We start from the raw sequence: 576,716 nt of genomic DNA on the forward strand, positions 1-576,716 counted from the left end.
CTGTAACTCACCACATTAACGCTATAATGGATAATCATTTCAGTAGAGAAAAAAGAAACAGAAAAAAAATTTCACATAATTCAACAACCACTGATAATGAAAACTTTCAGCAAACTAGGAATAAAGGGAATTTTCTTAATCTGATAAAGGGTGTCTATAAAAAAACAGCAGCAAACATCATACTTAATGGTTTGAAAATGTGAGCAGGCAAGCCACAGACTAGAAGAAAATATTCTCAAAACATACATTGAACAATATACAGGTACCTAGGATTTATAAAATACTCTAACAACTCAATCATACAAAGACAAAAACTTCCCCCAAAAGGGCAAAAGATTTGAAATAACACTTCAAAAAAGAAAAAAATGCATGGCATATTTGCATCTGAAAAAGTACTCATCATTAAGGAAAATTAAATTAAATTGAAACTGCAAGGAAATACTACTAAATACCTGCCAGAATTGCTAAAATTAAAAAGCCTGACAGCACTAGCGGTGAGAATATAAAGCATCCAGAACTCTCAAGCATTGTCGGTAGAAGTGTAAAATGGTAGTCACTTTAGAAAAGGTCTGGCAGTTTCTTCTAAAACTCAACATGCCCCCACTCTATGAGCCAGCATTTCTAATCCTAGCTATTTTCCCAAGATATAAAAATATACGTCCATAAAAAGACTTACACAAGAATATTTATAGCAACATTGTTCATAATAGCCAGAAACTGGAAACAGCACAGGTGTCCATCGGTAGAAATATATTAAAAAAAAAAAAAGAAAAAAGAAAAAAAAGAAATATATAAACAAACTCAGGTCTATTAATACAACGGTATTTAAAACATTTTTTAAAAATAAAAATAAAAATAACCTAGTGATTCTCAAAACAGCATGGATGAATTTCAAAAATATTATGTTGTGTCAAAGAAGCTTTACACAAAAGAGTACATACTGAGTGATCCCACATAGAAGAAAGGCACAACGAATTCAAAGGGCGAAATAACAGAAAAGTGGTTGCCTCTGGGAGAATGGGTAAGTCCATGATGGCAAAGCCTTCTGGGTGGTGGTAATGTTCTCTATCATGATAGGATTTGGGATGACATGGGTGAAAGAATTTGCACTCCTCATCATATGGCACATGTGAGAGTTATACATTTTATTTCATGTAAATTTTTCCTCAAAAGAAAAGAAACCAGTAAACAAATATTGAACATTATAGAATGCGTGCGGAAGTATTTAGCGGGAAGTATACTGATGTCTACAACTTAATTTAGTTTTTTTGTTTTTTGTTTTGTAAAATATTTATACATTCATTTCAGCATAAAAATAATGAATGCATGTTAATATAGGTACCCTATTTTTATAAAAGTAATTATATTTTCCTAAACAGCAAAAAAGTTAAGTGTAACATTGTTTAGATTTTTGAAAGCTCCTTTTATATCTGGCTCAATAAAAGACAGCTGGATTCCCATAAATGCTTCTGTGTTAAATCTGTCGCTACATCATATACCATGTATCCCCTGGAAAACTCCACAGTACTCTTGTGAGAGAATCAGAGTGACGTGACTGTGAAGATGAGAGTCCAAAATCCGCTGGGTGGCTCAGAAGCCTGGAGACCCAAGGAAGCGCTGCAGTCTGAGTCCAAATGCAATCCACGGGCGGAAGGGGAGATCAGTCTTTGTCTTGGTGAAGCCTTCAACTGATTGGGTGAGGCCTATCCACATTACGGATGGTAATCTGCTTTTTTCAAAATCCACCCATTGAAGTGTTTTATTATTATTATTTTAAATAGACAAATAAAAATTGTATATATGAGGGGCTTTCAAAAAGTTTATGGAAGGATTCATGTTATCTTTTAATTCATTTTTCCATGAACTTTTTGAAATACCTCATCTTTATGGTGTGCAACACGATGTCTTGAAATATGTATACACTGTGGAATGGCTAAATCATGCTAATTAACATATGCTTTACTTACATGCTTATCAATTTTTCGTGGTGAGAATATTTAAAATCTACTCTCAGCAATTTTCCAGTATACAATACATTGTTATTAACTATAGTCATCATGTTGTACAATAGAGCTCTTGAAATTCCTCCTTCTGTCTAACCGAAGTTTTGTATCCTTTGACCAACATTTCCCAAATCCTCATCATGCAGCCAGCCCCTGGTAATCACCACTCTACTCTCTGCTTCTATAAGTTTGACCTTTTAGATTCTACATATAAGTGAAATCATGCGGTATTTATTCCTCTGTGCCTGACCTATTTCACTTAACATAATGTACTCCAGGCTTATCCATGTTGCTATGAATCGTAGGATTTCCTTCTTTTTTTATGGCTGAATAGTATTCCATTGTGTACATACAGAGGTACTTCAAAAAGATCATGGAAAAATATAATTAAAAGATATGAATCTTTCCATGAACTTTTTGAAGTACACTTATATACCACATTTCCTTTATCCATTTATCTGTTGGACACTTAGATTGATTCCATATCTTGGCTATTGTAAATGATGCTGCAATGAACATGGGAGTGCAGATATCTCTTTAACATATTTACTTCACTTCTTTTGATTATATATCTCCTTTAGTGAGATTGCTGGATCATATGGTAGTTCTATTTTTATATTTTTGAAAAACCTTCCTACTATATTCCAAATGACTATGCTCTACAACTTACTTTGAAAGGCATCAAAAGACAAAAGGGTGGGTTTATGAATGGATAGAGAAATGATTTATAAATGACATGAGATAAAGCCAGTACAGGGAAATGTTAATGCCAGTATCTAGGTATTGGGTATGTGGAAGTTTACTCACAATATAAAATTTTCATATTAAAATATTTGGAGAAATGGGGAGGATGGATTGTACTTATGGAAATTTAGGTGAAAATATTTTCAAGTGGTCTTACCTTTAAAAATTGAAGATTTGTGACCACCTTAACAATTTTTATATAGTCAAAGCATATTAATCTGGAATATAACCTAAAATGCATATTGTGAAATAGCTATGTTTATGTTATCTGATATTTTTATTACAACTGCATTAGAATATTCAATCTGTATCTACTGATAGAATGTAATTTTAAAAGGGTATTTTGAATTGATTTTGAAAAATTATCTTCAAAACAGATAATTATCTACCTCTATTCAAACTTTTTATATTAGTATGTGTCAAGTTCTAATTATCTGGGAAACGTAATGATTTTCTATTTTGAATTGTTTTGAACAAAGCAATTCTCTTTATTAAATTGTTTTTAACCTAGAGAAGCAAAGAAAATAAATTTAAATAGTAACATTTGTATTAAAGTAGAATTTCTACGTGGCAATTCTAATTACTAATCATTCTACCAAGAAGGATGGCAAACTATCTCCAGGTTTTTATATATGACACAGATTATGAACATCTTAGGATTGTTTTACATAGGAATATGAGAACTGTGTGTGGCTCCTTCAGATATATTCCATAGCTCTTTAGAACAGACAGCATAAAAAAAAAAAAAAAAAAAAAAAAAAACAGACAGCATACACTAGGGATGACATATACCTGGCAACTCATTTACTGATAATATCAGGGTGCTCCTTCCTGCCTAGCCCAGTGCAGTCTCAGAATCCTTCTCACTACAGTGCCACGCAGGCATTACTAATTGTTCTTAGTTGACACAGAAGAAGACACTTAGTGACCTTGGCCCTCGCTTATATGTCTGTAGGTCATAGTTACTACTGATTACAAAAATGACTTGATAACCACATAATTGAATTCTGTTACAAACATGACTTGATAACCACATAATTGAACTCTGTTGACTGTGGAACCCTCTCTTTGCAAACACAGGCTGGGTTGTTAAGGAATTGTCCAACTCTGAGGCTGAAAATTTCTCTGACGATAGAGGCAAAATAATGCTTATACTTCTAGCAAAACAAATTTGTACACACTGAAAGTCATATTCACAAAGAGAGTCAAAATTTGAAACCACTGGTAAATACCACATTTTTTTTTAGTAACATATACTTAATCATTCCCAAAAGGTTTTGAATATCCTGAACAGTCTGTAGTACAAGAGATTTTATTTGTTTGTTCATTTTCTTTTGTGTGGTTTTTAATAAGGAATCTCTAGTTAAAGATGGTGGAGTCAAGGTACTTTAATTCAATTTGCCTCCATGTAAACCCATAGGATGGAGTGACTGTGATAAAAGGACAGGAGATGAGTTTTGACTCCATTTAAAAGAGACCAGGTCTAACCATATATGAGAAACAATGACATTGTTTGAACTCCTGGGTCCTGCTATGCCTGAAGCAAGTACATTCTTAGAATTTTGTTTTTAGTCTTTTTCACTTATTACAATTTAAGATGTGTTTCTGATACCTTCAACTAAAAGAGTCTCCGGAAGTACATTGTCATAAAAATACATATATAATTTGATAAAATAAAAGAAAATTGAGAACAATGGTAGGAAAGCAAAAATAATGCCTAACCTGCATGGAGAATTACGTGTACCATAAACTATTGTAATTGTTTTATATGTGGTGCTCATTTAATTCTGACAACAAACCAATGGAAAAGATGACGCTGTTATCTGCCTTGTACAGATAAGGAAGTTGAGACACAAAAAGCTGAGGAATTAAGTTATCCAAGGTAGCAGTGGCAAGGTTACCCACTGTCAACTGAAGCCAAGGTTTTCAGCTTCAGAGACCACCTTCCTGGTCAATATCCTATTCTACCTCTCTGCTTAAAGATGGAACAAGTACACAAACATACATTCCATGGTCGTATTCATTTCCTGGAAATGGGCTATCAATTTATTTCAGACCTTCCTATCCAGCTGATAGGCTGGTTACAAAGAAAAAAAAAAAGATAAATACGATCAGATACTGGCCCAAGTACCTACAAGATAAACATGTATTACTCACTCATGCAAAGCAGGGATACACAAAGAAATTTCTCCCGTGAATGTCCTGAGGAGAACACAGAGTGATGTGGGGTACAGCATTATTTACATACCTATAAGAAACATCAAGGTAAGTGTCATACAGCTGCTACTCTATACCTTTCAACTGAAGTTAAGGATTTCAGGACAAATGGTTATTAAATGAGAAACTATCCTCCTAGAGCTCAAAATAATGCTCCCTAGTCATAAACAGCCTAGTTTCATCCAAGAGAAAGTTTAGTCTCTCTAGAGGAAGGGATGAACTTAATTGTTTTAGACACCTACCTATATGAGTATTATTTAACATTGGTTTGTTTGTAAGCTCTGGGCAGCACATTGTGTTACAGTCTGTCTTAAGAGATTAAAATGCCCATGTTCTGTGTTTCAAAAAATAAAAATAAAAAAAGACCTACATGTTTTGTTATTGAAAACTGAGGAGCCTAAATAAGATTCTCGTCCTAAGAAAAAGCCACGGTACCTTCACAGGAAGTGGATCAAAGAAGTTGATGGAGGACCAACGGATAGAGACAGCATGGATTGAAAAAACAACTCTAGATTCATTCTCACTCAAAGGGGGGGGGGAATGGTGGCCCCATTCTTCTTTCAAAGAGAACATGGTTGTGATTTTTTTTCCTGAATTTTTTTTTGTAAAAGACATTAGCAATTGTGAGAAATGTAACTTTCTGGTGAGCTCTGTAAGGTAAATTACTTATAGAATTAACCCATAGGCAAGTCTCTGAGTTGATCTCTTATACAGTTATTAGATATAAACCAATTAAACTTCATAGAACATCTGTTACAAATAATTACTTTGGATGAGGAGTAGTTGATTGTGGGCTATAGTAGGTTATGACAGTAATTAGATACCTAGCAGGACCAGCTGTCAGTTGAGTTCAATCCTAATTTGTGGTAATAAAACCATATCTCCTATATTTTTCTTTTCTACTTAAAGGAGTGTGATACCAACATTGTTTGACATCTTTAAGATCAAGTAAAGAATGAGAGAAGAATTGGCCAAACTTTTCCAGCTTTACAACATAAGAAATTATTATTTTTGTGTCAGTAGATTTTTCTCTGCTCATTCTGAATTTTTTAGGCATATCAAATTTGAAGTTCCATGTAAACATCTGTGGACAAAGTTTTTATTGAGGTTAAACAGGTTAGGTACTTGTACACAGGGTCAAAAAACAGAGGAAAGTGCAATTAAAAGATCTGGCTACCAGAGGTGGGAAAGGGAGAGTTAGGGAGAAACAGGTAAAGGCCACAAAAAATGTTTACATTGTGAAATGATAAAATAAAAAATAAAACAAAATAAAATGTAAGACAATTGCACCTTAAAAAATTAAAAACATGAAAAAGCATAAATAAGGAAATGAAAATTATAATCTGTAGCTCAGGGGTTATCATAAAAATAAATCTGAAAGACAGTATATATTTCCTGACAGATTTCTCTATAAGGTTATGAAGAGTACCTTCATGATCTATTTACGTGCTTGCTCTACCTAAAGCCCACCTGCTTTCCTTTTCTATTTTATTTTGTTTAATTTTTAAGTTTATTTCATTAGGTTAAGAGCACTCAACATGAGATCTACCCTCTTAAATTTTTGTGTACAATACGTTATTGTTGACTATAGACACAATGTTGTTCAACTGATCTCTAGAACTTACTCATCTTGCTTGACTGAAGTGGAATCAAGCAATATTTATCTGTGTCTGATTTATTCCACTTAGCACAATGTCCTCAAGGCTCATCCATGTTATGCATGTGTTAGAATTTCCTTCTTATTTAAGGTTGAGTAACATTCCGTAATATGTACATACCACATTTTCTTTATCCATTCATCTGTCCATGGGCATTTAGGTTGTTTCCACATCTGGGCTATTGTGAATAGTACTCACATAAACATAGGAGTGCTAATACCTCCTCAAGATATTGATTTCAGTCCTTTCTGATAAATACCTAGAAGTGGGATTGCTAGATCACATTGTAGTTCTACTTTTAATTTTTTGAGGAACCTCCCTACTGTTTCCCACAGTGCTGCACCATTTTGCATTCCCACCAACAGTGTGCAAGGGTTCCCTTTTCTCCACAATCTCACCAACACTTGTTGTCTATTGGTTTTTTAATGAGTTATCCAGACAGACATGAGGTGACATCTCATTGTCGTTTTGATTTGCATTCTCTGATTATTAGTGACATTGAGCATTTTTTCCTATTCTCGTTGGCCATTTCCATGTCTTCCTTGGAGATATGTCCATTCAAGTCCTTAGCCCATTTTTTAATCAGGTTATTAGTTTTTTTACTATAGAGTTGTAGGATTTTTTTATATTTTGGTTATTAATTCCTTATCAGATACATGGTTTGCAAATATTTTCTTCTATTCTATAGCTTGCATTTTCCCCCCGTCGGTTGTTTCCTTTGCTGTGTAAAAGCGTTTTTTTTTTTTTTTTAACTTTTACTTTATTTATTTAATTTTTAATTGAAACATAGGTTGTGCATATTTATGGGATACAGAGCTGAATATCAATACTTGTGTGCAATATGTGATGCTCAAATCAGGATAATTAGTGTACTCAGCATTATAAGATGTAATTGTTTTTCATGGCCCTTTACCAATTCCTCCCTTACCCAGCTCCCCCTCCCCATTTCAGAAGCTTTTTAGTTTGATGTAGTCCAAATTATTTTTCTTTTTGTTGCTTGTGCTTTTAGTGTCATATCCATGAAACCATTGCCAAAGCCCATGTCATGAAGCTTTTTCTCCTACGTTTTTTTTTGTAGGAGTTTTGCAGTTTCAGGTCTTATGTACAAGTTTTTAATTCATCAAATTGATTTTTGTGTATGGTGTAATATAGGGGTCTAATTTCATTCTTTTGCATGTGGACGTCCAATTTTCCCAGCACCATTTGTTGAGAGACTATCTTGTTTTCTATTATGTATTTCTGGAACCTCTGCCAAAAATCGGTTGACGGTATATGAGTAGATTTATTTCTGCCCTCTCTATTCTGTTCCATTGGTCTGTATGTCTGTCTTTATGCCAATACCATCCCGTTTTGATTACTGTATCTTTGTTATACATCTTGAAATGAGGAAATGTGATGCTTCCAGCTTCTCAAGATTGATATTCTGGGTCTTTTGTGGGTCACATGGATTTTAGAATTGTTTTATCTATTTCTGTAAAAAGTGTCATTGAAATTTTGATAGGGATTGCACTAATCTGTAGATTGCTTTGGGCAGTATGTAGTTTTAACAATACTGTCTTCCAATTTGTGAACATGGAATATCTTTCCATTTGTTTGTGTCTTGTTTAACGTCTTTCATCAGTGTTTTGTAGTTTTTAGTATACAAGTCTTTCACCTCTTTGGTTAGGTTTTATATCTAAATATTCTATTCTTTTTATTGCTATTGCAAATGGGATAGTTTTTCTAATTTCCTTTTTATATGGCTCATTGTTAGTGTATAGAACCACAACTGATTTTTGTATGTTTATTTTGTATCATGATTTTGCAATTCTACTGAATTCATTTATTAGTTGAAACAGTTCTTCAATGGAGTTTCCAAAGTTTTCTTTCACATGAGATCATGTCATCTACAAACAGGGACAATTTTACTTTTTCCTTTTCAATTTGGGTGTCTTTTATTTCATTCTCTTGTCTAATTATTCTGGCTAGGACTTCCTGAATTATGTTGAGTAGAAATAGGCAGAGTGTGCATCCTTGCCTTGGGCTTTATCTTAGAATAAAAACTTTTAGTTTTTTACCAGTGAGCATGATGCTAGCTGTGGACTTTTCATATATGGAGTTTAATATGTTGAGGTCATTTCCTTCTATTCCTAGTTTGTTGAGAGTTTTCATCATGAAACAGTGCTGGATTTTGTCAAATGCTTTTTCTGCATCTGTCAAGATGATTATGTGATTTTTGTCCTTTATTCTGTTCATTGTGATGTCTCACATTAGCTGATTTGCATGCATTGTACCATCCTTGCTTCCCAGAGATAAACCTTACTTGGTCACAGTATATGATCCATTCAATGTGTTGTTGAATTCAGTTTGCTAGTATTTTGCTGAGGATTTTTACATCTATGTTGATCAGAGATATTGGCCTGAAATTTTCTTTTCTTGTAGTGTCCTTATCTGGCTTTTGTATGAGGTTAATGCTGCTCTCCAAAAATTAGTTTGGCATTGTTCTCTCTTCTTCAAGGTTTTGGAAGAGTTCGAGAAGGAGTGGCACTAATTATTCCTTAGATGTTTAGGAGAATTCACCAGTGAGGTCATCTCATCCTGGGCTTTTCTTTGTTGAGAGGTTTTTGATACTTACTTAATCTCCATACTAACTATAAGTCTGTTTAGACTTTCTATTTCTTCATGATTTAGCCTTGGCAGGTTGTATGTTTCTAGGAATTTATCCATCTCTTTTATGTTATCCAATTTGTTGGCATATAATTGTTCATAGTGCTTCTAAATTTCCTTTATATTTTTGTGGCACCATTTGTAATATCTCTTCTTTAGTTTCTGATTTTAAGTCTTATTTATTTATTTGTTTGTTTGTTTGTTTGATTATTTTAGTTAGTCCAACTAACTGTTTTTCATCTTTATCTTTTCAAAAAACCAACTCTTAGTTTCATTGATTTTCCCAATTGTTTTTCTATTTTCTATTTCCTTTCTGTCTGCTCTAATCTTTTATTATTTTGTTCCACTTGGTAACTTTGTGCTTAGTTTGTTCTTCTTTGTCTAGTTCCTTGATTTGTTGTTAGGTTGTTTATTTGAGATCGTTTTTCTTTTTAATGTGAGTGTTTTTTTCTATGAACTGCCATATTAGTACTGCTTTTGCTGCATCCCATAAGTTTTGGTATGTTGTGTTTTCATTTTCATTTGTCTCAAAGTATTTTCTAATTTCCTTTTTGACTTCTTTTTTAGACCAAGTGGTTATTCAGAGTGTGTTGTTTAGTTTCCATGGACTTGTGAATTTTCCAATTTTCTTTCTGCTATTGATTCCTAGTTTCATTCCACTGTGGTCAGCAAACAAAGAAAATTCACATAAATAGTTATGTTAGTTAACATCTCAGGATGGGAGGAAAAATCAGTTCTGAATGTAAATTAAAACATTTAGTAAAGGGCCGGTCCCATGGCTCACTCAGGAGAGTGCGATGCTGGTAGCCCTGAGGCCGCGGGTTTGGATCCTATATAGGGATGGCTGGTGCGCTCACTGGCTGAGCGTGGTGCAGAACACACCATGCCGAGGGTTGCGATCCCCTTACGGGTCAAAAAAAAAAAAAAAAAACATTTAGTAAAGACATAAAAAGAGAGGGACAAGGAGATGTTCTTAAAAGGGACCTACAAAGGAGGCAAGCATAATCACTGGATTTGCTTTCTGTATCCTAGAGTCTCCAACCCACTGAGGCCAGCTCAGATGTCGTATTGCTGTGTCCCTGCTCTTTGGCTGACTTTGATTTGTTTCTCCTGGAAAATCTGTGATTTTCAAAAATTTCTGAGGTTATATTTGGAGAGTTTTTATTATTGGTGGCTCTATATAAGGGATGAATCATCAGCCACGACTGGCATGGGGATGGTAATATTTGACACTTGTACCATATGCTATTTCTACAAGATTGAACATAGGCCAAAAGAGCTCAGGACACCAAAATGGTTAGGTTTGAATTTTTAGCCATGTCATCCACATTAGACTGACTGTGTAGCTGAGCTAACTGATTAGAATAGAAATTAGTGATAGAAAGAAATAAAGCATGACTTGTATCCTTTAATCATATGAACAGATTCTACTCTTAGCTGTACCACTGGGCTGAGTAATTCTGAACAAAGCAATTCTCTGTAAAACTAGTTTTCTGTCTGCGAAACAAGGATATAGCTTGTGCTTTGTCCCCTATGGGAACTGCACAAACCTGCAAAGTAATGTACAGGAAGAAACCACACAGATATTCAAGCAATATTGTTACATGAAAATCAATGACTTCAGAAAACTTTGCCTGGTGGCAACCTCTCAAATATAAACTTATGGATCATCTCAGATGTGGAGTAGCCATGACAAGCTTATTGACATTCGTGGGTCATGTTGAAAATTCCTTCTCATTTCAAGAGAATATTTATTAAAATTATTGTAGTCCCACCTAACCCAATTTGGAATTGGAAACGTGAAGCAGAGAAATTCACACATTCTTACAGATTAACAAACCAGTACCCACTTTAATTAATTTTTCTTTACTAAACATCATATCACGAAAAGTTCCTTGACTTCGCCATCTCAGAATATCTGAATGGGTTGCTATAGATTTAACAAGCTAAATAAAATTTTAATACTGTGGAACTCTGAATTCAGATCTTTGTATCCAATGAATTAAAATTACGATCTTAAAAAACTGTGGTTTGTGCATATTAGTGACTCAATGCTATGACTGCATTTTATTTCCTTTAAAAAATCTTCAATAAGCAGCTAACCAGAAAAACCTAAGGGATATGGTTTAACTTGGATAAATGAAGAAACTTACTGTACTCCACATTGGAAAAATTCATTGTTATTAATGCTGATATTAAAATTTACTCCAATCTATAATTAACAGATTGATCAGTGGGACAGAACTGATATCTCAGAAACAGGACCTAAGCATCCAATTTCACATTCCCATGTATGTTGTTAGGGGATATTGTGGGGTATTGCTATGGTATAATGCTGATTATCTAGCCATTCTTATAACATGAAGAAAATTTAGATAAGCAGAAAATTAGCACATCAATAAAGTTTATTACAATAGTATTTGAAGAAGAAAAAAATACTCATCTCTCCAAAACACTTTCTCACACGGTTTAAAAATAAATGAAGGTGTTACTAACAACTGAACCCTTTTGGCAATTACAGGAAAAGGAAAAGTAAGAAAAGTAAACAGTGATTTTATTACAAGATTTATTTTCTTTTTTTTAAGAAAAGGGTATAAACATCATTTTTACACAACAGAGAAAGCTTAATATTTCAGTGTATTGGACTTCATTATCAGTGGTTATTATCTGATCCCTGATTTATTATTTTTTTAACAATAATTGCATCAACCTCATCTATCATTCTCCTAGAAGCCATCTTACTATAAATAGGCCATTTTTATTCATAGTAAGTCACAATTAATTTTACCTCAAGAATTGTTTCTAGAATTTTCTAACACTGCTGAAATTACTGAATAGCATATCATAAACCAGAAAGGGGAATTGTTAAACAAATGTCAAGGTTCATAATAGATCTACTCGATCGTGGGCAAGTTACATGCTGCAATTAAATAAAATGAATAGTGCATTCCAATGGAGCAATAATTTAACCACAGAATTCTTGGGTAATCTTGGGATAACACTGCTATCTTCGACAACTCAAATGCTAAGAGTGTCAGCAAATTTGCCTGCATTTCCAGTTGTTATTTGACAAAACAGTTACATGAGTTACATAAATCAAAATCCCAATTTGGGGAGCCAAGGAAATGCAAATTAGTAGAATCCTCTAAATATTAAATGGAATAATGAAATAAGAGAAACTCAGTGAGCATCTACAGTACACAAAGCAAAGAGAAAAGAAAACAAAATAAATAAAATAGAAGTTAGAATGGGCACTGGAGTATGTGCCATAAAAAGATCCTAGAAGCCTTCTTCAAAGCAAGGAAACTTTGCTACAACAAAATAATTATTACATTCTCTGCAAGGATAATGAAAGAGAGAAAAAGTGTCCTGGGCCTATGAAATTACTCTATAGCACAAGAAAAGCAGGTTAAGTGACAGTACGCTTCAAAATAAAAGTCACTTTTTACTGCAAGTAAAAGATTTACTGCAAGAAAAAAAAAATTAATTGTATACTTGAAGTTCTCAACAAGATAAAAGATATTGCCCTTTTAAAATAAAGCAGACTAGATAAGATCAGTCACATTTAGGGTGGGAATTGGTAAAGGAACATGAAAATCAACTACATTGTATATATAAATAAAATAAATAAATAAATAAAATAAAGCAGACTATTACAAGAAGGGTACAGGTTAAGAGAAAGAAGGCCTGTATGAAAACTACAAATGAGGCAACTGACTTAAAAATTGTAATGGGTTTAACCTTAGATTAATTTGAAATTTATTTTGTTATGTGGTAGGAATTAGGATCTAATTTTTTTAATCCCAGAAAATTTTGCTATATAGTATTTTTTCCTACTGACAATAATAGCAATTTTTATCATATATCCAATTCTTCTAAACGCTAAATTCTGTTTCAGGGCCGTCTATGGTATCACAAATCTACTGTCTGATTTTGTACCATTACAACACAATTTTAATTTTGCTAGTTTCACAACACAATAAAACTGGTAAGGTAAAGTCTGGTAGGGGAAAAATCTCTCATAAATCACAGTAAGTATAATAAATCATAAACTCAATGTTGCACATAATTGAAAATTGAATCATAGAAATACCCAGCTTAAGATACCCTTCTAAGATGCTTCCAGAACCCAGGTGAAAATGATAAAGTTCATGATAATTAATGATGGAATGAATTGTGGGGACAGGAAAATATTACACTAATTTTCTTATATTCCATAGGAGTTGAATGTTATTATATTTTCTTTATCTTTAATAATTATATAAATGCAGATTTAAGAAAACTTTTAAAATGTTAAGTATTATATACTCACGTTAGGAAAAAATCAGGATGCCTCATTTTAAAAGTATTTAAAGATGAAATAATATTAATTAACTCTATCATTTGACTACATATCATGTGCCATTTAATCCTCAGACCCACTCCATGAGGTGGGACTTACTATCCCCACATTACAACTGTGGTGAAACAACAGCGAGCTTAGCAGATGTGGGATTTGAGTCCATGCCTGTGTTATTCCAAAGTGTATTATCTCAACCTCCATACATACTCCCTTCCACAATAATACTCCACAATATCCCACAATAACATCCATGGTATGTGAAATTGGATACTTAGGTCTGTTTCTTGGATATTAATTCTCTCCCATTAATCAATCTGTTAATTGATTGGAGTATTTAACATCATCATTGATAACAATGAATTTTGCCAGTGTGCATCACAGTATGTTTCTTTATTTATCCAAGTTTTTTATGGCTCTCAGTAACATTTAAAGTTTCTTTAGGTAGATCCCTAGACATTTATTAAGGCTATTCCTAGGGATTTTATTTTTATAGAAGCTGCTTAAGCAGAATTTATTCCATTACAGGCTCTAATATGTTTTTGCTTATCTGTGGTAATGTTATTTATTTTTGTATATTTGTTTTGAATCTGGTCACTTAGCTAAACTCTCAATAATTCTAATTTTTCGATTGATTCCCTTTAGTTTTTCTAGCTAGATGATATCATCTATTTTATTTCTTCTCTTCTTTCTTATTTTTGATGTTTGTCATTAAATCGGTTTGAATTTTCCAAAATAATAACTGTTATATAGCAGGTGTCCTTGTTCTGGTCCTCACTCTGCTGCTGCTGAGAATGTAAACTAGTACAGCCACTATGAAAAACAGTATGGCGGTTCCTCAAAAAAAATAAAAATAAAAATAGAACTCCCATATGATCCAGCAATCTCGCTGCTGGATATATATAGAGAGGAAATGAACTCAGTATGTTGAGGAGATAGATGCACACCCATGTTTATTGTGGCACTATTCACAATAGCCAAGATATGAAATCAACCTAAGTGTCCATCACCAGATAGTGAATAAAGAAAATGAGGTATATAAACACAATAAAATACTACTCTGCCATAAAAAAGAGTGAAATCCTGTCCTTTGCAGCACATGGATGGAAATGGAGGTCATTATGTTAAGTGAAACAAGCCAGGCACAGAAAGACAAGTACTGCATGACCTCACTCATTTGTGGAATCTAAAAATGTTGATTTCATAGAAATAGTAAAATACTGTTACCAGAGGCTGGGAAGTGCAGGAGGGAGGGGAGCACGGGGAGAGGTTGGGTAGAAAACTACAGTCAGATAGGAGGAATAAGTTCTAGTGTTCCACACAGTAGGGTGCCTATAGTTAACTACATAGTGTACATTCCAAAATAGCAAGAAGAGAGAATTTTGAATGTTCTCACCACAAAGAAATGATAAATATCATAGGTGAAGGATATGCCAATTACCCTAATTTGATTATTACACATTGTGTACATGTATTGATACATCACACTGTACCCCATAAATATGTTCAATTATTGAGTCAGTTAAAAAATAAACAAATTTAATTCTTAAAATGTATGAAAAAACTGTAAAGAAATACTAAAAATCCCCAGAAAAGTCAGGACTAATTTTCAGCCAGTCTACTAGTACGCCTTACAAGCTGATAGACTGCTGTCCTGACAACCCCTAGGAAAACCCCAGAATTCTCTACTCCAAAACATTAATGCCTCACACAGCAGGGTATTTCAAGGGACTCTGCTCCAACTCAAAAGCTCCTGGCCATCCTGATCAGTGGCACCTGCACTGTGTTTACCAGTGGTTAAAGTTAAATAAGCTGTTAGATGAAGATAGGTAGCCTTAAATGCACGAGAGTACTTCGTAAAATTAGTGGAAGAATAGAATTAAAAGACAGTATGAATCTATCAATGAACTTTTTAAAAGATCCCTCATATTAAGAGAGAATCCTTCTCTTAGTTTAATAGCAGAAAAAAAAGTACGTTGGATACTTCTTAATATAATGCTATACAGTTACTTAGAATGACATTTAGAGAGGTTTTGGGATTTTTAGCATAAAAACTACTATCTACAATAAATGAAAAACCAGGACATCAATTTTGCGTACATTCTAAAAACTAAAGTATAAAAAAAAGTCCTTAAAACAAAGAGACTTAGAAACACCAAGTGTCAGTGACCACTGTCTTAAGGGATAGTTTGGGTTTTGTCTGCCTCCCACCTTCTTATAGTTTCCTTTGTTATTTACATAATAAGTTTGCAGAACTTCTGTATCAAGAAAAAGCAAATGCCTTTATCCTGAAAGATAAATATAATTCATTGCTCTCGAAAACTTTAGGAGATAATTTACACATTCATAAATTAAACGAAAAAAATTACCGAGCAGCAGGTAAAAAGAAAATGCAAGAAGTCAGCACACACTGAAGTAGAGACGTGCAGCAGGAGAAAGATAATGGGCAGAGTATACAGTTAATGGTACTTATTCATTTATTATTTCTATCCCTACCCACTTCTGACTAGGACTTAAGGCTGCTTATAAGATTCGATGAGGTCAAAAGAGGAAAAACTTCTAAGAAAACTCTTGAGGAGTACAGGTGAATTTGGCATATATCGGGCACAATGCTTTAATGATCTACTGTTTTAGTGTATGCCTCTGAACACCAGCCACTCTTATAACTGCATGGAGTTCTGAGTCAAGGCAGTGTTAAATAATGACAGTATTCTGAAAGCAGTAATTGTGCTGGACCATAAAAACAAACCAGCACTGATGTGTGACATCACTTGAACCCATCTATTCACTTTACTTCCTTGTTAGAAAGGCTGAAAGACAATATCTAATGAATCCTTTTCTCTCGCTGTTGGTCTGCAAGAGCTCACTGAAAGAAATAAAGACTTCAAGCTTCCGAGCCACTTTCAGGTGTAACAAAAGAAAGAACTGGAGCATTCTCTACCGCAGAATCACAAAACATAATTGAGAGACAGCAGAGGCCATGCATTAGGTAGTTAAGGGCTATGGCTTCACTTTACTTCCTCCCTCCATGAGGTTGGATGCGTTAACAATAAACCACGAAGATGCCAACTCCAAACCAAAAGCACTTACAAAACAATTGTCAAACTCCGCCTGGTGTCCGTGACATCTAATAAAATCTGGGTGTAAATTAATCTAATAAAAGTCATGCACTCTCCTTATAATTTAAATTAGCACAATTGCAACAGTGTACTTGGGACTGAAGAATATATTGCCATATATCTTTATAATTTCTCGAAACAAGCACCAAGTGGAAGTTAGCTAAGAAAGTTTACTAAGCAATAGAGATTAGCTTGTGAGACTTATTTTCACCTCTCTGAGCCTTGATTTCCCCAACTATTATCATGGGATGATGATGATGATGATGATTGATGATTCCTTCCTTCTGAGGTTGTTGTGAGGCTTAAATAAAATAAAATGACCTAAGGCACATAGTAGAATACCAATGTGTGGTTTGGTAATCACTGCATAAAGATGTGGACATAAAGATGTGCTAGGCTGTGCCCTTCTGCTAGGGCATTTCATTTCTCTTTTTAATGCAGAGAACATTCTAAACAAACCACTACAGTGCCAGCCAGTATATTTCCAAACTAGCAAAGAGTTAGCTTAAATCCAGCAATCCTGCGAAACCATTTTAAATTACTAGCAAATGGCCAAGGGACCTACCCAAGCAAAGAGAGGAGATGATAGCAGAACCCAGAGATGCTGCTCCCTAACAAGCAGCTTGAACACTCAGCCAGGATAATATGCTTAAAATGAATGGAGGTCAAATGAGTAACACAGTTTTTAAAATGTTAATAGGAAAATGGGAAGCGAATGTATGAAAGCGTCATACTAGACAGGCTGCATAATGTTTCCAAATCCTTGCACTGGAAGCACAGCCGTATCAAGGGTATTGCTTCATCCAATGATTCTTAGAAAAGTAAAATCATGCAGCTGTGTCCAACTAACTAAAAACATTTATAAATGAGTTGAAAGGACTCTTTTCCGATCATCCCATTATGAAGATTTTGTTTACTTCCTAGAAACCAACACATCTCCCCAGTGGAAGGCTGGGCCATTAATTGTTCCGGTCAAAGACCTGAACTAGAACATTAGGTAAATTGATGAATTAGCTAGGGCTCCTGTTCTTTGCCAGATGTTCTGCCTTGATGAAGCCACTAGAATCTGTGAGTGCTGGAAACTGTGAATTTCCACAAATAACCTCATTTTACTTATTTTTTTTTAAATAAGAAAACAGTATGATAACTTTATTCCAATCAATTTGACAGTTTAAATGACATGGAAATTTTCCTCAAAAGACAGAAATTATTAAACTCATTTCAAGAAAAAATAGATAACCTAAATAGTTCTAATATCATTAAAGAAACTGTACTTTTATTTTAAATTTTTCCACAAAGAAAACTCCAGGTCCAAGGGCTTTCCAAATAAATTAGATAAAACATTTGTGCAAGAAATGATATCAGTCTTACAAATAACCTCAATTTAATTTCACACCTCTCATACCTCTCAGATGAAAACCTAGACTCCCTTAGGTCTTCATCTGTTAGTTCCCATGAATCAATCCATATTCAGGCTACCAGATCATTCTCCTTCACAATTAAGCAGTAAATTGATTAATACTTGTGAAAATTCACAGAGTGTTAGAGCTGAAAATGTTCTTAAGAGATTCTAGTCTGAACCTCTCATTACCCAGATGATTAAAATAGTGGCACAGAGAGGTTAGGGCACTTGATCAAAGTCTGGTTTTCAAATAGCTTTTCAAGCAGAACTTTTTTCCACGATTTTTAAATGACACAGAACTCCAACAAATATAATAGTCAGAGATGCCTGCTAAAGGCCAGAGTAGGGACTGGCTGACCAACCTCTCCTTGTCCCTCTTCCCACCTGCTCTACCTCTGCCACTCCATCCCCAACTCTAGCCTGGGCTGCCCCTCTGCAAAAGCCTGTCCTTGGATGCAGCAGTGTCTGAAATCATTTGCATATATCATCATGGCACTTCTGTTCCTGCAGAAATGCTGGGACTCCTGTCTGTGTCTTCACACAGACTATATCCTCTGCGATCGCTGGGTGCAACCCTGGGACCAGAGGCTTCTAGACTTATATCCCCTGTTCCTCTTCCTCCCCTCCTGCTCCCACGTATATACAACTTAATTATTTCTGCGGGTGTCTTCTCTGCTTTTTGGCCACAGCCATGGACAACTCTATTAACTGCTCTGGATGTCTGAGCAAATCTGTTTTATTTTAAAATGTATCAAAGCAAAGAAAAACAGATTTTCTGGTTCAAAATGTCAATATTGTTTTATAGTTGGCCCTTCTTAACTTGGCAGTCTCTCAGAAAGAAAAAAAAATGGAAATGCTCTTTCCTGGGATTTCATCATTCTGATAGTGATCTACACAGACTCCATTTTTCAGAGGCTTGAGAATCCTGGGTCTCACCAGCAGGCATATTCAAAGCCAGGGTGCATCATGACATTAGGCCTTGGGAAAGTCATGAAATTGAAACACAAGTTCAAGGCATTCCAACAGAAAGCAATAGATAGGAAAGAAATATTCTTGATTTCTAACTACTTTTATTTTAACAAATACTACAAGCTCTAAGTAAATCTCTTTTTTCCCATCCTATAGTATAAACAGGACATAAATACTACTCCCTGCTTCCTAGAATACCTTACTTCCCCTCTTAATATTTCTCATTGGCATTTGGGAAAGGACAGATTTTTTAAACATTTATTTGCATGTATTTGTGGTTTACAGTGTGTTTTTTCAATACATGCATATACTATACATTGATTCACTTAGGGTACATAGCATAGCTTTGTACCTGTTAATATACCACTTCCCCTTCCCTCCTCCCTTCTAGCCTCTGGTAAGCATTAGTCTACTCTCTACTTTTAGGAGATGCATTTTTTTTTTTTTTTTTAAGATTCCACATATGAGTGAGATCGTGCCATGTTTGTCTTTCTGTGCCTAACTTACTCCACTTAACATGATGGTCTCCAGTTCCATTAATGTTGCTGCAAATGACAGAATTTTATTCTTATACCAGCTGAATAGTATGCCACTGTGTATATATATCACAGTTTTTTTTTATCCATTCATCCATTGTAGGGCGTTTAGGTTGATCCCATCTCTCAGCTATCATGAATAGTGCTACAATGATCATGGGAGTGCAGGTGTCTTTTTGATATATTGATTTCATTACCTTTGGGTATATACTCAGTAGTGGGATTGCAGGATCATAAGGTAGATCTATTTTTAGTTCTCTGAGGATACTGTTTTCCACGATCACTGTACCAGTTTAGAGCAATGTAGAACAGTTGTTCCTTTTTCTTCACATCTTCACGAGCACTTGTTATTTTCTGTCTTTTTGATAATAGCCATTCTTTTTTATTATTATTAATATATCAATACACAATGTAGTTGATTTTTGTGCCCTTTTATCAATTCCTCTTTTCCCCCCACCTCTCCCCCCTCCCCCACCATCAACATCATATCTGTTCACTTGTCTTAACAAGTTCAAGGAATTTTTGTGATTATTGTGTCTTCTCCACCCCCCGCTTCGACCCCAGGTTAAAAAATAGCCATTCTAACTGAGTGAGATGTTATCTCATTGTGCTTTTAATTTACATTTCCCTGATGATCAGTGATGTTGAGCATTTCTTTATGTGCTATTTGGAGAAATGTCTGTTCAGGTCCTTTGCCCGTTTTTTAATTGGGTTATTCCTTTCTCTGTGCTTAAGTTGTTTGTGTTCCTCATATATTCTGGATATTAGCCCCTTCTCTGATGTGTAGTTTACAAACACCTTGTCCCATTTTGTAGGTTGTCTGTTCACTTTGCTGATTGTGAAAAGGACAGTTTTTGCTGCATGAGATTATACTGTACATTGAAAGACCTTTACCATTACTGGCTTTCATTCACTAGAGGCCAATAGTGCCACTGTCCAACCATCATGACAACAAAAATGCTCCTATACACTCTAAACACCTGCCAGGAGTATAGAACCATATTGGATTGAGAACCAATCCCTGTTCATTACCTCCTCCATTTTTCCCTTCCTGCTTCTCCCCAGGCTAGGCCAGGTGCCCCTTCTCATGGTCCCATAAAACCTCTGCGTTTCTCCACCATTGCCCTTAATATGGTGTATAAGCATTATCCATGTGTGCACCTGTCCCCACTGTTCTCTGCCCCATTTATGATTATCTCAATGGCAGGGATTATACCTAAACCTTTGTATCCTACTAAATACTTAATTAACATCAGGAAGAAAAAAAAAGAATGAAGCAAACAAAGGACATATGCAGAGGACTTGATCTACACTAAGGAAAAAAATGTGGTATGTTTGGAGACGTGCAAAACGTTGGAGCTTCTGTCTTCTCATCTCCCTAAAATTACCCCAAAATTTGTAATTTTGTAAAAATTTTGTGGAGACACATTTTTTCTTTGGAAGAACTCATGTTATTAGCTCTGCCTGCTTTCAAACCTCTGATTCCACCACTAATCACAAATCCATTCACACTAGAGTTACACTATCCCCATGATAGTTCATTGTCAAGTTGGTTGCTATATGGGGAATAAAAACCCATATTTTACCATAAGGAAATTTCAGATAATAACACCAGAAATGAGGAGTAGAACAGTGAAGCAAAATGCCTCATCGGTATATGTGAATTATAAGAGACACACCTAAAATATAAAGACACAGAAAAGCTCACAAGGCTCCCTTCTTGTATGAGGTTTCCAAATGCTTCAATTTATTTACCTTTCACAATTTAACCCCTTAGGAAGCGACACTATTACTATCTCCATTTTATAGATCAGGAAAGTAAGACTCCCAGAGATTAAGCAGTCTCCCCAGTGTCACAAAACTCATAAGTCTCAGAGCTGGGATTCAAGCTCTGGTCTGTCTGACACACATCCCAGCTCTGAATCACCGTGCTCAACCATTACCCATGCATGTAGGATTAGCTACTCTTCCCACAAAATTAAAGGCGCTTAAATGTAAACTAAATATTGTATCACTGCTTCAAAGTCACACAGTACACAGTCTTCAATGTGTCCTGCTCCCACATCAGGGCTGCTTTCTCAAGAGGAAAAGGTTTAGGAAGGAAAACATTTTTTGATACCTGTGATGTGCATTACAGTGAAAAATTATTTAATCTTCATAAAACATACCCATGTTTTCAGATAGGAAACTGAAATTTCAACGTTAAGTCATTTGCCATATTTCATCTTTCTCTGAGGTTACACAAATCGGGAAAACTCAAACTGAAATTCCATACACATAAGACCCACTATTTCATACGACTGCCCATATAATTTTTTAAATAAATGAAATATTGGAAGAAACTGGGTTTTGTAAAATGTGTAGAAATATTGGCTCAGGTGGTATTTACAAGGTACCAAAGCATCAAATAAAATCAACAATTCTGTTAGGGTGATCACTTAGGCTGCTATTAAAAACCAAATGATAGAAACTTCTCCAAAGAAAAAGATACGGGAGGCTTCTACTAAATTTATTTCTGTGAGTTTTTACAGAGCTAAGAAAAAAATCCAGATGGGGGGTTTATTAATTAATATTCTTCATTTTCCAACAAATTCTAGCCTATTAGCCAATACTCAAGAAAAATTCCGTGATTGATAATTATATTGAATTATGCAACTAGAGCTATAGTTCTCATCTGATTGTATTTTGTCTTTTCTATAAAAGTCTTTTCTAATCAGTACAGATTAATTACAATATGTTTGTATCAGTAATTATAAAACTTCCATGGTATTTAGTACATTTCATTATATTTTCCAGCATCAGATGCTCAGGTTATTAAATTAGACATGCTACCACTGGGGAATTTAACAATTTTTTTCTAATTAACAATGACAAAAGGAGATAAAGAAAAATATTGTTTCATGGTTCATATGTATTCAGAAGGTAATGTCTTCTAAGAGCCACAATGCTTGGTGATACTTGTGGAAAACACACACACACATACACACACACACACACACACACACACACACACACAGAGCAAGCTCCACTTTCTCTGAATAGCATAAAGCAGGCACTCAATAAAAAAGTAATTCTAGATGAAATCTCTTTTACCCCTATTTGTGCTTTGGATGCTATTTTAACACAATGGCAATCGAAATGATCATTGAAGGAAATGTTACAAGTTATATGTGGTCGCTGACGAAATCAATACGACCTCTTAAATAACAGTTCCAACGAAACAAATTATGCACAATTTTTACCTTTACAACTCAATGGTGCTTGAAATGAAATCCCTTTATACCCTTTATGTGCGTCTGTCGTAGTAGTAGTTAGTGACTTGAAAACGGGAGTTTTATTAGCGAGATGGCTGCTACAGCACGTCCACCTCAATTTAAGGGGCCAAGAGGTGCTGAATAAATGTATTTAGGTGCTTGAAGCACACTGTTTCTTAGCCTGCAGAAAAATGCTACCTACCGTGTCCTCCTGCTCTGAAATAGGGGTAAGAAATGGGAAGAAGATAAAAATCCTTTACACACAGAGATATTTAAACTGTATCTTTATAAGATATGGTTTAAAAGACTTACATCTTTATAAGACTTATAAAAGTCTTTATAAGTCTCAAAATTACAATTTCAAAGAGAAAATTAGAAAAGCAATCTCTTAATTTCCCTTCTCTCTCTCCTTTCCAATATAAAATGTCTTTCCTAGGAATATTATCAAAATAAATACCTGCAAGATTAGGTATGAGGAAGTATTTACACTAAGTCATGGGAAACATACATACACCTGTTTTTTTCTAGAATAATAATGATGGCTAACAGTTACCATAGTGCTATGTGCTAGAAACTGTTCTAAATGCTTTTCATACTAACTCACGTAATCCTCATCAGGTAGGTGCTAATATGATCCTCATTTTACAGATGAGAAAACTGTGAAACAGAGACTTTCCCAAGTCACACAGGAAGTAAGTGCTAGAGTCAAGATACAAACCCAGCAGTGTGGTCCCAGGGTCTGCACAGTAAAGGCAAGAGCTGCTCAGCATAGCCCAGAGGACTCTGACGTGCTGAAGCCTGCTACTGTCCATCTTCAATACACTCACCTTTGCTCCTCGCTTCTAACCACACTGACTTCTCCTAGTCCATTTTATTCCCTGTGCCAGCCACAAGGTCTTTGCACATATGTTTACTCTTGCTGGATCACTCTTTCCTCTTCTCCTATTCAATTCTGGCTTATTTGTCACTTTCCCAGAAGCAGCCTTCCCTGGCCTCCCGCACTACCTACTGCCCTGATTAGGTTGTTCCAGCACTATGTAGTCGTCCTTCGGAGAACAGGATTACACTTGTCTGTGTAACCAAGTGATTAATGTCAGTTTCCCCCACTAAGCAATCAGATCTATGAGGGCAGGAACTAGCTCTGCTTCTGATCATCTCCAGTGTTTCTGCCAGTGCCCAGCACATGGCACGTATTGAATGAATGTATGATGCAGCAAATAGACTGCTATCACAGCCTCTGAGCAGATAAGTCTTTCAGATGGGTTATTCTGAACTAGAAGAACACTGTTGATTCATAAAAGAGGGTTAAAAGGAGAGGGAATGTGTCAGAGAACGGAGGTTAGAGAAGGGTGGAGCATGGACCTCATTCATCTATTAAGCTGATAATCACAAGCACCTCCCTTTTAAGTATCAAGTAGATGTGATGACAAGGACAGTTCTGGAAGGAAATAGTTTTGTTAAAAGTAATTAAACAAATGCAAAATAATTTCAGGGCAACGTACAAAGGGAGGAAGATGGAGTAACAAATCGACTCAACACGGGCTCTGTTAGGCGTGCTTCCAGTGCAAGGAGGCCTCTGGCTAAGTCTACAAGGAGGCAAATGCATTTTTCAGGCTGGTGAGAAAGAATTGGATAAAATCTTATGCTCAAAGTTATAGACATATGACAGAACTCAGTGTCCAAGGGACCGAAGAGGGTTTGGAAATGCAGAAGTGGTGGAAAACTGGTGGGAGAGGAGGTGGTTACTGCACACCATGCACAGTAGTTCTGACTTTTTCCTGCTATCACTGAGGGTACTTTGAGTAGTTATAAATGCAGGACACACAATATAAAATGGCACTGATTACTGAGATATCACCTCACCCCAGTTAGACTGACTACAATAAAAAACAATGAGAATAACAAATGCTGGCGAGGATGTGGAGAGAAGGGAATGCTCCTACACTGTTGGTGGGACTGTAAATTAGCACAACAGCTATGGAAACACTATGAAGTTTTCTCAAACAACTAAAGATAGATCTTCCATATGATCTCGCAATCCCACTTCTGGGCATATACCCAAAGGAATGGAAACAATCATGTTGAAGGGATACCTGCACTCCCATATTAATCGCAGCTCTGTTCACAATAGCCAAGATATGGAACCAACCTAAATATCCATCAATGGATGATTGGATAGGGAAACTGGTATATGTACACCATGGAATACTACTCTGCCATAAAAAAGAATGAAATTCTCCCATTTGTAACAGCAAGGATGAGTTTGGAGAAATTTATGTTGAGTGAAATAAGCAAAGCACAGAGGGAAAAATACCACATATACTCACTCATATGTGGTGTGGGAGCTAAGAGAGAAAGAAGGAAGGAAAGACAGACCACAGTGGTGCTTTGGACTTGTAGAGGGAGAGGGCACACCTAGGGATACAAAGTGGGGTGGGGGAAAGAGGGATGGGGAGGGAGATCAGGGATATTGTGGTAATGGGCATGCTGCCAGTATGGATCTGGCCATCACATCTTGGGCACAAGTGGGGAGAGTCAGCTTTGTACTCCACGAATATTCATAACCAATAAAAAAAGTATCTCTTTCAGAATAATGTTTTTAATGTTAATAAAGTCAAACTTTAAAAAATAAAAATAAATAAATAAATGCAATGTTTCTTCTCTTAACTTTACAAATACTTCATATATTTGCCACCGTTCGGTATTCAGCAAATCTCTCTGTTCTCTCTGCAACGGACCCTCAAGCTTTCATTCACTTTCATGGCTTCTGATGTCACCTCCATCGTGCTGATTCTGCAGACACTGTCTCTAGCCTTATACCCCCTCCCAAGTTTTACCTCCACCGGTCTTGCTTTCATCTGAGCATTTTAACTTTGTTTAAGTCTTCCCTTGTCCCAACCCTCCAGTAGCTCCACCCCCACACTACCTCCAGGTCCTCCCTGTATCTATTAATATAATTTCACTCAGGATTGAAGCCTCAAACTCACATCTCACTCTCTTGCTGGACAAGTGAAAAAGTTATGTTTATGGATATTGGAAGAATCTTGATGGTAACAAGGTTGAATATATTTAGGAGGGAATTGGGGTAGGCACAGAAAGGCTCCTGCAGTCTCCACACAGTCCTTCAAAAGTGAACTGCATTTTGAGAGAGGATCTCAGGTCTTGGATGTGGGTAAGCCCACCACGTACAAGTGTGTAGTTCACACACTACACATATACTCCCCGCAAGGGGTTTAATGGGCTGAAATCCAAGCCTCACTCATTACCCAAATCCTTTGCATCTGTACAGAGGAAGGTACCCACCTTCTTCTAACTCAACAGCCCTACATTTAGAAGTCTAAGAGACAAGCAAAGTTTAAGATAACACGGAAACCACACAACAGATATGTAAGGAAAAAGAGAAAAGATCACTCTATTCAGTAACTGTTTTAGTCCATTGTTGAGTTGCTATAACAGAATACCTGGAACTGGGTAATTTATAGAGAAAATAAATGTATTTCCTACAATTCTAGAGGCTAGGAAGCCCAAGGTCCAGGGCACATCTGATGAGGTATTCTTCCTGGTGGGCAAAAGACCCTAACAAGACACATCACCAAAAATATACAGATGGCAAATAAGCATATGGAAAGACGTTAAACATCATGTCATCAAAGAAAAGCAAATTAAAACAACAATGAGCTATAACACTACACACTTGTTAAAACGGCTAAAACACTGACAACACCAAATGCTGGTAAGAATGAAAGCAACGGAAACTCTCATTGATTGCTGGTGAGAATGCAAAATGGTGCGACCACTTTGTAAGGCAGTTTGGCAGTTTCTTCCAAAACTAAACATTCTCTTACTGTACAGTCCAGCACTCATGCTTGGTGCTTACCCAGAGGAGTTGAATACTTACATCCACACGAAAACCTGCACATGGAGGCGTACAGCAGCTTTATTCATAATTGCTAATTCATGGTGGATACATGTCATTATAAATTTGTCCAAACCCATAGAATGTGCAACACCAACTGTGAACCCTGATATAAACCCTGGACTTTGAGTGATGACCTGTCAGTGTAGGTTCATTCATTGTAACAAATGAACCACTGTAGTGGGGGACGTTGATCATGGGCGAGGCTATGCCTGGGGGGGTGGCAGAGGGTGCATGGGAAGTCTCTATGCCTTCCACTCGATTTTGCTGTGAATCTGAAACTTCTCTAAAAAAAAAAAAAAGTAGATTTTTTTAAAAAGGCCAACAGGCAAAAGGATGTTGCATCTACGAAACAAGGACAAGAACAAGCTACTAGAATTGAGGAATGGAAAACAAGAAAGAATTCTGAAATGGAATAAGGTGGTTATTACAGTGAATTGGTCTAAAAACCAAAAGGGTAAAAGGCCACCAAAGGCTGAGAAAGATAAATTTTAAAACAATAATAACAGAAGACTTAGATTTATTATTGCAAAGTTGCAGAATACCGAGTATAGAGAGAAACATAAAACTACTACAGAAAAAAGAAATATTATCTATAAGGAAAGCTATATCAAACTGGAAACAGACTTCTCAACACAGCATTGCATACTAGAAGACTGGAGAAATGCATTCGACTGTCTTAGGGAAAATCATCTTGAAGCTAGAATTCTATAGCCAGAGCAGATAGAAATTATTTGAGGGCAAAATAAAAAATAAAGGCAGTTTGAGTCATGCAAGACTCAAAGAATTTACTTCCCATGTACAATACAGGACACAATGGCAGCAAGAATGAATTAAAAATAGAAAGCAAGCTCAAAAGAAATTAAAGAGAAGCACAGGCCTTTGGCATTAGGACATCCCTCCCTTGATTAACAAGGGTTTAGAGATGCTGAATGGCATTTCTTTCTCTATGAATCCTAATCAGTGCTTGATTCTAAGTACAATTTAGATTATCATGACACTATGCTATTTTACTGAACTTAGAGACAAAGGAAAGGAGACTCAGAGACATGGAGCAAGGTATATATGATCAAAACATCAATAATGTGAACAAAATAAGTGCTTAAGAAAGAAGTAAGGGTAGAGTGAGCACGCTGTAATTTCTCCTCTTCCATAGCAAGAGCCTTTGAATACAAACTGGATAACAAAAACAGTACGTTATTTGAAATCATAAACTATTAAAGGTGGCTACATATCAGGAATTGGATGGGGTGAAAGTGAAGTTTTTAAGATGGTAGAGCCTTTAATATAGTTCTATTTAATTCCTATTTAAAATGGACATATTGTAACATGAGCTTACATAAGGTGGCAATAAGTGTTCCTTTTAAAATATTTTCCCTTTTCATATTTTTCATCCCCAGAAGCCTCAATACAGTAGCAGGTGTATTTTATATAAATGACCAAAATGTAACAATATAAGTATGCCTCACATCTTGATCTCCATCTGTTTCCCTGTTAGAAAATTAAACAGTCTTACAGCAGATAATGCTTTCACAAATTATTCTTTCAGATGGCCTCTGTGTGTGGCATATTCATTTGAGCCTTACATCTCTTAAAGTTAGAGTGACCTCTTTAGGCTTACTCTTGGGACATCCGTGTTTTTCCAACACAGACTCTGTCTTTATATTCTGCCATCTGACTATGAAATTCACTTGACTTCGATAAAATCTGGTCTTTGTGAGGAGTTCAGGAGTTAACTGTTATTGAAAAAAAATCTGTGGGAGGAAAAGTCTGTCATGGTTAATGATATGATTTATTGCAATTACAGAAAACTACCCTGATTGTTCAAATTGCGGTCTGTGGGCCTCAGCCAGATTAAATGCCAGGCTGCGACTAGCACCGGGGAGGTAATCAGATAATTGCCTTTGCTAAATAACACTGTTCTTAACTCACACAGCAAACTTTTAAAAGTATAAATTGATAATAAATGATTGAGAGAAACAAAACACCAGGATTTTAAAAATTAGATTATGCAGAAAAAATGGAACTACTGTTAGCTGACCAAAACTGATTTTTTAGGCATTTTTTTCAAAGATGTTTGAAGTTTAGTTGTTATATAGAGCCAAAGATTTCACATAACTCAAGATCTAACTGATATGAACTATAACATCTGTCATTTGCAAAGCCGAAAAAGCTCATCATTCAAGAAATTTGAGGGAAAAAGAAAATTTGTGAAAATCAAGCTTGGAAAGAAAAAGAGAAAGAAGCTAAAAGAGGTGGTATATATGCTCCAATTAGATGTTACACACTTGGAAGAGAGTCTGCCTAAACTAACAGATTTAAGAGAGAAAGAAAAGACAATATATTGGAATGTCTGTCAGTTGTCAACAATGAATTTGTTCTAGTTAAAATAAAAAAAGAACCTGGTCATCTTTATCGTCAGTGATAGACGTGATGATCAAAGAGTCCTCAGTGGTTAAATAATTATGTGCATGCTTTTTTTTAAATTCCCAAAACAAAATGGTGCAAAGGATAATAAGATGTTGTGCTTGCTGTGTGCATTGTCTTCCAAACCCCCAAAAGATCAGTTTTTATATAACCTATTATCATCCCTAGTACACCCAGACTCAGGCATTTCCTAGCTACTACTAAAGGGCACACATTAATTACAGCTCACAGTGAGGTCATCAGAATCATAAAAGACTTTATTGCATCCTCCCAAGAAGCATGAAATTGAGCCTTGTTCTAAAGTTTAGAGATAGGCTATGCTTCCACCTTACCCATGTGGAATTTACAATCTACTGAGGAAACAGAATGGACAGAGATAGATAAACACAAATAACCCACTAATGACTCACCAGAGACATACACAGATTCTACCAACAGGAAAATATGAAAATATATGCACATAATTCAGACACATTAACACACAAACGGTTTGAGTGAATGAGGCAGTATGAGATACAGATTGATCCAGATTAACATTAACTCTCAAAACGACTATTTTGCGTAGACATTAGACAAACTAGAAAGAATAAATCAATTAAATAAATAAATAAGAAAAATTAGAAAGAGATGTGAAATGCCAGAGCAAAGGGTAGACATGCAGATGCTCTAATCTATTTTGGAACACTGGTCATGGAACGGGGCTTGACCACGTCAGAGGTGTTTGCCTGTAGAAGCAAGCGGTGTTCAGATCTGCTCAGAGAAACAAGAACCCGGTAAGTAAGGAAGCTGCAGACAAATACCAAGCATGAGAACATCTCCTGACAGAAACCAAAATCAGAACTGAAGTTGCAAATACAGCCACATAGATAAATGCATGACAAAAATCAGAAACCAGGGGAAACTAAGAATAGAACAGAAGCCAGGAAAGCCAAGGAGCAAAGAAAAGGCTCGACTAATTTTAACAATCTTGCTGGCTGTGAGCAGTTTTAAAGAACTGGACTTGTCATTTTCACAGCTGGTCATTTGAATTAGCAACCTCTTGGTTTGTTTTTGTGTTCTCCTTTTCCCTAAATTCAACATTCAGTAGAGCCAGGAACTCTGACCATACAAAAGGAAACCCTGATGGTCTTTAGGAAGTCTCTGGAGTGAAAATCTGAGCTCAGTAACTTTTCTCGAAAATATATCCTGTTCAAAAAAAGCTCGGTGATATTTCTTCATCTTTCTATAACACAGCAACATTTGTCTCTAAAATGATTTGTTTCTGTTCTTCTGTGTACTGTCTTGTCAGTTGCAGCTTCTCTATTATTGCTAGTCTTTCATTCCTGAAATACTGTCAGATAATTTACTAATAAATACTGACAGTTTTAAAAATGCTACCACTAGGGAGTAACCAAGAGTAAATATTGAGATTCTTTGTACCTAGAAAGAAAAAAGATAGAAAATCTTCCAATACTAAAGTAACTTAACATGTCAATTTATGCTAATAATGACATTGTTAATAAGAGAGGTATATGTCTTTAATTATAAGAACATATTGATAAATAAGCCACAGTTCCCGAGTTTAGGTTGTAGAAAGCCACAAGAAAACGCCGCTCTAACTCTAATATTATATACAGGGTTGAAGAGCTGAGGTTACAAGGCAACCAGGTGAACTGAATTCAAAAGGGTGACAAATCCCTCTGAGGAAAGATGGTAGACACAATTGTATTACTCTCAGCAGACTATGGGGGAAAAAAGTCGCAACCTTAAAAGTGGTAAGCAAACAAACAAACAAATAACTGAAAGATTAATTAATGACTTTTTCAAGACTGAAAGTGGCCTAGCATGACAGTTTAGAATCTGTGGGAGCCTCAGACACAAGTGGAGTTCTTCCCCACTCACCACTCTTTTCTATGGGTTCCACTGGGTGCTTATGAGAAAGATTAAAGGAAGGGCAGGAAACCCCTGATGGCACAGGGCTTAGGGCCCAGCAAGGTACAGGAGGAGCAGGATGACCTAGGGAAGCCCATCTGTATTTTGGTCCTTGCATGAGTACAAACTTGTAACTGACTGCACCTGAGAGATGAAAGAAAGTGAGCTGAAATGCCGGGTACCGATCAAGCTTTATTAAAGGAAAAGAATCTTCCGGGCTGCCCTCAAAGTGGAGGGCAGCACCAGGTGTGAGGGTGGGAGAGCTTATATAGGGCACCAAGGGCTGGCTGATAGAACCAAGGAGGGGCATTATGCTAATGTGGAAGCTATGTGACCAGGGTGGAGAACTGCACCCTTCCAGAAGCAGAAGGGTTTCTGTTTCTCAGAAATCATGAGGTTTCTTACAAAGGGAGGAGCTGGTGACTATTTTGTGCTTATTGTGTGCAAAATGGCACTGGTTACATCCAAGATCCATCATTCCCACCTTTGAAGTATAGAGAGAAGGGAAAAGGAGCAAAGGTCCCATTCTTCTGAAGATACTTCCTGCTGGAGATGGGCGAAGAAGTGGAAAAAATAAAAGATTTATGTTGGCAGATAAAACAATTAGGTGGCAGCGTATTGGTTTCATGTGGGGAGGCAGTGTTCTTCCAGGGAAGGGTAACTGATTCTGAGGGGCTGATATCCTCCTCGCAGGAACAATTCAGTGACCTTTTGGTTGGTGAAAGCCTGCATACATTCCTGCAAGAAATTAGAGAAACACTGAAAGAGACAGGGACCAAAAAGCAGGATGAGTCCCAGCACAGTTGGGGTCCTAGTAGGGGCATAAGCCAGGGTGTCCAAGGGTTCAGGGACTGGGGCCACCCGCAAGGTATGTTTGTGTTTTGTAACCCTTTGCATCAGTGATCAATGCTTGCTTTTAAGTGGTTTAAGTTGTTTTGGATCACCCCAGACTCATTTACATAATAACAGCATTCCTCCCCCAAGAAGAGGCAGGTACCTCCTTTCTCGGCGGCTGTAAGGAGGTCAAGGGCCTGACAGTTCTGTAAAGTGAGTGTCATGAGTGAGGTGACCTGTCACTGGAGGGAGGACATGCTATCTATGCTTAGTTATTCTGAGAGTTTTTGATAGGATTGAGAGGCAATAGCAGGGCCCGCTATGCCAGTCCCGGTTGCAAGAAGGATCCCTGCCCCAATTAAAAAGGTACAATTAGGGGCCGAGCCCATGGCGCACTCGGGAGAGTGCAGCGCTGGGAGCGCGGTGACGCTCCCGCCGCAGGTTCGGATCCTATATAGGAGTGGCCGGTGCACTCACTGGCTGAGAGCCGGTCACGAAAAAAGACAAAAAAAAAAAAAAAAAAAAGGTACAATTAGTTTCCTACAGGAGCAGGGGCACTTCCTGAGAGGGGAGGCCAAAGTTAGTCCCAGTCCCATCTCCATCCCTCCATCTCTCTGGATGGTGATGTTGGAGAAAGCCAAACAAATATGCAAGAAATCACATTAGGGGGCAAGCAACAGGAAACATAGTTTTACAAAGGAAATATATTCCAGTTTTAGGGCATGGATGAGGAGGGGGTAAGTGAGTGGTAGCATTTGGTGTTAGTGAGGCAGAGTGTGGGCAGGCCCTGCACAATGCTGACAGTCCCCACTGAGGTGAGATTAGAGGAAAGTGAAGAGACGTTTGTGGAAACATTGCACGCTGCATTGACAGCGAGGGCGGTGACCACAAAAAGTTCCTTGCAAAGTGGGAGACAGATGAGTCACTGGGATCCAGTCTGATTCATTGAGGACTGCATCATCCCTGCAGACCTGGAAAATCCATGTTCCAGGTAAGGGGGAGCATTGAGATAGGAGGAAAAACACGGGAAGGATGCAAAGGGTTAAGGAGCCAAAAGAATTTAAAGGGCACATTGCCACAATGAAATTGCTAAGAAGCATCCTACTCATAGGAGGTAAAGGAATGCCAGGAGAAATCTTCCTATAATGTTACACTCCTTTGGGGCAGCACTGGCTAATCCTGTAGCAAGTACTAGAACAGGTAGTATAATAAAGGTTAGGGACACGGGGTGGCATATACTTATAATATCGCACGATGGCAAACCCGCAATAGCAGGTCAGGACTAGTCTTGGAGCAGCTCATGTGTGAAGGACGTGAGGCGGGCCTGCAAGAGTGAGAGGGTAATCGCCAGGGGAAAGATCAACCTTCTTCTGGGATTGGGGGAAGAGTGGAGGTCCTGGAGATTTTCAGTTTTGTGTGTCCTAAAATGGACAAAGTGTGAGGAGATGTTGGGTTGGGAGTTGAGCAGAGGGACCCCTCTGGCTTGGTGTTAACAGATTTTTAGGTAAAGTCTCAGGTGTTAGTTTTACCAAGGATAAGTGATACCAAGGGGCCTTTCCTAGTACCTTTACTGCCGTGGGGGTGGTGAGAAGTACTGCATAAGGCCCTTCCCAACATGGTGAGAGGGGCTTTGGGATTTGGGTCTTAATATACACTTGCTGTCCTGGGCTCAGTTAAAGTCTGAGGGGGTGGTGGGGAAAGGATGAGGTAATAGAAGGCTGGCCTGTTCCCAAAGAAGATCCCTAATGAGTGAAAGAGTAGGGAGATACTGGCCTAAAGGCAATGAGCTGGAAGGGAGAGGTGTGAGAGTGAAGGGTCTACCATACATAAGCTCAAAGGGGCTGAGGCCTGTGGGCTTGCAGGGGGCAGCTCACAGGCAAGTGAGTGCTAAAGGGAGAAGTTGGGTCCAAGGGAGGTGAAGTTCCGTGGACAGCCCATTTGATATGTAGTGACTGTGCTGTGAGTTGTGTAATCTGGGAAACGAATGCAGGGCCGTTATCAGACTGGAGACTATTGGTCAAGCCAAAATGAAGGATGATTTCTGAGGTAAGAGCTTACGTTACTGCCGTAGCATCCTCTGAAGTGCAGGGAAAAGCCTCAACCCAACTTGAAAATGTACTTGTTTGTTACTTGCCAGAGTGAGAGCACGGGTGAGGGCAATGGGTCCTGCCTGTTGGGAAGTGATGTTGGGGGGGCAGCCTCAATAGCTTGTGTTAGATTTACTATGGCATAACCCACCCAGGGGGCGGGCATGGAGGTGGCGCTCCCATCTATGAACCACCTATGTTGGGGCCGCATAATGGGATGTGGGGAGATGTATGGAAAAGGATTGAGAAAGAGGTCTAAATCCTCCATGTAATTGTGCTCTAAGGGTCATGAGTGTTTTGGGATGAAAGTGGCTGGATTTAGGGGAGGACAAGGTTTGAAGGAAAACTGGAAATTCTCAGTGAAAGTAAGGTGAATAAGTTGTAGGTGGGAAGGGGAGAGAATTGACTTGGCCTTATGACTGAGAAGGTCTTGACTGTTGCCCAAAAGTTAGGTTAGAGCTTTCTTGTGCTAAAAGGGCAGCTGCTGCCAAGGCCCATAAACAGGGGCCCATCCCTGGGCTGTGGTGTCTCGTTTAGAGAGGTATGCAACAGGGGAGAAAATATCTCCTGCCTCTTGTACCAAAACCCCGTCTGCCAATCCTTGGGTTTCAGTGATGTATAGGATAAAATGATGAGATAGGCTTGGGAGGGATAGAGCTGGGGCTGTGAGGAGAGTGGCTTTTAATCACTGGAAGGGAGAATGAATGGGCTTTGTGGGATCTAAGGATCCCCTTTGGCTGCCTCATAAAGTGGTTTGGTAGCACGCCAAAGTTAGGAATCCATAGGTGAAGATACCCTGCAAGCCCCAAGAAAGAAAGGATTTCACCCTTTGTGGTAGGAGTAGGGAGTTCAGAAACTAGCGATCCCCTGTTATTTCTCTGGTGTTGGGAGGCAGGGGTGAGGTGGACTCCCAAATAGGTGACTGAAGGAGAAGAAATTTGGGTCTTGCTGGGGGACACTTGATATCCCCTGGAGGCCAGGAAATTAAGGAGAGCAACAGTGTGGGCCTGTGAATCCTCATAGGAGGGGCTGCAAAGGAGGAGGTCATCCACACATCATATTAAAGTGCTAGAGGTTGGAGGAAGTTCAGATAAGCCTTGAGCTAAGGCCTGGCCAAAGAAGTGGAGGCTATCCCAAAATCCCTGGGACAAAACTGTCCGAGTTAGTTGTTGGGAATGGCACATGTCAGGATCAGTCCTGTACTAAATGGTACGAGCCATTAGGCTTTATAACCAGAAGGATGGGTGTATTAAATGACGAGTGGGTAGGCTGTAAGAGATGAGAAGAAAGGTGTTTGTGTATGATGGGTTTTAAGCCTATTGGGTGTTTGTTAGTGATGGAGTATCATGGGACACTAGGGAACAAAGAGGGATTCTGCAACTTAACAAGGATAGGGGAATGGTGCATAGCAATGGAGGGAGAAGTGTCCCATACTACAGGATTAACCTTGTCCGAGGGGGAGAGGAAGGTGGAAGCCTCAGGGGCCAGGTCTGGGGGCAGTCTGTAACAGGAGTATTGTAGCTGGTGTTAAAGTGTTTAGGGTAAGAGTAGCTTTGAATTTGGAAAGGATGTCCTGTCCCAGTAAGGGGGCTGGGCATTGAGGCATTATTAAAAATTTGTGTGTGAATTGGGTGTGATGTAGGATGTAGGAAAGGGGTTGAGTGACCCGTGGGTGGTATTCTGATCCTGTGACCCCTACTATTGTGATAGAGGGCAGGGCTGTTGATCCAGCATATTCAGGAAGGGTGGATAAGTGGCCCCTGTATCAATGAAAAAAGAGATCGGCTTATTTGCTGCAAGAAGAGTTACCCTGGGCTCATGTGTGGTGATCTTCATGGGGGCCTCAGACCCTGGGCATCATCAGTCCTCCTCCTGGGCAAAGCTGAGAAGCTCCAGTAGGGATGGCCATGAAGCCAAAGGCTGTGGGTTGGGGACTGGGCCACTCCCTCTCTGGCGAGTGGCACAGTCAACTCCCCAGTGACCTGGCTGTTTTTAGTGAGGACAGGGCACAGGAGGGGACCTGGGGTTATGACAGGCCCATGCCCAGTGGCCCTGTTGACTGCATTTGAAGCAGTTCCTGGGTGGCTTGCCCCTCGAGACAGCCAGCTTTGGAGTATGTGAGTCTTGGATGGCATTAGCCAGGAGCTGGTATTTGGCCTGATCTTTTAAAGGATCTTTTTAAATGATCCTTCTTTTCTCCTCCTCCTCTCTATTGTTAAAAACCTTAAATGCTGCATTAAGGAGATCTTGTTGGGTTGTATTTGGACCATCCTCAAGTTTTTTTAGTTCTTTTCAAATGTCAGGGGCTGATTGGATAATGAAGTGAGAGTGTAAGAGGGCCACACCTGCAGGGGAGCTTGGGTCTATATGTGTGTATTTATGTAAAGCCTCAGAGAGGTGGGTTAGGAACTTGCTGGGATTTTTGGTGGATCTCTGTGTGATGTCTCTAAGCTTGTCATAATTGACTGACTTGTGAGTAGCCTTTTGGAGGCCGTAAATCAAGTGTGTGATCATGTTATCCCGGAGATCCCGGTCCCCGTGGCTGGCCTGGTAGTCCCAATTTGGGTCTGTGCAAAGGACTGCAATGGCTCCCACTGGCCATCTGTTATTTTGAGCATGTACCTTGTCTGCCTGTTGTTGGGCCATTATCCAGAACTGTCTTCAGGGGAAGACAGTCTGTCTGAGTCAGATTGGAAGGATCCCAGTCATTTTTCGATTTGGGAAAGGTCTGAAAGAGAAAAAGGAACATGGACTCAGACAATTCCCTCCATCCCAGCAACTTCACATGGGGGTATAGGATGAGCATCTCAAAGCCAAGTGTGAGGAAGAGAGGGAAAATGTGGAGGAGCTGGTGAAAGATCTGGAGCGTAAGGAAGAATTCTGATGGATCATTGATCCAAGTCTGGAAGGGGAGGTCAAGCATAAGGTAGGAGAATTTGAGAAATAGGACAGTTTGACAGAGCAGGCTTGAACATAAGGAATCTCTCCATCTTTGCCATTTCAGTGACAATAGCTCTCTTTGTCTCTGAGAGTATCTAAATTGAGAGTGCCATCTTGTGGCTACTGGGATCCATTGTCTAGTTTGTTAAACGAGGCTTTCGGGTTTTAATGTCTCCCTGGAGTCTGAAAGAGTCTTATCCCTGGAACTCAGGCCCACAATGTCTGCCTAAGACTGAGACTAAGCAGGAGTAATGAGGAATTACCCCTCCTCACACTGTACTACAGGCACTGCAAAGAGAAACAAGCAGCAACCATGCAGAGACACCCTCTGTGACACAGACATGCAAAACAGAATGAAAGCTGAAGCACAGTGCTGTGGATTGATTGAGCTGCATCTCCAAAGTCTATATATTAGAAGCTTAACTCCCACTGGAACTGTTGAAGATGGGAAATCATATTATGGTAATTGAAAGGTGGGGCCTTGAAGAGATGAGTAGATGGTAGGATCATACCATAGTGAATGGATTAATAATGGTCGTCAGGGGCGTGGTTCTGAAGGCTTTAAAAGGAGAGCACATGAGGAGTTTTCTCTCTCTCTGCTCCACCATTTTCTACCATGTGTGACCCCTGCATTACTGTGAAGCCATCACCAAAGAAGGCCCTCACCATAAGCATTCCCTGGACTTTGGACTTCCCAGCCTCTGAAGCTGTAAGCAATACATTTTTTTTTTTCTTATAAATTACCCAGTTCCAGGTATTTTGTTATAAGCAACAGAAATGGACTAATATACACAGCAAACAGCAAGACAAAAAAAAATGACCCGTTTCAAGACATAAAGGCATCAGTAAAATCAGACCCAAAGATGGCCCAGATGTTGAAACTGTCGTCCAAGCAACTTTAAATAACTATGATTAAAACATTAAAGGTTTTCTTTATTTAAGCATCTAAAGTTGAATAACAGGCACAAACAGTTGGAAAATTTCAGAAGAGAGATGAAAACTGTCAAAAAAAAAAGGAATCAAATGAAAATGCTAGAAATGAAAAACATGACATAAAGAATAACTTTGATGGGTTAATAGAAGAGGAGACACAACATAGAATCACTGAATGTAAAGATAAACCAACAGTAAGTATCGAAGTTGGCATAAAAGAAAAAAAAAGTGAAGGTAATAAATAGAGCATAGCATCCAAGAGCAAAAAGACAGTATCAGACAACCTACTATATGCATAACTGAAGTTCAAAAAAAAGAAAAGTTCAGAAGACATATTTTAAAAGATAATGGACAGAGAATTTCCATAGATCCAAGAAGCTCAAAAAATACCAAGAAGGATGACTGTAAATAAAACACACTGAGGCACATCATAGTTGAACTGTTAAAAATCAAAGATAAAATTGGGAAAGCAGGCAGAGGGATAAAGAAGCATTACATCCTTGAAGAGTGAAACAAAGGAAATAAGACAGTAGATATCTCATCAGAACTATGCAGTCCAGAAGACATTGGAGTGACATCCTTAAAGTACTAAGTGAAATGTAATAAAAACTTGTCACCATATAAATACATTACCAGCAAAACATATTTTAAGAATAAAAATATATTTTAAAAATAAAAATACATTAATGCTTTTTCAGATAAACAAAAGCTAAGCCAGTTTATCGCCAGCATATCTATAATATTAAAGAAAAATTAAAGAAATTTATTTAAGGAGAAATAAAATATCAGATCACAGGAATAAAGAGCACTGAAAACATTTTTTAAAAAGATAGGGAATGGGCCGACCCCGTGGCTCACTCGGGAGAGTGCAGCTCTGGGAGCGCAGCATTGCTCCCACCACGGGTTCGGATCCTATATAGGGATGGCCGGTGTGCTCACTGGCTGAGCGCAGGAGGGTTGATCCCCTTACCGGTCACAAAAAAGAACGAAAAAAAAAAAAAAGATAGGGAACAAATACAAAAATATTTTAAATATCTCTTTAAAAGATAATTAACTGTCTTCATGGCTAAAAAGGGCAATAACCAGCATAGTCATTTTTAACAGTCAGATGAACACAAACCAAACAACAAAGGGGTAATCTGTGGCCAGCTGCCAGTTGCCAAATAAGGGCAGCTCAACCATAAACCCATGTGTTCCCATTAATATCATGATTTCTCTTTTTAAAAAGGTGGGGAGGGGGCTGGCCCCGTGGGGCACTTGGGAGAGTGCAGCGCTTGGGAGCGCAGCATTGCTCCCGCCACGGGTTTGGATCCTATATAGGGATGGCCGGTGCACTCACTGGCTGAGCGCGGTGCAGGCGACACCAAGCCAAGGGTTGCGATCCCCTTACCAGTCACAAAAAGACAAAAAAAGAAAAAAAAAAAAAGGTGGGGAGGGAGGTGGTAATTAACTGTTCATCTCTGCTTCCGGCCAAGATGGATTTACAGAGATTAGAATATGCTTTCAACCTAAAATAACTGAAAAAAATTAATAAAACAACAATTCTCAAGAAATTGAACATTGGTCAACAAAGAACCATGATAGCTGAGACATGGAAAACAAGTGAGATGAGAGTCCTGTGATTACCCCACAGAGAGTTCTGCCTTGAAAGTTTCCATGCTGCAGCTCAGGGTGGGGAAACATAGGCAGAGCTTTGACAACTCCCTGATTAAAGAGGCAGAGCACAGAGTCCAGGGAGATGAGGGCAGCCAGAGTTCATAGTACATTTCCCAGAAAGTAAAGAGCTACAGAAAGAGAGAAAGAACTACACAGCTCTGCAGAGGGTCCCCCTTGAGTATTCACAGAGTAGTGACTCATGCACATATTTGAGGAAACAGCCTTAGATCAAGGAAAGAACCACCCAAAAGGACTAGAGAAAACAGTGATCAGATATCATACATGGCACGTAATAGTGCCTGTTCTCACCAGCCAGATGGGAAAACCTCAGAATTCATGGGGCATTGAATAGAGTACACCAAAAAAGTCTTGCCTCAATAGTAGGGTATAATTAGCCCTACACTAAACCATGCTCTGGTTGTACCTAACGAATCTTAAAAGCAAGATCCAAAAAGATAAAACTGTTTCCAAATAACCACATCCATCCAAGAACAAACTCAAGAATATTTACAGCAACGCAAAAATATTCAGCACCCACAAAAGTAAAATTCAGAACCAATGGAATTCACAATTTGGAATTCAATCAAAAATTACCAGGCACCAAAAGAAGTAGGAAATATTACCTATAATGAGCTAAAAATCAATCAAGACCAACTCAAACGATGCAAATGTTAGAATTAGCTGACATGGACGTTAAAACAGTTGTTACAACTGTATTCCATGTGTTCAAAAGCCCTCGGGTTCATTCAGAAGTTCATGGCTGTCATCAAGAGGTTAAGTCTCTTTTCATCCTTCTGGTCTACCATACTCATATATTGGTTGTCACCTTCAGGCTTACTCTTTATGATCCCAAATTGGCTGCTACAGGTTCTAATCCTCATGAATCACACAAATAACATTCAAAGCAGGAAGAATAAAGGCAGGAAAAACGTTCTTCTTTCACCTTTTTCAGAAAAGAAATTCTTTCCCAAAAGCCCTAAGCAAATCTCCTCTTACATCTCATTGGCCAAAACTGGGTCAGATGACTAACCCTAAATCTGTCACTGTTAAAGGAAACTGAGATGACCATGAATGGCTCACATCAATCACCATTCATCCCATAGGGCTGTGTTCCTGTTGCATGATTAAAATTGGGATTATGCTGACAAGGGAAAAGAGTGTTAAGTATGTGAGAATTGTAGGGAATGGCTCCTTCATGACATGCCAGCAATTATGCATGTATCCACACAGGTCATGCAGGCAAAGACTTGTATTGCAACTAATCTAAGTGTTGGCAGAATTCCCTGTCCTCATCCCAAAACCCAAGAAGATAGGAGGCTTGTGAGGAGCTGTCGTGAGGCCATCTCCTACTCATCTTCCTATACTCCCTTGGGAGGCTGTCAGGAGTTTCATATGCCCCCAGGTTCTGATGAGGTATGAGGCTTCATGCCCCACCCCTCTTAGGATGTAGCTGTACACTATAAATCTGCTTAGCTTACACCGAGAATTGGCTCTTCTGCAACAGGGCATCCCACAACTCACAACACACTCATCAGGTCCCTTTTGTGGTGTCCTTTCTGGTGTATGGAACGAGGACCTGGAGAGCTGGCACCTTTGGGTACTCTTTCTTTAACTATCGATCTAAGTAATGAAACTAGAAGTGCCTTATTTCATTTTACCAGGTGAATCAGTCAGGCCTTGGCCTTGGCCTTGGCCTTGCCTGCTGTATGCTTGACAGGAAATACCAATATTATCAGCCATACCCAGTAAACAGTCAGTGTAATTCAAGGGCATACACAGAAAATCAACAGCAAGATCCAACCTTCAGAGCCCCCATAACAAACACTTATGTGCTACAAACCAAGGGTTGGCAAACTGCAGCCCATGGGCCAAATCCAGTCACAGTCTGGAAAGGCTAAATATTTACTATCTGACAGTGTATAGAAAATGTTTGCTGAACCTTGTGTAAGCCATGAGTGAGCACACGTTAATGGGTATACTCTTTCCTTTTATAGTTTAAGCTTCCTGCCTGAATTATCCCAGTGTTAACGAGTGAGAAACTGAGCACAAAGAGCTCAAAGGGCACGCTCAGCTAGGGAGCAGCAGAGACACATTCAAACTCCTGCCTGACTTGCTTCAACATCCAACCCTCCTTTAAGTCCTCTGCAATCAGTCAATATTTGTTCCATGATTATCTAGTTAAAACTATTTTTCACAAAATAATTATTTGGACATTATATAAATTTTCCAGTGGAGAAAAATTCTTTAGAATTAAGCTTAGTGGTTCTACTAAGGGCAGCATAAAAGGAGGAACTTCAAAAAAGCTTCAAAATCTGCCAAATCAAATTTTAGGTATTTATAAGAATGGTGCCATGTTCTCAATCATAGTTGTACATAGCTTATGTGCTCCTGTCTCCTCATTTTTGACCAGTTCTAACTGTTTCCCTCTCTCAGAGAAAGTGGTTAGAAAATTAGGGTGAAATTCACTTCTACTATCTATAAAAAGTTTTGAAAAATAGTAGAAAAAAGAAGAAAGTGTAACTGTCAGCTTAAATATGTGTGATTCATTCATCAAACAAAATACTAATTAAACCCCTATCATGTGCCAAGCCTTATGATAGGTGAGTATTTTAGATGATCTCAGAATTCTTCGTGTTCATTGTGCCTAGTCTGCTTCTGTCATAGTGAGATTCTGCTGTATTTAGTTGGAAATATTTAGCTTCAAATCCAGCCCCATGTGATTCTATGAAATGCCTACTGCACTGGTGCATTAGTCCGTTTCTGTTACTTAAAACAAAATACCTGGAACTGGGTACTTTGTAAGAAAATGAAACTTATTGCTTACACTTTCAGAGGATGGAAAGTCCAAAGTCCAGGGAACAAACACATCTGGTGAGAGTTGTCTTTGGTGGTGGCTTTACAGTAGTGCAGGGGTCTCACATGACAGAAAATGACAGAGCAGATAGAGAGACTCTCATGTGCTCTCCTTTTAAAGCACTCAGAACCATGCCCCTGACCACCAGTATTAATCCATTCACTACTGCACGGTCCTATAATCTAATCACCTCTCCAAGGCCCCACCTTTCAATTACCATAATAGGACTTTCCACCCACAACAGTTACAGTGGGAATTAAGCTTCTAATATACGAACTTTGGGAGACACAATTCAGTCAATCCACAGCAAGTGGTCACAAAATGAAATGCCTTCAGGACCACACAGAGAACTTAAGAACTGGAGCTGAGATCCAGGGAACAGGAGACGGTAAGGAGAGGTATGGACTGTGGTGAAAAGGAGAGAGTTCCACAAGTCCATGTGGAAGAATTGCTGTTTATTTCAAAAGAAAACAGAAATCTGGATTTTCATGTAAAATCTCTCCATTGTTTCACATGAGCTTAACTTTTTAAAATGTTCTGTGGTTCAAACAAAACTTATCTCTGAGAAGCAACCAGCCCATTGTAGGTGTGTAACCTCTGCAGGATAGGTAAGTTAATATTACATGTCCAGCCTCAAAATGATCGAGCTCTATGCAGGATTCTTTCTTTTTATAATAAATTAATTGTTTTTCTACTTTGAAATAATTATAGATTCACATGCAGTTGTAAGACACAGAACAGAGAGAATTCCTATAGCCTTTACCCTATTCCTCCCAGTGATAATATCTGGAAAAACTATAGGTACAATATCACAACCAGGATAATTTTTTCTTTTAGGGTTTATTATTCCATTTTTTCCCCATCTTTTATTATTCCATCTTTTAAGGTTCATTATTCCACTTTTTAAATAGAAGCAAACACAGATAAATAGGTAGGTAGATAGGTAGATATAATTCTCCTGACTTTCCTTAATGAATGACAACTTTCTGTACATACTTTGACCACCTCACTTTCTTTACTGAACAGTATATTCCGGAGATTGCCCCATAGCAATGTGTGTGTGTGTGAATGTATATATGTATATACACATGCTTCATATGTCCATGGCTATTTGTAGCTGCATAGTATTTCCCTTTATTGTATTGCAGTTTATTCAACCACTTTAGTATTGGTGACACTGACTCTTTCCAGTCTTTTGCTATCACGAGAACACTGCACAGAGAATAGCTTTAGCATATGTCTTTTTAAATGTTTGCCACTGTACTTTGGGATAGATTCCTAGAAGTAGGTAAATGCCTATATAATACCATTATACACTCCCCCAGAAATGTGTAGGAGGCTGTTTCCCTACAGCCTTGCCAACAAAGTACACTGTTAAATTTTGAATTTTTTCCAAATGTAAATGGTGAGAAATAGTATCTTGGTTTAGTTTTAATTTGTATTTCTCTTATTTTGATCAAAGTTGAGCCTCTTTTCAGATGGATACAAGCATGTATTCTAAGGTGCAAGGATTTTGTGCACAGATTGTCACTTGTCTTTTTAACTATCGTATGGTGTTTGTTTTGCCATGCCAAAAAAAATTAATATAATTAAATGTACTGATTTTATTCCTTGTTCCATTGGAATTTTGAGTCTTTTGCAAGGTTATTTTTTTTATTCGCATGGTATAGAGCTGTTAGCCCATTTTTTCTAGTATTTGTATGCTTTCCATGTTTACAATTAATCTCTAAATTTAGCCTGGTGTGCATGTAAGGAATGGATCCAATTTTCATCATTTTCCATATGTCTATCCACGTATTCCAACACCACTTATCTATTCCCAATTATCTGAGTTGCCATCTATACTGTTACTAAACTTATATATGTAATTGGGCCTATCATGTATTTTCTATTTTTTTTCCCATTGACATGTTTGCTAATACACACTTTCTCTGATTATTAAAGCTCTGTAGTATGCAGAGCTGATCTGGTAAGGCTGGTCCCCCACCTACCCATCTCTCTTCAAGATTTTCCTGGCTAATCTTGATTATTCATCCTTCTGAGCGATCTTTATAAACAATTTGTCTATCTCCAGGGAAAAAAATCCCACAAAAATGTAATTGTATTTTGGGGAATTTGTATTAAATCAATACATTAAATTAGGGAGAACTGACAGCTTTATGATGTCAAGTCTTCCTGACAAGAACATAATGCATCTGTCCTTTTGTTCAAGGCTATTTATGTCATCTTTCAAAAAAGTACTACACTATTCCACATATAAGTTGCAGACATCACTTGATTTTTTTTCTGTAAGTGGAGACTTCTCTTCCATTTATCTTCTAACTTCCTTTTGTTTGCATATAAATTGGCTTTTGATCTTCGAATGTTAATTTCATTACATGTTACTCAATGAAAGTCTGTTACTGTTTGTAGTCCTTCTTCCATTGACTTGGCTGTGTGTTTCAGATATGAAAATAGAGACGGTTTTACCAACTCATTTCTAATTATTATTTTTCTAATGGCTTTCTCAATTAATTTCATTGGCAAATGCCTTCAACACAGTGCTACAGAGTAGTTGAAATAGTGGGCATTTTTGTCTTGTTCCTGATTTTAACACGGAAACCTCTCATTTGTCCCCATTTATTGGCTTTTGGGATGAAGCACATCAACAAAGCAATTTCTATTTCATTGCTTTTAATGTGAGTGATTTTGAACTTTGTCAAACGCCTTTACTACATCTATCGAGATCATACAATTTTTTTTCCTCCTTAGCTCTATGAAAATAACAAATTAAATTACTGGATTTCCTAATATTCTTAAAATGAAACTTTATTGATCATTTTTTTAAAAGTTCTGCTGGAGTCTTTACTAATTTTATTTAAGATTTTTTTATGTCAACAGTCATAACTCAGATTGGTCTATACATTGTTTATGCAATCTTTATCAGTTTGGGCGATCAATATTAAGTATATTTTATGAAACAAATTTGGAAGATGCTCTTTTCTCTGCTTTGGAATAGTTTAAGTATTCTTAATATTACCTGATCTTTAAAAGGTTTGATAGACTTCCTCTGTGACACCATCCGGACCTGGTCCTTTTTAGGGGAGGGGGCCCTTTAAATATTTCCTCTATTTTTTTTATGATATTTGTTCTGTTTAGAGTTTCTGCCTCTAATGGGGTCAATTTTGTAAGCTCCAATATTTAAAATTATTTGTGTTATTTATGCTTTCAGTTTTATTTTCATAAAGTAGTACAAAGTAGTCTCATGGTTTTTATAATTTTATTTCTTTTAATATCTATCTCTGTCAAATCTAGTTTTGTGTATTTGTACTTTCTCTATTTTTTTCTAGATTAGGTAATGGTTTCTCTTTTTGGGGGGATATTTATTTCTTTATTCATTTATTTTAGCTTTGGGTAGTCTGTCCTTTTTTTTTTTGTATTCAGTTTTTCTGCTTTCTAACTTATTAATTGCTACTTTTAACTTCAATTCTTTCCTTCTTTTTTTTCTTTTTTTTTTCGGTTTGAGTGTTACTTTTATAACTTTTGAGTTGGGTATTTAATTTGTTTGCTTTCATTGTTTTCTTTTTATTGATATGGTAATTTAATGCCATAAATTCTCTTTGACTACCATTTTAGCTATAGCCCATAGGCAGTGATATGCCATGTTTTCATTTTCATTATTTTCAATATATTTTTAAATTTTGTTTCATATTTGTCATATACTCAAAAGATGTTTAGTAGCTTCTTTGTTTGTTTTTAAATTTCTAGGGAGAAGAGCCTGCTTTTAAATTTTTGTTCCTGATTTCCACTTTTATGCTATGACACAAGTGGATTTGGGAGTAGTGATAAAAAGACGCTATGAAAGTAATGGACGTTAGAATATCCAGAATATACAAAGAAAAAAAAAAGACTAAAATGGATTTATAAAATGAAAGGAAAAAGGAGTCAAGGGCCTAGGTTCTTGAATAGATCAAAGAACTATAATGGAAATTAGAAAGTGAAAATTATAAATTGCACATTTTGCACACTCAAATGCCTAGTGACCGAAAAGGTGGAGCAAGTGATCAAAATGAACTGGAGGGAAAAAAGAAGGATAAATGCGATGATAAATGATAGCAGACATTTGGCCTCAAGATCAAAGAAGCAATCGGGACAGAGGAAGACAAAGGAGACAAGGGGACCGGGGCAGCTTAGAGAGCACATTTCCCATCTAAAAGTGACAGTCTTTATTCTACCTCAGCCACACAGGATTTCAGGGTCAAAGTTGTAAATCTTCCAATTTTTAAAAAGAAGCCGAAAAATCCAGATTGTCATGCTAAATCTCTCAATTTTCATATGGTGGCTATTAATTCAATTATAGTTTTTAAACACTTGTTTAAAGGAAAGGTCAAGTTGTTGGGATTAGTCAGGACAATTTTGAAGTTTGAGATTTCAGAGATGGAGACTTCATGGTGGATAACAAATTCCAGGGTGGCCAATGTAGAGCATGGTTAAACTGAAATTAAAGGCTGAGGTCATGGAGGTGATAAATTACCAAGGATGGCAAGAGGATGAGAACTGGACAGAAAACTGTGAACAGTATGACAGTCCTTAAGGAGGAGGTGGAGAGGTCACAGAGGCTTCACTAGGGGGAGTTACTGAAGGTGGGGAAGGCAAGTCCTGATGGATTCGTAACTGACCTCAAAGTGAAATATAGGGTCATAGTGTAGAGTTGTGTTATTTGCCACACAGCTTTGATCTAAGTTCCAAACAGATCATGGGAGTATTATGCACAGCCCTATGAGAACCACCACTCTAAGCCCCCCAGTCTATCCTTTTAATTGCCTAGTGTAAAAGTCTGCTAGATATTAAGGCCAAGTTGACCAATCTAGACTAAGTTAGAAGGTGACTCATTTCTAATCATTTGGTACCTCTGTGACTCTCCTCTTTCCCTGAGATAACAAAACTTGGTTCAGAATTCTTCCTATTCCCCAAACAAATGAGATATCCAAGCCAAGAGACAGACTCAGTTAGATGAGCTAATTCAGGGATTCTTAAACATTTTTATGCTATAGACCTCTTTGGCAGTCTGATGAAGCCTAATGGGTCCCTTCTTAGAATAATACTTTTGAATGCATAAAATAAAATGTGTAAGATTATTAAGAAAACAAATATTGAAATATAGCTTTCAAAATGTAATAATATATGTGCTTTCTTTATTAAGAAATCAAATAACAAGATCTAGCTGTGGTTCTAATAGCTGTAATTTTGAAGCAGTGATGTGCATAAATATTTTGAGGCTGCTGCAATTATTGTAATATGGTGTGAAAATAGCTGTAATTTTATTAATGATAAAGTTTAATGCTGCTACTACTCTGGTTTGTTGTCTACATTCAAAATTAAAGGAGTATTAAATTTCAGTTAGAAGTCAGTGAAAATCAAGATGCATTTTTTTACCCCGTGCAAGTTCATGAACACTGTGAATTCTATCCATGGTTTGCTTGGGATTCTGTAGATTCCCAACTTAAGAAACTCTGACAGTTAAACTTTTCCCCATCCTTCCCCTACAGTGGCATTCTGGTCTCCCTTACCAGAACACAGAGAAGCAAAAATAGAGTGTGCTTGCTCTGCTTACAATTAACATCCATCATCCAATCTAAGGTGGTCCACCCAAGCAAAACACTTAATTCTTTTAGTTTTACTTTTGTTTCCTCAGTCTCAAACTAAGCTACATTGAATATTTTCTGATAAATTTCTTACAGTTCTGTATCATGCACTTATTTGCCCCTGCGTATATGCCTTCCCTTTTCACATTTTATTCACGGTCAGGTAAACTCTGTGCTGGAGTTCCTCATGCAGTCATGCGGTCTTTTTATGTTATCACTTGTTTGCTCTCCATTGAAATTATACACAATTATTCTATCTGTATTTCACTTTTTTATAACATCCCAATCATTAGAGAAAAATCTTTCCACTTTGAATCCTGAACAATAGTTATATAACTTCCTTAAAATCTAGCATATGTATCTCCCAATGCCCAGAGTTCTCCCTGGCTGTCATAGGGTCACTTTTGTGGTCCAACATTCCACTTTCACATCTCTAAATAATTCTTTCCTAACGTGTTGAATTGGATCAATTATTTTGCTTTCTAGAGGAAGAAATTGTCAGCCAAAGAAATCAACATTTGTTCAATATAATATTTGGACCACATACCAGGTCATTCAAGTCCCTCACCAGTGGATACATAGACAACTGTAACCTCTCACCACTCCTGTGTCTCACTCATGACTAACTGGTGATTTCTGCCAGGCATGCAGCATCCACCCAAGTCTTCCTTCCACCAGGTCAGAAATTCCACCTCGCACTCCTTGCAGGACATCATCTCAGCTCATCTATTTTCATGTTCCGTCAAAAACTTTTATGCCACCAAACTTGAGCTTATACGATCTCTTATACACATGCCTTCCTGATATTCAGAGCAGCTCCACTTCCTCTAGAAGAGCTTATTTTCCTTGAATCAAGAGATGCCTTTCCAGTGATTTATAATTTTCAAACTTCTAAGGAAAAAAAAAAAAACAGAAAAATCTAATGTGTCCAAATAGCTGACTCAATCTAGCGATCTTCCCAATATGCCATGTTGTCTTATCTAAAAGTTAAGGGTAGATTTAGTTGATATGGTCTCAAACTTTTCAGTTGACCTTTTTGTACTGTAAAATATTCAGAGGTTTTCCCACATTCAGAAATTTTTAAAAAGTGTTTATCTCAAGGGAAAGTATCTTTATTGTTTTGATATGTCCTTGTCTGGGCAAATATTTCTTGGACTTCCAGTTCTCTGTGGTTATTGATGGTCATTAACTCCAAAATCCAGAGGAATATTGAACTATATTCAGTCTCAGAGAAACATATAATTTGATTGTCCACTTTACACTGAGATAATGCAGCATGAACTCTCTGCTGGGAGGCAATGGCTTTGTCTCCTCAGAGACAAGTGGTTGTACATTGAAAGGTTGAATTATTATCCAGATATTTGTTTTCTGCTTTTAAATAACCACATTCACATGATTTCAAAACATGAATGTAACTGACTGCTGTAAGCATTCATTTCCTCTGGCTGCCGGAATGAATTTCCACAAATTGGATAGCTTAAAAGAACAAAAATTCATTCTTTCACAGTTCTGGAGGCCAGAAGCTTAAAATCAAGGTGTCAGCAAGCTGTGTTCCCTCTGAGGGCTCTAGGGAAGAATTCCATTCTCTTCCCCTTCCAGCTGCTGGTGGCTCCAGGTGTTCCTAGACTTGTGGCCACAGCACTCCAATCTCTGCCTGCAAGATCACATTGCCTTCTCTTCTCTCTGTCATCTCCCTCTGCCTAGTTTTTATGAGGACACTTGGGATTGGCTTTAGGGCTCAACCAGATAATCCAACTCCTCCTCCCAAAATCCTTATCTTCAGGGGTAGAGGGAGTTAGTGAGAAATTGATAAAGGGCCACAAAAAATGATTACAATGTGTAAGTCTTAATATACTAATTATCCTGATTTAAGCATCATATATTGCACACAGGTATTGATATTCAACACTACCCCACAGATATGTGCAATCAATTATGTTTCAATAAAAAAGAAAAAAGGAAAAGAACGATCAAAAGGATAGTATTGTAAATACAGAAAAAAAAATCCTTGAAAAGGGCGGAGGGAGAGGCCGTGGTCCTGCGGCCGTTTGTGGCTGCGCTACCGGATACTGCGCGGCTGCGGCCCAAACATCAGCTGAAGTTCGGCAAGTTAGGGGCTGGACAATTTTGATTTCCTCCCGTGACGACGTCGGGCCACCTGTGCGCCCTACAGACCCTGAAGCTCCCAGGTAGGAGGTGTTCCAGCTCTGCCCACTTTGTGAATTCTATCTGAGGTCAATGGCGTCATCGCTTTTTTATTTTTTTTCTTTCTTCCTTTTTTTAATGCGAAGGGAAATATTTCTGTTGCACACACAGGCATTACTGAAAGTGTTTGCCAGTAGAAGGTACCCTGGGGTGGGGAACTGAATTTAGGGCCCTCATCCAAACTCTTTCTTTCTCAACACTGATGTTTTTAACTTTTCTAGGCGGTTTCACAGTTCTCAGAGTGACCAGAGTAGTGAGGGAGATCACCTCAAGTTATGATACGTTCCTGAAAGGAGTGGAAGCCCAGTGGCTCAAGGTAGCAGGATAGAGAAGACATAGATAGTCCTACAATTCATGTTCAGCTAATTTCCCTTGTTTATTCCTTTCATCCTCAGTCAAAATGATAATCTGTCAACACCTCCTCTAATCCCAGTTTTGCTTGTTTTTATATACACACTACAGCAACATAAAAATACTAACGTGAGAGAAGCCCCTTCATCCCAAACGTAATTTGCCTTCTGTCCCCCATAGACCTGTAGGTTACATAGGACAAATATATAGATGAGTAAATAGGTTCAGAAAGGTACAACGGCTTGCCCAAGAATAGTGTCAGATTTTGAATTAGAAACCAGAAATCCTAATTCCTTCTGTATATGAGAACTACATTATATATTCCTTTGCTAAATTCAGACTTAGCTGATCATCACATTTACCTGGAACCTAGAATGTGTTTTTAAAAGTGCAGACTCCCAGGATCCACTAGGGAGCCACTGAATCAGAATCTCCAGAGGATGTGCCTAGGATCAGCTTATATGATCAATTTCTATCAACAGATGAGGAAGTAGATTCCATAAAAGTTAAATAATTTGCCGGCTAAGGGTTTTCAAGATGGCGGTGGCTGCGGCAGTCGGCGCAGAGTAGCTGAGGTGGAAAAGGCGGCCACTGGGCCTCAGGCAGCCGGGAAACTTGTGGACCTTCCTCTTGCCATCTCTTAAGGGAGGACTGCCGCTGGTGGCCGGTCGTGGGGGCTGAACGCCACTTTGCCCCCGGCAGGAGAGGCTGCCTCATTTACAGGCAACTGCTTTGAAGTGCGGAGCAGGAAAAGAACTGTTTCTTAGCTGCAAAAGCGAGTCTCGAAACAGGGAACACGGCGCCGGGGCTGCTGTGGATGCAGACAGGATCCCGGAGGCCGGGGCCGCGCTGAAGGCGGCCAGCTGCCCTATTCAGGATTTGAGGTTTCAGGCCGGCATTTAAAAAGATTCCTGGGAGCGCCCGAGCCGCACCACGACTGAACAGCCCGAGGCGGCAGCGGCCGAGAACGGGGAAGGCGGCAAACCAGAGGCAGAGAGTGAGCACCCGACCTGGCACAACCCTGTGAGTGACCCCTGGACCAGCCCTGTTTGGGGGGCTGAAGCCCACCCAGCTACCGCCTGCATCACCAGGCCACTCACCGCCCCGGGGCTGCCTCCATTTTCCCAGGTGCTAGCAGCTCTGCCCGGCTCGGCCGTCACTAAGCCTTCCCACTTGCTTGGCCCGGCGCAGGGCTTTCCGGAGCCTGCGGGCCGGCCTCCCCTCCCACTCCCTCCACGGTTCTCTGGCGGGTTGGTGGTGTGAGGCGTCCCCGGCCAGTGTCGGGAGGGCAAGGAAGTACGGGCAGGCCGACTGTCACTCCACCACACCCTGGACTCCGGCCCCCGGTAAACTTCCTGTTACTGGGAGGCATTTACCATCTCTGTGGCCACCAGTTCGGAAAAACACCTAACCAATTTCTAGTTGGGAATAGTGTGGTAGGAGAGTTCCCAGGTCCACTTGAACCTGGCGGAGAGCTGGCTGCAGGCGGGCGCTAGACTCGGTTTATACCGGGGGGATACAAAGGTGAACAAGTCCCGAGAAAGATCTACACAGTGCTACAAAGGCACCCAGAGAGACCGGTCGTCTGTGCCTAGCAGAAACCTGGTAGACTTCCTGGGCAAGGCGGGGCCGAGCAGGGTCTTGAAGGCCCAGCTGATAGACGAGGGTTGCAGAAGACACACCCCAGCCCAGCACAGTGCGCACAGAGTGGGGAGACGTGCGGCCAGGGAGGCGGAGACTCGACAGAAACCACACACCCGGTGGGGTCACCGCTGCACGATCTAACAGCCTGGGCCAGAGCACACGGAACAGGGAGAAGTCCTGCACAGGAAGTGAAAGCTCAATAGCGATCACACACCCTGTGGTATGTGATCCACCAGCCCAGCAGAGTCCAAGCTGACCAGAAAGGTGGCTCCCTAGAGAAGCCCAAGACCCGAGGCAACCACACACACAAGGCAATAGAGGCCAACTGAGCAGCCACGGAGGTAGCCATACGAAATTGGCATCCACAGCAACATCCTAGTTAGTCATTAGTCTCAAACTGGTGGACTGTGAAACCCCTGCCACAATGAATAAACATCAAAAAAAAGATACCAGAAATACAAAAAATCAAGAAAGTACACCACCAAAAGTTAATAAATCTCAAACTCTAGATCCTATAGAACAAGAAGCCCTTGAAATGACTGACAAGGAATTTCGAGTGATAATTCTAAGGAAACTGAATGAGATACAAGAAAACACAGCTAGACATCATGATGAAATGAGGAAAAGTATACAGGATCTGAAAGAGGAAATGTACAAGGAAATCAATGTCCTGAAAAAAAATGTAGCAGAACTTGCTGAACTGAAGAAGTTATTCAGCGAAATAAAAAACACAACGGAGAGTTTAACCAGCAGGCTTGTCGAAGTTGAAGAGAGAACCTCTGAACTTGAAGATGGGCTGTTTGAAATAACACAAGCAGACAAAAAGAAAGAAAAAAGAATGAAGGACATTGAAGAAAATCTGAGAGAGATATCAGACAACCTTAAGCACTCAAATATCCGAGTCATGGGTATTCCAGAAGGGGAGGAAAATGGAGATTCCATTGAAAACATATTCAAAAAAAATAGTGGCAGAAAACTTCCCAGGTATAGGAAAAGTAACAGATCTTCATATCCAGGAAGCTCAATGATCTCCAAACGTATTCAACCCAAAAAGACCTTCTCTAAGACATGTCATAGTCAAATTGGCAAAACTCAGAGACAAAGAGAGAATCTTAAAAGCTGCAAGAGAGAAGCATCAAATCACCTATAAGGGAGCCCCAATCAGGCTAACATCAGACTTTTCATCACAAACCCTAAAAGCTAGAAAGGAATGGGATGACATTTTCAAAATACTAAAAGACAAAGATTGCCAGCCAAGAATACTCTACCCTGCAAGGCTATCCTTCCGAAATGAAGGGCAAATAGTATATTTCTCAGACAAACAAAAACTGCAGGAGTTCACTACCACATGACCACCCTTACAAGAAATCCTCAAGGGAGTACTGGGTTTGGGTCCAGAAAAATAACTACCACTGCCATAAAAACCCAAGAAAAATCAATACCCACTAGTATAATAAAAATGGCATTCATGAAGAGAAAACAAGCAAACAAAAACTCTATCTACAACCTAAGGAACCAACAAACACAGAAACCAAACCGTAAATCCAAAAGCAAGGAACAAAAGACACCTAAGACAACCAAACAACCAATAAAATGCTAGGAATAAATCAACACCTTTTCAATAACAACGCTGAATGTAAAAGGCTTAAATTCCCCAATCAAAAGACACAGACTGACTGACTGGATTAAAAAAGAGGACCCAACTATATGCTGCCTACAAGAGACCCACCTCACCCATAAAGATTCACACAGACTAAGAGTGAAAGGATGGAAAAAGATTTATCATGCAAACAGAAAAGAGAAACGAGCTGGAGTAGCTATTCTTATATCTGACAAAATAGACTTTAAACTAAAAACCATAAAAAGAGACAATGAGGGACGCTACTTAATGATAAAAGGACTGATCCATCAAGAAGACATAACAATCATAAATATGTACACACCCAATGTTGGAGCAGCCAGATTTATAAAACAAACTCTATTAGACCTAAAGAAGGAAATAGACACTAATACCATAATAGCAGGGGACCTGAACACCCCACTGTTAATATTAGACAGATCATCTAGGCAAACAATCAGTAGAGAAACACAAGATCTAAACAAGACTATAGACCAGTTGGAATTGGCTGATATCTACAGAACATTCCACCCAACAACCTCAGAATATTCATTCTTCTCATCAGCACATGGATCATTCTCCAGGATAGATCACATATTAGGTCACAAATCAAGTCTCAATAAATTCAAAAAAATTGGAATTATCCCATGTATTTTCTCAAACCACTACAGATTAAAACTAGAAACTAATAACAAACGAAACTCTGGAAACTATACAAACACATGGAAATTAAACAGCATTCTACTTAGTGACATATGGGTCCAAGAAGAAATCAAGCAGGAAATCAAAAAATTTATTGAAACTAATGAAAACAATGATACATCATACCAAAACCTGTGTGATACTGCAAAAGCAGTATTGAGGGGGAAATTTATTGCATTAAACGCTCACTTCAGAAGAATGGAAAGATGGCAAGTGAACAACCTAACACTTCACCTTAAAGAACTAGAAAAACAAGAACAATCCAAACCTAAAGTTAGCAGACAGAAAAATCATTAAGATCAGAGCAGAACTGAATGAAATTGAAAAACAAAAAACAATTCAAAAGATCAACGAATCAAAAAGTTGGTTTTTTGAAAAGATAAATAAAATTGACAAATTATTAGCATGGCTAACAAAAAAAAGAAGAGAGAAGATTCAAATAACAAAAATTAGAAATGAAAAAGGCGATATTACAACTGATTCATCTGAAATACAAGGAATCATTCGAGACTACTATAAACAACTATACGCCAACAAATTTGAAAATCTGGAGGAAATGGATAAATTTCTGGACACACACAAGCTCCCAAAACTGAACCATGAAGACATAGAAAATTTGAACAGACCAATCACAGTAAAGGAGATTGAAGCTGTTATCAGAAGGCTCCCAACAAAGAAAAGCCCAGGACCAGATGGATTCACAGCAGAATTTTACCAAACATTCAAAGAGGAATTGACACCGATTCTTTACAAACTATTCCAAAAGATTGAAACGGACACAAATCTCCCAAACTCATTCTATGAAGGAAACATCATCCTGATACCAAAACCAGGTAAAGATATAACCAGAAAAGAAAACTACAGGCCGATATCCTTGATGAATATAGATGCAAAAATCCTCACTAAAATACTAGCAAACAGAATACAGCAACACATATGTAAAATTATTCACCACGATCAAGTGGGATTCATTCCCGGGATGCAAGGTTGGTTCAACATACGCAAATCAATAAATGTGATACACCATATTAATAAAGTCAAACACAAGGACCATATGATCATCTCTATAGATGCTGAAAAAGCATTTGATAAAATTCAGCACTCATTCATGACAAAGACCCTCTATAAGTTAGGTATAGAGGGAAAGTATCTCAACATAATTAAAGCCATATATGCCAAACCCACTGCCAATATCATCCTGAATGGGGAAAAGCTGAAAGCTTTTCCTTTAAGAACAGGAACTAGACAAGGATGCCCACTCTCACCACTCCTATTCAACATAGTGTTGGAAGTACTAGCCAGAGCAATCAGAGAAGAGAAGGAAATAAAGGGCATCCAGATTGGAAAAGATGAAGTCAAACTGTCCCTGTTTGCAGATGACATGATCCTATATATCGAACAGCCTAAAACCTCTACAAAAAAACTCTTGGAATTGATAAATGATTTCAGCACAATAGCAGGATACAAAATCAACACACAAAAATCAGTAGCATTTCTTTTCTCCAATAGTGAACATGCAGAACGAGAAATCAAGAAAGCCTGCCCATTTACAATAGCCACCAAAAAAATAAAATACTTAGGAATTGAGTTAACCAAGGAGGTGAAAAATCTCTATAATGAGAACTACAAAACACTGCTGAGAGAAATTAGAGAGGATACAAGAAGATGGAAAGATATCCCATGCTCTTGGATTGGAAGAATCAACATAGTGAAAATGTCCATACTACCCAAAGTGATATACAAATTCAATGCAATCCCCATCAAAATTCCAAAGACATTTTTCTCAGAAATGGAAATAACTATCCAGTCATTTATATGGAACAATAAAAGACCACGCATAGCCAAAGCAATGCTGAGCAAAAAAAATAAAGCTGGAGGCATAACACTACCTGACTTTAAGCTATACTACAAAGCTATAATAACCAAAACAGTATGGTACTGGCATAAAAACAGACACACTGACCAATGGAATAGAATAGAGAATCCAGAAATCAACCCACACACTTACTGCCATCTGATCTTTGACAAAGGCACCAAGCCTATTCACTGGGGAAGGGACTGCCTCTTCAGCAAATGGTGCTGGGATAACTGGATATCCATATGCAGGAGAATGAAACTAGATCCATACCTCTCACTGTATACTAAAATCAACTCAAAATGGATTAAGGATTGAAATATACACCCTGAAACAATAAAACTTCTTAAAGAAAACATAGGAGAAACACTTCAGGAAATAGGACTGGGCACAGACTTCATGAATACAACCCCAAAAGCACGGGCAACCAAAGGAAAAATAAACAAATGGGATTATATCAAACTAAAAAGCTTCTGCACAGCAAAAGAAACAATTCACAGAGTTAAAAGACAACCAACAGAGTGGGAGAAAATATTTGCAAAATATACATCTGACAAAGGATTAATATCCAGAATATATAAGGAACTCAAACAACTTTACAAGAAGAAAAGAAGCAACCCAATTTAAAAAATGGGCAAAAGAGCTAAGTAGGCATTTCTCTAAGGAAGATATACAAATGGCCAACAGACTTATGAAAAAATGCTCAACATCACTCAGCATCCGGGAAATGCAAATCAAAACCACACTGAGATACCATCTAACCCCAGTTAGGATGGCTAAAATCCAAAAGACTCTGAACGATAAATGCTGGCGAGGTTGCGGAGAAAAAGGAACTCTCATACATTGTTGGTGGGACTGCAAAATGGTGCAGCCTCTATGGAAAATGGTATGGAGTTTCCTCAAACAATTGCAGATAGATCTACCATACGAACCAGCTATCCCACTGTTGGGAATATACCCAGAGGAATGGAAATCATCAAGTCGAAGGTATACCTGTTCCCCAATGTTCATCGCAGCACTCTTTACAATAGCCAAGAGGTGGAACCAGCCCAAATGTCCATCATCAGATGAGTGGATACGGAAAATGTGGTACATCTACACAATGGAATACTACTCAGCTATAAAAACGAATGAAATACTGCCATTTGCAACAACATGGATGGACCTCTAGAGAATTATATTAAGTGAAACAAGTCAGGCACAGAAAGAGAAATACCACATGTTCTCACTTATTGGTGGGAGCTAAAAATTAATATATAAATTCACACACACACACACACACACACACACACACACACACACACACACACACACACACACACACAACCGGAGGGGGGGGGAAGAAGATATAACAACCACAATTACTTGAAGTTGATACAACAAGCAAACAGAAAGGACATTCTTGGGGGGGAGGGGGGGAGGGAGAAGGGAGGGAGGTTTTGGTGATGGGGAGCAATAATCAGCCAAAATGTATATCGACAAAATAAAATTTTTAAAAAATAAAATTAAAGAAATAAATAAATAAATAAATAAATAAATAAATAAATAAAAAGAAAAAAATCCTTAACTTAAGTACGTTTTTTCCCATATAAGGTACTATTTACTATTTCACCTGTACAGTAATATTCATAAGTTGTGGGGATTAGGACAGGGACACATCTTTTTGGATACTACACCCCAGCCCTTTAAATTTTGATTTACACATTCCATGAAAAATAAATAGTGTAGTTTTTTTTTTATGAGAGAGCAACTAACATAATCTAAGACACTGAGTTATCATTTTAGTGGAAAATTATTGTAGTCTATAGTATCTTAATGTACTGATGCAGAGTGGTTTTTATAAGTTGATGATTAATGAAAATATACATTCATATTTCATTACTAAATAATAAATGTCTTTTGCTGCACATGCCTGCTTGATCATTGTTTCTATAGACTATTATTTACTACTTAAATCATCAGTAGGTTTAATAAGAAAAAATATTAATATTTTTCTAGATTCCACTGATGACTTTTTTTAACTTACAAAAATCATACTATTTGAAGATAAAACAAAGCACATTATATTTAGGCTACTTTCGCAAACTCTGAATTAAGTTTTCCTTGTAAATATTCTGACCTAGTTTAAAATAATGATATATGAAGATAGTTATTTCCTTGAGGCAGAAATCAAAGTCTAACTTAAAAACTTCTAAATGTTATATTTTTGTCCAGTGTTGTTCTGCTTGTTATTTAGCTATTTGCTGCTATCTTTAAACCAGAATTAAAAGTGAAAGACTCCCGCAGTGGGTAGTCAGTCAGTTCAGGGAGACCCTCCCAAGGAACAGCGAGACCACGGCTTCGGATGCAAAAACAAGAGGTTTATTGAACACACAGGTACCCGGGCGACTCAGTCTTTCGAAAGACTGGCGCGCCGAGTAGAGCTCCTGGGTCCTTTTTATAGCAAAAAGCGCGGGTACAGAAGCGAGAAGCAAGGTAATTGGTTAGTTTAAATCAAGCCAGGGGTGAACTTCGGTCAAGTGGGAGTCCTTGAAACAGCTGAGGGGCACTCTTGAAACTTTAACTGACTTGTCTATTTCTGGGAACTATCCGCCCTTTGCCTCGGGCCGGGGCCCAGGTGCATAACCACAGATATCCTGTTTGACTCTGTTCCCCTTGTTTCTTAACTTGACTTTTTGGCTGTATTTTCCCTATACCCTTGTAAAAAGCACTTCCTTCATTCCCCCATTTCTCTTGTGGATCGCTCTAATCTTAGAGCGGAATTAAAAGTTATCTTCGCCATTTAAGGTTTGGTATTTTTGCCTAAGGACCAGAATCTTAACTGCACTTACCCTATCATTGATGAATTGGACTAGTCTATTGATGACGTAGGGCCCAAGGGTGAACAACAGAAGGAGGAGTAATAGGGGCCCGGCGATGGTTGACAGTAGGGTGGTCAACCAAGGGGAGTTATTTGATCTGGTTATAAGCATTTTCATAGTTTGAGTCAGGAGGCCTGACTCTTTTAGAGGCCGGTGCATCAATTTCTGGAATATCCCAAGCCTCGAGACCCGCCGCCAGGGCACATATATCAGGGGTAAGGGAGGGCCACCAAGTCCAAAGGGGGTGGACTTCTGTCTTGAACCAGACAACCTTTCCAGTTTGGGACAGTACCTGCCAGGTGAGGGTGTTGGGCTGGTTAGGGTTATTACTTGGTAGGCTTGCTCCGCCGCCGCCGAATGCGCAACTTAAGAGGATTATCAGTCCTCTCCAGCTCCCAGGATTCATCTGGTACGGAGGGTGGCGCAGGCTTGAGGTGAGAAGCATGTACCCAGGCTGCAATGCCATCAACTTTTACTGCGGTCGGGGTGGTCAGCAATACCAGATACGGGCCTTTCCACCGAGGCTCAAGGTTGCTGGGTCGATGGCGTCTGACCAGCACTTGGTCTCCGACCTGGAACGGATGAGGGATGGCCACGGCACCTGGCTCGTATACCTCCTTGATCTGGTCCCAGATCTGGGTTTTTACAACTTCTAAAGCCTTTAAGTGAGTAAATAAGACAGGAAGAAAGTTATCATCGGGACCCAGTGTTCCTCCCAACTCAAGTATGGGGGGGTGTCCCCCGTGGAGGATTTCATAAGGGGTCAGACCAAGCTGGCCAGGGGTATTCCTGGCTCTGAACAGCGCTAAGGGAAGGAGGGCCACCCAGTCTTTTCCACCGGTCTCTAAGGCCAATTTAGTTAAGGTCTCTTTGATGGTTCTATTCATTCTCTCTACTTGACCTGAGCTCTGGGGCCTATACGCACAATGTAATTTCCAATTTATTCCCAGTTGTGTGGCCAGTCCCTGGCTTACCTGAGCAACAAAGGCTGGGCCATTATCTGACCCGATCACCTTAGGGATCCCGAAACGGGGCAGGATTTCTTCTAGTATCTTTTTACATACAGTCAGGGCCGTTTCAGTTTTGGTAGGGAAAGCTTCTACCCATCCAGAGAAAGTATCTACAAATACTAGCAGATACCTGTTCCCATACCGGCCAGGCTTTACCTCTGTAAAGTCTACTTCCCAGTATACGCCGGGTCGATCTCCCCGTTGTCTTTTTCCGGTCTCTCGGTAGGTGGTAGTCGCATTAGTCATGGCACAAGCCGGACACCGATTGGCGACTTCTTGAACGGTGGACCGGAGATTCGGGATGGAGAGGCTGGTGCGGCTCGTTAGTTGAAGGAGCTTTTCTGGTCCTAAGTGTGTTAGCTGATGTAACCGCTAAATGAATTCTTTTCCCTGGTCAGGAGTGAGCTCTCTTGGCTTGGTCCTAGCTTGAGCAGGCTCGATTGGCTCTTGAAGCTTTATAGTTTCTGCTAGCACCCTGACCGACAGGGCGGCTTGTTTTGCAGCCTCGTCGGCCCTCCGGTTCCCGGCCGCCACAGGGTTATTTCCTCTCTGGTGGCCCGGGCAGTGGATAATGGCGACCTGCTGTCCGTGTAGATGTTGATGTTTTTTCCTTCGGCTAGGCGTAATGCCTGCGTCAAGGCGATTAGCTCGGCCTTCTGGGCTGATGTCCCTTCTGGCAGGCTGCTTGCCCATACCGTCCGTTTGCCATCTACGATGGCGGCCCCTGCTCTCCGCTTACCTTCCACAATGAAGCTGCTACCGTCTGTATACCAGGCAGGCACTCCGGGCAATGGCTGGTCCTTCAGGTCCCGTCGAGTCCCAGCTTCTTCAGCAAGGATTTCTGAGCATTGGTGTACTGGGGTGGATTCTGACTCGACTGGTAGTAGGGTAGCTGGGTTCAGGACAGCAGGGGGCGCGAAAGATATCCTTTCGTTTAGCAGCAAACTCTGGTAATGAGTCATTCTGGCATTGGTCATCCACCGATTGGGGGGCTGCCGCACAATACTTTCGAGGCTGTGGGAAGCAATCACAGTCACATTTTGCCCCAAGGTTAACTTATCAGCGTCTTTGAGGAGGAGTGCCACTGCAGCAACCGCTTTTAGGCAGGTTGGCCACCCACTGGCCACTGGATCCAGTTTTTTTGATAGATAAGCTACTGGCCGTCGCCATGGTCCTAGGGTCTGAGTAAGCACTCCTCGGGCTACACCGGCTCTTTCATCTACGTATAGAGTAAATGGTTTGGTGAGGTCTGGGAGAGCCAAGGCGGGGGCAGACAGCAAGGCTTTTTTTATGTGGTCAAAAGCCTTTTGATGCTCCTCAGTCCAGGTAAAAGGAATGTTTTCCCTTGTCAGGGGGTACAAGGGTGCAGCCAGGGAAGCAAACCCAGGAATCCAGAGCCTGCAGAATCCGGCAGTACCCAGAAATTCGCGGACCTGCCTGGGGGTTGTGGGAGTAGGGATCTTCATAACTGTAGCTTTCCGGGCCGGGGTCAGCCATCTTTTTCCCTCCTTGAGCAGGTACCCCAAATAGGTGACCTCTTTCTGGCATAACTGGGCCTTTTTAGCTGATACCCGGTACCCCAACTTACTCAGTTCCTGCAAGAGCTTTTGTGTCCCTCTTTTGCAGCCTTCATATGTGGGAGCTGCCACTAGGAGGTCGTCCACATATTGGAGTAATATGACCTGGGGGTTGAGAGCCCTAAAAGGAGTTAAATCCCGGTGGAGGGCCTCGTCGAAGAGAGTGGGTGAGTTCTTGAACCCCTGTGGCAGCCGTGTCCAGGTCAGCTGACCAGCGTTACCTTTTTCTGGGTCTCTCCACTCGAACGCGAACAGTGGCTGGCTGTTGGGGTGTAGTTTGAGGCAAAAAAAGGCATCCTTGAGATCCAAGACTGAGTACCAAGTGTGACTAGGCGGAAGGGAACTCAGGAGGCTGTATGGGTTTGGGACTGAGGGATGAATGTCTTGCACCCTTTTGTTAATTTCTCTCAAGTCTTGGACTGGCCGATAGTCATTGGTCCCTGGCTTTTTTACTGGTAGCAGAGGGGTGTTCCAGGGCGACTGGCAGGGCACTAAGACCCCTAGGTCTAAGAACCTTTGGATGTGGGGTCTGATGCCTTCCCGGGCTTCTTTAGTCATTGGATACTGTCGGACGGCCACCGGTGAGGCACCCGATTTCAGCTCTACTACTACTGGTGGGACGTTATTGGCCAGTCCCATACCTGTCTTTTCTGCCCATACGGTGGGAAAAAGTTGGAGCCAGGATGGGTCGATGGAGGGAGAGGCCGGCTTTTCATACAGCCGGTATTCTTCTTCTAGGTTTAGGACCAAGCACATGGTAGAGTGATCTCCCCATGTTACTTGTGGGCCCTCTGTAGAAAACTGGATTTGGGCCTTTAGTTTGGTCAGAATGTCCCGGCCCAACAGAGGAGCAGGGCACTCAGGTATGACCAAAAAGGAATGGGTCACTTGTTTATGTCCAACCTTTAAAAGTCTTTGTGTGGTCCAGGGGTAGACTTTGCTGCCGGTTGCTCCTACTACGACTGTCCGCCTGGACCCTACCTTCCCCATGGGTTGGGTCAACACCGAATGTTCAGCCCCGGTATCGACCAGAAACTCGATGGGGGTCCCCTCCACTGTCAATGTTACCCTAGGTTCGGGGAGGGGGTCCGAACCTTGACTCCCCTAGTCGTCTAGGGATAGAACCTTGGCTTCTCTGATGTTCTTTTTCCGGGGACATTCTCTTGCCCAGTGACCCTTCTCTTTACAGTACGCGCATTGGTCTTTGTCTAGAGGGGGTCTTCCATCCCTAGGTGTTTTCTTTGCCCGGTTGCTCAGGTTCCCTGTCTGCCTATCTCTAGACCCTCTTTCACCTACCACTGCGGCCAAAATCCTAGTCAAGTTTTTTTCTTGGCGCCTATCGCGCCGTCTCTCTCTCTCTTCTGTCTCTCTTTTTTCTCTTTCTTGTTTTTCCTCTTCTGTCTCTCTCTTGTGGTACACCTTTTCTGCCTCTCTCACTAAATCTTGTAAGGAATAATCTTGGAGCCCCTCTAGCCTCTGCAACTTTTTCTTGATATCTGGGGCTGCCTGTCCGATGAAGGCCATTGCAACTGCCGCCTGCTGTCCCTCAGAAGAGGGGTCAAACGGAGTGTATCTCCTATATGCCTCCATCAGGCGTTCCAAGAAAACCGAGGGGGGTTCTACCGGTCCCTGCAAGACCTCTCTTACCTTAGCCAAATTGGTGGGGCGCCGGGCTGCCCCTTTGAGACCTGCCACTAGAGTCCGGCGGTAGACCAGAAGACGCTCCCTACCTTCGGCCGTGTTGTAATCCCATTGAGGTCGATTGAGGGGGAAGGCCTCATTAATGAGGTTCTCGAGTTGTGTAGGGGCCCCGTTGTCCCCGAGAACGTTCTTGCGGGCCTCCAGAAGAATCCTTTCTCGCTCTTCAGTGGTGAAGAGGATCTGGAGTAGCTGTTGGCAATCGTCCCAAGTGGGCTGGTGAGAGAACATAAGGGACTCGAGAAGTCCCGTGAGTCCTGCTGGTTTTTCAGAAAAAGACGGGTGGTTAGACTTCCAATTGTAAAGATCTGCTGAGGAAAAAGGCCAATACTGTAGAGGGACCAAGCCATTAGGCTCAGCTGGGGGCCCTATGGCTCGGAGGGGCAAAGCTACGGTGGAGTCAGGACCGGAGCCGTCTCTCGGACTGCGAGGTTGGCGGCTCCTAGTCCCCGCAGCCGGTCCCTCAGGGCTAGGATCACCGGGCGCTCGGCCTGGTGCCGATCTGTTTCCCTGAGGGGCCAGAGGGGGCAGCGGAGCCGCCGGGTAAGGTGGGGTTTCAGAGAGAGAAAATAGGTCATCTGGTGTCGGGAGGACGGGGGGTTGGGGAGGGGCGGAAGGCTTCCTTGTAGGTGGCCTTTGAGTATTTTCTGATCCCGAAACAACAGCGACTTTGCTGGAGGGTGGCACCCAGGGAGGGGGATTCTGGGCGAGGTCTTGCCATACCACGACACAGGCAACCTGGTCCGGGTGTCCTCCGGTCTCCTGAAAAACAATCTTTTTAACTGCAAAAATGACAGTAAGATCAAAGGTTCCCTCTGGCGGCCAACCTACGCCGAATGTGGGCCACTCAGACGAACAGAAAGTCTGCCATTTTCCTTTTTTGATCTCCATGGACAGATTGTGAGCCCTGGCTTTGACATCTTTCCAATGATCTAGAGTAAGGGAGAGGGGCGTAAGGGCACTTTGCCCCATCTCGAAAATTTCCAATAGGGGAACGACGACGCAAAGACCTATCACAACTAAGACAAAAAGAAACCAGAAACGGCGACGAGACCGAGTGCCGTAGAAATAGAAGAAAGAGTCCGATGGCAGAGCGCGCCTCCCGAGACGCGGTGAGACCAAAACACAATAATCCTCTGCCAAGGGGTCCACCAGGCGTCCCTGGTCCTCCCCTGATCCTGGGACGTCTCCCAGGATTGCCGGGTGGCGAGCCCCCGAACACGTCTGTTCGCTACCCGCACTTCGCTCCCAGAGCGACTAACCCGGAACAAACTGAAACCAAAATGCGCGCGCTCAGAAAAGACAGTCGAAATCACTGAGTCAGACACAGAGACGAGACACAGAAACGAGACACAGAACGACTGCTGGCCAGCTTACCTCCCGTTGGTGGGTCGGTGGTCCCTGGGTGGGGGTCTCCGATCCCGGACGAGCCCCCAAATGAAAGACTCCCGCAGTGGGTAGTCAGTCAGTTCAGGGAGACCCTCCCAAGGAACAGCGAGACCACGGCTTCGGATGCAAAAACAAGAGGTTTATTGAACACACAGGTACCCGGGCGACTCAGTCTTTCGAAAGACTGGCGCGCCGAGTAGAGCTCCTGGGTCCTTTTTATAGCAAAAAGCGCGGGTACAGAAGCGAGAAGCAAGGTAATTGGTTAGTTTAAATCAAGCCAGGGGTGAACTTCGGTCAAGTGGGAGTCCTTGAAACAGCTGAGGGGCACTCTTGAAACTTTAACTGACTTGTCTATTTCTGGGAACTATCCGCCCTTTGCCTCGGGCCGGGGCCCAGGTGCATAACCACAGATATCCTGTTTGACTCTGTTCCCCTTGTTTCTTAACTTGACTTTTTGGCTGTATTTTCCCTATACCCTTGTAAAAAGCACTTCCTTCAAAAGAATTAATAACAAAGAGTGAAAACCTGAGATACTGAATCTATCAGCTGCATCGCAAGATCAGAATGTTTGAATCAGCCAAATTCTCATGGCCCTAGACCAACCCTAGAATGACATCTCATCTCTCACCTGTCATTTGATCACTAACCCTCACACTTTCGGTTTAGAATACATAAGCACTTTTTCTCCTGAAATCACTGGCTTTCTCCTTTAACACAAACTCCTTTCTGACAAGAAGGTAGCCAAAATAAGAGTCAAAAGAGTAGATTCTGCATTTTTCAAGCTTACAATGCTCAAAATTTATAGAACTTCTATTTCCTCAGTGTGTACCTCTCAGAGAACTTTGATGTGATTATGTTATTCATCTGAAACACAGTTCATTTCTCTGTTTGTATTCCAAATTAAAGTTTTTCTCCTCTATGTGTTGATTCTATTTCTTTTATTTATACTAACTATATAAAACATTAGCATAGTTCCAAAAGTCAGAACTATACAAAAACGTATATGTTAAGAAGTGTCAACCTTCCATCCCCCTAATTATTTCTACCCTTTCCATCCCATTCCCACCCGCCCCCTACAAGTTACCAGTATCACTGATCTCTCACTTATCCTTCCTTCCTTTCTTTTTTGTATAAATCTTCAGATGCTCATTTTTCTAATTTCCCCTCTTTCTTATACAAATGATAGTGGATTACACTATTTTCCACTTTGCCTTTTTCACTCATCCTGGAAATCACTCCACAATAGTTCAGAGAGCCCTTCTTCATTCCTTTATTTTACAACTGTGTAATTCTCTATTCTGTGTATGTACCAGTTTATTTCACCAATCTCCAATGTTTTAGCATTCAGGTTGCTTCCACTATTGTGCCATTATGAATACTATTGCAATGAAAAAAATCGACATATGTGTTTTCATATTGTTAAAAGGGTACATTCGGGATAAATTCCTAAAAGTGAAATTGTTGGATCAAAGGTAAACACATATATAGTTGTTTTTTTTTTTTTTTTTAGATATTGCCAAACTCCCCTCCATAAGGATTATACCAATTTGCATTTCACCCCAATGTGTAAGAGGGACTGTTACCTCACAGCCTCAAAAAGATAATGTTATTATATGTCTTAATTTTCGCCAAGCTGATAGACAAGAAATATCTTGGTGTACTTTTTTCATTTTTCTTATTAAAGTGAGATTTTCATGTGTTGAAGGGTTATTTTACATCTCCTGTGAATTGTCTGTTCATATCTTTTGCACATTTTTCTATTGGATTTTAGACTTTTTCTCTCATTTTTTAAAGATTTCCTTATACATGAAGGATATTAACACTTACAAATATTGTCTCTCAGTTCTTCAACTATTCTTTGAATTGTAAACTTTTTTTATGAAGTAAATTTATTAATAATTTCTTTTATTGCATCAGCATTTCGAATTCCAGTTAGAAAGCTTTTTCCTTCACACAGATAAAAGAATTATGCATGTGTTCTTATGGTACTTCTATGATTTGGTTTTTTATATTTATATTTCTGACCCACCTGGAGTTTATTCTTGTGTATGTTGTGAGTTATGGATCTAATTTAATCTTTTTCCAAATGACCAAACAGTTGTCCCAGAACCGTTTATTTCAAAGTCCATTTCTGCTCTGCTGATTTGAGATGCCACCTTTATAATATATAATAGTACCAGATGTTCTTGAGCCTATTTCTGGACTTTTTATTCTATTTTATTGATCTGTCTGTCTCTTCGTGTTTTAATTAAAGAGGCTTTTTGTATGTTTCAGTAGGGCTGCTTTTCTTGCATGGCTATTGTTTTTAGTGTTTTAGTTTTTTTTTTTTTTAATTCTCGTGTTCCAATGATTATGTCTTCCTTGTCAATTCTTATTTTGAATATCTATTTCTCCTTTTTATTCCTCATTAATTTAGTTAGTGGTTTGACTTATTAAATATGTCTACTTTTGTTTATTATTTCCCTCCTTTTCCTTTCTCCTGGTTTTTTTTTGGGGGGGGAGGGTTGACATTTCCTAGCTTTTTGAATTGGCAATTTAATTTGATAATTATCATTCTTACATTCTTATTGACACAAGTGTTTAAGGCCATGAATTTTCCTATAATCACTACTTTAACATATATCATATATTCTTCTTCTATCCTCATACCCACTTGATTCAATGTTAGATGTAAAATTAAGTACATTAAATCCTCACCATCAGTCCTTTTACTGAAGATCATTCACTCATGTTTTAGTGGACTGTGATAGATGCTCAAGGACTCCTACACACAAATTCCTGAGCTCCTGCATATTTAAAAAACACAACAAAGCTGCTCTAGTGTTGATGCTCTTTGCATCTTGTTTTTGAATAACAAGCATTATGTTGCTTTTGAAAGTTTGAAGCCAGTCTAGGACTCTTGCCTTTGGAAGGTATTTTATTTTTGCCTGTAGCTGTGAGGATTTTTTTAATCATTTTAAAGTTTAGTAGTTTTACTTAGATAGGTTTCAGTTAGTTGTTATGGGTTAATGTTCCCTAAGCTCTTTCAATATGTAGATTCTGATCTTTTATTTACAGAAAAGAAGATTTTTTCAATTATAATGTTAAATATTAATTCTGTTTCATTGTCTTATATCTTTTCTCAGAGACTCCCATTATACCTAACTGGATCATCTTTACCCACATTTTATTTCAAACACTTTCTCTCTTGATATTTTTATTTCTTTTATAATCGTTTTTTTGTTATCGTGGTTGCTTTTCTGATTTTCTTCCACGCCCTTATTTAATTTCCATTTGGATCTCTTATTTCTTAGAAACTCTTTAAACTGTCTTCATTTCTTATATGATTTAGACTTCTATGTTTTCCTGAATTTAATCAATTCTTATTTTAGTTCTTCTTGTTATGTTTTGTTTTCCATATCCCTAAATGCTTGCTTGAGAGTATTTCATTTAATTTCATTTAGTGGGTGCAATTTTTGTCAGCCGAATTAATTTGATTTTCATTTTCTGCTACCTTTTTATGGAGGTTATTTGTAATTGGGGACTGCTTGTGCCTCTGCATGTCTGTGTGCAGGGCTGGTGGTTCAAAGAGTGCTCTCTTTACCAGGGTAGTGAAACATGGTTGATGTACTAGATGGCTTTTTTATTTTATTTTATTTTATTTTATTTTTGGAGACAGGGCTGTGGGGTGGAGTTATTTGTCCTTTGCTTCTTTTCTTTGGGCTTGCAGGGTTGCAAATGTGCTCTTTTGCTTTCGTATCTCTTCAGCATATTGCTGTCAAAGAGCCCCAAACTGTTTTAAACCTCTCTCCTCAAATGTTATCTTTCCAAGACTGCCACTTGGCACACTGTGTGCCATTTTAAGTTCCTCCCTATGAAGATCACTTTTATTTCTCTTCAGTATCTTCACCCTTATGGTGAACCTTCTCTTTATGGTGATGGTTTTAGATCAATATCAGGCCTGCTGCCAGTTTGTCCTTCTCTGCCTCATGCAATTTATCAAGGACAGCCCTTGCACTTTACAAGGGCTGTATAAGCAGCATGAGATATAACTCACTGGGATTTGGTGTTTGGTTTTGTAGATGCAGGTCTTTCAACTGTGCTTTTGTTTGGACATATTTGTCTTCCTGTTATGATGAGATCAGGGGTTTTAGTTATTATTATTTATGTTTTGGGGGAGGATATGTTGGGAGATTAAGGTTTACGCCATCACCATTACTTTGGCTACCCATCAAATTGAAATGCTTAATAATATTGTGACACCACATAAAACATTTCTAATGATTGTCAGCTGAGACAGCTCTACTTTCCCCCCCCCCTTGTCATTATTCATATCCCAAAGCATGCTTACTAAGTAAACACCTGGCATATTCTGTCACACCTGAGATGACATAGGAACACTGGGTGTCTCAGAACCACAGAACACTTACTTTTATTTGAGGATCTTTCCAAAAAGATGTTCCCCACCCCCCTCCCCCAGTCTTTAACAGCTGAAGGTGAAAAGTGTGAGACAAAGGAAAAGCAGACTGTTGGAGAGCAGTTACATGGTACATAGGTGCCCAATATGAGACTTTTCTCAGTAGAAAGTGTGATATTTGATAATTACTCTCTGAAGGTTACAATAAAAAGATAGACATGGGTCATGGCTCTCTCTAGACTTCACTGCTCTACCTCGCAAGCCTCAGTTCCCTTCTGTTAATATTGTATTATTGGCATCTTTAATAGAAATTTCATTGTATGAACTTAAGTGATGGTGGTCTCCATGGAGACAAGCAGGAGGACCAAATCAAGAAGTGTAAGGGCAAGAATGTACATTTTCATAAGTTCAGGGACTCTCGGGTGCATCATCCGCTGACATCTGTCTTCATGTCTCTTAGGTCAAACAATCAGAGTAAGAATCGTACAAAATAACAGGTTTTTTTGACTACTGGAAAGATGGTATAATGGTGCAGGCACAGAAAGGTGCTTAACAAGTAATTGCAAATGAGTGGATAACTATCAGAAATAATAATAACTTATGTTTTATAATCTTCCTACTGCCAATGACAAATGCTGCCTCGAAAGAGGTTTATTTAAAGGTACTGTTCTGCATCTAAAAACATGAAGTCCCTATTGCTTGGGATCTAATTTCCATGGAGAAAAGTGTCTTCTCTGGCTTTCTAAGGAACTCAGTTTGTAAGAAATCGCACGACCTTTTTGAAAGATGGGTGTTACCTACAAATTGCAAATATATTTTGTCCCATATGAATTGAGCTAACTATATAAGCATAACACATTTAAGAAAGAATCAGGAGGGAAAAGTGGAAAAACCTGGAGATTATTTTCAAAATACTAAATGATGCTTTGTTGAAATAGACATTGAAAATTAGCCCAACTGCTTCCCTTCATTTGTCACATTATTAATTTAAAGTTCAGGCACACATTCTGATTAGAAAGAATTCACTCCAAGAGGTGCAACATTAACTAATAAAAGCAAAGAAGAACTTGACTAATTTATAAGAAAGTTTACAGATACATTAGCTCATTATAATAAAGTCCATATTTTCCAAGGAAAAAGTATACTTTCTGCCCTGGAGGCTGTGTAACTATACTCACTAGAACCAGGCCCTACTGCATATCTCCTAGAAATACAGAAGTGATTAAGACATAAGCCTAGATCTCAAGAAGCTGAAAAGGGAGGGTCACATCAGAATTTTGGGAAATGCAAAAAAAAACCCCAAGCAGTACTACTGACATGCTTCAACACTAGATGATGGATTACCATTCTAACCAGCACACCAAAGAATCAAATGCTTTATGTGGGGAGAGAGAAGGAAGCATTCTTGTAAATGAAAGAGAAAAATCACAATTATTCCTGAGAGTCAAAGGATAAAATTCATATAAGTTGGCTGAAAGAATGAACCTAAGTATTCTTTAAGGAGACACGCGGAGAGAGAGCTGAACTAGGCATTGGGAGGGCTGAGCTCCTGCTGTGGCTCTTTATGTCCCAGCTAGATGAGTCTGTAAGTTTATTCCATCTCTCTGAACTGAATATTCTTCTTTTTTTTTATGTTTTTTTTTTCTGGACTTTTTTTTTATTGAAACATAGTGGATTTGAATTTTCTTCTAATGCTATTCTACCTTGAATGTTATAACCACAAGGAAATGATAAATGTTTAGGTGATAGACATGCTCACAATTCTGATTGGATCATTGTATGATATATGCACTCATTGAAACAGCAAACTGCACCCCATAAAAGTGCACAATGAAAAAATAAATACATTTCTAAAAAAATAATATTCATTGCTTGTAGTTGACATGTTCTCTGCTCTTCTGATCTGATATTCCTAAAATCTAAGGAAACAGATTCATATCCTGAAGGACTTGCCATCTGTGAAACAGGATAATAAAACTTCCTTCTCTGAGGAAGAAACAACATAAAATCAGAAATAAATGTCCTTGTAAGAAAAAAATTCAGCTTTATCCAAGGAGATTCATAAAGCAATTACACGGATCTTTTGTTTTCCAAGCACAGAAAAGCATCACGAGAGCTCAGACTCTAGACCCCAACAGCTGGGTTTGTAGCTCAGCTCTGCTCTTTCCTCCTAATGTCTTAGGCCTGTTTCTTCACTGTGCCTCAGTCTTCTTCCAAGTGCAGCAGAAGATCTCATACTCTTTTGCAATATTTACACATTCCCTGGGATCTGCAATGTCATTAGCTGGACTTGGTTAGGCTAAGAGCAATGCACACAACTCCAACTTACTTTGCTCTTCCTCATTCCCATTTACAGATTTTCATTAATCTTTAATTTTCTGACACCCAAAATCCTAGACATAGGTGTTCTTTCAAGCCTGTACAGATTCTATCTCCATGTCTTTTAAAATACAAATTCTAAACCCATGACTGTGTAAATGTCAAGGTTGGTGAAATGTTTCAGATAATTACTTGAAGCTATAAAACATAGCTAGTACAGAAAACAGTAATATCCATGAAGTGTAAGATCCCTCCAGCAATGCAAAGTAGAGTAAAGGACCCAGAAGCCAAAAGCCCACCAGAGCTGATTTTCTGTTCCATTGACGGCTGCAGCTCTGCTGAGGGACCTTCATATACTTTAATATATATTCTCTAGTTCTGCAATTCAACTGCAAACACCCTGGGAGTTTCAGAGCAGGACTATATCTGATAACTCATTTACAAAAGAAAGCTTTTCCACACGGTGTTTAGCAATGAATCTGTTAGAAGCACAAAATATATTTTTCTCAAACAGCCCTGTAGGAAGTACAGCACAGACGAAAGATCCTGATGCTTCTGAATGGCTCTAAAATGCAAGCTCTGCAGAGGTGTCAGCTTTTGTTTTGTCCACCACTCATGGCAGACAGACTCTAAGGGGGACCCCAGTGACCCTCACCTCCTGGATTAATGTCCTCCCCTCATGTGTGGACTGGCTTAGTGACTAACCTATAGAATAAATTAAGGTCATGGGATGTCACTTGCACGATCAGGCTACATAAGATTGAGACTTCCGTCTTGCTGTCAGACTCTCTCTCTCCTGCTTTGTCCAGTTAACAGCTAGCAAGGAATTGAGGCCCTTAGTGAACCACGCCTGATGAATGAACTAAATTAAGCCAACAACCACACAAGTGGGCTTAGAAGGTCTTTCCCTAGTCACGTCTTTATCTGAGACCCCAGCACGGCCCAGAGCTTTGACCGCAGCTTCTGAGAGATCCTGAAGCAGAGAACCCAGATGAGCCACACCCAGATTCCTGACTACAGAAACTGTGAGATGATAAATGTGTATTGTCTTAAGCCACTAAGTTGGTGGTTGCCTGTTACGCAGCAAGAGATAATTAAGACGCTGCTTTTTCCTCAGTGCTTTGAACAGTGCATGGCTCATAGGAGGGATGCAATAAATACGAATTGCATGAACCAATAAATGAAATTAATTCCTGCCACTGATATAAGAAGAGTTACTGAAAAACGTTAGTAAACTACCCATCACAGTGCTGCACTGTACAACACAACCAGGTGAATATACCCAATTTTCTACAATAAATATTCTAACAAATGCAATTTTCTGAAACATACATATAGCAGTAAATGCAATTTCCCATAACAAACACACTAAACAAGATTTTCAGTTGTCATAATTGCCTCAAGGTTGACATCTCTTCCCTGGGAGATAGCAATAAACTTTCTACAGATAAAAACAAAATCTCTCTGGAGACCTTTTTACCCTTGTTAGCCAAGAGACTGACCAGGAACTCAGTTTCATGATGACAACATTCAGAATATGCATCATTCTGATCTAAATAGTCCTTCCCCCTCACCTCATTCGTGCTCTTTATTCTTTCTTCCTTTATGGTTCCTAATTGAAAAATATGCTTCAAACTTTTCATTCGCATTCTCCAAAGCATTTGGGCCAACCTCTTCCCTTCCTCTCAAGGTTTCTCGTTAAATACTCTTGTGACGTGTAGCCTGTGATTTCAACTTCAATTTTAAACATGGGTAAATTTTTAAAAATATTTTTATTTCTCTTACAAGTTGTGATCATTGCTATGAAAGAACAGGAGCTGAGATAAACGGTGCTGGGGACAGAAAGAGCAGTGGGCACTTAGCATGGGGAGAAGTCCCTTCTGAAAATGTGACATTCAACTTTGAACTGAAAGATGAGAAGGATGTAACTATACAAAGGGCCGGGATGGGGGGTTGGGCGTGGAATAGCATTTTAAGCAGAAGGAGTAACACATCAAACGACCCCAAGAAAAGTTCTTCAGCAGAGTTTGTTGATATTACAGTCAGCCACATTGTAAGTGTGAAAAGCAACAATGCAAAATAAGTCACTTAGGATCAAAAACCATACTTTTCTTTTTTGGGGGGGGGTGTATAAGTAAAATACTTTTATATGATGCCAAAATAAGGACACTTTGATTCTGTAGAGAGAGTTAAAATGGGGCTGGGAGTAGGGGATAATATTTGGCCTGAAGAAAGGAAACCAAAGGCACCTGTCTGCAGTTTACTGAGTTAACACATACATGGTCAAGTCACAGCCCAAATTGCTTTTTACTGCTCAAAGCAAAATGAATTTTAAAGATGTGGGTTCCTTAATGATCTTTTTTTTAAAGTTTATTTATTTTTTAATATTATTTTTTACATTCTATGATGTTGCAGAGCAGTTGTGAGGAGAGGGAGAGGTGAAGGGAGACAGAAATAGGGTGGGAGAAGGAGAAAGGAGGAGGCGCAGGGTTGAGGCCTGTGGCACCCCTTCATTCCTGCAGGGGAGACCATGGGGCTTGTAGCGGTGTCTTGATCATTGCTGGGCTGGGTGCAGATGTCAGGGAGGTGTGGCTGAAGCCCTTGGCCCCCACCACCCCAGCAGCTCAGGAGCCCGAGGCACTTCCTGTGGTGGCTTGGTGGTCATCACTGGGCTGGTTGTGGGTGTTGGGAGGCATGGCTGAGGCCCTCGGCCCCCCACTGCCTTGGGTCAGGAGAGCCCGGGGCACTTCTTGCAGCAGCTCAGTGGTTGTCACTGGGCTACAAACCATATTTTTCTAACAGGCTTGTAAGAAATCCAGCATACACAAAGTATCCTGATGCTTTTTGGATGGTACTAGAATGTAAGCTCCATGGAGTGGCAACTTTGCTCTACAAGGGCTTGTAAAAATGTCTTTGCATTGTTTTTGTTTGATAATTTTGAGTACATTTACTTTCAAATTAATAAAAGTCATTTTGCATTTTTTTCACTTTTCATTATCCTGTTTATTTTTTGCATAACCTCATGAGGTAGAAATTATCCCAGCTTCCAGGAGAGAAAATGGAATTTCAGGCAGGTTCCACAGAACTTTCCAGGTCACAAAGCTAGTGAAAGAGGGAATCTGATTTGGTTGGTCCAACTGCCTCACCAGCCTAGTCCTCATAAAACAGAGGATAAAATGGTGAGAAGAAATTAACAAAAGAAGGTCATGCATAATTTTAGTTAGATGGCTGGCCCGGGGGTTAGAAAACCTCAATTCTGTCTAAAGTATGCCAAGAGTGATATTGTCAGTCTCTCCACCCTTTCACTAAGGTTTCTAAGCTCTTTGAAAGATCCAGCTCCCTTCAAACAATGAACAAGTATTTCTTCATTCTATGGGCAAATCCAACTTTGGGTTGGTAGCTAAAAATCCAACTTCATCACAGACTAAAGACTGAGTAACTAAACACAAGAAGGTATCATGGAAAGAGGGAAGTAATTGGGTTTTGAAGACAATATACCTGAGATAAAATGGACCAATAAAATGATGTCAATATTGTCTATCACGAAGTTAGAGATACAGCATCCAGCATCTAACAGGAAGGAGTAGCTTAGCTAAATGGAGATAAATATTATGATTTGAGAATGACTTGGGATACCCAGAGATCTCTCATATCTGAGAAAAACACCTTATTCAAGGATGAAAGGTCATTCCTCTGAGCAAAATGTTTGTCTCCTATTAAAATGCTATTGCCCTGGGAAAACCTAACCTCTTCAGCTTTTATCAGTAAATCTTGAGAGTGAAATCCTGGCTGCATTGGAGAGGGAAGTTGGGGATGTGGGAAAGTCTGCTCGGCACTGAGAATTTATAAAGCAGGAAAGTCATGGGAGGAGGAGAGAAAAAGAGGGAGGACACTAATGACAGAATGGTCTGACTTCATATTTCTGCCCCAAACCACCAGGGGTACGAGTGCACACCATCTGTGACAGAAGGACAGGGAAGAAGAGATAAGGAGACATTTTCTACAAGCCTTATATTTTAAAATACTTGTTTATTTCAAATATTCTGTGTAAGTCTAGAGATCTAATGCACACTATGAGGACTATGGCCAATAATATAGTATTATATACTGAAAATTTGCTAGGAGAATAGATTGTAAGTGCCCTTACCATAAAATTAAAAAGAGGTAACTATGGAAAGTGATGGATATGTTAATTCCTTAAATGTAGTAATCATTTTACTATGTACCAGTGTACATATATCAAAACACCCTGTTGTACACCTTAAATATATGCAATAAAATTGAATTTAAAAGATACCCTGTGGCCAATCACAACACAAAGAACAAATATGACATCAATATTTTATTTTCTTGTTTCAATAACCTCTTTGTTTCTAGTATTAACTTAAAATCAGTGCATGACTAACCATGCTATCTACAATTTACTCACAAGAAGCCCATGCTTCTTTTCTCTTCCAGGAGGCATTTACTGTAAGTATTGATCAGTGGATTGCCTATCTTTGAGCTGGTTTATTCATCAGTACTGAAAACAGAACCATACCTTAGTACTACTATTGAACATGGGAAAGAAAGAAATCTTACAGGGCCTTTATTTGGCCGGGAAAACGAATCTTTTCATCTGTTTTCACTATGGTGTCTTTAGACTCAGCCACACAAGGGCTTTGAATGGTTTTTCATTTGTCGTGCATTCAGGGTACCATCCCTGCCCGACAGAGGAAGGAAATGCTTTTTAGTCACTCATACACATTCCATGATGCTGGAACACAAAACCAGGTCTACCTGAAAGTTTCAGTTTAGTCACATTAAACATCTTTCTTGGAAAGCTATATTAGAATCATGAAAGCGTTGCTCTTGGTAAAATAACAATAAAATGAAGAAGTTACTTGGCAGGATTCTGGCTGTATTTCACATTTTTAAATAATTTTTCAGCACAACAATAATATCTCAACTGTCTAGGATTAAATGGTAGCAAGGTTGGATTTGACTAGGAATATAAGGAGTAGTCTGCTGTTTGGGAGAGGCACTACTGTGCCAGACGAGTGCAGTGCTTTTCAGATACTTTGGATGGAAAAGCATTAGAGAGTATTCTGCATGCATGATTGTCAGTGGGGAAGGGGTGTGGTTTCAGCATTTGTTCTCCCTGGTGTTCACGTGAAGAGAGTTCTGCTAGCACTGCATGAGGTTCTTCAACATCACGGTAACTGGGGGATGGAAGTGTTGACATTTACTGCCAAGGCGCCGGGGATCAGGGATACTAGCCATTCTGCAATGTCTCACAATGAAGAATTTTCCAAACACAGATTCTATACAGGCCCCACTGAGAAATAATGTGCTCCAGTAACAATTCTGGCCTTTCTCTCCACCTCCAGTCTCTCCCTCCAGGGTTCTCTGATTGATGCATCAGGAGAAGATGGGAGCCTGCCCAGCCCTCCCCTCCCCTCTTGCTTCCTGGTCTGTCTGCCTACAAAAAAAGTGTTTTTGGGGGTAGACCTGAAGGTTCGTTTTTGTTTGTTTGTTTGTTTGGTTTTCTCGGGAAGAGGTCAAATTAATTCAAGAGTGAAGAATTAGGAAGTCCATGTGATACACATCAAAATTCATGCTCTCCAATCAGATTTTTCAGTAATTGTGATGGGGAAGACTGTTACTATAGTCCCCTGAAAACCCAGTTAATGGGGTTAACTCTTTGGCACTGTTCCCATAAAGAGGAGGGGTCTACATCTTCTCCCTGTTGAACCTGAGAAGGCTTGTGACTGCTTTGACCAATGGAATATGACAGAGGGTAATGGTGGTTGGTTTTTGAGATTGGGTTACAAAAAGCAATGCAGCCTCTGCCTTGTCTGCTGGAAAACTCTGCCTGGGGACCCTGAGAGTCCACTGAAGTCCATGGTTGGAGGAAGCCATGGCGGGCAGAAGCCACAGCAGCAGAAATGAAGCCACGTGGAGAGGCCACATGTGGGCTTCTCATTGACAGTCCTTCCCATTGTCAGCCATCCCAGCTGTATTAGTAGTATTCTCCAGAGAATCAGGACCAATAGAATGTAAATATACTAGAAAGAAATCTATTTTAAGGAATAGACTCATGCAATTATGGAGGCTGGCAAATCCAAAATCTGCAAGGTAGGCCAGCAGGCTGGAGACCCAGGGAAGAGCCAGTGTTGCAGTTCAAGTCCAAGGCTATCTGCTGCCAGAATTCCTTCTTGCTCAGGAAAGGTCAGCCTTTGTTCTAGTAATGCCTTCAACTGACTGGAGGAGGTCCACCCACATGATGGAGGGCAATCCCCTTTACTCAAAGCCCACCAATTTAAACGTTAATCTCATCCAAAACACAACCTCACAGAAACATCCAGAATAGTATTTGACCAAATATCTCAGACCATGGCCCAGCCAAGTTGACACAAAAAATTAACCCTCTCACCATCCCTAGTGCCAGCCCAGGTGAATGAAGCATTCTTGTATCCCCCAGACCAGACCAGCAACCTCAGCCAATGCCACAAAGAAATTGCCCAGCCAAGCCCTGCCTGGTTCTTAACTCACAGAACCTAGGAACATTATAACATGATTAGTTAAAAGTTACCAAGTTTTAAGGTAGCTCTTTATGCTGCAATAGTAACAGGAACACTGACTTTAACCCACATGACTCCCCCTCTCTTACGAAGCTCCAGCAGCACCGGCCATTGCAAACACACCACTCCTTCCTGGCCTCGGGGCCTTTCTACCTGCCATCCTTTCCATCTGTAATAAGTTTCCTCCAGCTCTTTGGTTAGCTGTCTCTTTTCATCCTTCCTCTCTGCCTCAGATCAAATACTATTTTCTCAGAGAAACCTTCCCTGACCACACTCTCTAAATTGGCTTCCCTCCCTCACTATGTCTCTATTTTTTTTTTTTTTTCAATCTGTTCATTTTCTTCAAAACATTTATCTCAATCTGAAATTATCTTGCTGTGTCTTTGGCTGTTGTCCTGCCCTGATTAAAACATTAGCTCCATAAAGATGGATTCTTGTCTAGCTCATCTGCTGCTTGCACAGTGATTGGTGCCGAATATGTGTTCAATCGGTATTTGCTGAATGAAAAGTAATGAAAGCTGATCTCACATGTAGGCGACTAACTTCAGGCTCCTGTCCATAGGCCTCAACTTACTAACTCTGTTACTATAGAATTTAATGAAGGGAGATTAAAGCTCCCATGCAGTACAAAGGATGTTTTTCTCTGACTTTTCTTCACTCTTTCTTTTTCTCCCCTAATGAGACGAGCATTCACTAGGCAACAAAAAACCCTAGCATCCTTTTACAATACCTCAGAGACAAAAGCCACTGCATTTTTATACTTGATTATCGGTGGGGTTTATTTATATATTTTCATAACTCTTCCAGATTAATTAAAAGACACCTCTAAACTGAGAAAGGAAAAAGAATTTCTCTCATCTCTTGAAGATCCAGTCTTAGCCTGCATGTAAAACAGTCTCAGCACTTCCTTTCTTCTGCAGTCACCCAGAAAAGTGGGTCCATCCCCCACTTTTTTTTTGTTTCCCCTCCTTTTCCCATTCTCGGTTTGGGTACACTTGAAGAATGAAAACATTGTTTCCTCCATAGCCTGCACTGAAGTCCTTATTCACAGCCCCTCCCTACCTCCAGCAGACCCCCACACCCCCTTATACTTTCTACTTCCCTTGTGCTCTGATTCTCTCTTGCATTAGCCCTGTCTCTCATTTCTGTATTCTAATTCTTTGACATTTGGGGCCTTGCCCACCTTGAAGAGTCTGCCCCTCCCAGAATCTGACAATTCCTACAGGTACTAAACAACTCACCTGTGAGCATGCTTTTCAACCAGTCCAGAGGCCATACCTCAACCACCTCCTTTCTTGGGCTGTCACACTGTGGGCCACTACCCTTCTGCCCTAATCACCCCGGGGACAGGTACCAAACAACTAGAGACAGCCCCTCACCCTAGAACCTGCTGAAATCATTCAATTTAGCCGATCCTAAGCCTGCTTACCCTGCTCTGCCCATAGCTTCCCTTGGAAGCCACCAAAAACCCTTGCCCGCATTTCCCCTCTCACTCCACCCCAGACCCACCTAGGTGCTTCTCCTTGTGGACTCCTTCTACTGTGGTGGCTCCCCTCCTCTTGGAAACAGTGAGTAACAAATTATCTTTTTAATTGCAATCATCTCCTGATCTGCTGACTTTACTATGCCTCAGATTTTTATTAATACACTATATTTTAAAACATCCCTCTAGACTGTAAATAAAGCCAGTGTCTTATTTGGAAGCAACTCAGATTCTGCACTCTCAGTACTCAATATTTTAAGTTTTATTTTAGCAAGATTTTAAAATTCTTGATTTAAAGCACTGACTCATTCAAGAAACATTTATTGATACCTTGTGTATACTTGGTATTGTGGAAGTCTCCATGATAGAAGGATGAATTAAATACACTCTCAGGCAGGTTTCCAGCAGATAGGAATTCAAAAATATTTAAGAAGGAATCAATGAATGTTTTCACAGAGTTCACAAGCTAGTTTACAAGAATGCATTACTTGCTGGATCCCCTGGTGTGTTACCATCATAAGATTGTTGACAATTCTGAAGAGATTAAAACTAGAGTAAACTGATTTGTCTTGTTCTCTCTTATACTTTAAACGTCAAGCTATTAAAATCAGGCACCTAAAAAAATTGTACAAATTTTCGAATTCATTATTCACCAGATTTGATTGTCTACGTTGAATCATCTTCAAATACAACCTAGCTCACCCTTAGAACAGCCTAAGGAAACTGTTGTTTTAGGGACAGAAAGTAAATATAATATTAACAATAATAGCCAACACTTATTGTGCTCTTAACATATGCCAGGTATTGTTCCAAATATGGTATATGCATCATTTTATTTAATCCTCATAACATGTATTATTATCCTTATTTTACAGATGAGGAAACTGAAGCTTAAACAGAGTGAATCATTCAGTAAATGTAGCATAGCTAGTAAGAGGTAGAGCCAGGATTTGAATCTAGGCAGACTCACTCCAGTCTATTTGATAACAAATAATTCTAGATATGAGCTAAGATACTGTATTCTTTTCTCAAGGTGCATTGCTTAAACCCATTCCTAAAGTCCACTAAAGAATTTGGGCCACTTTTCATCCCAGGGGAAATCCTAGCCATCCAAAATTCTGCTGCTAAACATACGATATTTGAATTCACCAGAATCTTTGTTCAATAGTTCATTAGAGTATTTTTGAAGCTTGCTCTGCCTGGCCCCCACCAACAGGAGTATAGTTGGTGATATAGTAAAATGAGCTACTTTAAAGAAAAACTCCAGAATATAGTACATTCTCTCCAAACCTTTCCATAAAAAGGTGCCCAGCTCTAATAACTGCATTCATACATAGAGTGCACCTTAGGACTGCAACGTGAGTTCTCTGTTTCCTTATTAGTGAATTTTTCTCAAGGAATTTAATCTTGTCAAAATCTTTTGACAATCACTGCCTGCTTTAGCTTTAATTATTCTTTCCATTTCCGTTAGTCTGGGTCAATACACTCCACAGTGATCATCTCCGGATTCGATTTACTGCTTCGAGGACAAGCTTATTCCTCAATGTAGTATAATTATGTCCTCATAGACCAGTCATTGGGTAACATGTTGAGGAGCCCACAACTGCAATCACCTTGACCCTCAGATATTTCTTCTTTTTTTATTTTTTTATTTTTTTCCATTTTTTAAATTTATCTTTTCTTAATTGACACAGAACTATTGTATATTATTAGGATATTTCTTCTCTTAACACAATTGTAAGAAAGAAAATCGTAGGACACCAAAGTAGTGTGTAAATTTCAAACAGCTCTTCTGTTTCTCTGTGTTTAAACAAACTGATTACAGCAGGCAAACCAAACTCTTTTCTGGCACTTGGAGTTTCAGAATTCCCAGGAGAAACATGAAAAGCTCCTCCTTTTTCCATCTTGCATCCCAAAGACACATCAACGAGTTATAGTGTAAGGTGCCTGATCCCTTGCCAAGCTTCAAGCTTCCTAAGACACTAGTCAAATTGTATTTAATGCTTTTTTTAAAAAAGTGACATATGTCCCCATCCCAGCCTACAGTGAAAGGAGAAGACACATCCCAGGGCTTTCTTTCATTTACAACAAGTATTTATTGAGTGACTAGTATGTGCCTGTCACTGTTCTAAGATCTTGGTGATAGAGCAGTAAACTTACATCCTGCTTATCACTGAGGGGCAGGAAGACAGTACCTATGAGTTATTTGAAATTCCCACTGGAGCCGATCCACAGCGCCCAATGCTTTAAACTCTACTACCACTCCTCTTAGAAGTTAGGGTGTGGAGAAGCCCTAGAAGTCTTTGGAGCCTTTCAGCTGCCATGGGGGCTCTGCTTTCTGCACTTATTAGAATGAGGTATTTAATATGAACAGGGAGCAGGGGGTGTAAATGCCTCATATCTATATGCAAATATATGCATTTTCTGGAGCCAGGGTCTATAGATTTCCTCTAATTCTCAAGAAGGTCCAAATCGCACAAAGGTTAGAAGCGTTTCCCTAACACACCCACAGCTCCCGGAGCCCAGGGGACTGCGTTTGCACTTCCTTGGCCAAGGTCACTTTTTGGATTGAAAAGTAATGCCAAATGGACGCCGCACTGGCCGCAACAGCCACTTAGTCTAGTGTACACCCTCTCAGTCCTTCCTGAACTCCACAGCTTCGCCTACCAAAAAGCTTCGGGCGCGACTGTCTTGGAAAGGACGGGAGAAACACGGGCCTAGAAGTACAGAGACAGCGCTTCCTGTCCTATTCTGCTCCTGAATGGATCACGACGAGGAAATCACATGCCTTTTTTCTCCGGACCTCATTTTTGACATCTTTAAGTTAAGGCCAAAACTAGTTCCCAGGGCCAGCCTACTGCAGCTACGAAGTTTTCTGCGAGCGATAAAGACACAACCGGACTGATCTAGGCATTTTCAGGACAGAAGAGGTGGCCCAGCCTTTCCCGTCAGCGAGTTGTAGGGGGCACACACCTGCTCAGGGACAGGGGGAGTGCGCAATACACGCTTTTCTACGCGCTGGGCGAACTCTGTCGCACCCCTGCACAGGCGCGCTCAGGGGGCACAGACGCACTCCCATACGCATGCCCCGGGCGCACACACCCGCAGCCCCGTTCCCGGGCACCGAGCGCACACATTTGCACGCCTGTGCGCGCTACGCTAAGTGGACACACACGCGCTGCGCGCACACACGCGCTTCTACACCCGCACTCGAGCGCACAAGCGCCGCAACTTCCAAGCAGGACTCGGCGTGCGTGGGTCGCGCCCGGTACCTCACCGTCAGTCACCGTCGTGTCCGCCTCCTCCCCCGCCGGGTGCACCTCCACCCGCAGAAATTTCGAGTTGGGAGGCGAGAGCCGCCCAGCCTGGAAGAGCTGCTCTCGGTCACGAAGCGCAGTTGCACGCTGTACTCCAAGCGCCCTGGGACCCGGTCCGGAGCAGCGGCCGCAGCCATGGTCCGAGCGCCTCTGCCCGCAGCTGGTGCCTCCTCTGCGCTGCTCCGCGCCCCGAGAAACTGCAGAGAGAGAGGAGGGACTTGGAAGCGCGTGCCACCTTCCCCACTTCGCGGTGCAAGTTCACTCTTCGACCTCTGGGTCTCTCTCCCGCTGGCTTCTGCAAGCACCTTACGCCCCCCGCCTCACCCCCCACATTCCCCCAGCAAGCGCGCCGGGGAGCTGCAACTCCGCACCGCACAGGAGCGCGCAGCAGACGAGCAGATGGGCCCACGGGCGGCAGCTCTGAACACACAAGTTTGGAGAGAGCGCGAGGCACCTGAAGGCAGCTGGGGTTTGGAAGCAGAAGGGTGACACCTGCTGTTCGCTGGGACCGCTCTGCGGGCGTGGCTGTCGGGCTTGGAATGGCCTTGGCCGAGGCTCTCTCCTTGGTGGGCACTTGTGCTCGGTGAGGTTCTGGGGCTGCTGGCATCCACGTGTGAGCAACGGTCCCAAGCACTAGTTCTGTCCTCGCTGTCAGGATCCGAAGAGCAGCGCGATGCGGTGGGACAGCCCGGAGGCGCTCATGCACCTGACCGCACCAGAATGACCAGATGCGCCTCCCATGACTTAACGCGGAATTGAAAGCTCACTGGCTGCTGGACTGTGAACCGTTTCCCTACAAGTGGCGGGGGCGAGCCAGGGACTCTTGACTCAAAGTTGATGCCTGACTCCAGCAGCTACCTAACCTAGTCACTCGGCTTCAGATTCAAAGGATGGAGTCTCCAAACCCCGGGTTACCAATTCACAATTCGTCCTTTGGTTTCTACTCAGAAAAATGGGTCTTCTGCTGCAGAGGATTAAGAAAAGGATGCAGTTCTTCTTTTGTCAAGATAAAAGAACTTTTTCCCACACTCATAGACTCGTGTGCCATCAAAGGACCTTTCCTTCCAATTCTGAACCAATTTCTGCGTGCCTTCAGGCTGTGATCTCCTGATAAAATGAATTGCAGAGAGGAAGCACGGCTTATAGATCCACTCTGATTCCGTGAAGACAGCGTTCTTGATAACTAAACAGATTGACTTTGGAAGAGACTTTAGAACCCCTAGAAGCCCTGGGGTCTGTGACTTCAGGGTTCCCAAACGGGACTGTTGGACCCCACCTGCCCCAAGCTTTAGACATCCCAGCTTCCATGTATCTCCCCCTCCCGTCCCTCCTGCCACCCCCTGACCCGCCTTTGGCTTCTGGCTCCTGCAATTCTTCACCAAGACTCCCCCTCACCCTGCTCTCTGTCTCTTGTCCTTCTCTATCATCCAAGTCTCCTGCTTTCCTTCCTTTTATCTCATTCTCACTTTTTATTGCTCATGGTTTTGATTTGTGACTTGGAAGCCCCCAGGAATCAGATATCTTTAAAGAGCCGGGGCTGTGGACAGGGTTTCTGGTGGGAAGGTCACAGAACAGCGTCCTGCCCAGCCCACCCTCACCTGTCATTCTGCCACTCCTGCCTCCAGCCTCCTCAAAGCATCTTCCTGCCTTTCTACCTTGCCAAGCCCTGCCCTGATGGCTCTAAGTGCTTTCATGCTACCCATAGTAGCTCTTAAACTTCTTTATTCTCCCATCAAAAAAAAAAAAAACCTGTTCAGTCTTCATTCAGTGTCAGCTGTTAATTTGGAAGTAAAAGTAAATCAGGGATGGGGAGCACTGATTTATGCCAAAATGTGAATGATGGATGAGGATGACTCTTGGCCTTAGTGGTAGTCCTACCATACTCTCAAGAAACGTGGAGTTTTGTTACTTAAAAAAAAAAAAAAAAAGTAATGGCAATCTTTTCCCACTTCAATGAAGGAAAACAGAAACCAAACATAGGCTAACTTGAGCAAAGTATCTAAATGTTAAGATTCACCACGTAGCTGTGAAGTCAAAGCTTCGGTCATGACTAGATTTAGGGACTCAACTAAGGGTGACCAGATGTCTTGCCACATTCTTACAGATGGGGCTTAATCATACACTGGAATCAGCTGCTGATTTACAACCTTTCAGCAAAGGCAACACCCCTTCTCTTCTAATTCCAAATCAGCTTAACTCATATGAAAACGATAGATTTGCTGTGACAGGTCTACCCAACTTGTGACGTGGACCAGGGAGACTGCAAGCCTTACCAAATTCACATCTTCTGAAGGAGGGATGAGCAGACGAGCAAAGGAAGGAGGTGGCTGGGATGACAGAGCAATTTACAATCAAGACATGTAACACTCACAAGGTGCCGACGACATGCCTGTTGCGTTCTAAGCATGTTATGCCTTGTGAGAGAGATACTATTATTAACCCCACTCGTACTGATGAGGAAACAGGCACAGAGATCAACTAACTTGCCCAAACTCATAGCTTAGAAGCAGCATAAATTCTCAACAGTTCACACACAAAAGTAAGTCCATGAACGGCCCCTACTAACCACTTCTCGAGTCAGAAGCCAGGAGAGTCGTTTCTTGGTATTCCACCTTTAGGAGTCCCCAGAATGATGAGCACAGAAATATTTAAAAGATTCTTTGCTCTCTTTCTTTTCACCTCTCCTCACCCCATGCAGAAGGTTAACACTCCCCCACCCCCAAGTGTTCCACTTCCACTAGTTTTATTCACACTTGAGCAGATTGGCCCTGGTGCAAGCACTAGGAGGAAGACAAATGCGTCATTTTTTCTGACTTTTGTATTGAGTATAAGGTGGATTCACTCACATCACCTAGATGAAGCACCACTGAGTTAGACTTTCTATCTTATGGTTATCCCAAACTTCTGTCCCCTGTCTCAGTCATCACTCTCTTCATTACTGTCATCAGCACTTTCTTTTCAGGACCACCATAACTTTTCAAGAAATCAGTGCAGGAGAGTTACTGAGAAAACCGAGGGGCTCGGCTCGCAGTGCAGCACTGGCTGGAGCAGCTGCAGCCTTGTCCTCGGGGCCCCGTCTCTGGTCTGCAGCCTCAGCATGTACCAGCGGGAGGCTGCATTTTGTCAGCCATTTGCAGAGACTGAATGGACATCAGAGGTTCAAACTGGGGAAACCAAAGCCATGCTCCAGGTCTGTCCTCTTAGAAGCGAGGGGAGGACCCCTGCACATGATTTCCCTGACAGATCCCCACCACTTCCACCTCTTGATGTGACTCTCATGATAGCATCAAAAGTGTTGACTTTTTCGTGTTGCATTATCTGTGTCTATAGCTTTGAGAGATTCTTTCCACCCTCTTCTTTCTCCAAATGACACATGGAAAAGGAGCTCTGGCCAACCTTAATTGCAGGGGCCTCTGGCAGCATCCTCAGCTCAGCTCAGCTCCAGCATCCAGCATCCAAAGGGATGTCATCCAACCAGTGCTGAGTTGGGAAAGAGAAGGGAGGACCAGAACTGGGTGTGGACCTCGGTGAGAACCTGCCTCTTTGCCTATCTCCTGCCTTCCACCAGGAGCAGCCCAGTCTCTTGGTGGACTGCAATTCAGTGGCTGGACGTCTAGACCAGGCTCTTCAAACTCTGATGAGCTCCTTCCCTTACTTGATGGCAGACCTCACCTCCCAGTCCAGGTATTGCTTCAGAGAGACTCAGACAAGAATGCCATCCTGTTCCCTTCCCCTAATTTCAAAGTACATTATCCTCAGCTATAAGGTGGCCATAGTACTTATTATGGTGTTTTACCAAAAAAATCCATGTCAAGTAACATTTGTACATATCATAAAGCTTTTGAGGTCACTCACAAGTAATTAAAAGAAAATTTAATAATCTGCATCTGATGTAGCCCATTAAGCAGATAGAATTAATCCTCATTATTCACAGATTATCCATTTGTGAATTTGCTTAATCACCAAAATTTATTTATAACCCCCAAATCAATACTCATGGTGCTGTCACGGTGCTTCACAGACATGCAGAGGGTGATAAAGAATTTGAGTTGCCTGATGCACACGTTCTCAGCTAAGGTTGAATAAGAGCACACTCTGCCTTCGTGTTTCAGCTCTTATACCGTAAGCAAGTGTTCTTTCCACAGCCTATTTGGTGCCATAGTTTTCACATTTTTGGTTTTTTGTTGTTGGTGGTGGTGATTTTGCTATTTAAAATGTGCCCCAGGCATAGTGCTGAAGTGCTGTCATATTCCTAAGCACAAGAAGACTGTGCAGTATCTTACAGAGTAAACACCATGTTAGGTAAGCTTTGTTCAGGCATGAGTTACAGTGCTGTTAGACGTGAGTTCAACGTCAATGACTCAACAGTATGTTAAATAAGAGAGACACACATAAAACAAGGTTATGTGTAGATCGCTTGATAAAAATGTGGTGACCAGAGGCCTGCAGGAACCTAACCATGTATTTCCTCTCGGAGGAATGTTAGTGGCGACTTTATTGAAAATATCTACAGTGAATAACAACAATCACTGATATTTTACAGTAACAATGCATTTTTGATAGTGCTTAGCAAAGATAGTTCTGTAACTACCTGATAATCTCTCAAAATAAGTTCAGAGCTCCTGCCTTAACCCCAAGGAATGATTGACTTTTAAGATAATGTATTGATAGATGAGGCATTTTAATTCACAGGCTTCCCCATCTCCCAAGTCAAATCCCATGCAGGGTTTTACCTATTCTGCCTGGACATAAGTCAGGATCTGGTCAGCAAAATAAGAGGCTGCCTCAATAGCATGGTCCCAGGCACTCACTGGCGACTCCAATGCATGGCTAACTGTGACCTTCCTGGACTCAGATCTGGGCCCTCTCAGAAGTGAGAGTGACTCAAAGTATAAGGGGCCAGTTCACGCTCTTCCCAAATCCTAGCAGCAAGTAGTTTATAGCCAAGAACAAAACTGGCTCATCCTGAAAGCACCTCATTTTTTTTCTGAGGTTTCTGAAAGTAAATCCTTGACAAAATCCTCATGGTAATGTTAACATTATTCACTGATGATGAAATTGGATTGCTCTATTTCATTTATTATTTCATTAGATGGATGTATTGGTTTCCAAGGGCTACTGTAACAAATTATCACAAACTTGGTGGCTTAAAACAAGAGAAAATTTATTCTGTCACAGTTCTGGGGGTCAGCAGCCTGAAATCAAGATGCAGCGTGGCCGCACTCCCTCTAGACATTGTGGGGAGAACCCTCCCTGTCTCTTCCAGCTCTGGTGACTTTCCATGTTCTTTGGCTTCCTTGGCTGCATCACTCCAGTCTCTGCCTCTGAGGTCACACTGCCTCTTCCTCTGAGTGTCTGTGTCTTGTCTTCTGTTTCTTGTGAGGACACTTGCCATTGGTGACACTTGTCACCTGGATAATCCAGGATGATCTCATCTCAAGGTCCTTAACTACATCTGCAAAGACCCTTTTTCCAAATAAGGTTACATTCTTAGGTTTGGGGGGCAGGTTAAGATATATACATATCTTTTGGGGGCCAACATTGAACCCATTGCAATAGGTCATTGAAAGATAGAACAAAATCCTCCCCTGCTGTTCACCTCTGGGGAGGAGGATGTATTTTAAAATAGGTCAAAGTTCAGCCCAGCCTTTGTGTGTTTGACTTGGTGATGGACACACTTCCCATTCCTGGCAAGCATGAGCGAAGACAGGTTGAGAGAACTTATTAGGGGGAGGAGATAGGGGGAGGACGTGTAGTATCCAGACTCCAGTTGCCAGAGGAACTGATTTCTAGAGGAACTAAAGTGCCCTGCATAGTACAGGAAAAGATTGACGTTGTTGTGAAAGATGAGGAACGTTATGGGGAAAGTTAGGAAGAATGTTGCTATGGATTGAATGTTGTCCCCCAGAATTCCATGGATTAGAAATTTAATCCACACTGTGACACTGTTAAGAGGGTGGGAAATCTAGTCATGGTACCTGAAATGTGGGTCCTTTAGGAGGTGATCAGATTGTGAGGACCACAGCCTAGAGAACAGATTAATCCATTGATGGTTTAATGGTGGTCATGGGTGTGGTTCTGTTGTCTTTTTGGCATTTTTTTTTTTCAGTTTCTGTTCTTTCTTATGTTTTATTTGTTTTAATTGAAAAATAACTGATTAAGCATTTGTGGTGTACAGAGTTGAATATCAATACCTGTGTACAATGTGTGATGATCAAATCAGGATAATTAGCATGTTTATCATTAAGAAACATAATCATTCCTGGTGTCCATGAACCCATTTCTCACGATCCTCCTTGCCCTTCTCTCTTTCACACATCTGGTAACCACAGCTCTGTTCTCTCCTTCTGAAGGTTAATGCATTATCATGATAGTTTCTTTCATCCTTTCTTCCTTCCTTGCTTTATTTTACATGCAGCATTTCTCTTTCCATGCCTGGCTTATTTCACTTAACATAATTTATTCCAAGCTCATCCATGTAGCAGCAAATGGCAGAATTTCATTATTTTTTATGGTTGAGTAATATTCCACTGTGTGTATGTACCACATTTTCCTTATCCAGTCATCCATCAATAGACATTTAGGATGATTCCATATCTTGGCTATTGTAAACAGCTGCGATAAACATGTGAGTGTAGGTATCCCTTAACGTGATGTTTTTCCATTCCTTTGGATATATACCAAGTAGTGGGATTGATGGATTGTATGGAAGATCTGTCTGTAGTTGTTTGAGAACCTCCATACTGTTTTCCATAATGGCTGCAGTAACTTATAGTTCCAGCAACAGTGTAGAAGTTTCCTCTTTCTCCTCATCCTTGCCAGCATTTATTATTCTCTGTCTTCTTTTTTTATTTTAATTGATCAATTTACAATGTAGTTTATTTTCATGTCCCTTTACCAATTTATGCTCTGTCTTTTTTATAATAACCGGTCTTACTGGGGTGAGATGATATCTCAGTGTGGTTTTGATTTGCATTTCCATGATGATTAGTGATGTTGAGCATTTTTTCATGTGTCTGTTGGCCATTTGTATATCTTCAAATGAGAAGTATCTATTCAGCTCCTTTGCCCATTTTTTAATTGATTTATTTGGTTTTTTACTAAGTTGTTTATGTTCTTTGTATATTATGGATATTAATCCCTGTTGGATGTAGAGTTTGCAAATACTTTCTCCCATTCTGCAGGCTGTCTTTTCACTCTGTTGATTGTTTCCTTTGCTGTGCAGAATCTTTTTAGTTTGATATAATCCCATTTGTTTATTTTTTCTTCTGTTGCCTGTGCTTTTGAGGTCTTATTCATAAAGTCTTTGCCCAGTTCTACATCCTAAAGTGTTTTCCATATGTTTTCTTCTAGGAATTATGTACTTCCAGACCTTATATTTAAGATTTTAATCCATTTTTACTTGATTTGGGTATATGGTGAGATGTATGGGTCTGGTTTCATTCTTCCACATATGGAGGTCCAGTTTTCCAAGCACCATCCACTGAAGAGGTTGTCATATACGCAATGTATGTTATTGGTAACTTTGTCAAAGATCAGTTGGCCATAAGTATGTGGGTTGATTTCTGGGTTCTCTATTCTGTTCTGTTGGTCCATGTGTCCATTGTTATGCCAGTACCAGTCTGTTTTGGTTACTATAGCTTTGCAGTTTAGTTTGAAGTCAGGTAGTGTAATGCCTCCAGTTTTATTTTTTTTGCTCAAGATTGCTTTGGCTATTTGGGGTCTTCTGTTATTCCATATGAATGTTAGGATTGCTTTTTTCTATTTCTGTGAGGAATGTCATTGGTATTTTGATGGACATTGCTTTGAATCTGTAGATCACTTTGGGTAGTATGGACATTTTAGGTCCTCTAATTTCTTTCAGTGGTGTTTTGTTGTTCTCATTGTATAGATCTTTCACCTCCCTGATTAGATTTATTCCTAGGAGATTTTATTCTCTTGGTAGCTATTGTAAATGTGCTGGATTTCCTGATTTCTTTTTCTGCTTGTTCATTGTTGGTGTATAAAATTCCTACTGATTTTTGTGTATTGATTTTGTATCCTGCAACTTTACTGTATTTATCAGTTCTATAGAGTTTATAGGGTTTTTTTGGTAGAGTTTATAGGTTTTTCTGTCTATAGAATGATGTCATCTGTGAACGGTAGCAATTTGACTTCATTTTTTCAAACTTGGATGCTATTTATTTCTTTCTCTTGCCTGTTTGCTCTGGCTAATACTTCCAATACTATTTTGAATAGGAGTAGTGAGAGTGGCCATCTTTGTCTTGTTCCTGTTCTTAAAGGAAAAGCTTTCAGCTTTTCACCATACAGCCTGATGTTGCCAGAGTGTTTGTCATATATGGTTTTTATTGTGTTGAGGTACTTTCTGTCTGCACCTAATTTGAGAGTCTTTATTTATCATGAAGAGATACTGAATTTTGTCAAATTCTTTTTCTGCCTCTATTGAGATAATCATATGGTTTTTGTCCTTGATTTTGTTGATATGGTGTATCACACTTATTGGTTTGTATATGTTGAACCATCCTTGCATCCCTGGGATGAATCACACTTGATCATGGTGTATAATCTTTTTGATGTTCTGTTGTATTCTGTTTGCTAATATTTTAGTGAAGATGTTTGTGTCTATGTTCATCAAGGATATTGGCCTATAGCTTTCTTTTTTTGTTGTGCCTTTGTCTGATTTTGCTATTAGGGTGATGCTGGCCTCATAGAATGAGTTTGGGAGGATGGCCTCTGTTTCAACTTTTTTGAATAGTTTGGAAAGGATTGGTGTGAACTCTTCTTTAAAGGGTTGATAGAATTCAGCAGTGAAGCCATCTGGTCCAGGGCTTTTCTTTGTTTGGAGACTGCTGATTACTGTTTTGATCTTGCTGGTCATTGTTGGTCTCTTCAGGTTTTCTATTTCATCTTGGTTTGGTTTTGGTAGTTTGTGTGTGTCTGGAAATTTACCCATTTTCTCAAATCTGTTAGTGTATAGTTGTTCATAATAATCTCTAATGAATATTTGTATTTCTGTGGTATCAGTTGTAATGTCTCTCTTTTCATTTTTGATTTTTGTTATTTGGGTCTTCCCTTTATTTATTTATTTTTTTAGTTAGTTTGGCCAATGGCTTGTCCATTTTGTTTGTCTTCTCAAAAAACCAACTTTTTGTTTCATGTACCATTTTTTTTTTAATCATTCTTTTGGTCTCTATTTCATTTATGTCTGCTCTGATCTTAATTATTTATTTCTATCTACTAGCTTTGGGATTGGATTGTTCTTGTTTTTCTAGTTCTTTGAGGTGCAACATTAGGTTGTTAATTTGAAATCTTTCTATTCTTTTTATGTAAGCACTTATTACAATAAACTTTCTTCTTAGTATTGCTTTTTCAGTATTCCATAGGTTTTGGTAAGTTGTGCTTGTATTTTCATTGATTTCAAGGAATTTTTTGATTACTTGCTTTAATTATTCTTTTATCTATTGGTCATTAAAGAGCAGGTTGTTTAATTTCCATGCATTTTATAGTTTCCAAAGTTTTATTTGATGTTAATTTCTAATTTTATTCAATTGTGATCTGAAAATATACTTGCTATGATTTAAATCTTTTTAAATTTTATGAGATTAATTTGCCTAACATGTGGTCTATACTGGAGAATAGTCTATGTGCTGATGAGATTAATATTATTCTGCAGTTGTTGAATGAAATATTCTGTATATATTGGTCAAGTCCGTTTGGTCTAACGTGCTGTTTAAATCCAATATTTCTCCACTAATTCTTTGTCTAGATGATCTGTCCAGTGCTGAGAGTGGTGTGTTAAAATCCCCAGCTGTGTTGGGGTCTATCTCTCTCCTTAGATCCAATAACAGTTGCGTTATATATCTGGGTGCTCCAGTGTTGGGTGCATGTACACTGATGATTCTTATATCTTCTTACTGCTTTGTTTCCTTTATTGTTATGTAGCATCCTTCTGTCCTATTATAGTTCTTGGTTTGAAGTCTATTTTATCTGATATAAGTATGGCTACTCCTGGTCATTTTTGGTTTCCATTTACGTAGAATGACTTTTTGCATCCCTTCACTATTAGTCTATGTGTGTCATTATTGGTGAAGTGAGTTTCTTGCAGGCAGCCTATATTTGGGTCTAGTTTTTTAATCTATTCAGCCAGCTTATGTCTTTTAAGTGGGAAATTTAATACATTTATAATCACTGCTGTTATTGAAAGGTATTGCCTTACTCCTGCCATTTTATTAATTTTTTTATGGTTGTTTTATATTTCTTTTATTCCTTTCTTTCTCTTTTATTGTTTAACTTTAATGGTTGGTGTTTTCTTGTAGTGATAAGATACATTTTTCTTTCTCTTTCTCATTTGTATATCTGTTCTACTAGTGGTTTTTATTCTTTCTCATGTGTTTATGGTAACAAATATAGCTCTTTTGATTCCAGATGTAAGACTCCCTTGAGGATTTGTTGAAAGGTTGGTCTTGTGGTGGGGAATTCCCATAATTTTTGTTTGTCTGGGAAAGATATTATTTCTTCTTCATTTCTGAAGGAAAGCTTTGCTGGATATAGTATGGTGTTTGTATGCTTAAGATTAACAGAAGGATCTCATAGGTTTTCTTCTTTTTTTTAAATTCTTTTTTTTTTTTTTTTTGGTCCAACCGTGTTAATTCAAAAAGCTTCTTCTAGTTTAGAAATTCTTTCTTCCACTTGTTCTAGCCTGCTCCTTATGCTCTAAGTTGTACTTTTGATTTTGTTGAATGAATTCTTTAGTTCCAGAGTTTCTGCTTAGTTCTTTTTTATAGTGTCTGTCTATCTCTTTGTGGATTTTTTCATATTTGTTCTGGATTTTCTTTTTGACTTCACAGTGATTTCTATTTTTTCATCCACCATGTTGAGTTTCATTAATATTGCCCTTTGGGATTCCTCTTCAGGCAATTCATTGATTTTCTGCTGTTTGGGGTCTGGTATTGAAGAATTGTAGTCTTCTTTTGGAGAAATCACGTTTCCCTGTTTTTTCATGCTTCTCAAATCTCTGCATTGGTATCTGGGCATCTGGTGGTATACTCACTTCTTTTAATTCTAGGAGTGGTTTTTGAAGGGAGATACTCTTTCCTGTAGAAATGTTCTATATTGAGAGTTGGGTTGGGCATTTTAAGTTTGGTTCTTGGTGAGTGTGGTAGGGCAAACTTCATGTGACTTCTTCAGCTGTATTCAATCTTGGAGATGTCTGTGGGTGCCTTTGTGACCTAAGCAGCATAGCCCTTGACAGTTTCTTGTTTGGGTGGATTTCTTGTTGGGGTGAGTGATTCACTGTCAGTCAGTGAGCAGGTGCGCACTGTTGCAGCAGGACCTGGCAGCTCTGTAGATGGCCACTGGTTCAGTTGTGGAGTCTGGAGCAAGCCTGCATGGATGCCTCAGGGCCCAGCAGCTCTCTAGAGCTGTGGAGGTCTCTGAGGGGAGGAGGAAAAAACCCCAGGCTGGTTGTTAGCACAGGCACCCATAGACTCAGTGGGTCCACAGGTTTGGGAGGGCTGGTGCACATGGATATGGGGAATAACCACTTACTGGTGGTTTCCCTGCCCAGTTGATCTGCCTGCCCACCCTGAGGAAGAGAGGAGAAAGTGTTACATGGGCTCAGACACCAGAGTCTCAGTTCCTGTCTGGCCTATGCTCCAGGCAGCCAGAGTTGTGGTCCTGCCAGCTCCCATGTAAACATGTGAAGTGTTGTGGCGGGAGGCGGGGCTACCACCAGGCTGGTGGTGAGCCAGTGCAGGCCTGTGGACCATGCAGAGTGTGCTGCAAATGTGGGAAACCATCATGCCTTGGTGGCTTTTCCACGCAGCTGGTCTGCTTGCTTACCTGGGGGTGGGGGGTGGCGGTAAGGAGTGCTGCATCAGTTTAGACAATGGGGTCTCAGTCTTTCTGTCTCTCCTAGGCTCAGAAAATCCTGTGCTATGGTAGAATGCAGGCAGGACCTCCAGACAAAGGGAGTCAATATCACTGGGTCCAAGGCAAGATGCACTTCTGCTGCAGGTTCGGCTCTATGATGGCACTGTGTCTTAGCTACTCAAAACAGAAGGGGTTTTAGTCTCCTTGGGTTTCCGCTATGAGGCTGTGCAGTTACACTAACTCTCAGCTACTCTCCAACCGGGCCTGGGTCCTGAAAAGAATGGAGGACTCTCTTGTGGCAGAGAGCACTGACATTTGTGGTGGCAGTGGAGACAGCCAGGATCTTTTCTAGCTTACCTTCTCTCTGTGTGACTCTGAGCCAGTCCCTGAGGTGGGGCAGAGGCTGGATACTCTGCTCTGCTCTCCACATTGCCATTCCCATCTTCTGCGTTTCACAAGGATCTCATCTTTTTTCAGGTGCTCTACAGCATATTTCCTCAGTTGGTCCAGTCAAGATCTACTTGTTTGTCTATTGTTTTGGTCTCTTCTTATTGGGGGTGAGGGAGATATGCCAGACCTCTCTATCTTGTGGGGGAAAGAAAAGGCCATCTTGGAAGAAAAAACAACCAAAAAAGACTTTTCTTATTTATTTTTTTGGCAGCTGGCCAGTATAGGGATCTGAACCCTTGACCTTGGCCTTACAAGGCTGCACTCTAATCAACTGAGCCAACTGGCCAGCCCTGTGAGCTTTATAAAAAGAGCAAGTAAGGAGGCTAGTCTCTCTCTCTCTTCTGTTTCTGTCTTATTCACCGTGAGACACCCTGTGTCACTGTATGGCCACCACCACCAACAAGGCCCTTGCCAGATGTGCTCCCTGGACTTTGGTCTTCTCAGTCTCTACAACTGTAAGCAGTAAATACTGTGTCTTTAAAAATTACCCAGTTTCAGGAATTCCTGTTATAAGCAACAGAAACAGACTAAGACAAATGTTTATCTTTTTTTCTTAAAAAAGAAACTAAATTGTTTCTGCAAATTAATATTTTCCTGGGAAGAGGTGTGGGAGTGATAGTGGGGAGAAGGGGAAAAAGAGAGAGAGACAACGATCCAGCGTCACTCTGTACACCCGTGTTCTTCAAACTGACGCATGTGACACCCCAGCATGGGCCAGTTTAAGGGAATAAATTTTCAGATCTTGTACTTCCACGAGTACTTTTTCCTAAAATTGATCTTCTGAGAAACACCTGTAATGGAGATGCAGATTCCCCTTTCTCATTACTCCCTTAGTGCAGGAAAGGTTCACCTCTCACTCATCTTAAATTTTCCTGAATCTAGTTGCCATAGTTTATAAAAATATCCAGAGCATCAAATAAAGACACAATTCAAAATATTGCTCTTGGTGTGCAGCAAGTAAATAACTGTAATTATTTCAAAAGTAGGTAATAGCCAATTCTTTGCTTATAATAAAATTGAAGGAGACCTATTTGTGTTGTCAACTAAGAAATCATTAGAAATAGCTTTGATAATAGATTACTGTGTGACTTTGGGCAATTCCCAATAATCACAAGGGCCATGGAATGAAGAGCCTCCATGCTTAACCTTCCTTATCCTCATGAATAAGCCTCACCTGTAATTAATAAACAGTATAATTATAATTAAATCAAGAGTTTTGTAACAGAGACTTATGGTCATGACAGTTTTTAAAGTTGCATTTAAATTTATATACATTTTAGCTGCAGAAGTTATGACAAAGTTGGCATAAAGGATTTTTAATCATAAAATCTACTTCAACAAGCATAAAATTCTAAGGATGAAGTACAATGGAAATAAAATTTGAAGAGGAGAAAGAAAATATATATAATATATCAATAAAAAGGAAGAGCTTTGTCATGTGGTTTTTAACAAATGATATTGAATATCAAATAACCATATATTTAGAATCACAACCTTCATGTAAAATGTGACAAATTTCTATTTTTCTTTCTTTTTCTTATTAGCATATTCATAATTACAAGTTGTAATTATTCTTTATGCCCCTTACCCGACCAATCACTCCCCAACCCCTTCCCTCTGTCCTCCCATCTCTATCTAGTATCCTTAGGTTTGTTCTCTCCTTCTGAAAGTTCAACATATTATTGTGGTCTTTTCCTTTCTTTCTTTTTTTCTTAACTTTTACTTTTAAATGTCAATATTAATGAAATGAAAATAATATTCTTGTGAATATTTTAATTAAAAGCATTTTAGAAGTCAACTTTAAAATGTGTGTAAGTAATCTCTGAATATACAAAATCTCTTTAGGGGTACATGGAGGGGAAAGACTTGGACAACATTGCTGTAGACAGGCAGAATAAAGAGGCATGCCACCACTCTTTGGTGTTGGGGGGATCTTGAATGGAGCTGTTTTGTCCCCCCGGCTCTTCCCCATGGACCCTGGAGTACCAGAGACTCCAACAGGTCTACTGAAGCCATGGATTCTAGTCTGAGGAAATGGAAGGGGATGAAACCAGGTAAACCAGCTCCCAAGGCTGAGGTCAGGTTTTCTGAGAAGGGTGCACAGGAAGGCCAAAGTTAGCCATCAGAGGTGGTCTGTCCCTGCAGAGGAGGGTGGGCCTGCAACAGGGAAGCAAAGGCAGGACCAGGGAACATTCTGAGAGGAGCTGCCTTAGCTTACGTGGAAAATCTCATCTGGCAATAGTCTCTCCAACCCCAGGCGAGAGTTTCCTCTCACTCCCCCATGTCCCTGTACTGTCTGCAGCGTGGCATGGTGGGGACAGGGGGAGGGGGAGAAGGGAGGCTTGCCTCACACTCCTGCCTCTTCCCTTCACAGGGAGGGAGCAGTTCATCAGGAAGAATGTTCAGCATTGCCGGTCAGTACTAGTGGGAAGTGAAAGGGAGCCCCCTAGGGTGGGGAGTGCAAGGAAGGCGTGTGCTAAGGGCTCTGGAGAAGGCAGATTTGGGGTCCAGCCCCAGCCCATTCCCTATTGTCTAGGTAACCCAGCAATCACTTAGATCCTTTGAATTTGTGGAAACTTCTATAGCAAACTCACAATAACCCTATAAGCTTATTATGCAAATTAAATGGCACTGTGTAGCAGGCACTCGATATATAGTGGTATCATTAGTACTACTCACTGAAGGAAATGGGGAAAAGTAAAAAGAGAACCGTATTCCCTCACCTGAAGGCAATCACTGGAATTATTTTAGAATAGTTATTTCTCATTTTTTTTCTATTAGCCAGCTAATCTCAGCATTAGGTTAGCTTTTTCAATTGAAAGAGAAAAAAAAATAGTGTAAATACACACGTGTGTGAGAATGTTTATAGGACTTGACTCAGTTCTCCCTGTAAGAGAAAAAAAAATTTAATTAGTTACAATGTCACGTGAGTTTCAGCTTTTCCTTTTTTTGTTTTTGTGGTTCTGTCATTTATTTATGGTTTGTGATTTATATTGTACTCATACCCAGAGGCACATTGGCATGTTTTGTAAATCTACCAAATAAATAAACAGCAGCTATATTTTCATATCTGTTTGTATGGAGGTGAAAGCAAACATTTAAAAACATAGATTGGGGAAAGCAAGTTGGAAAATTGAGAAGAGATGAGAAGGTTAGGAGAGATATTTTGGAAAACGAATGTGTTATTATTAACCTGCCAATCCACGTTCACTTCCAGAGTGAGACCTCCTGCGATAGACAGTTACAAAGACATTACTTCCAGCATCATCAGCCTGGAGCTCTTCCCAGAGAGGTGATTTGTTTGCACGAGATCTCTGCATGCTTTCTCAGGAGGTTCTTTTCTTGACCTCCAAGCAGGAATTACATGACAGAAACAGTAAGCTTGCTGACCTACATTTTACACTCTCAGCAACTGACCATAAGGCAGAATACATTTGAATGTCTGATTTATTAAAGCACATAGTAGAAAGAATAAAACAGATGATACAAAAAATTTTTTAAATGCATCAGCATATACTTCAATTAAGGTATCCATATCCTTTTCAGTTTCTTCATACATGAAAGAAAGTTGCTCCACCAGTTAAATCTTAATGTTTCCTTCCAGTTCTCATATTCTATGTAGACTAATAGCTAATATTTATTCATTGCTCTACATGCATCTGCTCATTTGTAAATATCATATGGTTGCAGATTTCCCTTTAGGCCAGTATTAACACTAGTCCACATTCCAAAGGGCAAGGCTTGTTAAAATTAATCACGCATAAGAATCACCTGGAGAGATGGTTAAAATGCAGATTGCTGGGCTGCGCCTCCAGCAATTCTGACTTAGCAGGCTTAGTGCAGTGCCCAAGAACTTTTATTTCTAATTGTATTTCTAACAAGGTCTCAGGCCCTTCTGGTGCTGCTGTTCCGACACCTGTGGATCACACTTAAAGCAGCTCTGTACTAAGCTCCAGAGGAGTTGCATCCAAAGTCAGGCTGTGTTGAACATGCAGCAGCTAATCCAGAAAGCTAATGAAATGCATATATGAATGTCTGAATGTTTTTGCCCTCCCAAAATACATATGTTAGAATCCTAACCCCCAAGGTGACAGTATTAGGAGGTGGGGACTTGTGGGAGTTTATTAGGTCCTGAGGGCAGAGCTTTCATAATTGGGATTAGTGTCCTTTTAAAAGGGAACTCAGAGAGCTGCCTTGTTCCTTCCACCATTTGAGGACAAAGCTAAGAAGGACCATCTGTGAACCGAATGGGCCTTCACCCGACACTGAGTCTGCTAGTGCCTTGATCTTGGACTTACCAGTCTTCAGAACTATGAGAAATAAATTTCTGTTGTTTAAAGCCACTCAATCTATGCTATCTTGCTATAGCAGCTCAGATGAAATAAGACAATAATTGTATCATTCAATTACAAGTGTGTAGTATTTGTGAGAAGTTAGTTTTGCCACAGACATTTTGAAACTATTTCCATATCATTTCAAAGCTATAACAATAGTTTGGTTACCTTTTTTAGGAAGAGGTTGATACAAATACAATTTCCAGAAGAGGCAAATGAAGAATAGAAAAATTTCAGGAGGGGCAAATGATCTTAAAGAACCCTAACTCCGTGCTTCCATGCTTATAAACCCACCAATCAACATTTTCCTTTTATTCGTATTTAATTGTTACATGAGCATCCAAGGTACAGCACAAAGAGCATTTATTTAACCTCTTCCACGTTCCCACTTCTTCACCTGCAAAGTGAGGATGGTAACACTTATATCAAAAACTTGACATACAGATGAAGTGAATAATGCATATGAGGTCAAAAACATTCCTTCAGAGCACTCATCACAGATTGTAACTATATATTTGGGGAGGAGGTGATTTAATTAATATTTCTCTCCTCTATACTGTTGCAAACCCCATGAGCATCTGTTTTGCTCACCGCTGAATCCACAACACTAAACCCAGTTCCTAATTCACAGCAATTAGAAAATATTTGTTGCATAAATAATGGCATTTGGCTCATGGTAAACAGTCAGTAACTGTCCATTTAAAAATGAATATATATATATATATACAAAATATTAGGTGCATTAAAAATGAGATATTAAGAAAAGCAAGGTGTTTTTAATAATGAAGAACTTGAATAAGACACAAGAACTGGTTGCAAAGCCAACTCAGCATTAGCAGAGAACTGTTGAAGTTTCTAGCTCCCTGCAACCATAAAGCTAGGACTGACAACTTGTGTTTAAAAGTTGTATCATGGGCCGAGCCCGTGGCGCACTCGGTAGCGTGCTGCGCTGGGAGCGCGGAGACGCTCCCGCTGCGGGTTCGGATCCTATATAGGAATGACCGGTGCACTCACTGGCTGAGTGCCGGTCACGAAAAAGCGACAAAAAATAAATAAATAAATGAAATAAAATAAAAGTTGTATCATTACCTACTAGAAAAAAAAAAAAAAAAGCTTAGCCAGTGATCTCTTGGGTCTTCATTTTTTGTTTAAGAATCTACTTGGTCTCTGATTTTTTCAAATGCACTGCCTGTTCTTTCTGAGTTCTCCTTCTTAATGGAAAGTTAAAATCTGTGATAAACACAGAATCTTAGAATTCACAGGCACAATGCAGATTTACAGCTCAATAGCATCTATAGGTCTGCCAGATTTGCCAAATTTATAATGATGGTCCGGGGGAAAATTTGCCCAATCAGATTGCCAAGAACACTGACACACACAGAGCACCTAAATTTTTACCTTTCAAGGATCAAAATTAATTTTTGGTATGAGGACATTATTAGGATGACAGTTTTACTGCACAAGTTAAAAATAGGAACTGCATAATAGGACAAAGACACTGTAACATTGAGCTCTTAGTTGAGGTGCATTGAAATGTGTGTTTCCTTGGAAGGAGAAATAAACAGCTCAGTTCCTGAGGCAGTAGGTGCACAAGGAGACAACATATACCACCTAATTGCAGACAATAAAAATAAATCTTAAAGCAATTTTTATATACACCTAAATGCAAAGTAGGCCATTTTAGACAGCTTTCCTAAGCTTTGCAATCAGAACTGAGCCTGCTGTGCTTGTGCTGTTTGTCAGATACAGCATTACTTTGGGAAGCTTTCAAAATAAATGCAGATCTCCTGTAGTTTTGCATAAAGGGTCTCTGCTCCTTCTTCCACCACTAATTTATTTTTGGCAGCTGGCTGGTACAGGGATCAGACCCCGGACTTGTGTTAACAGCACCACACTCTAACCAACGGAGCAAACTGGCCAACCCGCATCACTAATTTTTATACTTGGGAAATTATGTCAATATTAAGAAAAGGATTCCTAATTCATGCCAAAGAAATGATATTTGGGGATATTTATGTGTACGGTTTTCAGTTTATTACAGTGCAAAGAGGCAGGGCTCTGAGTCGAGCAGATCTGTGTTTCCACATCACTTTCACAAGCTGGTACACCTTTGTAACCTCTCTGTGCCTCAAGTGTCCCCACCTTTTAAAAGTAGGATAGCATCATCTTCTTCACTTTTATTTATTTAGGCTAATTTAAAATTAGCTTCCATTCCCCAAACAGGCATAGTTCTATAGCCTAAGGTACAGCAATAGGAATAATATCTACGGAAGTGCTTAGTAATGCAAGAACTATACAAAGACTTTTATTAATGTTATCTTACATAGCTTCCCAAATAAAAAAGGAACATAGCTGCTGGCCATTGGTAGACACAGCCCCAAAATGCGCACTTGTGAGCGGAGCCTTCTGCAGCCTTCCTGAGCCGGGGCCTCGCTAGGTTTCTCGGAGTGGGCAATACTCAGAGATTCACTTTGGCCTTCGGTGGTACCTGCCAATTACCTTCCCCCGGTACCTGCTAAGAGGGGCTGCACTCCAGAACAGCTGCAATCTCTGCTCTTTAAAAATAGAAAACCACTTTAACTTGTGCAGGCTTAACACAAGTGGAGGCAGAGAGCTACCTCAACCTTAGTACTAATAAAGATTTTTCTCCTTCTTTGTATCTTAAAACAATCTAGGTTTTTTTTCTTCAAATGAGAACAGATTGATTTTTTTAAATTTTGAAGTAAATTGGCCAAATAGCACGTTTATTGGTAAACCGATTATAATCAAAACTGGATGACTGCAACTTTTCTAATTTCTTCATGTGTATTACTATGATTGAGAGAAATAATCATCCTTGAGAATGATTTTCAAAAATCATTTAGTCCACAGGCTATAAACCACCAATTCACACACACAAAAATGTATAAAATGTTTTTATATACAATATCAGATGTTCAGGCTTATTCAATTTGGAAAATATGAAGTAAAAATCTAAAGAAAATCTTTTTTTCACTTTACAGAATAGCAAAAAAAAATTTTTTAATTGTATTAGTTAAGGGACAGAAAAATTAGTATCAAGCTCACTGATTATGGACAGTTAAACTGGTCAATCTCTTTGGAGGATAATATCTACCGGATTTCAAAATACTCATGTCTTATTACCCAGAAATTCCATATCTAAAAATAGACTACTAATGGACTGGAGTCAAATTTACCCTGAAATCTCTTCAATCCACCTCAAAGTACAACATACCCCATAGAGTTTATAATGTAATCTACAGGTAAAAATATATAAATGTGTAGAAACACATATACAAAATATAATTTTACAGTATTTCTAGTATCAAAGGATGATGAGACTGTTGGCTAATACCTGAAAGAAAAAGACAAGGCTGAATTTATTGATTAATATGGTAAAGGGGAGTGATGCTGCTGCACAGGCACATTTTCTCTGACCTTACATGATCAGAGAATACAACTGATCTTATATGAGGTTTGAAAGTATGGAGTTCAGCCACCTGGAAGCAGGCAGAAACAGAGCACACCCAGGGTCCTAGGCAGGAGCTGAAGGCAGCCCTCTCCACCTGGAGGCAGGCAGAAACAGAGCACACCTGGAGGCCTAGGCAGGAGCTGAGGGCAACATTCCCCCCCCTCCCGCCCCGGAAGCAGGCAAGGAGCACACTGAAAATACCACTTCTGCACAGGTGGCCCACCACAGCCACTGCCATAGCCACAGCTACCACAAAAGAGACTTGACACCACAGCAGTAGCCACAGTCACTGTGCATGTGGCCCACCAGACTCTCAACTGCATTGAAACAAGGAGATTCACCAGTGGAGACCAGAAAAAGAAGAGGATATCTCTCTCCTCAAAGCCCACTCAGGAATAGTAGACAAAGCAACTGCTCTACCAGATGACCAGATATCAACATAGAGATACTAGAAATACAAAAACCCAGGAAAATATGACACCACTAAAAGAATACAGTAATTCTCACATACCAGACCCTATAGATCAGGAAACCCTTGAAATGACTGAAAAAGAATTCTGAGCAACAATTTTAAGGAAACTCACTGACATACAAGAAAACTGAGCTAGACAACACAATGAAATGAGAAAAAAAATATCCAGGATATGGAGGAAATTTACAAAGAGATTAATGCATTAAAAAAGAATGTAGCAGAACTCATGGAACTGAAAGATTTATTCAATGAAACAAAAACACAACTGAGAGCTTAAGCAGAAGGCTAGAACAAGCAGAAGAAAGAATTTCTGATCTTGAAGACAGTCTTTTTGAAATACCTAGGCAGACAAAGAAAAAGGAAAAAACAATTTTAAAAAATGAAGAAAATCTAAGTGTACTAGCAGACAACCTTAAGCACACAAACATTCAAATCTAAAACCTAAATTGTTTTAAGATACAAAGAAGGAGAAAAATCTTTATTAATACTAAGGTTGAGAGCTAATACTAGCTCTCTGCCTCCACTTGTGTTAAGACTGAACAAGTTAAAGTGGTTTTCTATTTTTAAAGAGCAGAGATTGCAGCTGTTCTGCAAGTGTTCCAGAAGGCGAGGAGAAAGGAAAAGGCATGGATAACCTCTTCAGTGAAATAATAATGGAAAACTTCCCAGGTATAGGGAGAGACATGGACCTTTGGATCCAGGAGGCTCAAAGATCCCCAAACAGATTCAACCTAAAAAGATCCTCTCCAAGATACATTAAAGTCAAACTGGCAAAGCTCAAAGACAAAGAGAGAATAGAATCTTAAATGAAGCAAGGGATAGGCACCAAGTCACCTATAAGGGAGCCCTTATCAGACTCACAGCAGACTTCTCTGCAGAAACTCTACAGGCCAGAAGAAACTGGGATGATATATTCAAAACACTAAAAGAAAAATATCTGCCAGCCAAGAAAACCATATACAGTGAGATTATCCTTCAGTAATGACAGGAAAATAGTGTATTTTCCAGACAAACAAAAACTGCGAGAGTTCACCACCACATGACCAACCTTATAAGAAATCCTCAAGGAAGTCCTGCAACTGGAATCCAAAAAATGATAATCACTACCACAAATACACAAGAAAGAATAAAACCCACTGGTAGAATAAAAATGCAAATGAGAAAGAGAAAGAAACTAAATAATACCACCACAAAAAACAGTAACGATAATATTGCCCCTGCTTTATTTCTGATTTTGGTAATTTCTATTTTCTCTCTTTTTTTCTTAGTTAATCTAGATAAAGTTTTGCAAATTTTGTTGTCTTTTTAAAGAATCAACTTTAGGTTTTGTTGATTTTCTCTATTTTTTTTTTAACAATATTCATTTCATATATTTCATATGAAATATATTCCCTATTTCATATATTTGTGTTGTAATATTTTTTATTTCCTCCTTATACTTGCTTTTGGTTTAATTTGGTCTTTTTCTATTTTCTTAGGTAAGAATTTACATTACTGATTTGAGATTTTTCTTATTTTTAATATAGGTGTATACAAATATAAAATTTCCTCTAAGCACTGCATGAGCCCAGCATCCTATGAATTTTGATACATTGTGCTTTGATTTTTACCTCAAAGTCCTCTCTAATTTCCCTGTGATATTTCTTTTTACCCATTGCTTATTTAGGAGAGTGTTTAATTTCCACACATTTGTGAGTTTTCTAAATTTCTTTCTGTTATGGTGGTCAGAGAACATATTGTCTATGATGCTAGTCTTTTAAACATGTTAAGACTTGTTTTATGGCCAAAAAAAAAAAAAAAAAGTTTCTTATGCAAATAAAAAGTCAGTGAAAAAAGGGACAGAGCTTTCAAGAAGCCAATAGGCAAATACCTAGTATTGTAATCCTACTCATAAACAAGATAGTATATTCATACAAGCACGTCAATCGTTGAAATTAAAGGAAATTGAAAAATAAAATTAATTAATTAATTAAAAGATGTTATATTTGGAACACAAACTGATCAAGCTTGGAATAATCCATATTCATTCTTCAAAATCCAACTGCCTTCTTCATACGCCAAAAGAGTAAGTTAAGTGGGGATGTAATAGGAATCACCACTTCTGCATTAATCAATTTTTTTTTAATTAATTTTTTTTTTTGTGGCTGGCCAATACAGGGATTGAACCCTGGACCTATCAGCGCTACTCTCCAACCAAATGAGCTAACCAGTCAGCCCTGATGTTACTGATCTCTGTGACTCCCAGGGGGATGCAGCATTTGTTTGGAATTAACTGTTTGAAGATAGGAACTTCCAGGGGTTGCACTTGCTTCCTTCTACCATCATAGTCACCACTCTATAGTCTGGGGAGTCAGTCTGGGGATTCTGCCAGTTGCTGAGTATGTCTGAATACGTCTGTGCTGATGATACACTCAGGAAATGGGGAAATAACCACAGGGTGAGGTTTGTAGATCCACTGGAACTACTGTATTAACAGGCCAAAACTATGTTTCACCTGATTTCCATAAGCCTCAATATTAAATGCTGCACCACAATGGTTAAGATATTAGCCTTAACTTGGAGCCTGTATCTAGTAATCCTGAAAGTTCCGCATATTTCCCTCTGAGTTCAAAGAAACCATAATAAATGACCACAAGTCTTTTCGGGTAAGGCTTGTAGAAAAATTGACATAATATACTTAGGGATGTGTTGCAGCTACCCTCCTCAAGAGGGCCCAACCTAACCTTCAAGAAGCTTTGGGCTTAGGAACTAAGAGGGTCTAATTTTCTACAATCAACTCATTAGGCTTCTTCCTGCCCTATTTTCGGTATTTCCAGTTATATATAGTAATTCTTTAGTAGGCTGTGAACCCATTTTATTCCTAGGAATGCTGGGATCAATTAGACATTGTCAAAAGTCCCACAGAATCAAAACATTCTGCTAGCCACTTCTCAGTTTCCGGGTGTGTTAATTATGCCAGACTTGTCTCTGTTGGTAGGTTCTACCACCAGGTCTCTGCTACTTCTGGATCCCATACTTCCATTAAAATAACAGAGCCATAAAAATGGCAGCAGGGTTTGCACATCCTATGTAGAATTTACTTCTCAAGTATGTTTGTTGACTGTGTTGTAATTGAAATATTTGTTTTATTTTCCAATTGTTTGTTGCTATCTTGATTTTTGTATATTGAATTTGTGTGCTGTGACTTGCTATGTTCACTTATTAATTCTAATGATTTCATTGCAGATTTCTTAGGATTTTCTACACAATCATGTCATCTGTGCATAAACATTTTACTTCTTCCATATATTCATTCCTTATTGCTCTGGCCAGGATTTTCATTACAATGTTGAACAGTGGTAGAGAGTGGACATCCTTGCCTTTTTTCCCCACATATTACTTTCACAAGTTCCTTCTAGTCCTAGTTTTAAAATTATGAATGGATGTTAAATTTTGTCAAATAATTTTCTGCTTCCATTGAAATAATCCAATGATATTTCTTCTTTATTTTCTTAATTCACCAATGAGACCATCTGTCCTTTGAGTCTTCTTTCTAGAAGATTTTTTTTATTACAAATCCAATGTCTCTAGTAGTTATAGTGCTATTCGTGTTCATATCAAATCTTCTCAGTTGTGGTAGGTTGTGTTTTTAAAGAAACATCTACCTTTTTTAACTTGTTGAATATATTGACATAGTTTTTCATAATACTATCTTATTTTTTAATATTTATAAAATCTATAATGGTATTCCTACTTCAATTTCTAGTATTAGAAATTTGTATTTTTCTCTTGTTCAGTTTTACTAGGTATTTCTCACTTTATTAATGTTTTCAAAAGCAGTTTTTGATTTGTTGATTTTCTCTATTATATGTTTTCTATTTTATTGATTTCTTTCTATTCTTATATCTTTCTATCTACTTACTTCAGCTTAATTTGTTCATCTTTTTTTAACTTATTAATGCAGAAGCTTACATTATTTATTTTAAAACTTTTTCCGTTTCTAATAAGCATTTGAAGCCATAAATTTCCTAATAATCACTTCTTTAGCTCTCTCATTAATGTCAATATGTTATATTTTCATTATTATTCTATTTTTAATATTTCTAATTTTTCCTGTGATTTCTTTTTTGATGCAAGAGTTATTAGAAATGTATTGTTTAATATATATTTAAGGCTTTTCTAGATATGTATAGTTATTGATTTCTAATTTAATTCTCATGCAGTCAAAAACATACTTTGTAAGATTTCAGTCTTTTTAAATATCTGAAGCCTTGTTTTCTGGGCTAACATATAATCTAGACTGGAGAACATCTCATGTGTATTTTTAAAGAATGTGTATTCTTCAGTTGTTCTATATACGTGCATTAGTCCAAGGTTCTTGATCAGATTCTTATTATCTAGATCCTTAGTGACTTTTTGACTAGTTCTTCTATTAATTACTTAGAGAGTTGTGTTCATAATCTCCAGCTACGATTATGGTTTTATGTATTTATTTCCTCAGTTCTGTCAGATTTTGCTTTCTGTATTTGAAAGCTCAATTATTAGGCATATACACAGATATGGTGGTTATAAGTTCCTAATGAATTTGCTCTTTTATCATTAAAAAAAAAAAGAAAGAAAGTATGGAGTTCAGGGACTGGCCAATTTTCAGAGATGCTGATGTCACCTGTAGAAGCCTGGTTGCTCAGGTGAGACTATGTTGGCTGGTTGGGACCTAGAAGCATGTTTATTGGAGAGAGTCTCATCCCTGATTAGCTGACTTTCAGAAGGGCATAGCTGGCATTGCTTGGCTGGCTTGTGAAAGTGTGTTTTCATTGATCCATGGGGTTTATAACAAGGTCTGGTGGCTCCTTGTTTTTATGACTACAAGACAACTCCTCTCTTCCCAAATTTGTGGTGATGTTTATATTCTCACTAGGTGAGCCCACTCAAATGTCTTTGGATGCAACTCCATTTCATAATCACACATGTGCTGGAAATGTGCAGACAACTGCCTAAAGAGATTGCAAACAGTTTAAATAAGGTGATTGAATAAATTTGGCACATCCGTACTATAGAATATAATGTAACTGTGTTAAAAAAATAAAAGAAAAAAAGAAAGAGAAAGAGAGGAAGGAAGGAAGGAAGGAAGGAAGGAAGGAAGGAAGGAAGGAAGGAAGGAAGGAAGGAAGGAAGGGATTAGATTGACTGACGTGGAAAAAAAGCAAGGTGAAAAGCACGTTTTTATCTAAACGTAGGACTCTGTGAAAGGATCAAAAAGAAACTGAGTAAAGTGTTTACCCCTAGGCAACTGGGAGCCTTTGGGTGGGGAGAGAGGAGGAGACTTACGTTTCACTGTAGACTCTTTTGTTCTCTCATTTCCAAGCTGTGTGCCCCATTCTCATTACACTACATCAGTGGGTTTCAATCCAGGCTGCATATTGGAATCTCTTGGGAAGCTTTAAAAACAAAAACTAAACCTGTGCTTGGGCTTCACCGTAGTGAAGCCCAAGTGATGGCGTTCACCGCAGCTGTCAGTCAGTTTCAGCAGCGAATTAGATCGGTGAGCACTCAGCCTTAATGGGAGCAGAAGCAGCAAGCCAGTCTAAGGCAGGTTAGGATAGCTGGATGCTTTGTCCTCTCAGCACCTGCATTAACACCAACTCCTAGGAACTGAATCTCCTGAAACAGTGTTCCCTAGAGGCTACAAGTCCTGGACATGAATATGCATTACCTAATTTGATTTTCACAACTCTTCAGTGGGGCTCTTTCCCATTTTTCTAGAGAGGGAAACGAAGGCTCAGACAGGGGTACCAACAAGCCAGAGGTCAACAGAAAGTCAGCATTCAGAAACCTAAACTCTTAGACTCCAAATTCTATTCTTCCACACTGCCCCACCGAAATCCTCTTTCATGTGATTTTTCAGGTCAGTTTTCCAGACTACTTTGTATAACAGCACCCCCAGCATACGCCAACAAAGATCTTTTATTTTTTTTATTTATTTATTTATTTTTTTAAAGATGACCGGTAAGGGGATCTTAACCCTTGACTTGGTGTTGTCAGCACCACGCTCAGCCAGTGAGCGAACCGGCCATCCGTATATGGGATCCGAACCCGGGGCCTTGGTGTTATCAGCACCGCACTCTACCGAGTGAGCCACGGGCCGGCCCCCAACAAAGATCTTTTAAAACTTATCCCATGACACCATCAACCAAAATCTCTCTCTTCCCATTTATCCCCACTTACTTTATCGAATGTTTTCTCAAGGTTTGGCAAACCTGGGGTGAACACCATTCTTGCTTCTCAGACCAAAGTAATCAGATTCCACTTTCTTCTCAGGCAGAGTTGTTCTGCCCAGAAATCTCTGTATCACATACTTCCCACCCCACCCCCCACTGCATGCCTTCCCAGGGTGTCTCCTGGAATGTTCCTGGGGTCTCCATTCTTCATAAACCGGAAGTCTGTTCTCCCCACATCCCCTACTTAGTCAATGTGGAGTTGAAATATTTGCATGTGTCTTTCAATCGCCTCCTAAATCAGTGCCTCCAGGGCCCCTGAAGTACTTTCAGCAATCTTCTCTCAAATCTTTCCAGCCTCTTGCATGCAATTGAGAGGTTCAGAACTAAACAGCCAGCCAGGTGTGGTCTCCAGAGAACTCCATAGCAATTATTACTACAGTGAGAAGAGAACTCATTAATTCAAAATAAAGTCTAGCAGGAACAAAGTCTTGTCAGAGTGACTGAAATGTTTAGGGCTGCTGGAGTCAGTAGCTGTTGAGGGGCAGTTAGGGGAGCAAAGAGGATGTAAACTGTCCACAAAACACAGGGTTGATGGTGCACGACCTGTGGTCCAGATGCTGAAAGTGCTACGAGAACAAAATATTCACATAGGCTGCATGCTTTTTCTTTCGGGTTGGGGTGGGTGGATTAAGTAAGTGGATTTATTCGTTTTTTACTTAACTTCTGACAATGGCACAAGTACTATGCAGGCACTGTGAAAAAGTAGAAGCCACATAAGGAAAAATGAAATACATAAAAGTCATAATTCATGCATCCAGGGGCAATCAGTTAACATTTTGAAGCATATCCTCCGGATGTTTTTTCTACACATCTACAGATGTCTAAAATTATGTTTTAATCTGCATTTGGATTTGATAATACCCGGTGACCATCAGTTATTTCTCATAAGTTTGTACTTCATCATTGCAAAGCATGTTCCGTTGCACGGTTTGCAGCGAACGTTGGACATTTGGCTTCCGTCTTTCACTGTGCACCACTGCACACGACTGCAAGCAGCAACCACCCAGCTACCTCATTATATCCATTTTGTGTGGTGGGGTGTCCAGGGACAGAGGAGTCTTGTTGTTTTTAATGTAGGGAGGAGTCTGCCATTTGAGAGGTTGCTGGCAAGTCTCTGCTTCTGCAAGTAGAGTGGGATTCCTTTCGGAAGAGACTCCTTTTGTTCTGTAAACATTATCATGATTGGCCCTGCCATGACCACAATTAAAACAATAGCCATCAGTGTTTCTGTTTTAAACTCAGAAGTTACCATCAATTCTGAATGTAGATGCTGTAGACTTGAGAGGCAAGCATCTAGTTAAGCATTAAATGTTTTGTGGTAGTTACAGCTGAACTGTTTTAGTAAGAGTTAGGCAAAGATTTTCCTACCAAACATTGCTTTAACCTGAATGGTGTGTGTGTTATAACCAAATACCATTGACTGGGTGGCTGCAACAACAGAAATTTATTTTCTCACATCTCCTCCAGATGCTGGAAGTCCAAGATCAAAGTTGCAGCTGAGTCCATTTCTGGTGAGGTCTCCCTCCTGGCTTGCAGGGAGCCTTCTTGCTGTGTCCCCACATGGCCTTTCCTGGGCTCATGTGCACAGGGAGAAGGAATGGGCTCTCTGGTGTCTATTCATACAAGGACATGAATCCTTTTGAATCAGGTCCTCACCCTTGTGGCCTCATTTCGTCTTAATTACATCCTCAGGCCGCATCTCCAAATTCAGTCACACTGGAGGTTATGGCTTCAACATATGACTTTGGGGGGGACACAGACATTCAGATCTATAGCACTAGGTATCCACCTCACGGTGTGATTTACGATGGAACAGGCTTTGAGGAGTGTAATGTGAACTTCTCTGCCGGCCCTCTCTGGGTTAGGGAGACTTTACTCTCCCTCTGAGAGTGGCACAGAGCTCCCCGTGGGTAGGTGGACGTTCACCTGCCATGCTCAGGCTGAAAGAGCAGGCTACGCTCGTGAAGTAGAGGACTTGAATCTGTTCTCTCCAAGCCCCCAGGGAGCGGCTGGATGCCGAGCGTGGGTCTGGGGCACTAGAGGCAAACTTAAGAGCTCTGGCTCGGAACTAACCGAGTGCAAATCACAGCTGTGGCTGTTTGCTGTTTAGGGAACATTACTTCAGCTCTTGAGCCAGTTTCCTAACAGGCTTACGGCAGCATGCTGGGGCACCACATATGCTGTGCCAGGGCTGGGGGGCAGATACCCCTGTTTATTTGCCTCTGGCATGAGCAGCCTTCTCTGACATGGGACAGTAATTATGGATGCTTGTCATAGCATGAAAAAGATTGAGAAACACTAAATAAGCTTCACTTTCCTTATGTGTAAAATGGGGTTTAGCTTGGCCCCAATTTGTTCACGGATTTCCTGTATCGTCTTGGGTGGATGTTGACTCATTCTTTCAGTTTCTACACTGGGGAAAACAAGGGAATTAAACCAAATTATATTCAAGGTCCTTCCCAACTCCACAATTCTGCCACAATCAGTAATGTTGAAGAGAAAGGGACAAACTCGGCATTGTGTTTAGCCCAGAACATGTCAGAAACACTTTTATTATGCCCACCATAGAGGATTAAAACAGAGCCAGTATCCCTTTCCCTGCACAAACTAGAGGGTTTGCTGTGAGTTCATAACATTGGAAGTGATTGACAAGAGGCCCAAATATGTATTGCTACTAACTGTGCCACTAGCTTTATATGCTTCATATGCTTTTTTTATATATACTTTATGCCTGTGCAGGTCGTGTACCCACTTACCAGATACCTACTGGCAGCCCATGGTGTGCCATACACTGTTCTGAATTGATATATAGCCATTTTTAAAAATCCAAATTTGCTGCCCCGTTGAAGCTTACAGCCTAGTGGAGGAAACAGGAAATAGACAAAAAAGTCAATGTACAACATATCAGGATGTAGAAAGGGCTATGGAATAAATAAAGCATCACAAGGGAAATGAGGGTGCCAGGAGCCGGGAGCAGGTGGCCAGGGATAACTTCTCTCATGACATTTGAGCAGAGAAAAAACATGTAAGAGATTGAGCCACACAGTTATCAGGGGACTAGCATTCCAGGGCAAGTCTTGGTGTTCATAAGGTTAGCCCTTTTCATTTAAAAGACGTTAAGAATACATATCTGAGGGACCCCAGGAATGGAAACAGAAACATGGAAAGTTCGAATAAAAGTGCTCCCTTCAAGCCATTACAATTTAAAACAAAGAAAATTTTGTGACCACATTTGAAGGATCTGTCTCCATGAAACACAAAGTCAGGATTTATATTTTAAGAGGAAAATACAGACAATACACCTTTGCGAATGGATTTATCTCTTAGGAACTTAGGTGAGGAAAACAAAGAATGGTAATAATTCATAAGTAAGCAAGCTTTTAGTAATTAGGCCATTTTATCTTAACAAATCTAGCTAACCAGTCTCTAAGAGCTCACAAATATTCATAAATTCTCCAAACAAACTCAATTTACTGAATGGAACACAAGCAAATTAAAGTTCTGTGAAATCATTGCAGCTTCCCTATGATTTAGTGGGATTACTAATTCACATTTTTTTTTTCTGTTTCCGCAGTAGAGATGAGTCTATACATCTTGGTTCCATTCTCCATCACTTACTGGCAGCTAAATGATAATGAATTAAGCTAATGAAACTTTTCAATCCTGTTTAATCCAGGAGGAGAAGCAGCATGTACTTGGATTCGACAAACCTGTGGGCTCCGTGCACTTAACGAGCATCGCTGGACGTCCTTTTATAGTTCATGACTATTGAGTGGATGAGCGAGTGAATGGATATGCAAACTGTTATGCACACGATTAAGCAAACTACTTGATCAAATTCCTTCTTTTGGTTTTGCTTCCTCTTCTCCATCAGCTGTCCTGAGCACCTGCAGAGGTGTTTTATGCAAGACTGTTTTCCAAGATGGCCTTAGAAGTTGGGGAGCACTAGCCTGGGTTCTGCCCAGCGCTCAACCCATGCACTGTTCCCTGATGAGAGTGAGCGTGCTGGATGCTGCACCTAGAATCTCAGCGACAGAGCGCCCCTAGTCACAGACCTTGGTTCCCATTCAATCGAGCACCTGTACAGTTGACCTGTGGCCTTGCATCCTGAGCTCAGCATTGACAACTCCTGATAGGGTTTCCACCTGGCTTCCTAAATCCACCTGAGTGAAGGGCTCACTCGGCCAGGGCTGGCCACCCCTTCATTTGGTAGGAGTGAAGCTTCTCAAAAGGTGAAGTGCCAGACACTTAGAGGAGGGAGTGGGGACAGCCATATTTTAATAAAGAGATAGAAAAAGATTCTGATAACATGGGGACACCTTTGAAAGTTCTTCTAACCGAGGATATGGATCCCACTCCAAAGGCTTGCCTGTGCGGAGGAATTGCATGCACAGTCAGAAGTCCGAGAATCATAGACCCTTCAGAAACAGTGGGCACCTTAAAGGTCAGATCGCTCTAAGCCCTAACTACAGAGGAGGAAGAGAGCAAGACCAGGTCTTGCCCAGGGTCACACAAATATTATAAGGGTGCAAAGGCGTGATCCCTTTCCTCCCCCATCATAAGGGTCATATCTGACACTCCCATAATGAAAGACAGATTAGCAAGAGAAAAGCATAACAAATTTATTTAATCAAAGTTTTACATGACGTGGGAGACTTCAGAAATGAAGCTCCAAAGAGCCAGGGAACACTGTCTATTGTTACATTTAAGTTGGATGAAAAATGGGCAACCATGTAGAAATGCAATTGGACCAAAGGGTATGATCTAAAGCTCATAGACAGGGGGAACCGAGCAAGGCCTCTTTGTTCAAATTCTTCTCGGCCTCTCTGTGTAGCATTCTCTCTTCCCGGGTATGGGGAAGGACCCCTTTGGAATGAGGGTCTTTATGGGAAAAGGGAGTGACCTTTGTAGGTTTTATAGCTTGCCTCTGGGAGAAAAGGGTTTTAGTTTCTATGACCCTCCTTGAGGAAGAGGAATTATGGTTCCTATGACTCATTTTGGAGGAGAAAGAGGAGCGAGAGGTAGGAGGGCAGGAGAAGGTCAGACAGACCTCGCTTCTGTGGTCCTTCCAATGTCCTTTAGTTCAATGTACTCAGCATGCCAAGGTGCCATACTTTGGGGTGTCATGTTCTGAGCCCTAACATCAGCAACCTCCAGTCGTGACAAACAAAAATGTCTCAGAACATTGCCAAAAGTCCCCCAGGAGGCAAACCCATCCTCGGTTGAGAACCACTGCATGTAAAGCATGGTGCCATGGTGAGGAGCACACCTTCTGGAATCACACTGCCCAGGGTCAGACTCCGGCTTCACCACTCAGGAGCTCTGGACCTTAGGCAAGCTATTTCTTGACTTTGTAACACAGGGATTAATAACAGAAACTTTCTCATGTGATTGTTAGGATAATTAAGTGAATATGCAAGTTCTTGTTACTACACCTGGTAAGCACTCCAAAAAAGTTAGTTATTAGCTTTATTAGTCAAACGAAGAGACTGGAATCCCAGAAAAATATTATTCCCCCGTAGATAACCATGGCAATGACTGGCTAAGCCTTTGCCGCTGAGCTGACTGGGGGCACATGGGTGGGGGCTGCAGACCCCCTCACGAGCATGTCCTTGGGCCTCCCACAGAGCGTATTGGTCCCTGGCTAAGCACATGGCTTATCTCATTTAATCTTCACACTACGCTATGTTGCTGGTCCTTTTATTCTCTCCATTTTACAGATGATGAAACTGAACTTCAGAAAAGTGATTTCATGGCTGCATAGTTAGCAGGTGACATAGCAGGAATGGAAGACAGGCAGTTGCCCTAGAAAATTCAGATGCCGTCTCCTCCCCCATAACTGTCAACCCCTTTCACCAGTGGTACCAGCAACCCTCCCAGTGAGATCTGTCAGGAATGTTTGTTTTCCCACGACAACACTTCCTTTCTGTGGCACAGATAAACCAGCAGTGACTATTTCAAAGGAGCATGTGGTACCAGGAATTGACCTTTGGATAGCTCTTTCCAGAATGCTGACATCCTTTTTGGCCGGGGAGCAGGGGGGACATTATTGATTGTATATATATGTGGGGTACAACACTGAATATAGATACCTATGTGCAATATGCAGTGCTCAAGAAAGGATAGTTATTATAACCAACATTACATGATGTCATCATTTTTTGTGGCCCTTTACCAATTTCTTGCTAATCCCCCCTCTCCCTTCCCCTTTCCTACCTCCAGTAGCCTCAGTTCTGTTCCCTTTTTTGAAAGTTCAACAAATTATTGTGATTGTTGTATCTTTCTTTATTATATCATATTTTATTTTATTTTAGTTCCACTTGAGTGAGGACATACAGTATTTCTCTTTCTGTGCCTGGCTTATTTCACTTAACGTAATTTTTTCTAAGTTCATTCACGTTGCTGCAAATGGCAGTATTTCATTCATTTTTATGACTGAGTAGTATTCCATGGTGTATATATATCACATTTTGCTTATCAAGTCATCCGTTGATGGACATTTTGATTGGTTCCATATTTTGACTATTGTAAATAGAGCTGTGATAAACATGGGAGTGCCGGTGTCCCTTCAACGTGATGATTTACCTTCCTTTGGGGATATACCCAGCAGTGGGGTTGCTGGATAATACAGAAAATCTTTTTTGTGTGTGTGTGTGTGTGTGTGTACAGTTCTTTATGTCTTTAGCCTTAGAGTATACAGTCAAAATACTCTTTCCAAAGTTAGTTGGTTCTCCAACTCCTTATGTATGGTTATAATATTCATTCATAAAGCAGGTAGATCCATTTGTTACTCTTTGTACTCTTTCCACATCCTGTAGATTTTAATTATTTGGAGGAGAGTATGTGAAAGATTACCACGGTTCTAAGAGTCAGAGTTCTACAAAAAATGTATCAGGCCAGTGTCACCCCCTTCAATTCCTACTACCCCATTCCCACTTTCTCATTCTTTCTACCTCATTCCCAACAATCCCTGAGTAACCAATCTCATTAGGTTTATCCTTTTAATATTTCTTTTGTACAAATGAGCAGATATGTGTATATTTTGTCTGCCCTTTCTTTCTTTCATCAGAGGTAGCACACTATAGGTACTCTTTTTTTTTTTTAAATTTTATTTTGTCGATATACATTGTGGCTGATTATTGCTCCCCATCACCAAAACCTCCCTCCCTCCCCCCTCCCCCCTCCCCCCCAACAATGTCCTTTCTGTTTGCTTGTCGTATCAACTTCAGGTAATTGTGGTTGTTATATCTTCTTCCCCCCCCCCCCCCGGTTTTTGTGTGTGTGTGTGTGTGTGTGTGTGTGAATTTATATATTAATTTTTAGCTCCCACCAATAAGTGAGAACATGTGGTATTTCTCTTTCTGTGCCTGACTTGTTTCACTTAATATAATTCTCTCAAGGTCCATCCATGTTGTTGCAAATGGCAGTATTTCATTCGTTTTTATAGCTGAGTAGTATTCCATCGTGTAGATGTACCACATTTTCCGTATCCACTCATCTGATGATGGACATTTGGGCTGGTTCCAACTCTTGGCTATTGTAAAGAGTGCTGCGACAAACATTGGGGAACAGGTATACCTTTGACTTGATGATTTCCATTCCTCTGGGTATATTCCCAACAGTGGGATAGCTGGGTCGTATGGTAGATCTATCTGCAATTGTTTGAGGAACCTCCATACCATTTTCCATAGAGGCTGCACCATTTTGCAGTCCCACCAACAATGGATCATACAGAAATTCTATCTGTAGTTGTTTGAGGAACCTCCACACCATTTTCCATAATGGCTGCACTAATTTACAGGCCCACCAGCAGTGTAGGAGCGTTCTCCCTTTTCCACATTCTTGTCAGCATTTGTTATTCTCTGTCTTTTTGAAAGCAGCCAGTCTAACTGGAGTGAGATGGTACCTTAGTGTGGTTTGCATCTGCATTAGGGATAATGCTGAGTGATGCTGAGCATTTTTTCATGTGTCTGTTGGCCATTTGTATGTCTCCGTTTGAGGAATTCCTATTCAGCTCCTTTGCCCATTTTTTAATCTGGTTACTTGTTTTTTTACTGTTAAGTTATTTGAATTCCTTATTCTGGCTATGAATCCCTTGTTAGATGCATAGTTTACAAATATTTTCTCCCATTACGTAGGTAGCCTTTTTGCTCAGTTAATTGTTTCTTTTGTCGTGCAGAAGCTTTTTAGTTTGATATCATCCCATTTGTTTATGTTTTCTTTTGTTGCCTGTGCTTTTGAGGTCCCATTCATAAAGTCTTTGCCCAGCCCTACTTTCTGAAGTGTTTTCCCTATGTTTTCTTGTAGGAGCTTTATAGTTTCAGGTCTTGTATTTAAGTCTTTAATCCATTCTGAGTTGATTTTGATAGATGGTGAGAGATATGGGTCTCATTTCACTCTTCTACATGTGGATGTCCAGTTTTCCCAGCACCATTTATTGAAGAGGCAGTCTTTTCCCCAGTGTATGCTCTTCATGCCTTTGTTAAAGATCAGTTGGCTGTAAGTATGTGGGTTGATTTCTGGGCTCTCTGTTCTGTTGGTCTGAGTGTCTCTTTTTATGCCAGTATCATGTTGTTTTGGTTGCTATAGCTTTGTAGTCTAATTTGAAATCAGGTAGTGTAATGCCTCCAGCTTTATTTATTTGTTTATTTTTGCTCAGAATTGCTTTGGCTATTCAGGTTTTTTGTTATTCCGTATGAATGATAGGATTGTTTCTTTCTATTTCTGTGAAGAATGTCATTGGTACTTGATGGGGATTGCATTGAATCTATAGATAGCTTTGGGTAGTATGGATATTTTCACAATCTAATTAACCAATTAATTCTTCCAATCCAAGAACATGAAATGTCTTTTCATCTATTTGTGTCCACTTTAATTTCTTTCAGCAAGATTTGTGGTTCTCATTGTAGAGATCGTTCACCTCCTTGGTTAAGTTGATTCTTAGGTATTTTATTTTTTTGGTGACTATCGTAAATGGGCTAGCTTTCTTGATTTCTTTTTCTGCTGGTTTGTCGTTGGAGTATAAACATGCGACTGATTTTGGAGTGTTGGTCTTTATCCTGCAATTTTACTGAAATTGTTTATCAGCTCTGAGTTTTTTGGTAGAGTTTATAGATTTTTCTATCTATAGGATCATGTCATCTACAAACAGGGACAGTTTAACTTCAGCTTTCCCACAACAGATGCTCTTTATTTCTTTCTCTTGCCTGATTGCTCTGGCTAGTACGTCCAATGCTGTGTTAAATAGGAGTGGTGAGAGTGGACAACTTTGACTTGTTCCTGTTTTCTGAAGGTTTTTCCCCATTCAGGCTGATAGTCTGAAGTTTGTGTCATCATGAAACCTCAGGCAGTCAAAAGTTACCCATAATAGGTGTTTAAAATAGCACTTAACACATATTTATTGTCACTCCAAAACTGGGATTAATAATAGGAACTTCCCACAGGGTTGCTGGGACAATGAAATAAGTTAATATGTACGTTTTTTATATCACCCAGCAGGAAGCAAGCAGTCAGAAGGCACCCCCTAAAATACCTTTCACCCTCAGTCATGGCATCAGCACAGCGCTGGTTGCCTCCCCTTCTGATAAAAGTCCACAAGCAGTTATAAAGAGTACGCACATTTCATGATTTTGTTCCTCTCAGAGAAGAAATATCCTGATTCTGAAGCAGGGGTGGACAATCAAGTCCATCAGTGTCTCCAGCAATCGTCAAGCATACACCTCACCCCAGTCCTCTTGGCTTCATCTTGAGTTGAAGACTTGCCTCCTATCTTCTAGAATAAGCTTTCCATGTAGACACATTCCTCTCACTCCTTCTATAGCTGTAACAGGTTCAATGCTTTAATTTCTCAGAGATTTTGTTATGTGAATTAGTCCAAAGTGTGTTATACTGAGTCTAGGGAATCACGAGTCGTGTGTTACACACATTTCCTATTTTTGTCTTTGCTTGGCAGTGTGTGTTGTGGAGGTTTAGAATAGATCTTGGTCTACTTGAACTTTTGTATTTCAATTCATTCTTAGGATGAAAGATATATATAGTTAAACTTAAAGAACGGTCTTCTTGTAAAAGACAAGCTTGGCTATAACTAAGCAGTTACCCCTGATGAGTGCACAGAAGGCCCTTCTCCGGTAGCTGGGACAGCAGGGCCCTGGTGGCCATGTCCCCGCCAGCTCCCCCTACTGGTCTTTCAGTCCTGAGCAGCAAGACTGGAGGGGCAGCGTCCCCGGCACCTACTTGTCTTGATGCCACAGACATAATAATTTAGTTCATTCAGGGGTCCTCATAAATCTGATATCCAAAGATCAAGGAAATGGAAACTTTGAAATTTGCTGAATTTCAGAGAAAAGGTGTACCTTTTATGGGACCCTCAGGTCATTGCTCCCACCCAGGAATTTTAGTGCAGTGGGCACAAATTTCACAGCTCATAAACTGAGCTCTGTTGCAAAAGAATTTTTTAAGCCTCTATTTCCAATTCCCATTCTGTTGGTTGACAGAAAAGGTAATCTGGTTGATTCCTAGTACATTTGGGAATTTCAAAAATTTCTCTCTCTCTTTGGGGGGTACAAGTTCTTCCTCTCCACTCTTCCCCAAGTGGGCAGGCTTCAGTGACATCTGGCCTGTGCTCGACACCTCTCCACATTGGCATATCACATAGCGATAGGATAATAAGCTTCAGTAAAGCTAATATTTATACTTTGTTCTCTCTTCTAAGAGCTTTACATTTATGAGTATACTTACTCCTTACAACAACTCTGTGCTACTATTATTAACAATCCTGTTTTACAGGTGAGGAAACTGAGGCAGAAAGGAGTCAAGGGACGTGCCTGAGGTCATAGGTTCGGAATTGGGGGAACTGAGCTGTTCATCCCGTCTGCTGACTCAAGAGTCAGCTCTCACCATGCCACGCTCCCCAGTCCATCGTCTGCTTTCTCTTTCTTGGCACATTTCTGTTTGGTAAAAGAGGCGGAGGTGGGGGGAAGGGAAAGGAGAGAGAAAAGATGCACTGAAAGGTTGCCTTTGTCACCAAAGAGACAGACTTTGATCTCATGTCTATTTTTGTCACTCTGCCAATACACCTCCCCAGCTATGACACTGCTTGGAACCCTGGCTCATTTCTTCCTGGAGGCTTCATCTGTAAACAATTTTTTTTAGAAAAACCCACTACCTATTGTTTTTTGGGTTTTTAAAATCTTCCTTCCATTCTTCGGTGTCTTAGAATCTTGGGGACTTACGATGATAGTAGACTTATTACCAGCCCTTAGTTTACAGAGGAAAAAACTGTCTTGCAGACAATTGGATGTCTGAGGTCAGAGGGCTAAATTTTGGATAGAACCCAAACTCCCTGCCCCCAAACCGGCATTCTTTCCCTGCAAGCCAATAGAAAAATGGACAGAGTCTGAACATGGTATTCTCTGAAGAAATATAAATGGTCATTAAATATATAAAGATTATGTGCAATCTTGCTAATAAAGAGAAGTGCCAATTTAAATAGTGATGTATGTTAATAGTTTCCTGGGGCTGCTGTAATAAATCACCACAAACTGGTAGCTAAAAACAACATGAATGCACTGTCACAGTTCTGGAGTCTGCAGGTCTGACATCAGAGTGTCCTCTGGGCCACGCTCCTTCTGAACTTCGGGGTGGAACCCTTCGTAGCCTCTTCCTGGCTTCCAGTGGTGCCATCTGTCCTTAGTGCTCCTTGGCTTTCAGCTACTGCATTCTGGGCTCTGCCTCTGTCATGGCATAGTATTTTCTGCACATGTGTGTGCACGTGCTCATCAAACTTCCTTCTTCTTATAAGGACACTGGTCATATCGGATAAGAGCTCACTCTAATTATTTCATCTTAACTTGATTACATCTGCAAAAATCCTGTTTCCAAATAAGGTCACATTCACAGGTAGGACACAATTCAGCCCATAATATATACCATTTTTACCTATCGAATTGACAAAATTTTAAAAAGTTTGGCAAAGTGGAAAATATGCCTCTAGATACACTGAAAACTAGAGAATAAAATCATAGGGCAATGTGAAAAAAATAAAATTTATATACCATATTACTTAGTAATCACATGAGAATCTATTTCTCCTCCTACAGAAATATTAGCACCTGCGTATGAAAACTGCATAGCTGTAGGTACAGATGTTTATTGCAGCATTTGTGATAGTAAATCTAAATGTTGATAAATAGGACATGGATAAAAATATTAAGGCACATTCTTAAAATATGAATGTATGATTAGTATAAATAATTATAAAGAATATGGGATGTAGATATACATGGATGACTTGGAAATAAATTTTGATATATCATTATGAGAGAACAGCAAATTATAGAAAAACTCATGTGAACCTACATAAACTGTATATAAATTTTATTTTGTAAAACTGTAAACTTTCATTGAAAATCTATAAAGATATACACCAATCTTTTAGCAGTGGTTACATTTGTAAAGTAGAACTGGATTGGGAAGAGGAACTTTGACTTTTTACTTTATAGACTTCTGTAAGATTTTACTTCGTTGTTTTATGAAAAAGGGCCCCGTGTCCCTAACTCCTGGTGCTAACCCACTTTGGACCATGCCCAGATGAACCCATCAACACTGTTACTCATGGAAAAGCAGCTGAGTGCTGACGACCCTCCAGAGTATTCTAGGCTTCCCTAACATCACGGCGTGCAGACGCTGGGACTCAGGACATGACACCCCAAAGCATGGCACCTTAGCATGGTCAGTACTTTGAACAAAAGTAGGTTGAAAGGGCCCCAAAGGCAAGAAATTTTCTCTTACTTTTCCCGCCTTCCTTTCTCCTTTTTCCATTTTTCCCCAAAGCCGGTCATAGAAACTAGAATTCCTCTTCCCCAAGGGGAATCATAAAAATGGATTTCTCTCCCCAAAAGCAAGCCATTAAACCTAAAAATGTCACTCTCTGACCTCCCTTCTCTCCTGCTGTGGGGTGAATGTGTCCCCCAAAGTTCCTGTGTTGGAAACTGGATGCCCACTGTGGTGGTGTTGGGAGATGAGGTCTAATGGGATGTGTTTTGGTCACGGGGGCACCACCCTCCTGAATGGATCCCTGCTGTTATTGCAGCAGAGACTTCCTTATGAAAGCTCCAGTTCAGCCCCTTTTCTTTCTTTCTCGCCCTCTCTTTGCCTTTCTCCCGTGGAATAACACAGCAGGAAGTCCCTCCCAAGATGCCAACCCCTCGATCTTGGACTTTGCAGACTCCAGAATGGTGAGAAATAACTTTGTAACAAATCACCCGGTCTCAGATGTTCTGTTACAGCAGCACAAAACGGACTAAGACATCCTCTGAAGACCCTCGCGTGGCAGGTGTCTTGCCCTATACCCAGAGGAAAACACACTACACAGAGAGGCTGCGATCTGAACAAACAGGTCTTCTTAGTTCCTCCTTCAGTTTATTACCTTTAAATTATGCCCTTTGTCCAATCACATTTCTATATGGCTCTTCATTCCTCATCAGACGTAAGCTTAAAAATACACAGTATTTCCTGGGTCGTTGGGTATACGTTTCTATTTATTTATTTATTTTGGGGTGGCTGGCAGGTACAGGCATCCAAACCCCTGATCTTGGTGTTACTAGCACCACGCTCTATCAAGTGAGCTAACCGGCCAGTCTTGGGTCTACATTTCTGAAGGCTCCTGTGTTACATAAAACTTTGCTTGGGCCTCTCATAAAATATAAAAATGTTCTATCTTCAGAAAAGAAGGTTTAATAAAAGCTGGAGGTAGAGAGGTGGAAGTGGAGACGAGGGCAGAGACATTGAGGGTGGACATTTCCACTGGTTCAACTGACCAGCAACGAGGGGGGCAGCCAGAGGAGCTGGGTGGACAAGTCCTGGCAGTGGCCCCTCTTTGGCTCTCTGTGTGACTCTGCTTAACAAAAGTGTTCCTGTGCATGATTGTCACTGTTTCGCTGGCCCTAAGCTGTGTGACATTTTGGATTCCGCAAATCGTTCAGCATGGCCATATGGCATCCTAAATCGAATTGCCTGGGAATGGGCATGTTACAGTGACAGCACACCTATCAAGAGAACAAGCCACCCTACGTCTGCAATACAAACAGGGTGATTTCCTGCCCATAATAACTGCTGATTCTTAGGGACTCCCCTACATACATTCTGTGTTCCTGGTTTGCTGCCAAGTGTCACACTGAGGTCTCTATATTCTAAAAAGATCACAGGGCTAGTACTCTAATGCAGAGTCTGCTGACATCCATCATCTGAATAGCCATTTGGGCAAAGGGGAAAAGCACTGGGCCCTCTAGACCATCGAGAAATATTTCTGCAGAATAGGGACAGCTGGTAAACTTTGGAGACTTTCCAATATTTCCCTTTATGATTTTTCTGAGATAATCTGTTTATAGATTTTTACCTTCTACTCATAACTTATCAGATGCCCAGAAATTTTTTCAAAAGAACATTGTTAGTACTTATTTGTTAAATAAAATTCAACAAGTATATCCTTTTGTGATAAAAGAAATAGGGTAGGTAGTATTCATTTGTGGTTATTAAAGCATGAACATTTCATGACTACCATAAAAGACTATACATATAGATGTTTAATTGTTTCAGCACGACTTTCTGGAAGACTATCATTTCCACTGAGTTGACTTTCCACATTTGTAAACCATCAGTCGTCCATGAGTGTCTGGGTCCATTTCTACGCTCTTTATTCTGCTATTTGATAGACTCCACTGATCTATCTTGACGCCAATACCACGCAATCTTGAATACCTTATAGTTTTATAAAAGCCTTGATATTAAGCACTGGTATTCCTCCACCTTTTTGTTTCCGAAGATGTTTTAGCTGTCCTAGGTCCTCTGCATTTCCATATATATTGTAAAATCAGCTTGTCATTTTCTATTAAAAGTTTGCTGGGATTGTGATTGAAACTGTGTTGAGTCTGTGGCCATACCATCCCGAACGCACCTCATCTCATCTGACATTGTGTTGAACCTACAGATCAAGCTGGGGAGAAGGAGGACTTTCACAATATGAAGTCTTCTGACCCAGGAGCACAGTGTTATCTGCCCACTTATTCCAGTCTTTAATTTTCCCTAGCAGTGTTGTGTAGCTCAGTGTGCAGGTCTTGAACATCTTTTATCAGATGTAGCATTAAGTTTTTCGTAGTGTTTTTACTTTATTTCTTTCCCTATCTTTTTTGTTTTCAACCTTTCTGACCCTTTTCCTTGTACACGGTATCATCTTTTAAAAATCCTGTTTGACGCTTTTCTTTTTCAGTGGAGTATATAGTACATTGATGTTCGTGCTCAGACAGCTCAGACACAGCTTCCCTTGTCCCCGTCGTGCATGGGATACTTTACGATCTCAGGGCTAGCAATAAGCTGATGCAAAACAGATATCAGCACAGAGAAACTACTATGTCTGTGGTTCCTCAGCCTAAATACTCTGCTTGCCACGCAGCTCCTCTGAGGGTAAGCAACTACCTTCCCTCCTGTAGTGTAGGTATATCTCATAAATTACAAGTCACACAATGAAAAGTCTTGACAGCCAAATACAGCCATTTATGGACTATGCTTGCATCAGTACCTGGCACACCGCAGGCACCACAGGACTTTCTTTTCTCTACAGGGATGAGGCTCCAAAAAGTTCAGTTGAGGAAAGACTCAGGGACCAGCTGTTAACCCTTTCCTTCCTGGAACAACGGCATCAGAATTGGGAGGTGATGGGATAAATAAGAGTCATTTTTCTGCCCTGAGTTTTCCAGATCTCATTCTAATAAGGAACTTTCCTTTGTGAAACTTCTCCTTGAACATCTTCAGCTCATTATCCCACAGAGTCGAATCTTTTTTTCTCAATTTTCTCTGCCAACTTATTTTTTCTCTTCTTCATCATGTAGCATCCTGTTCTATGAAGCTAGACATAGAAGATCTTTGAAAACGGCGATCCCCCCTGCGAGAAATGAAGCGTATTAGCTGGGCATCTCCTTTACATTGTTTTCCACAAAACAAAATGATACTGTCACTGCGGGTTTGGTCTGAAATATTTCCTACCAGATGTCTTGAGGCCTTGTGAAAAAGGACTCAATTTTTTAAGAAATTATTTAATCATACTGAGATAGTAGCCTTCACATTGAGATCTTTATTTCAGTGTGAAAACCCTTGCTATTCTCTTCTCTTAAAAAAATCTTCTGACCCACCTCTGTCTTGAGTACTGATCTGACCCCTTTTCTTAACGATATGTTCTGCTTTCTTGCTTTTAGGAAACAGCAATAGGGCGTTAACAATGTGCCTACAGGTAGATTAATGAGGCACAGTCTTTCCCCTGCTCTCCTAGCACATGAGTAATTGATGAACCCAAACGTTATTGGTGATTGCCAGACTTGTGGAAGTCTACAGAAAAGTCATACACCCAGCAAATATCCGTCACTCACTATACTGCAGATAGCAAGGGCAACATGGATATGAAGAGATAATAAGAAATAAGGTCTAACTTGTCCCAGGTAAATTCCCTGCAGGCAGCCCTCTCTAAGAGGATCCTGGCCTTCTGTAGAGCAGGGACTATTAGGTACCTGAAACCTGCTACATGGAAGCTTTGTACATTTCCAGCAGTTAGTCCTAGTTAGTGCTGAAGTGAAAAATAAAGGCCAAAAGGTGCTGATTTTTCATATCACACAACCCAAGGCTTAGAACCCATGTCCAGGTAAAGGAAGGTGCTCTCCTGACCATTGAATGCTGAGGTTGCAGAACAAGGTCGCTTTTCCAACAGGACATTGCGCCTAAGCACTCCAGGGGAGGGACCGGTGCTTCCCCTAACTCTGCAGCCGAAAACCCACAACTCAAGGGCTGGGACTCTCTCCCAGAGTCTGATGTCCAGCCAAGCTACACACCCTACATCACCCCAGAATGTCACAGGCAGCAGGGAGACCACACACTTGCTACCGTTCCCGTCCCTGTGCCCTGGGTGAGGACTGCTCATTTGTCCTTGTTTGCTGGAGAGAGAACAAGTCATATCTGGCAGAGAAGTTCAAATGCCGAAACAGCGTGAAGCATGAGGCAAAAACTCAGATGCCTACAGGGCGAGGCAGGTATCGAGTGGGTTTGTAGCAGCAATATGGATTCAACAAGAAGCACAGGGGCCCACTCAAGCATACCAACCCTGCGTCTCTGGTGCCAGCAGACTGCCATGTGGGCACGCAGGTTCACTGTTGCCAGATCTTCCGATCTTCAAGAGAAACTAGAAATCCAGATTTTCCTTGACAGATTTACTGTGAGATCTTCTGGTATTTAAAAAATTCTGACAGCAAATTAACAACAAAAAAAGCACACACAAAATCAAAAGCCTTTTGTGGTCTGACACTACCTAAGATAAACAAGTCTCCCCTGTGGTCCATAGTTTCTAATACACAACCTCTAAGGTAGATAAGTACTGTAAGAGTCAGAGGAGGGAGAAATCCCGTCCAGCCACTGTACCCACTAAAGACAAGACAGGTTTAAAGCACAGATGAGATAACTATAAAAAAATAGTTTACAGGGAGAAGTGGGGACAGTCTGTTCCTAAATTGTTGTCAGTGTGTCTGGAATACTTCAAGGAAACTCTGGGAGATTCAATGGTTATCTTTGAATGTGCCCAGAGAAAATATTTTTACTTCCCAGGAAGCCTGAATTGGTTGAATGAGAGGGTAGATTCTTCTTTGTCTGGGGTCTACAGTTCTTCTGAAGATACCTACTCTTTTTTGAGATCAAGGATACACTGTGTTGGCACAGCTTTTCCAGAGCAATTTCTACCTGGAAATGGTAGGATAAGCCCATTTTACAGGATTACTAATTGGCAGTTAATGAAGCTCCCACATTCTTATTTTAGAGGGTAATTAAAGCAGGTCACCCACAATAGTTGGCATGTATTCAGGATTTATCAAATGTGAAGCACATAGCAAGTATTTAGTAAATGCTGTACAGCCTTCTAAATGTATATTGCTCACCTTAACCAGTGAGGTCACACAGCTAGCTAGTGGTAGAGTTGGGACTCAAATCCAGATTTACCTGACTTCTGAGACTATCTCTTAACCAACCTAGATGTACGGTCTCTTGCAGCCATTGCTTAGGAAAGAGATCTCATTTCCCTTCTGATGTTACTAAGATGTGTAGACGTTAAGTGATTATCTTAATGCAATTAACACTAGTGAGTTGCAGACGTGACAAAACAGCCGAGGCTTCCTGACTCCCAGTCTCAAACACCTGCCACTATGTCATCATCTTATTTATCTCCAAGTCAGGAGAATGTTAATTACTATACGATTAAGACAGTGATTTCCCCATGAACCTGGAAACTCAGACAGATGCCTTATTCCTCACTCATAATTCTTGGGTCAGCAATTCAGGCTGGGCTCAGCTGGAGTCACTTGTGTGGCAAATGCGGCCATTCAGCCCCTCTCAGGAGGGCCTTAGAAGACAGAAGTGCAGGAAATCCCTCTGAATGGCCAGAACTTCATCTTTACTTCTGTTTGTCCTTCTGACATGAAGGAATGATGGACTGATATGCAGATTAAAACTGCTTTACGGGTAGTGGCTAATGGCTGCGTGGTCGGGAATTTGAAGAGGGTGACAAGGGGGTCCAAGTGAGGAATATGTGGTTGGCCCTCTTAGAAGAGACACCAAGTGTGAAGATGCTTGTATCCCACGTAAATGACCACCAGAAGGTACCCACTGCAGAGGAGACTCAATCAGACAAGGGGTCTGCGGATGATGGTCAGCTTTTTTCATCAGCCACTTTAGTACTTGCTCATGTGGTCACAGCACGATGAATGAGGTCGTACAGGGGCTCAACAACACAGACTTCCCTTCACAAGGTTGGTATGGCAATCGCTTCTACTAGGCTGCTGCCAGCCTGCCAACAACAGAGGCTAATGCTAAGCCTCCCGCTATTGCAGTATTCCCCACAGGGACCAACTGGCAGGTTCCTTACATAGGATCTTTTTCATCATAGAGGGGAAAGCAACTTCCTTAAAGTGACAGATAAATATTCCAGATATAGATTTGCCTTCCGCATCATTCTTGTACTTTTCTGTATTTTATTCACAACATCATTTCTAATTAGAGAACTAATCATATGGCAAAGGGAAGTGGGCTTTCACCACAGCATCAAGAGGTCCTATGTCTCATCACCCAGAAGCAGCTCACTCTACAGAACAATAGAACAGTCTGCTGAAGGCTCAGCCATGGTGCCAGCTGGGAGACAATAGACATCAGTCAATATTTGGAGCTGTTTCTCTCACAGCCAGAGTGCCTGGTTCCTGGAATCAAACAGTAGAGATGGGAGTAGCCCCTCTATTACACTAAATAAGCCATTTAAAAGATTTTTGCTTTTCAGGCCTCAAATATTGAGCTTAGTGGCTTTGGAGGTCTGAGTACTCAGGGCAGGATGCTTCCACTTGGGAACCAAGTCATAATTTCATTAAATTGGAAGCTGAGACAGTCCTAAGACTGTCCCCTGGCCAGTCTGTGTTCCTCATAATCCTGAACCACCAGATTGAGAAGGAAGTCACTCTAGTGATTGTGGTTTTTGACCTCAGGTATGAAAAGGAAGGTTATTGCTTCATAACTGGAGCAAGAAGGGCTATATCTGCAATCCGTCCTCCCAGGAGTCTCAGCTCCATAGCCAATCAAGAACTGCAATAACCACACAAAGAAAAGAGTCTAAGGAACTGAGTCACCCAATCAGGTAAAGAACGCAGCAAGCAGGCCCTGGCAGAGTAAGATCGTGCAATGGGCAAAGGAGCTAGTAAGACGTGGTTATCAATTTAAGCCTAATGACCAACTAGGGAAATGGGGACTGTAGCATCTCTGTTTTGATACATATTTACCCAACTTGCTTCATATTTTATGTGAACAGAGGCAGTGCTGTCTGAATTTTACCATGAAAGAAAAAAAAAAGTTCTTTTAACCCTTAACTCATTCTTGCAAACAGCCCATTAAGTTCTCCTCAGTTCCTGCAGGAGTGTGCGTTCTACTTCTCATCATGAGTGGATACAGTCCTAAATGAAGAATTACCATCGTGAATTTAAAATCAATTAATTCTTCAGAAGCTCTGACTGCATTTTGCCATCTTGACTTTTTTTAAATTTTATTTTATCAGTGGCCTCTGTTCTGTTCTCACCTTCTGAAAGTTCAATGCATTACTGTGATTGTTCTTTCTTTCTCTTCCTTCCTTCCATCACATATCAACCTGAGTATCAAAATTGGGAGTAAATGGTATTAGAGTTTGGAGTCCTCATCACAGCTTTTTGAATCCAACGGAGTGTAATCCTTTAAGATTGTGAAAATGGGGTTTATTATTCACTACTGATAATAAAGAACCATTGTGCTATTAGTGATTATTAATATGCTATTTCTAGACTTGCCACATTATAACCCTAAATTAAGTTTAGAATTTGGTGTTAACACTCTAGAATAGTGAGTTTTATAGCTTTGGGTTGCCTATACCTTTCAAAATGTAATGAAAGCTATGAAACTTCTTTGCAGAAAAATGGACATACCTGCAAACTGCACAATGTTCATGGTTTCTATGATCCCAGTTAAAACTTGTTTCAGAGACTCCTCCACATTCGCTTGGATGCTTGTCTCCTTTAAGGTTATTGTGATTACTGAGGATGGGATGTTATTTATATGAACTCCATAGTCTTAAGAATAAACACCATTATCTATTATTTGTATTTTCAGAGAGAAAGAATGAAAGAAAAAACAACCCAGCATTACTTTTAGGCCAAAATGAAGGAAAAATAGTTGGTGGATTAAATTGAATCAGTTAATAAAAACCAGTTACATTTCTCTGATAGCAGGTTGAGTTCAAGTCTTGAAAGGCCCAAGTTTCAAAGCAGAAGAAACTAGTCTTTTTTGTTGTTGCTGGCCAGTACAGAGACCAAATCTGGGACCTTGGTGTTATCAGCACTATGCTCTAACCAACTAGGCTAACTGGGCAGCTTAGAAGCAGCTTCCTGACAGGAAGAACATATTAACCAAGACATAAATTCACTAATTACAAGATATTTCAAAGACCTTAGATTTCCGAGAGAAACCAAGAACAAAAATAAGGTTAGAAACTATCATTTTTGTACAAATTTCCAACTATCTCACAAATGGCAATTACTACAACATAAAAATGCCCAAATTGGTCAGAATCATTTTCTTTCTTGTCTAATATTGTTGCCAATATTAACTGTAATGGTGTGGCAGTATTGGGAGCTGTTTGGGTCACGGGGGGTAGATCCCTCATGAGTAGATTAATGCTCGCCCTTGCAGGGGAGGGTGGGTAGTGAATGAGTTCTCATTCTATTAGTTCCCGTGAGAGCTGCTTGTTTAAAGGGCCCTGGCACCTCCCCTTCCTCTCTCTGCTCCCCCATTCTTGCCACGTGACACCCTGCACTGCTGGAGAGTCACCTCACCAGATGTGTTTCCTGGACTATAGACTTCCCAGCCTCTGAAGCAATAATTATTTGCTTCCCTATGAATTACCCAGTTCCAAGTATTTTCTTATAAGCAACAGAAATGGACTAACACAAATTGCCTATCCTTCATTTATTTGTAACATTTATTAAGTAATATTATTTGGATACATTTCTAAGTTACTGGGTTAAATGTCCACATAAGTTGGAATGAATTTGGTGTTTCTGTGAGCTAAGATGTCAATATTTCAGTTTGAAATATTTGCACCATGATATGCAAGTATCATGCTGGAATTTCCCCAAGAATATTTTCTGCCTTCTTTCTTTTAGAGAAACCTCAAATGAATTGGCTCTTCCATATTCTGGGAGGACGCCCTAGATACTAAGATTTGAAAAAAAATTAAATGTCTGGAAGGTAAAAAATTATTTAAAACAATACTTTACAGGACTGTACACCAAAAATTGAATTTTCCTGTACATATTCAAAGAAGGAAAAAAAAAAAAAGAAAAAAGAAAACTGGGCAGGGTATGTTCTTAAATGTATTAGAACAAATTTTAATAAGCTATTTCAATTTAAGCAAGGAACTTGGGTGCCAAATATCAATGTGAAGTGACACAAAACAAACACATTATGAACATCCAAAAATCTGGATTTACAATGGAAATGCTGACAGCTTCTGAAATTAAATAGCACTCAATCACTAATTTTCTTTGAGGATAAGGTTTGTACCCTGCTGGGCTTATAATTCTGTTTTCTCTTTTTGTGCTGTTCGTGTGTAAATATTGCCATTTTCTCTTGACACAAAAAAGGAAAACAATTTAATTTTATTTCTAAGCTAATGAGTGACACACATACTACCCTCTAGATGAGGTAGTGTAATATAAACTTCCTGGCAATGATATGAGGGGAAAAAACCAAGCCATTTCTAGTGTATTTGTAACAAGGAAACAAATTTATTGATTTTAAAAGACAAGACACCATTTTGTTTTGAAAAACACAAGAAAGCTAGCCTGAGTTCAAGTCTGAAATATTCAGAAAAATCCTACTAATATCTTTAGTATGTTCCAGTCATTTGTTTAAACAACACACTAAAAGTTAATATATATTTTTATAATTATAAAAGTTCCCCAGTTATTGTACAGTACACAATACAAATCGCCCACAAACTATTATTTAGCTCCTGCCAATTTTGAGAGGACATGATATACTAAAAGATTTAGCATTTCTCACAAAAATCACATCAGGAAATACGTATTTACAAAATCAAATACATTATACAAAAAACCATCACATGTTATTCGGTAAAGATGTTTTTAAATAATTAAAAAGTTTATTCAACTGTAGTCCAAAAACTGGAAAAGAACATTACATTATCTCACACATACAATCTCTACAAAAGTTGCTTACCTCATTTACATAATATATTCAGTCGATTGTAAAATAAATGTTCGGATATCTCCTAGTGTTACTATGTTTTTCTGTGCTTGTGGGACTGAATAATGTAATCTGCCACTTACTAAGTGAAATTTAAATGATGGCACTTAAAAAAAAATACAGTATCTTAAAAAAACACAATGAAAGAAGTTTGACCTGGAAGGTACGAAAGCCCTGAGTGATAGTAGAATTACTGATTGGTAAGCACTACAATTAACCTAATTAGAAGTTTACCACCTCAGGCACAAATTTCCAAGTTTTCTCAAGGCACTCACTTAAAGTTTCTGTGACCAATGCGCGGGTCACCACCATGGGTCCAAATTGATGATGAGGATGAGTAGAGAAAAAAATTTGCTTTGGTACAAAGGATGCTTTTTAAACGAATAAAATTCAATACCTCCTTTTATTGGGTCATTTAAAATTGTGTTTAGCAGGTTAAAACAAGGCAATCATTTTTTCAACAATACTAATTTATTGAAGGGAAAATTTACTTGGTTATCAACAGTCAATGGGAATTTTATTTTTTTCTTTCCTCCCCAGAATCAAAGTTCTTCTAACAAAGATTTGTTGCCCTCAATATTGAGCTACATAAACAATTCTTACCAAAGATTTCATTACTCAGGGCTTCCAATCCCAACATCATAATTGATTTAAAAAACAAAGGAAAGAGGGGGGGAAAAGAATCAAATATAAGAAACAAATGAGAGAAGAGGCAAAACACGTTTTTTAAAAAATACGTATTACCAATTACTTCAAACAAAAGGAAAAAGAAAATTCTAGGCAGTCACTTTGTAAGTGGCTTTTACTATTTAAGTAAAATTGGTAAACTAAACTCAGGTCTACTGGCACATAAAATCACTAGCAGCAATGATCAAGGCATGCAAACTGAGAAGCATTTACAGTAAATCATCATGAAGAATTCAAAAGAAGAGAGTTAAATTAAAACCCTTTGAGTATTGCATGTTAACACATGAGTAATTTGCATGGTTTGACTTCCTAAACTGCCTAAAAAGCAACATTTATGGCATACTTGCACTATGCTACAGATGTCCTTTCAGCAGACATCCGAATAGGTTACACTCTTATTTGTGCCCAGCTAGGGCAGCGCAAGCACATCTGCAGACAACACTGCTCTCATGTTCGATCACGCAGGGGACAAACGAGATCAAGTGCACGAAGAGATTCCCTTGAACAAAATCAGCAATGGTGTAAGCAGACTGACGTTTAGAGATATAAGAAGCAGTAGTCATAGCATCTCCTGACAGATGAGCTTAAAATCAAGTGCTTTGCTCTCCATTCTATCTATATATAATTTTTTTGACAAAGTATTAAAGTTTTGGAGCATAGATAAAATTATGCCCTGTATGAAATTCCCAAACAATATTTTATGAGCGATCTAACTCCAAATAGCCTAACTGCCCCGAAGAGTTCAGCTTCTCTTTATCTGCTCAAACTTGTTTCCTCCTAAGGCTTCACTTACACTTGTACTTTCTAAAGCTAAATAAGTGAAATCTTTTGTTTTGTTTTTAGGGGAAAAAAAGAAACGTAACCCTTTCTTTATCATACCTTTTAAAGGCAATCTAGGTACCTTCAATGTGCAGAAATCAGATATGACATAGGTCTACACAGGCCCATGTATTTGTCCTCCTTTTCTAGAGAGTCATGATGTGATGCTAGAAAAGTTGATTTTTTTTTTCTTGTAAACAGTACACTTACTTAGATGGCAGTGAATATTTGGGAATAAATATATCAAGCCCTCTTGAAGAAAAACTAAGAGTTGTATATAAAATGCAAGTGTTCGGCGTGGAAACACTTTCTCTTCCTACCCCCCCTTTAAAAAAAAAACAGCATATTTAGACATTTGGATATAGAGTATATTTTACTGGTCTAAGTCTAAATAAATGATCTGAAAGGCTTTTGTCCCCCATTGTATATCTTACAATGCTCAAAGGGTTAATACAAGGCATTACATCAAAGGGGTTTTCTAATACTAGAACTAAGCACTGAATGAATGCTTCTATTCCAGTTTTTTAAAATCACCAAACTTGCAAAAATACTAGGATTCCATTAATTGACTTGTTCTAACCATATACATGGAGGTTGTTCTGATCTAGTGACAAGCCCAATTTTCAATAGCACTGCATGCCAACCCTCCACCCCCATGTTCTGGTGTGATTCATACAGATCATGAGAGTTCCAATTTCAATTCTTATATGATTGTTATTTTCTCACCAAGAATGCGGGGGGGCGGGTATAACGAAGGTCAATTTATTGTATATAACCACTGCCTCAAATTGTGCACAAAAGTGCCTTGCCAAGTTTTTACTTTCTACTTGTGTCCATACAGGGAGGACCAACATCACAGTGACACACATTTTTTCTTTTACACTAATGTTTCAAGCACAGCATTAATTTAGACATTTCAAATATATCATCTAAAGAATTTTTAAAAATTTGAAAATGCATTTAGCACTTTTAGACAGTGCATTCATGTAAAAACGTTCATGATCATGGTACTAAAACCGTATTCATTCCTGAATGACTTTTACCTCATTCTACAAGAACATGTTCATTCTTACTGGTCTACTACAAATCAAAGGCAGTCAATGTTGCAAAGTACTAACTTTAGGTATGCAGCGTTAAACCATTTCTAAATTATACGTTTGTTTTTAAAGTACACCATCTAAAGAGAGGTGCATAAACCGTGCTATACAGTACAAGAAAAAGCACAAACAGGAAAGCAGATTTCTGAAAAGGCCGTAAGACTTATACAGTCAATCCAAACATACTTTGGGTGAAAATCCTGAAAAAGTGACCAGCAACTTGATATTAAAAAAAAAAAAAAAAAAAAAAAATTGAAATTCTGGCCCTGTGTTTCAAGGAGATGGTTCACCCATTCCACCCTATTGTTCACTGGTTTCGTGAATGCAAATCTTTTTTGGTACAATTCTCAGAGTATATGTCAAGACCAAACTATACCCACGATACTCAATCCTATCATATGGAAATATCATTTCTGAAACCTGGAAATAGCCAATATGCTTTCCTTACATTGTTCCTCACTGAAAGGGTAGTTGGTTTATGTAGACATATTTCATGATCAACAGTTTGATGACAATGCCACGCAATATCAAGAAGTCCTTAAATTATGTACTTGTGTTACTTGTCAATAAATCTACTATGAGAGAATTAATGTCTAATATTATTTAGAAAAGTCAGTTTTAATGAATAAGAAAATGGAAATGTTCAATAAATGCAATAAATGTGATTGTTCCAATTTGCTGAAATGTATAATTATGTTTTTAGTTTCTAATATATTTCATAATCAAATTCAAAATTGATGAAAATGTGAGTGTATGTGTGTATGTGTCTTACTGTGGACTACAAATATCTGGAAGTAGCATAAACCGTAGGTTTTTTGTGTGTATTGATCAGAACTCTACACGAATCACAAAAAATTAATGTTCCTAAGTAATTCATAAAGGAAATCAGAAATTTTTTATTGAATCAATAAATGTAATATTAATTCCTAATCCGCCCTAATTTAGAACAAACCATGAACAATTGGAAGAAATGTTGAATCCTGGAGGGTTCTCAATCCCTAATTCTCATTGATCTAAATTTTGCCCATTATTATCAGATTACTCTAATGACACAAATATATCCAACATTAAATTAAAGGAAACAATGATAATAAATACATTTAAAGTCACTCAGTAAACAAGATAAAACCAGTAAATACGTTTGTTCCAATACAGATATAGTATCGTTCTGGGGATAACAGGTAGGGACAGGAAACTGAAAAAATTCAGAAAGGAGAGCCAAAATGAAAAGTGTTTTTTCATTTTCTGATTTTAATTTTACCGGTAAACATTTCCTAATGCACAATGAAGTAGATAAATAATCTTTTTTGGCATAAGACATTCTGTTTGCCTTTTATGTGTGTGTGTGTGTGTGTGTGTGTGTGTGTGTGTGTGTGTGCAAATTCATTGCCTTTTTGAGAGGAAAAAGGGGGATGATCATTTAAACTATATTTAGATAAAGGTGATGCTAGGACGCTAGTGAAGACTTCCATGAGTGAGTTGTAGAATACAAAATTTGAATCAATTTTAAAAATTACATCTAAAACATTTAAATTTTACTTAAGAAATGTTGGTGATCTTATTTGAATAGTCTAAGGCAATCAAGCAACAACAGTTTAAATACATTGTGTATTACCCGATAAGCATTTGGTATTTTTCACTTTACAGATTGGCTCACCCTCTTCTTTTCCTACCCGGCCCCCCCAATACAACTGGAAAGATAAACATCTTGAATTTAATATAGACCTCATTAATAATGTGTAAATCATTTTGTGCTTTCCTTTATTTTTTTTGGCTTTACTTATTTATTTTTGCTGATTGGTTTTTTACGACTATTTAAATGAATGGATGTGCCTTTTTTGTTTTGTGTGTGTGTGTATTTTTTGTTGCTGTTAATTTGAGTGCTTAAAAGAACCTTGGTTTTTCATGCAAATTAAAATGGGGGTTGCGTATACTCTCCAGGATCTCACCTTCTGACTTTGTAGCAGACTCCTGTCCCAGGGACACTCATGTGTGCATGTGGACACACAGACACATAGACACACAGACAAACATTTAGACTGAAAAGATGCACTTCGATAAGTACCTGCTTATTTTGTTAACTTTCTAGAATTGTAACTAGATAAGAATGCTCTAAAACATACATGATTTTATGTAACAAGTTGGTATTAAAACTAGTCTGCTATTCCGCACCCTTAAGCAATCTGATTTGTAATCAAGTAATATTCAGTTCTAAGAATAAAAAAGGTTCATGGTCACTCAAAGAGGGAAGCTGATTTTCGTCTTTTTGTTTTGCTTTGTTTTCCCTAAATTTCCTTTGAAGAACATGTAACCTGTCCTTACTTCAGGAATCTGAAAATGACAGGCACACTTTGTCAAATGGATTGAAGAGTTATTCACATGAACAAAATAAACCTTACTAAACCTTAGCTTCAGTTCTGTTTTAAGGCACCATGTAATAGCCGAGGTACGATGATCCCTGATGTACATTCTTCAATGGCAATGGTCCATCCAGCCACCTATCCAAATCCTACAGAATTGGGGATAAGTAACAGTGAGGTGTGCCAGTTACACTGCCTTCAGGTTCTGTTTAAAATTTAAATCCACATACTTTAGAAACCAGGAAATATTTTGAAGGAAATAACGATATGCAGGTTGCTACATTCCTTGCATTCTATAAATTTTCTTTTATAGTAGCAGCATATGGAACTACTATTAGGAAAAAAAGACCTGGAATAAAAGAAAGTCATCCAAATGGAATGGTTTCCTGTATGTCCAGTTCAGCATAAGTAGCATGTACACTTAAAAAAAAAAAAGTCAAGTTATTTTTTTCATCTTCAGTATCTAACTATAACAGCCCCACTTAACAGCAGAATGCATCTGTGCAGTGGTCCCAAATACAGAATCAGTAGTCTTTAAACAGAGGAATTGGTTTGCAAATAATAGTTAAAATTCAATGTTTAACGGAAGCTTGCATTGTTAACATGGTTTAATAATTATGTACACAAATTATGTACATATTAGCATAATCTCTTGCAATTCTGTCATTTACTCTGAACTGATAAATACACAGGTCAAGTTTTCATCAGAGAAAAACAGATGACCTTCCCAACCCTCTAGCACTATAATAAGAATGCTCTGTATTCTCTCTCCATACTCCCAAGTGTTATCAAAATAGTGTCTTACGGTTCTGTCCAATGAAAAGCACCTTTCAAAAGCAAATTTGATGCATCTGCTGCCAAATGGGCATGCCTCCAGTGTAAATCAAAGAAATTCATTTCTTTTGATATTTCACAGAAGTGCATCTAATTAAAAAACTTACACATGAAATCATACACCAAGACTAACAATCAACAATAAAATATTTTAAGCTACAAAAAATGTAAATTACTTTTTAATTATAAGAAAACAAAAACATTGACATTAAGTGTTGTAAAAATCCTTCTTGACACCTGAAACTAAGGGAAAAAAAGGCTCTTATTATTAAGAGGCAAATAATTTGTTTACGTTAAAAAAAAAAAAAAAAGACCTGGTAAATACAAACACCCATTCCATTTCACAACTCCAAAAATGTAATGTTCAACATAGATAGAATTTGACAACAGTCGACCTTCAGGCTTATTAAAATTTCACCTTAAGCCCAATATCAACAGGGTTAATGTAAGCTGGAAAAATACGCTTTAATATTCTTTAGACGGCAGTGTAGGTATTTCCTGTAGCGCTGCACTGTCTGATAGTCTGAGTACTGGTGACGATGTGCTCACTGTGAATCGGATTCAGGAGGCTTGGCTGCACACTGCTCTCCAGGACCGGCTGCATGCAGCCCACGGGAAATGCCTGGCTCAGCTCTGTTTTCTCTCTTTTGGCTTGAGGCTCTGAAGAGTCATCCAGTTCTTCATCCATCTCACTCTCCACTTCACTGCCTTCATCTGCACAAACAAATAATATCAAGGCTATTACCAGAAGACAGATAAGAAAACAGCCATCAACACATACTTTAGAAACACTTTAATACAGTACGTTAAGAAAGCAACTTCTTAGCTCTTCTCAGAGGACAAAGCTTGTAGGTTTTCCTTTCAGTGGATTTTATTCATATCAATACTGTATTGATGCATCTATAATTCCTTAAAACATAACAAAAATAATTTATTTTTGACCAGTTTGTAATTGATGCTTTAATAGTTGGGGTTTTTTTTGGTTTTTTTTTTTTTTTTTAAAGAACAACTTTGTAATTTCCTAAAGCTTCTATATTAAATAGTGGCACAATTTATATGCCATCGAAAAGTATTCACTTTGGTATACCATGCTGGCTCTGGGAGAATGTACCGAGCTGAAAATGCTAACTAAAGAAAAAAAAAAAGAAAAAAGTTTTCAGTTTCCTCTAAAAATCTACACTAAATATAAATTTCATCTGTGTTGGTGTTAATGTTCATGAGACCTATGTTGATTCACAATATAACTGTTGCATGTATAAGCAGGGACTGCTGTATAGACTTTATGGCATACATCAATGCTTAGATCACAGTATTAAATAAACCCTTAATTTTTATTACAAAACATTATGAAGACTGAAGCAGTAGTATCAGATTTAAAAATGCACAATGAATTCCCATTCCTGGCAACACCGATACTGTTACTAGCTGGTATTCATTTGTGGAAATTAAATGTATTAAATAGTCATGTTACCACCAATTCTAATATATTTATATTAACTAAAACATCATTATACTGGAATATCACTTAATTTTTTCTAGCATGCTCTGTTGAAATCCAAAAGTACAGTAGAGAGAGAAATGCTCACACACAGCTTTGCTACTGTGTAAGATTCTCTTCAGCAGACAATACCTCTTCATGAGTGATAATTTTTAAACAGTGGGGACTATACTCCTGCCTTAAAATATTTTTACTTCACCTCCAATATGTCTTATTGTTTACCAAAAAAAACCACATATATATTCACCTCATCTATAACTAAAATATGTCTATATGAGGGTACTTCAAAAAGTTTGTGAAAAAAATGAATTAAAAGGCAATACAAATCTTCCGTAAACTTTCTGAAGTGCCCTATTACTGTTAGATTCGTGACTTATTATAATACAGTGGCTTGTGTAAACAGAATCAGATCTCCATTCTATTCTATTCTATGGCATATCACACACAGTGAGTGTGTAACAAGTATCTCTCTAGTCCAATTAAGTTGCACTCTTTCTAAGCAGTGTAGAGCCTAGTTTTACCATTTGGGGCATTCCCAAAGCAGAAAACTCTGCTAATGCAGCTTTCCATATAGATGGCCTCCTTGACTTTTCTTTTATCAACTGGGGCAAGGTCTGAGAATTGGTATGTGTGATTAAAGAGTTTGAGATTAATATGCATTGGCTAGAAATGATGTCTGTAATGTATTATTAAGTGATAAACAAAGAAGTGCTCTTAAATGAAGCAAAAGATGTCACCACATCTACTTAATCTGGTTACCTTTTGCCGCTGGAAAACGAACGTGGTGATAACATTAGAGTTTGTCAGAAGAAGCATATTCAAGGTTGGGAAGCTGCAGGGGAGGAATACCTTTGATAGACATTTGCTTTAAGAGCATATAAGTGAAACATGTTTGTATGATACTTTCTGTTTTTTGCATCTGTTTATATATTAGCCAAAAATGTCCAAAAGGATCCTCACACAAACTCTTAATGGTGGTAGTCTCTTAGGGTTGTGACCATGAAGTCTCACTTTCTATAGTTTCTTTTTATACAGAGCCAATATTACTTTTATTATCAGGGGGTGGGAGATTCTTATTTTGTGGAAAAAGCCCACAAAAACTCCTAAGATTTCACACCCAATCTTTAGGCCCGAGTTCGCCAGTTGGGCTATATCTCAGGAAACTTCAGGTCTGGGGTGAATGGAACCTGTGCAGCCACATCAAGAAGGTTAAGGGCAGATCACTGTGTTTCTCAGCTCCCCCTACACAAACTTTTCTTTGCCTAAGGAGTAAGTGTCAAAATAGTGAAAGAGACAGCACTTATAGGAAAAGTATCATTTTCAAGCAGGTAGGGAAGTGGAGAGAGAGTGGGAAAGCCCTTTCGTGTACCTTGTTGTGGACAGAAATGGCAGTAAGATAATGGGCTGAACAAACTTTAGTGTTCCAGGTCATTTTATGTAGGTCCATTTCTGGATGACAGCGTTCCTTTGGATAGGCTACAAAGCAATTCATAAAATCACACCCTTTCTCCAGTTCCTGAGGACAAATAATGAGGTTCTGTAGATATTTTTATGCTCCTATAAAGACTCAGACACTTTCTAGGAACCTACTTAAAGTTATGGAAATTTGGTACACAAACCAAAGGCTCTGGTTCGATACTTTACTAAGAAAACTGGCTGCAATTCAGTGTTTGTCCGAGTAGCAACACCACTACTGAACCTCTGCGCTGGCACTCAGGAATGAAACCCCTAAATTTGGGTTATAAGGCTTTCGTATCAATGCATCATCACAGCATTATGTTGTACATGGATTTCAACTGCTACCTTTCTTACTCCAAACTTACAAATTAGTATCACCACTGACTTATTTTCCCGAGGGACATTTGGTTAATCCTATAGAGTATATATTTGCAGCAACAATATTTTTGGCTATAATTTTCTCATTTTTTTTGCTTTGCTTCCATGCATACTACTAAAAGAGGAATTAAGGCATTCGCAATTAGTAAATAGAGACTGACAGGAGTTTAACATGGGAATATTGATTTATACATGATTTTCTCCAGCATATTAATGTTTTCCATCACCAAGACACAGAAGCTGAACACAAAGTACCTTAGTACCACAGCGTACTCTGAGGAAATGTACTGCATCTCTTTGCAGGCTCCCCAAGTCCTTCCTCTTGCCTTGGTTTCCCCACTGGCTCTGGCCTGGAAGGGCTAATTGTGTTCTCCCCAGTCTTTGTGCATTTTGTCCCTGTCTCCACAAGTCAATAACCATAAAAATTCTCTAAAATCTAAAGATACCACCTCCTTTTTAAAGAAAGAGCTATATTTACTTCGGTGTTTATTTACTAGAAAATTGATGTTTTTAAGAACTGTACTGGTATTTTGATCAGAATTGGTTTTGTTTGTGCTCTGCTGATGAAGCTGTGTAGGATTTGTGTGCTCGATCCCAATCCTATCTCCCCACAAGCCCTCCCTGTTCTTTTTATGGGTGATCATGAGGTTCTCCAAGAATATATATATATATATATATTCCATATATATATATATATGGAATAGTATAACCCTGTGTAACAATACCTATAACAGTTATAGGTATATATATATATTGATATATATATATATAATATGATATATATATATATCATATTATCCTATATATTAGAGTGGCAATGCTGGTATTAAAATTTCAGAAGTAAATATATTACCCTCTTCATCTCTACTACTACTGACCTTGATTTTATAGTAAACTTCATTGCTACCTCTGAGTTCTTTTTTCACTGAAAAGTGTGCATTGGTGAGGTGGGTGGGCTGAGGAATTTTTTTTCTTGCTTGAGGGGCCTTGATTAAAAATCTTTGGCCCAGTTTTATCATTTTAGGATTCTGGCCATGGTCAGAAATAATTTCTTGTTACTTGTGATAAACTTCAGGCAAAAAGTTAAAAAAAAAAGTTTGTAACTGCATTTAAATTCAATAAATTTAATTCAATTCTCTGCATTTAATATGCCTCACAGAGAGAAGGCACAGAGATGAAGAGAATGAAGGTTTCTAAAAGAAATGACTGTCATATTCATGTAGGACTTGTATGCCACTTCCGCAAAATAAGAGTGCTGTACACATACGCTGTATTTTCCTCGATAAGAATTTCTCAGTCAAAAAAAAAAAAAGTCCTTAAAAATCCATATTATTTTCCATTCTTACCTTTATCCAGATTTCCAGGAGACACAGCATTTAAATCACCAAACTGCAAAACAACAGTCATTGCGCAATAGTTACTATCAGGCAGAATAAAATAATATTCTATCAATCTGGGGTAAAAACACCACTCTATGACTTTTTAAAACTGTAAACTAGTGACCATTTTGATTTCTAACTACATATGTCACACAATTTTCCAATCAAACTTGTCAAATTTGAACAGTTCAAATTATGTCACAATTTAGCTGTCTTAGCCTCTTCGCAGAAAGATAACAATTTTCTCTCTCTTCCACGCTCTATTTTACTTTTTATTATTTCACGTCAGCAATGAAGAAACAGGGGACTGAATGACCTGGATGAAAATGGATGTGGCAGAATAAACTGGGAAAAGCCTCAATCAAGCAGGCCACATCAGCACCACCCCTCCCAAGGTCCACCTGGAGTCTCTACATGAGAGAAACATGGCCCAGCAGCTTGGCTAAACTCTATTTTTAAAGCTTTTACTAGTAAAAACGAAAAACATAATAGGAGCCCCAAAGTTGAGAGTATTTGTTTAAAAGAAATCTTTAAGACTTCTCTGTTGCAATTTGATATTCTTAATTACTTAGATAATAGGGTTCCACTTTTAAAAAGAAAGGAATCTGATCATGACTAATACAAAACATAGCTTAAAACAATATGGAACAATTAATAACCTTCAGCTTAGGTGTTATTTTCTACTTTGGTTCAATAGCTTGATGATTTTACAGTGAGAAACAACATTTTGAGAGTCTCAGGGTAAGCAAAGATAGATATACTAAATAAAAAAATGAATAGCAGAGGTAACAAAGCCAATCGAAAAAAGAAGTCAAACCTCAAAGCATCCACTTTTAAAATGGTAAACATCACTTTTTAAAAAAGTAATAAGTCATTATTAGAAATTCAGATTTCTCAACAGGCTTAGAAAGGATGAGACGGAAATTCTACTTACATTCGGAAGTTTGCTTATAAAGAGTTCCATGATAGGAGTATTTTTTTCATCTACAAGGTATGTCTATAAAGTAATAAAACTGATCTTATTTTGCAAACATACACACATTTTTTTTCCCACCTAAACAAGTATCGTTCTTCATAGTAGCTACCTTGGGAGCTTATACATTTATTCCAAGGTCCAGGGTTCTGGAATTCCTCTTTAGCAATCAATTCCAAGAGTTAGTTAGGGATCATTCAAGAAAACCATCTTGTTATTTTATATCCAATAGTAACTCCAAACAATACTCCAAATTTTACTCACTGCACTTGGTCCTGGGATGACTTCTGACTACTCACCAAAATCAAATTCATCTTTGCCAAAATTCAGGATGTTTAAAATAACATGTCATTTTACTGTTTATTATTTTTTTACCATTTCAGAGGCAATTTAAAAAGAGGCATTCCACAACATTTTTAAGCCATGGCATTGTTGCTGGAACAAATGTTTAGCCTTCCTAGGTGACTGCTTTGAAGAGGACAGGGACCTCCAGGATACGTAACTTTTAGAATGTTTGTTTGAAGTCTGTCCCATTACTTTATAATTACATCCCACTGGGCAACAAACATAAAATCATTAATATTGAACTGTTGTTTTGAAGTTGTCCCTGACCACATGGGTCAGAACCTTGTATAAGGCTAAACAAAAATTACAGTGTAAATTATGTAGGATTTCTTGAATTAAAGAATATGACCTAAGCAACAAAAACCCAAAGGGATTCTTTATCAATTTCTAGTAATATTTAAATATTTTAGAACAATAACCAGAGAATGTCTAAAGCTGAAGGACCATTTATAAGTTCTCTCTAACTGACAAAACACAATAAGATTTTTATTTTAAATGAATACTTAACAACATGTAAGATCCAATTCTTGCTACACGTTGGCAGTGATGATTCTAAACACACCCCTATGCTTATAAAAAATGAATATTTCATTTATTGTTAAAACTCTCTAAAAGATGTTTGTAACTAAATTATTATTGCCATTGGGAATGAATAATATTATACAAAGTAGCTAAAACTAAAGTCTGTACATATTTGAAAAAAATTGTTTTGAAAGAAAATTGCCGTTAGTTGCTACTTAACTCTGAAAACATAACAACTTCCTTAATACGAAGATTTTCTTTAGAAAGTTTCTACTTAATCTGATTATTCAGGATACTGAAAATAAAAACGAAAACAACTGAAATCTCAGTGACTGTTACTATCCTTAGAAAAACAAACATTTACATATTAAATTATCTGCCTGTTGCTATGCACTGTGGTGGTCAATATACAAAGAATCTTGGAGACTTTCAATGCTTCTGGGTCTGTCTAGGATCAGTGACAAAGTTTCACATGCACAGTAAATATAGAGAGTAGAGTTCAATAAAAAAAATCCTATGACAAAGAGGTAAGATTTTAATATCCTACATAGCTGAAGGTAAAGGTTTTTACATGCATTTCACATGTGAAGAACAAATACACATAAAATTGTAGGGGGAAAACCATTTTAATCCTACAGATAGACTGGGTAAGATAGGAGAATCCGTTCATTCACTCATTTATTAAATATACATTTATTGAGAGCTTACTGTATGTCAGGCACTGGGCCAGCCAGTTGCAATCCGATCAATTTGGAAACAGTCCCTCCTTAAGGAAGTGAGTATCATAAATGGCTTGTATTATGAAGGATAGGTAGGTTAGCAGAAAAATGAGGCCGCCTAGAAAACCTTTGGGAAGGTTTTAGAAGCACACGGTTAAAGTCTTGGAAATGGAAATCAATTGCATGTGTTTATGGTACGAGCAACAAGTCAAAGCAGGACAGAAAGCTATGAATAGTGGCAGGGAAGACTGAGTGGGTATAAGGAAGACAGTACCACATAGAGGGGACAGGTGACAGGAACCTAGATTAGGCCAGTATACATCAGAGACAGAAAAGGAGAAGCAATAAAAGGTTTGGATGAAAAAATGGAAGCTTGTAGGAAAGTACAGGGATTATTGTAAAGTTACAGTTCCAGAAACTGGAAAAACCTATTGTTTTGTAATTTCCCTTGTTGCACAAAGGACTGGAGGGGGCTACTACTCACTGACATGACATCTTTCCACTTACAAAGAACATTTGTGGTTCAGTATATGGTAGGCTTTTTCAAATATTATGGCCTTAAGTGTGACTTCCTCAATATTGTTTCCTTGAAGACACTTCCTGACATCACTGTCTGAAGTGTCTCCTTCCCTACTGCTCTCGATCATGGCAGCCTGCTCACTTCCTTCAAAGCACCCACCACAGCCTGCAACACTTCATTCCCTCATCTAAGTTCTGTCTTCCCAATCATAATGTCTGTGCCATGGTTGGGATCTTGTTTGTCTTCTTCATAAATGTATTCCAGATCCTAGCATAGTGCCTGATACATATTAAAAGCTCCATAAATACTTACCAAATGAATGAATTTACTTCCTCATTTCAGCCCCACAATAAGCTTATGAATTTGGCAAAGTAGAGAGTTTAGGTTTCTTCTTACAGCTATTGAAAACAATGAGTTGATTTATCTAACATCATATAAATGTAATATAGTGAAAATATGTACTATGTAAATGTAAATACATTAGGTTAGATTTCAGACCAGATACTCTGACTCTCAGTCCAGAAATTTAAGAGAGAGAGAGAGAGAGAGAGAAAAGGAAAGGAGGTAACAGCTTCAATCTCCTTTATTGTTATTGGTCTGTTCAAATTTTCTACGTCTTCACGGTTCAGTTTTGGGAGCTTGTGTGTGTCCAGAAATTTATCCATTTCCTCCAGATTTTCAAATTTGTTGGCGTATAGTTGTTTATAGTAGTCTCGAATGATTCCTTGTATTTCAGATGAATCAGTTGTAATATCGCCTTTTTCATTTCTAATTTTTGTTATTTGAGTCTTCTCTCTTCTTTTTTTTGTTAGCCATGCTAATGGTTTGTCAATTTTATTTATCTTTTCAAAAAACCAACTTTTTGATTCGTTGATCTTTTGAATTGTTTTTTGGTTTTCAATTTCATTCAGTTCTGCTCTGATCTTAATGATTTCTTTCCGTCTGCTAACTTTAGGTTTGGATTGTTCTTGTTTTTCTAGTTCTTTAAGGTGAAGTGTTAGGTTGTAAGGAAGATATACAAATGGCCAACAGACATATGAAAAAATGCTCAACATCACTCAGCATCCGGGAAATGCAAATCAAAACCACATTGAGATACCATCTAACCCCAGTTAGGATGGCTAAAATCCAAAAGACTATGAACGATAAATGCTGGCGAGGCTGCGGAGAAAAAGGAACTCTCATACATTGTTGGTGGGACTGCAAAATGGTGCAGCCTCTATGGAAAATGGTATGGAGGTTCCTCAAACAATTGCAGATAGATCTACCATACGACCCAGCTATCCCACTGTTGGGAATATACCCAGAGGAATGGAAATCATCAAGTCGAAGGTATACCTGTTCCCCAATGTTTATCACAGCACTCTTTACAATAGCCAAGAGTTGGAACCAGCCCAAATGCCCATCATCGGATGAGTGGATACGGAAAATGTGGTACATCTACACAATGGAATACTACTCAGCTATAAAAACGAATGAAATACTGCCATTTGCAACAACATGGATGGACCTCGAGAGAATTATATTAAGTGAAACAAGTCAGGCACAGAAAGAGAAATACCACATGTTCTCACTTATTGGTGGGAGCTACAAATTAATATATAAATTCACACACACACACACACACACACACACACACACACACACACACACAAAAAAACCGGGGGGGGGGGGAAGAAGATATAACAACCACAATTATTTGAAGTTGATACAAACAAACAGAAAGGACATTGTTGGGGGGGAGGGGGGGAGGGAGAAGGGAGGGAGGTTTTGGTGATGGGGAGCAATAATCAGCTACAATGTATATCGACAAAATAAAATTTAAAAAAAAAAAAAAAAAGAAAAGAAAAGGAAAGGAGGTGAGGCAGGATAGAGTAGGGACACACCCCGGGGAGGCTGCTCATATCAGCCAGTGCTGCACACCAGGCGGGAGAGAAGGGACAGAGGGTGGGTCATCAGCAGTTCTACGTGGGACAGAGAGGATGGAGAAGGTTGGAGGTGCACGCATCACTCTCAGGCAGAGATGCCTATGAACGTTCGCACAAACCATTGCTTGGTAATAAAGCCCTGTTATGTTCCATTTCTCTCTCTCTTCCTTTCCTTTTGCTGGTCTGGTCCATGAAAGATTCCTTTTTCATGGATCAAGAACCTGGATATGCTGGTAACAGGGAGAGAGAGAGATCCAGACACGTGAAAGGAATATAAATTAAAGGATTTAAAAAGCTCTGGAGTTAGAAAGCATATGCCCTCAATGTACATAGGAATTAAAATTCTGTCAGCCTGACAAATAGAGAACATTCTGAAGTAGAAACTAGAACTGACCACAGGGAAAGTGTGTCTGTTATTTTCAAGAAGAAAGACTTCCTATCCTAGAAACCATTACGTACAGGTCCTGACTAGGGGTCATGTTAATGAACACTCTCTTGGACAGTAGCAGACTAGGAAAATATCTGGTCAAGGCAGTCCAGTGGGAGAACAGGGGCTGGCAAACCTTCTTGGTAAAGAACCAGAACCACAAATTCATGATGAGACTAACAACAGCCATGAAGTGAAAGCAGCATGGCCAGGGCCACAGCAGGCAGCATCCCTGAGATACCCCAAGTGTGACCCTGACCTGTGGCCAGGCAGCTGAGGAGAAGTTCATTACAGGACTTTGAGACCTACTGCCTCAAAGCACAGGCACAACGAGAGGAGCCTGGCTTGGCACAGGGGAATGCAGGCACAGGTGCACTGAGGAGACCACAGCACATCAGATTCAGCAGTGGCTCACTTTTCACAGCGTGGGAGGCTCATTTGTGAGGCATCAGATACTCTAGGAGAAGTCCACAAAGATTTAGAACAAAGTGATGCTCTGGTCTCTTGTCTTGCAACCTTCCATGCAATCTTTTCTTCCATCCTAACCTTCTTCCCTCTTCACCCACTAATTTGCACAAACACCAACCCTGGCTTATCTCTCTTTGTCTATACATGCAAACGTCCAGGGAAAGTGGAAGAAGATGATTCTTCAAACTGACTTCTGTCTTTAAAAGTTAACCTTTGTTTCTTTCCTTGTGACTTTCATCAGTTGATGCTCATGTGCATGAGCTGTGCTAACTCTTAAAGCCTCTGATTCCATATCCTTCCTGTAGCCAAAATCCCTACACCTTCCTTAAAGAAAAAATCTGTTCTATTCACTATTTGTGAGCTAAAGCAGGTCTTCTAGGGCCTTACAAGCTCTTCTAGCCATAGGTCAGTAAACTATAGCCCAATGGCCAAATCCAGCCCCTCATCTGTTTTTATACATAAAGTTTTATCAGAACTAAATCACACCCATTCATTTACCTGTTGTCTATGGCTATTTTTGCACTACAGTGACAGAGTTGAATAATTGTGACAGTTTTTATAGACCATAAGGCCTATGTTTACTATCTGGTTCTTTACCAAGAAAGTTTGCCAGGCCCTGTTCTAGACCATACACTTTCAGATGGGGCAAGCATCCCTAATGGGAAGTTTGCTCCAATTTGGGTGGTAGGTAAAGATGTAAAAGGAGAGTCCAACAGCATACATTCCCCATGGCAAAAGCAAATAGGAAATAATTCCAGATAAGAATGGGATTTAGGGTGGTGTCATCAATAGAGAAATGACAGTGAGATGTGTGGGAGGAGAGGAGGAAACAAGAAAAAATAATATACTAAAGAAAGAGTCTACAGTCCACAAGTAATAACTGAGCAACATTCATTCAGAGAAATAGAGCTTTCATACTGTAACTGCTTCTTATTGTTGCTGTAACAAATTACCACAAACTTAGTGGCTAAAAGCGGCACAAAGTTATTATCTTATAATTTGGAGGTTAGATCTCCAAATGAGTCTCACTGGGCTAAAATCAAGGTGTTGGCAGGGTTGTGTTCTGAAGAATCTAGGGGACAATTTTTTTTTCCTTTTCCAGCTTCTATAAGTTGCCCACACTCTTAGGTTTGCGCCCCTTCCATCTTCAAAGCCAGCCATGTCAAGTCAATCTTTCACACATAGTATCACTCTGACACTGACTCTTCTGCCTCTCTCTGCTACTTTTACAGATGCTTCTGATTACATTGGGCCCATCTGGATAATCCAGGATAATCTGTCTATTTTATGGTCAACTAATTAGCAAACTTAATTCCTCAGTACCCTTAAAATATTCACAGGTTCCAGGAATTAGGATGCAGACATCTTTGTACTGCCTACCTAGCACACATACCTAAGTAATTTTTAAAAAATTGGTACATTTGCCTTAGTGAAACCATATGACATTATTTTTTTCTAATATTGGAGGAAACAAAACCAACCAGACTAGAATTTAGTAATTTTCCCTCAATTTTGTTTGTTTTGTGTTCTTCACTAGGGATGGGGTAGGGCATGTTGGTTTATAGGCATTAATTCATCTTTTTATGATATATTTGTCACTTAGGACATTTGTACTTTAATTTTCATTTACAGACTTTGCTGAAAGTTTTTATAGCATGCATTTCAGGGTCTAGGCTTGCTGAAACCATACATGTTTCCAAAAACTTTATCAGGATCTCAGAGCTGAAAGTTAATGATACACAAAGAGGTCATTCACAGAAAGGAGTAAAAATCAAAAGGGAGGAAACAAAAAGATACTGGGTAGTGGGTACCAGAACAGCCCTATACTCCACATCCAAATAAAGGCCTACAGAACAATTCCAGTGTTATGTAATACACTAAAGAATAGGATATATCCTGGTCCTCTGGACAGTTTCACAAGGACCAACTTATACTACCAAGTGTACCATAAACAGCCCCAAAGACCTGAGAAAGCCCTCTTGTGTTAGCACTACCAGTGGTTCCATGAGGATCCACACTGTACAGAGGCTGGCAGTTAGATACAAGTTGCTGGCATGTGATTAGCTGAAGGAAGTGACCATAGGCAATGTGTGCAGCAGAACACACAAAGTAAACTTTACCATGTTACCCCCAAGCATTCCTGCTGACCTGGGGACCACGATCACCAGAAGCTGACAGGCCAAATAGTTGAAAGCTTTAATTAGAAAGAGTACTCATTTGGGGGGCATCAGCTACTCTAGGAGCAGTCCACACAGATTTAGAAGAAAGTGATGCTCTGGGCTCATATTGGAGACTAGTTCTGCCAGCAGTGGTAATTTAGATATCTGCATGTAGAGAAGAAAATATGTATGTATGTGTATATGTATACATTTTGCCAGTTTCTGCCAATGAATCATTTGCTCTAGGAAAGAAGATATTTAAGCTGTCATAAGCACTCAGAACAGATGACTATAAAATTCTCTGAAATGCTTTCTATATTATGGTTGAAATAAGATGTCTCTTTGGGATTTACTTTACCTTTTACCTTGCATAAATTCTGTATACAATCTTTCTAATGGGAAGAAAGTATAGCACAAGTATCTATAAAATTTTCCATTCATTCCTACTAGTTAAGATTTAATTCAAGTCTAGCTATGACTGTCTATTTAGATCTAATTATGTTTATGCTTCTTCCCTAATGTTGCCATTTTCTTTTCTAATTTATTTTTAATTGATTTCTTTCCTAATTGGTTGTGTTTTCAAAGCACTGAATTAGTTTGCCTCTGATTACCACTTTGGCTACATACCAAAGAATGCTGTTGGATTCTTTGTAATTCATGAATCATTTGACTCATTCAAAAACTGTCTGCAGGCTGTTTTTTCCTGTTGTAACACAGTATTACTGATGCCTTCGTGTGCCTTTATGTTATCTATTTTATTAGTTTCAACTGCTAAGTTTATTTATGTATGGTGCAAAACTGATGGCTTAATTGTACACATTATTACTTGGATTGTCAATGCAGAATCAATTAAAAAAATCATCTAATCCAGAGTAGAAGGCAATCAAATACAGTCCTCCTGAGTAATACACATAGCTTCAGTTATTTATATGAAGGTACTTCAAAATGTTCATGGAAAGATTCGTATTATTTTTTAATTACATTTTTTCCATGAAATTTTTGAAAGTACCCTTGTATTTATGGAAAAGGGTTAGGACATGAAACTAACAAAGACAAGGCACCTAGTATGTGCTTGTCTGCCTGCCTGACTATCCACCTAACCTACCTACCCAATGTAATGCTCAGAACAGCCCTATGAAGAAACTGTTCTTACGCTTATTTTGTTGATGAGAAAACTAAGACTCAAGCAAGGATATATATAACATTCTCAGGTTGCAAAGGTATTAAATAAAAAACAGGAAATTTAAAGTCAGGTGTGGAGCACAACATAGGAGGAATAACACAGCATGTGCAGTCAGACTGACATGGGTTTGAGTCACAGCTCTACCGCTATCAGTTATGAGATTCCAGACAAGCTGAACTCTTTGAGTCTATGAAACAGACAGGGTAAACACAAGGATTAAATGTGCTCATGTTTGCAGAAGGACCTAGAACAGTTCTTCTACGGAGTTGTATTGTCTTCAAAACTCAGTTTTCAAATATTGTTGATAAAACCCTAGAATTCCATTCAATAATCAGGTCATAAGATAGTGATTTCAAAATGAAATGCCTCTAACTGAGTGGGGCTCCAGGAAGCACAGCCTGAGAATGGAAGTGTACCTTAGGCTTTGACTGAAGGTTGTTAATACTATAAACTCAATCTAGGGCTAGAGATGAAAGTCAGTTTGTGTACTGACCAAACCATTTCTGACTTAAGCAAATATCATGAGAGGGGCTGGTCTGAGCATGGATAAAGTGTGTGTGTGTGCATGCATATGAATGTGTTGTGTGTTTGGCAGGATAGGGGTGATCACACGACTGGAAATAGCTCAAGTGAACACCAACATGCAAATCTTGGCTTAACCATCTGATTCTTTCTCTGCTCTTCTGAGAAGTTAATGAAGGAATAGAATAAGGGCCTTTAAAGCTTTCCTCAGAGAATCAGAATGACTGGTCACTTGTAGATTTGGAACTTTCTGACCCAATGCTAATTTTTTCAACACTTTATATTTAGCTTGAACTTTGTAACATTCTGAATTTTACAAATTATATATAGCTCAGAAATATCCTATGATTTCAGTTATATTAACCTTAGTTAACAGAACTGATCAAAAAAAGGGTTAGGTAATGACAAATATTTTGGATGTTTTTGATGTTGGAGAGAAATGTCTTGAAATTTCAATTGTAAGGAGGTCCAGAACATTAATATTTTCTTGAAATGTCTCTCAAATGAGAACTAAATTAATCAAAGCATTTTACATTTAGAATTGGTACAGAATTTCACAACTGAAGAAAAACAGTTGCTGACTTGAAAGTAATTTCTAATTTTATAGTAATTGCAAGGAATAGTAATATCCCATTTAGTAAAATCCTGTGTTCCTTGGTTACTCTTTTTCTGTAGGTATACCTTTCTATGCATTTTGAAATAGTTTTTATTGAAGCCTGCTAAGAAGGCCAACATTTCTCGCAGTTTGCTCTGCACTAAGGCAAATTCTGCTCTACAATCGCTGTTGGTCTTGTTCTTTTGGGCTAGCCAGCTATGCTGGCAATGTGTGTTGTTGGCCAGTCTGTACACAGAGCAACATACTTATATCATGACTCTAACTGTTCAGGCCTTTTTGTGCCCTGGGAACATGGCAATGTATGTACCTTTATATTGTTTCAGAATCTCTAAGAAGCACCCATGAGTGAGTATGGAGGTAGTGAAGTGTTCAAGCAAGAATACAGGCCTTAATTGCTTTGGAACGAGAAAAATAGTCTCAAAAGCAGGAGCACTGAACACCACCATTAGGACAAAGCAAGAGGGGTGTCTGTCCTGAGCCCTATTCTACAGAGAATCCTGCTTTGCCTTTCCTATGGCTGTTCACCTTCCTACAGCATAAGGAGTCCACACGGCTAAGTGGACATGCATTCCTGTGTTTCCTTCCCACCCCCCAGACCATACGGTTGTTATCTGATACAGCAGAATTCCTTGCCCAAAGGCCCTGAGTGCCCTTCCAGGCCTGTGCAAGTCTCTTCTCCAAGTCCACTCTTCAGAAGAAAGAAGGGACAACCAATGAGGGGCAGCTGTTTACAAAGGGTAGACAAAACTTGAACATTGGCCTGGGGTGTCCGTAAGTATCAGCATAAAGCTATTCATAGTATATGATGTGGGGGGGTGTGCATAAGAGAAGAGAGGTGGTCTATGGGCCAGGGACTGGGGCTGGCTATGTCTATGTCACCATTTTCTGGCATGGAACTCAGAGGAGTCTGACAATTTCAAATTCCAACACAGCCATTCAAGTTATCATCAAGATACATTTGTCAAGGTAGGTGGATAGAACAGATTTTATTTATAATCTGATTCATTACTTTAAAAATATTTAGACATATGGTACCTTGGGCCCTGTAAATGTTAGGGTTGGGCCTGGCAGCATATCCTTTATGCAAATAAAACTATGGGTGAAAGAGAAAGAAACTTGCTCCCAATTTATAACTGGCTCCTCTTGAGGCCACCTGCATTCTCCACTAGAAAAGCATGGCATTAATTTATGATATCAGAGGAGTATGTCTTAATTTTGATTATACCACCTCTCTTTTTTGGGAATCATTAACTGGAGAGATAGTGGGGGTGGGAGTGTGGAAACATGTTGTCTTTGGTACTAAGAAAACCTTTACAACAAATGTTTATCAGGTTTGAAGTGTTTGTACTATCATCACACAGGCCCATATCCTTACAGAGAATCTTCCATTTTTATGACATTTTATAGCAATGTATTTAAGTACAACGATGGTATACAGAAAAGCAGAAAGCATTTCCTCTGAATTTAGGAACTTGCCCATCTCAAACAAGGGCGGTGTCTTTTATAGGCTAGGCCAGCAACCATTATCTTAACCGGTGGCTGAGAGCAAAACTACCACACGGACAATCTCTAAGCCAGAGCCACTCCGGCTAGGCACAAGATAAACAAGTGTGGGGAAAAAGGCCAGTAGGTGGCGCTGTCATGCTTAATCTATGGCAGGGAATCTTTTACACCTAGCTTGCTCTCTGGTTGCAGCTGCCCAAATAGCAGTGCTATCAGAGAAGCTCATCTAAACAACCTAGTGGTGAGATTTGCTGAAGAGGACTGTGTGCTGAGGTTACTTTGGTCCTTGAAATGTTTTAAGAAATCTTGAATTTCTATTTTTGTTTCTTTTCCCACTTCATAACGCTTTAGGAAAAGCACTTATAAAAACCCAATTTTGTGCAGAGGTACTCTGAAATATTGACAGGCACATTCTAAGGAGAAGGTGCACGTCTTGGTCTAGGAGCTTTATTTTCCTGGGTAAAGAAAGCCAGTATATCAATCGGGAAATCCAGGGAGAAGTCCTGTGAATTGGTAGTCCATCCTTCCATTGTTCCTTCATTGAATGGGTATTTTTTTGAGCATCTATTGTGGGATTGTATTTAGACAACAGTAATAAGCAAAATTATCTCCATTCCATGAAAAGGATGAAAGGAGAGGGTATAGCCCAGAGCCTGCACAAAAGGAAACCAAGCACAGGAAGCTAATGCGCAGGGATCCCAGAGGGAAAGGGTTATAGCCCTGGGCTGCCAAGTCAATAGGTTCGTTTATCAAATATAAGAAGAGAAATGAACAGAATGACAAGCCAAAAAAAAAAGAAGAAAAATTGGGACAGCTTCTGCAGAACCAATTCCAAGGAACTTGGAGGATGAAGGTATAGAGAAGCGCCTCCGATATCTCTCCTCCAGGGCATCACTTTTATCATTTATTTTCAAGTTGTTGGAAATTGTGCTAGTGCAGACGAGCAGATTTACAGCTAAAACCAAACCAAACTACAAATTCTAAAAAATAATTTTGATTCAGGTCTGGTCTGTGGGTGGGTACAAAGGAGCTGAAGGGTGTAATTTGTTGTTGTTTTCTGGCAGATTTGCTTAGACTAATATTCCATTTAGTTTGCATATTCTGAACATCAGCTAACAAAAAGTAGAAGGCGGAAGGGTGTAGGGCAATCAAGAGGCACCCTATAAGGCAGAGAAAAGAAGCCCTGGAACAAAATAATAAAAGCGTACATGCTAGGCCCCTGGTTTGTTAATGATTGTGAGAGACAGAATGAGTCTGTGTGTGTATGTGTTTGGGAGCATTGTACAGTGCAGAAAACATAGTCCATATTCTCAAACTGTCTATAAATATTTATGTGGTAAAAAAGTTAAAATGTGGGTTAAAGCCCATTTGGTTATTCTATGCTTGCTAGTTTTGATTTGGGGCAATTTTCAACCTCTGTTTTACTTACTGGTGAAATGGGGACACTAACACATCTTTTGCAAAGTTTTTGTGAACATTAGATAAGAACGTAAAACACCTAGCACAACGATCTTCACAAGGCCTATCCTCAATTAGAAAAATATTAATAAATAATAGTAGGCTTTATTATAAATGATCAACACTATAACTTTTGACAAGTATTCCTTACATTTTTAAAGCTACTACTGTTCCAAGATAATTTATTTCCTTAAAGTACTTCAACTTGTAATACTATTAATTTCTTTTAAAATATCCTATTATAACAAGTCTGTTGTTCCACAGGCACATTTTCAGTGTATTCCCTAGCTGCACTAGAATAATGCTCACTGAAATTTGTTTTTCTTTGGTTTGATTTTACTTTAAGTATCCATGCTTATTTATCACAAACGTACCAAATGGAACACTTTCACTGAAATTTTATCCCAAAAGCATGCCTGTTGAATTAGTATTGCTCTTCTCTAGTTTTTAGATTTTGAAGATTTTTTTGCTTCTACTTTAACTACATCAATTTTGATGAATCCAAGACCTTTTTCTTTTGATGGTAAATCCTTATGGGTTCTTTTTTTTTTTCCTTTTCCCTAAAAATATTACTGAAATGTTATCTTTTCTATATTGACAATCATAATCAAACTATTAAAGTATCTTTTGGTTTCCATTTTTTATTGCAAGAAGTTGGCTGTAAGAGAGTAGAACAGTGGTTACCAGAGACTTGGCCGGGGTGTGTGGGGGATGGGGTTGTGATCAGCGACATAGGAGGGTTCTGACAGAGAGAGGCTGGCCAATGGGTACAAAATTACAATTAGATAGGAGGAATAAGTTCTGGTATTTTATTGCACAGTAGGGTGACTATGGTGAACAGTTAAGTTTTGTATATTACATAATAGCTACAGTAGAGGCTTTTGAATGTTTTCGCCACAAAGAAATGATAAATACATGAGATTACTGATACATCAACTACCCTGACCTGATTATTACACAACATATATGTATCAAAACATCAGATTGTAACCCATAAGTATGTACAATTACATCAATTCAAATTAAAAAGTTGGCTACAGAGGTGACTTAGATATAACACTTAAAAGGTGTAATTAAATTATGATACAAATAATTGAAATATATTTAATGGATTATAAAAATGTCACAGAAAATCATTTTATGAAGCAATCAAAATTTTATAGATTCAGTGGATATATTAATGGGCTATGTATTTTTTAAAGAGATAAAGCATATATATCATAAACTTCCAAACAGAAAGATTTTAAATAGCCATAAAATTCAAACAAAAGCCTATTTCTCTTCTCAATTTTTCTTGTCTGAGTTGCATAGAAAGCTTCCTGATTTTTAAAATTTTTGATGTAACAGGTGTGCAAACACATGCAACTTGTTTGTTTTATTCCTACTCTTAAAATTTCACCACTGCCAGAATCCCTATGGACACATTAATAATATTTAAATAAAAATATTAAAAATTACATAAATTCTTGCAGTAAATTGTTCCTTTTTTAACATCTAGGAAAAAAAGAAAGAAAGAAACGCTGGAATTGCACATGCTTTAAATAACTTATTAGTCTGTGATAATGTAGTAGCAGACTAACGTTTAGAAGAAAACTTACTGGGACCGTGATGCTATTTCCAGTAGTAGGGAGGGTGGGGGCATTATATGATAGTCTTCATTTCCAAAAATAAAATGACAGTGTTACACTGAAGGGAAAAACAATATTTTATGTACTCTCTTTATATGTAAAAGTTGTGTAGATCTGTCTTGCCTGCTCAAATAATGTAAGTACTGTTAATTTTAAAACTCATTTCTTGTATTCACATTAATGAAAAGATACACTAATTGTTCACAAGTTACTTTAAAAGGAAAGCCTTTTTTCTTGCTTTTGAAACAACTTAGCTCTCTGACACCTCTCCCAAAGGAAGCACCCATTAAGCCAAAACAGTCTGTGACTATTTCACATGTTTGCCTTCACTGATATCTGAACTGTTCTTGCTCCAATCCTGCCCCATTCCGTAGCATGTAATAAGCATGGTAGATTAAAAACAAGGACTTTGGTGCCAGACTGAAACTCAGGTTTCAGAACCTGATTTCACAATTTAGTAGCTATGTGACCTTGGGCAAGTTACTTGATTGCTCTGTGTCTTATTTCATCATCTGTAAAAAAGGTTTGTGAGTATCCACTCACAGGGTGGTTGCAAGTTATTAAGTTAATATATATGAAGCATTTAGGCACACTATTTCTGTGTGGGTGTTGGCTTCACCTGAAATCTTTGGCTTTCTATCCTAATCCAATTCTTCCTCTTGTCTGTTGAATTTGATGGTGTTTATTTATAAATGGTATTTAATATATGAATGATCTCCCTGGTGCTTGAACTTTAGATTTCCCATGAACACTCCCCTTGGCAACACCCCCTCCCGTCTCATACAGGAGCACGTTTCCCTGTAGCTGCAGTGGTCTTCTCCCTTACCTCTTGATTCTGTCTTCACTCAGACTTCACTACTTTTGGCCTTTAGTTCTCACTTCAGACTTCATTTCCTTGGGGAAGGCTTCCTTGGCCCTCCCAGGCTAGATTAAATGCCCCATGCTTTAAGCATTCCTATATCCCTTTACTTTTCCTTTATAACATTTAATAGAATTTGTAGCCAAGTAGTTATGTGACTAATAAATAAATATTCATCCTCCCTAAAAGGTAAGCTCTTTGAAGGGAGGATCAAAATTCTTTTTATTCACTGTTATATCCCAATCATTACAGAGTTTGGCCTAGAGTATATACGAAAGAAATGCTTGTTAAATAAATGAATAAATTAATTTCGGAGATGAGAGGTCTTGGGCTCAATACAAGGCAATGCAATTTGCCCAAGATTATACCACTGTAAATGACAGAACTAGAAGTAAATTTCAGTTCTTCTGACTCAAAGTCCTATATTATGTCCAGGCATTAAATCTTCAATTATACACATCATACAAAGAACTGAGCAAGTATTGTGTAGGTTATAGAACAAAAAATAAAAGTACAAATCAGAGAGACAAGGACTCTCTATGGTAGCCTGGGGGAATTGGACCTCCCTAAGGACCTAACATTTAAGACATAAAGTAGGAGTAGAATGGGCAAGGGAAGGTGAGCAGAGCAGAGGGTTCCAGGTAGAAAGAACCATTTACATGGTAGTCCAATGATGAAAAAGCTTGGTGAGTGAGAACACGGAAAAGATCATTTACAACACTATTATAAAAGAAGGAATAAGCAGTGGGAGGTTGAGGTTGATCAGAGGGACAAGAACAGATCATGCAAGACCTTGTGTACCAAGGGAAGAATTTTTGTCCCTTAACTAGCAAAGGAGAAAGCCACTGGGGAGTTTTACGTGGGGGATAACACAATCAACTTTGCATTTTCATAAGATGATACTGACTGCACTATGAGGTATTTGGGAAAGAGAAGACTTAGTAATTGGTTGGAAAACAGGGGCCAAGACAGAAGGACATGTAAAAGATGATGCTCAGGTGTCTAGAATGACCAACAGGAAGGATCATGGTACTGTTTACTGAGAAAGAGCCTTTACTCAACAGATCAAGAATTTAATTTCATTAAGCACATAATAAGCTCTCAATAAATAGGAACAATTGTTATCATTTTTGTGGTGGTTGTTGTTACTGATGATTGAAAACCACCTGCTGCAATGGAGGGCAATGGTGAATTTTATGAATTTCAATGGATTTTGGCCTGAGGTATTGCTCTCACTGTCTACACAGGCACTTCTGAATTTGATGTTTGGAAAGGGAAGTCACCCAAGAGGATAAGAGGGTAGGCTTAGGATAACATGAGGGGGACATGAGGAAACAGCCTTCTTTCTTGAGTTTCCTTCTCCTTCTCCAAAGAATCGAGAAATTTTAGATATGACTATAGCCAACAGGTCTCTGATAGAGGAATCGATGCTGTATAGAGAGATCAAACCTATAAAACTAACCTGACTGCCTTCTGTGCTGAATAATGGATGAGCACAGACAGCTCAAAGGATTTTCCTATAAACTGGGTATGGGGCTGGTACGCAAGGAAATCAAGAAGTATGCTTAGGTTTTTGATCATATAGAAAATATTTTATATCTTTTTTTATTTAGATTTTATCTAAATATATATATCTTTGCCTCATTTGTATATATCTTTGCCTCATGTGTCAATCTACCATATTCACTTACATCAGTTACATATAGAAAAAAAAAATGCCTATTAGGATGATTAGTTGGCACTATTGCTTATGTAGCCCATTTTAATTCAGGTGAGTCAGTACCGCCTGTACAAGCATATGAGGATGTTGCTAACTCTTCACAGCATGTGACTGGCTCATGCCCATTGCCTCTGTTCCCTAGAGACGCAAGGGAAGCAGAGACTGCACATCAAGGTTAGCTACATGGTGTTAATGAGAATCCCTGTTATCATTATCCTGTTCATCCTACTAAAGAAGCCCTGGAGCATATAAGGTAGATGGCAAATGTATTGAATATACTAAAAAGCATGCCCATTTCAGAAATTTTGAACCTTGAGTTGAGAAATTTTACAGTTCTTAATCTACATGCCAGCTGGGCATTTTGCAACAAGGCATCTATAAAACACCTAAAGAAAGAGGCAATGAGGGGAAATCAAACCTAAGAAAAGTCCAGATTGTTTTGGTCACATGAGATCCTGCCTATAATTTAAAAACTATACAGATTCTTGCTTAATCTTACACGTATACATTTGGCATCATTTAAGCACAATCACCATTGGAGGACATCATACAAAGACATATAGATTGGTATACAGCAAGGGATTTTAAAGGAGAGGGAAAGGAATATTTCAACTGACATTCTGAACAAGTTCAACATGTGTTTTATTTGTTTCAGAATACTCATGGAGGGTTTTGAGGTATTTTAATATAATTTTTATCTATACCATTATTATTATATATATTAAGCTATGACGAGCATCTAATAATATTTATTTTTACTCGTTTTTAATTTAAATAAGCATCTAATAATATTCATTTCCACTCATTTTTAATTTAAATATAGCTTGAGAACAAAAATGTCTTCTTTACTGCTTTGGGTAATTAACCTGGTAGAATCCAGCAAAATGAACCAGTACTGAATCATTTGAGCATATGCATCTATTTCTCATTGTATTAACCAACTCTTGTTTATATTAACTTCAGAGTTTTGGCTTTTTCAACTTGTTGAAAATAAGACATTTTGACTATATCTAGAAATTCTGGAGAAGAGAATTCTTTTTTTCCATATCGTTAGCGGTTAGACGCATGGGTTTGAAAAATCAGACTACATGTTTGAAAAATGTTTCCACCATTTACTAGCTATGTAAACATTTAATTTCTCTGTGCTTCAGCTTCCTGTATAAACATTAGATGCTCATCTGTATAACAGGATAAAACAGAACCTCTCTCAAAGAATAGCAGCAAATGATAAATGCTTTATTATGTGTAAAGGACTTAGAACTGTGCCTGATACATAGGTAAGTGACCAAAAATGTTATTTATCATCATCAATATTATGCTTCTGAACAGAATCATTCACTTTGTTCTTAGAGACTGAGAAAAAGAGTCTACAAAATACATATTTAACTTTTTCCTTTGCATTCCTAGCCCTTAGCTTTATCAGAAGCATCATTCTTTCTTATTTCCACTCAATAGGGTTTTTTGTTTTGTTTTGTTTTTAGTCCAGTGGTTCTCAAACTTTTCTTTTATATAGAAATCTATGTAATATATTAAAATACTCTATGAACTTTCACATGATACAATCTAAACTTTTAGAATCCTTTGATTAAGAATGTATATATGAACAGAGGGATTTAAGCTCCCCTTGCAGTAACTCCACAGCTCCTCCTATGTCTGAAGCTGATTTGGTTAGGAACCTCCGCTTTAATCAATAATTAATATATTTAGATTGAAGTGTAATTCAGGATCTTTTTTAAAACCAAGTGGGTCATAACTGTTTCAGCCTCTCTTACCTCGCCCATGACTGCTATCGGTGTCTCTCCTGTTGCCTGAGCAACACGATGTTCTACTAAGTAGAACATATACTCATCATAGAGCAGACGGATCAGGTGGAAGGAGCCAAAGCTAGCAGCACTGCGTAAGGTTAAGTCCCGAATAACCATTGAGCTGTTGCAAGAGAAAAGACATATGATTGTAGTCAATATTAATGACAAGGATTAGAACTCAACCTATTTTTCCTCTTAAAATAAGTTAAGTTGGGAGCCTATATGGTTGGTATAGCATGAAACCTACCATGGAGTAATTTCATTATTGAAAGAGGTTAATTCAACTCATTTAAACAAGGTGGTGAAGAGGTAATCCCACTGAGACTTGATCCTCATTACAGCTAGACAGGTCTTCAATGGAAAAAACCGTTTTACCATCATAGGCAAGTCTGTCAATTCTATTAAACTCACAAATGGATTAGAATTGAACAAAAAAGATTTTTGAATGGTTGATACCTCATCACCACCATAAGATAAAAACACCTCAAAGTGAAAATCTTATTGATGATGATTAGCACTCTGTCATTTCTCAAAGATAATGAACTTTGGGGTATCCTTTGGGGAAAATATTTATTTATGTATTTGTGCCAGGTAAAGGATACAAAATATACTAAGCAATGTTCCCAGATGTGGCAATGTAGAATGTAGGTGAATATGTACAGGGATTCCAGCAAGTTTTGTTGAAAGGCAAAATTATTAAGTGATTCCAGTTTCTTACTAATTTTCATTTAAATTAAGATGATTTTCCATGAGAAATAAGTACAATAAAATTGATTTAAAATGTATATCTTTGAAAAATGTGAACATTTATATAATGCCAAAATGTGAACAATATTATTAATAAAATACCAAACTCTATGAGTCAAAATGAAAATGGGTCAAAAATAAAATCTTGGCCTCACCAAAGACATAACAAATCATTAAGCTTGTTCATGCACTTCAAACCTCTTTAATATTTCTAACTTAGAGTCAGAGTGATGTGTGTAAGTATGTCTTATCACTTTCGTTTAATAGCTTTTTTCTAAAGATTTTTGGCCTATGAACACTAAAACAACCATTATGTTCTCAGGAGGAAGAGACAGAATATCAGGAATGCACAGGTTGGCATTCCTAACTTTTGTTTTGCAAAGAATTGTAAAACATCAGGTAAAAATGGAAAAACAGAACAATGCTTTGTTCTGTTTCAGTTTTCAACCTTGTTTAAACACAGGTCACTAATATATCAAATTTTATACATTCAACTTGGCAAGTAACAGACTGTTATTGCACATCTGAAACTCAGAAGTCCTGGATTCTGATTCTGGCTTTTCATAAATCTCAAACAAATCATTTCCCTGAGATTATTCTTACTCTTGGGGGAAAATGAAAGCAATGCTTTTAGTTTTATCTAACTTAAATGGTTATTTCAAGTAAAAAATGGATTAATGGATGTGAAATCAACTTATGAATGAATAGAACACTACTCAAATATAAGTGATAGTAATTACAATATACAGAATAGGAGAAGTTGACCTTCTCATTCTTATTTATTTACGGCAGCAAGAATGGGGATTACTATACGATGACAGCAGAGGACTTCTCATTTTTGTGGATCTATTTACTTAAAAAAAAAAAAAAAAAAAAAGCATCGGTTTGGAGTTAAGACCAGGTTACCATGATGTGATCTTAATTGTAGTCACATAATCTTTTTTAAGGTTTAAAGGTTAGCCTACGGCTCAAATGAGATCATGTTTGTGGGATCTTAAGAAAACTACCCATTACTACACTGCTACATATGTTAGAATTAATAATATATTCATCATCATAAACAATAGTCCTAGTGAATGATTCCTTAGAGTCAAATACCTTACTAATTCCTTAAGTTTAGAACTCTACAAGTGAATTATTAAAAATAGATGAATACTTTCATTTGTGTCAAAGATATATGACAAAATGCTGTTTTTAATTCTACCCATGCCTTTCCTAAAAATCGGTGATGTATCACCCATTTGTACAAATAATTTATGTGAACATAGCTACTTGAAATCAAACATTGCTTTTACTATGGGAAAATTTTTAAAAATTCTTAAAAATTAAAAAGCAAAAACAACACAAAAAACATATATTACCTACTGCACTGTAAGAGAGTAAAAGACCCAGTGTTACAGAGGATTTGGAAAAGAACTCTCCTTTACTGCCTCTATGAGTATAAATTCACAAAACTTCTGTAGAGGAGAATTTGGCAATATTTGTCAAAACTTCAAATGTCAAAACCTGTGACCTAGCAATTCTAATTCTAGAAATTCACAAAATGAGCAAAGATATTTTCAATTACAGCAATACTTGTAATAGCAAGAAACTAGGGGGAAAAAACTAAATATCCACTAGTAAGAGGCTGATTAAACAAATTATGGTTCATTTATCTATGGAATTTTATGCAATAGTTAAAAAAATGAGGTATACATACAAGGTAGTAACATGGAAAGATGTCTATGAAACAATGTTATGTTAAAGAATCAAAATATAGGAGCCCGTTTACATAAAAACTCTCTATACAAAACTGTATAGGTTTTTAAAAATCGTACCCCCAAATAAATGGGAATAACTCATACTTTATTAGCATTGAGACAGCACACTTCATTAAAATAGTATTAGTTGCTTTAAAACATTCAGTTTTACCCAAATTTATCTGAAGAAATATCTACAATTGTATACAAAGATAATCATTACCATTTTTTAAAAAAAATTGTATCAAAACACCAGAAACTATCTGAATATTTAAGAATGTGGGAATACGGGAATGTTTAAGTAATATGAGACATATACACAGCAAAATATGGTGAGGATAATAAAAATTATGTTTCTAAAGGTATTTAATGACAAGAAGTGCTCAAGATGTAATGTTAAATGAAAAATGTTAAGAAAAAAATATAAGTAATAATCCATGGTAAACAACTGAACCCCAGTTTTATTTAACACTAAAAGAAAACATTTTACCAGTGGTTATTTCTTTGTAGTAAAATGACAGATGATTTAGGTTTATTCTTTGTATGGTTTTCGTATTTCCTAGATTTTCTAACATGAGTACATATTAATTTCATAATAAAAAACACTTGTTGATTATAATATGGAAAAACAATCCAGGGTTAGCAGAATATCAATAAGTCTTTGTGGGGATAAATATCACAAACATAGAATAAATTCTTTTTTTTATATGTTTTCTATATTCAAACTGTGGTCCAAAATATAATAACACTGAAATTATGTAAATAACGAATGAGAATGTTCACAATGAGTAGTTTTCTGATATCATTATAGAAATGTAAAGCTAATTACTTTTTTCTAAGAGAATTCACCTTTATTCATTCAATAGATATTTATTATATTCCTACTCTGTGTCAAGGTCTTGTTTTAGAACAAATCAGACAAAATTTTGGTTGCAACAGAGTTTACATGGTGGCAGGAGAGACAGTTGATTACACAATTACATATGAAACATTAAGTTAGGTAGGAATAAATCCTATAAATCAGAGTAAGAGATTGCACAGTGATGGGGGCAGGCATTTTAAGTTAGGGTATCAGAAAAATTCCTTCTGGGGAGGTGCTATCTAAGCAGAAACCTGACTGATGTGAGGGAATGAACCATATGAAGATACAGGTGAAGAGTGTCCCTGGCACAGAGGAGAGAAAACGCAAAGACCTTGAGGCAGAACTGTTTGCTGTGTTCAAAGAACAGCCAGGAGGCCAGTGTGCTCAGCGAACAGTGAGCAAAGGGAAGGATATGTAATAGGGCTGGAAGTCACTAGCAGCTGGACTGTGTGGAGTCTTGCAGGCCATGATAAGGCCTTTGGATTTTATTTTAAGAGTTTTGGAAAATTTTAGATGGTTAGGCAATCATCTTATTTCAGCATACAATGTACATGTCACACTAAATTCTGTTGGAAGATTTTTAAAAATCTGCTGACTTTCTATCATAATACCTAGTTATTTTTTAAAAACACTGATAAGCATGTCATAAAATTATTGTCATTTTATTGAATTGTATCATTAATGCTATGTCTACTTTACTTTCTCTGTGTTGGGCCTCTGCCCTACATGCCGCGTATTAAATGACACAATTAATAGTTTAATTGGAAACCTATTGTGTGATTCAGACTTCTGGAAGATATGCAGCAAAATTAACTCCATTGAATTTCACGTTGCTAAGTGACTGTGAATTCAATTCCTATTAAAATCAGAGTTGTAAACGTTAATTATTTTATAATGGATGAGAAATGCCTTTGTGTATTTATCTTTATAACTCTTGGTGTGGAAATTGAAACATACACCCTAACATGATACTCAACACTCCTATTTGGGTATTTGAAGGCATCATACCCTTCCCAAGAAGAAAGGTGAGAACACCGTACCTGTGACCCCCATGTGAACTCTCTCTTTGAACAGGGCTTACAGTTGATTAAAAAAGAGTATTACTTTTGGCAAGATTCTTATATTGTGAAGTTGTAGGCAAACTAGCTGCCCTGTGTCCCCTTTCAAGTCACGGTATCAAAGCCATACATTTCATTCTTTAAAAATGGGATATTGGATGACCTTCAGGGTGGCCCTTGAGGAATGCTGTCCTGTTATCCACAAAACACACATGCTGAGAAATGGCCCATATAACTTCTCCACTTCTGCCCAAGAAAGGCCATGATTTTTTTTCCACCTTCCTGGGAGCCAACATTAGCCATTCAAAGCCAGGTTAGGCAAGGAGACACCCCCATGCAGAGCAGAATGTGTTTGCAGCGAAACATCAACTGCTGCTATCATGATTCTGTGCCAGATCTTTTCTATATTTCTATGCATGTAAATATATACACAGAATTTTAGAAATCATGAGATTAAGTATCTGATTTCAGAACATGAAGGGTTTGTGTATGTGACTGCCAAGCTTACAATGGCATTTACAAATTTACAAATTTTTGGCATTTACAAAGCCAAAAACATTTAAAAAATACTCTAATCCTACTTCTCTGATAGTTTGTGAATGCAGTTTTCATTACTCAATATGTTCTTATGCCTCAGTAAAAAACAGTTCAGATATTAAAGGCGCTTAAGTTTCTAAGCTATTGACTTTGTCTACCAGCAGGAGGTATGCATCTGTCTGAATGTGCCTTTCCTTCTGCGGCCCTGAACTGTACGCCTTCAAGTCTTTTTGAAATGAAAATAATAACCATAATAGTGTCTAATAATAACAAGCCAATTATCCCCAACTCTGCGAGGACAGAGGGCAGGCAAATGATGATCTACTGGGTTTGTATATCTGCAGAGAACAAGAAATACAAGTAAGTAATTTTCCTTCCTTTCAAGATACCTGCAACAGATCTCTGTGGAGACAAAGGCTCCAGGGGTGTACTTCTAAAATGATATCAACTAAATATAGGAAAAAAAAATCCCACAGGAAGGAGTAAGGGCAAGTCTGACACTAACAACATAAGAAAGCAGTAGGAGGAAAAAAACACCTTGCTTTTTCTGATGTAGAGGATGGACTTTGCCTTTGGTCATATAAGTTTTAGAACAGCCAGCCAGTGTTACTGCTGTTTCATCAATCATTCATGGAGCACATATACCACTTATACTATTTTCTGGAGAAAAATATTGATGAATAAAAAATCAACTCAAGCAAATTGGAAAATATTTGGAATCTTAAGAAATGTTCTCAAATTAAAATTTTGAATTCTACCATAACTACTACTGTTGCTGCATCTACTTTGATAACACCGTGACAATACTTTCCAAATCTTCCCTCCGTATTTGGAGGGAAAACTTACGTTTGTCATCAGCATATTTCTTATTAACACCTAGATCCAAATCCATCACTGGCTTCACTGAAGCATACCAGTGGGTCATAGAGTCAGAGAACACCTTAATAATGTGCTTCTCAAATCACATGGGCTAAAAGTATTAAATATATGAGAGGCAGAACTATGTAATCATATTACCACAAAAACAAAAACAAAACAACAGCAAAAATTGGCAGACTTTCCTTCACTGCATTTGACCCTGGATTAGACACTAAAATGCTATTTTCAATACATAATAACTTAACTATTAATTAAACATATATTGTGGCTTTATACCACTACTTCAGTTTAAGAAATAAGAACTGGACCAAATCAGCTGAGAAAGAAAAAAGTCACTTATGATAAAAACCCAAGCAACTCACATCATTATTAAAAGACCTCTGCTTCCATCTTTATAAAAATGGTCAAAGCAAGATGGAAATCCTATAGTCTAGGTTTACTGGGTTCACAAATACTACTAGTTCCTAAACTATTACTTACTCATATACCTTCTCTCCTCACAAGTAGCTTCAGACTCACCACTGATGTCTGGATGATGACCATAGTGCACCCACTGCCACAGTCAAGGGTATATCCTGTGGTCACTACTTTCTGATATCTGGATGGCTGCATAGGATCTAAATTAGATCTGCCTATACCAAAAGGAGATATAGCTTTTAGGCCCAAGTCAGTGGGTCCGCCTTTATCTAAAGAAGCAAAAACATGAACTCTTATCACAAGAACAAACCAGGGTTAAAAATATAACTCACCTAATTTATCTTATGAAATAGAACTCTATCTGCCAATTCTATCCTATATACATGTGGTATAAATGCTGACCTACACAGCTCATAAATGCCATTTTTAACCCTTGTGGCAGCGCTATGGTCAACAGTTCATCCCAACATTTGATAATCAGAAAGCCTTTCTCTTCTGGGGTACTTCTACGTTCACAAAACATACATTTCTGTCTATATTATATCAGTCAAAAAGTGAGTCCTATTATTAATAAGCCATGTGACTATTTATTAGGTTATTGGCTGTACATCAGAATAACCAACAAAGCTTTCTGAAAAAAAGAAATCCATATTATTCCCATTTCTAATCACTACCTCCTGACCACTAAGATTTTGATTTAGTAAGTCTTAGGACGCACGTAAGATTTTTCTGTTTTTTCCTTTTTTTTTTTTTAACATTAATTCTAATGTACAGCCAGGTTTGAAAACAATTGTAATTGATAAAATCAAGCAATTGACTAGATAGTTCTAAGTATGCATCAGAATCACCTGAAGGACTTTTTAAAACAGATTGCTGATCCACAGGTTCTGAGTCAGGTAGATTTGGGGGAAGGGCCTAAGAATTTGCACCTCTAACATGTTTCTAAGTGGTAAGTGAAGCTATTGGTCTAGGGACCACAGCCGGAAGATCACTGAACTATAGAAGAAAAAGAAGAATGGTGTTAAGGCCTCAAGAAAGAAGCTTAAATCATGTATGTTGCCAGAGGGAGGACTGTAGCCCTTTTCTGATTATTGCTGGACACATTATCTAGACTGGAATCTCAGATGTTCCCATCTGAGAACTTCTAGGGCTTTGAGCAAGAGGAGATTCCTGGCAGAAAGTTTACTACCATAAATCTCCTGGTACATTTTCATGATGTTATAATCAATGAATTGGGTTGAAGATAGTTAGAACAAGGACTATAAAAAACTATAGACTATAGACTTCAAAAACTATAGACTTCATTCATTTCTTTTCTTTTGTCAGAGAAGCATACACACACACACACACACACACACACACACACACACACACACACACACACACACACCCACGTATAGAATATGAAGAAAGCTTAGGAAAAATTAAGATGATACCTGTAGAAAGACCATTTTAGCAGAAATTGCCTGGCAGCTTTTGGAAAACTGGGCCTTCCTTCATAGGGTTTCAGTGCTTGCATCATGACATTGTCCAGCCATGCAGCCCACTGCTCCAGGGTGCTCTGCTGCTGAAGAGTCATCTTGAAATCTGTCTCTAGTCTCTGAACCATGTTGTCATCACACTGGCACACCCAGGAAGCCTGTTCCTGGGACGGTACACAGAAAGCAAAGGAAAAGTTCAATTCAGCATCTTTTCATTGAATGTCAGCACACAGACCATGAACAAGAAATTATGATTAAAAGCTTCAAACAATTAAATGGATCAAGAAAATGAGCAACTACTTGTCAGTTGTTAAGGAAACAAACACCACCTTTATCAGTTTTAACGGTTTAATACTGTACCTTGCTCATTCTGGTACATGAAAAAGTGAAGTGACATATAAGAATGACTTGGTTTTTCCACATTAGTTGGTCTGTGTAAAAGACTAAAATACATGATTTCTTAAGAAAAATAGAAGTCTGAACCTAGAGTATGCTGGGTCTTTCATTCTACTCAGTTTTCATACTGCCTTCAAAAGTTCTCCTTTCTCCCCCATCAGGTAAAACTTTAAAACCAATTCATTTGAGAAGATTTAGGGTAAGTCAGATGAGTAAATAGATTCAATTGGCCAAAAGTGGTCTCTCAAGATTAAAACCGAAAAAAGCACTGAATGATACTAGGTAGGAACATATGCTGTATGAGTTTTATGGACTGAGAACAGAAATCTCAAGGGCTATGAAGGCAAGGCTATGAATGCAAATTAACTCACAGAATTGAAAACAACAATAACAACAACAACAAAAACTCTTTTGAGAAAATGTTGACATGTTTCCTAACAAAAAATTTGATTACTGCAATTTGCCTTCTGGTTCTGCTTGGGAAATTTCATGTTTGGTAATAACAATGAAAACAGGAACATATAAGGCTACTTTTCAGTGGTTGCTATAAGTTTTATGATGTTTCCAGTGCTATTTTGTATTTTAAGATTAATAAAACTATTCTCTCAAGGTCAAAATACAATTAGGTGGCAATATAACATTTGACTGAGAGTCAGAAAACATGGATTTTAATCTAGGTCCTGAATCAACCAAACTGACCTCAAGCAATTAATATGATCTATGTGGGCCTTGGTTTCCCTAAGTGTAAAATAAGAGAAATGAAATTTAACAAGAATTTTAAAGCTGGGTTCATTGTGCCCAGATAAGTGTTTTCAAGATGGGCTTCTTTGGAGGGGTATCTGCGAAGATATTAATTCTCTATATAAAACATTGTGAATATGTAAGTATTTTTCTGAAGAGTATCTACAGCTTTTATTCTATATTCTATCAGAAAATAAGTTCATTAAAATTGACAATTTTAACTGAATAAATCCCTAATATCCATCCCCTGTTCCAGCATCTCTCCTGATTCCACAGACTTTACCTATTCAAGGGACATTTTCAACCTAGAGTCACTTTAAATGCAAAATGCCCCAAACTCAATTCATTTTATTTCTTCAGGAAAACCTACTGTTTCTGCTATATCTTAGATGCTGATACCATCTACTGTCCTTTTTTCTCTTACCTAATTAATCACAAATTCTTTCAGACATTGCCCCCTAAATATCACTTTTAAATATTTTAAATACACTAAAATATGACTATGGAAACAATTTAAAATACAAATAAGCAAAAAGTAACAAAATATTAAGAATACCCAAAATGGCAACACTAAGCAGTAACTATAACATGTTGATATATATACCCTTCAAGCTTTTCACCAGCATATATAAATATATATTTATGCATATATTTGCATACTCGGTATTATTTATGTATATATTTATAATATTTTTTCTTACATTTATATTTCTATTATTTATAGTATTTTATTAGTTATGTTATGCATATATAAATATTTAAAATAAAAGAGGATCATACTATATGTTCTACTAGATACTCTATTTAGTTTCACTTATGATATATGATAACCATCCTTACATGTAGGCAAATATAGAACTATATTTATTGCTCAGTGAATAAATTTGTTTCATTGCATGAATATATCGTTATTTATATAATCAATCCCATATAGCTAGACATTTGTTGTTCCAACTTTTTGCTATTACAAATAAAGCTGGAATTAGCAATCTTGTAACTACATCTTTGCTTATTTTTGCACTTACTTCTATATGATAGATTTATATAAGAATAGTTAAGATCTTTTCATAAATGCTGTGTCAAATAACTCCCAGAAATTTTATATTAATTAAATTTTATATTAATTTAGGAGTCCAGAGTACACATGGAAGGAGTACTCAGGAAAAAAACTTTGATCATTAAGAAAGCAATGAGGGAAGTTTTTTTTTTTTTCATTAATGTCTAAGCATTTTTTTTATTATGGTAAAAAACACATAACACTTACCATCTTCACTATTTATAAGTGTACAGCACAGTAGTGTTAACTATATGCACCTTCTGGTGCAACAGATCTCTAGAGCTTTTTCATCTTGCAACACTGAAACTCTATACTCACTGTAGGAAAGGCTGTTTGTGTTTGTTTGTTTGTACACTGATAACAGGGAAGAGGAACTTACAGGTATCCATGGAAGAATTTAATTTCATCTCTTACCATAAATTCAAATTCACTATTTACTTGATAGTTTTTGACAAGAGAAGATGATAATCTAAAACCTAACTTAGAGAAAAAAAACCACAGCACATTACTTTGGCTTTTCAAACTGCTTTGTATTATACTTCATTTTACTATTCTTTAGATTGTTAGTATAACAATGAAGTATATAGTAAAAATTCCCTTGTGAAAAGAATTTAGATATTTCAATTTTGTAAATTAAAAAATCTAAGGATGAAGATTTTACAATGTTCTTAACTTATAAAAAAAAATACCCAAAATGGTAAGTAGTCAGTAACTTCAAAATCAGATGCCTTCTAAACACAGAAACACAAGTATAGGCAATCCTTAGGTTATCAGGTCAGCTCACCAAAACTACTTAGCTCATAATAAGCAGATGAAAAATTATCTGTTTACACAAAAAATTAGAGAACAATACTATTGTAATACTATCAATTAAAAGACACAGAAAACCAATTATAGTGCAATAGGAAAATTATCTTGAATGCATGAGTAAATGAAGATTTAATTAGAGGAAAACGAAGTAGTGAAAAAAGATTTATGAATATCCTGAGTGGAACTTTTCAATACTTTCAAGATCTTAGAGTACTATAATATTGACACTTACATGTAATTTCATTGTTTTAAACTAAAGTTTTCTATTACAGGAGCATCACTCTTATATTTGTCAGTCTTACTGAGGTTAATCTTGAAGGGACAGGGACAATTTCCAAATGACCAGGAAAGGTTGATGGAAGTGGAATGAGGGGTAGGGGGCTATAAGAGAACCTGGCAAAGCTTAAGAGCAGAAAAGGAAAGAAACAAGGGAGTTAAACATGAAATATGCTACCCTGAGAAACAGATTACTCATTAAGATGAACAGAGCTGTGAGAAGTACTCATTAAGATGAACAGAGCTGTGAGAAGTACAACGTAGGAGAAATGAAGGGCTTGCCACTGTTCATGGTTCTCTGAAGAAAAGAAAGAGGTTTTGGAGGGCAGATGCTTCATTATACTGGTTTCAGCACTAATGACTGTCATGGTCGACCCAGAAAAACTTGACCGTTGAGAAGAGAGGAAGAGAAAGGGTAGTCTTAAAGTTGATGAGCAGAGGATAAGTGCTTGAGTAGACATATAATTGACCATTTACATGCAAAGGTGTTCTCAAGGTTGGTGTTTGTAACCAGGGAAGAACTCACTCATACAAATACTTAATAGGACTGCAGACACACAAATACTCATATAAAAATAATGCTAACAGAACATATAAAACCTTTCCCAGATATTATTAAAAATCATTCTTAAAAATATTCTGTTATTGAAAGGACATTGTTGGGTGGGAGGGAGGAGAGGGAGGAGGGAGGGAGGTTTCGGTAATGGGCCACAATAATCAACCACATTGTATATCGACAAAATAAAATTTTTAAAGAAAATCTGTTATTGAGCTTAAATTACTTTTTGCAATTAGAATTTGCCTTACTATTTCAACTTTTCTTAAGATACTTTTAAAAATATCTTTTCTGAATGAAGATTTGAAATAAAAATTACAATATAGATTTTAAAGCAATATGAACTTATATTCTTATTAAACTAGTTAATGTAAATTCCATTGACATACATAAAGTAGTACTCTAAACCTGAGACAGTTGTAGAAGTTCTGTTTGTAAGTATATGTATGTATGTGTATTTGTATATAGATAAATAGATGATACCTTTTTTTTTTTTTGTCCTTTTTGTGACCGGTAAGGGGATCACAACCCTTGGCTTGGTGTTGCCCACACCGCGCTCAGCCAGTGAGCGCACTGGCCATCCCTATATAGGATCCGAACCTGAGGTGGGAGTGCCGCTGTGCTCCCAAGCGCTGCACTCTCCTGAGTACGCCACGGGGCTGGCCCTAGATGATACTTTTTTTAAAAAAAAACTTTACATCGGATTTGAGTCTAATCCATGAATATCACAATGAACTTATCTAAATCTATTGTACACTAAAATAAATCAAGCCTAAATATCACTTTTTTGATATACTTTAAATGATAAAACTAGACAAGAAGCAGGGGTTAAAATTTCTAGGAAATGTAATTACTAATTAGTTCTTTTTAAAACAATAGAATTTTTAACAGTTTTATTGATATAAAATTCACATATTACACAATTTATCCATTTATACAGTTCAAGGCATATTTTAGTGTATTCACAGAGTTTAGTGTATTCACCACAACCAATTTTAGAGCTTTTTCAATTTTTTTTAAAAGAAACCCCACAACCCTTATCTGTCACCTCTCAATTGCCTCAATCCTCTAGCCCTAGGCAACTACTAATTTATTTTCTGTCTCTATAGCTTTATCGAGTCTAGATATTTCATATAAATGGAATCATACAATATGTGCATGTTTCTTTCACTTAGCATGTTTCCACATTTCATCTATGTTGTAGCCTGAATCAACACTTCATTTCTTTTTATTGCCTAGTAATGTTCCATTATATAGACATGCCACATTTTGTTTATCTATTTATCAGTTGACAGACATTTGAGTTGTTTCCACTTTTATGTGGTTAATACAAATAATGCTGCTATAAACACCTACATACAAGTTTTTGTGTGGACATATTTTAATTTCTCTTGGGTACATACTGAGGAGAGGAACTGCTGAGTTATATGGTAACTCTGTGTTTATCTTTTTTGAAAAACTGACAGACTGTTTTCCAAGGCAGATGTAGCATTTTATGTTCCAATCAGAACTATATGAAGTTCCAAATTCTCCACATTGCACCAATACTTGATATTATCTGTCTTTTTGTTTATAACCATTTTAATGTGTATAAAGTGGTACACCATTGTGGTTTTGTCTTACATTTGCCTGGTGATTATGATGTTGAACATCTTTTCATGTGCTTATTGGCTTATATATATTTTCTCTGGAGAAATGTCTATTCAGATTTTTGCCCATTTTTTAATCAGGTTGTCTTTTTATTATTGGGTTGTAAGAGTTCTTTACATATTCTATATGTAAGTCCTTTATCAAATATATGATTTACAAAAATTTTCTCACATTTTGTGAGCTGTCATTTCACTTTCTTGATGGTATCTTATGAAACCCAAAAGTTTAAAATTTTGATTATGTTTAGTTTACATAATTTTATTGTTGGTGTTGCTTATGCTTTTGGTGAGCAATGATATTGTTTTTATATGGCAGCAATTAGCTTTATTACTTTAGTGTCAGAAATAAAATTTTTATTGGAATTCTATCATATTATTCCTAAATTAGCTATTTTAAAAGTATACTTTAAAATACAAGTGAGTAGTTTGATCACAAGGTTAAAAAGTATTTTTTTATTTGAATTATCAAAATAGCCAAACTGATTGCACCTAATTCTTACTGAAGTAAACAAATATTTACCAGGCACCTATAGTAAAATCTGAAACAGAATTTCTCTTAGTTCTTTCAAGGTGGGCCACTAAAAAACAGAAATATCTTTGTGGGTATCACAGTGAAAATTACTAAATATGTAAACAATAATCTATGACAGGTGTTATAAAGTGGGGAAAATGAAGCCCAGAGTAGTTAAGTAACTTGCCCAAGATCCCACAGCTAGTATATGAAAGAGTTTAATTTTTTGCCTTTCTAACTTCAGTGACTGTGATCTTCGTTACTTCATTAGTTATTCAGCAAATCCTGATAATTTACAGTTGACCCTGGTTAGGGGGACTGACCTCCGTGCAGTCAAAAATCCTCCTGTAACTTTTGACTCTCCAAAAACTTAAGGACATTGAGCACTTTCCCCCAGGTCATGGCTGAGCTGCGTTGCTTTGCCCTGAGCCCTGCTAGGGGTTGGGGCTTGGGGGTTGCACCTGAGTCCTTACATAAGTAGTAGTTAAATACTTAACTACTTAACTAGTAATAGCCTACTGTTAGGTATGCTACTTAACTGTTTGGTTAGGTATGTTACGCATTTATGACATACCTAACCAAAAATTTTCCAATATATTTATTGAAACAAATCCATGTAGAAGTGGACCTGCACAGTTCAAATCCATGTTGTTCAAGGGTTTGTTATATTATGTTGCCTTCTAGGAGCATAAATCTTAGCAGACGTTAAGTTAACCACATACCACAAGAGCAATGAAGTCATATCTGAGTAAAACTCCCCTCTTACACGACACTGTGAGTACAGATGCTGCCTATGTATGGATGAGACTTCAAAAAGAAATTTGATGATCCTAATTAAGAAGGTATCTTTCCTTAAAAGACATGTGTTGCCAGAAAACAGAGTACCTGGACATTGGCAAAGTCAACACGGTTGAGGTCGTTGAGCATCTGGTTGATTTGGGAAGTATTCTGAAGCACTGCACGAGCTGCCTGGGCCAGGTGATTGAGCGATGTGTATCTTCGCAGAGTCTGGGCAAAGGCACTTACAGCGGCAACCTATAAAAAAACCCAATTAAATTGGGACTTTTTTTTCCTCCGGTAAAAGAAACCACTGCAACCTTCACCTCTCTTTTCCCTTGCCAAATTTTAAATGCTTCCCTCTGACACTTATCTGCTGAGAGAGTTTACTTGTAAATTATAGCATTTAAATCTCTAAACCAAGTATTATTTTCCTTCTGAGCAGGTTGAGGTAAAGACTAAAACAAACTCCCACATTCTTCGACATCAGAGTGCAGTATTAATTAAACGAGTCTTACAAGTAACTACTTATCCACAGCAATAAATGACTTTGTATAGGGAAGAAGGAAAAATGTTGGGTTTCATTTCTTTTTCACCCTTTTTAGGGCAGTCAACTGGAAAATAAGCAAATAAAAAAAAAATCTTTTTATTTGGAAAACCAAGCTATATGGCCTTACTTTTTTAACTGGATAAAAAAAAAAAAAAAAAAAAAAAAAAAAAAAAACCTTTTCAGAGCACTACAATTCAGATGAATTCTTATTACCTTTATTTTATAGAAACCTGGATAATTCTGAAGTGAAATGAGAGTTCATAGCCTTTACAGCTAATAAATTTACCTGAGACAAGCAACTAGAAGAATTCTTTTTCAGAATGAACTTTAAATAAGGGCTATCCAGGAAATCTCTCCATTTGCCTCTTAAAATCTACTCTCCATTTTTCTCCATCCTGCTCTGTGTCCAGGAAGGTTGACTAAATGGACTACATTAACTCTCCCTTGCCCTCTGGCTTCTGGTTGAATCTGGCAAATGATAGGCACTGGTAGGAGAGTGGAAGACAGGAAGAAAGAGTGGTCAGAGTATTTATTTCCCACAACCTCTGTTCCCTCCCTGCTTGAGCAGAGCCTGCTTTCCTTTTCTAAAGCTATCACCATCCTATGGGAAGGAGGGGACTTCCTAATGCCATAGCTTTCACCCCTTACCATTCAGATCTAGGGATTGTTAGGACTCCTGTTATCACTAGGCCTGGGGTGCTTTACCATTCCTCCTTGGTGTTCTCAACTCTGTCCACACCTTTCAAAGTAAACTCTTCTTAAACTCTCTTCTATTACCCCCCCTCCCCTTTGAACGCAACATTTGTCTCTTGCTGAGACCCTGAATGAGCCAGTTTTTGTTGAGAGATATCAAAAATAATACCAAAAAATGTCTAGATAAATATCCACACCTCATGATCTCATGGAATTTGTTACATGCATAGTAGATCTAATGCTTCTAGCCATTCAAAAAATATCTTTAAAATTTTAACATATTTATAGGAACGTATGGTACTGTATTAAATCACTATAGGTATATAAGAAGCAAATAGTTGAATAGTCATTTGGCTGAGTAGTAGAGGGTGTTCACAGGGAAAAGCCTGATCTGTCTTGATGGTGAGATGTTTTAGGTCTATACAGACTTTGGGGGGAAGCTCACACACCTTCAAAGAAGGAGACTTATACTTTTTTCCACTTTTGTCATTTATATTAATTGTGGTTTGCTTTAATTAACATTAAATATTAATTATTTATATACTATGCACCAGGCACTGGGTTAAGTACCTCACATATATTATATTAATTCTCATAACCACCCTATTAGACACATAATTATGATTTAAAGAAGTTAAAGTTCGCTCAAGGTTGCACAGAAACTCCATTACAATGGTAGGATTTGAACCCAGGCATTTTGATTCCAAAGGCCACAATTGTTGGAATGCTGTTTCCTCTGTCAAGGTAAACGGTCTTCATTGACTGAGTGCTCATCTGAAAAATGGCTACATCTCAGTGAGGGTGGAAGAGCAGAAGGCACCCTCATCATGGTAAATCATCCAAATCAACTCTGGACACCAGTGTTGCAGCTGGATTGCTACCACATTCATTTTGATGACACTGGGAAGGGGAGCACTTTCAGCTGTTTGAGGGACTGTTACAAATATAACTGACTTTGCAAGTTGGAAAGGATTCCTCCATAACAATCAAATAGAACCTCCAATTTCATTTGCCCACCTCCATGTGGTACTCTACATCAGTGCTGCCAATGGGAACTTTCTGCAATGACAGAAATCCTCTACCTATGTTCTGCCTAATATGGTAGCCACTAGTTACCACTGAACACTTGAAGTGTAGCACTAGCTACACTTGAAATGCAGCACTAGCTACATTTCAAGTGCTCAATAGCCCCACATTTTTCTTTTCTCTTTGTTTTAATTTAAAATTCAAATTTAAATAGCCACCTGTGGCTGGCCCTACTATATTGACAACGTAGCTATAGAGCAACCATCTAAGGTGGGCATATCAATGAAACGTTGCCTTCTATATGTTTTAGAGATAGAAAGTTACATTGCAAACCTTAGACCAAAGCAGAAAGAACTGCCTGCTACTTGTGTTCCCATAGAGACTTAATAGCTACAAGAACTTCTATCAACTTTGTCTGATAGTGGATACAGTCACTGACGTAAAGCCACGAATGTGATTTATGGTACCCAAATTTAGACAAAATTTAGAATCAGTCCACTCTTGCCATGGTGGTACGTTCACAGATTAAACTAAAGAAACACGGCTAGTAGAAGATGTAGGAGACTGGTAGGAGACTAGAATTCATATCACTAGCTAAATACTCCATATTCCTGATATATTCCAATCACTTATAATTGTTCATTTAAAGAAATGATTACTTGATTCACAAAAGCATTGCCCAGTGTTAAAAAATAAAACGAAAGAAAGATACAACAATCACACTAGTATGATGAACTTTCAAAATGAGAGAAGGTTACCAGAGGTTACCAGAGGCAGAAAGGGGGAGGGGGAGGGAGGAGGAGGTAAAGGAAGAATTGGTAAAGGGTCACGAAAAAACAATTCCATTGTATAATGCTGAATATCTTAATTATCCTGATTTGAGCATCATATAATTCACACAGGTATTGATATTCAACTCTGTACCTCACAGACATGTATAATCAACTGTTTCAATGAAATAAATAAATAAATAAAAATAAAACAACTTGAAAAAGCAAAAGAATGTTGATTTACAAAAACTATTTAAAATACAGTGAATATAGTAAGGGATTTAAAAAATCTAAAATTCCTTCAAATGGGAACCATTTGAACATTCTAGGCTATTCTTTTTAATATCTGAAATTAAGCATATATAAGGGTATTTGGAAAAGTTTATGGAAAAATAGAATTAAAAGATAATACACATCTTTCCATGAACTTTTTGAAGTACCCACGTATGGTTTACATGCTTCTGATACACAGTTTAGAATATATAAACTGTTGCCCCTCGGTATTCTTGGAGGATTGGTTCCAGGACCTTCCACAGATAACAAAATCTGAGGATGCTTAAGTCCCTGGTATAAAATGGCAGAGTATTTGCATATAACCTATACACATCCTTCTGTATACTTTAAATTCTCTAGATTGCTTATAATATCTAATGCAATGTAAATGGTATGTATATAGTTGTTATACTGTGTTTTTAAAATATTTATTATTTTTTGGTATTTTTTTCTTGTTTTTTTTCCCCCCCAAATATTTTTGATCAGTGGTTGGTTGACTCCATGAATGTGGAACCATGGATACAGAGAATCAACTGTACCTGATACATAGTTTAGAATATACTTCTGATATATAGAAGTATAAAAAATACTTATGATATTTTAGAAAAGGGCTTGTACACGCACCACACTTAAAATGCTTTTCTAGTCTCGTTGTGCAAGTTCTTTACTACATGGTTATAAAATCTAAATATAAATATCAGTTTGAGAAGGTTCTATATATTATAACATCCACATCTTACATAATACCATTTGATAGGACACATAAAAAGTTCACAGTTCAGAGCAATTTTGTAAACACAAAAGAAAAAGCAAAGACATAATGTGTACCTTGGTTTGTATCATTCTCTGTGGGATATTGTTCATGGCATTGGAAAGCCAACCTTCAAGGCTTTTTGCAAAATTTCGAATGGCTTGGGTCAAGGCACCTAAATGTTAAGGAATAAAAGCAGAATGAAAAAGATACCAAAGAACATTATTCTTTATGCGAGAATAAGGGAAAACAACACGTGTACACAACATCTGATATAGCACAGAACTTATATTGTCCTCATTCATGAAACTTTGTTTAACATTGTATTCTAGCTTTTTAAAGCATCCAGGAATTATATTTTGGGCTTTTCTTCTTTTAAAGCTATTTCATTCCCAGATACTTATGACACTTTGTTTGGGATATGAAAATATTCAAACATTTTTGCTTATAGTAACATATACCAGTTGTGAATATACTTATGGAATTTTCTATCTTGGACGAGACACTCTTTTCACTAACAGTTTTGTGCTCAAAGGCTAAGTATTTTCTTTATGAATTCTTCATCTTGAATTTTGTTAAGCTCTTAACCTATTTTCATTTCTCTAGTTAGAAAGAAAAACAATGCAAAGCATTCTCTCTTTCTCTATGCATCTGCACTAGAACCTACAAATTGGAGTAGTTATCTCTCACTCTTTTTGAAAAGTAAGGTAGAACTTAAAATTGTCTGACTTGAACATTTCGGATAACTATTTTCCATTTCATTTGACAGGTAGAGATAAAAAATCAGTGTGATAAAATTACTGTCACAGAGACCAATATTCTTAAGATAATCTTAAAATAGTACATTCAATATTCTTCATATATCTGTTAAAACCTGAAATAGGGATAGGTACAATAACAGGAGTTTTTATGGTGGTCATAAAATGATGATCATCAGTTATCAGTGATGACTATGACCATTTTACAAGTAGGAATCTGCTATACTAAAAGACAGAATTCTTCTCTTGTTCAACAAGTAATTCAGTCAATAGTATTTTATTTCCTCTGTGCCCAGGCCTCCACAGTGTAGGGAGCATTTTAGCTATTTAATAAGTAAGTGTTTGAAGTACCCACACCATAAAATTAACCTCTGTAATTTCCCCGTAATGTGGTAAGTATCAAAATACATATTCTACCATATGAAACAGAGAAGTGACATTTTTGGCCAAGGATCCCAAGAATATTAAAAAATTCCTTGGTTTTTCTTCTGTGCTCAAATGAGTATAAGATGCTTCTCTATTATTTTTGTTAAAAGCAGGTTTTAGAAATAATTTAGTTTACTCAAGTTCTTTGCAGAAGATACAAATTTTACTATTTCAATAATAAAACAGCTAAATTTTTTTAAAAAATATTTATTTAATTTGTCATATGACAGAAAAGATTGAAATGGCCTAAATTGTGATTAGGAAAAACACTCAAGAAGATGGACTCTTAACCATGAGAATCACCTGTTGGAAACACTGAATGGGAAATTTCTTGAAAACTAATCTTTTGAAATCTCCAAAGCTTCCCACTTTAACCAAAAAAGAAAAAAGAAAAAAAAATTTTTTTCTGTTGTATTATGTACTAGAACCATGGAGGGCAGGCATGAATGGAAATGAAAAAGAGTGAAAAAAAATTAACAACCCTTTTTGAAACAGTAAAATTTTACTTAAGTTTCAATTTGGCAATCTGCATTTTCCATTTTTTCCACAATGACTATGTAATAATTATTAAATCTGAAAAGCCCCAAGAACCTGTAAATGTTACTTTAAAAAATTTTTTTTAAATGGGCCTTGTTTTATCTAGATAAATTTGATGCAAGAGAGATCATAAAATAAATCATTTTATTTCATTTACTTTTTTTTGTATTAAATGTCACCTTTAAATGTAGTCGTAATTGTACATTTAAATGTTACCAGTGAATTCTTATACTTTACAATTATGTTTTTTTTCATTTTCAGATAAATGTATTTTAGAATACAGTAACTTCAAGCTGACTTTAAATTAGTGTGATGTGCAGATTTTTTTTTTTTTTTTTTTTTTTGGCTGAAAAAAGAAATCCAGTCTGGACAGAAAATGATAGAGTAAAGTACTAGCCAGGAAAATACAATTTTTAAGAATAAAATTAAGCTTGTTCTCTCTATAGGGATTCATATAAGTACAAAATTGTGCAGACTGATTCTAACAACTTTTAAAGGTTCATGAATGGATGGTTTGGAATAGAAAATCTATTCCAAAACTGACCTGTCTCAACCTGCTCAAGAATTAATATTAAAAAAGCATACAATCAGAAGGTAGCTACTAAACTGTATTTTAAGCTTTATTTTGTTAAGCCTCACTGTTGAATGGGAATTACATTTCCAAATTTCCTTGGTCTGGTGGTACATTAATGCATCTTACAATTTGAGAGAAACTAAAACTATTCGGTTGTCTGCTGAACGTAGTAGAGACAAATTACCTGACAGAATAAACTGGTTTTCAAATCCAAATTTGCAAAAGACAAAGGTCAAGTGTATTGTGTATTTAAACTTATGAGGCTTAAAGTCAACTAAAACTGATACGCAATCTAAATTAGGAAACTGTTAAATTGATAAATTAATGTCTTGTGATGCTAACATACAGAAGCAAAAGATTTTAGTACTGTTTAATGAATACTGATGTTGTTGATTTGCCTCAAAAAAGAAAGCACTTGCTGACATCCCTTCTTATATCTCATGAGAGAAGCTGTACCTAGGTGGCAAGATGTCACAGGCTAATGAGCTACCCTATGCAACTTCTTTTAAACATCTCTAGAGATTATCACTCAGAGCACAGGGAGCAAGAGAAAAACAAGGAAAGTCAGATTCTGGAACATAAATCAGTAGAGAATTTATACAGTGAAATTTTCCATGACAACATCACTTTTAACCAATCTTTAGTCAGGAAACTTGGTACAGATATAGTGGAACACATTAACAATTTATGAAATTGGGAGACGATGTCAACTGGATTTCTTTTTTTACTTATTCCTTTACATTAACTTATGTGTATTCATTGATATTATACATAAATATGTCTAAGCATATATTTTAAGGTGGTAGGGAACATATGAGAGAACTCATACCTTCCACAATTGTCCATCATATTTACAAAAAAGTATAAACATACAAATGTTACTATCTTCCACTTTTCTTCTACTAAATCCCTATTTTTATATTTCCTATAATAATTTAACACAAATCACGTGTGAACAGTGTACTTGAAGTACATGGTTGCCAATTCCACAAGATAGAAGACTGCTTTTACTTTATTAATGTTACTGTGGTGTACAAACAGTCCCATTTCTTTAAAAGTTAAGGTCACTAGTATGTGCTTATACAGATGTAGGTGTAAAATAATTTCAACTGCCTCTAACAGAATCTGTAGAAGCATTTATATTGATACTTGCAAAAAGTAGCTTTGTTTGCTACAAGATAGTTTAGAAAGCACCATCACTTAAAAAGGTAATCTAACCTATCTATGTAATTCCATTTGCTTCACAGTGGGAATACAATGCTTGTGTAGTTACATAGATTTTTCTCTCAAAATGCCAGTTAACCATTACTGCTAATGGAAACTGCATTTGTAGCTCTTAACATGATACAGGTGACAAAGTAAATGCTTTTATAAAAGAATTCAACTTCACCAGAAACCAAGATAAATTCAAGTCAAAAGCAATCATGAAAGAGTCTGGCCTCACAATTACAGATTTCAATACTTTTTGGCTTTACAAAGGAGACTGTGTCTTTGGGTAGAATAACTTTTACATAGTTGACTGGCCTGGGAGTGTTCTTGCAATTAGTTTATTAGGGCTGTCACATCTGCAGGTTAACTATTTTATTGCAAAGAAAATGAAAGATTGGCAAACAGATCAATTTTTCCCCTTTTACTACAGTTTTGCTCTAGCTGCTTTCATGGAATATTCTGTGTTGTGTGTTTTCTATTTAGCAAATCTAAATAAAATTAGAGTCATTCTAGATTGCAACGTCACTTCTCGAAACTTCCTGGGTGGAACGTATGAGAACAAAAGCATCCGTAGTTGTCTGCATTTAACTTACTAGGAATAGGTCTAAGGACGTCGGGGATGAGAATCTCCACCAAAGCCTGGTACATCCCATGGTCACAGTTACACATCCATTTCAGGATAGACTCATGTTTGCACAGAGTTATCAGCTTTGCTTTCGGAAGTCGACTTTCTATTTCACTCAGATTGCTGGTGTGAATAAATGTAGGAAATGAATAGATGGCAAATGAGGATAAAAAAGAAAATGGACTTTAAAAAATAGTTTAAGTTTACCAAATATTACTGAGGTTAGAACTATACCACCATTGCACTGATGCCATACAACTGGATATATATATATATATATATCTATAAAAAAATACTCCCCCAGAGCTGTCTATGCACATTAATATTTTCTGATGATATGAAGGGCAGATATGATAGTAATTCCATGAGGATGAAATAGCTCTACCACAGTCCCCCAAATCAATAAAAAATGGGAACTATATGCACACTCTGAAACCTCAAGAGAGCAGTTTGTGGTTTATTTCTAGGATGGCCAAAGCATTAGTCTATCCACTTAATGCTATAAGGTAAAGTTCACAACTGGTATACATATTTCTAATTTATTAGCTGCAGCATCTACTCAGCCATGAAAATGAATTGGAAAAGAATAACGATTCTGACCTTGATTCAGTAATAGTAGTGCCATCGGTTGGAGTAGAGGGAGAATAGCGCCAGAATGTTTGCCACAATTTTTCTATCAGGCTAAACTGAAGATTCACAACAACGTCCAATATTGCCTAAAAACAAAATGGTATCAGTATTATCTTATAATATGACTTATGGGGATGTATAAAGAGAGCCTAACAGGTCAAGATTTTATGTAGTAAAAATCTCTCTTGAGCTCATAAGTTAGCAACATTGGTAAACTCACCTAAATTTTATCAATGGAAGTGGAGAAAACAAAGATATTAGCAAGGAGAAAAGAAAAAAAAAAGAAAGAAAGAAAGAAAAACAAAAAAAAGAAAATGACCCTTGAAAGATAAAGCAGGATAACTTATTTTCTCTCATAATGGCCTCATATCCCATCCTCACTTTGCCTCTCATTTTCTCCATTTTCACACTTGGCTTTCCTTCCTCTCCATTTTCTTTCTTAGTTTTCTGTCATTCCTTTATCTACTGCTTCCTTCTGCCTTCACAGTTGCTGCCACTCTGTCTGTTTAGGATCCAGGAAGGTACAGACATAGATTCAATTTACATCAGTCCCTTGGAGCTAGGTGACCTCTGGCTATCACAAGGGGCAGAAGCAGAGGGTGTGGAGGTGCTTATGTGTGGCAGACAGAGTTAGGGCTGAAGTAGCTCTGTCTAAGGCTGCTGACAGTGGGTTCTAGAATGTTCCCAGCCACCAGAGGCTGGGAGAAAAACCATGGACTCAGCAGGCCTTCAGAGGATGGTGCCTCTCTAGGCAGAAAAAAGACATACATAACAAGCACCAATCTGGACACACAATGCCTTCCATCCAACTTCAGAGAATCCAATCCTATCTCTGCATACTTCCTTTAGAGTCCAGCTTTAAGATCAACCCTTTTTCTAACCTTGGGGGTTTACCTTCTCTTTCTCCTTAATTTTATCTTCTAGAACCATTTCTCAGCTGCACCGATGACATTTTTTAAATGATGCTAAAATCTGCCACTTTCCCTATTAACTTTCAATGATCATATTTAATTTCACCCTACCATTGCAATTAGTTTATAAATTAATCTTCAGATAAAAGCAGGCATAAAACCAAAGAATAACTTTTTTGTGCAAAGAACACATGATTCTGTTATTATTTTGAGCATTAAAAGACAGGAGTAGTAAGTATAACGTGTTTGATGTCTTCAGCATTTAGGATCAGAACAGGTAAGATAGCCCCCCATCAAGATCTACAAAATTCATGGAAGGTTAAGAGGTAATAAGGGGCAGTTTAGAGAGTCTGAGTATTTTAGGCAAAAAGAGCAAACCATAACTTCATAATTCTAGAGTTTGTGTCACCTGTGTATATTTGGCCTTATACATGATACAGAGAATAACTGATGTTAAAAACACTCTAAGACCAGTTCAAATACTAAACAAAATCTGTTTGGGGTACTTTCTGTGAGCTAGTAGGAAATGTTGCAAGTAGATGAATAATGAAAATGGAAGGAAAAAGACAAATTAATTAACACACTCCTCAGCAACAGTAAAAATGCAAAATGCAAGCTCTGAAAATAAAGAGCATATAGACATAGATGTCCCTCATCCCAGGCAAAAATCAAAACCTTCTCAAGAGGTGAATTATTATAAGTGCTCCTCAACTGTAGCTTAGGCACATTCCAAGAGACATCTCTAAAAGTGTGAAGCAACTATGAATACCTTACATAGTATCGTACATATCTCTATCTTTGAGACTGCTGTTAAGAATACGACAAATGTTAAAAGGAAGAAAAAAAAAAAAAAACAGTTGCAGCAACTTTTATAGAAAATTGTATTTGTTCTTTACATAACAAAACTAGTGATTCTTATAAAATATCTTTGATTAATAAATTGTGAGAATTCCAAACAATAGGCAAAGTGGGTATATTAATCTTCCTTTAAAAATATAAATTATAAGAAATGTGAAATAAAATAAGGCAAGTAAAGAATTTCAGTTCATCCTAAATTCAGTATCTATGCAAATTAAATGATGTCAAATAACTCTTTAAAAAGAACATTCACATCAGCCTCATTTGAGGAAGTTTTACAAATGAATAAAACATTTTATCATTTATCCACCCACTTTCAAATATGTTCAGACTAAAATATATAGGCAAATACAAATTAAAGTGATCCATATTCTACTGGTTTGGGACAAATGACTATTTATAGGACTGGATATGAGATTCGGGCAGCTATATTTCAAATGTCTGGAAGTTTGACTAGAAAAAATAATTAGAATGCTTCTTTTTTACATATGCTACTCTGCCCCATGAGAGAGATGACATGCATACTGGTAACTCTTAAATAAATGGAGTTCATTATGGACTGCCACTTCCCACAGAGATTAATTACTATACATGTTCCCATCTCTTCATACAGAATATATTTATTCCTGAAAATCGACATATTAATAAAAATTTTGTAATCCAAAAAATACTTTAATATTATTGGGGGAGTTTGGCACTTAGAGCAATATTACTGTACATTCTTTAGCAATGGAAGTAATCATACTCAAATATGGGAAACAAAAAACAAATCTAAATTATATTTTTATAGGCTGGTTTGCTTAGGGCAAGATTTACTTGAACAAAGAGAAATGAGAAACTGTTTAGAGAACCTTCACACAAATATTTATTGAATATGATGATAGATGTAGAAAGAAAGAAATTTTTTCTATACACATAAGGATAATCAGAAATTCCCTAACATTGGGAAAAGCCCGGTAGTCAATGGAAAATGAATATTAAGTGTCTTTCCTCATTCCAAAAAATGTTGGGAACTGGCAGGGCATGTTGAAGAACACTTCTGGCACATGCTATGTTTGTTAATAAGGACAGGACTTGCCCTTGGTTGTTAATATTCTAGCACCCTTGACAAACACTCAGATTCACTCAAGCAATTCTTATGTCTAGAGTGGGAAAAAAATCTGTGAATGCTATGAGCTGAGACTTCTTGCTGTATACTGTATTATTAGCAATCAGGAGGACTGTCCAGGAAATCCAAAGGATTATCTGTTACTCCTAAATACATCACAAATACCCCTGAAATAAAGCTACTTAAATTCTAAATAGAATCCTCTTTCAAAGGAGAGGCACTTAAGAAAACTCTTACTGTAATCTGTTTTCCCCTTTCTACTAGGTGAGCTGCAGGTACATTAATATGCTGGCATGGAGAGAGCTTTCATCCTAGACAATGTAGTCAACTCTGATGTGGGATACTCAGAGGGAAAATAGAAGTAGGGATAGAAAACACCAGAGGAAGCTTGATTAACCACAAAAATAAAACAAAACAAACAAAACTAGAGCCCCAATGATCCCTGGAGGAAACATCTAAAGTGCTTTATTAAATATTTCTAGAAATTATTTTTAATAGAAGTACACACTTATAGTGCAAAATTCAAAAGGTAATAAAATGGTCTACTGAAAAATTAAGTCTCTCTTCCCCAACTCCTCGTTATCCAGTTTTCTTCACAAAGGTAACTACTATTAACTACTTTACAGATGTGTATACATGTTATTTTTTACTCAAATGATAATATATTATATACATTGTTTTGCATCTTCCTTTTTCCTTTAACACTAAATCCCAGAGCTTGTTCCATTTCAGTATTTTTAGAATTGCCTATTCTTTTAAATGGCTATGTAGTATTCCACTCTATAGATTATATCGTATTTTATTTATCCAGTTACCTATTAGAAATCAAATTAAAACCAATCTTTTGCATTAAAAAGAATAATGCAAGAAATTCCCTTGTACTCTTGTAAGTCACCCTTATGAATGTATTTCTGTAGGATAAACATCTAGAAGTGGAATTGCTGCAATAAAAAAATTCATATTAGGCTAAGCTTAAGAAATGGAGAACACAATTTATTCTCACTTTCCTACATTCCTCACCTCTCCACTCTGAAGCAAGAAAGTAGAAAAATAAATTCATCAGTGCTGAAAGAAATGCTCAACAGAATTAGTGCTAACTTCATCTGTCCTCTAGGAATAAGCTTTATTACTTTGTTTTAGCAAGTTGTCTGGCAAAACTTAGCATGTGTTCATACTATGTTTAAAAAGACTTACCTCACAGTGCTCTCGATAAAGACTCTGCAGTGACTTGATATCCTCAAAGGTAGTACCATCTGGCAGAGAAGAGATTTCAACTTCTCCAAACTCTGGAAGTGCTCGAGATGCATCTGTTACCATGACAACACAACAGAAAAAAGCTATTGGGCATGGTGCCAATTACAGATTAATGAGGGAAAATTTAAGAAGACTAAAAAGGAAAAAAAATTTAAAGATCAGAGGTCCAAAGAGCAAGGACTTTTCATATTAATATCTTGCAAGCGAAACTTAGCAACATCATCAGCACAAAATATAATAGAGGAAATACTCAAAAATTTTGTAGAAACTAAATTTTCACTATAATTATATTAGAGATAGTATATCACATATCACAATGTCTCTCAATACAGGATCCCTATTAAAAGAAAAATATCTTGAGCTTGCCGATATTAATCTTAGTTATTTCTATTATGTAACTTAACTATATAAAAAATGAATCTAAACTCATCATGTTCATACATCTCATATAATCATAAACCAAAAGAACTACAAAATAAATACAAAAGAAAATACAAAAATAACATTAAACTTAACAACATTAATTTGATGTGATGGACAATGCTGTTTATCTGTAATTAAATTATCTCTCGCAACATGCACACAGTATCGACTGCTGCTGCAGCCCAGGATCTTTTGAGTTTGACAGGTCTACACCAACATGCACTTCGTGGTGACTGCTTCTCCCATTACTGTTCTATATTCAAATGATTGTGAAACTTTCCTCCACACAGAGCTTAGGGACATCATTTAGCCTTTCCCTGGGATGAAGGCATAATTTACATAGTAAGTTTCTCTCTGTTCTTTTCCCATTAGCTTTGGACCATTAATGTAATTCACTTCAGTGCCTGTCTTATCATAAATTCAAATACAAATGTGGAAACTAAAATTGCAGAGCAGTATTTCTAGTCATATAGGTAATCCAGAATATGCTTTTATTTTTCTTAAAAGATTATAATTGAAATAAAAACACAAAATAAAAAATAAAACTCTTGCTGAAAGCTCTCGGTCCACAAAAATACACCTGAGGACTTTGGTTTGGGAAATGCTGCCATGTTTTCAACTTCAGTAGCTATTACAACCTGAGCATGTATATTAGTTGTCTTTGTCAGGAAGTACACATAGACACATATACACACATACAGACACATACACACACACTCACTCTGATAGCTTCTACTCATCTTGATCTGTTGTATGGAAACTATGCATGTTCATCTCTAGAAGAGTTGTCAATGTGTCATTTTTGCCTCTTTGGCTATGGCAGGAATATACAAAATGTTCAAGCTCCTCTTGCTATCTCTTTCAATAACAAGAAACACATATACCTTCTACAAAATTATAAAAATAGAAGTACTGTGTTTTATTTAAAAGAATAAATGACTATTAAAAATCTTATAATATTTTTTTTCTAATCTGAGGCTATATGCATATGTAACTTTATACACAGAAGATTAGAATTCTTTTCAGCACTTTAAGTTACTAAAGTAAACACAACACAATTTTGATCACATAAGCCAATTAATACAAATTCAGGAAAACAATTTCATAACAATAAGCTTTTAATTCATACGCATTTAAAAGTCCTACACAGCTCAAGATTTTTAAAAATGAGCTCTAGTAAAAATGAGAAAGTAGACATGAACTAGAACTATCACATAAGAGATGTGCATAGTTTCAGCACCAAAAAGTATTTCTATGTAATGAACATCTGTAATAGACATTGTGCTTGGAGAAAAGACTGTTATTGTTCTCTTTTCAAAATCCTAATAGCAACTAATATGCATTACACCTTAACATACCTAAAAACTGTTGATGATGTTGGCTTTGGGCAATTACAGTTTGCTCAACAGATGTGCCTGTCTGTTGACCACTTCCTGTGAAACCATCTGCAACCCCATCCACTTTCTGCATAGGCTTGTACCTAAAAATATTAGATGGGAAAAAACAAATAAACCAAATTATTCCTTGCTCTTTTGTACTACCCAAAACTCCAAAGGCATTCAATTTTATTCTATCTTCTTTCATGTCTCATGATAGTTGCAGGATTTTTTTCCTTCAAATTGAAATTTTTCAATTGTGAAAAGAAAAAAGGGGGAAGGGGCATAGGAGAGAACTCACTTTTCCAAAATATAGAAATTTAAGAATGAAAGAATTAGGAGGTATTTCTTTGGACAGCAGCAGCAAAGATATCCATGATTATAGTTTTAAAACACAGTTTGGAAAGTAACTTTTAGTAGTCATGGATCAAGGTAGAAACATTTTAAATACACTGGAACTTTAATCTGAACTACAGTCTAGGAGCTTGGGCCTGAGAAATGTTGATGAATGACTTTTAATTAATATCTGTAAAATATGGTCAGCCTACAAGATCTACCATACAGTTTTTCATATCTCCTCAAACCTCTCCTGCATCTTAATATATTCATCTCAAATGACTCTTATCCACATCTGCAAATACATAAAGCTGTAAGTATCAGTTTGCACCAAAACACATGCAAGAATCCATCTACAAACGTAGTTTACCAAATTAAAAAAAAAAAAAAAAAAAAGAATCAAAGCCAGCTACACTAATGTATTTATCTTTAGGGCCTAGTAATACAAACTCATGTATTACTAGGAAAGACTTCTTGGGAGAGTAATACCATATAGGAAGAAAAGCCCAGACAAGCCTAGGAGGACAAGCAAACAAAAAACAAGTAAGCAGTAACTACAATTTCTTCTTTTTCTCTGGTTTCACTTATTTTTCTTCATTGTAGAAACATGGAAATAACAAAAAAGCATAAGAAAAAATTAGAATCTACAAAAATCTTACTGCCTAGAGATAACAGCATTCACATTAACTGTCCTTCCGCTCTTTTTTTTTTTTATTTTTGGTCCTAATTGTAATTATATTTGTAAACAAAAGAACCTAAGTCTCACCATCCAGACATTTGATTCTTACACTAATACTATCATAGTTCAACTGCAGCATCAATACAATGTTATTATGAATAACAATGTCCCTAATATGTGAACAGGACATACTCAAAGATGCCTGTGTCAATAGATATGAAATGAATGGACCTGGTGAAACAAAGGTACAAACTAATGCTCAGCTTACCTTAGGAAATGATTCATACTTGAACGTTACCATCTTTAACTTAGATACATGAAATTGCCAAAAAAATTGCCAAGTCTTTCATAATGACATTTACATTTATTTCTTATGTGACAGTATCTTACAAACAAATATGAAAAGCAAAAATAAAGGCAGAGGATAAAGAAGGTAAAAAAGGGCACAACACACTTCATCCTTATGGTTGTAATTGTAGTGATGACACCCTCGTCCCCAAAATATTGGTTGCTGTTTTCTAACGATGTAAATGAACTCAAGCCCCCTCTTTTTGTAAATGAAAAAACCTGTGTGGAAAGCAATTTTCATTTGAGGCCCAACCAAGAGACAACAGAACAGTTAGTATTGTGATGTGTTAGAAGTGTTATTTATGAAAAATTGAATGATTTTCTAATTTTTTTCCTTCTTAAAGAATCATCTTAGGGAAGCAAGGAAACTTTTTGAGACAAGTACTTTGTGTACTTCTGCAGGGGAGCAGGGGCTGACCATTTTGTTCTAGCAGACTTGAATGACTGTACCCTTATTTCATTTAGGGAAGTTTCTTGTCCTCATTGATTCATTACAGGTTTCATTTGATTTTAGCAGGGAATTTTTCAGCCATGAAATTTCATAACACTAATAAAATAGCCAAAAATTGTTTAACCAACATTTAAGTTAATGGAGTTTGGGATTCATGGAGTTTAAAAGACAAAAGTGGTTAAAGAAATTTGAATTATTTACCCTGGAAAAAAAATATGGAAATATTTCCTATAGATCTCAATTATATATATATATATATATATATATATATATATATATATATATTTTTTTTTTTTTTTTTGGACTGGTAAGGGGATCACAACCCTCGGCACAGTGTGGTCTGCACCACGCTCAGCCAGTGAGTGCACCGGCCATCCCTATATAGGATCCGAATCCATGGCCTCAGTGCTACCAGTGCCGTACTCTCCCAAGTGAGCCACGGGGCCGGCCCTATATTAAGTTTTAATATGGGATTATAAAGTAATTATGAAACTTTGCTCAGCTATGCTCTATCACATTTCCTTTGTCCAACACAGCATCTAGTATACTATAGATGTTTAATAAGCATGAATATCAAAGGCATGTGAAATTTTACCAAAAAAGAAAATGACATATATTCCTCTAAGACTGTAAGTTTTCAGAGGACTGACGCTATGCCACAATCTACCTGCACACAATGATTAGTAAGCCTGTAGCCTACAAGCAAAATTATCTGCTTCCTTAGGAACATGAGGACAGTTGTTAGTATTAAATAGTGGAAGTTCCTAAAGGAAGGAGATAAATTTTTAATAAGCAATCAAAATTATAGTGCATTACAATTAATGTGCAATTATGCTTAGTAATAATAATATTGAGTGAGAAGTACTAATTAGAGGTATACTTTATTATGTGGCAGATGGAAAATGCATCAAATTCAGCTCATAAGAAAAAAAGATAAGTTGGTAAACTCTGGAGAAACTGCATAGGTAAGTACTTAAGAAAAGGTCTGACATACTAGAAATGAAGGAAAAAACAGAAAACATATAGTCAGAATTGGGAAATTAGTGTTTTCATTCTTAACATAAGAGAAAGAGTAGCAAGGTAAGATCGGGCAAAGATACACTGTGTGTATTCTGTGTATTCATTCTTGGTTGCTTTGGCAGAGCTCTCTAAGCCAGAATATTATGATGTGCCTTCTGGGAAAAGGTCTAGGTACAAAGTCTGGGAGAGGTTTGTGCCCAAAAGAATGACATCAGAAAGGGCAGAAATATGGCTCCTGTACAAAAGGGTTAGTGAGAGCCTGTGTGAGAGAGCTTCCAGGTAGTGCTAACTTTTGCTTGAATGAATCATGTAGTGGCATATCCACAGTGTATTGCCTGGCATTGCATTGGTACGTAGAGGGAATCCCCAGAAATCAGAAATATTGGACTGAGAAAGGCTAGATGTTCATTCTCTTGATACCCTAAGGAAAACATCCTATCCCTACCATCATCTCAAAGGTTTTGGTCTTCTGAAGGAAGGAGAGAGTTTAACAGGAAGTCAAGAATTAGATTAAAAATAGGCTAAACAAATACCTGTGGAAACTGATTCTTTGAAATATTAGCGGTTTTAAAATGTAATTGAATATCAACATCTAGGTAGTTTTCCAAAAAATTCAAATACGTAGGCTTACCCTAGAGATCTACCCAACAAAATATTTTGAGAATGGAGCTTAGGAACTAATTATTTTAACAAGCTCTGCGATGTTTCCTAAGTAACCTGCACAGCCTTAGTTCACAGGAGGCTGTTGGCCCAGTGTAGACTCTTTCAGCTCAATATTGTTGAAATACATCCACTAACATTAGAGAAACATCATTTTTTACAAAATAAGTAATCAATTTCCAATTTTTTCCAGTAAACTATATTTGGAATATACAATTAATATCTTTAAATGAATGGATAAATAAATGAATGTTCAAGGTATGTTTCATTTTAACATACCTTCAACTTATCTTAATATATATCAAATCAATTTAACAAATATCTATTGAGCATTTACTATGGGTAAGGCACTGTAGTTGCATGGTTTTTAAAAGGGTTGAGTATAAATATAATGTTTCCAAGATTTTTTTATATTCTATTCACTTACATGATAATTATACATTATCTTAATTCTTGTTGAATTTCACCTAACCCTTAGATTTGTTGCCTGTCTACACTCTTCACAAAACAATCCCTGTAAACACGAAATTGTAAAAAACCAGGGGGAACTATCTACCGAACAAAAACAAACAAAAATCCTCTATGTTAAATTCTTTAAAAAACCAAACTCTTTAGTATTTAAGAGTATTCCTTTTACTCCCATTTATTTTACAAATTCATTATTTTTAGATTAGATTTTCCCATACTAGATTGTTAGGTGTTGTTCCTGAGTTGTGTGTGCTCTGAGAAAGACCTGTGCTACATCAAATGAAGAAACAGCTCTTGGTTTCAAAATTAGTAGGAGGCAAATGATAATTTTAACAGCTTGCGACTCCATGGGCAATCAGAGCTAAAGTTGTTAATGATTAAGAAATGAAAGAAACTCTAATGCTTTAATAGCTGAGTGTATGCATGAAACCTGTCAGTAACACAGAAAACATGAAAAATTATTAGGAATCTTCCCCCATGGGGTTAGTTATAGCTGTTATTTAGGACTTGGAAAGTTGTAACTCTACAGAAAAAGTAATATTCTGTCAATAATCTGATATGCATGGATACTGATGCAGTCCAATAAAAGGCAAAGAATGATATATATTTATCATCACATTCAACTAACAGTAGCAGGTGAAAGGATATTCAACAGACTGAATAAAATATTTGGAAAAGTCCCTTCAAAACAGCTGAAAAGTGCATATGCAAAATGCAAAACATAAACTATATAAGAAAATAGAGTCATTATTATGTTTATAATTCAAGTATACAATCATTTGATTTGCATGAACAAATTAAAATGTTGAGCTCACAAGCAGGGCAAAAGGCTAGAATTTTCTACTGGAATCTTGGGATCCTCTTTGGAAAAACTGTCCCAAAAGTCTTACATGACTTGATGTCTGAGATGAACCAAGTCATATGAACACAAATGGATCAAAAGATAATAGAGGATGTGAAGAGTACCATTCTTTCAGAATAGTAACTGACTTTGCTGTCACGCTGAATATAACGATAATACATCTAAATGACTCCTAACATCAACACCGCTGGTCAGTGATAGGCATTCCATCTCTTTAATTCTTGATGGCTCTCTGACTATTTCTGTCTTTATTAGCTCTACCTCTATAAATGGACAAGAAGAGGAAAAAATTGAATTCAAATAGGGTAGCTGTGTTAACTGCAGCAGGGAAAGGAGGAGGTTGACGTCGGCTAAAATAAGAGCTGTGGATCATTTACTCATTTAGCAAATATTTATAGAGCACTGACAATGTGTTCAGTGCTCTCCTAAGTGCAGAGAATGTTGAAAGAGGCAGACATGATTCCCTGATCTCATAAATTTCTTCAGAGTCCTCTTAGCATAAGTGATTTATGGTTAACTAAATAGAACTGATATATTCTTGCAACAAATATGCATGACATTTCTTTTATCTACAGCTAGAACTTTCTGTCAAACAGACTCTAGAGAGATACCCCTCATCACCTGCTTTATTTGGATAATGAAAATTTGGCTCCACATGATGCCAGAACAGCAACAGAAACAAAAACAAAAGCATCTCAGGCTATATCTGAGAAAAAAAAACAGTGACCTTCTTCCATACAGCAAAATTAAGTGGGCCTCGATTTCCTACAGTAATTGCCAAATGAGATCTTTTATATAAAGTACATACTGAAGAACATTTTAAATGTTCAATAAATAGTAATCAGGGGGGATAAGTAAGTGGTGACTGTTACCACCACTTACTATTATCAAGCTTTACATGAATTGCTATAGTTTAACAATTACTGAGAGTTGTGATTATTTATGACTCTCCTGTCTTCAATGGTAAATATGATCATTATATCACAGACTAGGGCAGTGGCATAGTGAACACGAAATACCTCAGTGCCAAGATTCCTTATTTGTCTCCAAAAGCTAAATGCACAGGCACCTGATCATCTTTGCAATAAAGACTCCTGCCACCCTCAGCTGTCTCAAGGTATGGAGAAACAGAAGCTTGCCTAATTGCCAGGTGCCATTCTCCTCTAAAACATCTGAATATTCCTAAATAAAGATATTTTTCTAGTGCTCATAGTACAATAATAATAAAGATAATTACTATCTAACATTTCAATGTTTCTAGTTACAAAACTTTTACATACACTTTTTTCCATTTGAACTTCTAAACAATTGGTGAGGTAGTGTATTATCATTAATTTCCATTTTGCAGATGAAGAAACTGAGGCTCAGTGAGCTTAAGTCATACACGGTATAAGTGCCAAAGCAGTTTGTACTCAGATCCCTATTTTCCAATTCCTAATATATGGTTCTTTTAACCTGCTTATGAACCGTATATTTAGAAACGTCTTCTAATGACAAAAGTACTTAGATTTCATCCTCATCCCTTAGGAACATGTATGCTCTCACATCAGTCTGCAGCCAAAGCAAAAGTAAACTTGCTATAACATCTTTCCAACTCACCTCCTTCCCTCCCCTCAGTGCCACAAAGGTTCGTTCTTCCACAGAATCCAATTCCTGTAAAGACCATGCAAAGAGGCAGGGAACAGCACATTTCCTCACTTAACTGAAACATAATCATTAAAATGTGATTTTTTCCCCTTTATTTCACACGCAAAAATGTTATTACGTGTGTACGTTTCTGTTTGAGTTATTTTACCGCTTTCAGGGTGGAATTCGTACCAAAAAAGGACAAGTGGTTTGGGTTCTTGTCCTGCTTTCTATATGAATGTGGAGATATACACCCTTTTTGAACTTCAGTTTTCTCATCAAAAGGATAGGATGGACTAGGTAATCTCTTCCTTCTGGCTCTAACAGTCTCTGATCCTGTGATATCGCTTTCAGATGCAATGCACATACTCTGTATGCAACTGACAGTTGATATGTATTTGTTGAAGAAATTATAAATGCAGCTTAATATTTTGAGAACAACTACTGGGATCAAACACAGCCAAGCACATTGTCAGAAGTACTTGGCTCTATTCCACCACTTTTGCTACTAAGATTTGGAAGAATCACTAAAATATATGTGCCAACACTATGCACTTCTTTTAAGTATTAAAAATAAACTGCAACAAACATTCTTCCTTAGTTTGTAGAGCTGAAAATTACTAATTCATTCTTGTTCTATAATGACCTAATTTATTTATTGTCTAAATTAGAGTAAACAAATTAGTCCATAAATAAATTTCTTTGAAAACTGAAGATTACCTCACTTAAGTGCAAAAATTATTTTCATATGAAATATTCTCAACAGAAAATATTTTTTAAAAAAAACTATTACACATTCTCCTGCCTCCTTAACCACAGTATTTTATTTCTTCTTGATTACCCATAATGTCATCAATATGCAAAGCAGTTATTACATTATGGTAGACTAGATTTCAGTCACTAGGGTGATAGTCGGAGGGCCTACTGGAGTGCCTATGTCCATTTGTCCTTCCACAGACTGCTGTACTGAATAACCCAAAAGTAAACAAAAGATCATGTCTACTTATATTTCCTCTTGCCAGCTGACACATCCCATGATTGCCTGTGAATCAAGTGGGCTCTAATCTGCTCCTTTATTTTAGGAAAATGGCTTGAGGATGGCTTCATCTTTTCAATTAAGTGAAACTACAGGCTTTATGACATCCGCTTTTCAATCAGAATCTGTTTCAATTTATTTCCAGATTCATGGTTACGATCCATATGGTGGTGGTGCTGGGAATCTGATTTGTAGATAAATGGAAATTTCCTCTACCACCCTATCAAATCTTCAAATGAGATACCTTATATAAAGGAGTTCAAGAAATTGTGAACCTAAATAAAACTACTATAATATATACAACTACTATAATTCCAAATTCATCAGAATAGTTTACAAAGTGAGCCCCATAACTTAAAAATACTTGACAAAATAATCACTGAATAGACCTGAATTTTTTCAATATAAGAACAAATGAAACATGTAAATTTACACTATGGAAGATGTGCACACTTAGATGCATGTAATTTAAACAATTTAAATATTCTGAAATATTAAATACTAGTACCTGCTATAAAATATTTTAAACCTTTCACATGTAACTTGTATTTTAACAAGAGAGTGACAGTCTTTTCTTACATACATTTTAATATATTCAGTAGAATCATGTAAGTTTTGAAATCATCATTTTTAATTTTTTAAACCATAAAACAAATGACGCAATAAGCTCTTTGGACATCATTTTCAACAAATACTCATAACTGCTATATTCAGATTCATGGAGAGAAACTTTCTCTCCTATCCAAGTATTTCCACACAATGGGGAAACTGGCTTCAGTTAACACCTATCAGCTTTGTCAGTGGATATAGATTCCTTTGGAAAGACAACGGAATCCTCCTGCTGCCCAGTTAATCCTAATGAGAGTCCCAAGCAGTTGGTAACACTAACACTGCAATCAGCTAGCAAGACATCATTTCAAGAACAACTGCCCATTATCCAAAACTTGTATCATTAAAAAAAACCTAATGAATTAAAGGACGGTTCAGTATCTTTTGGTTCTCTAACATTCTTATTTCATGAGAAAGAAAACTTTATAAGAATCTAGAGTTGGCAAAATTTATTAATATTACTGAGAATTTTATATCACTTCTTAAATACATCCATATTGTATATGTTTCTAAAAGCAATTACCACTATACTGAGATTGCAGGGGCTTTTATGGCTCAATAATCTTTACAGCTCTAGAATCTATTTCAAGAGGAGACCATAGAAAGTCCTAGGTCTTGCTTACCTAACTCAGACTTTTTATAAAGAATATCCCTTGGAGCCTTCCATTTTCCATGAAAGCTTTCTAGAATTCCTTGCAGTTAAATCACAGAAAGAAGTATGCTTCAGCTGTCTTAGGTACAATTTATCAAGTTTTTGTTCATAATTAAGTTTGAATATATGTTATCTTTGAGGCAAAGTTTTCCTTTTTCTTGGTTTCACCATCATCTCCACTGTGTAGTGTTGCTATGTGTGAATGCAGAGATCACACCAGAAAGTAAAAGCTGTATATGTTGCCACTAACAGATGGAAAAAATAGTCACAACTCCGAACAATTACAATATATGGTAACTCACACAAACTCTATCTCCAACTGTATAAAGTACTATTCTGTGATTTATTTTACTTATTTTTTTTTTTTGGAGCCCTTATTAATATGTTTCACTGGCTATACATCAAAAAATAAGGATCAGAAATTAAAAACATAAGACTAAGAACCTGTGAAACAAAAATCTAAAATCCTTGAGGTACCTTTAAATGAAAGCCAATCTTGGACTAAGTCTTCAGTCTGAACCACTTACACTGGAAATTAAGACTGTGTTGAAACCACTTAACAAATGTCTTAACCTCCAGTCTCTACCCATTAAATATGTCTTGCCCGAAATCAAAAAGTCATCTCTCTAGAAAAATCAAAATTTTATTGTTTTGCTCCAAATCTATGTTCTGCACAAAGAACAAATTTATCAGCTTCATATACAACTAAGTCCTTTAACATACAATCCAAACTACTTTTTAAATCTCATCTCCTCAGTTCTCCTTCCGCAATACCAGCCTCACCAAATCATGGACCATTTACCAAAGACATCATGAACTTTCCCCTAGGTGCTTTTGCTTACATTATCCCTATGCCTGAATATTCCTCTCTTTTTATGGCTCCTTTAAGTCCCTATTCAGACAGCACTTTCTTTATGGAGCTTCCCAGTCCTCTCCCAGTTTGCTAAAAATTCCTCCCTCGTATTCCAGTAGTTCCTTGATCAAAGCTTTACTTTAGCACTTCTCAGATTGCATTCCTTTTTTCTTTCAACTCCCTATGTGCTTCCCCTTCTAATTTCTTAACTCAAAGACAGGAACAGTGTCTTTTCTCTGTATACAGGGCCTGGCACATACATTATAAAGACTCATTGTTTGCTGACTAAATAGATAAAAGACTTGATATACACTTTCTCCAACAGTGACTTAGAGCTTATGCTTCTGACTAAACTATTTTGGATGTGAAGATCGTACCAAGGCAACTAATCATTCTAGATCGATGGATTAGGACATATGCAGAAGCCTCCTTTCTCCTACCTAATTACGCATGCTCAATTGAAAAGAAAAATCATAACTACTCTCATGGCTGAGCTATGCTGGCTAAAGAGGGAGGAATTTTTCATTTTATTTACTCTAACTTGTGACAGAAATTACATGGACTAGAAGGCCCTTGGCTATGAAACAGTACTGTGTGCTTGTGTAAATCACTCAACATCTCTGGGACTCATGTGAAAAACAGGGCTATTAATGCTTTGATGCCATAGGTTGTAAGGCCAGACTAGGCTGAGGTATTTTTCAATTCTGAGATCTATGATTCTATTCATCCATACATCCATCCATCCATCCATCCAACATCCATCTGTGAATGCTTGAGTTCTCTTACAGCTCTAATATCTGCAATTCTATGTCTATGAAAGTTGGATTCAAAGAAAATGTAAGAAGTCCCAAACATTCTGCAAGAATTCATACTGTGTCAAAAAGAATGACTTGAGGGATGTGCAGAATAGCAAGTCAGAAGCTCATGCATACTGAAGCAAGTTTCTCCAGCTGGTATTTGCTTGGATATGCTCCTTATGTTTTGTGTTTCATTTTCCTATCTGAACGGTTTGGGATGTCACATTTAAAAGAGGCCAAACAGGCTGACTGATAAGTAATTTTTAAAAAATTGGAAAACAGATAGTATCATGGAAATTCCAAATCATATTTAGGAACTCCCCATCAGGAAAGCATGCCAACAGGTACAACATTCTTGTACACTTAGGTATCTGTTCTATTTGTTCAGAAAAAAGGAGACCTGAACAACTAAGAAACACACAGCTTTGACACATCAATGATAACTCCAGAGACTACCTTTGTTTCTGTTGCATGGGTTGTTGTCTCATAGCCATATACTGCATGTCTTCTTGTAGACGATTAAGAGGAGAATCTGGCTTGACACGAATCCCATAGTAATGGTACTTGGAGTTTCCTCTTCATAAAAGAACAAACATTGGAAACACAAAAAGTCAGTCAAATCAATATTAATCACATGAGATGGCCACTGAACTTCACATTTGGAAAATTAGGTAAAAGCAGCATATTGTTATCTATTTATGGTTTACCTGTTCTGTAGAAGTGTGTTTTTATGATGACAATATTTGAAGAATCAAAATAAGATTCTGAATCAATCAGCAAGGTCCTAAGAATAATATTTCCTTATAAACTTTCACATAAATTCTAGTAAAACAGTCCATTTGTTCCACTCAAGTTACATTTTAATTTTCAAACTTATATTTTAAATTTGATTTAAAAGGGGTAATGGTGGGAACAAGTTTTTGGCCAATAAAAATTCGTTAATAGGATAAAGGGTTGCACACTAAATATAAATTATTGTAAAGTGGCTATACTAAACAAAGAAAAAAATTTTAATTCTACTGTTTTGGATAAGTTCTACGTTTTTCTCTTTACTTCAGGGATAATTTCATTGTTACAAGATGTGGTGGTGAAGTCTATTATTTAATATTTTGAAAACTAAAAAGGAAGTAGGCATTTATTGATTTTGAAAAACACTTTATTAGTCTCTGTTTTTATGAATTCACATCAATTTTGCAGGCTGAATAAGATGTGTCATGACAGACATGGGGAAATTTCTCGGTGAAAATGGCACTTTCCACCTGAAATGAAAATGTCACAATTTCTCCATGTTCATGAGAAGGACCACATTTGCTATTAGAAATGACAAAGTTTTGCTGTGAACGGAATTTGCAAATTCTTGCAAAATAACATTTTAAATATATAAATTCTTCCAAAGAGAAAATAGTAGTTTTTCACAAGTCTATATATAGCAAGACATCAGGGCTCTTTCCAATTTTTTTCTTTTATTTACAAAAAGAAATGCAAGAGAAGTGTAGATTAAATATTTTTTTATAAAAATAGAGCAGAATTTTTCTTCTAAGATTAAAAAACGTATTAGGTGAACCCTATACATTTGAAAAGACATTAAAATTACTATATAATATTGCTAATTTAAGAAAATATGGGGCATCTATATAACTACCTCCTTTCAGCAAAGTAAAGTAGATATGAAAACTTAATGCTACAAATAAAGGCCTTCCAGTTGCAGAGATTAGATCCTGTCTCCAAAATGTACTGCAGAATACAGTGGAGAAAAAAAATTAAACTAAAAAATATCACAAACCCCGTTTGTAGTGCTCCTTGTACAAATTGGAGGATGGTAGGGAGTAGAGGTATGGGTAGGAAGCAGGAGGCACTGATCAGGGGACAAAACTACAGAGTAAAATAATGTCTGTCTTGTGACACCCCAAATACATGGAGTGTCTAGTTTCTTTTCACTTTCCTACAAATTAGCATTTGGGTTGGGTTGGGAGTGGTTCTTTTTATTACATTGGAAATGACTGGGCAGAGAAACATATCCATTTTCTTCTTTGCTCAAATTTAATTTGGAGATGGGATCTAACAAAAGATACCTTTTGATTTGCCTTTGTTTAAAAACATAGTGATTTTATTTATTTTTTGTTTACTTAGGTCCAGAAACTTTAGAAAAGGTCTGACTCTGCTTTGAATGTTTTCACCATACAATTTTATTGATGGATAATAATAGTTCTGCATACAGTTCACCTAAAAAAAAAAGCCTGTGATTGAGTTTGCCTCATGATTTATACTGATTTTCCTTTCGTTCCTTGGATTAAGAGTAGAAAGTAAATGATAAAACTGTTTCCACAACAGAAACAATTTCTTGGACCTCACTAAAGGAGGGAGAAAGCGAGGCCACAAAGGCCTGGCAAGGCAGTACGCAAGCCCTGAGGAGACCGATGAACAGCTCCAGGCTGTAAAGAAGGCCAGGGAAGAAGAGAAACAAGGAGAAGGAGGTGAAGATGGGGGTGCATGTGACCCCAAAAAGGAGAAGAAATCTCTGGACTCAGATGAGAGTGATGATGAAGATGATGACCACCAGCAAAAGTGCAAAAGCATGCAAGTGCTCATTGACATTGAGATCCCCAACAGGTGTCACAGAAAACCAAAAAGCTCACAGGACTGGATCTGGATGGGCCAAAGGAGCTTTCAAGAACAGAACAAGGAGAAATTGAGAAGCAGAAAGCAAAAGAGAGTTACATGGAAATGCATTTATCTGGTAAGACACAGCAAGCCAAGGCCAACCTTGCCCAGCTGGGCTGGCGATCACCCAGGAGGAGGCAGCCCAGAAGAAGAGGAGAGGAAAGCAAAAGATGATGTGACTGTCAGGAAAACGAATGCAGTCGCTGTCCTTAATAAGTTAAGTGTGGCCTGTGGGAGGAGAGGCCAGGGAATGGGCCGCACTGGCACTGCCAGGACCTCTGCTGTGTCTCGCTCACCCTGGGCCCTGGCACTGCTGCAGCAGCCCCTCATGGCCAGGAGCCGCCTGTGGTCTGGGGCCTCCTCTTCATCTTGGCACAGAAATTGCTTGGGGGGATGAGGAGGGACTGGAAAGGGAAGCTGCAGCAGTGCCAGGGTCCAGGGTGGGCAAGACACAGCAGAGGTCCTGGCGGTACCAGTGTGACCCAGTTCCCTGGCCTCTCTTCTCACAGGCCACGTTTACTTATTCGGGTCAGCGACTGCATTTGTTTTCCTGACAGTCGTGTCATCTGTCACTTTCCTCTCCTCTTCTTTCTTTGTTTAAACTCCCACCATAGTATTTATTTTCTCCTTATTCTTGTTTTTGAACCTTAATTGCAAACACTACATACAATTTTTAAAGGAGCAGGAGACATAATTGTCATATAGTAAGGGGTGGGGGGAAGGAATATCAGAAAGAAAAAGCTTCAATATTGCAGTATGTACTTGCAGAGTATGGATTCTACTCATTCACAAACCCAAACAACCCCAATTTTGTCCTTTTCTATTTTAAAGATGTGTTTCAAGGTTTAAATGGAGCCTCAAAATAGGACCCATTGAAATCCTTTCAGTAACAAAAGAAGCACAACAATACAGCTATTAGAATGTTGAATAAAGCCCAGGGTTTCAAAATATTGGCACGGGTATGCATAACTACTGAGCCATCAGCTAGGAGATAGTAGGTTAGGTTCCCAAATAATGATTTTTATGGTTTTGAAGAAAAAAAAAAAAAATGCAGGAGAAACAAAAAGCTTTTTTCAGGGAATGAAAGCTAATTCCTTTAGTCTGAATACACAATCATATTCTCCGGTTTAGAATATACTACCTTTTGAAGAATAGATAGAAGAAAATGGACTTATGAGAGAACTGAACCTCTAACAATCTGAAAGCTGCACAATCACTTACAATGCAACAGAAACGAATAATTCACACTCTGAATACATACAGACCTTGTAAATCTCACAAAACCGACACAGTGAAAGGGTTCAGGACATGTTATCCCACAATATGGTATCTTGGCATTTGAGAAAACAGCAGAAGCAAGCCATAAAAACTAAAAAAAATTACCCTCACCCCTTCTCCCCTGAAGTGGGCCATAAAACCTAGCCGACCTTCCCCTGAAAATAGGTCATGAGACCCTCATGCCAGAGGGGTCCTCCCTATACCTGGAGGAAAAGAATGTCCTTATGTCTGAAGACACAGACACAGAGAAGAATCTGACAGACAGGCCTTGGCTGAATTTCCCCCAGGTTATCACCATTAGATCACACCCATTTTATCCAATCATGTTTCTCCAAACTATCCACTTCTTCATCAGACACAGTATGAAATATATACAATTTATCCTGTTTCGTTGGGTCTTCATTTCTGAAGGCTCTGTGTCATGTAAAATTTATATTAAATAAATCTGTATGCTTCTCTTGTTTATCTGTCTTTTGTTATTAAAAGTCTTAGCTATGAACCTTGAGGTAAGTGAGGAAAAGCTGAATCTTTTCTCTCCTACAACAATCACTTCTCTAGTCAGTATAAATTTATAATGAAGTCAATTACGAAGGCTCTGTTTATTTTATTAAGATTAAAAACTCTTTATTAAAATACTGTTTTAATTTATTACTAATTAAAGGTATATCACGTAATGTTATACAGTGTAGCATCTTTTTTTCAATGCTTTATATATGATTTCTGTAAGATTTAGGAAATCAAAAGCATCTATATCCTTCTGCCCAACTACTTAAAATGTTTTTAATAATTTGTAGAAACTATGGGAAGATGTTCAGTACTTTCAAAAAGAGAATACAGTGATATACATTAATTTTAAAGCATCATATGCAAATCTTGCATTAACAGATTGGTCTGCTAATTTCTACGTAGCTTGAGAAATAGCTCTTCTCAAAGCTTTGCTCAGTTGATGTTTACAACACAACATTTTGGCTTGGTAGTAGTCACTGAATAATGACCTTTCCTTTTCCCAGGAATTTTATAAACTGAACTCTATCCATATTTTTCCTCATATATTACCTGTCATCGGGTACTTTTGTTCAAATAATACACTGAAATGCTCTAGTTTGAAAAAAAGAGATTAGTTTATGATACTCTTTTTCATTACTAACCTAGTGCCCAATCTCCTGGTTCGTAGCCCCATAAAAATTGACCTTATTAGTTTTCCAAAAGAGGCAGCATTGACTGGGTCCAGTTTGTGTTCCTGACAGTGTCGAAGATAGTGGTTGTACAGAGTGCTTCTGGGAAGGCTCACTCCTTCTGCTGTCTCGTAATTGTCCAACAGCCACTGGAGCTAGTAGAAATAAGAGTAAAAACAGAGAAATCATAAAATTGACCAAATCTTCTATAAGACTCTGTAAATACAATGTACAGAAATACATAGTTCTTTATCAAGTCTTATGATAGAGTCAACTGCTGTAATTCAGAGGCCAGTGTGATCTGGCTTTGAACAATCTCAGAAACACTGTGAATGGCTGAACATCACTTATGACCTCAGACAATAGCCATTTCTTCAAATATCCAAGTACGTGTAGAGACACTAACATTCCCTGTATCGATTGCTATTTTGGAGACAAACACCTCTTCAGAGGATTCAAGTAATTCCATTAAATGGTCATAAATATTGTTTATAATTGGTACAGAACAAAGCATGTTACCAAGCCTGGCAGCATAGCATATAATATGTCTTTAGTGTTGGTTTGTTACAATACATGAACAGCAAGCTACCTTGTATGAGTGTTTATATTTAGGTTCTACTCATTTTTATAGAATCCTAATTTACTTATCTCAAATTACCACCAGATGATACCATAACAATGTTGTCTACTGGGACAAATTCTGTAAGCAGAAAGGACAAAATTCAGTCATTTCTTCCCCAAAAGGAAAGTAATTCACTACACATTGGCAAAGAGTTTATATGTAATGAAAAGGAATCATTTTCTGTAACCATTTGAATATTTCTGCCTCAAAGCTGTTTTTTTCACAATTTTGGAAGGAATACTACAATAGTGGTTGGTAAAGCAATATTTTCTCAGTCTGTAGTTCACATTTTAAAATTTTATGTTGTACAGGGTGTATTTTTTTAAAAACATCTTTAAAGTACAGAATGTGCAAGAAATTTTTCAAAAATCTAATCTAGGCATATATTATTGAATTTTAACATTAGCAAGATTATTCATTTACTTATTTACAAAAGAACTGAAACAGACTTAAATGGCTTTCTTAAGATCACATACTGTCTCAATGCCAGAGTCTGGTTTCCAACTCACCTTTACTGATTACTCTAGACCAATTATTAGTTCCACAAAAGCAGCAAATATTTCATGTCTTGTCTCAACAATTTTTTTTTTTGCCATAAATAAGAGGTGCAATAAGGAGCTGATATTTAAAACATGTAATTCAAATTAAATATAAATTACGGAAGCCAAAACATTTATTTATTGAGCACCAACTGTAAGCCAGGCCACCTGCTAGGTACCTAGTGATGCAAAGATTAATTTAACACCCATCTTCTAGGAATTTACAGTTAAATGCTAAAAATGATATGAACATTCATATAAATTAGCATTTTTCTATTTTGCTTACATATTTTAAATTTTGTGATCAAACTTAGAATGTGAACTTTCACACTTTTAATAAGAAAATTCATTAAAAAATATTTTCAGAATTATTGCCTTTAAACATGACAACCATTTCTGAAAAACATTTTAATTTCAAATATTCTTACATGAGGCTTATTTAATTAAGCCTATGTCATTAAACCCATAGTGATTGTTGGTTTAGAAAATACAGCCACCAGGTGAATGAGACAGAACAAAGCTCTTTTAAAAATAAAATTAAAGGGCTGGCTGGTTAGCTCAGTTGGTTAGAGCACAGCCTTATAACACTAAGGTCACAGGTTCAGATCCCCATACCAGCCGGCTGCCCCCCCCCCCAAAAAAAAGGACCATTAGGGCCAGCCCCGTGGCTCACTCGGGAGAGTGCGGCGCTACCAGCGCCAAGGCCACGGGTTCAGATCCCACATAGGGATGGCCGGTGTGCTCACTGGCTGAGCATGGTGCAGACCACAGCGTGCCAAGGGTTGCGATCCCCTTACCGGTCAGAAAAATAAAAATAAAAAATTAAAGTTCTGATCATAAAGACTTGAAGTCTTCTATGGAACACATATGCACATGAATATGTACATTTAAACATACATATTTCTTCTGTAATATACACAATCCTCCACTATGAAACTTAAAAGATTACACAAAATAAACATTCACATTTATGACAAAAAAATATTATAGGTCAAAAAGAATTCTTTTGATATGAATCATCTGTAACCTTATCATTAAACAAGTTTTCCAGAGATACCCAAACATGATATGAGTATTCTAAATGGCACATAGAATAGGTTCACAACACATAATCATTTAGTGCAAAAGCGAGGAGGTAATCTGATTGGGAAATTAAGTTATTGAGGCTCAAACTAGAATTCTGCCTACAACAATGAGTCAACATGTCTCTTTAGTGTTTTTCTTTAATTTTATTTTCAGACTTTGTTGATTATGAATGCAACTGAGGAAGACTACACATAGAATACGGTGACACAAACCTGACAGATAATTCATCCACCTGCCTCAGTAAGATGGTTGAAAGCACTTGAGTGGTATTATGGCAGCCCTAGTGAACCATATTGCACAAAAGTGTTAGCTCTTGTTTTGCGTACATATACTAGACAGAGCAAGGGTTGACTGCCTTCTATTGGTACTCCTAATATATTAAAGAAAGGAATACAGGCCCTTGATATCAAGGACTATAAAGAAAACACTAAGAAAAAAATTCCTGGGAAGGCAAACTTGTAAAAAATATTTTTTTAAAAACGGTAACATTTTACAACTGAACTAATGAAATTCTCACATCCTCAAGCATCGAACATACAATACATGTAATTTTAAAGTGCCAGAAATACATTTATATTATATCTATGTATTCTCATAAAATAATGCATACTGTCAAAGGCATAATAGTATGATTTCTTAACAAAGATAAGTGAAAAAAATCAGTCTTCCTTCCTTTGCTACATGAACATAAGAAATGCTTTCATAGAAAATCTTAAAAGGAAAATTTTCAGAAATAGAATATAGTTAATTTATAACATAAGATTTATAACCAAAAGTATACAAATAATAAAAATAAATCTAATGTAAAATACATTCAATGATATAAAGCAAATAAAAATAATTTAATTAACCAGAGATGCAAATAAAAAATTTCTTTAAACTGCCTTAATTGTGTACGAGGTTTTTTTGCAACATTTAATTATTTAAAAGACAAATACCTGAAAATAAGAACCTACTCATTTTTTATAATAATGAAAATTACCTTGTAGATAAAAAATTTTATTAGAGTTTGAAAAAGCAAATCCAATAATAGAATATTTGAAGACTACAACCATAAATGGTCTTTTATAAAAGGAAAACTAGTACAAATAAAGTTTAATATAAAATATTTTGAGTCCAATGGCATAGTTACATATAAAATAAAAGTTAATCAGACCATTCTTAAAGAAAACTTTTTACAGAAATAGTGAGATAATTATAGTAAAAGTTGGCATAAACTACTTTGAAGCCTACATGACAATACTCATATCCAAACTGAATGATTTAGAGAAAATGAAACTTGTATTGAATTGGCTATGCAGTCCTCTGAAATGGCTAAGGAAGTCAAAATACCTGAACTGTTTTGTAAACTAATTGTTCTTCTTATACAGCTTATATTCTTAAACATTCTTCTTCATTTCTAAACCACTTTCAAAAAATCTGAGTTTGCTTATAATATATATATTTATATAAATAATCACTAGTTGGTTTGAAAAACTCCACAAGAATGGGTATTTCGGTGACTATTACTTTGACAGCAGCAAAGCTGCATTTGGTTCCCTACACCTTGTCTGCAGGAGGAAGAACTTCAGTCGTTGCCAGAAGCTTGGAGAGCATCTTGAAGAAGCAGAAGTAGGTCAAGTGGAGGTAAAAGCCCTAAATGGATGGAGGTGGCTCTGCTGTAGCTATGTGGGTCCCGAACAGGAAGACTGCCAACCACTGCACCCACACTTGATGTATGTCTCCTAGAAACTTGCTGTGTAAGTAGAAATTGATTTAGGGACCTACCAGATAAGACTTTGAAATTTAGCTGAAGATTATAACCTGCATTCTACATGCCAGTATTTAACTTTTAGATTTTGACACAGTGACGAAATTATAAATCAGATGTTTTGAGTCTAAAACATAGTATTAGAAAGCATTACTTTTACTGTAAGAGAAACTTGGCAGTTAAGTATCTCTGTGACTTAAGCATAACCTAAAGGCATACATTCCACATGCTGCCCAAGGGAAATTAATGCCTGTTGTAAGATACACTGTTTCCTTGGGTTTTGTCTTCAGTAAAATGTATTTGGACATTAGAATTCAATATCCGTAACATTCAGTAATTTAGAACTAAACTATTAGTATTTCTTTTACTCTTAAATGTCTTGTAAAATGTTTGCTTACATTTATGACTTGAAAAGTCCATGAAATACCATAGGAACTTTTAACCTTTATCTTAGAAACCTGATTATTCTACTAATGAACTAACTTAAACTCATCTAAGAGTGAAAAATGAAGATAATTGCATCTTTCAACTTTGGCATTTAATCTATATTAATCAGCTTAGATTAAAGAAGATGAATATTATCCTATTTTTCCCAAAGGGAAATACTGACTGACAAATAAAAATAAATATTGCATTGCCCAATTAATATCTAAATGTAACATTTGGTATTTTTTCCCAGATGGACTATTATCCATTAGGATTCATTTTAAGTTCAGTTCACTGATGATATGTATTTTGACAGGCCTTATTTCTGTTATAACTTATATTTACAATACAGCAAATTCAAGGGAGAATGAGTAAAAAACAAGGTTTTAATTTCAGCTGAATATATTTCAGTAGCTAAAACCAGCAAAAATCATGAAAAAATTACTTGCTAGATTGAGAAAAGCATGGAAAATACATGCTAAAGCTTTTTAAATACTTTAAATAGAACTTTTAAAAGATGTGCAACCTTAAGAACCTTATGTAAAAATTGGGAACAATTAATTTAACAACATGTCTAAATTCAAATTCACAATCTAAAATATCCCAAATTGGATATAATATAATCATTAAACACCAATTTTTATTAATTATAACTGAGAAAGAATATGAAATAAACTTAAGTCTGCAATGAGGAAAAATAGATATTCTAATTTGATTTAGGCAGATTATACATCATTTACTAACAGCATCTTCACATACAAAAAAATTAGAAAAATATTCAAATAAAAAATTATTACACTAACAGACAGAATTCTGTAAAGCCAAATCAAAAGTACCATTCTAAAATAAAGAAAATGTATGATGTCACTCTTGGCTAAGACTGTTTAAAGAATTAGATTATTTGGAGAAAAAAAGATTGTCTACATTTAAATTGAAGGCTGAAAATGAGGAAATGACAGAGTGATTCAAGTGGTATGCCAGGAGGACACCACACTCTACCAACAATATACAACTGTTGAAGCATACTTGAAAACAAAGGAAACAATACAGTGCATGTATAAGTCTCCAAATGAACACACACTTGACTGGCAAAGGCATCCTACAATACTGAAGGTTAAGATAAGTTCTGTTCCTATTGTTTCTTACATTCATTGAGCTAGCAAATATTTACTGAGCATCTACTATGTACCAGGCACTGTTCTAGGCAGTAGGGATTCATATGGGAACTTTCACTTGTCAGTAAATATTTACTGACTGCCTATGAAACACTAGTACTGAAATAATTACCATCATGTTAATACTTTTAATAAAATAAAACATTTCATTTAGTGTAACTTTACTCAGTCATAGGTGGGACACTGTATAGTGTATGAAATAGATAAGTAATAAACACATTTTAATCTGAATAATAGCATGATAATGATAAAACATAGATCAGCAGTATAAAACACTCGTAAGAATATGATGAAAATGAGATACAGTATTACACACTCCACCCCATCTTCTAATGTGTGAAAAGAAAGGTGAAAAGCAAAGCAATCAAGTTGGATTCTACTGAGAGGGGGTTGTTTGATTTCATCCTAATAAATTTTCTGAATTACTGTGAATAATCAAATGTATAAAGAGAAAATAGGAAATCCTTTCTATTTCACATTCTAAAATAAAATAAGCATACACTTTAAAATAGAATAAGCTCAAAAGTCATGATTAATATCCCTTTTAGAAACTAGCAAACATGAGATGCAAATTATTGATAATTTTTCTTAATTTTTTGCCAAATGAAATTGATCCTTTGTAGAAACTGATAAATCAGGAACTAATTGTCATAAAGTTGAATGCATGAACACCTCAAAGAATCCCACAAACCTCAAATAATTCTATATTATGCCCCATATAGTGAGAGATAAATGTAACTTACAGTTTATTGACATTTAAAATATTAACAAATTTTTTAAACTTCTCCACGAAAAAAATTCTATACAATGGAAAATCACTAACTAGGTTCACAGAATTTTAAATACTTTTGGAAGGTAGTTATCAACTGTAATGCATGCAATAATATATTCCAGTTCAGATAAATCTAATAAAAATTAAGAGCATTGGTAACTTTCCAAACTTTCCAAGCATCAGAAAAAAAGACAACAGGATCTTTTTCTGCATTAAGGGAGAAACTAACCTCCCTGACTAGTCAGCAGAAGCACTGATCCTTTTTCCACTGTTTACAAACCATCTGTAGAATCATTTGTATTTCTAAAGATCTGACTATAACTGTGTTTTTGAATGAACTTCATTATACATCAGATGTTTAATAAAAATGAAGCAGTATAGCCAGAGAGAGATTATCACCGCATTAGCAACATTTGCACCCATTCTTTCTATACATTGAAATGCCTCTGGCTGTTGTTAACAGTATGGAAGATTTGCTGTACTATGTAAGAAAAAAATATGAAGCCATATAGTAATAAACATTTGTCTGTTGTTTATGCAGCTTAATTCACAAGTTTATTAACATTAAATCTTACTTCATGAATTTTACAAGAGAAAAATAATTTTTAAAAAACCCAGGCATATTTTAAAAGTTTCAAACAAATAAATAAAAAGTATACACAAAACATGTTCTAATACCTACATCATTGTTCATGAAATATGAATGGGTAACAGAAGTCAAAGTTAAAATTAAACATATCACATATTCTACTAAATTAAATATCTCAAATAACATGAACTGTGAACTGAATACCTATGCACAACTCAGAAATCAGAAAGTTGAAAAGGGTAACTTCAGGCTTTTTTTTTTTCCTCCCCTTCTTATGTCCCTGATTATTTCTTACTGAATGTGAAGAACATTTTCACTTGCCATTTGCAAAACACAAACACCAGTTGGTCATTACCCCCAACACACACACACACACACACACACACACACACACACACACACACACACACACAGCCTACCAGTGCACAGTAAATCAGCCTTTAACATAAGCACTGACTCATGCCAACAGAGCAGTGATATATTTATGAAACATAAAAAAGAGTGACATACTTAACACAAATTTTCAGAATGGGAAAAAAACATATTTCTTAAACTGTTTCAAAAAGAAGAGCCAAAATATTTACTATTATTTTAATATCAATAATTTTCATCAGAATTACAGGCATTCTCTAAGTTGAGTAACCCATTTTTGTTCACCATGATACTTTCCCTTGAAAAGGAAACAAGACAAAAATCCTATCTAGAAACAAATGTGTAAGAACATAAGGAGGTATTTAGTGTTATTTTGGAAATTTAAATACTTCAAAATTCAAATATTTAAAAAGTATAGTAAAAACTTTTTCTATGAGCTAAAGGTTTTCAGTTTATTCAAAAAATATTTCATTTGGGTGATATGATTTTGGATTTTCAGTTACAAAATATTGTGAAGAATTAAGAAATCAGAATAATTTTATCCCTAATTTTAAGAACACACTGTCAGTTGGGAGGGGAAACTAATTCCTACTAAAATGTCACTGATATTAGTTTAGCAGACCTAAAATAAATTCATTTCGCAGGTCTATTTATCTTTTTCCATATATTCAAAAATCATCTTAACAGAGAAATTTTTAATCAGTATTTTCATTGGTTCCCCAAATTTGAACAGTTAATGAAAATGTTTATAATTTCACAAGACTGTCATCACCTTTCTTACACTTACCAGTATCATAGTGATGCTGCATCTGAAAATAGTGAAAAGCTTCAAGAAATGGTAATGGTAATCCTGTCTTATTTCAGTTATTAGCAATTTATGGCTAATCTACAGCCTCACTTTTTCTTTTGGCCCACTGTCATTTCTCTTTAGGTCTTAGAACCTAAGTTTATTTGTGTGGCTGTTTCCTACCCACTTTACATAGTCTTACTGGTAAATAAATCATTTCCAATTGGGTTTGGTATTAATAATCTTTTTTCCACTTAAAGAATATTACTGGTCACACACACAGAAAAGACAGTTTCTCTGTCTCAGACATAGAGACGCAGATTACAAGTATTTGCTTCATAGTAAATAAATATCAAACTAGAAATTTTTAAGTACTTAAAATCCTCATTAATTGCTTTTTGCAAATAAATGGCAGCTTGTTATTAACTTGAAAATGTTTTATCTGTACCAAAACAGGACAAAAACCTAATAAAGCAGTGCACTGGGGGCTCTATTTTTTAGATATTTTACTTTACAAAATAGCCATTAAATAATAGAGATCATAAGGGGCTGAGAAAGAAAGGTTAAGAAGCAAAATAAATAAGTAAATAAATAAAACAAGCATTTAGAGGCAAGCAACACATGCAGAACAAGCAAGAGATTAGTTTACATGAAGAAGAGGCAACTTACATGGCTGTTGAGAAGAGAGCTTCTGTGAGTGGACAGACCGTCAGACTTTTGCAGCGTCTCAATCGCCATTTCAATCTGATAATAGATGTCATTAAAAAAAGGGCTCAAGACAAGATAGTAATAAAAGGCTGACCAGAGAATTTTGATAGATTCTTTAAAGTTCAATTTCTTCTTCCATGGTGGCTAATGAATAGCTATCACTAAATGTGTTTTTCCCCCGTCACCCCCCAACCCCAGAGAATAAAATAAAAATATGCATACTAATAATAAGCCCAATCACAAAAGTAAACTTTTTTGAACATACTGTAATTATAATCAGAATAGAGACCTGAGGAGCAGGAACCCTGGTGGATTTTCCTAGTTATGAGAAAACATTCTTGACTTTCTAGTTTAAGAAGTGGGATAGTAAACACTCTTTCTAAATAATCTCCCACCTAAAGAGTATTTAATATTTGTTCTACTCTGTCATAAAAAAAAAAAACCATACTGTAGATTCTGAGTTTAATATGCATAAGTATTTTAATGCAAATATAGAAAGATTCCTTTGTTCTGTTCAAAAGCTACTGAATCTATGCATCCCTCTCTTAATGCTGTATTAAAATCTGGAAGTGGGGTGGCCATTAGTACAAACATTAAGATGTAACCACAGTTCCTATGTTATATTTTAGGATGTGGTGGCGAGGCAGCGATATTAGAAATAACAGCAGAAACGGAATGTAGAAAAGAAAATAATTCAGAGCCGACAAAGAAAAGGGACAACCACAGAAACGGTTTTATTCAGTGTAATCTTACCATGCCATGAGCAATCATAAAACCTTAACTGAGTAGCAAGTGCCAATGATAAATGTGATGCGCTCTTTATATCTTCATATTTGAAGATATCTATTTTTCAGCTGCTGGTACTACTGTTTTTTTAAAAAAGGTACTAAACACCTTCTATTTGGGTACTGGGTTATATTTACAATATTATCTAAAGTTTCTTTTAAAAACATTACATTATGCAATTTGAGAAAATAGATTTCATTATTTTAATTTTAACAATCCTGTCACATCGATAATCAGTATAAGCAGTTATAGAAATATTTAATGCTTTAAAACACAGTTAATTTTCTCATACTTTGGCTATGGAAATTGATGGTGCCTCGAAATTTTAACATACCAAACCTCCCAAAGAAAAATGATAGATGGTAATATCCATAGCAAAGTCCTTTTATTTTCTATCAAGTTTTCTCTTTATAGTAGAACACTTCATAGACAGAATGTTCAGTAACAATTATATCTACATTAAATCTAATTTTCTTCTAAACAACTTGGGAATTAACAGCTTTAATTTTATGTTATATTATTTTCCCAAGTTGCTGGTTCTTCCCTAGAGTTAATCAAATATAATACTGAGAAGAAAATGTTAGGTTAAGAAATTATAGAAAGAACTCTTAAAATAGATGTTGAATTAATTCATAAGAAAATGTCATACAATTTATTCTATTGTCAACTTTTTTTTAGATCATAAAATTAAGTAAAATCTTCTAAAACTCTTTCCGCCAGATGGGATATTAATGCAGTTTATCATTATATATTTGAAAATAAACTGAAGAAAGTGATTTTGCACAAGTGAAAAAAGATACATTATAGAAAGAGTAATGTAAATGTAATGAATAGACAAACATTTTACTAAAACGTTAAGCTCTAAAATTATAAAGGACCCCTGTATTACATCTCTTAAAAATGGATCAATAAGTGCTCTCATTTTCAAAGAGAAAACAAAGATCAGGAAACAGCTGAAAAAATTCATGTGACTATTACTGAAGTTGCTACTCTATGGTGGTTTCAGATTTCCAGATGATTCTCTAGAAGAGCAGGTTGTTAGGAGATGGCCCTCTCATTTCTGGACAGTTTTTACAGAGCTTGGGGTAGGCAGGAAAAGGAACAAGGAGATACATAAGTCACACTGTATTTTCCACTGATAGACACACTAACTTTCTAGCATGCTTCTGACCTTCAGAATTTTTATTCTTTTCTACGTCGCTTCATAATATAGATAACAAATGGGCTATTTCTTTCAGCTTTAGGAAGCTTCTGTCCTAACTGACTTAGGCCTTTGCTGAATTTGTGGAGCTTAGGGAACAGAAAGGAGGAAACATGGAATGACAGAACAACCAAGAAATAAACATTGAGTTTTTCTATAAGGAAGACAACCAGTCTCAGAATATGCATGTTGGAGACTACTTGTAAATCCACAGGTTTTCAAATACCCATGAATTGCCTGAGACTCATTAATTAGTCCAAATGGTTAATTAGAACATTTATTACCACCTTAGCTGATAAGACCTTCTGAGAATCATACAGAAAAACTTAACGTGTATTTATTGTATTTTTTAAAAATAAAACATTGAAGGGAATTCTAAACTCATGAAAGGATCATAGCCTTAATTATATTTTTTGATAGGTGGGTTTTATTTATTACACAGTGACTTATCATATATAAGGTAATATGAGGGGGCCATGATAAAACAAACTTCATAATCCAAAGGATATCACAAGCTAGTAAGAGAGATAAGATATATAGTCATATATATGAATAAATGCATAATTATACAAACAAGGCTATATGTAACAAAAAAAGAACATATAGTACAGAAAGGCAGAAGAAAATGTAAACAGCATTCTTTAACTATGGGGGGAGTCTTGGCCCCCTTCTCAGGATGTAATAAAAACTGTGAACCCTCTATTTGGAAAAAATGTATCTGATAACACCTACAAAATTTCCATTCATTTTCTCAAAGTTTACAGACTTCCCAAATTCAGAACCATGCTTTAAAAGATGGATGGGTTTCAGTGTGTTAAAGGGGGTGGGGGGGGGAAGTATTCTAGAGAAGAACAGACTCAATACAATCAGGAGGCAAAAAGTCAGAAGGCAAGAAATCACAGTGTGACAGTGTGTGTCCATATTTGGGAAATGGCAAGGAATCTAGCTTGTAGGGTGTAAGATGCATGGGTGTGTGTGTGTGTGTGTGTAATGTGAATGTGTGTATGTGTATATATACGTAGAGTGGTATGAGTGAGGTTGAAAAAACAGGTTGGAATAGATATTGGTATGTGGAAGTCAGGCAAGAAGCAATGTCATTAAGGTCTTGAGGGAAGTTGTACAGATGTTTGAAAAATGTTGGTTTTCAGATAAAGCCATGAGATGGGTTTTGCTAGGTATAATGGGTAGTGCTAGTAGTAAAATTAAAACTGGTTAAGGGCTGAGTGTGCCCTATGTTTGTGCATTGAATAGAAGATTTCAGGCACTAGAGTATGAGAAAATATTATCACCCATAAGAATATATTATGACAAAGGAGGGAAACCAAGGGTGAAAAGAAATTAGAGAAATAATGTAAAAATGTGGAAAAAGAGTAATTATGAGGCAAAATTTTGATATTATAAAGTTATAGAGGATTAATCAGCTCTATTATTCCAAATGGATTATTGTCACTCCTACCAATTAGCCCATGCTTTGGCCTTGGCACAGTTTCATGGGGGTAAGGTCTATGTATATGAGGAGGGGTTAAACAGAGGGACAGAGGGATGGAGTGCAAACTAGCTAGACAAATATGTTAGTGAATTAGAATAAATTTCTACCACGCTCAACAAGGATGAAATTAATTTGTTAACTTTCCCATTATTGTGGATTAGATATTTGAGCAAATATTTGTTCAACTTTCTGGGAGTTGACCAATCTCAAGAAAAAAATGGCACACCTCAGCACGTAACACTAAAATACTCATACCAAAGTGAATTGGAGAGATCATATGCTTCTAGTTTACTGCAGATCATTTTAAAAATTAAATAAACTCCTTAGGAAGAATTCATAAATTCTTCTAGGTAGAAATATACTTAATACTAAAGATATTCCACCACAATACTGTCACATTTAAGGTAGGATATGACAATCAGGTAAAACAGATAATTTGCTTAAAAGTAGGCTCATTGATCCAAAAGATTATTGGTCCACATGTTCAACATGAAAGCCTTACATATCATCTGAGGAAATATTCCTAATCTCAGCAAAGATATTGTATCACTGTAGCTTCATGCAATGAAAATGATTAAATAGCTAGATCACCAGGTAACTAGAATTTAAAAGTGATTCAAATTCAAGTAATTTGCAGGGGTTTTTGAAAAGTAAAAGAATAAAATTAATACCATCCCTCCCGCCACCCTCCCAGTGTAAAACAACTATGGTGCTTACTACTGATAGTAGGAACTTCATTAAACTAATAGTCCTTTGTGATTTCATTCTACCTCAACAAACATAAAACTCTATTGTGTGCAAGGTGCAGTGTTAGCTGTGTGTGGGTGGGTGTATATATGGCAGGAGAGAGAAAAAGATGGCAGCAAAGATTTTCAAAACACAGCCCTGTCAACCAGAAGCTCACAATACATCATGAATTGACTAATTGGTAGAAATGACATAATGGGTCTATTCATATACAAGGAACTACTAATGTATATGGTGTGTACATAATTAAAGGCAACCAGAATGAATTAAATAATCAAGTATTACTAGAATATGGAGGAAGGGGGGAGAGCAGAATTACTTCTTGCTGGTACAGTTAGACAAAGCATGGATGAGGTGACTCCTTAGTAAAGAACAAATAATGTTCCCAGCATTCTGACAGGGGTAGATTAGTGAACATTTTAGGCAGAGCAAACAAGACAACATGATGTACATCTGAGGAAGGGTAAGACTGGCTGAAAGATATGGTTCCTTTGGGGATAGATAAATTATGTTAAATAGACTCCAATTTCTTCAGTGGGAGAACTGAATTGAACTGGGAATCCTCAATTAAATAGGATGTGGGCCATTGTTGAAAAGTCTTGACAAAGGGTATTAATCTGATATGATGGCACTTTATATATTAATTTGGGATATAAGGTAGAATGGAAGAGAATCCAGACTGGAAAACCAACTTGGAAGCTATGGTAATAGTCCAGGATTGAGGGGGGAGCCTGGTAATAGGGCAGCAGTAAAAATGAAAAGGGTGAATATAAACATATTTTTGAATTACAGATCTAAAGGTGGGGAATTTGAGGCAGAAAGCTTGGTAGTGCCTTATTTTTACTTGAAATGAACACAAGTCTATTTCATCGCTGTGTGATTAGAACATTTTAAATACACATATCAAACGCTTTGAAATGAATAGATTCTGAAATGTTTTCCTGTTCATTTCCCTGCTACATGATCTTTATTCTAAGAATACTGATCATTTTCTTATTGAAATTTCAACCCCAGTGCAAAGTATTGTAATCAGATTAACAAGAGGCCTCGTGACAGCCTGAAAGTCAAACTAATTTGAGGTCTCAGCTGCCTCTCTTATTGAGTGTTGCTCATTTCTCTACATACATCTTTTTCTTAGATTTCTTTTCAGTTTTTAAAAAAATGTCCTGTTGCCTTTCTTTTTACTTAATAGTACAGAGCCAAATAATTTTTATGACTAAAGGATTCATGGGTTTTTTTTTTTCTCAGTTAAAAAGTAGGCACTGTGAACATTTTTCAATTTTTCCCTTCAACTAATGTAGCTTCAGACTATGAGGATACCTTTGCTTTTATTTTTCTTAAATCAATTAATCTGAACTAAGATACAGTGCCCAGTTGTATCTACTAAATAATCACCCTGTGGATGAGTCACTAATAATGTACACAGTCTCCCCACAATTATCTAATACTAGGATACAGGGTGCTTGGGAGTTAAGACTGGTTCATGATGGTCCTGAACTACTGCCTCATAATCAGATAAGAAGCTATGACAACTCCTCTTAGATCAAACGGTGGGATTTTCTATTTAAGATGGGATATTCAGCCTGGAAAGACAGGCTTACAGAGAATTACATACGTTATTAAAGTGGGTGGGATGTAGAAACTCTCCATGTGAAACATCAGGTAAGAAACTGAATTCCATTCCAGCCACTATGGGGACCTGTGTCCTTCGAAAAACTAGAGTATTTTCGGGAAGATTAAAGAAGACCCTTGCAATATACTTGGGATGACTTAAAAACCTCCCGATTCACTGGCAACAACAGGATTCCTAGAAGAATGGAAATCTGTTTTAAGGCTGGTTATCAGCCAAAGATGAGAACCCTTCTTCCAGTACTACTAGAAGCCAGAAACATTTTCAGAAACTGGAGAGTAGGATTCTGCACTGTGTTTAGACAGACTGTAGAAGTATTAGAGGAGAGGCAGACTTCTGGGCAGAAAAGTGATAAAGACTGATGAAAAGTTTTCCAGACTAGGAATTATATGTGGTTACAAAACCTCAAATGCTACTCGGACAGAATGGCTGGCAAAATTTGAAGAGTCAAAGCTCAGGTAACGTGGAGAACTTCCTGCATTCACATGCCAGATTTCTGACCAAACATTAGCAGAATGAAAAAGACCCCTCTGCAGTGTGTCATATGACAAGGTGCTATGGAGCATAATTTAAAACACCAAACATGGCTGGAGCATTTACTGAGACAGTGGTTTACAATGAAGAGTATTCAGAGAAAATTAGACTTCTTCGGGGAGTACAGGACCTCCCTGCTCCATGAATTTTGCTGTGAGTGACTTAATTTGGGTGAAGAAAGAGGGGAAGCTAACACAAGCTGCTATAAGAAAGTAATGATGGGATTGGGCCACCAAGTAAGAATTGGAGAATTAAAGTAAACACAGATGTGACTCAGCTGCCCCAATCAAATATTAAACTCTCAAAAGACACAATCCCAGGGAATGGTTTAAGTGGGTTTCCCTCATCTGGGCAAAAGGATCTCTTCCATATTAGGCATGGAGTGCTAGTTAGAGACTACACCAGTTAACTTGCTTCTGGTGTAGAAAGTGACATGGTCACAAATGTGATAAAAATATGACCAGATGGCAATAAGCAGGCCTTAGTTCTTATAGGGCAGATTTTAAAAAATATATACAGACTATGTAGGCAGAGAATAACATTTCTTTTGGTATGTCAGGTACGCACATTTTGTGGCAGACTAAAGCAGTGAAGGAAATTTTCCATGATTTCTCAGGGATTAGGATTAGAAATTCAAAAGAGTCAAGGGAGATGCTATATGATGCCTGTATTTCACATCCAGGAGAAAAAAAAAGCTCACTGGAGCTTCTACAAAGATATAGCAACCCCTCTAGGAAGGACCTGAAGGGAACAAGGCATTTATTACCTAATGGAGGTTAGAGAGACAGTGTGATAAATGTGTGGCCTAAAACTCAGGCTGAAAACACTTTTCCAGTTACTAAAATGCTAATGCTGCCTTGTTGGAATCTAGGACACATAGACAGTTCCTATGCACCCAGGGCCACCTTGAGGCTTGTGCAATATCCAACCAAGAATCAGTATCCCAAAAGAGACTTCAGAGAAAACTCTGACCCCAAAAAAGGGGATGGGTGTGGGGAGAAAAGGGGTCAAAAGAGCTTTGGATATCCAGTAAATGTTGTGTTCATATTCTCTTTTCTCATGCTCAAAGAAGGGATCAATATTGTATTTTTTCTAAGGCAGTGCATATTTAAGAGAAAAATATAATAGAAAAAGAGTTTTCTCTATTATTTATCATTTCCTATTGTTATTTATAATTCTCCACAGTCTTCTAATGAAGAAGACTCCTTCTAATAGGATGGTCCATTGTTCTGCTGAGCTGTTACCAGGCTTAAGTGCCCTGCCGACAGATTTAGAGGAAACTGGAATGATCCCAGATCTGGTAAGACTGGAGATGAATGCTCATTGGCAAAATGAATAGACAGACTGGGGAGAACAAGATGGTGCAAAGAGGCTTTGTGTGACTGTGCTTTGGAGGGTGTGACGCTAAACCTCCAGTTCTTTTCCCTACAAAATCTTCAGTAAAATCTATGCCACTTACTGATATTTCTGGTACAAGTAATCAAGACTGGCTGGAGCACAGGGTTCAGATAGGGCAGCTGATAATGCCAAAAAGGTAAACTCCAAGTTGAAATGCAGGGAAATGTGAAGAGGTGCTGAGTCTTTTGCATGAGTTATACGGGGCAAAAAGAGGCTCTGCTGGACAAGTGGTTTATATATACATTAAGTGCATCTATGCAATGTTCCAAATAGAATATCACATATATGGACAATTGGGACTCTCTTAATGTAAATATCAACGTGTCATTCCATTATATACTAATAAGACAGAAGGAAAAAAAACAATTATATCATTTTATTTACTGTCCTTATAGATCAAAACATATTCTCTTGACTCTAAAATGGCTTTTTAGGGCCGACCCTGTGGCTCACTCGGGAGAGTGCGGTGCTGGGACCACAGTGGCGCTCCAGCGCCGAGGCCCCGGGTTTGGATCCTCTATAGGGATGGCCTGTGAGCTCACTGGCTGAGCGCAGTGCAGATGACATCAAGCCAAGGGTTACGATCCCCTTACTGGTCACCAAAAAAATAAAATAAAAAATAAATGGCTTTTTAATCTTTTCTTAAAAACTAAGGGTCAAGTTTGATATATTCAACTACTGCTACAATAAAAATTGATTTCAGTAGAAACTATTTCCTTTCTAGCCTGGTCTCAGGCCATTGTTTTGGGGCTTCTACCTCCCCCCACCTTCTCTCTCCCATAAACACTGGTATATAAGCTTTATTACTCCCACTGGAATTTGGGACATTTCTCTTTCAGGATTCCCCTGTGCTCTGTCTACTCCCAGCACATTAAGTAACAAAATTTTTTATGCCTTTTCTTCCTGTTGATAAAAAACAAAACAACAACAACAAAAAAGCTATTTTCTTTCTAGAACTATTAAAGTGTTTTGAAAATAGAATACTTTATGCTTTATGATTTATAATACCTTTTTACATTAATTCTCACTTGATCCTCATAGCAACTTTGTAAAACAGGAAAGTCAAGAAATATTATCTCCTTTTTACAGATTAGAAAACAGAGGCTTATAAAATTAAAATTTGCCAAATGATTTAATGTTAACAAGATTTATGTTCCAATAGGAAAGAGTTTAATATGATTGATAAGCATTACTTGAAAATGTTTTGAGTGATCAAATTACAAGGCAACAAAAAGTTCTGACTGAATAATTAAATTTTAATAATAAAAATAGTTATCCTAATGTATAACAATTGCATTTTCTTTTTAATATAGGTTACTCTGTTAACCTCATTGGTTAGTACTTTCTCAAAGAAACAGCATTTCTGTTTCCTTGTAAAAGAACAGTAAATTCTTTAGAGAAACCTAATGAAGAAGATACATTTATGACCAGAATATCCTTCTGGGTAATTTTTCTTCTGAACTCTAGGACTTTAAATTTTGTTTGTATCTGAAATCAGGGAAGACAGAAACATTTCTATTGGGTGATTTTTGTTCAGAAATGGTATCTGTAATGGCTTTACACATATTTGGAATGATAGCCTCCTGCTGTACTTGTTAGTTGGTGGGGTCGGGGGGACTTCCAATGGGAAGTACTTCAATCAGGAACAACAAAGGAAAGAACGTTTTCATTTTACGTTTAGCCTATATAATCACTAATACAGAGATGTTTCAAAATGTGGTCTGGGACCAGCATTATCAAAATCATTTGGGCATTCCTCAGAAATGCCAAAACAAAACAAAACAAAAACCCAACAATGGAGACTCTGCACTTACTTCTCTCATATGTACTGCTAATTCTTTGACCTGCTCTTCAATTTGCCCAAAGCAGTACTTTTCAGACTGTAAAGTGCAACCAATCAATGGGTTATAAAGTTGATTATATAGGCCCTGACTAGTATTTCTAAAAAAAATGAAAAAAACAGAACAGAGTAGAAAATAATCAGTTCATTGTGCACAGTATGGATAAGTATCCCTTTATGCAACTTTGGTATCAGTCATATATATATACTTGTACATTTACGAGGGTACTTCAAAAAGTTCATAGAAAAATAGAATTGAAAGATAATACAAATCTTTCCATGAATTTTTCTGATGTGCCCTCATACATAAACAGTCATATACAATATACGTATATACAGATGTGCACTCATGAATGTATGTATGTGTATGAGCACTAGGCCACAGAGTAAAGGTATTTCTCATTTTAGGTTGTGCCTGTAAAACTCTGGATGCCCTGCACTAAGCAATTAAATCAGTATCAGTTCCCTTCTAGTCAATAGATACCTTCTTCTAAGGATCTAGAGGGTGTCTCTTGGGCCCAGGAGGCCCAGCAAACACACAGAGAAACACCCCCAAATCAAGCTAAGCTTCTGGCTAGGACATTGCTCTTTAAGTTGTATATTGAAGTGATGTAGAAATCAAAATGTGAATATATTACTTCCACAGCAAGGTTGAAAAGAAGTTTAATTGTGAGAGACTCACAATGGACTGTTCTTTTAACCCTTAAAAAACTTTTTAAATGCCCAGAAAACACACCTAGCCAGTTTTGCTTTTTCATGTCCTCTTGAACCAGAAAGTAGCTAAAGATGAAATCTTGATCTTACTCACTAAGCACTTAGAACAAAGAACTTTTAGATCTTACAAATGTTTAATTACAGGAAATCTTTTCCTTTCTACTTACTGATAATTTTATGATATCTAGAGAAAAATTTTTAATTATTATGCTTTCAACCTGAAGTTTTGGCAATTTTGTACACCTGAAGCTATTCTGAAAACTTTCATAGGGAAAAACTCAGTTGGGTAAGAAACCTGTATAAACTGAATGTGTTCTGAGAGCATATGGTTTGTTTAAATTGGGATGGTGGGTTGAAACCAAGATTGTTCACCTTGGTTTAATCAAAGGAAGTCCTTAACTTCTTTTGATTATTCTATAGAGCCGACATTCCTCTGTCCCTACCAGGATCCAACGAGGCTGATATTATCAGTTTGCGATGATAAAACTAGTTTCTAGGACATCAACAGTAGAAGCACTGGGGCTGAAATTATCCTTCAGGAATCTGCTGGGTTAGAATTAAGTGACAGGATTTAAGCCAATTTTCAAACAGTCCCTGCCTTTTGCTGTTAAAATTTTTGAGTACTAAGAACATTTTCACTTTGTATTGGTCTATATAATTACTGAAACAGAGGTTTTCTCAAAGTGAGGTCCTGGACCATCATTATCAGAATCACTTGGGTGTTTGTCAGAAATACAAATTCTGGGGTCTTTGCCCACACTGACTGAATTAAGAGCCCTGGGGATGGGGTCCAGTGATGTGTTTTAACCAATGCACTACAAGATGTGCACTCAAGTTTGAGGACCACTGCACTAAAACATGGTAAAAATGTTTTCCTTTGCCAGAGTCAGACTGCAATTACTAGTTAAGGGAGTATAAGTAGGCAGGTAATGGGCATTCCTACAATGCTGCTTAGCTAACTCTACTTAAAGGATGATTTTATAGTCTTAAGCATTATTTGAATTTGTGCTTCTCTTTCACTCTCTTGCTACCCAATCCTACCCAATCTTTAAGCAATTCTGAACTTACATTAGCAACATAACCAGAAGATATGCGCAATTTTGGTGAATATAAATTTAATCAATATATAACATATTAATATTTGTGATTCAAAAATAAGGTGGTGAAAGAGAAGTTGAAACTAACCACTTAAATATGTTTGAGGGCTATTTGTGGATTTCCATCTTTGCCTTGGAGGAAATCCAAGGTAACTTTCTGTGCTGGAACTAGTTCCATTAGCCCATATCATAAACCTTCATATTCAGAGAAGAACAGTGCATGGTCAGCAGTGATTGCTCAATAAATGTTTGAGAGAGTGAATGAGTAAAGAAAATAATCCAGACTCTAAATACATGAATACAAATACAAAACATTCACTTTCATTCTAAAATATTGAATATTAAGAATTACTTTAAAAATCTTAACTAAGTTAAGCCAGTTTTCATTATCTAAACTTTTAACAGTCTAATAAAGGACTGTATCTGAAACCCAGGATCAAGGTTTAGTTTGAATCATGACATCTCATAGATAATACTGGGCACAAAAAGAAAAGACTGTTTCAGCTACATGCATTTGGGGAATATGACCAAATAGATATATTCTATAATCACTAGGAGCTTGCCTTAAATTTTTGAAAATAACAAATTACTTTTTTTGAGTAAATAATATATTCTCATGCCTTTCATCTTATTTTCTTAATGTATCTTTGCAAAGATATCTTTGTGCCTATATAAGCACATATGAGAATACTTCAAAAAGTTTACGGAAAGATTTATATTATCTTTCAATTCTATTTTTCCACGAACTTTCTGAAGCATCCTCATACAAATGTATGTTTCTATTTACTCACACATACATATACACATACTTCCCCTTGCTTTTTCACTTAACGGTATGTTTTGGAGATCTTTGCGCATCAGTGTATATATGATGCCTCACTCTATTTATGGGTTATATAAAATTCCATGGAAAGGACAAATGCACTAAAATTTAATTATTTCCCTGCTGATACACAATTAGGCAATTTCAGTCTTTTTTCCTATTACAAATAACTACACGTAATATAGTTGCTTGTGCAGCATTTCATACACATAAGAATGTTATCAGTAGGATAAATTCCTAGAAGTATACTCGCTGGGTCAAAGGATATGTATATTTTCAATTTTGATAAAAATTTCCACATTGCTCTCCAAACTTATGCCAATTTAGATTCCCATCAGCAATGATTGAGAGTGCTTGCCTCCTTACACACTTGCCAAGACTTACTAACTTCTTCAGTTTTACCCATGTGGGAGATGAAAATGGCATCTCTTTGTAGTTTATTTTCCATTTCCTTTGCAGTGGGCTGCCTCTTCACGCACTTTCCCCATTTGGGGTCTTTTTTTTTTCTGATGGATTTGTAAGAGTGGTCTATTAGTTAAGGAAATTAGTTCTTTGAATATAATGTCTCAAAATTTTAGACAGTCTGTTATTTCACCATTGTCTTGTACGTTGTGGTTTTTGTCATATGAAATATTTTCACTTTTATGTAATTGAGTTTATCAGTATATTTTTTATAGCTTCTGGATGTTACATCATGCTTCCCACTGTAAGATAATAAACACATATTTCCACGCAAGTGAAATTAATTTTGGTATTTGGATTGAAGTATGGAACCCATCTCATTTTCTTTTATAAACAGTTATTCCGTTGTTCCAAATATCATTTCTTGATAATCTATCAGTTCTCTGCTGACAGGTGATGCCACCTTAATCATATACTATATTCCTATACCCATTTGACCTATTTATGGTCTTTATTCCATTCACTGGTCTATTCATTTGCCTAGACAATTGTCTTAATTATTATAACTTTATAATATGTTTTACTAACTTGTAGGCTGTTTCCTCCTATCTTACCCCCCATTATTTTTCTTTTTACAAAAATTTCTATATTATTTTTGCATATTTATTTATTTATTTAAACAGCCTTTCTCATAAAAGAAAAAAAAATCCATTGGTATTTTTTACTGAGGTTATGCTGAAATATTTGAAGTTAATTTAGAAAGAAACAATGCTTCATACTGAAATTTCTTCTCCAAGAATATGGTATGCCTTTCCAGTTATTCCCTTTGGTGTCTCTCAGGAACTTTAAAAAATTTTATTCAGCAGCTGGATCTTGCACATATATTGTTATTTTATTGCCAGGTATTTTTTATTTTTATTATCGATGAAGTCTTTGCTTTCATTATATTTTCTAACAACTGTTGATTGTATCCAGAAAAGCTATTAATTCCTTTGTATATTAATTTTTTACTGAGTTACCTTACAAAGTTCTCTTATTGTTATAGTTTTTCATTTGACTTTCTATGATTTTTATCAGATACACAATCATATCATCTACAAATTCTGACCTCTTTAGTTCTTCTATTTTTATATTTTATTTCCTTCTCTAATTGCATCTCTCCTGTAATTTTGAAAGCACAATTTTAAAAATCACATGTTCCTTTCATACCAGACAGATGGGAAACTCTGCAAAATTTATATTAAGTAAATTTAAAATGAATGTGTAAAATTATTTCTAACGGTCTCTAGTTAGATTACAAAACCCCTAGCTGATGAAATTTATTGCCACCAACAGTTACAAACACCACAGCTAGATTTTAAAAGAAACCAGATAATAATTCTGTGGCCAGTAAACACAACTGTAGTTTTGCATGCTGAGAAAGTGTTAATCAAATCACATGCTTTGGGGGATGAACTAATAAACATGGGGATATGAAGAAATTCCTTCTCATTAGAGAACTGACAGTTAACCATAGACATTCTGTTGTTATTTTTCCCCCATTAAATTAGAAGAAATGGGCCAGTAGAAGAGGCAGTACTAAAACTTTATGAGCTTACTCTTGACTCATTATGTAAATCACAGTGTATTTTAATTTGCCACTGATACATTTCATATTTTATCTGGATTACTTGATCTCCATGAGTAAAGCATTAAATTAGTGGGTTTTTTCCCTTTAAAATTTATAATAGTTTCAAAATAGTACATTAATTTGAAATTTGATTTCTAAATATAAGATCCAGCAAAAGCTATATAAGAGGTCGCCCAAGATACAGCTTAATTCCATATTTATAAGTAGAATTTACAAACATCATTAAACTTTCTAAATCTAGATATCCTATGAGATAGAATGTAGTTATTTCTGGCATGTTATAATACACCTGTGTTCTGAAATGCTGTTTCAGTATGAAATAGCTGAAAAATAAAATAATTCATTATTATATTTTGCTTTAAAAATTCAGGGGAATTCATTGGCTGTACTCAGGAAAGACTGAAGGCCCCTGTTATTCTGTTTGTCTTAACCTTCTAGTTTATCAAGATTTCTAGGGGAAGAATGTCTTACAGCCTTAACCATAAAATTACTGCCTCTAGATCTTATCAGCTTCAAGGCTGGAGCAGTGTGGAACTGACTGACAGCTGAATAGAATATAGCTGAAGTGATGGAGACTACAAGTCACTCAAAGTCCCATTTTATTAAGTGCTTTGAAAATGAGGTCCCAGAACCTTCAGTCAATTTGTGATTTAGTGCAGGAAGCAGAAGGTTCGTGGTACTCTATCTGAGGAGTTTCATTTGAGGGCTCAGCTTGGGCTAGAGAAATAAAGACATGGGAAAACAGAAAATGCTCAGATCATAACGGAGATACATGCTTCTGCCAAAATAAGTGGGGAAAGTTTTTTTGTTTTTTTTTTTAAATCATTGAGGCTAATGAAAAGACTAAATTATTTTAAAGAGAAATTAATATTTCTATAATATAAAATAAAAACTATGATTTATGCATAATTTATGCACACTTCTAACTGAAAAAAATTTTTTTCTTCCATACATACTTTTACTTGTGATAATTAAACAGATGTTTTCATCTCATGTGACTATATTACCTTTCTATCTCTATATAAACATAATCAATAATCCAACATGATTTTAACGCTTTTTTCCCTCTGGTAAGATAGATGGGCAATTCAGCTCTTTCTAATATAATCATTTCCCATAAATATAAGGAAGTCCTTCATGTACTGACATGAAAAAAAAAATCTTAAGACATACTATTAGGTGAAAATAAAAGAGCAAGATGCAGGGTTTTGTTGTTGTTTTTTGTCTTTTTACAATTAGTATTAAAAAATGGGAAAGAGACGGACAGAAAGATACATACTTCCTGCTTGTATATTCATAATTTCTAAAATGACACTTATAGAACTTGGTAATATTGATTGCTCCTAAGGAAGATAATTGGAGAACAGGGGTGAAAGGAAGACACGTTATGCACTTTCTTCTATCTTCTGGCTGCACAAATTGAGAATGCATAACTAATTCATAAAAATAAATTACTAAAAATTTTCAAATAAAACAAATGGCCACTGGTACCATACCAGCACAGGAATAAGGCAGCAACTTATTTTCTGGGGAACACACATATTCATCTTAGAAAAAGCATTCTCTTACACCAAATTCATGAACATATAAGCCCAACGATAAAGAAATAAAAGCATCTACAATTCTTAAATGAATCCTAGCTTTCTATAAATTATATAAGTTAAGCCAAGCTTTCACTTATATAAAAGCAGCAGATCAACATTCAAATTTTCCTCCAAATAGCTGAAAGAAATTACAATAGTTTACATTAACCAAAAGAGGTGGAGAGATGAACAATATGAAGAATCTGGACAATTTCAGTACATTTTCCTTGTGCCTCTTGGTGGGACCTAATTTTAACAAGAGCCCTTTAACATATATAATAACTAAATGTTTATGCATAAAGATGCTAAAGTTAGCTATTATATCACAGTATCAAAAATGATTAATGTAATCTTATTTAATTATTAAGAAAAAACTCCACAAATAACCATCTAAGAATACAAATACTATTTTATGGGGAATGAATAAATAAAGCATCTTAAAGCAAATTGCTACTTATGGTATAGTCTAAGATAAACTATGTTATGAGAAGCACAATAAAATATCACTAACTATAGTCACAAATTTTTTATCTTCAAATGCAAATTGTGTTCACATTCCAAACCTCCAAAATTCTATAAGTGATATGATCATACAGAAAAATGATCAAGAAAAGTACATCAGAGTTTCAAATGAATAAAGATAGAGGAAAATATTACGGTGATATAGTTAGAAGGAATATGTATAATGAGTTCACAGTTATAGCTGTAGCCAAATCTTCTGTTTTAATGTCCATGTGCTACTTAAATATTAACAATAAATAGATCCCTAACATTAATTTAATGAAATCTAAAACATTTATTCAAGGTGCAACTTAGCTGAACTCATATCCAGTGATGGTTCAATAAAAATATTATATAATCTTTCTGTAAATTATTATTTAAAACTGTCAGCATAGATGTGTGTATGTGTGTATTAATAGAAGTAAAAACATTTATGTATACACATATACACATGTATCTAAATTATAAACACATGTACTCTATTGACCAAATAAAAGAACACAGTAACTAAAAGGAGAAGTAGTATTTTGACCAAATCTGAATATGGTTAGTTTATACCACAGTATATTAATCATAAAAAATTTAATTTGTTAACATCATAAATCTTCTGAAAAATTCTGACATTTCTGTGCACCCTGAAAACTGAAAAATTTTACAATGCATAAGCCAAAAATGAAATACTAAAACATCTTCATGCAAAATATTTTTTCATTTAAAGTTACAAAACTAGAGGAAATCATATGTTCAAATAAAAATTCTCTGTTAATGATTCAGAGATCCTTCTAGTATAAAAGAATGGTTTTAGATTTTATGTTGAATATTAAACTAGGTAAAATATTAAAAGTACTAATCATTTATTTTTCTTAGTAGTGGCTTCAATTTCAAATTAATACCTTTTTTATTAGCCTATTTTGAGAAACTGATTTGCACATTGGGGTAAGGTTTTCTTTGTGGCAGGAAATTATTCCTAATAATTTTAAATGAAAGTGTTTCTGTGTAGACACAGGTCAAATGTAAGAAAGAGTCAATGCAATTATTCTGAGAAACTTTGCTAGCCAGAAACTGAGTAAAGGTGTTTTGTTTGTTCTGTTCCCAAGCACTCAAACTTAATTAATTTCACACCACTTGACTTAATTGACTATACATTTCACTTATTTATAGGCTCTTAAGGAATAGCCCGATGACTATTTCCTGATCAAGAATTCTGGCCACAGTATAAGCTATTCCTACATTGTCAGTTGCATCAACCATACTATAGGTTATAAGCTGAACACTAAAGAACAGCCAGAAAAACTGAACTTACATGGCACAGTCTGGCTCAGTGTTTGGAAAGAAATGGCTTGAAACTTGACCAGCAAGTTGTTAAAGAATGTGCTAATATACATTCTTTTGTATAGTTGTACAGAATGAAAAGACACATGAAATCAAGCAAATTCCCTTTAAGGACATGGCACCTACTAAAAAAAATCTGTGGTTAGGTTTTCTAACATTTGGCAAAGGGAGAATTGTAGGAAACCTTAAATACGTTTCATGGCACTTAAATTTTGTTAACTTTACTACAGCAATAAATGTGAAATTGTAAACTGAGAATCACAACCTCATTGTGAATCAAATAGATGAAGATCTTTAGTATGATTGAGAAGGGGGCCTAAATCAAATACATCTTTCAATAATAAATGCAAGATAATAAAATAAACATTAGCGAAGGTTTATTTAGATAAGTACGAAACTATCATATGGCTTTTAACAAGGGTACCTTGAGATTTTTCCATACAAAAGCTATCTTTTTATTTAACTTATATACTCCTTTTGTTACAAAAGGAAATTTTCTTGTAAAAAAGAAAATAAATCATTTTAGACAGAATTTTCATCTTTAACAAAACAACCTTAAATATGTTTTTAATATAAAATTAATACATACAATTGATATTATGAATTGGTATATTTAAAATAGTTTTTAACTATTCCCAGTTGTTATAATTCAGTTATTTTATGTGTTTATCAATTAATATAAAAAACAGCCACATCAAATTTGTGTAATGGATAACTCAAGGAGTAATGCCACTTTTCATACTCTATATAGAAAACCAAAGTATGTATCCCTTACCTAAAAGGAAAGAAAATCAAACTATAAAATTTACCATTATGTTTGCAACTGTATTACACGAGATTAAGTGAACAATTTAGTTAATTTAGAGATAGAACTAGGAGAATTAGTAAACTCAAATCCAGTTGGTAAGAATTTTTAACAGGTAGCCAGAAATCAGTGTGGGGGCAAGTAGGAATGCGTAGAGAAGATGAAATAGGAAAGGGAAGGGGTTGAAAGGATGGTCTGTCAGCAGGAGAGAGGGTGAATGAAACGAAAGCAGCAAAGGACACGTTTGCTCGTTTTTCTGTTTTCCTAAGGCCTTGAGTGGCAAGTACTTCCTTTTTCACAGAAAATGATTTTTGAGGTAGCCTTTAGTAAGAATGCTATAAAGTACCCTTTTCCACCTCTTTACCTTTTTATGGTAAAGATATTGTTATTTTTACATCTAGAATATTTTATAATTCCTTGGTAAATATTATGATTTTAAAAATAGGAGGAAATTAGGAACGCATTCAGTCTAACTAACCCCTTGTTTTATTGATAGGAGAACTGAGGTCCAGAGAGGCTATGATTTATTAGTTTCTAACCTACATAAATATGCTGGTGTAACTAAAAGGTTTAGAAATACTTTATTTAATATTATTAAAAGTAAAAGACATATAAACATAAGAAATGCTTCAAAAACATAAAGAAAAAATTACAAAAAGGAACTCTCCACTCAGAACAGCTTGTTATCTGCTCTGATGTTAGTAACAAATAGCAAATCAAAAATAAAGGGCTTAAAAATGAATTATGGAAAAGGCACTACATGATGAAAGTATAAACACATGTAATTACCACAAATACACAAAGTATGTACAATGTACTTACCAAGTACATACAATAACCTGGAGAAAATCCATAAAATGAGAAATATAAAGACTCTCATATTATTATTTTCTCCCAAATTTATTTCTACCTCTATTTGATTATAAGAAGATACTATGTGGTAAGATGATGAGAAGGGGGCATATGCACTTAATTCAAAACCCTTTTATATGAAACATCTAGAAAATCAATTCCACTGCTACTTTAGCTAGGTGGTTCTCAATGATCATTCTCTCTTATATGCTTAGGTGAGGTTAAAAAAAGGGGGGGGGAGTTCAGGTTACAGTCTGAAGATGTCAAATTCTGTACAACTTTCTGTAACTATTTCTATGACATCATTTCAACACGTTAAAATCCATTGCGTAAAAATATTTATTATTAAATATAAAAATAATTTTAAAATTAAAAATACTTTAAAAATAACTTTAAATTCTTTATCATTATTTATTAAATGTTAAAAACTTGAAAACTCAAATGTGTAGGTGTGTTCCTAAGATATCATCTGCTCGTAGCTATGATCAAAGCAAACACAAATATTTTTCATCTGAATTACCTATATCAGTGCTACCCAAAGTGTCTCTCTGGTAGAATGCAACAAGACTTTACATATGGCACATGGGTAAACATTTTTTATTATGTAAGTATTGATTTCAATATGTATTTTTAAAAATTAGACATGATCTTTTTTTAAAGTGAGTACACTTTAAGAATACATTCAGTAAATAACACCACAGGTAACATGTGAATACAGGTGAAACCTAAATGTCTATGTTTGGGAAATGCTGCCCTGCATAACGTAACTTCTCTGGAAATGAGAGAAAGTTTTACTGTTGAAAGACGTGAAAATTCCAAACTAATTTATATTTTATTCACTATATCATTGCTTGGCTTTTATCCCATAAAGTAAGCATGATATACAAGTAAGTTCTTTCAGTAGAAATGTAAAGTATATTACAGAATATAACAGAAGAAAGCCTATTAAAATCAGTTTATTGAGTAAAAGTCACCTAACTTCCCATTATTAATAAAAACTTCCTAATTCACTTAATTTGGGGGTGTACATATCAGTAACATTCTGCCTACTACCACAGCACTAAAACTGCTTAACACATTCTTCCCCCATCCTGTCTGTGTTGCTCTTTTCCCTTTATAGAGGAAAATATACAATAGAATCTACCAAGAAGCTACACTAAGCAAATAAAAACTCAAATACTTACTGTCGCTGGGGAGGCACGAGTTGTGTGTGTCACTGAGTGACCAGAATTCTCCATTGAGTTGCCGATCAGATAGGTTCCTCCAGAGCTGCTGATGAGTTGTCCTCCTGTGACACCCATCTGAATCCCACCAGTGCCCACCATACTGTGGGATGAGACCACGGTAGTCACCTGTGCGGAACTGCCTTGCGTATCGAAGTAATTCCCTCCAGTGTTTTGGCTGTACATCTGCGTTTCTGTGTAAGGATAAGTAGTTGTTCGGCTTTAGAGGAAGAAAAAAAAAGAGGAAATTTATTAAGCTTGTTTACATCATCTAATAAGATCTTTTCTAATGTGAATATATTTAAAATACTATTGGCTAGCTTAGCTTTCAAAATATGGCAACTTTTGTATTTTGTATGAAACTTCGTTCCCAGAAATAGTTGAATTTACTTTCCAAATTAAAGGTACATTCCTTCGATAAGTACCTCAACTCACTTCTGTTAATTCAGAGCTTTTGCCCTTTACTGGTGCCTACTTCCAGCATATAAATAGGCTCAGGTCTCTTCCCTCCAAGACATCTTGCTGAGTGACTTTTTCAATTGGGTATAAAGCTTCCTGCAAATCCCAGGTTTAGAAAAGCTGGCATCTGGAATGACTAGGGGGCTGGCAAGTCAACTACTCACACTACTTCACATTCCTGGGTAATGTGCAATAAACCTCCATGACTAAGGTAGCCTGCATGGATCTCTTTCTTATCTCCATAAGGATCGTGAGCAAATAGTTTACTCACCTTGGGCCCTAAATCCCTAGATACTATCTAGTATCTCTTTCTCTTCCTTCACACTCAAGTTTCTCCTTTATGAGATGATTATGCCACCTCTTCAAGTCCTCACTTTCCACTTCCCAACAACTGCAGTCAAGCTTCTGCCCTTAGCCTCTCATTAAAACTGCTTTTAATCAGGTCACTTGCAACCAAATCTAAATACCAAGCTAAAAGGCTTCTGTCAGTCCTTATCTTTTTTGACCTATCTGTAGTACGACATTGTTGACCACTCCATGTTGCCCTTTCCCTCCTTTTTCTGTTCTGATTAAGCTTATTTGATTGATTTATTTTTCATTTTCAATAGACTGTAACTTACATTTTAAGATAATATTTTTCACTTTTTATTTTGAAATACTTATAATCTCACAAATTACTAAAGCATATGGAGAGATATAACATATTTTTACTCAAAAATTCAAACACCAAACTGAAATTCCCAATTCTTTTGCTACTCTTGTCAACTCCATATCCAAAAGCCAGCCACTCCTGACAGTTTGGTATGTTTTCAAACATTTCCTATGTATATAGTAAGGCTCTCTGTCTTAACATCTCTTCCCCCTTAGTTTCTATGGCATTTCTTTTCCACTTTTTATTTTTTGATCACAACCTCTCAAGAACCTCTTGGAGTCTCCATTTTTCTGGCACTTTAAATATTGGTATTTTCTGAGGTTTCCATTTTCAGTTCTTATTTTTTCTTGTTATTTTTATTTGGACCACATATCTTTACCACATACTATATGACCATACACATGTTCATAGTAAAAAAAAAAAAAAAAAAAAAAAATCTTACATAGGTTGATTGCTCTCTTTACTTTCTAGTTATACTTTTAAAATTTGAAATATGGGTTTCTACCAGCCAACTGGTCATCTCTATTAGAAAATGCCATGATATATGAGAAGAGCCATATGGAAAATTTAACATACGACTAGATCCCTTCTTTTTCATGCTCTTTCTTCTATACTCCCTCCTTCAATAGAAGGCAGCAACACCATTCTCAGCTCTGGAAATTATTTCTGACTCTTCCCTCACTCAGAATGACATGAGTCACTAAGTCCTGTTGATTTTATCTTCTAAATAATTCTCCCATTCTCTTTTCCATTCTTGTACTCACTGCCTTAACTCATAATGTTCTCTATTATAAATGCCTTCTACTTAGTTTCCCTTCCTCTACTCAGACTCTCTTCCAATCCACTTCCAACTTTGCTGCAGAGGAACTTTCTAAAATACAAATATGAAAATAAAACTTAGCTTAAAAATCTTTCCATGACTCTCTCTTGCCTTTAGAATTCTCTTTTGCCTTTAGAAAAAGTTCAAAACCCTTGTTCAGCTTAAAAGAACTGTCAGGAGCTGGTATCTACATTATCACCAGACTTGGTACTACCCATGTTTTCAAATACCTTCTTCACACACACCATACTGACAATTTTGCTGGTTCTTCCAAAGTGCCATTTTCTCTTGCCTCTGCTTTTATGTATGGTTTCCTCTGCCTGGAAAGCCTTTACGTGTTTCATTAACTCCTTTCCTTTGTCATGATTACCCTTAAAATCTCAGCTCAAACTCCTTATCACAGAATTATTTTCTACAACCTTTGCCCTTGATGGTGACTCCACAAAGAGTTGTTATCTTTTATTCTTTGTTCTTTCCTAAAACCTTCTGCATTACTGAAATATAGTTCTCAATACATTTATTACTAATTTCCTCATGTCTTCATACTCCCATGAAATTGTTTATTCCTTTCTGTATTGTAAAGACTTGACAAAGCTGCTAGTATACAGTGGGCACACTAATTAGTCAACAAATAAAAATATAATTTTATTTGAAAGTATTGGACATAATAGCCATTTTCATAAATTTCTGTAACAAAAGTCCTTTTCAGTTTTGTTAAAACATGAGAAATTATGCTCAACTATTCCAAGACTTTTCTGTGTAATTTAAAACATATACTACCAACCCATTAAAAATTACACTTGTACCGTAATTTATAATATAAATTTTAATAAAATAACAATAATGTTCTGAAAATATTACACACTGGGTAAAGTTACTTCTTTCCAGAAAGGGCCACAGCACATCCAGGTATAAATTTTACTTTGGGATGGTGATAGAAACAACCCACAGAGATATTTTTTTACAGACAGAAAAATCCCATTTAAAGTACATATCAAATTATTCTTACTACTGCTGTATTTCTCAACTGGAAGTTTCATTTATTTATTTCTTTACTTACAAATTTATGTAATAAAATAAAATGGCCATGTTGATTTCAAATTTATATAAACAGAGAAATGAGGTAATTTTAATTTATGTCCACTGAATATGACAGTGTCCCCATTTACCTGTATTTAACATAACACAGTCTGATGCAGTCATTTAAGTATAGTCAAATAAGTTATACAAACAGATATAGGACAATAAATACTTTGAGAGATGCAGGGCATAGAGCCAGCTTTCCTTTTTACAGCCCAAGCATGATGATTAAGTACATACCCAGCAGTAAGTAAATTTTGCAAATAAAATATATAATAATAGCTAATGATAGCTAATATTTACTGACCATTTACTATGCAACAGGTATTATTCTATATGCTTTATAGAATAAAAAGCAGGTGTTAACTCATTTAATCATCATCACAACTCTATGAGGTAGGTACTGTTATAATTCTTAATTCACACACAAGTTGAATTAAGTTTGGATAGGTTAAGTCCAAAGCACACAGATGGTGAATCATGGATTTGGAATCTGAATATAGCCCATGCTCTCAACCATTATATCATATAAACAGAACTTTTTAAGTATGTAAATGATATATGTCAACAACTACTATAGAATAGCTCTACCAGGTGGTATAGGAATCACATGAACTTCCTGTTGCTATTTGGGATTTCCTTACACCTTAGCTCACTGTTTACCAACACCACACTGTTATCCATTTTTATTCAGAACTGGATCTGCAGATGACGTACTTGCAATGGTAAAGGAGAGATGGAAAAGGCAGGCCTATTTCAGAGGATACTTACCACCACACCCTTGAATTTTAGAAGTTCTATGATTGGGGAAATTGCTACCCATCATAAGAGAAACATTCCAAGGGATTAAAACCACCCCATCTTCTGAGCATGCCCCCTTTTCAATTAGTTCTCACTGAACAAAAGTAATGCGAACAAATGCATCACAGATGTATAAAATCCGTATATAGTGCTCAAGTCAGTATGAAAATATGGCAGCAAAAAGCAAGCTGCTTTAATTTCCATACTTCCTTTTAGCTGGGGATGACTCATAAGCTGGAAAATGAACAAAGCAACAGAGGAAGGGAGAAAGCCACTAAAGAGTATGCCTAACCCATAAACTTTCCCCATTACTCAATCATGCCCCATGGGACCGTGGAGAAGGTTTGGCTACTGCATAAATATACACAGGTAAAGACTGGAAATGTCTAGGGAGTAAAAAAGACACAATTATATTAGAAAATAAAATGACATGAATTGTCACTGATTTTGGATTTGACAAAAATACACTTGCAGTGGGAAATGGAGGAGACTTTTAAATATTGGTTTGAGTAATACAGGCACACCAAAATATCCTTACCCATGTTCTTTCAAGGTAAGAAGGCAAGCATTAACCCATTTGATGGAGTCCCTGGGGCCAGAGCCAGAGTCACACAAGTAACTCCTAAAGATCTTTTCTATGTCTAAATACTCTAAGCTCCTGAATAAATACCACAGAATTTATTTTTAAAAAGAAGCACCAACAGCAAAAAAAAAACACAAGACCTTTCTTAGGTACTAGAAATAATGACTCTCTAATTATGATAACTCAGATCAGCTTGTCTGTCATATTGTATACTGAATACATTCATCCTTCATTTGAGTTATTGCATGCACACTATTTTCCCAAGAAATTTCTAAAACATATGTCTGACAAAATTACTCAATTTTTGGCATATCAGATGAAATCAGCTATTTCTGGACTGTACATTCCTGTAATAGCTAAATTCCTAAACAATTCCATCCACATTTAAAAGATGCTGCTGTGTTCATTTTTGTTGTTCTGTATTGATTGCTATAGACCCAATCATAAAAATAATGTCATATTATTTCTATAGCAGAAGGGAAATCCTTCCATTGTTCTGCATATATATGTAAACACATACATATTTAAACCTATGACCCTGAATATTCCCTGCTTACTTATTCACCAGGATTATTATGGCAGTCTACCTTAGCTATAACAGATTTTTCTCTTTTCTTTAGCTTCAGATATCTTATCCACAAGTGCAGATATATAACATGTCTAAATTGTGTGTTATGTTTCTGACCAAGGTTTGAATATCCTCTCAACAATAAGCTTGTCTCTACAAAATCAAGCAATGGCATGAAAGTTGTAAATTAAGGAAATAAAATAGCTTGTAAATCTTATATCATAAATTGCATTATGAGGATAGAAGACAGTAGTGGTGATCATTATAATATCTTACATTGGTACAATGTCTTATTGTTACTGTGTATACATTATTTTAACAAACAATAACTAAGCATCTATTCTGGCACGTAGAATAAAAAGAACAAAACAGACAGGACCTCTACTGTCATAAGGGCTATCCCTTATCCACATGTCATGAGGGGTAAGTGGTCAAAAATAAGGAAAAAAATTAGATAGCTAAAATTTTCTTAGGTGCTATGATATACAAAAATAGAATATTAAAGCAGAATAAATGAGGTGGCATGTAAGATAGGGTCAAGGAATGTCATCCCTGAAGGAGAGATATTTAGGTTAAAACTACAAGTCGAAAAGGAATCAGCCCTACAGAAAACTGGAAGAATATATCATAAAGAGAGTACAAAAACTCTCCCAACACAGTACACAACACAGGAAAAAGTCCCTACACAGGAAAAAGCCACATACAGAAAAGAACTTGACAGTTAGGAAGAAATTAGAATTTAGAGTATTCTGGCTATAACAAATGAGAAGGCTGTTACACTGAAATGAGGTTAAAGAAGTAGATAAAAACTAAACATGCAGGCAGTATAAACAAATATTTTTTTAAACTGTGAGTTATGATCCAGTAGAGGTTCACGGAATCAATTTTAATAGGTCAAAAAAGCATTAAAAAAAAGAAACAGACTAAACTAGTTAAACATCAACTCGTGTTATATCTAGCGAGAATAAGAATTATTTTAAGAAAATTTTGTTTCTAGCATATATGAGGATATTTCAAAAAGTTCATGGAAAAATTGAATTAAAATAATATGAATCTTTTCATGAACATTTTAAAGACCCCTCATATATTACATAAATGTGTGTGTCTGTGTGTGTGTGTGTGTGTGCGTGTGAATGTATTTACCTGAATATAAAATGTATGTCTAACTTTCTGACTGTGGATGGTAGTTTAAAAGGCTTGAAAACCAATGTTACAGATTATGGCTAAAAGTTTGGATTTTGTTTTAGTCTGGGATGGGGGTAAGTCAGCATACGTATAGAAGGGGTAGGGGAAAGTTCTAGCCAGAGAAACAACCTGAACAAAGGCCTGAGGCCAGAGAGGTAATGGGACAGCATGAGAAAAGGGAGTGGCAAACAGGACCCAAGGCTGTGATGGGTCATGTAAGATGATTTTGGAACTATTCGTTACACATAATGATAGAAGTGATCTTATTGAAGGTGTCTCAGGGTAGTGAAAGCAATATATGTCTGACTGGATTAGACTGAGGAAATAAGTAACTAAAGACAGCCAGAATAAACAACTTTTAAAATATTTTTGAAAAGTTTGAGAGCACAAGAGGGGCATTTGGGAACTAGAAAGAATTGTTTTTAAGAAATGGGGATATATTATCACACTTAACGTACATTAAGTGAATCATACAGATTAGGAATTGTTACTCCACTTTTACCAATGTGAAAAGTAAGACTTGGAGAGGTAAGATCACTCACTTGCTCTGAAGATGACACTGATAGTAAAATGATGAAGGAAAACTTGAACTCAGGTCTAGATGTCTCCAAATACAGTGTTCTTTCTATTGCCTTATGCTGCCTCTGTTTGTGTTTTACGAAGGGAAAAATGTACATACTACCAAATAAATTGGACTTAAAGGGAAATGGCAAATTAAAATTTTCTTAGAAAATTCATTATGTGATTCAGGAAAGGAGGCATTTATTTTGGAATAGAGTAGAAACTGGCCCTACAGTTTTTCTTTCATTTTTATTTCTAAGGACTTGGAGGAGAAAGTATTCTTTGTTTTTTTGAGAAATGTAGTAAAAATTTTATTTCTTGCTGTAGAATTTCCTTGTTTCTTCAGAAAATTTCCCATAACCCTATGCTCTTTGCTAGAAAACATGTCTACCAATTGGACAGAAAAATTCTTCCAGTCAGGATTCGTATAAACAGTAAAAAGATGGATATTCTTTTTTTCTCATTATTAAATTACTTTTTAACTTACTTTCAGTGCCCAGTGGTAGCATAAACGCCTTTCCAATTAAATTTAAATATTAACCACAAAATATCAAAAAGATAAAAGTGAAACATGATCCAGTTGAAGAGGGTTACAGAGGACAGAGTAGAATCTGTTTCTCCTCTTCCTACTCTCTATAACCACCTCGAGAACTTCCATCCATCCCAGAACTCTATGACTCCAGAGAGCACAGTCAGACAACCCACGATTAACTGATTGAGTCCACCAGTTCAGTGAGTCAAAAGATAATTACTGACTATGTTTCAGGTACCCTGTTGTGTAACAGACATATACAGTATTGAATAAAACTGACATAGTCTCTACTCATACAGGATTTAAAATTCATTAATCCAGGGTAACTGCTAATACCCTAAATATTTATTCAGTATTTTTAAGCTTTGTGATTTATGGCCAGAAAGATCTATTGGGGTATTTCCTAAAGTTGGTGGAAAAATAGAATTAAGAGATAATATGAATCTTTCCATGAACTTTTTGAAGACCCCTTCTATGTTCTATAACTTCCTTAGAATTCTAGTCCATTTTTATCATGCTGAAAAGTCACTTGTGGGAATTTCTGTTCATCACACATTTGAACTTCCTATGTTTGTTCAATTAATTCCTCAACTTGTGAATATTGGTGGGAGGAAAATCCCCTTTCCAACTACAACAGCCAAGAAGGCCAGATATTGGCTTTCCCAATCTCCCTAGCAAATCGGCCAGAAGAAATCAGCTTAGGGATCAGGTAAGTAGATGCAATCACCCTAATTCAAGAGCTAGTGGCATAAAGCAATGTGAACAGTGGCATGTTGTGGGAGCCACACCCAGTTTCCAGTGACAGTAGGGCCAGTAGCCAAAATCAGTATATGGGGTGGCAATGGCAAACAGTGTTTGGGATAGCTGCAGTGGTGTGGAATCCTTAGTGGACTACATCTATGGTGTGGTTTTGTCTATGGTCTGACTGCTGCCTAAAACCACTTGTGTCTGCCCTCTTCCAGCCTAATTCTCCAAACTTATTGGAAATTCTGTGAGTCACAAATATCTTTCAATAAGTTATTTGTTTTTCTTAAATAAGATAGAGTTGGTTTCAGTTGCTTGAAATCAAGAACCTCTGCCTCAAATAGTTTCACATTATGAAGTTTTTACGTGGGTCACCAAAGCCGCACATAGAAATAGCTACATTATCTGGAATCTTCAGCAAACTGCATTCATGTGGTATATAATCTCTGACTGGCCAGCATGCAGTACTTATTTGAGTTTCAAAACACATCTTTTCTTCAATGCTCCAAGTCAGACTGAAGGCAGAAGATGCACCAGGAAGGTGACATGTCCATTTTGTGAAAGAGAACAAAAGAAAAATAGTAAGTACTTCAGAAAGGAATTCAAATGACCTGACATTTAACTTATTATTATTACCTAAGAATAAAAAATAGATTAAATATGAAGTAATAAATACTACTGAATATCACTAAGAAAACATGTGCCTTCATTTAAATTCAGAAGACATACTTATTTCTGCTAACCTCAACTGCTACAACAATAAGTAAAAAATAAGAGCATTTAATTAAACTGTTGCCATGTCTACTAGGGAAGAAACGCAAGAATGAATGTTAATTATCAGTAATACTTCTTGCAATAGTTGAGTTTTCTCCCTTCTATGTAGTATTTTCTTTGCTCGATAATGTCTAGTGTTGGAATCACAACTTTAAATTTATACACTCCAATTATCATTACATAAGGATATCTGCACATTTATACATTACTTTGTATTTAAATTTTTTACTTTTATATGGTAGAGTGTGGTTCTCATACTTTAGTGTGCATCAGACTCACCTGGAGGGCTTATTAAACCACAGAGAGCTGGATTCCACCCCCAAAGTTCCTCATTCAGTAGAACTGGCTGGGCACAAAAGTTTGCATTTCTAGCTAATTCTCAGGTGACGTCAATGCTGCTAGTCTGGGGAACACACTTTGAGAACCACTATAGAAAAGAATACCAAAAATGTAAAGCCCAACATTCATAGGAGTGAAGGGGAAAAGGTGCTGTTTCATAACTATTAGTTCTTTTAGTGTAATTGAGTTTTTTAAGAATGCCAAAGTCTACTGCTATAAGTTTTATATTCTGTGGCAGCTGCCCATGACAACATTATCAAAATTTTCATTGCTATAATGATTTTTGAAGCATACCAAAAAGATACACGTAATAAGTACATATATGGGTCACTTGCCTTGACAACAGAGGTCAGGGAAGTCAACACAGACTTAAATCAATTTTGACAGAAATGGCATTGTAAAAGATTTGATCCAGAGTCACTGATATAAATTTATAAACAAGAAAAACAGAGCTATCATATAAATGTGCATAAGTCCAAAAAAGTTTTAAACCAGAAAAAAAAAGAATCACAAAGCTGTGTGAATACCACATCAGCAGCATCTCAATTCAGTTTTACTCATTTTTCGCTGTGTACTTAAAACTACCAAGTAGCCTGCTCCTGCCCCACCTGTCACTAAATACTACTTTTTATTCAATTCATTCAACAAATATAGATTGCGCCTATTGTGTGCCACTGTTGTAGGTATTAAAGAGATAATGGGGAGCAAAGAAGGTCCCTGTCCACATGAAACTTACATTCTGGTGGGGGAAAAACAAATGATAGATAAGTTAAAAATAGTCAAGAGAATGACAGATAGTCATAAGTGTTGTGGAAGAAATGAGGTCTCTGTTAGAGAATACTAGGGAAAGATGTACACAAATATGATAATATGATTCTGGAACTTAGGCCACAGAAAATTTATTTAGCCAATGTTAAGACTGCGGAGGGACCAATAGGTACGATGAAAATGGAAGAAGATAGAGTCAGAGAAGTCAAAAAGAGATAGTGATTCAAGGATAGAGTGGTCAATAGGTTGACTGCTACTTAAGTGAAGAAGAATGGCTGTTAGATTTAGCAACTGAAGGTCATCAATGACCTTGATAAGAGCAATTTCACTGTAATGTGGAAAAGAAAGCCGGCTTGGAAGAGGCTGAGGAATATGTGGTCAATCCTGAGAGTTTTTAATATGAAGAGGAATAGAGAAATAAAGCACTTGTTAGAGATGGATTTTGTCAAGTGGTACTTTTTAAAGTAGATGAAAGCAGCTAAAGCATGTATGTATGTTGTCGAGGTCATAAATTGGTGGTATGCCCACACTCAAAAGTCAAAACTGAAGGCAATATGGGAACTTGGAGCTCTCCCTGAGAGGCAAGTCTATTTAGTCTGAGTGTTTCTGAGGGCCACACTAATATTTGTTGGTGCTATCCTCTCTAGAACCTTCTGGTCATTACAAAGCTCAACTTTTTTGAAACAGCCTTAGATTTTACACAGTTGGGGGACTTTCGTCTCTTTCTGAGGCACAATATTGTAATTCCCAACCTTTTAACATTCACACCTCCAACAAAGATTTCTCACTCTTGCTTCCAAAAATCTGTTCCAGCAGAGATTTTTATCAAGCTTTACTTTTTACTTATATTAATCTTATAAGAGTTTTATAAGAATATACTTTTTTAGACAATACAAATCACTGCCCCCTCATTATTCCCTCCCCTTCCCAAACCTGACCTTGTTATTCAATAATGTTTTTAACTATTAATCCTCATTTTACAGATTAGGAAATCCAGGTGCAAATATGTTATTTTTGCCTGAGTTTATACAGCTAATCAGTGAGAAATACTTGAACATGCACTTCTGAAGTAAATTTAAGAAAACTAATAATATAACTTGGTTCTACATCTATAGAAGCATATAAGAAGTCTTTCATTTCCTCCTTTCTTAAAAAAGGGGGGGGGAGGAGAAGAAAAATTAAGTGTCTAAACCCTTTTAAGTGTTATTGTATAGAACTATTGTGGATTTCAATGTCTTGGACATGAAAATATAACAGAGCAAGTTGCCCTTGATGTGGTATCATTTAGTTCTGTTAGTGGACAATAATGGAAAGGTATATAGATAGGACAAATAATGATTCTCTTGCAGGCTATTTAACTAAAACATCTGATGTTGAAAAAAAATTAAATATGTACGTTTTTACACATTTTATAAATATCCAAAGGATATTCTACATTCACAGAATAAATTTAACTATAAAAGCATTAAATTAAATTTTTTAAAAACATGAAAAGAGATTCCAATGAATAAAAGTACACTCTTAGTCTTTAAGAATCTGCCATTACAAAAATCACAACTTTATTTTTCTATAATGAGATGTACAATTATATAATAGCATTATATATACTATTTACTAAAATCTTTTTTTTTTTTTTTTCGGTAACTAGCCAACACTTCTCCCCTAATGCCATAAATAACTCAGGATCAAACACCAGTATCTACAGATCATTTGAAAGGACTATGTGTTGAAGGTCAGAAAACATGAACTCTAGATTCAAATTAGCCGGGTAAATTATTGCACCACTGGGTCTCCGTTTACTCATCTGTAAAGTGGAAGAATGTGAATAAATGGTCTCCATAACCTTCCCAACTCTGACATTCTGAGAAGCTATATCTGAAAGTGTTCCATCTTTATAGAGATGAAAATTTTTACGTGGTTAACAAAATGGGTCCTTCCCTAATTGTAGAGAGACCTTCATATTCTTTTACACAGGACAGTTTTCTCTGCAAGAAATCTTCCTATGCAACCAACTATATACAAATCTAAATCTAAAGAGCAAGTAGATTCACAAACCAGCTTCTACACCAATTAAAATGTGTATATCAGTAGAAGCATAAATGAAGACAGCATCCTCTCCATCTCAATTAGAGAAATTCCATATAACCATTTCTTCTAAGCAGAGGACATTTGAATAATCATAAGAAAGCACAAATTCACTTGGAAATACTGAAATTTACTATTTTCTTAAAAAGGGAAAAAAAGAGCTTGAAGAGTATCCTTTTGAACATTCCTTACTAATCATTTAAAGTGTATAGAAAAATAATTGAATGACTTCAGAAAATGCACTGTCTTTAAGAGATGACTATTTAAAACATATGAGTCCTATCCACATGCTTATGGAATTTGAATAAATTATTCAATGTCAATATATCACAGTACCATATCCCAAGGTGTACCATATGATATTATGAGATAAAAGAGTATTTTGGTTTACTTTTTAAAACACTGGGTTTCCTTCTCATAGGACTTCTCAGAGCCTCTAAAAGGCTAAAAGGAATTGAGAGTCCTCAAGAGGAAGGCAATCACTCAGTGTTGCCCTGCTTGTGTAACCATGGAACTCTTTTATTGGACAAATATTTTGTGGAACACAGTTTGGGAAATTCTGTATTGGTGCTGGTGAGAAATCTATAATCTAAACAGGAAGACTAGGAGAAGGGTGGTCAAGCCCTATTACGACATATACTCACACAATGAACACTTCTGCATTTTCAAATGTTGATTGTCTCTTAACAGTGGACAAGCTTCAAAGAGTGGTTTATATAAGAAAATCCTTTAAAATAAAGATTTCTTCATTTGGCCATAAGATAAAATGCTGTCTTTATTTCCATTTTAACTAACATGATGTAGGAGGAAGTGGGGAAAGTATGAGTCAAAAAAGAGTGAGATAAAGAAAAAAAAATCATTTTATTTTTAAAAAATTGATTTCTTAGCTACACCAAAACTTTTCAACTGAAATAGACTCTTTCTACATTGTATGCAACGTTTCCCAGCTGGTATAACCACAGTTTCTAAATGATTAGAGATCATAAATTATAAGAATTTGTAGAAATGGAGATGACCGTGATTTAGCTTTTAGAAAAAATTTCTTGGAAAAATTATTGCAAGTAAATAAATAAATGATGTAGCTTAGGTTCCTACAGAAGCAAGGATAAAATAAATTGGAGCAAAACTGAATTAAGTTACCTTCTTCCTTGAGCAAAAAGCTATTCTACTCCAACACTCAACAATGTAAAACAGTCTCAATTGTTCAACTGAAATATATGCTCACTTGCTAACTCACACTGACTTAAGTCCGTTATGTTGGCAGTAATTGTTCACATTCACAGTGAGAACCAGGTAACAATTTAGTATCATCAAATTATAATGATTACAAAATTTTCATAAGTGATGACACCTATCTGTGAGAACTGTCATCACCTCTTGAGTGAGACCCTGTGTATTATGGCTACACGACATGGGGATGCTGGTGACAAGCGCATCAGTGAACCTATACTTAGTAAGCATGCACAGGTTGTAGGGCCCTGTACTGGGTGCTTGTAAGTTCATGATAAAGATCAGAGTCTCTATCTTCTGGGAGTATCATTAGCAAAAAGCATTTATTATCACACAGAAGTAGGAATCTGACTGTGATCCAAGTCAGGGATCAAACACTAACTGGCTATTAATTCAGTATGGTAGAATAAAAAAATATAATTCCTAACATACATGGAAGTATATCAAATAATAAGAAGGAGTATAAAGACCCTAAAATGAACACTAAGAGACAAAATTTGTTTGTAGTCAAATGCCAGCACTACCAAATTAGGAAAGACTAGAATAGCATAAAGTATAAAAAAGAAACTTTTTAGTCATATTTGAGAAAAAATATTCATAGTCTTCTATCTATTTAAATTTTAAGTATAATTCATGGCAACATGAGGATATTTCATTATTAAATATAAAAATGATGCTGCAGAACCTTTACCAAAAATTATACTTGATAGTAATGAAGGGTTTTTAAAGATACATCTTCTTCTTGACCAAGAGTGTACATTTGTGACATAATTGGCTAAAGTTGATGATAAATCCGGGCCCACAGAGACCAGATCAAAGATAATTGGACTTTGTGGCAAATGAACTCATGACCTCATTAGTCATGATCTAACCAACTGAGCTAGTGGACCACAGAAAATACATGCTGGCACTAGATATTTACTCTGAATCATTTCTGCATTTAAATAAGCCCTATATTTTAAAAAAACAACTTTAGAGATGCTGTTTTTCTCAGGTTTTGTGAATGAATGAATTCATTCAACTTACATTTACATACTATGTGGAAGACCCTAAGGTCAGTGCTGGGGTAATTTAAAAATGCATAAGATAATATATAGAATTTAGAATCCTAAGTCAGAGAGAAATATAAACAAATAACTAAAATATACAATTTTACGGAAATAACTAATGTTTATTAGATGCTTACTATTTCTCAGATGGTACATAAAGCACTTTTGAAAAGTTAATTATCTCCATTTCCAGATTAAAAAGGGGAAACAAAGTCATGCACTCACAAGTAGCAGAGCCTAATCTCTCCACCCTAACCTGACCAGTACAAAATGAGTAATGACTGTGATAGATATGGTACGGTTATCTCTCTCAACACCATTCCACCTTCTACCATCCAGACATGAAAGCTATAGACTTTCATTCTCAGATTCCCTTGCAGGTCACCACTACTACATGCCACAGGCAAGAATGAAACAACAACTGACAACTCTGTGGGCTCTACCAGTGTTTGGAAAGCCATTTGTTTTCTCTGATAGAATAAAGGTCCAAGGGGCAGGCATCTCTTTTATTTGGTATAAATGCCAACTGCAACTGTAGTTTGGGTTTATGGTGAAGATTCCAAAATCAGGTTCCAGGAGGCCCTGGACCTACACAACAAATAGGTAAAAAATATTCACAGTGTGTCAAAAAATATATAACAGTTATAGATTAACTAGAGTAACAAAAGTTTATACACTTTTTATTCCATGACAATCACCTAAGTAAATGTAAATAAGACAACAAAATGACAAGTTCCCGTTCAGGGAAAGTCCTTCCTAGAATGGAAGAAATAAACAAGCATTCATAGTGTGATGGTGGAAGAACAAGTAGGATACTGTGCTGTCCTTTACAGGGGAAGGACAAGCTAACTGCAGAGGAGAAGAGTCAGAGTCCATGTCACAATGGCGGGAATAACACGTCTGTCTATAAAGATCACATTAGGCTGGTGTGAGGGCCGGGAAGAAAAAAGAGAAGGCAGAGAATGCTATTTCGGAAACAAAAGCACATGTCCAAAGTCACAGAGGCATGAAAGGGGAGTATTTGGGGACAAAATACACAAAGTTGGTTGTGCCTGGAATAGATGGAAGGTGAAGCTAGAGAAGCAGGAATAGGGAGAATGCCAAGGTGGAAAGTTGAATTTTATTTGATGGGAAAGGAGGTGGTGTCAATGTAGTGGTGACGTAAATAGGTTCAGTGACCAAAAGTAATTTAAAAAAAGGAGGGTTAGGGTCAATGAAAAGCTTTCAATTTTGTATCATCTGTTATGTACCAAGCTCTGTATTAGGTGCTTTAAATATATTTCCTCAAATCCTCACAACACCTAAGTAAGAATGAGATTATCCTCCTCCCACTCCCACAGAAAAAATAATAAAAAGCTCAGAATATTTAAGCACATTGACCACGATGATAAAACTAATACACAGTTAAACCAGGTTTCTGAGTTTTTAGTTATAACAATACTAGGTAACAACTGCATTCTTTCTATGTGTCATGCATTTTTCTAGTGTTAGAGTTATTGCAGTTTAAAAAAAAACAATCCTGCCCTGTGGAGCTTACAGGTTGACATCATGGGAATCACTGAAATCGCCCAAGGAGAGAGTAGATGTAGTAAGAATAAATAAAGCAGAGGTTAGTTATCATCACGGGGTACACCAACAGTGAAGGCAGGTGAGAAGAAGAGTATATGAAAGAATTTGAATTCATTTCAGTAAACCAAGAAAGCCGACCAGCCGCAAACAAATAACACAGTTGAAAACATTCTCAGTGACTTGCAATAATTCTTAGTCCCTTTATTTATAAAAATATCCTGAATCTTAATCCAAAGTGGCTGAAGAGCCCAAATGAAATAAATTTACAAATTTACATTATTGTTGATAAAAAGGACATAAATCGGAGGTGGGGGCAGGTTCACATAGAAAAACAAGATTTACTGAGTATCAGCACTTTTTGGAAGAGTGTCTTATATAAACAATGGGGGAAACCCTAAAACTCTTATTATACTAGTATTATATCAGTTTATTGACAAACACATATACATACAATTTCACCTTATACATAAAAAACAAAAAGCATATGTTTTGCAAGGTATTATTAAAATACAGAAATCACTGACAAGAGGTATAAGTTTTTCTCAACCTATACAAAACTATTAATGGGCATAACAATTTTAATAATTTAAAATATTAAGTGAGAAGAAAATGAGCACATATTCTTAATAAACATAGACAAAGCTCTAAACATCAGCTTAATTTCAGTAACTCTGTTCTAGTAAAAAAATTACTATAGAAACAAGGAAACAATTTGGGAATAGTGGGATGTGTTAGAAAGTACACTGTTTTTCTGTGAGTGGGGGCATTAAAAAGATCCCCACAAATAAACTTACATTGCTCCATTGGTATAGACAGTATCACTTCCTTCCACATACTGCACCTGAGCTGGATAGACATGTTGTACCTGCTGTACAGTCTGTACCTGCTGTACCTGAAAAACAAATATGAGGACCTTGGTGAGAGGCTGATATCATAGAAAGAATACAGTGTTAGCTATACCTCAATGGTTTCTCTAACGTACAAATAAATGTGAAAATGGCTTATCATAAAAACTATTAGATTCATGCTAATTTCAAGATAAGTATGTGGTGGGTTCAGATCAACTATAGCATCTATGTTGAATAAATTCTATAACATTCCTCAGGTATATACGCATATACAAACTAATATCACATATAAAACATTAACAACTCCTTAATATTGTATAAAATTCAGTCATTGTTCAAATTTCCCTAATAATTCCAAGAACTTTGTAATGTTAGTTTGTTCAAATCAGGATCCAAACAAGGTCCACATGTTGCATTTGATTGATATAGTCTTTCTCTTTTAACCTCTAACAGCTTCTCCATCCTTTTCATTTCTTGCCTATTACTAACTGAAGAAACTGGGACATTTATCTTGTAGAATTTCTGGCATTCTAGATTTGGCTAATAGCATCCCTGAGCTGTCATTTAATAAGTTTCTCTAAAGCCTGTACATCATATGAACTGGTCATTAGATCTAAAGGCTTCAGCAAGCTCAATTTTTGAAAAGTTGTGTACTTTCCATTGCACCGTATCAACTGGCATATAACAACTTCCTTCTTCAATGTTAAGTTTGATCAGTGGGGTCAGGTGTTGTCAGCTGGATGGCTCTACTATCATGTTCCCTATCCATGTTTTACCTCAGGATATTAGTAGCCATTGATGATCATTTCCTAGAAATATTATACATATATATTTTTTAATTAATAAAGTGGTAGTATAATTCTGTTATTCTTTCTTCATTTATTAGTAGACTTCTTCTATAAAGAAAATTGCTTTGAAATAAGGTTCATATAAGAAGAGTAGAATAAGTTAATGATTCTTTTACTTACTGGTACTGAAAACAATAACCTTAGCCCCTAGTACCTTCCAAAGGTGACCAATATGGTTTTTTGTTTCATTTTATTGAAACCTTATGAGTAACCTTATGAGTCTTGGCTTCTGAATATATTTGATATTTTTCAATCCTAGCATCTTTTTTCTTGCTAAAATTTTCTCATCTTTGGCCAGTGGTAATCTCTTCAAACTGGTTTCTATGACATGACCACAGTATCTTTCATAACTCCCCTGCTTTCCGTTGTGATAAGATGTTCTATGTCTTATATATCCTTCCCCAGATCTGGAAAAGCCCTGGCTTTTATTAGTAGAAAATGGTACTTAAAGACTACAATCCAGGCACTATGACTGGTCACTACTAGCTCTTCTCATTAGAAAGGTCTAGAAAATACAAAATATTTCTTGAAGGTAAATGTATTAATTTTTTCTATTGAATGTAACATACGTATATTTAATACATTTTTGACATATTATTTCCGCATTTTTGTTTTTATGTTAAAAATTTTGGTTCCTGGAGACCTTAACATGATTGCTTATTTGTTCTATCATGAAATGTGTAATAGTTTCGAAATAAATATATCAATATTACTAAAATTTGAATGCCAAATACTGTTTAAGTTTCCTTCTATTTTTTTATCTTCAAGATATATATCTCTAGAGATGTATTATGATTTACTGAGCTCTAAAGTCACTAAAAATAAGTAACCAACTGGATAAACAGTTAAATTCATGTGATTAATTTTCTTTTTAGTTTTAGTATTTGCTGTATACAAATTTGGTTTAATTTTTATTTACAATTATATGAATATCTACATGGTTCCAAAGTCAAAAATGTAAAGCAAGAGACATATTTGAATAGACAATCTTGCTTCCTTACATACTTTCTCCCTCCCCATGTAGGGAACCATTTTCACTAATTTTTGGTTTTTCCTTCCACTGCTTTTTGTTTCCTTCATGTTTTTTGAAATACAGCAAATATGTATGCATGTGCATATAAGTACCCATATGTGAATACACACACACACACACACACACACACACATATATACCTCATTCTAAGATAAAAAGTAGCATACTATACACACTGTTCTGAGCCTTGCTCTTCTCATTTAACTATATAGAATAAACCTAGAGATCATTCCATTATAGTACATTGTGCTGTAAAATAAAAAATGAATATATTACTTCTTACCTATCATTGTGGAAAACTATCCTAGCTACAAAATTCACAAGTGATAAAAAATATTTTTACATGAAACTTTTTAAAGCATTTGCATGGTATATACATATATACATAATAAGCAAAACCAAGACAAATTAGCATATAAAATTGCAGAAGAAAAAGACTAATAGTCCTATAAAAATATGTGTGTGGATAATCTAGATACTCTTAGGTTTGGTGATAACTTTTTAGATACAACACCAAAGGTGTGGTCTATGAAACAAAGAACTGGATTTTATTAAAATTAAAAATTTCTGCTCTGTGAAAAACACTGTGAAGAGAATGAAAAGACAAGCCACAAAATGGAAAAAATTGGCTAAAGACATATCTGATTAAGGACTGTTATCCAACATATACAAAGAACTCTTAAAACTCAATAATAAAAAACAAACAGAATGATTTTAAAAAGTCAACTACCTTAACGGACACCTCACTAAAGAAGAGCCAAAAAAGATAGCAAATCAGCATATGAAAAAATGTTCCACATCATATGTCATTAGGGAAATGCAAAATTAAACAATTATGAGATACTAGAATTTGGAATATGAATTGGAATGGCCAAAATCCAGAACATTGACAATACTAAATGCTGGCAAAAACGTGAAAAAACAAGAACTCTCATTCATTGCTGGTGGGAATGCAAAATGGTACAGCCACTCGGAAGTTTCTTACAAAATTACACATACTCTTACCATATGATCCAGTAATCATGTTCCTTGGTATTTACCCATGAAGTTGTAAGCTTATGTCCACACAAAAACACATGCACACACACGTTTATAGCAGCTTTACTCATAATGGCCAAAACTTGGAAGCAACCAAGAAGTCCTTCAGTAGGTAAATGGATAAACTGCAGTACATTCAGACAATGGAGTATTATTCAGCACTAAAAAGAAATGAGCTATCAAGCCATGAAATAACATGGAGGAAACATAAATGCATATTACTAAGTGAAAAGAAGCCAATCTAAAAAGGCTACCTACTTACTGTATGATTATGACTATATGACATTCTGGAAAAGGCAAAATATGGAGACAGTAAAAAGATCAGTGGTTGCCAGGGGTTAGAGGGAAAGAGGGATAAATAGGAAAGAGGGAATTTTCTAAGTGAGAACATGTGGTATTTCTCTTTCTGTGTCTGACTTATTTCACTTAATATAATTTTTTCTAAGTCCATCCATGTTGCTGCAAATGGTAGTATTTCATTCTTTTTTATAGCAGAGTAGAATTCCAGTGGTTTTTGCAGCTCTCTTTACAATAGCCAAGAGTTGGAACCAGCCCAAATGTCCATCAACAGATGAGTGGACACGGAAAAGTGGTATGCCTAGAGACATTTTCTACACCACATAGCAGGAAGGGAAAAACCAAGCAAAGCATGATTGTCTCACTGAGGTGAGGAGACAGATTGGAATGGGGTAGGCTTAAGGCAGCTGAAAATTGCGGCAGAGTATCAGATAGGGCAGAGAAAAAGGTAGGTAGAGAAAAAGATCCAGAAATATGTATAGAGATACCCTTGAGTCTGTTGTTGAATATAAGCTGTACATGTGTAGGGTGCAGTTCAAGTTCTGACCAGCCCATAATGATAAGACTTTTACTGAATACCTAGAGCATTCTGTAGATACACCAGAAGGTAAAGCCTTAGTAGTGGGGCTAAACTGGCTCTAGAGTAAACATTATTTTAGGCCCACCCTAACAAAGCTAAAAAAACAATCTTTGAAAACATCAAGTTGAATAATAAGGAACTCAACTGCCTACACAAAACAAAATTTAACATTTTCAAAGGAAGATAGCAAAGTCTGGACATACAACACCATAATGCAATAGGAGTCCCAGACAGAGAAGAGGAATAACAGAAAACATATTTGAAGAAAGAGTGGTAGAGTCACTTCCAAGATTGATTAAAACCACAAACACTCAGGTCTAAGAAGTTAATGTACATCAATGTATAGACAAAACCACACCAAAGTGCACTACAATTAAAGTGTTAAAAACCAGTAATAGAAGAGAAAGATTTTTAAAGCAGACAAAAAGAAGACCCATTATATCCACTGCAAGAAGTTTTAGAATGATTGAAAACTTCCCTGTCAAAGATAATGCATGCCCAAGACAATTAAATAACATCTTTAAAGTACTGAGGGGAGAAAAAAATTGTCAACCTAGAGTTCCATAATCAGTGAAATATCCTTCAAATATGAAGGGAAAATCCTTTTTCAGACGATCAAAAGCTGAGATAATACTTCTCTAGCAGACAACCAACGAAGAAAATGACAAAGTAAGTTCTTCAGGCCAAAGAAGAATAATACAGGATGGAAACTGGGATCTACACAGAGAAATGAGAAGCACTAGAAATGGTAAATTTGAAGGTAAATTATATGGGTTTTTTGTTTGCTATCTTTTAACTTTCTATAAAAGGTAATTGACTATGTAAAGCAAAAATAATAATAATACATAATGGGTTTACAACATATGTAGAAATGAAATGTATATATGAGAAAAAAATAGCACAAAGAACAGGAGAGGGAGTTGAAAATACACTTCTGTAATGTTCTTATACGTTAAGTGGTATAATACTACTTAAACAAAGACTGTAGTAAGTGAAAGATATATATTTAAAAATCCTTGAACGAACACTAAAGAAAAACATAGTATAGCCAACAGTGGAAATAGATAGCAATACTAGAAAATGCTCAATTAATCCGACAGGAGACAGAAATAAAGCAAATAAAAGAACAAATGGGACAACTAGAAAACAATAAGATGCTAGAATTAAATGCAACCATATCAATAATTATACTTAACGTATAAGATTTAAATCCTGATTGTTGGTATGTGTAAAAATGTGAGATCCAACAATATGCTATCCACCAGAACATACTTTAAATATACAGAGACAGTATGTTAAAAATAAAAGGATGTAAAAAGATAAACCTTGCAAACACCAGAGGTAAAGAGGGATATTTCATCAAGAAAACTGTCAAGAAGAAATAATAAACCCTGTATATTTTTGTACCAAAGGACAGAGTTACAAGATGTGTGAACCAAAACTGATAGAATTGAAAGAATAAGAAAACCCACAGTTATGACTGATAGTTTCGACATTCTTCTCTCCATAATTGATAGATAAAAAAGACAAAAAATCAGTAAGGATACAGAAATTGAAACTGACTTTCACATGATGATCCATGTAATAAGAGCAGAATAGATATGCTTTCCAGTGCACATAAACATGCATCATAAAAGTTCAAATGCTGAGACAAAAAACAAGTCTCAAGTTTTAAAGGATTAAAACAATATAGAGCATGCTCTCTGACCAAAAAGTCAAATTTAAAATTAAAGACAAAAAGATATCTGGAAATACTTATAAAATAAAAAATATATTTTAAATATAATCTATGATTCATAGAAGAAATCACAAGAAAATTAGAAAATACTTTGAACTGAATGATACTGAACATATATCAAAATTTGCAGAGAGCAGCTAAAGACACCCAAAGAGGAAAATGTACAGCTTTAAATGTAGAAGTTAGGGAGGAGAAAACTTAAGTAATAATCTAAGTTTCCACTTCAAGAAGCTAGAAAATAAAGAACAAATTAAACCTAAAATAAAGAGAGAAGAAATAATAAGCAGTAAAAAATCAATGAAATAGAAATCTGAAAATAACAGAAAAAAATAAAGTGATAAACATCAAAGCAGACTTATCAAAGAGAAAAAAAGGTCAATCTAACAAAATTGTTTTTAAAAATAGAGAATAAGGGAACATCTCCCTGCAATTTTAATGAGGCAAAAGTAACCCTGAGAACAAAACTAGAAAAAAAAGACAATAGACTGATTTCTCTCATAAATGTAAAAATCTTTAACAAAATGTAAGTAAATCTAATCCAACAACACACCTACAGCACAATACATCATAAGCAGGTGGGGTTTAGCCCAAGAATGCAAAGTCAGTTTAATACTATAAAATCCACAAATGTAATCCACCATATTTACAATAAAGAAGAAAAACTATATGATCACCTCAATAAATCTGGAAAAACATTTGACAACATTTAACATCCATTCATGACTCAAAACAAAAAATGAACAACATAGATTCTCTCTCAGTAAGTTAAGGATAGAAGGAAACTTTCTCAACCTGACAAATGGCATCCATGAAAAAAAAAACCAAACAACAAATATATTTAATAGTGGAAGACAGATCTTTAGCATTTAAAAAATATTCACTCATTTTCATAATATAACTCCTCTATTTAAATTCTTAAGTGCTTCCTTATCATATTTTAGATAAAAACAAAATAAGTTGGACTAGGATATAAAATCCTCCCATTAATAACATCTAAATGTTGATGGACATTTTCAAACATAGCCTCTCCATTCCTTCATAATCACGCATTAAAATTTTGCAGAGACCCACTGTGTCCCCCGCCAAAAAAGTATCAAATGACAAACCCTAAACTAAAAACTAAGTGAAGAAAAGACTTTCAAGGATCTCAACTTCTCATTGGTGGAATAAGGCATATATACATAAGATAGCTATTTTTTTCTTTTTTTTCTTCTGGCTTTTTCTGTCCTAACTTCTCATCACTTGTGTTGTGTTCTCTACATAAATTCTCTCATCAACAAATACAAATCCACTATTTCCTCCAGTCCTGATTAAAAATTTAGTTTCTCTAAAAAGTCTCACATAATTCATTTTATCCCATGAGAGACTATTCCTTTCTTTTTGTTCTCAGAACTCACAGATACAGGTGGTAGCACATGGCTTAGCACTAAGTCATATTCTCAATTGGTTTCTTTCGTGGGGGCCAATGTGGTGAGGTGGTATGGTCGGCTAATTCGGAAGTAGGAGAACTAATTTTAAGTCCTTCTACTAACACTGGCTATTTGTATACTAGGGTATTCAATTTATTTAAGTAATAATTTCCTTGTGTGAAGTAAAAGAGATAGCTAATCTGCTATAAAAGATTTTTGTGAGAATCCAAAGCAAAGTACAGATACAAAGGATGGTATAGGCATATATAATTACAATACATTTTGAAGAATTGGTAAAATTATCAAATACTTCAAAAACAAGTGTTTTATCTTCTCCATCTGTACAAATTTCATTCTTTTATATCCCACTTGGTTTCAGAATAAGTATGCACAATAAGTGTCCATCAAGGGTCCCTTAAAATTATGAGATTCTTTAATTAAAGTAGAAATGAATCTTAGAAAATGTCAAGAATCTCAGAAAAGAAATCTGGATAGAGGTTGCTAACTCATCTAGGACAGCAATATCTGTGTATGTCTTTTGAACACATGGAGAGTTTACTGTACAATGTAAAAACAGGGCATAATTCTTTACATAATCTACCAAGTTAAGGAACTGACAAAGTGAATGGAAGACCAAATTGAATAGTCACAACACTGAATTATAGCATATTGTGGAGGAAATACAATTTTATTGTTATCCAGTATGTATAGTTTTTCTACCAAACATGAAGAAACTGGGCTTAAGAGGCACTTGAAACAATTTAATGTTAATGAGAAAAGAAATTGGACATACTGCTTACAGTCAGAGGGTATTTCTTTCAAGAGTATAATGATAATGAAGTAAAAAAGAGGGGCAAAAAAGGACAGAAAAAGCCAGAAGAAAAAAAGAAAAAAAGAACTATCTTACGTATATATGCTTTCTTCCAACAATGAGAAGTTGAGATCCTTAAAGTCTTTTCTTCACCTAGTTTTTAGTTTAGGGTTTGTCATTTGATATTTTTTTGGCAGGAGAGGCAGTGGGTCTTTGCCTTTTATTAGTAAAAGTGGATTGAAAAACCACAGAAATGTTCCCTTTTACTCCAAATTGAAGTCAGTTCCAGGAAGAAAGCTGTGTCCACAGAGCCAGTCTATCCAGACTTATAAACAAAGTCACAAGATGTAAAATAAGAATGACTGAATTCCAGCCTATCCCTACTCCTGGCCCAAGTGCACACAGGGAGCAGCAACATTTTTTACATTTGTTGGTATATTCCCAAAGAGCCCAACACAGTGTTAGTATATTGTAAATATTTAATAGTTACTCAATAATTAAATAATGCCCTATACCTAGAAAAGGAAATACCTGGTAAATATTTGTAAAATATATATTATCTTCTAAATATAGATAAATGTATTACTTTTTAAAAAACTAATGTAACCATCAAGAAATGCTTATTATTCCAAAGTGAACTGATATGATCACTTTTAATGCCATTTAATATATCATTAGAGGGCTGGCCAGTTAGCTCAGCAGATTAGAGCACAGCCTTATAAACTCAAGGTCATGAGTTTGGATCCCTGTACTGACCAGCAGCCTAAAAAAAAAGTATAAATAATCATTAAAAAACAAAGGTGAAATTTTAATATAATTTTTCTATTTCTTTCTATTTTAATATAAAGATGCATGCTAATAACTGATTCAGATTGTTCAAATATTATTTGATACTGTTCTTCTGTTAAACATTAATTTCTGTTCAAATATTTACCAAATTGTTATTTATTTAAGTTTATTTTTCTATTTTAGTTACCATTAGCTTAGTGCAGGAACTATATAGGTTAGCGCTTCTAAAAGAGATGGAGAAACTAGCATCCTATAGGCATTTCATTACCATTCCCAATAATTTTATTTCCCACCTATCTTTGAGAAATCTATAAACTGACACACTTGCTGCTTGCCCTATCCAAGCCCTTAGAGTGGGGAAAAGGTGATTAATTAAACTCTACACAAAATTAATTTTCTCTCTTAATTTGTCTTTCCCAAAATAAATGTTCTGAAGTGTTTCCAAAATGAATAAACAAATATTTTTCACCTCTTTTGAATTTTAATAAACAGTGAAGTGGCTAAAATATGAACTGAAAAGAGATGGACAGCAGTAGAATTAGCAGGAATAATCTACAATTTCTATAATTAACTGCTCTATGAATAAAAGTGAACTGAATATATCAAGTTAAAAATTACTTGAGGCTAATTTTTAAAAGGTTACCTAGTACATCAGAATGTTGGCAGCAATGAAGTCTAATTGTAATAACATTCTATACCATAAATTTATTTATTTTGCCAACTGAAGGAAAAGATATTTATACCAGAAAATATAAATACATGAAATACTGTATTTACATTTCATAGACATTAGATAAATTAAGAAACTTAATACTCTTTTACTGACACACATTTAAACAAATGGAAGCACCCCATCATACTATTTAAATGCAGTATTACAAATGTATTCACTTATTTTATGTATATTTTTCATAATTTGTATTATTTATAAAAAGAAGTGAATACCAAAACAAATTACATACCACAGGAAAATGTACTAGCTCAATAGAATCAATTAGAATATTTTGAGGACAAATGTAACAATATGTTATTTGGGATGTGCTTCAAGAAAAATAAAATGAATCACACTTCAAATCAGAAATCTTTTCAATAGTAAATGAAATCATTTATAATTATTAAGCTTGTTAGTCACCTAAGAACAATACTAGTCTCTTTGTAAAAATTTATTATGTCAAGATCTTCACTGCTTTTCTCATATAACAGCATTCCTTATTTGCTCAGCACCAAACATTTTAAACCTTAGTCCTAAGAACTGTCAAAAACTGTATTAAGATCATTTTAATAGACCCAACAAGAGATATGAGAGAGCCCTTAGCAAATTAAAGACATAAGATATTAGAATAGTGATGTTAGAGACTGCTATGTGACTGAACAACTGTGAAGCAGGAGGAAAAAGGACCCACATTATAACAGCTCTTAATAAAAGCACAGCGGGGAGTAATATAGCCAGAGTGCTACAGAGAATAAATTAGTAAAGCCATCTTGTGAGAAAAAGAGAAGGAGCAGAAGTCATTCAATATTTCTGGACTAGTAAAACTATAGGAAAATAAGGGAATTGAATAAAGGTAAGTCAAAAACTTGTGAGAGTATAGTGGGGGTATGCTAGAAGGAAAGATGCAAGAGAGAATAAAAAAAGCATAAGGGAAAAGGCATTTTCCTCAACAAGCAGGTATCTTGAAAACAGAAATTGTAAACCTAAAAATATCTTTTTCAGCCTTGGTTAAAAGTAAAATAAATTATATGTCACAGGCTATTTAATAAATCTTTCCAAGAAAGAATCTAACTAGTATTGTGAATGTAGGTAAAGGAAGTTTATATTTTATGAACACAAAATCACAGTGAACAAAAACAAGATTAAGTGACAAGAAAGGTTGGAATAAAATATTACTTAAATTCTCTCTTTGTGTTTACTGAAAAAGAACAAGAAGTTTCGCTGGATCTTTAACATTACTTTGCAAAGTTCCTCCTGAGATTTTCAATGTTAAATACAAAATTGCTGTTAATCTTCCTGAGATGGTAGCCCTTTCACATCAAAGAATGTGATGAATGTGAAAGACTGGAAAACAGTGAATTGTTAATTCAAATGATGGAACTCATTCTACGTAGGAAATGAAATTTGTTTGCTCACATTATAAATTCACTCACTGGCCCTGTGTTAGATAACCCCATCACTTATAAACTGTGTAGCTTTTTCTATTTTTAAGAAAATCTCAACTCTTTGGATACAGTTTTCTTGTAGTAGACTTTAAACACATAATGTTTCCAGCAGGTTCTAATCAATAAATGTTGCAAAGCCTGCTTCGTCAGCAGGGCTACAGTTAAGCATGAAATTTAAGCTTTCTAGGAATTATTTGCTAAAACTATGTGATGACTATAGGCAACTCAAAGTTGTTATTGTGACACTTGGACTTCAAGTAGAATCATATGAAGGCTAATGTAGAGGTAAGGTCCTAGTTTACTCTCTTGCACTTCTGACCATCTGAGAAATGAGTTATCAAATGGGAGTGAATTGGCTCAATAAATCATCCCTAACAGCCTACCATCTATCTCTTCAAAAGTAGACTAGCATCAAAGACCAGAAGCTACTTGGAAGAGGTCAATCAGGTTTCCAAAGGCAAGAGATGGGCTGTTTCTGGGAAGAGGGATGTAATTCAGGAAAGATTTAGTTTAGGATGATTCTCAATGACAAAATTCAATGGACATATGTAAACCTATTTTTGTGAATCAAAAGGAACATTGTAACAATTACTTCTTACAAAGTGAATAATACTTTATCATAATTATAACACTGTCTTAAACATTAACTCCCTTGGGGCCCAGCAGAGCTGACCAATACTAAGATTCTACTAAACTAAGCAATAATTTCTGGTGAAAAGAATTTACTCAATAACACTCCAGTGACCAGAAAGAGTGAATGAACTCCTTACCGCAGTATTAGGAGAGGCCTTTGGAACAGGAGGCTCTGCTAGTCTGTCTAGCAATGACTAAAACTACAGAAACATAAAATATCAAGAAACGTAAGCAGCATATCTAAAGGTCTAACTCTGCACAAAATTAAGTTTTTAAACTCTAGACAGACTATTAGAATATGCACTTTAAATGTATTTCCTGGTAAAAATACACATGCAGATTCACACTTGCTCCCGGTTTCTACTAAATGGATACATATGTTGGACAGTAGAGATGTTGGGTTCTTTTGGAGTGCAGTACCAGGAATTAAGAGAATAAATTATTGAAGTTATGAGTTGGCAGCCAAAACACTGTAACCTAAATAACAGAACTTCTTACTTATATATAATTATTAAGCTAGTGTGAATACTACTATTAATAATAATATGCAACATTATTTCATTCAATCTTCACAAAAATCCTAAGTAAACATAGTAGGCGGTTTTTTCCCCCCATTTTACAAATGGCGACATAAGTACAAAGCCAAAGAGACAACCCAAAGACACAGTAAGTGACACGTGGTGGTGATCCCAGGTCTTCTGAATCTGGTCCTAGAATTCTTCCCACAACCCCAGTGTTTACAAAGGCAAGGCATTAATAACAATGAATCATATACTAAGAACCTACTCCATTTTCAATTTTCCTTAAAATCATTCTGATATGTCAAGGAGATCTCAGTCTTTACCACCTCTAACACTTAATAATCTCACTTTCTAAGAGAAAGTAGGCCTCAGTGTGAGGTCTTGTCAAGCAAGAGCTGCTAGCCGAATCATATCTCATTTCATTTTTACTATATTCAGTTTTATGTTTATCTTCTACTTATGACAAGAGATGCTGGTTTTTCAGTTTAGGTAGAAAGTTTTCGTTTTAAATTCATTTAAGTAATTTTATTAAAAACTGTTAAGTAAAAAAGTAACAATATAATGGATCTTGGATAAAGCAAAAATCGTGATATAATTTGCAAAAACTGTATGTTGGAAAATACTGCACTGCATATCATTCATTATAAATCATACTTTTAATAAAGATATCACCAAAAGACTTTCTACTTTAGAAAAATGTACATTTCATGCATGAATTAAAATAGAAATACTTATTTCATTGTATCAAATTATTATTCACCTAAATTCCTAAAAAATAAAAAAGAACAGTAGTCATAATACTACCATAGCAAGAGTAAAGTTAATTTTGAAGTGGACTGCTGGTATACCACCTACTTTTTATCAGCATCATGTTTTCTTGGTCCTAATATTTTTATAAGAAAACTAATACACATACAGTTTCATAAAATATTCAAATGATGAAGAAATAATTCTAGTGAAATATGATTGCCTTCTTTATGTTCACACTCACTTCCTGCTCTTTTACTTCTCAGAGAAAATGACTACCCATAGGATGGTCCTGGCATTCCTCCAATCCCCTATCAATAAATTCACCTATGTGCCTATATATCTCCCTACTAACTAGAAGAGTTAACACTAACTGCCACAACAGACAACCTCCAAGTGCTTTAACTCCTAAGTTACCTATCCAACAAGGGAGTGCAGCAGGGCCTGCTCTACATGCTGACTTGGAGAACCTGTTTAACAGAAGCTCCCCCACTCTGTAGTTATATCATCCTGCTGTAGCCTTATAGGAGCTAAGAGATTGTAGAGGCATACTAAACTTTATTTACTTGAAATGATATGCTTATCATGAACTAAATTCTCATTTATACATGGATCTGTTGGTTTATTCCTGGTCTGACACCACTCAGTTTTTATTATTATAGCTTTGTAGTATCTTCTGAGACTAGGCAGAACAAATCCATCTTACACTGCTTCTGTTTTGCCAAATTTTCTTGACTCTTCTTATGTATATTCTTTTCCATGAACTTTAGAATCAACTTTTCAAATTTCAAGAAAACTCTGCTAGGTCCTGTTAGGTGTTTTAGTTGGATTATCTTGAAATTATGCATTCACTTGTGCGAGAAATGAATTCTTTGTAATACTGAATCTTCTCATCTAGAAATACAGTAGTCTTATCACATATCCTTTTAACATTTTAAAGTTTAGGCCTTCTTATGTGAGTTAAAGACTCTTCACATAAGAGTTAAATGTTTCACCCTAGCTCACTGGTTATGAGTGAGCTATTTTGAAGATTGATGACAGATTTCAAAGTGGTGTGGTAGGCAGAATTCTAAAAATGCCCCCTCCCCAACCGAAGATTACAAATTCTAATTGCACTAACCCGTGAATATGAGAAATCCCTTCTGTGATTATGTTATGTTATATGGCACAGTTCACCTTAAAATAAAGTAGGCTTGATCTAGCCCTATGATCCCTTAACAATGGAGTGCTTCACTGGCTGAGAGCAGAAGAAGTCCAAGAGTCAAGGCATGAGAAGGCCTCATTGCTGCTTTGAAGATGGAGCAACAACACTACTGTTGCTTTCAAGATGGAGGGGCTACCAGAGAAGTAATATGGGCAGCCTGCAGGAGCAGAAGAAAGCAAATCCATGCAGACAGCCATCAAGCAAACAGAGACCTCAGTCCTACAACTGAAAGGAAGGAAATGAATTTTGCCAATAATCTGAATGAGGCTAGAATGAATCCTTTGGCAAGATCCATATACAAAAGCCCAGTGCAACAGACACATTAATTACAGTCTTGTGAGACATGGAACAGAGAACCCAGTCAAGCCCAAGTCCTGGGCTTTGGACCTATAGAAATTGTGTGATAATAAATGAGTGTTGTTTTGAGCTACTAAATTTGTTGTAATTTGTTACACAACAAGATAAAATTAATCCAGATAGACTCCAAAGCAATTGTTACCACCATTTGTCACCTCCGTGGATTTTCAGGATTTCCCAGGGAAAAGGAAATATACTCTGAATCGCATCCCCCTTATTCACTTTTACTTTCATTCATATCAAGACTGACACATATACCAACTTAAATCCTTAATTTCACACTAAATTTTAAGGCTTTGTAAAATGAAAAGACATTTCCTCCTCAAAAAGTTTAAACATTCAAGGTATGGAGTAAATCCCAAAACAAAAAACATCAAAGGACAAGAATGAATCTCAAAGTTACTGGGTAAAGCACCTAATAAAAATTTAGGAGAATATCAAGCCCTAGTATCCAAAAGCCATTTCAAAAGAGGTCAGGATATATAAGATAATCAGGGTTATTTCAGTATTTTAATTACATACATACAGTGACTACAATGTTTACAGGAGAATTCAATATTTTGGTAAAATAGGAATTGCTGAACAATCTCAATTCCACTAGCATAAATTGCTCTCTGACCTTCTGCCTCTAAGTGAAAATGCAATTTATTGTATATATATTAAATCCGTAAAACTTCTCATACTCTAAGAAATACTGAATTATTCATATTCTGAAATCAGTTTAGAGAAATCTGAGCTGATGTATGTACTGCTGAATTATGTAATTTTTAAAAAGTTATATTGAAAGAAAATTTACAATGGTACTAGAAATGACAAGACAAAATAAGCTTTACTTTTTTTGATCTGTATGCTTGTATCCTATTTGAATCCTTTTCAATAAAATGGATTACATTTAGAACATGTACAAAATTTTTAAAAACAAAAAAAATAAATAAGGCAACCAAAGCAAGAGAAAAGTTAAGTAGTGAATATGAAAGGTAATGATTTCAATTTCAAGAGGATTGAGAGCAACATATTATGTTTTAGGATCTGAACAAAAATAGAGGAAAAAATTGGGAGAAAGACAGTTGAAATAATTTAAAGGTAAGAAAATAATATAGAATAATTAGCGTCTCACTTTAGAATTATTGAAACAATGTTATGAGAGTTAATTAAAAAGAAAACACATTTATTCATCCATTGACTGAAATAAATTTAGAAGTTGATTCTCTTAATCAAAATTGATTTTTAAAGTTATTGATCTGTCCAATATCCTTCTTCTCAAAACTCCAATTTCTATGAAATATACATAAGAGAATCATAGTTATAGAGTTGGGAATCAACATCTTTCTTGAATCTTTGACAGATGGTCTTATCAGTAAGATGGACAGGGAAATCATTTACTTAATTGATTTCTTTCATGTCGCCATGGTTTTTGACTTAGTAAACAAAAGGTTTTATTGATCTAACTATCAAGGTGTTCCTGCACATTGGTGGAACAAGCTTCAGTCAAATTGACAGCTGTTGGGAAAATCTAGACACTTACAATCTATTTCCCACCTGCCTGCCGAAGTATTTGGTTCACCCACAACCAGAGAATGATTCCCTTGAGCTAACACTGCTCATCCTAATCACTGTAGTTTATAATGTAAATTGGATAAAAGAGTTAACTTCCATGTCTTGTTATTCATTTACATCTTAGTATAACTAGCTTCTCTGCAAAAACAATGCTAGTTCTGATGTGGACTAGAAAAAGATAATTGTGTTTTATGAGTAAGCTCCATAAAGGCAGAACCAATGTCTGTTTCTTCTTTACCACCTACCACAATTCCTAGTGCAGAGTAAATCCTAACAAGGATTTGGTGAAGGAAAGGAGCCAGGCACAAAATGAAATGAGACAAATAGATTTTGGCTTCCAAGAAAAAAATTACACAGGCAAATGGCACACCAGGGTATAAAGATATGAAGAGAAGATGATAGTGAAGACAACAGGAAAAATTCAGTTCTCATACTATTCCTGACTTAGTTCTTTGAGCTGATCTTTTAAAAATACCACAAACTAGGTAGTTTATAAACAACAGAATAATTTCTCACAGTTCTGGAGGCTGAGAAGTCAAAGATCAAGGCAGATTCAGTGCCTAATGATGACTACCTTTCTGGTTCATAGACTGCATATTCTTACTATGTCCTCCCACGGTGGAAGGGGTGAAGGGTCTCTCTCCAACCTCTTTTATAAGGGCACTGATACAGGGTGAATGTTTGTCCCCTCCAAAGGTCATGTTGGAACTTAATCCCCATTATGGTATTTGACAGGTGAGGTCTTTAAGAGGTGATTGGATTGTAAGAACTGTGCCTTCATGAATGGATTAACCTCTTCATGAATTAATTGTTTAACCAGTTATCAGGGAGTAGACTGAGGGCTTTATAAGAAGAGAAGAAAGCATGTCAAAAAATGTTCTTCCCCTTCCACACTACGTAATACTCTGCATTGTCATGGGACTCTGTATGGAGTTCCCTGCCAAAAAGAAGGTGAAGGCCTTCATCAGATGTCCTCCTGGACTTCTCAGCCTCCAAAAACTATAAGAAACAAATTCCATTTATTTATAAATTACCCAGTTTCAGGTATTTTGTTTTAAGCAAGAGAAAATGGACTAAGACAAACACTAATCTTATTCACAAGGGCTCCACCCTCGTGGCCTAATCACTTACCAAAGGCTCCAACTCCTAATGCCTTCACGTTGGAGGTGAGGATTTCAACATACGAATTTTGCCCCCAAATAAACACCAACAAAAATACAGACCATAGCAATTCCTAGATAAACTAGTTTTATTTTTCTTTACTTCATGACTTCCTTATTTAATAACTCCATAATGCACTATTTTATATTAATAAAATTCATTGGAATAGTAGAAATTAAAATTCTACCATGAAAAGGCTGCTTCCAAAGAAATGAAAAGATGAGTGAGGCCCTGTAAGCACTGACAGCACGTGAAGATAATTACTAAGGTCAAGAATACTTTTACACTAGCAGAAGCAAAGGACAAATGGCTAAGGATATGGACCACAAATTGCTGATGACTAAGCTGGGGCTGAATTAATGACCAATTAGGTTTACAGACAAGTTTTTTTTAAGATGGCCAGTTATGGCATTACAAATGGTCAAAAAAGTTTCATGTGATCCCTAAACCAATCCTATTAGTACATGGAGGTTATACATAGGGTTCAATTCAATACTAATTCAAATGACAAAATACATATAAAAGTCAAAAAGTAAGTAGTATTAAAAATTACTCACTATATACTTTTCATGACTGTTCTATGGCATCAATATTTAGTACTTTACCTAATCAGTGGTTTAAAATAGTCTCCAATAAATTGATAACTCTTACATTTCAATTTCTTCTATGAGGTACATGACCTTTTAAAATAAAACAAAACCTATTAATATGTAATCTGTAAATCAGAATGGTGCTTGCTTCTGGGATCAGGCAATGGGGAGGACAGAGACTAGGAAGAGGCAGAGGAAATTTTCTGGGGTGATAAAAATGTCATATCTTGATCTAAGCATGGGTTATACAGATACAGTCATTTCCCAAAACACATTGAACTGTAGCAATTAAGATCTGTGGATCTCACTGTAAATTATAATTATAATTATGTAAAGGCAAAAATACTTATACAAAGTATTTCTACTTTTCTCTACTATATATAAAATACATTTGTAGAATTCAATTGCAAACTGAAATTAAATGTTTTATTTTATAATGTCCAGATTAGTTACTTACTCTGAGGGGAGATGTGTGTGTGTGTGTGTAGAAGAGTGTTTCCCCTCAGAAAAGTGAAACAGTAGTTTCTCATAATGACATGTAGCCATAATAGTATAATAAAACATACTATGGGAATAATGACCAAGAATATAATTAAAAACAAAGAGTCTTCAAATTATTGTTTCAACATAAAATGAATCCCTTTTTAATGAAGCAAAATTATTACTGAATTATTTTACTCTGTTTTAGGGAAAAACTGATTAGAAGCAAAGTCGTTCAATTTATTTGGTATTGTGCATATATCACTGAATGAGATATTATAGTTGCTATCAAAAGAGTGAGTTCTCTATACATCAGAGTTGCCTGTTTATAATTACAGTGGCTTTCACTTTTTTAAAATTCAGATGTTCCTGTTTATAGTGCTAGCAATACAGTCAATTGTTTTTTTTTTAACCAATGAAGTTAATAAGATAAAGCAAATGAATTTAGATACTTACAAAATAATGTAACCAATTTAATTTCTTTAGCAGCAGTTGATTCCTACTGTTTAATTTTAATGCTTTGTTTATATTAGAGCAAAGTACTTAGGATTAAATCAGTGTTTCTACTTACACAGCTCTAAAATACATTACAATAACTATCAAATAATTGGTATAGATATGCTATGACTTTGGAGACAATTTCAGTGATTTGTATAATTAAAATCATTTAAATTACCATTCAACTAATGATAAATTATTAATAAACTAGGAAGTTTTACATGTGACCAGTAATTTAAATTATATGATTTCTCTTCAATAAATGTATTATTTTGAAAAAACAATTAGAGGAAATAGACTCATCAACTTAAGTAAGATGAGGAAAGCTGGAGAAAGTCCAAGAAACAGTAATATAAATTACTGAATGACTGGGAAATGTCTTAACAAAGGAAGCCTAAAATAATTTGTTAGTAGAGAACAGAAGGCTGGGGTGAGAGTGAATAATATAATAGTCTTTATTTCAAATATCTGAGTAATACAAAGGGAACAGAGACCAGTACCCTCTGCCCACTGAGAAAAGGATCTAAAAAGATCAAATCAAGTAGCAACTAGAAGGATTAAGCTTAGGTACCAAGAAAAATTCCCTTTGCAGTTTCAAGACTTTAGAGCCTAATAACAAAGATGATTGTAAAATCCATATCTATGAAAATGTTTAGCCACAACAGAAATTGCCAGAAATTGTCATTTTCTAATGCTTAAGCAGTAAACATGTGTGCTATACCAATACATGTTCACCCTTATCATTATAATGTATACCAGCCCAGCTTCTCACTAAAGCACCTACATTTCTTGCCTGAGGGATTTCTCGGCCCCCTGGTATCCTCTTTATCTACCTGCATACCAGCCAGCAATGCCAGGAAATTACCCACCACCAGGAATATTCCTCTGACAATGACTGACAAGATTCGGTGTATAAATACCCTATATTTCCTCATCCCTGAAATGGGATAACTCTGAGATGTGGTGTAACACTGGCTCCCAGATTTCTCCACTGTGATTCATCTCTAATTATCCACAGTTGTAACCTGTATAATAATAAAATCTGTATTAAATAAAGCCCCTCCCTGTCTCACTTTCACAATATCCTACTAGTATTTTTTATTTGGGAACATCTCCCAAATAAACTAGTCGTATTTAAATCTTTGTATCAGAGTCTGCTTCATTAGTACCCAAACTAAGACAACATATATGACACTTCATGTAACAGCTGGCTTTGTATACTTAATAGTTTCTTCAAATGGTTCCCTAATTTTTACTTAAATTTCTTGAAACAACTTTATAACTCAAGAAATGAAGACCAATATCTTCCACCTTTCATTGTTACAATACAAAAAAAATAACTAATATCAAAACAATAGCTATTGTTGCCTGTTATCTCTAAGTTTGAATCTTGCTCTTCTTTTTTAAATGTGTATGTAGGTGTAGTGGATTGAATTATGGCCCCTCCAAACTTACCGAAGCTTGAATTGTGTCCCCTAAGTTTTATGTATTAGAAACTCAGCCCCAACTGTGACTGTTAAGAGAGTGGAAAACCCAATTATGGTAATTGAAAGGTGGAGCCTTGAAGAGGTGATTGGATTTTGTAGCACCATGCCTTAGAGAATAGATTAAAAATGGTGGTCAAGGGCGTGGTTCTGAGGGCTTTAAAAGAAGAGACAGGACAGTCTGTCTCTCTCTGCTCCTCCATTTCGCAGTGTTATACTCTGCTTGTCACTGAAGTCATCACCAAAGAAAGACTTCACCAAATGTGTTCCCTGGACTTTGGACTTCCTAAACCTCAGAAACTGTAAGCAATAAGTTTTGTTTTCTTTATAAAATACACAGTTCCCTGTATTTTTTAATAAGTAACAGAAATGGACTAATACAGGCAGGGTGGTGAAGATTAGGAAATATTTGTGAGGTATTATGGATATGCTGCACCAAACTTACTACTCCAAGTCAATGAGAGAGAATGGAAGAGGGAATAATTTCCTCACTCTGTAATTCAATGTTTTCTTAAAGCTCTTTCCCAGAATTAACTGAAGTACATCTTATCATATCAGACTACCTAAAATCACTTCACATCCCAATGGAGTACATATGACACACACATCAGAAAGTATCGAGCTCCTGAATAGATAACCTTGAGAAAGTGTATTCAAAATTATTAGAGATATCTCAAGATTTCTTTGACCCGTATATAGTTTACGAAAACTGTTAAAATAGAGAACTAGGAATTCTAGTCCTAACTTCCTGTGTGGCTATAGCCAAGTCACTTCATTAAATAAGAAAGTCAAAATAGATCTCTTTTCTCTTCTGTCCTCCTGCTGGCCCCTTCAAGGATAAAAGGGGTAGGAAAAGATTAAGCTCCAGATTTTCCAGCCCAATTCCTTCAATCTGGAAAGACCAGTATTAAGTACAGACCTGTTTGCTAGAAGGAAGAGGAGAAAAAGGTAACACAGAGGGTGTAGGGGAGGAACAACAGAAAGACTAGGAGGAGAGGAAAACAAAAGAAAAATTGACTTTAAAAAAATACAGGTACTACCATAAATCTACTAGGATGACAACTATCAAAAAAAGAGAAAAATTAGTATTAGCAAAGATGAGGAGAAATTAGAACCCTTACGCACTTGTTGGTGGGGATGTAAAATGGTGCAGGTGCTATAGAAAACAGCATGGTAGTTCCTCAAAATATTAAAAATAGAATTAGCATATGATTCGGCAATTCCACCTGAGGGTATTACACCAAAGAACTGAAAGCAGGGTCTCAGAGATATTTGTATTCCTGTGTTCACAGCAGCATTATTCACAATAGCCAAAAGACAGGAGCAACCAAAGTGTCCATCAAGAGGTGAATGGATAAACAAAATGTGGTCTATCCATACAATAGAATATTATTCAGCAGTAAAAAGGAAGAAAATTCTAACACATACTATAAAATGAATGAACTTTGAGGACATTATGCTAAGTGAAAAAAACCAATCACAAAAAGACAAATACTGTATGATTCCACTGATGTGGGTAACTAGAATAGACAAATTCACAGAAACAAAATGTGCAACAGTAGTTACCAGGGGGAAAATGGAGTTTTACTGGGTATAGGGTTTCAGTTTTGCAAGATGAAAAGAGTTCCAGAGACTGGTTGCACAGCAGTGTCAAAGTACTTAACACTAATGAACTGTACATCTAAAAATGGTTAAGATAGTAAATTCTATGAGATACTTGTATGTATTTTACCACAATTTTTAAAAATACAGGTTTTAAATAACTCACTAGACTAGATGACATCTAAGATCTCTTCCAGCTCCACAATCTTTGTAATTAGCATGAACAACAAATACATGATTTATCATTGCCATGACAAAAGTTCATGAACAAAATTAGAACAAATAAAGTTATTTATCCCATAAATATTATCTACAACATTTGCAGAATGTGTATTATAAACATTAATCTCCATGATCCAAGAAATAAACTTCAATGACTACTACTTATTTATGGACTCTACAGAGACTCGTTAAATTATTAACTAAATTTTAGAAATCTTATGGCCAAATAGAAAGTTCTGCAGATTTAAGATAACTATTAACCTCTCTCCACAGCTGTCACCTCCACTTTAAATGCCATTAACTTCCTGTCAGAATGAAGAGCAGTTTCTTCTGTGTTACCACCTTTTAGCACTCTCATGATCGAACCTGTGTCAGGATGAACTGTACAAGTATCTGTCACTTGACTCTGATTCTGAGTTCCAGTGAGTAGGACCTCAACATGCTGTAGCTTATTTGTCTTGTCCATGGCACACTGCAGCCACTGGGTTTATTAAATGATTTCAAATTAATGTGCCATTTACCCACAAATTCTTAGGTTTCTCAATACAAGCTGGTAAGATTTATAAAATGAAAGCCTGTATCATTTTATTGTAATATTCTATTTATTTATGGAAAACATATAATTTTTTAAACATAAATTTAAAATTTATCATTATTAAATTTTCTCTGTTCTTATTCTACTTCATCGTAGCTTAAAATTTTTAAAGATTACTTGTACCTATCTAAATGCATTGTAGAAATCTATTTAATTAGACACAAATTAAGTACTTATACTAACTTGTTTAAATTAAAGTAGAAATGGGAGAACGATAAACTATCAGTGGACAAAGATATTAAAATTGTTTGAGTTCCTTATATATTCTGGATATTAATCCTTTGTCAGATGTATATTTTGCAAATATTTTCTCCCACTCTGTTGGCTGTCTTTTAACTCTTTTAATTGTTTCTTTTGCTGTGCAGAAGCTTTTTAGTTTGATATAATCCCATTTGCTTATTTTTCCTTTGGTTGCCCGTGCTTTGGGGGTCGTATTCACGAAGTCTGTGCCCAGTCCTATTTCAAGAAGTGTTTCTCCTATGTTTTTTTTAAGAAGTTTTATTGTTTCAGGGTGTATATTTAAATCCTTAATCCATTTTGAGTTGATTTTAGTATACGGTGAGAGGTATGGATCTAGTTTCATTCTCCTGCATATGGATATCCAGTTAACCCAGCACAATTTGCTGAAGAGGCAGTCCCTTCTCCAGTGAATAGGCTTGGTGCCTTTGTCAAAGATCAGATGGCAGTAAGTGTGTGGGTTGATTTCTGGATTCTCTATTCTATTCCATTGGTCAGTGTGTCTGTTTTTATGCCAGTACCATACTGTTTTCGTTATTATAGCTTTGTAGTATAGCTTAAAGTCAGGTAGTGTTATGCATCCAGCTTTATTTTTTTTGCTCAGCATTGCTTTGGCTATGCGTGGTCTTTTATTGTTCCATATAAATGTCTGAATAGTTTTTTCCATTTCTGAGAAAAATGTCTTTGGAATTTTGATGGGGATTGCATTGAATTTGTATATCACTTTGGGTAGTATGGACATTTTGACTATGTTGATTCTTCCAATCCAAGAGCATGGGATATCTTTCCATCTTCTAGTATCCTCTCTAATTTCTCTCAGCAGTGGTTTGTAGTTCTCATTATAGAGATTTTTCACCTCCTTGGTTAACTCTATTCCTAAGTATTTTATTTTTTTGGTGGCTATTGTAAATGGGCAGGCTTTCTTGATTTCTCGTTCTGCAGGTTCACTATTGGAGAAAAGAAATGCTACTGATTTTTGTGTGTTGATTTTGTATCCTGCTACTCTGCTGAAATCATTTATCAATTCCAACAGTTTTTTTGTAGAGGTTTTAGGCTGTTCGATATATAGGATCATGTCATCTTCAAACAGGGACAGTTTGACTTCATCTTTTCTAATCTGGATGCCCTTTATTTCCTTCTCTTCTCTGATTGCTCTGGCTAGTACTTCCAACACTATGTTGAATAGGAGTGGTGAGAGTGGGCATCCTTGTCTAGTTCCTGTTCTTAAAGAAAAGCTTTCAGATTTTCCCCATTCAGGATGATATTGGCAGTGGGTTTGTCATATATGGCTTTAATTATGTTGACATACTTTCCCTCTATACCTAACTTATAGAGGGTCTTTGTCATGAATGAGTGCTGAACTTTATCAAATGCTTTTTCAGCATCTATAGAGATGATCATATGGTCCTTGTGTTTGAGTTTATTAATATGGTGTATCACATTTATTGATTTCCGTATGTTGAACCAACCTTGCATCCCTGGGATGAATCCCACTTGATCGTGATGAATAATTTTTCGTATGTGTTGCTGTATTCTGTTTGCTAGTATTTTAGTGAGGATTTTTGCATCTATATTCATCAAGGATATCGGCCTGTAGTTTTCTTTTTTGGTTATATCTTTACCTGGTTTTGGTATCAGGATGATGTTTGCTTCATAGAATGAGTTTGGGAGATTTGCGTCCGTTTCAATCTTTTGGAATAGTTTGTAAAGAATCGGTGTCAATTCCTCTTTCAATGTTTGGTAAAATTCTGCTGTGAATCCATCTGGTCCTGGGCTTTTCTTTGTTTGAGTTCTTTAATGGAACTCAAACAACTTTACAAGAAGAAAACAAGCAACCCAATTAAAAAATGGGCAAAAGAACTAAGTAGGCATTTCTCTTAGGAAGATATCCAAATGGCCAACAGACATATGAAAAAATGCTCAACATCACTCAGCATCCGGGAAATGCAAATCAAAACCACACTGAGATACCATCTAACCCCAGTTAGGATGGCTAAAATCCAAAAGACTATGAACGATAAATGCTGGCGAGGCTGCGGAGAAAAAGGAACTCTCATACATTGTTGGTGGGACTGCAAAATGGTGCAGCCTCTATGGAAAATGGTATGGAGGTTCCTCAAACAATTGCAGATAGATCTACCATACGAACCAGCTATCCCACTGTTGGGAATATACCCAGAGGAATGGAAATCATCAAGTCAAAGGTATACCTGTTCCCCAATGTTCATCGCAGCACTCTTTACAATAGCCAAGAGTTGGAACCAGCCCAAATGCCCATCATCAGATGAGTGGATACGGAAAATGTGGTACATCTACACAATGGAATACTACTCAGCTATAAAAACGAATGAAATACTGCCATTTGCAATAACATGGATGGACCTTGAGAGCATTATATTAAGTGAAACAAGTCAGGCACAGAAAGAGAAATACCACATGTTCTCACTTATTGGTGGGAGCTAAAAATTAATATATAAATTCACACACACACACACACACACAAAAACCGAGGGGGGGGAGAAGATATAACAACCACAATTATTTGAACTTGATACGACAAGCAAACAGAAAGGACATTGTTGGGGGGGAGGGGGAGGGAGAAGGGAGGGAGGTTTTGGTGATGGGGAGCAATAATCAGCCACAATGTATATCGACAAAATTTTAAAAAAACAAAAATACTATGCTAAATGAAATAATCCAGAGACAGAAAGAAAAAAAAAAAAATTAAAATATATATAGTTGTCCAATAACCACATAAGATGCTCAACATCATTAGTCATCAGAGAAATGCAAATTAAAAATGAATGGGATGGGGCCGGCCTGCGGCTCACTCGGGAGAGTGAGGTGCTGATAACACCAAGGCCACGGGTTCGGATCCTATAAAGGGATGGCTGGTTCTCTCACTGGCTGAGTGTGGTGCTGACAATACCAAGACAAGGGATAAGATCCCCTTACCGGTCATCTTTAAAAAAAAAAAAAAAAATTAATGGGATACCACTATATAACTAACTTGTATGGCTAAAATTTAAAATATTCCCGGAGAAGCCCAAGTCCTGCAGAGACCACGCACCCCACAGCACCCGAACATGACTGAACAGGTAGGCCTTGCTGCTGCCAGACCCCATCCCCAGCCCAGATGAGTGCATGCTGGCCAGAGAGGCAACCCCTCAGAGAGCGCCAAGACCCGCAGAGACTACATGCCCCCTGGAAAGGCCCAAGACCCGTGGAGACCATATGCCCGAGGCACCAGTGGGCAACCAAGAAGGCAGTGAGGCAGCTGTGCCAAATTGGCAGCCACTGCAGAATCCTAGCCAGACAACAGTGTCAAACCAGTGGACTGTGAAATCCCTTGCCACAATGACTAAACATCAAAGGAAAGATAACAGAAATATGAAAAATCAGTAAAGTATACCACCAAAGGGAAATAACTCTCAAGCTCTAGATCCTATAGAACAAGAAGACCTTGAAATGTCTGACAGGGAATTTTGACAGATAATTCTAAGAAAACTAAATGAGATACAAGAAAACTCAGCTAGACAACACAATGAAATGAGGAAAAGTATACAGGACCTGAAAGAAGAAATGTACAAGAAAATCAATACCATGAAAAAGAATGTAGCAGAGCTTGCTGAGCTGAAGAATTCATTCAACCAAATAAAAAACACAACAGAGAGTATAACCAGCAGGCTTGCAGAAGCAGAAGAGAGAACTTCGGACCTTGAAGATGGGCTGCTTGAAATAACACTGGCAGACAACAAAAAGAAAAAAGAATTAAAAACATTGAAGAAAATCTAGGAGAGATATCAGACAACCTCAAGCACTCAAATATCTGAGTCATGGGTATTCCAGAAGGGGAGGAAAAAGGAGATTGCATTGAAAATATATTCAACAAAATAGTGGTAGAAAACTTCCCAGGTATAGGAAAAGAGACATATCTTCAGATTCAGAGAGCTCAAAGATCCCCAAATGTATTCAACCCAAAAACGTTTTCTCCAAAAAACGTTATAGTCAAATTGGCAAAACTCAAAGACAAAGAGAGAATCTTAGAATCTGCAAGAGAGAAGCGTCAAATCACCTATAAGGGAGCCCCAATCAGACTAACATCAGACTTTCCATCACAAACCCAAAAAGCCAGAGAGAAATGGGATGATATATTCAAAATACAAAAAGACAGAGATTGCCAGCCAAGAATACTCTACCCCACAAGGTTATCCTTCTGAAATGAAGGGCAAATAGTATATTTCTCAGACAAACAAAAACTGCAGGACTTCACTGCCACACAACCACCCTTACAAGAAATTCTCAAGGGAGTACTGGGTTTGGTACTTGAAAAATTACTACCACTGCCATAAAAACTCAAGAAAAATCAAAACCAACTAGTAAAATAAAAATGCCAGCAATGAAGAGAAAAAAAAAGTTTATCTGCAACCCAAAAAACCAACAAATACAGAAGACAAACAATAAATCAGAAAGAAAGGAATAAAAGACACTTAAGACATTCAAACAAAAATCAATAAAATTCTAGGAGTAAATCGACACCTTTCAATAACAACTCTTAATGTAAAAGGATTAAATTGCCCAATCAAAAGACATAGACTGGCTGACTGGATTAAAAAGGAGGACCCAACTATATGCTGCCTTCAAGAGACCCACCTCACCTATAAAGTCACACATAGACTAAGAGTGAAAGGATAGAAAAAGATTTATCATGCAAACAGAAATGAAAAACAAGCTGAAGTAGCTATTCTTATATCTGATAAAATAGACTTTAAACTAAAAACCATAAAAAGAGATAATGAGGGCCATTACATAATGATAAAAGGATTCATCCATCAAGAAGACATAACAATCATAAATATATACTCACCCAATATCAGAGCAGCCATATGTATAAAGCAAACTCTATTAGACCTAAAGAAGGAAATAGATACTAATACCATAATAGCAGGGGACCTGAACACCCCTCAATCAATATAGGACAGATCATCTAGGAAAAGAATCAACAGAGAAACAAAAGATCTAAACAACACTCTAGACCAACTGGACTTGGCAGATATCTAAAAACATTCCATCCAACTACCTCAGAATATTCATTCTTCTCATCAGAAATGAAAAAGGTGACATTACAACTGATACCTCAGAAATACAAGGAATCATTAGAGAGTACTATAAACAAGTACATGCCAACAAATTTGAAAATTTGGAGGAAATGGATAAATTTCTGGACACACACAAACTACCAAAACTGAGCCAAGATGATGTAGAAAATCTGAACAGACTAATAACAATAAAAGAGATTGAAGCTGTTATCAGAAGGCTCCCAACAAAGAAAAGCCCAGGACTAGATGGGTTCACAGCAGAATTCTACCAAGCATTCAAAGAGGAATTGATACCAATTCTCTACAAACTATTCCAAAAGATTGAAACAGAGGCAATTCTCGCAAACTCATTCTATGAAGCAAACATCACCCTGATAACAAAACCAGGTAAAGATACAACAAAAAAAAAGAAAACTATAGCCCAATATCCTTGATGAATATAGATGCAAAAATCCTCAATAAAATACTAGCTAACAGAATACAGCAACACATATGCAAAATTACACATCATGATCAAACGAGATTCATTCCAGGGATGCAAGGTTGGTTCAACATACGCAAATCAACAAATGTGATACACCATATCAATAAAATCAAACACAAGGACCATATGATCATCTCTATAGATGCTGAAAAAGCATTTAATAAAATTCAACACTCATTCATAATAAAGACTCCCTACAAGTTAGGTACAGATGGAAAGTATCTCAACATAATTAAAGCCATATATGATAAACCCACTGCCAATATCATCCTCAGGGGAGAAAAGCTAAAAGGTTTTCCCTTAAGAACAGGAACTAGACAAGGATGCCCACTCTCACCACTCCTATTCAACATAGTGTTGGAAGTACTAGCCAGAGCAATCAGAGAAGAGAAGGAAATAAAGGGCATCCAGATTAGAAAAGATGAAGTCAAACTGTCCCTGTTTGCAGATGACATGATTCTATATATTGAACAGCCTAAAGCCTCTATAAAAAACTCTTGGAGGTGATAAATAATTTCTGCGGGTACAAAATCAACACACAAAAATCAGTAGGATTTCTATTCTCCAATAGTGAACATGCAGAAAGAAAAGTCAAGAAAGCTACCCCATTTACAACAGCCACCAAAAAAATAAAATACTTAGGAATAGAGTTAACCAAGGATGTGAAAAATCTCTACAATGAGAACTACAAACCACTGTTGAGAGAAATTAAAGAGGACACAAGAAGATGGAAAGATATCCCATGCTCTTGAATTGGAAGAAGCAACATTGTGAAAATGTCCATACTACCGAAAGTGGTATACAAATTTCAATGCAATCCCCATCAAAATTCCAATGACATTTTTCTCAGGAATGGAAAAAACTATCCAGACATTTAACAAAAGACCACGCATAGCCAAAGCAATTCTGAGCAAAAAAAATAAGGCTGGAGGCATAACACTACCTGATTTTAAACTATACTTCCAAGCTATAATAACCAAAACAGCATGGTACTGGCATAAAAACAGACACACTGACCAATGGAATAGAATAGAGAATCCAGAAATCAACCCACACACATACAGCCGTCTGATCTTTGACAAAGTTACCAAGCCTATACACTGGGGAAGAGACTGCCTCTTCAGCAAATGGTGCTGGGAAAACTGGATATCCATATGCAGGAGAATGAAACTAGACCCATACCTCTCACCATATACCAAAATCAACTCAAAATGGATTAAAGAATTAAATATACACCCCAAAACAATAAAAATTCTCAAAGAAAACATATGAGAAACACTTCACGAAGTAGGACCAGGCACAGACTTCATGAATATGACCCCAAAAGCACGGACAACCAAACGAAAAATAAACAAACAGGATTATACCAAAATAAAAAGCTCCTGCACAGCAAAAGAAACAATTAACAGAGTTAAAAGACAACCAACAGAGTGGGAGAAATACTTGCAAAATATACATCTGACAAAGGATTCATATCCAGAATATACAAGTAACTGAAACGACTTTACAACAAAAAAACAAGTAACCCAATTAAAATATGGGCAAAAAAGCTAAATAGGCATTTCTCAAAGAAAGATATACGAATGGCCAACAGACACATGAAAAAATGCTCAACATCACTCAGAATTCGGGAAATGCCAATCAAAACCACACTGAGATACCATCTAACCCCAGTTAGAATGGCTAATATCCAAAAGACTGTGAATGATAAATCCTGGCAAGGTTGTGGAGAAAAAGGATTGCAAAATGGGGCAGCCTCTATGGAAAATGGTATGGAGGTTAGGTTCCTCAAACAATTGCAGACAGATCTACCATATGACCCAGCTATCCCACTGCTGGGAATATACCCAGAGGAATGGAAATCATCAAGTCGAAGGTATACTTGTTCCCCAATGGTCATTGCAGCACTCTTTACAATAACCAAGAGTTGGAACCAGCCCAAATGTCCATCATCGGATGAGTGGATATGGAAAATGTGGTACATCTACACAATGGAATACTACTCTGCTATAAAAAAAGAATGAAATACTGCCATTTGCAACAACATGGATGGACCTAGAGAGAAATGAGTCAGGCACAGAAAGTGAAATATCACATGTTCTCACTTATTTGTGAGGGGTATAAGGAAATAAATAAATACACAAATAAACTGGGGGTGGGGGTGGGGAAGAAAACACAACAATTACATTTCCTTGAAGTTGATAGAACAAGCAAACAGAAAGGAGGCTGTTGGGAGGGAGGGGGAGGATGGAGGAGGGAGGGAGGTTTCAGTAATGGGCCACAATAATCAACCACATTGCATGTTGACCAAATAAAATAAAATTTTAAAAAAATTAAACATAAATAAAATTTAAAATATTGACAATACCAAGTTTAGCAAAGATGTCAAGCAAACAGAACTCTCATATACTGCTGGTGGGAATATGAAATAGTATAACCACTTTGGAAAATAGTTTGGCAGTTTCTTATAAGGTTAAACAAACATTTACCATATGACTCAACAAGTCCTACTCCTAGGTATTTACTCACGAGGAATAAAAACCTACATCCACACAAAGACTTAATATATAAAAATTCCAAAGTAGAGACAACCCAAAGTTCGAGAATAGGTGACTGGATGAACAAATTGTGATATGTTAGTATAATGGAATACCATTCATCAATAAAAAATAAATCAATATACACACAATAACATGATGAATCCCAAAAACATTACTGTGAGTGAAAGAAGCCAGACACCAAAGAGTACATGTTGTATTTAAAATTAAAACAGAAGAGTACATTGTTTTTTTTTAATTTCTGGAAAAGACAAAACAATCTAAATGACAGAAAGCATGTCAGTATTTTCCTGGAACTGGGATGGGGGAGGAGGTATTGAGATCACAGAAGCAAGAAAGATCTCTTTGGGATGATGAAAATATTCTGTATTTTGATTGTGACAGTGTTTATACACATACACATATTTATTAAAACTCATCAAACTGTACACTTAAAGAGGTGACTCTTATTTTATGAAAGCTATGCCTTATTCCTGGGAAGTTACAGTATAAGTAATAGTTTAGTTCAGTAGTTTCCAAACTTTTTGGATCATTTTCTCTTCTTAGTAAAAAAAATAATTACTTATGAACTATACACATGTTCCATTGCATTAACAGAAGTATACACTTTACAAAACGTACACAAAATAGAAAGAATAAAATAAAGAGCTAAAGATTAAGGCAACTTCACCAGCTTATCTCATGGCACAATTTATACTTAGGTGAGAGGTTCATCACTAAAGATAGCAGACAGAAATCCATGTGTCAAAAATCTTAGTATTTTGAACTTTTACAGACAACTTCTTATTTAGACAATGTCTTTAATTTGCTATATGACTCAAAGAATTGGAAAGGTACTCATTGTTATCCTCTTATTTGTTTCTGCTTGCAATATTATTGCTATCTTCAATCTGTAGGCTATACCAGGGTACTACAGAAAGTTCATGGAAAATTGAATTAAAAGATAATAACAATATTTCCATGAACTTTCTAGAGTACCCTCCTATGTGGGAAACTTTTTAAGCCACTTGCTCATATTATGAAGCTAGTTTAATGAAAATTAGACTATATAATCCATTAATCCACTTTGCTGGAAACCGAAAATGCAACAAACAAGTAAGAGGCTACCATCAACCCCTCTTCCCTCAGGATGCCCCATTTATACAAGTGATATGTATAATTTTTTTATATCTTAGCAATATTTCTTATTTTTAGGTTAAAAAATAAATGGAATTAGAAATTCTAATATTTCCTTTCCATATTCTAATAAATCTTCTTATATAAACCTGGGATATAGATGTTCCACATTAGAGACTTCAGATAGTAACCACTCATACTATTCAGAAATCATAGTACTGTATTTAAAAAATAGAGTGTGTGCATGTACACATTTAACACTAATATGTAATTAAAGTATTTTCAATTACTATCAATTTTGAAAGCAATTCAGTCATTACTTAGTTCTCTCATTAATTCAACAAATATTTACTGAACATCTATTACGTGTCAGGTGTAGACTGTGTGCTAGGTTGGATTATAAAGGAATCAAAAGGAGACATGCTCCCTGGATCATCAATTTACAGTCCAGCTTCGGGGAGAGACACTAATTATATAAATCAATTAAAACCACCGTAATGAAGCAATCTGTGAGGGAAAGGTACATGGTGCTAGACGGTGCATAACAGGAAAACTTAATCCAGTTGGAAGATCAGGCAGGCTTCCGTGGGACCATGACTGCTGACTTCTCATGTTCAACAAAATATTATTAAAACTTGCGCAACATAAAATGAGGTATGAACAATGATAGTTGTGGAGCCAAACTAGTACAATGAAGTGTCTTTCATATTCAATCCACCTGTGATATCATTTAACATTGATCGTTTTCATATTAAGGGTGGTTCTATTCTTCCTCATTCGCCCAAGACAATTACAATAGTTCAACTTGGCACCAAAGAGGTCATAAACACATATAAAAATTCACTGAAATTGAGAGGCAGTCTCAGTTATAATGTGGTTATTCAGATAGTCTAGAATCTATTAACAGCTGCACTGTAAAGATTATTTAAGTAATCTTTACATACAAACATTCAAACAGAGGAGAATATATCCATATACCACACTTTGAGAAAACACTACTTTTTGCAACAATTCTCCTACCTCCAGTTCCTAGCATTGTATCTGACATACAAATCAATAATCTGTCCTCATATCTGTAAAATGCTTTGCAGTTCACAAAGCACCATGACACAGCTTTTCTCATTTTATCCTTATAACAATTCCAGGTACGTTATATCTGTTTCAAAGATAGGTAATCTAAGACTGGGTGGTACTTCTTCAAAGTACCAACTCTCTGGAAAGTTTCCCATAATTGCCTCCTCACATCAACTGACTCACCTCCAAGATATATTATCTATTCTTTCTCTTGGCTCCCACATCCCCACATGCTTCAGACATTACCATTCTCTATGCCATCTTCTTTCTACTTGTTAATCTCTTTGACTTACTCTTAACATTCTTTATATCCTAGCACCAATCACAGTTCATTGCTCATAAAAGATACTCAACCAATGTTTGCCAAAAAAGCTCCTGTAATACAGTTATGGAAAGTGAAGCTCAGGGAGGTTAAAGTGACTTGCTCAGTGCCACATAGCTTATAAGTGGCAGACTGGACATTCCGACTGACTCACATCTCCTTAGATCAAATTCAAGTTACTGTTCCATTAGCCCATATCTCTAATATTTTAGGTCAATATTATTACTGCTTCAGAATAAAAATCACATTCTTTTAATACTAACTTAGTTTTACCAACCAAAACTTAGGTAGAAATGGAATTTAACTTAAAGATTAAAAACATTTTCCACATATGAAATAAATTGTCTACTGAGATCTAAGACAATTATTTAAGAACCATCTAATTAGCCTTATCAGTAATCCATTTTTATACTGAGTATTTAAAGAGTATGGGCTTTGTTTATTATACTAGCTTTGCTAAATCAGATTTTTGTTTTCCTAGAAAGAGTTCCTCAACTTCTCTGATGCTCTTTTGCTTTGTTGAGTTATTTTTTTAATATCTAATTTTAAAAATACCTAAAGAAACATTGAATTTTTGTGAAACATTTATCAAATTGATGGGGAAAATTAAGAGTAATCATGAGGAGTTTTTTTTTTTTTTTTTTTTTTTTGCCAGTTTTTTGTTTTGTTTTTTGTTTTAATTTTTATTGAATCAAAATTGATTATACATATTTTGGGGGTTCAACATTGAGATATGTTGATCAATCAATATTACTAGCATACATATTGTTACAGATTGGAATTATTCCTTTTGCCCGTTGTCCAATCTGTCCCTATCCTCCTCTCCCTCCCCTCCCCTTCCCCCTCTAATGACCCTAGATTTCTTCTCTCCTTCTGAAGGAATAGTACTTTGCTGATTTGTTGCCTAGATGATCTGTCCAATGCTGAGAGGTGTGATCAGTTCCCTCAATATTATCATAAAGCATACGCTTCTTCTGTCACTCTGAAATAAGCTTTCTGGAGAGAGACATCCTCCTCCATTCTTTATCTCTGCTGGTGACTCTCCTTGTGTCAGTGCACTCCAGTGGCTGGCAGACCATCTGCGTGGTGTTTGTGGCTCTAGCTGCTTTCACAGCAGCCATGGTTATTGTGGTGGCTGTGGTGGGCCACCCACATGGAGGTGATGTTTTTGGCATGCTCTTTGGTGCTGGCGGTGTGCATGGTTGTGGGGAGTGTCTGGTCCCCGGCTCCATACCTCGGGTCCCAGGCAGGCCCTGAGGCACTGGCGTGGTGTGCCTTGTTGTTGGATGTGGGTCCAGTCCCCTTCTCCATGCCTTGGGTCCCCAGGTGGGCCCTGAGGCGTTGGCACGGTGTGCCTGGTCGTGGGTGGGAGTCCAGTCCCTGGTTTCATGCCCTGGGTCCCTGGGTGGGGCCCCAAGGTGCTGGCATGGTGTGCCTGGTTGTGGGAGGGGGTCCAGTCCCCAGATCTATGCCTCGGGTCCCTGCGCAGACCCCAAGGTGCTGGCACAGTGTGCGCTGTTGTGGGTGGGATGTCTGGTCCTCAGCTCCATATCTCATGTCTCCTGGTGGGGCCCAATGCACTCGTAGTGTGCCTGGGCTGGAACTACTTTTTTGTCCTTTGCTTACTTCTAACACGAGGGGACTTCCTGTGGGAACCAGTACTTGAGCTGTGTTGTTTAAATTGCTGCTCTGCTGCTGTTTCCCTAGGGAAGGCTTTTTGTGCAGCTCAGCATTTAATGGTTGACCTTATAGGTACTTCTGACTCTCCAGAGACTCAGTGCACCTGGGTTGTGTAGAAACTCTGATCTGTGCCTGAGTTTTTTCATCAAACTGCACCCCATGCAATTCTACATTCCCAACCAGTCTCCTCTGAGTGGTCCTTTGCTGACTAGGGGGGTGGATCAGCTGTCTTTGCTGTGTCCCAATGTTCTCCCAGTGGACCGGTCTCCCTCACCACCCATGCTCCAAACATTTCCCATGGGAGGCACTGTATGTGGATCCCTTGCGTTGACTCACTGGATTCTGAATGGCTCCCCTTTTTCACCTGTTCTGGCTCCTCACTCCTGTGTGGGTCCATGGGAACCCTATTAGTGGTCTTTCTGTCCTGGGGGCCACCAAGGTCCTCTTCTCCCCTGCCGCCTCCAAGTAACTCCATCTGAAGGGCACAGCTGTGGCTTCTGCCAGCTCCTGCTCCATGCACTCAGCAGTTCCAGCCTTAAAGTGGCTGCAGCCTGAAACACTCAGAGCAGTTCTTTCTCTCTCTCACCGTAGTTTCTCTGGCCTTCATGAACTCCGTGTTTCTCTCCTCCTCTTCCTCTGAGCTCCAGAGGCCCCAGCTTGGCTGATGTTACATTTTTATAGTTGTAAATTGGTTGATTTGTGGGAGAGAGTGACCAAGTAATCATGAGTTTTAAATATCATACCAGATCAATGAACCTACAGGCAACAAACACTTCAGTGAATCACAAAGTCAAGGTGAAGCCTTAAAAAATAGGCACAAAACAATAAGACAAAAAAAAAATTCCCAAAATTATTAGTAAAAAGGTTTTTCATAAAATAGTTATGATATTAAGGGTCCTATATAGTACTGATCAATGGTCTTGTCAGTTCAATTAAAAAAATTCAGAAAAATGAGCCAGAACTAAAGCTTAGGGTTTTTTGTACTAAAATTAATTTATATACTATCACTTTCCAAAAAGCTTAGAAATCATTTTGCTCTGTCATTTCAATCTACAGATATTATAGGTTTACAAAGAGAAAAAAGAAACCCATATTGTCTGTATTATCCTTTAATTCTGCTAGTAATAAGATGAAAAGTTAACTTGAGTTCTCAAATGCAACAATGCCTCTTTAAACCTAATTATATGAATCATTTTCCCTTCTCACATTTGAAGTGCTATCTTTTCTTATGGATAACTTTTATTACCTAATTTTTCTTCTTTAATCCTACTATTTTAAAAAGCTGAAATTACTACTAATAAAAAAGGACAGATTTAATAGGATCATAAGCTATCAATACTTAATTACCTAGAAACACAAAATAATAAAAGGAGGCAGAGAAAAAAAAAATCATGGTTTTGGTTGGTTAGGTAGATTTATGAGAAGCAGCTTGACCAACGTGTAAACCAGAAATAAAAAGATCTGTATATTATTATATTCTGTTTTGAGACTTTCTTTTTAAATCACATGTTAAAATGCACCTTACAGAAATAAAAGATAATCTTTTAAGGCAACATTTAAAAATTAAGATTATAAAAAGATGAAAAATTGTACCTTTATATTTAATTTAAAATCTGTATTTCACCTCCTCTTCCATCCAATACCTAATATGTCAATTATAACACAAATTTGGATGAGTTTAACTTTTTAAAGACTGATGGCCAACTGATTTGATGTACCTGGTTTTCCTCAGAGGTTAGGGTGGATATTGTTGTCCGGCCCTTCATACTACTGGAATATATGTCACTACTAATTAAAACAAAAATCAAAGCTACAAACTGGCTAATAATCATTTTGGGGTTTAGGACCTGATTTTTAATTTTTAATACTTTTGTCTCTTTTGTTGAGAATAATTTAGCTGGCATTTTCTAGCAACCAAGTTTTTAATGTAGTCTTCAGTTGAACCACCAATTCCTTATACACATCTGCGATTTTAAAATAGTCCTTATAAATAACGGCTGGCCTGTTAGCTCAGTTGGTTAGTGTGTGGTGTTATAACACCAAGGTCAAGGGTTCATATCCCCATACTGGCTGGCCACTAAAAAAAAAAATTGTCCTTAAAAGTACCACCAATTCTTTACTGCTTGTCTGCTTTATGTGTTATTCAGGCTTATTTATTTATTTCTTGATAGTAATTATCAAGATAGAAGAGTTGATAGGGAATATAGAGAAAATTGGGTAAAAACTCAGTATTGATTTTCCTCCAGACTTTTGTCTTTCTTTTTTTAAACATTCATTCACTAAGGTGAGACAAAAGTAGTTTAAATTTGGGATAATTTTTGAAGAATTCTGGTTGCTTAGAATATGTATAAGGCAAACTTTCAGGCTTTATTTATTTAGAGATAAAATGCTAAATAAGTACCTATGTCTGTTGAATACAATATTAGCAGCTCAAATTATGAATTAACAAACTTATCTCAGATTGGAACCTTTATTTATTTTTAAATGTTTTTCTTTTAATATAATTTCAGGCTTGTAGAAAAATTACAAGAATTATACAAAATATTCCCAGGTATCCTTTCCTTAGATACTTGCATGCTAACATTTTACTACATTGATTTTATCATTTTTCCCTCTTTTTTTTAAGGTTCTATATTTACTGATGTCCATACTTAGATCTGAGTTTAGAAGAGCATAGAAAGTTCAAGGTTCGTGTTTTTTTATCTGCTGGTTATTTTACTTAGCCCTTTATACCCTAGATGCTCTTATTTGCTTCACTAGTTTTGCTTGTGGGATTTCTCAGTAATGCATTTTGATTGACAAAGCTAAAATTAATCCGTCTTGACATATGTATGTTATGTTCTTTGCCATAGGACTGCCATGTTTAGTACTGCTATGTCAGTGGGCTTATATCACTTAACAGTTTATCATGTTATAATTCATCTGACTGCTTCATCTCTGGGGATAGAGCTTCAGAGTCAGTTTTTGAAGTAGATGCCTTGAGTATGACTCTTAACTAAAAAACAAACAAACAAAAAATCATGGCTGAAGGAAGGTATATTAGTTAAACCTCAGATTTAGGATTTAGCACTGAGGTACTAGGCAGCCAGGATAAAGAGAGTGGCTCTTATTTGCTCCAATAGGAAGTGTATCAGTTCATAAGGGCTGTAAGGAAAATGAATCAGAGTCTTTTGAGAAATGGCTTTGACTGATGTCAACACAAGTTTTTAAAGAAAATAAAAAGGCATAATGTGTGTCTATTTCTAAAATCAGCCCTGGATAAAAGGAATGGCAAAATGATCATTTTTTTGTAAATAGAAAAGATATGTGTTAAGCACCCCATAAAATTAAACTTCTGATATGCTGGCTTAATACAGGTACAGAACTTGAAGAATTTTTAGTAACAATTCATCTGGCTACAAAAGAATACAGGAGAGTAGATGGTTCTCAAACTGTGTTCCATAAATCCCTAGAGGTTTCACAAATGCATGTCAAAAGCTTCTACCAAGGGCAAGAGGAAGCTAAGAGGGCAAGGCCCAAGTCCTCTCCCCTCCACAAACACACAGTGATTCACTCAGAATAGCATATCTCTTCAATATATATTGAGCACTTACTACTTGCCAAGTATTTGCTGGTTCCATGAAAGAGTTTGCAAAAAAGAATCATTTGCTAAACAGATAATACACATATACCCCGCTCCCCCCAAAAATATAACATCAAGCCCATACACATGCATTTTGTAATTACTGCCCTAGAGTACACTCCTCAAATGTAAACACAGGCTGTCAAGGCCAGACGACTATTATTCAAAGTAAGTTACTTAAATTTCTTGAGCTCCAGTTTCTTCACCTGTAACAGAAGAATAATACCACCTACCTTGCAAGGTTATTTTGTTTGTATTATTTACTCATTTGTATGGTTGTTTTAAACTTAGGAAATAGTAAGTCATGCATTAAGCACAGGAAATAGTAAATATGGGAGCTCAGTAGATGGTAGCTTCTGTTTTATGATTTGTTATTTCAAATGGACTTCTGATAGAAGCAGAATGGTGAACAACTTCAAAATGATAACTATAATTGAAAACTTAAGTAGCTTATATTGCAGACTGAAACACAATTCATAAGCTGAAGATACCAAGATTCCAGGCAGGTGCCACCTAACGCCTCACCTCATCTCTCACCACTCAGCCCTCCTAATCTCTTCTCAAGCCATTTTGACACAGTTTCAGCTCCACAAACCCACCAGGTTCTCTCTTGTGCCAGGTCTTCATATACTCAATCCCCTCAAAAAACACTTCCTGTTATTCCCCCATTGTTACCTTTATTCCTCAAATCTTAGCTTAAAAGTCATTCCCTCTGGGTAAACCTCCTTGACCAGCTCATATAATATATAACAATTTTGATTTGGACCTTAAAGTTTTTTTCTTTCAAATACCAATGGCAGACAAGCTCAGCTATATATTAAGGTCTATCAGACTGAGGATGTATTTTTAGCACATATAAAGAATTCCTCTCATTTGATTTGGCAAGAGGGTAGGTGCTCTGTTTAAATTATGTTACACATTATTCAAATTATAAATAACCAGAAGTGCCAGTTATACTAAAGTTCTCTATTCTCTACTCATGTAAAAAAATTTATAGGACAAATTGCACTTTCCAAGAAAAAAAAAGTACTAATGTTGAAATTGATAATTTGATAGGCAAACTAGACATTAATAGAAAACAAATTATACATTTATAAGAAAAAAACCATGGAATCAACAAAAACAGGTCTATGCAAAGTCTTACTAAGTAAGTAATTTGTTAAAGAAGAAAACTTCCTGCAGTTCAACTCTGGGAGGTCCTTTGGAATAGTTGCACTAAATAAACCATTTAAACCTCTTTTAATTAGAAACCCAAATTCTAATCAGGCTAGCTAAGATATAAACATATTATTTTCACCTATATTTTTTAAAGACTTACATCTTATACCAATACGATGTTTGATTCAAAATTATCGTATTTAATGAGCTGAATAAAATACTGAAGGTATTCCTGATCTTTACTGAAAAATCTCCTGGTATTTTCTCTAATCACTATGGTGCCCTATCAAGGGTGGAAGACACCAAAACCACCCCAAAGGTCAGACCAAGTTGGTGTCAGTTCTGATCTAGACTGACCCTCCCTGACTTGTTATCTAGCTTAATACAAGAAGAAACACAGGTACTTGCTTAGTAAAAAAATGAAAGCAACATTGGTTTTAAGACTAAAATAGCTACAGAGGATAAATTATTTGAAAGTGAGAACAATGAGAGGACAAAGGCCAAACATTACAGAAAAGTAAATTTAAAAAGCCTACAAATTTCCATTGTAAAATCAGTGAATACTACTACTATTACTACTAATAACAACAATGAAATAATAAGAAAAAATAATAAATTTATTAAAGGTTTATTAGAAGCAGGTACAATCCTAAATTATTTAACAAATACATAACATTTTTAGCTACATATGAGCTAGATATTAACTCTATTTTATAGATAAGGAAATTGAATCGCAGAAAGGTTAATAATTTGCCCAGTCATATAAAGAAAAGGCTAGAGCCAGGATTTGAACCTATGCCTTCCAAGTATAAAGCCCACTCTTTTAACCTCTATAAAATCTGCTTCCCTTGAAGATACAGTAGCCCTCAAAGAAATAAAAGGAGAAGCTCAGAAACCATGGAAGAAGACATATGACAGTCAATAATATCAAGTGTCAAAGAAAAATACAGAAAAATCCTAGAGAATAATGTTGGATTTGGCTTGTTTAAAGTACAGAGTAGTAATAGTTATGTGGGTAGCACCCAAATTTCATAGGATTAAGAAGCAGTCATACCAAAGGGAAATACAGTAGACAAGTACAGGTGTCTCTATCAGGAAAATCAGCAGTGGAGGCATACCTAAAGAAATAAGTCAAGTGAACAGGGAAGAGAATGAACATTCTAGGGAGGCGACATGTGTGAAGTTGCCACAAATGGGTCATCTGACTCAACCTCTCATAAGAGGTTCCTGTGCAACACTGTTCCATATCGCTTTCTTCCTAGGTCCCCTCCCTCCCTCCCCTTATTTCAGACTGCCTTATTTCCCTTCAACTCTTCCATGCTTTTCTCTACCAGAGATACCCTCTTCCAGTTTGTTTTTCTTGTGAACTCCAACTTTTCCTTTATGACACAGCTCAAGGGTCACAACTTTAGTGAAGGTATTACTGATCTACATTCCAAAGGATAATCTCCATGTTTGTTCCTGAGGCATTTTATATCCAATTCCATAACAAAATCTATTTCCTTCAAAAGCTGGCTTCCTACAATCAGGTTCCACATCACATTACCTTAGAGACCCCAGCATTTAACATAGTGCCTGGCACATTCCTCTTAAAATATAGTACCCAGAACTAATCATAATGATCCAACTCCAGATGAGAAAATATTTTTAAAAATTACTTAAAAAGAGAAGCAAAGAATATTACTACTCAACTATTTATGTAGAGCTCTTATTTTTGTAAATACTTGGTAGAATGGTCAACAAAAGCACCTTCGTATTGGACTGATACAGGAAGATTTATTTCCACTGTAAATCATCATGGTCCTTCAAAACATCTTACTTTTTTATATTGGATACTAAAAATTAGGATCCCTGGTTCTAAAAATAAATATTCTCTTTAAGAGCTAAAATAATTGTCTTTTTTTTAAAAAGACATTCAACTGGAATTCATTTTAAAAAGTAATACCTGTTTTAGGATGTCTGCCACAGTCTTAATTATGAGAACTCTGTCCCCTCAGGGAACGAAGCCAATGGGAATCAAGTCCCAAATAATAGCAAACCAGAGAAAAATGTCTTTGTGTTCAGTTGATTATATGAGATAATGGTCTCAAATGAAAAGAATTCTATTCGTGTCCGTCAAAGCTAGGATTCGCAGAAAGCAAACTTGTTAATGGAAAGGAAAGATAAAGACAAGAAGGATGAAGTACACTACCTCAAGCATAGCTCCTCAAACAAGGAAATACAACCCATTTAAGATATGGGTTGTAGAAAGAAAATTTGATCCAATAGGGTTAGGGTTCTGCTATGGATTTAACACATGATAGGCAATATTTTTGTTTTAGTCATACTGATTGCTTTCACCAAAATAACTTTCTCATGGGTATTCTGCTAGTTACTGTGATTTCTTTCTGGTTGTGATGATATATGTACTACTAGGAATATGGAAAACCGAAGTGAGGATGGAAATAACCCAGTATTGAAGCTGTGGTGTGAGGAATTGAGGATCTTAGGAGTATTCATATTAAACCTGAATTCCTAAAATCTATTTCCTAAAGGTTAAGATACCCATAATAAATACATCTACTGGAGAGGATTCATTAAAAACTTACCATACTTGAAGATTGCCCTTCCTGTACAATCTCACTGACAACTCTGGTTGGACATGTTCCCCAAGGAAAATATCATTTATCTTTTTGACCACAGGGATAATATGCTCACTCTGTAGGACATACCATAATTTGGAAATGCTAAACATGTGGTAGACTAGTACTAACTGAAAAGAAACAATAACAGTCACATAGCTATTCTATTTATTTTTACAACACAAAGTATGAACAAAGAGTCTCTACCTAACTAGGTAATTTATATGGGGGGGGAAAAAGGTTCTTTCCTGAATATAATCTTGAAATGAGCTTTTATCACATAAAAAGATGTTTCAAATGTCCCAGTTACATACCAAAGACCTACCAGAAACAAATTCTCAGAGTCTCTGGGTAGGAAAAGGTAAAGACTACGGTCTCTGATAATAAAAGAATTTCAGCCAAGTCAAAAGCTTCTTGGAAAAAAAAAAATCTTTCACTGAGCCCAACAGAAGCCCCTCAACACCAGGGCTCCATTGTACCTGAGATGTTATATTTAGAAGAAGTGATACAGAGACAACACACCTGCTCATTTTGAGAGAAAAAGATTTGTGCCCTTCTTCAAAAAAAAAAAGGTAAGAGACAAATAGTAGAAAGAGGAGAAACTGTAGTTGGAAAGGCAGCTAAAACTGGGAAACACGAGAGGGAGAAAAAGATCTTGGAGCTCTCATTCAAGATGGTTTAGGAATTATCCTCAATGTCAGCAGTATTCATGGAATGCCAAGAACACAAGATTAAAACAAGGCATAAAAGTTCTGACTTCTGTCAAGGTTCTACCTTGAAAGGAACCTAATCTGGCTGGCTACAGAATGGTAGAAAGACATTTACCTTTTTCTCTCTCCTGGTTTTTAATTCAGTTCTAGGGCAAGCAGAGTTAGACAGCCTACTAGATTTAGGCATAAAATGACCAACTTGAAGAACAATTTGTAACAAACTCTTTAACAAATCACTCAAGGATGGAGTATGGGAAAGGGAGCAGTCCATTTCTAGTTTTATATATATAAAAACCTACCAATCTAAAAAGTCTTTTTATAAAGATGATAGAATTACTAATATCAAAATGTTACCACCTAATCAAGATACTGAACTTGAGTATTTTTATAGAATGTATCAAATTGAGCAACAATGTTTATATTTGGAAACTAAGACTATGGGATGTTTTATGAAATAATGAAAACTTACATAAGACAGGAAATTTGATACAGTATTATACAGTGAGATCTTGCTATTCTTTGCTCAGAATTCCCTATTCCTAAACTATATTATCTAAGGAAAAATGACAAATTGAAACTTGAGTTCATGTAGAATAAATAAAATACCATAAAAACAATTTTAGAATAAACACTTTATTTGGTACTTATTACACAGTAAAATTAGAACCCTTACAGCTTTGAAGAAACAGTTGTGTATAATATTAGAATCTTGAAATTTCTGGTTTCTTAACATTCCAATACATATAAAATTATGTCTCAACATAAAAAAAAAATTAGCCATAGGCTTTCTCATTATGTCAAAATGGCAAAAGCAAGGTTATGATAAAAAGTTGAGTCAATAGAAGTAACTGCCTTTGAAATCAATACCATGACTTTAATATCCATCATGGGTCAGTAACAAAAGCTAGAAGCTTTTAAAGGCATTCTACTATAGTTCGCAAACTCAAGATAACATCAGTATATTAACAATTCAAACATTATAGGCATGTCAGAGCAATAAGAAATTACTATAGCAATGAACTTATCAGTTATAGACCATTTACATCCATAGGGACATTGTTAGAATGCACTGGGGAGCTGCAAACATGATACTGTTCCAGTGGGGGGTGGTGGGGGGAGAAAGAAAAAAAGAAAGAGGGGTTGGCTGATTAGCTCAGTGGGTTATAGCAAGTCCTTGGAAAACCAAGGTCAAGGATTCGGTTCCCTACGTTGGCCAGCTGCCAAAAAAAATAAAAATAGAAAAAGGAAAGAAAAAAAAATTAATCCTTCCAAATAAGCATGGAACGATGACATAACAAGCATCTCCAGGCAAATATCACGCTGACAAACTATGTGAAATAAAACATTTTGTTGACAAAAAGAAAATGAAAGTTCTCACCTTCTTTGCTTGGTGGAAGGGAATGTAAGATATCACCTGCCTCAAATGTCCCAGAGGAAAAAGCTAACTTGAGGAACTGCGAGTACTCCTGTTGGGGGGTGAACCATATGGCATAGTATACAATGTTTTCCAAAATGTGGTCCAGGTGTACATGAGATTATTTTTTATGAGGACACGAATGAAGAGTGTGTGTGTGTGTGTGTGTGTGTGTGTGTGTGTGTGTGTGTGTGTGTGTGTGTGTGTATAATCTTCTATTTATGGCTAGTGATATTGATTTTCTACTTCTGTCAGTAATTTAATTTTTTGTTTTGAACATACAATTTGTATTTAATGTAAAAAATCATTTTATTTAAGAAGCAGTCAGATCCCGCCCCCACCAGCCCCGTCCGTGAAGTAAGGTGACTGGCCTACCCTAATTTGGTAAAAAATTGGAGGTTTATTCTTTGGTTTAATCTCCACATTGGGGAAGATCAAGCACAGATGATACCATATGAAAAAGAGAAAGATTAAGTAAATTAGTGTAATAAATACCCAAATCTCTTCCCCCACTCAGCTCCCAGACAGCCAAGCATTCACCCACTAGGCAGGAAGCTGAACAGGTTTTCTTTAAAAATATAATCAGCCAAATGAGTAAAAACAAACACACTGAACATCAGAGGGTTCCTAATTAAAATTCCCAGGCAAATGACCCTATTTTGAAGTCAACAGGACCTACTCATCCATTCAAATCAGCTTCTTTTACCTACATTTTTAAATACGGATAAACACACAAAAATTATCAGACATCTGAGAAAATCTTTTAACATGAAAGACAGAGACCAAAATTTTTTTTAAAAAAGAGTACTTTGAAAGAAACAGACTATGTAAAGAGACAAGAGAAGACAATTTCAACAACTTGAAAAAAATTGATATCTTCAAAGAGAAAGAAGAAAGATAAATACGAAATAAAACATCACATTATAAAAAGGAACACCCAGGGAATTTTTAAAAGGTGCTTGAAAATAAAAAATATGATAACAGAAACTAAAATTGATAGGCAAGAAAATGAAACTGCAAGTAGAACAAAAAAGTCAAGAAAGTAAAAAAAGAGAAGACAGATGAAAAATAATCATAAATGAAAAAATTGAAGAAAGTTTCCCAGAACTAAAGAACATGAATGTCCAGACTGAAAAGGCCATCAAGGTTCTAGCACGATGTATGAAAACAGGCCCACACTGAGGAACATCATGAAATTTCAAGAAACAGGGGTTTAAAACATTCTCTAAACTCTCAGAGGGCAGAAAACAAATTATATAGGTCACACACAAAGGATCAGAAATCGAATGCTGTTTGACTTATCTACAGCAATCCTGCAAACTAGAAGAAATACAATCATTAAATCCAGGGAAAGTATATGAGTTTTACAGGAAAGGAAGGTAATCACCACTTACTAAATGGCTAGATTTGAATACCATTTATGTATCATGGTAGTGTAAATACTGATCAACCAAAATTAAAACAAAACGTAGTTTGCCTCTGAGGGGTGGTTTATTATGGGAGAAGAGAGGAGATTAAGGACTTTTTTTTTTTAAATAACAAACCTTGCTAAATGATTTGACTATGCTATTATACACACTATATAAGACCTGTAGTAAACATTTGCTGATAAATGAATTCAACAAAAAGAAAACTTTTTTAAAAAGAAGGGAGGGAGGAAGGAAGAAAACAGAGTCCAGACAGACTGCACATGTCTTAGTGTCTCAAGAGTGTACTTTCTGGAGATAGGAACACTATCTACCTCTACCACATCCTTTTTAAAAACAGGCACTCTCAAGGCCATTGTTCTTCTACAAATGAGATGAAAACCAAATCACAGTGAGTTTAACTGTTCAATATTTCCTTAATATTGACAGATTGCTGAGTTATCTTTTTAAAGTTAAGTATAACAATCTCCTAATTGCTCTTTACTTGCTCTTTGGATGACATGACATAAGCTATCCTTTTCTGAATAATGTTCAGTCTTGAAATTGATGATGACATCAATAACACCAAAGGCTTTTAGAACACCATTTTGGAGAAACTTAATTTTAATGATGAAAAGAAAAAAAACAAAGATAAAAAATGTAACTATTAGATTGAAACATAAAATTGTTTTGTTTATCAAAACTACATGTAGTTCAATCTAATAAACTGGGAGCATGAGGGATGGGAAAGATATGCGTGTATGTATAATAGAGACCTGAAAAGAGTATGCTAAGATTGTTTTAAAAAATTATTTTTTAAAAAAATTATTTTAGATGTCTTTACCTACCCTAAGAGTCAAAGACTTCTCTGTGATTCCAGCACTTCCCCCACCCAAACCAATTCTATATCCTAAAAAGAATATAATCTCAAGTCCCTATGTCTACCATGTACGAAAAAATCCTCTCCCTAACCACTTATTTATAATTGTAGGAGGAAAATTTGCTAAAGATTCTCCTTGACACTAAGAAATTGTCGGCAAATCTTGAGTCTCCACATAATGCTATATGACATACGATCTTTCTCACAGTCTCACTATTCTTTGGAAGAAATGACAGGCCAATGTGTTCACAATCCATGTGCAAACTATTAACTGGCGTGAATAGCATTATTTTGTCAGTGTCTTTCCAAAACAAGCCAATTGCCCTAAGTATGAATAAGACCTGTAGTAAACATCTGATGATGAATTCATTCTCAACTTTTTAAATGGGATGAGTCAGATCTCTAGACCTTTAAGATAATTTTATTTTCATTAAACAGTACTTAACAGCCATCTAATGCCAAGGCACTTTCTAAAACACCATAAATGAAAAAACCTCTGCCTGTAAGGTACATGCATCCTTTCCTTTATTATGTACTACTGTGAGCCAACTAAATAAAAAATACTACTGCTGACATTTCAATAAGAGACAAATAGAAAGTTGTGATAAACAATGGGGAGAGAAGAGGAGGAGAAATCCTGCTCTTTTAGAATGGGGAATATAGTGTGAGTATTCATTTTTGTATCCCTACAGCCTAGCACAGAAAGAACCAGGTGTGCCTAAGAAACATTTGCTGAATTAACCTAAGAACTGAACTATGCCAGTCTGAGCACCCAATGAGGCAAGATGGTAAAGTCCAAATAAACTTTGGATACAGCTGTTGGACAATCAGCACAACAAAAGCACATCTCTTGAGAACTGCAGCTCCTTACCTGTTGTTGTACTGGTACTTGCTGTACCACCTGTGTAGGCACTGCTGCTTGACTAGCCACAGATGTTTGTAAAGTCACTGTCGAACCTGTGTCCGACCCGGTCTCTGATGTCTGCATGATGGTCTCTGAAATATATTAAAATAGAAATAAAGTTTAAAATGTTCTCCTTGCATGACTAGCTTCGTTACATTTGTTCTTAATATCCTATACTGAGACTAACTTTCAACTCTCATAATCCTTCTTATCCCAACGTACAGCCATGATAGTCCAGGCATGTTTATAGTCATCTGACCACTTTTTAAATAAATACAGAAAATTATTAATCCATATTTTTTTAAAAATCCCTACTAGTACCTCTTATCCTGAGACTATAAAGTTTAAACTTCACTGAAAGCTATCTTCCTTAGATCTCATCTGTTATAAATTGTTTCAATCCCTTTATAAACTATGATCCAAAATTATGTCAAGATGTTATTAATTCTTAGAGCACAAACCCTGACTAGATGTAAATATGTCGTGAACTCTACTTTCTAGGCACTTCTATAGTCTACAAGAATGTAACTGGAAGAGTACATCTTAGAATAAATCATTTCTAAGGTCCTGTCCAACTTTAAAACTTACTATTCAGTGATCTAAAAAAAATTAATGTATATCTTAAAAACAACTGATATACCCTAAACTTAGCCAAAATTACCTTAAACTAATTTGCTCTGCCTGTAGTATAATAAATATGGTACTAAAATTAAAATTCAATTATATTCTTACACAACAATAGACAAACATTAATGTTTAATATTTTTGAAAGATGGGAAGGATCACTATCATATAAATGAGACTGGTAAACAAAGACATAAAATTTTTCTTTCTTTCACTCATGATTCAACAGGCCACATTTTTCTTTGCCAAGCCTCATGACTTGAGAGAGGGTCTCAATTGCCTCCCTTCCGGAGATTAGCTCAAAAGGTTGTAACCATAACTAGTCTCTCATTTTATAAGTCTTTTCCAGGTGCCAGGCACTATGCTAAGGTCTTTAAATATATTTCCTAGCTTAATCCTCAGAAGAACTCAATGGTGGAAGTGCTACTATCCCCACTTAATAGATGAGGAAACTGAGCCACAAATGGATTAAATAACTTGCCAAAAGCCACTCAGCTAGTAAGGATAAGAGCCTGAATTCAACCAAGGTCTGTCTGACTCAAAAGCCCATGATATCAACCACTACATGTATTGCTTTGGAACATCATGATTATAGGACTTCCAAACTAAAATCTAGCGATTGTTGGTCTGAACAGTAGTCTCTGTGGTTCTCGATCCACAGTATTTGATCTACACTTCCAAAAACAAGGGACAGACATCCTGTCTCTCTCTGACATCAAAGTTAGGAAGTATTCCCTTTCCTTCAACTAAGGCCATAATAAAACCCAACCAATAAAGACTTTTCCAGAGGCATTTTAACTGATTAATTCTGAAGACCTGGCTTAACAGTAGATCAATTAGAATGTTAAAGCATGTTTGAGGAGTATCACCCTCCTACCAAATTTTGCTAAACAGATTATATAATACCGCTGACACATTCAGAGTATCCTGATAGCTTTCCAACATTTCTGCAAAGTAAGAATCATCACATGGGGTTAGTGTCTTAGCATGCTCCATTTGTAGGTTTTGTTTTATTCCCAGCATAACAGTTTATGAGTACATTTGAGGTGTTCCCACTCATCCAGCAGTGGTTTCTGGTGCTTTGTTTATGTTTGGAAGTAATTTGGTTAGTTGAGTTCTTCCATAGATTCCTTTCAAATGTTATTTGTTTATCAGTCACAAATGCAGTCACAATAATCCACTTTGATAAGCTAAATAAAGCCCTGCAGTTTGTCAATGATGCAGCTCATATGTAAATGAGTTGTATATTCTTGCAGGAGAGACACGCACAATTTCAGTCTAGTCATCCTTGCCTAATGTGGCTGTCAGGTGTGTCATGAGCAACAGATGCTTGTTTGACAAAGGACCTTTTTATTCTGGCTAATTAAGCAGTTGGACACACCCGCCTGTTAACGGTTCTGCTTTGTACAGCCAGCTCTGGCTGAATCATGCGAATCTACAGCTAAATAGGCCACATTTTGAAAGAAGGCTAATTAACCCCTAGGAAAAGGAAAAGAATATTGCAAAAACCCAGCTGCTGAATGCAATAAGATTAGCATTTCTTCAACCTGATGAGCAAAATGTAGGCAAAGCAAATGTGTTTGGAACAAACACGCGTTATTGCAAGTTTTAAGGCATTCAGATGTTCTTTGTGGAACTTCCTGAAGATCATTTAATACACTCAAATTCACAGTTGGATTTCTTTTATCACACACAAAGTACATGCCAGATTAAATGGTTTAATAGTCTGACCTAATCAATTACTTATTAAACAGAACTATAACTGGGCTAGCTTAAAAATTGGTAGTATGCATCTAATTTTTATGGGGGTCTTTCATCCTGAAATAATTTGCTCTCCTAAAAAGCAAAGTCTGCAAAGTTTGGTCCCTCTACACTTGTATTGTTTTTAACACTGAAGAAGATAATAGGTTTTAATTCAGTATGGAAAATAACGACCTGTAATTCAATTTTCAAGTGCAACAGAGAACTTCTTTCTTTTTTCCTTAGCATGGAAAGATGACGAAACATGCTAGTTCAAATTTCTATTTTAACCAAATTAAACAAAATTACTATAATAGTTACTTAATAGGAATAACAAAAATAAATTGAATCTAAAACATGATCATCCTCAAGAATAAATTATTCACAAGAGTATTAGAAATGTGATTCGACATAAGATCATAGGAATGACATTTAAAGAATAATTTTTTTTATAATTAAAAATTACAATTTTTAAAATACAGAACACAGAGTTTAACATTGGTGCACTTTTACAAAGGTAAGATCCAAAATTATTATAACTGAAGTTTCTGCAGCATAAAACTTTTATTACTAATACTCTGATTCAGAATCAGCATTCTCAAATAAATGATAGAAAATAATAGTGGAACACATAGTGCCCACAGCAATTAAAATCTCTATTTGTTAAAAGTTAGACAACTAAAATGAGCAGTGCTTTTGGGGGGGAAAATTGCCAATACTTACTTTTCTGAATACAAAGTTAGTATAAAATGTACACATCTCTGACTATTCTGGAGATGATGAAGAAATGTTATAATTACTCCAACTCTAAGAAAAAACTAAGGATAATAAGTGACTTTCAAAGCAAGTTGTCAATGTGAAATAATGAGGAGTATTTGAAATTACGTATGTGTATATATGTTATATATATGGTTAAATAATCACGCAATAAACTTGCTTTTTGGAACTTTGGCAAAAATATATTGAGCTGATTATTTTACCTACAAATATAAAACAATATGACTTGGCTTTTATCCCCCCTTCACCCAGTACAAATGAAAGAAACTGGTTAAGCTATAAACTGTAGTGAAATGCCAAGCCTTCCTTATTTAAAACACACCTCTGTGAAAAGTTCATACACTGCAAAATACAGAGGGCTTTATTAAATCAATAAATCAAGTAAATGAGGGATGTAAAAGGAAAATTCACAATTTTCCATATTATAAAAGCTCTGCCTCTTTATTTAGGTTTGATGTTGTAATCCTCATGACTGTATACAATATACCTTTTGCACTAAATTGATCTATAGAAAAATGATGGAATGATAACAGTGTAGACTGTTCTGCAGACATCTTCCTGTGATAATGCTGACAGTGATTAATGCTGGAGATGATTAATCAGCACACTTGTAACATGTACAGGTTGCCTAGGTAACTTTTTTCACTTGTCAAATAAATGTTTTCTCTTAACTAACTTTTCCCTCGGCTCAGAATAGATTATGAAAAACTATTTATTAAAGAAAAGAAAAATCAAATTAAGTTACATTAACAGTTTTTATCTAAAGGACTAATAACTTTAAAATAAAACAATACATTAACACTGAAGCTAAACTGCTGAAATGATATAAGAATTATTTTATTATTTGTTATTATTTACAGTTATCAAGAGAAGCTGTCATCAGGCACAGAGGTAATTTGGGAGAAATGAGAACCAAATGATTGTCCAGTCAACTACTGGAGTCCTTCCAGCATTTTTTCTAATAGGCAAATCAGTCTTACCTAGATGATATATCCTAACAAATGGCAGTGTCAAGATAATTACTAAAAGTAAAGAAAAAGAAAGCTGAACAAATAAAGAAACTCTAAATATTCTAACCCTACACTCTTTCCTTTTGGAAGGAGGGTTTGGGAACAAGATGATATAATACACAGAAAGATTCTTTCCAGAATCTATGAGACAAAGCCATAAATGTTTCTGCCCACTGATCAATCCAATCTCGAGGTGACTAGAACCTATTATATGGATCATTTAATAACACTTAGAATCAAAAGATAATGAACAGTGAGCATTTTATCATAAATCTATTGCCATCTTCATTACTACAGATAAGAATAGTTACCGTATGTTGAGCAGTTGTGTGATAGATGCTTTGCATACATTTAATCTTAATTTTGCCAATGAAGTAGATATTCCCATTTTAAAGGAGAAGAAAATAAGGTTTAGGGAGATTAAATAATTTGCCCAGGGTCACAGAACTATTTAAGAGATATAATGCCAGGATTCTAGTCCAGGTCTGTCTCACTCCAACATAGTGCCTTGTCATCACCCTGCTGGTCTACTGCACATACAGCAGCAGCATACTATAAGGCTGTGTCAGAAAAATCAACTTTAAAGAGATAAAGTGGAAACATTGGGCAGTGAACGAATTCTAAATTTGAAAACTGACACTTAAATATCACATGAACTGCAAATATGTAGCATGCCTAGATGTGATCAATAAAATGTTTTATAAAGTCATAAAGGCTATAATTTTTATGATATGGAAAAGCATATCACTGGCTAAAAGTGACCTGCACTTCATGTGTTTACCCAATATTTTATAGATGAAAGAGGATATAATACAGAGAGACCCATTTGTTCTAAAGGATTTAAATTTATCCTATAAAAACAGTCAAACAAGGGCCCAATTAAGGGAGTGTGTATGTGTGGGGCCGAGCCCGTGGCGCACTCAGGAGAGTGTGGCACTGGGAGCGCGGCGACGCTCCCACCGCGGGTTCGGATCCTATATAGGAATGGCCGGTGCACTCACTGGCTGAGTGCCGGTCACAAAAAAGACTAAATAAATAAATAAATAAATAAATAAATAAATAAATAAATAAAAATAAAAATAAAGGGAGTGTGTATGTGTGCATATAATAGCACAAAGAAGCACAAGGTTGTTCACTTAAGTATTACTTACAATAGCCAAAAATAAGCAACCCAAATGTTCATAATTGGTAACTAATAAATTGTTCTAGCCTATATCCCTATAATGGAATACTATACAGATCTATAAAAACCAACATGGAAAGCTATCTACAAGACTGTAAGCATAAAAGCAGGTTGCCAAACAGTATGTAGCCCATAGTACAATTTTATTCATAGATATATAATTGTATGCTTAGGAAAAATTCTGAGGCACAGTCTACAATCTGGGCCATGAGAGGGAACAATAACATCAATGGAACTCCCAAGGGCTCCTGAATTATGGGCTTTCCTAAACCAATGACCATAAACTTTGGGTGGTCTCAAGCTTACTCTGGACTTGCTGGTCAAAAGCAACAAGAGTTCCAAAGACCCATCTCAGCCTGAATGCATCTCAAAAAGTCAGTCTTAAATTCCGTATCCTAAAATAGCCCTTATAATCATAAAGATAGATTCTGATCTGTTGATTTGCTCAGCAAGAGTTCCTTACCTCCCATCTTACTGCTAAGTGGCTCAAAACTCTCAAGGAGCTCTAAAAAATGACCTTTTCAATGTTTCTAATAGAATAAGCTACTTTAAAAAATATCTCTGGAGATAATAGCTATAGATCCACTCATTGCTAGTTACATGATCTTTGTCATTTTGTGCTGAAGGAAGGAAATCTACAGTAACACACATTCCCAAATGTCAAATATGATCCCTTTCTTATGACATTGCCAGATACCTATTGTCCAATCTGGAATCAAGACATAAATTTCAATTCTGCTCCCTCTGTATTGCCTCTTCCAAAGATCTCAAATTGAGGAGAGGACACAAGTACTAGTCCCACCAAGCAAGCAAGTATCCCCTTTCTAAACTAGCCCTAGTGTTCACACTTCTTATATGCCCAAAATACACTTTTCTCTTTTTTTCCCAAATTCACCAGTGTGGTTTTATCCACATACATGAAAGTATCCTTCCTACCTTATGTTTTGGGTTGATAACCAAGAATATGCTTGTCAACTAGGGTTTCCAAATGGTCTTTCTTACTTTGGACGGAATGGGAACAAAGGGAAGGGAAAGATTAGCTTAAAAGGCAGCATTATCAGAAGATCAACAAAAGAAACAAGTGAGTAGTATTGCCCCAAAACAGGAGGATTTCCTTTGGATTTTATAGGGAGTGAAAGCAAGAAGAATTCTTAATTTTCTTCACACCAGAAATGGCTCCAATGACAACTTTCCTCTTAGATTCTCTTGCCCACACAAGAATTTTTTTTCTTTTGTCTCTTTTTCTTTTTATAGAAGTGGAGAATAGAGTCTTTTGCAGTTTGTAACTATTTTAATGACAGGCTCAAAGAGATCAACAGATCTAAGAGGGAAAATAACACTATGTAATAACATTGCTAATAATGGAAACAATATACCCCATTTTAAATGTACAGTATCTTAAGAACTTAATTCTTATTACTGCCATTTTTTTTGCAAATGTAGTGAACATGTGTGTAGGTGGACCTCAAAAAAAAAACCTCTATATATTCACACACATAAATTCTGGAAACCCTTACTGTGAAACATAATGCTATTAATCAAATGAAATTTTTACATTGACTCTCATTATAAAAAAATTCATATGTATAGACTTGTAATAAAGACTTGGCCAAAGGATGAAAATGAAAAAAGACTAAAGAATCTAGCCAACTCTGCAAATTCACATAGTTAACAGAAAAAAAAAAATTTTCTCTGTAAATATCAGTAAAATTTAAAATAAATCAATTACACTGAATTAAAAACACTGTTCCTGTCGAGCTTATTTTAAGAGAATCGGTGATGTGCTCCGTATGGCTGCCCTTCCAATTCAGTCAAAAGCATTTTCTTGGCTCCAGAAATAATAATCTCTTTAAAAACTCCTTACTAGATACCTTCTAAAGTGGGTTATCCTGGGCTATCTCATAAATATTTAGTTAATACCCCTAACAGGGGTTATATTTTAATATCAACTTAAAATCAAATGTAAGTTCTTTATGATTAAAAGCTTTTGTCATTATATAATATTTTAGGGAAGTGTGAAATTTCACTTAATGAGTTTAATTTTCCTCTCTCCCTCCTACTCTTATTACACTTTGGTGGTCTTCTGTGGAAAATAAAAGGAGGAAAGAACTCCTCCTTTATCCCTGATAATACATTAATAGTGACTATTCTTATCCCAATCATTCCTTTTATCAAAAGAGTTCTCTACAGTTACCATCTCCATTTCTGCAAATTCTAGTAAACCCCTAATGTCTTGATATCTGGTTTCTGCCACATCACACTAAAACCGTCTTTTTCAAAGTTACTAAGGAACAATCTCTTAATCTACAAATTCTATGACCTTTCCTTAGTTTCAGACTTGTTGTACTATCATATTACACTTGTAATTAAAGACACCTTCTAATCTTTTTGAAAAGCTCTTCCTCCTTGCTTTCCCAGACATTTCATTTTTCTGATTTTCTTCCTACCTGTCTGGCTAGTTTTTCTGTTTCCCTCATACATTTAATTTCTTCCCTTTGAACACGAAAAATAGAGTTGAGTTTGGGATGTCTCTTCTGCCCTCTCAACTTTCTCTTTTGAAGAATTTAGCCACTAACAACTATTACCTGTATGTGAATAACTCCCAAATCTATAATTCTATTTAATACCCTTTCTTCTACTGAGCTACACTTCTGGATTTTTAACTACCTGTTGAATCTTTTTTAATAGCCCATCATCCTTACAAGTCCAACTGTTAAAATGATATCATCAAAGCTCAGCTTAAATTTTCATCTTTCCTATTAAAACTTCTGCCAGTAACTGGTGTTACACGCTGTGGGAGATGCACACAGTCTCTGCCTCAATGATTTCATGAGTTCAAAACCTATTGATGGCATAAGACAAGAGAAACAATTTTGGCATCCTTTTTTCTCAAGGAAGCCTAAAAGTAAGAGCCAGACTTCTTTTATCTCTCATCCCCCAAACTTAATCAATTACTAAGTCTAATGATTCTGCTTCCTAATTACCTCAAAAATCTATTCACATACTTCCATTTCACCAAGCAGATCACTGCATTTCAGGTCACTCCCTACAGTAGGTCCCTGGTACACTCAGGATAAACTGCAAACACCTTAACGAGGCTTATGAGGCTTTTTAGAATATAGCTCCTGCCTACCATCTTCCCAAGAGTACATACATATGGAACTACCCTTAGTTTCCCAACCCTGGGGCATGTGAATAGGCAGTTTCTTCTGCTTGAAACAATTTTTCCTTCCCACCTCTTCTCATCTTCACATCATCTTTCAGGTATCAGAATAAATTCTACTTCCCCAGATAGCTTCCCAAACAACCATCACTCTTCCCCCTTTCTCATAACTGGTGTCCTCCTGAGTGTTCCTATATTTGGTACCCTATCCTTACGCAGTGCACAGAAATTATCACATCGTAGCATAATGTTTGTCTCTTCAAGCAGATCAAAAACTCCATGAGCACATAGACTGTGCTTATCTTTTTTGTTTTTTAACCTACAAATGTGCCCAGTGCCAAATACACAGAAGATCTCCAGTTTGTTGAATGAACAGATCAATCTCCAAAGAAAATGAGTTTAGGAACCTATTGAAACACTACTATTAGAATATACTATGTAAGAGACATTTAATACTTTAAAATTCTGTATAATTGTCTATTTCAGCCTTTTCCCATTAAGTTATTCATTAAGAACCTTTTTTTCTTAATTTTCCAATGTGATTTCACTTTCAATTCCCATTACAACACAATTTTATAACTCCTGTTTTCTTTTTTTTTCTAAAGATGACCAGTAAGGGGATCTTAACTCTTGACTTGGTGTTGTCTGCACCATGCTCACCCATTGAGCTAACCGGCCATCCCTATATGGGATCCGAACCCGTGGCCTTGGTGTTATCAGCATCACACTCTCCCAAGTGAGCCACAGGCCGGCCCATAACTCTTATTTTCTAAGAATTAAGCCTCAAAAGATTTTGTGTATAATTTTTTAATAAAGAAACAAGATAAGTATAAACTCAAATGAGCAAATCAAGTCTTCAGCTATTGCCCTGAACCTTGCTATACATCATTTACTGTGTTTTAGTAAGTACAAAGTACTTGAAAATGTTCATTAAAGAAATAGAATTAAAACATAAAATGAATCTTTCCGTGAAATATTTGAAGTACCCTCATACACCTGATTCACCAAATTGTGGATTCAGATCCAATGTTCTACTCATGTCATCTTGGAATAAGTGGCCTGGTAGGTATGCTTCCTTTGTTTTTATGAGACAGCAACACTCAGAGATCTTTAATTTTCATAACTGAAATGCTAAGAATAAGCAATTAGCTTAACAGTAACTGTTCTGACTTCATCATTAATTAACCACTTGAAATTTATTTCAGCTTGGCAATATTCAACTGACATTCTTCTATGTTCTCTTAACAATCACTGAAACTTTCTACAAAAAAAAAAAGGTATTTCAGGAAGCCTCCAGTTAATAATTAGTTAACACATTTAACATTTACATAAGGACTTCACATACACTATTTCATCTCTGGAAATCCTGTGAGGTAGATATTATAATTATCTCTTTTTTGTGGGTAATAAAGCTGAGAAATAGAACTTATATTCTATCAGCTCCAAGGTCACACAACTAGAAATGGTCAGAGTAAGGACTTAAAAATACTATACCATTTATTAGGCTCAGGAGCAAAGTTCTCTTGCATTCTTTTTTTTTCTTTAACCCAGCCATATGTAGTGCTGGGCTGATGACAATTTAAATGAAATTGGTAAATGGCACAAAAAATGTTTACATTGTGTAATGATAAAATAAAAACAAATAAATAAATATTACAAATATATATAATTCCATATTTGTTTGAGCTTAAATATTTAAGTGAGTTCATTGCTCACACTGCTTTTACCAAGTTTTGCCATTCATCTTTCAATCTTCCAATTTGCTGGAAATTTTTCAATGAGTAGTGGTATTAAAAAAAATGTCTATGAGACCAACTATTATGTAGTCCTGTCTAGAATGGCTGTCTTTTCTACATTTTCAATTTTCTACATTATAGGAATTAATCTTCCATGATACGTTATCCTCTAAAAACACTTTAATTTCATTTACAGCAATGCAGAGTACCTGACAAGATGGATGCTTATTTATTCTGTAGATCTCCAAATGCCTGAATTGTGTAGATTCTATACTTCCTTTGCTGAGGGATCAACGCAGGCTTGTTGGAATGTGAATCAGGGTTCAGAAGATGTTAAAAAGTGATGTGCTATAGCACAGTATCTTTTCTTTCTGAAATCTTGGAGTTGAGCTCTTGGGTGCACATCATCAATTCTACTTCAAAAGGAATAGGAATGACTGGCTACAGCTTCTCAGATGCCAAAAGGGAGACTGTCTCAACTGGTTCAGTAACCAAAAAACTGGTTTCAGTGGGTCTTTGGCACAGGTGGCAGGGGTTGCTGCTCCCTAACCTTTGAATACAGTCACAAATTGCCTTCAGCAACTGCAAGAAAAATATACTTAACTCTACTATCTAATGACATTTCAATCAAGAGAAATGATGGAGAAGCAGACAGAGCTCTAAGGAAGGTTGCAGGCCAAACATAGTGTTCAGGGTAACGAAACGCCATAGCAATGCCACAGAGGTCCTCCAGTGTAACTATTATCTCTATTCCTGCTTGAGGGACATCCTTCCTTCATGCATGCCAAGTAATTCACCATATACCTTGATCTATTCATTTTGCTGCCTCAATCGAATGTTCATATAGGACCTACTTCACTACACTGAAGATAAGTAAATAAGTCAGATAAGTAAAGTACAAAGTAATTTTTCAATTCTCACCCAGACCTTTTTATTATACTTTCTCAATATCTCAAAAAGTCTATGTTGTGGTAGCTATGTCTCTCTCTCTCTCTCTCTCTCTCTCTCTCTCTCTCTCTCTCTCTCTCTCTCACACACACACACACACACACATACACACACACACACACACACACACACACAGAGAGAGAGAGAGAGAGAGAGAAATACACAGAGGGAGAAGAACTTCCAAATGGTTACATTTGGCCATAGGATGGGGCAGAGGAAAAAGTACTTTAATTCTAAAGACAGTAGTACAGGTTGAGCATCCCTTATCCAAAATGCTTGGAACCAGAAGTGTTCCAGATTTTGGATTTTTTCAGATTTTACAATACTTGCATATATATAATGAGGTATCTTGGGGGTGGGGCCCAAGTCTAAACAAAATTCATGTATGTTTCATATGCACCTTACACATATAGCTTGAAAGTAACTTTACGCAATATTTTTAATAATTTTGTTTAGAAAAAAGTTTGTGTACATTGAACCATCAGAAAGCAAAGGTGTCACTATCTCAGCCCCCCATGTGGACAATCTGTGGTTGTTTGGCATCACCATCGTTACTGATTCTCTGAATTTATATGCTACAAATAAGCAATCATTTTCTTATGCTTATTCACACATAAGTAACTAACAGTAAAAAATATGACATATGATTAATACAGTGAAAAAAATCATGTGTTCAGAGTAACTAAGCAGCACAGCAGCATCACCAGAATACCTGCATCAGCTGTTAAACAACAGCAAAAACAAGCAATTGCAGGTTCTCTGTCTCCACCTACAATTTTGTTTTGATTAAAAGGTTACTATACACTGTCTTTTGTTTGTTTAGGTGAGAAGAAACATCAGAAGCAGTTGAGGGATCAGGAAGTGGGTTCTCTAGGGATGTGAAGACATTCTTCTGGATGGCTTTTTAAATATTTCTTTCAGAATCATTTGCCTCACTAACAGTGTTTGTCTTAGAAGTCTCTCTCTCTGTCTTTATTCTGACACGATTTCTTATTGTTATAAATGCACACTGCTCTAGTCCTTCAATAAGCCCATCACATATCTTCACCATGTCGTCTATATGCACTTTTTCTTCAGTGTTAACAGCATCACCTTCTGTCTTCATCATCATTGTTATCATGATCACCTTGATTCAGAACCATTCCAGCTGCTTCACCATCAGTCAATGAATAAACTGGCACCTTATCATCGATGTTATAAACTTCTTCAATATCCACTTCTTTCAGCTTACTGATGAAGTCTGAAGGTACATTTTTTGCGTAAGTAAGGAGGTCAGACATTATTTTTTCCTCACTTGACATACGGAATCCTTCAAAGTCACCTCCTTGTTCATCATCATCACTGAACACAATCGCGGGCCAGAAGCTGTGCCAGGCATGCACAACCATGTATTCAGTCACTGTGTTCCAAGCATCCTTAATGCTAAACTCCTTTGGAAAATCTTCCACACCCACACCTCTGCTTACTGCTGTTAGCATACTGTTCAAGAAAGTTTTCTTTTTAATTGAAACAGTTGATTATACATATTTAGGGGGTATAGAGTTGACTATCAGTATTTGTGCAAAATATGTGATCAAATCAATATTATTAGCATGTTCATCATTACAAATCATAATTATTCTTTGTATCCCTTACCCAATTACTCCCTAACCCCCCTCTATCTCCCCCTTTCCCAGCTCCACTAAGAAAGTGTTTTTATATTTACTCTTCATTCATCTAAGGATACCTTGATCATATGGCTAAATTAATGACATCACATTTGGGGGAAAGTACTTGGCATAAATGTTATATTTTTTATCAGAATTTCAGGTAGAGGATGAGAAAACAGTTACCAAGGAATAACAAAATCTTGCAGTCTTCATCCAATCCAGCTTCTCTAAAGTGAATACCAGCCACTGGCACAAAATATTTGTGAAACCAATCAGAAAAGATGTACCTGGTGATCCATGCCTTTTTGGTAGCATAATAATAGACTGGTAAGAAATTCACTCCTTGAAAACAGCAATAAGTTTTTGCTTATCACAGCAAGTTCACACTTATGTGGGCCTGCTACATTAGCACATCCCAGCACAGTTATTCTGTCTTTGGCATCCTTAATTCTTGTAAGGGCTGTCTCATCAGCTGTAGTCAGTGTCTTTCTGGGGCAATAATGTCAAAACAGTGATGCTTCATCAGCATTATAAACTTGTTCTGGCATCAGATTTTCATTAGCGATCAGCTTGGAAAATTTGTCAATATATTTCTATGCTGCTTCATGATCAACAGATGCTTTATCACCACAAATCTTTAAAAACCTAATGCTGTGCTTTTCTTAAATTTCTGCAACCAGCCTGTTGAATATTCACAGTTCCTTCAATTTTCAATTCATCATGACAGATCTTCACTTGTTTCATGATCAGTGTTTGTTCACTGCTATGCTGACAGATCCACTCTTTCACTACACGATCAAGATCTTCATTTTTAGCTTTATGCAGTGTTTTTCTATTTTTCATTAACTTCTGTTCACCGCTTTTAGCAGAGAACTTCAGCAGTTATTCTTCTGTTTCTTCAGGCCATATATGATGATAATTCCAACTTCATACTCTTCTGTAAGATGTTTTACACTTACACTGCTGTTCAGGTTGGCTAACAGCTTGACTGTGCTATAGACAAACACAAATGCGTCCTCTTTTTCTTATCACTGTTACTCACAGGGATATCTGCAGGCCTTTTTGATATTTTCAACATCTTTACACCACAGAGCAGAGAATAAACAAAAACACACAGTAATGCATGTCAGTCTTGGCCCCATGTGGGACCTGGTGGGGAACCCGCCATTGGCCCATTCAGCCTGCACACGTGACATTTTATTGCCCTTTGTAGGCATGCTTGTGTGGAATCTGGGAGTGGGAGAAAAAGATGTACTGTAGCTGACGTGAGCTGGGACGGTCTTTTGTCTCTTGAAGATACTAAATAAATTGTGTGTTGTGTAGCTGTGTTTTGACTGCAATGTATTACATGAGGTCAGATATGAAAGTTTCCACTGTGACATCATGTTGACTCTCAAAAATTGGCAGACTTTGGAACATTTCGGATTTCATGTTTCAGATTAGGGATGCTTAACCTATGTTCATCCATTACAGCCTCATTTTCCCCGATCCCTGACAGAGATGATGATAAGCATATGATAAAACTAGGTTTACTTTGCTAAAAACCAATTCATTTTGCCAAATGGCCAACTTGAAAAATTCACCAATTCACTCAAAACTTGTTTCTTTTTTTTTTGGTCTTTTTCGTGACCGGCACTCAGCCAGTGAGTGCACTGGCCATTCCTATATAGGATCCGAACCCATGGCAGGAGCGTCGCCGCACTCCCAGTGCAGCACTCTCCCAAGTGCGCCACGGGCTCGGCCCAAAACTTGTTTCTTTTAATCATTTATATTGTTGACAGCTATTTGTATTGAATAAAATAGTCTTAAATGGCCTTTGAAGAGTTCTTCAATGTTTAAATTGATGAATTCACAGTTTTAATTCACCTTAAATTTTGTTGCAATCCAGCAATGTGGCCTACTCATTCTGGAATTTTGCCATTATCTGGGCCAATAACTTTTGGGAATGAGAATTAGTTTAATTTAAATCAATGGGCTATTGGTGTCCTGAATGCCACAGAGTTTATAAATGATAATACAGAAGATTTGTTTCAACACATTTTCTACTAACTTAAATGCATTCTATACTTCCTTTAATTCACATTTGTTAACCAGCTCAACTGGATGAATATGTTGCTTCTGTTTAAGTAACTGAAAAGCATTCAGTAATGAAATATCAAAAATAAATCTGGAATTCAGCTGAGGTGGAGTAATAATTCTATTGCAAAATATCTGGGGTAAAATTGCTATGAAAATTTAAAACCAAATTAAAACTTAACTAAATTAATACTTCCCAACAAAAATTTCAAAGGCTTTTGCAACTATTCTGTGCAGTGTGATTTGTGAGAAACTTTACATGTAGTTAATACAAACACATTTCAGGTAGTCAGTCATTAGGCAAATTGATAAATCAGAGTATTTGGTAATTTAAACAAATGGCTATTCAGTGAATTTATGTTTCAGCAAACATATTTAGGAGAACTATCTATTCCATGAACTGTCACTAAGTAAATTCACTTTTGGTGGGAGGGGGTAATTGGTTTTCAGATAATTGGCCTATTTCCCAATATCATAGCACTTTAAATTTAAAAAGTATTCAGAATATCATCTAGTTAAGGCTCCCATTTCACAGGGAATCTGAGACCAATAAACCAAATGGATCCATTTGCATCAGAGTTGGCATCAGAACTCAGGAGTTCCAATTCCCAATCAAAAGTGCTTTCTAACAAACTAGGGTTTATAAGAGGATAAAGAAGGAAGGCACTCAAAAAGAAGTATGAAGTCCTGCCAGATGCTCAAACTGCTTATGACACAATGAAAGAAATGCTCATATAACATAGAGAATGCAATCCTAAAATAAGAGGGTCTCTTAGACGTTTCCAACTTTCTCACATAAATGAATAAGGCACTGTTTCAGAGTATTTAACAAGATTTCAAGTGAGGCAAATTTGTGTATAGAGATATCAACTAAAATGGTTCGCTAGATTTTATATTGTAGAGGGAGGGATTCTGGACCATCTTGAAAAGTTGTTTTTCTCTCGGATATATGGAGTATCCTCGTGCTCCAAGCCCAGTACTTTATTATTATATGGAGTATCTGAGTGTTTCAGGTTCAGAATTTTATTATTATATCATTTCAGGATGCAACCCATAATACACAAACTGACTGTGTTTACACTGAAATAAAGAAAACAAAAAGACCAATTTCCAGTTTGCCTGGAAGGGAGAAAAAGCAAAATTCAACACAACAGTAATTGAACCAAAATAAACAAGGAACTAATTCAGAATTTTCACTTACAGCAGCAAATAAGTGTAATTTGGGGGTGTGAGACGGAAACCTTTTAAATGTAATGGTTTGTGTAACAGCTTTTATAAAGTGCACTTTTCACCATCAAACAGCATGAAATGCTCATAAGGGTAATCAGTTTTAGATGGCAGGTTTACAAGCTTTCTACAACTTGTACTATTTATCCATGTTAAAATGTTTTGCAATTACCTCTTTACATATTATGTTCACGCTTTCTTTTTTAAAGATTTAAAAATGTTTTGTACAAATGTAAACTCCAAAACCAACCATATTGCTTGATTTCTTTAAACATGATGCATACTGTTGGTTTTTATTAGTTTACAAATTGTCCTCACCTAATTTACATAGTAGTATTTCTGCAATACTGAAGTATATTTAAGGAAAGTAGAAGCAAATACCTCCAAATAACTGACTCAAAAATTATATTTTCCATGTAGCTTTTCTTATGAAGGCAATATAAGTGATTTTCTTGTTGTGCCATGACAGTTAGCTAATATTTATTTACTTATTATATTCAAAACACATACAAATATGGGAGGATTACTTCTCGTGGTTCCATGGAGTCACTTTTGTCACAAACCAGATTTACAAGGATCGTGTTTTCTAAACACAACTAGAAGATTATTTACGTATGAAAACTTCATTCCCTTCCTTACAGGGATTTACTCAACATTGAATGATATATTCTTTTTCAATTAAGACAGCAATAGAATTTTTTTTTAATGAAGGCTAATGAATCAATCCTTCTTCCTGTCCCTCCCTTTCCCTTTTGTCCCTCTCTCTCCATAGTCCCTTTCTCCACACCTCCCCCCACATCCCAATATATGAACCTAGTCAGGTCCCCCTAAATGCTCTACGTATATAAGCTGAGTCAGCAATGTAGCTTAATTATTCATTTCCTTCTTTGAAATTATTTTCACACATTTTTTTTTTTTTTTTTTTTTTGTCTTTTTGTGACCGGTAAGGGGATCGCAACCCTTGGCTTGGTGTCGCCCGCACCGCGCTCAGCCAGTGAGCGCATCGGCCATTCCTATGTAGGATCCGAACCCGCGACGGGAGCGCCACTGCGCTCCCAAGCGCTGCACTCTCCCGAGTGCGTCACGGGGCGGCCCTTTTTGCACATCTTGACAACTGATTTTGACCCTATCTATAGGATCTTACAGAAGCACTATTTTAATCATTATGGACATCAAAAACAACAGCTAAACTATTTTTCAATATTTATATAAAAGCCACACGGCCAAAATGTTTGGTGTTTCAAAACAAGGCTTACTGTGAAGTCAGATCAACAGTGCTGAATATTCCCGGCTTGCACTTTCCAGACTACAGTAGAACCAGTTTATAATAAGACCACTAAAGGTCAACACTAGTCATGTTGTATTACTTTACTTCAGGTGGCTATATTCAGGGAAATGTAGGTTCACAGACTGTAAGGTTGGACAGGTCCTTCAAGGTACTGACCTTGAGTCATGGTTTGTGTCATGATCTCTTTGAATCTCCATGATAAAGCTCTACCATACCATTTAACTAAGAATATTATGAATTACAGAATTTAGCTTTTAATGTGACTCCAAGGTAACTCTATTTTTTGTTTTTAAGTGTGTAAATAGTAACTAGCAATAAAAAAGTAAAAGAAGAAAAGGCTCCAAACAACTTAATAAGGAAATATTTATTAATTCATTGGCAGCTTTTTCTTCTTGAGAGGGCTCTAAACAAAGCTATCATTCTCCTAAGGTAAATATATTGAGTAAAGGTCATAAAAGAAAGGTGAAAAATTCAACAGCTGTTACTCCAAACTCACATAAGCCAGTGAAAACTGTGAGTCCCTGAGATGCAATGTGATTGCATGAAAAGCTATCACCTTGCTAAAAAACACAGGAGGCAATCCATTTTGTAAGCATGTCAACCCCATTACAAAATTATTTTTAGAAGGAGAGGGAAATTATGATTATCTTTGAATATCCAGAAAAAACTGCAAATTCATTTTTCTCCCAAATTGAATATTAATAGAGCTACCACCAATCTATGTTGGGAATCTATGTTTGTTGTTTAACGTAAATTGAATAAAAATCAATAAATACAGACAACAGAGTAATTTTTAAAGAATAAGATCTTTATGTATTTTATATGGATGAATCTAAAGATTGCACTTCTTAAATTGGTTCTTAAATCATAGGCTTTATATACATAAAAACGTTCTCAGTTTAACAAGAAAAACCCCAAACCCCAAAAAACCTCTTTCTTGAGGAAGTACATAGAAATTTCTACAAAATTTATCATTTTACAGGAACATCTAAATTTTTTTTCACTTACAAGCTTTTCTCCTAAAGATGCTAGTCCCATCTTTTAATCCAAATTGCCCAAATAGAAACATCTATATCTTCCCAAGAGAATGTTATTAAAATATTTGTTAAAGCATAATATAATGCACACCAACTAGAATTTTTTAAGTGCACTCAATTTAGCTAATAAATTATTTCATAAAATATTGAGTAATACAAAAATCATTAACAATTCATAATTTAAGTGACTTATGTTTCTTCCCAAGAATATATAATAAAAATTATCTTTTATATGGGAGTTTAATATTTTAGAAATATCATTTTATAGTTTATAATTTGAGTTACTGAGAAATAAACACTTTTATTTTTAAATGGCCCACCTTCAGTATTTAGATTTTGCTTTTTTTCATGTTTTGGTTTAACTTAAGAAGAAACAAAAAAACAAACAAACAAACAAAAAAAACCTCAAAAGAGAAAAATATCATATCTGAAACAATTGCAGATCCCCTGGACACAATTTCTTTGAAGAATTCATCCCTCTTCCCTTTTTTTCTTGCTTTGATGACAAGGAACAAATACTTCCTGAATGTGAAATTTAATCTTAACAGTTCATTGCTTGAACACCTTCAAAGAGTGAAGACAGAGCAAATATAATCTAACTTCTATAGAGTCGCATGTCTCTTGGCAACTATGAGTAAGGCTGCAAGTGAAAAACCTTTTCTGCTTTTCTGTATGATACCTCAGTGTGGGAGGATGAATACTAAGTAATAAATCAGGAAAAGAAAAAAAATGATACGCTCCAGCTAGACACATGAAGAAGGGTAAGGCAAGACTGGTGTTTGTTACCTAACAGATTCTCCCCAATAAGTCAGTGTTGTCTTCTTCCATCACTCCTCAGTTACATTCAATAAAAAAAAAAAAGCCACCATTTACTGAACACCTACTACATACCTGCCACTTAATACTTCAATTCTCACAACAAGCTTGTAAAATGTGTGGACTTCTTTAGTTTTTATTATACACACCAGTTTGAAAGACACAAAGGCATATTTGCTGTGCAAACAAAGGGCACATTGCATTAGACACCACTAGCATTTTTAATAGACACAATAACAGCTCCCAATCTATTCAAGAGTAAAACCAGCCATACCTACATCCACTATAAATACAATAAATATTCACTCACTGCATGTGGGTCACTGCTGTTAGGCTATGGAAAAGATCCCATGATGAGTAAAACATGAACTTTCTTGGTTGCCCAATCTTTCTTTTCCCCAGAATGAAGATTATTTCCCTAATATACATCCTTGACCTTCTGTGTTCTTGCACACACTGTCCCTGAAATAATATTTTGCAGCTTCAACTTTCATTTGTATATCATGATGACTTTTAAATCCATTATACCAGATCCTTCTCATTTAACTAAATTCTACTCCTATAATACGAACTGCCTCTTTGCAAATGCAACACGAGATCCAAGCTGATATTCTTTTCCATACCACATAGGCACTCACCCCTCCACCTCTCTCTTTCTACAGTTCCTAGAAGATAGAGTAATGTTCCAAAATGTCCCAGCTACTAGCCTTCTTGGAGCTTTACTCTGCCTAGATCTCTCCAAATTTTGAACATATTTCGTTTAATTATCATACTCACTCATTCTATCGTAACCTCATCTATGTTAACGACTTCTTCCCTAACATGTGGACAAAATGTTTCAAGGTATAAAGAACTGATTAAAGTTTAAAGAGATAATTTACTGTGAAAGTAAAATAAGAGCACTTACTTAGGAATTAGCCAGTAACTTCCATAATCCTTTCACAGCAAGCATTTTTATACCTACAATCATCCAAGCAATTTAACTAGGTGCTTTATAATTACAATCCCATTTAATTTTGACAACCAAGATAGAAATCAATTGCTATATGAGCACATGAGATGACAGCCCTATGATGTGATTATTATCCACATTTTATGCATGAACATTGGAGTGGTTAAATAACGTGCCCAAGGTCACATGTCTAGCAAGTGATAGTGCTAGACTTCAAATTCAGGTCTAGCTGATTTCAGTAACAGTATTTGATACATTATGCTACACTGGGCCTGTTTTTGCCATTTACTAAAGTCATTTTAATCTAAGCCTCAGTTTTCTCATCCAGAAAAAGGAAGGGTATTATCAATGTTTCCTATGAGAGGAACAACAAGCCAGTATAGGGGCATCTGAGATGAGACTTTTTCAAAGTTCCCATGCATACACCCAACACGATTCCAGTATGGTCCTCTATCCCATTGCTTCAACTGCTGTTGAGAATCACTGGCTTTTCTTAAATTATATATGAAGTGGTATAATATTTAAAGGCACACTGTGATAAGTTAAAGAAGCATATTTTAAACCATTTAATAGCCACTGAAAGAATAAAACAGAGGTAGAGCAATAAGCCAATAAAGAATATAAGATAGAATCATAAAAATTACTCAATTGTGTAGATGTACCACATTTTCCGTATCCACTCATCTGATGATGGGCATTTGGGCTGGTTCCAACTCTTGGCTATTGTAAAGAGTGCTGCGATGAACATTGGGGAACAGGTATACCTTCGACTTGATGATTTCCATTCCTCTGGGTATATTCCCAACAGTGGGATGGCTGGGTCGTATGGTAGATCTACACAATGGAATACTACTCAGCTATAAAAACGAATGAAATACTGCCATTTGCAACAACATGGATGGACCTTGAGAGAATTATATTAAGTGAAACAAGTCAGGCACAGAAAGAGAAATACCACATGTTCTCACTTATTGGAGGGAGCTAAACATTAATATATAAATTCACACACACACATACACACACACACACACAAATCGGGGGGGGGAGGGAAGAAGATATAACAACCACAATTACTTGAAGTTGATACAACAAGCAAACAGAAAGGACATTGTTGGGGGGGAGGGGGGGGAGGGAGAAGGGAGGGAGGTTTTGGTGATGGGGAGCATTAATCAGCTACAATGTATATCGACAAAATAAAATTAAAAAAAAAAATTCATGCAAAATGTAAAAAAAATAAAATAAAATAAAATAAAAATTACTCAATCCAAAAGACGGCAAGAAAAGAGGAAAAGGAACCAAAGAATAGATAGAACAAACAAAATAAATAGCAACACAGTAAACTCAACTATACCAATAATCACATAAAATATAAACACCAAAGAAAAGGCAGAGATTATTGAATTGTATAAAAAACAAAGATCAAACTAAATGTCGTTTATAAGAATCCACTTTAAATATAATAACACAGACAGGTTAAAAGTAAAATGATGACAAATATATACCAGGCTATATTAATATCAGACAAAGTAGATTTCAAACATTACCAATAACAAAAGTGATTTAATTGTGATAAAGGAGTCAATCCATCAACAGAACATAACAACCTTAAATGTTCATTCACCTATCATCAGAACTCCAAACTACTTGAAGCAAAACCTGATTAACCTGAAAAATAGTAAAATGCACTTGTCATAGATGGAGATTTTAACATTACATTTTGAATAGTTGATATAACAAATACACAGAAAGTCAGTAAAGATATAAAAAACTTGAACAATACTATCAATCACTTGGACCTATCTGACATTTATAGAACATTCCACCCAACAATAGCAGAATTTACACCCTTCTCAACTACACACAGAACATTTATCAAGACAGACCATATTCTGACCATAAAACAAGTCTTAATAAATTTCAAAGGATTCAAATCTTATAAAGCAAGTTGTCTGATCATAACAGAATTAAATTAGAAATCAATAACAAAAAATATTAGGAAAATCAGATATTTGGAAACCAACCCATGGGTGAAAGAAGAAATAAAAAAGGAAATTAGAAAGTATTTTAAAGTGAATGAAAATGAAAACACAATATATTACAATTTGTGAGATGTGGAACCCCCCTCAATAAATATGGGTAAAGAAAAAAAAAGAATTAAATGATTCAACCAATCATCAGATTTTCAAGTGAGCAGAATCAGGAATTAAGAAAAGATGATCATAAATTCATGAAATATTAGAACTGGAAGAATTCTATTAATCTTTCTAATATTTGTAAACTAACAAAATTTACAGAGGACAAAGTTCCAGGAAGAACATATGATTTGCTTAATAGGGTTTATACTAGCAAATATTTTTAAATGAGCAATCTCTGCCAGTACATATATTATATAAATACCTGAGCTCTTTAAGTGCCTATTTTCACCTAATAAAAGCAGATATAGGCTTTAAAAAACAGATGTACACATTTGTTGGCCTATATTTGATTAATTTGAGCTTTTTGTGCTTTATATGTAAGTTTTCTATATTTACACATATAGTATAACGGTTAAGAGTGCTGAATTCTCTATCCACATTGCCTGAAATCATACCCTGTCTTTAGCAAAAACTAGTAGCCACATTGGGCAAGTTATTTAACTAACAATGCCTTAGTTTTCTCAACTGCAAAATAGGAATAAACTATAAAATGAGAATAAACAGTTTCTGCCTCCTAAAGTGATAAGGATTAAACAAGTTGCTGCCTTTTGTGGGCTTACAACAGTACCTGGTGTATATATAGTAAGAGCTCAATAAGTGATAACTATTATTCCATAGCACTGATTTATAATTACTTGAAGCTTATTTGTCAAGACATTGACTTGAATTTTTTTAATTAAGTAACATCAATTAAAATAGTATATCTTTAAAGAAAAATGGGCTGCTTGCAATTCGTACATGTTAAAAAAAACTTCAAAGTTATTTAAGTTATTTGAAAGTCAATATCAAAACAAAGCAGGAGCAATTTCTTTTCAAACTAAGAGACAATAATCCAATGAAAAGTTATGTATTACATGGAGTGTTTTAGGATCAACCAACAAATTTAATAATATCACATGGGATGATACAAAAGTTACATGTTATTGTTGTCCTGCTGCCTTCAAATACTCCTTATTATGTGCTCCATTCAACCAGAATTTATGGATTTAAATATTATTTTAAAAGGCAGAACATTTATTTCTAACTTTGTTTTTAAATGGCTAAAAAGCAGCATTCAGCAGTAAAGCACTAGAACGATTTCCACTTGGTATAAGAAAACAACAAAATAAATGTCGAACACATTTCACATTTTTTATTTTATGTAACTTCAATGCTTTCAACACTGCATACATTACTAAAAGTACAAAAATAGATGCGGTACTATCAAATTGTAAAGAATACCAAATTGATATAATTATACTTTATAATTTCTTCCAAGTATCAAAAGGACAAGTTCTTAGTTTTTTGTTTAATTAAAATAATCTCACAGGTCTCCTATAAAAATAAGGTAAAACAAGTATATTTTTATTAAGTATCTCAAAAATTTCATATTTTAAGAAAAGCTACTATTTGTAAAAGCATTTTTACATACATTATTTTATTTGGTCCTCATAACAGACCTATGAAGTAGTACTACAGATATTCATACTCTGTCTTTTTGATACTGAGGCCAAAGCCTTCTTAACACCTGAATCAATATGGTAATAAAATATCAAATAAGTCTGACTTACTCTATTCTACTGTTTTCAGAACTAAGTAGGTAATTAGATTTACTATACCTCCTCATACCACACTCAAAATTATGACAAAGTTTACCATCACACACATGAAGGCAATGAGGGAGACTAGCTAGACAAGGCCAAAAGTATGTGAGGGTCCATAGCACCACTTATTCCTCTGAGCTGCCTCCCAGCTTCCATCAGTAGATTAAAGCTCTCAGTATGTGTGCTGCTTTCTTCTAACTTTTTGCAATGAACTCTACCAAACAACAGCTTTCACCACTTAGTAAAAGGATCAAGGCCAAGAAAACATTCATACATGAGTTGAGTACTAATGGGACATTCCATGGTTCACTGAACACTAATGCCTACCGAGTGGAAAGCAGAAACGTGAAAACAGAAGCCTAGAGCAAAATAAGAAAGCTAAGGTAGCTTTGAAGACCAAATGCAAACATCAATACCATCATCACCAAATATTTAGCTAGAGCTTTACCATTTACAAAGCATTTTTACATACATTATTTTATTTGGTCCTCATAACAGACCTATGAAGTAGTACTACAGATATTTTTATTAGTAACTCTGTTTGCAGGTGAAGAAACTGAAGAAGGGTAAGAGACTTGTCTGGGGTCACTTCAACAAATAAGCGAGCAGAAACTTGACTTCTGTCTTCCCTAAAACTACCTACAGATTTCAGAGTACTTCAGCTATATCATTGTATTACATACAGATAAAGGAAGAAGAGTAAATTGAAAGAGGCAGGTCCACACCAGACAAAGTCAGCAATTATTTCTATAAACCACTGTGTTCTTCCATAAGTGCCTTTATTCATCAGTCTCATTCCTTCCTTTACTTTCTTACCTCCCTTCATTCTTGGTTCTTTTCTTCAGATGACCCAAGATGTCAGAAACCACTTTTTGCACTTAAATCCCTTAGATCCTGATATGCACGACCAAAGATATTTTTGAATCAATCCTGAAACCAGCAAAAATGGATCTTTCTCATCTAGGAAGTTCTGTGGTTACACTGGAAACTATCCTAAAGAATAAGGAAATTTGTGGAAATCTCAGAGATAAGTATTTCTACTATATGCCATACAAAGCAATCAGGCAATAAATAATCAATATGGTATCTCTTGACTCTAGACTGACTATCCCCTGCAAGCTGACCACACTTTGACTGAGCCACACAAACACTGAAAATAATGAACTAAGACACAATAAACAGCAAAATAAGATATTAATGAACCTCTGAAGAACTACCAAGATCATTATGCTAAGCGTTTACAACAAGTTCTGAATGCAAAGTTTACAAAGCCTTGAGGAGTAGGTCAAATCCAAGCGGAGGCAGCTAACAAAAACAATTGAGAAGAAAATCCCTACTGATTAGATGCAACTGTTAGGCAGCATTACTTTCTAAAGAGCTGAATATTCTTCTTACATCTAAAATTTAAAATAAAACAACTTTTAGAAAAAAAAGAAACATTTAAATCACCAGATACCCATTTTCTAGTCTATTTTACAAAAATACCTGACAGAAGGGATGTGCATTTTTTAAGCAGATACTTTATCTAGTGCTTATTATTGTACAGAATAGCAGCAGAGTACAACTCTCAGCATTCCAAGTTATTCACCTGCATGAATTCATTTGATCATCCCATTAGCTCAATGACATATAGTACTAATATCTCCATTTTACAGATGAAAAAATCAAGGCACAGGGCTTTCTCATTGTAGTTGTAGTTGTTTATTTTATGACATAGATCAAATATGGAAAGTAACTCTGCTACAGTAATGCTGGCTTCCTTTCACATTTCCTCTAATACTACATTTTCTCTTTCTCTCCCTCTCTGCCCTTCTATCCCTAGCACAATGCACCTAAGAGAGCCTATCTATAGTTAACTCCAACATGCAACTTTAGTCCATCAACAACAGGATGTATAGTCCTGTTGATAGGAACTATTCACTCTAAAGTCAAAGACTGCGCTTTTTTATATTTTCCTGGGGAACATCACAGTGTTATAAGTGACTTTTCTAGAAAGAAAAAAGATGAAGAGTCATTTGGATAAGGAGACCTGATTTGTTCTTTAGAAGGGAAAAGGTTCCTAAGGGAGGGCAGGAGCAGTTCTAGAAAGGATCAGTAATACAGGAGGTTGTAGAACAAAATTCTATCCATGGGATTTACCCTAGGTAAAAAATCTTGAGCTAAACCATCCTAACACATGTACCAATGAACAATGAACATTATCCCTCTCACCTGAGAGGAAGGCTGGTCTTATCTGAGCCCAGCAGGGCTGATTTTAGACTCAGTATTGGCTCTTCCCTACACTTCCAAACTGATCCTGAAACAAATATGGACTTTGTGTTGCTGCTGATGGTGGTGGAAGTTCACATGTGCATCATGTGTGCGTGAATGTGTGTGTGTGTCTGTGTGTGTATTTGAAAAGATGACATAAAGTCAGGGGCAGAAATGCTGTGGTCATTCCACCTTGGCATTGAGTGGATCTGCCCAACCTTACAGGATTCTGAGTTTTCAATAGAAATTTGAATTCTCAGACAGAAAAGGGGAAATACTTTTGCCTCTTCTTTATCCTTTGATAGTACTGGAATTAAAAGATCTTCTAAGTGGTTTACAGACCAAACTCAACAACTTGAATCCCTCATGATGCTAGTTAAGAAGACTCCATAATAACTCAGAATTCTCATTTTACAGTTCTGCCCAATTTAGCTACTTGGTCAGAATGTAAATAATGCTTACAGTGGAGAAAAAATATGGTATTCAAGAAATAAAGAGACACTGGCTGAGCACCTGCTATATGTAAGGTAATTGCTATACATAAGATAAATTGGGTGTCGGGAAGTTTTATAAAAATGAATGGCTTCAAAAGGAGAAATGTATTTTGGAAATGATATTTCTGTATGATTTCAGTATGAAGCCTGACTGGACTGGCACAATGAAGCTATCCTTAAAAAAACAAACATACAAAAAAAGCTCTACAAAAATAGCACTTCTGTCAGGAAAGTAAAGATCTGCGAGAAAACTGACAACTCAGAGAGGATAAAAGATGAAAATAGAAGTTGTTTCCTTATTGTAGAACTTCACTACAGTCTAATCAGACTCTGGATAACTACAGAATGCTTTCCTAACATCAGTTTAACATGGTCCAAACATATACTAAGAATTCTATTCAGCTTTAAAACAATAAGTGGATATGGAGGAACTGGAGCTCTCATACACTGATAGTGGGAAAGTAAAATGGTACAACCTCTTCACAAAGCACTTTGGACATTGACTCTAAAGTTAAACATATAGTAATCACATGACCCAGTAATCCACTCCTAGGTATTTATCAAAGAAAAATAAAAGCACATGTCTGAACAAAGATTTACAAACAAATGCTCATAGCAGATTTGTTCATAATAGCTAAAACTGAAAACAACCAAATGTGCACGAACAGGTGAATGGGCAAATTGTGGTATACTCATAAAATGGAACACTAATCAACAATAAAAAGAACCAGAGCACCCAGATATATAAAGCAAATATTATCAGATCTAAAGGGAGAGATAGGTAGTAACACAATAATACTTGGGGACTTTAACACCCCAGTCTCAGCATTGGACAGATCATCAAGACAGAAAATTAAAAAAAAAAAAAAAAGAAAAGAAAAACACTGAATTTAAATGGCACCATAGACCAGATGGACCTAACAGACATATACAGAGCATTTCATCCAACAGCCACAGAATACACATTCTATTCATAACCACATGAAATGTTCTACAGGATTGACTATATGTTAGGCCACAAAATAAGTCTAACAAGTTCAAAAAAATTGACATATCATGTATTTTTTCTGACCGTAATTCAATAAAATAAGAAATCAATAAGAAGAACTTACAAAACTTCACAAATATATGGAAATTAAACAACATGCTCTTGAACAACCAGTGGGCCAAAGAAGAGATTAAGAAGGAAATCAAAAAAATTCTGGACACTAATGAAGACAGAAACACAATATTCTAAAACCTATGGGATACAGTCAAGGCAGTATTAAGAGAAAAGTTTATAGCAATAAACATACATCAAAAAAAATGATAAATTTCAAATAAAAGCCTAAAAACGCATCTCAAGAAACTAGAAAAGCAACAACAAAGTAAACCCAAAATAAGATGAAAAGAAATAATAAAAATCAGAGCAGAAATAAATGAAATTGAGACTAAAAATACCGTACAAAGATTAATTAAACAAAAAGTTGGTTCTTTGAAAATATAAACAAAATTGACAAACCAATAGCCAGAAAACCAAGGGAAAAAAAGACACCCCCCCCAAAATCAGAAAGGTAAATGGAGATGTTACAACAGATAGCACCAAAATACAAAGGATCATCAAAGACTACTATGAACAACTAATAAGTTTAATAAGAAAACCTTCTCCCAACAAAGAAAAGACCAGGACCAGATGGCTGTACTGCTGAATTCTTCCAAACATTTAGAGAAGAACTAATACCAATACTTCTAAAACTATTTCAAAAAATTGAAGAGAATGAAATTCTTCCAAACTCATCCAGCTAGGCCAGCATTACCCTGATAACAAAACCAGGCAAGGACAGAAAAACAACAAAAAGAAAATTACAGGCCAATATACCTAATGAATATAGATACAAAAGCCTTCAATTAAGTACCAGAAAACTGAAACCAACAACAAATCAAAAAGATTTTACACCATGACCAAGTGGGACTTATCCCAAGGATGCAAGGATGATTCAACATATGCAAATCAATTAAGGTAATGCATCACATCAACAGAATGAAGAAAAACATATGATCATCTCAACAGACACAGAAAAAGCATTTGATAAAATTCAACATAATTTCATGATAAAAACTCTCAACAAATTAGGTATAGAAGGAAAGTTTCTTAATACAATAAGGGCTATACATGACCAACTCACAGCTAATATCATACTGAACAGGGAAAGCTGGAAGTTTTCCTCCTAAGTATTGGAACAAGAAAACATTGCCCACTCCTACCACTTCTATTCAACGTAGTACTAGAAGTCCTAGCCAGAGCAATTAGGCAAGAGAAAGAAATAAAGGGTATCCAAATTGGAAAGGAGGAAGTCAAGTTGTCCTTGTTTGCAGATGATGTGATTTTTATATAAAAAGAAATCTAAAGACTCTACCAAAAACTCATAGACCTGAAAAACAAAATTGCATTCTACAAAGTCAACATACAAAAATTAGTAACATTTATATGCTCCAGCATATGACTTGCAGAAAAAGAAATCTATTCCATTTATAGTAGCAACAAAACAAAAATTAAATACCTAGGAATAAATTTAACTGAGATGAAATATCTCTACAGTAAAAACTATAAGACACTGATTAAAGAAATTAAAAAGACACAAAGAAATGGAAAGACATCCCATGCTCATGGATTGGAAGAATTAATATTGTCAAAATGACCACACTATGCAAGGTGATTCGATGCAATCCCAATCAAACTACCAATGACATACTTCACAGAAATAGAATAAACAATTCAAAAACTTACATGGAACAACAAGAGACCCCCAAATAGTCAAAGCAATATTGAGCAAAAAGAACAAAAGCAGGGGTTATCATACTCCCTGACTTCAAAATATACTACAAAGGTATAGTAATCAAAACAGCATAGTACTAGCACAAAAATACACGCAGACCAATGGAACAGAATACAGAATTCAGAAAGAAATCCATGTACCTACAGCCAACTGATTTTTTACAAAGGAGCCAAGAACATACATCAGGGAAAGGACAGTCTCTTCAATAAATGGTGCTGGAAAAATTGGAGATCCATATGCAGAAGAACAAAACAACTCCTATCTCTCACCATACACCAAATCAACTCAAAATGTATTAAAGATTTAAATGTAAGACCCAAAACTATAAAACTTCTAGAAGAAAACATAGAGGAAATACTTCAGGACATAGGTCTGGGCAAAGATTTTATGAATAGTACTTCAGAAGCACAGGGAACAAAAGCAAAATTAACAAATGGGATTATATCAAACTAAAAAGTTTCTGCACAGCAAAAGATGCAATCAACAGAGCGAAAAGACAACCTACAGAATGGGAGAAAATATTTATAAATTATGCGTCCAACAAGGGATTAATATCCAGAATATATAAAGAACTCAAACAGCTCAACAGTATAATCTGATTAAAAAATGAATCAACATTTTTTGAAAGAAGACATACAAATGGCCAACAGGTACATGAAAAAATGCTCAACATCACTAATCATCAGAAAAATACAAACCAAACCCACAATGAGATATCATCTCACCCCAGTTAGAATGGCTATTATTAAAAATAAAAAATAACAAATGTTGGCAGGATGTGGAGAAAAGGAAACCCTTATATATTGTTGGTGGGAATATAAATTAGTACAGTCATTATGAAAAACAATATGGAGATTTCTCAAACAACTATAAATAGAACTACCATATGTTCCAGCAATCCCACTATTGGGTATATATATCCAAAGGAATGGAAATCAACAAGTAGAAGGGATACCGGCACTCCCATGTTTATTGCAGCTTTATTCTTAATAGCCAAGAGTTGGAACCAACCTACATGTCCTTCAATGGACGACTGGATAAAGAAAATGTCGTATATATATATGCAATGGAATACTACTCAGCCATAAAAAAGAATAAAATTCTGCCATTTGCAGCACATGGATGAGCCTGGAGAAAATTATGTTAAATGAAATAGGCCAAGCACAGAGAGAGAAATACCAAATGTTCTCACATATGTGGAAGCTAAAAAAGTTGATCTCATAGAAGTAGAGAGTAGAATTGTGGTTACTAGGGCCTGGTGGGGGGCAGGGGGAGGGGAAGATGGGGAGAAGATGGTCAGTGGATACCAAATAGTACAGAGATAGAAGAATGGGATCTAGTGTTCTATAGTAATATAGGGAGACTACAGTTCACAACAAAGTACTATGTATCTTTGAATAGCAAGTCAATATGATGTTAAATATTCCTAACACAAAGAAATGACAAATGCTTCAGGTGACGAATATACTGAGCACCCTAATATGATCACTGCATACAGTATAAATGTGCACACATATCATATTGTACTCCATAAATATATACACAATTATCATGGGTCATTTAAGAAGAATAAATTAAAAGAGAGAGAAGAAAGAGAGAAAGAGAGTAGAACAGTGGTTACCAGAGGCAGGGAAAGGAATTAGGGGGTGGGAAGTGAGGGCCAGGGAAAGTTGGTAGATGGTACAAAGTTACAAAGTTACAGTTAGACAGGAAGAATAAGTTCTAGTACTCTAGGCTGACAAAAGCTAATAATATTGTATTGCATATTTTGAGATAGCTGGAAAAGAGGATCTTGAATGTTATAACCACAAAGAAATGATAAATGTTTAGGTGATAAAGATGCTAATTATTATGATTGGATCATTATAAAAAATATGAATGCATTAAAATCTGAACTGTACCCATAAACATGTACAATGAAAAACAGAAATTAAAATTTTTTTTAAAAAAAACTTTCAGACAGGTTAACTTCTAAACATCTTTCAAACTCATCCTTTCCATTCAAGGTCACAGAGTTAGATCACTTGGTCATTGTTTCTTAAATTTTCTTATAAAAAATTATGTAACTAATATAATTCTCAGTTTAAAAAATTCAGAAAGAATATATATATTAAAAAGTGAAATGGCATATAGGCAAATTATAAGGATTTTAAAAAATAAAAATGGAATCATGTAATGCAAAAAAAAAAGAAAGGAACTATTCACGAACACAATATGGATGACTCTCAACGACACTATGTTGAGCAAAAGAAGCAGACACAAAAGAGTACATAATATATGGCTCCGTTTATATGAAATTCTAGAAAGCAGAAGTCTAATCAACAGAGACAGAAAGCACATCAGTGTTTGCCTGGTGTTGGGGATCAGAGGCAGACATGACATTGAGAAGGGGCGCAAGAGAGCTTTTGAGAGTAAAAAATATTCCACATCTTGATTGTCATGGTGGTTACATGGATATAAATTTTTAAAACTCAAGTGAACACTTTTAAAAAAGGATACATTTTATTTTATGTATTTACCTCAATTAAGGTGATTTTTTAAAAAACAAAATTTTAGAAGTGACCTATTTAGAAAAGGCAAAAAATATCCACACTGTCTTACTGCACCGTTCAGATCATATTAAAGTGTTTACTTCGAAAAACATTTTAAGGGAAACTGAAATTTAATGAAAATTAAGAGGAAGGTAACTTGAATGGTGAGTGTATATGGCAATACAAGCATATATGAGAAATGCTTGGACGTTTAGCCTGGTGACAAAAAAGATAAAATGGGGATATGTAATTGCCCTCACATGTATGAAAAGCTACCTTCTATGGGAAAGAAATAGACTTCTGGTGGGTGGAAGTTACATACACATAGATTTTTTACTCAATATATAGAACACAATAATTATTCTAATTAGAGTTCAGACTAAAAATCGAATCACATTTGTTGAATATTTACTGTCTCCCAGATACAATGTAATGTGAGCTTTCTAATAAAGTAGTTATTGAGTTCTCATTGCTGAACTCTTTCTATCAGGCTCACTAGACACAGGATTAGATAGGATGAAAGATTAGATTCCCTCTAAAATCCCTTTTAGGGTATATTTTGTTCCTGTTAATTTCATGATTTCAAACTATTGAACTTTATAGTTGCTGGTAGTACCCGGTCTTTCATATTTCAGTGTTTAACAAATGTTTTTTAATTAAATTGTGCTTTACTATTTAAAACATATTGCTGTTTATCACTAACATTCTCTGCAGAGTTCTTGTTTGATATAAACCACCTAATGGTAAAATTGTACAATATCGTAAGATAAAATACACTTTAGAATAATTCACTTTCTAAAGAAATTTCAAGTACTACCTAACAAGATAAAAAAGAAAAGTGTTGACACAGAAAAAGTAAGCTGCTTTTCCTATAAAGGTAACCTGATTAATCAGAACATTAGTGTTTTCCCTGTTAAGAGGGAAAAAAACAAAGAAAGAAAGAGTTCCCTAATGGTAGGAATGAGAAAAAAACCAAAAACTTAAGGTAGATATGTACATATGGCTTGTGTACAAGGATACTTCAAAAAGCTTGTGGAAAAACAGAATTGAAAGATGTGACAGTCTTGCCATGAACTTTTTGAAGTACCCTCAAATACAATGGATGTTAATTGCCTCCCTTCACATTTACCCTCCACTTTTCCCACAAGCCACGACTTTCATTTGGCGAACCAAGGGTTCCAAAGAAGTTAACTTCACCCTTGTCTCCTGAGATGGAACACACAATCCACGATACAATAGTTCCGAGGTAGAAATATGATCTACACTTGTGACTCAGGAAAATACACCGACTTTTGTTAGCTATACTGAGACAAGTGCTCTTTTTCTCAGTGGAGGTAAATACGGAAATAATAAGCCTTAGGACATACTAAAAGCCATATCAGAATCATAGCAGAGCCTTATCAGCCATGTCAGGTAAATACTGAATTAATATCTTTGGACTTTTGAGTTACATGAGCTACTGTATTTCATTTGTGACTTAAGTCCATTTGAGTCATTTTTTCAGCTTTTTATTTTATTTTATTTTATTTTTGTCTTTTTCCGTGACCGGCACTCAGCCAGTGAGTGCACCGGCCATTCCTATACAGGATCTGAACCCGCGGCGGGAGCGTCGCTGCACTCCCAGCGCTGCACTCTCCCGAGTGCGCCACGGGCTCGGCCCTCAGCTTTTTAAAATTACTGGTTTTTATTACTTGCAACAAAAACTTCATGCAAAGGAAAATAGACTAGAATGTATGTATTTTGTCAATAAGACAAAAACTGGTTTTGAAAATTTATAGCCAAATCTATAGATTAAAAGAATTCTAGGGTTAAAATACAGACATAATCTAAGTTTGCATTCATTGAGCATCCATTGAGCATCTTTTATTTCTTCTATGTGGATTTTTCTTATCAGCACTTACTTTAAAACCCGTAATTGTTTTTAGATCCATTTCAACTACCTCATCCACATCAGCCCCAGATTCAATGGGTCTGAGCTTTTAATTCTTGACTTGGTGGGATGAAAACAAGAAATTATTATCTCAATTTTCTATCTACCACAATCAACCAGAAGCTGGGTCAAAGAGCCATCATCTTCTGGATTTCAGGTGGTTAGCTCATAAAGAATAAAGGAAATGTGAACAACATGAAGGGAGCCTCTGCTCCACAAAGTTTCTCACTATTATTCTTTAACCTTATTCCAGGTCCCAAATAAATTAGAGCTCTGACTATACAAACATAAAACTTCTAACAAAGTTACCAGATGGTAAAATTGCTAAAAAAAAAAAAATGCTATTAAAAGGAAAGGAACCCAGAATTAAAGTAACTCATCATTTTGAATATTTCAGTTAAGAACTACAGAAGAAAAAGTCATAATTAAATACTGGTAAGAAAACACTTAATTGGTCACACTTACCACTCTGGAATTTTGAGAAGCACTGCAGATTCCAGTCTATATTCCTCTGATAAGAATCTCTGAATAAAGAAGAAATAGGAGGCTGTCTTTTGTAAACTTTAGGTGTAAAATTGCTTCAATTTCATTTTGTCCAAATATCACATGAATGAGAAAAAAAATTTAAATACCTGTAAGAGTCTGCAGAAAATTTTTAGCAGGGCAATGTCTTGCCAAATATGGGGGTGGAAGAATGATAAATATCAACAGTTCAGTGCTATAATATATAATTGACTGTCATCTTAAATGAAAAAGAAATTATGTACTGAGGCTTCACAGTAAAGAAATAGAAAGTATAAGAGATTTTCATGCCCTACAATTCTGTGAATAATTTCTCATATATAATTGGTATATCTCTAAAATTATATATATAGTACATATATACTGAATTCACCCTGAGCTTTTCTTACAAAAAGGATAATATTAATCTCAACCTAATTTGAAACAAAAACTTCAGATAGAAATCAGCGTTTCGGGCTTGTTTTAGAAAGTAAGATGTTTTAATAAGAAAATATTGTATGTTTTTTCTTATGATTCCCAACGCTTTGCAAAAACAAACAAAATAGAAACGTGATAGGATAAAAGGGTCAAAGGTCATGGGATCACAGGCAAATTTTAAATCTATAAGGTCATATACTTTCTCCAATGAGCCTGAATTACTTTTTTCTAAGAAATAGAATTCATTATTTTTAAATAGACCCAGACATGTAGAAAGACGCTATGATTAAACATGTTTAAATATATAAAATAGCCCTACCTTCCCCGTTCCATATTCCTCCCAAAATGAAACAAAGCTAATTGTTTTCTCCTAAATAGTGGTAGAATACTTACAGCCCCTTTACAGTTTCCTCACCACCACCATAATGACTATGAGATATTTCAGTAATTTAATGTGGCACATTATAGTCTATTCATATCACCTGGGGTTTGCTGAGCTTCTTGGATGTGTAAGTTGATGTTTTCTTAATCAAAAATGGGAAATTTTCAACCATTATTTCTTAAATACTTTTTATGACCCATTACCATGCTCTTCTCCATCTGTAACTCCAATTATAAATATGCTAGACCATTAGGTGTTATCCCTTAAGTCTCTGAATCTCTGTTCATTTTTCTTCTCTTTTTTTCTAGTCCTTCAGATTGAATAAATTGTGAAATATGCATCAAGTTCATTGGTTTTTCTTAGATAAAACCAATAAATTTTTAATTACAGTTACTGCTCTTTCCAGTTCTAGACTTCCTTTAGCTTTTATCATAGTTTCCATTTCTCTGCCAAGATTTCCTGCCTGCTCACTCATGAAGACCATAGTTTGTTTATTTGTTTAAGTCCTTGTATGGGTATGCATACATAAGCCTTTTTCAGCTAAATCCAACATCTAGGTCATATCAAGGTCTGCTTCTATTGACTTTTTTTTTTTTTTTTTTTTTTTTGATGATTGATCACATTTTTCCTATTTTTTTTTTGCATGTCTAGTAATATTTTATAACATATTGAACTAATGTTATTTTATAACATATTGAACTAATGTTATTTTATAACATATTGAACTAATGATAATACAGTGTAGAGAACCTGGATTCTGCTATGTTCCTCTGAAGACCTTTGTCCTCAGGCACTACAATTATTGGCTGAACACCCTGAATTTGTTTATTTTTTGTTAAGATAAAGTCGAGGAAAGTCTAAAACAAATTTCTCAAGCTCCTCTAGTTTGGCAAAATCAAACTTCTGTCTCCCCTGCAGATTTTGCTGAGATCTCATTTTAAACTTGTTATGGTGGATACAGAGTAAGCCTTACTCTATAATGTAGTCCTTATTCCTGTGTGGACTTTTTGATTCTCAGGAGGATTCCTATGATGTTAATAACATCTCTCTATTGCACTTGGGACAGAGCTCTAGAGCCTACCAGGAACCTTAACATGTCTTTCCATTCTCAGATACATTGTAGACACACTCTGGTAAGCTCACAGAGTCTCACCTGGCATATGTACAGTCCATCCCTCAGATGAGGACTCATGGGAAATGAACATTCAGAATTCTGGACCCCCATTTCTGTGCACCAATTTTCTTTATGGTGCCCTCCTCCAGATTCCAGTTGCTTCAGCAGCTCTAAAATCTGGTTTCTGCCTTCTTAGCTCAAAGGTGCCACTGTTTCTGCTTAGGCTCCAGGTCCCTGTCAGTCAGGAAAATGTCCCTAGGCAGAGAGCCAAGGCAAATGTGGTGCTCTTCTTATGAATTTCCCTTCTCTCAATGGTCACAGTCTTGCACTGTCTGTTGTCCAATGCCTGAAACCAGTTGCCTCATATATTTCGTTCAGTTATATCATTGTTTATGGCAGGAGGGTTAATTCAGTACCAGTTACTCCATCAAAGCCAGTAGCAGATACTCTTGCCTACATTATTTTAAACAATTTTCATTCTTTCTCCTTCTCTCAATTTATATTTCTCCTCTTCTCTCACCATCCCCAATTCTTGTAATTTATGAGTTGAATGCACATATAGTGCTAAATAATTTTGATAAAATATTTAAGAACTTTAAGATCTTATAATGAAAATAGAACACTTTGAAAATATTAAAATTATTATGCTTTATAGAGTTTCTGAAGTTTAAGCAAGAATTTTAAATTTAAGAGTCTTTCCTCCCCTACTTATTTCCTTTTTTCATGAACACTAATAAGCAGAACATCAGCAATATCTTGATACCATACTGCCTTTCATATTCCTTTCTTTGCTAAAATACATCTGCTTATTTTTGTTCAAGTAAAAATAAAAAGAACAGAAAAATGGAAAAACCTCAAATTTAAGAATTCCCCTCATTTCCAAATTTCTGAAATTGGTCTAATCTTACTACCATACAACCATCAGAAGTAAAAAGATCTTCCTAGCTATATTTAAAGACTATGGAAATATCTACCTGTCCCCAAACAAACCACAAGAGATTTAAATGAGAAATCAAAGTAGACATAATAAAGTTTTAAAATTTTTAAAAATATTTACATGAAATGGATAGTCCCACAAATAAAGTATAATTTTCAACAGAGAAAAGGGCATTTAAGAGAATAAAATGTTTTGAACTGGCAAATCACTGTTGTCTTAATTTTAGTCTCAGTTTCCTCACAAATAAGATAGACAAATAAACATAAGCTCTGGCAACCTCCAAAGTACTATTGTCATCAAATGAAAAACTGTACCTCAAAAGCACTTGGCATTTTTTTTTAAATAAAGTAAGTAAATTTATACTATTATTATTATTCTTTTTTTTCATCACAGTGACAGCAACATTCTTTAACCTCCTAAGCCTGCTCTCCAGTTTTCCATAATTATATCAGTCACAAAGTCTGACTCATTCTTTTGAATTTGTAAATATGTTTTATATATCAGACTTCAAAATATTTCATTTGGATTACAGGCTAACAAATATTTTAAACCACTGCTTTTTGGAACAGTTCAAACACTGCCTATTCCATAAAGCTTTTCACAATCAAACAAGTAAAAATTAATCTTTGTCATGCATTCCAAGCAACTTTATAGTCTAGAACAAAGTTACACTTTGTTCTAGACTATAAAGCACACTTACTCAGGAAAAGGCCAAATAGTGAATATTTTAGGCTTTGTGGCCACAGAGTCTCGGTCACAGCTACTCAAATCTGCCATTGTTGTGTGAAAGCAGCCATACATAGAAACTATGTAAACAAATGGGCAGAGCTGCCTCAATAAAACACTATTTACAAAAACAGGCTGCCAGCTGCATTTAGCCTGAAGCTATAGTTTGCCAACCCCTGCTCTAGAATAGTGCTTCTCAATCTTTACTATGGATACTAATCACACAGCGATCTTAATCTTAATCAGATTCTGACTTGGTAGGTCTGGGGGACCTATGAGTCTGGACTTCTAACAATCTCCCAGTTGATTGATGCTGATGCTCTTCAGGGTATCATATTTTTGAATAGCAAGTTTCTGATAAGCTCCATCAGAAGAGAGACTCGATCTCATTATTTATTGTGTAGCCTCAGTGCCTAGAACTGTGCCTGACGCATAAAAAACTGTCAGTAAATATTTGTTTAAGAAATGAATGAATAAACAAGGAATAAGCTTCTAATAGAATGTCATTCTCTGCCTTATATCATTGTTAAGTGTGTCACCCTTTATGGCATTCATCCTTCTTTATGCTCATCTTAGCATTTAAGCTTACCAAATCTAGCAGTCTCTAACTGCATTTTCTAGTAAACGTTACTGAATTAAACCACAGTCATGGTCCATGTAGACAGTACAAAAGCTAGTTGTTGACAAATTCACCACAACAATCATCTTTTATTTCCTTAAGCATTCCCTGTTCCTTATTCTTCAAGGCCTTTGGACATACTACTTTCCATGATAAAATATCCTTGCCAAATCCTTCAAGTCTAACATAAACATCACCTCTTCAGAAAGCAGTGTAGTCAGTGAGTGTACTTACCCTCTCCTCACCCTCCTTCCCTACTCCAAATGTGGTTCTTTATCTCAACTCTATATGTCTTCTTCAAAGCATTTACAGCATTTTATAACTATTTTATTTACTCGTATGTTGACTTTTTACAGTTCCTTTTACCTTACTAGAATGTAAGGTCAAGAACTACATTTACCTCATTCACCACTGAATCCCCACCAATTAGCACAGTTCATTACACATGCAGGTACAGATATATTATTAATTGATTGAATGATCAACTGTTTATATTCATAGAGAACTTCTTTTGTTGCCCTATTTTACAATGCAGTTACCTCTTAAGATATCTACCCAGCTTAAAAACACTGCCTTTTATCTTAATGGGGCTGCAGTAGCCAAATTTGTATGACGCTGCCCTCTCAGCAACAGTTGATTAGATCTGACCCAAGTTGGTCTACATTCTCTCTTTGGATTTTTGGAACTGGAACTGAGACTCTAGTCTCTATATCTATGCTGGTTACTCTAACTGATTAACTAAATTGTGGTGGTGGGTAACTATATTTGGTCATGTGCATCTGAAAGCACTGAAAAGTAAATTTATAAAGTGTGAAGAAAGAAACATGTAGATAGAAGCAAGCATAAAAGATGAGGAGAGTACTACATAAGTTCCTAATAGCTTTACTGATGGCAAATCCCAAATCCTCATGAAGCCAAGTTGTTCCTCAGGATTTTAGGAGATATCTCAATATCCTTCCACAGTTCTGTTTTCAGATAGGTTGAAATGGGATATTCACAACCAAGAGAATATTAAAGACAGTGCTTTTCTAAATAAATATGTCCAGTTTATAAAAACCATACAGAAGCAAAAATATATCCAGAAAATGTGTCAAAATCGCAGAAGGGGAAAATATTAAACTGAAGAATCATCAAGTTTTCAATAAGTAGAGTCTAATAATCAAAGGTAGGGGTATTATAAAACATTATATTTTTAGTGAAAGGATAAACATTATCAACAGATAAGAGCATTTATATGAAGAATAACATATCATAAAAAAAAACACTTCTATAATTTCTCTAGGAAAAAATTTGCTATAAATAAACTCTTAGATCCAAAATTATCCAAAATATCTCAAGACAGGTGGCTGGCCCTAACCATATTTTTAAACATAAAAAGTTAACAATTTTTGGAATAAGCTGACTGAGATAAATATTTCTTTAACCCAAAAGAAACAGGAGAGAGAAATATTGTGCAATATTTGGAGTATAAATGAACTTGAGAAAGAAGGATAGGAAACTTTATATCCAGCTAGAATTCTATTACTCAAACATACAGACAAGAAGATGTAAAAAGCAATAGGGCTGAGCCAATAAACTCCCTAAGAATTTCCTATGAGACAGTCACCTCAAAATGTGAATTAATTCTGTTCACCACTGCAGCCAACTATTCCTCCTTAGTTTTTTAAAAAACACTTGCTAATTAAGCAATCCACATGTTTGTTAGGAAGTTAAAATAGAAATGACAAAATTCTAGAAGTTTTCTTTTATAGCCCAATTTAAAGTATCCATTATTTTCCAAGCAGCAAATGAAAATGTCAAAAACATTCTTGCTGTAGATATTTAGTTGTTTTCTGCCAAATTAATGAAAGGAAAATATTGCACTTGAATTGGTTAATTACCATGAATCCTTCTGCAAAGTGCTCCTGCTTACAAAATTAAGCCAGTTTTAGCTGGCACACTGCCCTAATATTCATGGAGACTAGACTATAGGCTCCACTGTACTCAAGAGACATTTAGTTTTTGGCATCATTCTTCAGCTTACAAATCATCAGTACTAACCACTATAGACATTCAACTGTCTGAAGTAAACAGGGCAGAAAGCACCTGCATTTAACAGGGATGTACCACATTCCACTTTGAAATTTTAAGAGTTAGAATACAGAATGAAAATGAATACCCTGATTTCCACATCTTCCAGAAAGTAGAACTACTTTAACAAAAATCCTCTGGTAACAAAGCTACTTCAAGGAAATCCTCTAGGAACAAAGCAACTTGAAGCAAGGAGGAACTTGGAGAAGTTCTTTTTTCTCAGTTATAGGCCAGCGTTAATAAAGCTATTTCAGGAATAGACCCCTTGGGAGTCTACACACAGATCACACACCTCCCCATTTTCTTGGATTTGGGATAGATAGGTGGAGATTTGCCTATTTCAAAATCTGATAAAATGACCACAGCATTTATTCAAGCCTAACCCCATCTGTTTCTCCCTTCTCCACGTAATTCTCTTCCCTACAAAAATTACAAGGCCTAGAATGACCTCTCTTCACGTTGGATGATATATTGAACATATTTCCTTAAAACTGGATAGAAAAATTTTTTTCAACTTTTTGAAAACTATTATCCACCAATCCTTCTATTTGAGAAAGAAAGGGTAGAGAAATAGAGATGGAAAAAACTGATGATTTATCTCTCTTCCTTTTCTTCTCTCTCTATATAAAATGGAATAAAAGATCCTAATCAAGATAGATAAATACTGATAAACCTAGGAATGGAAGCTGACTTCTCCAAGATGTTCTCCATATAATAATAAGTAAGCATCCCAGGCTCCAATGTGTTGCCTCCTCGAAGATAGTCTTGCATCCATCAGAGAACGTAAAGAGAACAGAAGCCAACAGTTGATCCTAAAAAAGGTCATTCAATACCAACTACAACATTCATATAATTTTCATATGTAAGCATTATAGCAAATGCAAAATTAGCAAGCAATGTTTTTTAGGACTGACAAAATAACCCCTATACGTCCCTAGGCAAAAACACTTAGAAAACATGAAGCATTCAGGCTTTGAGAATTTGACCAAATAAGTCTATATCTATCTTTAAATAAATTGGAACTCACACAGGAGAACAATCAGGATGCTTAAAGGGTCTAGAAGCCATGAGAAAAGCAGTATAAAAAGAAATAAAAGAAGGTAGAAAAAGAAAAATGGGAACAAAGAACAGATGGGGCAATGAAGAAGTAACAATATGACAGACTTAAAACAAAACATATTGACAATCATAGTTAGTAAATGTAAATGATCTAATCACTCCACTTAAAAAGCAGAGATTAACAGACTCCTAAAAAAGCAAGACACAACATGCTGCCTTTGAGAAATGTACATTAAATATAGACATATATAGGTTAAAAACAAAAAGATAAAAAAAGATACACTGTACTAACATTAGTCAACAGAAACCTAGAATAGCTCTATTAATATAAGAAAAAAGTTGATTTGAGAACAGAACTATGACCAGGGATACAGATGTTAATTTCATAACAGTAAAATGTCAATTCATCAAGAAGACATAATAATCCTAAATGTTTATATACCTAATAACAAAGCTTCAAAATACATGAAGCAAAACTGATAAATACCAAGGTATACAATATTCCAGTCATAAAACAAATCTCAAATTTAAAAGACTTCAAGATATATAAAGTATATCTGCTAAAAACTGAACTAAATCAGAAAACAATAACAGAAAGATCTCTGGAAAGGCCCCTACTATTCTGGAACTAAGTAAGACACTTCCAAATAACCAAAGGGTCAAAGAAGAAACCAAAAGGGAAATTAGAAAGTATTTTAAACTGAATGGAAATGAAAACACATCATATCAAAATTTGTGGAATGCAACTAAATCAGTCATTAGAGGAAAATTTATGGTACTAAATATCTTTATCAGAAAAGAAGAAAGGTCTCAACTCAAGGACCTCACCTTCTACCCTAAGAAATGAGAAAAAAAAAGAGCAAATCAGCCTACAGTAAGCAGAAGAGAAGAAATAAAAATTACAGCATAATCCAATGAAACAGAAAAGTGAAGAAAAGGAAAAATCAATGAAAACAAACTCTCATTATTTGAAATGGTAAATAAAATTGATAAGCCTCTAGACAGACTGATCAGAAATTAAAATAAAATACATAAATTGGTAATTTCAGGAATGAGAGGTGACATCACTACAGAATCTACAGATATTATGAGAATATCATAACAATTTTATGCCAATAAATTTGACAATTTAGAAGAAATGATCAATTCCTTGAAAGATTCAAATTAGCTAAGCTCTCAAGAAGAAACAAATAATGTCATGCTTATATCTATGTTAAAAATTGAATTTGTAGTTAAAAAAAAATAAAATCTTCCTACAAGAAGAACTCCAGCCTCAGATGGCTTCACTGGTGAATTCTTTCAAACATTTAAAGAAGAAACAATACTAACAATTTTCCTAAATGTTGCAGAGGAGAGAACACTTTCCAACTTATACTGTACCATAATACCAGCATTACTGAAACAAAAACAGACATAGATATTACAAAAGGAAACCATACACCAATATTCCTCATGTACATAAATGTAAAATTCCTAAAAAGTTGAATGTAACAAAATCTATAAAGAATGATACATCAAGACTAAATAGGGTCAATCTCAGGATTTCAAAGCTAATTTAGGGTTTCAAGCTTGGTTTAAATGTAATTCACTACATTAAGAAACTAAAAAAGGAAAACTTAATGATCATCTAAACAGCAACCTAAAAAGTATTTGACAATGAAAAAACAAGCAGACTAAGATCTGCAAAGAACATACAATGAAGAACATATATCCATAATGTAGATAAAGAACTCTCAAACCTCAATAATAAAACAAACAACCTGATTAAAAATAGGCAGAAGATTTGGAGACCAGAGAAGATATAAAGATGACAAACAAGTGCACATGAAAATATGGTCAATATCATTAACCCTTAGGATGACGTAAATTAATACCACAAAGAGAAATCACCCATCAGAATGGCTAAAATTTAGAAGACTGACCATATCAAGTGGTGATAAGGATGTAGAGGAACTGGATCTCTCATACATTGCTGGTGGAAATGTAAAATGGTGCAAGCAGGATGAAAAACAGGTTGGGAGTTTCTTAAAAATTTAAAAATATACCTACCATATTATCTAACCATTCTAATCCAAAGCATTTGCCCAGAAGAAATTAAAGAATTTGTCCAAAGTCATGTACATCAATAGTCATTATTATGACTTTAATCATAATAGATCCAACCGTCCATCATTAGGTGAATGGATAAACTAATTGTGGTATACCCACATGATGGAACACTACTCATCCATGAAATTGAATGAATTATTGTTACAGGCAACAATATGGATGAATCTCAAGATAATCATTCTGAGTGAAAGAAGTCAGACAAAAAGAATAAATACTGTATGATTTCATTTATATAAAGTTCTAGTTCTAGGAAATGTAAACTAATCTACAGTGACGGAAAACAGATGAGTGATTACAGCTGTAGGCATGAGATAATGGGATCAGGCTTGGTGGGGCAGAGAGGGGCAGGAGAAAGAATATAAAGGGATACAGGGAAACTTTCAGGGTGATAGTATATTCACTATCTTGATCGTAGTGATGGTTTCATGGATATATACTATATCAAAACTGATCAGATTGTACACCTTAATATGTGCTGTTCACTGTATGTCACATATGCCTTAACAAAGCTGTTTTTTTTTTTAAATCAACAACCACAAAACCTGCAAAACCTGGGAATACACTAAACATGTAAGTGAGAAGCCTCAAAAAAGGTATGATGGCTTTTCACAAACAGCTGATGGTGTTACAAGTAAAATATTACTGATTATATTGGGTATATGCGGCTTTAGGAGAGAATTACTATCCAGAGAGTAGAAATTAAAAGGAAGCTGCATCAGATCACTAATAGAATATTCTGACAACTGGAGCTGTCTAAACAGGGAATGGACTGCTTTGTAAGGTAAAATGCTCTCTCACAGAAAGAGTTTAAGAAGAAGCTCAACTAATAACCTGTTAAACAAGGTACTAGAAAAAATTCCCTTTGAAACAGAAGACTGCAGTAGTTAGAAAAATGAAAACAAATAGTTTGCACTTAGGGACAAAGTTATTTAATCATATTCACCAAACTTTAAAGGCATCAATACCAAACATTTTGAAAGTTTTAAAGTATTTGAAACCATATGAGCAAGGTTAATGAACCCACTTGTCAATCTTCAACTGGGCTATGTTTCACATAGGGAAAGCAATAAAGAAGGCTTCAAAGATAAAGATAGTTTTATAATGGGTGTTTGTCTTTTTGTGTTTTTCATATGGTAAACTACTATAAATTTTTTGAAAGAGATTTACTGTGCAGTTCTAAGTGCTTAGAGTTCAATAACCAATAATTACTACCAATACGACAGAAATACGAAGAATTGTTAGAGTCTATTGTGAACAACTACATGCCAACAAATTTGAAAACCTGGAGAAAATGGATAAATTTCTGGACACATACAAACTACCAAGACTGAACCAAGAAGAAACAAATCCTGAACAGACTAACAATGACCAAAGAGATTGAAGCAGTAATCAACACTCTCCCAACAAAGAGAAGCTCAGGACCAGATGGTTTCACTGCTGAATTCTACCAAACCTTTAAAGAGGAATTAATGCCAATCCTTTTCAAACTATTCCAAAAAAGTGAAACAGAGGCCATTTTCCCAAACTTATTCTATGAGGCTAGCATCACCCCGATAACAAAATCAGAGACACAACAAAAAAAGAAAACTACAGGCAATTTCCTTGATGAACATAGATGCAAAATCCTCAACAAAATATTAGCAAACAGAATACAACAGCACATCAAAAAGATTACACAACATGATCAAGTGGGATTCATCCCAGGGATGCAAGAATTGTTCAAGATATGCAAATGAATAAATGTGACACACCACATCGACAAAATTCAGGACAAAAAACATGTGATTATCTAAACAGATACAGAAAAAGCATTTGACAAATTTCAACATCCCTTCATGATAAAGACTCTCAAATTAGGTACACAAGGAAAATATCTCAACACAATAAAAGCATACAACAAACCCACCACCAATATCATCCTGAATGGGGAAGATAAGGATACCCACTCTTACCACTCCTATTTAACATAGTATTGGAAGTACTAGACACAGCAATCAGGCAAGAGAAAGAAATAAAGGGCATCCAGATTGGAAAAGACTAAGTCTAATTGTCCCTGTTTGCAGATGACATGGTCCTATATATAGAAAAACCTAAAGACACTACCAAAAAACCCTTAGAGATGATAAATGATTTCAGTAAATTTGCAGGATACAAAATTAATATACAAAACTCAGTAGCCTTTTTATCCTCCAATAACAAAGTAGCAGAAAAAGAAATCAAGAAAGCTAGCCTATTTACAATAGTCACCAAAAAAACAAAATACCTAGGAATAAATTTAACCAAGGAAGTGAAAGATCTTTACAATGAGAATTACAAATCACTGCTGAAAGAAATTAAAGACACAAAAAGATGGAAAGACATCCCATGCTCATGGATTGGAAGAATTAATGTGAAAATGTCCATATTACCTAAAGTGATCCACAGATTCAGTGTAATCCCCAAAATACCAATGACATCCTTCATAGAAATAGAAGAAACAATCTTAATATTCATATGGAACAATAAAAGACCCCAAATAGCCAAAACAATACCGAGCAAAAAAATAAATAAAGCAGAAGGCATTACACTACCTGACTTCAAATTATACTACAAAGCAATAGGAACAAAAATAGCATGGTACTGACATAAAAACAGATACTCAGACCAATGGAACAGAACAGAAAACCCAGAAATCAATCCATGTATTTAGAGCCAGCTGATCTTTGACAAAGGCACCAAGACTATACATTAAGGCAAGGACAACTTCTTCAATAAATGGTGCTAGGAAAACTGGATATCTATGTGTAGAAGAATGAAACTAGACCCTTACCTCTTGCCGTATACCAAAATCAACTCAAAATGGATTAAAGACTTAAATATAAGACCTGAAAGTATAAAACTTCTACAGAAAAACACAGGGGAAACACTACAGGATGTAGGACTGGACAAAGACTTTATGAATAAGATCTTAAAAGCACATGCAACAAAAGAAATAAACAAATGGGATTATACCAAACTGAGAAGTTTCTACGCAGCTAAAGAAACAACCAACAGAGTGAAAATACGGGAAAACATATTTGCAAACTACACATCCAGCAAGGGATTAATATCCATAATATACAAGGAACTCGAACAACTTAACAGTAAAAAAACAAATACTTTGATTAAAAAATAGGCAAAGGAGATGAACAGACATTTCTCAAAGGAAGACATACAAATGCCCAACAGGTATGTGAAAAAAATGTTCAACATCACTAAGCATCAGGGAAATGCAAATCAAAACCACACTGAGATATCATCTCACCCCAGTTAGACTGGCTGTTATCAAAAAAACAGAGAATAACAAATTCTGGAAGGGATGCAGAGAAAGGGGAACCCTTATATATTGTTGACAGGACTGTAAATTAGTTATTTAAATATTTCAAAATAGCTATTATTCCCCATTTTACAGACGAAAAATCTTAGGCTGAGGAAAGTTAAGTGTATCTTCAGATTGAAGATCTTAAGTCTATCTGGCTCCTTAACCCAATGATAAAATGTTGCTTCTAGTTCACTGAAGAAATGGGGGCCATCTAATGATCACTGCATATAGTCTCAGAACCTCTCCAAATATTTCCAGTAATCCCAACCAATTTATTTTTTAAAAAATATAAATTTTCTTATGTTACTTATTCAGCTTCAATTCCTTCAGTGCCTTGTAATTCCTTACAGGTAAAGTCTAAAGTAGTCAACAAGGTGGATAGCAGACCTTCCTGCCTACTTTTCTCGCATCATTTCCAATTATTTCTCCTGTATATTCCAGATAAACTAAAATATTTGAAAGTCCTTTTAAAATCCAGTGCATTTGTACTGTTATCACTTTTCTGCATGTTCTTCTTATATCTGGTCTGATGGATAAACTTTTATCCTTCCAGAATCAGTTTAAATATCCTTTCCTCTGTTGAACTTTTCTCTAATATCCCAGCCAAAATTAGATATACCTTCTTTCACATGTACAATACTCTATTCATACTGACAGTTATTTATTTGTGAGTTTGTTTCCTGCAAAAACATCTTCTCGAAGACAGTCACTCATTCTTGTAACTCCAATGCCTAAGCCCCATGCTTATATATGAGAAAAGGTTAATAAATGCATATTGACTGAATAGATGGATGATGAACAAGTGAATCAATAGGCAAACAAATGGATATACTAAACAGTGTCTGAAATTAAGGGTTTTTTGAGGGGTACAGTTGTCTCTCAGTATCCATACGGGATTGGTTCCATGACCCCCTGCAAATACTAAAACCCACTGATGCTCAAGTCCATTACGTAAAATGGCATAGTATATGTATATAGCCTATGCACATCCTCTCATATACTTTAAATCATTTCTAGATTACTTATAATTCCTAACACAATATTAATGCTATGTAAATAGTGATTATACTGTATTTTCTTATTATTTTTATTGTTGTATCATTTTTTTTTCCAAACATTTTTGATCCCCAGTTGGCTGAGTCTGTGGATGCAGAACCCAGCACAGATACAAAGGGCGTATTATATATAAAAGAAATAGTACTGTGTATGACAGAGATATACTAGTTGCCACAAATATAACACACACTACACCTTACTAATTCTATATGATTTCATCCTAAATCGTCTTAATTGAAGCAACTATTGTCCAGAATTCTTGATTGTGTGGTCCTATTAAAAAAAATTATTTAACCAAAAGTAAGGGTAATATATAATTTGATGCAAAAATTAATTCTCAAGACTGTAAATTGGTTGGAAAACAGATCTGTGAACTAGTCTGATTACTTGTCAAGAAGAAAGCCAGAGGAATAGTCTTTTTGTGACCTCCTCCCACAAACAAAACTATTCACAGATTTTACTGTTTCAAGACGTAACCTTGTTTAGTGCTCTCCTCCTGCAGATAATGAGACATTAAAAAAAAAAAAAACCCTCCCACCACTTTAAATTTCAGACTCCTTTCCTCCTCAATTCTTTATGATTTTAAATTAAAATATTTTTATGCCTGACAAATATATGTTTGATTAATTTCCCAAAAATCAGTCATAATATAACTAGGGTAATTTATGGTATATTATGGTTTTAGGGGCTTCTTTTATCATCTTATTCTCTTGCCCAGACTTGATATGGAAAAATCTTGGTTCTTACTAAACACTGCTATTTTAAGTCAAAATCAGGCTAGAACTAATATTTTTTAATGCAAAATAAGTTGGAACAAAAAAGTCAAGAAGCTTTGAGAACCATTCTCAGTTAATAGAAAAACTACTTTAATTACATGAGAAATGTTCTAAAGCAATCTTCTGGGTGAAAACAAAGCATTACCTATTTGTTGAGGAAAATGCCTTCCCTAAAGAAGTGTTCACGTGTCAGAAGCCCTTAGTCTATGTAATTAATGCCTTATACATGTAGGTAAGAAAAAAAAAAAAAAGTTCACACCTTGGTAATTTTCTTCTAAAATGCTGCCTCATTATAGCAATAACATTTTGATTTATGCTCGAAAGAGTTCCTTGCTGAAGAACTAAAATGTCTTTTAAAAAACACACAGGAAAAAAAACTGAAGCGCTCTATAGAATAACGTACTCAAACAGTCTATGGCAGTGGACTTTATTTACTTCAAAAGGACAAAAGAAGCAGCAATTTTAAACCATATTAAGTATAATCATTTTTTTTCCTGAAACAAGACAGTAAAATGGAAATAATAACTGAATAATTTCAGAGCCCAGTAATGCAAAGTGTGGGAACCGCAGAATAAACAGACAAAAATAAAAAGTTTGGGCTAAGGCATACATTAAACAAAAGGAGATTATTTCCCAAAAACTGGTATCATTTTCTCAGATTAGCCTGGGAACACAGGATATGCAATTTGTTTTGATTTTTTCCATTACCATCTTCAAATTTGTTCCTGCATTTCCTTTTATAAATACCGAGGTTAACATAAGGAGGTAACTAATCTTTTAACTTATCACATTGTGATCTTTCAAGGGAAACATTTCAGTTAATTCAACTTCTAGCTCCTCTAAACATTTCTTGTGTCTCCTGTATGAGAAGATAATATTCCATAAAAGAAAAGGACATCATGCATTAATTAAGTAAGAAGGGTTCATGAGTAAACTGGAATCTAATTACATATACATACTGCCCTACAGGTGGCTATAAATTCAAAAATCTCTGAAATCTTGTCTTTAAAGGTTAGAAGTGCTTTTTTAATTATGCTAAAAGTCCCTTGTCTGCTTGATCTCTCATGAACAATTTTAATCAGGCAAGCCTAATACACTCCGTCTCACAGACAACTTAACAGAGCTCTCAACTATGAGCTAATGGGAAGACAAGGAACCAGAAGCATTTGTATTAAAAGGAAAAAATGGCTAGCCTAGAGATTTGGCCAGCAATAAAGCAAGATTAAATCATGCTTTTTCCTCACTTAGCCTACTTAACTTCAAGAACTACAGACATATAATTAATTTGCTCTTGAGATTTACTCTGTAAACATAAACACACCACTTTAAAAACATCACATTCTTAACAATTCACAGTGGTTTTGGTTATTCTCCTTCCTATTCACAAGTGGACTAATATACTAACAAACATTTGTCAGAGTCTAAGAATAACCCCTGAAAACTCTCCTCTCCAAAAAAAGTCAGTCAAAAATCACCCTCTGAGCTCTATAGGGATCCTGACAAAGGAACCTATTGAAAGTGAATGTTAAATGGTAATTAAAAAGACGAAATAATCCATCTCCATGTTCACCGTATGGAGATAGCTACATCAGCTATCACCACCATGAGTCCTCTGTCCATTTGGAGTCTCTCCCAACATACAGCAGCCTATCATAACCCCTATTTTCAACTGCTCTAAGCTACCTAAACCTAAATGTCATCATTTTAAATCCTTTCATTTAACCAGTTCAACCCAGAAACTCCAAAAAAGTATTGAGGGTTGCCCCAAGCCCTAAGAGTATGCACCTATGCTACAGCTAGTTGGTTTTGTCTATTTGTCTTAATCCCCAAACTACTTAGAAATTAAAAATGATGTCCTGGCCTGAGTTTACCTCCAATTTGTTACTATGTTGTTTGCAGCATGTTCTCAACCCCTGCTGTGCCTTGTTTTCTTCACCTATAAAAATGTAACTAATAACACCCTCCCTTCAAAGAGTTGATGTAAGAATTAGATGACATAATACATGGGAGATCAGCATCTAGCACTCTGTGTACACAATAAATTTAAGTTTCATTCTGTTGGTCCCAGATCTCTGTTGCCAGGCTCTTTAAACATAGGTTTCAACATTTCCACTGAACCCCAAATGAGATGCTCAGTTTCTCACATTCTCCTGGCATCTTTGCCAGCCTCAGAACTCATCAGCAACCCTTACCAAGAACCTCTCCTTTATTATTTCCCCATCTCTACACGGCTCCATCTCTCTTGAGGCTTTCCAGCTGTTTTCATTCTAGGGCTCCCTGGGCATCTCTGCCTCACAGTTTTTCTATGCACTGAGTCACGTTTGCTTATTCATTAGTGATTACTTCATTTACTTTTGCTTCAGTTTTTACCTGCCTGGTTCTTTTCCTCACTAGTGCTCAGCTTCTTACTAATTGCAATTCTACACTATCAGTTTATTCCATACTTTTCTATTTACACTGATTTAAAAGATTCGTTAAAGTTAAACTAAGAGACATAATATTAAAATATAATAAAGACAAATAGTGGTGAAAATAGCCCAGGAAAAAAACATTTGGTTAATTCTTTGAAAATCGTTTTGCTTTTTACACTTTATGCATTCACCTATCACATCTTGTGATTCTATTGACCTGGTTGCTTGATGAGCTGTAAAAATTCAACTTGCTTATTGAAATAGTAGGCTCTAAAGAATAAAAGGGAATACTTGCCTAGCAAGGCAGGGCAAAAAACAAGCTTTCAAAAATGTGCTTGAGTATTACTAAGATTGCAAATACACACATACAAATCCCTGTAAAACCTCTAAAAAAGAGCTGTCTGATCTATCTACAAATACCCCAGATAAAAAAAATCTCAATTCTACAGTCAGAAAGGCAAGATCTGTAGTAGGGAATGTTCCTCTGGAACAACACAAATCAGTTAGGACCACTGACCAGATATTTTAACTATGCTCAAAGGTCATTGTTTTCTCTTTTTTATTATTTTCTGTTTTTCCCTTTTTTTAAGAAAATATTTTCTCCCAATTCTCTGTCAGATACACAAATTTAAAATGCTTATAATGATGCAAAAGAAAGTATTATTCTTTACATAAATATGAATTACATGTCTTTCATAGATTCCATGCTTGTTAATTTTCCTAATGGAGTGTAAAATCCTTCCAATATCCCAGAGTTAATCCCAATCTGTCTCAAATTACCTTGTTTTGAAGTTTTGCCTCAAGTTTTCTGGTCAAGGGCAACAAAAAAATATATCAAATAAAGAGACATCAAGGACAGATTTTTTTAAAAAAAAGAAAAGTAACAGAATGGAGGAATAAAATTTCTTACAATTTTTCCCTTAAAAATTCTTAGGATCGTTCCATTTGATTTACTCAGGCAAAGTGCACATTCAAGCAAAACTGAATAAATTATTGCAATAACCTGATTTAGTAATACCTGGAAAAATGGCTAAAACTTTCTTTTCTACTCAATATTTAGTTTTAAAAGAGCTACAACTACATTCGGCACCCAAATCTTGGTTTCTAACTATTAACCAGGGAAAGAAACTGGGCTCCTTGGAATAATAATGGCTGATTCTAGAAGAGGAGCAGGAAATACACAAGGTGAATCGGAAGCATCCTGCACTGCCAGAAAGAAGGTGCTAAGAAAGAAAATAAATAAAAGAAAAACACAACAAAGAGACACAAGAGCCACCTAAAAAAACTTTCACTGGCCCAAACTGGAACAATTTGAACAATAAAATAAAGTAGTATTGGATTATAAATCAATAATCATATAATTCATGGGCCCATGCTTATATAAGTAAATGACTGAATAAGTAAATAAATAAGGAAGAGAGACAAATCTCTTGTGGAGAAGTATTCCAAATAATTTATGTAGATACTCCATCCTCAAGGAGGTGGAACACAACTTCCCACGCCTTAAGTGTCTTCCTTCCAAAGAGTACAGCATGGAAAGGCAGGATAACAAGTAACTTTATAGTGGAGAAACCTGTTATTAATAGGGGAAACTGGTTGTAGGATATATGGGAACTTCTGTGTATTGTCTTCACAAGCTTTCTGTAAATCTAAATATATTCTAAAATTTAAAAATGTATTTTAAAAGTTAAAAAAAACTCTATTGTCTTTGGCTTTTACAAGCTTGCTACCTAGCTTACTTGTAGAAACTCTTAGTCAATTTTAGACCACTTCAATTACACAATTCTTCACAACACTCTCAAATCCAGCGATCACATGTGCTACAGCAGAATGAAAAAATGAGAGGCATAGTCCTAAATCTAACTTCTGCTCTACCTACAACTATCTATGGGACCTAAATAACCAATTTCCTCATCTATAAATGGGGCAAGCCTGCTGAGAGGGCTTTCTGTTACCCCTTTCTGTGGAGGGGTGCTAATGCTGATGGTCTACCTGTAGTGGCTCATCTGCGTCCAGTTCCAGCCTTCCCTAGCTTGCCCTACTCGGGTGTCAACCCAGTGTCAGATGGGTTTCCAGTCTGTTTCTTTGGAATTGATTCTCAAATGTCAATTTTAAAAAAATAATAAATTCATGTTAATACTATCTTTGGAAGAATATCCAGAAATTAGATACAATGGTTGCCTCTGTGCAATGATAAGGAGGCTAGTGTGGGAAGGAGCCATGCTTTCCTCTCTGTATAGACCCTTGGACTATCTGAATAATTTCTTACTATGTATATGCATTAGCTATTTTAAAACTTATCATAAAAGCAATAACATGAAATCCATTATTACTTGGGGATTACTATAGGCTTCTGATTTCAAACTTTGTATCTGCTATCTGTGTGTTATCTATCTTTAACATAGTACCATAACAAGAAACGAGAAGCATGGCTACAGGAGATTAGTTTAAAATGATCTCAATCAAGTTCTTTTGTACCTAATCAGCTGTTTCAAAATAACATAGCAGTCTTGGAATCAAAAACAACTTAGGATGGAACATAGGCCCCTCTATTTACTAGTTATTCAATTATTCAACATCACTAAACACCAGCTTCTTCATCTGTAAATCTGGAATAACAGTACCCACACCTCACAGGATTGTTGGAAAGATTAAATAAAAATATATGTAAAGTCCTTAACCTAGTGGCTGGTCCATCTATTACCGTCATTACTAGTATAAATGGAAGTCTGCAGGAAGATTTGATTTATCACTCAGGTACATTTTCTACTCACTTACGGATCCAAAAGTAACTTCCAAGTGTGAACACTCCTGAAGTGCAATTGGTTTTCAGCAATAAAGAACTACTTATCACTAAATAACTAGAATGAACAATATTTTCTCCTCTGCAAAGAAACGTTTCAAATCCTAACACAGGCTGACCAGTTAGCTTAGTTGGTTAGAGCATGGTGCTGATAATATGAAGTTCCAGGATTCAGTCCCTCTACTGGCCAGCTGCCAAAGTTTTTTTTAAAAAAAAAGCAAGGACCAAATCCTAACACACATACAGAAGTCACACATATTTACAATTGAATAATTCTATGGACCATAAAGCAACAAGATATTCAAGGACAATAAAATAAAACATGCTTAAGTGTACAAAGTGCTACAATTAAAGTTGTCTTTGGAAGTCTTCCAGAAGATTGCATAAATTTAAGATTTTAGATTCTATTTGCATCCTAGCCCTTTGTCTTAGAGTTCACCGCAAAAGAACATGCCACATTTTACTTAGGCGCAAATTTTTGAGACCAGTGGTAGCACATACAAATAACTTTAATAAAAATACATATTACAGCAGAGCATATAAATATCTTAGGTGCTCAATGAATGTGTAAGTGGATTTTGTGTGCATAAATATGTGAATAAATAATGTTACCTATACATACTCTTCACTATTAGTTATTAGAAATATTGTTCCTTTCCCATCTGTCTCAAAAAAGTGCTAAAAACCTATTTTACTAATTTCCATTTTATCTTGGGATATAAAGTAAAGCATTTCAGAAACTAAAGGTATATTTCCACTCACAGGATCTTTTACAAGTTATATGCATGACTTCACACAAATACATATATATACACAGGCAACTCTCTAGAGCAGAAGGAGATGTGCACCTCTACATTCTTGAATGTAAATTAAGATATGAAAGTTCTACCTTAACAAAAGACACATTTGAGAATTTTTTATATTTTCTAATTCTTTGCTCTAGGGTTTTGCTACAAGATTCCTTAAAATTGCTTCTTGATTCTGAGATCACGCATGAAGAAAAGAGCTCACGTATAAGTGATTTAAAACCACATCAAACTACTTGATAGCTAATAGAAAGCCAAAAAGCATGGACTCACACTAAATTTTCAGACTGTCCTTCTTAGTGAATGCTCCATAACAACTAGAAAGAGGTATGGAAATGTGAAACCACAATGATAGAAATCTTAAAGAATCATCTATTCCAACTAGACAGACTAGAAACCACTGAAAAAATCCCATTCTATTACAGGGCCACTCAGTCCTGTAATGGCCATTGTTGACTATTGTTTTGGTTTTTTTCCCTCAAATTGCCCATTTTATGTAACTCTTCACACTTTGTAAGATATTCACACATATATCAAATCATCTAATCCTGACAGAAGCTATGAGGAAAATGTTGTACAGTTAAATCAGAGAAAGAAATAATGTGATTTGCACAAGGCCACCAAGCTAGTAAGCGGCAAAACTGGTATTCATACCCAAGTCTTCTGTCCCTAAATACATCTTCACTCTCTCTCACCTGATCTCCAGGACTGAATTCCACTTTCACTGACAGATCCCATTTCTTGCAGCACAATGCCCCCTCTCCATCTGACTGCAACCTCTCCTTAGGTGGTTTACCACATCCTCTCCGGCCTCAACTCCAGTAAATTCCCTCTTTTCACTTAGTTAATGCATACTCTTTCTCACCTAAAGCGAGCCTTCCCTTCCTTTTCCCTACTAAACAAATCAAATGTTCCTTGTATATGCTCTTTCTCATGGTACCATGTACCTCTACTTCCTTGCAATTATCATAGTTGCAATTTACATTTACTTCTGTAACTGTGTGGTTAACGTTTGCCTTTCCTACCAGACTGTCAGTGCCATAAAGGGTAATGAGGAGGTCAATTTTTCTGTTTTCAGTCACCATTATATCCCCTATGCTTGGCATAATTTTCAGCCCCATAGTAGGTACTCAATACTTTTTTAAAAAAACAAATTTGTTTTTAAACAAATATAGAACTAGACTAATTCCTCCTTCAGCCTTTAAATATTCAAAAATAGCTATTATTCTGATGATTCCTCTCTCTACACATACATACACAAAAGTTACCTTTTAATAAGGAAACCACCCTGATTCCTTGAAATGTTCCTTTTATGATAAAGTTTCCAGATACCTCTTAAAACCTGAACACAATGATGGCATCTTCTCAGTACAGGGATACTGACTGAACTTCCCTGTTCCAAAAACTGCACTTCTATTAAATCCGTCTATATGTGTGTCTTGGTCCATTTGTGCTGCTGTAACAGAATACCTGAGGCTGGGTCATTTATAAAGAGCAGTAATTTATTTCTCACTGTTCAGGATGCTGCGAAGTGCAAGATCAAGGCACTGGCAGGTTCAGTTGCCTGGTGAGGGCTGCATCCTCCTGAGAGAAGAAAGGCTGTATCCTCACATGACAGAAGGCAGAAGGAACAGCTACTGGACACTTCATGAAGCCTCTTTTATAAGTGCCTTAATCCCACCCACAAGGGAAGGAGCCCTCATTAACTAATCAGAAAGGCCCCACACTTTAATACCATCGCATTGGCCATTAAGTTGTAACACCTGAATTTTGGAGGGAACATATTCAAACAATAGCAACATGGGACACAGCAGTGACAGTTGCAACACAAATTACCAGGTCTCTTCATAGGAACTGCTCCTAAGACATGTTTGTTTGAATCTTGACTATTGTGATAATTTGATACACCTATATGCAGAATTTTATATTAATCACTATTACAGACCATCTTACTTTCAGCCAATCATGTCAGATGGGGCTAAGCATTTTTTCAATCCTGATTCCAAACTATTAGCTTTTGCTCACAGCTTTATGAGATATGTAAATGTGATGGGTGGGCCTTTTTCATCCAAGTCAGTGATAAAAATGATTAACAGGACAAAATGAAAGAAAGAGCCATGTCATGTCACTAGAAATACCTCTCTACAAGCTGACATCAATCCATTCATCAAATTCTTTCAACCATCTACCAATCTTCCCAGCCCAATAATCCAGCCTCTAATTTAACCATCTATTTCATGAACATATCATGAGACACTCTGTCCAGAGCCTTGCTGAAATCAACCTACTCCACCCACACTGAAAAAAATTATACAAGTTTAACATGACACTTCCTAGTGAGTCCATGCGGTCTCTGGAAGACCACTTTCTTTTCTAGGTAAGTCCTCACAAACAATAATGATTGGTTAAAAAATTGTCCTAATGATGGACATGAATGAAGCCCACTAATCTTACAATTGCAGAATTCCATTTCTTCACCTTTTTTGAAAATAAAAACAGTGTCTACATGATCTTTAGTCTTTTGGCACCTCTGGTACTTACTATAATTGCTCAAAGGTGACCAAACCATTCATATCTGCAAGTCATTTAATCCTAGGGCATTAACTAGTTGAGAGCATCAAAGTTTTTCTCAGCATTGTCTTTCCTTCCTTGACTTCAACTCCCCTGCTATCATCATCATTCTCCTTTACTGAACTTGAATATCATTTTCTATGGATAAAGCAGTTGAAACCAATCCAGAAGTCCCATAGTTCTGCCTTCACCCCAACATCATATACCATCTGTCTCAACCAATAGTTTATTCATTTTCCCTTTTATTTTCATGATCTGAACATAACGTGTTGTGGTACTTAGCATCTTTACAAGCTTCAGTTCATTTTAGGATTCAGCCTCCTATATGCCATTTGCTCAGTTTTATACTACTTCTGTATTTGTGTCCCAATCTTTTCTTATGAGAATCACTTGTGCTTATATTGCCAGTATTTCACTTTAAAGAACCTTCATACACTTCATTCATTCAGTAAATGTTTTATTGATTGTTATATATATATGCAATTCACCGAACTAGAGCCTAAGATTTGATCCCCGCCTTCTGGGATCCAGAGGGAAATACACAATGCTAGGCAGAAATAAAGGCTTCTCTATCACCAAGGTAAAAACAAGTGCTATGTGAGCAGAGTACAGAAGGACTAGCTCAAGCATGAAATAGCTGCTTCATCAAGGAAATGACATCTGAATTGAATCATGAGGAAGCAGTCATTAGAAGACCAAAAGTATCCTAGGGAACAGCATGTGCAAAGGCATGGAAATATGAAAAAGTACCTTGTTTTCATGCAAGAGTGAAGGCTGCATGTGGCTGGGATTTAAGGTGCATGGAGTGTAGTTGCAAGGGATAGCCTGAAAATTTGGGGTCAGCTGTAAAAAGGCCTTGTAATCTAGGTGTCCAATGTATAGGATAAGTAAAATGAAGCAAATACTATCTCTACAGTGAGGAGTAGCAATCAGTGTTTGCCCCAATGATGGGGGCAGATCTTTAAAACAATGCTGAGAACAAAATAATGTCTATAGCATATTACCAGCAAAGCAAATTTAAAATACATGCACATCAAGGATTGTATGCATTCAAAATAAACTTACATGTTTTACAAGAACACACAGAAATAAAAGCATTTAAGTCAAAAACATAAGAATAGTTACCTATGGAGTAAGAAAGTAATTGAGGTAGGAAATCAGAAAAAAGGGATTTTTTTTAAAGCAGGTATGCATTTAATTAATGTCCAAGGAAGTCTGTATGTTTTTGTATTGAGGACAGTGTAAGTTTTAAAGTCTGAGAATGACAAAATCTAATGTGGTTTTTAGGAAGAAAGTTTGGCCCAATGTGAAGGATATAGCCCTGTAGCTATAATTTCCCTGGAGTCAAAGAGCAAGGATTCATTACCCTTTTTCTGCACATGCTGGATAGACCTTTATCACTCTATAGGAAAAGGCTAGGGTCAGACTAAACTGCTAATAAGTAAAGATGGATGTAGAAAGTTTGGTAATAGATGAAAGTGAAGACAAGGTCTGACAGGAGTAAATAGTTACAAATAAAAGCAGCATCTTTTAAAACCCAAATTTGATTATCTGCCAATATTATTAAACACAGCCCTGCACTGTGGTAGATGCTGGATAAATGTGATAAATGCTAAGGGTTTCACCAAACTGAGGTTCTATTCCATTTTCCTATAAGTATGCCAAAGGGAAAGCAACAAGAAATTAAGACAAAGCCTCACTGAGTATGTCTTGGGAGCTCAGAGGAGGATCTCTGGAATAAACTCATATGAGCCGTATCATTTGAGAGATGAATCTAGCATCACACCAAGAACTGCTTCATCTGTACAAACAGACTTTCTATAGAACTGTAACTGAACACTAAAGGCAATGAGCCAACATTTTTAAATTTCATCAAGCTCTAGTGCCAGGTGACAACTGTTTGCTGTGACATGATTTATGCGACACATTTCATCTAGTTATCTTAGAATCAAAGGAATTCAACCAAAGGGTTCTCCTTCAGATAAACAGGAATGATTTCTATCCCAATCACATCTACGAAAAGTAGAAGACGTGGTAAGTTCCAGAACAAGATTCTACTGATTAAATTCTAAGAATAAAGAACTGAAAAACATAAAATTGACACACTTACTGGGCACTCCTGTATTGTGAAGATATTGTTTTTCATTTGAACACAGAAAGCTAACTAAAAAGCAACCAAAATCAACATAAATGTTACGAATAATAAGTGGTAAGTATAAATAGTATATAATACTTATTTATATATACTTTACATTTCCATAGACCCACTCATGAGGGTGAGATGTTCTGTTTTGTTTTTCCCTTTTTGGTCTGTGCTTCAGTAATTTGATGGGGATTCTGTTCCCTCCCAATCTTCTCATGAAGTATTACTTCAGACCCTGGTTAGTTATATATCATCTCATCCTACTACATTCTCACCCATTCTACTTAGAATAACCTATATTTCTATAGAAGATGGAATTTAAAAGAGAATATCTTCCAATAATGACTCTAATACAGTTTTAAGTATTTTTACCTAAAGAAGGAACTCTATATTTTTCTATGGATGGTGAGATTATGGATTATAGTTCCTTGCCTCTTTATAATACATATGTTGCTCTTATAACCAAGAAAGAAGATTTTAAATAACTATATAGTGAAATAATGGAGGAAAAAAACTTTATTACAAGTTCTCAGTTTCAAAAGATGGTTACATATCAAAGGACCCTGGTCTGGAATCTTATTGCCTTTTACCATTACTTACCAACTTACATACAAATGCACAAACTCACCAGCTTTGTTAGAGGGTCTGTGACAAACCACAATGGAAGGCAGGGGATGAGAAAACCTGAAAGTTACATATCAGGTACTTTAAAAAGACACTAAATGTATTCTGGACTCTAACAATCCAATTATACTAAAATGCCAAATTTTCTTACAATGAGATGCAAGTTAAATCAGCACCAATTTATGCAAGGACTAAATACTTTTAAATAAAAGACAAATATTCTTGCACCTCAATGTATGCTTGGATGAAACTAAATAATCTAATATTAACAATGTCACATAAGAGATTTAACATTATTGTTAGGAGAAAAGTCCTCGTTCAATAAAACAATCATCATCCTGAAATTTGCCCAGTTTTTCTTTATCTTATGCATTCATCGAATATTTAGAAAAATATATATATAAAACTTTCTATGTTTAATTTTACTTTTCTCAGCATTAAAGCTGAAATTGATAAATTGAAGTCCCTGTAAAACCTTATTCATATCACTTACATCATTCTTGTCTCCCTTAACTGAGGCAGGATTTCACAGAATCTCAGAGCAAGTACCTCACCTCCCTTTCCCCCAGGCTTAGGGGGAATATTATGGAATATTTAAAAGATCCTCAAACAATATGTTACATTGCTAATTATATTAAGATATGATACTAGTTAGTTATGAGCTATACATGCCTACTCTCAAAAAAGCTCCAAAACACTACTCACTATTTTCTTCCCATTTGTAAGTTTACACACTTCTGTTTCTACAGCGAGAAAAACAATGCTTCCTTAGATGATAACATAACCAATCTCCTAACCACATACCTTTACTATATGTACAACATAGAACAACAAATGCCGTTCTCTGCTGTACTTGTATTCTTACTTTGGTGTATTTAACATTCCCACAGACTTTTTTTTGTAAGATGACAGTTTATAATTTACAAAATCCAACATTGCTCAGTGAGTTATAATATCTATCCCTCAGATTTATTATTTCATTCTTATTTTCTTTCTCTTCAATAATATTCATTTAAAATATACATTATAGCAGTAGTCCCACTGCTGCCTTTAACAGAGTAATTTGTCACTTGGCTTTTTATGTCATTCTATATAGTAAATAAATGTAAATGCAACTTATGGGGCAAGATAATTCATAAAATATAATCATGCAAAGTATCAATACACTTAATGATTTAGTTATAACTATCGATTCTTATATATCATATCATTATGTAGGTGGTATTTACTGCAAAGTAAGCATTTAGCAAATTTACACTGGAGAGATATTTCAAGTTCATGATTGTTATACATGGAAAAGTGAAATATGATCTATTTAAGCACCTTATGAAATCCTATTTCATATAATTTAAGCTTTTCCGGTAGTTTTGAAATTTCTTTTATTTATTTATTTATTTATTTATTTATTTATTTATTTTTATTTATTTTTGTCCTTTTCGTGACCGGTACTCAGCCAGCGAGCGCACCGGCCATTCCTTTTTTTATTTATTTTTTTTTTAGGTAGTTTTGAAATTTCACTATTCTAACAAATAGTATATAATATTTATCAAAGCAAGAACATGCTATCAGATTTACAAAGCAGAGTTTCTCCTCAAGGGGCTTACAGTCTAAATTAGATAGACAAAACATATGTAGCAAATGTTTATAAAGCTCTTGGCAAAGTTAAAATTCTAAAAATCTTGAAAGTACACAAGAGAGCAACAACTATTTTCATTCCATAAACACATGCATTGGGTTTATGTTTACAATTACCATTGACAAGTCTGTTAAGAAGTTGAAGTATAAACACAGTATGACTAAAGGAGAATGTACCAGAGACTTCACAAAATGTTTAAATGAACAAAAACAAAAGACTGCAATTATTAACATCTCTATGAAATATACTTTCACATATTTATGGTTTGTTGATATTAAATTTACATTCAAAGTTATAAAATTTTAATGTGCATATCAATTTTTATAAATACCTATATATGTGTACTGCATAAGCTATTTTATTTTGTTTTATTTTTTGTTTTTAGGCACAAATAAACACTTGGAGACTATCTGAAAGGAAGAGCATGCCCTTTACCACATATTAAAATATTTCTTATTTCAGTTACAAAAAAATAGAGTTGCACAAGTGAACTTTTCTATATCCCAATTCATAAATAAGTTGGTGCATACACTTCCTGAATATAAGAGGAGGAACAGTTCCCAATTCATTTTATGAAGCCAGCATTACCCTGATTTTAAAAAGAAAATAATGACAATCGTATTACAAGAAAATGTAACTATAGACCAATATCCCTCAGGAAAAAGAACACAAAAATACCTGTAACAAAATCCTAACAAATCAAATCCAGCAACATATATAGATCATTTCAATTTAATGTTCATTCATAAACAAGCAAACTGAGACTAGAAGGAAACTTCCTTAACCTGATAAAGGGCAACCAGGAAAAATCTACAGCTAACAGTATATTTAATGGTGAAAGACTGAATGATTTCTTTGTAATATCAAGAAAAAGGCAATGATATCCTCCCTCACCATTTCTGGTCAATACTATAGGACCTAACCAATGCATAAGGCAAGAAAGACTAATGAATGGCAGACAAATAGAACAGAAAATATAAAAACTGTCTTTATTTGCAGACAATATGATGGTTTATGCAGAAAATCCTAAATAGCTTACCAAAACAACAACAAAAAAGCTATTAAAGGTAACGCATTTAGTAACATTACAAGGTTATAAGGTCAAAATATAAAAGTCAAATATATTTCAATACCAGCCATATGGTATTTCAATACCAGCATTGCTACAATACCATACAAACACATGTACTGAATCTGCGTAACGGTTTTACGCATACTATCTAAAACCTGGAAATAATCCAAATTCCATCAACTAGTAAACAGAATAAACAAACTGTGGTATTGCCATACCATAAACTTCTACTCAGCAATAAAAAAGAACATACTACCGATACACGTACAGGTAAAATCTAAAAGAAGCCAGATGTAAAAACTACATACTATATAATTTCATTTATATGGTATTCTAGAAAAGGCAAAACTACAGTGATATAAGGCAGATCTGGGGTTGCCATGGAGAATGGGAGAGGGTAGAAGACTGACTGCAAAAGGGCAGGAACAAACTTTTTGGAGTGATAGAAATGATATATAACCTGATCATGATGACCGTATATGACTGTACATATTTGTTGAAACTCATCAAATTGTACACTTAAAATTGGTGAATTATACTGTAAGTAAATCACAACCAAATAAGCCAATTAAAAAATAAAAGCAATCAAATATATGTTGAAGACTTATACATTGGTGGGAATGTCTGATAACTTACCCATCCAAAAAACAGTTGCAATTCGTTTGATTCGAATAGGTAAAAATGCAAATGCTAAAAAAAAGTTCAAAAGGGTATTAGTGGAAAAGTAAGTCTCTCACCCCTAAAATTTCTATGCCTTTTTTCACATAATTTATACCTAAAAGAGAACCATATTGGTATAAAAGGACCAGCTTACTAACTCAGGTATCTATATTTTAAAGGATGCTTAATTAAAATAGGAGAAACATTAACTGATAATAACATGTGGGTCATTCTTTTCCAGAGGGGAACCTTCCCCAAAGTCCTTACAATGTGAATTATTTACCCCTATGTATAAGAGCATCAGTGGTCTGTCAGCATCTAAGCATCCGACTTCTAACAACCTGCCAATCCCTGTTCTAAACTTTATCTCGTGGCAAATACAATATAAACCATTTCTTATCAATGTTAATCTGGGTATACTACAAGTCCAATAAAAATATCCTTAAAAAGTAACTACAAAATCAAAGCTGGTATTTCTGTCCTCCAGGAACTTATAGTACACAGAGAAAAGAAGGTATACACACAGGACACCTTTATTAATAATATAAGATATTATATATGCCAAAATAAAGTGGTGAGTGGTAAAGATAGTACTGCTATGGTAAAAAAAAAAAAAAAAAAAAGTGGTTTAGAATGAGATATGAGAGACTTGACTATTCCTGAACAACAAGGTTGGAAACAGATGAATGAGAGCATTCTTGCCAGGGCAATGAACAGGAGAATGACATAGATGGGACAACGTGAATGTTCTCAGTGGAAAGAGTAGAGACTATTTATTTGAACTGGAAGATTAGAGAGAAGCAGAAGATAAGGTTGGGAAGACAGGATTTATTTATTCAAGCAGCATTTATTAAGTACCTACTATATGCCAGGCATAGGACAAACATGGAGATATTTGGAAAGAAATTCGAGACAGGAATTTTGTCTTTTTACTCTGTAGCAGAAAAAGTAATACAGTTCTGCAGTGCTCATGACAATTTCAGACATACTTTTCCAACTAATCCTGACAACAAACAATTTTATAGAACAGGAAAACAGAGGCTCAGGAAGGTTTGTATGCTTAAGGTCACATAGCCAAAACCAGCCCAAAAAACCCAAATCTCCCTCCTACTAACCCAGTGCCCCTTTTCTTGCTCCACTGACTATACCATTCAGTCCTTTTCATTTTCTCAAGCAAACAATAAATCATTTTTTAAAAGTGTCATCTGATAAAAGCAATGTTTTAGTCAAATGCATATGGCCAGGCTGAATGGGTTGAATTAGAAGGCAAAGAACATGGAAGGAAAGAGATCTATTGGTACTCATAATAGATAGTAGCCATAAGAATGAAAGCCATTGGATATGACCTTATATAGAAAAGATTCAACTAGATGTCTTATTTGAAAATGCCAAGAGATTCGAAGTAACTAGGAGATCAATAGAGCCACTGATAAAACTAAAATGTCAAGAAATGGATCTATTTTGTTGGGGAAATCATCTACTGTGGTCAAATGATTCCCCAAACACAAATATGTTAGATAAAACACTATACAAGTCTCTACCCTTAAAACCAGAACAAACCAGAGTTCACTGCCATCTTTGGATATTTTATTTACAGATACTGATAAGACTTTTAAGTCTAGACAAACAAGCTCCAGAGGTATCCATATTCATAAAGCCCAGTATGAGTTTATACCCACTTTCTGGAAACCTCTAAGATAGTTGGTATACCTAAATCTGAAGAATAAATATGTTTAGTTAAATCCATCATTGAGCCAAGGCTTTCTTTGCCAAGACAAGTAAATGCCTAATCTCCCAATCACACAGAAATGCTTGCAACTGAGAAAGTATTTTAAAATCTGAAGATATATTCATCATTTTAAAAGATGAATATATCTACCTCTTAGATGGAAATTATTTCTCACGTAATGGTTATACTCACAACTGCTTCCACGGTTCTAAAGAATTCCATTCATTTATAGTAACAGTTTATTGACAAAAAATTCGGACCAGTAGTCCTTTAATAACTATAAATTGAGCCATCCAACAGATGAACTAGTCTTCAAAAGGGGATAACAGAGATGTAGGTCTAAAGAAGTAAGAGCAGAGCCCAAGTGAAATAATATCCAACCTGGAGTGAAAAGAAAGGTCAGTGCTGCTCTTTGCAATGGCCAGTAGAGGCTGCCAGTGTACAAGGACACACATGGCTACCCTTCTCCCTTCCCCTCCCTACCCCAGACACAGAGTTGCCATCAAAATAAGAAGCATTTCCATTGTACAATATGAAGCTCAGCGTTCTGGGCTCACCATAGAGCTTTACTCAATAGAAATCACCAAGTGTCTTTTCAACTGTAGCTTCTGGGCATATATCACAGGAACAAAAAAAGGCAAAGTATTTTGGGTACTTTTGAAAGATGATCACACTTAGCCACTTTGTGACCAAAAGAAACCACCAAGCTTACACATCTACTGTTCCAGAAATGATACCTCAAGTTTTACAGACATATGAAAATGGGTATCTCCACTGAAGAATAGTTTGATTTACAGTCTTAAAATCCTTATTTGAATAGATGTACTATTTGGCTTCTTCAAATAAGGTGAAACACTTACAGCTGAAGGAAATTTTCATTACTGAGGACAAAATCATAATGTGATCTATAATTTGGATGAACTGATCTTAAATTACAAATACTCATATGTTCAAGAGGAACTTCCTCATATTCAGCAGTCAGGTGAGATTCTGTCAGTCTGTGCCCCTCACCCTGAGCCAAGAACACAGAGACACTCAAATACACCAAGTGGCAATCACTTCTCAAAATTTACTTTGTGAATCTGCTCTACAATTTTAAGAATTATGTATCTGGTCCTTTTTGAGCTCCACAACACTGCTATTTCTTGTAGAGAGAAAGTTTGCTGTCAATCACTGCTCCCTTTTGCCACCCAAATGTGTGCCGCAGCTTTCACTTGTCACTCCTATTATATGTAATGTAGGCAGCTTAGCACTAAATCAATTTAAGGAACTGCAGAAGTTAAATACATACATTATTATTATGATGACAGAAAAGGCAATGAATGTCTTGCGGCTCCATTTGCTTTCTTTGTTAAGGAAGAGAAAGCTAATTATCTGCAGCTGTCAACCATGAAGACCTAGACCTATTTAAAATCAACATTAGCGTCGGACAACTGAAAACATTTCTCATATTTTTGCTGGATTATTTTCTTTTCGCAAAAAAACATAATTTCATTACAAAATATTAAACATTTTGAAGGAAAATGTAAAAAGTTGAAAAATGTAAAACTACACACTTGTATCTCTTTTAATAACCAATTCATTTAAATTTCAAAAACTGCCTGCCAAGTTTTTGTAATATCTATTCTCTAATTAATGTAGCCAAAATTTAGACAGATGCAAAATCCCTCCACATAAATTCATATAAAAACATTCAGGTGAAAGCCCAGACTACTGGTTGCAATGAAAATATATTACAGATGATCAAGGAAGAAGCTCTGTTCATTTAATTAACAAAAAGAGAGACAAAGGAAAACACTTTCCAAAGTTGAAATGCTGCAAAATGATACACTGAATCATAGGCTTCTATGTTGTGTATTCTTCTCTTTTTCTACCATTCTTACATTTTCCAATCTAGCCCCATTATAATCCAGAACTGAGTAACTAGCTTGTATTAAGTCATCTTTTTTCCAATTTAAGAAACGACCTATATATATTTCCAGGATATCAAATAAGTACAAAAAGAATATTTTTAATGAGTTAAAAAAATAAAAACAATATATAAACTATGGAATCTCTTAAAATTCTGTTCTAAAAAGTACTCTAAGGTCATTATTCTTGATTATGAACATAAATATTTTATGCATTTGTTCTTACTGAGGTTCCAGTGATAAAACATTATTTTCCTGTTATTTTCTTTAGAAGAGCTCTTCTCCTCAGGGGAATACCCTCAATGCTATTTTACAATTTCACATTAAAACACTGTGCATTTAGCTTTCTAATGAATTTTTTAAACACCAGTAACCCTTAATATAAGGAAACCAATAAATTAAAACTTACTAAATCAATATAATGTAAAAAAAACTTTTGACATAACCTAACAGAATTATAGTTCTAAAAATTATACTTCCATATTTAAGTCCCTAAACCAGCCTTAAAGGGAAGCCTTTTCAAAATACACCTGACCCACAACCCCAAGATTCTGATTTGCCACAAATTCTCTCTGTAGTCTTAAGGAGTCATTATTGTATTCCCAGCCTCAAATTTGTTAGAGAAAAGAAGAAAAAATCAAGAACTATTAGCATAAATAACATAAAAACCACATACATCTCAGATCCAAAGAAGTGCATGTGAAAACAAAGATGGTCAAGCTAAGGTTTAGAAATAGCCATGGCCTATGCGGTAAGTAAAGAAATAGTATAGTTAAGTGCCACAATGTGCCAAACACTCAGTAAATTTCCCACTGTCACAAACTCGTAATAGACAGGATCAAGATCTCATCTCAACTTTTGACAATAAAGCCCACATTCTATTCACAATCTGATACTACCTCCAAAGTTCTTCTCCGATATGTCTTTACATTTTCTGAAATCTGAATCTATCAAGATTGAGAAATAGTTGCCATTCTTTACAATTGATGATCCTGGGGATAGTGTTGTCCTCTATGCATATAAACATAGCAGAAATGAGAAAAATATAATTAGGAGGTAATTCTTGTCTTAAAATGAGGAGGATAAGATAGATGACCTTCAAAGGTTCTTCTGGCACTAACATTCTAATATTCTATGAGTTATTTATCTTGCTGAGTTATTTGGGAACAGGTAAGAAGCCTCTGGTTATTTCTTTCCTACCTTTCTGAAAACTGTTCAAGATAATGTTATAATTCCTACTCTATCCTATTTTATAGCAACTTAAAAACAGCATCTACACTAATGTAATTCTCACAACTCTGTGAGGTAGATTTTATCTTGTACAGATGAGAGTACTGAGGCTGAAAAGATTGTGATGACGTGGCCCAAATCACCAAACTACTAAAGAAGAGAGCAATTCCAAATGCAGGTCTGTCCTACTCACAAGTCAGGATATTTCCCATTACATATTAAATGCCACCACATCACTATAACTTTGTCACATGTCTCCTCATTTGGTCCTCAGAACAACCCTGCAATGAAACAAGGCAAGTAGTATTATTCTGGCTTCATTTTATACAAATGACAAAACTGAGACATGGAGAATTTAAATACCTTGCACAAGGATCCTTACAAAGTAATGGCAAAGCCAAGTCTCAAACATAAGCTTCCTAACTCCATGTCCAGTGTTTCTCTTGTTACTGTAGCTTACTGTCAACAACAAGTTTGGCTTCAACACATCTTTGAAACATTTCTATGCTTATCCTGTGAAAACTGGTCTAAGTTTGAAATTCACTAAATGTAATTGACCTCATGGAAGCATTGTTTCTATGCTTATGTGCGGCATAATAACTTATCTTTCCAATATATAATTATTTTCTAAATAAATTTGCTTAAGACTGTCAAGAAAATTCCTACCCAGACTTTGGAAAATCAAGAATAAGTTTGCTAATTAAAAAATCTTCCTCAAATCCCAGGAGAAAAAACAGATGCCTAATTTGGGAATTTGTTGAATCATAAATCAGCCTTATCCTTACTTACATCCACTTAGGACAGAGAGTAGTACTGCCTGTTTTCATTTCTTCAGAATCTTTTTACCAAATGTACTGCCATTACTGAAGGCCAGAATGATCTCATTTAGTAAACCAGCTTCTTGGCCTTTCATTAGGCCCTAATCTAAATTACAGTATAAAGACATAAAGCTCTGTGCTCGTGACTGGCTCATGATAAAGGGCATTGCCTGGCCATGTGGCGTGATGAGGTCCTGGGACACAGAAGGGTCTTTTTTTGGACCTTATCGGTCTTAAAGCAGGCAATTTATTTTGAGCCAGAAAAATAAAATATAATCTTAGGCCATCTGGTTCTGTAACACTCTATATTTGTTTAGAAAGGTCACTGTTGTCAAGTTATTGAATGTTATCTCTGGAATTGACAGGAAGAGAGAAGTTTTTGAAAGCAAGCCAGGAATATTAAAGCACCGGATATTAAGGCGTAAAGTAGTATTTAAAAGACTGGGCTTTAGCGTTAAACAGATCACAGTTCAAATCCCAGCTCCACCACCTACTACTTAAATGACCTTGGGCAAGTCACCAGCTTTCTTAATCCAATTTTCCCATCTATAAAATCTAGATAATTACATGCCATAGTGGGATACTGTAATTATAAAATGATATAACACATATATATCACTAGTTTAGTTCATAGGTACCTTTCAAAATGTATTCATAATTATTTTCAGTGTAATTTCTAATTTTTCTTTGGTTTTGCATGAAACTAAAATTTTCATTGATTTTTAAACTCTTCAAATGCATGAATTTAGGGCCTATCCCTAACAAAAACTTCAGTCTAAAGCATTTAAGCAATACTCATTTCCTTTTTCAATCAGATTTATAACTATTATTTTGTGAGTGAAATGACTGTGTTGATGTGTCAGTGAAGAATGAATATTAGGCAATATCCATATCTGAATAACTTCAGTGGAACTAGCACTGCTACATGAGTGGACAACTGTTACAGGATCCTGATGTTGTTATGCAATAGTTACTTTCTTTGCATTATGTAGTTTTCTATTTATGTTGCACAACAGTACTATGACCCAACTATTGCAGTTAACAAGATGACCCACAGTTGATTTGGACAGACTAGGCCCTTTCCCTTTGTGAGATTAGCAATGTGGTTAAAAATAGACAAATAATTAAAGTATACATTAAAATGTAGCTCAATCAAAACTTCATCTAGTATGTTGCTGAAGAGCAACGTTTCCAATTCAGCAGGCCAGAGTCCAGGCCAACTTACATAACTCCTTAAGGATCTCAATGATGGGCAAATACGTCACCTGCACTTTAGTGGGAATTATCTCCACACATAACTGGTTTCCCCAAAATTAAAGTAGGCACTACAAAGCTGCAGTTTTGGGCTAGGAGAAAAGATTTTCACCTATTTTCTACTTCAAGTATTACCTACTACAGAGTTTCCTGTTTGATGTCATAACAATAACAAGTACACATTTTCCATATGAACTGCTAGATTCTTTAATTTCTCCACAAAACTAACCTAAGAGATCTGAGAATTATTAAAACCAATTTTAAACTCCAATAATTAGCCAAGAAGACTACCCACAGACTAACAAAAGTCTAAAACATACATAATAAGTTAGGGGTTATAAAGAAATGAATCAGAGAAACTTATAAGCCCATTCAGAAAAATACATGAGCTCTCTTGACCAACCTTCACTTATCCAACTTGCTAGATGAACCCACATTCTCCATTTCCTCTCCTATTATACTGACAGATGCCCACATCAGGCTGAAAACTCAGTCTGTAGGCTCCTCTCTAGTATGGCCCTCACATTTATGCTCCCAAATGCTCAGTTGTATGTTCACCCAGAATAGTAGTATTTGCTCTAAAACCTCATTAGGGGAGTTTCACTGTTATTGTAATTAACTAATTTAATTAAATATTAGACAAACAATGAAAGCAAAAACAAAAGGCCTACTATCTTTAAAAACTAAGTCAAATGCTTTGAAAAGATTTGATAAAGGCAAATTACTAAAGAACAGTGCAGCTGAAATACGCAAAGGTAAGAGAAATATTTTAAAAACTGAGAAAAATCATAAAATATGGAATAGTGGTTCTCAAACTTTAGCATGGAGGATTTGTGAAAACACAGAATGCTGAGCTCCACCCTCCATAGTTTCTGATTCAGTAGGTCTAGGGTGAAGCCAAAGAATCTGCACACTAAGAAATTTTCATGTGATGCTGATGCTGCTGGTCTGGGAACCACACTTTGAGAACCACTGCTTTGCAACTGTCTAAATTTTTATCTATATTAAAGAAACAAAGCATAAACTGGATATGATTTGTTATGGATGCAGATTTATTTAAGACTTGGCATTCCAATCAGTAACCCTATACTACAGGAAAGGCCCTTGTCCTAACCAAAAGAGTCCATTTATATGTTTTAAGTTAAAATGTTAGTGGGATGTATGCATCATTTTTAATGACCTACAGTTTTAACTGACTTTTTCAATTAATGGTGAAACTATGAGAACCAATCTCATCAAAAGAGATCCCCTGTCAAATATGTACCATAAAAGTACCACGGAAGTTTGAAAGTCCCTACATCCTCACTTTAGAAAGAGGAAACTTGGCAACTGCCTCCTTGGTTACAAGACTTCCCCAAAACACAAGCTCACAACATCAATGAAGCCTTTAAAGTTAAGTATCACTGTCTCCAATTTATAGATGAGATTTCTGACTTGGAGAGGATAAAAAACATATCTAAAAGTAAGTCAGCCAACAAATGGCAGAGTCAAGACTTGAACACAGATCTGTTTCTAAATGCAGTGTTTTCCTTTCCTTTTTTTTTTCTAACCATACAATATAATCTTTGGAAGAGTCAAAGACAGGTTAGAAACAATATAACATCGGGGTCCCAATCAATCTAAAGGTCTGCAAAACAGAAAATGACCAGACTTATATAGCTGTGAGCACTAGATAATTACAAGTGTTATATTTGTCATCTTGTACATAATCACAAACATCATCTATAAAGTGAACTTATTAAATGTCTAGACAGAAACATCAAATATAGAGCACTGAAAGGCAACTAATCTACCAGCAATGAAGTAAAATTTTTGGCAACACAACGCCATTCAAGCAAAAAACCTGTAAAACCTGTGGCAGATTCACAAGCAGGTGTGGTAGGGTTAAATAAAATGGGGACAACTATGTTTAGAGAGTTGAACAAGCACATTAGGTATACACTGAAGTAATAAATGCAAAAATGTGGCATTTATGGACTACTTGAAAAAGAGGAGAAGACAAGGCAGCACAGTGATGGCAAATCACCACTAAGATGACACCATTAAGATAAATTTATCATTTCAGAAACTAGAGGCAGAGACAAAACAGCATCTTGTCCTTGCCTTATAACGCAGTGGTGCATTCATGTAGTATCTTATAAATTCCAGAAGAGGACAATATCAGTTAAACTATGAAGGAATTCAAATATCCAGTTTTATATATTCATTCTAATATGTTTAGAACACTGGCCCCAACCAGTATTCTAGTGTTTAAGGTCACAGAACAGTGTAAAGATTTTCACAAATTATAGAAAACCTCCTGAAACAACAATTCTGTTTCTTTAGAAAGTGAATTAGAAGTAAAGGGGGTTTAGGGAGAAATTGGTTAATGGACACAAAGAATAAGTACATTTTGTAATGATGAATATGCTAATTATTCTGATTCGATCTTCACATATTGTACACATATACTGATAGTCAACTCTGTGCCCACAAATACATAGAACCAATTATGTTTCAATAAAAAAAAAGACTAATATGTTAGCATGAGGATAAGAACGTAGAAACGATTAGGATGGTCACTATTAAAAAAATAGAAAATAAGTGTTGGTGAGAATGTGGAAAAATCACAACCCTTGTACACTATTGGTGGGATTTAAAATGATGCAGCCACTATGCATTTTTATACCATATTTTAAAAACCTGTTGAGAAATATCTGGTAATATAAAATTAAGCCCCTAGGAACATCCATGAACCAATACATTCCACAGGTATCATTTCTCCTTAAAGACTAAATGAATACATTATTTAACATGAACACTACATATTATATAGCCTCTACACTATCAGGGTAAATTTGAGCTCTGTAGTATCTTCTGTTCTGATTCCTGCCTTCTTTTGTGTTAAATAGATATCTTCTAATGTATCTTTTTCATTCCCTTGTTGTTTCTTTTACCACAATTTTTTGAGTTATTTTCTTAGTGGTTGCCCCAGGGATTACAATAAGCATTTTAATTTTAAACATTTTAGGGTAAATTAATACTTAATTTCAATACTACAAAACTTTCTTCCAATATTCCTCCATTCCCTTCCCTTCCTTTGTAATAAATACTGTCATATAAATTTCACCTTTATATATTATAAGCCCATCAACACAATTTTATAATTATTGCTTTATTCAGTTTTGTTTTCAAAAGTTGGAGGAAAAAAAGTTAAACAAAAATGCATTTGCATGTATTTTTAAACACGTCTTTCTTAATACCTATGCATTATTATCTTTCTTTACCATTGTTCCTTTCTTCATGTGGATTAGAGTTTACCATCTAGGATCCTTTCCTTTCAACCTGAAGGATTCTAAGATTGTTATAGAGCAGATCTCTTAGTGACATATCCTTTCAGTTTTTATTTGGAAATATCTTTAATATTAATATCTCCATTTTTGAAGGAGAGTTTAGCTAGATACAGAATTCCTAGCTGACAGTCTTTTTCTTTCAACACTGAGAGCCTTCTATCCTCCAGGGTTTTTGATAAGAAGTCAGCTTTTAATTTTTAATTTTACTGAGGCTCCTTTGTATCTGACAAGTTATTTTTCTCTTGCTGCTTTCTCTAAAGATTTTTTCTCTAAAGTCAACTACAATGTGTCTATGCATAGAATGCTTTGGATTTATTCTTTTTGGATTACACAGGGCTTCTGGAATATGTAGATTAACATTTTTGAGCAAGTTTGGGAAGTTTTCTGTCATTATTTCTTTAAATATTCTTTCTGCCTTTTTCTCTTCTCCTTCTGGGACTCGATTTGATGGTGTTCCATAGGTCTCTTGAGACTGTTCATTTTTTAAATTTTCTTTCTGCTCCTAATACTGGATAATATCTATTGACCTATCATCAAGTTGAATGATTCTTTCATCTGCCAACTCATAACGGTTGCTGAGCCTCTCTGGTGAATTTTTCATTTCAGCTATTACAGTTTTCAACTGCAGAATTTCTTATGTGGTTCCTTTTTACAACTTCTATCTTTATTATCTCTTTGGTGAGATACCATTCTCATACTTCCCTTTAATTCTTTAGACATTGTTTCATTTAGTTCTTTGAACACACAGTAGCTAACTGAAAGTCTATTAAGTTCAAAATCTGGGATCCCACAGAAACATTTTTTAGTTATCTGGCTTTTTGTTTTTGCTTTTCCCGTGTATATGGCATAATTTCCTGTTTCTTTATATATCTCAAATTTTGGTTGAACACAACATTTTAGATAACATACTTTAACAATGCTGATATCAGATTCTTCCATACTGTCCCCCCCAAATTTTTAATCACTGGCTTGTTCTTATTTTTCTTAATGGTGCTTATTTGTTTAGCACTTTCATGAACTAATCCAATAGATTCTGTATTGCCTGTAGTGTGTGGCCACTGAGTTCTAAAAGTTATTTTTATTTTTAAGACTGGCTTCTTAGGAGTCACACCTGGGTCAGTATAATGTAGCAGACAACCAATGATTGTTCAGAAGATTTTCTTAAATGCCTTGCCTATATGTCTTCTGCCCTCTACCAAAGGGATCTTGGTGAAGTCTCACCTTTAAACTTTAGGCAGCTTACAAACAGCCCTAGTTTTTACTTCCTGCTTACACAGAGCCTCAAGATCAGTTAGCAGTGACATTCTCCTTTTCTATTTCTTTCCTAAGCATGTGCACAGCCTTATACATAGTGCAGCCTTTTAGATACTCAGGAATATGTCAGAGCTTTCCAAAAGTTCCCTACAGTTGGCTAGTTCTCCAGGATTTCCTTTTAAAGTCCTGACAAGGCTCTTCTTTGCCCCAACTGAAATCATAGCCTTATGGAGATCTTGCCAACAGTTTGCTATTGTTTCAGTAATGCCCTGGGGGTAAGCTTTTTCTTCCTCCAGTTGAGCTGAGCTCAGAGTTAAGTCAAATAGCCAACCATTCCCTGAGAATAGTTTTCCCAGTGAGCTGCAAGTTTGGACAAAATATTAACTATGCTCTGGGGATGGTGCCTTTAATGGAGCTCCAAAAGTGGTCACATTTCTGTGTTGTCTGCAAGGCTGCCAGCTTTTGGTTATACCACTACGCTGGTGATAGAGGGGAGATGAGAATAGCTTCCAAGTTAAAATGTCACAGACCCCCTACTGTCTTCCTAAGGTCCAGTAGTTTACTCTTGGATGGATAATTTTCAGTTCATTCTTTGGCTTGGTTAATTGCCAAAATTCTAAAATGGCTGGTTTTCATTATTTCATCTACTTTGGTTGTTTTACAGGAAGAGCAAATTCACTGAGGTCCTCACTCCACCATTCTGGAAGAAAATTGAGTTCTAATATTTTAGATCTATCTTATAGTTTTTATTAGAAAAAGCATTTTAGCCAAAAAAACGTAATTGATAAAAAAATATACACTCATATTTAGATCACTGATTTTTATCTCTAGTAGAAAATTATTTTAAGAAATCTATATTGCATTATTTAAATAGGTGAAAAACTGATCTGTAAGAGCAGAAAGAAAAACTGCAATAACAATGTCTTATTGTATTACATCTTTCCTATTACCTATGTGAATGACCAAAAATAAAGGTATTTCCTGTTCTTAGAACAGCTTCCCAAGTCTTCTCTGGACAACAGAAACAAGTTCAAGCAAGGAAGAAGCCTATTCCATCTTGTCTTACTTGGCTTAACTAGGCCAAATCCAATTCAACTATGACAGTCAAGGATAAAAAAAAAAAAGTCACAGAAAACTGGGAGTGGGAAGTCAACAGAAAAAAGGAGTCAGAGACCTGAACATAGCAACCTCTGTCTCTTGAGATTTCTTTGACAAGACTCAGTACAGAGAGATTGGGTTTACCTCAGATTCACCCAAGTATAGGCCAAACTCGTGTAGTTAAGGTAGAGTAAAATGAGCTTTTGGAAGAGAAGGGAGTTATTCATTACTATTATCAGTCTTCTATGTTAAGCTAAAATGGGCAGTACAGGGAAAGACTGAAACTGTCAAGTAGACCGAGAAAAACAAAAACCGTTTAGCAAAGCTTTTATTTTCTAGAACACCGTTGTTTCTTTTGCTTTTCTACTGTTGTGTAACAAACCACCCCAAAACTTACTGGGTTAAAATAACAACCATTTTATTTGCTCAAAATTCTGGGCAGGACTCAGCTGGGCAATTCTTCTGCTCATCTTGCTTGATGGTCATCCATACAACTATTTTCAGCTGGCAGGTGGGAAACGGGCTCAGACAGGATACTAGGATAGCTGAGCTTCTCTCTCCAAGTGGCCTCTTTTCTACATGGTCTTTCTAGGATGGTAGTCAAGTTTCTTACATGATGAATTAGTCTCCCAAAAACACAAAAGCAGAAGCTACCAGACCATCTTACATCCAGACCTGAAATAGCTTTAATTCTGTTGCATTCTGTTTGTTAAAGCAAGCTACAGGCCCAGCTCAAACAGAAAAGAGAGGCATTTCACAAGGGCATGAATGCCATCGATGTAACAGACTAAACATTAAGGCCAATATTCAGATGACTGGAATGCAAGCAACCACAAGAAACTACAAAATGGCTAAAGCTAAATGAAGACTGGTCAATTATAGTCAGATTCCTGTTCTCTGTTCCTTCCCACAGTGAGGGTCAATCTAGGTTCAGTAAGAATATTAATTATAGGTGGAACCTGATTCATTACTTACAAGCCATATGACTTTGGATAAGTCAATCAATCACTCCAAGCTTCAGCTTCTCAACTATAAAACAGGGAAAATTATATGTGCCCTTCCTTAGAGGAATGCTGTGTAGAACAAATAAGAGCTTTGAAAACTATAAACTGCTGTACAAATATAAGAAAGTATTATTTACCTGACAGGATGCTAAGTTTAATAAACCTAGCTAGGCTCCATTCTCTCTATTAATAAAATTATAATCATCATCATTAATTACCCCATATACTAAATTACTACCACAGCAATGATGTTATATATAAAATGGACTAAAATTACATTATGTTTTGTTACTATGAAGAATAGTAACATTAATGCTAGTTACAATTTATTGTTGTCCACTTATAACTCAGGTGCTGCTGGATATTTTGGGTAAGCTATAACTAACCCTACAATAACAAGGTAGGTATTATCCCTCTTTTATAAATAAAGAAACTGAAACTTCGCTACTTTAAGTAACTTGCCCATGGTCACACAGCTAGTAATTGGAAAATCCATTATTAATGTCTAATGTGTAACAGACACTTAATAAATATTTGTTGTCTAAATTAAAGAACAAATAAAGCCAGGTACAGTATCTGGCTTTAATGCAAGAAGTCTTTCAACTATATCAAAGTATTTCTCTCTTACAATCCTTATTTTTATATGCAGCTATTTAAACTCTAGACATAGCAAACATATCTAATTAACATGAGCAATCTGTCATCTTCCTCATCTGCAAAATGATTTCCTACCCGAAAAATATCTTCATTTTTTTTTTTAACATCTAATCTTTAACCCATCTAATGATTTAGTATGAGTTATAACAGTCATGTTATAATGTGAGGACACTAACTGGGGGGAAAAAAGGCAAAAAAGAAATGATACATTTACATACAAAGCAATCACTAAGACAAAACCAAAAAAAGGACCATAGCAAATATTTTTAAATGGCAAAAGTACGTGCAGTACAAATGACAAAGTTTCACATGCTTATATTATGAAGAGATCTTGAAATTTGAAAAGAGGAAAAGAAATTGCCCAACAGAAAAATAGGCTAAAGACATAAATGAAAAAGCAACAAAAGGAAAATGAATAACAAATATACTTCGTACGGTTTTTTTTTGTCATTAGTTATCAAAGAAATGAAAATCCAAATGAGATTTTTTTTAAATTGTCAGATTGGCAAAAATCAAAAAAATTAAAAAGATTGATCATACCCAGTATCTGAAAGAAAGCAAACAAACAGAACATTAAAGCACTATTGATGGGAGTATAAAATGGCACAACACAGCCTTTTTAAAGAGTGATCAAGTAATTGATAGAGATATTCAAAATGTAACCAGCTTTTTACCTAGTAATTCCATTCCTAAGAATTCATATAAAGGAAATAATTGGACAGCTGTTCATAGATGCGCAAACAATAATTAATCACAGTATCATACATAATACAGGATACTACCTAAATGTCTAGCTAGGGGATTACTTAGATAAATTACAATACATTCATATAATACCAATAGAAAGATATAAAAACTTTACTCATTACCATGAAAAAATGTTCAAGATACTAATATCAAAAAAAAATTGTATGACCCAATTTTTATAAGAAAGAGCATGTTCTTTTGTATTATTTGTAAGAGGAGAGCATGCACATGCAAGAGCAGAAGCACACCCAATAGTCGCCAGAGTGAGCACATATGTACTTACAGAGAGAAATCCCAAGATGTGATAGTAATCCTGTGAGCAAATGTATAGTAATCTCTGAGCAAAAGATTTTTTTTCGTTACTTCTTCTTTGTACCTTTTAGTATTTTCAGAATGCTTTACATTAAGCATATAGAATTTTTATAATCATGCTACAATCATTTTCATTTAAAATAATGTCAACTGTCATAAACATGAGGTTCTGTGGACTTTCAAATGTTATTACTTTTAATGTATAATACTGCCTAAAATGCATTTGATATAATACTGAATGAAGATTTAGATTTGATTCCTCTTTCAAAGGATAAATTCAAAATCATAAAACCATCACAGTTGTTTCTATCACATGTATTAGAATTTGCAATTTCTTTTAAAATGTCACTTAAAAAATGAAAGGGAAGCAGAAATGTTTAAGTGCTACAGGATATACCCAGCATTAAGTGTGCTATATTATACTCATATGTCTTTGAGGAGTAACTTGCATACATGTTAAGGACACAGAAACTTTGATTCTACAGCTGAAAATAATCCAGCACCACTTGTTATGTCAAGTTGGGAGTTTATTAACTTAAACTTGTTATTTACACAGTATAATGAGAATTCTCAATTAACCATGGGTAGATTATCCACAACCAATCTTGCTTTTGAGTTTAACCATTGTACCCAGAGTATAAGCAGTTTATTTGCTTTGTAGATCTCTTAGCTGTTTACTTTGCATGAAGCCAGGATTCTAGAAAAAAGAAATGCTTAAAATCAATTACTCAACTTGGATAGTAAATGGATAGACAAGTGAGCGGCCACTACCCTCAGGACTGAGTCTGAATAGCATCCAGATATACCACTACTCCACTACCCAGCAGGGGACTGTGGGAAACTATTAGGGCCATTTTGGTAGCCACAATGACGGGGGAAAGGAGTGTTTCTAATTCCATTTTGGCCCAGAGATGCTAAACATGCTGCCACATGGGGCACCCCACCAAGAACTGTCCCTGTTGAGATAGGGCCCGTGACTTTCTTATTTAATATTGTATTTCTAGCCTACTACCTAGCAGGCATTAAATAATTATTTGTTGAATAAAATCAAAATAAGGAATACATGTCATTGAATGAGATAAAGATAATACGAAGAGGGAAAATGAGTGATGAGAGAGAAACTAGTTTTCTACCTCTACCTGAGACAAGTCTTTGTGGCTGGGCTCCACTATACTTAGGGGAATTCTGTGAGGAGACACATTCATATCCAGGATATGTAGAAAAGCATAATACTCTACATTCAAATACAAATTACAAGAGGATTATCATCTTCCATTATAGAGATATCCAGGTATACAAGTATGTCTTCTCCCTCTATTAGTAAAGATCGGCAATTATTTCAATTCAAGACATAAATACTGGTGCTCACCCTTGCCTTGACAAGTGGGTGGCAAAACAGTTGTAGTATAAGAATGTGGGCCCTGGAATAAGGCTGCTGGGTTTGAATTTGACTTCACCATTCATTACCTGAATAAATTACTTAACATTTTTACTATTTATAAGCTTGGCAATTTACCTAACATCTTATCTTCTAGCATCAGTCTTCTCATGTATAAATGGAGAAATGAAACCAGTTCATAAACCCCTTTTCTAAACCTCTGGGCCAGATATGTCACATGACTCAAAATTTTCTGAATTTCAGAAAGTAATACCATATACAACATATGTAACGTCCCAGGTGGATCTAAGACAGCAACCCATAACCAAATGCATCAACATTTCCATAGAAAAATTAATGTTCCAAGCATGGGATAAATAAAGACCTTAAGTAGCCTCATCTCACTTAGTTCAGGCTATGCAGCCAAATTAGCTTGCCACAAACTTCAGGAAACTGGTATTTTCAGTGTCTTTTGAATTTCAGATGTGAATATAGGAGATCATGGATCCACAGTATCTATTTCCCTTGAAGATTTAATGTGAAGATTAAATTAATTTATACAAGGTACTTGCTCCAGTGCCTGGCACACAGTTAGCACTTAATGAATATTAGTTATTGTTACAACATGTTAGCTAGTTACTGTATACGATTCAAGACTATGCAAGACTGATAAAGTAATCAGCAGACTTATAGTAGCTGTAGGCAGGAGGGGATGGGGGTGCGGGTGAGTAGTGATCAGAAGGGAAACAAAGGCAATTAATTATGCCAATCAAAATAAAACACAATGAAAGTTGACTGACCATAAAGTAATTGCAAGAAAATATGCATCTGCCACACTGAACTCTTAAGTAAACATTTACTTCCTTTTGATAAAAAGGAATGTCTCAGGAGTTAATATCTGAAGACATTTAATATTTTCTGCTTCACATGTGGATTCCTACTTACAACTCTATATAGCTTTTTTCCTAAAAGTGGATCCATTTTTGAAGCTTTCTGATTAAGGTAAGACCAAAACTGGTTTCTTCCTAGCATAATAAAGCAAACAAGTTTTTGTTGACTACAGCAGGATACAGCAAATTTGGGGCAGTTAAATAATAAACACAAAATAACATACTGAATACTATCTTCCCTTGGAAATGACAGCAGTTAAATTTGCCCTTGTATCTCCCCGTGTTCTACTGGTTTTCCTAATTCAAACTCCTGGAAAAACTTTTAGTTTATATGGAGATTGAAAGAAATTATTACTTCTTAAACACTACTCTGTGCCAGACACTGGATTTGCATATATACTTTATTTAATTTTCACAAGTCCACAAAGCAATAGTTATTGTCCTCATATTACATAAGGATATTGAATTAATAAGTGGGTAAACCAAGATTCAGACTCAGAGCTGACTGACTCAAAAACCCAAGAGCTGCTTACAATAGACCACCTTGCTAAAGGATTTAGCTTCATTCTCACATTCTTGACTAATTTCTGGCTTCCTTTTTATTTTTACCCAAGTATTTTTAAAGTGTACATAATAATACAAAATTTATATTATCTCTCAGAATAAAGGAATTTAGTTCTTTCTATAATCCAAATTTGAAATGCATTTGCAATTTTTATCTTAATGTACTTGTGAAAAAATAATTAAAAATTATCTTTAGTTATAACAGCACATTCATATATACATATATATAGCATTATATTCTAAGTAATTAGCAGCACAATTATAATCAAAGAACTTCAAAGACTGCTAGAGCCTTTAGGAATAATACAAATATTTAGTTGAATAACTATTCTGGTCTTAAATATTTTTATGAAGTATGACCCACCAAATATGTCTCTATAGACTACTCCAGAGTTTAATGACCTTTTAGGGACAACCTTCTTTACAACAAATCAAAATGACCCTTTCTATAATTTAAGCTCATTCTATTTAGGTCTGGCTTTCAAAGAGTTAACGTAAGGCTTTCTTTAACATGTCTGTCATTATGCTGCTTTCTTGATTTCAACTAAAAGTTTATAACAAAAATAAAGGAGAAATACAAAAAAAAATCTGAAAACAGATTTTAAGGACTTTTACCCTTTCTTTCCCTAGACTAAATAAGTAGCTTCCATGGCTTGAATCTTTGCTCTCTCCTGTCAATACCCATTTTTGCTGCCCTTTTCCAGTGTCTCTCCAATTGTTCCACATCTAGAACGAACTGTGGAGAAAATAATTTAACATTATTAGTTTAGAGTGTTTAGTTTAGCACTCTAAACTAAGAGCTCAATGACAAAGTTTAAGAAAAATAATAATTGCCAACTTTTGGATATTAAACTCCTGAGTCATGCTCATTTTTGGAAGTCTAAAATTGTTGACACATATTCAATTTGTAAAATGCTATGAGTTGAGCCTAAACAACTACTCTTATCTTGAATTTGTGTGATTAATTTTAACCCTTTTAAAATGTCGTGATGGTTTTGATGGACGACTGACAGAATTTATTTTCTATCTGTAGATGAGTAATTTCATAAACTGCTATAATACAAGAAGACTTAGGTGCACATTTGGATAGAGTGAAAACATATTTTAAAATTCATTATCAAAAACTCTAGAATTCCATTCCTAGATACTATTACCATAACTCATAAATGCCACCATAACCTAAAATTTTCAAAGCTCTGTAAACAGACAGTAGTTTATAGAAATTACTTTTAAGAGCCAATGAACATAACTACCAGGCTTGGGGTTATGAAATCCAAGCAATATTTTAAGTTGTATAAACAACTTTATGCCCAAGACATGATATATTTAATATGGACAGTTTGTATTTTAATTTTTATAATTTTTTACATTCATATTTTTTAAACTACTCTTTTAAAACCAGTTGTCATTGGCCCTGGTAAAACGCTAAAGAAGTTGTATATCCTGTGCACTGTATTAAGCCATTAAGTATTAGTTGAAGAGGAACAAAAGCAAAGGAAAATGCCAAAAGTCTAATTCTTGCTTTCTAGCTCCACAATGCCAGTAGAAAAGAAGCACAGAACCTTGATCATCACTTCCAGCAAAACACAAGAACGAAAAGGGAGGTACAGTTTGCTACTCTAGTTTACACTCCTTGCCATAAAGGGATGCCGTACAGAGCAGTGGCTTTGAAACCGTGTCTCCTAGTGAAATACTTCTCAGAGTCGCAATAGAAAACAACAAAAATGGACCTACTTTATAGGCCAACAACTCTACTTCCAATCATTCCCTCAAAGGCAGGTACTGAAGAATTTCCTTCACTGGAAAACATAATTGGAAAATTACTAATACAGTGGATAAGAATACTAGAGTAAGGGTCATCAGATCTGCATTCATGTGCTAGATATTTCATCTGCAAGCTATGTAGCCTCAAAAGTATTTCTCAACTTCTTTCAGTCACAGTTTCTCCATCCATAATATGGAGACAATCCCTCCCCCATATAACTGACCAGTTGGGAAAAGTTAAATAAGATGCTACTCACAAAGAAATTTTGTAAAGTGTGACCTACTATGGAAATGTAAAGTATATTTTAATTACTGTACTATATGCTATGCAATATTTAAAAACAAATGTGTTTCCTTTCCTACAATTGTCCTCCCTAACATACTTCCTTATATCACACATAACAAAGGACTTTAATGCAATCAAAATGAAAGAAGGTCCAAAAATCAGATTAAAATGAAAAAAGTGGGAAGGAGAGAGATACAGCATTGCTCTGTATCAATTTTCTGGAATAATTTAAGTTAAGCTCATCTCCTACGACTTTCCCAAGAGAAGAAGTCCACCCATACATATATCTATTGGTTAATTTTCTCTAAACTATTTTTAATAAACATATTTGGAAGCACTTTTTTTTTCTTCTTTTTCGTGACCGGTAAGAGGATCGCAACCCTTGGCTTGGTGTCGCCCGCACCGCGCTCAGCCAGTGAGCGCACCGGCAATCCCTATATAGGATCCGAACCTGTGGCGGGAGCGCCACTGTGCTCCCAGGGCCGCACTCTCCCAAGTGAGCCACGGGGTTGGTCCTGGAAGCACTTTTAATAGAAGTATACCTATGAAAACTCTTTTCCAGAACCATATGAGCTTTAACAAGTATTAGGCACGATATCAATGTCCACAGTCAGATGCCCTCCATCATGAAAACCGAGTTGTAAGGAAGAAGAATGTCAGATTGGTTTGTTTGATACAGACAACTCAAATGATTTGAAAAATATAATAAAGTTGTAAGATTTCCTAGGAAAACTGAGTTTGTACTAAGTCCCTTTAAATATACTATCTGTGATAAAGATTATTAAAGCTCTTAAAGTATAACTCCAATATATAAATGCATAGTTATTTGTTGTAAATAATGTTGTAAAAGACATAAAGACAAAACTATTCAATTTATCTTTCTTCCAAGCTTATATCCATAATAAAATTTTGGAAAATGTATAGGGGAATTTTTGGTGCACCTGGTGGAGGACTTTTACTGAACCACAGATTTGAAATGGAGGTTATAGGTCCAGGTTATTTCTCTTGAGGCTTGTTTCTTAACCAGCAGATTATGTGTTTATCTTCCCATAGAAGCTGAAGACTTTTCTCAATGGCAACGGATACTTAAAACAAAAAGAATCCATACATCAAATTGAAATATGGGGCAATTTGCTTCCCGTGAAGGTTGATGAGTTCTACTTCATCGTGACATCTTTAGTTGAAACTATATAAACATTTTAGAAGAAATGATAAAGTGAGGTTCTTCAAGTTATTAACATTTTTTAAAATTATTAAGTTGTATACTCTTACAAAAAGGTAAACCACATGATTATCTTAAAGTAATATCAATTTTAATCACATTAACTTTTTGTAAAAATTAAGAAATGTTAAAATAGCAATGTTTTATCATCCCAAATGACTGGCAATTGCCATTTCAACTACTTGGAAAGGTAAGAAAATAATTTGGGTGAAAACATAATATCAAAGACCAATGATGCTGAACAGCTCACATGTACTCACAGACACTATGCCTACCCCTCTGATGCGCCCCTGCCCCCCACCTTCCCCAACCTACTCTTTTCAGCTTTCTGAATGCCAGTGGAAGGCCTCTCTTTAAGGTACTGTTTATAGTGAAAGCAGAGGTTCACCCAACCAAACTGCTACATCTTCCTACATAACCAAACCATTACTGAGTAAGGGAATTATGACATCAGCATCACATTAGCCAATTACTTTACCAAACAGTTAATATCCACTGATGCACAGGCTATCATGTCATAGGCTGAATAAAGTTGACTATTACTATTCTTCTACCTTTAATTGGAACTTACTCTGATATAGGCTTGATGTTTGGTAATCTATGAAACCACTATGGAAATGCACGTGGCATATAAACTTATTTGACTGCCATTTCAGAATGCCAAACCCAGACATTATGCGGGTAACACATGGGTATATATCAAAGAGACAGGAAAAGACTAACCTAAGAGCCATATTTTTGTTCTCTCATCAAATCACCCTGGGTAGTGCCTCAAAAATTTACGTTATAGAAGCTTCATTGCTCTTTCTCACTTTCCCTATAAACTGTGTGCTGTTTACTTTTAAATGGCATTAATCCTACCTGGAGCAGGTTGGAGAAGGGTAGTATGCGGGAAAGAGATGTTCTCTTGTGGTTTCTACAGCACCACAGAAAGTTAGGCTACCTGAAGCATCTAAAAATATGAACTATAACCAAATGACAATGTAAAGTATAGTCTAATACTGTTTTCTCTAAAACATGTAGTGAAAGAAAATAAAGTTCTTAACCATATTAACTATTGCCAGCCACCAAGAAAGAAAAAAATCTATCTCAAGATCTTATATATAAATAAAATACTATTGGAAAACATCAGACATGAGATCCCATATCTGACATATTAAAATACTCTATGTTTTATGTACATATAGTTCATTATAGAGAACAAGTGATCAAATTACCTCATGTTCTTTCCATGAGCCAAACTCAATGTATTCTCTACTATAAAATGCCAGAATGACCAACCAAGTAGCCTAAAATATTAAAAGCAAGAACAATTAAGTTAACATTAAAACTATATTCTTTGATATCTAGAAGCTATTGACTATTTTAAATTGTTGAGTTTGTGGATGAATATTAATTGCCATACAAATGAATTACTTTAAAAGTATTTCTTTGCATGTCTGCATCTATATTTTTAAATGTTTCTTATTTAGCCAAAAATATATATATATTGTTTTTGATTTTATGCAGAAGAAGAGATCATTTTTATTTTTTAAATAATTAAATTTGAAGAATAATCACAGTATTCTAAGAACCAGGAAAAATACATGAGGGAAAATAATGACAAAAAAGACTGTTTGAAAGAATGTGTACTTCATTTTAAATTGTGAAGAGAGAGCAAACAATCTTGGAAATTATCTTGCTAACTTCTCATTTAGAGAAGCAAAAGTGAGAATGTATGAGCAGCTGACATACATTTGCTCATTCCTTAAAAATAATTAAATATAATTTGTTTCTTAAAAATAAGCAAAGAATTGCATAAACAGGTCACAAAACTAAGGAAATTAATAAGATGTACATGATTATTCAGTTTTATGAAAAACTTAAAAAAGAGAAAGAACGGGAGAGGATCAGGCAAGGTAATTTTTAAACTAATGATTTTCATTGGCTAAGAAAGTAAATTTAGAGTAGCGATGATATATAAACATACACTTATGTGTATTTGTTTATACATGGTTCATGCCTTTTTTTGCCCTTGATATCAGAGATCAACTTAGTACAGAATATATCTGATCATTTAGTTAACTATAAACAGCATCATAGCTGCCTGGCGTAATTTTGTTTTGTTTGTTTTCTTTTTTTTCTTTAAAGATAAAGGTGACATTAAGTGACAGTTGTCATAAATTTTTATATTGGTCCATTAAACTTAGAAAAACAACAAAGCAAACAGACACAGCTGAGTATATATAAACAGGCAACAGTCTAAATACACATATTTGGGGTTACATGAACAAGGCAAGAATCACTAAAATAATCACAGGTGTTTGCTGTGTATTTAGGAGGTTACGAGTCAGATATAGCAAAAATGCAATAATCTACACAAACGCACCCAAATTCTCAAAAAAACCTGGCAATTTTAATCCTATTATCAGATTTTCCCGTTACATTATTGTCATTATGAAATATAGTATATTTTCTGACATGAGGTATTATTATACACATATATTATAAACTAAGTGACTAAACAATACTTCATAACAATTTTGAACAACATGCTTATGAGTTAGACATACCTGCAATTAGTTTGTAAGATAATGCTACCTACTCTGCTAATTCTAATCCTTTTTGCCAACTACCCTCCCTTATATCCACCTTGTGAACATCAAATTAGAAAATTCAGGCCAACCTATAGTTATCTGTATCCTTTACTTCTCTCCAGACAGGTTACAAATAAAATCTGCTCTCTGAACACATATTTCACTATTCCCCACCTCATTCTGACATTACCACAATTGCTCAGGATCTCTTCATTTCTCAAATTATTCCAAGTTCCTCTGCTACCACACCAGTTCATTGACAATACAAACTTGTCTTTTCCACTAATCATTTTAAACTTAAAACACAATTTATTTCTTAAAAGCTCGCTCTTTTATAATATTATTCAATTATTCATTCAAGAAAGACTAGCTATGTTGGGTATCACACACAAAAAAATTAAATATTCAGTCCCCACACAAAAACAGTTCACAGACTACCACACCTATCAAAGCAATGTGTCCTGTCCCTCATATCCAAAGTTCTACATTGGCCCCACAAGACCTTATTTTCTTTCTTTCTATATTCTACAATAAACTTTTTTTTTCTTTTTTTACTATCTATAATAAACTTTCTTTTCATCTCTAGAACTATTAAAAATATCATTCTTTTGCCCTTCAACATGTACTGAGTCACTACTGTGTGTTTGGCAACATGCTAGGAGATTAGGTGCTGGAGGATACAATGGTGAGCAAAATATAAATATTTTGCCTTCCGGTCCCTTTCCACCCACTCCCAAATACTGTTCCTAACTTTCTCAGTGCCTCTACAATTCTCCTGGAACTGACCGATCTTTCATCTTTTTCTCTCTCATTTTCTCATACCCCATCACTAATAGTAAATTAGCCCTGCTAATCTGTCACCCACGTAAGATGGTCCCTTTCCAGCACCACTCTGAGATGCAGGCAAGAGTGGCCATTGCTCTGGGACTAGCATTTTAGAGAGCACAGCCTGCTCTGGCCCTCCAGCCAAGTACATTTTCATGGCGCAAGAAGTCTACACAGCCCAGGGCCATGCTCTGACTCCTCAAGACTCTACCTCAGCAGATTCCCAGGACCCCAAATTCCCTTTGCACAGCCCTGGACTATACTCCCCAGGGCAGATGGAGAAGCACACATACCCACCTCTAAGCCAGAGGGGTAGTCAAGAGATAGCTTTCAAGAGATGGGGCAAGGTTGCTTGGGGGATGAGCATGTGAGCATGCTATGGCAAAGAGCCTAGGATATGGGGGAAAGGAGGCAGACTGCAGGACAGGGACAAGGTGACAGAGGCCAATTCTCCCTTTGCCACTATGTTCTAGAACAGAACTCCTGAAAAAGTTGAGAATTCTAAGTGGTCATCCACCATTATAAAGCTGTATTGGTCAGGTTAGGAGATTAGAACATACTCTATTTAACAGTTTCTTTGAGATTTGCAACATTTAAGTATACAAAACCACAATGAATAAGTGTCCATTTGTATTCTTGTTCATATTGGTGAGGGATGGGTCTGGTTCCCACATCCTATTTCCACTGATGGTTCCCCAGCCACAATCTTTATTATAACCCACAAAATAAAAATGATTATTATAATAGTAGCATCAGTAGAAGTGGCAGTAGTAAATACTACATTGACAATACCTCTTAGTAAAGGTCCTAGCACAGTGCCAAGCATCTAATCTATGCTAGGTTCTTTCACACCCTAAGTAACACTTAACCCTACTAATTGTTACCCACATTTTATCCATGAATTTAAAGTAACAGAGTAGCAGAAGGATTCCAACCAAGGTTTTCTGAATTAAAAGCCCAAATTCTTCACCCTATACTTCCTTTCAGATGATTAAGAGATGTTTACCTGACTTCAGACCCTGTTAATCTATCCTACACTGACCTGCCAGATAAATCTTCCAAAAGGACCACTTTCATCTTCACATTTGATCCACTTTAAAAAATATACACTGGCTGGTTATGCTATATCCAGTTAAGTTCCAAACATTAAGTCTTTTCCTTTTCGACTCTATATGATTCCCTATTTCCCAAAAAACTCTTCAGACTCTTTACACTAAGATCATACCTGCCTTTACCCCTATCATGTGCTTAACCCCTTCCTCACAGTCAATACGCCTCCAAAACAACCTTTAAGTTTCATCTCATGCCTCACCTCCTCCCTGAAGATCCGTAACTACTCAAGCCCATAATCTTTTATCCCATTTATCTGTATCCTCATAATACTGATGGTCTCTAGTCAGTCAAAAAGTAATTAAGCCATGAACTTAGCATGGTGAGAACCACAAAAGACATTACATAACTTTTGGTTTCAAATCACTTTATGGAGTTAAATGTTGTTGGAAGGCACTACAGGAGACTGGTAAAATGGCTCCAGAGACATAGTACCTGACTGAAAACCCTGCCTCAATCATATATTTGCATACACAGGTGTTAAGTATTCATAGTACAGTAACAAGCAGCAGTTCTTTTATGATAAGCAGAGTTTTGGTCCTGGAACCTATTTAGATGTTAACTTTTTGAGAACCCCAAAGAACTTTTATTCACACGTCATATACAGATATGTACTGGTAAATGTTTAGCAACCAATGTTCTCCCCCTCTCCTCTGCCCCCCCAAAAAGCCACATTTGCAGTTTCTTCTCATTTCCATGGTGCAAATAATCCTGGCATGGCCAGTTTCAAGCTAGCAATATGACATCCTAAATGCAGAGTTAAGAAGAGATGAGCAAGATTGGTTTCTCTCGAGCTGGTAAGAACAGGCTTTGGTATGTCATTGGGTTTAGCTCTCCATATTCATCATATCATAAAATAAAATAGAGAAATGCATAAATATTCATTACTTTAAAATGACAATAATGAAACCACTCCATGTTAACATAAACATTTTTACAAAATATATCTAAATCTTCCAAAATGAAAAAGATTTGATGAGAAGAGTAGAATTGTTCTACATCTTTATATACTTATTTAATCTCTTGCTTATTTAATCTCTTGCTTAATAGAAGACAATTGGATTGTCACATCACATTTACTTCTGTGCTCAATCTATTTTGGTTGAAATATGTTAAGAAAATGCTGCTTCACACAGACAAGCAGTTAAAAAAGGACCTCCTGGGACGGGTGACCCTGCCCCTGACCTCCAGAGTTCCTTCATTTACATTTTGATATGCATTTATATACAGTGTACAGTTTGCATAGAAGACTTTGGTGTAAAAAGACTTACCAGTAAGAGTTTGGACTAGTTTGGTAGTTTAATTAGTTTTTCTCACCTAGCTATTATCCCAATATGAGGAATTCTAACTTTAGACTACACTGAAAAGAAAGTCCATGCTATTTCATATGTATGCAGGCGTTTATATATATGTGTATATGAATGTATATGTATACATATTATATTTTTCCCCAATTTGACCATTCAAAAAGCTAAGAATATCAAGGAAAGAAAGATCACTACAAAATAAAAACATTTTTCAGAGAAAAAAATTCTATGCAGCAAGAAAATTTATAAAGCTAATGTATAAATCTTCACTGAGCTGGACATAATGTTCAATTAAGTATAAAAGGTACAACTGTGTTCTACATTTTAACAATGGACAATTGCATCATATATATAAGATAAGTCAGAGTTACATATTCATTGACGTCAAAAAATGGCTGCCATCAGAACAGAATTATATCTTAACTCTGAAATTTAAAGTTTCTGAATAAAATATTTTTGGCAAAACTTAATTATTGAAAATGTCATTAAACAATTTAACAGTATAAGCACATAAATTGTATTCAAGAAAAAAAGCAGCATTACTTTAAAATTTTCAGAACTACTGGCAACAGCTAGTGGTTTTATCTGAAAGACTGTATCTGTATTACATTAAGTGGTTTCCCCTGGCTCTAAAGTATCACTTTAGCCTAGTATTCATCTCACTCTTAAAACACCAAGGCAATGTTAAGCACATTCTGTACCTCTTCCTTTCCTTCAACTCGGACTGGAATGACCTTCCTTTCAAATTACCTTTCAAGGAATTGAAATAGGATAGCTATTGCCTAAACCAGTTTAAGCCCACTAGCTACTTCAAACTTACTACATTTCAAACCACTTCTATTCTTTTGCAAATATTACCTTCTAATTAAATTAAATGTCTTCATGATCACTAAAAGAACAAAAGAATATAATAAAATTTAAATATATATCTTGTAAATCAATGACAAGCATGTTGAACATCTTTTAAGGGGGAGGTCAAATAGTACCAAAGGCTATCGGATTTTTACATGACTCCACCATTCACTTACTTTTCAGCAGGAGTTATAGTCAGTTTCAGTTCTCTTATATCAACAGTGTAAGGTACTAACACAAGGCTAGGCAGTTTAGTTATTTCTACTCATAATTTTTTACATGAAAGAAATTTTGAAGGGAGGCTAAATGCTTAAATAACACAAGCCTCCCTGTATTTACTAAAATAACTAAATTTGCTCTATTTAAATTCTACCCTTTCTGCAGAGTAATAAGTATTTCATCTGTCAACGCATGTTTTTCCTATCAATTACTGCTCTTGTAATCTTTAAAGATCCTGCCCCACAATTTGATTCTGGTAACAAGATGGGACACTTTATCAAGTTTACTCTGAAGAATTCCTAACCACTGACCAGTACTGAAAATGACTTAATAAAATACATAGTGCATAACATCCCTCTTTGAAAACAATTTTGATTGTTTCTGATTAAGTCCAGTTCCATGTTACTATTTTCAGCTGCTACCCTCTCCTGCAAAACACTCTATACATCCTACCCCACAAGGACTAAGCCGGAAAGATGAAAATGACAATACTAGCTACCACAGTTAGAGGGCTAACTCTAGACTACCATGTTAAGCTCTCTGTATACACTTATGTCATTTTACCTTTCACTTTACCTTTCACTTTATAACACTATTGAGTAGGTAATACCCCAGTTTTTACATAACGTATCTGGGATCAAAGTAGTTAAGAAATTTATTTAAGTATAATTAACTATCAAATGACAAAACCAGGATTTGAATCAGGTCTCTCTTATTCAAAAGACTAGGACTCACATTTTTCCCTAACAGTTTTGCAAGATAACATACCTCAGGCCACATGCATCAGATTTTTTTTTTAAGCTAAAGACATAGGAAGTCATGGATATTTGTATAAGTGGAATTTGTATATGAGTGTTTCACATAGCATAGCTTAGGTCTTTGTGGAAATTTTACAATTCCATGCAAGTACTACAACAGTCTCCTATCAATACTGTGACAGTCCCAACAAAAATCTATATTCAAGAGTTGTTGAGGAAGGTATCTCACAAATCTGCTTCATACCAAACCTGTGTTTGTGTCTTCAAGAGTGAGCTGTGATTTGATACTCACAGACTGATCTACACTGTGTATAGCATACCTTATGATATAGAAGATAGGGACAAAGTTATGAGTTCTTACAATGTGTACCAGGTCAGGCTACTTAACTGCTAAACTACAATACAGAATACTTGATAGGAAAGACTTTTATAAAATGCCATATAGTCACTGTGTAACAAAGTAAGAAGAAATATCACTGAAGGTAACAAGAGCCACATAAATTTTTTTCTAGAAAAGCATATAATTGCATATAAACTGCAGAAGTATTAAACTCACTGTGGCTCTACTGGATTATTAAGGGATAAAGAACATTAAAAATATTTCAGAAATTGATAAATTAGTGGTGGAACTTCCAAAAGTTTGAGTTATGCCTGGTAAAGGTAGTACTTACATTAAATTGGAGCAATAACTCAACACTTAGCAGGAAAATGTTCTTTGGTGAAGCCACACAAATCTGGATCTATGATACCTCGTAATAAGATCCTATAGTAGGAAGCTAATATGATATTAGGTGGGTGTATTAAAAAATCTCAATGGGAAAATGCCACTGTGGGTAAGCTATTATTAAAAGAATGTGAAAGAGCATACCACTTAATCACGGATAAACATCGCTATGTAAAGCAAATTTATTGTTTAAAAAAAAAGCTTATACTATACTACTTACTTGTTCTATGGCATGAGCTTGCTTAAGAGGTTGATTTCACCTTTAGCTGAAGCTGTGTATTTGCTAATCTGCTTAGGGCAGCTGTCAAGTAATCAGAGTAAGCGGTGCCATTTTAATAAGGAAGTCTTTTAATGAAATAAATAGGTCACAAATACCCAATTTCTGCTCTTTACTGTAATTGCCAGTCTTTACTATAACTGCCACTTTAACAATCTTTTCCAAATGCTGACACAAAAGATGAACAAATCAAGAGTATTAGCATGTGTGTATATTTACAGCTTATTGCTGTCAAAGACTAGTTCCACTCCCAACTCCAGCAGCTATATGAGGATATGTTTCTTTTCAAGAAAGCATCCTGTTTCAGGTTGTGAATATATCTGAATTAATCTTTCGTGGCTACATTAGCAAACACATACAAAGGCTACAAAGGAGAAATGTTGACAAAGTTACAGCACAATATTACAGCATTAGGAATATCACAGATACTTTTACCGTCACTGTGAAGGACTGTATATTTTACTACTTTATTCATTCTTAATAAATTCTCTGCTCCATTAAGTTATTAGTTCTTAATTTCAAAAAATATTGTTTATATACATTTCAAATAGCCTGCTCTCTTAGATAAATTTTTAAAGTTCATCACAATCACCAGTTTTATATAAACAACCACTTAAATCACATACATAGAACTACAAGCAGTTGCTGAAAAAGTCAAATACAGGATCTCAGAGAAAGCAATTTTTTTTTTAAAAAAAGCACATGATTATTTTGCTACAGTTCAATTTTAAGTTTATGATAAATTAAGCTCCTGAAAAAAGCATCCCTGAAAACTTTTTTATATGATGATTCTGTTAACTTTTTGTTTTATTTTGAGCATACTATTTTTTTAACCAGTAGCTTCTTAAATTTGGTACTAGTATTACTATTTTAATACCAGAAGTCCTGTGCACAAACAGTAGTAGTTTTATAAGTTTGCCCATTTTCCAAAGGGTAAGCTTCCCCAAATCAAACTAGCTTGTTGTGAAAAGAAAACCATGACAACTGTTTGTACCTCTTGCTTTATTATTACATCCGGCCTGGTCACTCTTAGAAATTCAATCTATTATGGTTGCTAGGAGTCTGTTGCTGTGCAACCTAAAAGGGTATGCTGTGCTTTCAGGCTAAGGAGTGCTAATAAACCTGTAGGCTTCCCTCTATGGGTCTGACCAGTCTGTTTAAAGGGCTTAATACTTTTCAAGAGTGATTGGGGCTACAATTCAAGACACATCCTATTAAAAACAAATCACACTGAGATTTTTAACAAAGGGACAAAATGCTAAATATACACAAATATTCAAAATGTATCCTCAGAATCCCTAACTAATTTGGTAAAACAAACAAAGAACAGATTATGATCCACATTTCAATTATACCATCTACCATCCCCAAGTTTTTATTTCCATATAATCCCCTAAAAGATTATAATGGATATAAATGAACTGAGCAAGTTTCAGGGGAAAAAAGCAGCACTAAGTACCCGCAATTCTGATTTAAAAAAAAAAAAAAAAAAACCTATCTCATACATGTAAACTCCAATAATAAAAAAATTAATTAAATTTAGGAATTCAGAAGTCATGAAGTTAGCAATTATAAAAAAACAACTCAAAAATATTACTGAAAAAGTAAACAAATTCTAAATTTCATTTTATTATAAAAACAGATGAATTTTTGTTTTTCTGTTCATTTCTTTTTGTCAGTAATGGTTTTACATTTAATTCTAAAATCTGTCCCATCAAATGCATATTCTATAACTTTAATGTTAACACTTAAGTTATTCACACAAATTCACTACAATTGGATAGCATTACTTGAATGTAAATGAGAAGTAAAGCATAGTAGACTCTATCAATAAAATACTGCTAATCAAATTGTGTGAAACAGATTTGAAAAGTGAGCAGAGGTTAAGGGAGGACTGCTAATTCCTTTAAAAGAAGAAATTGTATTGACTTTTATTTACTTATAAGTAATTTTTTTCACAAAGTATTTGAAAACAAAGGTGAAACTATTCTACCAAAGACCAAAGACGATACAGAGAAATAAAAATAAATGATTCAACAATAATCATCTTAACTATAAAAATCTACACAGAACTTTCCAAGGATATTTTGGCTATACTTTCCAAGGATATAATGCCTGCAACTTTTGAAAGTTAAAAATAAATTTTTTTAAAAAGTCAGGCAACACTTTCTCTATATTCAGGGCAACATTTAGCCCTTCCACCTAACTACTCTGAGCTGGGAACATTATAATCTGTCAACTGTAGTACCTTATTCTTTTTTAAAGAGCCATGGTTATCTGTCCTTCAATGGTTGCTTTAATTTCTTCTGATTACAGACCATAGGAAGTAAAGGAAATTAATGTGCCCAGGAGCAACAAATAGACGAATGTGAACAACTATCCAAAAAAGAAAGACAAAGAACCCAATAATAAAGGAGAGCTGCAGGCTGAGAGGTGCAAAGGCAACATCTAACCAAAGAAATGAGGCTGAGGCAAGAAGAGAATGAGTTGACTAAGAAGGTTTAGAACAGCCTGTAAGTAAAGCCAAGCAGAGCAGAACAGACCAAATGGGAGGAAAAGGGCAGGAAAAAAATGATAAAAAGAGATAAGAATGCATTAGAAAGAGAATAATTGAAGAGGATTTGCAAAAAGAAACAGGAGGATTCATTTTACAAATGAGAAAACAGAAAAAAAGAAAAAACATGACAATTTATATTCAATAATTTTTATTCCTTGCTCCATCTTTAAGATGCTTTTTTAAGAAAGCATGCAACAACTGAGAGGGAAAAAAGTAATTCTTAAAAGATCTAGTGATGTCAGTAACACTTAAAATGTAAAAACCAAGTGATTAGTAACTTAGACTCCACTTAATTTGAGAAAGAAGTAATTTAAATACTTTCCAGCTCTCAAGTAGAATTAACAGAATTTTAATTTAGTTCTAAAGCTGCAGGGCCTTATGTATGAAAACATTCTTACAGGTAATTAAATTGATTCCTCCCCCCACACCCCAAGAAGAATGAAACAAAACATTAAAACACACACTACACATATACACAGTCAATAAAGTTATTAAAGTCAGATTCTACTTGAGTATACTATTCACAGGGCATGTGTTAGGCAAATGTGTTAACTTCCAAAGCAGTTATTTAATACTTTGTCAATTACTAGTAAAGTATATTAAATAATGTTGGACAAACCTGATCTGAAAGAATCAAAGTTCTAAACTGGTTACATTTAATACTTAGGACCCTGTCAGTTACTATTAACTAAAAGGCAATGGGGCAAATAATAAAACCAGTGGGGATGAATATCCCATACTGAAAGTGTTGCTGGAAAGTGTCATCTGGTATTCATTGGGTCACTGTCCCCTCAAAGCTACAAAGCTGCAATATAATTATTAAGAATGACAGCCTTAAAACAAACCATAGACTATGTAGCTATAGAGAATAACATATTCACCATTCAATTAAGCCTCTTTTTGGCAAATTCCAGTTTTCTTGGATTTGCAACACCCTATCATATTTGATTCATCTCCACATACCCACCTTTCCCCCCCAAATTTTTTTTTAAATCAAAGATCCTCAATAAATGTTGCTGAATAGAATTGAATTCTGATTTCTTTTACTTTCATAAATTTTTTATCAAGAATTGTAGGTTCTTTGATATCACATAATTAGGGTTGGTAACCAATGACTTACAGTTTAGATTTATTTTTAGTACTTATATTTTACCAACCATAAAGAGAAAAAAAATTATTATGAGGGCCATAAACACATTTCTCCTTTCTCTTCACAGAATAATTCCTTATTGTTTCTTCAAATTATTTTGACAACTTGTTTAGCCAAAGTCAAAAAGTATACTGATGTACAAAGAGTTGTTTTTTAATATTAAAATTTATAAAGGAAATGTGATACAAACAGCTGATTAGAAGAGTACTGATTAGAAGAGTACTATTGGTTAAAAACACATTTGAAAACTTCTTAAATTAAAAACCACTTTCAAACTACTACTATTCATTTTTATGCATTTAAAAACTTGAAAAATGATACTGGGGAATTTTGAAATTCATAATTGAGGATACTGAAAAGATACCTTGACATACATTCTATAAATCCAAAGGATAATTTCAGTTGCATCACATTATAAATGCCAAAAAGCTCAGATATATATTTCATTATGTTTTGTGAAAGAAAAATATATTAAAAAATCTTTAGAAAACACAAAAGAAACCATCTTAATAAAGAGGTAAATGTTACTTTCTCACAGAACACTAGCAAATAGTCTTTGAGAAGTCCATACTAAATTTGAAAATTATATTTAATTCCAACTCAAAATCTGAGAGCAGAAATATGAAAGTTCTCAATTCAAAATCTTAAATGATATTTGGCTAGAAACTAACTTTTATTCATGATTTTTTTTTTCCTTCCATCCCTCTATTCATGGTGGAGATGACACAACATGCAAAGCAGAGCAATGGATTGGCAATCTGACAGCTAAACCTGACTCACCTGTGTTGGGCCCTTTTCCAAAGGTAAAAAGCAGGGTGAATAATAATCAGGTAGGTGGGAGTATAGAGGTATAGCTGAAACAAGATTAACCATGAGTTAACCATTAAAGCAGAGTGTCAGATACATGGGAATTCATTTCATTGTTTCATCATACTGCTCAATTTTTGTAATATGCTTAAATGTTTCCTTAATAAAAAAGTTAGAGGGAAAAACATGAGAGTAGACTCAATGCTCCCCAAAGTCTCTTATATTTCACATATTTTTTCATAAACATTGTGGTGGTACACACTAGTGGTAATACTAAATTTGACTTCTTTAATTTTTTATTTTTTTAATGTCAGAAATAACCAGGTACTCATATTCAATAGACTTTGGTCCATGGGTTGCTAAAATGTGTGCACAGCTGACTCCATTCATACACAAATAAATGCCAGGGCATATTTGCAAATATAATCATTTAACCAGCCCTTAAAGATGGAAATCAGGATTGAAAATATTGTATATATAATTATATAAGTTCAAACAGAGAAAGGCAATTTTTATTTTGTTTTGTTTAAGGTTCCACAGAAATTCCTACTTCTTTAACTTAAATGTTTTAAAAAACACTTACACATTTATATTGTATTATTTTATATTATATTAATTATATTTTGTACCATTTTAAAAATATTACAGTATAGTACAATAGCCCCAAATTCTGTGAAACTTACATTTCATAATGGATGATAGGCACATAATGCTGAATATCTGACACTGAATTGAAATGGAAAATATGATATTGACTGAAAATCCCATTCTAAAAATATCAACATGATAATCTATTTGTCAAAATAACAGAATTCAAGACAATTTGCCTCCTTTAGTAACTTTTATTTATCTAAATGACCACTCATTTATGTCTTTTTGCATATACAAAATTTTACAAATAAATTCAATTCATAAATGATCATAAATGATCATTAAAGATGACTAGATAATGATAAATATATAAACAATAACATTCTAGTTTCACATCTTGTAAAACACTGAAGAGCATTTTTTTAATAAAAACCATCCTATGCAAAGATTTGTTTTCCAGTTTTAATTAGCCATAAACTGAGAGTATAACCAACCAAATTAGCAGTCTGGCTAATTCTAATCTGTTTGCCTATTAATTATGATTTTTACTTTTAATATTTCACATATAAATTCTGTTCAATTTTTTAGGGCACGTATACTTAACAGATCTTTCAGGAGAACATACAAGGTGGAAGCAGGTAGGGTTGACTTGAAGAATTTAATTTTGAAAGAGTCTCAATCTGCTTGCTTCCTTATAGAAAACCATAGTTCTGATGAAAACACACACACACACACACACACACACACACACACACACACACACGAAAATGCTGTATATTCAGAGAGAGACATAAAAGTGATAAAAGGGGCAAAGAGAAAGGCAGAAAGTGCTGTGTGAGGACATATAAAAATTTAGAACTCTTTGGTATAAAAGAAAGGCTAGCATCAATCAAAGCATCAATATTTTAAAAATATACAAAGCCATATTTAAAGAAATATCCAAAACTCACCTCCTTCGGGTTTCTTCAAATGTTACCTTCCTTCCCTGTAAGGTCTTCTTAATCACCCTATTTAAAATTGCAACCTTCTCCATCCTTATCACCTACCTTTTCTATCCTCCCTTTTTATTTTTCTCCATAGCATTTATAACCATCTATTACAATACATACTCATTTATTTTCTCTCTCCCTCATCCCCAACTGTTTAAATGTGAGCTACGAGGGCAGAAGCCTGATCAATTTTGTTCATTATTGTATTCTCCACAGCAGTTGATTTCTTGGCCCATATTGTATGTGCCAATATTTGCTCAATAAGTGAATGAAAGAATTTTTTTTAAAAATGAGCATGTACACTTAAATGTATTGCAGAAATTTAAGGGCTCCCTTAGTCTGGAGAGCAGGTAAAATGATTTCACAATTAGTAGTAAATTCACAATTAGCACCAAATTCATTACCTCAGGAGATGGTATAGAATGAAAATACACTTATTAAAAAGAAGGCTGAATGGATTTATGAATGACAGCTCCACATAAAAAAAAAAAAAATTTTCAGGATGAAGTCTATGTAGTAGACATGCAACCCTAATTGAAAAATCACAAAGGCAACCACAGATCTGACTTCTGTAATAATTTCTTTCTTTTTTTTTTTTTGTGACCAGTAAGGGGATCGCAATCCTTGGCTTGGTGTCGTCCTCACCGCGCTCAGCCAGTGAGCGCACCAGCCATCCCTATAAAGGATCCGAACCTGCGGCCTTGGCGCTCCCAGCGCCGCACTCTCCCGAGTGAGCCATGGGTTCGGCCCTGTAGTAATTTCATTTTGACACCACCAGCTGCTTTGGTATAACCCTAGAACTCAAGTCCTAATCCTGCACTTTTGACCTCTCAACAGGTATCATGAAGTTAGGCAGCAAAGGGAGAAACCAAGGAGGTTGGGGTATTCAAAGCAGCCCCCCAAATAGTAAAGTTCCCATGACACCCCACGGTGGCTCTCCCATATTAAGTAGCATTAGGAATTCCTGCACCCCACTACACCTAGAAAAGAGGAAGTAGGTACTGGAGGTATTCCCCAGCTTCTGAAACCAAGAAATTAGTTTTGTCAGACACTAAGGAAATTCTAAGCAAGTATATATATATATATATATATAAAAATAAGAGTGAGACAACAAAATGTCATTTGAACAGGTAAGAGAAAAAAGACCTTGATTAAGTTCAGCCCAAATCTACCACTAGGCTAGATGATCCTCTATTTGAAGAAATATCAGAAATTTATGAATTCATGCCATTAAATTCATTTTGAAGTAAATAAATGCAATAGGAACAATAAACTTCACTGTTCTAATGTTCACTATAAAATCAGGGCTACACAAAATTATAAAATGGTTACATGTGTTTTCTATAATTTGGTTAGAGAAAAGATAAACAATCTGAGGCTTAACCAACAATTATTCATCAGTTGCTTCTACTAGGAAAGGGTCTTGTGCTGAGTTCAAAAACCTTTTACATAGTCTTCTGCCCTCGATAAGCTTACAAACAATTTGAAAAATTACACATTTACAAATGAACAAACAAAAATCTAAATCACAATTCCCAATCAGTAGCATGGATAATAAGAAATTTATTAGAAGTGAACCCATTAAGTTAGGGAGACCACTCTAACTTTAGGAGAAATGCATTTAAGTAGGGCAGAAAACACATTCTAAGTAAATAAGTAAAATAAAGGATGAGAACAAAGTTTTAGAAAAAAGAAATGGAAAGGCAGAATTCAGGAGACCAAATAGGATAGTAATAGCAAATGCCATTTATTAAGCACTTACATGTCAGACACAGTGCTGTTTTACCTATGTCATAAAATGTAATCTTTAAAACAATCTTTTAAGGTTGATTTTATTAACCTTATTTCACAGAGTTTAGGCAATCAACCCAAGGTTAAATTACTAGTCAGTAATGGAGCTGGAATTCAAACCAGGGCTGTTAATTTCAAAGTTCATGCTCTTAATCAATGCACAACAAGCCAGGCTGGCCAGAAAAGATGAATTACAGAGCAAAGTGGTAAAACAGAAGCTTGAAAATGACTTTAAATAAAAAATAAAAATTAAATTAAAAAATATTAAAACCCTGATTAAGACCAGAGTTTGGCAAACTATTTAAAAAAAAAAAAAAAGAGTTGAAAATTTTGAAAATAGACATGAGACTATAAGCTTCCTAACAGCAAAGCCTATGATAGTTTTGTGGCACATCATGGCACTCAATAAATATTTCTTAAATGATTCTGATGAATAGGTAGTGGGGAATTCTGAAAAGATCCTGACCCAAAGAAATATAAACCTCTGAGCTATTTTTAAAAACTCAAAGAAGTTTTTTTTTTTTTTTTTAGAGGATTCTATTAATCCACACTTAAAAACAGTTTAAACAAAAATATACCCAGATTATAAATGCAAAAGACATTAAGACTACATTCCATATTTGAGATTCTTCCTCTTTATATCCAACAAATACAGCCATCTGGTAACTCAATCTCTACATTCAAATCTCAATCTAAGCCTTGTAAGCATTTAGTACTCTCTGTTCACCTGAATTACACTTTCAATATTTGTATTTTCTGTTCTGTTTTATAGGCCAGTATGTTATGTCAGCAGATCAGAAATATGGCTAAATCTAAAGGCTATTTAGATCCCTCCTCCCCCCAAAAAACTTTTCTTCATCAATGGAAAGCAAAATCAGTTTAATGTATCATATGTTGTCTCCCTTAATTCATATGAAATAGCAGCATTAAATTAAAAAAAATAAAATCATAAAGAATGATGAACTTCTAGGCAAAAATGCAAGCGTTAACTAATATTTCGTCATACCTTTGTTTATCATATCTCCTTTTTTATTGAAGGTGAGGATAAATCCAAAGGGAACAGTTTTACAAGAAGGTTTATCTGTGGGGATTTACCTTGTTAAGAGCAAATGACAAACGTTTTCCCCCATAGGAAATCTACTATTGTTTTATAAAAATGTATCCTTTCAGATTTAGTACCACAAATGAGGCTGCAGAGTCATCAGGTTACACTGGAAAGTTCATTTGTCATTTTCTTCGTCTCTCTTAGAGGGATTGTTTTAAATAATTAACAGTGTTAGTGCTCAAATTGTTCAACTTATCACAAAAAAGGATATCAAAACTAAGTTCAAGCATAGCTCATTGATTTACTTCTAATTCTAAAATACACACAGAGAGAAAATACAACAAAATCTTGATAATTACTTATTACTGCCATAGTCAACGTACTATTAATCAGTAAACAACATATCCTTCCAAAGACTCAGATAAAGAAAATAATAAGTCATATAATAGAACGGCCACTGGTATTGCTTCTGGTTGCTATGGAATAAAGGATAGTCATCTGCTGGTTCACTCTTACTTAATAGTACTGCAGCACCTTCAAAGCCCAGCCAGGCAAGTCTCAGCTTGTACCACCTATATCAACTGCCAGTATTTTTTGTTCCACAAGAGAGTGACCTACAGGAACAAATGTTTCACTTTTTAAAACTTAATAATTAAATATATTTTTATAGCAATCTTTACAATGGTTAGAATCACCTTTACCCTCATCAAAAAAAGTAAAGGGGCACATGTCAGGCCTGAGAATTACTTATTAATACATTGATTTTGATATATACTATTAACACCCAGAAAGAGAATATACAAAGGATAAGGATAAAAATGTAATATCTTTCTCGTTTTAAAAATCCAGCAAGTACGGTATTTCCCCTTAATACACAGCCAACTTAAGTTTTTGAAAAATGTTTTTAAATTTAATTTCTATATCGTTCTAAAATAAAACAATTAAGTGATGTTCCATATATCCAAAATTATAGTTGGAAATAATTTTAAAATTAAGATATGTATTCAAACTTTGAATGCAGAACTATAAAACTAATTTGCTTTTTCTAGAAAAAATATGGAAATCAAAACTATAGATAAAATAAATAAGTATTCTGAATACTAAAAGCAGTACACTTGAGTTGTTTGCCTCTCAAAGGTTTTGCACTAGCTATAACTTACCCTCAGTTTTATCTTTAAAGTAAGGAGGTAGGAAAAGGTGTTCAACTAGATAACCTCCAAAGCCCATTCCAACTTAAAAAATCTGATTGTAAAATAAAACATCCTAATTATGTCTCTACCAGAATCCTATAGATTTGTGCAATTTGCATTTGAAAGCATGTGTAACTCTAGTTAGAAACGTTTTCACCTCTAATCTCTATACTCTAGCCCCCTGGCTGCCTCTTTTGGTCTGCAGTGCTGAGCCAGACATAGTGAAGGGGCAGAAGAATATGACCATAAAATAGTTAAGTAAAATAGTTAAGTAGAGGCAGGAAGAAAGGCGAAAGTTGAACCTTTGTAAAAGGAAGAGACTCATCAAAGGCGGTTTGAAGTTCCAGACCCAAAAACCTAGCTGCTATGCAAACAGGATCAGGTTCTAAAATAAAATTCTTGGATAAAGCTCTCCTTTACACATGAAGAGACAGCAGTTCTTCCAAATTAGAGCAGTAAGCTGTTTGCTATTGGAAGTTACTCCCACATACAAAAAGTAGATCAATATTATTATTCTCACAATGGAAATGGCTGGTTTTTAAATTATATCACATAACATAAATGCACTGATATTCAAATTTTAAAAAGAAACAACTAAATACTAGAATAAAATTGCCTATGCTTTTATTGATACTATATGGAATGTAAAAATAATAAAAAGTGAAATAAAACTATTTTCAGTATGAGGTACCTAAAAGCACAGAAAAAGTTACTACAAATAATGCTTAAATTGATATTGCATTAAATTCATAACAAAAGCATCTATATGTTACTGAAATTAACATATATATTCCATGATCTTTTGTTCTGCAGTGTTACATTTACGTTGTGTTCAAACACTGTATGGCTCTTTAAACTTTATACTGGTGTTTTCTTCATACATTACATCTTCTATCTACTTTTGGAAAGTATGAACAAGAATCACTTAGCACAGATGTTTCCTAATGGCAGAAAGAATTAAATATAACCCTTTGAGTAAAGAAATAGTAGTTTAGTTATGGGATAAGATCATTTATTTAGTACATCACTTTGGTTATTTCATATCGCTTTACTCTTCAGTCTGACTAGTTAGCCTGTAAAGACTGCCAGAAAATATTTTGTTAAATCATATACATTTCCACTGAACCCTATGGATTAGAGAGAAATAAGTTTAACAATTAAAGTTATTACATAAATGAAAAATACTAGCCTCACTGAATGTAATGTTTTTACTTCTTCATGCCTTAATCATTTAACTAGATTCAAACACCAAAAAAAATTAACTTTTAAATAAAGAGATTTATGTCTACATTTTGTGTTGTTTATTAAAATGCCATTAGAATCATTATTTGTTATACATATTAGTCTGCTCATTACAGAATAGTTTCCAACATGAATAATGGATTTTTTTTTTTTTTTTCTGTAGACTTTAGCATTGGAAAAATAAACTTCTTTTATACCTGTCCGGCCTTAGTCAAAAAAAAAAAAAAAAAAAAATCTCTTCATTCTCTGAAGACACTAAATCAGAAAATATTAATCTGCTTTGAATGATACTATTAATTATCAGTATATTGGCTCTTGTATATCTCTTCTTTTATGTTTATTACAAACTATTTATGGCATGTCACACTAATAGTAGTAACTTTGAAGGGAATACTCCAGGAGTTAGTTGGTTCTCTTCCCTCATCAACTTACAAATGCCTCTTGTTTACCTATATATACCCAAAAACAAGTTTAAAAAATGACTGACAAAGATTAACCCATTTGACCTCTGAGAGGTATATCTTAAGTTTGTTGTGGTGGTTTTTTTTTTTTTTTTTTTCTTCTTCACTGTGTCCTGCAAACACAGGCTGCTGTCCTTGTGCTTGCTTCCTTTTTCAATGATAGGTCAGATTTCAAGTGGAGGAGTCTGGAGTTACTAAACAAAATACTTGACCAGCAACTGAGAACAAACTTCCTGATTCAGAAATGCTGTGCTGAGAGGAAACAATATGAAGATCAATCACTTTTAAATATTTGGTCTTAAACATAATATAAGCATTGTTTCAAGTCTTAACATAAGTTTTTTCTTAACATAAGATTTAAACTTTTTCAAAGCAACATAAGATAAAGGATTCAAGTTAATTTCAATAAACAAATATTTCAAATTACACAGCTTTAACAACAATAGAAGGTACTGATTATTAAATTGTGTGATGGGTACATGGGGGTTCATTATACTATTCTCTGTACTTCAATATAAGTTTTAAGTGTTCCAAAATATTAAAAGTTTTAAGAATAATACATTTATGGTACACAGTTGGCTTCTCAAATATAGACTGCTTTAGCTATCAGGTAAGCTAATCAGATATTCCAGTTGAATGTATTGTGTCAATTTGGATACTAATATTATGTTACTTTGTAATAATAAAACAATTTTTTTTTTTTTGTCTTTTTCGTGACCGGCACTCAGACAGTGAGTGCACCGGCCATTCCTATATAGGATCGGAACCTGCTGCTGGAGCGCCGCTGCGCTCCCAGCGCCGCACTCTCCCGAGTGCGCCATGGGCTCGGCCCTCAATTTAATGATTTTCTATGAAAAACATCTAGAAATAGTCAAATTTCATACAATAATAGTCGAAAGTCCCAGAGCCTTTTGTAAATATTTCCAACAAAGGAACTAAATACAAACTTTTCTTCAGCTTCCCCCATTAGTTAAAACCACAGTAAGGTGAAAAAATAGTTGCTCATTCAACAAATTATTTTACCACTCATACTTATCCATTTTACTTTTATCTCTACTTCCAAACTCTCTACTAATTTCATCCAACTCCATTTTTTGGTTTCTCCTCCTACTGTTCTTTTTTTATCCTTATTGAGTCCCAAATATCATCTGTCAGTTTTGTAGCCTTCCATAATTTGAAACCTTAAAAACATATGCCCATATAATTGGGAATATGCAACTTCGTATCTAATACTTCATTTCTCTCTTTTCTTTAAAAAGACTCCTTAAGGGCCAACCCCGTGGCTCACTCGGGAGAGTGCGGCGCTGGGAGTGCCGAGGTCGCGGGTTCAGATCCTATATAGGGATGGCCGGTGTGCTCAATGGCTGAGCCCATCCGGGCGACACCAAGCCAAGGGCTACGATCCCCTTACTGGTCACAAAAAAAAAAAAAAGACTCCTTAAAACCCAATGGAAATCTAAGTCATTTCAGGATTCCTGAATTCACCAAAATAGTACTGGCACTACATACAAGCGTACTTCAAAAAGTTCACAGAAACATTCATATTATCCTTCAGTTCTATTTTTCCAGAAACTTTTTGAAGTACCCTCATACACATGATATAAATCCTTTAATTCCTCCCTCAAAATTAAAGCTAAAGGACAATGAGACAAAACTAAAAGCTTATACTTGTAGTCTAATATATCCAATTATCTCTTAGGTCTCTGTTAGAATGTTGTTGAATCAAATACTAGAAATAATGTCATTAAGAGTAGTAGTGATATTAGTATATTACATATGTTGAATATGGCAAGCTTAGATCCACATATAGCTCCTGAAATGACCCTTTTTTTTCTCTACATTGTACTAGTCACTGTTCATATTCTAGTTTTTCCAATTATACGATCCTGGCAATTTACTCTCATTTTTTATCCATTCCTTCAGATTAAGGTGTTGTTCTAGGCATGGTGTGCCATCTATTGGCACTCTTTCCAAGGTTTGTAAACCAAAAGGTAAACTGGAACTTTCAAAGCTCACCCATAATGCATATTTGGGATATTCCAAACAGCAATGGAAATTAACAAAATCACAATTTAATAGAGAGGCTTATATCATCCAAGAAAGAAATCTTTACTTCAAAGTTTAGCAAGGGCAGCAGGACTGGAGGTGGGTGGAATATTAGGATCACTACAATGACCTCCTCTCACAAATTACTCTGATATATATCTCCAGTTCATGGCTACTTACATTTCTATCAACCCCCAAAAATCCTCAAGCAAACCTAACCTAATCAAAATATTAAAATACATCTCTTTTCAAGTTCAAATATAAATGAATCCCACCTCACTTCCAAGCCATATGGCTCTGAAACCTTTGCTGAAATATAAATCCACATCTATTATATAGCTCTGCTAATTTAATATTATTTAAAAGGTTTTAAATTTCAAAACTCGGCAAACTTCTAAAAATAAAGGAACAGATCAAATGGTGATCAAGCAGCACAATATCAACCTACTGTAATTGGAATGAATAACAATTTTTGTCTATAACTTAATTCAACTTCAGCATTCATGGCCTTTATTAACCCAAAATGGTGTCTTAAAATCATCATATAATGTGAGGTACTATTAAAAATTGTTCCCAAAATCACATGAAGTTCATTCAAAGAATTTAATCAAACATTTCCCCTAATTTTTTTTGCCTCAAGAAAATAGCACGGACGCAGAAATGCTAAATGTTCTTAATACCACTCAAAGATATGTATAATGCAAAAACCAGTGAGCAAAAACAATACTGATAGCGCTACAGACCAAGCAAAATGTACATTAAAATGACTTTGAAAGGTCCACAAACACACATGTATACACAAAACACAGTATCTAAGCTAAATTCCATTTTTTTTCATATAAGTATACCCTAAGAATGTAAAGTAGCTTTTTTAAACAAAATGTTTTAAAATGCCCTTTAGAAGCATACAATATGATCTTGCTATAAAACAGAATCTAAGTTTAGCTGGTTTCTGTGTATTAATTTTTCATGTTGGGTTTTCACCATGGCACATGAAAATACATATTGTGCATTTAAAGTTGTGAAGATGATCTTCAGATTACTAATATAGTAGCTTTTTATATCTTTTTTATTAATGACCCTTAAACTGACACTTTATCAAAACTCATCTCTAAGACTGTCATCAGACATAATCAGATGAAAGCCTGATATGACAGATTACACTCTTTGGTTCTTTAAAATGTCAGCATAAATAGGAGCAGGGGGGAAAAACTCAGGTTCTATTGCAATATATATATATATATATATATATATATATATATATATATATCTCCACAAAATCATCTATCCAAAACAAAACATAAAGAAGTACATTTAAGGCATCACTTCCATTATCTTGAGCATGAGCTAGATTTTCTCACTATTCCTTTCTTTTATTCCTACCTTTCTAAATCTATGTATGACTAAATCACAATACAGCCTCCTTATTAGAGAGGAAAATTATTCTACATCCACTAATGTACTAATGAATAGACATATACAGAAAGATTCAGTCTTTAAAAGGAATCACTGTCAAAAATAAGGTAATAAAATGCCTATCCTCACAAAAGTATATGTACTCTGCACAACACTACAGCAGAAAAGGAGACAAATTTGGAATAAACACTGCATGGATCACCTGAGTCACTTCTGTCTCCTGCCTCCTCATGCTCCCAATCCCCACCTCAACCCCACTCTCACCAAAACTTCACAGTCCAGGGAAAAGAACTGGGAGAATATGTAATGCACTGGTATCTAACAATAGAAACAGGATACAGTTTCTAAATGTGTCTGCTTCTTTCATCCACCTCCCCCATTCCTCCACAAGTAAAGCACAGGAAGAAAGAAACCTAACTGACAAGCAAGGTGTCACTAAAATGATTTTGCACATTAAGGTAAACTATGCTGATTGAGACTGAAGAGGGCCAGATACTTTTTCAGAATGATAGTTACAATGTATAGAAATATACTAATTCTATTAAGCATGAGAATCTGAATGTACTTCAGAAACTGAAATATGTTCATATTAATCAATTTTAAAAAGCATTCACGCACTCGGGAGAGTGCGGCGCTGGGAGCGCAGCGGTGCTCCCGCCGCGGGTTCGGATCCTATATAAGGAGGGCCGACCCTCCCGCCGCGGGTTCGGATCCTATATAAGGAGGGCCGACCCCGTGGCGCACTCGGGGGAGGGGGAAAAAGCATTCAAAAATAATTTTTAAAAGCAATAATAATTATAATCTATTAATCTTTCCTACACTCCCCTATTAGGTTGGCAAGAGTTGAGATATAGCAGAATATATGACTTCCTGAACTACTGCAAAGATGCTTCTTTTCTCAGCCTGCCATGCTCCAAAATCTTGATAAGTCTACTCACCAAATTAACATTAAATTTTATAAAATTTTATAAAAATGCATACTTCTCAACCAAAGGACACCACAATGATTTTTCTGCTACCAAATCTGAATTAAAAGAATGCTTATCCAAGTATAAACAATATTCGGGGAGGAGGGGAAGCAATTATTATCAAAGGAAAAACATAAGAGAACTAGTGTGAATGATGGCAATGCTTCCCAGACTAGGGCCCCAAAGCTGTCCAAAGGTCCTCAGAACTTGCCCAGACCTTGACAGGATTTTAGCTCTTTTCAAAAACTAGTTAAATAGCATAAAAGGAAGAAAAAAGTCAAGGCTTTAATAACTGGGGAAGAAATGTTAAAAAACAAGATCAACAGAAACCTAAACTGATTTTTATTGTTTCTGATGAAAGAGCCTAGTCTCTCTTCCTATCCCTCTCTCCCTCTCTCCCTCTTTTCCTCTCTCCATCTCCCTCCCTCCCTCTCTCTCTCTCTGTCAAATTGCCTGTCCACGTACACATACTTGGGAAATTATGTCTTGTTTTAAATATCTCATTGGTGAGCAACAGGCAGGAGCTCCAACTGCCAGACACTTTTCTGGCACACATACACAGAGGAGATGGCTCCAGTAAGAGCTCAAGCTGTGACACTCAGCTAATTCCTATGGGGGTGAGAAAATTAGGGCACTTGGCCACAGCTCCCTATAGGAAATAATGGAACCTGAAATAGTGGAACCTTCTGAGACTTTGCCATAGGTATGGCCACAATGATAGACCCAGGCTCTGGGTGTTCTTTCTTCATTGTTCTTACCAGAAGAAGCAACAGGCAAGCAACGCACTAGCCTTTGACACCACTGTTCTCAATTCCTGGCTCCACGTTACTGGCATGCTTCTCTTTTCCCAATGCCAATGTTGCAATGGAACCATAGACTATCACTGCTGGAAAGGGAAAGGGATTTAGAGATCACATAGCCTTATTGTTTCATTTCACAGTTGGAGAAGGTGAGACCTACTAGCCTAATGTTTTAAGGTTAGTGGCAGATTAAATACCTTTGTTTTCTCTTTTTGAGAAAGTCTTTTCTTTCCTGGCCTAGTCATTCTTTCTTCTTTCCCCTTCTATCATCTCCCCAAATATTTGTCTCCTCTCACCAATAACACATCTTAATTTTCAGGTCAGCTGCCTCAATTTCTTAGTTTTCCTAGGCTGAGCTCCTATTAACCCATACCCATTTTTGCCTAAACAGGAAGCACCAAGAACCTCTGGTAATCTTGACTAGTCATTGTAAAGCAAAGGCAAGAAGTACTGACTGGATATTATGACTCCTAGTAAAAGTGAGAAAGAAGAATCCAGGAGTTAAGAGTCAGCAATAGGCAGGCATGTGTGATTGTGAAAACACAATATTTTTGAACTAGACTAGAAATTTAACCCTAAATACTTAGTCAGAGGCCAGTACATAGCCAGGACTAGGAAGAGAGTCTTCTGAATCAAAACCACACTCAGATTACATCATTAATAGAGGAACACGGTTATATATTTGTTTAAAAGGGCAGAGATAGAAATTGTAAGAAAATAACAGATGATTGTAAATGGTAAGAATTACACATAACGTTACCATCTAAGTCACATGTCCTAGCCTGTTTGAAAAATGTTCCTTTAAACATGTGTGTCAAATTTGTTGGCGAAAGGAAGCAGAGGAGATAGCTGAGCTAAGAATCAGTCTCAGCCTAATTTATACACTGGGGCTAATTATCTATAAAAATAATGTAAAGGGGTCATATAATTAATTAAATACTTGGGAGTGGGGAGAATGGGAGCCAGTAAAATGACACAGGAAGACAAAAAGCTTACACAACATACAATTCTTTAGCAAAAAAAAAAAAGATGACATATAGTATCAAGTAAATTTTCAAGTGGAATGCATAAATCTCACATTTATAGAGAGATTTAGATCACTCTAAAATGAGAAACATTGCATTCTTAAAATGCTCATAAAAAATAGAAATATAGCAAATTACTGAATAGCAACTTTAGATATAGCACTCAATTTGAAAATGTTACTTTAAACATGTTTAACATCCAAAAAAAGGGAGTCAAAAATAAAATTTTTCCTCTGTAATTTTATATCTTATAGTGAATAATGTTCTTTATAAGGTTACTTATTACTCAAGACGGGTTTGGCAATTTATTCCAAAACTACCTATTGCTGCAAGTATACAAGTGGTGACCTCACATGATTTTCTACTGTTAGTAAAATAACAATTCTAAGCAGTGCATTATAAAATTATAGAATAAATTCCTTGATGAACTCACCTTAATACACCTGACTAGATTATTTATCACCATTATTATATATTAATTACTGCATTTAGTTTATAAAATTTATAAATCAGGCTCAAAATGTTTTCAAATGAATTCACGTATAATATGTGAAAAGAAAATATAAATGAAACAATGAAGCGGACATGGGAAGTGTAAGAGATAATGAAATATTACAGAAATAGTTCTTAATCTGAAATCCCTGCACTAGGAGAGTTATGCAAATGTAGTAAAAGGAGCCCATCACAATAAGGCTACAGAGTAAGACTGAAACATAAATTTGGCCTAGCAATTCTATTAATTCAGTATAATAACAAGACTGGTTATCAAATGGTAATCTAATCTTGTGATTGACAGCTTCATGTCTTTGCATTATTGCATTATTTTTAAAAGTGGGGGAAAGGGAATAATTATTTAATGAGTGTAGGTTACTGGGTAAAGTCTTTCAAAACTCCGAGCCCATTGGAAAAGAGATGGTCAGAGGAGCATCTTAGAAGGATTCTTAGGTGGCAAAAACATTAAGAATAGGTATCTTCTCAGCATTCCATAACAGCCAACATGTATTGAGCACGTATTCTGTGTCAAATACTGAGCAAAAAACATTACATAAATTATCCCCTTTAATCCTCACAAAACCCCATAAGGCAGGTAAAATTGATCCTATTTTTTCAAATGAGAAAACTGAGGCTAAGTGAAGGTAAATAACTTGTCCAAAGTCACACAGCTACTAAGATTACCTGAAATCTAACTTCAAAGCCTGTGTTCCTAACCAATATACTTATCTCATTCATCTATTTAAAGAAAAAACATATACCTGTTTGTTGATACTCTAAATACAATTAACTGATTTGTTTTTATTAAGTATATCTTATACTTTGATATAAAATATAAAACTTCCAATATAAAGATTTTTAAACAATACAACTTGTCATGTAATATACTTTTAAAATTTTGGTCACACAAACTAACTGGTAAACGGTAGGACTATATTTTTAAAGAAAAATGCCTAACCTATTTAGCAAGACCAGTACTTAAAAATATCGTTACTCTCCAGTGATGTTTCAGATTCTTTGAGGCATTCCAACACACATGAAGTATTATGCATTATAAAATTACTTTTAAAAAATATCACAATTAGCTGATTGTAGTTAAATGCGGGATAATAGTATAGATAAATCCATTAACAAGATTTTTTAAAAATGTATATTATGGAACTACATCTTCCTAAGCTTACTTGACGAAGATATCACTGTTTCAATATTTGTCTTTTAGAGTATACACTGCTGTGAAAAGACAGTCAATCATGCAAGAAGCAGCCCAAAAGATTGGATTCAATAGTTCTCCTAAAAATCTGTCACTGAACAAATATTCAGATACAGAAAGCAATATAAGGTCACTCCCAGTTTAGAAGTATATGTCACAAAGTAAAGTAGAGAATCTAAAACTTTTCAGATAAGCCAAGTTAAATAACCAAACCAGAATGTTCCAACAGCATAAAGTAGGGACTAAATTACCTAAACAATTTTTATTATTATTTTATTATTGTTTATTAATTAGCCTGATAACTACTATAACCATTTGTACTTTTCAAGAGCAGTTTTTTTAAAAGATCATACTATAAAAAGCATATCACTAATTACACCATACCAAAGTATAAGAATGTACAATATATTGATAAGTACCAACAATATCAAATTCACAGAGTAGAAAGCCATACTGCCAGAGGATGATTCTCGCATTAAACTAAATTTTTGAGATACAGATTGAAATATTGGCATACGATGATCAATGTATATGCCTATAGAACTAATACTGACATTCACACCATGCAAAGATATCAATCTTGATACTGCTATATGTTGTGCTAATTCATATTATATTAGTACACAGAGAGGTTTTGATATAACACTGCCATTTACACATCATATTTAATTTTAAATTCCAAAGAAATAAGGCTATTACATGCTTAAATGCATATATAATTAGAATTTTTCTTTAAATAAAAGTTCTAATCAGTTCACATTCTTCGTGATCTCATGTTGCAAACAGCACAGCACCCTCTGGTGCATCTGTTATAAGATATATAAAATTCCCACAGAAAGGGATAGAATCACAGAGTAAAAATGAAACTTAGAAATCAAGAAATTGATACTCTGGCATTTATTCTTGTATATATTTTTAAACATTAATGGTTAAAAACAATTTTCACTTTAAAAGATAACTACAAACTTAATAGCAGCAATAGAAGTAGCTCAGGAAAAAGTTTTAGTTTGAAAATATTTAAAACATTGAACTAAAACAACACCCATTTCCAAGATACATCACTCAAATTAAAATAATGCTGTCAAAAAAATTCTTTAAGTATGGATGGCAAAAGTTAACTAGTAATGTTATATTTTTTTCAAATCTGCCTGGGCTTTTTGCTTCAGATAAATCTGACTCATTGAGTTTGTAAAGTGCTCCTGGATATTTTTTCTGGATTCAAAGGGAATTTACCATTATTTGTAGGATGTGTTTTGTGATAGCATCTGCAAGTTCTACAGCTTAAAAATAGGATGATATTCAGAAATAAACACTATATTAACTAAATTATGAATCCTGAGTAGTTCAAAACTTCTACTTAAAAAAAAAAAAAAGCCCTCTTCCTAGGAAATTAATCAACTCGAAAAGCAGATTTTACTAAGGATAAAAGCAAAGAATGTCACCTGCTTTAGACAGCCCTTTTGTGAGCCATTGGAAGTCCCAACACAATGCAATAAAAAAATGAAAGTGACACTTGTTTAAAGCAGCAATCTGTCCGTAACAAGCTAGATTTAGTCAAATCCACTTATTCTTGGATTTCCAATATATTGGAACACTATGCACCTGTGAAGAAAGAGGAATTAAAAATCCATTTTGCAAAGGTCACTGGGAATACACACCAGGCAAATGATTCAGTTAGAGCAACTATTTTTAAAATAACAGAGCAAATCGAGGATTCTTAGCCAAATGCTCAGCATAAAAACAAAATAACCAGCAGATTCTTAATAATTTAAAATTTTACTTCTTTGGTATTCTCATTTCTTCTAACAAGTCTCACTATGGATACCAAAAACAAAGTAACATTCCTATTAGAGTGTTCAGAAAAGTGTTTTGTTGTTGTTGTTTTTTGTTTTTAGTTCTTCAATTACATCTGATCTCTATCCACACTTATAAACACACATGCACACACACATACTTTACAATTTGAAAACCAAAATCATTATACTCCACCTACTGATTTATTCAGTTGGAAGTTTAGAGGAATGCACACGCAGTATCAACTTTCTCAAGAATAATGAAAAATGTTACCAAAAAGTAACATATATCACCATTTAAACAATGCATGGAATCTATCTTGATTTAAGATTCATTCATTTCTTAATTACTATTTTCTAATGGTAAAAAATTTACCACAGTAAATTTAGGATTAAAAAGAAAAGTTTGCTTAGGATTGAAGCACTTTAAACTTATACACTATAAACCTTCTGAGTACCTAAGTAGAGTATAAGACTATGAGTACTGTAAGAATAATACGGTATTTTAAAAATTAAGCATAACTACCCCATATAATAAAAACATTGTAAAATGATGCAAAATTTCTAGGAATACATTAGTTTACCATATACATGTAAATGTACTATACCTATACTGCTTAATATAATTCACTGGCAAAACAATCCAAAAAGACTCAAGTAGGCCTTATGATACATTGAATCACAGATATTCAGCTACTCAAAAGAAGTTACAAGTGATTCCTACTGAATAGTTTTAGTTTCAAAGCATGATCAGTTTCACAGATTTCTATTAGTATAAAAGCTGAAAACACAGAATACCGATAATGTAGTCCCTCCCAGTAAAAATATTGCAGAAATAAACTAAGTATTTACTCTTGTATTAATTTTAAAATTTATCACATTAGTATTTCTGATTATTATCTAATCAATCCATATGAATAATGTTGAGTTACTTGAGCCCAAAGCATCTGTAATAGCAAATTTATACTACATATATGCTTTAATAAGTGAATAAGTAACAGAATTTAAGTTCTGCTCTCAAATCAACTTGTGAATTAAAATCTAAATTATAGAAAACCTGAGATATACATAATGAGTGAAATGCCTCAAAAAAGTTCTTGAACACTGCAAATAAAAATATTAAACCACAACATGACAGCATATAATCTATTCGACTAAAAACCTATTATGTAAATGGAATAAGATCTGAAACTATCCAAAACAGCAAAACTCCTATTAACTTCAAAGAGAGTTTATAGGACTCAGGAGCTTCGCCATCCAAAAGTATTGAGGCATTTGACACTCATCTGAACAGGAAAAAAAAAGAAAAATACAAGTTAGTATTAGAGATTTGCATGGAACCCAAATTGGAGAGGGGATGAATCATTACAAAGAAATCTGAGTGCTCTAAGAAAGACTTCTTTCAGAACAAAGTATCATCCTTCATTTAATATAGCAATTGAAGGAAATGAATTAGGAGAGAAAAAGTTTTTTTAAACCCCCAACTCTTATTTAACAAAATATTAGCCTTAATAGCATTATAATTACCCGACCTGCTCATTGACAATCTCAAGAATAATTAATACTGTCACAATATTCACAAGCTGCTCTGTGAGTTAAATCAATATATGTTTGCTGTTAGAAGACTAAGTATTTTAAAATCCTAAATTGGAAACTTCAATACGTACAACTATAATAGTACATTATATTTGTTTCAGCACACATTCATTAGCAGTACTTTTTACTGATAATCTATTAAAAGTTAGACTGAAAAATGAAAAAATTTAGGGGATCTTTAAAACTGGGTTAACTCTAACCAAGAACCCTACTACTTGAGGACTGATGTACTCATACCTACAGAGAAAAATAATTTTTTAAAGGAAAAATTTAAAAAGGAAAAAGTTCTCTCTCCTGAGCTGGTTTATGTCACTGTCCAAAGAAAACCAAAAGTAAATAAAAAGAATATGTTAATTACACAAATGCCTAGATCGTAACAACCACAAAGAAAGTGAAATATACACACGTTTCAAGTTGAGAAGCTTCATACATTCTTTATGAACAACTTGACTTCAATTTCAACTCTCAAAGGAAACCGAACAGAGATGAAAAAAAAAAAAAAAAAAAAAACTCTCAAAGTACCATAACTGCCACAAATAACATTGTTAACTGAGTTTTCACAAAGCTTCCTTGTATCCTTTCCCTATTCATCACACACACAGTCTCATAACCACAATGAAAATTGTTAACACTCTACCGTGGGGAGGGAGGTTCATCAAAGTGAAACGGAACCTCACTACGACCCCTCCCACCTCCACATAAGGATAAAGCACTGTCAATAACTACTAACCCAAGTACCACAGATGCCCTGCATCCGGTTTAAATCACAAACACACACACACAACAAAAAAAAGAGAGAGGGGAGAGAGAGAGAGACTTCAGAATACATATTTCTCGGTGGAGCAAAGAGCCCTGGTTTCAATGCGTGTGCGGGGGGGGGGGAGGAGGCAAGAGTGCTCAATGGATATTAAGACTGTTTGCAGCACAAAGAAAATACAGTTTTAAAAGAAAAAAAAGAACCCCGTGAAGCTGACGATGGTAAAAGAAGAGCAGCCCATTTAGCACCAAGCAAAGAAGGGCAAAAATGAAGGGAACAGGCGGTGGGAAAAGTTCACCGATGTACGAGGATAAAAATAACAAAACCCCCAACGAGGCCCCCACAAGTGAACACCAACAACCAAACACTACCTCTTGGGTCCCCCCTGCACACTGCTGTCTATTTCGGTTTTGAAAGAAGCATGAAACAAGCAGCTTTGAAAAAGAAGAAAATTAAAGAAAGAAAAAAAAATTCCTTCTCTCTTCACCTGACCCTCCTCCTCAGATCAGACCTAAGGGAAAGATCCAGCATCCGCATCGGGAAACTGTTGGCTCCCTCTCCCGCTCGGCTCGCAGCCCCCCGAGCTCCCGCTCCATCCCTGAAGTGCGGCCGGCGGAGGGCAGGGGCCGGCCGGCGGGCGGGCGGGCGGACGGCGCGGCGCCCACACCCCCGACCCAGCCGCGGCGCGCAGGGTCCATTGTAAACAAGCCCGAGGGACGGAGCCCCTGGGCAGCAACGCCGCAGCCCAGCCCCCGGTGTCAGGAGTGAGACCCCCGCACAGCCACACTCGGCTTGCACACACGAACACACACACGCACGGACACACGCGTTCACACGCAGCCACACGCTCCCACACACATGTAGAGACCGAAGAATATTCACCTTGGCTGTGGATTATTGTGGTGTTGTTGGTGGGTGATGGAGATGGTGGTGGTGGGGAGGAGGAGGAGGAGGAAGAGGAGGAGGAGGAGAGGAGTAGTTGTTGTTGATGGGTAACAGTCGCCAGGACTACGGTGACTATGGCGCTTGATTCACAAGGCAACGGTTGCTATAACTCACAAAAGAGAGAGAGAGGGAGAGAGAGAGAGGGAGCGAGAGGGAGAGGGAGACACTCGCACGGGGAGGGGTGGAGGAGGGAAGAGGGGAGGAGGCGGGCCCGGCCGAGCCGCCGGAAGGGGCGGGCTCGGCGCCGAGACTGACAGTTCCTGAACTCGGGCGAGGGGCGCAAGGCCGGGATTCCGACGTAGGGTTCCGAAGAGGTGCGTTTAGGGTTTCCAGGGGCTGAGGTCACCAAGAGTCCCCTCGGTGGAAAGCTATTGCGCGCGCTAGCGAAGCCGAGGAGAGTGTAGGGTCATGGTGCGAGGAGTACTTTTTGTGAAATGAGAACTGCCGGTGCCAGCAGCCACCTCTAGTGCAGAGAAGCCCCCGAGTCACCAGAGGGTAACGGCTAACCCGGGGGAGGGGATGGTGAGGGCAACTCCAGGCACTTTGTGGAGAGACGAGCTCTTAGCGGGGAAAAGAATCCACTTGGAACAGCAACCTCAGCTCCCCCGCCCGATACGTCATTTCCGGGGCGGGCCGGACAGAAGGGCCCGGATGTGCCGCCGCTTTTTCGTTTGTGAGGCTTCGGTTGTGTTCCTGGTCCGAGGCACCTCTTGGCTTATCCCCTGCGCAGACGCTTCAGGGCTCGCGGCCCGCGCTGGACTGGAGGGTCCGAGCCTCCCTCGCCCTCCTTCTTTACGCGCTCTGGCCCGCTCCCGCCTCCTGGGACCAGCACTCCGAGGAACACGGGTGGCGGGGCGTGAGCGAGCTGCCTCTGCCGCCATCTTAGAGGAGGCGATCCCGGGGCGCGTGTGGGCGGCGGGCCGGCCTCCCGCGGTACCAGTGCGGTGTGGCCCGGAGAGGTGAAGGTCCGAGCACGTCCGGCCCTCACTCCAGAGCGAAGAGGCGAGGTCATCACTCCCTACCCACAGCGCTGGGAGGACGTGCTAATACGGAGCAAGAAATTGCCCTCCCCGGAGGAGGAGAAAATACACGGCGGTCCCTCTGAACGAAGGGGCTGAGGGGTGGGGGAACGTACACCCGCCTGAGATGCCGTCCGTTAGTTTCCTGTTCCCCGTTATTTTCAGCACCGGGATTTGAACTCCACACCGTTCCCTGTTACTTGCCTCGCCCTCAGCCCCGGTTACTTGACAGCCTACTGTAGGGGAAGTTCTGTGCTGTTTCCGGCTGTACTGAGGTAGACGAATGGCTTCCGTCTGTGAGGAATGTTGTTAGGACGCAGCCTGCTATCGCGAGTACCCGTTGATACCGCACAGCCTCTAATAAGTCCGGTTCAGTCATACTCGTCCAGTTCTCTGCAGACGGGAGTCCAGCAGGCACACATGCCCCCGGGCCCTGCCAATACCCACAATCTCCAACGTTTGCAGCTAAGCTGCTTATCCAAGACAATAACATTAGAACTAGAGCCTTAGGAAGTCAGATCTCTTGAGGCTTAATTTTTGCACCTGCAAATAAGGGATTTGGGCCGGCATGAGTTCACCAGTGCTGAAATAATACTGAGCTCTTACTCTGTGCCCTAGACACTGTGCTAAGTGTTTTACATACATTATCTCATTTAATCCTGGCAAACACCACTGTTAGGTAATACTCGCATTTTAAGAAAAATAGACACAAGAGTCCTAAAAGTCAGTGGTTTTATTTTATGGTTCTGTCATGGAATACTGTACTAGGTAAAGGCATTTTGGGAACCAACTATTTGGACGATAAGTTTAAGAAAGTAATACTGTTTTTTTTTAAAAGTAATATTGGTGCCTTCAGTAATCTCATGAGTTATGCATGTTCTTAAAAAGTAATAGTGAACAGTAGTGAGCACAGTGCTAAAACTGAAAGGTTTCATGACCCACTGTGGTAGGAGGGCCTTCTAGTCAGACAAGGACAATGTGGTGACCAACAGCAGTTAAACTTGAAATTTAGAATAATTATTTTGACATACGTATGGGAAATGAGGTGTACATTCCAGCTGTATGAAAACTGGTAGTCATTATGAGTATTATATTTACAGATAATCTCTATTTCTGTAATGGTGTGTTGGGCTGTTTGCTCACACTACATGGCTCTGAATAGCTTTGGTTTTTTAGTTCTATTGTCTTATAGTTTGCCTGTCCCTTCCCTCACTGCTGTTGCTTCATAACTGCAGTCAGTGAACATAGTCATTTTATCCTCTCACCCTCTTAATTTACTGCTTTTAATCTGCAGGCAAGAAAACCACATAATGAAGCTTGTGTAAAATTGTGTCTCAAGAGTAAGGTACTTTGAGGAACTGTCCTTTAGAAAAAGTGTGACTTTTGTGCTAGGACACTGTAACATCAGTTTTAATTGCTTAGAAACTTTGCGGGGGGGGGGGGGGCTTCCTGGTTTGACCTCTTCCTGAGTTAGCAATAGATACATTAATTCTTGAAAAGCTAGAATTTAGAATATTTTCCCCTGTTTTAGGATCATTGTAGTGTGACTTCTAACCATAGTGAGGTTAATATAATATGAAATTTTGGATGTTACCACCACACAATCAAATAACCAAACTACCAATTCAAGCTATAGAATTGAAAACATGATGGATTGTATATGCATGTGTTGTTTTATACCATAATTCATTATTAAAAGACTCTTAAATTCTTATGCCTACAGTCAGTTCTGGTAGGATCTCCCATTTGGTCATTTTTTTAAAGCTGCATATTTTTGCATCTTCACATATGTTGTACACATATTTTAGAAATAAATTATTTGTTAAATCGCAGAAAGACCCAGCAGTGTTATCTAGTACAGTGCAAAACACACTGGGCTCAATACAAAAAGTTATCTAACCAGAAAGTATCTTACATTCCTTCACAAATTCAGTCAACTGTCACTGCAGTAATTATTTCTTGAGTACCTAAAATGAAGCAGACATAGTACCTGTGTGCAAACTGCTCAAAATTAATTAATCTGTGAATTTTAAATGTGTTCTTCGAACTTGGATTGTTTTTTGCTCTCAGATTGGACAGATAGGCAGATACAGATTAACACATTTGTATCTGAACCACTTGAAAGAAAATGTGAAGCCCTGATTATTTATGTACAGATTATATAGATCAGAAATTCTGTGGATATTTGATAATCATCAACAGTGATAGAGAGTGAAAGAGGCCAAAGTAATTCAAACTACATAATTTGCCACTATTCTCTGGGGTAACCCCAACCCTACCCATCCCCACTCAAAGTGTATTTTGGTTTGAAAACAGTGCAATAACTTCTGGGGTTTGTCTTTCTAATTGTGTTTTTTTTTGTTTGTTTTTTTGTTTTTTTTAAGTAATTCAAACCAGCTGATTACTCAGCAGTCCTGAAGTATGTCTATCCTTATATATATCTTGGAGTTAAATTTTTACCCCAGCTCAGAAAGATGATAATAGAATCATAAGTTGACTAGCTTTCCTTAAGAACAAAGTAAATTAATTATCTTTTGATATACAAATGCAGCTTTTTCTCTTCAATTAATTCATAATGTCATATACAATATTCGCCACATTAAAACCAAATGGCTAGAAACAACACAAATGTCTATCAGTAAGATAGAACAACAAATTGTGACACATTCATACAATGGAGTACTGGAGCAATTAAAAGGAAAGGACTAATGAAATACACAACAGATCAATCTCAAAAAATTACATTCAGCAAAAGAACCCTGGAACAAAGAGCACATACTGCATGAATCCATTTATATGAAGTCGTCCAAGAGCAAGAAAAACTAATTGTGTTTTCCTATGATGGCAGGAGCGATACGGTAGAATTTACTGGAAAGGATCATGAGGGATCTTTCTAGGATGATGAAAATGTTCTGCATTGTCGAACCTGGTAGCCACTAGCCACATATGGCAATTAAAATCTAATTGTAAATTAAATAAGATTTAACATTCAGTTCCAGTCACACTAGCTACATTCTAAGTGCCCACTAGCCACATGTAGCTAGTGGCTACCAAATTGGATAGTGCAAATACAGAACATTCCCATCATCTCAGAAATTATACTAGAGAATACTGTTCTAGATCTTGTTTTATATTGGATTTACATAGGTGTTTACATTTGTCAAAATTGTAATTAATGCACATTATATATGTATTACATCAATAATTGCCCCAGAGTCCCAGAAATCATTAATAGAATTTTTATTACCAAATTAGCCTACTTTTTCCTTAATATTTTTGTTCAACACTGCAGAAAAAGGATAAATAATAAGTGTCCTTGGCAAATTTTCAAATAGGTGTGACATACAGTAGATAGTATTGATTTGATACTCAAAGAAATGAGTTTTGATTACTGCTTCATGCAGGCCACTAGCCCACAGTACAGGATGGAAGAGAAGTCCAGGAGTTCCACTGCCAAACATAGTCTGGCTCAGCCTTGAGGCTGAGGAAACTTAGGCACCAGGCTCTGGAATCCAGTCCCCACCTGGAGAACCCAGCCAGACTGGTGGGCTCTGTCCTGAGGAATCAGGCCAGCCTTGATTTGGAGTTGGCTTCCTTGAAGAAGGAAGTTGTAAGTTTGGGTGGGGGAGTAAGATCCTGCTGTCATCTTCTCAAGTGACCAAGGATTTAGTTAGTTGAACTCCTCCTTTCCAGTGTGTTGGGGTGTTTTCTGGGGCTATCTGGATCTGAAATGGGCATTTCATGTGGAGAATGCACATAAGGCCTTCATGGTAAGAAGAAAGAAAAAAAAAGAGTTAAAAAATCAGAACTGTTACGGGTATGAATGTATAATATGTGTTTTGAATATAAAACTCTTGTGAACAGAAGTGCCAAATGAAATAATGGCTGGGTGTATGTATTTGTGTGTACACATAAAGTAATTGAAATGTGATCTTATTACCAATAAAACAGATTTGAAAATAAAAAAAAATAAAAACAAATGAGTTCTACTTTATAACCCTACATACATCTAGAAACAAGGAGCTTCTTTTGAGGGCTTAAATTGAAATCTAGATTATAGAGAAATTTTTCTTATTTCCCTATTGGAATTGCAGTATCTTAAATATGGTCAAGATCATGTGATCTTCTTCTGAGGTGACATTTAGAAGTATTCGGAGGATTTTGATGCTAATTCTGACCAGGTTGAGAAAGGCAAGTAAGCTCTCTAGATAACACTTAAAACTCAAGGCTTCTGGAGGTGGAAGAAAACAAAGTTTGTTAACTAAGGATTAAAAGACCTGAATGATCTTAATTCTAAAATTCTAATTTTCTTAGATTTTAAGAGATGGAATACCTGGTAAATTGATTCATAATACTAAATATATATCTTCATGTAATTCTTATATGAAATTAAGAAAATATTTTGGTCACTAAGTACTTCCTGTAAATAAAGTTAATGACTATTACTACCAGCATTTCTTAAGAACTTTATGAACTCCAAGTAGATTTTTACAAGATAATAAATTGTTAGAGATTAATTCTTATAACTTAATCTGCAATTAATGTCAATAGTATCTGTTAAAAACTATTGTTTTTACTCAGTTATCAATTATCAAAAATGCAATTTCATTTAACATAAATTATTTAACTGCCTAATTTTTCTTGTTTCTGTCTCTTTCCCTTCCTCCACCTTTTTTGTTGTTCCTCTAATGTAATGTAGTCTGGAAAAAACATCTCCCAAGTTTCTGTTGAATCATTATTTCTATTTTAAGTATACTAAATGTATCTTCCCACTAGAACATGTCATATATCACCGCCCCATGAACATCACAATAATACTGTATGAAGCCTTCATTTCAATTGTTTTTGAATACTTATGTCAGCTGTTAAACATATTAATTTTTTTCATCCTTATATTTTTTACCACAGCCACAAGGAAGAAAAATAACCATCAGTGATTCAAATTACATTATTTGTCTCTTTTGATCCCTTGGTTTGTTTTTTAAAAAGGGGGAAATTATGTGCATATTTTTTTTTTAATTTTGTTTAGCTTACTAATATTTTTGAAGGACAGAGAATACAAAAATATACATTTTACAGTGGGATGTTTAAAACACTTTCTTCTAAACACTGTTTGAAATTTTAGCTATTTTCTTCCATAAAAGAAATCAAGGCCATTTTTAAGACTTTCATGAGACTGGCTTAATGTTAAAGTACTGACTAGAACTTGGTTTTGGAGACCTCTAGCCCCATATAACATTCAACATTAAAATGTACCCATATACCACATAAAACATACAGAATTAATAATTGAGTTTACAAATGACATAATGATAAGTTTTGTAGGCATCTAATTAAATATTTAATTTTTATTTGCAGCTTTTCATATTTTGAAGCCAACTTTTTTTAAGATCCCGACCGTTTTCAAAGGACCTTGAGAAACAATGTAAGTCCTAAGTATAGTGCTTGATGGATGAAATTAACCTGAAATAATAGTGGGAAAACTGAATTTAGAACAGTTTATCTCTTAGTTTGTTTTTCTTTCTTTTAGTAGAGGGAGGATTACTTAACTAGAAAAATGAGGAGATCTACTGAGATAAAATTATGATGAACTTTGGATACTAGTTTCACAAAGCTCAGAACAAACTAATAAACAATTATTTTCTAAGATAATTACTTAAGTGCACTTGAACTCAGTGCCCTAATTTGGCACTGTAACCTTTACTTCATTATAAGATTACACATCGTTAAAAAATAAGTTAAAGACAGTTGGATTTGCTTTACAGAATTAGCTTTGAATGTGTGACACAATAATTACAGACTTTCTTGTTAAATGTGATATCATTCTTCACCCAGAAGAAATAACCCTTAAAGAAAGCACACTAATTTGCGTTAAAGATTCATGAAAGACAAATGGTTTCAATTATTAATAAGAGAAAATATAACACAGTATATGACAAAGAACTTTTCATAGGGTTAACCAAGCCCATGTTGAAAGTGAATAATTTTTTAAGATTCTTTCTGAAATCAAATCAAGAAGATAAAAATAAAATCATGTAAAATACCCGTATCATTTTTTTTTTTTCAAATCGGCATTGATTCAGTGACCCAACTATTAAATATATAGCACTGTGTTTCTAGAAAGGCCAGAAACTACATCAGCTTCTAAGGAACCAGCTACAGAGGTGGCAAAACTGAAGGATGCATAAATAAAATGGAGCTTAATCTAAGAGGGAGTTCTCACTGCTGAGAGCAAACTAAGGAAGTATCTAATATAAATAAGAGTAATTTTTATAAGTATATTTTAAAGTTAACTTAGTTGTATAATCAAAACATTACAACTTGTTAGCATCTCTTGAAAAAGCCACTCTTTGGCAGTTATCTTTGGAAAAGAAATACAATCCTGAAAGTTTATTGCAGACTTCAGAAGATATAATGTTTACCTGTCAGAAACAGATAAGGTAGGCTGAAAGTTGTAACACTTTTGGAAATGAAGTTGACAGGAACCTTACTTAAATATCCACAAACAATTCTAATCTGATGTCAACTATAATCAAGCAATATAAAGGTGAAAGAAGGAGAAAATGTAATCAGAAAATATAATCAACCGAGTTGGTTACTGTGGTCTTTTTTAAAAGTATTGTGGTTTTGTGGGTTGATTTGCTTTGCTTGTTTATTTGTTTTTGTTTTTGTTTTTGTTTTTTGTGGAGAATGAACCAAAACTATGAGAAACAGTAGAAGCAGTAGCCCCAGAAGCAAGGTATGGTTAAGACTTGGGTTTAGTACCAGGAAGAGTGAGAGAACATATTCTAAAAGTCAGAATGGAGGAAACATTGACAGTACTTGAAAATTACTGCACATGAAAAATAGTTCCCTAATATTTATTGGGGACTTGCTATATATACTGTTCTAGTTATTAAGGACACGTGAGGGTAGGGAACAAGGAAGGTAGAAGAGAACTAAAAGTCAAAGTTCCTTCTTGTGCCAGATTATCTTCTATTTGTGTCTCCAGATGCACTCACTACTCTTCTTCAACCTCCTTTCTAGAAGGATGACCTCCATGAACCATATCGCTGCTTTCTGGCTGCCAGTTGGTTTTTCTATCAGTGGGCAGCAAAAGTGGGAGATGACAGGCAGGCAGCAGAATGAGGTCAAGGTATTTATTTGTCTTCCACCCTGCAAAGTTGCTTCAAGATACCTGTGTCCCTTGAGTAAAGATTCTGATAAAGGCTTCTTCCCCATCTAACCTTTGGGCATAGGAGTGGTAACGGCTCTCCTGCTGCACCATTCTTTAGTTCCCATACATCCACATCTTGGTAAATAGGCCCTTTGTACGTAAACTCTCATTGAATTGCCCTCTTTCTAGTGTGTCATTTGTTTCTTCATGTAACATTGATGACACCAAATAAGCATACAGGCTATGCATAACTGTGCTAGGGTTGCCATAACAAACCACCACAGACTGGGTGGCTTAAACAACAGAAATTCTTCTCACAGTTCTGAAGCCTAGAAGTTTGAGATCAAGGTATCACAGTGTTAGTTTCTTGTGCAGCCTCTCTTCTTGGCTTGTAGATGTCTTTCTTCTTCCTGTGTCTTTATGTGGTCCTTCCTCCGTGTGTCTGTGTTCTAATACCATCTTCTTATAAGGACATCAGTCATATTGGATTAGGGCCCACCCTAATGACTTCATTTTAACTAAATTACTTCTTTAAAGATGCTATCTCCAAATATAATCACATGCTGAAATACTGGGAGTTAAGACTTCAACAAATGAATTTGAGGGGACACAATTCAGTTCATAACAGACAAGTTGGAGAAATATATAGAATAAATTATTAAATATTTCAAGGTTATAAGTACGAATATAAGAAAAGGACAGTATTGCACTTTGAGCAGAACATTAGAAAGGAGAGAAGAAAAGAAAAATTAAAGATGAGCACAATTTTATAAATATGCAAATTTCAGTGGCAGATTCATGTGGAGAAGCACATACAATAGAAATCACAGGAACTAAGGAGAACTATCAGGTCTGGAGACTGATCTAGAAGCCATCTAGGTTACAGAGAAACAATAATAACTAACATTTAAGGAGCATTCTAACAGATTATGTAGTTATCTGCTCCCCTTCTATGAGAATATAAGTACTCCTGTTTTTGGCTAGAGTTGAAGACTTTCTTTTCTGGTCTCCCTTAAAACTAAATGGGGTCTTAGGCTAAGCTCTGGTCAATGGGATGTATTCAGAAGTGTTCATAGGGACACTTTCAAGAAATCTTCTTTAAGAGGCAGCTTGCTTGTATCTTGTAAAGGATGTGCCCTTTATTCTTTCATGTTTATTCCCTTCTCCATCCTGCTGCTTAGAACAGGGATGCCACCAACCCAAGCCCATGGAGCATCAGAATAGCAGACAAAGCCCATAATGATTGTGAAGCTACGATACTACCCTGCTCTATGTTTACATGAGTAGGAAACGTCAATCTTGTTTTCTGTCTCACAGCTAAGCCTAATCCTAATTAATACAAGCATTTTCTATGTGCTAGGTACTGTTCTCAGTTTTTTCTGTGTATTGTTTCACTTAATCCTTGTAACAATTCTATATGTAGATTACCATTATTATCCTCCATAAGGAAACAGACACAGAGAGATTAAATAATTTACCTTAGACAACACACCTTGTATATGCTAGAGTTAGGATTTGAGCCAGACTAAGGGACTCTGACTCCAGAGTCTGTCCTCTTCACCACTATGTCAAGCTCCCTCCCTGTAATCTCTAATCCTATACCCAACTGCCCACCTGAAGAACAGAGTTATTTTTCAAAGCTACAGCCTGAACAAGAGAATTTTATTTGAATTTGGAACAATGTTACACGGCCTATCAAGGGAAGGAAAGCAAACGAAATGGAAAACTTTGGTAAGGATTTCTACATACCTATAATCCTATTTTCATTGCTTATTGTAGCCTAAAATTTGCCAGAGTTTTGTTTGTCCTTTGAAATACTAATAATGTGTCTCTTTCTAAAATTAATTTTAAAAAAGACTACTCTGTACAGCGTTTTGTGAAGCTCTATAAATCTAAAATATGTTCACATCCTAGTTATCTGGCTGTGATCAACCACATAGGGCAAGGTGTTTTAGATCTGTGCCACAAAGGAGCTTCCCCTTGGCCATATTCTGCCAGAATCTTTCTCAGCTGGGATAATCTTTGGTGCAATCCAGGGACAACTTCTGCACCTGATTGTCAGATTTCTCTTGGGAAAGGCTCAGGAGTCAATCCTTATGGTGACAGTCTCTGTTGTACTCCCTTTGGCAGCAGGAGAGCTTTAAGAGTGTTACGGGGCTTTGTTAACCCCTCTCTTAAAGAGACTGGAGAAAAAAAGGATTTTAAGGGCATCTTGATTTTTTTCTTTTTTAATGTTTAGGAAGAGGTAAAAACTGGACCAGCGGAGACTATTCTATTCCCTGTCCATCTGGCCATATCAAAGGCTTTGGAAAAGCCATTGGATCTACTCAGAGGATATTAACATTAAAATTCTGAAAAGAAATAAGGCAATAAGAGATTTATTCATCCACTTGCAGTAGGTTCTGAAGGCAGAACACAGAAGGCAAAGGACCCATTATATATATCTCTCACAATTTGCTTTTGGCCTATATATAGCACTGATCGTCGAGAACAGCTTTATTAGGTTGAGATTTTAAAATGAATTTACTCCGTACCCACGGTGGTTTTTAATTTCTTCTCCTTCTAGCCAATTTTTCTAGCTAATAAAGATATTTGAAAAGTACATTTATAATCAGTATTATCATGCGGTCTTGGGATAGAAATACTGTATGTATATCTATATACAGTAAAATTCACCCACATTAAGTGTACAATTAGATCGGTGTTAGCAATGTATGCAGTCATTTGGCCACCACCAAAATCAAGATATTGGACACTTCTATCATCATCAAAAGTTCCTTTGTGGCTGTTTGCAGTCAATTCTCTCACTCTCTACGTCTACCCCACCCCAATCCCCAGGAAAACTTTGATCTGCTGTCACTATATTTTTCCCCTTACTAAAGAATCATATAAATGGAAATATACAATATTTGAAATGTTTTTTATTTGGAGGGTAGTGTCTGGCTTCTTTTACTTCGCAGGATATTTTTGAGATTTTCCCATATTGTCATGTATATCAGTAATTTACTTATTTTTATTTTTATTGCTGACTAATGTTCCCTTGTGTAGATATACCAAATTTGTTTTCAGATTTTTGTTATTATAAATAATGCTGGTATGAGCATTCATGTATAAGTGTGAACAGATGTTTTCATTTCACATAGGTAGATATCTAGGATTCAAATTGCTAGGTCATATGATAAGTGCTTGTTTAACTTTATTAGAAACTGCCAAAATGCTTTCCTAGGTGCCTTCATCATTTTGTATTCCCACCAAAAATGTATGAAAGTTCTCATTTGCTCCACATCCTTGCCAACCCTCATTGTAGTTTTAATTTGCATTTCCCTAATGACTAGTAATGTTAAGCATTATTTCATGTGCTTATTGACCATTCCTGTATCTTCTTTTGTGAAGTATCTGTTCATACTTTGGCCTCACCCTTATTTTTATTTGTCATCTTCTTATTGAGTTATCAGGGTTCTTAAGATATTTTGAATACAAATCCTTTGTCAGATGTATATTTTGCAAATATTTCACTATATGGCTTTAATTTTCATTTGCTTAAAGGTATCTGCAAAAGAGCAAAAGATTTTAATTTTGATAAAGCCTAATCTATCAATATTATATTTTATGGCTTTTGCCTATTTTATCTAAAAAGTCTTTGCCTAATCCAAGGTTTGTTATTTTTCTCCTTTATTTTCTTAACAAGGTTTTATTATTTTAGCTCTTAAGTTTAGTTCTACAAGATGTCGTAAATTAAATTTTGTGTAAGATATAAGGTTGACGTTCACAATTTTCCATACAGATCTCCAATTGTTCCAGTACCTACCTTTCCACCTTTGTCAAAAATCAGTCATCCAGGGCTGAGCCCGTGGCGCACTCGGAAGAGTGCGGCGCTGGGAGCGCAGCGACGCTCCCACCGCGGGTTCGGATCCTATATAGGAATGGCCGGTGCGCTCACTGGCTGAGTGCCGGTCATGAAAAAGACAAAAAAAAAAAAAAAAAAAAATCAGTCATCCATACATATGTGGGTCAATTTGGGATTCTCTATTCTATTCCATTGATATGTTTGTCTCCCTTTACCCCAATACCATACTATCTTGATTATTGTAACTTCATAATAAATTTTATAATCAGGTAGTATTAAACCTTCTTTTTTTTAAAGTCGTTTTGAGTATTCTAGGTTTTTTGCACTTTCATATGAATTTTAGAACCAATTTGTCAATCTCTGCAAAAGAGATTGCTGCAATTAGGATTGGTATTGTGTTGAATCTGTAGATGATTTGGTAAGAATTGACATGTAAATAATATTGAATCTTTTGACCCATGAAAAAAGTATATCTCTCCTTTTATTTAGTCTTCTTTAATTTCTCTCAGTAATTTCTTTTAGTTTTTAGAGTACAGGTTTATCCCTAAATATGAGTATATCATAATTTTGATGCTATTGTAAATGATATTGTTTTAAAAATTCTTTTGTTCATTGCTAATGTAGAGAAATAAAATTTATTTTTTATATTGATCTTATATCCTAATAGCTTGTAAAAGTCATTTATTCTAGTACCTTCTTTGATCCCATCAGATTTTCTATGTAGATGATCATGTCAGCTATCAATAGAGACCATTTTATTTCTACCTTTCTGAAGATAAATACTTCCTTTCCCAACATCCCCCACCTAACTCAGGACTCAGAGGTAAACACCATTAATAATTTTGGGGTTTTGTTTCTTTGATAATCACAGTATTATTTTACATGATATCTGTGGGTCTCACTTTCAAATTTAGATAGTATCTATTGACACTCCACAATGAAAGATGAAAAAAATATATATAATTTTCCCTTCCTTCACCCTGTTTTTCTCCCTCTGACTCCCATTTTTCAGATTACATTATATTTTTATATTGTTTAGGTTTATAACAATTGTTTCCATTTCTGACTATATGGTGGATTAGGTAAACTGAATAACCCTCCTTCAGCAAACACATAAAAATTCTGGATAATGTATTTTAAAACAGCTTATTAAATGCATTGCTGAGCTGGAAAGGAAGTAAGAGAAATTCTCAAAGACCTTAAAAGGAACAAAAACCCAAATCAAAAAACTAAACCAGTGCTGAAGAGGGAAATCTACCATTCTTTAGTAAGCTAGAATTTCAGCTTAGAATTTAGGGCCGAGCCCGTGGCGCACTTGGTAGAGTGCTGCACTGGGAGCGCGGCGACTCTCCCGCCGCGGGTTCGGATCCCATGTAGGAATGGCCGGTGCGCTCACTGGCTGAGTGCTGGTCACGAAAAAGACAAAAGGAAAAAAAAAAGAATTTAGCCTGTTGGAGACTGAAGACAAAGCCTTGGACCTCATGAGGTAAGAAGTTATGATTTGAATCCCTTCCACAAAGTCAAGACCTTGAAGGGCTACACCCTCAATGAAAATCTGAATTTTCATTGAAAATGTGAATTTTCATTGAAAATGAAGAAAACAGTTGTGTAAGAGAGAAGAAAAGGAAGACATGAAAGGCTGGGAGTCTTGCGAAAAACAGGGCTCTTTACAAAATTCAGGGTCAATTAAAACCTACTTCACTTTTATTTATTTGACCACCATTTTCAATGAATGTTGATGAGTAGAGTTTCATTTTAATACTTTCTGTACTTTACCATTCATCTTAATCTCTGAATATTTTTTCCTGTGTTAGGATAATGGTGAATTTGTAAACAGAACAAGGAAGATCAGCTCTCCTCACCCTTAACCCTAACCTTCAGCCTAATCTGCAGTCAATGTACAATAAATGTCATTCACTATCTTAAGCTTACTACAGATAAAAATGGATTTCAACTTAATTTTTAAAATGGTTTTGTGTTTGCTAAAGGAATTAGTATACCATTGCTTGATTTTTCTTTTCTTTTTGCTAAATTCAAATGCAAGATTCTAAGGTCTAAGGCACAGAAAAATATTAGAAAATAGTCTGTGTAGTCTTTAAAAGTTTTTAAAGCCTTATCTTATATACTTTCCTCTGTATGAAAAAAGGGAAACTATGACAAATATATTAGCTATACTGAGTTAGTGTCAAGAACTAGGAAGTAGGGGTATAGAAATTAAAATACAAAACATTTTTAAACTATTCTTTAAAAAAAAATATTACCCAACTCAATCTTTTGCTCCTTTAAAATGTGATTCCTTAATATTTATAGTTTGGAATCCTTTTAATCTTGGAACTGCCCACAAATTGATTTATTGGTTTCATAAATTTTTTTCCATAGAAAATATGAAAAGGTTCTTGATTTCTAATTTTTTATTGTGCCGTAATTTTTCTCCATCATGAATATGTGTATTCTAAATGGGTTTTTAGGTAAACGTGGAGGCTATGTAATTAGGCCTTTTTCTTTTCCAGTTCTGAAATATGTAAATGGAAGCTTTTAAAAAAAGAAGATTGGTTATGATTTTCATCCAAATATGACTTTATTCTCACACTATCTAATACTAGTGTTAGATCATCCTAAATTTAACCTTTCGCTAATGACCTTCAAAATGATTTGAAATTTCTTGTACTTTCTATTAAGAAAATTGTAAATTATCTGTGCGATTTTCTCCTTGTGGTATAGCAACACAAAAGTTTATCCAACTTACTTTGAATTTGGGTTTTACCTAAATTACTATGTTATTTTGAGGAAATCACATAGCTGGGCTTCAATATTTTGGTCTATAAAAGGATTAGCACTTTTTAAAGTTCAAGGAACAGCCCACTTTAATGTTAATCACTCTAAGAAATATGAACAATGCAGCCATTTCACCATGAGTTTAAAATCTAAAATGGGTTTTTTGGTTATTGGTGAAATAACCTGAAAATAATAGTGCTTGAGGTCCTCAATAGACACCTATGTATTTCAGTGCAGTTAAGTTTTTGAAGTTTTATGATTTTAATACACGTTTAAAATTCTACATTGTACTTTCTGTTAGTAAAAGTGAATGTAGGAAGATTATACTCTGACAGGAGCTAGAACTTTAATTTGTATAAACTCTAGACCTATATAAAAATTCCAAAAATAGTAAATTTTTGATGAAACAATTATTCATTAAAGCAAATTTTCTCCATATAAATAGGCTTTTTCATCTAATTGAGACAATAGTGTTTCACCATGACAAAGTGTGTTTGCAAAGCCCATATTTCTTTCTGTGAAGTTAAACATGACTGACTACCTTCTGAAAACTGTCAGGAAGATTTTTGAAATATCGTTGTAGGTTTTCAAATGTTCAGAAAAAAATATAGACTTACAAACAATTTCGGACTCTGAAAAATGTACTATGTGAATTCAAGGTATTATGTAAATATTCCAACACACGTTCATTTTAATCACACTGTGGCTATGTTTCTCTTATGTTTATATCTCCCAATATGTATACTGTTATGAATTGACATACATACATGTAAAATATTCAATTTTAATTAAAAATAATGATTTTTTAAAAAAATCAATGCAACATGTAAATTTTCAGTGATTTATGCTGATGTTCATGATGGGTATAAATTTACCTTAAGTAATGTTACTAAAATTATTCAGTAATGAAGGTGATTTACAATGTAGTATTGCTGTATTATTTTAGATAATCATGATAGCTAACATTTATTGAGAGTTTTCTTTGTGCCAGTCATTGTTCTGTGAATTAACTCACTTAATCCTCACCACAACCCTATTAAACATGTACTATTATATCCATGTTTATATATTGAGAAAATGAGAACCAGAGAGCTTAAATAATTTTTTCAAGGTCAAATGCAAATACTTTTTTTTTATTTCAGAAAAAAAAATGAGTTAGGCAGTCTGAACTAATAATAAATCCAGACTTTTAAAAATGCTTTAAAAGATATGCCTATTAATATACTAAAAGGTAAAGTATATGATAGCTACTCATTTTGGATGGTTCAATCAGTTAATCCAAAGATAATCTGACCTTTAAAGGATTCAAGTATGCATCCAAAATCACCAGACAGTGATTTCTAGAACAGAATAATTACTTATTTATAATAGAAAATATCTACCTAGTCTGGAAACAAGAATCATCTTTACAAAGCACATCCCTTTATACATGTTCATTCAAAAATCTATGAATGTTCAAGAATCTCAGACTTCTCTGTTGATAGGCATCTCCATTTAGATGCCCATAATCAACTTCAGTTTAAAATATCAAAAATTTATCTTATTATTTGCTGTGGTCTGAATGTTTGTCCCCTCCAAAGCTCATGTGGAAGCTTGATCTCCAATGTGGCAGTGTTGAAATGTAGGGCCTTTAGGAGGTGATTGGATTGTGAGGCTTATGCTCTCATGAATGGATTAATCTACTTGAGGATTAATGGGTTGAGTAAGTGGGTTATCACAGGAGTGGTACTCCTGGCTTTATAAGGAGAGAAAGAAGCATGTTAACGCACTCTTGCTCAGCCCCTGCCATGTGATATCCTGCGTCACCACTCTGCAGAGCATCCCCACTAAGAAGGCCCTCGCTATATGCACCCCTCAGCCTTGGATATCCCAGCCTCCAACACTGAAAGAAAGAAATTCTGTTTCTTTACAAATTACCCAGTATCGGATATTTTGTAATAAGCAGCAGAAAACTGGCTAATATGTTATTTTTATCATAAAAATTAATTTTTTATCCTGTATTCCTTTTCTTGATGAGTGGCATCAACATCATTTCAGTTGCCTGAGCTGGAAATCTGGTAGTAATCCTAGACTCTTCTACATTGCTAAAATCCCATAGCTAATTAGCCACCAAGTTCAGGACTTTCTATTTCCTTTATCTCTTTTATACTCACTGCTTTTCTTTTCTCCCGCTCTGCACTGTTTTCCAAGAGGTCCCATCTCACTGGGATTACCTGAGGAGGTACTCCCAATGGTTTTTCCTACCTCTGATCTGGGAACTGCTGCTAGAGTGATCTTAAAATAGAAATCTGAGCATGTCTTTCCTCTTGTTTAAACTTCTTCAGCAGTTCTTCATAGCTTTTACAAAAATGTTCAGATTTCTAAGCTGGGCACTCAAAGCTCATTATCATTTGGCCTGCCTTTCTAGAAAATGGTGCAGTTGTCCTCCCTGTCTGGTGGTGCAGGATCAGTGGCAGCACAGGCTGGGGATTGTCCCAGAGGATGGCTGGGCTTCAATATGAGGCACATCTCAATCATGGTTGTGGTTCATAGTGTCACAAAACACCAGGAATTGTGTCCTTTGGAAGTGTATAGTAAGCTCTGCAGTAAACAATGCAAACCTGACAGTTAAATTAAGAGTAGAAACCATGGTAGGGAGCCAAAGTGAATTCAGAAACTAGGTGAACCAATGAATGAGGAAGATGGGTAGGAAGTTATATCAGAAGGAATTCTTGATATGGTTTACAAATGTTTGTAGCAAACTTCTCACGCTATTTACGTGCAAACTGTGAAGGCATACTTGGTTTATTGAAGGTAAACTGGAATAGGGATAAACCACTTGCTGTGACCCAGAAAAGTTATACTGTTTCATGTCTCTGTGCTTATCGTACATTATTGTCACTCCATGAAATGCCCTCCTGTGCAGCCCTATTCACTAACTCATACTCATTCCATAAACTGGTTCAAGCATCATCTCTTCTGTAAATTGTAATAGCCAACATAAATTCAGCATTTATAGTCTCCAGGCACTATGCCAAAGCTTTAATACATAATCTCCTTTAAATCTCATTAGGAAAGGTGCCTCTATTTTCCTCATTTTACAGACTAAAAAATTGATGTTCAGAGATGAATCGATTTGCACAAGGTCATACAACAATTAGGTTATGGAGTGGAGAATTAAACCCACAGAGTCTGACTCCAGAGTTTGAGCTTATTAACACCATTGGCCTTCACCAATTTCCCAGGCTGATTTAAGATGCCTTTCCATATGCATCAATGTATATAACATCATAGCCCCATCCCTCTCTAATATAATCTTTTATTTATTTGTCTTTCCCAGTGGTTGAAAAGCTCCTAAAAATTAAGGGTCTACTACAAAAGTAGAATTTCAATAAACTATTTATTTATTTATTTGTTTGTTTATTTATTGTACATCAAGTTGCTTAGAGATCAGTAATTAAGGACATTGAGAAATTCATGCCAATTAAATGTAGTCTGTTGTATTATTCTTTTGCCATTTCATGATATTTATTTAGTAAAATCTGGAGTCAGCCAAGTAGAATTAGAATATTCTCTCACCTAGGCAGTATTGAATATGGATATAGTATTATTTTTGTTTGCCTGTCTTTATACTTCATGCAGTTAACTACCTGTTTTCTTCTGATAATCACTATCATGCTACAGTTTTCAAGATAATTATTTGTATATAGCATATTTAAGGAAAATATTTTTCCTAATTCATTCTGGATTTTACATCCGAGTTTGACCTTCATGAGGTCTTATTTCTTATCTTCATTTGCTTCCAGATGTAATCCTGCTCCTCAGCATTGGTCAAGTTTTTTTTAAGAAAAACAGAAAGAACAGTATAGAGTGACAAAATATGAATACTTATCCAAATTTCACAGTACAAAAACAAAGAAAAGAAATGGCTTAACTTTTTTGTGAGCTAATTACAGTACTTCTATTAGAAGAAGGGAGTGATAGAAATTAGAAAATGTTCAGTCAAGACTATTGATTTCATGAGGACAGCTCGGTAGGTTTTAAGGTATGATGAGAATGTAGCATGGAGTAGCCCAATGTGAGATGAAGTTGATCCCACTTCCAATTGCAGGCTTCATTTACCATCAGAAGCAAACAGCAGGCTGTAGCCTATGCCTTTGTCTCCGGTTCCCACAACTGACTTGAGGTAGCCAAACACAGAAATGTTGGAAGATGTGTGTAAGAAGGGACAAGGTGGAAAGAGCCAAGGGAGATCAAGAAAGACTTACCCATTCTTTCAGACTTCTGAGATGTTGGTTTATCTAATACAGCAACTAGCTTTACCTTACTTACCTAAATAGGCTTCCATAGAATTGGAATGTACCTGTAAACCAAGAGAAAAGGCTATATTTTCTGAGTCAGATCACTTAGTTTTCCTTTGCTTTTCCTTTTAATCTTTAATAAAAGGTTTTTGGGGTTTTTGCTTGTTTGTTCGTTCGTTTGTTTTTAATGTCTCAGTCCTAGCTCTGTTTTCTATTGTTAGAGAGAGGATCACATGTCAACTTTGGGCCAGACTATTAAGGGATGAGCAGCTCATGTCTAAGGCTAGGTTTTTGGTGGTGGCAGCATTAGTTAGTGACAGACTACAGTGGAAAGATGAATCTTGAGAACAGAAGCAGGACTATGTCCCAAAGGATAATTTCCTTTGAGTTTCAACCCTGGAAACTATGACCTTTACTTTATATATTTTTGTTTTGGGATTGTTCATTTCCTTTAGCTTTTTTTTTTCTTTTATTAAGGAAAATTGCATGTTTTTACTAGGATCTTAAGCCTTTAAGCACATCTTAAAATATAAATGGCTATTACTGAAGTAATTTTACTGTGGCAGAAAATATGTTTTCTTCAGTAGATTACATTTCCACTGAAATAATGTTTATAATTTTATGTACATAGAACAGAATAAAATCCAGTGTACCCTTTGGTCAAATTGTCATGCACAATGAATTGGTGGGTTATACATTAATCTTACTGCTATCAGTATGACCAACTTCTATCAATATCTACAAATACAAAATCGACAAAGTATACAAATAAATTTGAGAAATTAGTAAACCCTGTTAGAGTAAATAATATAAAAGTTGGTGAAAATAAGTGAAATGTGTGAACAGAAGTTAACTTTCATATTTAAAATTATTATGGAAGCATTAAAAAAGCCTGGAGAGGAAATGCTTCCACAGATAAATTTTTATGTGATTTCCTACAGCAAAAGGAAAAATAGACCAATGAAAAACTATAGAACAAATCTGTCTTCACATTTAGAAATTTCAAATGATGGGCTGGTCCCACAATACAGTAACATCCAAACCAGGTGATTACAGAAAGAGAAAACACATACAGGCACAATGACAGGAAAGTTAGCCAGAACAAGAGGTTCCTAAAAACCTCAAATTGCTTAAGAATTAAAACAAGTTCCTAACTTTCTGAAGAAGTTTTTGGATTTTGGGTACTGAAAGCTCCCAATATCACTAAACACTAAAAATACTTCAGACAAGTAGTGTGAGCTCTTATATGTCATGGAAAGAAGTTCCCTTGTAACACTGCTGACACAATTCAAACAAGTGAAAAATAAAAAGATGATATTCTCTGAGGCATTTGGTGGTAAGAATAGAAACATTTTCTAATGGATTGTACATTACACCTGAATGGAATTAGCTGATCATTTTAAAGCTTAAACCATATCCATATGGCTTTTAAAAAGATACTTGTAGCAGAACCAACTTAGAAAACAAGAGACTCTCCTATCTACACCGATTTCTAGTTAAACAGTAATTGTTCCTTTGTCTTTTATAAATCACTGAAAAGAATAATACTGTTAATTAATGGTGAATCATGCTCCAATGATCTATTCATATTCTCTGGCATGCTGCTCTGGAGGTGGTAAGCAGCAAAGTGTTGATAACTATATTGACTCAGCTTGGAAGGAAATTAAGAATTTCAGTATGACAATAAATATGTATTTTCATGTTATAGAAACATTTCACGCTCCTGTTCAAAATCTACAGTGGCTCTCTTAATCATTTTGTTTGATAGCCAAACTCCTCTGCCTAACCTTTAAAACCCATTGTCAATTCACACTGTATGCCCCCTCAATTTACTTGCTCAGACTCAACTCTCTCTCTCTTTTTGCTCATGTCCTTTTTATACCATTAAAGTTGTTCCAATCTCTCCCTCCATACACATCTACTCTGTTCTTTAAATTTGACTCAAAAACCAATTGTTGTTTCATGGGAGGAGGGTAATAGCCAGAAGAAGCAGAAAGACCTTTATGTTTCACCTGATAACCTCTTATGATGTTTGTGGAAGACAGGGCTAGTTGCCAACCCCAAATGCATTCTCCCTTCAATCTTCAAAGCAGGATTCCAACTTTGTTAGAGTAGGAGTGTGCTTTTCTAAAAATATTTCTCCAGGCTTCCTTGCTGCTAAGGGTGGCCATTTGTCACAATTCTGGACAATGAGGTATAAGTTAAGGGGTTCTTGAAACACAGTCATTTTTCTCATAAAGAGCCCCTTCTTGTTTTCTCCCCACCTGGAATGCTAATGCAATACCTGGAGATAGAGTGGCTTTTTGCCACCTTGACATGACAATCCTGATGAAAAGACCTACACACTAAGAATGATGATGAGGTGGGAAAATGGAAGATGGGTCTCTAATGTTATCACTGAGCTGCCATGAATGGCCCTATTCTACCTCCCTGCTCGCCACACCTCCACCTCCAGTCTTCTCATTGTGAACCAAATAAACTTCTCTCTACACTATTTGCAGGGTTTACCTGTTATTGTACACAAACACATTCCTAAGTGTTGCAACTTTAAATGTTTTTTAGATAAGAATGCATCACTTTTACAGTAGTAAAATAATAATTAAAAGTTTTAAATGAAATGAAAATGCACAAGAGCCCAAACTTTGGAGTCAGGTCTAAATTGGAGTCCAGATTTTCTAACATATGGATTATCTGATTTTTGGCAACTTACTTAATATCTCTGAGTCTCAATTTCCTCATCTGCAAAGTGGGAATAATAATAATAAAGATGATGATATCTAACATACAGTATATTGTGAATCCTCAATAAAGTATAGCTATTATTACTATCAACTGTACCAACAAACATATGCATTACACACACACACACACACACACACACACACACACACACACACACACACACACACACACACACACACACACACACACACACACACACACACACACACCTCAGCCTGGCTGTATGTTCCTGAAGCACTCGTGAAGAGCAACATATACATCAAGCAGCTCTGGAAGTTAGAATAATTGGTTTCTGATCCTCCATCACCAGTTTCTGTGACTTTGGGAAAGATACTAACTTCTCTAGGCTTCAAAGTCCCCATCTGAAACATGTGCGGGACAAGATTCTCAATAGATCATTCCCAGTTTTAAAATTCCATGATTATTAAAAAGTCAAAAATCTGATTATCACAAATTCAGCACAGTGGTTTCCCTTTGGGGATAGGAAGACAGTTCTGATCAGAGAGAGGCACATGGGGTAGGGGCAAGGACATTCACGATGGTGGAAATGTTCTATTTATTTACGTGGTGGGTGGTTACACAGCTGTTTGCTTTGTAATTATTTATTAAACTGTACCTATGCATTTTGTGCTCTTCTTATATGTATCTTATATTTCACAATTTTAGAAAATCTTCAAAAGTTGATGTTATGTTTATAGGCATACTAATTTTCTTCTGCCCTATATTATGCTATATTTTTTCTACTTGTGTAATAGGGATGAGATTTGTGGTATAATTCCCTATATATCCTCCTTATGGATGGAATTGCTCCTTTCATGGTCGCCTTACACCTTTATCTCTTAGTGGAAAGGGTGAAGGGGGCGAATATCTCCTTAGGAAGGGGGAGGATGTGATATAGGGCAAGTTCCTGAAAGCCAGTGAGAGGAAGTAAATGACAGTCCTTCAGGTTTTTGGAGAGGGGCTTGGGAGAAGTAGAAGCTCAGACAAAGTCTTTACTCCCTTTCAAGTCTGAAACTATGGAAAGGGATAGTGGGGGTAAAGGGGGAATACACCTGATGGGGTCCCAATGGAAGTTTGTTCCATTCTTTTAAAAAAACAGAAATAAACTCCTTTTTTTTTTTTTTTTCTTTTTCCTGAGCAGTTTGCTACAGAAAAGTTGTGTGGAAAGTGTAGAGAGTTTCCATATACCCGCTCCCTTCTCCCTCTGGTTTCCCCTATTATTATCATTTTGCATTAGTGTAGCGCGTTTGTTAAAACTGATGAGCCAAAATTGGTACATTATTATCAACTAAAGCCCATAGTTACATTAAGGTTCATTCTTTGTTTTGTATATTTTAGGAATTTTGACAAATGTTTTATGACAAGTATCCACAATTATATCATACAGACTAGTTCCACTGCCCTTAAAATCCTCCGTATTCCACTTATTCATTCTTTTCTCCCCTAACCCCTGACAACCACTGATTTTTTTCACTGTCTTCATAGTTTTTACCTTTTTCAGAATGTCATATAATTGGAATCATACAGTATGTAGCCTTTTCAGATTGATTTCATTTACCTAGCAACATGCGTTTAAGGTTCCTCCATGTCTTTTCTTGGCTTAATAGCTCTTTTTTTTTTTTTCTTTGTTCAATTCATTTTATTGCTAAATAATATTCCATTGCATGTATATACACCATAGTTTGTTTGTCTATTTGCCTATTGAAGAACATCTTGGCTGCTTATAAAACTGCTATAACATTTGTGTTCAAGATTTTGTGTCGATGTAAATCTTTAACTCATTGGGATAAATATATTCTATGCCTTTTTGAGAGATACAACATCTGACATGAAGTCCTAACCCTTTACCCCCAGCAGTTAGAAATGGCAGAGTGGCATAGTAAATTTGCTGCAAGTTTGTCCTGGAGTCAGGGTTGGCTTAGCAGGGATTTCTAAATGTTCAGTCCTCTTAAGAAGGTTGCATAAGTAGTGTGCCCAAGGACCAGCTCACTGGTACCTATGACACCCATCCCTCCTTGTCCAAGAAGTTTCCAGCAGGGAAAGGGGACCTCATACAGAAGCTTTAGAGGGAATCACCCATCAGGAACAAGAGAATGCAAAGGTAACACCTCTAAAGGTCCCTTTCGCCCAGAAACTGTGGAAGTGTGTCCCCCTCATGTGTCTGATCAAAGGTGCTCATGATCCGGCCAGTTACTGAATGCCACCATTGACAGGAGCCAGAGTGGGTGAAAACAAAAGCAGCCAGAGCCAATGAAGAACAGACCATAGACTAACAGGAGATGTTAGTCTGGTACCTTATGGTCAAGTCAGACAAACAGCCTCATGGAACTCAACCAAGAATCCTGAAATACAAGGTAGGCAAAATATCCACATGGGCCCTGAAGCCCTGTCTCACTACCACAAAGACATCATTGCTTTTCTCTTGAACATAGACTTCATCTTTGGAAATAGGAAGGGAGGAGGGAAATAGACCTGAAAGGGGTTTGAACTTTGATTTAAATAAATATTCACCTAATAAATAATCAGCATGTTGTAACTTCTTCCAAGGTGTTCCATTTTCACAGGATACTATGGTAGCTTCTGTACTTAACCCAAAGGAATAATTCCTTTTATAGTCCTACTATCATTTGTGAGTGCTAATAATAAAATTATTAGGCACTCTTCTGGGGCCCTAATATCTGACTCAGAGCTATCTACTCTGCCAACCCATAGTTAACCAGATCAGGACAGTATAAACACTGGTATCCTAGAAACCTGGGAATGTTAATTTACCTCCAATTACATAGTGCCCAGGGAGGGGCATGGGCCCTGCAAGCATAAAGCCAAATAAAGGAAATTTATTAAGTGGAAATAATTTTACTAACCTAGAGATAAAACTCTGCCCTCAAGTCCTTATTGGAGTTCTACATTTTATATTGAAAACTTAAGAACACAATAAAATTCCCCTTTAAAGTAGACATTTCACAAATGGAGTATAAACAAGTGCTCAGTGGAAACATACAGTATTTATTCTTATAAAAATCAGGTTTGCCCAATGGTTGTACCCTGAATTTGGAACGTTAAAATAAAAGTCCAAAGGTTTTGATGTTTTTAAAGGGTTGTAAAAAACAAAATATGTGATGGAGACTGTAAGGAGTCTATGGAGCCTAAGATATTTACCATCTGGCCTTGCACAGAAAATGTTTGCCTATCCCAGCTCTACACAGTTCTGGATGTAACTAATAGGACGTAGTCCATCCCCAAGAGCAAATACTAGAGAACATTTTCATCATCTCCATACATACACACATAGCTCAACCTCCTTCTTGATATGTTTCCAAGGGCTATATGTTTCTCTACAGTTTGAGAGAGAATTTTAGTCTGCTGTGGCGCCATCTCCCAGTGCTGACTTGTGCAAAGGGGCAGTTGACCAGTAGTAGTGTCTAGAGCAAAGAAGCTGGATGAAGTCATGCTCTTCAAGGTTTGGGAAAAGAGATCCTTCTACACCCTGCTAAGCCAAAGCCCAAGTATTGGAGCTCTCAGCCATCAGCTCTCATTTGCCATATCAGCCATCCTCTAGGACCTGCATTTCAGCACCCATTCCATCACGAGCCCAGAATTTCTGCTCTCTTGCCCACCAGTGTGATTCTCATCCCCCATACGGGAAGGCTTCCATTTACACCCAAGGTTCTATTGGCATCCTTTCATCCAAATTTAGTTGAATAAAGAGTGTTGGCTTGCAGTGGGTTCTAAATTCAAATCCTTTACTTAGTGCTGAAAAATGAGATTTCAGGTAATGCATGAATATTTGCCAGAGCCCTAATCTATTGGAGCTCAGCAGCAACTCCATGGGCTCTTCAAAAGGTCATTGCATCAGCCACTTCTTGTTGTCTTCTGGACCCTGAGGCTGAGTGTCCACACCACAGATCATCTTCATGGGTCTGCCTCACTTGTTTGCAGTTTTCTCCTTGGCCCCTGTGGACATTTGAGTTTGTAACTCCTGTTTTAAAATCTCAAGATGAAAAAGATCCACTTCATACCCACTGGGAGGGCTACTGTCAAACAAATGAATAAACACAGAAAATAACAAATGTTGGTAAGGATGTGAAGAAATCAGAATGCTTGTGCACTACTGGTGGGATGGTAAAATGGTACAGACACTATATACAGTATGGCAGTTCATCAAAATATTAGAAACAGAATTACCATATGATCCAGCAATTCCACTCCTGGCTATATACCTGAAAGAATTGAAAGCAGGGTCTTGAGCAGATGTTTGTATACCCACGTTCATAACAGCATTATTCACAGTAGCCAAAAAGTGAGAGCAACCCAGGTGTCCATTGACAAATGAATGGATAAACAAAATGTGGTATGTACAGACAGTGCAATACTACTCAGCCTTAAAAAGGAAGGAAATTGTGACACACAGTACAATGTGGACAGACCTTGAAGACAGTGTGCTAAGTGAAACGAGCCAGTCATGAAAGAATAAATACTGTGTAGCTCCACTTGTATAAAGTACCTAGCTAGAGTAGTCAAATTCATAGAGACAGGAAGTAAAGTGGTGATTGCTAGGGGCTGGGGAAGTGAGAAATGCGGAGTTACTGTTTAATGGATCCAGAGTTCTAGTTTTGCAAGATGAAAATAGCTCTGGAAAATGGATGGTGGTGACAGTTGTACAACAGTGTGAATATATTTAATGCCACTGAACTGTACACATAAAAATGGTTAAGATGTTACATTTTATCTTATGTGTATTTTACTACAATTTTTAAAAACACAAAATATGTCCTCACAACTTATATACTCTTCTCAAAAAGTAATGGGTTTATTCCACTACTTTTGATAGTGGAATAGTCCACTGCAATGAATGGACTATTCCACTTACTAATTGTACGACCTCAGGTCACACATTCTATTTTTAAAAACCTATTATGTACCTATGCAGTAATTTTTGTGAGAGAATTTAATTCTCTCTTGTGTGAGAATTAAATGAATATCTATTGTGAAGTGACTTGTAAATGGTAAAACACATTTCAGGGAAGGGATAAATGTCATGTGAGTGCCACACAAGAGTGAGAAATGTGCTTGGAGTTGTGATCACTTCCAACAGGCAGCTCAGGAGAAGTGTTCTCATGAATGCCTAGTGTTTGAGCTGAATATCAGAGAGTCGGCCGAATTTTAAAAGCTGTAAGTATAGAGGGGCATTTGGAGCAGAGGATAAGGCATATTTAAAGGGCCTGAAGTGGATAAATAAATGGTATATTTGAGCAAATAATCATGTTTGACAGGAGGGTAGGGTGAAAAAGATCAACAGGAAGGGGTCAGATTAGGAGAAGTCTTGAATTCTTGAATGATTGCCTAAGAAATTTGAAATTTTATCTAGTAGAAAATGGGAAGCCTTTCTTTTCCTTTTTTTTAAGCAGAAACCTACTAGAGTTTTACAAGTATTATTGCAGGGGTATACAGAATAGATTGAAATATACATAGACTGGAATAAAACAGACCAATTAAAAGGCTATAGAAAATTTCAAGTCATGAGTTATTCAGGGCTAAGCTAAGATGTTAGCAGAGGAAACTGAAAGAAAAGGACACAAGTCCTGGTGTCAGATCAGTACGAAAATCTTAGAATTCTTTGTTACCTTACACTTGAGGTAAGGCCTTTAGTTATTTTCAATCTCTTTAACAGATGTTTCCAAGAAGAGGATTAAATATTTAGCCCAAACCTCTATTTCAGGCTGCAGAATCATGTATCCTTCTGCCTTTTATTTATTTATTTATTTATTTTATTTTTATTTTTATTTTTTATTTTATTTTTTAATTTTATTTTGTCGATATACATTGTGGCTGATTATTGTTCCCCATCACCAAAACCTCCCTCCCTCCTTCCTACACCCCTCCCCCCACCGATGTCCCCTCTGTTTGCTTGTCGTGTCAACTTCAAGTAATTGTGGTTGTTATATCTTCTTCCCAACCCCCCCCCCGGTTTGTGTGTGTGTGTGTGTGTGTGTGTTTGTGTGTGTGTGTGTGTGTGTGTGAATTTATATATTAATTTTTAGCTCCCACCAATAAGTGAAAACATGTGGTATTTCTCTTTCTGTGCCTGACTTGTTTCACTTAATATAATTCTCTCAAGGTCCATCCATGTTGTTGCAAATGGCAGTATTTCATTCGTTTTTATAGCTGAGTAGTATTCCATTGTGTAGATGTACCACATTTTCTGTATCCACTCATCTGATGATGGACATTTGGGCTGGTTCCAACTCTTGGCTATTGTAAAGAGTGCTGCAATGAACACTGGGGAACAGGTATACCTTCGACTTGATGATTTCCATTCCTCTGGATATATTCCCAACAGTGGGATAGCTGGGTCGTATGGTAGATCTATCTGCAATTGTTTGAGGAACCTCCATACCATTTTCCATAGAGGCTGCACCATTTTGCAGTCCCACCAACAATGTTTGAGAGTTCCTTTTTCTCCACAACCTCGCCAGCATTTATCGTTCAGAGTCTTTTGGATTTTAGCCATCCTAACTGGGGTTAGATGGTATCTCAGTGTGGTTTTGATTTGCATTTCCCGGATGCTGAGTGATGTTGAGCATTTTTTCATATGTCTGTTGGCCATTCGTATATCTTCCTTCCTTCTGCCTTTTAGATATTGTCATCTGAATCTTATTCTCCAGCTTTTTGATTTTTTAAAGAAATAATTTTGTACTTTTTTTTCCTCTCTTATTGATAAAGTAATATATATTCTTTGCTGAACACTTGGAAACATCATCACAGTGCAAAAAAAACAAAACAAAACAAAACAAAACTTACACTTAATCCTACTACGAAAATATTTTTGACAAATATATTTGATAAACATATTTACAGTTTATTCATACATATTATTAACTTCTAAAATAAAAAATTTGCATGCTCTTTGGTAGCTCTTTTTAATTTTGGTGACCTACTATTATCATAAAATAATATATGGGGACTATTTTCCCCATGTCAATCATTAACTTTGTAATCTTGAGTTAATCAACCCCCCAATTCTATTTCCTTAACTCTAAAATGGGTGTGCTAATATTTAGCTCACTGGATTGTTGTAAGGCAGTAGCTAAACTTTGCTGCACTTTAGGATCATCTCGAGTGCTTTTTAAAATCCCAAAGTGCAGGTTGCACCAAAGAATTTGGGGATGGAAGCTATACGTCAGTAATTTTTAAGTCTCTTTAAGTGATTACAATTTACAAAAAAGGTCAGGGAATCAAATCTGTAAGATTTAAATGAGATAACATTAAAAAAACACCTGGCATATAGAAAGCACTCAGTCTCTCGTTCACTGAATGTCAACTATGTATCCTGCACTGCGCTGGCATTCTGTATTCATTATTACATGAATAACTCTCTCCACATCCCTCTGAGGTTTCATTATCCTAATTTTACAAAGTAGGAAATTAAATCTTAGATTGATTAAGAAACTTGCTCAATGTCACACAGCTCATAATTAAGGAACAATGATTCAAACCCAGGCCTGCCTAAAGTCCGTATCATTTCACCACACTGCCTTTGTCTACAGAAATATTACTTATTTCTCTTTTCTTCCTAGCTTCTCCAATCTTATATAAACCATTTTATCATAATACTTTTCTAACTAAGTTGCACATAACAAGAACTTAAATCTGCATTTTGTGGGGTTTCTATCCATATCTTCTGTAGTTTTACTAATTCACACCTTAGCCAAAGAAAATAAGGGTTAATTTTTGTAACAGAAGAAAATTGTGAATGTCTGTTTGTTAACTGAACTTAAAATGTGTTCATTTACCTAAACACCGGTTAACTATGAACAAACTAAAAGCAGCTATCTTCATGGATTACACCTGAAGCCCAATTCAGCCATCCTTTAGTTATATTAACATTTTTCTTCTAGACAACATATAGTCACACACACACACACACACACACACACACACACACACACACACACACACACACCACACCATTTGCTATTAGAGAATCTGTATTGGTTTAAAGCAAACTAATTGCCACCATCAGAAAACTAACCACACATGTATACACATTTTATATACATATATAATTGTTTTGAAACAGACAAAATTCCTGGCTACACCATGATTATAATCATAACTCTGCTCTAACGAGTTGTTAGTGTAGTACTTCCATCTGTGGATACTTAAGAAATCCTGTCAATTTGTATCATGTAGTAAGATACACTCACATTATTTCCATAACTTTGGAAGTTACTCATTCCACATTTTCTTTATTATTTTTTGGCATTTGAGGCTATTTTATTGCTCTGACCAAATGTCTATGTCTTGGTAGCAAAAACATTTGCTTTCTTCTCATCTTACTTGATATTTTTGGAAGAACAAATTGACAACCCCCGTGAATGATTCTGAGTTAGCAGGAGAGCATCTGCTACACAGTAGCTCTTCCTCTCTTGAAGTTCACTGAGAAGCTAATTTCATCATTTTAAAAGCAAAAGTATTGCCCAGTCTGAGGTAACGGTAAAAGAAATCTGGAGTCAAAGTCATGACCACTTGCACTGAGAAAACCTTAAATCACTAGTGTTTATTTGGTAGATGCTAACAAGTGCTGTCCATACTAATAATGCATGCCCCTAAACATGACCACTGAACGGCCTACCTTGCGTTCACTTACTCTTTGGAATCTTGACATTTGTCTTTGACAATTTGATATCTAGGACTGGTTCTATTTTTCAAAATTTTTAATAATGAGGAGAGAGGCATACACATTCACTGTATTTGATAATACTTTTATGTTAAAATTGGTCAATGAAATCTCTTTCAGAGAAATTGTCATTATCTAGTTAGTAATGACACTGTGGTTTATTTCTTCATTGTTCATTCTGTGAATTTCCTTCATTCAATTTTTAGCATTCCTTCAGTGGCCCATTTTTGCTACATGTGTACCTTACTGACTGATTTTTTTTTTCATTTTTTAAAAAAATGCATCTATCATTAAAGATCTTTGGGAATATGTTCAAAAATGTTAAAATGCTGGGCTTAGAAAACTTACAACAGGCAACATAAGCCAGATTGAGAAATATCTTGCCAAATAGTGTTTCTCAGCAAGCCATTTGGAGAGACTACATTTAAAAAAAAGAGAGTTGATACCTTGATAAAAAATATCGTTTCTCTCTTTTCTTAACATTAACGTTCTTGTATACATGTTAATTTATATATGGCTACAATTTTAAAATATTCCTGGCATTTGTATGCAATTGCATATAAATGTTTGTCTTCAGAGAATCAAAAGGAATTCAGAAGCTCTCAGTGGCACAAATTGTCTTTAGGAAATTAATTTAGGATTCTGTTATTACCTTTGAGCTCTGAAAACCATGTACTTTCTCCAAGTAAGGTGAAGGGGGTAATTCTCTTAGTGACCAGCCCAACATCTTTCTGAGTTTTTCCTTGAGTGGAAAATGTGACTGAATGGCTGCTGACAACTACACTCAGCCTTTGTGACTGCCAGAAAGGAGAAAATCTCTGCCTATTTTGGGTAACAGGGTACATGTTGGGGTGGGGAGAAATCTGTTTAGGTAGGGGGGTCAAGGAATGCCTCTGAGGTGGTGTGAAGTAAGGCAAATCATAACTAAAACCAAAATGTTTCATTAGTTATTATTTTAGTTATACTAAGTTTCCATTTATATTGTCAGAGCTAGGGCTCAGACCCTCCAAACCCCTGTACAGACTGGGTCACCAGACCCCTCACACGCAGGTCCATGATAGGTAATTGGGAAAGATTCCAGGAGCTGTTGGCAGATGACACGAGCTCAGTCCTTATATTCCTCAGCGGCAGCAGCTTACAGGTCTGGCAGTGGCAGTAGCCTTGCAGAACATCCCAGGGGCACTAGCAGCAGTCTCCAGCAGCAGTAGTGGCCTCCCCATGCCGCCCCCATGGGGGGGCATCCCAGGAGCTGAGAGGCACCATGGATCAGAGCCACTCATCCTTATACTTAAGTCCATAACCCAGGACACCTGGGTGCACATGCTCAATTACACTAGACCATAACCAAGGAACACCTGAGTGCATGTGCCTATTTACATCAAATGCTGGGCATGATTCTGAACATCTGAGGGGCCTGACCATTTTTCCTATATTTTCCCCAACAGGTGGCAAGTTTAAAAACTGAGTTCTGAAGCAAGAAAAAAAGAAAGAAAGAAACCAATGTGAAATGCAGAGGAGATGGAGAACTTTCCAGGCAAAAGGGAAAGCATGTAGGAAGGACTCCAAGGAAAGAGATTACTATATTTGAGAAATGGGCAGTATGTCAGTGTGTCTGAAATGAAATGGTAAAGGAAAGAGTGGCAAAGCAAGGATTGCAATGGGCAAGATAGACCTTTAAGGGCCCTGTAAGCAGAATAAGAAGATTCCATTTTATTTTACTTATTGAGCTTTAAGCAGAACAGTAACATAATTTAACTTTAGTTTTGAAAAGGTTGCTCTGACCACTAGATTATAAACAGGAAGAGGCAAGATTCATCAAAAAGGTATTAAAAACAGAAATGACCAAACCTGGCTCAAGAAGATAACTATAGAACAAATCATGAAGGTTAAAGTTTGATCATTTAAAAGAAGCACCAGGCACAGATGGTGTTAGAGATGAGTTCTTTTTGACCATTAATGAGTGTATAATTATTTTTAGTTCACCAATTCTAGTCTGTAAAAAAAACAGAAAAGGCTTCTGAATAATGTTGGAATAGCCTTGATTAAAAACCTCATAAGGGTAACCAAAAAAAAGGTTTGCATTTTTTGAAACACAGGTGTCTATCAAGATAATCCAACACACCTAACATTACATGGAAAAAAACCCTGTAATTCTATCAATGATTGCCATTGCCATAGATGCACTTGATAAAATTCATTAGCCATTCCTAAAAAGAAAACAAACAAACACAACCCCTCAGTCAATTAGGAATAAAAGAAAACTTCCTGCTGGGTCTCAAGAGCCAGAATTGAAAGTGGTATGGTAAGGTCACCCACTGTTACAAAAGGACTGGTTTCTCCGCCTGCTTAGACTGCGTTCTACCTGGGTAGCACCTGCTAGTGATGATAGGTGTGGAGGCCTTCTGCACCAATGGAATGTGGCCTAATGCCAAGAATTGTTCTTGACCTCTATTTCAAGACCCAGCAGAGCTAGCAGCCCTGAGGGCTGACAGTTCACCCATCCCAGCACAGCCACACACACCTCCTTAGCTCAGGGGATGGGGCATTTTACATGTTGCTTCAGAGCACCCTCTTCCCTTTTCCTCCCTGTAGCAGAAGAAGGTTTTCAAGGGTTTGGCTGGGCAGAGTTTCTAAACCTTGGCACTACTGACATTCTGGGCAGCATAATTCATTGTGAGGAGTTGTCCATTCATTGTAAGATACTTAGCAGCACTCTTGGCCTTTACTCACTAGGTGCCAGTAATACATCCCTCCCACCCTCCCAAGGCCTCCACCACCCACCATCCAGTTGTAACAACCAAAACTGTCTCTAGACATTGTCAAACGTCCCCTGAAGGACAAAATCACCTCAGTTAAGAACTGCCAAGAGGACGATGCTTTGGCAGTCATAATTTATGGTTTTATATGATTGCATTAACCAATAAATTCTTAGCTGGCATGGGAACAGGGGAGACTACCTGTATTAGTCAGCACAAGTTGCCTTTAGAAAAAAATACCATAGAATGAGTTGACATTGACAGAACATAAATTTATTTTCTCAAAGTTCTGGAAGTTGGATGTCTGAGATCAGGATGCCAGCATGGTTGGATTCTGGTGAGGCTCTCTTCCTGGCTTTCAGATGGCCACCTTACTGCTGTGTCCTTACGTGGAGGAGAGAGTATGTGCTGTAGTGTCTCTTCCTCCTCTCATAAGGGTAACAGTTCTGTCAGACAGGGATCTACCCTTATGAACTCAATTACCCTTAATCAGCTCCTTAAAGGCCCTATCTCCAATACAGTCACATGTAGGTTAGGGTTTCAACATATAAATTTTGAGCAGAAAACAATTCAGTCCATAGCACTACTTCAACAAGATTTTTTAAAATTCTCTACTTAAACCCAACAACTACATTATATGCAGCAACCATTTTTAATATCAGTAACAAGACAGGGATTCCTGCTATTATTACTATTCTTCATCACATTTTGGAGAGTAAGGCTAGATCATAAAAGAAGCAGCTTAAATATGGGAAATGAAAAGATAATGCTATCTTTATTTGAAGTTGGTATGATTATATTAGAAAATACAAGATATTCTGCTAAAAATCTATTAGAGTTAATAAGATAATTTGGTAATTTGGCTAGCTATATATAAAATTAATAGCTTTTCTTTCTATTAATACTATGTAATTAAAAACTGGAATGGGAAAATATCCCAACCATAAGTACAATAAAAAAGATAAATTATCCAAAATAAATCTGAGAAGACGGGCATTGGATCTAAATGAAAAAAATAATATTTTACTGAAAGACGTGAAACAAGACCTGAAAAATGGAAAGATAATCCATCCTATATTAATGCATAAATTTATAGAAATTCCACTCAGAGTCCCAACAGAATTTTTTTCCAACTAGTCAAATAATTTTAAAATTCATATGGAAAAAAATGTTCAATAACTTTCCATTTAAAAAAATAATATCAAGGGTGGAATTGTTTTATCAGATATTAAAATTACTATGAATCTACTGTGATCAAAACGCTATGTACTAGCATAACAATAGATAACTAGATACTTGTTATAAAATAAACTCTAATAAATATAATAATATGAAGGTGATATTTTGATTTAGTAGAAAAAAAGTTTTTTTCTCTTATGGGATACTAGCATAACTGGTTAGCTATCTGAAGGAGCATAAAAGTATAATACATTGGCTGAAGATATATGTAAAAATATATAAGATAAAAATATCAGAAGAAAAATTAGAAAGCCTTTTTAAAAAAAATAAAATCTTGGACCTTTTAAAGGAAGACAGTAAAGACTTAAAAACACATAGAAAAAGCAGTAGACTTGGTTACACTAAATTATGACATTTCTGCCCAGGAAAGAGAAGTTACTGCCATTGTCCAAGTGAGAGATGAGATTAGTTACCACAACAGTGGTGGCAGTGGAGATGGAGAGAAGTAGACAGATTTGATACATACTTTAAGGTGGCAATGATAGGATTTTTCAGATAGATTGAATGTGGGTTTAAAAGTGGGAAGAAAGTAGGACTGGATCCAGGTTTTGTGAAATCATTTTAAGAAAAAAATACAAACTTACACCCAATTAGATACTAAAGTGAGTATTTCTTCAGAATGAGAAAAAAGGCCACAACAAATTACAAATTTTAAAAAGCTGCCAAATACTAAAACATTACCAAATCCAAAAAAAAAAAAGACATACTATTTTTTTAATCAATCGCTTGAAACATTTTGGCAGTAAATTCTTTGATATCACCTTTTATATAACAATGATTTTGTAAGATTTCTTTCTAAATAAGGAATAGAAAGATAATTCAATCTTTGTTTTAGCATAGTTGATCAAAATTGATTTTTTTATTCTTGAGAACTGGAATATGTAAAACATGACCTTGCACATAGAATACTCACTATTTTTGGTAGAGCTTTAAGCTTGTGGTCTATATATAAAATGTTTGCTAAATTCTATTTCAAGCCATTTTTATCTTAAAAAGGTATGGATTGTTTATCATTTCATATGTTGCATTCCTGAGTGTATTCGTGGCAAGAGAACTTCTATGCTGACTAGGCACCATTATGTCTCAAATACTCCAAGATTTAGCTAGATAAATGCTAAATATTACATGGCTGATGATTGGAAGATTTTTCCACAGACTAAATTCTGGCCACCTAAATTTCAAGTAATATTTCTTCTCTCTATACAATACTGAGTGAGATTGGTCTTACTCATGTTGCAAGACAACCATAGGCCCTAAATCTATGTGTCACAAACCTGGATGAGTTAGCATAATGAGTGGTTAGGAACTTTCCCAGAAGCTACCCTATACAAGAATTACTAACAATAACTTAACTACATTGCATATCTGTAGACAACAAAAGATTATCTCACTAAATTCAAAATAAAATTATACTAACACAACTTCCTCTTAGCTAGATCTCAAAAGTACCTGGGGCAATGACCTGAGGGGAATGTGACGGAGGGGAAGTCAAAGAAAAAAGAAGTGTAGTATTAACTAATGACAGTTAAAATACATTACATTTGCAAATTTTGCAAAAACATGTAGCCATGTGAACACATTTAGTTGTGTTTTTTTTTAATTTTTCATTTTTAATTTTATCATTGCACAATGTAAATATTTTTTTTTTCCTTTGACCTTTCACATTTAGGTTTGAGGGTTCTGCAAATGACAGGCACTAAATTAAGCTTCATTAATTCTTGGTAAATTCACCTCTAGTTGACAGAGGGAAGAATAATATCTCATTCCCAGGCTTCTGGCTTGAGTATATCAATCCAAATTCTTGTGTAAACACTTCTTTATTTGAGGTTCATGCCATTTACCTAGAAAACCAGGTGTCTGGGTGGCACCAGGAAAGAGAATCTTGCCACAACAACTGCCCAGCCCAGGAAACCTTTTCTCTGTGGGCCAGAGACTCCCTTCCTCCATGTAGAGCATCAGAGAGCCTGGCCCAGGGAAACTTTTACTGCCCCTTCTGACAGCACCATCACTGGGATGAAATAAACCAAGCAGATGAAAATAGTAGCAAGAAAGCTCTAAAAATTAAATTGTCATTGGAATACAGTCCATAAAAGTAGGCCAGGATCTGTGTACTAAAACTAAACAATGTGACTGGCTGCTAAAATAAAAGGATTTCAAAAAATCCATATTCTCCTAACATAGTAGATAAATTGTCCAGGATACAATAAAAAAAAAAAAAATTCACATTAAACCAAGAACCAGGAAAGTCATAGCCTGAATGAAAAAAGAAAATGAGCTGACACTAACACCAAGATGAATCAGATATTGAAATTAACCAACAAGGATTTTAAGCAGCCATCCTAAAAATTATTCAACAAGCAATTACAAATTCTGTTGAAACAAATGAAACAATACAAAATCACAGAAAAAAAATCCAGAAGTTATATGAAAAGAACCATTAAAACTATACAACTGAAAATACAATAATAGAAATAAAACTTGCTGGAAGTCTCAATAGTCACAAGTCGTTCTACTCCCATAAGCTGTACCTCACCATCCAGCCAGATGGTCCATCAACCTACGAGTATCTGTGCACACATATTGGCCTCCTTCGTAGTTATAACGGAAGGGTCACTGCTCCTGTCTTAGCCCAACCTCTCTACTTACCTTCTTTCTTTTTTAAAGGGGTTTTTGATGCCATGTTTTCTTTCTCTAGAAAATTATTGATTTCTCCCTTTCTACTGGATCCTTCCCATTCAAATTCAAACATGCTTTAAAGACTACCTAGCAAAACAACCTAGCAAAAAAGCAAGCCAGCAAACAAAAATCTTCCTTTCACTTCGTGTTCCACCTGCTGCCCATCTCTCTGCTCTCCTTCCTAGAAAAATGGGACGTTGCCTATAATCACTGTCTCTACGTCTTCAGCTCCCATTTCCTCTTCAAAATCATTCTAATTAAACCTTATCTCACCAATGACCTCTTTTGGTTAATGCTAAGGGTCACTATTCTGAGGTCATCTTACCTGAGCTCTTCACATTTGGCATCGTGCACTATTCACTCCTTCCTGACGCACGTTGTTCACCTGGTTTCCAGGACATCATGCTCCCCTGGCTTTTCTCTCAACTCTTTGGCTGCTTCACCTCAGACTCCTTCACCTACTCCCTCAGATCTCTAAATGCTTTGGTGACCCAGGGCGCTCTCCTTGGCTCTTTTCTTACCTCTAGAATCACAGGTGGGTAATTTCAGCTTGTCCCAGGGCTTTAAGTACCATCTTCAGCAGATAACTCAAATTCATATCTCCACCCTAGCCTTCTCTTTTAAGCTCCAAACTCCTAATATCTGCTTGACATTTCAATGTGGATGTCTAATAGAAAACTTAAAACAAACATGGCCAAACAGAATTATCAATACCCCTTCTCAATTTGCTGCTCCAACGTCTTCCATCTCTCACTAAGCAGATTTATCATGTATCTAATTGCTAAAAAAAATATGATAGGTTTTGAAATCCTTGGTTCTTTTTTCTCTCCCAACCTGTACCTAATCCATCGGTAAGTACTGTTGGTGCTATTTTCAGTATGTCCTAAATCTGTCCAGTTACTACCACCTCTATAACTATAACCTTAGTCCACATCACCAACTCAGCTCACTACTTAACAATTGACTTTCTGAATTCGCTTAAAACTGAGACATGGCTGGCAGGTAATTTTAAAACAGCAATACCTTAAACTTCTCACATATTGTGAGAAGGGTCGCCTATTGTGTATGAGGTTTTGTTTTTAATTTGGGCCTTCAAAGATATTTTAGGGAGAAACTTGAAGAAACTACTTCAAATGTCATGTTAGACTTGAAAATGTCTGAGTTTCTATTTCAAAAAGACAAACAAAAACCGGGAAGAGAAATGGATAAAACCAGTGGTGAATTTTAAATACTTGTATGGGTTTCTAGGGATAATTTAAGGCATAAACTCTCATGGAGCTTAAGTTTATATAAAATAATAAGACAAAAAGAAGGGGATTTTAAAAGTTATACTAATGAGCAAGAAAAACAAACAGGAAGGGGTAGGCCCTCTGCTTGAGACAGATGGTGATAACAGACGACAAAAATACAGCGAGACCACTCCGTTCCAGTTCTGCCTGTCTTCTGCATCAAAGACAATGATCCTCAGACTGGAGAGGGTAGAACAAACACGTTTAAGAGGGAGCTGATGTCAAAGAGAGGTGGAGAGAGAGAACACGAATGCCACGGTTTAGATGAACTCCACTGCAGGGTTGGAGACAAGCGGGGGTGAGACTTCTGAAGGGCAACTGTGACCACTGAGGAATGGTGGTGAAGGGAAGAGGTGCCACAGGACTGTAGAGAAGCAAATATGGTGCACATTTTTAATAAGGGAAAAAGGTAAATTCTGCAAGTATAGATCAGTAAGCCTGATATTAATCCCTGTACAAAATTACAGAATGGATTTATAAAACTGATGGTTTTTCAAATAGTCTAAAACAACAGCACGTAAATTCTTACAAAGGGAAGTGGTATTCACCCAGGCCCAGCATGGGCTCCTTAAGATCAAGCTGTACCAAACTAACCTCATTTTCTTTTTGGGTAGTTTCACGACTACTGTGAAGAAGAGCTAACATTTCTTAAGCACTTATTCAATGTTAAGCTCTAGGTTAAGTGCTTTGCATGCACTTTCTCATTTGATGTTAGGTATTATTTCCCCCCATATTATAGATGAGGAACTGTTTAGATAGTAACTAGCTGAAGACCACATAGCTAAAAATCGGGGAACATGTATTTAAGCATAGGTAGCCACATTTCAGAATGCATGGTCTTAATCTCTATGATATAATGCCACTAAAAAGTACAGGATGGATACATCTCAAGAATATTACTAAAATCATACACCTGAATTATGTCCATGGTAGTAAGACAGAAAATATGTATTAGAAGATGATACACTTGGGGTGGTACATAAACAAAGGCATTACCATTTTCAAAAGCAGTTATTAATGTTTCACTGTGTATTAAGAAGATCTCTAGTGATCTTCTCTCAGAACCTCATTCTTGACCTATTGTTGGTTAACATTTTCATAAACAAGTTGGTTAAATACATAAATGGCATGTTATCAGATTTGTGAGTGACTGAAATCTGGTTGGCTAGTATCTGATAACAGAACAGGATCCCTGAAAGACATTAGCACAGGTGGAATAAAACAAGATACAGCTTATTTGAAATAAATGTAAAAGCTATCACCTAGGGTTTCAGAAATCTAGCCAATATCACACAGAGGGAAAAAATGAGAGCTAATAATAATTCGTTATTAGTAGCTCTTCTTATGTTGCCAGGGCAAACTTGGTGGCATCACAGGCTCATGGTGAAACATTTCACCAAAGTAAAAAAGAAACTAAATACTATATCCTTGAACTGACTCTGTCAAAAGGCCCCCAAGGTCATAGGTGGAAAAAACAGTGCTAATGTTTAAATCCAGAGAGCAAAGAAGAGGAAAATGCTAGAGAACAAGCAACAAGGAAGTTTAGTACTTCTGCGAATTTAAAGCAGAAGAGGGAGAAAAAGGTTCAGTGAAGTTAAATTCTTTCATTCTTTCTTTTTTAATCACATCTGCACTCTTTTCTCGCTTATATGTATAGTGGAAAGCCTCCATTTACTTAGGGCTATCATTATTTTCCTTACCTGTACAATAAGCAGGTCTTCAAGTGGCTTTTGTAGCACATAATATTTCTTGATTTATTTTGTAATTTTAACGTTTTTAAAACATAAAAAAAATTTTAGCTTTTAAAAAAATTGTTTAACATGTTTAGTATTTTAAAGGATTTCAGGCTTGAATATGTATGTGCCCCTTGGGGTCAGGGAAGTCCACTTTCAGTTTATGGTAGCCAAGCTTCACTGAAGCTTTCTTTTTGTTTTTCCTGTAGGTGTTTTGGAAAGTATGTAGAGCAGTTCGAAGAAGCTTTAAATCACACGAAAAATACACTTGACAGATACAAAGTAAAGAGAATGATGTGGCCACCAAATAAGCTAAGGTGACTTGATACTACATTAGCAAAATTATAATATACAGAGGAGGAACTAATCATGTCTTTTTATGTACATATTCTGACACTTTAAAAGAATAAATAGACATACGTCTATTTCCAGAGGTGACCTGGGTCATGAAGAGATTTGGAATCATATAATATGAGATACTCTTGAAGAAATTGGGTTTTTTTCCCCCTGGACAAAATATTAGTCACTATTTATCAAACTGTAAAAGAGACTGGAATAATAATAACTTATAAGATTAAATGGAAAAATATGAGTTTTACTAATGAGGATGTAGCATTGTGGCTGAAAGCACAGGTGCTGGAATTAATCGGCCTGGGTTTGTAGCCCAGGACCCTACTTAATAGCTATCTAATCCTACACAAGTTACTTAAATGCCCTGTGCTACAGTTTCTCCATCTGTAAAATGGTCAAAATAATAGCACATGTCATTAAGATTAAATGAATTCAGCTATCTAAAATACAGGGAACATTGGTTGGCACATGTTAAGCAGCTGATACATTTTAGTTATTCATAAAGCACAATAGAAATATTCCTCTTGTTGGATAACAGTATACTAATGATTAGACTTTTGATGGCAGTTCAATGAGGAAAGAAAGTGATGGGGAAAGAAAGAATGGAATGATCGGTTTTGAAAATTTGAGTTTGCTTGTGTTTATCATGGAATAAGTCTAGCTGAAGAAAAATGCATCATTATCACAAAAGTTGGGCTATCTTAAAATATCTGGTGAGGCTCTATAACCCAGCAAGATCATACACAAACTGATTGCCATTTGATTTTAAGAAATTGAATTGTCAAGAAGATAAGTAATCTAGCGAGCCTGAACAAATTTGTTGGGCTTTTTGTAAAAAGCCAAGATAATAAAATCTGTTGAGAATATCCTGTCAAAATTACTGTGAGAGTTACCTCTCACTTTACTATGAGCAGAGATGGCCTGTTAGAATAAATTATAGTGTCTCTGGATTATCTATAATATGGAAATGTGAGTATACAAATGGAAATGCTTCTACTATGAAATGCTAGGTTGAACATGTCCCCCAAAGTTCATGTGATAGAAACTTAATCACCAATGCAACAGCATTGAGAGGTGGGACCTAATAAGAGGTGATTAGGTCATGAGGTCTCTGCCCTCATGAATGGATTAACATCATTATCTCAGGAGTGGGTTAGTTATCGTGAGACTGAGTGGGTTTTTTTTCTTTTTTTTTTTTAGAGGTTGGACTTGACCTTCATGTTATCAGCACACTCTGTGTACCAAGTGAGCTAATATGCCAACCCAAGACTAGGTTGTTTTTTTTTTTTTTTTTTTGGCATAGTAATTTTTAATTGGTTATAAATATTCATGAGATACAAAGATGACTGTCACCACTCGTGCCCAAGATGTGATGGCCAGATCCATACTGGCAGCATGCCCATTACTACAAATTGCAATTACACCCCATGTACCCATCCAATTATCCCCAACCTCCCTCCCCATCCCCCTTTCCCCCACTCCACTTTGTATCCTTAAGTGTGCTCTCTCCCTCTGCAAGTCTAACGCACCACTGTGGTCTTTCTTTCCTTCCTTCTTTCTCTCTTAGCTCCCACTTATGAGTGAGTTCGTGCAGTATTTATCCCTCTATGCTTTGCTTATTTCACTCAACATAAGTTTCTCCAAGCTCACCCATGTTGTTGCAAATGGGAGAATTTCATTCTTTTTTTATGGCAGAGTAGTATTCCATGGTGTATATATACCACATTTTCCTTATCCAATCATCCATCAATGGACATTTAGGTTGGTTCCATATCTCGGCTATTGTAAACAGAGTTGTGATGAACATGGGAGTGCAGGTATCCCTTTGATATGATGATTTCCATTCCTTCGGTTATATACCCAGAAGTGGGATTTCTGGATCATATGGAAGATCAATCCGTAGTTTTTTGAGAAACCTCCATACTGTTTTCCATAGTGGTTGTACTAATTTACAGTCCCACCAACAGCGTGAGTGTTCCCTTCTCTCCACACCTTCACCAACATTTGTTATTCTGTCTTTTTGATTATAGCCAGTATAACTGGGATGAGGTGATATCTCAATGTAGTTTTAGCACAGACTCTGTGAACATGAGCCCGAAAGCACAGACAACAAAAGAAAAAATAAACAAATGGGATTATATCAAACGAAAAACTTCTGCACAGCAAAGGAAACAATAAACAGAGTGAAAGGACAACCTACAGAGTGGGAGAAAATTTTTGCTAACTATGCATCTGACAAGGGATTAATATCCATAATATACAAGGAACTCAAGCAATTACACAGTAAAAAAACAAATAACCCAATTTTTAAAATGGGCAAAAGAACTGAATAGACATTTTTCAAAGGAAGAATACAAATGGCCAACAGATACATGAAAAACGCTCAACATCACTAGTCATCAAGACTGGGTTTTTATAAAAGAGTTTGGTGCACTCTCTCTTGCACTTCCACCTTCTGCTATAGTATGATGCAGCTCGATGACCCTCACCCGATGTGGGCCCTTTGATCTTGCATTTCCCAGCCTCCAGTACTGCCAGAAATAAATCTCTGTTTTTTATAAATTACCGAGTCTCTGGTCCTCTGTTACAGCAGCACAAAACAGACTAAGACATGAAATATATTTATTAGATTTCTTGGCAGTTGACATTTTGTGTCCCCTGAGTACTTTTTCTAAATCTTCTTCCCCTAAATGCCACATCTGAGAATTAGGAGTTTTTATTTGACAAAGGAAAGAGTTGCTTAGAAGTTAATAGTTGTCTTCAAATAAGTGAAGTTTATTGTATGGAAGAGTAACTAGACTTGTAATAAAACAAGGACACCAATTTGAATGATATTGAATTTCAATAATATCCTGAACATTTGGGCTATTGTTTTAGGAGACTCTGGGTCCCAGAATCTCCTGATTTTTTCATTTCTTTAACAATTTTTTATTGAACACCTACTATGTGCCAACATCTTTTCTCAGTCCTAAGAAAAGAGTAGCAACAAGGCAGACAATGTCCCTGCTCCTATAGAACTTAATTCAAGAGAGGAGACACAATAAGTAAACAAACAGGTGAGAAACATCCCAGAGTGTTAAGTGTTGGGGGGAACGACTACATGGCTTCTTTAGATTGAGTGGCCACAGAGGCCTCTCTAAAGAGCTGACCTCTCAACTGAGATATCAATAATAATCAGGAGCCAGAGCCGTGAGGATCAAGAGAAAAAGATTATTCTAAAAGGAGAGAACAGCTAGTACAAAGATCATCAGGTGAGACAGAATGTGAGCTTGGCTGAAAAGATGTGGTAGATAATGTTTACGGGAAGTTCAGCAATGCAGAGTCTAGATTATTTATGGCATTGTAGGACAAGGTAACAAATTTAGATTTTAGCTGTGATCAGAAGCCAGGCATTTAGTAGGTTTTAAGCAGAGAAGTGATATGATCTAATTTATATTTTAAATAAAGTATTCTTGCTATTAAATGGTAAATAGATTATGGAACACAAGAGCGTAAGCAGGAAAAATGACTGGAAGGTTATAGCAATAGTCTGGGTAAGAAACAGGTGACTTAGAGGGAGATAGTGGTAATAGAGATGAAGAGAAATAGTCACATTGGGGGTGACTTTTGGAGTTAGACATGATAGAACCTGGGGGTAATTTGGAAAGAGAAAGAGCTAAATTATGAATATATTCTAAGTTTTTGATCTGAGCAAACTAGTAGAAGTGGTACCATTTTCTGATATCTTTGAGTTTGGGGAAAGGAATAGGTTTGGGTGGGAAAATGAATTCTGTAATGGGCAAATTAAGTTTTAGATACCTATTAGCCATCCAAGAATTTCTGTCAATATGAAGTTGAATATTTGAATCTCAGAAGAGAGGTGACAAATGGTCTTCCATTTGAAAGCCTATTCCATTGATTTGAAAGCCTAGACTATCTGAAGCCATGAGAATGGATGGAGCCACTTAAGAGAACAGAGCCAAATTACTGAGCCCAAGAGTACTCCAACATTTAGAGATTGGGTAGAGGAAGAGGAGGAGCCAGAATAGAAGACTGAGAAGGATCAGCCAGTGATTGAGGATGAAAGTCAGGAGACAAGGCTAACCAGGCCAACAGAAGGAATCATTTCAAGGAGAAGGGAGTGGTCAACTATATGAAATGTTGCTGAGAAATGAGGTAAGATAAGTACAAGGTAGAGACTTGGATTTAGCAGTCTCAGTGGAATGGGGGGTACTGAAGCTCAACTGGAGTAAGTTGAGGAGAGAATGTGAGGTGAGGAAAGAAGCAGCAAATACTGACAGGAGAAAGTGCCTCCAAACAATGCAAGTATTGGTGCCCTCTGAAACTGGACAGGTCTACTTGCAGTATTGGAGGACCTCAGCAGAAGGTACAGAATGGCTTATGATGAAGGAATTTGTGCATCTGTTTGTGAGTGCAACCAGATGACCTTTGAAATACCTATCATGCAATGATGTCCTAAGATTCTTTTATTCTGCAGTACTTGTCTTATATTACTCTCTTGCTTGCCTAAATTGTTAGTGCCATCCCCCCCCCCACCTGATCCCTCTGCAACCTTCTAAAAGATAAGTAAATTATTTTCATTAGGCTTTATAAAATACTGGAAATAGCTCTTGAGTTTTTATTACTTTCTCAGTAGATTCTAGGTTGGGAAAAATTGATCATATTCAACTGTCTCATAATGTAGAAAAGACAATTAAGACTCCAAGAAGTGAAATGATTTGTCAAATATAAAATTCAAAGATAACAGCAAAGCTAGGACTAGAACCCAAATCTCTTAGTTTCACTTCTCATTACCTTATGACTTCTTCATTTTGGGTTTTGTCTTTCTCTTTTGTAGACTATCTGCTTATAAGAACTTTCAAAGTTGCATTGTTTAAAACAGTAAAATAGAAAACAAAGAAAACTAGAAACATCTGAAGTTCTCAGCATCAGAGAATCAGTGGAGTTTTCTTTCCAGGAATGAGCTGAGGCATTCATTCTTCCAGCTGCTGGAATATTGGCAGCTGACACTTCCCAGCTAAGTCCTTCTCTGGGAATTGACAAGTGATAGAGTCAGGTGGACCCAGAAGCAATCCATCATAAGACAGAAGTGGTAAATCCAGGATCAAGCATAGGCAGAGATGGAGGGCACAATAAAGCTGCATGGGCACCTCTCCCTCAGCACAAAACTATGGCCACATCAGGGACCCCTTATGATTAGTTCACCAGGGAGAAAAAAGGCCAACTTTGATTCACAGATTCATCATCCTGGTATGAGAGGCAAGCTAAGAGTGGATTGCTATTCCACTATGGCCTCACTCAAGGTTGTCTCTGAAAGGAAACTGTGAAAGGAAATCCTCACAGTGGGCAGAGCTTCAGGCAGTGCACCTGCTCACCCACCTTGTGTGGAAAGAATGGTGGACCAAAGTAACAAGCTATACCAATTCATGAGCAGAGGAAAAGGATTTATCTGGTTGTTCAGGGACCAGGAAAAACAAAAACTAGAAAAATTGGTAACAAGAGAATCTGGGAAAGATGCGTGTGGGTGGCTTATGGGAATGAGCCCAAGTGCCAAGATCTTTGTTATCACATGTTAATACCCACTAGAGAGCATCCTTAAAGAAGAGGCACTAAGCAATCAAAGAGACAGAATGACTTGGCCAGTTGGTATCAGCCAGTCTCTGTCATCAGTCATAGACATAGTCATGGAACTGGAACAATAGTCACATAAACAGAGCAGTCACAGTAGTAGAGATGGAAACTATATATGGGCCCAACAGCATGGGTCCCACTCACCAAGGCTAATCTAGCAATTTCCACTGCCAAATATCCCACTGCCCAGCAACAGAGACCAATGTTAAGGCCTTTATGACATAATCCTGAAGGACACCAACCAGCTACATGGTGGCAAACTGACTGCCTTGAACTCCTTCCACTTTGCAAGGGACAGCAATCCAACTTGGCTGGAATCAGCACATATTCCAGGTATGGGCTTGCCTTTCCCATCCATATCCTCCACCGGCACCACTATCCACGGTATTATGGTGTTTTATCTACTGACATGAGATCTTTCACAACACCGTATCAGACTGAGAAATGCAATTGACCCCAAGGAATATAGGGCAGCAAACACATGACCATTAGATCCACTGATTCCATTAGATCTGATTCACCATTAGATCCATCACATACTGCACCATGCAGAGGTTACCAGTCTGATGGAGTGATACAATAGACTTTTGAGATTGTAACTGAGGCACCAACTTAGATGTGATACTCCGCAAGCATAGACTGCTATGTTCCAGGACCTAGCGTACACCCTAACTGACAACTCTGTCCCCAATAGGTAGAACGTATGGGACTGGGAACCAAGAGAAGGAAGTAGGAGTAGCCCTGCTTACCATCCTTCTTAGTGATCAACTTATAGAATTTGTGTTTCTTATCTCATAACGATGGACAATGTGGATCTTGATGTTCTACTCCCCAGAGGGTGAAATGTTCACAACAAGAGTCCCATTAAACTGTATGTAAACTAAAACTCCTGCTGTCACTTTGGGGTCTGCATGACAACAAGAAGGCATAGAAATAGTACACAAGGAAAGAATTCACCGTCTGGTTTAGGATGCTTGACTGTGATCATCGGGCGGAAGTGAAGCTCCTGCTTCACAATGAGGGCAGGGGTGATACACTGCCCAGTTTTGACAATGACTGGGTAAGTCATTTGCAACAGCCATGGCCTGAGAAAGTCATGGTGAGCTAGGGCTCAACCATAAGGGAGGAGGGTCTGGGTCAGCCCACAGCATAAGCCACCTAGATCAGCAGGTGTGTTAGCCAAACGTGAGTGGAATCGAGAATAACTAAAAGAGGATAGATACAATGAGAACCTAATAAAATATGTAAGTGAATTCAAGTGGCACAAGAGGTGGATGATAGCAAATATTATTTTATGCCCCCTAGAGTTCCCCTTCAGGACTGAGGAATTCACTGCCTCAGGTGCTGGTAGCATTGGTGACTGACAGCTCTCAACTGAATTCCTATGTGAGAATTGCCTTCAGTGAAAAAGAGCTGCCTTGCCCAAGCACATGCCTACTCCTTGGGCACGGTTCCTGCTGGAAGACCTAGTGACTTCGCTTCAGGGAGGGACAACTCTGAAGAGCCATCCCAGCTCCAGAGCTCTTGGGACCTCTATTGCAATGTCTCTGCAGTTTCTCCCGTCCCCCCACTTGACCCTGCTTCCTTTACTCGCCCATAAACATTGTGTGGAGGGCACTTGCTATTAAAACTGCTACACACAATACAAGTCTCTTTCTTTGAATCTGTTTCTCAGAGACAACTGGTTCAAAAGGTACACAGCACATTCATGTGAAATGATACCTTGTAGTCATGAGAATAATATTATAGAAGAAAATGTCATGAGATTGGGAAAATGAGGTTAGGAAAACAGTAAAATATTTGCTCCTACTTTTATAAAATGAATGTGTATAGATACATGCAAATACACTCTGAGAAAAAGCATAAGGTAGCAAAATATTAACAGTTGTTATCTTTGGGTTATAGGCTCATGATTTATTTCTATATTTTAGAATATTTTTAATGATCAATACTATATTGATAACAATTATATGTTGTTTTTAATCATATAAAATGTTATTTTAGTAAAAATATTAAGCATATAATGTATCTACAAAAATAGAGACATAAGTATGAAACAGAAGGACCTAGACACCACCGACACAAAGTCCAATGTAATTATTGTATCCCAGATGACCCTTGATTTGAGAATAAGGAACAATTTTTCTCTCTTCCCTAATTCATACACTGGACTGATTGAAGTTATCAGGGGAGGTGGACAAAAAGGAAACGAATTGAAAAGAAAAAAGCTGAAAGGGAGTCAAATTGCTGGGTGGTATATGGTAACTCTGTTTAACTGTTTGAGGAACTGCCAGACTGTTTTCCAAAGTGCTGCATTATTTTACACTCAGCACTTATTATAAGCCACATTATGCTTTTCCATCTTAGACCAAACAGGCTTCTCTTACAGTCTGCATATTCTGCCAGATACAGGCTAGTCATCTCCCTTACATGGTTCTGTACAGGGTCCTAACCAAGTGGAAGACTAGAGAAAGTCAAAGAGTTTGGTTGGATCCCAAGACTTCATCCAAATGGTAAAAACAAGTCAACCGTGTTAGTTCTTCTTAGAGACTGAGACTTAGCTCTTAGGGTATTTCTATCACGACTCCTGTATGTCCACTTAAGGCACGTATTCACTGGCACAGCCCTCACCAGAACTCCTACATCAAAAGTGGGAAATTTCTCATTGGCTTGTTTATCCTTAAGATCCTCTCAAAGAAAGGAAGCCTAATTATTATCAGCTCAATTGCTTCACCTTGCATGGAAAGCCAAACTTTAATTAAAATCAGAATTATACAAATTGCAATCCAGTACAAGATTGTTTTGCTTTTTTTTTTAAATTGTGCTACTTCAATTTTATAAACAGGTGATAAATGCTTATCTTCCTTTTCTCCTTTCCCAAGGATAGATCACCCCAACATTTGTATCAAAATTTGTCATATACTATGGTTCTTGGCAGCAATTCTCTTCTGATAAAAGGAAACACATTTTTAAAAACATTTGCTGGTACAATAATTTTGTAGGGAAGTTATGATTATACAAGTGACATCAAGGAGCCATGATCACAATGTCTTTACCAGTTTCACAGAAAATGCAGAAGCATTCTTCAAGTGGGTGTTCCTTGATCAACTCTAAATGAAGTCAAATGAATATCATCAAAGTATATTTCCTGTGAAGATTTTTTTGAGGAGGTTAATCAAATGTAGTTGAAGAGCGATATAACTCTATTTAATGTGATTTTTAAACTGCGCTAATTTGAAGTGGTGTGATATAAAACATTAACAAAGTCTCTGTATATTTTGAAATAATTGATATCCCCTCCAATTACAAAAAATAATCAAGAATTGCATGATTCAAGGCTGACTGGCTGAATAAATTATAAACTGTGTTTTTGCTATTTCTATCAGGAGGTGGTAATTTAGCTGGCAAACAGACACACCATTCTTTGTCAGATCTGTTGTAACTTAGTCTTGGACTATACAGGTTAGAAATAAGTGAGGTTTTCAAGAACGTGTCATTCACATTAATGTGACTGTCCTGTGTCTAGCTTTCTGGTGCTCTGTCTTCGTAAAAAGGGAAATCCTTAACCTCTTAGAGACATGGATACATTACTACACATTTACATATTATCACATTAATATGTTGCATATGCGTATTACATATTCCTTGGCCAGTAGTTAATTTTCTGGCTGAATATCAGAGTCACCTGGAGAGTTATTTAAAAGCCATATTTTGTCATGAGTATTATAGAAATAACATTTTATTCAGTCATTTTTGAATTCATAACATTTTTACTTAGCTCAAATTTCAAAAGGTACAAAGAGTTATGCTGTGGAAAATCTCTCTCCCACTCCTATTTACCAACATCCTGTTCTTCCTTCCAGAGGCAAAACCAATACTATCAGCTATTTGTGTAGTGTAGTCTTCCAGAGATATTTTAGGCATATATAAGCAAATATGTATGTCCATCCTTTTTAACACACTTCCACATTTTTCATTTAATAAAAGGTCTTGAAGATGGGCCCCAATCCATACTTAAAGAAATTATCATTGTTTTTTGCATGTGTATTGTATATTACTGTATGGATGCATCATAAATTGTTTGACTACTTTATCTGGAAAGTTTTTAAAAATACATGTTCCTGTGACCTCTTATAGACCTATGGAATCAAAATCTACGGGCCACTATTGGGAATATGTATTCCTAACAAGCTCCCAGGTGGCTGTCACCTAGCCAGCTCAGCATCTTTCTGAAGATTGGGTTTGGGGAATCATCACTGTAGGTTATCTATTGTAAATATCACTATTTCCAGCTGGGCTTTTCACAGAGGCTAAAAAACAAACAGGTCACATTTTGGGAAAAGAACCTGACTCATTGGTAGTATATCTTTCTGACTGAAAGGAAGTATATAATCTTTATTGTACAATTACAGAACATTTTTCAGAAAAAAAAGGGAATTCTGCCTGTAGGTTGCTGCCAGTATAGTTGTAACCTATTGATTTACCCCGAATCACACTCATCTAAAATGATTTTCAGCGAGTCTCAACTTCTGCCTTCCAGAACTACCCCCAGCAAGCCATGTCTCCCCCCATGTTTAGCGATTCTCAGTGGGGAGCTGGAGCACAGACATAATGATAGACAAACTTTCTGTAAAACGTGGAAAGGCCACTGTGGAGATTCTGATCAAATCTCCAAAGGAAGTGCACCATCCAACCCATGGAGAAGAACTGATTCTGATTCTCTAAGAAGGCCACAGAAATCTCCTAAGTCATCACTATATTCACTTGGCCAAGAGAAAATGACTTACTTTTTAATCTAATGGAAGAATCAAAAGACAAATGGCAAAATAGCTGTATCTTCTCTCTTTTTTTCCTCTTACCAGTATATAACATGTTTCTCCCTCCTCCACAAAGCTTGTGGTATAGGACAGAAATTATCCAATGGTATCTTCCTTAACGGCTCTAACCATTGAATTCAGTAACACCTGTGTTTTTTGGTCAATATTTTGGGTAGATGTGGATTTGGGACCACACAGCTTACCTAAGAAACTGCAAAAAATATTAAAATAAAAATACATACATAAGGTCATTTTGATTTGGGGCAAGTTTAAAATGTTTGTGATTCCATTTATGTGAACCCTCTCTTCCCATCCTTTCCCAAGCCAAACTTTTCATTCTTTGATATTTGCTTCCCTTCTGGTTTTATCAGGCTCATTATCCATAGGAAGGCAAAAATAAAATAGTTCATCAGCTGAATTTGCCTGGAGGCCTTATATGGCCCTGCTGTAATTGATGCGTTATTTTTGTTTGAGCAATTTGAAAAAAAATAAATCAATTGCTTAAAACAACTGAAATAAAAGATGTGATGTTCCTTATTGCTTTGGATGCTAATGGTCCATGGATTCTCAGCATCTTAATCAATTATAGTTACCTTTGAGATGGATTTTATGGAAGCAGGAAAGGAACTAACAAGTATTGGTTACATTCTACATAGATTACTAAAACTAATTCTATAAGGTGTAATTATATGTCCCCATTTTATAGATGAGGAGGTTGAGGCTCAAAAAAGGTGAAGTAACTTACCCAAGTCACACATCTGGTGAATGGCATATCCAGGGCTGGAAACTAGTTGTAATTCCAAATACTATACTTCTTCTACTAAATTATGTTCACTATCTAGACAAATTATATAATTTAGAGACACATTTACAAGTGTAAAATAGTCAAAATTTTTACATAAAAAACCTATTCAATATTTCATTATGAATCCTCAAACGGGGTAATCAAAGTAATTCAATTTTCTAGGGAAATATTCTGTGGCTGAATGGATAATTACTGAGCCAATTATCAGATGCTATCAGATCATTCAGATCATGTTCTATTATGGAGAAGACTATTCTAGATATAGTACTATACATAAATTGTACATCATTAAATTTAGTTTTAAAATAGTTTTTGCTATATAACTGACTATAACAGCTTTTTAAGGGAGTTTCCAAATGAATAAGTGATTTGTAATTTTGTTGGTGGTGGTGTAGCTAGTCCTATACTAAATTTGATCAAACATTTATAAGTGTGCAAATTTAAATCTTAGTTTAAAATACAGGTTACTGACACACTAGATAGTGCTTCTGCAACAGCATCAGACAGAAAAAATCTGCTTACTAAGATTACTTTAAGGACTCTGCTCACTTGTTTTGGACTTTTTTGAGTTCTGGACTGTTGGTGGAGAGTTTACGCCTGTTGAGGCATCTATACCTAACAAAACCTGGAGAAGTTATAAAACACTAGACTTTCCTGAGAACAAAAAAAGAATTTGTTTTTAGAAATTTGAACCCACTGTGTTTAGTAAGAGCAATATATACTCTACACCTAATTTAGTCTCAAATATATGTACATATATGTGTATACCTGCATATATGAATATATATGTATACATCACACAATAGGTATTGATATCACCTTCCAGTCCCTAATTAGGCAAATGAGACATCTATGCTGTGGTCTGCTCTGGGTTCTTCTTACATATTCTGTTTATCCTCTTCCTAATATCTCACCTTCTTGACTTAACTGAGTAGGATTTCAGGGCCCTTATTCTCATTACCTAACTATGCATTTATAGAACATTCCTTCTGGGTGCAGTCTTTTTAATTTTGAAATATTTTAACACAGAATTATAGAGTCTAACACTCGTGCACCCAACTTCTGCCTCCATCAAATTTAATATTTTGCTTCATTTTCTTTCATTTTAAAATTACACAGCATTACAGATACAGTTGATGTTGAAACCCCTCATCAATCCCATTTCCCTTTTTCTCTCCACATGTGATAACCATGATCCTGAATTTGGTGTCTGACATTCTCAAACATGTTTTAGTTCACCTACTTAAAATGTTTGTCCTTCTAGACAATACACAGGGCTCCAGTTAAATACATCAGGTTGAACACAGGCATTTATTTTAACCTCTCCTGAAACCTGGTTTCAAATGCTGGAACAGCATAATCACACAAAAAAACAAGAACAAGTCATGCTTTGCCCATTTGAAGGTGGGAGTATGTGGAGGGGGCATTTATATTTCATCAAGATAGAAAAAAGGAGGCTAAAATATTTGTCCCTTTTATCAGAAATGCGAAAACTTTCCCAGATGATACCAGCTGACTTTTGCTTTTGTGTCATTGTTCATGTTACCACCACAAGCTGCAACAGTCCCAGGACAGCATGCACTGTGCCCTTCCACCTTCAAAGCAGAAGTACGCGAGAGAGACCAAAGTCACATGTATGTGAGGATTAGTCAAACAACTGGGTTTGCCATAGGGCCCAAGAATCCAATTTGGCTGGGAAAAGGGACTGGAAATATCAGTTTGGTGTAGGAGATTGCTATTTTTGGTAAATTCTTTAAAATGCTTTGCTTATTAACACTGTTATTAGTTCAGATTTCCCCAAAGAATTCTCTTGAGAGTAAGGATTTAGTGGGATGTTTTTCAAGTTTATTTGACCACAGCATGATGTGAAATCACAGCTTAAAAATTAGAGTTGACTTATTGCATTGTTAAAATACATTTATACACTATTAAACTATATGTAAATTCTTTCTGTCTCAAAATTCTGGTTTTCAGTGTATTCCTTGGCAGGAAGTTATGGATCCTTCTTCATTTTCTTTCCTTTTTTTTTCAGTCATGAATGTTAAATTTTATATGAAATTATAGCATCGCAGGCCTCTTAACTTCAATTTCTGTACTTTTATTTCAATTCTCTCAAGTAATATAAATCCAAAACATGATTTTATTATCATTTAAGATAAAATTGTAGGGCTTTTTTAATCTCCTTATTTCCAACTATTTTTTTGACATTTAAATTTTATTTTTTATTTGTCAAAGGAATCCGTGCACATAGTTTATGAAATCAAATAGTCCTAACATGTTTATCACAAAAGCAGTGGCTCTCTGGCTCACCTTTCTCCTCCTCTCCAAGAGCACTGTTATCATATTTATACATCTCCATATGTATCAGTGGTAGGCCTATATCATTCATGATCTTTTTCCATTCTTTCTTATTTTAAAATTTCAAACATTTATAACTGTTGACCTAAAAAGAAACTGAGGCCAAATACATACAGCAAGGATTTGTTGAGCCAATATGACGATTGCAACCAGGGAGACACATAGAACAAGTCACCCTGAAAATGTGTCCCAAACAGGGCCAACAGAGCTTAACATTTCAGAATCACGAGAAGGGGGAAGGGTCAAAGGAGAGAGAGAAAAGCTTCACCCAATTACTTCATTGGGTTTTCTATTGGTTGTACTGACATATAGATTTGGGATTGTTACTAGGTTACATAAGGTTTACAAGAAACATTCTAGGTTATTTTATGGCTTTTTGGTGCCATTAAGTCTGCTTCTAAGTAAAAATGGTCTTATGATAACATTTTCCAGGACAGGTGTACGTGATTATTGACTTACCCCAGATGTCCCAAGACACTATAATTTAGCTGATCTCGTGAGAGCAGGGGTTTTTTTTGGTTTTCAGTAACAGTAGCAGAAATCATAAAATTCACCCCATTTACCTGTTGCCCACATTTTACTATTATCAACTCATGGCCAATCTTATTACATTGAAATTATCATTCATTATTTCTTCTCCAAGCTTATTTATTTTTCCATTTAAAAAATTTCCATCGAAGTAGACGATGCACATGGAAACATATAAGTATCAAAGTGTACTGGTCAATGAATTTTCACGCAGTGAACACACATGGAACCAGTACCCAGATCAAGAAACAGAACATTAACAGGCCCTGAGGCCTCACTCATACTTCTTTTCAGCTGATATACCTCCAAGAGTAACTACTCTCTGACTTCTAACAGCATTGATTCATTTCCTCTGTTTTTGTACACTCAGTTTGTACTTTTTTGATCTGACTTTTTTCACTCAATATTGTATTTCTGATATTCATTCCTATGGTTGTCTGTTGTAAGTTGTTCTTTATCATTACTGTTTAGTATTGCATTAGGAATATATACCTTGGTGTATTTAATCATCCTACTGTAGGACATTTCGGTAAGGCCCACTTTTTAGCTATTTCATGAACATGCTAAAACATAATGGCGGTGATCATATGTTTGCATTTTGGGTATCTACCTGAGAGTGGAATTGCTGGGTCATAGAATATATATATGCTCAGCTAAGTATATACTTCCAAAAAGTTGTCCCAAGTTGATTGTCTAAATATATATTCCTACCAGCAGTGTATGGGAGTCCAACATCCTTCCCAACACTTGGTATTTTCTGCCTTTCTTTTTAGCTGTTCTGGTGGTATTACAGTGGTATCTTACTATGGTTTTAATTTGCACTCTGGAGACTAATGAGGTTGAACACCTTTTCATATGGGTATTGGTCATTTTGATATCTCCTTTTGTAAAATGACTGGTCGGGTCTCTTGTCAGTATTTCTTATTACCATGAAGAAGTTCTTTAAGTGTTTTCAATACGAGTCCCTTTTCAGATATTTGTATTGCAAATACAACCCCACTGTGTGGGTTGCCTTTTCATTCCTATAATGGTATCTTTTTATAAATGGGAGTTTTAAAGCAGTATCATTATTTATTTCTTAAAAACTTGACTAGTGCTTTCCATGTGCTGTTTAAGAAATCCTTGCCTATTTGAGTGTCACAAGTGTACTCCCCTGTGTTTTATTCTACACGCTTTATTGTTTTACCTTTCACATGAAGAACTGCAATCTACCCAGAATTGAGTTTTGCTTGTGGTGTGAGGTAGGTAGGGGTCAAGATTCACTTTTTTCATATATATGTACACCAAATTCGACCCACCACTATTGTTTAAAAAATTCCTTTCTCTAGCACATTAAAATGTTACCTTTGTCAAAAATCAGCTGACTATATGTGGATCTTTCTGGGGTCACCTCTTTTTTGTTGGTTTGTTCTTATTCAAAAATACCACAGTCACTGAGGCTTTATAATAGTTACAGGCATCTGGAAGTGTAAACCCTCCAGCTTTCTCCTTTTTAAAGATTACCTTGCATTTTTTTGTTTCATAGCATTTCCATATTAACTTTATAATTAGCTTTCAGTTATCTAAAAAATAGTAGTAACTCACTGGAATTACTACAATTATAATAATTTGGGGATAATGGACCTATTCATTAGATTGAGTTTCCTGATCCATGAACACATTGTATCACCATTTGTCTTTTTTTTTTTTTTAATGTAGTCAAATGTGACAGTATTTTTTTCCCCTTTATGGTGGGAGCATTTTGAACCCTGTTTTAGAATTATTTCTCTACCTCCAAATCATGAAGATATTATCTTCTTAAAGCTTAATTGTTTTGCCTTTCATGTTTTGTTGTAGTTTTTTTTTTGGACACTCAAATGTGGGGTATGTTTTTATAGAATTTCTTTCATCAATTATTTTCCCTTGTTTTCCTTGTTTTGAGGACTCCTATTAAATAAATGTTGGATCTCCTAGACTAATCTACTAATTATAATGTTTTCTATATCTTTGAGTTTTTGTTTACTTTATAGGATATTTCTTCAACTTTATCTTCCAGACCTTTACTAAATATAATTTTTTCACTGTGGCTTTTTTAATTCCTAGGATTCTTATTTTAGTTTCCAAATATTTCTTTTTTTTATAGCCTGCTGTTCTTGTCTCATTTATGCACTATCTTTCCTTATCTCTTAGAAGATATTAACCGTAATCTTCTTTTCTTTTTTTTAAATTATTTATTCTAATTGACAAAAATTGTGCATATTTATCATGTTGTGAAATATATGTACATTGTGGAATGACGAACTCAAAGTAATTAACATTTGGCCTGTTTAATTTCTTTAACAATATTTTGCATTGTTTGGTGTCAATTTTTTGTATTCCGGATTAGATTTTTCCTATGTATTTGTTAATTTTGATACTATTGTAAATTATATAATTTTAAAAAATTATTTTCTCTTTTTATGCTGCTGGTACATATAAATACAATTGAAATTTGTGTATTGACCTTAAATTCAACAAGCGATAAATTTGCTGATGATTTAGATGCTTCTACATTTTCTAGATATGTAATCATATTATCTGAAAATAATGATATTTCTTTCTTTCTAATCTTTTTACATTTACATCTACCCTGCCACTCCCCAGTTTTATTGGCTAGGACCTCCAGAATAATGTTGACTAGGAGTGGTGACAATAGGCATCCTTGTCTTTTTCCCAACTTCACGGGAAAAGCTTTTAATATTTTATAAATTAGTATGATATATTTATTTCATAATTGAAAAATAGTAGATTGCACATATCTGTGGGGTACAAGTTAAATATCAATACCTGTATGCAATATGTGATGTTCAAATCAGGATAATTAGTATATTCAACATTATACAAGGTAATCATTTTTCGTGGCCCTTTACCCATTCCTCCTCCTTATCACTCCTTACCCTCCCCCTTTCCCACCTCTGGTAACCTCAGTTCTGTTCTCTCCTTTTGAAAATTCAATGTATTATTGTGATTGTTCTATCTTTCTTTCTCTTTTTTTATGTATTTGTTTATTTTTTTAGCTCCCACTTATGAGCAAAGACATGCAATATTTCTCTTTCTGTGCCTGGCTTATTTCATTTAACACAATCTTCTGTAAGTTCATCCATGTTGCTGTGAATAGTAGCATTTCGTTCTTTTTTATGGCACAGTAGTATTCCATGGTGTAAATATACCACATTTCCTTATCTAGTCATCTGATGATAGATATTTAGTTTGGTTCCAACTCTTGGTAAATAGCTTTGATGAACATGGGAGTGCAGGTATCCCTTCAACATGGTTATTTCCATTCCTTTGGGGAAATACTCAGCAGTGGAATTGCTGGATTGTATGATAGTTCTATCTGTAGTTCTTGGAGGAACCTCAACACTGTTTTCCATAACAGCTGCACTAATTTACAGTCCCATCAACAGTGTAGGAGGATTCCCCTTTCTCCACATCTTCACCAGCATTTGTTATGATCAGTCTTTTTGAAAATGGCCAGTCTAACTGGGGTGAGATGACATCTCAATGTGATTTTGATTTACATGTCTGATGTTTAGTGATGTTGAGCATTTTTTCACGTCAGTCATCTGTGTATCTTCCTTTGAGAAATGCCTATTCAGCTCCTGGGCCTGTTTTTTAATCAGGTTATTTAGTTTTTTACTATTAAGTTATTTGTGTTCCTTGAATATTTTGGATATTAATCTCTTGTTAGATGAATAGTTTGCAAATATTTTCTCCCACTCTAAGTTGTCTTCACTCTGTTAATTGTTTCTTTTGCTGTGCAGAAGATTTTTAGTTTGATGTAATCCTAGTTGTTTATTTTTCCTTTTGTTACCTGTGCTTTGGGGGCCATATTCATAAAGTCTTTGCACAGTCCTACTTCTGGAAGTGTTCCTCCTATGTTTTCTTTTAGGAGTTGTAAGTTTCAAGTCTTATATTTAAGTCTTTAATCCATTTTGAGTTGATTTTGGTATATGGAAAAGGGTATGGGTCTAGTTTCATTTGTGTACATATGGATGTTCAGTTTTCCCAGCACAATTTGTTGAAGAGACAATCTTTTCTCCAATGTATGTTCTTAGTGACTTTGCCAAAGATCAGTTGGCTGTAAGTTTGTGGGTTGATTTCTGGGTTCTCTATTCTGTTTCATTAGTTTGAGTGTCTCTTTTTATCTAGTATCATGCTGTTTTGGCTACTATAGATTTGTAGTATAATTTGAAGTTGCCTAGTGTTATGCCTCATGCTTTATTTTATTTTATTTTATTTTATTTTTTATTTATTTTTATTTTTTTTGGTGTTACTAGACTGTGTTCTGACCCACTGAGCCAACCGGCCAGCCCTATTTTTATTTTTTTGCTCATGCTTGCTTTGTCTGTCTGTGGTCTTTTGTTGTTCCATATGAATGTTAGGATTGTTTTTTCTATTTCTGTAAAGATTTTCATTGATATTTTGATGGGGATTGTGTTGAATCTGTAGATCGCTTTGGGTAATATGGACATTTTCACAGAGTTAATTCTTCCAATGCAAGAGCATGGAATGTCTTTCCCTCTTTTTGTGTTCTCTCTAATTTCTTTCAACAGTAATTTGTAGTTCTCATTGTAGAGATTTTACATTTTTCATTTCTTGGTTAAATTGATTCCTAGGTGGTGTGTGTGTGTGTGTGTGTGTGTGTGTGTGTCTGTGTGTGTGACTATCATAAATGGGCTAGCTTTTTTATTTCTTTTTCTGCTAGTTTGTCATCAGAATAAAAAAAGCTACTGATTTTCATATATTGATTTTGTATCCTACAACTTTACCGAAATTGTTTATTAACTCTAAGAGTTTTTTTTTTTTTGTAGAGTCATTAGGCTTTTCTTTATAAAGGATCATGTTATCTGTAAACAGGGACAATTTGACTTCATCTTTTCCAATCTGGATGCCTTTTATTTCTTTCTCTTGCCAGATTGTTGTGGCTAGTACTTTCAAAACTATGTTAAATAGGGATGGTAAGAGTTTGTATTCTTGTTCTGTTCCCATTCTTAAGAATGATATTGATGGTGGGCTGGTCATACATGGCTTTCATTGTATTGAGATACTTTCCTTCTGCACCTAATTTGCTGAGTCTTTATCATGAAGGGACATTGAAATTGTCAAATGCTTTTTCTGCATCTATTGAGATTATCATATGGTTTTTGTCCTTGATTTTGCTGATGTAGTGTATCACTTGTGTATGTTGAACCATTCTTGCATCCCTGGGATGAATCCCATTTGATCGCAGTGTATAATTTTTTTGATGTGTCACTGTATTCTGTTCACTAATGTTTTATTGAGGATTTTTGCATCTATGTTCAGCAAAGGTATTGGCCCATAGTTTTCTTTTTTTGTTGTATCTTCGTCTGGTTTTGGTATCAGGGTGGTGCTACCCTCATAGAATGAGTTTAGGAGAATGGCCTCTGTTTCAATTTTTTGGAATAGTTTGAAAAGTTTTGGCATTAACTCCTCTTTAAAGGTCTGGTAGAATTCAGCAATAAAACCATCATGTCATGGGCTTCTCTTTGTTGGGAGACTGCTGATTACTGCTTCAATCTCATTGCCTGTTATTAGTCTGTTCAGGTTTTCTATTTGTTCTTGGTTCAGTATCGGTACTTTGTATGTGCCCAGAAATTTATCCATTTCCTCCAGGTTTCCAAATTTGTTGGAATATAGTTGTTTGTAATAGTCCCTAATGATCCTTTGTATTTCTGTGGCATTGGTTGTAATGTCTCCTTTTTCATTTCTAATTTTTGTTATTTGGGTCTTCTTTCTTCTTTTTTTAGTTAGCCTAGCTAATGGTTTGTTTATCTTGTTTATCTTCCCAAAAAACCAACTTTTTGTTTCATTGAACTTTTGTATCATTTTTGGGGGTTTCTATTTTATTTAGTTCTGCTCTTATCTTAATATTTTCTTCCCCATCTACTAACTTTGTTTTTCTAGTTCTTTGAGATGTAGCATTAGGTTGTTTGTTTGAAAACTTTCTATTCTTTTGATGTAAGCATGTATTGTAATAACTTCTCTCTTAGTACTGCTTCGGCAGTATCCCACAGATTTTGGTATGATGTGTTTTCATTTTCATTAGTTTCAATAAATTTTTAAATTTCCTGTTTAATTTGTTCTTGGACCCATATGTCGTTCTGGAGCATATTGTTCGGTTTCCATGTGTTTGCATAGTTTCCAGAATTTTGCTTGATATTGATTTCTAGTTTTAATTCATTCTGGTCTAAAATGATACTTGAAATGATTTTCATTTTTTGTAATTTGTTGAGACTTGATTTGTGACCTAATATGTGGTCTATCCTGGAGAATGCTCCATGTGCTGATGAGAAAAATTATATCCTGTAGTTGTTGGATGTAATGTTCTGTAGATATCTTCCAAGTACAATTGGTCTAAAGTGTGGGTTAAATCCTGTGTTTCACTATTGATTTGCTGCCTAAATGATCTGTCCAATGTGGAGAGAGGGGTGTTCAGGTTCCCAGCTATTATTATATCTAGGTCTATTTTTTTTTCTCTAGGTCTAACAGAGTTTGCTTTAATATATCTGGGTGCTCTGATGGTGGGTACATATGTATTTATGATTGTTATGTCTTCTTTCTGGATAGATCCCTTTATCATTATATCAAGGCCTTCTTTCTATCGTTTGATAGTTTTTGGTTTAAAGTCAATTATATCCTATAGAAGAATAACTGATCCTGCTTGTTTTTGATTTCCGTTTGCATGGTGTATCTTTTTCCATCCCTTCACTCTTAGTCTGTGTGTGTCTTTACAGGTGAGATGAGTCTTGTAGACAGCATAAAGTTGAGACTATCTTTTTAATCCAATTAGCCCATCTGTGTCTTTTGAGTGGGGAATTTAATCTATTTACATTTAGGGGTATTACGAAAAGGTATGATATTACTTCTGACATTTTATCAATTTTCATTCAGATGTTTTTTGGTTTTTCTGCTTTTTCTTTTTTTGGTTAAACAACAGAAATTTATTTATTTATTTTATTTATTGAATTTTTCTTCCAAATTTTATTTTCTTTTGTCAATATACAATGTGGTAGATTATTGTGGCCCGTTACCGAAACCTCCCTCACTCCTACCAGTCCCCCCTCCCTCCCAACAATGTCCTTTCTGTTTGCTTGTTGTATCAACTTCAAGGAATTGTAATTGTGTCTTCTTCCCCGCCCCCCCCCCTATTTTTGTGTGTATTTATATATTTATTTTTAGCTCCCACAAATAACTGAGAAAATGCAATATTTCTCTTTCCGTGCCTGACTTATTTCACTTAATATAATTCTCTCAAGGTCCATCCATGTTGTTGCAAATGGCAGTATTTCATTCGTTTTTATAGCTGAGTAGTATTCCATTGTGTAGATGTACCACATTTTCCATATCCACTCATCTGATGATGGACATTTGGGCTGGTTCCAACTCTTAGCTATTGTAAAAAGTGCTGCAATGAACATTGAAGAACAGGAATACATTTGACTTGATGATTTCCATTCCTCTGGGTATATTCCCAGCAGTGGGATAGCTGGGTCATATGGTAGATCTATCTGCAGTTGTTTGAGGAACCTCCATACCATCTTCCATAGCGGCTGCACCATTTTGCAATCCCCCCAACAGTGTATGAGAGTTCCTTTTTCTCCACAACCTTGCCAGCATTTATCATTCAGAGTCTTTTGGATTTTAGCCATCCTAACTGGGGTTAGATGGTATCTCAGTGTGGTTTTGATTTGCATTTCCCGAATGCTGAGTGATGTTGAGCATTTTTTCATATGTCTGTTGGCCATTCGTATATCTTCCTTTGAAAAATGTCTATTAAGCTCCTTTGCCCATTTTTTAATTGGGTTGCTCATTTTTTTCTTATAAAGTTGTTTCAGTTAATTGCATATACTGGATATGAATCCTTTGTCACACGTATATTTTGCAAATATTTTCTCCCACTCTGTTGGTTGTCTTTTAACCCTGTTAATTGTTTCTTTTGCTGTGCAGAAGCTTTTTAGTTTGATATAATCCCATTTGTTTATTTTTCCTTTGGTTGCCCATGCTTTTGGGGTTGTATTCATGAAGTCTTTGTCCAGTCCTACTTCCTGAAGTGTTTCTCCTATGTTTTCTTTAAAAAGTTTTATTGTTTCAGGGTGTATATTTAATTCTTTAATCCATTTTGAGTTGACTTTAGTATATGGTGAAAGGTATGGGTCTAGTTTCATTCTCCTGCATATGGATATCCAGTTATCCCAGCACCATTTGCTGAAAAGGCAGTCTCTTCCCCGTGTATAGGCTTGGTGCCTTTGTCAAATATCAGATGGCTGTAGGCGTGTGGGTTGATTTATGGGTTCTCTATTCTATTCCATTGATCAGTGTGTCTGTTTTTATGCCAGTACCATACTGTTTTGGTTATTATAGCTTTGTAGGATAGTTTAAAGTCAGGTAGTGTTATGCCTCCAGCTTTATATTTTTTGCTCAGCATTGCTTTGGCTATGCATGGTCTTTTGTTATTCCATATAAATGTCTGGATAGTTCTTTCCATTTCTGAGAAAAATGTCTTTGGAATTTTGATGGGGATTGCATTGAATTTGTATATCACTTTGGGTAGTATGGACATTTTCACTATGTTGATTCTTCCAATCCAAGACCATGGGATATCTCTCCATCTTCTTGTATCCTCTCTAATTTCTCTCAGTAGTGGTTTGTAGTTCTCATTAGAGAGATTTTTCACATCCTTGGTTAACTCAATTCCTAAATATTTTATTTTTTTTGGTGGTGGCTATTGTAAATGGGCAAGCTTTCTTGATTTCTCTTTCTGCATGTTCACTATTGGAGAATAGAATTGATACTGATTTTTGTGTGTTGATTTTGAATCCTGCTGCTTTGCTGAAATCATTCATCAACCCCAAGAGTTTTTTTGTTGAGGCTTTAGGCTGTTCGATACATAGGATCATATCATCTGCAAACAGGGACGGTTTGACTTTATCTTTTCCAATCTGGATGCCCTTTATTTCCTTCTCTTCTCTGATTGCTCTGGCTAGTACTTCCACCACTATGTTGAATAGGAGTGGTGAGAGTGGGTATCCTTGTCTAGTTCCTGGTCTTAAGGTAAAAGCTTTAAGCTTTTCCCCATTCTGGATGATATTCGCAGTGGGTTTGTCATATATGGCTTTAATTATGTTGAGATACTTTCCATCTATACCTAACTTGTAGAGAGTCTTTATCATGAATGAGTGTTGAATTTTATCAAATGCTTTCAGCATCTATAGAGATGATCATATGGTCCTTGTGTATGATTTTATTAATATGGTGTATCACATTTATTTATTTGCATATGTTGAACCAACCTTGCATCCCTGAGATGAATCCCACTTGATCATCATGAATAATTTTGTATATATGTTGCTGTATTCTGTTAGCTAATATTTTAGTGAGAATTTTTAAATCTATATTCATCAAGGATATCGGCCTGTAGTTTTCTTTTTCAGTTGTATCTTTACCTTGTTTTGGTATCAGGATGATGTTTGCTTCATAGAATGAGTTTGGGAGAATTGCATCTGTTTCAATCTTTTTTAATAGTTTGTAAAGAATGGTGTCAATTCCTCTTTGAATGTTTGGCAAAATCCTGCTGTGAATCCATCTGGTCCTGGGCTTTTCTTTGTTGGGAGCCTTCTGATAACAGCTTCAATCTCCTTAATTGTTATTGGTCTGTTCAGATTTTCTACATCTTCTTGGTTCAGTTTTGGGAGCTTGTGTGTGTCCAGAAATTTATCCATTTCCTCCAGATTTTCATATTTGTTGGCATATAGTTGTTTATAGTAGTCTTGAATGATTCCTTGTATTTCAGATGTATCAGTTGTAATATCACCTTTTTCATTTCTAATTTGTGTTATTTGGATCTTCTCTCTTCTTTTTTTAGTTTGCCATGCTAATGGTTTGTCAATTTTATTTATCTTTTCAAAAAACAAAGTTTTTGATTTGTTGATCTTTTGTATTGTTTTTTGGGTTTCAATTTCATTAAGTTCTGCTCTGATCTTAATGATTTCTTTCCATCTGCTAACTTTAGGTTTGGATTGTTCTTGTTTTTCTAGTTCTTTAAGGTGAAGTGTTAGGTTTTTCACTTGCCATCTTTCCATTCTTCAGATATAAGCATTTAATGTGATAAATTTCCCCCTTAGTACTGCTTTTGCAGTATCCCACAGGTTTTGGTATGATGTATTATTATTATTTTCATTAGTTTCAATAAATTTTTTGATTTCCTACTTGATTTCTTCTTGGACCCATATGTCATTAAGTAGAATGCTGTTTAATTTCCATGTGTTTGTATATTTTCCAGAATTTTGTTTGTTATTGATTTCTAATTTTAATCCATTGTGGTCTGAGAAAATACATGGGATAATTCCAATTTTTTTGAATTTGTTGAGTCTTGATTTGTGACCTAATATGTGATCTATCCTGGAGAATGATCCATGTGCTGATGAAAAGAATGAATATTCTGAGGTTGCTGGATGGAATGTTCTGTAGATTTCTGCCAAGTCCAATTGGTCTAGATAGTTGTTTAGATTTGTGTTTCTCTGCTGATTCTTTCCCTAGATGATCTATCCAATATTGATAGTGGGGTGTTCAAGTCCCCTGTTATTATGGTATTAGTGTCTATTTCCTTCTTTAGGTCTAATAGAGTTTGTTTTATAAATCTGGCTGCTCTGACATTGGGTGCATATGTATTTATGATTGTTATGCCTTCTTGGTGGATCAATCATTTTATCATTATGTATTGGCCCTCATTATCTCTTTTTATGGTTATGGTTTTTAGTTTAAAGTCTATTTTATCACATATAAGAATAGCTACTCTAGCTCGTTTTTCATTTCTGTTTGCATGGTAAACCTTTTTCCATCCTTTCACTCTTAGTCTATATGAGTCTTTATGGGTGAGGTGGGTCTCTTGAAGGTGGCATGTAGTTGGGTCCTGCTTTTTAATCCAGTCAGCCAGTCTGTGTCTTTTGATTGGGGAATTTAAGCCTTTTATATTGAGTTGTTATTCAAAAGTATTGATTTAATCCTAGCATTTTATTGATTATTGTTTGGATGTCTTAGGTGTCTTTTGTTCCTTTCTTTCTGATTTACTGTTTGTTTTCTGTATTAGTTGGTTCCTTGGGTTGTAGATAGCCTTTTTGTTTGTTTGTTTTCTCTTCATGAATGCCATTTTTATTATACTCGTGGGTTTTGATATTTCTTGGGTTTTTATGGCAGTGGTAGTTATTTTTCAGGTACCAAACCCAGTGCTCCCTTGAGAATTTCTTGTAAGAGTGGTCATGTGGTACTGAACTCCCACAATTTTTGTTTGTCTGAGAAGGAATATGTTTTCAATGCAATCTCCTTTTCCTCCCCTTCTGGAATACCCATGACTCAGATATTTGAGTGCTTAAGGTTGTCTGATATCTCTCTCAGATTTTCTTCAATGCCTTTAATTCTTTTTTCTTGTCTGCCTGTGTTATTTCAAACAGCCCATCTTCAAGGTCAGAAGTTCTCTCTTCTATTTCTGCAAGCCTGCTTGTTAAACTCTCTGTTGTGTTTTTTATTTCATTGAATGAATTCTTCAGTTCAGCAAGCTGTGCTACGTTCTTTTTTAGGGCATTGATTTCCTTGTACATTTCTTCTTTCAAGTCCTGTATACTTTTCCTAGTTTCATCATGTTGTCTAGCTGAGTTTTCTTGTATCTCATTCAGTTTCCTTACAATTATCACTGAAATTCCTTGTCAGACATTTCAAGGGCTTCTTGTTCTATTGGATCTAGAGCTTGACGGGTTATTACCCTTTGGTGGTGTACTTTCTTGATTTTTCATATTTCTGGTATCTTTCCTTTGATGTTTTAGTCATTGTGGCAGGGGGTTTCACAGTCCACAGGTTTGACACTATTGTCTGGCTAGGATGTTGCTGGGGTTGCCAATTTGGTTTGGCTACCTCAGTATCTGCTCAGTTGGCCACTAGTGCCTTGCATGTGTGGTTGCCTCAGGTCTTGGGCCTCTCCAGAGAGCCACCTGTCTGGTCAGCATGCACTTGGCCAGGCTGCTGGTCCATGCAGCGGCACCACAGGGTGTGTGGTCTCTGCCAAGCTTCTGCCACCCCTACTGGATGTCTCCCTCCTCCCCGCAAACTGGGTCAGGCTGCTTGGTTGCATGGCAGCACCACAGGGTGTGTGGTCTATGTGGAGCTTCCGCCTCCCCTTCTGGACATCTCCCTGCTCTGTGTGCACTGGGCCAGGCTGGGGATGGGGATGGGTGGTGGTGGTGAGGCCTACCTGCTGGATTGTGTGACAGCGGCACCACAGAGCGTGTGGTCTCTGCGGAGCTTCAGCCTTACCTGCTGGACTTCTCCCCGCTCCATGCACACTGGGCCAGCTGCTGGATTGCATGGCTGTGGCACTGCAGGGTGTGTGGTCTCTGCGGAGCTTCCGCCTCCCTTGCTGGACTTCTCCCTGCTCCGCACACACTGGGTCGGGCTGCTGGGTCACATGGTGGCACCACAGAATGTGTGGTCTCTGCGGAGCTTCTGCCTCCCCTGCTAGACATCTCCCTGTTCTGTGAGCACTGGGCCGGGCTGGGTATGGAGACAGGTGGTGGCGGTGAGGCCTACCTGCTGGATCACGCGGCAGTGGCACCCTCATTCAGATGTTTTAAATATCTTTTGTTTCTTTCCCTTTTATTGTTTGTCTACTGTGTTTATTTGGGGGGAAGGTGGTAAGAAACAGTTTCTTCCTCTTTCTCATTTGCCATTTTTGTTCTACCCATGGGTTTTGTTCTTTCTTGTTGTATTTATGGAAGTATTATCATTTTTTAGATTTCAGATGCATGACTGACTTGAGGATTTCTTGTAAAGCTAATCATGTGATGAACTCCCACAATTATTGTTTATCTGGGAAATACACCATTTCTCCTTCATTTCTGAAATATAGAATTGCTGTATATAGTGTTCCTGGTTGGAAGTTTTTTTCTTTTAGTATTTAGGTTTTTTTCTTTTAGCTTTTTTCTTTTAATGATTTTTAATATATCATCCATTCTCTTCTGGCCTGTAGAGTTTCTGTTGAGAAGGCTGATGTTATTGTGATGGGGACTCCCTTATAGGTGACTTGATCCTTTTATCTTGCTATTTTTAGTATTCTCCCCTTTTCTTTCAGTTTTGCCAATTTGACTGTAATATGTCTTGAAGAGAACCTTTTTGGATGGAATCTGTTTGGGGATCTTTGAGCCTCCTGAATCTGAAGGTCCATGTCTCTCCCTACACCTGGGAAGTTTTCTGCTATTATTTAGTTGAATATGTTCTCAATGCCTTTTCCTTTCATCTCACCTTCAGGAACACCCATAGTTTGGATGTTTGTGCATTTAAGGTTGTCTGCAATCTTTCTTAGATTTTCTTTATTTTTTAAAATTCTTACTTCTTTTTTTTTTTTTGTCTGCCTGAATTATTTCGAAGAAATTTTCTTCAAGATCAGAAATTGTCTTCTGCTTGCTCTAGCCTGCTGCTTAAGCTTTCAGTTGTGTTTTTTTATTTTTTTGAGTGACTCCTTCTGTTCCATGAGCTCTCCTACACTCTTTTTTAAAGTATTAATCTATTTGTAAATTTCCTCGTTCATATTCTGGATAGTCTTGCTCAGTTCATTGTTTTGTTGTCTTGGATTGAGTATTCACCCAAACTCTGATCCCCACTATGAGTTTTTGGGGGTTTATTGAGGTCTCTCATTCTAACTAGGCAGAGCCGCAATATCTCCCAGCCTGTGTGAGCTCTGGAATCTCAATTCAACTCAAAGCTTTTCTTGGCCTGACAGCGTCTTATCCTATGCTTTTGTAGCTTAGTCTTTGGCCAAAGATTCAAGGGGACCAAATTGAGATTTCTGGAGTTCCTTCTTTTTTGCAGCTCTTTCTTCTTCTCTGCACTTCATATATCTGCCACTTAGGCAGCTTTTATTTTTCTCTTTATTTTCTTTTATTTTATAATGAAATTGTTTTAGATTCAACCATCATCCTCTCTACTACTTATTTTAAACAAAAATAGTTTCCATATACTTTCAGAATGTAGGAGTGGATCAAGCTTACATTTCTGGTGGTGTGGCCAAAAGACTCCCTTTGTTACTTTTTTCTGGAAGTAATAAAATATTTAACCACTTTCTAAATTCTGCTGCTTCTCATCATCCTCCTTCCCACTTTTATCTGGACCTTCTCTTTCCTTTTCCCCACTGTCCCTATCTTGCTCAACTTGTATTCTATTCCAAGCAGTTTCTCCTAAGTACGACCTTGTCCTAATAGAGGGCTTAGTTCTTTCACTTTGAAGAGTTCTTAGGACCGTATAATTCTAACATTTCAGACCCAACAGTGACTCCCTTACCTCATACCTATGAAATGGACCCTAAAAGTTTCTGTTTCAGATTCTGTTCTTAGATTGTCTCCTGGGATCTTCCAGTGAGTATCTATTGGCAATTTTGAAATTCTCCTATTCTCAGAGACATCCTGTTGCCTTCCCTCAGCTTTCTTCTGCAAAGATGCTGATGGATGTTATGTATGAGGGTTGTTAGCACTTGTACATATTTTTGGTTCTTGAGAATACTTCATCTCCTAGATTATTTGTAGATGGTATGCTTGGGTTTTTGCTTTTTTATTTTGTTTTATTAATGACTCAGGGAGATTAACTGCCAGCACTGCCAGCCTAGAATCCTCTAGTTATTTCTTTAAAAAATACATATTCTTTGCATGTGGAAGTGACAGGTAAACTTTAATTCATGCTGTACTTAAACTTTAAAATTACTAATGTAGCATTGAGTAGCTTAAAAACATTATACAGGATGAGGGACAATCCTAATGTTTAGCTAGAATGATAATCACAAATTGTAAATGTATACTCAATAACAGGATTGGGATGTGTGTAGTGAAGAATTAACTTTACCCTTGACCCAAAGAGAATTCCAGCCTTTGCCCTCAGTTACTGGGAGGATATCTCTAGGCCCTTGGAAAGCCCTGCCTGATATGAGTGTCTTTGTTTACCTGAGAGCTTTCACCACTGAACAGTCTAACAATGTGATTTATAATGGGGGTTTTGGAACATGCCATATCAGTTCTGACTTCAGGGGAACTATAGAATAAAGGTATTAGCCTGACCCTCAAGGAGAGACTAGAGCCTAAAGATCAGCTTACATGATCAGTATGTGATCAAGCCCCAATAGAAATTCTGGACACCAAATTCTTGAATGAGATTCTCTGGTTGGCAGTACTCTGTGTATTGTCATATATCAATGTGCTAAGAGGCTAATGCATCTCGGAGGATAATGGAAACTTTGTGCTTGGACCCCTCCCAGACCTTGCCCTATATGTATCCCTTTAGCTAGTTCTGATTTGTATCCTTTTACTATAATAAAATCATAATCATAAGTATAATGCTTTTTGAGTCCTGTGAGTCTCTCTAGAGAGTTATTGAAACTGAGGGTGTGGTACCAGTCCTTGACTTTATAGCCAGATGATCAGAAGTGAAGGTGGTTTGGCACTGTGTTTTGAATGCATCCCTCCAAAATCCCGATGTTGCCAATGTGATAGTATTAAGAGGTGGGGCCTTTAAGAGGTGATTAGGCCATGAGGGCTCCTCCGTCATGAATGGGATTAAGGCCCTTATAAAAGGCTTCACAGAGCCTTTGGCTGGCTTGCCCTTCTGCATTCTTCCATGTGAGGACACAGAATTCCTCCTCTCTGGAGGAAGCAGCAACAAGGTGCTTTCTGAAAGCAGAGAGCAGCCCTCACCAGGCAACCGAAACAGCCAATATCTTGATCTTAAACTTAGCCTCCAGGACTGTGAGAAAATTAACATTTATTCTTTACAAATTACCCAGTATCAGGTATTTTGTTGTAGCAGCAATAATTGGACTAAGACACATGGGGACTCCCACAGCTGTGGCTGGTATCTTAAGTGAGGGCATACTTGTGGAGGACTGTGCCTTTCACCTGTGAAGTTTGGCTCAGCTCCCAGGTAGTAGGTATTATGGCTTTTGATGAAAAGGTTAAATATTAATATATTATATAAATAAACACATTTATCATGGAGTAACACAAAATAATTAGGGAAAGTCCACACTAAAATGGTATATTATTATTGGGAATAGAAATATGCAACAATGAGAGAGACTTAAAGACACACATAGGACTTGAGGTAGGATTTGTTGCTAGTTTGGTGGCATTGTTGCTATAATTGTAGAATGCTCACATTCTTTCCTGCCATTCATCCCCACAGGTTTCATGATGCATCTCTAACAATTAGGAGTAACACGAAAACAGGAATCAAATGACGATCAACTGCTACCCTAATGCAGATCTGAGGTAAACAAGGATGCTACTGGGCTACTAACTACATAGCTGCCTAGAAATGGGACAAGAGAGAAGAGGATAACCAGGGAAGCAGGACTTGTCTAGCTCTGTTTAGCATGTGGATAAAAGAAAGCAGAAAGTATAAAAGTAAAGGGATATGTAATTAGACTCAAGAGAAAGACTTCCATTCTATGGCTGGGGGAGAGATTATTTTCCTCTTTCCCATTAAACTGGACAAAAGAAAAAATCCTCCTTTTCTGCTTCCAACTGTCTTATAACTACAAAGCAACCATCTTACGACAGGGAATGAGGCAAAGTTGAGAAACAGAAAGAACCTGAATCCTTGGTGACATGGTTGAACTGCTGAATCAACCAGTCTAGAAGCCCATTCTATCTCTGGAATTCATGTTATATGAGTTAATAAATCTTCTTATTGCTAGAAAAAAATAATAAGGTGATATATTTTCTGTACTTATGCATTTTAAGTTACAATCCCCCCACCACTAATAATCATAGCCAATCTCTTTCTTGGTCCACTGAGTTATGGTTTTTTTTCTAAATAGAGTTCTCTTTTCTCTCTTTGGCAAATGTGGCAGATCAGGGTCAGACCTACAGACTGACTGCTCTGAAAACTCAATATGCTCAATGATACAGTAAGAAGTAGAATGCAGAAGCATATGCTCTAGCACAGCACAAATTTTCTTGTATGAAAATAATGTGCCTCCTCCCCAGCCCAAGTAGCATAAAAGATACCAACCAATGGATCTGTGTCTACCAGCTTGGCAGACTTTATATTTCATTGGGGGCCACACTAATCACCACATTTCAGGTGTACCTCCATAAGAAATAATAGGAGGTACTAGAGAGGCATCTCTACTCACTTGCATTCTTTTTTTTTTTTTTTTTTTAAATTTTATTTTGTCGATATACATTGTAGCTCACTTGCATTCTTTATCTCACATGATTTTGCTGGTTGGGTAATTTACAAAATGAAAGTCACTTTGGATTAAGTCCAAATTGTCATTCTTATCAACATTTTAACTTAGATAAAACATGTGTTCTGGTTTAGAGCTGTGTGTTGTTCCTAATGAGGTTAGTGGCTGTGGGTGCAGAGGACAGCTGCCTGATTTTCAGGACAGGCGTTCTATTTGCTCTGATACACTGCAGATGACACATGGCTTACCCTTGCATCATATCCAAGACTGCTTTAGTCTTTAGTTTTAGGATTGGTTATTTTCTGTAACCTAAAGGAATGGGGCTCTGTACAGGGATGGGAAGGAAGAAAATGGGAAGCAAGAGCATTAAGAGATGAAGCAGTAGTGTACAGTCATTACCAGAATCTTCTAATATTTCGTTAAATACGTTATACCAGGATTCAATCCACCTAACTGGGGGATGTAAACTGTTCCTGGGTGAAGGGAAAAAGCTGAGGTCTACAATTCAAACCTTCACTTCCCTCACAGAGAGTCAGACCCATGTTCACTTCCCCGTTTCCCCAGCAGCTATTTCCATGACGGCCAGTAAGATTGCAAAGGTAAAGACACCCCCTCAGTTTGGATCTCTTGGGATTTGGTTACGTAACTGAGCTTCACTAGGATTTTGTTGTCTTACTAGTGTGGTTTCTGGGGTGTTGATATAGGATTAGGTACTATTTCTACTGGATTTTTCATTCTGCAGAGGATCTTTATGTTTTCTTATAATTTTAATATTTCAGCTGAAGAGGACAGACTTGAGCACTGACAACCATGACAGGGCCAGCCTCTTATATTTCCAAACACAAATATTTCCTCACTACTTTGTGAGAAGAACTCTTCTGTTATAGGTAACTTCAGTTATAAGAAACTTATTCCCTGTGTTGAGTTAATATTTGCCTTTCCAAAACTTCCCTCCAGAACAATGTGCAATAAATCTACCTCTTTTTCCAGAGGAACAGACTTAAATGCATAAAGCCAGCTATGTATTCCTCTTCCCAGGCATTATAACACATCCAGTAACTTCATACATTCCTTGTATACTTAAAGGATTTAACAGATTGTGGATGTTATCTAGACAACTTCATAATTATACACGGAGGTAATTGAGGCTCAGACCAGTTGATGAAAAAAACCTCTACTTTAAATGCCTGTTAATAAATGTAGAAGAAATGACAGAATTGGATAACAGGATTTCACAAATTCTAATTGACTTATTGATTCAGAAAAGGTTTTTCAAAGTTAAAATCCTTAGATAAATTGTTGATGGTAAATTGGACATTCATTTGGTGCCAAATTGGTACCACACAGAGTAATTTCCAATCACAAGACATAAAGTAAAATGGCACAATAGAGGATTGAGATTTCCAACACTCCAGAGAATGTCAATCTTAAACTAATGGTGTATGAACTAGAAGTTCTGTGTCTTCTGATGTGATACAGCATGAAATACAAAGCATCCTTATGATATTCTATCCTTGGTATTTCACTTGAATCCATGAAGCCTTTAAAAACATCACTCCACAAGGGATAAAGTGAAAGAGGATACACCACACATATTTTTTAAAAGGTAGAATATTCTGAAGGTCAACTGGCCCTTTGCCTTCAATAGCCATTAAAAAAAAAGACTGTTCTAGACTGAACCACATGCGTGCACACACACACACTCACACACAGTATTCGAAAGATATACACTAAGGTGTTAATGGCAATCTCTGGATGGTGGTATGTGACTTTTTCTTCCCCCTTATCTTTATTTTCTATTTTTCTACAATGCACATGTATTGTCTCATTAAACAATATTAAAAAATTGATAATCAGCCTGGCTAAATGGCTTGTCCAATCCATATGAGATGTTTTCTAGACTCCTGCCATACTTGTCATGTTTCCCTGGTTGAACTCTTGTTTGCTACTGTCCTTGAATTGTGAAGCCCATTATCTGGCAATATGCATCAGATGTAATCTTATTGGCAGAAAGTAGAATTTCTGATCTGACCACTACTATTAAAGCAATTGAAGACTACACTGATTTTTTGGAAGCTCAATCACATTGTTCACTGTTTAAAATATAGCCTGTTGATTATTTGGAGTAGAGATTAAGAATATGGGCTCTGGAGATCTTGGGGTTAATCTGACTAAGCCTCAGTTTTCTCATCTGTAAAGTGAAGAAAATAGCAGAGCCTATTTTACAGGGTTGTTACAAGGGTTAAATAAGTTAACACAGCAAAGAGTGTTTGGCTCACAGTATATGAAAAATAAATTTGAGCTATTATAATTATTATTGTAGTCATATAAAATCTCAGAATGAACATGGCATCATTTAGACTTCCTCCAATACTTCAAAATTACTTTGACCAAAAAGTGGCATATTTTCCCAGCTTCCTGGTGAAAATATCTTTTAATCAAAAGAATAGGACCAAATAAGTAATTTTCTTCATCTGATAAGTATACCACTGTATTTCTATTGTAATTCTTATGTTGCAAATTCCTTAATTAACTGACCATCATTGGATCCTTTGAATGTTTATGACCTATGTGGGCTCTGAAAGCATCCACTTGAGTGGAATAACCGCAAGATTTCAGGGTAAAGTTGAGGGGACTTTCACAGTGCACTGACATTCCATTAGAATACACAAAATTTATTGAGGCACCTTGGATGATCGACAGCTCTGAGGATCTAATCAGGGCCACACAATTTGCTGTGTGGGGATAATATACTCACCATTAGCTAGTGGAATCATGGTCCTAAAGATATAGGAGGAAAATATATCAGAATTTTATGAGAGCATCCATTAAAATGAAGAAATAGATGGTCATCTATGTGGTAAAGTGATGGAGAACTTTAAGTTTTAAAATAATTGATGCCCTCCAAACCCCAAACAATTAGCCCACAAACAGAAAAATATAGAGAACCTGAATTACATCAAAGTAAAAAAATTTCCTAGTTTTATATTAGATATATTTTTGATTTAAATGAAATCTCTAATTTTGCTGTATATTATTAACTAGAATTCTTTCCACTGCAAGTTACAGAAGTTCAAGTTATTTAAATAATAATGAAATGTATTCACTCACATGACTGGAGTTCCAGAAGTTGGACTAATGTGGCTTAATCTGGCAGCATTAGCCTTCTTCCCCAAAGGTGGTTCTTCGGCTCTGTGCTCCTCTGTTTGTTGGCTTTACAATATTGCAGTCTCAGCTTTACATGTGCATAACCTCTTCCTACATTTCTCACTTTAATTTAAAGAAACACCTTTCTCTTTCTCTCTTGTCCAGCCATTTGCCATGTGATACCCTACATTGCTGTAGAGCCACCACCAAGAGAAAGGCCCTTACCAGATGTATTCCTTGGACTTTGGACTTCCCAGCCTCCAAAACTCAAGAAGCCCTCACCAGAAGCCGACCAGATGCCAGAACCTTGATATTAGACTTTCTAGCCTCCAGAACTCATAAAGAGGAAAAGTATCAACTAGATTTAAATCAGAAAAACAAAGCACACAGCCCAGCCCAGTGCGCACAGAGTGGGGAGACGTCCGGCAAGGGAGGCGGAGACTCGGCAGAAACCACACACCTTGTGGGGCCGCCACTGTGTGATCCAGCAGGTAGGCTTCACCGCCACCACCCGGCTCCATTCCCAGCCCAGCCCAGTGTGCACAGAGTGGGGAGATGTCGCGCAAGGGAGGCGGAGACTCGGCAGAAACCACACACCTTGTGGGGCCGCCACTGTGTGATCCAGCAGGTAGGCTTCACCACAGGCACCCGGTTCCATCCCCAGCCCCGCCTAGTGCGCTGCTCGGAGAAGGGAGACCCCGGCAGGGGAGGCGAGATCTCCATGGGGACCACACTGCTGCCGCATGATCCAGCAGCCGGGCCCAATGTGTACGGAGCACAGAGACATCCAGCAAGGGAGATAGAAGCTCCAGTAGAGTCCACACACCCTGTGGGGGGGCCGCTGCCGCGTGATCTAGCAGCAGGTAGGCTTCACTGCCGCCACCTGGCTCCATCCCAATCCTGGCCTAGCGCGCACAGAGCAGGGAGACATCCTGTAGAGGAAGGGGAAGCTCTGCAGAGACCACACACTCTGCGGTGCCTCGGTGCATCCCAGAAGCCCAGGCCAGAGTGCACGGAACAGGGAGAAGTCCTGCACGGGAGTGGAAGCTCAGCAGAAACCACACACCCTGTGGTACTGCCCCGTGATCCAGCAGCCCGGCAGAGTCCAAGCTGATGAGAGAGGTGGCTCCCTGAAGAGGCCCAAGACCCGAGGCAACCACACACACAAGGCACTAGAGGCCAATTGAGCAGTCACGGAGGTAGTCATACCAATTGGCAACCACAGCAACATCTTAGTTAGTCAATAGTGTCAAACCTCTGGACTGTGAAACCCCCTGCCACAATGATTAAACATCAAAAAAAAGATACCAGAAATACAAAAAATCAAGAAAGTACACCACCAAAAGTTAATAAATCTCAAACTCTAGATCCTATAGAACAAGAAGCCCTTGAAATGACTGACATTGAATTTCGAGTGATAATTCTAAGGAAACTGAATGAGATACAAGAAAACTCAGCTAGACATCATGATGAAATGAGGAAAAGTATACAGGACCTGAAAGAGGAAATGTACAAGGAGATCAATGTCCTGAAAAAAAATGTAGCAGAACTTGCGAATCTGAAGAAATTATTCAGCGAAATAAAAAACACAATGGAGAGTTTAACCAAGAGGCTTGCGGAAGTGGAAGAGAGAACCTCTGAACTTGAAGATGGACTGTTTGAAATAACACAAGGAGACAAAAAGAAAAAGAAAAAAGAATCAAAGACATTGAAGAAAATCTAAGAGAGATATCAGACAACCTTACGCGCTCAAATATCCGAGTTATGGGTATTCCAGAAGATGAGGAAAAAGGAGATTGCATTGAAAACATATTCAACAAAATAGTGGCAGAAAACTTCCCAGGTATAGGAAAAATCACAGATCTTCAGATCCAGGAAGCTCAATAATCTCCAAACGTATTCAACCCATAAAGGTCTTCTCCAAGACATGTTATAGTCAAATTGGCAAAACTCAGAGACAAAGAGAGAATCTTAAAAGCTGCATGAGAGAATCATCAAATCACCTATAAGGGAGCCCCAATCAGGCTAACATCAGACTTTTCATCACAAATCCTAAAAGCCAGAAAGGAATGGGATGATATATTCAAAATACTAAAAGACAGAGATTGCCAGCCAAGAATACTCTACCCTGCAAGGCTATCCTTCTGAAATGAAGGGCAAATAGTATATTTCTCAGACAAACAAAAACTGCAGGAGTTCACCACCACATGACCACCCTTACAAGAAATCCTCAAGGGAGTACTGGGTTTGGTACCTGAAAAATAACTACTACTGCCATAAAAAGCCAAGAAAAATCAAAACCCACTAGTATAATAAAAATGGCATTCATGAAGAGAAAGCAAATAAACAAAAACGCTGTCTACAACCTAAGGAACCAACAAACACAGAAAACAAACAGTAAATCAGAAAGCAAGGAACAAAAGACACCTATGACAACCAAACAATCAATAAAATGCTAGGAATAAATCAACACTTTTTAATAACAACTCTTAATGTAAAAGGCTTAAATTCCCCAATCAAAAGCCACAGACTGGGTGACTGGATTAAAAAGGAGGACCCAACTATATGCTGCCTTCAAGAGACCCACCTCACCTATAAAGACTCACATAGACTAAGAGTGAAAGGATGGAAAAAGGTTTACCATGTAAACAGAAAAGAAAAATGAGCTAGAGTACCTATTCTTATATCTGACAAAATAGACTTTAAACTAAAAACCATAAAAAGAGACAATGAGGGACACTACTTAATGATAAAAGGACTGGTCCATGAAGAAGACTTAACAATCTTAAATATGTACGCACCCAATGTTGGAGCAGCCAGATTTATAAAACAAACTCTATTAGACCTAAAGAAGGAAATAGACACTAATACCATAATAACAGGGGACTTGAACACCCCACTGTCAATATTGGACAGATCATCTAGGGGAAGAATCAGCAGAGAAACACAAGATCTAAACAATACTCTAGACCAATTGGAATTGGCAGATATCTACAGAACATTCCATCCAACAAACTCAGAATATTCATTCTTCTCATCAGCACATGGATCATTCTCCAGGATAGATCACATATTAGGTCACAAATCAAGTCTCAACAAATTCAAAAAAATTGGAATTATCCCATTTTTTCTCAGACCACAATGGATTAAAACTAGAAATCAATAACAAACAAAATTCTGGAAAATATACAAACACATGGAAATTAAACAGCATTCTACTTAATGACATATGGGTCCAAGAAGAAATCAAGCAGGAAATCAAAAAATTTATTGAAACTAATGAAAATAATGATACATCATACCAAAAACTGTAGGATACTGCAAAAGCATTACGAAGGGGGAAATTTATTGCATTAAATGCTCACCTCAGAAGAATGGAAAGATGGCAAGTGAACAACCTAACACTTCACCTTAAAGAACTAGAAAACCAAGAACAATCCAAACCTAAAGTTAGCAGACGGAAAGAAATCATTAAGATCAGAGCAGAACTTAATGAAATTGAAACCCCCCAAAAATACAAAAGATCAATGAATCATAAAGTTGCTTTTTGGAAAGATAAATAAAATTGACAAACCATTAGCATGGCTAACAAAAAAAAGAAGAGAGAAGACTCAAATAACAAAAATTAGAAATGAAAAAGGCGATATTACAAGTGATTCATCTGAAATACAAGGAATCATTCGAGACTACTATAAACAACTATACGCCAACAAATTTGAAAATCTGGAGGAAATGGATAAATTTCTGGACACACACAAGCTCCCAAAACTGAACCAAGAAGATGTAGAAAATCTGAACAGACCAATAACAATTAAGGAGATTGAAGCTGTTATCAGAAGGCTCCCAACAAAGAAAAGCCCAGGACCAGATGGATTCACAGCAGAATTTTACCAAACATTCAAAGAGGAATTGACACCAATTCTTTACAAACTATTAAAAAAGATTGAAACAGTCGCAAATCTCCCAAACTCATTCTATGAAGCAGACATCATCCTGATACCAAAACCAGGTAAAGGTATAACCAAAAAAGAAAACTACAGGCCAATATCCTTGATGAATATAGATGCTAAAATCCTCCATAAAATACTAGCAAACAGAATACAGCAACACATACATAAAATTATTCACCACGATCAAGTGGGATTCATCCCAGGGATGCAAGGTTGGTTCAACATACACGAAACAATAAATGTGATATACCATATTAATAAAGTCAAACACAAGAACCATATGATCATCTCTCTAGATGCTGAAAAAGCATTTGATAAAGTTCAGCACTCATTCATGACAAAGACCATCTATAAGTTAGGTATACAGGGAAAATATCTCAACATAATTAAAGCCATATATGCCAAACCCACTGCCAATATCATCCTGAATGGGGAAAAGCTGAAAGCTTTTCCTTTAAGAACAGGAACTAGACAAGGATGCCCACTCTCACCATTCCTATTCAACATAGTGTTGGAAGTACTAGCCAGAGCAATCAGAGAAGAGAAGGAAATAAAGTGCATCCAGATTGGAAAAGATGAAGTCGAACTGTACCTGTTTGCAGATGACATGATCCTATATATCAAACAGCGTAAAGTCTCTACAAAATAACTCTTGGAGTTGATAAATGATTTCAGCACAGTAGCAGGATACGAAATCAACACACAAAAATCAGTAGCATTTCTATTCTCCAATAGTGAACATGCAGAAAGAGAAATCGAGAAAGCCTGCCCATTTACAATAGCCACCAAAAAAATAAAATACTTAGGAATTGAGTTAACCAAGGATGTGAAAAATCTCTATAATGAGAACTACAAACCACTGCTGAGAGAAATTAGAGAGATTACAAGAAGATGGAGAGATATCCCATGGTCTTGGATTGGAAGAATCAACATAATGAAAATGTCCATGCTACCCAAAGTGATATACAAATTCAATGCAATCCCTATCAAAATCCAAAGACATTTTTCTCAGAAATGGTACTGGCATAAAAACAGACACACCGATCAATGGAATAGAATAGAGAATCCAGAAATCAATCCACACACTTACTGCCATCTGATCTTTGACAAAGGCACCAAGCCTATACACTGGGGAATGGACTGCCTCTTCAGCAAATGGTGCTGGGATAACTGGATATCCATATGCAAGAGAATGAAACTGGACCCATACTTCTCACCATATACTAAAATCAACTCAAAATGGATTAGGGATTTAAATATACACCCTGAAACAATAAAACTTTTTAAAGAAAACATAGGAGAAACACTTTAGGAAATAGGACTGGACACTGACTTCATGAATACAACCCCAAAAGCATGGGCAACGAAAGGAAAAATAAACAAATGGGATTATATCAAACTAAAGAGCTTCTGCACAGCAAAAGAAACAACAGAGTTAAAAGACAACCAACAGAGTGGGAGAAAATATTTGCAAAATATACATCTGACAAAGGATTAATATCCAGAATATACAAGGAACTCAAACAACTTTACCAGAAAAAAACAAGCAACCCAATTAAAAAATGGGCGAAAGAGCTAAGTAGGCATTTCTCTAAGGAAGATATACAAATGGCCAACAGACATATGAAAAAATGCTCAACATCACTAAGCATTCGGGAAATGCAAATCAAAACCACACTGAGATACCATCTAACCCCAGTTAGGATGGCTAAAATCCAAAAGACTCTGAATGATAAATGCTGGCGAGGTTGCAGAGAAAAAGGAACTCTCATACATTGTTGGTGGGACTGTAAAATGGTGCAGCCTCTATGTGAAATGGTGTTGAGGTTCCTCAAACAATTGCAGATAGATCTACCATATGACCCAGCTATCCCACTGCTGGGAATATACCCAGAGGAATGGAAATCATCAAGTCGAAGGTATACCTGTTTCCTAATGTTCATCGCAGCACTCTTTACAATAGCCAAGAGTTGGAACCAGCCCAAATGTCCATCATCGGATGAGCGGATATGGAAAATGTGGTATATCTACACAATGGAATACTATTCAGCTATAAAAATGAATGAAATACTGCCATTTGCAACAACATGGATGGACCTTGAGAGAATTATATTAAGTGAAACAAGTCAGGCGCAGAAAGAGAAATACCACATGTTCTCACTTATTGGTGGGAGCTAAAAATAAAAAAATAAATTCACACACACACACACACACACACACAAAAAAAAAGGGGGGGTGGGGGGAGAAGACATAACAACTACAATTCCTTGAAGTTGATAGGACAAGCAAACAGAAAGGACATTGTTGGGTGAGAGGGAGGAGAGGGAGGAGGGAGGGAGGTTTCGGTAATGGGCCACAATAATCAACCACATTGTATATCGACAAAATAAAATTTAAAAAATAAATAAATAAATAAAATAAAGAAAGAAAGAAACACCTTCCCCAAACTCCCAACAAGTTCTTCATGACCTCTCTGGACAGTCTTGTGCCTTATCCCCCATTCCCGAACTGATCATTAACAATGGGATATGATTACTCATGAAACACATGGCTTCAGGTAAGGGAGCTGTTGTGAATGTAAAGTTGTAGTGCTCTTGGAAAGAGGGGAATCAATGTTGAGTGGGTAATTAACAGGGAGTCAACCAGAAACTTTCTACGGGTTGAATGGAGCATGAATTGTTTTGTTTTGCTTTGTTTTTCTTTCAGAAAGTTAGTTTTCCATATAATACTTGGCTTTTAAACAATCATGAAAAAAAATCCAAACTTTTCCCATTTGATTTTCCCCTTTGCTAAAATGATAATAAAGATTCTGGGTGGTAATAACAATATTATTTTGGATACTATCTCCAGCCAGGTTTTAGAATTCTCAAATGGCTTTGAATGCTTTCAGATTGTTTGGAATTTGGAAAAATCTAAGTGGTAATTTTCCTTTAATTTTTAGGACATGAGATTTTTTTTTTAATGGAAATGCAATCTGTATATAATAATCTAGACTTCAAAATGTTGTTATGTAACAGCTATTTGATGTTTGACAAGTTTTTGACATTCTTTAATGAGCTTGTTTATATCTTTAATCTTATAAATAAATTTACCAAGTACAAATCTGAGCACCAAGTATGGTAAGTTCAGCATTTTATCCTTGAAGGGGAGGAGAGGCATCTAAAATCAGCGAACTAATTTTTAGTTTTCTTAAAATGAAAACAGGCCTACATGGCTTAATGATTTCAATCTCAGTACTTTTTTTCTTCTTTTTTGGCTTTCATCTTTTTTTTTAAACCAAATTACCAACCATTTTCTTATTGTTAGAGACTTCCAAGCTATTGTTTGTTGGGGGAAAGCTAATGACTTGAACTCAGGAGAGGTGAATTCAAATGTCTTAGGAAAGCCATTTTGACTTTCTAAGTCATAATTTTCTTCTCAGGTCATTAGACTCAATGAATCATTCATTCATTCATTCATTTACCCTTTTGCCTATTGTGGCTTTGGGAATAAAAAATATAATAAGACTTGGTCCTTGCTTCCAAGTTCACGGTAAAGTGTCATAGATGACATGCAGCACAAAGGAATTTTTATAATGAGTTAAGTACAGTGATGGAGATGTGAATGGGTATTTTGGAGTTACCTAGAAGAGACACTTAAGTCACCTTAAGGTGGGAGACAGATGAAGGGAAAGTTTCCTTGGAGATGATGGTTTTTGAGCTGAATGTTGAAGGATAAGTAGGCATTAGCCAGGCAAAAGCAGGTTGGGTAGGAACTGAAGACGTTCAGAAAGAGGGGACAGCTATCAGAGTTATGAAGTAAAGACACAGCCTTGTGTAAGGAGAAGTTGTGAGCAATGCATGTTAATAGAGAAAAAGCAGTGCAGAGGGGAGTAGGTAAAGAGAGTGTTGGAGAGGTGTGCAGGAACTGGAAGGCTTTGAGTGAATTTTTCCCTGCAGGTGATGAGTCATTAAAAGATTTTATTTAAAGATCAGACCTAAACATGTCAGAGTTATTTTTTAACATCTCATTGTAGCCTTCTTTAATTCTACTTATTTTATCTTTAACATTTAAAACAATCTGAAGAAAGTGGTCTTTAGGGTTCATGCCATAATATTCTACTTTCCCAACTCACTACCACCAAATCATTATTAGTGTGGTGCTAGGATGTTCATTGACTCCAAGTTTCTTTTCCTTACTTAACTGACCCAAAAGAGTTGGGAAACTTTTTCGTTCAAGGAAATCCAATTGGTGTGAATTAGTAAAGTGTTTGTCAAAGGAGTTCAGAAAAGCCCCCACTATGATCCTGGAGTATTCAATCCTCAGTTCAATTTTCTTTCCATTTTCATAAGGTTAACCATTCCCTGTATAACACAAAAGTCATGTGTTGTTTTTGCATCCTCTATCTGATACATATAAAACACAGGTATTAAAAGTGATTTCTCTCCTCCTCCTCCCATTCTTTTACTTAGGAAATTCTCTTATTAAAATGCAAATTCTAAACATGCAGAACAAGAAATCAAGAAAGCCTGCCCATTTACAATAGCCACCAGAAAAATAAAATACTTAGGAATTGAGTTAACCAAGGAGGTGAAAAATCTCTATAATGAGAACTACAAACCACTGCTGAGAGAAATTAGAGAGGATACAAGAAGATGGAAAGATATCCCATGCTCTTGGATTGGAAGAATCAACATAGTAAAAATGTCCATACTACCCAAAGTGATATACAAATTCAATGCAATCCCCATCAAAATTCCAAAGACATTTTTCTCAGAAATGGAAAGAACTATCCAGACATTTATATGGAATAACAAAAGACCACACATAGCCAAAGCAATGCTGAGCAAAAAAAAAATAAAGCTGGAGGCATAACACTACCTGACTTTAAGCTATACTACAAAGCTATAATAACCAAAACAGTATGGTACTGGCATAAAAACAGACACACTGACCAATGGAATAGAATAGAGAATCCAGAAATCAATCCACACACTTACTGCCATCTGATCTTTGACAAAGGCACCAAGCCTATTCACTGGGGAATGGACTGCCTCTTCAGCAAATGGTGCTGGGATAACTGGATATCCATATGCAGGAGAATGAAACTAGATCCATACCTCTCACCGTATACTAAAATCAACTCAAAATGGATTAAGGATTTAAATATACACCCTGAAACAATAAAACTTCTTAAAGAAAACATAGGAGAAACACTTCAGGAAATAGGACTGGACACAGACTTCATGAATACGACCCCAAAAGCACAGGCAACCAAAGGAAAAATAAACAAATGGGATTATATCAAACTAAAAAGCTTCTGCACAGCAAAAGAAATAATTAACAGAGCTAAAAGACAACCGACAGAGTGGGAGAAAATATTTGCAAAATATACATCTGACAAAGGATTAATATCCAGAATATATAAGGAACTCAAACAACTTTACAAGAAGAAAACAAGCAACCCAATTAAAAAATGGGCAAAAGAGCTTAATAGACATTTTTCAAAGGAAGATATACGAATGGCCAACAGACATATGAAAAAATGCTCAATATCACTCAGCATTCGGGAAATGCAAATCAAAACCACACTGAGATACCATCTCACCCCAGTTAGGATGGCTAAAATCCAAAAACTCTGAATGATAAATGCTGGCAAGGTTGTGGAGAAAAAGGAACTCTCATACACTGTTGGTGGGATTGCAAAATGGTGCAGCCTCTATGGAAGATGGTATGGAGGTTCCTCAAACAATTGCAGATAGATCTACCATATGACCCAGCTATCCCACTGCTGGGAATATACCCAGAGGAATGGAAATCATCAAGTCGAAGGTATACCTGTTCTCCAATGTTCATTGCAGCACTTTTTACAATAGCTAAGAGTTGGAACCAGCCCAAATGTCCATCATCAGATGAGTGGATATGGAAAACGTGGTACATCTACACAATGGAATACTACTCAGCTATAAAAACGAATGGAATACTACTCAGCTATAAAAACGAATGAAATACTGCCATTTGCAACAACATGGATGGACCTTGAGAGAATTATATTAAGTGAAACAAGTCAGGCACAGAAAGAGAAATACCACATGTTCTCACTTATTGGTGGGAGCTAAAAATTAATATATAAATTCACACACACACACACACACAAACAAACGAACAAACAAAAAACCGGGGGGTGGGGGAGAAGATATAACAACCACAATTACTTGAGGTTGATACGACAAGCAAACAGAAAGGACATTGTTGGGGGGGAGGGGGGAGGGAGGAGGGAGGGAGGTTTTGGTGATGGGGAGCAATAATCAGCCACAATGTATATCGACAAAATAAAATTTTTAAAAAAATAATAATAAAATAAAATAAAATAAAATGCAAATTCTAGAAGTGGGATTCATTAAGCTGCTATCTGATAATGGTAGCATGAATTATCTGACTATTAGATGCCCAGTGAAAACAAAAATGTGCTTGCAGTCCAGGGTCAAGTGACCAGAGTTAGAGAAGGTCCTGGATGTCTGAGAAGGAAGGACCAAACACAAACTCTGCCTCTTCACTGGAGACAGCCATTTCCAGACAGTGTGATTTTCAGGTAAAGCAAGGCAGGGTCAAGAAGTTCATTCATAATGCTTTTTAACAAAGTAATAGAAAGGTGTCTTCATGATAAAGACTCTACAAATTAGGTATAGAAGGAAAGTATCTCAACACAATCAAAGCCATGTATGACAAACCCACCGCCATCATCATCCAGAATGGGCAAAAGCTTTCAGGAACAGGAAAAGACAAGGATACCCACTCTCATTACTCCTGTTTAACATACTATTGGAAGTTCTAGCCAAAGCAATCAGCCTAGAGAAAGAAATAAAAGGCATCCAGATTGGGAAGGACAAAGTCAAATTGTCACTATTTACAGATGACATAATCTTATATATAGAAAAACATAAAGATTCCACCAATAATCTCTTAAAGCTGATAAATGAATTCAGTAAAGTTGCAGGACACAAAATTAATATACAAAAATCAGTAGCATTTTTATACACCAACAATGAACTAGCAGAAAAAGAAATCAAGAAAGCAAGTCCATTTACAATAGCTACAAAACAAAAAACCAAAAAAACCCATAGGAATAAATTTAACCAAGGAGGTGAAAGATCTCTCTGATGAAAGCTACAAAACAAAAACTACAAAAACTAAATTAGTACCGTCATAATGGAAAATAGTATAGGTTTCCCAAACAACTTCAGATAGATCTACCATATGTTCCAGCAATCCCACTGCTGGGTGTATACCCAAAGGAATGGAAATCATCACGTCAAAGGAATATCTGCACTCCCATGTTTATTGCAGTACTACTTACAATAGCCAAGAGTTGGAAGCAACCTAAACGTCCATCGATGGACAACTGGATAAAAAAATGTGGTATATATACACAATGGAATACTACTCAGCCATAAAAAAGAATGAAATTGTGCCATTTGCAGCAACATGGATGAGCCTGGAGAAAATTATGTTAAGTGAAATAAGCCAGGCACAGAAAGAGAAATACATTCTCACTCATAAATAGGAGTGAAAAATAAATAAATAAATAAGAAAGAAAGAAACAACAATCATAATACTAAGTTGAACTTTCAGAAGGAGAGAACAGATCTGTGGTTAGTAGAGGCAGGAAAAGGGGAGTGAGGAGGCATAGTGAGAAATTAGATAACAGAGACAAAATAGCTAGTTAGGAAAAATAAGTTCTATCAATGTACAATTGAGCTAAGCATCTATAATTAACATTAATTTACTTTATGTTATCAAATGGCTAGAAGAATGAAGGTAGAATGTCCTCAACACAAAGAATTACTTGCATTTTGTCATGATGAACATGCTAATTATCCTGATTGGATCATCACATACTGTACACAAGTCTTAATATTCAACTCTTTGCCCCGCAAATATGTATAACCAATTTATGTTTTAATAAAAAAATTAAATTAAAAAAATAACAGAAGCATCTGTTATTTAAAAGGAACAAGTCTACACACACACACACACACACACAGACACACACACACACACACACACACACACACAAACCGGGGGGGGGGGAAGAAGATATAACAACCACAATTACTTGAAGTTGATACGACAAGCAAACAGAAAGGACATTGTTGGGGGGGAGGGGGGGAGGGAGAAGGGAGGGAGGTTTTGGTGATGGGGAGCAATAATCAGCCACAATGTATATCGACAAAATAAAATTTTTAAAAAAAATAAAATAATAAAATAAAAGGAACAAGTCTAAAGCCACTACATACAAGAGCACTTCCTCAATATGACTGCAGACAATATCATCTCTGAAAATAATAGAATGTTTGCTTTGCTGCCGTACTAACCTTTCTTAGGTGGTCTAATAGTAAAAGCATTTTGCAGCTCTTTGTGATGGGGAAACTGACCTGAAATTGGAGCAAGTGTGGTCATCTTCACCCTCACTTTCAGGATGAGTGTCCACCTCCCACCTCTTCCCCACTTTTACTTGAATGAACAAGTGAGAGATCCCGTAAGTCCTGGCAAATAGTGGAATATATTCCTCTCAAAATTCCCCAGGAGGGGATGAGGGGTCACTGAGGAACTAGAAGAGGGTGCTACATGGATGTTTGAACAAAGAGAGAGAAGGGTGGGGGTGTTTATATGGGTAAGGAGGGAGAAAGCAAATACGAGGAGCATCTTCCTCATGAGGCTTAAGCCCAGAAGGCCTTTCCCGGAGGCTGTATATGCAAACGATGAAGTCAGAGTGAACTCCTACGACCTCTGCTCCTCCTCATCGCCCTACAAGACTAGTTTCATGAATGTGCAACCTACTTAGTTGCACAGAACATATGCTCCAGAAGGGCCTTGCACTTGATTTGGTGCTCTGTTCTTATGGTCTTAAAATTCTTAGTTTTTTCTTTGAATTTGTGTTTTGTGAGTGAAATCCAATGGGACAATGGAGTATGAGAATAGAATATGGCAATATGCATGTGTGATGACATTCTTCACTGCCCCATTCACGTAAGGGATGCCCCAAAAGCCAGAATTCCTCCAGACTCATGGTGAGTGGGAATTCAGCGAGATTCAAAGCAATTACAAGGTAAGCTTGATACTCTATATCTGAGTAAGCAGAGGATCCAGCAGCTCCAAGAGGCCAGGCTTTCTGTGTGAACCGGAACATGCTTTGAATTCAGAAAGAAGGCAATAGTGAAGAGACAGTCTATGGAATGGGAGAAAATATTTGCAAACCATACATCTGATAAGGGATTAATATCCAAAATATAAAAGGAACTCAAATAATTCCATAGCAAGAAAACAAATAACCCAATTAAAAAACGGGCAAAGGATCTGAATAGATATTTCTCAAAAGAAGACATACAAATGGCCAACAGGTATATGAAAAAATGATCAATGTCATGAATCATCAGGGAAATGCAAATTAAAGCCACCGTGAAAGATCACTTCATACCTGTTAGGATGGCTATTACCAAAAATATGAACAATATCAAATGTTGGCAAGGATGTAGACAAAAGGGAACCCTTGTACAGTATTGGTGGGAATGTAATTTAGAACAGCCATTATGGAAGCTCCTCAAAAAATTAAAAATAGAACTACCATATGATCCAGCAATCCAACTACTGGGTATACATCTAAAGGAAATGAAATCAGTATGTGGAAGAGATGTCTGCATTCCCATGTTTATTGCAGCACTATTCACCATAGCCAAGATATGGAATCAACCTCAGAGTCCATTAATAGATGAATGGATAAAGAAAATGTGGTAGATATACACAATGGAATATTATTTGACCTTAAAAAAGGAAATCCTGTCATTTGCAACAAGATGGATGAACCTGCAGGATATTATGTTAAGTGAAATAAGCCAGGCACAGAAAGACAAATACTGCACGATCTCACTTCTATGTGGAATCTAAAAAGTCAAACTCATAAAAGCAGAGAGTAGAATGGCAGTTACCAGACACTGGTGGTGGTGGTGGTGGGAAGGAGGATTGGAGAGATGTTGGTAAAAGGATACAAAATTTCAGTTAGGAGAAATAAGTTCAAGAGATCTATTGCACACATGGTGACTATAGTTAATAACAATGTATTGTATATATGATAATTGCTGACACAGTAGATTTTTAAGTGTTCTCGCCATAAATAAATATCTGAAGTAATGCAAATGTTAATTAGCTTGATTTAACAATTTTACAAGGTATACATATTCAAAACATGTACACCATAAATATCCACATTTTTGTCAATAAAATAAAAATAAGTAAATAACAATTTTAAAAATGCTAATTAGAAAATAAATAAAAATAATTTTTTAAAAAAGAGCTGTGGCGTTCTAAGAAACATGAACAACCCAGGAACCATATTATATCCTTTCTTACTCATGTTACTTCCCTGTGTTAGCTAACCATGACAATTTGAGAGAGCCACTACAAAAGAAAGGAAAGAGCTTTATGTTTTCATAATAGAATTGATGACACTTTCCTGGTTTTTAAACAAAGGACCCCACATTTTCATTTTGCACTGGACCCCACAAATGATGTAGCTGGCCCTACCTCGTGAGATCTACCTGAATGTTCAATAAACATTTTGTATATTTACATCTCAACAGAACATGTTTGATCTAGCAGGGTCTTTCTTTCTAACATGGTCCACCTTATACTCTGGTTTCTCTTCAGATCGCATAAATCTTTCACCTTTTACTAACATGGTCCACCTTGCCCATCCCAATCATCAGAAATAGGGCAGGGAGAACATTGCACTCCAACCCTTACTCATAGATATTATTAAGGTAAGCTGCCTTAACTGAACTGTAGGAAGATCCACTTGTCTTAAGAGACAGTAGATTGAATTCTTTGATGGCCTCCATGAGTAAGAAAGGTACAAATTTAGAAAAAAGACAAAAGAGAAGGCCCAACCCACTATTGTTAACACTTATGATTAACTGTCACCCACCTAGGGGTTTACATATCTATCTCTAGATTTCACTAAAAACAGCCTAACTTGTCTGTAACAAAATTCATACTCCTAGTTTCTTGCCTCTGAATTCAAGAAATACCATCTCTATTAATTAAGCTTTGGTTCAACTGCAAGTAACAGAAAGCCCCCACCCCCCAACCCCCCAAAATAGTGGCTTCGGCAAGTTAGATGTTATTTTCTCTCTGACTGATGAGTCGGGAATAAGAGTGATTTGGGGCTGTTATGTGCTCGCCAGTGTGAGCAATTCAGGTCCCTTCTGTTTTGTTGCTTTCCTATGTACATTCTCTGTGCCCAAGGCTGCTTTGAAATCTGAGATATCTGTAGCCATCAAGCCCTGTTGGCAGAAAAGCAGGAATAAGGGAGAGGGAGGAAAAGGCATGCCGCCTTCCTTAAAGAGACTTTCAGAAGTTTCACACGCCACTTCCACTGCCATCCCATCAGCCGGGGTTTAGACACACAGCCGTAGGAGGTACAAAAGAGATTGGCCAATGTAATCCTATGTCCTCACCTTTAAATACGGGGTTCAGTGACCAAGGGAAATCAGGAGAATAAAAGTTGTAGGAAACCATCATTGTGCTGTGTCATATTTTCAAGTCACTTATAACCCTGCTTCTTCGCAAAGACTTCTTACCTTAGTAAATCCCACTCGCTCAGTGCGTGATAACATAATATAGTAGATAATCAATGAATATCATTCAGTTGGTTCATACATTATGATCTTTTACATCTATGCTATTTCTTAATCTCTCTATTATCTAGTTATTTCGGTTGGTAACTCAGAAGCAAATAGAAATATGATACAAATACAATAAAAATTTTAAAATAATCACCCTTTATTTTATGTTTTAGGAATCAAATTTATTTTCTAATATCAGACAATGTGCTTATTAAAGTGGACTCTATGTGAAAATGATAGACAAACTTGAGTGTACATAGATAGCCTTTTTAGGGAGATTTTTAGAAGACTGGTTTCTGGATTATATACACAAAGATTCTGATTTAGCAAGTCTGGGGCTGGGCTCAGCAATCTGGATTTTCAGTTGGTACCCAGGGTAATTACAGTGAGAAGCACTATCACAGCATATGGCAGATTGGGTTGTCTTTTCCTGTGGCTTGCCCCCAGAAAGCCCAGCACAGAACCAGATTTTTAAATCATTGTTGTGAAGTCCAGAATACCATCTTTCTTCCTGTGCCTTCCATAAATTACTGCTAATCCCAGGTCCTTATGTTTAGACTGTCCTCTCTATTACCTACTCCTTCCTATCTCTGCTTTATTCCTTATTCTTTCCCACACAACAGACTCTGGAATTCTCTGCAGCACAAGAAAAGAAGCCTTAGGAGGCTTGTTGACCCACTTGAGAAACTAAAGGCATTTGTGACCCTTGGATTGGTAAAATATAAATTTCTTTACTCAGTGTTGTAATAGTACATCCCATAAGGATAGATCCTAATATAAAACTTGTGCAATATTTGGCTATAGTATACTAAGAAATAATTATAGAGTTTTGATGCTGATTTTACCCTGTGATTCAATGTTTCTTAAAGTGTGCTATACATCTTTTACACATGAGATGATTTTAACTGGCACCTTTGGAAAATTTAACCTTGAATAGTTTCATATTTATTTTTACTCTTACCTTGCATTTATGACAAACAGCTCTAAATGTCTATTAGTGGTAGTGATATGAAGTTTTCTTTTGGAATAGTCTTTTAAAGTAACAAAGTGAGTTAATTTAAAGAAAAATGTTAAACAAAAAGTGTTTAAGCACAATTAGAATCAAATTCCAAGTGTAAGAGTCAGTAGTTGGGTGATTTTGAGTATATGACAACCTCCTAAGCCTGTTTTTTCATGTGTAAAATGGGAATAATAATAACCAACTCAGAGGACTTTTGCATTAAGTGAAATCATTTGTGTACACATAATAAGTGCTCAATATTGATAGCTATGATTACCATTATTAATATTATTGATCTGAATCAGATTTTTGTAAGCATCTTCATGATATTTAAAATGAAATCAAAGCATGACTCCCTTGTAGAACTGCAAGCAGCTCATGGCTAGAGCATGAAGTACACATGGAGGCACAGACAGAAATGAGTCTGGACTGGTTGGTGGCAGATCATGAAGAGCTGTGGTGCTGTGCGAAGAAACAAGTTAATGGGCTGCCACTAGTCCCTAGGTTCCAGCAAGGAGGTAACATGACCGGAACTGTGGTGTTGAGAGATCACTTTGACAACAGTGTGGAGGGTGGTCAGTTGTGTGATACTGGGGACTGTTGTTACAGTCTAGACCAGATATGAGGATGACCTCCTAAGCAAAGGCAATTGCAGCAGGGACAGAAAGAAGGACAAGTGCAGCAGGAATCAGTGACACTGGAAGTCGAGGGAAACTGAGGGCCAACAAAGGCTTCTAACTGTTAGAGAATATTGAAAAAGGAAAAGGATCATATCTGGGTGGCAGCTATAGAGGAGGTGAATACAATTTGGAATTTATTCCATTTGAGGTGCCTAACGAGCATCCGAGTGGCAATGAACCAAGTGGGCCTGTGGGTCTAGGACCCCAGGTAGGCACATGTGTGGCTGAGCAGCCTGTTAGCCTTACAATCGCCTCTCATCAGTATGTCCCAGTTAAAACCTATCTGATAAAGTGTCTTTAATAATGATATCAACACAAATATGAAAATGGTCTTTTATTTTGGTCTTGTGATTTATTTTAAAACAATTTGCTTCACACTCCATCTTCACAAAAAAGGTTTGGTTTAACTCATTGGAGGATCATTCATACTAATTCAGTTTCAGCCCCTCTGTTTGGCATTGATTGGTGGTCCAGTCTCTTCCATCTGCTAAGATGTCACAGCCTGCTCCAAAAGTTGTGCCAGGGAAGGCTCTGAGACATCATTTCTATTCCAAGACTGAGATGGGCCTCTTTGGATGGGGTACTAAAATGAAAGAAATCCCCAAATGCACAGCGAATTGGTTTTTCCTGTACCCTGGTTATTGAATTTACAGAAGCTCTTGATTTAGCAGTTTTGGAGAGTTTTTAAAGCAACAGTAAAATCTAGAAGTCCCTTTAAGGAGAAGCCAGATACATTAGAGTGCTGTGCCTGTGAAGCTTACAATTATACTTGGCTTTGCCTGGTGTTGAAAGTGACCACAACGAATCAAGTCCAGAAGAGCATTCAGCAAAGCTGCTTTTCTGACTCTCTGCCTCTGCCCTTCCTGCTTCTGCTGCTGAGCAGATTGCAAACGACTGGTGCCAACTCTACATTGCTTAATAATAATTCTCATTAGCATGCTGCCTTGGATGTGTATTGCAGAGCAAAATTTAGCTTCTCCTTGGTGTGAATCAAGAGATGAGCATAAAATTCTCAGAATGTGCAAAGGGTTTGAAGACCTTAGAATAGGGGACACCACTGAATGTGCTTAACAGTCTCTCCTTTCTCTCCCCAACAAGGGTGGGATAAACAAAAAAGAATTCTAATACCAAATGGGGAACTTTGTGTTCTTTCTGAGTCTTTGCTTGCAGCCCCTGAGATTTCAGTTGTTCATGGCTTCTTACTGAATAGTCTGATACATTCTAAACTTCCATGGCCTGTCCAAGCCCAGTGCCCCCATGGAGCGAATGCTATTGGCTTTAGTCTGTGTGTTTGACCACATGGCAACAGATCGCACATACCTGCAGCTCCATGACTTTCCTGAGGTTTTTCACATTAGCTTTTGTTATGAAAGTGAACGAGATGCTGTTTACTCTCCTGCAGATGCCAGGGTGACTGAGTGGCACTCTGAGGAGACATGCACAACCTTGCACATTCACAGCCTATTTAACCAGGGCCATATTTCTCACAACGGCTTTCACATGCCATCTGCCGTCACATGATACCACGTGCCAGGTCCTTAGAAGAAATGTATTCCATCACCCAGTTTCTCACTCCTCCTTTAGAAATGGCAAGTTGAACAAGACATTAAGTAGGTTTCACACTAAAGGAATTATGTGCATATCAAATGTAGTGATTTAAAAGGGAATTTTTATTGTCATTGCTGGCTGCAAAGTGGCAATCACATACCCATATGAGAAATTTAAAGAAGTTATCAGACTTAGTGGTTAGTAGAAAAGATACTTATTTTTTTGTGTGAATTTACTTGCCAATTGAATAACAACTAAAAAAAAAAAAAATCGGAAGGGGTGTCTGAGGCATTGCGTGGTTCCATACATTTTTCATTCTCCAGTTGGCATACCATTTCTCCTGTCTGATCCAATGCTAAACTCAGTGGTAATGAAGTGCTACATTATGAACGAGTGAGAGAACTGGTACAAAGCATACCAGGGAACAAATGAATTAGTATGTTCTGCCATGTCTCACTCTGAAGGATGGCACCTTCTTTGTTAATTGAAAAGAAATGTAAAATGAGAGAAACAGCAAAAAAAAGAAATATTAAAAAATTTCTGGCTCTTCTTTCTTTCCTCTCCTTCATGACCTATGACAGCATACTGTAATGTCTCACAGTCTTGCATTTTCATGTATTATTCTGATTCTGTCTGTAGGGAGTCTAGTACGGGCTGCCGGAGAGACCGTCTGTAATTGAAAGTTCTTTCAAGAGAAGGACTTCTGTCAGACCTGCCAAGGGAATAGGAGCTCCACCTGCTGACTTTTTTATGTGTGCTGACTCTGAAAGAATGCAAAGCATAAAGAAATTGAATGGTGTTATTTCTTTTATAATTTCTCTGTGGAAATATAGTTTTCAAAATTATCGATAAGATGTACCAGTCTATCCAGGGCTTTCAAGATGAAATTGCAATCTATAGCTTATTTTAAGAGTGGGGATTATGTTTAGCTTCCCTGAGCCCATCTAAATAATTACTTTAATCTGTAGCAACATATAAATTCATAAGTTGTTGTCACCATGGCTCTCAGGGAGTACTCGACTTTTCAAATGCTGCCTCTCTCAGCCATAAATTTACACTGTACTACTGGTCCATGTGTGTTGTTTTAAGAAGGTGTAGTCTCTTGTTATGATTTAAAAGAAATGCTAAGGGTTTTTGATCTAAGGACTAACGATCAAATCCTCGTGAAAACATTAGTGTTTTAAATAGCATAGACATTATGTGAGTATTTGTTATCTGCATTTCAGAGAGAAGCTATGCAGCTCTGTATAATACCTACATAAACCCATAAGCTGCTCATTTATCTTCTCCTTGATGAAAATTGCTGTCGGGCAGCACAGAACGTGTACGCTTGGCTGCTTAACCCCCTCGATGATGAGTTCCTTGAGGGCAGGCGTATCTCTTAGCTCCTTACAACATCAGCACGGTGGGTTTCATTTCTTATCTAGATTTCATTCACCGACAAATGATAAGCTATATTACTTGCTGGATTCTACTGAAAAAAAATGAAACTTTTATGTATGTCTTGAGTTTTGAACTTAAAAAGATATTAATATATTATTTTTATGTGTGAATACTGTAAGCTCTTTTCTGTACTCATATGTGCCACTGGACATGGCAATAACTATCTCACACACAAGTATCCTCTCAGGCCCTACAACAGAATTTACTGTACTCAGATGATTCCTATGTAGGTCTTAGTTAATTTGTAAGTTAACTGGTTAGTTTTTTGGTCTTCCTAACAAACTTCCCCATGACATTTCTTCTGGTAACACTCTATGTATCTATGAGTTGTCACCTAGGCGGCCTTCATGGGTGGTCACATGACCCAGGCCTGGCCCCATCCTCCTGGTCCAGAGCACCTTCCTGGGGCTCATGTGAGGGTACTTCAAAAGCCTCATGAAAAGATTTCTATTATCTTTTAATTCTATTTTTCCACAAATTTTTGAAGTACCTTCCAATGTGCACAGCTGGAGAAAGTTCTAGCTCCTTCCTCAGGAGATGCTAAACTGCAGCTGCTCATGGCCAAGTTCTTTGCCATGTGGAGACAACCGGCTTGAATAGGAAGCCAGCCCTCAAAGCACAGGGACCGACAGAGACGGGAACGGCGGCAGCAGGAAAAAGCCACAGCAGTGCTGACTCTCATCCCAGTCCCCAAGGCCCTGCCCCCTCCAGCCCCTCCTTTGTGTCTGCGGGCTACCTTTGTCGTCTCCCCATGGATTACACGAGTTCGTGATGGATTTCTGTTATTTGCAACCAAAAGAGGCCTGACTTCTGTCACCCCTGCAACAGAAATGAGGGATGCAGTGACTATTAAATACTTATGGGAAAGTAGGAGGCCTCATTTTCTCTACTGAGACAAGAATTACAAAGGATGGAGAAGTAGAAACAGAAACATTTCTCAAGAGTATTAGATAACAGCAAAAAAACTAGCATCTGTGTAGTGCTCTATGGTATTCAAAGTACTTTCAGCATCGTTTTCTCATTCGACCCTCCAATAATTCTATGAAATGGAGCGAGTGCACTGGATAATTATCCGCATGTTACAAACATAACAGAATGTCAAGTGGAAGTTTTTTCTGTGGTTCTGGAATTATAGTCAAGGCCCATAGCTGAGGAGAAAGCATCCTGAAGTATTTTACATTCAGAGTCCAGGGACCCCCAGTTTTGGGGCCCAGCCCCTCGCTTTATAATTTTACTAAGAAGAGCCAGTTCACAGAATCCACACAATAAACCCCAAACCCACGGGGAGCCAAGAGGATCCTTTATGAAAACTGAGACATCTATAAGAAGTGGAGGTTGGCATATCATTCCCCAATCAGACATCTGTTTGATCAGCAGAACTTCCTCTTGCCTCTTGCCTCTAAGCAGTCAGAGTAGAGGAAAGGAAAAAGCGCAGACAGAAAGTGGAATGGAAAACCTGCCTCTTACTCTAAACAGGGTACAGGAAAGGAAAACCAGGAGAGACAACGTGGAGCAGAAAACCAGTGCTCAGCAAGATTACTTTTCCAAGGCCAAACTGAGTTAGTAGCTGAGCTGAAATTTGAAAATAACCATTGATGCTCACACTTTAGCATGCATTAGAATCATGGGGGGAGACTTAGTAAAACACAGATGCAGGATCTTATCCCCAGAGTCTCTGACTTAGAATGTCTGGGGAAGGACTCAAGATTGCATTTCTAACAAGTTTCTCAGGGATGTCAACGGTCCAGGGACTCGCTGTGAGAGAACCGCTAATCTGACCATCTCACTTCAGATTCTGGACTTCTTGTACACTGCCACACTGCATCTCTGTCACAATGCTCATTCTCTGACCACTGCAATTCTGACATCTTATTAATATTGTGACATGTGAGTGTCCAAAAAGTAATATTTCATATCAAATAGTCACTGTTAGTATACTTCTGCAATTTTGTGCTATGGACCTGAAATCTAACAAATGCTGTTCTGGACATAGGCTACAAAAGCTGACACTGGAAGTAAAAATTCTAAACCCTGATGTCCATGCCACTTTTTAGCATCTTTGAATTAAGAAGAGCATGTTTTAGGAGCATGTCTAAGCAGTGGCAGTCTACATGGGAAATGGTAACTTCAGTTTTGCACATAAAATGTACATCAGGGGAAAAAATAAAGCAGAAAATAAACAAGATGAACTCAAAATACTGTAGCAAATGTTGGGCTGAAATACTGCCAGGTGTGGAGGTGTAGAAAAATGAACACACATTTTGGTGGCAAGGCACAAAACTGTTTAAATCCTTTTGCAGAAGTTTCTGAAAACTGTAATTTTGGAATAGATCTGTGAACAGAATCGCTGGGATTATCATGCAGGCAAACCAACACTATCTGTAAGAATTGCCTTGTCCAGCCTTGGAAGTTGCATAACTCCTCTAAAACATCACCTCCACATATGCCAAAGAATGCAACACAGAGAAATAAATTCAAAAATATTCTCTATACAATGAAAACATACCAGAAGGTGTGAATTCTCAATAAATGGTAGCTAGCTTATGCTCCCTTAACAAAGTAAAGTTCCTACAAAGGACTCAAATTGTTATATTTGGGTATATGAGAATATGTATGCATATGTGTATGAGAGTACTTAAAAAAGTTCATGCAAAGATTAATATTATCTTTTAATTCTATTTTTCCATGAACGAGTACCCTCATATACTCATATATATATTTTAAATGTTTTATTGTTTAGTTTACTATAAAATCTAAAATCAATAACTTCTTCTGGTCAGTGTTGATGACAGAGTAAAAGCTGGAGGTGCAGAAGCACACATGCATGGTAGTGACCAGAAACTTTTAAATAACGACATCTGAAATCTTAAATTTATTACCTAGAAAATGGCTGATAAAGGGCAATGGTGGAGGTACGTGCCCCCAAACATATTTGTCCTGCAAATAAATTAATGAAGTGCTGTTGCCACAACCTAGTAATTGCTATCCTGGGGAATGTTCATACCAGCCCTGATCTGATTAAGGAACCCGAGGATGGTCAGGGTGAGAGGAGGCTGAGTTCTGTGCTCTCCCCCCACAGGTGCATCATGCCACTTACTACCTGTCTGACTGTGGGGCCAAGACTCCACCCTACACGGAAGTAGAGAAAGAAGCCTCCAACCCAAGGACCGATCTTTGTGTTTCTAAGTCCTAACTGTGAAGTGGATTTCATTAGGCAGGATTTGAAAACATTGAGCCGTTGTTTAGGAGAAAAATAGAAAGAGAAGTATAAGATTCTAGGAAAAGAACACAAAGGAAGCAAGTATGAAAAAGTTGTGTACTGGTGAGGGAGTTTAGGAAATTCCCTTGAGTTCACCCAAAGAGTCTATGCTAGACTCTTACTAACTTTTAATCATCACTATAGTGCTCAGGGAGAGGTGTCATAATGTGATAGATGAGAAAATTTAAGGTTAGGGGCTTGGACACAATTAATAAACAAGTGAGCTGAGAGTCAAAACTAGCTCTCTCAGATGCCAGAGTACCTGATGTTTCCAGTGTACCACACTGTTTCCATGTATTTGTGGAATTTTAATGGCATCTTGGAAGGGAAGATAATTCCTGGTGGTTAACATTTCGTGATGGATTTAGCAACAACTGTTGGGGAATTGGGGCACAGCACAGGGGTTAGGGAAGGAGAAAAAGTTAAGGGAGTACTTAGGAATGACAAGTGAGATAGCCTTCTTGGGAAGAAGGAACTAGTAAAACTTTATCTGCTTTTCAACTTGGTCTAGGACTGTCCCTGGCTATACTATTTAGGGCATGTAGTAATGAACCAATTCTGCACATACTTACTGAGTACTTGCTGTACATTAAGCACTGTAAGACATAATCCCTGCTTTTAGGATGCTCACGCAATACTTCTCAAGCTATTTTGCATTAGAATTCTAAGAACTTCTTAAAAGTTCTGAGGACAGGGACCCTCTGCCAAGCTATTTGGGGCAAACTCTTTTGCTCTGGAGCAAAATCTGGGTGTTATTATTTTAAAAAACTCTCCTCCAGGTGATACTAATGTACAATCAGAAGTGTGAGCCTGTCTAATGGGTCAGATAAATTCCCAATAATAGGACGGGAATGGGTTTTACAGGCACACTGAGATAACGTGCCCCACAGCCCTTGCAGGAGCTATACAAATATTATCATTTTCTAAGTCTGCTGTGATATATAAGAGGTTGGGAAAAAATGATAAATAATTAGAAAATAAGTCATTTTGCTAATTTTGATGTGTCACACTTCACAGCATTTGGGCAGGTAGGTGTGTTCCTTTGCATGTGTGTGCATGTGCACACATGTGTTTCTGTAGAGAGGTGGTGGTGAAAAATCTGGCCCATGATCTAAGGCAATTATTCCAAGCAGTCTTTTGCTGAATTTCCTTCAGCAGGGCAAAAAGTGAATAAAATCAGAAAACAAAGAGGATCTTACAAGACAACTTCTAGATCAACCCCTTTGACTCAGATAAGGAAGCTCCTTCAAATCATAGTGCAAGTCAGGGCTGGATCCTGACCACAGCCAGCATTCTTTCAAACCGTCTCCAAATAGCTTGATGGTAAATCATATCCCTGCATAGGATGGAGTATTTAATTGCAAAAAGTGGAAAATTAAATGCCTCGCCCAAGTCATCTTTATAATGAGGTGTCACCCTATGAAGGACTTCTATTCTGCCTCTGTTCCATACGCTGCATGCTAAGTAAAGTGACGGTCCAAGAGATAACACTCAAGCAAAAGTATCTCTAGAGAGGCTGATTATTTTCTTATGCCCCACAAGAAAAAGGAAAAAAAAAGGCACACAAAGCTTTCCCCAGGTAGGTAAAATGCCAAGTTCCTGCCAAGCCTTCTTTCCTCTGTCTGGGCTGCCTCTCTAGTCCCTCTGCCTGCTGCTGTTTTCATCGCTATCATTATTTCTGTTTCTCTGAGGATAGAGAATGCTGCCAACCTGCTTCTGTCCTACTCAGACTCTCTCATCTGACTGTTCTCTAAAGTCCATTCCATCCAGCCTGTAGCCCATTTCTTTCTCTAGCTTTTACATTATTCCTCATCTCCCTGAGGTCCTAACTATCACATCACTCACTTTCTGCCACTGCTGCTGCTCTCAGCTGGCTTTGTGGTTTTCAGCACCAGCATTTCCAGCAGAAATTCTAGCTTCCCTGATCATGAGATTCTGAACACGGGTGCTCCATCCCTGATTATGTTTGGTGGATCTCTGCTGAATTGGGGTCAGAACACATCTTGGGTAGAATCACACGGTCCTTCGCCATAGGTATACTTGCTACCACCTGCCCCAGGGGTTCTGTTCCCAAGACCTTACCCTAGCACTCTGCTCCTTTCCTTTTCTTTAATACCCTTCCTCACACTGTCTTCTTCCACAGATGATATTTTCAGCTTTTTAGAGCCCCCCAAACTATTGGGCTGCTACCATACTGCAAAATTGTTGACTCTAAGGGTTTTGGCATTGGAAACTTGCATTTGGATGCTGGCTGTTTCACATACCGGGTGTTTGACCTTGGCAAATCACTGAACTTTCTGAGCCTTTGTAAATGGAGATAATAATGGTACCTATATTATAGTGTTGTGAGCATTAAATGGAATAATACATGTGCAATATATAGCATATTTGGCAGATAGTAATAGCTCAATAATATTGGCCGTTATTATTATTCAACTGTGCCTTATAAATTATCTGTCTACAGATTATAATCTGTATAAGTTATATACCAATTAAGAAAATCACAGGTACCCAGGTACTTGTCTCTCATACATGATTGATGTCAATTAACTAAGAGAAGTTTCGTCATTAATGAGAAGTTTTACACCATAGTTTCGCATTTTGCTTCTATGCTCAAAATAGCTTGGTGTCTTTTCATGCTCTTCATACTGTTCTCTTTGTAAGGTTCCAAAGACTAGCTTTCCTTTTTTTGGATTAATACATATAGCTACACACTGTCCTGGATTTCCGTAAAAAATTTTGTCATATAATCTCTCTTCCTGTAACATCACCTTTCCTGAGAGATCAAACTCACATTTTCTGGCACCATTGTCCTTATTTTAAAATACTTAATATTTTAGTTTTTAGCAAAGTATTTCTACATTATTTTAGTTAGGGTGCAGCTAAGCTGTTAAAACAAACAGACCCCAAATACAGTGGCTTAAATATAATAGAAATGTATTTTTCTCTCATGTATGTGTGTGGTTCAGGGAATACAAACCATAGGTCATCCACAACCCTGGGTTCCTTCTGTCTTCTTGTTCTGCCATCCCCTAGAGTGTTCATCTGCACGATGAAAGCTGTTTTAGCTGGATGTCTAAATTTCAGAAGATGGGAAAAGGGAAGTCCAGGTTAAGTGGTTTCATCCTTAAGGAAGTGACCTTAAGGAAGTTTCACACAACATTAATAATCACACCTACTGGCCCAAAGTGAGCAACTACCTAGCTGGCCACACCTTGCCAAGAGGTTGGAAAGTATAGTCTGTAATTGTGTGGCTCTCTATTACTAAAAGGATGACGGGAGACTAGGTCCTGGGGACACTGAGTGACCTCTGCCATATGTTCAACATGATTAAAAGTTCAACTAGAACAGTAGGGTGGATTACGGAAGCAACAGTCATCTGCCCTAAATGATATCTTACAGACTAAACAGTCTATCTAACTGGCATATCTCATACCTTATTGATTTCTACTTTCTATCATGGCTAATTAGGTATTTTGGACTAATCCTCTTGCTGATGACAACCAAAGAAGTTAGAAGAAGTACAAGAAGCATTTTTGTGAGATAGTGAGAAAATTGGGAGTCAAGATATAGGAAAAGTCAAGAAACTAGAGAGAGAAATCTAGTCCTATGAAATTTCCTTCCCCCCCTCTCTCGAGGGCTTTTGCCAAGTCTGGGGAAGCAGTTGCAAAGCTGAACTGCCCTTTTGGTGATGTCCCCAGGGCTGGACAAACAGAAGTCAAAAACTAAAACCTACCAGGAGTAGGGATTTGAGAAATCAAACCTCCTTTGAGCTGAGAACCTGAACACTCATAAAAAGAGGAGTAACTACAAGCAAACCAGCCCTTGCATGGATTTGTAGTCTGTTTTGCATTGTTTAATGGTACAGGCAAATTCCAACTTTGACGTTATGTTAAGATATTTCTGGAATAACACACACTGCTATTTACAAAAGAAAATTAATATTCTCCCGGAGGAAGACATCATCATATGAGGCTTCAAAATTTCCTCTGAGTAATTCGTAAAAAATAATATCTAGTCACAACTTAGAAGCTACTAGAGATAAAAATTAAAATGTTAAAAAAGAAAATCCAAATAGAACAGTTGGGATAAGTAGCACAAAGAAGATGGTAGATTTAACTCAAATATATCGGTAATTATATTGAATATAAAAGGATCAAACACTATTTGATAGAGAAATATGCACATTGGATTGAAAACAAAAACTTATCTAAAATATAGAGATATAAAAAGTTTGAGAGTAAAAAGAAAAAGAGAAATTATTTAAACACTAACTCAAAGAAATCAACTGTAGCTGTGCTAATACACATAGCATAGACTGTAGAGAGAAATGATATTTCTACATAATGATAAAATGTCTTATTTACCATGAGGAAGTAACGATTTAAAATTTGCATGGGCCTAATAACAAATATATTTATTTTTTAATATCAAAATATATAAAGCAAACATTGACATAAAATGAAAAACAGACAAACCCATACAATCATAGTGAGAACTTTTTAGTACATATCCCTCAGTAACTTATGGAATAATAAAACAAACAAAAAAAAGAAGCAATATATAAGATTTAAACAACATGATTTACAAGATTTACCTAATTGGCACAGAGGCAGAATATATATTCTTTTCAAGCATGCAAAACCATAAAATTCTCAATAGAATATGTTTTCTAATCCAACAAAATCATACTAAATATTAATAAAAATAAGTAGAAAATTCCCATAAGTATGGAAATTAAGAAATATACTTCTAAATAACTAATGGGTAAAAGAAGAAATCCCAATGGAGAGCAGAAATAATTGGAACAGAATGTTGATAAAAATGCACCAAATCAAAATTTGTAGACAGTGGCTAATGCATGACTTAAGTAAATACGGTAGAAAAGGAAGGCAAAAAACCAAGTGCTCTAAGCATCCTTATAAAGGAATTATTAAAGAACAGCAAATAAACCCAGAGAAATTAGAAAAATGTAATAATAATGATTAGAGCAGAAGTTAATAAAAAAGAAACCAAGCATATAGTAGAGAGGATCGACAAAGCCAAAAATTGGTCCTCTGAACAAGTTGATAAAAGAGATAGGGCCCTAGCAGGATTGATATAGAAAAAAAGAAAGATGGCACATGAACTATTACCAGAAATGACAAAAGGGACATCATTACAGATTCTACAGATATTAAAAATATGAAAATAGGATGTTATGAGCAACTTTGTGTGAACAAATTTGAAAATGTAGAGGAAATGGAGAAATTCCTAGGCAAATTTAACTTACCATTCAAGAAGTAGAGACTGTGAATAGCCCGTGAAATTGACTGAGCAATTAAAATCTTTTCCATAAATAAAACTCTAGGCCTACCAGATGGTTTCAACAGTGAGTTCTACCAAATATTTAAATAAGAAATTATAACAAGCTTAAAAACTTCCAGAGAATAAAAGAATAGGGTGCAGTCCCAAAATCACTTTTCAAGACTAGCATAACCTTGACAACAAAACCTGACAAGCACAATAAGAGAAGGGAAAGCTACCAGACATTCTCACTCGTAAATATAGATCCAAAACTCTAAATAAAACATAAGCAAGCATTATGACAAAGTTACATTTTCCCAGGAATATAAGGTACAATGTCATCAAATTCAGCAACCATTCATAAAAAAAATTTTTTTTTAAAATAAAAAGGAAATGTTCTTAAGCTGATAAAGGATATCTGTAGAAAAAAAGAAATCCTTATAGCATTCTTTGAGTAAAAAGTTAAAAGTTTCACCTCTCAGATCAGTAAAAGGGCAAAAGTACTGTGTTTTCAACGCTATGTTTTTTAACATTACTTGCTGATGTAACAGGCAAGAAAAAGAAATAAAGGATTGGAAAAGTAGGAGAAAAACTTATTATTTGTAGAATATATGGTTGCATATTCAGAAAATCCAAAAGAATATAAATATAAATTATTCCAATTCATAACTGATATACAAGTTTGCTGGCTAAAATTCAATACACAAAAATCAATAGTTTCTATGTGTCATCCATAACAGAAAATAAAATATTTTAAAGGCTCAATTTTAAATAGCATCAAAATTTTATGTAGATAGGAATATGCCCAAATAAAAGATGTCTAAGACCTTTTTAGATAGAACTATAAAAATTTATCAAGAGACAGGAAGACCTAATAAGTGGAGAGGTATTCTATGGACATAGTTCAGAAACTGAAATTATAATTATAAAATTTATACTTTTTCCAAAATTTGTACATGGACTCACTGTAATACCAATCAAAATCCCAACAGATTGGTTAATGGAATTAGATAAACTGATTCTAAAATTCTATTTTTAAATATGAAAGGCTAAAAATAGCCGAGACATTCTTAAAGATGAAGAACAAGGTCAGAGGATTGCTCTACTTGATATCAAAAGAGTGTGGCATTGGCAGATGCATAGACAAGCAGACGAAGGGCAGGACAGAATGTAAAGCAGCAGACATACTTTTATTTGGACACTTGAATTATGGGAAAGGAAACACTGTAGGGAAAAAGGAAAAGTACAGTCTTTTCAATAAAAGGAAATGGAACAATTATACATTCAAGGGAAAAAGGAATGAAATTTTACCCCTACCTCACAACATATGGAAATCGATTATAGCAGGATTGTAGGCCTAAATGTGAATGGCAAGACAACAGTGTTAATAGATGATAATATAGAATGTCTTCATGACTTGGCATTAGTGGAAACATTATGCGTCTGCACCCACAGGCCCATGCCAGTGCTGATACAGGCTTTGAGCGAGTGGGGATTTGCTACTCCGTCTGTGCTCGAACGCCTGTCTCATGCCAAGAGTCTTTATGTAATCACCACCTGGCTACCCTTTGAGGACATTTCCCTGCCATACCCAACTAGAACCACTAACCACAGGGGACCTCTGGCACTTGGTGAGCTGGAGCAGGAGAACCCTGGCACCTTTATTTGTAGACAGAACTGGGTTTCACTGGCTTCAGAATCTGAGGACCAAGCATCAACTTTACAACAAAGAAAGGGAGCACCGGCAGAAGAAAGACAATGGTTACTTCTTTCCACAGATTCTGATTTTTTTCTACCAGTAGTTTTCTGTGTGTGCATTCATTGGAGTGTACAGAGTGGAGTTACAGAAGCGGAAGAAAATGAGGTCTCTGCCAAAGTGATAGTTTTTAGAAAAAATTGTGGTAGCCTACCTAGCTGTAATTTGTTGTAGCTTTAAACAAGAAAAGCCTCAGCATGTAAACAAAGCAGACTAGACGTACAGAGGCATGAAATGCAAAGCACATGGAAGAGTCAGGCTGGTCCTGAGGGAGATTAGGGGCTGGGCAACTTTTCATCATCTTGAAAGGACCTGTATTAAAGGAAGCAGAATTGAACGGTGTCCTATCAGTGAGATGTAAGAGCATCACAAGGTACTTCTCTTCTTTCGCTTTTCCCTCATGTCCCATCCCTAAAAATTTCCTGACCTTTTCCATGACGTTTGAAATTCCACCTTGAAGGAATTTCTTTAAAGTTTGCTCCCTACCACAAATACGAGGAAAACCAACAGTGCTACCAGCATTTTGGTATAAATAACTTTATAGAGAATAGGTTCTGATGGGAAGAAAACATGAAGCGCTATCAGGAGTGGAGGAATGGGTTTCATGGTACAAAGGCAGAAAAGCAAGAAGCAGAACATGAAGAACAGGTCCCCCAAAGAAAAAGTGGGTGGACACAGCTCAGGCTTGGGGTTAGGCAGAGATCTGGGTGAGGGCTGTGTATGTGCTGGGCTGGTAACTTACCCAGAGCCTCAGTCTTCTCAGCTGTAAAATGGAAATATATGCTACCTGCCTTTCTTTAAGGACTCAATGAGATAATTAGGTTAGAGCACCTTATGGAGTGTTTGATCCAGAGCAGGAGTTCATTATGTGTTAGCTCCTGTATTCCCAGGTTTGGTTTGGTTTTTTTCACCAAGACCAATCTTTTTCCGAGTCAATTCCTTTGTAATATCTTACATCTATCTATACATTTAAGTGCCTTAATTGATCCATGGCTATTGGATGACTTAGGAAAATATTCTTTAGCAAAAAGCAGAGTGAATTAATTTTATATTTGTTGCCTCAATATTTTGGGTACTACTTTTCAGAGGAGTTAGCAGGAATCTGATGAAAATGAAAATATCGTTTGCTTTCACATTTTTTTCCTACTTTAACTTGACAATGTTTCCTACATCGCTCTCCTGATACAATGCATGGAAATATTGATAAAGGTACATCATTATCTGAAATAATACATGAGTAGTTTGGAGATGACTCAAGGACAAGAGCCTCAAGACAGAAATCTACATTCCCTAGAAGAAATGACCCTGTGTCTTAGAACAAGGCCAAGAGAGAATCTAATTTATTAAAAAGGAGCGTAGCTATTTTATTCCCCTCTGAGCAATGGCTTTAAATTTTTTTTCTTTTTTCTTTCCTTCGTTTTTTTTTTTTTTTTTTTAACCACAACCCACGGTAAGAAATACATTTTACACTGTGACCCGATACACACGTTTGCATTGTGTATATGGGTGGATGTGTGTCTCTGAAATCAAAGTCTCATGGAATAAAGCTTACCGTTACTATATTTGATGCATTCTGAAATGTTCCATTCTACTTTTTAAAATGCTGTTTGTGAACATTATATTGATTTTATGTTCCACATTCCTAAAACTACTGCTTCAGGGTTTTACTTATTTTGCTTTTCTGAATGACACACCTCATCAAGCTGGTTTCAAATACATTTAATTTGGTCCTGTTTTCTTTCTGGCATCCATTTCTCCAAATATGAATACGAAAATAAGATTATTAGCTAAGATGAAAGAGTACTGAGAAAAATAAGTGTACAATTGGCTTGGTTAATTTCCCTGCCGTGCTAGTGCAATAGGGAACGCAGCATCTCTCCCATTCCCTGCCCATTCGACGTCTTTCATTCTTCCCTTTCTTTCTTTTCTCATTTCTTCCAAATACTGATTTTCAGTTGTTATTGGGCATACTAGGCTTATTGAAGGCAAGAGAGGAGACAAACATTTAATGAGAAACATTTAATTACCAATTACATATAAGGTAATAGACATACATTATTTCTTCTCAACAACTACTCAAGGTATTTTTTTATTCATCCTTTTTCACTTGTAAGGGAAGTAGAATTTAGAGAGATAAAGTAGCTTTCCCAAGGTCAAAAAGTTTAAAAATCTAGTTTGTGGTAGAACAAACCCACAAACCTAGGTCTGGCTGGCACCAAAATCACTGCAACGTATTTTTTTTTTTTTTTTGATGTCAACATAAAGTTAAAACCACATACACACACACAAACACACAAGAAAAATTAGACCTTATGTTTTTAATCTGCTAACTCTAGTAAAGCATGTTTGCATGCTTCTCATGGAGTTGGTTTTTTGTTGTTGTTAGACTCCAATATTTACCAATCATTATACAGAACATATGTTGAACTTTCCAACATGTGTATGTGTATACATTCTCCCCAGTATACCATTTATTCATTTAGAGTACTCCAGAGCTTATAACCTGCTTATGCAATTTTCCCCACAAGGATTCCATATTTTCTGTTAGCTTCACAAAGAAACTCAGGATTCTAATTTATCTTTGCATCACAACATTTGCTTTTATTAGCCCTTTCAATAGTAAAGAGAAAATCAAAATAAAATGCTTTCCTTCATAACCTTTAGTTCTAAGCAGAGCCCATTAGGGACTTTAAAATAATTTTAAAGCTGATTCGTCCATTGGTAAACATTTTGCATGATGTTAAATAGGCTTTGCCTGTTCTAGGCGAGAGAGTGGATGAAATTAAACAGTAGTGCATATCACTCAGCTGAAGTTACAGGAATAAGGAACACAATGTACCCATTCATCTGCTCCCACGTGCCTACCTCTTTCACCTGTCAGTCTGCCAGACATAGAAACAATGTTTAGTTTCCAAAAGATCCTATAAAAAAAAAAAAAGATTTAACCTTATCTTCTTTGCATTAATTGTGAGCCAATGTCACTCTCAGGTTACAGTAGGAGATTCCATATGGTGGGATGCTCTGCCGGAGATGAGTTAATTTGTGTTTTTACACCAATATGAAAAGCAACGTGCCAGAGAACCAACTCTGGAACTCACATTTAGAGAGAGGGGAGAAGAGAAAGCCCCTGGAATCACTGAAGATACCTATAGACAGGAGGTAGGGGTAGGACAAGTGGCCCTGTGTACCCAGCAATTATGGTCACATAAAATCGAGTCTCAGAATAAGTAGTCTTTTGTCCCCAAAAAGGAGGTACCATCAGGAAACTTAGGATTTCAAGTTAGAAAAGGGAAAGTTATCTAAACCCTGAGAGTGCAGATTCCTGAAAGGGAAAGAGGTTTGTTGGAACGGCTGAGAGTTGATGAGAAACTGAGGAAGAAAATCTGTAGGGAACTTTTGGCTGAGATCAAAACAGAAGGAATTGTATTTCCTAAAGGACCGCAGAGGCCTTAATGAAAATCTGGACAGTGTGGCAGCCTCTCAGAGTGAACCGGCACCTTCTGTGGGATTGTCCAGGGCAGTTTCACAATAGCAACATGACAGGAGAGTGCGAAACATCTTAAATGTTTAAGTTGTGCAGGCTTTTTTGAACATAAGGCCCAGGATTTGGGGGATAATTTATGGAAATAGGATGTATTAGTTTTCTATTACTGCTATAACCAATTACCACAAACTTAGTGGCTTAAAACAACACAAATTGATTATTTCACCATTCTGTGAAGATTTGAAATCTGAAATGGGTCTTTGGGCTAAAACTGAGGTGTAGTCAGGACTGCATCGTTCTGGATGCTCCAGGGAAGAACCCATTTCCTTCCTTTTCCAGCAGCTGAAGACTGCCCAGATGTCTTGGCTGGTGACCCCCTTCCTCCAGCCACCTCGGGCTGTGTCCCACACTGCCCCTTCTCTGGCTCTGGTTCTTCTGTCTCCCTCTTCTACTAGTGAGGACTCTTGTGATTACATTGGGCTCACCTGGGTATTCCCCCTATTTTTAGGTCAGTTGATTAAAAACCTTAATTTCATTTGAACCTTAATTCTCCTTTGCATGTGAGCTAACACATTCACAGGCTCCAGGGGTTAGGACATAGGCCTCTACAAGAGGAGGCATTATTCTGCCTTCCACGCAGAGGAACCCCAACAGGAAGAAAGTGTATTTCGTGGTAATGTGTAGGTAGGTAAGGAGTGCAAGTGGGCTAAGGGATGGACTCAGCATTAGCTCTCAGTGCCGGCTGCGTATATAATAATGCGAAAGCTTTAAGAAATACTAATGCTCAGGTTATAGCCTCAGGCGTTCTAATTTAACAGGGTCGGGATGGATTCCAGACACTGCAATGTGAGGATACGTAGATCTGGATGACCCAGGCAATTTTTGAGAGCAGGCAAGGGTTGAGAACCACTGATCTAGGATGTGGGAGTTGATATCTTAACTCTAGGGGATTAGGACAGAAACCCAGATCACATGCGTCCTAGAATTCGATGTTCTTTTCTAATTTGCCTCAGTTAATTTTGTTGTATATCCTGTCCCACTTCTTTAATTTACCTATAGCTATCAGATTTAATATATGGGCTTTAAATAGTCTTAGAAATAAAGAAATATTCACCTAGTAAAAATATTATTTTAAATTGTACTTTATACATTTCAATTTATTCTCCCTATCTGTCTAAACTTGTTTTCCAAAAATTCTTTTAAAAAATCACATCATTAAGAGTTCATCAATAATAGTGTATTTCACAATATGAGTATATACCTAGCTCATTTGTAATGAAGAGTTCAACTATATTTCATTTATCTTAATGAAATCTGTTTGTATGAAGCTTCACTCTATAGTGTTTACCTCATAAACACTTTATGGTATTTGAATCAATTTATGCATTTGCTATTTTGTTACTCTTCTTATTTTATTTTATTTCATTCTTGCATATAAAATTGTTGGTAGTTGCCATGGCAATTCTAATTGATTTCTTTCTGCTGTTTTTGCAGGCTTTTAAAAAGATTTGCACAATACATCCTTCATATTGTTATTTTTATCTCTGTAAGTTTGTAATGGCCTCTCAAAAAAAAAAAAAAAGCTGTGTAACAAGAGCATCAGATGTTACTTTGCTTGGTGTTGAAGGCTGTGAAGAACAGAAGAGAACTGAGGAAGAAAAGCCAAGCTGGGAAGGGCAATGAAGAAGGGGGTTAGAGTTCAAAAGTAAAAATGCATGTCGCACAAAAGAAAGAGCTCAGGTACCTGAGTCAGCAGCAATGCAAGGGTGAGTGCTTTTAGAGAGAATTGAACTTGTCAATGTGATTCAGCTCTGGAAGACAAATAATGGCAGAGGGAGGAGCAGGAGAGGGAACCAGGTGAAATGTCATCATTTTCTTTGTTTATCTTATGGTAATCTTATCTTATCTGTTCTAAACACACACACACACACACACACACAAGCATGCACTTGCAGAATGCATTGGTATATCTATTGTCAAGATCAACTCAGTCTTGTTTCAGTGAACCAGAGATGTGTTCTCTGACAAGATGCTGTGTTGTTGATTAACTGCTTTCTTCTACGAGATGGCCTACCATACTATTTGAAGTCCTAGAGATCATAAGAAAAAAAGAAATATTCTTGGGGATCTGGAATGAATTGGATTTGGTTTTTATGTTCACTATAAAACTCTAGAAATTTTCAATATTTTTTTATTTATAGCACATATTATTCCAAAAGCTAATTGCTATAGACTGCAAAAAAAATGCAATAAAGACAAACAAAAAATAAGTCTTTTAGAGTAAAGTATAGATAAATTTAAGACACAGACATGTATACTAGGAGGTCTACATGGTAGTTAAAGACCAGTTGTCATTTCGCCTTTGAGCTTCATAGTGGCCAGAGCAAGGAGGAAAGCATGATTAGAATCAAGACTCGAAGTGTCTGAGAAGGAAACATTTGTCAGATACATTGGAAATACACAATATTTCCAAGAACTGAGACAAGTAAAAAATGTCCCAAGGCGATGACATTTTAATATAATGGGCAAGGGTCTCAGCAATATCCCTGCAATTAGAAACAGCAAGTATCACATAGCTGCTTTTCAAAAATTTTCATGAACTGAAGTCAAGGGCATAATACTGCAGCACAAATCAGAATAAGCTATTTATAAGGATGAATAGCTTTGAAGGCCAAATATCCTGCTTTTCGATGATCTTGGTGATCAGGAAGTTACTCCATGTGCAGAGGACTACAAAGCTAGCATATTTATTTTAGAGAACATTTGCGCCCTATCCCATTGCATGGTAAAATCAAGAGATTTGATGAGGTTACATCCTATGAGCCATTTCAGATTCTCACTATACCACAAAGAAACTTCACCTCATCCTCGTGTATTCAGATGAAAAAAGATCTGCGTGATAGTAAACATGATTTATCTGAGGAACCCATTGTAAAAATTACATTACACAGGCTTATGTGAAATATGCAAAAGCTTTGAGAAATAAATGCCTAGAATAATCCACCATAAAACTTTTAGATAAATTATTATGATCCTGTTCTTTTGGTATAAACATAAATGTGTTTCCGATAAATGTATTTTATTATGTTTTGCTTCAGAAGACCACCCTATTATAAATTCAGGATGGTTAAAAGAAAAATTTAAGATCCTTCCTTTCTTTGGCAGTCAGAACAAGGTTTTTTAAACCAAAAACATATGTTTAAATTTAGCTCCACATGTGCCCAGCTAGCTTTTGACTAAATACTGACATGTGTTTGAGCTCTAGGGATCTCAAATCTCTCTCTGCTTCTCTCCTCAGTTCTCCAGCACCGCACATCACATACACACACATGTGCGCGCGCACACGCACACACACACACACACACACACACACCACATATCAAGAAATCAGATATTAAGCAGGCAACAAGGACCTAGTATACTGTCCTTGATAAAAGAAAATTATAAGATATTATACACAGTGCCTTACCTTGAAGGGCAAAAATGAATGATTATTGAAAAATTCTGAATACCCTTTAAGCTTGTCTTGTTCATTAACGAATTGTTTTCCTCTGACTGTTTCTCAGTTATGTAAAGATGTACTAAAAACAGTAAATTTCTTAATCAGTTCTTTTCTATGTAAGTGAACATTCCACTGGTGGAGTAATCTCAGTAAATTATAGGGGGAAAAAACCAAGCTTTGAAAACAATCTAGTTTTGTTCCTCTTGGTTGCCAAATCCTGGGTCTGGTGGCCATGGTAATGTGCCCCAGAGAGCCCCAACTATGGAGGTCCCAATGCCCTGGGGCTCTAAATTAGTCTGCTGCTGCAAAAGGGTGTGTTACATTTTGAGCATAATATTGCTGCCCATAGATTTGGATCCTGTATTGAACCAGATTAAAAGTACTTATAAATGACTTTCTAAAATAAATTTCTCATTCATTCTCTTGTCCAAGAGGCCACATGCTTCCTTTAATCCTAAAGTCATCAATAGTAAATTCATTCTTCCCCAAAATGCTGAGATTTTGTTTTCCAGAACTCTACTTTCACATAAATCACACCTATAAATTGTGTCAATTATGTGGCAATTAGGATTTGTTCTGTGGCCTAAACCACAACCTTTCACTTGATTAGCAGTACTGGAGATATTCAGCCTTATATTGTTGCTTAGATGAGAGATCCTTCCTGAAGTAATGTGAAAGGGTATACCTTAAAGACCACTCAAGGAAATGCAGCTTTTGGGGTTCTCTGAAGTAAGTAACAGTCAAACCCTCCAAATTTGGACCCACCTACAAAAATAGACAATGGAGTCAGATAAGGACCAAAAGATTAGCTTTTAAATATTAGGTAGACCTTGCCTCTATACTATGGGTGGCCATTTGCCCATCCAATCTCAAATAGAAAACTGCAGGACTCCCAGTGGTAGGCTGGAACACGGCAATGGAGAAAATGCTACATGTGCCCAGTGGACAGATTCCAGAGAGAAGAGCCAGTGCTGACTGAGAGCAGGCTAGCTGCAAAATAAAAGCACAGAGAAACGATCAGTCTGGTCTCGACCACACAATGGAGATAAATTACTCTTCCTTTTTGGGGGAGTAGAGAGAAAGGGCAGAAAGAAGCTTCCTAATTCTTCTGAAAGGACAGCAATTTTACTGTGTGGGCCACAGTGAAAAATCAGAGAGAGGGAAATAGCTTATTCTGCAAAACTCCAAACCCTGATCTACCCATGGAGAGGTCAGTGGCCTTAACTTTGTGTGTGAAGGACAGAACCTCACTAGGCCACCTTAGCTGTGGGGATGGCCAGGATAGACATTGCACAGAAAACAAAGCAAACTCTGCTTCCCTTCATTTCAGTACTATTCACATGTTTCAGAACAATTCATTCAAGATTCGCATAAAGTTAGTATGGGTTTTTCTAAATAGAGCTCTTACATCTTAAAAATAAATCCAAGGCTTTTAAAGCTCTGTAATTATCTTGTCTATTATCTCATCTGCTGCTTCATCTTTCACTCCCTCCCTTGATCTTTTATCTGTATTGGGGTTGCCATTTTTGCATAGCTTTTAAAGCAAATGCTGGATATTTTCAGAGATGGGGGTAGGAGAATAGATGTGTCACAAGTCATGTTACTTACTCATTTTTTTGGAAGTTAACTCCTCAAGCACCTGATAAGTTATAGGCACCTGGGCATTTGGATTTTGAAGAATTATGATGGTATCATTTCATCACTGTGATCACTCTCAAGGGTGAAAATTCTTACATTTCCTGCACTGCGACATTTATACCTTCATTTAAATCATATTTTTAAACTGCATATTTTTAGGGACTCCATCCTTAATGATTTATGTAATTAATTTAGAGCTTAGTGACCTCTATAAAGCAAACTTACCTTTCTGATGGGGGGAAATGTGTAGGAAAAAATGCGATATGTTCCAGAAAAAATAAACACATTTGCCTAAAATACTACCTAAATAGATGTAAATTTATGCATAGTTTTTTGATTTAAAAAGTATTACATACTCATGCAAAATTTAGAAATTACAAAAAATATGTTACATTACAAAAAATTGTTATATTACAAACAATATAAAGTAGAATAAAAAGCATTTAAATTTTCACTTGATTCAACCATTATTAACATTTTGGAATTTTTCTTTCTTGTATTTTATACCACACACACACACACAGACACACACACACACACACACACACACACGAATCATACCAAGTAGAGTTTTACATGCATATTTTATCACTCAGTGTTATATTGTGAGCATTTTCCTATATCACTGTGTAGACATTAAAGTGTTTTTAATGACAGCATATATAAGAATTTATCAAGTATTTTACCAAACCACTCTTAGGCGTATAACATTTGTTATTTCAAAATTTTCACCATTATAAATGATGCTGTCATAAACATTCTTACACAAAGTTTTTTTTACTGTATTCTTGTTTATTTCCATAGGAAATAAAATTACAGGATTAAAAGGAATTAACATTTAAAAAGCAGAGGTCAAATGACCAATTATTTATTTACTTTGGGGGACAGCTGCATGGAGACACTTCCTTTCTGGTTTCAAAATAACTGAGAAGCCAAATTAATAGAAGTTTCCTTCAGGGAGTATGGAATCAGGGCAAAAGGCAGCAGTCTTGAAGGATATTTTATCCAGTTATAGTGAGGCTTGACAGCTATGACTTCGTCAGTTAAATTGATGTCTTTATACTAAAACATTTTGTCATCACCAACCTTATTTATATTGCAATCTAGATAGCTCTTGGCTTGCAATATTTACCATATTATGAAGCACTTCAAAACTCTGCATGTATCCAGATTGTTCTGTATAATCCACAAGGGCTTCTTTTGTCCCAGCTGAAATGCCAGCTACATGGCCACTGCTGGGCCTTGGGCTTTCAGAAAGAGAACATGCTCGTGCAAACTGCTAAAGGGAGTGTTCTTGACCAAGGCACACTGATCATTAAACGTTCATTAGGGAGAACTGAGCATGTAGCCTTGAGGGAGACAGGGTCACATGACAAAAATTGAAGAGAAGGTGGCACTGATTGCTTAGACGTAGCTATGATAGCTATATCTATTGGTAAAAGACGGTTATTTCTATTTTTTCCACATTTGATATACATAACTGATTTAATATATACCTTTGACTATTCTATTATTATTCTAACAGTTTTGATATGTTTTTATTTCTTTTTGGGAGGTGGGAGAGCCCAGGGCAGTTCAGTCATGGGAAGTCCACTGTCGTCTTTTAGTTCACATGGATGTGTCTGCCTGTCTAAGAGGGACGCAAGAAAGCCATGCACCCTTATGTGTAACTCTTTGGAAGCTAAATTAGATTAATTAGCTCCTTCAATCATTGCCTTCTTGGAGTTTACAAGCTATGGGAGTATCACTCAACTGGACAGATCTAAAAAATGCAGATGATGGAACAAATATTCAACAAAGACAGAGGGAAGCAGATATTTGATAAGGAGTGTTCAGAATTCTGAATTCACTCAATTGAAAACTGTGATTAATTCATTCCTTCAGCAAATATTAATTAATTGAGCACCTAATATATAGTGATGCTAAACTAGACACTATGGATATAGGAATGAACAAGACAGACAAATCCTTGTTCTATTTTTTTGAATGTCTATTATGATGGAGGGGATAGAAGATAAGCCTACACAAAGGCAGTACAGCTTTGAGTGATAAGTGCTAGAGAGAAAAATGAAGCCGTGTAAGGGGAGGGAGTGTGAGGGGGTGCTGTGTTAGCTAGGGGGCTCAGACCTGAATGAAGTGAGGGAGCAGAGCCACTAGGAGGCCCAGGAGAAGGGTTTCCCAGGTAGAGGGAACTGCAAGGTCGAAGGCCTTGTGGCTGGAAGAAGCTTGGCATGTGTGAGCTGTAGCACAAAGGCCATGATGGATGGACAGAGCAGAGAGAGCAAGGGAAAGAATGAAATGAGTTCAGAGAAATCAGGGAAACCAGGACTTTTTAAGTAATGGGCAGAAATCTAGATTTTATTCTCATTGCTATATGGGATGCCTTTGGTGGGTTTGATCTGAAGAGTAACATAATCTAATAAATAGTTGGAAAGTATCACTCTGGCTACTCTGTGGAGGAGCAGGAAGAGAAGCCGGAGGTCTGCTGATGGTCCTGGGAAGGACGGATGTTGACTTGGCCTATGGAGAGGGGAGGGCAGATGGAGAGAGGTACTCAGGTCAATGACAGGTTGGCAGATAGTTAATTAAACTTGCTGAAAACCGGAGATGGGTTGCAAAGAAAAGAGAGGAATAAGAGGAGAAAGCATAGTGTTTGACTCCAGCAACTGAGATTATAATGATGCCATTTACTGAGAGTGGGAGCAGTAAGAGAAGAACAGGTAAAGAATGGAGGAGAATTAATAGTTCCATAGCAAGGAAAGAAAGACCACAGTAGTGCCGTGGACTTACAGAGGGAGGGAACACTCCTAGGGCTACATAGTGGAGTGGGGGGAGTGGGGGAGGGGGAGGGGGGTTGGGGGATACTTGGGGGGGGGATGAGGGGTACAAAAGTAACTTCTGGTAATGGGTATATCCCCAATATGAATCTGGCCCTCATATCATGGGCAGGAGGGGTGACAATCAGCTTTGTATCTCATGAATATTCTTAATAAAATAAATACATAAATAAATAAGAATTAAGAGTTCCATTTTGGACATGTTAAAGTTGAGATGCCCATTAGAAGTGCAAGTAGATCTACCAAATAGACAGGATAGTGAGTTTAGAGTGCAGGGAGGAGGTCAGAGATGAAGCAGAAATTTGGGAGCCATGAGAATATAGATGGTATTCAAAGCAGTGGAACTGGATGAGATGACTTAGGGAGAGAGTGAGAGTAGAGAGGAGCTGGGGCGGGGCAAGGGGGAGGGGCGAAGGGGAGGGGCGAAGGGGCGGGGAGAGGGAGGGAGCAGAGGTGGGGCGGGACGAGGGTGGAGTTGGAAGCTTGGCAGTGTGCCAACGTTTAGAGGCCTGTAGGAAGCACTTCAGGGAGCTTGAGAAAGATAAATACAGAGAAGTGACCAGTAAAATTTGCAAGACGGAGGTCATTAGTTGAATGATTTAATATTGTCCATATAATTTATTCTCTAACCCACAATTTTTTAAGAGTGAGAGAGAAGTTATTAATAATTACACCAAGGCAATAGGTGTAAACTGGAACTAGCCTGGGCAAACAAGAACATATGGTCACCCCAGCCATTGGTGACCTTGATAAGACTGGCTGAGTCGAAGTGATGACAGTCTGATTTTTGTGGGCTGAGGAGAGAATAAAAGATGAAGAAAAATCAAGGAAGCATAGACAACCGTTCTGAGAAATTTCATAGTAAAGAAGGGAGCAGAAAAATGGGACAGGGATATGAAATCAAGGAAAACTTTGTTTTTTGTTTGTTTTTAAATGGAAGACATTATATAGTATCTATATATGATAATGTAAAGGGCTCTGGAGAGGGAAAACTGAGAGTGCAGGGAGAAAGGAATAGCTGCAGAAGCAGTCTGCAAGCAGAACAAGGGTGGGATCCTGCATACAAACAAGTGCACTGGCCGATACTGGATGGAAACTGACTCAGTTCACCCTTTGCAGTGAGGGGAGGTGAAGTATGTGGATACAGGTGTACATAACTGCTAGATCTGGCAGTGGGAAGATGAATTAGCTCCTTAGCCAAAGCAAGAGAGACTCCACTTTTTGTGAAATCTTCTTTTCCCACCCACAAGAAGTCACAGTTTGCCATTTGGGGGCAATTTTCTTCAAAGGCGTTAAGAAGAGATATGTGAGCTATTTCTTCTCTCAGGAAAATGCCCCAATATGGAGCCTTTAATAGTTTACCAGTAAATGTGGAAATTCTCCCAGGTCCAATTTAGATCTGGCAGAGAAGATGAATATTACTAGTCAGTCAGCAACTGCCTATAACAGATGTTTTTGTTGAATGTGAACATTAACAGTTCTATTTGGCCTTTTCAGAATAGGAATTAAGAAACAGAAGAAACAGGGGTACATTGAGACCTGGGTGGGGAAATAATCCTTTGACCAGAGCCACAAAATATAACAACTAGTGAAAGCTTTAGCATTCAAGAACTGTACGGCCTGGGGAAATAACTATGCCTTGATTGTTCGATCTGTAAGAGGCAGAAAAAGAAGGAAAATGTTTAGCAGAATGCAGGGGTTTGTGGACAGGTCGAGTCTCTGACAAATGATCATTAGTAGGAATTTTAGAAGAATATAAGCTTCTTGTGGGGACAGCACAAAACAAACCAAGCAAGTGAATATTTTCAGTAATTTAAGGTCTAGGATTAACTTGGTTCAGTTGACTCAGCAATGAAAACCAGAATTAAATGGCTCACATTTCAAGTTATGTTCTTGCCAGAATCAAACCCCCTTGAATCTGCTCCAAGGCACAAATAACAGCAAAGCCCATTTTCTCCCTCTCTTCTGAATTAAATTTCTATTTTCCCAGTCAGCCAGGTACAGTTGCTTAAAGAAAATTTGCTCATCTAGAAAATGGTGTCATCATTTCCAGATGTGCCTTTAGTTACTGCAGACATTGGCTCACTGCAGTGGAATTACAGTGCAGGTCACCTTTGGTGTTCTCCAGTATAACAGTCACACCTGCTAAGGTACTGTAAGTACGACCCAGGCCTTCACCAATGAGACACTGCTGCTCGTGCCACTACCTACCACCTACATGTGCCACTGCCATAGTGAGGAATCAACTGCACTTGAACAAGATCAGTGCTCTGTAAATTTGTTCTTTATGTTGTTAAAGATGGAGTCCCTAAGAACAGGCTTTTAAAAATGGTGCAGGAAGAGCAATCTATGGATGCTACACTGCAAGACAGTTTAAAGAACTGGCTGACATTCTTAGTTATTGATCCTTTGGACCATCTTATAGTCAGTGACTAAGTTCAACCTAAGTGTTTTTGCTATTTATTGTATCCAAAAACAGCTTCTCTATTCACAGTAGGGTGAAAGCAAAGGGTGCATTTCATAAGCACTTGTAGAAAAAAATCAGCTCATCATCTTGTGTTGATAATGCCAATTACTGAGAAACATTTACTATGTGAATATTTACCTTCAACAACATTTGTTTTAATTACAACATGTTCTTAAAACTTTCCTTTTTTATTAACATAATAAAATCTTTGAAAAAATAAAATAATTAAAGGATATGGTATTCCATATCAGGTTCTCATTTAGGGCTCGGGTTTAAAGGCTTAGAAACCAATGCAATTGGTGCCATTTCTTATGGACATTGACCCACCTTTCAGAATCCACCTGGTGAGGTGCAGGGATAGTGATCAGCATGATGTGAACCATAATTGACTGTGTAGACAAGGTTGTTTTAACAGTTCTTAGGCTCTATGAACTCCTACTTTTGGAGATCTCTCTACCTTTTATTACACATATTAAAATGCACTTAAGGGCCGACCCCGTGGCTCACTCGGGAGAGTGCGGCGCTGGCGCTCCCGCCGCGGGTTCGGATCCTATATAGGGATGGCCGGTGCGCTCACTGGCTGAGTGCAGTGCGGATGACACCAAGCCAAGGGTTGCAATCCCCTTACCGGTCACAAAAACAACAACAACAACAACAACAACAACAAAAAAATGCACTTAACATTCCATGTATATGTAAGAGTTGAGTGGAGTTGCCCTCAACTTGTTGACCTAATGTCACGGTCTAAAGAGATTTAATTAAATGCATGTTAATTTCACTATTGCTATCTTCCATGCATATTGTGGAACCAGTGAAACATTTTTTATGTTTCAAACATTTGTGGAAGTTGAATCAAACATTTGCTAATTTTAATACTGCAATTTTCTTTTCTTGTTTTGGCATCCTTTTTTTTTTTTTTTTTTTTTGTAATGTCTCAAACATTTTTATAGGCCTTTGAAAAACTCATGGACCTATGGCATAGTGCCTTAGGGCTTAATGACTAAAACGGCCCTGGATGCAGACGAGGACTTTGGCATTGAACAAAGTCTGAAGCTTTAGACATGTAAAATTTTGGAAAAATTGCACCATGATGTAAATGCTTCATAGGGCATCCTGCCTTCTAGTTATCATATCTAATGGCATATTTCTTCATAACTTTTCATCCAGATTCTGCTTTTCTTTTCTTCTTCTACCACCTTTTTATAGGCCTCTACCATGACAGACACAAACTATCACAATAGATTTCTATTTTATCTCTCTGCCCAAAGTTTTTCCGTCTTTCACAGAGGGCCAACAGATTACGTTTTTTAAATGATAGTCAACCAAATAATTAAGTATAATTCAATTAATCAACTAATCAATCAAGTTGAATGACTTGGCTGTTTTGTAGTAATTTACTCTGTATTTTTGCTATTTAAATGTAAATGTTTGGCTTTATCTAAAGTACCTTTTAACTTTCCAATGAAGGTTTTCTACTTACTTTTCTCTATGTTTCACTTGTTTGTTCATTAATTCCGTCATTCTGCAGAGTCCCAGACAATGTACTAGTCACTGAGGATTCAACAATGAATGAGAGCTGCACCCACCCTTAAGGTATTCCTAGTCTAGTGAAGGCAAATGAAAAACATGGGAGCCTGAAATGCCACTAGTTCTTTGACCGAGGAAGTACAGGCCACAGAAAACAGCAAAAAGGAGGAATGGTCAATTCTGCCTAATTTGGGGATAGAGGATAGGAAAGGTGGCTTGGGAAAAGCTTATTTCTGGAAGAGGTATAATCATTTAGCTGGTACACATTTGGTCAAGGGCATTCCAGGAAGAAGCAGTAATATAAGCAAACACATCAAGGCAAGAAATAGATTTTGAAAATATTATTAAATTGATGAGTTTGTATTCATTAAAGCCAAGATGATAAATTTATAATAAGTTATGTTTTTGATAAAAATATAACATGTAGACTTAAAATGTTAACTTTTAATATGCCCATGTTTCAACTTGTCAATATTTTTCCAGCTACTTTAATGTTCTAAAAAACAACCACTTTGAAAAACTTATGAACACGGGCTTCTAGGGGCATACATTTTTACTTTTGTCTCAGGCTTCAACATGGCTTGCCACAGCACTGTCACATCCTATCTTTTTTTAAAACTCTGACATTTTGTTCATCATGAATTTTTGCATTAATTTTAATTTTTTTTTTAAATTTATTAAAATGTTAGCTCTCTTGATAACTGAGTTTTCTGGCAGCCCCTTAAGTTTTGCACCCAAAGCAAGTGCTTTCTTCACCTCACCCTAATCCCAGTCCCAGAAAGAGCCTTTAGCTCTCTATTTTAAAGATCACTCCCTCACTGCTGAGAAGGGGTTGCTGAAGACTTCAACAATCAAAAGTAGAGAAATGGAGGAAAATGTGATGTCTATCCTTATAGTTTAGGTGGGAAATGATGAAGGCTTGAATCAAGGCAACAAATGGGATAAAAAGGAGGCAGGGTAAAGAGGTGTGATGGATGAGGAAGAGGGAGAACTTGATAAAAATTGGATATAGGGGAATGTGCTGTATCCTGGAATTCACTCTCTAAATGATGACTATCAAAGCCCAACAGATCTCCCCTCCTCTGGGAATCTTTTTTAGGCCGCTTCACACCCTCCTTCATGGGCAATCTCCCTTCCCCATGTTTTAGCTCTTCAATTAGATTATGCTGCCAAAAACACATCTCATATTTCTTTGTTTCTCTTATTATGTTATAAGCACAGTAGAGGATCAATAAATATGTGTTAAAGGAACTAGAATCATCAATGCTTTTTAACATTGCCCCAAGGCAGTGCCCATAATAATTAAGACAACAAAAGAAGAACTTGAATCTTCCTCCTTTGATATATTTTTTAAGGTTAGGATACTCATTTATCTATCCAAGATGGCATAAATGACTTCTTAGGGCCCTTTCCAATGACATGATTAACAGCCCTTTTCTGAGAAGAGTTTTATATATGTTACCGCTAATAGCAGGAGAACTTCTCCTGGGGCCATTTTTCCTTTTATGTGATTACACTGATATTTTAGAGAAAATGAAATTACTGTATCCCAGCTGGGGAGTTCTTTTGAATTTATAAAATGCAGAGATTGCTATAAGGACTGTCGAGTTGAAGCAAGTCTCTCTTCTAATCATCAATAGATAATTTTGGTTTTTATTACCCTTCTTACAAAAGTTCTGTGGTTACCAAAGTCCAAAATATGACATTAGTGTTGCCCTTGACAACCAAATCCAGAGAGTTTCCCTGAAAGTTATTCCAGTTATAGTAAAAAGGTAATGAACAGTTATAGAAAATCTGAAATTAATATGTCTGAGTGTGGCTTTATCAGATTTCCTTTTGTGGTGATATCTTGATCCATATTTACCAGAAATTACTATGTTATTTATTATTGTTATTATTATTATTATTATTATTATTATTATTATGGACAGGAGGCTTTCCGTAAAGCTCCTAAGAAGGGACTGGATCAAAGCTGCATGCACCCTTTTGTATTCTGCCTTTTCTTTCTGGATGATCGACATGATGCTGAAGGTGGAGTTCTCATACTAGCCTTTTATTATCTACATCTAGGCTTCTCATTTTATGGGAAAAATAAAATCATTAACATGCTTAAGTTATCATTTTTCAATTTTACGTGATCCAGAGCTGCATATAACATCAAATTGATAACAGAATTCAGTGTCTAAAAGGGGATGTTTTAAGCAAACTTAAAATGTGGAATTGACTTGGTGGAGAAACAGGGCTTTGGCAGTAAGGACTAAGGACTCAGGGACTTGAAGCTGGAAAGCTGGTGATTTTGTTATGCAGCGACAGAGCATTTGATCAAATTGTTGCCTGCTTTACTTGAAATGCAGGCAATGGGCTAACTGAGGCTAGATGATTAGGAGAAATGGTAGCAAAGATTTTATATATTGATATGTGCTAGTTCCACTGCTTTTAGCAAAATCTGAATGATAACAGGACACCAATCTAGAGCTACTCAGGCTACAAGCAGAGATGGAAAGAAACATCATTTTTCTGAGGAAATCTTTCCCTGCCTGTGATTTACAAGCTATGATGAAAGGAGTCCTGAAGGCAAGTTTGTTCTTCAAACTTGAAGCAATTTTAAATAGTGATTGACATTTAGTAGTCTAAATACCGATGCTCCATTGGAAAGAGGCACAAAGTCTGCTGGCAGTGACAGGGTCAGGGGTGTCACCTTTCCCCAGGGAGCATACTGTCTTTAATTGCCTCAAGACTGCAGCCTTTGAGTGCAGACCAAGGGAAAGGGCAGAGCACAGAGACCTGTAAGTAAAAGATGAGATTCCTTAGGCTCAAAATTTATGTATGGGCAAGGTCTTTGGCTGGTATTTCTTAAACTTTGACATTACCAGAAGCAAATAAAGCAAAAATTACTATAAAGGGAACTGTATTTCCAAAGTATTTCCCTTCCCCCAAGACTGGCCCCATACTGCCTAGGGCTAGTAAACTCTTAAAGTAGTCCCTGGTCCCTAAAAGTACACCAATAGCAAGTTGGCTTTGAGAGCTGTGTGGCCCTAGAAAGGGCAACTTTACCCTTTAGCCACATCAGAGGGAAGAGCTAGAGGGTGAGAGGGAGAGAGGTCCTGGTAGATCCTTGCAGAGAGAATAACTAAATTCAGCCAGATTGGCCAACCAAGGAATTTATTCCACAGAAAGACAGGCAGTCTTAGCTACTCCTGCCAAGTAGAATTGTGTAATTGCTATGAATAACTAATGGCTGTGTGTTTCCCATCCTCTCCTTTTCAAAGGGCATTTATTAGTAGTAGTCCTGTGTGTTGTCCTCTGTTGTACATTTAGGGCAGACCACTTGTCCTTTGGTTTATAGGCCAGCAGACCTACAATAACCCAGACCAACAACTTTCCATCTGTATCTCATGGAAAGACTGCATATCATGAAGAGAGCCTGTGTTTTAAACAGGATATAAGAAATAAAAGAGACTTTGAGGTTATCTCACTTGGGATGTTCTTCAACTGGAATGAAACTGGTATGCTGATAAATGTTCGACAACTGGCTGTAGTAGGATTGCATATATTTATATACGGACATAAGTTTATTATAAATTTTGCTGATATGAAGAATGTGTAGCACATAATTTACAAATAATAATAATATATAAAATATTCTTTATTGCAAATTTCTTATAGCCAGTTGATTCTTACAGAATGCTTTTTTTGACAAACAAAACAATTGACGAATGAGTGCAGCTCGCTCATAAATGCTGGTTAATATATTTGTTTATGTTTTTAGGAGTAAGACAAGAGTGAAGCAATGAAGACATATGTGAGAATTCCATTTGTTCATCAGTGATGTGAGCAACTTTTTCATAGTTTTCAAATACTGGAAGAATATTTCCTTAATTTTTTGCATTATTTACAATGCCGGGGCTATTGTCACAGCATACTTTCAAGTTTAATTTGCATTAGTAACATTTTCTTCATCATTTTTAAGTCTGAACAATCAACCAAACAATAAATCACGCCCCCATATATTGTATTTGCTGGTTCCTGTGGTGTAAATACTCCTACCATGGCTGATTTCAAGATATCCACATGGTATTACTGAGGGCAGAGTTGGGCCAGATTCACTGTGTCACACCATGTTAAAGCACCTCCACCATATAGATACAGTAGATGCAAACTTCAAGAGCATACATAATAGCAAAATGTAGCAATATAATTAGGAAGAAATGAATTTTGAGTATATATTACCTTTGTTTTTAACATAATTTATTTAATTGTAAATTTATGTAATTTAATTCTTAAAAATGGTTACCTCTAACCACGAACTCACAAAATTTTAACAATTGGCTTTTGTGAGCTGATCTTAATTCCGCACCACTGAAAATAAGTGTGTATTTGAAGAATGGGTAACCAAAGGGATAGACTGTAGCAAACAATGCTATTTCCTGCTCAAAAGCTATCCTGTTTTTCCTTACTAACAAAATCTGATTTCATTAGAAGCAGCATACATCAAGTTAAGCAATGATATTTCTTAGCCTTCCATGCAGATAGGGGTGGCCCTTTAACACAGCTTTGGCTAATAACATAATGACATTGAGTGAAATTTCCATAAAAGTCTCTTCAAAAGTGGGCAAGAAGAAACAGACATGTGCCTCTTGTCCTTTGCCTGTCCCATTTGCATTGGTCAGGTTAGGCTACATTATGCTGTGATAACAGTTGAATCCCAAAATATCAGAGGCTTAACACAACAAAAGTTTCTCACTTCATGCCCACTGCAGGTTGCTGGGGTAGCTCTGATCCATGTGTCACTTAGGGACCCATGGTGCAGCAGCTCCACCATCTTGTACCATCTGGAACACATGGGCTCGTCAGTTGTCATGACTGCTCTTCTATGTTCAGCCCAGAAATGAAACACTTCATTTCCCCATACAGCCCATGGGTTAGAATTATTCATATGGGTCTGTCTAAATGCAGGGTGGGTTAGGAGTATACCTTCATTATGTTGGAAAAATAAAACATCTAATTTGTTTAAGTCCATTATTTTTGGATTTCTCCTAAATGTTACAATTGGAACTAGGTGTTATAAGTGTACTCTAGGTACAGTCAACGACATATGGAATGTGTAGTGTTCTACTCCTGCTAGAAGAGTATACAAGAGCAGCAAGTGAAACCAAGTTGAAGGGTCCAGAACTAACACCCAGCCTTCTCTCATCTGGGGGGAAGGTTCACATTCTAACAAGATACCACAGTTCTTCTGTACTAAAGCAGAGCGAGTCGTGAAGAACACAGTTTTTACATGAGAAATAATTTTAAACACTAACGTGATTTTCTCTTTTGCCTTCCTGAGTACAAGACCTTCAGCCTAATCTGTCTCGGGTATCCATCTGTGTGAGAGGAGATTAGAAATTGAAGCAGAAGGTATGCAAAGAGAAAGAGGAGGTAATATGCAGCTCTTGACATTAGAAATCGGATTGTGCAACAAAACAATGCCCTGCAAGTCAGGTTATTTTCTTCAGAAAGGATTTTTCTAAATTCCCGCATGCCCCATTTAGCATTTCAAGGCCAACCTTGTCCTTAAGGCTGAACTTCAATCAGTCAGAAAGAAAAAAGATATGACATAGAATTAATAGAAAAATCTACCCATCTGAGCCCTGAAAACAGTAGGAAGAAAGGAAAGGAAAGGAGACAGGAGGATGAGTGTTGCCACCGGATGTGAATGTCCTGGTTTTGCCCTCTCTGGGCTCAGGCTAAGAGGCAGAGGGAAATACATTAACTCAGTGATAATATGCCTGAAGGTAAAGAAGAGTTTTGTCCCCACTGCCCTGGGGCCTAGTCACAGAAATGTGACAAACAGGTTTGGAGAAAGGAGCTCCTGCACTGCAGCATTCTTCCCTGGGACAGGCGCTGGGTTGAAGCCAGTGGACATTCCACAGGGCCTGCCATAACTGGGCACGATGCTGGGGGTGACAGTCCAGTCAAGGTCTACAGGCTCAGCGGGACTGAGCTGCAGGAGCTGAGCAAGGAGGCGAAGGACAGAACGGCACAGCAGCGTCGCTTCAGTGAACAATGGATGGGAGTTTCATCAGCCACAGAAGCAGTGTCTGAAGACAGCGGGCAAGGACTACACAAATGGGTGAGGACAGCATCCCAGAGCGACATGCAGCAGGTGTGGCAGTTGCTCCTCCCCACCCACCGCATGCTCCAGAGACCGTGCTGCATGTTCCCGACAGGTGGCTCTCATTTGAAAGAAAGGAGCAGGACAAAGGGGAGGCCCCTTGAGGACATAAACATTCCCTCTCCCAGAAGTCCGAACTTTACTTCAAGGGACTATTTAAATTATTGGGTTGAGTTAAATTTATTCTAGGTCATACTGAGGACCTCGTACTTACCCAGCTGTGTCTCACTCGGCTATGGCTGTTAGGCACTCATGTTTGCCCGGCTGTGCCCCACTCTGCTGTAACCAAGACCCTCACCCGGGTGTCATACACACCCAGCTGCAGCTGCAGCCGGGCCTGATTTTACACTGTGGTTAACACACACTGCCTGCTGTAACAGGGTTTTCTATTCTGCTTCTTTTTTGTAATTTTCCACCCTGAAACAAGGTCATAACCACATAGGATCATAAGATCACCACTCTTGCCTTGTTACAAAAACTTGGAAATGTTATAATATAAAAATAATACCCCACTGTGTTCGGGCCTCAGCCTTTGGACTTGAGTCTGCTAAGACAATGCCAGCATGTCAGTGAACTTTGTTTTCCTGTGTTAAACCTTGGTGTTTCCTGCTTCTCCCTGCAAGTTCACAGTAACTCACTGCAATAATATTATTTAGTTAATTTTTATTACTAACCAGTTAATTCATATTGATACTAAGGAGGAGCACAAACTATAACTTTATAACTATAGACAAAATAGAGGAACTAGCTATCCTCAGAGGTGGTGAGAGTTAAATTTTGTGACCTCTCCACAGAATATTTCTGCCCTCGGCCTCTCACAGTAACAGTTTGCAAGGTGTGCTGCTGAGGCTGTCGGGGTCAAGCAAGTAGGTATGCTCCAGTGAAGGGGCTGTTCACTCACTAGCAAAGATGTTCTCTTGTGCCTCACCCATTAGCAGTTTATACATTCAGTACCAATCCTGTATTCATTCTGATTATCTGGTGAAATAGCTGGGATACACCAGTGAAGAGCCACAGTTTGGCCCTCAAGAAATAAATAAGGCAGGGACCTCTCCTACTTCTAACACACACACACATATCAAATGTTGTGTGTATGCACACATGTCTGTAGGACTGGCTACCTAATTTAAAGCCTAGTGCAAAATGAAAATGCACGATTTTTTAGTTCAAAAATCATTAAGAATTTCAAGACGGCTGCAGCAGAGCATTTAACTGTGTGGGCCCCTTCTAAGTGCAGGGCCCTGTGAGACCGCACAGATTGCTCAGCTATGAAATTGGCCCTGTATTTTTGTGCAAAGGTCTTCAAAAAGTTCATGGAAAGGTTCATATTATCTTTTAATTCTATTTTTCCACAAACTTTTTGAAGCACCCTTCAAAAAGGTGTGTGAGTATACGCTTGTTTTGTTGAGAACTGCGTTGCGCAGTTCTTGGCAAACTGTGTAGTATATCATTGGTTTTTTATTCTTCTACCTCATATTATAGAGTTTAGATAGATCTGCCTATGAGAGCCTGAGCCTTTTTAAATAGTTTTCAGCCTAGGGTAGGGGTGGAGAACACATGAACTCCGGTTCGAATTTCCACGCACTAGTTGTGGGGTTGTGGGCACATCACTTATTTCCTCTCTGTTTCACCTTCCCAACCTGCAAAATGAGAATATAAAATACACTTAGCCATGGAGTTATTAAGGAGATTTAAATAAACCAGTTAAAATTTGTAAAGTACTTGAGCAAGTCTTGCTTACTAGCAAGCACTAAGTAAGTATTTATTAAAGTAAAAATTTTGGAGGCTTTATTATGTGAAAACTTAAACCTAAATCCCCTCCCTTTTCAGGACCATGAACGTTAACTTTCCCCAGAGGGAACCACTTATGACCACTGGGCTATCTGGGTCAAGAAGGGCATGTTGATTTGGAGTCTCCTAAGATGTTAATGGCTCAAACAGAAGACTTCCTATCTGGGAAGCACAGGACATCGGGGGCTGACCACCCCCATCTTCACTGATGTTTCCTGCTTTTGTTAAGTAGAAAGTAAATAAATTAAAATAAACAAACAAAAAAGCCAACAACAACAAAACACCAGTACATTCCTTTAGTTGCCATGGCTCTTAAAGGACTGGAGGGAAGACAAACCAGTTGATTCATAAACTCTTAAGAGATTTTATGGACATCGTGGTGCAGGAGAAGGACTAAGTAGCTCTACTGCCTGGATCAACAGCATGGAAATTGGCAAAGCTGTGTTTTGCAACATCTGCATAGGGAGGAAGACAGAGTCTATGACCTCAAAGAGAAAGAGAGAGAGAGAAAATTTTACCATTTGCTGATTACACATGCACATGGACTCCAGATGATTGCCTTCATGTTTCTTTATTTGGGCCATCAATTGTCCTTATATTCCACAAGGTCTTCCTCAGATTAGCATCTGGTGTCCTTGTTTTGTCTTCTCCCTTCTTTTGCCTTGGTCTTCAAAATCCACTTTATATAGACCCACTTGGCTTTTCTTTACTTAGCTTTTCCCTCAGCAATAAAAATGTCCATGAAATTGTGGTTTTGATGACAAGAAAAAATATATATATATATTAAAATAAATATACAGCCATTTAATTTTTTTAAAAAGTTTGTCCATATATCTCCTATAATCTCTTCAACTACTGGGGTTCTGATCTAAGAGAAGCTAGAATCCACAGAGGTTAATGAAACTCCCTGGTGCGCTGAAGCAAGAAGCGTCCGAAAGGTGTGAAGGGGCACTAGGACTGGGCGTCTGTGCGGCCACTCTCTAGGAGTGGGATGTTGGGCAGGTCTCTCCCCTTGCTCCATGAACAAAGGAGATGGGTAAATGGTGGCCTAAGAGTTTACTCAGGGTTAAAAATTGGTGGGAGGTGTGTTGGGTAACAATGAAAAATAAGCAACGACAACAAATAAAGCTGGACCAAATCATGTTTCACTGTTGAACTAAACCTTAGCAGCAACAACCTGAGGACATCAGAAAGCTGCCAAGCCTTCACAAAACGACCCTCAGAGCCCTTGCCATACTAACAGCAGGAGTGGCAAGAGAGCAAAAGGGTCAGCGGTTCCAGAGTTTTAGAAAGGATGGCATCAAACATGGCTGAGCATGGGATCCATGCTGGGCAAGAAGACCAGGAGACCCACAGGAGGCTGATGGACAGGGAGAAACAGCAATGGGTATGGGACAGTATGGGCTGAGGAAGGCACTCGGTGAGAATGGATGAACGAGAAGATCAATTAAACAAAGTAATTTATGCACGCACGTGCGCGCGCACACACACACACGCACGCACCCTTTTTCTTTCCAAGGTTTTTGAAAGTCTATAGACCTTCAATTTGATTTTAAATCCCATTTCCCTTTTTTTTTTAAATAAAAAAGGACATCCCTTCTTTTGACATGAGCTCTAAAATTCATACAAAGTTCCTTGTAAAAATTTACAGTCTTTTTGAATGGATGTTTTTTAATATTTTCAATTACAGATTCATAGCAGAATTTTTCATAGGCCTGAATTGTCTGTTTAATATTAAAATGATTCTTGTAGGGAGCCATCTGTTATATGATCAGGCATGGAAATTCTTTATAGGGCTTTACATCAGCACTTGCTCCAATGTTTGTCATGCTTTAAATATCCTCAGGCACTTGTGTTTCCATTTAGAGGAGCAAGGTAAAGGACTTAGATGCAGGACATGATGTCTTCTAGATTATTCAGTGGCTGTTACTGAAAACACTGTGTTCAGCATGTGGTTTCCTAAATTGTCTTTTTCCCTAAACTCCCTTCCATGTTTTCCTTTACTATGACAAAACAATACCCTGAGAAAAGGGGCATTTTGTTAATCTCTGAATCTCTTTTCAAAACAACTTTGCTCATTGCATTCAACTCACTTTTTTCTTCAAAACGGTATTACCACTTTTTAAAAAATACTATACTTCACCTCACTTTCCCTGAGTACTATTTCCCTGACTGCTATTTTATTTGAGCTAACTCTATTTTAACAAATAGGTTTCAGCACAAGCACTCCCTCTGAACCCTGAAAAAGTGTGTTGGGAAGAATTCTGAGGCTGTGTTCAGGCTAGTAAGAGTACCACAATTGATTACTTATGTCTGCTGTGGGTGTAGGAGCTGTGGGTTTGGGCCATATATGCCATTTATTTGCCTTCTCTGCCTATGCTTTTTCTATGTCCCCCATTACTATGCTCATAAATAAGCATTGTGAAATGGCTGACCCAGAGACAAGCATACAGGGTAAAATGAACTCCTCTAGGTGGGAAATAAACTTGAAATTGACCTTACAATAATATTAACCTCAACAATAATAGCAACTACATTTGTTGAGCATTTGCTATGTTATAAGCACCGTTGTAGGTAATTTATAAACATTAAATAATTTCATTTTACTCCTCACAAACATTCCATAATATAGACATTATATTATATTATATCCAATTTCAGAGAGAAGATGACTAAGGCTCAAAAAGGTTAAGTGACTCTACTGAGTTCACCCTTTTGCTCAAAGCATCCTCATAATTTCTTATTATTCTGGATACCGGGAACCACCCCCACCCCACCACACTCAATCAGTCATTTTCCTCCTTACATTCAAATCCTAGTCCAATCTCTCCCTCTATATAGATCTCCTCTCCCTTAGAAGTCTCCCTTGATAAAACAAAAAGAAATGCAAGCCTCCGCTCAACTAAGTTGGACACTCTCCGAGGCCATGATGTGCTCTTCGCTGTGGCTATGATATATTACCCCATACGATTCACTTTGGATAATTCAGACAAATCACCTGTCAATTCAATTCAATTAAAAAAATTCTCTTTTTAATGATTTGGTCAATTGTCTGCATTTTGAACTTAATTAAATTGTTGCATATCTCAATTAAGTAAGCAATTCAAAACACTTCGGTAGATCCAACACGAGCTTTTCAACAGTTGGTCAAAGTATGCAGACACTTCAAAAAGTTCATGGAAAGGTTCGTACTATCTTTCAATTCAATTTTTCTATGAACTTTTTAAAGTACCTTCATAAATAATCAATGTAATCTACTTAATAATCCTTCTGTGAAACTTAGCTGTGATCTTAGTGGTGATAATATGGTGAAATGACCTTATGGTCATATCCCTCTGTATAAGATGATAATGATTTTTAAAAGGTTGCTGTGACTTGTTGCCTGATGCAGCTCCTAATGCCATCAGAGCCAACAGTCTGGTGGCTGTTGATCACTGGCTTTAGAATTTCATCCCATCTAATTTGCCTAGCAATGTATAGACTTGACTGTAGCTTCCATTTACACCTTGGCAGGAAGTTTTCACTTCCTCTTGAAAAAAAAAAGTAAACAGATATATCAAAAGGAAATGCCTTTAAGGGTTGAAGTCAGGATTGGATGAGAGGTGCACTGTTGTTTATATGCAAATCAAATAACAGGAAAGAAAACATCAGCCTAAGTTAATACTCTGGGTTCTGTTTATGTGTCTGTTTTCAAGACTGTTCATGATATTTTGCCTGAGTAAAGCTTTTGTTTGCCTTGTTAAGGTTTACTTTGCTTTGAGATGTTATTAGCACATGAAGGGCTTTGGCAAACTTGTCTCTCTGAGGCAAAATCTGAGAATGGAGAAATTTAAACACTTGTAAAATGTAAAGATATTTGCTTTTACTAAAGTCCATTCTGGATCTAATTTAGGTTCAATCTCTTTCACCCAACAGTTGCTTGGAGAGAAGAAGTGTGAACCCACCTGATTCACAGCCTGACTCTTCCTATTCCCAGGATAGACATCACCTAATGTTTGATCTTCCACACTGATTTACCACCACCATTAAGGAGGCCAGTTCTCTCTCCTCTACTTTTTTTCCCGAAAAGAGGGAAATTAATGCAAAGATGTTTGCATTGATGTATTTCTCTACTTCTCTGTTTTCACCAGGATAATACAGTGTTTTGTTTTGTTTTGTTTTTTCTGGTCTATCACTTTAGTCGTGAGTTCAGATTCTACCATCACAATGACTTTGACATGAGTTCCCCAGCTATTACTAAAAGACATCTTTTTTAAATTTTCCTTTATCTAGTTTACCATAATTCTAAAGCTTTTCTTCTTTCTTCTCCACCCAGTTCTAAGAATATATAATTTTCCTTCCAGATCCAAACCAAAGATGTTTAAAACTGTCTTTTATTTTTCTGCTGCTTGCATCACATATTTGGATCCTTAGCAGATGTGGGTCTTATGTTCAGATCTGACTAAGGTATTCTGTTCCTTTCTCCTCTGCCCACAGACTCATTCTCCACTTATGACCAAACATGTCCAAGTCTTTTCACCCTCTCTGCTCACATTCTACTCCTGTGTCCTGTACAAAGTATGTTAACACAAGATTTTCCATCTTTCCTGTCACTTGGATTATGTCATCATTTTTTTTTAAGATATTAGTGACATCCCCATTTGTTTCCACATGAAAGTAAAATTCTCTGCTTCAAAGTTCTCAATATTACCCCCTTCTCACCACAGGATTACAAATCCCTCTGCCCGCCTTCATTTTCCTTTAAATTCCACACCCAGACTGTTTCGTTGCACAGGGAAGCGGGTGTCATTCCCTCCAAATCCCCTTGACCTCTCCTGGTATGCATTCCTGCTTACTTGCCAACTGGAATGATATAAAAAGGACTTAGCATGAATGGGGTCTCTCATTCTTTCCATGTTCTTCAAAGCATGACTTAAAATTAAATAATTTTGAATTAATTTAGTGGTAGCAACTACTAAAGATAGATTTAAAATCCTTTAACCTAATTTTATCCATAATTCTTTTCCATTAAAACCTTTGTATAATATGTTCATACACTTAATACATTTTCTTGACTAAGGAACTAATTATAAATGTTAGAAATCGATTTTGGGTTATGCTGCCTGGGGCTGGTGGTATGTTGCCATTTTACTTTTACCACGGTGCATTATGGAAGAATATAGGCAGTTTCCCACTTTTGGGAGACAGGTGGAATAGTGTGTCCCTGCCATCTGCGAGTAAAGAAAGAGTCTGTAAATTTATTGTCTGCCACATCATGTACCTGAAAGAGGCAGAAACAACCCCTCCTCTCTCTAGTTCCACAAAGGAGTCTACGCTGTGTAGTTAGCTCACATGCATGGCATTTACATCAGAGAACAAACTATTGGCCCAGTCTCTACTTTTCCCCCTCCTCCCTGCTCCTCACAATTGAAACCAGAATTTTTTCATAGCTTACAATTCAGTTCATGCTCTACCTAATGAGTGTGATAACTCCCCTTGCCAATGCTCGTAAACTGTCTATACTACCCATCTTCAGTAATTCTTCCCATGGGAGGGTAGGGGACAAGAAAGGGCATAAAAAAAAACAACCACCCTTGGATGCTATTTTTTTAGCAGTTTTAGGAAAAGATTTCGTGATCTCAGTTGCACTCCAAAAGTTATCTATGTGAGAAGCATTTCCCTTTTGGCTGTTTTCAGCTAATCCCTGTAAGCTTTGTATGGACATTTATCTACAGATTTCTTTTCTTTCTTTTTTTTTTTTAATCTCTTGTTTGTTTCACTTTCAGAGACATTATTTATATAGTAAGGTAGTAAGGTACCCTTGTGCTTTCAAAATAAGTTCTCTTCTGAGAATAAAATTAGAGTCAAATAATGTTGTGGAAGAATAGTTCAAGACACAGAGCTGTTCATGAAAAATGTTATAAAGCAACATGTATGGAGCAATCTCATTTTTATCTGTCTATCTCTCTGTCTGTCTATCTTTCTATGCGACATCTGTCTGGCTCTCCTTTACACACACTTATGTAGTGAAAGCTGTATAGGGAATTACACCAAAATCTTGATAGGAAGTAAGATTATCATGGTTGATCTGTATATCTTTCTTTTTTCAAACTTTTTTTACAGAAAGGATACATTGTATGTATTAAAAGTATTTTTATAAGTAAATAGTACTTTTACTCTCCTTTGTTACAGGTTGTGGATTGTGTCTAGCAGAAAGGTATTCGGAAGTTTCTTTTGCTAATGAACTGTCCTTTATTGTCTCCATCTTTTCTTTTTTAAAATTTTAACTGGTAATTTACGAAAATCAACAAAGAAAACAGGCTGACAGAAGGACAAGAGAGAGTCATTCCACTTTTCAGGAAGCACTAAACAATTAGAGAACACACGGCTCTCTGCCAGCTGTCTGCTCTAGCAAGTGGTACAGAGAGGGCTGTCCTGTTCTTGACATGAAGATAAGGTATGTTAGGGTTGGAAAGAATTTACAAGCCTCTTCCTCCATTATCCAGGAGTCCTGCCCCAGAAATCTAATCAAAAAAACTAACATTTATTGAGCTTACTACATATATGTTCTGTTCTAAGAACATTTTATGTGTTAAGTCATTTAATCTTCCCCAAACCCAATATAGTGGGAACTATTATTACCTCCATTTCGCAGGTAAGAAACCTAAGGCATAAAGACATGATTTGCCCAACTTCTCAGCCAGTAAGTAGCAAATCTTGGTTTTGAATCAGGCAGTGTGGCTCCAGAGCTGTGCTCTTAATGGCTGGCCTTCACAGCCTCATTTGTTCTGCTGAAATCTGGTGCAGTTACTATTTAAACAGGTCTTTCCATCTCACAGTTCTGCCATCTCCGTGGGCCATGTCTTCACCTGGGTAGCCAGAGCTAGGTTGCTGTCCTATCCAAATGCTGACCACAAGACATAAGGGAGAGAGACGAAGTCCAAAGCCAGAAGCTTATCTCAATTTGCAAGTGACACAGTATTTGAACACATAGTATCTTCTAATATATTATTACAAAATTAGGTATAGACCACAAGTAACCACAGGAAGGCTGAGAAATGTCTTCAGCTTGGCAGCTTTGTTCCCAGGGAAAAGAGTCTCTAGAGGACAACCAGCAGACAGTCATAGCATGTGCCACAGAATCAGACCTTCCCAATGCTACAGGTGCTACTGCTGTTGCTACTTTTCATTTAGTTTTTTATTGTTTTTACTTATATCCCACCTCATTACAGTAAGGTATTCAGGCATCTTCATGATGTGACTTAGAAGGTAGCAGTCAGATGGCTTGTTAAGACACAGATATCATCTCGAAGGGAGAAGCATAATCCACTAGCATCTTTCAAACAGATCCATGCTCAAGTGTTACAGACCAGATACCTGTCATTCAGTAAAGAGTAAGTTACCGTGAGAATGGGACACAGATAAGAGCTTTTCTGAAGGAAATAAAGGTATACAGCAGCAGGAAAATTTGAAATGCATGTGGAAAGGAAAGGGCAAAGAAAGGATGAATCCGAAGGAAGAGGACGGTAGAAGTCAAACATGCTCTGTGATTTTTTTTCCAGGCTGGCAGGGATGAACATGTCTGTCCCTCTGGGGTTCACGTCTGTCTCTGGGTTCTGACTACACCCAGCTAAGGTGCTTGTCCAACAGATCAATTCCAAGATTTAGCTCCCAAGGGGTAACAGGTATACAATCCATGGCAAGATCAGGAGGAGCCAGAAGGCTGAGTCGAGGCTGAAGTGCTACAGGACTCCAAGGGTCCTTGGCCAAGAATGCTAACGAACTGTAAGCCTAAATGGTAGAGGCTCAGCTAGAAACAAAAGGAGGCAAAACCCAAGCAAAAGCCAAGGGGGAAATGGAGCAGAATAAAACAAGGTGGAAAGCAAAATGAGGTGAGTGATTTCTGAGAATGGAGCTGAATGGTCATACTTTCCTGTTGATAGACAAGTTCTGTGGGGGACTTGGAATATCAAAAAGAGTCAAGGTTGGTGTGGGAAGGGAAAGCACAGAAACAATGCTTTTCTGAACACTGTAACTCTCAGAGCTAAAGGCAGAGAAGCAAATCCCTATTATTTCTTGAGTAATATGTCACCTCAACACAGTCTCTGGGCATGAATTTAGAATAACAACTTAGAATAAATCATAATTAGAAAGCTAATTAACTGAGGCAATGCACAATAAAAGATATAGGCCTTGAGTTGTGCCCCTGAAGCCAGCTGACTTGTGCTTTCGTATTTTTTTCTTGCAGGAGGAGGGACTATAGATTATATCTAAATATATCTTAGTAAACCTGACAAATAAGCATGAACACAATTAAGCCACTCTACATAAAGCAAAAACCTCCCCAATGTCAGTAAGCAGCAGCGTCCTTTTAAATTTAAAGCATCTATAAAGCCTAAGAGGAAATACCAATCAGCAACCCTTTATCCTTTTAATGGAGGCCAGCAGCTCTCATATTTTTCTCTCTCTTTGCTTTACAGTGCACAGAAATAGCCTGAGTATGTCGTTTTCTCTGTTCACTACAGAATTAGCAGAAAATTGTATACCCAAAACTATTACTCTCTATTCCTTCATCTTTTCTTTTAATAGACAAGAAATCTTCAGCACTATTTAATTATGCTCACCTGCAGCTATAACATGATGAGTTTCAGATTTGCAAAAGAAATAGTTAATTTTTTTTTTTTTTTTTTTTTGCCTTTTTGTGACCGGTAAGGGGATCGCGACCCTTGGCTTGGTGTCGCCCGCACCGTGCTCACTCCAAACCCGTGGCGGGAGTGCCGGCGCGCTCCCAAGCGCTGCACTCTCCCGAGTGCGCCACGGGGCCGGCCCGAAATAGTTAATATTTTAAAGGTCCCAAAACACTTTAGGGTTCTACTTCTATGCACAGCTTTATACTTGGCAAACCAGCAAGCTAGACAGAGGTTGTCTCTTGTAGCACTCCTCTCCTGTGTTCCATGCCTTTTTCTTCTACCCCAGGCTCCTGATGCTTTCTTATGATGTGATGCATGTGACCTGGAAGCTTAGACTCTGAAGCTACAGTGCCTGAGGTCACATTGTACTTCTGCTGCAAATAAGTTAGGTTGGGCAAGTTACTTAAACTCTCTAAACTCCATTTTCCTTATCTATAAGATGATGATAAACCATAATAGATTTGTTGTAAGGATTAAGTGAGTTAATATTGTAAAGCCCTTTAAAACAGTTCCTGGCACATAGTAAGTATCAGTGTATGAGGTGTTTGTCATAATTACTCTGTTTGCTCAGTACATATACCATGGCACCCTCAACTTTGCCTGAGCCATGAGGATAGTACTCTAAGCCCTCAGATTATCCTGCCTGCCTTCCATAAAGGCTCAACTTCCTTATGTTCTTCTTTTTGTTCATAACCAGCTGACAGGGAGAACAGGTTGAGCATGGATTGGAGCAGGGCTTCTCAAATTTGAAATTTGCCCTGCAAATTGGGGATCTTGCTAAAATGCAGATTTGGAATCAGTAGGTCTGGAGTAGAGCCTGAGATTGTGCTAATGTTGCTGGTCCGTGGACCACACCTTGAACAGCAAGAGGTTGGTGTCATCTAAATCTAGTTTCTAATCCACTCAAGAGCTCTTGGACCTTGGGCAAGTTTCTAAATTTCTGCCAGTCTATTTAAGCTACAGAGGATCCTCGGTAGATCATTGTGAAGATCAAATGAATGAATGGATATAAAATGTTCAGCCAAATGCCTGGCATATAGAAATAAACTTCCAAAAACAGTAGCTACTAAGATTGTTAGGAACAGGTTATTAGACATTAATTCTCAGGGGAATATGAATTTTAAGAGGAGATTTAGAACAGCTGAATTTAACTGCTTTAATTCACAATAGTAACAGCAAATAAGGAAACTATAAGGTGCCTCTGGCCACTTGTGTTGCTGCAACTAACCTCCAGGCCAAAGGCAAAAATGTACAAGGCAAGCTCTGTAATTCCTAAACAAAATTTCAGCTCTGCTATCAACAGCACAGAATCGAAAACCCTTAAACCTCCCTTCAGCCAGCAACACAGAATTCTTCCACACCAAAACTTCACCAGTGACTTATGCTTTTGGCCAAAATGAAATAACATGGACAGTTGCTTCCCACATGAAATATTCAAACAAACCAACAAACAAAAAGGCAATCTGTAAAACAGCAATTTTGGAAACACAAGACTTGGGCAGTGAAAGACAGTGATCCTTGAGAAAAAGAAATCAAATGAGGTGAGACTGATGATTGCTCAGCTTACTGACTGACTTGCAAGAATTTCCAAGCCACAGTGCAGTGAGCAAAATCCCAGGTCATTCTGAGGAATCTCCTTCCTTGAGTTGAGGAGAAAGAGCCAAAACTCTGGGGAGAACTTTGGTGGCTAGGTTTTTCAGAACAGAGCACCGGAGAGGAGACAGCTACACAGAGAAAGATCTCTGGAAATTTGTAGAAGGTCATGCTGGAGAATTCAGTAGTAAACTGATTGGAGCATGCCTGTGAGGAAACTGCCTGAGGCTGGGAAAAGAAACAAATGAGAGGATTGGAGGACACAGTGTTGGCACTCTTACAGGGTCAGGAGTAGTGAATAGTCTCACAACAGAATGGAAAACAAAACAACTCACAAGGCCTGGGTAGAATATACAGGTCTCACCTCAGTAATGGGTAACAATTATCTCTATAGTAAATACTGCTTTGGTCCCATGTAACAAATCTTAAAAAGCAAGACCTAAGAGGATCAACTATTTCCAAGTAATATGACTGTATCACAGAAGAAAAATATCCAATATCCCAGCAAGGTATAAATCATATGTTTATTATAGAATCAAAGATTATGAGGCATTCAAAAAAGAAAGTAAATATGATATACAATAAAGAGAAAAATCAACCAATCAAAACCAATTCTGAACTGCCATAGATACTGGAATGAACAGAGACAGCAGTTATTTTAACTGTGTACTAGATGTTCAAAAATTTAACTATGAACACGGATGTTATAAAAACCCAAATTGAACTTCTAGAGATGAAAACTATAAATGGCTCAGACAAAAAAACATACTGGATAGGATTAAAAGCAAATTAGACATTGCAAAAGAAAAGATTAGCAAACTTAGAGGTTTATCAATAGAAACTATCCACATTAAACACAAAGAGAAAAAGAATTTTTCAAAATAAACAGACCATCAGTTAGCAGTGGGACATTTTCAAGTGGCCAAATATATGTAAAACTGAAGTTCAGATCTACACAAAGGAATAAAGAACACCAGAAATGAAACTACATGAGTAATTATACAAGATATTTTATTATTATTTAAATATCTTTAAAAGATAATTGACTATATAAACAAATGAAAAACAATGTTCTGTGGCGTATATAATGTACATAAATAAAATATGATAACAATATAGGTTGGAAAGGCAGAGAGGGAAGTATATTATTATAAAATTCTTATATTATGAGTGTACTTCAAAAAGTTCATGGTAAGATTCACATTTGCTTTTAATCCTATTTTTCCATGAACTTTTTGAAGCACCCATGTAAATGATACAACATCACTGAAACATATTGCTTTAACAAAATAAGTAAGTCCTAAAGCAATTACAAGAATAATCAGTATTATAGCTTATAAGCCACAAAGGATATTAAATGGAATCATAAAAAATACACACCTAATCCAAAAGAAGCCAGAAAAAAAGGAAAAGAAGAATGAATAACAGATTGGATAAATAGAAAATAAATAGCAAGATAATAGACTTAAGCCTAAACATATCCACAATTACATAAATGTAAATGGTCTAAAAACTACAGATAAACAGTAGAGATTATTAAATTGGATGAAAAACAGAATCCAACTATAAATCAAAGGGAAATTAAAAAGCATTTTGAACCAAAGAAAAATAAAAACACAGCATTCCAAAATATGTCAGTGCCACTGAATCAGTGCTTAGGACAAATATTATAGCATTAGACACCTATATTAGAAAACAGGAAAGGTCTCAAATCAATGACCTTAGCTTCTCCCTTAAGACCAGGAAAAGAAAAGCAAATTAAAAGAAATTAGAAGAAAGGAATAATAAGAATAATCATGGGATTCAATGAAATAGAAAACAGAAAAGCAATGGAGAAAATCCATGAAATAAAAAACTAGTTCTTTGAAAAGATCAATAAAATAATAAGCCTTAAGCCAGGCTGAACAGAAAGACAGAGAGAGAGAGAAAGACAGCTGGGGATGGGGGGGAAATGACACAAATTACTATTGCCAGAAATAGGGTCCATCACTGCTGATCCCATATCAAAATGGCTAAGACATCTGAAAAGTAGGAAGAGATAATATGAACGCCTTAATGCTAAGAAATTTGACAATTTACATAAAATGAACACATTCCTTAAAAGACACACTACCAAAACTCACCGAAGAAAAAAACAGATAATTGGAATTGCCCTGTATATATTATAAAAATTGAATTTATAGTTAAAAAACCTTCCCACAGAGAAAACTGCAAGACCAGGTGGGTTCAATGATGAGTTCTACCAAAGGTTTATGGAAAAAATAATACCAATTCTACACAAACACTCAGAAGATGCAATGGAAGGGAACACTTCACAACTCATTCTATAAGGTAAGCATTACCTTGATACCAAAACCAAACAAAGATACTGTAAAAAAAGATACTATAGATCAATATCCATCATGAATATAGATGCAAAAAATCAAACAATAATTTACCATATTAAGTCCAACAATATAGAAAAAGGACAATACATCATGACCAAGTAAGATTTGTCCCAGGAATGCAGAACTGGTTTGATATTTGAAAATCAATAAATGTAATTCACCATATTAACAGAATAAAAAAAAACTATGTAATCATCTTCATAAATATATAAAAACATTTGAAAAATCGACATCCATTTTTTATTTTAAAAATACTCAGCAAAATAAGAATAGAAGTGAACTTTCATAACTCATTAAAGAGCATCTGTGAAAAACCTACAGCTAACATAATACCTGATGGTGAAGGACTGTATACTCTTCCCTTAGGATCAAGACATAGATATCTGCTCTCACCTTTTCTTCTCAACGATGTACTGGAGGTACAAACTAATGCAATAAGTCAATTAACAAAAAATACAAGGCATTTAGATTCACAGGAAAGTAATAAAACTCTCTTTATTCAGAGGGATTTTGACAGTCTACATAGAAAATTCTAAGAATTCTACAAAAAACTTACCAGAATTACTAAGTGAAATTAACAGTTGCAGAATACCTGAAAAATATAAATAACCCATTGTATTTCTATATATTAGCAAAAAATGATCAAAATGTTAATTTTAAAATAATACAATGTACATAGCTTCAACAAATTCATAATACTAGGGAATAAATAAAAAAAAAAAAAACATGTTCAAGTCCTATACACTGAAACTATAAAACTATAAGACATTGTTCGGAAATATTAAAGAAAACCTAGATAAATATTCATGAATTAAGACAATATTGTTAAGATATCAGTTCTCTACAAATCGTTTTGTAGATTCAATGCAATCTTATCAAAATCCCAGCAGGCTTTTTTTTTTTTTTTTAGGTAGAAATTGGCAATCTTATTCTAAAATTCATATGGAAATAAAAAGGACTGAGAATAGCCAAAAGAACTTTGAATAATTACAATGTTGTAGGACTAACACTAGCTGATTTTGAAATTTATTATAAAGCTACAATGATAAAGATAGGGTGGTGTTGGTGTCAAGATGGATCAATTGAATCGGTCAAGTAGATCAGTGACAGAATAGAGAATGCAGAAATAAACCAACACACTTACGGACAACTGATTTTTGACAAAGGTGAGAAGGGAATTCAGTGAAAAAAGCCTAGTCTTTTCAGCAAAAGATGCTGGGCCAGTTGAATATCCATATGCCAAAAAAAAAACCCCAAACAAACAAAAAAACCCTTCAATTCATACCTCATAGTACATGCAAAATTTACTCAAAATAATTTTAGGCCTAGATGTAAAATCTTACAACCATAAAATTTATTGAAAAAAAAATATGAGAAAACCTTTGTGATCTAGGTTTTGGTAAGGATTACTAAGACATGATACCAAAAGCAGAATCTATAAAAGAAAAAGATAAATTGGACTTAACAAAAACTTAAAAATTCTGTTCTTTAAAACATACTGACTTTTAAAATCATGAAAAAACAAGCCACAAACTGGGAGAAAATATTTGCAAAGCATGTATCTGTTAAAGGACTTGTATCCAGAATACATATAAAAAATACCTGTAAACTGTCAATGCTCATTAATGAGCAAACAAGCCCGAATCTTTAAAATGGGCAAAAGATTTGAACAGACATTTCACTAAAGGAGATATGCGGATGGCAAATAAACACATAAAAGATGCTCTACATCATTTGCCATTTAAAAAAATGAAAATTAAAACCCAAATGAGATACCACTACATACTGATTAGAATGACTACAATTTAAAAGACTAATCATATTAAGCTATAGTGAGGATGTGAAAGTAATGAAACTCTCTTACACTGCTAGTGGAAATGCAAAATGATAAAACCACTTTCGAAAACAATTTGGTAGTTTCTTAAAAGTTTTAATATATCATTCCACTCCTAGGTATCTGGCCAAGAGAAAAGAATGCACGTGTCTGTACAGAGACTTACATACAAATGTTCACAGCGTTTTTAGTTGTAATAGTCAAAACCTGGAGACAAGCTACATATCCACTCACTGGATAAACTCACTGTGGCATATCCACACAGTGGAATATTGTTCAGCAAAAAAGAATGAACTATTGATACGTGTTGCAACATAGATGAAAATAAAAAAAAAAAAAATATTGAGTGAAAGAAGACAGACCAAAAAAGAGCACATACTGTATAATAAAACTTATAGAAAACTAGAAAATACAAACTAATCTATTTTAAAAGAAATCAGATTAATAGTTGAATGTGGAGGGGGACTAGAAGGAATTAGTCGATTACAAAGAGGCACCAGGAGACTTTTGAGAATGATGGATTAGTTCATTGTCTTGATTCTGGTGCGTACATCTATGAAAACTTTTCAATATGGACACTTTATGTGCAGTTATTGTATGGTAGTTTTACCTCAGTAAAACTTTCAAACAAATAAAAAAACTTCACCTGCAATCCCAATTTCTGATTGTTTGCTTTGTAGTTCCAGGAGACTTCTGAGATCATTCCAAGGTGGCGTGACCACACGGCTTGGATGTGATCCACTCCTTCCTCTCGAATCTCTAAACTCTATTCTTGAATCTTGTCAAATTTTTGACTTTATCACTTGAAAATGACTTCAGAATTACAATTTCATTTTATGTCTTTGCCTTTAACAACAGGAAGGATGTCTAGCATTTTAAAAATATCACTGAAGAGCCCAACTGAATGCCCCCTGAAAATGGGCCTGGTTCTGTTTAAAAAAAAAAAAAAAAATCTGGCATCTCAGCAAGGGCAGGCTGTTGAAATGGTTTTAAACAAAATTTGTGTTGACATGCAATATAGCGAGGCCCTGGAATTTCTTCTGAACTCTTGGGTCTTTGTTGTATGTACTTACTCCACTTCTGCCCCATAAATCCTAAAGATATTCCCATTGTCTTGTTCATGAACTCTGCAGAAAGACACACAATATAATTCATTCCATGATAATTCACAAGATAGTTTACATGTTGGATAAAGTTTATCTCTAGATGAAAAGGCAAACATATTGATATTTGACACTGAGAATTAGGGAGCTAAATGTATTTTCTTTTTGCTTCTCCACACTGTAGGCATCTGATCCAGTTTACATTTACTTTTACACTCTGCTGCTTTTTTGCCTGATTATTGCAGTAGCTTCTTAAGGAGTCCTCCTGCTTCTACCTTGGCCCCCTTCAGTCTTTTTGAAACACAGCTGCCAGAGCCATCGTTTAAAACTATAAGTCAGATCATGTCACTCCTCTCTACTCAAAGCCTTTCCTTGGTTCCTATTTCATTTAGGGTAAAATTCAAATTCTTCAGTGTATTGCAGGCATTTTACAACCTGTTCATCATTACCTCTGCCCTCATGTCCTACCATTTTCCTTAATCGCACTCTTCTCAGTCCCCCTGGCCTTTGCTCCATTCCAGGGACTTGCCAGGCGTGTTGCTGCCTTAGGGCCTTTATACTGCTATTCCTCATTCTTGTAAAGTTCTCCCACAGTCATTAGCACAGCTCACTCCTTCCCCTTCTTCAAGTCTGTGCTCAAGCGGCACTGTCTCAGTGAGGTCCATCTTGACCACCGTATTTTAAACTGCAACCCATGCCCCGTTTAGGTTACTAATTTGTTTATTTTCTGTCCATAGGGCAGCAATGTTGGTGTATTTTGTTCTCTGATGTATCCCAAGCTTTGAGAAAAGTGTCTGGCATATAGTAAGAGCTTGATAAGTATCTGTTGATTGAGTGACTAATTATACATTCTTTGACCTAGACATGAATTAATACTTGAATGACCTTGGCCTGCCTATATGCAAATAGGCCAAAATTAACGTGGAAGAAGCTGGATTCTGAATTCTGACCCTAGGCAGGGTGAGTTTAGGTTACCTCTGGTCATATTTCCAGCAAGTTGGGGCAGTCCCATTCTTAGCATTTTAACCATTCTCCTTGAATTATTTTACAGTTTTATTATTATGGCTACATTGCTTGTTCTGAAAGAGGCCCATCTGTCTCCTATCTCTTCCCCACTCCATCTGTCTTCTCATCGCACGCTCTCTCTCCCACTTTCTCCCTATTTGACCTTATGATTTGAATCAGTGCAAAATGTCTTTGGCACTATCCAGAGTGAATTAAAAGCTGGAGGCTCTCTCTGTTGGTACAACAAAGGGACGCCAAGTAAATCAATTAGAGGAATGGGGTGGAAGGGAATGTGGGGTGAGAAGTTTGTTTGCTTGTTTGGGTATTTAGTTATGTGTGTGTTTGTTTAAACTTAACTCTAAGAAAAGAATTTAAACTGAGCCAAGGATAGGGTTTGTTTTTTTCTTCTTATTTCAGTCTAAGTAAGAAAACTAACATTTCAAACATCTACAGTTTGTGATAGGTGTTCTGCACACACACATACAAATTAAAATATGTGTTGTATAAATAATATATACTTTAAAATATTTTTTAAATTCAAAAGTTTTTATATTTATTAAAAATCTGAAATATACAGAAAAGTAGAAAAATAGTAAAATAAACATCCTTAGTCACAATTTTTAACAATTGGTCACATTTGTTATACATATCTGGATAACTTTTTGGAGAGCTACTTAAAAATTAGTTATAGACATCATGACAATCACCCACCAATATTTCAGCACCCATTTCTTGAAATTAAAGACATTCTCATACATGACCACAATATCATTATTACATCTAAAAAACAATCCCCTGATATCCAATGCATATTTAAATTTCCCTAATGGTCCTCAACATGTATCAAACCAAGATCTAATCAGAAACAATACATTCATTTAGTTGTTACAAGTCTTGTATCTCTTATAGAATACTTCAGTGTTTTTCCCCTATGACATTAGCTCTTTGAAGAATTCAGGTCAGCTGTCTTATAGAATTGTTTCCATGTAATATTAACATTTCTTTTTTTGGGTGGGGGGGAACTTCTGTGTTCTCTGTATACTAGAATTTGGATCTAAAGGCTTCATTAAATTCAGATTGAACATTTTGGCAAGATTTCCTAAAAGTTACTTTATATTACATCACACCAGGAAGTACATAATGCCTGGTTGTCGCATTTTCAGTAATGCTTTCATGTTTGATCGGTGGATTAAGGTGGTAACAGCCAGATCTCTCCATTGTGAAGATGTGGTTCTCTCTTTGCAACTGGCAAGCAAATATCCACTTTTCTCTTAATGTTTCACTTAGTAGTTTCAGTAATCATTGATGACTTTAGTGCAAATCAATTATTTTGTTGGGGATTGCAAAATGGTATTTTCTAATTCTGTCATTCTTTCTCCATTTATTAGCTGGCATTTTTTTGTTTGTTTGTTTTTTCCTGCAAAGGAGAGATTACTTTCATCAAGGGCAGGATAAATGGTTATTTCTCTCTCTTTAATAACAAATTTTCAAATTGAGGAGTTGTGAAATAGTTGTAAGAAGGGTGTCAAAGTTTTTTTCTCTTTTTGAGTTGCACATAAACTCATAAAGTTTTACATATTCACTGTGATTCAACTGGTTACAGTTATTATTCTTTTTGATATTCAAATTGTCCCAAATTTGGCCTGTGGGAGCTCTTTAAATCTGGCTCCTTTTGACATTACTCCATTAATTTTTAAATACTTCTTAGCTTTCTAGCCTCAAAAACGTCCCGGCTCAACTGTACAAACCACTGTCCCAGATCAGAAATTACATATTTCTTAAACAAGCTCTGATTCCTTTGGGTAGTAAATAGTATTTAGAAATTAAAATCTGGGCAACAGGGATGCTTATTACTGCTGCAATGTCATCACTTCTAAGTCCTTTCGAAGGTCAGGTCTAGGAAATGCATTTTTGAAATATCAGGAACTAAGAATGATATTTGCAATTCTCATTTGACAATCTAGAGTTTTTGCTTAACTTATTTGACTTACGTCTTTTTTTTTTTTTTTGCCTAGAACATTTTGATTCCTTATAACCTTTTTGCTTTATCCTATAATATGCATAAAATGTTTTCAAAATAGCAATGCCAATATTATTACCAACAATAAAATTACTGAATAAAGTTTAAATAGTTCTTAGCAGTATTTTTTTTTTTTTTTTGTCCTTAGATATGAGACTACTAGTATACTGAGAAGTTAGGACTTGCTCAGACTTTAATCAGTAAGTGGCAGAGCTGAGACTCTACACAGATTTATTTGACTACACCTCTCTCCTCTCTGTCCACTCTACCAAACTGTAGGCAGAGCTGGAGGGAATACCCTTGGAAGGAAATAGATTGACAATGAAGAGTTTAAAAAAAAAAAAAAAAAAAGCCAGCAAGGGACTTGGAATACAAAATAGGCCTGGGGACTGATCAAAAGTCTGGTGAGGGTGGGTAAGTTCCAAAAAACCTATCTCCCAGGCTTTCCTCTTTCCCTATATCTATGGTTCTCAACGTGTGGCACCAAATCAGCAGCAGCAGCACCACATGGGAACTTGTTAAAAATGAAAATTCTTAGGCCCTCCCCTAGACTTCCTGAACTGGAAACTCTGGCACAGGACCCAGTGGTCTGTGTTTTCACAATTCCTCAGGAGCTTCTGATTCATGCTCAGGTTTGACAACCAGTTCCCTTTACCTTAAGATTTCTGCTCTAGAAAGTAAAATCCCCAGAAGCCTGCTAGGAGACAGAAAAGGGGTTTTTATATTTTTGATCCCTTACACTACACACATATAAACTCGTCCATAAGTGATATATAGGTTTTTCTCTAAACATATTTAAAATGAACATACAGGACATTGTTCCATACATCTCGTTCTGCTCCTTACTTTTTCCCTTCAACATTATTTCAATATGTGAGAGTAGGTGCCTTTTGTGATAATAAAAGGAATTAGAAATAGAGGATGAGGATTGAAGAATGGCAAAATAAAATAAAAGAGTAACTTGCATGGATTAATGATGACCACGTGCCACAAATAGGAAAATATGACCATTCTGAAGCACCTAGCCATATTTCAATTTTTAAAACTCAGCTACACAGAGGTTTCCTCTCAATGTCATAATCAGGTCAGGTCATAATATGCCTCAAACTAAATTTTTATATCTGTAAAATGGGAATAATTACAGCCTGCCTTATGAAGTTGCTGAGAGAATCTTGTTAGAGTTTTACAAGCTACAAAGAGCTATGTAATTGTAAAGTGTTATGCAGGGTATCTGTTTAGAAGTAACTGCTGTGCTGCAAAGGCGTGAGGCACATTGGTATTGCATGCAGTTTTCCATGCAATATCAAAATCGAGAGACAACAGGAGGGAAAGTTTGCTTCTAGTGAAGGAGCACTTCCCTAATTTCAAGAATGTCAATGATCAGGTTAGTAATACACTGAGGGGCATTATGGTGGATAATCAGCATGCTCATTTCGCCCTTTTAAAGCACCTTTATTTTGTTGTGATAAGAAGGGATTATTGATTATGTTGTCTCAGCTTATATATATTGATGTTGCCTTGCCCAGTGTTCTGTTTTTCCTGTGCACAACAGCCATTGGTGCCCAAAATAGCATGACTGGTGAGCTAGGAAGACACTCTCAAAGTCTCAAGTATTATTAGACATAAAGTCAGCCCCCTACTAAAAATCACCACTCACAACAATAGTACAATCTTCCTCAGAGGATTGCATTGGAATCTCCCAAGTTGGGAGGAGGCTGCTTTTTCTGATTTTGTACATGTTCCTTTCCCTCTTAGAATGACTGCTTAGTTTCAAGCTAAACTGCTCATGCCAATATTATATTTTTTAATTAATTGTTTGAGCCCAAACCTGCCCTTTTAAGAAGATCAATCATTTGATGCACACCTACTTCCCTCCCTCCGCCACACACCCATACATAAAATGTCCAAGTGCCTCAAAGGCTTATTTAGACAAAGGAGGGACTTGAAAATCCTTCAGTCTATAGATGCCAGTCTTCAGCCAGTGCTGCACGGTAACACTGCGTCCTGCCCAGTCCAGAGCATGCATGGTTACTCCAGTGGATATGCTGTTGCTCGACGTGGGCTCTATAATTAGGTCTAGCTCACACTCCCGATCAATGACTCCCCAGGTCACTACCCTATAAACAGAGCCAGAACTTCAGGTTGTAGCCACATAGTATGACAGAACCAATCTTTCTTAGCCCCATGTTGAGCTCATTCACCAAAAATGATTAGATAATCCATCCAAGTTTACACTGCCAGAGAAGGCAGAGGTTGTATGCAAAGTCGAGCTTTCAGATTCCCAGTGCTCTTCCCATTAAATCCTGCTAACTCCAATAAGAAACCTGTTTTAGTTCTAGGGATTGAGAACTGGGAGGCAAACTTGATTAGGTTACTAAGAACCTCATATCATGCCCAGCTGACCTTTTTTTGAAAGAAAATATTTCTTGAGTCTAGAACAGATAGTCTGGTGTTATATTTGGCCTCTTAGAGCACATGACCCTTAGTTTGAAGGCATTTTGGACCTGTCTCCTAACACTTTGTGCAAAACTACTTTGGTGCCTCAGTGACCTGATGGCAGTATGCAGGGGAAGACTTTTTAATGCTACATTTACTCAATCAGAATATGTACTCCATATAGACACAAGGGATGAGTGAATTTCACGCATGGTGTAAAGATTTCAAAATGCATCACATCTGGGTGAAAAGTCTCAGAAAACACTTGTAACAATTGACACATATAATACATAAATCCTTAGTAATCTGTTTATCCTTCAGCCACACAGTAGAACATATATACATTCAATCATACCAATAATAATCTTATGACAAACATTTAAAATTCTAATGTTCTGTATATAATGTTATAACTCTGCATTAAAACACGTAATGACATAATAAACAAATGGATTTTGTGATGAAAATCAAAATCCCTTTTTCTAATTTGAAAAAAGAAACTTTAAATATTATGTAAATGATCCTACAAATTAAGTTGTTTCTCAATTTCTTATCAATCTTTCATTATATACCCTTCCCAGCTCACTTTTTATTCAACAATTTACTTGGTACTCCCAAGGTGATGTGGCCCCCCTCTACAAAAACAAGGCACATTTAACATGTCCCAAGGAAGGCAGAGAGATGCAAAGGATTGACAGCTGGACAGGGAAGCATTAGATGCCTGTGTTTAGCTGTGATGTATTAAAAATATCACCCAAATAGGTTTTACTTTATTCGTTTGCAAAATGGAGCAGGCAATGGAGAAACTGAGTTAGACAGCTTCTATGATTCTTTCCACCTTTAAAAGTTTAGATCTCTGGTAAGTTGCTTAAATTCTCTGAATGCCAACTTCTGTAGCCAAAAGGTGAAGACTACTTTATATGGCTGTTCTAAAGATCACAGAAGAAAATGACGTAGACACCAGACACTGTAACCCCAGTGAAGAGACCAGGATGGTGACCCACGAAGCTGAAGCATGCATTTGGAATATAAAATGTTTCTCATTAAAATTTTTAAATTTAGTTTATCTTAATAGAGATTGTTTAATCTGCTTTCTGCTGCTATAACAAAATACCACAGACAGTAATTTATAGAGAAAGTTTATTTGGCCCACAGTTCTAGAGCCTGAGAAGTCCAAAGGCATGGCACCAGCCTCTGGCAAAGTGCATTATGCCATGGCAGAAGGCATCTCATGGTGAGTGAGCATGTGAGAGAGAGAAAAAATGGGGGCCAAACTTATCCTTCTATCAGGAGCCCACTCCTGAGATAACTAACCTACCCCTGTGATAATGCCATTAATCCATTCACGAGGGCAGAGCCCTCGAGACCTAATCACCTCTTAAAGGCCCCACCTCCCAGTAATTTTATATTAGTAATTAAATTTCAGCATGAGTTTTGGAGGGAACACTCAAATCATAGCAGAGATAAAGGCATTCCTTAGTCTGTGGTGATTAAAAAGGGGGAAGGGAGAGAGAAATACCCCATGCACACCAATCTGACAGATATAAAAAATACCTCCAGTCCAGGCAACAAAAACTTAAAATTCAATAGTTATGGTACACAAACGACTGATCAACTAAGCTGTATGAATAGCATAAACTATTTAGTATTCCACCCCATTATAATTCTACCAGGTAGGTTTCATTCTGGGTAATTACAAATAGGCACTTGGTATTACCATTTTATAATTGGATGCCTGGAGTTTACACCAAAAATGCTTACATTTTCCCCCATCCTTCTTTTACAGTAACAAATTTCCTACCTCTCCTGCAAGCTGACAAAATACAGCCTGCTTTCTGGCTTACATGTACCACACGCTGGTCACACACAGCTGTTTACAAAAATGCAGACTTTTGGTTCATAGAAGAGTCTTTTAGCTGTTGCTCAGGAATTATGGACAAGTGATTACCTCTAAATTCTGATTTAAATTTGGGCTATGTAAGAAGGTCGATTTCTTCTTTATAATTCTTCCATAAAGCAGTACTAAATATATACCTAATCTGAAAGAAAGTTACAGACCTTGCTTCATGGAGGCCACTGAATTCTTTAGTGTTCCATAAATAACACTGTTCGCATCTAAGAGGTCACAGCACAGATATAAAATAGTGTATGTGCACACATTTCTTAATCTGTACCGACAGAGATCTCCAAAATGAGATTTGTTTAGAGGGATACAGATGCCTCAAGTCTGTAAGGTATGACTGTGATACAAATTAAACAAGCACTTAGAGCGGAAAATCCCCTTTGCCTTACTTGAGGGAGAGGAGGCATCCAGGGGGCTCGCCTGCAAGAGAAGTCTGTGGCTCTAGCTGCATTTCAATGCAGTGCTTAGTTTATTCACCAGGGGTCATCAAAGGTCTGGATTTTCTTTGTCTACTTGTTGACTCTTATATGTACACTGTACACTCAAGAACCACTGAACTCTTAGAGCTGTGCATCAGGAGAAATGGCTTGGTCCTCCTTCTCCCACTACTTAGCATCAAACTATTACTCTTTATAGATTTCTACGAGTACATTGCAGCAAGCAAGTTAGTTAGATGCATCATGGAAATACCTTTTCTAAATAATTCAACTTCTTAAAAAAGGATAAAGGAGAAACATGGTATCTAATTAGGTATTTTTTAAATAATCATTGTTCAAAGTTGGAAAATGGAAAGTTATTGTTTTTTTAGGTTCATGAACCAAATTGCATGCTTGGAAAGCAAGTGGATTACAACTCACTCTTGTCAGATTTCACTCAGTAACTGGGTTCCTAGAGAACCAAACCAAGCCAACAGAAGTGGCTAGCATTATTCCAGGAGCCTTTTTCAGCCCCATTGAACAAGTCAATAATGAAAGTTTTCAATGAAGATTTTGGCACTGGCACAGAGGACAAGGATCTCATAGGTCCTGGTGATCCTGGTAATGTCTGGATTGAGCACTGCCTTTTGAGCAGCTCAAAGTACTTCTCTCAGTTTTTTTGTGATGCTCCCTTAAATAGCTTTAGTATGAATCCATTGTAGGTGGCTTGATTCTTTCTTACCTGCACTCTCTGAATAAACCAAATTGTATCCTTTGAAGGCTCAAAAGAGAGACATGCTTCTGCTACAACGAGGAGTGGATTCAGCTTATAGATCTTTCCGAGGTCTGCACAACTCCTCTTTAAGAATCAGCAGTTGTTCCTCCTGCCCTTTCTCCTTCCCCAAAGTAGGCAGAAAAACAGCCTTGTTATTCAGGAGGAGGCATTTCATCTGTATTCCTTTTAGGCTCTATTTTAAAACGCATCACTAGAACCCCAAATTCACCTGGTTTTAAAATGTGAGAGCCAGAAGTGGCCTCAAAACCTAACCCAGTGCTCTTATCCCACATGTTTGGAAACTGAGCCCCAGAGAAGGTAAGTACACTTCAGGTCAGTTGCTGACAAAGAGTGATCTATTCACTTTATTCTATTGCCCTCTGTCTCCTTCCAAATAAAATGCAGAGCAACCTTACAATACAAAGTATATAAAGTGATGCAGTAGAAAAAGGCAAGCTAGACCATTGAATGGAGAGGAATCAACTACAGCAGATGGCACAGTTGATAAATTTACCTCTGAGCACTCTGAAAGGACCCAGGGCACATGGCAGCACTTAGGACTCCTGACTCCTAAGACTGCTGGCCATTTCCTTACAGGTCTGTCAGTTATGCTATAAAAATACTAGGGAACACATAGGGACTATGTTTGTGTGCTAAGGCTTGTTATTAAGAGAAGGATTATGAGGGGGATTACAAGATGGGGACAGTTTAGGCAGAAGCCGCTGAGAATCCAGAAGCCTTTGGAAATCTTCACACCAGTCTGGAACAAACATTGTGGCAAAATGTACAGCACCGCAGGACCCAATTTTTAACCTTAGAAACCACTACCTATGACCTGTTAACCTCCTAATATAATATGGATTTTACAATCATGGAAAAAAGGGTGAGAGGCCAAGGCAAGGTCAGCTGCTTTTTATTTTCTCTAGGCATAAAATCTTTCATAAAAGATGAACTGGAAAACCCTTCGGAAGCAGGACTCGCTCAACGACCCTGTTCTGTTTTATGTGAAATCATACAACACAACTCCTGCAAAAGCACTACCTTCTCAAGCATCCTCAAACTGAATAGCAGAGACAGTTATTTCAAAGTGACATTTACACTGTCAATGGGGAACTAAATGGCTGAAGGATAAGATAGTGATCAAGAGAAGATTTAATCCCAGGACCAAGAGGAGGCAGATGTCTGTGAAAGAGATAAGGGAGCCTGGAGCTTCCCATCGCTTCTATTTAGACGATTGGGAAACACTGCAAGTTGCAAAAGGCTTTACTGGCTGCTGGGCATGTGTGTTTGTGTGCGCACACACGCGCATGTGCATTTTCAGGAAATTATGGGCTTGATGCAATATTTCTTACTTGTTTCTCTATTTCTCATTCTCAGATGCCTCATTTTTTTCTCCACATTCCCATGTCCAGAAAATTATCAGTCAGTTAATAAGTATTTTATTGAATACAACAGGTCGCAGACACTACGGGGAAGGTGATCTATTTTTAAAGCCCATCATATGTCTTATCTCATTTTAGTTTTGGGGATTTAAACACTTTGGAATATATTTCAAAATTCTGCTCTCTCTACCACATTATTGTGTATTTGCTTGTTTGTTTTTGCTTTGGAGGGTGTTTCCAGGTCTCTTATATGATAGAAATTAAACATTTTATGAGGGGCTTTAAAGGAAAGATGAGGAAAACTGGTAAGTTTCTGTTTTGTGAAAAGAAGAGAGCACAGATTGTAGTCATCAACTATAAAAAGTATCATTACAGCAAACGATGGCATAATAAAATGGGATTTTGCAAAGAAGACTGTGGACAATCTGGAATGTGTCAATGAGTAATCAGGAGGTCTAGAAACTACCTGGAAAATGTAACTAGAGTTATTTCCATTATTTCTAAATATTACCGATTCTACAGCTGAGAAGATGTTAAGGCAACCTATTAGCTTTCTTAAATAACTACAAAGACTATTAAGAGGAAGTTCAGCTCTGTGGAACTATAACCTCGTGGGTAGAAGTTTTGCATAGGAAGGTTCAAAATCAACACAGGGAAGTCCTTCCCATCAATTGAATGGGCTGCCTTACACCTTTGATACTTTCTTACTGAAGTGTTTTAGCTTCAGGCTAGATGATCGTGAGGCTAGATGACCGTGTTACAGACATGTTGTACTCAAACATTGTGGACCCAATATAACAAAATCAGATGTGAATAATCTACAGAAACAGCCTACTGAATACACTTACAGTCAGCGCTTAATCAGATATGAAACAGCTAAGTATGACTGCCTTGATTTTGGTGATGCTACTTAACAATGAACCCAAGACCCTTTTTCTCCCCCACCCCCACGCATTGCTGACGTACTTCCCCATCCTCACAGTCCAAAGAGATGACTAAAGATGTGCTTCAAAAATCAGCAATAGATTTCCAGCAAGATTAAAAGGGTTTATTTGAGGGAATCATCCTGTATATACCAGAAACCCCCACATAACGGTAGTTTTAATAGCACAATTATTTACCATGTAATGAAATCTGAAAGTTGGCATTTGGGGACTGGTATGGCAGCTCCACAGTGAGGTGAAGGATGCGGATGTCTAATTTCCTTTTCAGCCATCCTCAGTGTGTGGTCTTCACTTCATGGTCCAAAATGGCTGCTGGAGCTCCTGCCTACATCCCACATGGCAGGAAAGAGGAAGGAGAGAAAAAGGCACCTCCCCTGTTAAGTAGATTTACTGGAACTTTCACAAAACACTCATTACATATTATCAGCCAGATGTAGATTCAAAGAAGGCTAGAAAAAGTAGTTATTTATCTGGACAGTAGTGATCCACTACCACTCAGATTTCTGCTACTATGAGAGGAGAAAATAATAGATTCGGGGAGGCAACTGGCAGTTTCTCCCGAAGAGGGCTTAGGTTTTGTACAAAACCACATAATTTTATGTGTTTTTCTAAATATTTTAAAGTGAATCCACTCAAAGCAGAGACTGAGGGGCTGGCTGGTTAGCTCATTGGTTAGAGGAGGGTGTTGAGAACACCAAGGTCCAGGCTTCAATCCCTGTTACCAGGCAGCTGCCAAAAATTAAAAAATAAATAAATAAAAAGCAGAGACCAAATTTTTATAGTAAATGTTGGGGGGAAAGTTTTGAGTGGAATTCTACCTTGAGAAATGATACTAAAATTGTGAAAATATGTATTTATTTTATTTTATATTTAACAAGATTTAGGTGATGATATCAATTATTCATTAGTTTTTTTCAAGAATGAGTTAGGTGCTGATTATTTAACTTGATGTTATTTTATTAATAAAATAATGTGATCTAATAAAGCGCATTGTTTGTTTCCTTTTGTCTTTAGCTACATGACTATGAAGAGAACCTTTGTGTGAAAATATTCATCACTTTTACCAAGAGCCTCCCTTAGGCCTTTGATATTCAAATCACTCTCTTAAAGAACCTATCCTAGTATCAACATTCCAGATGTTTTGCTCCAAAATTTTCACTGGTCTACTTCTGCCAGATCCTCATTTGTCAGGGACTTTGAGTGTGATATGCTAAGTTGTTCAACATTACTTAAATTAAC

The 576,716-nt window shown here is 36.4% G+C and overlaps 1 protein-coding gene and 1 pseudogene across 5 annotated transcripts; one reads left to right on the forward strand and one right to left on the reverse strand.

Moving 5' to 3' along the window:
• Positions 1-138,861: 138,861 nt before the first annotated feature.
• RFX3 (regulatory factor X3) lies at positions 138,862-419,928 on the reverse strand. Of its 5 annotated transcripts, none has more exons than XM_063080722.1 (18): positions 419,874-419,928; positions 399,553-399,626; positions 301,058-301,182; positions 253,401-253,498; positions 236,769-237,027; positions 216,182-216,256; positions 207,368-207,549; positions 202,737-202,856; positions 191,866-191,987; positions 190,025-190,137; positions 185,924-186,039; positions 185,292-185,446; positions 181,272-181,369; positions 177,240-177,389; positions 170,314-170,522; positions 162,606-162,759; positions 143,251-143,293; positions 138,862-139,284 (listed from the first exon to the last, which is right to left on the reverse strand). In XM_063080722.1, exons 3-18 carry the CDS (start codon positions 301,172-301,174, stop codon positions 139,046-139,048), a joined length of 2,250 nt encoding a protein of 749 aa, XP_062936792.1. In that variant the 5' UTR covers positions 301,175-301,182; positions 399,553-399,626; positions 419,874-419,928; the 3' UTR covers positions 138,862-139,045. The 5 variants fall into 5 exon arrangements, with proteins under 5 accessions (XP_062936792.1, XP_062936795.1, XP_062936791.1 ...); XM_063080725.1 differs by lacking the exon at positions 399,553-399,626 and adding an exon at positions 335,581-335,639 and having other exon boundaries at positions 419,874-419,914; XM_063080721.1 differs by lacking the exon at positions 419,874-419,928 and adding an exon at positions 410,553-410,625.
• Positions 202,920-205,162, forward strand: LOC134365050 (28 kDa heat- and acid-stable phosphoprotein-like; annotated as a pseudogene).
• Positions 419,929-576,716: the final 156,788 nt, after the last annotated feature.

The sequence above is a fragment of the Cynocephalus volans genome, chromosome 16 (genome assembly GCF_027409185.1).
Source record: "Cynocephalus volans isolate mCynVol1 chromosome 16, mCynVol1.pri, whole genome shotgun sequence".
Classification (NCBI taxonomy): domain Eukaryota; kingdom Metazoa; phylum Chordata; class Mammalia; order Dermoptera; family Cynocephalidae; genus Cynocephalus; species Cynocephalus volans.

Bases quoted from the DNA above. Each gene is read 5' to 3' on its own strand.
- RFX3 (XM_063080722.1), bottom strand. From the start codon at position 301,174: ATGCAGACATCAGAGACCGGGTCGGACACAGGTTCGACAGTGACTTTA. The intron at 190,138-191,865 runs GTATGTTAAGGT...TCATGGTAACAG, and splicing joins ACATCATCAACAGTTTTTAG to ATGCATCTCGAGCACTTCCA. The intron at 185,447-185,923 runs GTCAGAATCGTT...TATTCACACCAG, and splicing joins ACTACTATTACTGAATCAAG to CAATCTGAGTGAAATAGAAA.